Source organism: Neocloeon triangulifer, unplaced genomic scaffold (assembly GCF_031216515.1).
Source record: "Neocloeon triangulifer isolate White Clay Creek 2 clone unplaced genomic scaffold, ASM3121651v1 ptg000015l, whole genome shotgun sequence".
In the NCBI taxonomy this organism is placed as follows: Eukaryota; Metazoa; Arthropoda; class Insecta; order Ephemeroptera; family Baetidae; genus Neocloeon; species Neocloeon triangulifer.
In genome coordinates this window covers 5,429,583-5,912,773 of record NW_026775557.1, presented here as the reverse complement: position 1 = coordinate 5,912,773, position 483,191 = coordinate 5,429,583, and the positions used below count along the sequence as shown (strand labels likewise).

The following is a 483,191-nucleotide window of genomic DNA, read 5'->3' as shown; positions in this document are numbered from 1 at the left end:
AAAATTAGAACATTAATGCCGACGGATTTTAGCAAAAAAAATTTTAGAGTCTAAAAAATTGCTCCATTTGTATTGCAAATCACTAAAACCCACTCAAAAATAATACTAGAATCGCTTAACTAATTATCTATCATACTAACAGTGAATTTGAAGTATAGAGCTTTTAATTCCATATTCAGGCTCAATATCTATATTTTGTTTTCAATTAATGATGAGCGATTTTAATTAAGATACTCTAAAAAAAAAAAAACACCATAGGAGTGAAAGAACGAGGAAATAAATTTTGTATATCCTATTCATAGCTGTTAATATGGTATTAATTGTCCTTGTAGCAATATAATCCATTGAAACTAAAAATTTGCAAAAATTATTCGATAAAAATGCAGAGTATTTCGTTTTATAATAATTCATATATAAAAAGATCAGCACTTAAGGTAGTGCGGGAGAGTTGAAATTTGCATAAATAACAACCAATCATTGGCGGCATGGAAAAAAAATGATATTCACCTATGAAAAAAGTTGTAATCGAGTGACCTGGAATTGGTCAAAACAGATATCCTAGCCAGTGTAGTGTGTAGCAAATTCTAAATTTTACTAGGTTGCATGTATATTAAGGAATCAGAGGAAGTTCTGTAATTTTATTAGCATTTTTCAGCAAGTTCACTTAATGTTTTATCTTTATAAGGGTTAAATTTGATAAATGAAAGAGGTTGAAAAGGCTTTCCACAGGCATAATAAAAATGATTTTCGTAATGATCAATTTGCTCTCCACGCATTTTGATTTAGCGAAAGAAAACACTTGAACAGAGAGGATGGTTGATTAAAGAGGTTGTAGGAGCGCTGGCTCGTTCGCCCGCTTGCGAGAGAAAGAAAGCAAGAAAGAGGCTGGCAAAAATTATTCGCTGGCAGCTCTCGTGTGTGTATCGTGGCTTGTTTCAACAACTAAAAGCCGTGTTTCGCGATAGCCTGGTCACCCGCAATTCACTCACTCTCGGCGCGCTCGCTGCTTTTACGAGCGCCTTGTTTTATATTATTCTACACCTTCCCCGGTGCTGGTTCTCCATCACCAGCCGGGTCAAAAGGACGCGCGGCGGCGGCGGCGGCAGCAGAAAATGCGTGCATAAATAAATAAATCCGACCGGCCATAGCCCGCCGCGCGTAATTAATTTTATTTTCACTCTGCATCGCGCGTCCGCGCGCGCGACAGCGAATTTATTATGATGGACGCGATTTATAACTGCGGAATATGAGTGTTAATGTGGATTTGTGGTGACAGAGTGACGAGCCGACCCCCGGCCGGCGGGCGTCCCATCGGGCATTCCTCGAATTTCTCTTCAACGCGCCACACACTCGCGATCAATCCGCTCTTTCTCTTTTCCAAAGGGTCAGGCATGAAAGCACCGTAATGGATGATGTTTGGAAACCATTTAAAATTCCCAAAACAAAGAGTTCAAATTTCCTATCTCCAAAAGATAAATTTAAAAAATGTACAATTCTGGAAGAGCAACGACGGAAATAAAATTAAATTTCAGAAGAATTTAAGTAAATGAAATAAACGCTTGGACATGAATTCAAAATTACAGTTTTAAAATGGCAGTAACTTAAGATTTTGCACTTTAGAACGCCCATACATTTGGAAGGAACTAAATTGGAAAATAAATCTGAGTTGATTTTGTCGAAAATCACTACAAGATGCATATTATAAAATTCAAAATTTACAAGATAGATCGAGAATAAGTAGAATCATTGGAAAAAATAAACTGACTATGTAACTCATTAAATTTGCGCAAAGAAACCTGCTGTCGTTAATTTACAAAAATTAATATAAATTATAATTCATGGTGTAAATTCAGGAGGAAATGTTGGGACCTTCTTGTTTAACATTTCGGAAACCTGCAGTCACTAATTTTAAAATTTTAATTTAAATTGAAATTCATGGTGTAAATTCAGGAGGAAATGTAGCAAACTATATTCTGGAATAACTGTTCGGAGCAAACGTATTATAAGGTTTACTATTCTGATTGATTTTAAGACCGTTTTTTAAGTTTATTACAATAGCCGTGCTGGAGGGTATAGGAATTTTTTTACATTAAAAATTCCACATCAACAAAAAAATAGAGAGACGCGCACACTAAAACCAAATACAAATTTTATTATTTTGGTTCCGTTTATAGTATTCTTTAATTTTATAGGCCTCAATATAAATAATGGAAAAAATTCTGAAAAATGTTTCAAATCATTTGTTATAGTTTAAAACGATTTTAAATAAAACAGCTCTAAAAAAGCTTAAAAAAAAATTAATATAATAAATTGATTAAAAAAAATTTATACTCTGCAAAATATACGGTAATTTGTATTTCTGTTGATTCCATTCTATGAAATATCAATTAAATTACATTACGTTTAATGAATAAATCAATCGCTGGTAAATTTGGCCTTTGTTTTTGGTTTAAAATTTTCAGATTAATCTATTCTTCGAACAGGATTAAATTGATTCATTGGCCATATGAAATGCTTTCGTCGCACTCACCGTCTTGCTGAACAGGCCAGGCAGCCGTTAGTAATTTACGACCATAAGTTAAACGACACACTTCTTCCCAGCGTAGAGTTTAAAAAACAGCTTGGTGCATCTTTCGCCGCACATGTCTCGGCGGCTGACAGGACGACGGAAGAATTTGTACAAAGTTATGTGTATTAGTGTTTAGTGGCGCGACAAGCTTGCGCGGCTTTTTGTGCATAATTATTAAAGCTGGCGCGCGTGTTTATTTTCAGAGCATTTCACCGCGACAAGAAGGAATTCGATGGCACGCACCAATTGGGAAGAAACTTAGAAACTGATATGCATATAGAGAAGAGATTTTTTTGTATAAGATATAACCATGTCCACTGAGACCCATTTCAATGGAATTTATTATGCCGGAAGAATTTTTCTCACTAAAAATTGCATACACAAAATAAATTATGTAATATATGGTAATATATAATCATGGGAAGAAATTTAATTAGAGCATTAAAATTATTCAATTAAAAAAAATATGCTTTAAAACATTGACATAAATAACTAAGTTAGGTGAAAGTAGGCAATTATTTTGATATTTTTGGGACTTTTATCAACGTTTCAATTAAAAATACGACAATATTTTACCGCCAAAATACATTGTAAAATTAAATCTGCGAAAATTCCAGTCATTTCGTTTTTTTTTTCTTTTAGTTAGAAACGGAAAGTAAATACGTTTGGTAAAAGTGATATAATAGCATACCCTCTCATTATTTCCTGCAAACCATCATTACGCAGCATCATTATCGCGGTAATTATTCATAATTTGCAGCGGCATCCAAGCTCACGTGTGTGACACAGAGGACGCACGTTTTTCATCTTTCACGTTTTTATAAACACAACAAAAAACCTGCATCAAAGCAAAGTTAGCGGCACTGCAGACGATTCGTCATCTCAAAGTGGGCGCGCTTCCTTGTTTGTGAAGTTTTGAATGTTAAATTTCAAGCCACCTGCGACGCAGAGATCTCGTAATTAAAAAGGCGGCGGTGCCGTGCGGGGTTAAAGGGGCAAAAAACTGAGGCTCTTATCATTTGCGAATGGGTCGCGTCTTTAAAGGATGAAAAAGTACATCTCATCCAGGCGACATCCCTTGAACTTGAGAAGTTTATGTTCTCGTTGGGGAAATGAGCCCCCTTTGCCCATGAGCCAGCGCACGCTCTTGCTGCTGTTATATACGGTGGACCCTCTTTCTTCTTTTTTCATCTCTCGACGCCCGCGCTTTTTACTCTTAATTGGGCCGCAGACTCGGCAGCAGGCGTGTACTTTAATGATTCGCTCAAGACCATTATGTCTGCACCTTGCAAGATGCCGAGCTTTTCCGCTGAACGAGGCTGAAAATATAATACAAACCTCGCCAAGCTGCAGAAGCTAACTTTGCTCACCCCTTTCGGCAATGCGCTCGTTTCTTTCCTTGATAATTAAAATGCAGGATTAACAAGAAAAGGGCGCATGTATGATAAAATTGAAGCCTACAAAGAAGGGGTTCTGGCAGCAAAAACCGTCAAAAATTAATTATACACTGCCAGACTGAAGAAATTAGCTTAATTAATTACATTTAAATGAAAAAGCTTTTGTGTCGTGCAGCATTTTTTTGTTACTAATTGTAAGCAATTTTATTTTTCTTTATCACGGTAAAAAAGTAATACTTATCTACCTGCAAATTCTGTCACCGCAACCTTGTTTGCATCAACGTCGAGGGGGTTGCATATCCATCCCTCTGCAGTTTCTGATCCGATTTAATCGCTGCGCTGAACCCGAAAATTAAGGAATTATTAAATTGCTTTTTCTATTTTAACGTAATCCAGGAAGTAAATTTAGATAATATTAATCAACTGAATCAATGTGAACAATAAAAAATAATTACTCATCTTTATTTTATATGGGTTTTTGTTTCATTTTAGATTTTGTCTATAGTTATACTGGGCTATTATATAATTTAGGCAATAGATTAATTTCAGCGTGTGCGTGAATTCCGAGTGACTCTTATATGTGTTTCACTTTTCATATGGGCACCTTATTAAAACGGCAAGGAATGCAACTTGAGAGCAAGGTATTGGCAAAGGCACAAAGCAATAGTCGCTTCGTCGTCCGACGAACGGTCGGACAAGTGCTGTGTTTGTAGTCAAAGTACGTGCGATGTGTTGGATGGTATGCATTTATGTTGTGTGGGTGGAAAGGACATCGCAGATGGAGAGAGCAGAGAAAAGGATGTGCTGGTGGATGGATATGTGCGCGCGCGACGCCGGAGAAAAGGCTCGGGTGTCACACCCCTGGCATGAGTTGTTATCCCGGTTGCCTAGGTGACGACCCGCCCCGTCTCTTCATATCTCTTGCTCTGCTCGAGAGAGAGGCCCAAATTGTTCGGCAATACTTGAAACACAGTTTCGCGCTGCCGCTTCTTTTATGAGGAAATCGCTAACAGCCCTTGAGGTGCGTCTCTCAAAGTCTCTGAAGTCTCAAACGCGCGCAGGTTCTTCCGCGAAAGACATTTCGCAAGTAAACAGGAGGATTTGCCTAAACTTTCCTTATCCGCCAATTTTGACTTTGAAATTTCTCGCCAGCGTTACAGGAGTTTTGAGAAAGAAAATTGACATTCGCACTCTGTGTTAAAATTTTTTAAATAAGTGTAACAACAATTTGTGTAAATTAAATTGGCCTACTTTTCAAAATGAAATATAATAACTGCCAAAAATTTATTTGCATAAAGATATAGAATTATGTGTTTAAATCTTAAACAAATAAAATTTAGGTAAATTTAATTTCTAACAAAAAGGTGCATGTGATCCCAGATAATTAAAATTGTGTATAAAATTGAAAATCGAGAACCATGAATTTTAATACATTGCTACAGGAAAACTTGAAAAGGACCACACAAATAATTTAGCTGATTTTTAATTTATTAGCGACTGCCAGAGATGAAGCCATTTCACCTATTGTTTAATTTTTAATTCAATATTAAATGGAGAATAAATAAAAATAAATAAATAATTTGCGTTTAACAAGCAATTCAATGTGAATAAAATTTATAGAAATTTATCAGCTTAAAAAACAATATAAATTCCAATAAATTTTTTAATATTTGCGCCAAAAAAAACCAAACCAACTATATATTTAATTGAGCCATAAAAATATATTGGAAATTTAATTAATTTCTGCGCTTTTCTGATCCGTTTACGAGAAGCTTATGATTCAAATGATTAAAAAATAATTCACAGATTTCTATATAAAATCAAAAAAATATCTTGGAGGCTTGATTTTATTTCGCCTCTCGCAATTTGGCTGCTATGAACTAGGTTTGATGATATTTTGATAATTTTAAATCGGGATAAATTTAAGAATAAAATCATTTTTCAAGAATATTTTCCTTAATGTTTAAATTTTCCAAAATAGTTTTCCCAATTCAATAATTTTATTATATTATCTTCAAAATAATGCTAATGCATAAAAAATTCAACACTAATTTGGCCATAATTATTTAGCTGAAGCTTTAACATACAATTAATGAGATAACAGGTTTCACATTTTCATGAAAAAAATTTGTTTGAACAATTTTTTGTGTAAGGCGTTTAGTCAAAAGTACTAATTTAAATTGTTTCAATTTGTTTATCTTAATGTCAAATTTTTCACTGGGGTTGCCAAATAGTCTGCATATTTGGTAAAAAAAATGCAATCACATGAAGTTCATATAATTTTTTTCTAAGGAAATCAGAAAATAATATGCATATTACATCAGTGATCAGTGGTTGGATCCATAAGAGAGAAATAAGATCGAGTACAGTTAATTAAAAACGATCTGAACCGTTTTCGCTTGAGGCACCCTTTGGAATGATTGCAAGAAGTCATCTTTGTCTTTTTTTGTTTGTTACCTAGGCTAGTTTTAAAGGTGAATTGCACAGGTAGATGGTACAGTGCGTGCGCGTCGGTCTTTCGTTCCGAGTCGGAGGCCCCGCGAGCGAGCCGAACTGCCATTGGTCGGCGCGGGGACGAATCTAAAAACACGTTTGATGATCGCTCGCGGGTCTGCTGGTAGCGCGAGCGAGCAGTAGTAGGAGATGATTCTGCGCTGATCGCCGGCCGAGCCGCTGCATTCCCTCCGTCACTTTACACACATTACATCGTCGCATTTTCCGACGCCGAGGTGTCCGGTGTCGGCGTACAACCCGAGAATCCTTCCTTGCCGACACAGTGTTTATACGTACACGACCCTGGTGCCGAACCACGTGCTCCGAGTGCCGCCGCGTTTCGGACAGTCGTGCATCCGAGCCGGCCGTGGAAAGATCTAGCTGCTGGGAACAATCGTCCCTCGAGAAGTGCGTATTATAATGTTAATTTATTTTTTGCTATTGATGCAGGTTTAAGTGCAGAAAGTCTCATTCATGGCGCATGCTTTGCATTTTTCTTTTATTTTATATTAAAAATTGGACAAGGATTAATTAAAATATTTGGAGCAGTAAATCTTACAGAAAAATTATATTCTTTGAAATTATTTTTGTTATTAATTTTCGTTATGGATTTAATTTGATAAATTTTTTATTTTAAGAAGGGAAATTAATGAAGAGATACAAAAACGTTTTAAGTGCTTTGATATATTCTCCAAATTGTTGTTATATGCCATGTGTTTCTGTGCTAATTAGTGTCTAATGTCTTTGTTTATGTTTTGTAATGTGTAACGCAGTTTCTGAAGTTAATATTTGTATTGGATTGATACATTAAACTATTATTTTATTAATTTATAGGTTTTGTTCAATTTTGTAATGCTGAATCCTTCCAATTTTTATAGTTATTCAGCTTTTTTGTTGTTTACTCGTACCAAGTGTTAATACAAATCATTAATTATTAATTTATCGATAAATAATCAGTTGTTGGGTGTAATCATTGAGTTGTTGTAAAAAAACCGCACCACCATATTAGCAATTATGAATTTTGCTAAACTGGAAATCCAAAATCAAGAATGCGATGCATAATTTGATTCAAGATATGTAAACAATTAGAAATTACCACCACAAAAATTCAACATCATTTAATTATATACTTTATATTATATTCATATTAACTCTTAGCTTAAAATTCTTGCTAGTGGTGGTTACAATCTGCGTACAACACAATGCAATGTTTCCCTCCCTTCAATTAATCATATTTTTTGAAAAGAAAATTTTGTAACATCCATAAAATAAACAGCAATATTATTTATGATTTTATTCCATGAGTTTTTTTTATTATTTTTTAATTTCACTTTATTTGTTTATTTTCCATTCAAATGCAACAAAATACACAACATCTTAAACATCAAGTCAATACAGAACTGATACCCACAAATTAAATTAACTTTTATTCAATTATTCATGTTCTTTTTTTGCATTTTTTTTGTTACAGGCAGCTACTGAGCTAAAAAAAACCTTCTGAGAGGCCCCTATTTGAATTCACCGCCACAGGACATTACCAAAAGTGAACATTTTTGTATAAACTTCCGATTTGGGCGCGGTGTCCGAGAAAGTGGAAAGTTTGAAAGGATGTTTGCGGAATTGCAGGCGTGAGTCGTGGCTTATGTCCCGGCGGCCTCGGGCCTGAGCTCCCCCCTGGTCGCGCCCCCCTGCGCCCCCGCCGCGTTGGCCCTGCACGAGGTCGGGCCCCTGGCCGACGCCGCTCCCCGGCCGCCCCGAGCTTCTCCGGGCGCGCGAGGCCCGCACGAGAGTGCCCTCTCGCCGCTGCAGCCCGCCGGCCTCCACCAAGACCCCAACATGCTGTACAACACCCCGTACTACAATTACTCGCCGCTGCCCTCCTCATACTACCCACAGGTAGGACAATTATATTTTCTCATTTATTTTGCTCTAAATTATTTTTATGAAAATTAAAAATCAGTAAAGATTTACATTAATGTATCTCACTGATTATCCTTTTAAATTTTTTCCGCTATTCAAAATTCATCTGGTATTGTGCAGAGAGAAAAGTGAATGCAATTTTTATCAACACTGATCAACACATTTTCTCTCCAAAAATATTTCAAATGGGATGTGATGTTTTGAATTCTTTTATTGGATGAAATCAAATACCAGAATTCATTATTTTTTTGTTATAACTTAAAATTTTGTATAAAAATCGAGAACGGATAATTTCAATTTCGTAAACCGTCGCAAATAAGGATTAAAAACGTTTATGTTGTAAAAGTGAATTTGACAAAAGTTTTCATTTTTAATTATTTCCGGGGTAAAACATTTTTCTATCAATGACGCAAAAAATATATACATTTTTTTTTTATATTTCACAATTCTTATGCACGTATATTCTGGAATTATGCGGACATTGCCTCATAAAATTTTTGATTAAATGAACTCCATATTTATTTGTACTTAAAAATTACATTATAGTTTTTTTTTTTTAAATTTACTTCATTATAATAAATCAAGAAAGTTCGATTGGCAATCTTGCAGCCTTAAAATGCGTGTTCATGGCTGGCCTGGAATCGATTCTGAAACATCCACATTGTGCGTGGCCGTGCGCAGGAGCAATACCCATTTATAAAGTGTCTTTTAATGCATTTGCCCCTGTCAGACCTTGCTGATTGAAAGGACAGGAAATCGGCCGGCCGCCCTCTGAACGTCCAAAGGAAGCAGAATTATGAGAACGGCGCCATTCAAAATTACTTATTCTCTCATCAGCAAAAGAGTAGGAAGAAATTTCTTATTGGCATGCATGAGTCATCCGAGAAGCAAATTAAAGGAGTTCAAACTTACTTGGCTGCTTTCAGGCAAATTTCATTATCTCATCTTGTTAATTAACTTTCTGCATTTTCTTATGTGATAATGGTGAGAAAATCCGCATTTATAGATCACAATTCAAAAATATATTAAGATCTATTGAAATTGATATTAAAAGAAATAATTTGGTATATTATTGAGGCGTTCATATATAGAAATTATCAAAGTTTTTTCATGTGTGTACAGAATTTTATAATGATTTTTTTTACATAAATTTTGTTTAAGACTTAAATGAAATTGATAATCCATTTAAGGTAAAAAAATAGACTCTCTCTTGTATGAGCTGCTGGTCCAAAATGGAATGCGTGGCACTGTGGAAAAAAGACTTGCAGGAATGATGGCCGCCAGCATGGAAGGGCCTTTTTGTTTTGAGGTCTGGGTGATTGACAGGGCTGCATCTGCCATTTATATAAAAGCTAGTCTGCTGCTCTCCGCCTAACTAATATATGTGGAGAGCTGCTGCGGTTTTGCGCTGGTAAATATCAAGAAACCGCTCTCTTCGTCAGGAAGAGAAAAGAAGGGCCGCTCTCTTTTGCTGTGCTGCGGAGCACACGCGGCGGACAAACTCTCAGAACGAATATATATATTTCCTAACTGAGCGGCAGAGCAACGAACATAATTTGACAGCAGATATGTGTGCGGCTGTCTTATTAAAACCTCATTTCTTACACATGGATTAAGATACTCACTTCCTGCTCCAAAAGTGTTCAAATTAAGCAAAATTTAAAAATCGCTTTCCATTTTTATTATTTAATTACATTTTTAATTTAAATAATCCTTTTATCTTAATGTTAAATTACTTGATCCGCGCAGTATAAACAGTTTAATAAACATTTATTAAGAAAAAATATTTCATCGCAAATATTATGAAGTCTCCTTTTTTTAGTAGATTTACTATTATTTACTGAATTCTACCAGAATGCAGCCTTTTTCCTAAAGCTTTTATGTGGTAGATCAGTGCCGGGTTCAAAAAAGATCTGTTGGCCTCTTTTTCTGGTGTAATCTGCCATGCTATTAGTGAAGGTCACCGCTGGCCGATTTTTGTTTGTTCAAACCGCATTGGCGCGGCGGCGATTGTCTCTCTTGTGTATTCTGGAAAAATGCTGTCTAGCCAGAGAGCAGAGGAAACGACCTGCACCCTTTGTGTTTTGCGGACAGCCCGCATTTTTGTTGAAAGTGAAAACACACGCGGCAATTTTACGCCGAGATGCGGGGGTGATCGCAGCACAAACAAAACGCGGTCAGTCGCTGCTCCATTCAAAGATTTGTGTTTTCTTTAAAAAAAAATGAGGATATTAGATGTGACCGTTTTTGAAATTGTAAAAAACCAAAAAATGAAATATTTTTATTTTGTATCACAAGTTTATTTATCTAATTAAATTCCGAGGGCAATTAAACAAAACAATTATTGGCTGCATTTAAAAAATTCACCAACACCAACTCTCAGATGATAAATAATTTCTTCGAGGAAATAGGAAGAGGGAAATGTATTGTAAAAAACTCGGAAAGTTTTAGAAAGATCCCAAGAGGCGCCAATAAGTGAATTTATTATTCGCACTTTGGCTGCAAAAGGAGAGCTCAAGGGAAAACACAAACAACACTCGTCTCTCGTCCCACGCAGCATTTCATTATGTTTTATTTTATTTTTCCTTCTCTCCAGAGAGCAAAGTAAAAAGAGAGAACAGAGAGCAAACGCGCGCGCAGGTTTTCCTCTCGACAATGGTTGCAGGCCAGGGCAGGAAAAGATCAAAGCCTCCTGTGCTGCTGCATAAACTTTATTCAGCATCCGAAAATTCAAAAGGAGCACACAATCTAGTTGACAGTAATTGCGAGGGTCATTTTTTCTATCTGCACAGCATTCATCGTCTGATTCGAATGGAAAAGAGACTAAATTTGCCGGAATAACCTCGTGTACAAGCTCTGCTCTTGAGTAAAAAAAAAACATACAAGATTTATCTGAAATAATGTTAGTTTAAGGGAGCCTTTTGTTGGAGATTTTTTGTGCGTGTCCCCTTTTGTGTAAAATATAGATTAGACGGGAGCAGTTTTATTCACGCTGGAGAGAGTGTATTAAAGACAGATTTTCCTTTGGAATAAAATAAAGAGAGACGCGCGGCCTAGTTTTACTTTGTGCTGCTGGAGCGGAGGGCCATCAAATCGCTGCTTTTGTGCGGTGTCTGAATTAGAAGCCGAGGCCCTCCTCAAGGGAGAAGTCATGCGCGAATATTCAACTCAAGCTTCTTTTTTTTTCAAGTAACCAGATAAAAAATTTATATAACCAAGCAAAGCTGCTCAGCAGCCCTTTGACGCCTAAGCTCGTCAGATTAAAAAGCTGCTGCTGCTGCTCTGGAAAAATAAGCATATTGAATAAGTTTAATATTTTGAATTACAGGTTAAATAAATTTAAAATGAGCAAATTAAGCTTGCCAAAAAATTTATTCAAAAATAAAATTCTGAAAGAAATCACGACTCTCATTTTTAACTCATCGCCAACAATAATGCGCTATTTATAGAATTTAAAAGAGCGTACATGATGCATTTAAAAAAGATATTAATTTTAATATTCAATCTGATTCAATCTTAAAATAACGGCCCCGTAATTGAATAATATTATTGAGGAATTTCTCGGAAGTTCATATAGTAAAAGATTTTTCTCACATCTGCGCCTCAAAGGCGGCGGAAGGGTTTATAGATAATAAGCGCTCTTCAAGTGGATACCCTTTACAACTTTTGGTCCAAATATTTCCAAGCTGTTTTTATTCACCACCCATTGGATCTTTATCTGCGCCGAGGTGGGAATGGGAAATATTTTTAGAGCTTTTGTGGCTGTCGCGCGCGGTGCTCTGCATCTGTGTCTCTTCTATGCTTTGCCAGATTTCCATCACGCGTGTGCTCGAAATAGTGAAAACATATTTAATTTGATTCAAAATCCTTTTTAATACATCCCGAAAAAAATTAATAAAAATTTTACAACTTTAACAATTTTATTTTTTCTTATTTTGGAATAAAGGGAATTTTATTAATCAAGAAACAAGCAAGGTATATATGATGGCGAGCGTGCAGCGCACTCGATCGTGCCTCGCGATATCCAGGCAGTTTGAGGGCCTTGAATGGTTTTGTTGATGTGTCCCCCAGAGATGCGAATCTCGATGCTGCTCCTATATATGGCCTTATTATTATCCGGCGCGAGAGCCGGAGACATCTCGCTCTTTTTTATTTTACCTGTTGCTGCCGTTGCAGGGAGATTATCGCCCCCTCAGCATCTGATGCTTACATTCAAAAAGGGAATTTCTCCCAAATATTATACAAAATAATAATCGCACTATATCGTAAAATGCTGCCATGTGAAAAATATTTCCATGCTTGAGAAACATCTGGAGCTATATTTGCTCCAGAGGATAAACCTTCACAAAAATTACTTGGAGTCCAGTCCAGGTACACTGAGAGAAATATTTACTTGTATGAAATCATATTTACTTGAATTCAGTCACTTTTTTGATTGATTTTGAGCCAAATCAGCTCATGACTTGCGCCAACAAATGCTCATGTCTTGAAATTTAAGTCATGATATTTTGTTGTCCTAAGTCATTGGATCAACTAATTTATTTACTTGAATCAAGTCATGGATAGAGTTGAATTTTTGCAGTTGCGCCTTCCAGTCAAGTCATCATATGACTTAAATCAAGTCATCTTTTACTAAACTGCCAACCTTCTGTGCTTCATATTTAGTCAATTTTTAGTTGGTTCAAATTACTATTTATTTGAAGGAACTCAAGGTTTTATTTGAATTAAGAAAATTTTGTTTTCATTAGACAAATAATTTTATTGATTGTCCAAAACATTCACAAACAACGCAAGATGCGCGCGGGAAATCTAAAAACTTTAACGAACATATTTGCTGGCTCTCTGACAAAACATATGACAAAGGCCCTGCATTGAATCAAATATTTGACATTAAAAATTATACCTTATCAGGCGCGTCCGCAAGGGTATTTGGAAACACTGCATGATGCCAATTTGTGGTCATGGAAATTTTGGATGTTGCAATATAAGAGTTGGTTTCTCACTTGGTGGAAAATTTTCAATCAATTCAATTGGGATGTCCTTTCATTTGTGAAATAGAAGTGTTTCCATTGTATCGAAACGTCCTCTGAAAATATTTCAAATTATTTTATTAATCTAATAGAAAACTGTCGAGCTTTGTAAATTTTCTTTTATTCAACTTAAAACTACTTATTTCTTATCAAATTGTTAGAGCGCTTACCTTCAAACAATGGGCGTATCATTAATTGATGCCTCTGCTAGGTTTTTGTTGCCTGAATCCGCCAAATATCCAAATTTTCTTGGAAAATAATCAGCCGACATGCTGCACGTCCACCGCCATCCTCTTAACTGAACCTGACCATGAGGCCGGAAATGACGTAGTCAGGTGGCGCTCGTAGCAGTTTTGGACCGTTCAAGTCATTTTTGACTTGTTTTTAGTAAAAGATTGTTCGTCGCAACAAATTGATTAGTTGCCATCAGCTTTCAGTGTTACTTGAAATCCTTGATCAAGAAACATGGCGAATTCAACAAAATATTTACTTGTAATCAATCAAAATTTAATTGTATACAGTAAAAACATTTAGTTACTTTAATAAATAGCGATTTGTTCATTCAACAAATAGCAATTGCTGCTTTTACTTATATGAACTTAAAAAGTGAGTTCAATTCAGTGAAAATCATTACTTGACGCTCAACAAATGCCCATGACTTAAAAGTTAGTAAATATTTCCCTCAGTGTAAGTCCTGAAACTTTTAATGAAGAGAAGAATTTTAAATTTCCTAATACAAATTTATTTTATGAATCTCATTTTGATGTAAATTTTGCGCTTCATCATCAGAATTGCTATTATTTGGGCTAAAATCAATATAGTTTAAATTTATAAAAATACGAAATGATTTTTTTTAAAATTAATTCCAACATTTTAATTTAATTAATTCATTATTAATAATATTAAATTCTAATTCTTTTTTATAGAGAGGTTATTGAAATTCTACCCTCTTTTCATTTTTTTACACTATAAATTTTTTCCACATTTTGTACAAAAATTCAACTATATCACTAACGCGAGATTCTTTATGTTCCTGTTCGTATGCGTTCAATTAATATTACTCCATATTAACAAACACATATAAATTAAAAATTAAAGGGAAGATTATAAAATTAAATGCATATTATTTGGATTTAATAACAAAATTACTAATTTAGTAATTTTTAAGTAGCTTTTATAAAAATAAATATATAAAATAATTTTGGCTTTTATTGAAAAAGCTAATTTTTTTTCAAAGCCTTTGCTTATTAAAAACTATGCAGCAAGAATATGCTGCAGCAGTGAGATTCAAAACATTTTTTTAAGTCTGTACGTAATTCTTCTGTAACAAGATTTTTTGCTGCTCCTGGCGCACCTATAGCATAAACGCATCTTCTCCGCGCGTTTATATATGTATAAGAGGGCGGATGTCTGAAAAGCGGAGAAAAATAATGAAAACCTGATGGTTTATTCTTGGCACAATGCACCGGCTCCCATGTGCAATGCATTGTGCGAGAGCGAAAAAGCACATCCAGGGCAGGCAGGCAGCCAGCAGCAGGCTCGATGCGAAACATCTCACGTTTCAACTCATCCAGCCTCCACACAGAGGTGCACTGCTCTCTTTCATCCGCGTGTACGCACTGAATTTCATGTAATTTATTTTTCCCCAGCTTCAGCTCTCGCGAGGCGAGGGTGAACGAACAATTACTGTAGACCTTCGTGTTCAGTGCAGCAAATGTTTCGGGGTTTGAATGGACACGCGGAGGGAAGTTGAAAGGAAAATTACACACAGCGGCGCAAAAACGATCTCGAATTGTACATTTTATTTTATTTATTTCCATTGATGGTTTCGTGCACTGTTTGTTTGGTGATTGATGAGCGTGAAATTTATGGGACTGTCTCAATGCCGCCGACCAAAGGGAGTCAAATTACCTTGATGACTATATTTTTGGAGAAATTATAGTTTTTTTTAAACCTCACGACCTTATTTAAAATTTTGTATATAAAAATAAAGTTTTTTTTTATTTAATGATTTTCTAAATTATAATTTAAATAATTGGAGCACATAAAGGATCCTTAGCAATTTATTTTAGTTATACTGATGTTTATATTTCTCTCTTCTTTTGTTGTTTTCATTTGTTTTGGGTGCGTTATTTACCCGTGAGTAAGATATAACCAAATGTAATCAATAATTAATTTATAATATTTTAATGTAAACTGATTGCGAGTCAAAAAATCTTCATGCCCATTCAAGCTAAATTTTTAATAATAGATTATTTAAAAACAAAATATATGCCTACTGAACGCTGCAGCTTGAAAATTTTGGAATTTTTTATTTGCATCAATAATTCCTGTTCAACTAAAATGCTTTTCCCTCTTTATAAATGTGCGCAAATAATTCATCTCATAATAATTCTAATTAATTACTGTGATGGGATTTTTTCCTGCTTCGCCTCATTGTGGAGATTGAGCGACAGAAAACTGTGATGGTTGTTCATGACAATGCTCGCTAGCTCGTCGCTGCTCTCTTTTTGTTGTCACACTCGCCTATTGTAAATTCCCTTGATGAGGGCAAACTGCGCACGGCGCAGCAGCTCAACGGATTACCAAAAGCTGATAATAGCCAACATAGCTGGCGTTCGCGTTTTGTGTGTGCCCTCTTTATTATACACCCCATCATCGCCGTCGTGAGCATTGAAAATTTTATACTCCCACGCACATTATCTCCCGTGAAATCAGGCAAAACGTGGAAAGATCCGAAAGATCACTGAAATTCTCAAGTGCTTTTATTCATTCAGCCAAAAATATGAGATGGGAAGATTTTGATGAAGGTTCGGTTGTTTAAAAAACAATAGATTAATAAAATCCGTATTTTATACTGATTCCTTTTATTCATATAAATTTTACAAGATTTTTTCAAGTGGAAACATGCATGATTGATTTAATATTTTTTTTTTTTATTGATTTTCATGCAATTGTAACGGGATTAAATAAAAAATGACTTTGTCAATGCAATTTCCATCAACCCCTTTCCAGCCGGCGTGAACATATATTCAAAAGCCAATAATATATTGAATCTTATCAGATCAAGCCGGATCGCCCTTGTTAATAATTTTTCCGGGGCTTAAAAACGGCTCATTAAACAGCGACAGTCGAGAGAGAAAAAGCAACAGACGGCCATGCAAGCGTCAGCATTATACATTTATAATGGGATGATATATAATCAAGATGAGATAGATGCATCCATAATATACACACTCGTCGGCGGGGCGCAAATGCACGGCCTTCTCGAAAAAATAATAATGAACGAATTCAATGGCGATATGTCAAGTATTGTGCCGCTTGTCAATCTCTCGATTCAGCACCGTTTTTTATGATGTTCCTCTCTCTGTTGTGCTGCCGGTCTTTTTTCGTCAACTGCAGCCGCTGCATTAAAATCAGGCCCCTTTGAAAACATTTTTCGATATACCTGGTGTATGTGTTGCGAGTGCGCCGCGCAAGCATTGTGCGTTTTTCACCCTCCACAATTTTGTTAGTCAATGAGCACTCGTCCTCCGTTTTTAGTACCACGCCATTCTTATTCAAATTTTGGACAAGTTTAACAAGTTTTTTTCTTCACAAGATGAGTGGCCAATTTAATGTAATGAAAATTTGATTGATATATAGGATGAGACAAAAATAAGACAAGAGAATTTTTTATTTTTAAATCAATTCAATAATGAATCTCTGATCCTCGGCAGACTCGAATTTTGATATTATTGGATTTGATATAAGATTTTGGTTTTGTTTGTATAAAAAGAACACTAATATTATTTAAAAAGTTTCTCCGCTAAAAAATAGTCTAGGCGATTTAAGTTAATATCTTATTCTCTGCATACTATTTTGGCATGGAATTAAAAAATTATGCAATTTTTTTTTTAAAAACTAATTTTGTAATGATATCCATGTTTCTTAGCTAAATGAAATTTACAACTGATTATTAATAAAATTGATAAGTTATTTTTATAAATATTTTTATTCATTTGTCCAAATTGTTGTACAAATACATGCATTGTTTACGTTATTGTCTAAAATATTTATACTGATTTAAACAAACTTTGATGCTGGTATTTTTGTTTTTTTTTTTGTTTTTGGACTAATCAGAAGTGTAATTTCCTTCTTCTAAATTCCCATTCAAGATTGACAATTTATTGTTCTTTAGCAAGTTAGGTCATCATGAAAAAAATATCCCCCCAATCGGACATTTGTAGAGAAAAATTGTCAAAGAAATTAAAAAAAGAAATTATGGAAATTTAATAATATAATGATCTATATGTAAGTTATTATTGCGGATGAATGATGCATGGGTCGGCTCACAGTGACAATAGGTGCTAATTAAATCAGTGACCACGTCCGTCTCACGTCAAAACGGACGAGGATAATCGCAAGTGCAGCGCATGTATCTCATCATATAATTTTGATAATGATCGCGGAAAAATAATAAGCGGAGAGCAACAGCCGCCGAGGGAGAGAGCACAGGGCACTATGCGCGCTAAGTAACCCCATAATAATCGAGAGAGACTAACAAGGCGGGGTCTTTGTTTGAGTTCCCCCGCGGTGCCCTGGCCATTTACCAGCCGCGCGCCTCTCATGCCAAATCAGCGGGGGCCCTTTAATGCACACACGCAGCAAACTGAACAGCGTGTTTTCCCTCTTGTGGCAAATGCATAACAATAATTATGCATGTGAAAATTTGAATTTGTAATGAGATGCAGTGTGTGCAACTGCCATGGGGAATCGTGCAGGATGATTCGCAATCCATGAGCCTGTCCGCAACCCTTTAATTGTACCTTTGTAAGTTGTGTGTATAATACTTTGAAAGTTTAAATCAGAACAAATAAAATTATTTTTTTCTTTCCTGTCATATAAATAAAATTTAAAAATCCCTTATATTGTACTATATTGCTCTGATTTAATGAAATTTTTGACAAATAATATATAAAGTTTTTTTTATTTTTAATTTTCAATATTGCAGACGGAATTAATCTATGAATTGTATGATAATTAAGCTATATTTTTTTCTTTGTGTATTAAAATTTATTAAGCGTGTGATTACACAGCACAAAATAATATTATACAAATTAAATTTCCTGTAAAAGTCTGTGTGCACAAATTCTCTCAATCTGCATATTTGCATCAATTTATTAATCTGCCCACAATTTCAGCTGTCCATTCGGCTCCGTCTGTGCTAAATTGAGGGCCAGGCGAGCCACCCACACAGCCGAACGAATAATAGATTTTATTGCCGTGGCGTCCAAAAGCCGGCGCTCTCTCCAAAGCTCTTCATCAAACGAGAGATCTCACAATCGGTCGGACGGCAGCGACCATAAAAACGCGAGAGGCGCACAACAGAATCTTTTCAAGTGCTTGCTCTGAAGCACAATAAAATAAAACGCCCTCACAAAAATAATACAGCGGAAAACAGCATTTGTTTGCAGAGCAGGAAATTTATATAGTGATTCTGCGGAATTAGAAATGAAGGCAAATTTTCACTCTTTTTTTCAAGCGAATTTTTCCGTTTTCAAATATTTTGTCCGAGTATAAAAACTGCTCCAATTTTCTGGTGTCGGACGCACTTTTTTTGTGCTGTCGGAATATTATGTATATGTGGAACTGTGCGGGCGAGCAGCGAGGAAATGATGGCCGTGATTGAAGTGCTCCTAAACAAACTTTGGCCCCAGAACATTGTTTTGCTTGCCGTGTAGCGCGCCTCAAAAATAAATGGCCCGCTGCTCTCTGCTGTTCAAGCAAAACACGCCACAGCTGGTGCCTCAGACACCTCAATTTCACTTTTATTTTCACTCATCCCTATACACAGCTCCACAACTTGTGTGAAGCTAGAAAATAAGAGAGCCAAAATCCCGCGCCAGTGACCACAGCAGGACTTCGTTTGTTGAGAGCAGATGAAGTGTTGATAAACAAATTTGCCTCAAAACTTGGCGTCGCTATCCGGGACTGTGCACCATGTGAGAGGAAAAAGGTTTTTTCCAACAAATTTTATAATTTTTTCCCCCCCAAGAAATGATATTGCATTTGAGATGATTTAATTTCAGACATATAGATGTTCCTCTGGTTATAATTTAAAATAATAATAGAACATTAAGTAAGATATATTCAATTAATCCTGGTGAAATATTTACTCATATTTTATTAACTCTCATAAATGAATAGCGAATCAAAATTTAATGATTAAAAGTAACTATATGATATATGATACTATTTCAAGGACAATTTTTCTGCTCAACGACCTCGAATATCTTTGAAGATTAAAGCTGATAATTTAACTGCACCTAATATTATATGTATATTCTCTATAACTATTTGTTGCATTTTCTTCAAACGTTTGAACATTGCGAAAATAATTTTGAAGTTTAAAAAAATTATAATTGAAAATGAATAAAATATAATTAAAGAAAAAAGATTTATAAATATTAATTTGTCTTGATATATTTATTTCAAATACAAATCAATTATATTTAAGTTTAATTTATTAAACTTGTTTTTATTAAGATTGATAATATAATTCCTTACATGCATGTCAATTAGAATAATTTTGGGACTGCACATGAAGATAAATATAAAAACCACATGCACCCCTTTTAACTGCTGCTCTCAAGTTCATTAAAAGCAAGAGCGAGAGTCAATGAAAATAATTGGCTTTCCTCTTCTCTATACGTTCACTTTCTCTCTGCTCAATGTCACCCCCAAGAGCCGCACTGCGCTGCTCATTTGGCGATAACAGCAATAACAACGCATTATTCACGCTCGCCGTATAATAATGACACGGTGTAAATTCAATTCGACGCCGAGTGGAGTGAGAGCGGGTCGGTTACTCCCGCCGATTATTCATTGCACTTCATTTGCGAGAGCCACCCAGGAGAGGAATAAATTTATAAATCAGCAGATGTTCCCCGCGCGCTCTTGGGACTCTATATAATATTTTCATTACGCAACCGGCTTTGCACCCCCTCCTATGAATAATAATTAGCCTCGCAGTGACGTCGAATCCAATCACGTCATAATCACAACAAAAACAGCACGCGGACAAAAAGAGTCGCGCCGGATTTTTGTGTATATAAAAAAGCGTCCCACCCTCGATATCAAATCTGTCAATCACCAGACAATAAAATTAGACAAAGACTCTTTATATAGAAAATAAATCGGAGATTAGCATCACAAAATGTGTCACATTCCTTTTTGTTCTCCGTGCGCATCCGACGTCGCGGGGCCGTAAAAATAAACGATTTTTGGCCGTGCTCTTGATGCTCCACAGTTTTTGAAGAGAGAATCTTCTCCCCGTGTGTGTGATGATTTTGGCCGGTCGCTCCAACTGTCTATAAAATTTATATATCCCAAGTCAAAACACGCGCGCACACACAGGTGTGTGCGGGGTGCCGAATTTTAATTAATTCCACTCACTGAACCGTGCCGTAAACTTGATCAGAGCAGGGACCCTCAACTGTTAGTGGCTGGCTGCAGGTTTTATTTAAGAAATAATTTGAATTTTCAGTTATAATATTAAACATTTCAGCAATAAATACCATTGAGGTTTCAAAAAACATCACACTTAATTTGAAATTTAATATTTAATTTATTGACCAGAGCCTTCTTATTTTACTTTTATTTTCACACCCACGCGATATTAAATATTTTGGTAATTTAAATACTTCATTCAATTTTTATGTGCATTTGAAAAGAAAAGAACTATTTTTAGTAAAATATTCTCATGATTTTCACGCTTGTTAAAAATATTCAATATAGCAGTAGGGAATTTGGGAAAATAATTTTTCTTTTCAATAAAAAAAAGAAGTTTTTGTTTATTGGATTATTTGGATGAAAAAAATAACAGTGGTATTATAAATTGTATATTGCATTACAAAGATCTAATTCTTTCTTTTCATTTGGCTCCTTTTAAATTAAAAAATTTGATTTGTTCTCAACATTCAGTTGAGATGGTCCTGGTTTTTTTAACATCATCGACTCGGTTCAATATGGGCTCCTCTAATGAATTTCAACGTGTTCGATGGGGCGTGCTAATTTTGGGTGACGTGCGGTGCTGTAATTTATACATATGCAAGCGGGGCAACCGCCGATACACACAATGCGAGAGGCAGAATTTGACGTTGAGGACGCGACGGGACGAGAGCCGCCCCCCGTGTGATGCTGCGAAAGACCTGATGGGATTAGGCCGCCGCCGTTTTTTCTTTCTTTATTATTTCACTCTTGACGGACTTTGTTTTCTGGGTGCTCAGTAAAGATATATCCATCGGTCTCGATCAGAAATCGGAGATTTGATTTGGATAAAATTGTAATGCGGTGCAGGAAGATTGAGCCACGAGATGAAAATTAAAAAAAAAAAAAAAAAAATAGAAAAAAAGATGAAATTGACAACTTGAATAAATATAAAGGGAAAGAAAAAGGTCATCGCTGCAGCCAGTATTGGAGTTTCATAAGGTTATGTGATATTTTTTAATTAGGCCCCAAATGCTTATTGAAACAGAATTTTAACGTTTTGATATTTATAACAAAAAAAAAAAAAAAACGCAGGTCTAGATATTTTTTTTATTAATCCCAGGCATTATAAAAAAATATTGGATTTTTTAAACTTATTTTTTAAATTAATAAAATTGAAACAATTAAATGACAAAGTAAGTAAAAACTGAAAAATCTATTCTTGATTAGATTGATTTGTGGTTTTAAACGCGTCCGTTGGAACTTTCCGTTTTATTTAAAAGGCGAACAATTGCTAAAATCAAATGAGGTTGGGCCCAATAAAATCTTTTTATCTGTTCTCACAAACGTGTCCGACGTGAGACTATTCTACTTTTTTCGCATTGTGTCCTTTTCTCAAACGGTCATCCTTCTTTTTCTGGTGAGAGAGGAATTCATCCTAGTGATTGTGTGTGATGGGGTGATCGTGGGACAGGAAAGGGTCACGCGCGACTAGAAAGGGGCCGAGACGACCAAAGGGTTAAGCAGCATCTGCACCTGGGCCGGCCGGCCAACGCAGCCACTGTAACCAGATTGAGTTTCATGAATCGACGCGCAACCCTTTTACTTTCCTCAGATGTGGAATTTTCTCACAGAAAAGTTAATAAAATCGTTGACCTGCTATATATTTTTTTCATCAATAAAAAGATCAAAAGAATTAAAGGGTTGACCGTTCGTTCATCTCACCACCGCCAGCCAGCAGCATTCCTTTTTTTCGCTGTGCAGCCACCCCTCTTATTAACCCTTTCAATTCGATTCACGTTTTTCTTTTTATCGTCAATTGGACTCAATCAGGCAGAGTGGAACGTCCGTTCGATCTTGTGACACTTTTCCGACTTTTTATCAAATCCAATTGCCGCGACCATTATTAACCTTGATTAACCCTTTGAGGAGCGCTGACGTGAGATAATCAAATAATATAGAAGAGACGCGCGCGTGAGTCTCTTTTTAACTCATTATGTGCATTTTCCGCCTCACGTCCAATAATCCCCCTCGCCTTTTTATTTTATCAGGGGGCAGCTGATGCTCATTTTGCGCCATGATACGCAGGCCCCCTTATTTTTATAACAGAAAGAGTCTCGTCTCTTTAGTGATGTGCTGCTTGTATAAAGTATATTTATGCGCGCACCTTTTTGTCAAAGTAATGGCCGTGTTATCGTGTTAATCATCTCCCTGCTCTCTCTGAGCCATAGTCGTCCCATTATTAATGCATCCACGGTGCTGCACGTCGTGTTCAAAACACAAACGCCGGAATGTCCGAGCTGGACGCGCTGGGCGAGAGTGTCACTCAAACTGCTGATAAATTATACTGATCACTCTTCGATGATGCTTGTGGGCGCCGGGTGACCCTGAAAAATCAGGTCAATCTAATCATACGCGCCGCTTATTGTGACCACTTTCAGTCTGCAATGAGGTCTAATATTAGAATCGTTGAAGAGGAACTAAATTCAAAACAACAAAGAGTTTGTTACCGTTGAAGTTGTTTTTAAAAACAACGGAAAATTTTGATTCTGTGTAAGTGGAGCAAATGAATAGAAGATTTATTTAAATTAATGATATGAATAGCTATATCTTAACCTTCCTCCGCTGCTAAGTTAATTTTCATTGCTACAAATTATATTAATAAGAGCATTATCATCTATTAGGCAGTATAAAAGTAAAAAAATTTAAAAAATAACATAAATAACCAAAATAATTATTATTAAATTTTGTTTTATTGATCATAATTTAATTCCAATTCAATTAAAAATTTTCTTTTTTGATGCTCATTGTCAGTTTTATTAATAGTTAATCAATTTAAAAAGTTTTTTTTAATTTCATTTATTGTTTTATTATGAAAATTTTGGAAAATGCACAATTGTTGCTCGTCCTGATAGTTTTTCTTTTATTTAATTTAAATTTTTTTTTTTTAAATTAAATTTTGTTTTTGCATGCATTTATAAGTGGGATGTAATTAAGATACAAATATTTGAATTAGTGCTTCTTGAAGCCTTTGCCTCTGATTTAATGTACGTTTATAAACATTTAATCTTTTGGAATTATTTGTAGGCGCAATTAAGTGCTGCGTCATTGATATAATTTGAGTTTCAAATAGAAAATTTAATAATTCACTAAAATTGGGGACAAATTCAAAAGAGTTATTTTTAAACAAAAATGCGAACTGTTAAATTAATTTTTAGCTCTGGCGCTGGAGTGGGAAGCGCTTAAATAATTCGGAAAATGGATTTTAAAGAAAATACTAAATTACTTATTAAGGTCTTGATCTATTTTCGGAAAAATTAGATTAAAATAGAAACTTTAAAAAGTTTTTTTACGCTACGCACCTATTCCAAATTTCACTTGCCATATTCTCAAATCAGCATAGATTTATATGAACCAATTATAATTTCAATTTTTAATGAAATTTATTTTATTCTATTTGTGGCAGAAGAAATAGTGCAATGCCGCGTGATGCCCAGCAATTTACCCTTTTTCGGTGTATAAAAAAGCTCTCGTCTCCCATGGTGAGGCCGGCGCATAATTTACGACCCGTTGAAAACGAGAATTCCCTGCCTTTATTTTGTTATGTGTTTTGCTGGTGCGGCTGTGCACGGCGCGCACGAGAGAGACCTGCGAGTGCTGATGAGATTTACGTATAAATTAATTTGAGAGTGTATTTAAAAGGCGAGACCGTGTGATTCGGCTGGAAACTCTTAAATTTGTCAAGAATGTTGTCACGAGAACACAGCATTAAAAACTAACACATTGGGTTGTCTACATCTGTTGTTGGGATAAGAAAGACAAGTTAGCGCGCCGAGAGAGATCGGTCCCATACCTGCGCGCGGACAGACAGCTCTGAATGCATGTTTATGGCAATCCAAGCCGCGACTTGTAATGACTTAAAACACCACACACTCTTTTTCAGCGGCAGTCTTGCTCCTATCCCAACTTTTATTTATTCACAGATGCACTTCAGTCGCAAAGGACAATTAAAATATATAATTTTATTTAAATTTTATTGTTCTTTATTCATCCAAATGATATGTTAAATTGTTTACGCATGAATTTTCAATAAAATTCAATTGATACGAAATTAATCCATGGAATTTAATAGTGTTTTTCTAAAAGAAGGTGAAGAAGCAGGCTTTTTTCTCAAAATATTTTTTAATTTAAAAAACAAAAAGCTTTACCAGTTTCATTCATGAGCAAGAAAAATCAACCATAATCAGATAATCAAGATTGAATTGAATATAAAATAAATTTTTCTATCTAATAAACTATTGTTTTTCAACAATTGTATGCAAACAATGTGATGCAATAATTTAGACAAACAACAACAATAATAATAATAAATTGTTTCTAAAACATTAATTTGTCAATTTTGCAAAAGATTTTAATTTACAGTTATATTATTTATTAAAATGGTACAAATTAATTAATGTAATGGGTGCTCTTTTAATTAATTAATATCTCTGCGGGAAAGCATCCAAAAAGAAATTTTATTATGTTTTTTTTTCTCTCCCGGATCGAAAACAAAATAATTTCCATCACTTTTAAATTCAGATACCATTATTTGTTTCTTTTTTTTCACTGACTGCCGTGAAGAAACTCTGTTGAATTATAACTTGCATGCATTATAGTGTGCGCGCCGAACCAAAAGTCGAATTGATGGCCATCAGGTCGTTATTTGTAAAACAAGATTTTTATTTATTTAATGGCCCAGTTTAAAAGTACAAGACTCAAAACCATTCACAGCCTATTTTATGCGCGTTATTAATTTTTATTTCCACACCATTCTCTCTCTCGCTGACGTCGCGCGCCCAAATAGTTTTCAATGTTGTGAAGTGGAGAAAAAAAATGTGTATATATAAATTTGTATCCCGGTCAGCGTGGAAAGGACATTGAATAGATTATGGCGCATTCTTTCGCACTGTCTGCAGGTTGGGTCTATTTTATATTTAATTCTCGGTCCACGTGGGACATAAATTCTTTTCCTTATATAATAACAATTTGCCATGTTTTGAAAAGTTGCCTCTTTGACGATCTTTATCGCACGTGAGTGGACGCGCCATTATAGGCAAATTTATCAACAAGAGGTGACAGAAAAAGATGAGCATAAATTTAAACAGAATTATTTAGGAAAAAACAAACATATTAAATAATAAACTTAACAAATGTCTTATTTGTTGAGTAAATATTTTTTTTCAATTTTTTTTTTAAATTGCTGTGATCTATTTAATGTTAATTAACTGTTCAGTTAATTTTTAACAGGATATTGAAATGCTTTTTCATAATGGGTGTAATATTGATCTCATTTTACAAAATTTATTTTTGATTTAAGTTGACTTTAAACAATATTTTATCAATTAAAATTGAAACAAAGTAATGAACTCATCTATTTCAATTGCAAATTCCTTTTGCCGGCTAAAGATTATGTGCAGAGTCAAGTGAAGTAACGATTATGCGCCGATGTTTGTAATACGCGCTGTGCAAAATAATAAAGTAGGCGCGCGAGGCGAATAAGAATGGACGCAAAATAATAAATAAGCAGTCGAGCCTTTTGCAAATGTGTACGTAGAGAGTGTATAGTTAATTGTGTGGCACGCCGGAATGGACATATTTTTACATTTTATTATTATTTTTGTCACAGCACGGAGGTCCATAAAGATCTGTTAAGTAGATGCAGCACTTCTTCTTCTTGCTGGCCGAGCACAAAGCTGCTGGCACGATTCCTGATTGTTTGGTCGCGATAAGGCGACCAGTATTTATACCTGCGAGTACACCTTACTCACTCTTGATGTATGGACTGCCGCTTCATGAGCATTTTTCCACCGCATAACCCTTTCCATTTCACGCTAGAAAAGAGAGAGATGATTCAACCGGCTGCCTTTATTTTTCTTATATATATTTTCACTCCGCGTGCCTTTTTATTTATATATTTTTTGATAAAAATTATCCAGCCGTGTGACGTCACGACCGCCCAAGTGGACCCCCCTGTCGCGCAGCTGACCCCCTGCTCACGCGCGACATCCCTTTACTCGCGTTTAATCGTAAATATTAACACCAAAAACAAAGCACTCGCCCAATAAAAATTAGTTTTTACGAGCGGCCCAACGTCACAACAAAACCTAAACATCCCAGTTTCGGGCCGATTATCATTATGTGATGGGATTTTTTTGGTGCAGCGCGTTTTATTCGAGATATAAATTATCCGCCGGAATGAATCGGGCGAGGAATGCAGCCGACGGATGATTTAGTGCGCCTCCCGCTAACTTCTGTTTCGCTTTTGCTGCGCCTGAATGAGCGCCGGGACCTCTCCAGCCAGCAGCGCTAATAAGCCGCGTGTTTGGATTTTAATCCATTAACGAGTTGGCTCCTGCGTTGATTGATGATTTATTATCGTGAGAGGCAGAACTACTGTGCATCTAATATATGTACCAAATTATTTCTTTAAAAGCTGGTATAATAAAAAAAAACAATAAAAAAATATTTAAATTCTGCAAAAATAAACTTAAAAAAAATAAATCATTTCTTAATAATGATCAGCTCTTTTATTTGTACAGAGTTTTTAGATAGATATGATCACATTTGGAGTATTTTTGGATAGAACGAAAGTAAAATCAGGCACACAATTTTCTTTTCTCCAATTGAATCGTCAATACTCTATGACTCGAGAGCCTTTAAAAAAAGAATTGAAGAATTGATTATAATTTTGTTTTTTATTTATTGCAAAATAAAATCAATAGGAGCTCAACATCTAAATCCTATATACATTGATCTATATTGGAAAACGGTTCAGTAAACGTCTTTCTCAAGTATATACCTCGAGCTTCTCTCACAAGTGGGAATGAAAAAAGTAAAAAATTAATTGCATCAAACATCCAATTTCAAAACATTTGATTTAATGGTCATTAAACGCCTGAAAAAGAATGGGTTTGCGTGCGTATTTGCATGAAAAATAAAATTGATTGCCACACGCGTTGGCTTGGCAGATAATATGTATATATTTTTAGGAACCGATGGATTGCAGCGCGAGCGCAACGCGATCAGCGCATTAGATAATGTCAGATATCAATTTCACAGCCGGCTGCATAATGTGCGTACGCGCGTATCATTATTTGTCATAATAAAATTATTATTGCTGTAATAATGGAGCCGAGAATGGCTCTCGCGATGTGTGCAATTCAAAGCTCAGCGGAGCAGTCAGTCAAATGAGTCTGTGCAGGTTTACATATTATTTATAAATCGTTCGGCATCGCACCGCACCGGCTCACTTTTGAAAAGAAATGGTGCCGTATTACAAAACATAGGTTCGAATTTCTCCAGTATATATGCGCTCTCTTTAACTTTGTAACCGAGTCCTCAGCAGCCGCAATATAACTCGCCGCGGCCACAACCCGATCAGCTGTTTTCACGCATTTCCATTCATTGATTTAAATTTAACTTTTTAATTTAAGAAATAGTATACAAATTTTTTTATAATTTAATAAAAATATATATAATGAGCATAATTCTTCTTTATTGCAAAATATTTAAAAATCGATGTCTCATTTTAGTAAAGAAACTCAATCTGTGGCAGACTTTTGGCATTTTCAAAAGGGACGACAGCGGCAACTACTGCGCTTCACCTATTTCTCAATGCGGCTGCTGCGTTGGCAGCGAAAACCAACCAGAAAATAGCTTTTGCACCGCTGCTGCTGTCGTGAGCCATTAATTATTCACCCTGTTTATGCAAGTTCACGACCAAGTGCTCTTTTATAGTAAAAATATAGAGATATATGCAGAAAATAAAAGGATTTAACAATTAAAAAGCAGAGAATATTCAATGTTTTATATAGTTTATTTCAGAGGAAACGCCATAAAGAAGATAAATTACTTTTGGGGCACATCACAATGTTTCCTTGTTGCTTACTAAGCAAATTATTGAAATTTATTTAAATAATTTTTTAAAATATTTTAGACCCTGAAGCTTAATATAAAATTTTTGAGGTAGATTTGCAACATTTAATTATAATCTGATTGTTCGATAAATTTTACCTATCCAGCAATTATTACAGGAAAAATGACATATTCCATTTTTTATGATGTTTATTTTTGCAAAATGAAAGAACTTTCTCTCCGTGCGAGAGAAAGCGTCATTCCCATCCCTCGTCTCTATCGGTTCTCTGACGCAACCTTGAATTTACCCACGACTACAAACTTCGTCGATAAAACCCTTCAAGAGAGCGCTTTCTCTCTCTCTCTATTCCCCCTGCAAACACCGGATGCAAATCAACCTGGCAGCGCTTTGGAAGCGACAAACGTGATTTTCGCCACCGTCTGCGGATTTCAGGGCTGCGAAAATGCATATATGTGCGTCGCGGGGGTTGGGTGTGTTCGTCGGCCGCTCGCTCGCTCTTTCGCTCCCCAGCTGATCAATACTTTGGTACACCTTTATATAAAACATAAAGCAGCGTGTGTACTCTGCTGGCTGAGAAATAAAGGGTGTGTCATGGCCGCCGCCGCCGCCGGTTCGCTCTGTTTGTGTAGCTGAATATATAGATGCAGCTCTCGCTGGCTCGCAGAGAGGGATGCTCGCTCGGCACTGAAGCTGCTGAAGCTGCCGCCGCCGCTACGGAGGACCCGTTGTTACCTGATACCCCTGCATCGAGCCAACTCACTCACTCACTCAGTCGGCAGGCAGGCAGGCCGACGCGATCCACCCCATGCTTGTTGGCGCAGAATTGCTATTGTGAATCATGTGAAAAGTGTATGTGCACAAAGGAACATCGGCAACATTATGTGCTCTGTTCCGCGAGCTGCCTGGCCGACGTGCTGCGGCCCCCGAGAGACAGCGCCGTTTTTTTCATTCTCCAATTATTTCCTCTTTTCTTTCATTCTGCCAACCGAGCACGCTGAACAAAACTAAACGACAGATCTCTGAAAGAAATTTGTCAGAATAACGCTGGAAGTGTGAAATTAGATTGTTAAATTAATTATCAATCCAGTTAATTAACATTTCTTGCAAGTCTAATAATTAGAATAGCAAATCATCAGTTTCACCAATTAAATCAGCAGTTTGTCTGCTAATGAAATTTAAAAAAAAAACTCCAATTAGTGTCTATAAAAGTTTGTCAATAATAATTATTTTTGTTTATTTTATTATGAATATCTTAAACATTAGTTGCTGTTTTATTTTTTATTTCAGATAAAAATTAAATTTCACAAAAATCAATCGTTTAAACATTATCATTGCATTTTTATTTTTCTGATCAAAAAGAGAATAATCTATTTTTAAGTCTCTAATCTCCTCTCACAATATTTACCTTGTGTCGAATTGAACCGACTAATTTTACCTCAAGGTATTCTCAACTTCTTCTAATTAGTTTCTTTTAAACCTCAGTGGAGAGAAAACAAAGAGAGGATTCCCGGCTACTCTCTCAAACCGAAACGGATAAAGCGAGATGTTGATAATAAAAATAAAAATCTAAAGCGTGAAATATCTTTCAACTCGCTAGTTGTGTTAGAATCGGTTCGAGTGTGAGTGTGGTGCTGCATGGCGTCACGCACATATCCAATTGCATTTTGATTTTGAGCCAGAACAACCGAGTGTCTGGCCCGTCAAGTTTAATGGACCGGCAGCGGCACTTCTTCTTCTTTCTGCTCTTCTTTGCAGCGCCTCTCTTTTCGTCTTTTTTACACGCATTGCGATACTAATAATAATCTTCAAATGAGCACAAAATTTGTGCGGAATTTCACGCGTAAACAGATCGAGAGATGAAAAATGAGGATCAAAATGGGGGACGTTGGATCGCAGCCAAAACCGAGATTTGATTTTTAAGTATCTGAAGCAAATAATTGTTTAACACTTTGTACATGAACCATGAACACCTTTTTTAATATTTTTGTTCAAAAATATTAATTTTAGTAATTGTTGATGACTTTCGAGAAAAATATTTCAATAACCTAGAAAGACTGAAATTCTTGTGATTTTTCTTTTCCTCTTTCAGAAAAGTTTGGAAAATTAGAGTTTATAGATTTTATTCTATCCCCTGTTAGATATGCAACGCTTTAGTTACGCCGCCCGTGCGGGTTGCCTATGCCCTCTTCCATTCCACTGCAACTCGGTTCAGATTCTCGCCTCCGATAACAAGATTTGAGGAAAGGAAACGAAGCCCGTTAAATGAGTGTTGGCAGGAAATTAGCGCTAGATTATAAGGCGATAATCCATGCATGCATGCTTATTTGATTATCATAATTGGATACTTATGTTGTAGCCGTGATCTAATTATGTCCGGTGACAACTCTAATCTAATCAGTGCAGATTGCGTCAACGACACGTTCGTTGCAAATTCCACCCTCATCAAAATCTATGACGAAATGAAAAAAAAAAATAATAATAAAATTAACAATGGAATTTTGTTGGTTGTTTTGATGCTGGAAGGAGGTACCAGCAGCACCGAGATAATATTTTCTTGTGCAATTGAACGTGCTGCTGGTCCATTGTTCCCGGAGCACGTCTTTTTGTTTTGTTCAGAGACACATCATCAAAATTCCGCTCGGCGAGTGTTGTTTCCAGTCTCGAGGGTTGCATACCGAGTGAATAAATTTCGCGGCGCGGCTGCTCGTCTGCCCCAGCGCCAGAGAGCGACTTGTAGCAGCGTCGAGATGAGAGGCGGAGCCGCCGAACACACGCCTCGACTCGCGCTGGGCGTGGAAATATCATGATTGGCTACATATCTTGGTGTCAGCTGCAAAAAACCGAGGGTGCTCTCAACACCAAGATGTGATAAAAACATCTCATTAGTCGCTTCAGGCATCTGGCGTGCTCCTGCCTAACTAAGCTAATGCCTGCTAAAGCGCTCTGGGGTCTTTAGTTTGATAAGAACGATAATTTAATCGTGATTTAACTAAAGAATAATCGATACTGGGATTTAAAACCGAATTGAATTTAAACTTGCAGGCTGTCTATATTTAAAATAGAATGATATATATTTAATTAATATGATAGTTAATTGTTAATTTTATGTGAAATTTATTATATTATTGAACCAAACACCCTGACTGTTAATAATCATCGTAGAGTATAATAATATATCATCATTAAAGTCACTAGAACTATTATTAATACAAGTATTTTTACCTGATATTTAACTAATTTTTTTAACAATTTTATTACATTTATATAATATTTTATTATTTATATTATTAATGTCTTTTCTAATATTAAAAGTAAATTATGCCCGTTATTCAAGAGGGATTTTCCTGCGGTTCTCTTATGTAAAGAAAACGGATTAAAAATTAATTCCAGTTTGCATCACCAAACCGACGACCACTAATGCGTTTCTGTGATGATGACGTTGTGGAAAATGCGGCAGCCGCTCTCGTCGGCGCTGCTTTTCTTGCTGCTCTCGCGCGCCACTCGCTCTTTCTCTCCGCACGCAATCCACTCACTAATGGATTGGCGTTCTGAGCAAACAAAGTGGTTGACACTGAGGCAAAAACCCTTGGGGACCAAAGCTTTCCCGCAGCAGCAGCACATTTATTCCGTATATAAAATATATACCCTCCAGCACAAAAAAACAAGGGTCCACTATAATATCGTAAATTAAGCACCCTGATCGCAAAAATAAATTAAATTTAATTTACAGAAACTTAAAAACCATAAGCAAATTGAATTAAGAATTTTAATAATGAAATAGAAATAAATTGCTCCAGAAAAATGAGCAGAACTAAATCTATTATTTGTTTCCATTTTTCTGAAGTTTATTTCAAATATATAATTAGCAAATCTTTAATATTTATTGTTTTTGTTTTCAGGTAAGAGTGCTCAGATGATATTGGCATAAAAATGGTGAAGGCGTTTTAAAGTCAACAACTGAATTTGTGAGTAATTTACATGTTTCAAAAAGAGACAATTCAAAGATATATTATAATTATGTTTCAAATATTTCATTCAAAAGAAGAAACCTCATTTTTCTATTCTCTGTGCAATTCTTTGTCAATTTAGTTTTTGAAGGGATTGTAAAATTAAAATTTTAATTCACTGCATATTGCTAATTAACTGGTTTGAGTCCAGATGGGCACAAAAGAAAAGATAGCGATTAATCGTCAAATGCAGAAAAGTTGGAAGAATGCAAAACTCATTTTAAATATTTAAAAAAGGAATTTTAAAATTTTTGGTGCGGTCATGCAGCTCCACAGGCGCTTGAGCGTTGTAAAGGATGAGGCGTGCAGCTTCTTGGAAGTGTAATTTATTAATGCCAAGAGGTCAATTATTAAAGCGTGCAGGGGAGGGCACATTAATCAGTTGGTGATCAGCAGCCGTCGGCGAGTGCAAAGAGCCTGCCCGGAATTAACGGCGCACGCATTAGCCAAGCAGCATAAGCGCTAGGGCGATTCTTGGTTTTTTATGGCTATTTTAATATAAGATGTATCCGCACCAAGATTGATGGAGACGCAGGAACTAAATTACTCAAACTGTGGCAAAAAATCTTGGAGATTGCAGCATTGATAAATTAAGAACAGTTTTTACACGGAATCTAAAAGAAAGAAATTATTGATGGAAAAGAATCGCACTTAAAAAATATTTTATCAAATTGAAATTTATGAACTTTAGTTTTCTCATTACAAATTGATTTTGAATAATTATCTTTTTTGGAAATTTTTTCCATTATTTGTATAATGAAAATTATGCTACCTTACTGCAGAGAGATATGTAATTTATATCCCATTTTGAATTTTAAATCTTTTGTGAAGTTTCCGACGTCGTAAAGGGGCGTTGGTGCAGCGGAGAATTATTATTTTCTTGGGCGCGAGAGCACATTTGGTGCTCGGCAGGCGCGCAATGATTGATGGAGGAATTATGAGCGAGAGTACTTTTGAGCGGAATGCACGGCGCGGCAGAAAATAACGAAACACATTGTGACATCAGCGTGTGTGGCCTTTTTGACTCGCTTGTACGGCCGCGCACAATGAGCGGCAATTAACCTCGCGTATCCTTCATTAAACGCAGCGCGCACGGTTTATTATAATCTGGAGCGAGGCATCTTAATAGGAAAACTCTTACTTGGCCGATACAAACTTAAATTTGGGTCAAATTATGAGAGGAAAATAAAAAAATCTTATTGCTTAACACATTCCTATATGATGTATCTTCCAATTTTTTTAATGGTTGTTTTAAATAGTTTAAAATTAAATTTGGGTTCTTTAAGTTAAATTTGCTTATAAATAAATTTTTAAATAATTCTTTTATCACAATAATTATGTTATTTACAATTTTAAAATTGAGATTGAAATTGACAATTAGAAAAAAAGTATATTAAAAAAATAAAATATTTATAAAATCTTTGTCTCATAATGGTTTTTTCATGATTTCTTAAGATTTACATTAAATTACTACAAATCCAAATGCAGAGATTTTCTCTTTTTTTATAATGCAATTTGAATATTTTATCATTACTCTAAAAATGTAAACAGTATTATTCATACATCCCTCCCTTCGCGTTAAATTAAAAAAAAAGGTATTAGGTTATGTATTTGAGCAAAATTAATTAACTGGTCTTGGGATAACTTTAAGTTTAAAAACTTTTTGACATTTTTATCTTAATTTTTACGGAGAATTACTTTTTCAGTTAATTTGATTTAACATTTGAGTGACAAAATATTCAAGTTCAAGATAAAGTAATTTGAGAGACAAACTGATCCGCGCATATTATGGAAAATTCAGAAGCTCTCGTAAATAACAGAGAGTGCGTCTTGGACAAGTAATTGCTGAAGATAAAACGCGAGGCTGTAGTGTCGGGGGCGTTATTCGGGGGGCGGCGGCGGCGGCAGTGACAATGCACAGGTCTCGTTAATCACTTGTCCTGGCGCAGGGGCGGACGGGCCTTGGATGGGTACGTCGCTCTACGCGCGTCGGGCGGGCAATCTCGCGACGAGGCTCATTTGTGATGTCACGTGGATGTGAAACTGGATCCGCTGGCTGGATGCTAGCGAGGACCACCGCACCAGACCTCCTGACATTTATATTTAGAGCCTCGCAACCCTTTGCCTAAACGCCGATGAAAAAGCGCCGCAATTTATCAATCCTCCGCTTTTCGGCCCAAATTTGAGTGAAGGACAAGCGATGGGGATTGATTGGTTTGTTGAAACGCGCGGATGCTGCGCCAGATGAAATTTGACCGAGAGCTTAATTGCTGCAGGTGTGAAACGTGGTGCATTTTTTTATTTTCCTATTTTTGGTTTTGCTTGAGAGAGTAACATAAGGAAATGCCTAGAATTGAGTTTTTATATTTTTTATATTTTATTTTTATGAGTTTTATACCGTTTTTAAACTTCCATATGCTGAGATTTATACAGAACTTAATTATTGTTCGATTATTATTGAATTTTTTTTGTCTATTTATTAGAAAAATTCAAATGGAAATTTGAGATGGATAGCTCAACTTAAAAAATACATAATTTTTTAGAGGTTTTTAAGAAGCTTTGCTGAAACTGGTTGAGAATAACCTTTAGGCTTTAAAGAATGGTATATGCGTAAAAATATTTCTAGATTTTTAGTTAAGGAATTGATCAAAATTAATACTATAACTTCCCCAAATATTTTATTTTTGTGTATAAAAAAATATTAATTTATTAAAACTCAGAAGTTATGGGAAACAGTTTTATTTAAATGTATTGGGAGGGCAATAAAGTAACTAAAAGAAAAAAAAAGCAGATTTGAACAAACTCTTAATACATTTTAATATATTTAATAAACTTTTTTATATATATTTCTTTGAATAAATAGTCAAAATGGAGCGTTCGCAATTTTGCAATAAATTATTATATTTGACAAAACTTCATAATCATGTTATTTTGTGCAAATCTCGGTCTCATTCACTCCTTGCGTAATTCACACCAAATGCACGCTTGGATTTGATGAATGAAATGCGTGAACGAACGTGAATCAAACCGGGTGCGTCACACGTTTTGCTCCCGTCGCGAGGAACACCATAATATATATATCGTGTCAACGTTTAAGTGGAACTGGATCAGATTGAATGAGTTCTATATTAAATTAACTTGTAATGCACACTGATCATGCGATACGGCGCTGCGCACACACGAAATTAAAACCATCGTCAAACCAGGAAGATAAATAATACGCACGCAGCTGTCACTCATTTTACTGCAGAAAACCATTCAGTAAGCGGTTCATTGTGGCAGACGTAAAGTATAATTATATTTCACGTAGAAAATATACTCAGCAACAATCAATACAAAATTGGGTCACTTTTTTAACTTTCAAAATTTCATATTTGTTTTCTCTGAAACAGTAAAAATTATATTTTGGAAAAGTCTTTTTGGATTTTTGACAGTCAGTGAAAAAAATTATAAACGCGACCGTCAATGCTGAATTTAAATAAAAATAAAAATTGTTTCAAATTCAATGTTATCAACTTTGTAAATTTTCTCTGCATAAACTAAATAACATTAATTCACAGTTTAAAAGTAACAAAAATACATAAATGTCTCCCCCGTAGACAAATAACCGTTTTGCAACAGAAATTAAATTTTTCATTTTGGATGGATCTGTTATTATGCTTGCGTATCAAGTTGAAAGCAGAGAGGTAGCATTTTTGTGACGAGCGAGCAACACGAGCCTGCCCCGCTTGCGCTCATATGTATGCATAGCACATAGTGAAATGAAGATCTGAATAAAAAAGCTGCCACTGGGCAAAATTACACCCAAAGAGTCAGGCTTCATAAATGAACGAGAACGCTCTCGACGCGAGTGAGCGAGCGATATTAATATTTGCTTAAATCAGCAGTCAAGAGCATAGGAAATGCGATGCGGATCGGGTTCACTGAGATTCTGCACCAGCGTATAATTGTGCAGCTGAATTGCTTATTTGGATCATTCATTCCTCTTTTATCATTGATTGTTGTGCAAAAAAATGTTTGAAAATTATTATAATTAGAAATTTTCAGTCTCAGAAATTTTTCTTTCGCGATTTATCTGCTCCACAATCATCATTATTATTTGGAAAGTGAAGAACTCAGGCCTTTTTCCTTGTTTAAAATATTGTTTTTATTCAAAATCAGGTTTCGGTCATGGTCTGCGACCCTATTTCAGAAGCAAGAAAAGTAATAAATAAAAAATCAGCAAATTGAAAAACCACATTTTTCAACAAGAAAATTCAAAAATTTAAAACAAACATATTCAATCCCCCCCCTCCCCCGAGTTCTTCACAAGTGTCAATTTCTTATTCAAACAAAATCATTATTATTTTTTATTTATAAAATTGTTTATTTGTAATTTATAAGAAACAATTTGTTTGTAAAAAACGAGGATTTTTTTTGGGATAACAAAATAGTCATCAAATTTTGCAAATAACATTAAAACTGACAAATTTATGAACCAGTTGGTTGTAAAACATCAGCAAAAAATAGGTTTTTCCTTGACTTTTATCCATCCTCTTAATTCTCTGATAACATATATACTTTCCTGCAGACCTTGCAGAAAATAGGAAAAATACTTCGCATATAATGAGTGGGATGATTTTGGTCCTATATAAAGTTAAACTGCGTGGAGTGCTGAATACGTCGGCGGCGATAATAAAAATTCAAAAGTGAGTCAGCGGTTTCAAAATGCAAAAGAGCGGCGGCGAGTCGTCCTGTGATGTGCTCACGTCGCTCTTGCTCAAGTATTCTCCAAATAGAGAGGAAACTCTCGAGTAGCCAGCCAAATTAACATGATCACATTAAAGTTACGCGTCCACATCACAACATCAGCAGCTGCTGCCGCATTTCTTGTGTCAATAAACACCAGAAACCGTAATACCGCAGCATTCGAATAAAATATCAATGAAGCTTACAATTCAGTTTATAAAATTTTTATCAGAATTTAAGTAAATTTGAAATAAGACAAATTCATTATTTAGATATTAATTTTAATTAAAAAAAGTATATTATTAAAAAAGTATTATAAATTCGAGAGTCCTTATAATTTTTTTTTAACTACATTGAAAATGCTTTTATCTGATCAAAGTCCCATTGAAGCGGTCAAAGAAACACTTCCCAGTCGTTCTGGAGATTCCATAAAAATCCCCCAACAAGCACTCGGCGATGCACTGCCTGACAAAATATTTGGCTATTTTTGCTCCACACATGTCTGCGGGAAACAATTTATTTTTATATTAAGATTTAATAAATGTAACGTTACCAAATCGTGGATCGATGATAGCAGGACATGTCAGCGTTGCCAGAAACAGGAAAGCAAAAACTTTGCAATGAAGCGTCATGACGCAGGCTCTGCAGCATAATAAAACTATTCAGCGCAAATGTCAAAAACAGCAATAATTAATTGCATCAACTTTTTCATGGTAACTCTCTATGATATTTTGCTCTTCCGCTGTAAATTTTCCCACAGATAGCATATTATAGATGAATATCCTGTGAAAAGTTGTAAAACCTTATAACATGAAATAATATTCAAAAAGAAAATGAAGTAACACCTAAAATAAATGGGTATGAACTTACAAAAGACTAAGCTAAATTAAAATTATAAAAAATAGGAATATTCATATTTGCTAATATTTAGCAAAAATTAGTGAATATTATTTCATTTTTAGAATAAATATTTTATTAGAAATTGATCGATAAAATTTAATTACGTCTGAATTAATATAATTACAATTATAATCCCTTAGCTTTAAAAAAAAATACTACTTCATTATTTTTTCAGTAATCGGTGCTGGGAACGTGATGAATCTGAAAACTTATTCCTATGCAAAAGCTGACTAAAATTTGACTAATTTGTACTGTTATCATCTAGATTTTTCTCAACTCAATTGAAAATTGAAAAAATATAACTGGGAAAAGTTTGCTCCAACCAATATGTTGAAATTCAAAATGAGATTGGAATTCCTTTAAATTTTAACATATCCGTTTCTGATAAAAAAGCAAAAATCAAAGGGAGAAATAAAATCATATATAAAAATCTTATAAATTAGCTGATAGAACTAGAGAATAATAATCACGATAAAAAGAGAGAATAAAAATAAAAGAAGCGGTAAAAAAACTGAATGACTGCGGCCGGCGGTTTGTGCGGTTGTGTTATTAAATACATATATGATTGTGTGTGGCAGGCACAGCAGCGCGGCAGCAGCAGTTTCTCGATATCATAGACCGCACATGCCCTATATATAGAGAGCATTTACATATACCAAGTGTACAGTTGGCAATAAAATGAAATTCTACGTGCTGGTAAGTGTGACAGGTGTTGAAGGCTCCCCACGGGGGGCTCACCGCGGACTCGCCTCTCCGATATCAAACATCAATCTGCTCTCTCGCTCTGTTGTCATCGGCCGGCGTCGCCAAACCGCAGCAAATGCAATATTTTTCTGTCTGCTAGTTCTCGGATGCTGCGTCGACGAAACTAATCACGTAGAAAATCATGCTCGCTCGCTGTAGCCTCACCGACGACCTGACCAGAAATCTGGCAAAAAATCAACGAGCCGCGATCAGTGTCCTCTCGGTGAACGCACTCGTCCTTGAGAACTGCTTTTTCCACAGAAGGTGTGAACGAGTGTAATTAAATCAAATATCAAATCAATTTTCCAATCAAAAGTTAAATAAAAGCGCTGTGGAAAGATAGGTGAAATTTCCAAAATTCAAATTTCATGTTGTTACATTACAGAGTATTGCTTTTCACAATGCAGGTAACCCATACATGCCAAATGGACTGCAGAGCTTTCAAAATAATTACGAAAAAATGACAAAATCCAATCTTAAACTGATCCGTTAACCTTATGATTAGTACAAATTTCCATTGTTATAAAATCAACATCAATAAGTCACCGGTCGATAAATTTAAAATAAATAACTATAGCAAATCCTTGTTTATTAGTAAAATTTGAGTGTTGCAGCTTTGAAATTTACCCTATATTTTTAAAAGTATTTGTTAAAATAATTTATTAAAATTTTAATTATCTTGCTTAACAAGTTTAAAAGCTGAAAATAGCTTCAAATAATATGTTACCATAGGATTGTGAGCGCATATAATTTAATGTTAAATTCGTGAAAACTTATTATGATAAAATATAATTATAAAAAGCCTAATTTTGTGTATTTGAATTATAATACACTGCAGTTTCCCCACAGGAAATATATATCAAGCTTTGTGTCTCAATTGATACATTATGTAATTTTTATTTAAGTCACAATTATTTTTAATTAAGACATAATTAAAGTTTCTAATAGCAATTTGGACATAAATAAACAACAATAATAAAAATAATTCAAGAAACATAAGAAATTACCGTTTGTAAAAATTTTAAGTTATATTTTCCACTTTTACAACGTCATGGTTTAAGTTTTAGAGCCTTTCCAAGTAATTCCTACCCCCCAATGCAGAAAATTTTCTCTGCGGTCCAAATTTATGAGGGCAGGTGGTTTTCTCTTATATACAATTTTACTGCGTATAACGTTTTTTCCCGTTTATGCCTGTGTTTTAGTGCCAGGCGAGGACAGAAATCTTGGCCGTAAGTGCAACAAGTAGAGCACGTTGGAGCTTTGGGGGGTGACGATTTTCTGCTCGAGGTCCCACTCGAACGCCGCAGAAAGATGCAGTGGAATTTTAATTCCCACTTTGACAGAAGGTTCTGATTTATTTGAAGTAAATTTGAAGGGGACTGGCACTTTTAACGCACGCTCCGCATCCTGTTTGGGGTGTTTCGAGCCTAGGGTGGAGTTCACCGACCTTTTTGTGGTCAAGCCGGCCTGCAACATGTGCAACACACCCCTAGGACAACATGCTCGCGGCCTGCTTTTGCGCCCGTAACGCAGCATTCTCGAGCTGGAGTGTTAAGTGAGTTTTGTCATTCATGTTAGTTATAGACAATTTGTACGTTTAAAATAAATTTAACCGTGAATTTAAATTAATTTTGGCATTTCTTTAAATTTTACGTTTATCAAAGCTTTTTAATTATTTATTTCTTTTTAATCAATAGGAATTGTGTGGTTTTTTCTTTAAGTTTTTATTATTATCAAAATTCAATTCAAATTTATTAATTTGAATATTTTAATAAATAATTTACTAATAAATAAAAATCGTGGTCTTTTTAAAATCAATTTTCTGATCAAAATTGTTTTTTCGGATAGTCTCAACGTCTCCAGGTTAATATGTTAGATTCTGGTTTTAATTAAAAAAAAGCCCAAACTATGATAGCTTTTGATAGATTTTTAGATTGAGATTAATTGAACACAAACCTATTTTTATTTTTCTAGTTTCAATAAGTACATACTTTGTTAAAAAGCAAATATGTGCCCTGCCCAGCCCAAATATACATCATTTAGATTAATTTAGTTGTTAAAAAAATGTTTTTGAATGGTTCTTTTTCCTTATATTTGCCACATTTTATTAATTATTATTAATTTTTCTTTAGTAAATTTAAAAGCAAATTTTTTCTATAAAGCTTTTCTATAAAAATAAAATTAGCAATTTTGAAAGCAAAGGCCAAGGGCGCTTCGAATGCGCAGGCACAAGCCTTTACCAAAGGGTATATATAAATAATATTCTCTTTTCGTTCAGGCCGTGCGCCCTCATCAGCAGAAATTCATTAATCTACTTCAAAAGAAATCGTTTCCCCTCCTCACGCGGCTGCTTAAAAGGTTCCGCACACAATTAATAACTCATTTTTAAAAGAACAAAGAGCCTTTGCATGACTTTCCGTCCAAGTTGACACTCACTAGGGGCATAGATCAACCGTTCTGAGCCAGATTCATTTTCAAAAGACCAATTAAGAAAAATGAAAGTAATTTTAGAAATTTTAAAATTATACATTTGTGTCAACAAATTTACTTGGAAAATTATTTTGTTAAAATTTTCCAGAGGATGTTGCACCTAAAAAGAGGGGTTGTTTGCGTTCACTTGATAATGTGGTCCTCCGCCCAAATGAGAAAAAGATGACTCGGCGGCAGCAGGGGTAGGGGGCGAGCATCAAAACAGAGAAAACGCTGCGCTCTCTCGGTTGCAGTCAGTTCTGCGTTGGCCCTCATTTGGCGCGAGTGAATCTCCGCCGCCGCCCAAAATGTACAAAAGTATTCTGATGTACGCAGATTTTCCGTCAACTGCTGGGCTTAATTATTTTGCTCACTACAACAATAACAATAAGCGAATCAGAGAGGCGGACGAACATGAGAAATTGGCGACGACTGCCGTTGAGACGCAATTCGCTTTCAGGGGCACAGATTTTTCAGAGCATCAACAGGTGAGAATTACTAAAAAAATTATTTTTCAAACTAAGCGGACAGTTAAAGCAGAAAATCCAAATTGAATGTTTGTATATATTGATTTAAAATGCATCAAGATTTATTGATTTAATTTTAATGAATTCAAATTAAAAACAACAAACAGCGCCTTTTACAGCAATTCATAAGCTTCTAGCTAAGCTAAAACATCGCTCGTTTAATTATTTGACAAATTAGCCACAGGCTAAAAATTCGTCCAATGGTAAGGATTTTAAATTACAGTCATCAAAATAAATTAAAAAATTTAATTTTAAAATTATTTGGTGGTTTTTAGTCGGTTTGCAACACAAGAAGCATAAAACGAACAATGTTTATTAGTTATTATTATGAAATATTGTACAGATTTGAGAGGAAAAATTCATTGCTCTACTGCATTGTTAAATTTTCAAGTTCAGGTGTTTTAGAAGAGTTTTTTTTATGCATTTTGTTTACTTTTTGTTCACGTCGTCCACATACGAGCATTTGCTACACCAAAAATTTGTTTCCAATATTTTTGTGAACATGAATTTGAAGTAATTATAAAGTATTGAAAATATATTTTTGTTAACAACAAAGAATTGGAAAAGTGGCAATATTTATCCATTTGAATAAGTAAATCAAAATTAATTAATTTTACAAAGAAGAACTCAATGTAACTTTTGAATTCATTATGAAGCAATTAGGATAAATTAACACCGGCGTTTTCTGTTGAATGGAATAATGACCTGGCGGCAGGGCGGGAGGGGGGTGGCGAAATGGCACCTGATTGGCCGACGGCTCGGTGACCGGCAAAACTCGCGCGACAGGAGAAGCGCACGCTGTGGCAGACTCGCGCTTTGTCGTGGCCGGATGAGTTCAGACGATTGACCGGGGGCCGCGGACCCCGATGGTGCGAATCCTGTCCGGGCTAAGCAGGGCCCAGTTGAGTCCTGAGCAGACAAGCGAGACCAAAAGCACCCTCAGACGTTTCGCCTCAGGGATGATAGATTTCGAGGACAGAACTCAGGTTAGGAATTTTTGATCGGGAAATAAATTCAAGGAATCGAAATTTTCTCATGACAACGAGACGTTTGAATTTATATTTATGCGAGCGCCGAATTTCCCAATTAAAATATTTCAGTCGCTTTTTAATTGAAACGACACGCAGTCGGTGGTTGTTTTGAAACGCCGAATTCATAACACAGAGCGCTCGGTTGTATGGTAAGCAGATGGTAGATTTTAATAGTACTCCGCGCATATACACTTTTTGGGCGCACATAAAAAACCAAGAGAGTTTGTTCAGTTAGCGTGCTAGTGTGTACCACCATGGAGCATTAATAAATACGCTGGCTGCCAAGTGTACATATTTAGTGGCACCGCCAGTGATATATCACGCTTGTCATAATTCCACTCTGGAGAGAGACTGGGATGCGCCGCGCTCCAAATTAATAATCACTTTCATCAGCATCGCATTCGGTGGTAGCAAAACTTACCGTAGTAAGGGGTACATTTTTATATTTTTCTTCAATTATTATTATTAAATAGTACTTTTTTGTTTGAAGAAGTTGACACTCGAGGAGATGATCATGGAAATGAAGCGATCGGGCTTTTCCTCGTTGCAGAAAATTGTTTTTATTCAAAAACAAATGGCTCTACCAGTTTCGGTCACGGTCTGCGACCCTATTTCATGAGCAAATCTTTCTTGTATTAGTCAGCGAGCAGCGCGTTTGCTCATGAAATAGGGTCGCAGACTGTGACCGAAACTGGTAGAGCCATTTGTTTTTTAATAAAAACAATTTTCTGCAACGAGGAAAAGCCCGATCGCTTCATTTCCATTAAATAGAACGTTTTGTAATTGAAATCTTTTACCGAATTATAACATTTAATTTTTTATGAATTTTTAAGACAGTAAATTAAACTGTTTATTAAGATTTATGTACATTAGGTCATACGTACAACTTATAATTATATTTCATGGATATTGATTCCGAACAATCATTTTATTTTAATAGATATAATTTTTTAGTAATTTTTTACAATGTCAATTAAAGAACAGTCCATATGGTAGAAGATGAAATTTGTTTACAAAATTTAATTAATTTTGTCATTGGTGTTCCTTCAGGAACTATTTATAATTTGTGCATTAGTGGCTTGCTGCAAGAAATATTAAGTTAGCAGAAATAAATTAAAGAATGAAACAAAACATGAAATGAAAAATAAAATAAAAAATATTTAATGTTGGTTAATTTATTAATGTATATTAAAATAAATAATTTACAACATAAAAAGAATTTTACTGTAAAAAAAAATATAAATAACATGAAAACTTTGTAAATTTTATTTCTAAACATTTAATGGGATTCTGCATTTTTTACAGTCTTTTTAACTTTCTTACCCCTGTTGACGGTATTTCTCGTGCTTATTTTTCATCATCCCCCTCAACAGCTGATCCAACTCTCCTGCTGTAAAAAGATTCCCACAATAATTCCTGGAGCTATGCACGAGTTTTCCACCTAAAACCCAAACATTTGAATTTTTCATTTCAAACGACAAAAAACTATCATTTCACACTTGAAGAATAATTTTCTCTCATCTGCATCATCCCCGAGGAGCTGCTGAAAGCCTCTCGAGCAGGATGTGTGCCGAGAGAGCGCAGGCTGGTCTCACGGGCAGTCAAAATATTTGGCCGCGGCAATTAATTTGGAATGCTCTCTCGGCGGTCATAAATTTTAATAAGGGCGCGAGAAACGGCTGCTCGCGTGTTGATTTAATTCATTTGCCCTGCGCGTTTTAATTCTCATTCGCACATGAGTTGTGTGTTTATTAACCAGAGACGGCAGACCCTCTTGTACGGCGTTAATTAAGCGCTAAATCACTACCCAATGTGTTCCACTCTCGCTCTCTAAGTATATACCTTATTTTTATCTTATTCAGGGTTATTTGAATTAAAAATCAGCGCAATAAATCCTATTTAATTAAATTAAACTTATTCTGCTTTAAATTTTAACTTTAATTTTTTACTTTTATTTGAAATAATACTTTCCAATTTAGTTTGGTAGTGTCTTTCATTATAGTTTTTGTGACTCAAAGAGCTAAAATCATTCAGCCGACTGAGAGTCTCACGAATTAAAAGTAGATTTATTTATAGAATGACGTTCCCCCAACACGACGAATCGTCACATAAGCTATGAAACATCACATAATATCACGATGGCTAGTTAAAAATGCACATGACCGTCAAGTATTTATATGTTTCTGCGAATTTGACGGCGGTTAGTGAAAAAAGTTTCATAAAATTTTTCATCTCCAGAGTATTTTATTGCAATATCTAAAAAAAATGCAAAACAGTGGAAAATAACCTAGAAATGAGAAAAGCAGCATTTCATATCGTTCCATCTGCAAATCTGATGAAAAGGTTCTTATTCTTATTTTCCAAATAGACCATCATGAAAATTAAATTGCATTCCGATTAATATTTCATGCTAGAACTTATAATTATAATTTATTTGATTTTCGATACTATTTTCTAGCATAATTTACAAAACTAGCAAAATTTCTTATCTTTTTATAACACGACGTGAATAATATTCCAGAGCGTAGCGACGCAAGAAAGAAACCCTTAATTGAGCTTCATTGCGCAAAATCGTATAATATATTATGATACTGAAGATCACTGAAGGAGTCTTACATCATTTTCACTCTCGGACTTCTTAAAACCTTTCTTGACGTGACTGGTTTGTACAAAAACTTATTGGTTATAAACATAAACATTATACTCCTAGCAAGTTGTAAAAAAAAAAAAACAATTTATTAGGTTATCACAATTTTAATGCAAAATATATAATTATATTTTAATAGAATATGTGTATGATTATTTTTAACTTTTTAATTAATTGTCATAATAATCATTTTTTTTTTAAATTATATATTTATTATATTTTTATTATTATATTGAATTTTTAAATGCAGAACAAAGTATTTTATTTCATATTTCCGATTAGATTTCATAAGTATAGCATACAATTGAAAATTTATAAATAATGGGTGTTGTTCTTTTCATATTAATGTGTTAACAACAGCTTGATCATCCACAATGGGGAATAATGTTTTCTTTAAATCTGCTTAATTTCCTATTACTTTAAATTATTGATTAATGGCTGCGCAAAATGAAATTAATGTCATTTTTTTAATTATCATTACAAGTTAAATAACCAATTCGTTCAGCCGTTCACGGACGTAAATTCTGACCATGGTTGATTATTATGAGAAGCATAGCTGAGTTGGGCAGGTCGGCGGCGGCCGCATAGTAATCAGAGCGCGCCGAGTGCCCTCCATTAATTATGAATGACTCGCACGTTGGCGGGCCGCGCAATGAGCGGCGAATGATGGTGCACTCTTTTGGACAAACTAATTCACCGGCGCCGCGGCCCAACACATACAAACAAGCAAATTAACTCTCCTAATCTCGTCCGAGCAACATCTTTCATGAAACAAAGTGCGCGGCTTGACGAGATGTGCCACTTATCAGGCCGTTTCATCATCCGCTGCATCCCACCAGCCCCTAAATGAATTTATAAAAGCGACTGACTGACTCTTTGAGCGACGTGAGAAAAGGAAATGAAGGTTGAAGCCAAAGGCCGTGAGGCGCCGCCGCATTTGAATGAATTTCACAGCCCAAAAGGAAGCGGCCGCGCTCAAAGAGGTCAACACGTGCTTTTCATTGATCAAATTTTTCCAACTCGCTGCTGATTAAGAATTTCCTCATCAGGGCTATATTCAATTATTTTTTAAGGGTTTTCAAGCGTAATTTAATGTTTGAATGATATAATCAACAGCTTAACAACCTGGGAGCTATGTAAATTTAATCTATTTCAATTAATATAATCATCTTATGAGTCATTGGTCTTATTAATTAATGAAATCAACAGTACTGCATCAATATTAATGCGACTGATTACTAAATTTATTGATCAAAATATTGATTTCGTTACTTTTTTATTAAAAAAAAAAAAAAATACAAAAATATAAAATATTAATTTAATGCTACATTTATGTTTAAATAAAAGTAATTCTATTTTTTAAGTAAAATGTATTTTAAATGCGTGTGTTTTTTATTTGTGGAAACTAAATATAAGTAATACATAAAATGGTAGGTTTATTATTTAAAATTTGTAGAATTTTCCAATTCATGATTGTCTGCGTGGTTAGTTTGTTGAGCAAATCGCAGATGCTGCCTGAATGTGAGCAAAAGAATTAAATGTGTTAAAAGGCTGATGACATGTTTGAGATGAGGGGATTGCCATGATGGGTGGTATTTAGCGATCCATATATCGCGGTGACAGCGACATGGGCTCTTGGCCCGCGATCACTCGCCGCGCCTCGTTATGATCACTCGCGGGATTTGCGCTCATCAAAGGAAGTGCCTAGCGCGCTGTGCGCTCACCAGCGTTTTCTATCTTCATCTATTTGCCACTGAAATCTTTTTCAGTTGCTATTTATAACAATTTTTACGCTTTTTATTAATCTAATTAAAATTATGAATTTTGTTTCAGGTCAAACGAGCACGAACGGAAGCTCCTGAAAACGAAGTCCCAGAAAGAAGCAGGTACGATTATTCAAAAATTTTTTTAATGGAGATTAAGAAATTTAACAAACAAACCCACGCGTCTTTTAAAAAGTTTCTTTGCATTTGAGAAATAAATCGAGAGCGGAATTTATTTAAAGAGCCAGCGCGGGCTATTTACCAGAGCTGAGTTTGACAAATTAGCAATTTAAAATCGCTCTGGCTGCTTTGCCAGCGAAGAATTTGGCCACCGCGGAGCTGAAGAGAGCGCCAATCTATCCCCGTCTTTTCAACAGCAGCAGGTGCGAATGTTTCAAATGGGTCGTGTCTCTCTATGCTGCGAAAATATGATTATAAATTTAAAATCGGCCCGCGACTAGCTTTTTTCTTTTAGAGATCAGCACGCGCCAACGGCAAACGAATTAATCGGCAGCAATTTAAATGAAAGCGAATCTGCTTTTCGCAGGGGCACAAAGGAAACGCTAATTGCGCCCAAGATTAATCACCGCGCCACTGTGGTAGGTAAAAGTTGGCGATTTTTCTGCCCGCGATGAAACGAACGCGTATAGGAAAGAAAATGAGCAGCGACTATTTTTTCTGTTTTCCATTCGCTGCAGCAGCGCGCAAATTAATGAAGTGTCACCCGAAATTATTTCAAGCCACCAAAAGCAGTATAATTATTTACAGCGGGTCTCTTTTGAAGTTTAGTCAGGGCAGAACTGAACAAGCCGATTATACTTAAAAAACTTTTTAGAATGCTCAAATTGGTGGATCCTATTTTTGTTATAGTTGCAGTTTGTTATTTCTTAAAAACTGTAATTTCCACTAGAAAAATAGGTGATTTTAATTAAGAGAAAAATAGGCACCTATGCATTAAGTAATTTTTTTCGGCTGAAACAGATGGTTTTGGTAAAAAAAGCCAAAAAGGTGAATATTTTAAGCTTAATAATTTATTAAAGACACTTTGCAACTATAATTTTATTATGTTTTAAGGTAAATTAAGTTTGTTTTGAATAGGCTAATAATTTTCTTGAAAAATGTAAATTTACGTGCAATATCTGAAATTTTAAAATGGTGATAAAAGTTGAAATCTATTAAAATTAGGTGATTTTAGGTGAGAAAAAGGTGATCACCTATTTTTTCCACCCTTCACTAGATAAGTCAAAATTTTAGAGCTGAACAATTAAAAAAAATCGCTAGAATTTCGTAAAAAAAGAGCTTTTTTTTCTAAAACTCGATCACTGTGGGGGCGCGTGTTGTGCTGTTTGGCGCCAAAGAGGCAGTTGGTGATGAGCGAGTTGTTGAACATGGTAACATCACCTTTGTGTGTATAATTAGTCGGCAAATTATTTTGTAACCGGGTCCGCCACCGAAGAGTGAATCAAAACCCTGGCTGGCGCAGAGATGGATGGGTGGTGTGTGTAAGATCAGACCGTGTTCGAGTAGTGGCTCTAGGCATTAGACCAGATCGGGTTACCCCGAAAGTGAATCTAATATCTATGTGTGTTAAAAGCCCTGGGTCGCGAGCAAGTGATTTAGCGAAACATCTCTAGCCGTCGACTCTAGTAAATTATACTGAGAGAGACGAAAGTGTTGAAGATTCTGCGTTTCAACTGAAACGCTCGCTGTCTTGGCCCAAAACCGTGTTGTTTTATATACCACGGCCGCTACTGCTGATCCGGTTTGGGTTTCACTTAATTTGCTGCCCACAAACACTGTCTTTGATTACATTGTAAACTCTCAGAACTTTGAAACAGGATGAATTTATATCATAAAGTGTTTGTTTTCAAGGTTTTCAATAAATTGTTTCCTTTTTTAATTTTTTTTTTTGCTATATTACTGAATTTTTGAGTGGATATCTTTTGGACAAAAAAAGAACCTGCTCTCTTGATGATAAATTGCCGCTTTGGCTAAAGGATGCGCCCCCGTCTCATTAAAATAAGGGGTAACAAGTGTTCTCGGGGATGAAATGAGATAAATTAGGCAGAAATTCCGGCCGCTCCTGTTGCAAGATTTTATTTTTTACAAATAGGAGCGGCCGGCGCTGAGAGACGTTTTGTTTTTTGGAAAAGAGGGGAAGCAGCGAAAATTATTATTGTGTGCAAGAACGAGAAATTTTGGGAGCACACACAGCATTCACACATCTCGCACAGAATCCATCTGATGGCCACATGTGTTTTCGGAGCTTAGGGAAGCTGCAGCGACCGACCGAGAATGCAGGCAGGCGCACAGCTATAGGCGCAACGCTAAAAAACAAGCCAATGTATAAAAAAAATATACATTATTATATTTATATACGCGCCGCACCAAAAACGCCAACTCGAAGACAGGAAAATTTTCAGCTACAAAAAAAAAGATGCGGAGCGCAGACCGCAGACACTTGCCGTCTGTTTTTGTCAAACGAGACATTACTTCGTGCGCTGACGTTTTGACTGGAAAGTTTTCATTTCGGATCCTCTTTTTATGAAAATATGCAAACTTTGACAGATTTTGATCATTTTGTGGTTTACAAAAGAGTGGAGAATTTTTATCAATAAAAACTTGAAAGAACTAAAAATATTTATATAATATATTCTTTTTTGTATTTCATAAATTATTTGGAAAGATTGAATTCCCATAATAATTTTTTTAATTTTTTTTACCTATTCAATTGAATTTTTAATAAGAATAGAGAAATTTCTTGATTTTTAGTTCTTTGTTATGCATTTTCATTTAATTCATATCAACTAAAATTTGAACACCGAATGTTGGGCATCAGTCTTTTGTCACCCCAACCACGCATTAGAGGATTCGCTATAGGAACTAAATTCATTTTTTTTTTGTGAGTTTAATATATTTTTTTCTTCATCGGCGGGCTTTTTGAGTCTTGTCGCCGAAACACAACATTCTGCTCTACAATTTTTTTTATAAAAGAAAGCATAAAATTTGGTAAATATTATGATGAAATTTTTCAGAAATTTAAAAATATCAAATGAAACGTTTTTGTTTATTATTTTTAGACTTATAAACGTTTTCAAATTCATCAAGTTCAGCAACTTCATAATTCATACAAGTTTGTCTTCAGGTGAAAAGTTGACTTTTTCTCTCATCTGATTTTAATTTTAGGAATTATTTTTGATCTGAAAAAATCTTTTGAGACAAAGGGAAGTTTTAAAACAACATTTTTTTGTTGGCGGGCAGGCGCAAGCATATTATTTGTTTTGACTGGCGGGAAGTAAAACTGGAAAGTTTTGAATATAACAAAAGCGTCGCGCCGCCGCCGCGCGTGATTGAAGTTTTGAGTGACGCTCTAGACGAATATTTATGGGCTCGTCACCTGGAGCCGCGCGATCTATTAAAAAATCGAGAAGGGGCCAAATAAACAAAGCATCAGCGGCGAGATAAACACTCACTCTTTATTGCCCATCGCGCGCGACCCAACTCTCGAGATTTTATTATATAAACACATAAGCACAAACTGCCGGCCGGGCCGCGCACTAATTTGTTTAATAGCTTTTTCTATCAAAGGCACTCTTTCATCGCTCCACGCACATTACGCACGGCCCTCTGCTCTGCATGCGTCCATCCGGCAGCACGCGTTTTAATTATCGCTGCCCTGCATCGGCTGCATCCATTAATTGAACAAGCACAGCTTTTTTCAACACACACAGAGTTTTAATTTTCAATTAATTTTTTAGCGACTCATACTCATAATATAATTAAACAGAGATAAAAAAATTAAAATTTACATTGAGTGTGTTCTTTTTGTAATTATTAAGATGTTAACACATATTAATCTTAAAACTTTTATATTTTTTATTGATTTTTATATTTTAATTCGTTATTTTAATAGTTTATTGCAAATACTTTAAAATATTTTAAATTAATTTTGTTTGCCAATTATTGTAGATAAATTTAAATAAATTGCATGGTTAACACTCAAGGTGGCTATTTTTTCAGTTAATCTTTGCAACAATTTTTGCCCTGCTTCAAATTATAAATAAATTGATGACTTTTTTCCAAGTTATGTAATTCGCTCTTGTGAGTGATGCGAATTTCTTCAAGCTAGCCTACGTGGAAGTGAAGTAGAATTTAACTAATGTTATATGTGGGTAAAAATTAATTTTAACCAATGGCGCGATGGCAATTAATTTTCCAGAAACACATGTCATTTTAGCTTTATTTAAAAAAATATAAGAATTGTTTTACTGGAAATGAAGAGATCGGGCTTTTCCTCGTTGCAGAAAAATTGTTTTTATTCAAAAACAAATGGCTCTACCAGTATTAGTCAGCGAGCAGCGCGTTTTGCTCATGAAATAGGGTCGCAGACCGTGACCGAAACTGGTAGAGCCATTTGTTTTTGAATAATAACAATTTTTCTGCAACGAGGAAAAGCCCGATCTCTTCATTTCCATGATCATCTCCTCGAGTGTCAACTTCTTCAAACAAATTGTTTTACTGTAAACTTTAATTTTCTCTTTTGATTATCAAAAGGAAGTTGATATTAATTCAAGATTTTTATGAAGTCTAGACTTTTTTCAGTTTAAACGTGCATAATAAATAATAATACCGCACACAGTAAAGGATTGAAGGGTAAAAACTTTATTAGAGCCTCGTGGATGGAGTATGAAAGTTATAAAACTGATAATTTTTAATTTTATTTTCGATTATGATGGCTAAGGAGCGGGCGTTCGTCTGTGTCGGCGCGTAAAAAATTAAGCAGGGTCATCCTGTGTAAGAGGCACAATATTGTCAAGTGCGTGATGCGAAGGGAAAAGTCGGTGGCAATGTTTATTCTCGGGAGTGCTAGTCAGACAGTCCGTCAAAAAGGAGTCGGTCGGGCAGGAGATGAGCAAACAGTTGACAGGAGCCGACTGCTTGTCAACTTCACCGCTCTTTGAACGCGCACATCCCAGAGCAGCATTAATTTTCTGGGATAGATAGATCTATGGGCTATTAAAGTGGTGTTCTGCTCCTCTCCCCGAAAAGCACACAACACACATGTGAAGGCGAATTTAAAAAAAAAACAGCTTGCCTTTCAATCAGGCACATTCAAAACTAATTGTAAAAGATACATTGATAAATTGCTTTTTATTTATTTTAAAAATTGAAATAAGCTAAAGATATATAATTTAAAAAAAAATTTATGGAAGCATTGAATTGTGGGACAAAGCGGTACCACCACTATAAAAATTCGATGATTATATTAAAATTTTTCAAAAGTACTATAAAAAAGGTTTTTAAGAGGTTTTTACGTGGATTTACTGAAACTGTGCGAGAAACACTTGGCTTTAAAGAATGGAATATACAAACCAAAATTTTGACTTTTAATTGAGAAATTAATTTTTAAAAGTGCCTCAAAAATTAATATTTTTGAGTCACAAAAAATCAAAATTTCAACACTAATTTTAACAGAAAAAACACACGCACACTTAACAATTATCTGAGAGTATAAAAAAGGTGTTCATTATTGAAGTGAATCGTTTACTTTTACATTTTAGGGTTGATTTTGACTTTTGCAGATCACTAGAGCCAGCAAGCGGCAACATTTCGAGTCCAGCGAGCCAGTCGGATTCGACCACTTGCGGTTCGCCGCCGTCGGCCGCCACCAGTGCGCCTCCGAGTTCTCAGCAGCAGGACAGCGCGGCCACCCCGGCCGTCAGTTCGGCCGCCACACCCGCGGCCACGGCCACCTCCGCGTCGTCCATTGCTGCCACCCCTGCCCACCTCACCAATGGACTTCCACCCCATCACTCTTCTGCCTCTCAGCCTCCAGTTACAGTACGAAGAATAACCTTTTTTAAATTTTTTCCATCAAATGAAGTAAAATACCTTAAAAATTAATAAATTTTTTTCCCAAACAAGTCAGTTATTTATGGTTAAATTTTAAATTGATGATATTGTATTGTTTTGGTGTTAAACATAATTTTTTGTTCCCGTTTTATGTTTCAATTATTATTTTTTAATCAATCGTTTAAAACTCAATTTGAAGGGTCAAGAGGGAAGTTCTGTGATGGAAGCTGGCAGCTCGACCTCCCCGCACCAAGCACCTGTGACGTCATACTCCAGCACCTCCTGGGCAGTGGCTGGAGATTCGAACGGTCGGTGTTCTTTATCTGCAATAATTCCACCCCTAATTAACCGCAAACTGATTTCACCCCTTTAGCAGGCGACCCGATCAGCTCATACACCGGAGAAAAAGACTATCACCAAACTTCGACGTATCCTTCTCAGTATTACAACAGGTCAGTGTCTTTCATCCGATTCCATTGAATGAAATTATACTTACCTCTATGATTTAATTTTTATTTTAATTCCGTGAAAAATTTCGCGTGTCTGCAGCATGAGTCAAGCGTACGGCGGGCAAAGTGCTGCGTCGGCATACATGCAGAGTCCAGGCTTCTACTCGAGCCATCAGGCGCAGACAGCATCGCCTTACGGAATGCTCTCGTCGAGTTACGGCTCCGTTGCTTGTGAGTTGCCCCTTTCTTTATTCATAATCGCGCAGAAAGCAACTCTCAGCTTTCGCGCATTCTTGCTGAACAATGCAAACACAAACGACGCCTTATTTACGAACAAAAAACTTAAAATTATAACAAAAATTCGTCGAAGAAAATTTTAATTTTTACTGGAAAATTTCAGCGCGTGGATTAAGCCAGTCGTGCAAGGTGAGCTCCAACCTGAGCTCTGCAGTGGCGGCGGCCGCCGCGGCCAGCTACTTAGGCAGCCCCTACTCAACGGCGTTCGCCAGCAGCGCCAGCGTCCAGGCTGCGCAGCCTCCGGCGGCTCATCCGTACTCATATGGCAACAGCAGCTACTCCGCTTCAGGCGTCTCCTCCACTTCGGGATCGTTTTCTGCCAACGGCACCACCTCCTCTCAGCCCTTTGCATCTCAGCAGGTGATTTTTCATAGAAATATTTGTAATATTTTTATTTCTTTAAATATTAAATTTATTATTAAAGGCTGCGAGCAGTATGGACTACGGAGGCTACCCCTATACCCAGGCAACAGCCGGCGGCTACCCTTACTACCACCCTCAGTCAAGCTACTCGCCCTACATGACCGCCTCGTCGGCCGCCTCTCCATCCAGCAATGGCAGTGGCAGCACCAGCGGCGGCGGCCTCTTGGGCGCCAGCAATGGTTCCTCCTCATCGGGAGGCTCGTACCACTTGGCCTCTCTCACAACTCAACCTCCCATTTCTGGTACACTTGAAATTTAGATTTCCATATGCATGAATGTATTTCTTATATTCGTATCACAGCTGACAGTCCTAGCAACTACACTTTGGCAGAGGCAGGTCCAAACTCTCCAGTGAAGGCTGGCTCGATTCCTGGAGGGTCGGATGCCAACGGTATTGGCAACAGAAGGACATCAGCAGCGTCCTCTAGAGACCCAAATGGTGCAGAACGTGAGTCAAAATTTTAATTAATCCTTTATATTTAATTTTTTTTTTAAACTTAATAAAATTGATATGAATTTTTCAATGTTCTTTTTTTAAATATTTATAATTTATTTCTTTCAGCAGCTGCACAGGCGAGTAGCAGAGCAAGCAGGGGACGCAACCGCAGACAGAACAATCCCTCACCTAGTCCTGAGAGCAACTTGGAAAGGGTCTTTATCTGGGACTTGGACGAGACAATAATCATCTTCCACTCGCTGCTCACTGGTTCATTTGCAACCAGATACGGAAAAGTATAAAATTAAATTTCCTGTTAGAACCAATAGATACTAATTTTATTTTGGCTTGCTTTTAATAAAGCAGGACACAAATGGTGTCGTCCAGCTTGGCTTCCGAATGGAGGAGATGGTGTTCAGCCTTGCAGACACACACTTATTCTTCAACGACGTTGAAGATTGTGACCAAGTTCACATTGACGATGTAGCTTCTGATGACAACGGACAAGATTTGGGGTATGAAAAGTTTTCTTTTATCTTTTTATTTGATTGAAATTTTAGAATTTTTTTATATATGATTTGTAAATGAAACATTTCTATAAAAGCATTCGCGTGAACAAGTGGAGCAAGACTATTAACATGCGCAGAGATCTTGTTAACAGCACCTACAACTTTGCCGCCGACGGCTTCCACGCTGCCGCCAGCAATGGGAACTTGTGTCTCGCCACTGGAGGTGTCCGAGGCGGCGTCGACTGGATGCGCAAACTTGCTTTCCGCTACCGCCGAATCAAGGAGATGTACAACAACTACAGGCACAGTGTCGGGGGTAATTTTTTACAAATTTAAATAAAAGTTTGTTCTTAAATTTAAATTTTCAACAGGGTTACTCGGCCCCACCAAAAGGGAGCAGTGGCTGCAGCTACGAGCTGAAATTGAGGCTGTCACAGAAAACTGGCTGACCCTGGCCATCAAGTGCATCTCCCTAATTAACTCTAGGTAAATTTTACTTGAAGTTTATTATTGCAATGGGTAGTTTAAATACTTTTTTGTAGACCAAACTGTGTGAACGTCTTGGTGACCACAACTCAGTTGGTGCCAGCTTTAGCCAAAGTTTTGCTATTCGGACTTGGAGGACTCTTCCCCATCGAGAACATCTACTCAGCCACCAAAATTGGTGAGATTGAAAATTTTCTAGTGTGGGAAAAATTCTGATAATTTTATTTTTACAGGCAAAGAGAGTTGCTTTGAGAGAATTGTGACGAGATTTGGACGAAAATGCACTTATGTGGTCGTTGGAGACGGACAAGATGAAGAAGCAGCTGCCAAACAGGTGGGATTGAAGCAAAATTAAAATAAATTACATTTTTTCAACTTTAATTTTTTAGATGAATTTCCCATTTTGGCGCATCTCGAGCCACAGTGACACAGCTGCTCTCTACAATGCCCTGGACATGGGATTTCTCTGATCGCCTCAAATGTGAGACATCGTCGCGCACTTCCAAGCTCTCTCCGTTCTATACCTAGGCTTATGTTAAATGATTTTGTGATCACAGGCAGGGACTGATCAACCAATTTGTCAATGGCCAGCCGACCAGGTTCATTTACTTATTGTTACTATGCTATTCACAAGAAAGATAATATGTACTATTTGACACTTTTGTTAAGCTTAAATCTATATTTGAATATTATTTGCAGATCTTAATGAATAAATAAATAATGAAAAATGATATATTTATCAAAGCTTAATATGTAGGCGTGTTAAGAATGAAGATCTCTCATTTGTAAAATGTCAAGTTGATTATTTCACCTTGTAAATGAAAGAAAGCTCTGCAACTGAACCAATTGAAGATGGAAACCAAATCAAGAGCACGTTTGTAAATATAGTGATAAGTGTCGTCAGTATTTTTAGCTCATAGCGCAAGTCACTGCAAATCACGTATGGAAAAAGGATCGCAGCTTCCTTTGTCCTCCGCACCACCAATTTATGTCTTTAAACTAAATAGCAACAACTGAATGCATCAAATGTTATTTTGTAAATTCAGTGTATATATTAAGGTGCCAAAAATAATGTGCAGAAATTAAAAAAAAAAAATCAATAAATAATTAAAAGGGTGTTTGTGTAGATATTCGATAGGAATATTCAGTGATATGACCACATGAATTATGAACTTGAGATTATCCCATGGATTAAAATAAAGATATCACGAAAATATGCAACAGACTTGAAATTGTATTCTTAATTTATAGTTTACTTAAAAAACAATCAATGACCTACATTAAAAACAAAGTTCGTTCCGCAGGCAGTTCAGTCTCGCTTGTGCTTTCCTTGGGAGAGCTTCTTCAAAACCCAATTCTTAATTGTCTTCAACGACATCAAAACTGGAATCATGACTGGCAGGAACAGTGGAATATAAACAGCGTACCTGATAGATAACATAATTAATATAAAAGCCTTGTAAAAAGAAGTTTTTCGCTCACTTTTGGTCATCAGGGAAGTACAACAGAGCTAGAAGAGAAGGATCAGTGAAGGCCGATTCCGATTCCAAGAAAGCCACTCTAGAATGATCAAATCCTTCCTTCAATTTGCCTTCAGAGAGCAATTGCTCTGCACTGTGCGCAGATTCCGTGGCTACGAAAATGCTTCTGCCCACCTCATCTCCGATCACGATGTTGCCAATTTGACCCAGAAGTTTTGCTAAGGACTATTTTAAAGGTTAAAACATGAATGCTCACTGGTAAAAGAACTAACCTGCAAAGTAAGTGTGGCTGAGGTCACTTGTTCCAGGGCTCTGGTTCTCATCAGGGAGTCAATTTCCCACAGCCTGGGCTCTGCCTCCATCAGGGGTAACATTTCAGCAAAGTGAATTGGTTCCTGAATTTGTAAAATTTTATTTTATTTAATTTAGTTAATCTAAAATTTACCAATTCTGGAATGCCTAATAGTTGCCTTAGTTGAGCCAAAAAGAGACCCATCACCTTCAAGGTTGGAACGTCCATGTCGATGACCTCATCACTTTTACAGGCGTAATTGGGAGGGTTGAGGACAATCAGGCCACCCCACCGTGCTGATATGATTGCGTTTGTGGGCACAGGCTGGCCCTGCTTTGTGTAAAAATGTAGAGGCGCTTCAGTGCAACCAGGAATGTACAAGACGAGACACAACGAGGCCGATGTGGAAACATGTGAGCCTGCGAGGAAGTTTAAAATAAAAAAAGCTATAATTTCAAAGGAAAAAAGACTAGACCTATTTTCTTTTCCAAAGGAGAAATAATTTGAGGCAGAAGCTCTTCCTGAATTGCATAATGAGGTCCGAGCTCTTTAGTATTGACGGCTTTTTTTCTCACTCCCAGAGATGCAAAATAAGTAACCTAAATTCAAAATGTTAAACTAGTATTTTTCTTATAATCTTGTTTATATCTACCTGAGATTTTACTGAAAAATTTGAAACACTGCTCATCTCATCCAAAAATGGTTGCAAGTAATCTGAAAATTTTAGTTATGATTCAATTTTTTTTTAAATAATATTTTTTTCAGCCACCTTCAATTGCAGCTGTGATGTCCCAGTCTACTCTGATTTCCTCTGGAGAAGGCACAGCCAAACTGAGCAAAATGTCCAAGTTTCCTACAGTCGGAGGGACTCGAGTTCTCGCTTCTTTGCCTTTTCCAGCCAAAGTAGGCGCCCTCATTGCTTTTAAGGTCTGGGTTATTGTTTCCTCCCTCAGCAGCCACTCATTCAAAACCATTATCAGTTTTTTGGAACCTATAAAAGGAAAACCATATATTATTAATTTAAAAATTAATAAAGACCTGTAATAACCTGTTTCTGAAGAGAAAAATGCTGCACGTTTAGAGCCAAGAACGACTAGATTTTGAGTGAGTCTCGATATTCCTGGCACCTCCACAAGCAAAATATCACCAAGTGCAACAGGGATAAGCTCCACCTGAAGCAAGTTAATAATAAATTGTGTATGTTATTTATACAAAATTTACTCTATCGAGATCATGGAGTCTTTGAACGTTGCCAATTCGTGCCTTTTCTGCTGAATTCAATCCTCTGCTTTCACACTTAACTCGAAAAAGTTCTGAAACATTTTTTTTAATTAAATTCGTTTTTTTTTTAATTTAAATTGTCCTCACTTGATAATCTAAAAACCGTATCGAAGTCTGCGCACAATTGAGTTCCGCGAGGTTCTTCGATGGTCAACACAGTAATTTTCAAGCTCAGCCCTTTTTCCTCCTGAGGACGAAGGGCGTCGATTTTGTTGTAAGGCAGAGCAACGCGATAGACCTGCGTCGTTTTCCACCACAAAGGCAGGCCAATCTGAATAAAAATGTCAGTTAGGCAAATTAAAATCTGAAAGGGAAAAACTAACTCCGATGAGGACTACGGCAAAAGCTACGGCGGCCAGCATTCGGGCGTTTTCCTCTTCCAGCTCTTCCTTCTCCGCCTTTTTCATCTCGGCCTTTTCCTTTTTGCTCTTCATCGTGGGCAAATCCTCCTCGACGACCATTTTCAATTCAGGTTTAGCGTTAGAATCTCAAGAAAATGACAAGACGTTCCATAATTTTGCATCGCCGGCTAAATGTAAACAAATCGACCGGCTGAATAAATGGGTGCGGCCGACTTCAAACCAAAAGCGCGGGAATAGAACGTGTCCGTTTGAAACTATTGTGAATTTGCAACAATGGAAACGTGTTTATAAATATTCTTTGTTGCGTCGTTTGACAATCAGTTTTCAGTGTCGATTCTTGGCTACTGGTCGTTTTTCAAACTTTCAGAAGAAGATTTTTCAATTTTTTCTTTTTATCCGGCTGGAAGGAATTTTTACACACAAGAGGGTTAAGAATATTATGCCTAATAGCTGCGCTTACCTGCAGTTCATAGACGATCTGAGAGAAAACGAAACCTTATGTAACGCAACTGTCGTCTCGAAGGACGGGACCCCTTTCAGGGTCCACTCGGCCGTCCTTATGGCCTGCAGCGAATTCTTCAAGTAAGTAAAAAAAATTCTTAATTTGTTTATTTCTCACGTCGTGTTAAAATCCAGGGCCGCATTCGAGTTCGGTCCTCGCGAGGGCACCAAAGGCGTGGAAAAATCGGTCGTCCGACTGCCCACCATCAGTTCGGACATCTTGTCCAGCATCGTCCGCTACGCCTATTTAAAGGCAATCACACTCACCTGCGCCAACGTGTGGAAAACTCTTCTGGCCGCCGACTTCCTGCAGGTGGGCCAGCTCAGCCGGATGTGCTGCGAGTTTATGAAGGAAAACCTGACCCTCCCAAAATGCACCAAGATCATTGAAATGACCCAGGGGTGCGAAAATTAATAAAAATTAACAATTTTATTTTACTTTTAAATTAATTTTAGGAGCATTTACATGCCAGCGGTGCACGACATGGCGACGAAATTTGCGCTGCACAATTTGTGCAAGCCGAGCTACAAAGTGCGCAACCAGCAGAGGGCGGCCCTCGAGCAACTGAAACCGGAAACGCTGCGTGCCCTGCTGAAGGACAACGTGCTGAACGCGCCTCGCGAGCAGTACGTGTGGGAAACGGTGGTCGAATGGCTTGAATCGAGTCCCGAGCAGCGTACGCAGTACTTGGATCAAGTTCTGGAATTAATCAGAATTGGCCTGATGCCCAAGAGCTACGTCTCCCACAACGTAATTTCAATTTCGTCGGCTGCAACCCGACGAGTTTGTTTTTAATGGCAATTTTGCGTTTAATCGATGGAGATATAAAACTAGGGCTATTCAAAATCCCTCTGAACCCCACTTAATCCAAAAAAAGCTTAAAGATTCTATAAGGAATCGATTAAGTTTTTTGTTTAAAGTCGATTCAAATTTTATTTTTTATTTTTGCAAAGATGAATTATTTTTATAGTCATAAATTAATAAATCAGAAGTGTCTTTGTTAAAACAATATCTGAAAAAAAAGATCATTTTAATGTTTTAGAAATTGATTATTTGGAATTATGGAGAAAAATATATTACCATAAAAAAGATTTCTTGAATAAAAGTAATTTAAGAGTTTCTGAATAGCCCTAAATGTTTTGTGGCAGGTTCTGGGTCATCCGGCAGTGCAGAGCAGGCCCGATTTGGTGCGGCAAGTGCAGGATTTGGAATTGGCAGTGGACCAACTGCTTGCGGAGGAAATCACCGAGGGCACGGAAATTCTGGTGGCGGTTCAGCCGCGCTTGCCCCACACGGTGGTGCTCTCGGTCGGAGGCTGGGTGAACGGCGCGCCGTCCCTAGAAATGCAACTCTACGACATCAACGCCGACGCTTGGATAGAGGTACATATGCAAATTATAAAGAAATATATTTGCATAGGTTTTTAAAATAAAGTGAATGATTTTACTTACGCGGAATACAAAATTACTCAGGCGCTGAATTCTCGTAAGAGTTGAAAGCTTTCCTTCACTTTCTGATGCTCACTGCGCGTCTTTTTAATATTTCAAACTTTAATATGCACTGAGAGTCTCTTGTGTATTGGAAGCTTTTAAAACACGCCGCCGACGTTATAAATTCGGGGCGCCAAAATAAAAGTAAAAAGCTTCACCTTGCGGATGAATTATTTATCATAAATTACATCAGCAGTGAGTTGGCACAAAGCAGATGCGGCGCGCCATCGAAAAATGGTTAACGCTGGCGTTGTTTGCCAATGATGTATCGGGATAAGTATGAGAGAAACAGCGTGCGTTGTGTGAAACAGATACGGTTGCAAGAGCAATTCTTGGCAAAGTGCGGCCGTTGTATGCTCAAAGTCTCAAAGCCATAACTATTTTGTGATGTGCACTGCAGTTGCTGATGATTTGAAAAAAATTAATAATTATATCATTGTTAAGTTCTATAATTTTTATTGCAAATTAAAAAAATAGTAATTAAAGATTTTAATTTCTTTTTTTTTGTAATTTTCATCATTTAAATAACTAAAAATATATTTTGAATTAATAGTTAAATTTAATAATATTTTTTTGCAAGGTTTAATAATAATTAGATAAGGTAAAAACCACAAAAAAAAAAAATAAATTTGATCTCCAGTGAGACAGTTTCCTGATTGAAATTGTTATCTGCAAAATCTATGTTCAGTTGTCATGTGGAAATTTGATTATATATTTAATAATATTATATTTCATCATTTTCATTTAAGCGTGATTTGCCTTAGCAAGTCAAATTCTTATATTCATGCAGAAAGATTAAAGATAAATAGGAACGATTATAGACAAACATGCAAAGCTTTGTTAGATTTGGTGGAGTTTGTAGAATAATAATAATCAGTTGAGCCAATCTTTTTAAATTGCATTTAATGTACCATTTTAATTGAAATCAATTTTTTTTTTTTTTTTTTTTTTGACAGGTTGACGTGTTGGAAAGCAGAAACCCGGAATACACGATGGCCTACCACGGGCTGGCCAGGCTGGGCGACGACCTGTACGTGATCGGCGGCACCGAGAGTGGCACTGACACCACTCGCTGCCTCAAACTGAACCTGCAAACCTTTCAGTGGGAGTTGGTCGCGTCACTCACCCAGTCCAGGCACATTTTTAATTAAAACACCCTCGTCCGTTTTTCAACCCAAATTTCAGGGATTTCGTCAGCGTGGTGGCGCTCAACGACCGCATCTACGCCATCGGGGGCCGCTCCTATCCGCAGCACCCGCGCAACTACTCGGGCGAGTTTTACGATCCGCAGACGAATGCGTGGCACCCCATTGCACCCATGCACCACTGCAGGTCGGACGCAGGGTGCACCGTTTACGCAGGTAATTAAACGCGCAACCCCTCGGCAGCTTTTGACTCGAGAAAGGCTTTTAAACTCGCTGCAAATCCTTGTACAAACAAAAGGATTACGCACTGGCGCACTTTTTCACTTTTTTACTCTAAAAAAGAGCTTTTGCAACGCTGGAAGTTATGCTTCATATTTTCCACGTGCGTATATACATCAAGCGGGAGAAGAAAGATAAAACATAATTTATGATGCCGAGAGATAAATTTCTATCCCGTGTTCGCTTAGGCAAGATTTACGTGGTGGGTGGATTCACTGGCGAGACCGTGCTGTCTTCGTCCGAGGTTTACGACCCGCTGCTAAATACTTGGGAGCTGCTGCCCGAGATGATCACGCCTCGCAGCGGCGTGCGCTGCGTCACTCTCCGCAAGCACATCTACGCAATTGGTTATTTATTATTATTGCGGTCCGATGTGTGTATTTATCGATAAATTGCACGTTCAGGCGGCTTTTCCGGCAGCGTCAGACTCGCCAGCATGGAGAGACTCGACCCCGAACGCCTCATCTGGATCCCAATGGAGCCCATGCTGACGCCCAGAAGCAATTTGGGCGCCGCCGTGGTTGGCGACGAGATTTTGGCCATCGGAGGATACAACGGACGCTCCGTGGACAACTCAAATGAAGTGTACAATGTTTTTGAGGACAAATGGTAAGAAAATATTTTGATTTAGTATTTAATTTATTATATAAATTAAAGCAAAAAACTTCAAAATACAAATTACAGTTAGGTTAAATATTTCATCTAAAAAATAAGCATATCTTCTGTTTATATTTATTTATTTTTCGGTTATAATATAATAAAAAAATAAAAAAAATAAATAAAATAAAAAGTTGATTTTAATTAACGATTATTTCTCATAAAATTATATTTCTATTTTATTTATTCGTGTTTATATTTTTAATTAAATTTCTGAAACTATTAATTTGATAAAAGTTTTATGTTTCTTAAAAATATTTTGTTTATAATTGTTTATCCCACATTGATATAACTCTAAATTTAAAAGTTATTTTTAACCATGAATTTGATGGATTCGTACTTTCGTCTCTATATAGTTATTTATAAATGCACAGATTTTATTTCATTATAATTAGTGAACAAAATATACATTATTATATTTTAATATTTTGTAAAATATAATATTGTTTTTTGCAATAAAATATCTTGGAGCTCTTGAATTAATTGTCATCTCCACTATGAATCCATACAGGTACAGTTTGGCTCCCCTGCCTTCACCTCGCTCAGCCCTGAACGTCGTGTCCATCGAGGACTCTTTCGAAATGGCGCTGCGTCTCATGGGGCCCAATCGCGACCTGCCTAAGTTGATCTGCCGCGATCGAGATGCCCACAGACCCGAATACGGCTCTCGACTGGCCCCGCACGCAGAACTACCAGCAGGACAGCCGCCGTCCTACTCCGAACTGTCGGACGAGTTGGACTCGGATTGGCAGGAAGTGGCGGACCCTTTCGGCCTGGCCTTGATTTTGCCGGCGGATGACGAAGGAGGCGTTTGGGGTCCATTGCGCTTTTTCGTGGACCAAGTCCAGGACGTGGAAATGATGGACATAGACGGTGAGGACCAAGAGTGGGAGGATGGGGCGGACGACGGAGAAGACGAGTTCGAAGACGACGACGATGAAGACCAGGGTGACGATTTTTAGATTCGTTTTGCAAAAGTTGAAATAAAACTTTTGGCCAAGAAGATTGAATATAATGCTTTTTATGGTGCCCAAATATTAACAGGCGAGTTGGATAAAAGGACCTTTTAGTCTCTTCTTTATTATTATTTTTATTATTTTTTTAACAAATGTGCATCCAAGGCTGCAAAACGATCGGCCGTAAAAGCTGCTTTCCGCGAGAAAAAGCGTAGGAGCGGCGATAAAACAGCGTCCCCGTATCGCTGGCAGGGTTGAGCCATCGCGGGGCATAATCACGTCGTGATCATTACCTAGCACGTTATTACACAAATCCAGACAAATGATGATTCCCATTTTTCTATTTGTATTTTAAGCCCGCATTTTAGATGATGATGCCTCGGGCAAATCCCTCGTCGTCCCGCGCCGCGGCGTCATCCGCGACGAGGGCTTTCCACCATACAAATGTCTTTTCAGCGTGTGTGCAATTTGTCTCTTTATGGTTTTATGCAGATCCCGTGGCACTCTCGGTGTGTGTCGTCAGGATTAGGACGGGAGCGCTCGTACGCACGCCAGACAATCGCTCAAAATTTACAAATCGTCACGACGAGTGAATTTTGATATTGCGACCTCGGGCCTGATTTCTTTCCTATTTAGGCCCAGCTTAGGAATGGGCATCAATAATTTAGATTTTTAACGTTTTTCGGAAAACTTTCATTATTAATGATGATGCGGACAAATAAACAACAATAAAAATGTAACTTAAAAATGTTAATTAAGATTAATTCCTAGACAGGTTACCTATTTGAATAATTTAAAATGGAAGCTAGTCATAATATTTATAATGAACTTTCGAAGAATATAGCACTGAAGTCATTATTCACTCTAGAACTACCAACTTTTATGAAAATAAGTATTACCTTGTAATGAATAATTTAAAATTGTAAGCAAAAATTTCTTTTTCTAGAGTTTGAAAAATCCTAAAAGTCATGAATCAAGACTTCGATCGTTTTATCACTTAAAAGCTTTTCAATAATTAATTCAGTATGTTCTGCGTATTTCCCAAAAAAACATTTAGAATAACTGGGAAAAATACAGACAAAAAGCACCGACACAATCGATGCCGGAAATATGGGAAGCGGCGCACAATATACGCAGAGAGTTTGTGGTCCCCTGGGTGCCACCTTGTTTCTGCTCCGGCCCTCTCTCTGCACTCTCCCGAAAACAAAAACCCAATAATATTGATACTTCTTTTTGTTCGCCGGCTGCCACGGAATGTAAAAGGCTGCAATTTATGTGGCCATACGTACAACGCGACGTGCGTTGTATAAAAACAGACCCATAAACTCCAATTAATTTGCCGCACACGCGTCAATAAGCATTTGCGAATTTTTGCACCAGAATGAACACGAAACTCGCACTCCAGCAAACAAACAAACCGCACTCGTTCCGCAGCAATGTCCATTTGCCGTTAATTATTGCACGAGAGCAGCGATATTTTTCAACCGAGCGCCGTTTGCCAGCAAAAGGGGGAAAAATAATCAGATTTTTGCTGGCGAATCAAATCTGTTGGAATTTTGCAATTTAAAAAGCAGCTCACGTGATTTTCAAAGGCTCCTTCCTATTTGAAACTTTAGATTTGCTTAGAAATCAACATTAATTTCAATTTTCAGAGCTGAACTTCAACGGAAAGTTTTTGGAACAACAACTTCCAAAAGTCGGCGCATTTGTAAGGTCACACGAGCACGGCTTCTGTTTACCAAGAAGCAAATTGTTGCTGTCTTTTCATCTTCCGAGAGAGCAAGGCAGGCAGACAACTTTGTCCAATATTAATAGTTCGTTCTATGCACGCGGCAACTTTTTACTCTAAATTCACGAGGGCGAATCTCTTTATTTATTATTATTTTTCCATTTTTCGAGAGGAAGTGCGCAAGTCAAAAAACAGAACAAGCCCGCCCGCCTGCCCTAAAAATGGCAAAATGTTGAATGTTTTATGACCCAGCACCCCATCGGAAAGCTCTGAAAGTTGTCAAGAATTGAAAAGCTGCGTGTGTACTTTATAAATTTTGGTGGCAGAGAGAGAAGAGGCAAAAAATTTCTGCCAGGCTCCTTTGTGTTGCGTCTAGTTTTAGTTTTATGGCGTGGCGGTGGCTTTGCATAAGCGGAAAGGCGAAATCCTCTCGAGAGCTCAAAGTGCAACAGCAGCAGCGCGATGAGTACATTATTCTCTACTTATATGGAAACGCCCCTGGAGAAATATATAGAAGTCACACGCGCAAAAAAGGCCCTGGCTGCCATACAGACCTGACTAGCTATGCAACCGGCCGTGCATGCACAACGAGACCGCTGCTGACGGATATATGGAGATGCACTCGCAGCTTTGCAGGCGAATATTATTCCGCGTCCTCGTTTCTCCAACGCGACTTTTTTCGCGCCGCCGCGAGATCACATTCCCGGGGAAGGAAGCGAAAATAAAAGAGCGACTTACTTTGAACCCCAGCTGAGCCTGGCTGCTGCGTGGTTTACTATCAAGAATGTGTCGTGACAAGGGGCGACAATCTCACTTGCTCAAGGATTCGCCATCCTTTATTTTTGTAGGTCCTGAATTCGCAGAGGTCTTAAAGAGACAAGGGAATAATAGATTTGACTTTTAATTTTCGCTAGTTCAATGTGAAATTCGTCATAGTTTGATACTTCAAAATAATCAAAACACGTACAAAATTCTATAAATAAAATGATTTCATTTTTAATAACTTAAGGAGATTATTATTAAAAATTAAAATACTATTACCATTTCATTTCTAGTAAAGATCTCGTTTTTTATTTTTAGAAATCGACATGGGAAGTCAAGACCAAACGAAGTCGATTAAAATATGCTAATGTAAAGCAACCAAAATTTGATACATTACCAAATTTGTAATGCTGAATCGATTGTCTATGCAAAACAAATCCGAATTTCTTTAATTTTAAGCCTTTTTTCAGTGGCAAAAAAATGTACATAATGACAGTTGCACAAAGAAAGTTCATTTCATTGGATATAAATTTTTTCACAGATCATTTATTTAAAAAAAATCGTTAATATGAAATATTTATATTTGCAAATCCTTAATTTGTTAAAATTTCTGATATCTAAAATATTTCACTGCATTAAGAACTATAAATTTATATTTTTGACATTAATAAAAAAAACACAAGTAATTTTATTTCTAGTCGCTCAACTCAGGTGATACTGCAATAATTTAAGAATATGGAAGCGCTGCCTGTAGCAAAACAGTGCACTATGCAATCGCGCCCTTTTGTGCTGCGAATCAGGGAGAAATCAGGTGGGCGGAGTCAGTATTTATTTACAATGTGTCTAGTTATGTCTAGGTTATGCCGTGTGTCGCTTTTCTTTGCAAAATTCGGTCGAAATGAGGGGTTTTCGGACGAAAACAAGAGGAAATCCGGTCCAGCCCGGCGACATGCATCGGCCGAGATCAATTCAAGCTTCTTTCCCAGCGAAAACAGCAGGTTAGTGCCAATTTTAACCCGGTTTTTTACTCTCGCCAGATGTATCAATTTTTCTATTTTTATTTATTCGCTTCCTAAGCAATTTTTATTAGCATTAAACTGGTTTTAACCGAAAAATACACAGCAAGTGTCCTTTCTGTACAATCTTTGAAAACCTGCGTTTTGAGAGTGACCCGAATATCTGCCCATTCTCAGATGGGCAGTAAAAGTTTTTGTATACTGATTGTGAGTATCGTACGTCAAGAAAATAGCATTTATTTCTTTTATAATAAATTTTTTAAATTTCAAATAAATATTTCAATGAATGTTATCTAGAAGCATCAATCTATCATGCCATTGGTAGAAAAGTTAATATTTTTTTTTGCACTTGAATGCAGTGGCTTATTTTCAACGGGGGTCTCAATGCCTGTCTCTTTTTTATCAACAGGAAGTCGTTGACAGGTTAATTGTGACTTTGTTTTTTCCTCTCCACTCCTGTCCTGTTTGCGAGAAAAAAACCTTCTTTATATTAAATTTTAATTGCTCAAAATAGATCTATCTATGCATTTTAAGTCTATATTTTTTCAAAAAAATTCAAATTGCGGCTTTCCTACAATTTGTACAATAGCTGGAGCTGTACAAACCAGGAACCTTAACAAAATTTTATGCTGATATAGAAACTAATTAATATTAAATTTTACTTTCCAAGCACATGTAAGAGGAAATGAATCAACTGCAGGTGCTGGATAAAATTCGCATGCAATTTAAATTCTCAATTTCCACCCTCCCATACGATGTTCCGTTGTTGCTTATTGTGTCGAAAGCAGGAAAAGGAAATCTGCATTTTATCGCGGCCCAATCTCCGACTCGATTTTCTTTCCCGGCGCCGCTACATGCACCGCTTATGCATATACAATTTTCCTGGTCGGACCCGAATCTCCGGAAAAACGAAGCCGAACGACGACTGGAGAGGCTTCTCGCCGTCTTTTCATGAATATTTCAGCAGCCGGGCTTAATTATTATCTTTCTTGGAGATTCTTGCCTCGCTCGGATGGCGCCGAGAGCGAGCGAGAGATATAAAGTGAAAATTCATGAGGATTATACCCGCTGCGACTCTTCCTTTAGCGGCCGGATTAAATTAGCTTTTAATGAGTGATTACTGGGCAGATTTGCACGTGATAAATGCATTTGCAGCCTCCAGCACTCTGCGGGTGCATTCGTACGAGCGTTTAATCAGCAACCAAATGCAGATTGCAAACAGCGAGCGGCCTCCGATTTGCGACTGCCTGGTGCGGCCAAATAAGCTTGTTTGCTCATTCTGTTGATGGCGCGTGCGGATCGTGCGCCTCCTGCAGGATGCACTTTGTTGACTTATTAATTGCGTTTACATTTCATCACAGCAAATTGCTTGTTACACTGTTTTGTGATGCTACTTGCGATGCGCGTTTGTCAAACAAGGCTTCATCTTGAGAGAATCTCATAGAAGGTTTCACAATTTCAACTGTTGTTCGTTAAAATGGAATATTACTTGTTTGCTTTTCTATAAAATTATGTTAATAACACTGTGATTAATAATGAACTGAAAATTATGCAGCAATAGAATAAAATGTATACAAATGTTAAATCATACATTACAATTTTAAATTTTAAATTAAAAAAAAAAAACAGCTTGCATCTGTTACAAGTTGCAGGAATTCATTGGAATTTCAAAAATCTTTTTATATCAAATTTTTAGATCTGCCACTTAAATTGAATCTTAACAAAATTTTGCTGAATTATTATCAAAATTTTTGTTTTGTTTTGTAAATTGTTTCAAAACGTTTGGCAATTTTGATTGTTAAACAAAAGTTACAAAATATTGTGTAAAAAGAATGCTAAATGTTTTGAAAACCAAATAACAGGAGTAAAATAAAAATATAAAATTTAAAAAGACTTATACAAACTTATTCCTGTCGTAAATTTAGAAAAACTTTTATGAGATATACCAAAAAAATCACAATATTCTCGCAGCCCTCGCTTCACAGGTGCGAAAGAGAGGTTCAAAATTGACACAATGGGGACTTTCTTGAAAAATCGCACCTAAACGGTTTGTCCCTCCGCCCCTTCGCGGTTCTCTAGTGGACGGACACCCCTTTCGAGGGTGCGTGCAGGGAAAAAATCTGCCCGCTTATTTCCCGCAGTGGGTCCTAATGACGGTCGGCGTGTAACATCTCATGCACGAGGAAGAAGCTGCTGATGATGATTTATGTTAAAAAAGCAAGTAGTGCAAACACGAGAGAGAGGCCCTTGATGTTTCACCGCCTCGAGACCCACTGTGACGTCACAACTCCTCGTGCAGTGATTAATGAAGCGTGTGCGAGAGACCTTTTTGCGACAACTTTTCACTTTTTCCCGCAGCACGAGGCCCATTTTTATCTGTTAAACGATGCAACCTGATGGCGCGCCGGACTGCTCTTCACGTTTTGGCACCGGGCTCGGCCGAGATTAGCGATAAAAAGCGTCGTATTGATTATCGTTTAGGTAAAGTAATATAACCCGCGCCGGGCACCGCTCAATCGGCATTTCTTTTTTTTCCTTTCGCTTCTTGTTTTGTTCAGCGAGAAAAGAGGCGCATTGTTGTTGTTGTTGTTCGAGAGTTGATGGACCATCTCTCCGATTCGACGCCACTCGGACAATTCATTCGTCTTTCCGGCGGCGCAGTTTTTGCACCTCCTTTCTCCACTGCAGTCGATGCGGATTAAATGAATCGTCCGCCCGCAGTCTGGCTTTTCTCTCGTGCAAACTGCTGCTGCCTGCCCAGACCGGGGATTGATTTATTTCCCTTATTTCTTATTGCGTTGCCGCCAGTTTTTTCCGACTCTAGAGCACAACTGCGCCCCTTTTCGTATAATATTGTTTTAATTTTTTGTGTGAAGTGGCCAAGCATATAAGCAGTTTGTTGGATTTATCAGTTCAGGCGAGAAAGAAAGCAGCGAAAAGCGTCAAAGTTTGATTCTCTTCAAGCCGGAATTGTTTGTTCATTTTTCTATTCATATATTATTATTTACTGATTAAAACTAAACCAATTATTCTTACATTGGTATAACGAAAAGTTTTTTTAAATTTATAACTACATTAAAAAATATTGATAGGTTTTATATTTAATAACTAGTTAATTAATAATTTGCTTGCTTAAAGTTTTTAAAAATTAACATTTATTTTATTTTCATTTATTAATATTAAAATATATAATAATTGTTTTTTATACAATGCTTCTATTATAATGAGTTGATAATGTATGTACATAAAACATTTATTACGTAATATAAATTTACCTTGTACAACTCTTGAATTTAGGCAAAAGTAAGAGTCCTACGATACACGACCTCGAATCTGTCAACTTCTATGATTTATAACATAAAATTAATATTAATTTAATAAAGAAAAAAAAAATGCAAGTGCAGAATTTATATCTTATTGATATTATGTGCATCAATGTAATTTGTATTAAAATAAATCAACAAAACATATTTTTTAAATTTTTAAAATAGATGAAAAAGATCAATAACTATTGCCTACCCAAATTTTCTTTTCTGTCCAAACATTTTACAGAAACTTAACAACTTTGGCCCTTTGCTGCCCTTTTCTCAATCCTTCCAATGAACAACTTGGGATCATTTTCATCAGCAGTTCCACGTCGCGAGCGTGCAAAGAGCGGGAAATTGAAGCGATTTATTAAAATTCGTGCTGGCGTGTGTTTACACAGGAAATAAATTTATAGGCCACTCGAATTCCTCTCTCTCCATTTAAGCCAGTCGCTTAAAACACAGTGGCAGCGCGCGGCGGTGGCGAAATTTGCATAAAAACGGGCGCGCGATTGAAAAATCGCCCGTCTCCTCTGCGCGCTTAATAAATATGCTTCCAATCTGGAGCGGCGCAGATAACTTTGCGCGTTTTAACCCGCCGTATAACAGGATAAAATACGTCTGGCCCGAGAGAGCGAGGGAGGCCGTAAAAAGATTTAATGCCCTTATTCAATTATTCTTTGTCTGACACTGTGCTCTGCTCGCTCTCTCGCGGAGCTGCTGGCAATGCGATGCCGCACGAACTGAGCGCGCGGCGAAATGATTAATTGTGTGTCGTCTCCGTGTTGCAAAGAGCCCCCAAGGTGAAATTGCAAATGAACTTTCGCCCGCTTGCGAATTCAGATCTGCGCTGTTTTGTCCTAAATCAAATGCCCTGCCTGCTCCCTCAAGAAGAGCGAACTCGCAAAACCGCAAACGCGTCTCTCCTGCAACTGTAATCGAATTTCGGAGAAGCTCCCTTTTTAATTGAAAATCTCTCTAAGCTTCTCACAATGGGGGGAATGAGTTTGAAATTAGTTTTCTTTTGGATCATCTTTAATGTGATTTAATGTGCCTAATCCATTAATTCATTTTTTTTTTCAAAATTTTATACATTTTTGTTTGGTTTAAAATTGTTATGTTACATATAAATTCTTGCAAATTTTAAGTATTCTGAAAGTTCCAATTCAAAACTTGAATTTTGACTGTCATTTTCATTTTACACATTGAAATATTTTATGTATTTTTGTGCTTTTTAGTGTCTGAAGTACGTGACAAAAAGCTTCAACAAAATTTTCTTAATTATTTATTTATCTGGATTCATTTAATACATTTGCGTACAATTTCAATTCAGCAAGTATAAGTAAGATTTAAAATTAGCATTTAAATTCGTAGGTATATTACTAAGATTGGTCTTTCTCCATTTTAGAATATTTAGTCAGGGACTTGATCCATTTGTGCATTTAAGGAGGTGATTTTGAGATAATTATATCAGTTTCGTCACAACACTGGAAATTTTTTCTGCAGCTTGGAAAGTTTTATCCTTACATATCAAATGATGAGAGCCTAGCATTGCAATTCGTGTTTGAACAAATATATTTTTTTTTAACAAAGGTTCCTTCAATTATCATGGAGCATCGTCGGCGTTCGGTAGATTTCTAAATATAAATGCCGCTCCTTCCTCAACTGAATGTTTGTCAAGAGGAACTTTTCATAAGCATAAGTATTAGCTAAATTAAATGTATTCTCAATATTAGGAGCGAAATCATTTCTACAAAAATTAGACTCAGTTATGAATTTTCTCATGATTTGTATTAACTCGTGTTTTAGATATTATATAAAAATTATTTATCTTTGCAAATTTAAAGAATTAAAAGGAAAAGATTAAAAAATATTAAAAGTAATTTTTATTACAACGTATATTAAAAATAACAATATTTAAAAAAAATTAATCATTAAATGTTAAAAAAATGATTTATATTATAATGCTGTGAACAATTTTATTTTGAATATTTGCTTTAATATTTAGATAATTTTATTAAATTTGATATATACAAAAATAAAAGATTCTGTAGAACTTTCTTACAAGCAATTGAGTACAGAAACCCAAACAAGAGATCGCAAAATACGAATGCTCAGCGTAAAAGTTTGATAAAATTCGGCCTCCCTTCTCGCGAATGAAAAGCCTCTTTCGTCTATGAAAGCGGCGGGGAAATTGAGTGATGCATTACCAGCCTGCATGCGCGTCGAAAGAAAAGGGCAAACAAATTTTATTCGCGCGCCGAATAAACTTGTTGTATACAAAAGCGTGGGTTGCAATGAATCGAGGGCGAAACAGGTCCGTGGCCTTTTATGAAACGGCATCGAATTTGGCGAAACACTCCAATAAATTGCGTGCCCACCGATTTTACGGCCAGCGCGCCCGAAAGACATCAAAACATTTTATTACCATCTCATAAATAAATTGCACTATTCGCGCCGCTGCCGTTCTTTTTCTTCGCTCGACGTGCGACGGAATCTGGTACGGCTGTATTTTTCCCAGGACACACTTTCGCCACATTTAGCAGCAGGTGCGAACGGATTTATTTCTTTATTTGATAGATAATCCGATAGTTCTGAGAGTTAGGCAGACACGGACTGACCCGTCCAAAAAAATTTATAATGAAAAATAGTTGTAAATAAATTTAGATTGCAACGTTATGAGTTTATGTGATCAAATTTAATGTAAATTTTAAAATAAGTTGTTCATAAATATCGCATCAATAAAATTAATGAGGGATGTGGTATTTTTTTCTAAATCAAACATAATTGTTTGATAAACTCGATCGATATTTAAATATAAGAAATGTCATAAAATCTTGACTATGAATATATCATTATATTTTATTATTCATTATTGATATAGTTGAGAAGTAAAATTTCTTGTAGTTTTAAAAATTCCAATATTGACTGTTCAATTCAGGAAAGGTGAGGTTTTCTTAGAAATAAAAAAAAACATTAAGGTGACATTTAATAGATAAATTTTTAAAAATAACAAAAAAGAAAAAAAATTTAAATTTTTTCGTGATAATGAAAATACACAATATTACTAACATATTTAAAACTATGTGTATGGGCATTAAATCTTAAAAGTTTTTGGACCGAAGGCAAAACATATATTAAATGTGGTTACAATGCAATTTTTCGACCTTTTCATGTATTTTTTGTACGGTTCTTACGACTGTGTTAAATTTTTGCCAGATTTTTGCCCATCCAGCCCGTAACTATTGGACGTGAATGACCAAAAACCAATGGCATTTTACTCGCACGTGTGTGGCCGAAAATATCCTCCTTTGCTCTTGTCTCGCTGTTTTTATTGTGGGCGAGCAAAGGAACTCGTGGTGTCTCGACCGGGCTTCCTTTGCGGCCAGAATAACAATCAATGCCGCGTGATAAATAGCCCTATAAAGGAGCCCATCTGTATTACAGAAGAGATTGTGTAATGCGACGGTGTGTGCGGCCCTCTTTAACACTCGCAAAAGCATTACCAGATGCGAATCGCGTTGTTTCTTTTAAATCACGACAGGGGAAAAAGAGAGCTGGGGGCTGCGAGGTAAACAAAAGGCGAGATGTCTCTCTTTCTGCGCCACTGAATTACCGTCTCGACACATGTCCGCCTAATCTGGTCGAGATAAAACTGCCGCAGCAGGTGGAGCGGACACACGTCGCCGCTGCACTTTCTGCAAAATCGCCGCCTAGCGATAAACAATGTAAATCGGCAAAGTCCCCGTTTTATTTAATTTCTCAGGAAAAAAATTGATCACTTCATTTTTTAGCCGTGTCCTTTCATTCCGTAAAGAAATTCAGAAATGATGAGATATTTTAATATTTAAATTAGCGTATGTAAATAAAAATTAAGCATTCATTGGTTTTATATAAAAATTTGTGATAACGTTTAATTTTAAAATTGAGTGAAGTTCCAGGAAAACGTTTGATCGTCATGATTGAATTTTTTTTAATTAATTATGTAACACTTTAACATTTCACCTACGAGTGAAGTTAGGGAATTATTTTTTAAGTAAAAAACAATATTCAATTGATTAAAGCAAAATTTGTAAATAAAATTATATTTATATAAAAAATATATCAATTCGCAATTTAAATTTAATCAACAAATTATTAGAAAATTAAAATAAAATTCAATTTAATTTCTATAATTATAATTTTTCAGTGTATTTAATTTCATGCAAAACAATAATTTGACTTGTAATTATTTTATTTTCTTGCGGTTGTAATAATTGAATTTGTGCTGCGTGACCAAACTGCAAGAATGTCATTGCACTGTGTGCCCAGGCAAGCATTAACAATTGATGCGCACCGTGGGACGACTCGTCGGCGGGCCCTATGATGGCAGCTAATTCAAAGCTAGCGAGCCAACTGCCGAGAGAATATAATGCCATCATTTTTTAATACCTGCTCATTGCACAGCAGTTGAGAGAGATGTAACGACGGAGGAGAACTTTTTTCTATTTATTCAAGCAGCTCTCTAGTGCTCGAAGGGCGGCGCACACTCGAAGCTAATGGTTTTGTGATTAGGTCAAAAGCGAAAGAGAGACTCACTCGTTCTTTGACGACGGCCATTGTTTAATTTGGTCTCAGCGCTGCCAAAAGCTTTGTTCTACGAATGCTATCAGCGAATGTGCTAACTGCCCTGGATTTAAAACTGCGCACTTCTCGACGTAACTCGATAAAGGGCATAATTATAAATTTAACTTTTCGTCCCTTAACTGCTTTGATCATAAACAGCTAAATGAAGGATGTGAATCTACCTGATTTTTTTTTGCACGAAGAATGTAAAGTTTTCATAATTAAATTAAGCAAATTACGTTGTTTTTGTCTAGTAAATTAAATTTTCATCCTCATATTTAAGAATGATACTTATAGATTAAAAATAGAATTATATAATTGATTAAATTTTGATTTGATTATGCTTTTTAAAAACATCATTGATACCAATAGCAACACTAAAAATTAGAACATTAAGAATAAATATATTTTATTGCTTCATCTTTAAAAGCAAACTTGAAATAATGAACTAAATAATGATCAACTTTAAAACAATTATTGATCTATAACTGGGCTTGATTAGATTAAAAAAAAAAACTACGCATGGTAGGCATACCAATATTTTGAGCAGGGATATTAAAAAAATTTATTAATTTGCACTTCTCTAATTACTTAAAGATTCTGAATAAATTAAATTTAATATTGGAGTTTTTTAATGTATAATTGCACGAATTAGCAACAATAATTAATTGAAAAAAGCCTCAAAAATGGTTAAAATCACAAAATTTATTAAAATCTTGTATTTTCTGCTTATTTCCTGTTAAATGAAATTAACAAAAGTTTTAAATTGGGACAGGTTTAATTGCAGAACTTGTTGCCAACTCTAGTTCTGGTGCATGAAGGTGGCTTTAGGCTCTTTCAGCATTATTTAATTAACACTGGCCATCAACCTTACTTACGCAGCAGTTTAATTAAAGGCAGAGTCACGGTGTTGACGAGAGCTTGGAAACAACCCCACGAAATAATAATGCTGCACGCATAAAGTGGGTCCAGTGCGGCATTGCGGGCCCGTGTGTCAAACAGCAAAGTTGCGCGACCGAGGAGCACGCGCTTTAAAATTTAACTTATTTTACGTCTGCGGCTTTTGGCTCTTGTGTACGGAACACACTCTCGACTTATGCGTCTCCTCCATAAATTACGGTTCACGGCGAGAAAGAGCAAAAACTGAATTTCATTTAAAACATATATTATTTCGGCGCTCGCCTTGGAATATGTGAAATAACCGCGCCGTCCTGCGCTCGCCTCTCTCCACCTTAATAAAATCCTCTTTACCATAAACTCGCCATATTACTTCCACGCTTTCATAATGCATTTCGGCCCCGTGTGTGCGTTCGTTCGTTGGCATGCATGTATAAAATGAGAGGCTACACGTTTGTACATTGGGAACGGTCGACAGAGATATACACCTTCCCAGGGAGTAAAAAATACAACTTTGGGTTTGCAAGTTCATGATAGTGTGTCGTATATTTACCACGAGGGCGAGCTTTAATTCTTTTTTAAAGTCAGCGCACGTATAAAACAGAGGGAATTCGCCAGCCCACTGGCCGCATTACGTCGGTGGAAATGCATGTATAGCTTCGTGGCCAGCTGTGTCAGAACCGTCTGAGTGGAAGGCCTCATCCTCATATAATTAATCTATCATCAGTTTTAATGTATATTTCAGATTAAATTTGTTTCATTTATTAAGCCTGGTAATTTGATAATAATTTGAAAAATGCTACAAACGTAAATGCGCTGCCCATTTTCCAATATAGTAAATTAATTTCTTGGTCGAGGTTTGCAACTGATATTATGAACAACCAGCAGCTTTATTTCTAAATGTAAAAAATATACCAGAATGTCAAAAGAAATATTTAAAAATTTATGGATAAGTTTTGATAATATAAATATTACAACCTTGTTAGCAGAATAATATGAATAACAAATAATGGTGTTAGTTTAGCTGCAAAAACATTAAAATGCAGAAATCTGTAAAAAAAACTAAACTCTACTTATTGTGATTTAAGCATTAATAATTATGATTAAAATAAATTTTTGCTGTTTTGAAGATATTTTTGAAAATTCCCTTAACATTTTCGAACCATACATATTTCATGAAATACTGTATTTTCCAATTGCACAATGTCTCTCAAGTCACAAACTTGCATTGCTGCAGTGAAAACTTTCCACTGGAAAGTAGCCCTGTGGTGACACGAAAACTTTATTTCAGTGCAATTCACCTCTGAATATAACGAAAGGATAGAGTTCGTGGCTGAGCCAATAAAATCACCATCGACACTTGAAAATTGACTCAGCATGACTGGAATATACAAAGAGGTCTTTTTAATGGAGAAATTTAATTCCGCTCCAATGGCAATTACTTGAGAACTTGTTCAAAGAGTGAGTTGAAATCGCCCATTCAAGGATGTAAGTGGATTTGCCAATTTGTTATTCAATCAGCTCTCTTGTAGGCTTTGGTATAAAAAGAAAATATATACAATTGTTTCTTTCTTTGCCGAGCGGATTTCTTTTTGCAATTTTCCAATGCAGACCGAGGAGCAATCGATGCGCGCGCGCGAATCAGTTCACAATAAACTTTTCCGCTTTCGGCTCCGAACTGGAAACAAATCGCGTGTAATTAGCTTTACTGCCTTTGTCCGCCGGAGTAAAATGATCCCGTCAGCGCCGACGACGGAGAAAATTAATTAAGTCTGCTGAACACGATCAAATCGTGTTCACTTAATTTGCGCCCACTTGACTGGATGCGATACAAAATTTCATTACCGAGAGCGCCAAACTTGTGCGTCGCGCTCGAATTCAAGCATCATTAACTGACAATTCGTCCAACTTTTCGCCGGCGAATTTCCCTTTGGCAAAGCACCGACGCGCAGAAAAGAAAAGGAGTGAAGAAAGAAAGAAAGAAAGGGATAAACTGCTGGCTGAAAGAATAATACCGAGCGCCGGTCGGCAAAGTGGCCTGGCGTGGGATTTAATTTCAAGAGACGAAGCTAACTTTGCACATTCCTCTTGCTTCTGCTTTCACAAAGCGGAACGTTTCATTACAAATATCTTAAACATCGGATCCTTCACCTCCTTTTCTCAAGAGAGAGCAAGAAGAAAGCGGCGGAATTAAATATTTAAGCCACGACGAGCAGCCCGCGGCGCTCGCTTTTGCACACTGGAATTTTTCTTGCCCTCGCCGATGTGGCCGAAAGGCTATTAAATCAGAAGGGCCATTATGGGCTTTGATAATGGTCAGGCTTTGTCAATGCTCAGCTGAGTGGCTCCAGATATATTGGCACTGGCTCTAATTGCTCCGAAACTTTCCCTCCCGGCTCTAGAGGAGAAAAATGACAAAGGAAATGAAAGAGCGCGAGGGCGAGACTCTCGCAACCGAGTTCGTCTTCCCTTCGCCCAAATCCCGAAAAAAAGTGCGAGAGCGAGGGCTTTGCACTCCTTTAATTAGCTGAAAAAGAAGTCTAAGAAGTCTTACGCCTTTGTTTTGTTTCGTCTCTGCCAAAAGGAGTTCATTGGTCGATGTTTCTACCAAATAAAATAGTTACCACCAATTTCCGCTTTGAATTTTTTTCCATTTTTATAAGACGCCGTTGGAAATTTAAACTATATAATAGAGAAATAAATTAAAATAAATATGTTAAAGGAAGATAATATGATAAATTTAGTACATTAAATCCGCGAACTTCGCCCAGAATTAAATTCACTTTGTGGCTTAATGAAAGCAAAATGAGATTACGGAGCCCTAATTATCCACCAACTTTGTTGCGAAACCCTTGTTTTGGTGCTGCTAAACGAAGCACTGCTGAAACAAGATTGCGAAATCCTCAAGATGTCGTCAGAGGCGAAAAGGGAGGCCAAATTCCTGCCTCCGTCGCATCAGGTCATCTGGGACGAAGAGACCTTTCCTCGAGCTGCAGCAACAGATAAATCAAGGCTGGATAAACGTCTGCGGCGCGAATCCCCTGGGGAGGAATCGCACGCAGGACAGACAAACAGACAGAGGGACAATCTGCGATTAAGTGCCGCATGGAAATCGAGCCGACCATTAACGTCGCCATAATTCAGTCTCGCCGGCGTGCAGATTAGCCAGCACACGGAGTGCTCGTCATTACAACGGCGAAAACACACAGCCCCGGCTTTATATTCTCTGATGTTTCTTGCTTGCTGGCGAAATCTCTCTGGAAAGTAAGTAAAGTGGAGAGAAAGATGAGGAGCGGTGCACGCGAGAGCAGCGAGGCAGGGGAGAAAAGCAGCAGCCGCCGCGGCAATTTCCTTCCTCACTTTCCCACATGATTCTCAGTCAACAAGATTTATGCGACGCTCGCATGCGACTATAACGCTTGTGTGTCTCGCAGAGATGCTGCCTGTGTACGCCACTTTCCACAGCATCCTCGCCATATAACCTGTCTTCTTTTGAATTGAGTGAGATGGAATTATTTTCGCCAGACACAAAACTGAAAAGATGCGTGTCGTTTAATTGAAAATTATTTTGCACAGAAAAAAAAATTAATTTTCACGTGCTCGACCGGTCTTTTCGATTAAATAATTGATAAGATTTAATGTGATTAGAATTTTTGCGCTAGCGAGTTTGTATTCAATATGGAAAGTAAAACAACACAAGCAAATCACTTTCCCAAAGCACCTTTGTCGCTCGAAACTGCTTTGTCTGGTGCTCTGAGCAAAATTTTCTATAAATTTTTAACTGTCAGGGTCTTTTATGATAATCGAAAATATACATTGTTTTTCACAATTGTGACCTCCGTGGGTAATTTTTTAATTTATATTTTTCTCGATTGTATATTGACTCTCTGCGATGAATGAGGTCTTAATGATAATATGTGTTTCTTCAAATATTTTGCTAGTTTTTTCTACTCTATCATTTAGTTTTTCCTCTTTATTACAATAAAAAATGTGTTAATCCCTAATAAAAAATCTGAACAATACTAATTTTGTAAACGTAAATTTGAATATTCATATATGTGTATAAATAATTATAAAACTTCATTTTGACTCCTTGATAAAAATTTAAAAATAAAGGGAAAATAAAGAGAGAAACGCTGAATCTTCTCTTGAGCAAAGGGTAGGACACGCAGAGACATCCAACGCGGCCGCAGTCACCATAATTGAATCAGGCTGTCAGCGACACATAAATAAAGCAAGTCAATTTGCCGACTGTCTCCAGACTGCCGAGGAGAAAAGCGGAGGCGAGAGAGCCGCAAACTTGAGATACATACACGCGAATTGCAACTCAAACGACGTACCGAGAGTTTATATAAAACGTCGTGTGCTCGCTTCCTAAATCAATTGTCTCTGTCCCGCTGCAGCTCTTCTCTATACTGACTGCCAGATCCGCTCTGCTGCTTCCCGTTTCGCTGACCCAAATGGATTTTATCGAGCAGCAAATTGAATGCACACACGATCGCTGCTGTGCAACCAATAAGCGGCCCCTGGGTGATTATTCGCAATCAACTTCATCCCCGAGGATTCGGCCAATTAAACTGTTTGCGATCAACTCGCAAGTGGGACAGCACAGAAGTCACCCTCATGCTGGGCATGCATAATTCCCGATATCGGGGTCGATTGACTGTGCAATGAATGCATTTAAGATGCAGGGCTGGGGTTAATGTCTTGCCTTGAAGATATTCTGCTATATATTAAGTGACTTCTAGAGTTTTATTGGTTAGCGTTTGTTGGTAGTAATTCAGGTGAATTATTTATTGGAAATGAGAGGGTTCATAAATACGGGGGTATAAGTAAGATTTAGTTATCGATTCTGCCACATTTCTAAATTCAGTTTGTTTCTAATTTATAATAAAAAACAATTCATGAAGCTCCCGCCTACCCCTATTTTATTAAAAAAAGATATGATATAAATAAATCTTTTTGGCTATTTTGTTAGTTGATTAAATCTTAATTTTATTAAAAGTTTTATATATTTCTATTTGGTATGTGGATTGAAATTTGACTTTTACTTGAATGGGTTTTGTTTTTACCCAACAATAAACGACTCAAATAGACACATTGAGGAAAAGACTAAAAGTAACATAAATGGTGCTATTTTTGTTCAATATAATCCCTTTTCTTTGCTATGAATTAATTTCAATAATTGGAATGTAAATAATTTTATTGTACGCAACAATTTGGAGAGAAAAAAACACTAATAATAATAATAATCAACTCTCAATTGTACAATTCTACTGCAATTTTTTTCTTTCATTGATCCTCAGAGAAAACGGCATTTTTTTGTTCTTTCAAAATCGACACCCTGTATCACTGCACCATAAATTTAATTAATATGATCACATTTTCTATCCGCCATTTTTGATCTCAGTAACGCCCGAGGTATGAGAGATCAAAAAGTAAGAAATACTCTTGGCCGAAGAGTCGAGAAGAAATGAGCGAAATGATTTTTCCCTCGGAGTGATCCTTCTTTATTTCTTGTTAGTTGAATCACTCTCCTTCTCAGGCTTGTTTTTCCATCCATCGACAGACGAGTGAAGGACGACATAGCCGTGCACGCTCTGTATCAAATTGGCACAAAAGCCTTCTGGCGACTCGCAGCAGCGCGGTTTTTTGGTCATCAGGGTGACGAGTGGCGCGCACAGGGTTGATATCTGGAATCTCTGCGCGCCACTTGAAAAGTTTCTCTTTTTTCGTCTGGTCGGCCGGCGGGGGGCTATTTTCGGCGGCAGCCTAAAAGGACTCGAAATACATCACAAGTCTGCTTTCGGATGAAAAATCGCCCCCGCAGCCCTTCACGTGGCCGCTCATTAATTCGCAAACGGCTGCTCGGCCAAATTCTCTCACACTCCTGCAACATGCTGAGGTCAGGCGATAAAAAGGTAATTTATTTGGCACGCCACGCCGACTGATTACCAGCCGGGGGTAATCTGCAGAGCGACCCTCCCGGGGTGAAACAACAGCGCGCCCGAAATTATCTTTTCGCGTTGGCCGCCGGAATTGCTTATTAAACACTGCCGCGCCACGCGTGCTGCTGGAAATAAGAGGCGCACACTTTTTTATGACCCTCAGATTGAAGGTTCTCCGCAAACACCGACGGAGGTAATTAGCGAGAAGGTAATTCAGGTGAAGGGGTGCATCGTGTGTTCTAAAATTAACTGCATTGAAACTGACAAGGAAGATCCTACAATGGCAAAGTTTTAGTAAATGATTGCAATTTACTCTCTTCTGTTGGAAATAAGTTTATTTTAATTTAATGTAACTATCGTTAATTTGAAGAAATTCTTCAACATGCAATTTTTAGTATTATCGGCATTATCATCATGTTAAAGTAAATCTATTAAAAGCAACAGTGGAACTACAATCTGCATTAAAATATATTATTATAGTGTTAAAATAAATTTTCTGCTGAAGTGAATATATAATAAAAAAACTAATTTATAACTACTATAACATAAGACTAAACTTGATTAAGAGTAAAACTTTATATTCACTTATTTAAAAAACCAATAAAAAAATATTCAATTTGGAAAATATATATTAAATTATTTCTATATGAACGTAAAAATGCTAATAAATCATTTTTAAATAAATGTTTATTAAATTTTTGTTTTAAATTATATTTCTTTATTAAATAGAGTCTATTGTCACAATTTCTATTAAATAATTATTGACATCGGCATTGAACAAATATCACCAGAACATCTCATAACAAGCTGAGCGAGGATCCGGGTAGTTTGCTCTCTGCAAATATTTGTCCTCCGCTTCTCAAACAATTTTCCAATACTTTAGTTGCTTAATTTGATTAGCTGCCGGAGATCAACGGTCAGGACGGACGGATGCTGAGCTGCGTGTGTACGGAACGGACGACCCGGTTTAATTCAAGTGCGCTGTTGCTTGCTGGGGCTGCAGCCCTGCCGGCACGAGCACTCGCATTCGCATTAAATTACGTTCCCTTTTGTAATTTGACATCGGTCGCTGTGAAATGCGTTCGCAGAGAGGCTCGCTACGGGCGTAGTTTGTGGCCGCAGTTACAACAATTCTAACGCCCGTTCTCGCATTTCGTCATCGTGCAAATCTGCCTCATTTGAAATTTTTGGATAGGTTGCGCTCAATATGGTCAGCTATTTTCACTCAATAATATTCTAAATTGTATGAGACCTAAAAATATAAAAACCAAAACGTAGTCTATGGCTATAAATATTGAAAAAAATATATTAATAAAATTTCTTTCAGATTTGATTTTGTTTTATTAAAAATTGAAAATTTAAATGTGTAAGCTGGATGGATTTTGAAGGAATAATAAAATCAAGTTACTAGTTTAAGACCGTTTTCAAACAAATCAAAGCAGATTCTTTTCAAAAATTTAAATTGACAGAAATTAAAATCAGAATAAACTATATTGACTGATTGTTGGACGAAAAAAAATTTTAAATTCTAGATATAATTCACTTACAAAGTTTTGGGTAAAATTATTATTTGATTTCATATTCTTTACAATTTTTAAGTACATTCTGTATTCTGAATAAATACTAACAATTTTTAATTTCTTTGATTATTTAAAAAAAAAAAACTACAAATCCTTTTCTATAAACTAGTAAATAAAAAAATTTTAAATTCTGCCCTCATCAGAAACATCCTTAATGTGTGCGTTTATTGGTGTTAAGTATAGAGTGATTATTGTGTAGCTTAATTAGATTCTGCAGGGATTGGAGTGTCTGCAGCGCACGTTTGTGAGGAACCATCTGGTGCCAACTGGTGTCAGTTGATGCTCAGCACTCAGTCAGCACATTGTGTGTATCATCAAACCGATCGGGTGCCGCGTGTGTGTCTGTCACTTGAGCCGATGTAATTGGCTAGTTTGGCATGATAATCGGGCGCCAGGCCGATCGGGACACGGGTCGGTGCAACCTCGGCCAACCTGACAAGCGAATGAATTTATTAGCAGAGAGATTCGTACCGGTGTCCGCAGATGCGCGGCGGCGACTCGGTGCCGATTGTCAAAGGGATTCATTAGAGTTGACATTTATTCCACTCGCCCCCGCGCAAAAACACTCACACACACGGTGGGCAAATATTTAAAATGGGACACTACAAAGCCAGCCTGTCGCTCTTCTCTGCCAGACACAACGTACAGTGGAAGGCTGCGGATTAAAATTTTAATAAACCATTATTAGCCTCGGCAGGACCGGCTCGATCTACTCGCGCTGCCTGCGCAAACAGAAATACACGTAACGAGAACGTTCACATATTCCACTGTGCATCGGCTTAACCCGGTTAAGCATGAAAACGTAAAATTATTTTCCAAGCCAACCGGGTCAAAAAGGGGTCTGTTGGGGAAAAATGGCCAGAGAGCGCTTGTCTCGCAGACTGACAAAAGGTTAACAAACGCAGGGAAAAGATAACTATGTACATAGTAAACGACGCTGAGATAGAGAAGAGACGGTTATGTTTTGTTTTGTGTCGTACATTTGAGAATATATTTGTCACAGAATCCTTAATAAAACATGCGGAAAAATTAATAATAAGATTTTGTTAATTGTTTGCAACAGTACAATTTTAACACTTCTTGGTGAAAATAGTAAAAAAAAATATATTTTTCAATTGAAGCAGATATTGTTTAAACAAAATAAAGGATATGTAAATAATTTTATCTAAACTCACCACAATATTGAAACACATAAAATAAAAATATTAATTAGAAAAAACTAAATTATATAACATTTTATTTTTTATAATCTTTTTATTTATTTATTTTATTTTTTACTCTTTTATAGCTTGAGTTGAAAAAGGAACAAGAAATTTAGTATTTTTATCTTCAAAATTTAGTCTAAAATCAAAACTAAATTTAATCTTTACAATGTAAGTTTTCACAATTCTGCTGGTAGCACATAATTACTGTATCTATGAAACAGGAATGAAGCTTGAATCTCCATGCATATCCTTTTTTTGCTCATGTATTGATATTTATTTTTTGTAATTTATGTAGCAGATTTCATTAATGATATTGATAATGTCAAATTATGCTGATGCAGCATCACAATCTATCTAATCATCGCATAATCAGATTACCGACGAGGCACTACTCACAGCACAGCGTCTCTGCTTGATGCGCCGCACTAATCCATAATTTAGTGCTCTTGAGACACGCGCTGGAAGATGGATTGCTTATTGTTGGGGGGTCGGCCGGCTAGTTGTTTGTGCTCACGCAATCCATCTCCACTGATCCATCTCTTGTGTTTGTCCAGTTAATAACAATCTGGACGTGCGGCAAACAAAACACAAAATGCATGTTTGTGTGCAGCCAAGTCCGACCGAGTTGTGGAGAGCAAATGCGACGCGTCCCTTCTGGCGCGGACAGTTCGCTAATAGACATTTGCCCGCTTATTTACTGTTATTTGCAAACGATCCGCTGCTGACCCTCCCCCGCATTTCCAACCAAATTGCCTGTCTTGTAATCAGGACCTTTCACCACAATCACGTAGAATGGCCAGTTTTATTGAAAAAAAAAATAAAACCAATTATTGTGATATTTTTTGTCGATCGATGATTTCTATTGAAATCAAAATAAATTTGGTCATACTTTTTCTAATTTTTCTAATTTAATCAAATAGTATTATTCCCAAAATTTTATTACGGCTATAAGTTAACTATTACTTGTTTTCTTTCCCAAATTAAATATTTTACACAAGTAATGGTATTTTATTTGTTCAAATTGTTACAAAAAAGTATGCAGAGAAACAAAAACAATTGTTGGAAAGAAGACATTGAACTGTTGAAGAAAAGGCACCAATTTAGTTTAAATTAAATCTTCAAAATATTATGGTGCTGAAAAATAAAAATCTATTCGTTTCTCTTTATTTTAACACAAAACCAATTTTTGATGCAATTTTTATTTTCTTGAAACTAATAAAAAAAAACCTAATTTATATGCTAGTACGCAGTCTAGAGAAATCCCTTTTCTCGCCTGGGATATAAATCTCTGCGCAGTTTATCTCTTCAAGTTTGTGCACTGGCGACGTGCGGGTTGCAGTTAATCAGCACTGCGAGGGGAGTTAGTGCAACCCAATTGTGCTCTCCGGCCGCGCGGGTTTCTCAAAACTTTTAATTTTCTGCTCCAATATACCCCCCGCTTCGAATTTAGTTCATATTGCTTTTTGCAACGCCAGAGCTGGAAATAATACCGCGCACGTTCGCCGCCGCACCAGAGCTCATAAGGGGGTGGTTCTAATCTCGAGCCAGAGTTATAGACCGAATAAGGCCGGCCGAGGCTATCTAACCCGTGCCCACTTTGTATAAGAAATGTACCGCCGAGCGAGCTGATTTAATCGAGTGTGCGAGAGGTCAAAAAACATCCGTCCTACAGATGTTTGCGGCCGGCGGAAAACGCGCGGCTTTTTGTGGACGCGGTGAGATTTTATCTCGGCGCCAATTTATGGTTATGAATAATTTATTTAGACGTTCTTCGTTATTGTTTTGACCCGTGGCCGCAGCTTTTTGCCCTCTTGATCTCGTCTTTAATTGACACGCACCCGCCAAGGCGTCTGAGAAGTTTGCTAATTAAATTTATAAATGTTTGCCGGGAGAGCCACAGACGGCCTGGCTAAGCCGCAGAGGCTTCACTTGCGCCAGTTGATTGAGATTAATGCTTGCTGAAGTAAATCCGTGCCTGGAATCCATTCAAGCTCTGATATTAAGGATCTTTTGACTTCAAGTCTCGAGGAAACGAGCTGAAAATTTTAGAAACTACTCATATTTTGTAAAAAATATCAATATTATTGATTCATGCTAAAATTAAGTTTGATTATGTTTATGTGGCTTGGATTCTTAATATTGCTATTATAATTAATCCTTAGTCCTTATTGTTACTTCAAGCGAACAAGCATACAAATTTTATTTATTCGGGTATCATAATTTGGAAGATTGACTAGAGAACCCCCCCCCCCCCGGGGACCGTGGTGGAACAAATTTTGGCTCTAAAAATTTATCACTTTCAAGCGGGAGGAAATTTTAGTTTATCTCAGCCGGCGGTAAAAAAGCTGCGTTTTTCTCATCTAGCATATCAGCTGTTTCAAATAAAAAACATTTTTCTTGTCGTAAACTTTCTATGTTTTGATTTTCTGGATGAGTAAAACAAAAAGATTTATGACGCCAAAACATTTTCTAGAATTTTGATTTATTTTCACTTTTAAAATTAATTTGCATTGAATATTCTACTTCAATCATCTTTTGAAACGTTCTTTATCTTTATGTTAAATTTTCAAAATACACGCCTGCAAGTTTTAAACTGGTTATTCATGAATCTAGTTTCCAAAATTTCCTCGTGAAAGTCACTCATTTTAGTCGTTGACCTTAAAAATATGTTAAATTTTCAAAATACACGCCTGCAAGTTTTAAACTGGTTATTCATGTATCTAGTTTCCAAAATTTCTCGTGAATGCTGCATGTCTTAGACCGGTCATTCGTAAATCAACTTTTCAACATCTCCTCCCGACTTTAAAACGATGACTTCCAAATGTATATTAAGTTTCCAAAATTAACGCCATTAGTTTTTAGAATGGTTTCGGAAATTTCATTAAAATTTAATGTTTCATAAAAAAAATTTAATATAGTAAGATTTTATTAATTTTTTTTTTTATTTCCCATTGCTCAGAAATCTCCATGTGTAAACGCTGTCAGCTGAAATTTATATTCTGCAATATTTCACGCGGTCGCTGCGGCCGCTCCAGTTATTTAAACCAGCTTGCGAAATAACGCACCCATTTCTCCACTGCTCGGCAGGAGGGAGATTGTAGCGAATAATTTGAATAATAAACCAGAAGTGCGTCTCTGCTACGTGCAAATACAGGAGAGTGAAAAAAAAAACGAAATAACGGTTCTTGAAGCGATTTACATTTAATTTATTCGCGTTTGAATTCGCAGACGCTGCTTGTTTTCTGCTTTTCGCCGCCGCTCTTCGCGCCGAGAGAAGAAAGCGATATTGCTTTTTGGAGGGCCTTGTTATTAGTCTGCTCGGTGTGTTGCTGTTGTGGAGGCGTTAATTTGCAAGATTTATTTGGAGCGGCGTCGACAAAGAAGTTGGCGCGCGTATTGTTCTTCGCGCCCGCTCGCGAGATTACTGCGGCGACGGAGGCAACCCTCTCCTCTCCGCGAGCACGAAAACAATAAAACTCGACGGCGGCGGCGGCGGCGCAACTCAAAGCTCACAAAGGCCATCAACACCCATGAAAACAAGATTAAAACCTTACACAAAAACAAACGGAGAAAAATAACGGCCACCGGATTGCGCGCTCTCTTATAACTCGCAGCCTCGCGATAAAATTAAGTTTGCCTCTTTCGCGGCGGAGTGAGCAATAATTAAAATTTGTGTATTTCGCCGCCGGAGCGTGAAACGGCGACTGCTAATTAAGATGCAAAAGCAATCAAAAAGCGAGAAAGAAACTTTCGCAAGATAAAAAGGTTCAAAATTCAATGCCGAGCGAGAGTGATGGTATGATGGAATTGAGCGGGCTAATAAGAGATGAAAATGAAGAGATTAAAATGAATTATTGCTGAATCCTCTCCTCGGCTAAAAAGATAAGGCCGGATAAGGCCGCCGCCGCGCGGAATCCAATTCAGCGAGTTTGACTAATTAATGAATTTTTCCATCGATTATCCTTCCCGTTGCCAGAAATGAAATCACGGCCGCTGTGGAATTGATCCAGCTTGAATTGGAGTTGTGCTCGATCCAATTAGAATTGTTAAACTGCGCCGGCAGAATCTCGTGAAAACAGAGAGCTCTGTTGAAATGAAGGGGTAGGCAATCTGCCGGGCAATCATGACGTGCGGGTTGCATAGCTTTAAATCGCCATTTCTAAATTATCTTTCTCTCTGTTACCAAATATAAAAAAAAATCTTTTATAAAATACAAATAATCATTTCCTGATTCGTAGTAATTTCTAAATTCCGTTTAGTAAAACAAGCTATTTAGAAGATGACATTTTCCTATCACGTCATTATAATAATTTTACGCTAGTCTATCGTTAAAACAAATTAATATTTTAAGCAAAAACAGAAGGTTTTGGTTTTTATCACACAGTCGTAACCGATAGGAACTTAAAAATTTTGTAATCAAACAACCTTTTCTCAAATGTAATGCTGAAATACATTTTTAAATTTCCGCCTTTTATATATTTTTTAAACAAATGCATAATACAAGAAGTTTAAATGTTACTCCCGCAATTTAAAACCCTCCCGTGTCTCTTTTACCCAATCAGTAAAACTGCACCTAATCTGTGTTCGGTTCCAATTAAAGCCGCGACACGTGCAGCTTTAGCTGCCAGTCGCTCGCTCGCTCGCTCGCTTGCGTCCAACTTTTTTTCAAACTCATTCTTTGCAGCATCAATTTTCATTAGCGCCGTTTAGCCGGCAAACTTGGTGTACGTGTAACGACTTCTTAATTAATTTTTTATGGCGAGTCAACGTCCTGCACGCTCGCTCGATCCAACGAGTGCAGCACCCACAGACAATATGAGCTCGCATCCCGAGTCCATATTTCATCGTTGCCCGCGAGGATAAATTGCCAGCAGTGCATGCGCTTATCTGGGCGTGCACGGCAATTGCTCTCGGTAGTAGTTAGCTCTTGCGAGAGAGCCAGCAGGCAACCTTATCTTATTTTGTCTCCTGGCCAATGTGACACACGCTGAAAAAGAACGCAAAACAAACAACGCCACTTTTTAGCGCTACCTGCTCAATTGCGTGCAGTATTTTTTTATTTTTCTATCTATTTTCTATTTTATATAAAAATATTCTAATTTATTTGTAAAAATTAATTTTGTTCGTCCAATTTTTTGCCTGAATTTTCCTTCCTAAGGTTTAAACTAAAGAGAGTTATTTGCAGAGAAAATCCTCAAAAAAATGTGTACGATTGCTTTTTTTATAGGAGCAGCTAGTTGGAAACTGGGAATAAGATGGTGTAAGGAAGCAGATTGGACTAGTAATGCCACGGCGCAGAAACAAAATTGTCCGCAGACATTCAAGGCGTTACTTCGAGTATATCATGCGACATTACACCCGAGATAAGCGTCTGGCCCCATAAAAAGAAGGTTCTACGCGTTCAGAAAGGAGATTCTCGCCGCGGATAATAATCGCGGGATCAAAAGAGAAGCGCCGGCATTTTGCCTTTGCTGCTTTTTACGCATTCTACGGTCGCAAAGGGAATTTCCACGGCAATGCAGATTTTTTCCAGTTCTGGGAGGCAAAAATGAATCTGGAAAGCCGAGTGGGATGAGGACGAACGTTGCAATATAACGGCGTGTTTGCTCGCCAAAGTGCACTTTAAACAGCCGCTTTGGTGGAAAAGAGTATCGCAGCGGCCTTGGCCTGCTATGCTGATGTTTGAAGGAGTGATTGCAACACGTCAGGCAGCGGAATTAATTTTGCCTGAGCTGTTAAAAGTTACAAATTAAATTCCTATGTGATGCTCTTTGTGAGATTTTGAGCTTCGCTGAAAGCTTTTAGCTTGGCGATGAAAATTGTGAAACAAGCAAGGCTTTTGGCTTTTTGCTTCAACAAACACTTGCAATCAATCAAATTATCCAAAGAAGGCCTATATGAATTAAATCTAGAAGAATTTTAATAACCAAAGGGTTTTATATTTTATTCTGTTAGTACCGCCGGGGTAAAATAGCAATTTTTTTATTTTCACTGTAAATATTTTTTAAAGCTTTTTTAAATTATACATTATTTAAAATTGTTTTAAATTTTACATATTCGGAATATAATTAATATAAACAACACGTGATTGTAACATGGAAAGGAAAAAAAAGAGTATTTTGTCAAGAATATGTTAAAAACACGAAAAATGCAAGTTTTAGAAAAATATGTATTATTTATTATGTGCCGCAATTCTAGCCTCCTAATTCATTTTAGGATATCGGTTTATGTTTTAATTTATACAAAAAAAAAATGTTTGGAATTTTGAGTAATTAAAATTAAACATTTTCAATATAAAAATTAGCCTCTTTAGGATTCTTTGTAAAATGATGATATCAGTCGTTTTTGACGCAAATATATTTCGGCAAAATTCAAACAACCCACATCAAAGGACATAAATCAAGGACGCGTACGCAGGTGTCTGGTGAAACTTGAAAGATGAGCCGAAACCACGAGTGCAGCGCAGGTGCATTTCACAGGAGAGAGTGTTTAATTTGAGCATTTCTCGAGTGCTGACAGAGAGGAAGAGCCAAGAAGCCGATCGATATCCTGCGGCAACCTTTGCGTAGGCAAGACTCGATTTTCATGCCGAGTAGTACAATCTAAGTGTAATCTATTCATAACTGCGGAGCAATTGCCGGCCAGATTCTCAGGCTGGATGCTGCGCGCGAATTTGGCTGGGGATGCGGTCACGGATAAATTATGCCAGATAGGCATCGCAGGGCGGCTTTCTCTCGATCTCCCCCCCTGCTATTTGCGAGTTTCGCTCTGTACGGGAGTTGAATTTGCGTGGATGTGTGTGTGTGGGTAGGTAAAGTGCCTGCAAAGACACAGTCGTAGTGACTTTTTTATTTTAAGCAGAGTTGCGTCTAGAGGCACTTCCTCCTGCCTGGGAGGTGGAACTCAATTGACAGGTGTCCGCTCTCCACTTTGATAGAACGTCGAATGTTAAGGAAGGGAATCGAGAAGCAGAATGTGGAGGCAAAGGACCAGTGAAAGGAAAGTTGCGGCATCTGATGGAACAGTTTCATGAATTTAATTTAAAAACTGTTCAGAGTTTCAATAAGGAAAAATAGCATAAAAAGATGGAACATTTGGATACCAGGATTATGAACTGAATAAAATAATTTTTTGTCTAATTATTAATTATATTATTTCCTTCTTTTAAATTGCAGATAACGTTTTTGTTAAAAAAAAATGTAAAAGAAAGAATATAATAAGAAAAATGATGTTTCTTTAAGGTTAGGCATTGGCATGTAAGAGAGATTTAGGTAAAAGTTTTTATGAACAAGCTAAAAGTTGGTGCATAAATCTCATTACATCGGCTTCATGTCCCTTTCTCCGTCTTCCCAAATTTAATTCCTCCCCGTGTTTTAAGTCATTTCACCCAACTTTTACCTCTCCGGGCGCCCTTTATCACGCATCAGAATTAATTTTAATTTGGCCCGCCGAAATGGGCCACGTGCGCTCCAAGATTTAGAGCTGTCTTTATTGATTTAGTGGCAAAAAGTTTTAATGAACAGCCAAATTACATTAGGCGAGAGAGCGAGCGAGAAAGAGAGCGACTCGCACAAGACTGCTAAGAGCGAGGTGCGCTCCGTGTGTAACTTTTAATGTACAGACCGTGCGGTGCATTAGCATAAGGCTAATGCGCAAAAACTTGCTCTATCTCCGTCTGGCGGGACAAGAATCAGAGTGCGAAATCCCCACTGACACGCCGACCGGCCAATTGCGTCAGGCGCTGGTCCGGAAAAGAGGCTGATTTTTCCACTCTGGTCTTCACGGCTGCTTGGCTGCATTATTAATTGGCCGATACAGAGCTCACGCACACTGATGGAGCGCTTCACACGAATGGTGAAATGAGATTTCGCTGCTTTGGAACGGGCGGCTAATTAGCAGAGGGCCGCTTGATTGCTGTTGGATTTAGCAAATTACCTGGGGAGAGTTGATTTGAGTCGGCCAATCTACTATTTCTTTATGGCTACCTTTAATATTTATTTCATCAGTTGAGTAAAAAAAAAAACAAATTCAATAGTCACTGCACGTTTTCTCGATTGTTTTTCAACTACGACAACTATCTTTTTATTTACTTTTATTTCATAAAATAGGCAAATTTTTTGTAAATTAATCAGGCAAAAAATTCTTTTGATGACGATTATAATTTAAATTCATGGTCTGGTTGTTTAAAAAAGTCTTGTGCAATTTAAACAATTTATTTAACCATAAAAACTTATTTGAACAAATAATTACAGATACAAGAAGAAATCTTAATACTATGTTAATTTGGATGATAAAATATTTTAAAAAATTGAAAAATAACTTTCTCCCTTCTCAATAATTTCGTTTTTGTTCTACATGCTGTTTATAGACATGTGATTGCTTTTTCACTTAAAATAAAATTTATAATAGCAATGGTAGCTTGTTGGTCGAACCGTAACCCACTGATATCACTTTCTAGCGAAATAATTTTTTAATCTTTCCATTTACATATAAATTGAACATTTGGCTCGCACAGTGCACGGCGAATATTTTGTTCTCTGCTTGGAACATGCGCACTCATATCTGCGAAGTCATTTGCCCGCACTTTTTTTACGCTGCAAAATTAGTCTCTACTCCTAAATATTAAAACTAAATGTTATGGCGTGCAGTGCAAAAACATGGGCATTATGATTGTAAGCCCGATTTTACATCTGCATGCATGGCAAAGCCAATCCTCCGCTCCCTGTTGTTAACGAGCGTGCCAGAGAGAGCGGTCGGAGAAAAGCCAGTCCACTTCTCCATCGTAAATTGTTTTTATACGGAAGAGATTCATAATCCGGCTAACTACACATTATATGAAAATGGTTTTTAAATCGGGGAAACTATTTGCTCAAGTTAAAAAAAGGAAGCTTTGCATGTTAGTTTTTGCAAAAAAAAAAAAAAAAAAAATGCTAGTTTTGTTTTTCTTTTCTATTAATAATAAAAAAATTCTTTTCAATATAATTTTCTTTGCTGTTCTTTCTAAACCACTCTAAATATAAAATTGTTTCTTAATCCATAAAAAACTCAAATCAACGGAGGAAAAATACTCCATACTCCAAAAAGAGGAGGAACCTGTTTATAGTTCACTTATTATTCTGTTTTATTGTTACAAGTAGCTGTGTAATCTCTTTGTATACCAGTGTTGTGTGAGTTTTCTTTTAAACCCATCCGTATGTTTTTGAAGTGTATAAAAGTGGAATGGACCATTTTGCTGAGCAAACATTGTGGAGATGAAGAATAACATCTGTGTTGATGACGAGTTTGATCCCCTTCCACGGAAGAGCGTTTGCGTTTCTAAGTCATTATTTCGGGTGGAGTGCAAATTCAAATGCAAATAGTCATGGTTGCTCTCTCTGCTGCGGTGGCGGATGAGAGAGAACGAGTGCACAAGACAAATAACGCGTAAAATCCGACCACATGCGTACATAAGACACAGCGCCCGGAATTAAGTATTCAAATATGCAAATTTGTATATTCACTTGCCGCGCCAAAGTTCGCTCGCTTTCTCCAGAGAGACGCGAGCGACATTTTTATGTAGCGATTTGAATTTTGAATTACGCTCTGCCAGCACCACCGAGGATACGATGCGAACTCGCAGAGAGGCAGAAATTCGAGAAATGCTCTCTTATTTCGCAGCTCATTCCATTCCTTTTCGCGCTGCGGAACCGAAATTTGTTTTTTCGGAAAGATAGCGCGGTGCGTGTTTAAAGTCCCGGCGGTGTCGTATAAAATCACAAATTCAAGACCATCGCTTTTACTTTTGCGCCGGGAAGCAGAGAGAAGAAGAAAGTGAGAGAAAGGCAAGCCGGTTTATATTCAGGCGCGCAAGTTGGAGCGAATTGCGAGCGCTTCCTCCCCTCGGAGCCAAGTTTTGTCACTGTTGATATTAGACCTCTGGGAGTTACGAGAGGTAATGAGTCGACGGCTTAGCCACTTTCTTTCGTGAAAGTGCCTCTCAACACGTGCTTAAAACTAAACACCCCGTGTGCTCTGCCTGCACATCCTAAGCCTAATGGATGCCGCCCGCCCGTGCGCCGCCGACGCTCACGGCGACGTGGCCCAGATTTCGGCAACAAAACCACCCCACTGCATGAATTAGCTTTTAGCCCAATGATTTCGTCACCATAATTGGTGCGAAGTGCAGCAGTCACTATATTTTGAATAATAAAGCTTGTATGTTTAACTTGAAAAAAGTGGCTGATGATTAAATTAAACTTAATAACAGTAATTACTTTTAATTATATTATATCAAAATATAAAATTTGCAAATACTGTTATAGTTATTTAAATATCAAATTTTTTTAATTATTAAAACCATAATTTCAATTTTTTTAGTTTTTTTTTTGCATATTTTTTAAAATAAATTTATATGACTGTAAGGTGGTGTTAGCTTAAATTAAATATTGGCACAAAATACTCAAATGTATAAATTATAAATGTCCATGGGCCGCAGATATTGCAAGATATATTGAAATTAATTAACATTTTTCCATGTTTAAGGAGTTTATGAGAGAATTATTTGAATTTTGAATTATCGCGTTTAATTACAAAAATCATTCTTATCACTGGAAATGTTCAAATTAGACCAATGCATAATGATTAAACATAATTTTTCAGTCGATTACTCTAGAGGCATTAATCATTTAAAACCTCAACTTACTTCAGTTTTTTTTTTTTTTTTATATTAAAATTCTTACAATTTCCTTTTACACACCTTTTTTATAATACTATATAATTTGGGATTAAAATGTATCGAAGTTATTTTATACGGTCTTTTTCTCAATAATGAATAAAGCAGGTTAAAATTGAATTTCTGTGCTGCTACTAATGAAGTAATTAATAAATACATATTGAATGACAAAAATTAGATTTATAAGAATTGTTAACAATATTATTTTATTAATTCCTCAAATTTCTTTAGCATTTTTTTAGGGCTTTGTTAAATATGATTCACTATTGAAAATTTTTTTGTAAAATGTAACTAATTGTTAACGCAGCTACTGTTTGGCAATAATTATATATTATGGAACATTTAAATCATTGTAAGCTCCAAGATTTTAATGGGGGAAAAAAATACTTTTTTAATCTTAGAAAAACAGTAAATTTTAGAACAAAAGTCAATCAAAAAAATGTCCATAGAACTGAACTTTATTTGATGATATTTGAAAAAATGTCAGGCCGTAAAAGATAATCAGATTTTTTGCTAAAAAATAAGAATAAACCCTAATATAAACTCAACTAAATTTGAGCCTTCATAAACTAATTCTTCAACAATCAATAATTTCATTTCTTAAAATTCAAAGTTCTACGTGACTTTGATTCGTAATTCCGTACGATTTGATCCAATAAAACCAATATACGTGATAAATCGAATCTTACACCATTCGTAAAACTGGCACATATTTGGAAGTCAGTCGGTGGGTTGAAATCGCGCAGTGAGTCGCGGTGGCGCAGAGGCCGCGAGTGCAATTTGAATTGGGCGCGACGCAGTCGAGCGTCCGAATACATTGGTTGGAAAATAATTTTTAGATGATGATGCATGCGTCGGCCCGCCCGCGCGGTGGAATCTGCTCGAGCGTTTTATTACAGTTGCGGCTGGCTACGCATATTTACCATATTGGATATTCCACTTGATTGGGCGCGCCCGCCGCCGCGCACACGTGCCGAGTGATTGATATTTATTGCGCGCACCGCTCGATATCAGTCTCACTCCGCCAACCAACGAACGAACACACACACGATTTTTGCCAGTCTGATTGAGATGTTTATCTGCTCTGCTGACTGTGAAAAATAAATATTTCCTTCGCGCAAACACCACCGTTTGCGTCGTGCCAAATTGACTTGCATAGCCATTCCTCTGGGAAATTTCAATTACGTCTACTCTAATAAGGGGATGCAAATTGGTGCTATTGATAATTTGGAAGTAAATATCCTAATTTAGGTTTTATTAGTATTAGTTAGGTAAATGATTTAAAACCAGGTGTTTTTTTTCTTTAATTTTAATTGAAAATTTCTACATTAATCATAAATGATTTTATTATAATTTATAAAATAGCTCAATCAAACCGAAGAAAATAGTGCATAGATTAAAAACAGTTTTTTTGAGTAAAATATATTTTGGAAAATGTTTTTGGCCCCAAAATTAGCATCAATATCAAATTAAATTATATAATTGCAATTAAAATTTCAATGTTTTCTTGTAAAAGACGAGTTTCCTAAATAATTCACTCCCAGTCAATCTTAATGCACTTTTTTCTCCAGAATTTTATAGCAGGTATAAATCGCAAAACATTTTATAAACAAATCCATAATTTTACTACAAATTAACTTTCAGAAGTAAAAGCGTATTTTGATTTCTTATGTAGTGAAACTTCATCTGGTTTTTTGATTTAAATAAATATTATCAAAGAAAATTGATCAGTTTCATTTTGAAACAATAAGAAATTATAATAATATTGTAAATTATATATTTTTTTTTATGGGTCTTAATTTAAAATCAGTTAAAAAGAAGCAAAAAGTCACTTATAAACGTAATAATATCAAAGAGTTTTGCGCCAGCCGACTGCTAACTTGCCAGAAAGTTTCTTGAATAGAAAAATGTCGCGTAATGAAGCGAGCAATGAATGAATCTTCAAGTGTGATAAATTCCGTCATTCTTCCTTTCTCATGGCGACTTTGCACCCGACAAAATTAAAACGTGAATAATCTTGGGTGATAAATGAATCACGATGGCAGCACCATTGGAGCGAGATCTTGGTGCGCTTCACAACATTCCAAAGAAAATTGCGCCCATTTTCCTTGATGAAAACGAGGTAAAAGATCCGGCGCGGAAAAGTTTTTCTCGAAAAGAAAAAGTAGACGAAGTCCTTCAAGTGCGAAGGGTAATTAAATTAAATATTTCCCTGCTTAAAACGAGCGACTTCTTGAAGAAAACGCACCACGTGCAGTGTGAGTGAAAAGACAATGGAAACTTTGTCCCCACCCCCCAGCAAAGTTATTAGCTAAACTGCCGCTTTTTTCATTTTGCGCGCAGACACACGGCGCTTTCCTCCTTTTTATTCCGCTCGCCGCCGCCGACGAGCAAAGTTTCGCTGCCGAGATAAAAAGTTTCCATTTTCTCTTTTATTCATATCCTGCTGGTCAAGCAATTTGGCCGCTTCGGGACTTTCAAAGCTGCTTGTGCGAGAATAATACTTCAATCTCCTCTTCTAAATTGTGTATTCTCATGCTGATGACACGCGAGAAAAAGGGCCACTTTTTTGCCCGACGGCCAACTTTATATTCCTCCCCAGAATTAGAAAATCAGCTCAAACAATTTTCAGGAGGAAAACATTTATCGAAAAATGCAAACCGAGAAGAAGAACTGTTGCGGTGCATAAAATAGTCCCATTAAGTATGGAAATGATTTATGGAGATTAAAAAGCGCACATTTTTGTGGAGCGAGGCTGCTGCAGCGCTTCCTCTTTAATAAATCACAGAATTCTCTCTCCGTGGCGGTTTTGCGCGATGGTCGCGACGAGTGTGGCACAAGTGAGCAAACGAAAACAAATAAAAAATTCCTATTTCTCCCGTGTTCCTTCGACTGGGTGTTTGCAAATTTCTTGTTTGCCGTCGTGAATCTCTTTACCGCAAAAGCACCCTCCGATTGTTTGGTTTGCCGGCGCGCCGTGAGCGTGTACATTCTTTACAGCTTTCGTCCGCCACCTCCATGTGTGCGGAATATTTTATTGGCTGGGAAAATTCAAAGAAATTTTGGCATTTTCATCTTTACATTTTGGCAATATCATCACTATTTTAAATTTTTATTTTTAAATATAAAAGATCTCAATAATTTAACTATTATTAATATGTATATGCATGGATTTAAAAGTAAAACATTAAAACAGTTGTCAAATAAAATATATATATTCTAATTATTATAATTATTATCAAATTATCAAGTATTTTAATTATGATGTTGATTTTTTAAGCGCACTTTTGTGGTTAAAAAATTTACTTATAAATCCTATTTAAAAAAGGATGCCGTTTATGTTATCACGATTAATATACCGCTGCCGGTCCTTTCTGAATGGCAAAGTAGCTAACTACTGTTTTTGACCAAACGTGTAATTTGGGTACAAATGAGCTCCCCACCTACTGTTTAGTATATTTTGATATGCTACATGAAAAAATAAATATTTTTGTATTTAGCTACTTTGCTACCTGACCGGCTGTGCTACTTTGAAAGGACCGCCAGCGATACAGGAATTTAACTTTTAAATTTCCCTATGTGTGGCAATATCTAGTAATTAGGAATTCTATATGAAGTATAGCAATATCATTATTATTTGTTTCTTGTTCAAGATTCAAACTTTTTAAATTGGAAAAAAGGAAAGAAATGGTTTACAACTATAACTATACATGGGTTGAGTTGACATTCATTGTACCCAAACTCATTTTTAATAAAGAGAAATATACTTTAGGTTCTATTTGTGTGATATGATATTGTAATTTCAATTCAACGGTTTTATAACAATTAATTAAATTTCCAAAAATTGATTCAGAAATTCCATGATTTTAGCATTGCATTATATTAATCAAGCGTTTCTGATGCAAAAATTAATTTGAATTCGAACCCACGCTGTTAATGTTAAAGGGCACACTTGATTAAGCTCATAAATCAAACCGCAAAATGAAAGGAATTTTCCCACTTTTCAATTTCGACGTAAATTTGCAGATCGGTTCGAGTTTTTGCGGTTGCCAATTAGCGGCGGGTAATTCCGGTTGGTAATAGGGTCACTTTTGCAAAATATGAGCGAGATACGAGAACGTAATCAGCGTCGAGAGCATTAAATATTAATTCTCTTGCGAGTATGAAATGAAAGCGCGGAGAGCTGCAAATGCATTCGCTGCATGGCCGGCTTTATAACTCATACATTAAAACTAACTAACTAACAGGTAATTACGTGGCAATGCACTTGGCTCGCTCGATGCATATTTATTAAAAGAGGCGCGGAATGAAAAAGATTCATAATGGCGAGCGCTCTCGCCGGGATAAATAGCGCGAAATAAAATTTAAAAACACGCTTTCATTTTGCACGGTGCCTGCCATTCAGCGGAATCCATGCATAAATTTACGGCGCGAGAGACGAGCTGGTAATAAAAGGCGCACAGTCGTATAACTGCTCCTCTCTCTCTCGACTACTTTGTATTTCACGTGCCGAGCGTGTTTGCGAGACGCGTTTCGCGCCGGAAATAATGCTGTTCTCTCGCACACTCTCTTTCATCTCATGAGAATGGGCCTTTTAATGCATCATTCTCCCTCTCTAGCTGCATGCTCGGTGGACATTTTCATAATTTACGCGCAGTACAGGCGAAAGTACGTTTACACTCCGGCTTTGCGGCGCCGCACCTGCACGACCACAGCAGATGGCCCTCCGAAGTGTCGTTTCGCCAGCCCCTAAAATGGACTTTTAGCACCTCCTATATGCCCAATGGATGGCCGACCGGCATTGAATCGGCCAGAGTTCGTCCAACTTTGGCCAATTAGCGGTCGGCGTGTGCCCAAGAAGCTCAAGCTTATTTGCTTGCACACTTTTCCAATACAAGAAACTTTGATCGTGGCAACAATTTTATTTAAAGTCCAATTAAAAAATTAAATACTTAACTATAAAATTGAAGGATAATCTGGTTAACACGCAAATCAAAATTCAAAATTCAAACAACAATTTAGGTTTTACTTCAATTAATTGCTATTAAAGAGTGTAAATATAATTAATTAGTTTTTAATAATTTTTTATAGCCTAATGAATAAATAATTGTAGAGAAAATCATGTACCATATCACACACAAAATTAAGGATGCAATATTTAAGCAAGAAGTAGAATCATATTCTAATTATTCAGAACCAGGCACAGAATATTATCTCGGCTCATTAAACCTCCAAACAAACTCTCTTCCGGGAAAGCATAACATTCAGGGGTTGGCTTGCTGGGGGTTTTAAAATGATGTTCTCGGCCTGCGGTTCATAATTCAGAAAGCAAGGGAATATTATATTAAATTAACTAAGTGGCGAACTACGCAGGAGGAAACTGTGCACGATGGCGGCTAACTTGTCCGTGAAATTGCAAAAGACCTACAAGTGTTTGCGTTTCCCCAAAACTTGTCAGCCGTAAACATCGCGTGCGAATTCGTCGGTCCCCGGGGAATCTTAATTTCTTGCCTCTTAAACTATGCCTGAAAAGGAGCGCCATTAGCATAATTCAGAGTGCTTGTTTTTCAAAAACACATTCAATAAAAACGAATGCAAACACGGCTGTTGCTCGTCGATCTCATTATCTCGCAAGGAAAGCAGCATTACTTTTGATTAAAGTGGCAGCAGCAGCCCAGGGGCGTCTGTGTGTAATGTTGCTGCATATTAGGCTGATGTGTGAGCAGGCACGAGTCCTCTTATGACACTTAATGCAACGTCATTACACCAGAGTATGTACTTTGGCATTACAAGTTGTGCACATCAAGAGAGCACGTCTAGTGTGCGCGGACCGGACTTGTGACGGCTGTTGACACCATTTGTCGTCATTATGCATGACCCACTGCATTTATGCTAATTATTTTCCTGAGAGTACAGTTGCTGATTTTCGGTATAAAAATCTAATTTCAATCGCAACCCAAAGTTTTGTAAGCACAGATAAATTCAAATTCAGCTATGAAGAGATTAAAAAGGGCAAAAATGAATAGGAAATACAAATCATTGATTAAGGTAGGGGCATTATTTATTCATCTAAAGAAAAAATCAGTGTCATAAAATGAGATTCCCAAAGTTGTGTAATTTATTTTTAAATAAAAGTAAGTTTTTTATTCGGTGTATAAAAAAATGACAGTAAAAACCCAAACATTAAGTTCCAAAAATCTTGAGGATATTTAGGAATTTGATTTAATTTTTGAACATTCATAATTAAAATGTTTTTTATAATAGTAAAGAGGAAAAAAATGAATATGGCATTTTCACATGTATTCTGGACTACAATATTGAAAAGAGTCGAATGCATGCTCAAATTGAATGAAAAAAGGGTTGCAGACATTCATGTTTTTGCATGATTTCCTAGATAAATGTGCCTTTTTTCGACTTTTTCCCTCCACTTTACGCAAACTTGAAGAAGAAAAAAGGGTTCAGATTAATCCGGTCACAGTTTAGCGGGCAAAAGTGCATCCATAGGATTTCAGAGCCAACTTATTGAAGCCATTTGTAAAGTGCCGCTTGCCGGGGAGCGGTGCTGGGAAAGTCTGCGTGGCCACAAAAGCCCTTTCGGGTTTGTGCATCGAGTTCGGCGGGTGGAAAAGGAGCAAAATCATATCTTCCGCAGAGCGGCGGAACGAAATAAATTCTTCGCCTCTCTCCAGCCGCAGATCTGATAAATATCCATCTGGGTTGCTCGGGTGCATTTACTTTTTCGCTTTGGCAGACGCGGATATATTTCAGCCCGCTCGGATCCAGATTATTTCGCGAAAGGCGAGTAAATAGAGATTTCTGCGGCTCTTTAGAAAGCTTTTCGAGGGCTCGTCTTCGGCAGCTCTGAGCAAAGGACGCGTTTCAAAGAGAAATTTCTGCCAAATTATTCAGCCGCGAGATTCAAATTTAGCACACAAAACACTTTTCATGGCGGCGCCAACCATCTAGAGAGAAGAAAATTGAGGGCACGCTTTCTTTCTTCGCGGAAAACGCCGCCGGCTGCCTATTTCTCATCTCACGTGTGTCATGATGCACCACACTGAATGCAACGTGTCTTTTTCACTCCCTGGTGAGCTGCAACACAAGAGTTTATATGAAAGGAAGATAGACTCGTTTTTTTCTTTTGCCTGCTGCGATGGGAATGAGAAATGCAGTTAGCGAGGAGCAGAATGACGTTTCTTACTTCGAATATTGGCTTGGAAACTTTGTGGTGAGGTGAGCAAAAGAAATGTCCATTATTGCAGGTGATGGCAGAATGTTTCCAGGCAATTTAATCTGCTTTATGGCTCATTCTGTGTTTTAATATAAAGCAAAATGTTTATTACAGCTAATTGTTCCTATTTTTTATATTTAAAGTTTTTAATAAATTTAATTAAAAATGATACATTTAAAAAAAAAATCAAATTCCTTCTCCAATATTGTAAATAATAATTTTATTTAATTACTTAAATGTTTATGAAGACAATTAATTTTCGCTAAAAATAATTTTAACTATTTATAATAATAGTCAATAATAAATTTATTACCTCTGAAAGTCGATCCATAATAAGAATAAAATTTGTTAAAGGATATTAAAAACCCCAAACATAGAAGTTAAAAAATTATTAATTAAAAGTTGCATATTATTTTGTGGAGAAATAAATTATCTACATACAAATAAATAGATCTACCTCCTGTTAGAACATCAATCATTCCAGTTTGTCGCGTTTGTTTTCACAATGGTGTATCTGTCAATAGCGTGCGGTTTCACTTGGCTCATCAGCAGACTACCGGGGGTGGTTTGAGGCGGCAATTGATTTCGGATGATGGGTCAAAGTTTGCGCAAACGGAGTGGCCGAACATCGCGTGCCCGCCAGAGTGCGACAATCGAGCCCATAAATTGTTGTTAAGCGGCAGTGCCTGCATTATCTGTCGCGGGCTTTGTGCAAATCTGACCGCCGCCTGTTCGCATACCTGATATTCTAATGACAAGCACTCGCATTAGTCCGTTTGGCAGCGCTTTGACCGACCCATATATATCTGATTCTCTGGCACCGACGTGATTGACGACCGAAACTATAATTTGAAGTTGAGAGACAACTCTTCATTAATATGCAAATGGTCAATTTTGAAAATTAATATAAAAAAAAGCTATACATTTTCATCTTAAATTTTTTTTTTATCAAAAATTAAACGGCTTTTGAATAAACACTCAATTTTAAAAAAGAAAAGGCCCGTTCCCTGCACTTCCATGATCATCTCCTTGAGTGCAAATTTCTTCAAAGCCATTTATTTTGTTATTAATTTTTTATGTATATCTTATTTATTTTTCAAGCCTCACATAATTATTTTGATGGTAATGAGTTAAAAATATACAACAACATGAGTAATTTTCTAAATATTTGTTATTGAATGACAATTATGATGTGATTTATTTGTATTATTTATAAATGAATGAGGTGTGTAATATAAAAATGGATAATATGCATGTTCATGCCTTTTTTCAGTGTCTATTTTTTTTATAAATAATGTTATTAACAAATTTAAATTATAAGATATAATTAACAAAAATGTAATTACATATAAATAAATGAATAAAGTGGTAATTAATATAAAATAATTTTTTTTATAACAAAACAAATTTTAAAAAGTTAACAAGCATATAATTAATATATAGGTTTGTAATAATTGTTTTAAGTTGGTGCTTGCATTGCCCTCTTTTTGCTGGACTACTTTTATTCACTTACATCCATCTTGTTGATTGATTTATTTGTTCATCCTTCTGAATAAATTCCGAAATTTATTGCAGCCAACTTGTGACATGCTAAACAAAACGTATCTTTCTCTTTCCCTTTCACTGAAGCATGAAATTCAAAGGCATCTTTTCGCCGCCGACCCGCAAATGTCATTCCATCCAAGTGGCAAAATGATTGAGATTCACAAGCTGCGACACATTTTCGCACCCGAGCAGCTGTCGCGCCGCCAGCAGTGCCTCGCGCCGTATAACACGGCACCAAATGCACACCGACGGGCACACACACATCTATCCAATTTTCATGCACACGCAACCCGCAGCAGCCGGTATATGCGAGATGCAAATGTAGTCGTTCGGTGGGGTGTTGCAGAACATAAATGCACTTGTGCCCATCGAGCGCAAGCGGCTTAACGCGAGATTTACAACAGACCAACGGTCATAATATCGCGCCGCGGCTATTTCACTTGCGGCGGCCACTTGCTAATTCGAGTGGAAAAGCTGCTCTGCCGGCTCCAACGTTAAATTATGATGCTTTTGTGCTAGTTTTTCTTTGTGCCTCGCATCACAGTCAATATAAAAACCAATTCAAACCAGCGTCTCAGCTGATCTCAATATTTGCACAGAGTTTGAATTGGAATAATATTATGGTGATTTGAATTTAAAGTCAGATTTTCCTCGATTTTTTTTATTTTTTATTATTGTTTAATAAGGAAAAAAGATGTTCTCTTAAATAAACATTAAACAACTCATAATACCCATCAAGGAAAAGAAATTAAAATCAATACAAATAGTAAAGTCCTACCGTAAAATATTAATCAGAGTAAAAATTAATTAAACTGATCTGAATAACTGTTTTTTGTTCGTGAGTTATAATAAATAAATGTTTTTGTTAAGGAAGTGCAAAATGTCGTTATTTTCTCAACATTGTCAACTATAAAAATTGGTGTTCCACATAAGAATCAGAAAATAATTTATTGAACCAGATTTTCTGAATATCGAATAACCGTTCGTAAGAGACATTTGTGATCCTTGGAAATTTAATTAAATACTGATTTTGGCTTCCATAAATCAGGATAAATTCTGTTCTCTCTCGTGTTTTAATTTTTGGTTTCTTGAATTAAATTTTGATAAGTTTGGATGTGGGGCACAGTTGCCCTTGTCCTTGAACCCCAATTAAATTCCTTTTCATTTAAATTTAATACTGACGAGACCTGAGATTAACCAAGAATATAATTTTTAATTTTATTGCTGCTTCTGTTTGATGACGACGAGCCTTATATCTTACCTACGTTTGGGAAAAATAATTTTTTGCTAGAGTATATGTTTCTGATTTGTACGGGAAATAAAAAATAGTAAGTTGAAAATGAGAGATAATTTTTTGCATTAATATTGTGTTGTTTTTTTGCCTGTTTTAGATGCATTTTTTAAGCTTTTGTTTAGAAAATCTGAAATTTTTGTGTAGTTTTATGCTTGAAATAAGATTATTAAAGACGATTATTTTCAAAATAGATTATTTTGGTTTAAAAAGAGTTGTTATTTGGTGAAAAATTGGTTATTCCAGGTCATTCTATGGAACCTCAATATTAATTAAAAAAAATGTTAATCTGGGCTTGAGTTGTACATTTTAGGTCATTGCCAACAAATAGGATGAAAATATCTATATGAACATTGCAATTAAATAGAGTGTGCATGCATAACACATCAGGAATTTATGTATTGCATCTCTGGCCGTGGAAACTCGCTTTTTAGCTGCAGCTCCACTGACGCGGAACACGTCCTGCATGCAAACGTGCCGACTTTGCTCTCTGTCCAGAGTCAAATGAGCAAAAAGTGATATCCCTTTAGCCGTTTTTTGCCTGAGGACTAAGTCTAGTCATTTCTGTGCACCACGGGACATCCATTTGAACGTGCGTGAGAAACTTGCTCGCCGGCGTGTGTTTGATGATGTGTGTGTTTGTTATTATTTGTGGCGTTGGTTTCAGCCGGCTTGTTATTCATAACAGGTGCATCTCGCCGGAGCGGGCAAATCAAATAGCCTGGCAATGAATAATATGTATGGCTGGGAAACACTCGATTCGTGCAAACAGCAGCCCTTTCGGAAGGGGACGAAATTCGCTCCAGCGCTACCTCGCTAGGCGAAGTTATAATTGAAAATGCTTGTTGATCAGCAGCAAGCGCGCCGTTCTGTAATTTATATGGGCCGCGCGTGCGATCGTACTCAGCACATCCACTCACTCTCGCCGTGGATTTACAATATTCGGCTGTGGGTGTGCATTAATCATTTTCCGTGCAAAACAAAATTTAGCTCATTTGCGATCGACGCGCACGCCTTGATTTATTTATAGTCCGATGTTTCTAGCGATCCGATTGTTTGGAAAATTGGTCCGGCTTAAAACTATTCTACCAAATTGATGGGATTATTTTATGGAATTTTGCCTTCCAATATAGAAAGTCAAAAATAATATACAATAATAATAACAAAATATAATTTTACATGGCATTCCCTTTTTTATTTGATAGGAATAAATGCTTGTTGTAATTTTTCGGTATTCCAGAATAGATAAAATTTCAAAATCTTCGGCATAAAAATTACAACAATTTGCATCTTTTTTTTAATTAGGTATTTATGAAAAAAAATCCATTACAAATGCATGATTAATTAATAACCTTTGAACTAAGGACCAATTTAATATCATTGTTTAATTTTTTTTTTTGCATCTCTGAGCTAGAAATTACTATGCCGTGTATAGAAAACGTTCGTCCCCAACTCATCACTGCGCAAAAAGCAATAAATGTTAGCAAGCACTCATCCGCAATGCACAAGGCAAAAATTTATGGGCGAAAGTTGTGCCAACATGCAAAGCCGTAGGAATTGAAGTCGTGACAAGCACTTTGTTTCGTTTTGCAGCCGCATTACATCTGTCACTGGGGCCAAAGTTATCGCGTCGGTGCGAATTTCCACACTCATCCGCACGGCAGCTCATAACGCGGCGCTGGAACTGCTGTTTTAGCCAACGTGTGCTATGCAAGCTGGCTTAATTAATTGAATTCCAACTTTTGAGCCGGCCGGCAATGAAGCGGCAACACATAAAGCCGGCTTTATTCTAATAATATTGCAGTGCCCGCTGCGTAATAAAAGTGCCTGCTTTGCAGCAAAAAACCCGCGAGCGCCTGAACCGCACACACATTATTACACAGGCTGGTTTGTTTGCTCGGACGCTTTCACGATAAATAACGACGCTGTCTGTTATTGTATAATAAATTTTATGTTGTTTGCCCTGGCATATTACACCTTGTGCTCTCCTCCAGCAGCGTCCCTCCCTCCGTCCGTCCAAAGTTTTCGCCAGACAATTAACTCTGGCCAGCAGTTAAATTTGCGCTCCAGTTTACTATGCTCGAAGGAGATCCTATTTTGTAATCAACCAACCTCTCCCGTAATTAATGCATAGGTTTGAACGTTCAAAAATAATTACTTTGAATGAAAAATAAGTAGAACAAAATTTATTCTTGATTATTACTAAATAAATTGTATATTTTTTTTTTAGATCAGCTCACATTAATTTGTTCTGGCCAGACTGAATTCTTGTGTCGATTGACTTTCATATTTAAGCTTCATTTATTCAAAACTCTAGTGAATTTACTGGGCGCTCTGAATTTGCTAACCAGAATGTTTTACAAGAATGCAGCCCCTGGCCAGAACCGGCCGGAACATTTTACGGAGCATACCAGACGGCTAATATTAGACTGTCTGGTGGCGCATTTTCCCTGTCTGGCAAAGCAATTTTCCCACAACTCGTCTTTTAAATAGCCAAACGCCCACCAGCAAGAATGAGATGGAATCCTTCATGCTTTCCTATATATTGAAAAAAGAATATTGGCTTCAAAAATTACCATAATGTTTACCCCTTAATAAGAACTTAAGTTATATCAAAATTAAACTGCTGAGCTTAAAATTAAGTTAAAGGAACTGCCACAACAAAAAAAAAAAAAAAAAATAAAATAAGAAATTTAGTTTTTTAATTATTCAGTGCGGATTTCAAAGCAATTTTGTCACTCGAATTGAAATCTTCATTAGTCATTAGTGATGAGAAATAGTGGCAGCGAGCACCATTTAATTCTCCCAAAAGTGCGCACAGAGCTCGGTCGACAAAGTTTTTCTTTCCGAGTCGCGGATCAGTGGAATTCCCTGCCTTCTGCGTTAAAAAATTGTACGGTTCCTGAGTTTAAAATTGCATGCAAAATATATGTAACCCTTTGAAATTTTTTTCCCATTTACGGCTCCAGTTCGGCGAGTAGGTTTAAGTTGGAAACACTTTTGCTTCCAAATTGAGCCTATGAGTTTTAGTAAGTTGTTTACTAGAGCTGGCTGCCAATTCTCTCCCAATGTGATTTTTAATTTTTGTTGACTTGTTACAAGAGAATAAATGAATTGAATTGAATTGAATACCATTTCTTCACAAATCGATTGAGAATCATAACAAAATGTTTTTTTAATCATTTCTCTCTGCTTGTTTTAAACCAACTATTAATTTTTATTGCTTTTGTTATAGAAAAATTACAGAACTGCTGGCTAGGAGTACTCGAGCTCACAAATCAATCCTAGCTCTCCGGCAAATGTGGAGCACCACTTGCGACAAATTGTTTGAGATCGGGTCTTTCGCACTTGAAAATAGACGTAGCATTCAATTTACCCATGGTGCTCTGAGTCGGGCCGAGTGGGCCGTTGATGATCCGCCCGGCAGATGAAACGAGAGATTCTGCAGCCCAAATTAAAGCGGTTCGTGTGTTGTTTGAAGTGTGATTAAAACGGGAGGCGTTGTCGCGCATACATTGAAAAGGCATTGTCCTCTCTGTTTGTTTGCCGGCGACACGTTCTAATCTAATTCGGAACAAATTTCTGCGCAATTCCACTTTCCTGCTCTCTCTCTCTCTCGGCCAAAGATGCGTGTTCCCTCTTCGGTGTACCAGCTGCGTTAATATACAAACGTGTATGGATTCTCAGGCTTAATGTCCAGGGGAATGGGCAGCACACGGACCGGACAAATTATTTATAGGTGTGTGCATGTGTGAGGGCCAAATTGTGCTGCTTCCCTTTGCGAACGGAGAGTTGGCCAAAGGCGAATGCAATTTTAATGGCCGTCTGCTTTGATGTGGCTACTTTCCCTTCGCGCTACTGGACCAAGCAGTACGCATTGCACTTCTTTGCCATGGCTACTGGGGGGACTTTCTTTGCTCTTTGAAGTTAGTTTTACACGTTTTTCCACATCAAGAAATATTTTAAAAGCATTTCAGCTAAAAATTAGTCATAAAAGCATCCAAGCAAGAAATTTTATGAAGCTCAAAATCAGAATTAAAACACCATCACAACGGAAGATCAAAAGATATTTGAAACATAAATAAAGCAGAAATAGTTAAGCACTTATTTTATCATTAAAGGACGTTTCAGAGCATTTAATTCACTATGATGATAACTTTACAAATTTCGAAGATTGAACCATACCAACGGAATTTTATTTTATTTTTAAATATTATTAAAGAAAATAATAATTTAAAAAAAAAATACCATTTTTTGATTAATTAATAAATACTTGATTTTCTCTTCTGGCACATTTGTTGTAAATATTATACAAAATAATCCATTTTTTTTGTTTTGCTTAACAAAGTTTGAAAGTTAACATTATGTAAAGATATTTATTGGACTATTCAAACTTCTACAATTTTGCTTTTAATTATTCCACTGCATGCTGAGTTAAATTAGCAGTAATATATTTTCACTTTCATCTGCTTTTAATTAATTTATGATCCAAAGATGAGCCGTCGAAGGCGAGATCGATGAAGACAAGACGGATTAATCCAATTGGAGCGCCGTCTCACATCTCATTTGCTCGCACCCACTTACTTACTTTTCTCATTACTTTTTCAATTACTCCATTCCCACGAAGAACCGGCGCGCAGCCACGTCAATTCCGCAGCTCCGCTCTCTGGGCAAATCTCCCGGGTTGCCTCCCTGCCTGCGCAAATACACTAATTTTTAATTCGCCGTGCTGTTTGCACAGACAAATGAAATTCCTGCCGACAGACAAAATATTTTTTATCTCCGCTTCTCTCTGCCAAACGATGAGCAAACTTTTTTGAGGAGAAGACAGAGAGCTACCGTTCCGCCTAATCCTCAGTAAGTACTCGACTCGTCCTTGCAGGATAAATATTTGGCCCTCAAACCAACCTCTATATCATTATTTGGCCCACCAACCTACTTTTTGCAGACAGGCAGTTTTTAATCGTTTGGTAATTGCTGTTTGTTCTGTAAAACTGATTGCTAGTACTTTTCCTCTACGGTCAAATCATAAAAGTACTGAAGAATACAAAATTTTATCAAAAACTATTTATATTTATGTTCTTAACCTTTATTGAATTATTAATTAATTATTAAATTTCACACAAAACAGGATTCTTTACCTCTTATAAAATATTATAAACCTAAATTTCTGAGCGAATTTTTGATGCCTCCTCTTTTTCGAGACTCCCATCCACCATAAAGTTTATATTCAAATTGCGAGTGACGCATGAACTAATAAAAAACATCACTTTTTTTTATTTCTCAGCGACGCTTTTGAAAAGTTATAATGCTCGTCGACCGGGCCACACACACTGAGTGCAGAGAGATAATTCTTTTCCGCCGGCTCATCTATCATGTTGCTGCTGATATTCATAACCGCCTTATAATGCGAACGGGCTTAACATTTTCCCTGCGCCGGTCTCTGCTCTCAGCTGTGTATGTGTATTATCGCGAGTTTGGCCGAAGATGATGTAAAAATGATGAATAGAAATTGATTTTCCGTCACTGCCGCGGAAAAACTCGCCCGCCTCTCTAATGCCATTACCCGACGCCCGCTCTCTTTCTTCCTCGCTGCTGCTTCTCTTATATATATTCCGGTCTCATACGTGCAAATTGAGTTGGAGGAACAATTACATTTTCTGCGCCTTCATAAATGCACGTGGCAGGTCGGAAAAATAGAATAAAAAAGGGTTTGTTGCCGGCTTTAAAAGCGGAAAAGATCGTCTCTGGCTCGGAGAAAATCGAGCAGGTGGCGACGGAAATCGAGTTTGCGCCAACACACCTGCCCCCTTGACGGCTCAAGCGAGAAAAATCAAAAAGGACAACCGGGCAAAAAGGCAAGAAAAACTCTGCTTTCTGATTCTCTATGACACTGAGCGCACTCTCATTTGAATTTAAATAAGATAATTCCAGTTAAGTAAAAAAAAAAACGCATGTTTCTTGAATCAACTCGTTAAAATTAAATAAAGGAGGAAATTCTGCTAAGAAAATTGGCCTGATTTATTTTGATGTCGTTTTTTTATACAAATATTATTGGATTTAGATGTTATTTGAGTTATTTCCAAAGAAGATATTATAAAAATAAATTAATTCATTGGGGAGAATTGAAGTTTTGAGTATAAAAAATGTTTCTTTAGAAAATATTCTAAAATAATTTTTTCCTTAAAATTGGCGCAACCGAAATTGATAAAATTTTACATAATTATATACACCATATCACCCCTCTCTTGTTACAGTAATAAAAAACATATCAAAAATTACAATAATTGATCTGTTGCGCAACAATTCAGTGAGCTTTTCTCTTCACCATTCTACTGCTCTTCTTTATATTATTAAATGTAAAAGTTAAAAAAATACTCTGAATTTCTATGCATAAATAACTCAGCTTGTATTACTGTATTTTTAATTGAACCATTTTTTTTTATTTGTTTGCTTGAAAATTATATATGTTTAAAATTCAATTTCTCCCTCTCCCTGGAAGCGGTTAAACAAAAAACGTATATTTGCAAGAGAGGGTGGAGGATGCGTATAATGCCCTCTAAAGCCAAGCAAAAACCTTGTTATCAGAGCTGCTGCTGTTGTGTGTCGCGTTTGAATGACGGAAATAATGTTTCAAAAAATCACACGGCCGACTAGGTGCAGGTCGGAAGCCACAAAAAGGGCACTGGGCGCAAAATTGCCTGGCCAGGCGAGAAGCGGTGTTAGTTTTTACGCCGGCACTAAACGCGCAGCTCACAGAAGCTCGTTGGCTTGCAAGGGAAGAGTAAATAAATTTTTTCTCGCCCGTGCGACATTAATGTCCTGCCCTGTTAGGGACAAAAAGGGATGCGCTCGTATAATCATGTTAGCAAAGGCATTGTTGAGGTTAAGTGTTTTTGCGCGCGGTCAAGAATGTTATTATAAAGAGGTAACGTCGGCCGGCCCTCTGAGGTTTCTCCAGCTCATCCCCGGCCGCCGCTGCTGGCCAGTGCGGATCGTTCGTTTCCACACCCCCGAGGCATTTCGCTTTCATAAACACAGGCAGTTCAGTCCGTCGCTCGTTTTGCACACGCCAATGTTGAATATTAGCTTAGCAAGAACTCAAAACTCCCTTACAAATTTGACTCTGGCGAAATGTCTTAATTTATACGTATATTTCAAAGAAGAACTTTCATTTGATAAAGAATGCTAAAATAAAATATAAATATTGATTTGATAAGTAATTAATAAAAATAAAATCAAAGTAAATTATAGACCATTGGCATTAATTTCTATTTATTTGCTACTAATTAGCAGCGAGTGACATGGAGGGGGATATTTTAAATGTATAGAGAATAGGAATAAATGAGTATGATAATGTTTGAATCATTGTAGATTTGGTTTAATTAAATTGAAATATTAAGGAAGATAGAAATGATAAGGGAATGGATTATTAACATCTATATTTTTAAAATTAGTTAAATTTAAATTAAAAAAAAAAAACACCATAAAGTACTTTTACTTTTATTACAAAATAAAGTATAATAATTTATAACAAAATATTCGCAATCAATTAAAAAAATATATATTATAAAAATGTATTTTAATAACTTTATATTAATTTTTTTGTTATATAATGATATGTGCTAAAAATTAAAACTATTATTCCTATTATTTTATATTCTATTTTTGGTTTTGTATAAACTTCTCTCCTCTCCGATGTGAAAATTATTAGGTAAATCCCGCACTCAGCGCAAGTAGACACCCATTTTTCACGACAGCTCCTCCACGTCACTCCATCCAACTTGATAATAAAGCGGTTCCGCTCTGCCAGGAGCCCGTTCTTTAAGAGTAGTTATGCAATTTGTCGAGCACATACGTCCTGCCAGCTGCATAACAACACAATGCCTGGGCGTTTGTCTGCGAGGAGAGTGGTGATGGTGGTGCCTGGTGTGTGCGCTGCGTCTCTGATAATGGAGGCTGCCGGGCTCGTTGGAAAAGCAATTTACTTTATTACACGGGGCCTGTGCACCTTCTCTAGTCTTTCACCGGCAGCGCTCTGTTGTGGTTTCACCGGCGCTGTAATAATGAATGAGTGATTATTGAGACGAGGAAAGACAGGTGTTTTTTTCCAGCAGCACGAGGCCAACGACACTTCTTCTCCGCCTAAATTTGGCGACGAATCCTCCGAGGGGGGAAAGTGATGTGCATCATTTTTCTCCAGTCTCGATGGATTTTGTAAAATAGCGGGAAAGATCTAATATCATCAAAATGCTGCGTGCTCCCGAAAAGTGCTTTTTTCGCTGGAAATCGATCCCCCTCACCCCTCGGAACACGTATCCTATTGTTTCGTGATGAAATTGGTATCGCTTTTCGAGTTGAATCCATAACACCAGAGAGCTCATCCTAAATTCAAATGCAGTAAAAAATTCAAAATTATCTTTATTATACGCAGAGTTTGGAGAGACTTTGCTGATCATTAGCAATAATGAGCAAACATAACACAAGAACTGTAAAAGTGGATTCCTTTATAAAAAAGATTCTGAACTTTTATCAGATTTTTTCTTAAATAAATTTAATATTAAAAATGAAAAAATAAAACATCTTTATAAGGGAACATGCAAAGTTCAAGATTTTAAAATCCCCAATCTGAATCTTTTATCGGGAATTTACGAGTGAACAGGTTTGGTGATGAGGCTTGTTAAAAATCAATTCAAAAAATATTTAATGACTATCAGATTTTTAATGTTACTTTTAAGATATGTATAGAAAAATATACCCAGAAAATTTTGAGATTAACGAAACTTTTAAAGAGATTAAAATATTATTAAATACAATATTTTATTATGATATAATTCAAGGGTAACATTATTCCACACATTCGAACATCTATTCATCCGCACGGCATGCCAATATTGGTCCGTTCGCCGAAATGAAAAACGACGACACTTGTTTGATGCTGTCGTTTCCCAAATATGCATTTTATTTGTTCCCATCGCGACATCAAACGCGGAAAAACAAACGAGTTGTCAAACAGCGCTCTCTTGACGTATGCAAATGCGCGCAACAATATTGCCTCCTTTCAAATGGATGGCAGCCTCTCTGCTCTTGTTCATTTATAGCTTGTCGTGCGCATTTCAAATAATTCCGAGCACAAAAGAATGCACCGGCCGGATATGTGTATTGATCCGAAGATGACACTTGTTTGTGTGTCACACATTTATAAGCAGCCAACCAGTGAAAGGGTCGCAGCGTGATGAGTTGTTCTTCGATTGCAGCTCCACTCATCCGCCTTTTCCACCACAGCAAATTATGCAGCCTGCTTTCATCCAAGTCAAATCTGCCGCCGCAAAAAAAAAACATGACTCAGCCGAGGGTTCGATATATAAAAATGACGCTTTTTGCGGGATTGGAATTTTTATGCCGACCGAAATAATAAAAGCGGGAGCGTGAATGTGTGGCTGGGACAAAAAAGTCGCCGGCAAACGCGCGCGATTGAGGAAGGCAGCAGCCGTCAACTCGGCGGGGAGCGACGCAGAAAAATGGAAAATAGGAAACAGAAACAATACAGCATCGGCACACTTGCCATGGAGAAAAGCTTCAGCGTCGAGATGCGAACAATATCAAACAAATGCAACGCTTCAAAGGCAAATGCAATAAATAGATGCAAACGCTTGTTGCTGCATTGCAATGAATTTTTGATATGAAAATAATTTACCTTAAAAATAGATTAATTGACTCAATTTTTTGAGCAAAATTTAATTGAAAATAATTTTCAACCTATTTTATTAAATATTTTTCCTCATAGGCTGGTTCAGTAATTTTTTTTCGTTATTTTCAAATTATGAATTCTCATCTTGAATAAGAAAATTTAATACAAAATATGTTTTATAAAGAAATATTGCCATGATAATGAATATTGTGATTGTTAATTCATCTGCTTTTTGTGAACAGTAAAAAAGATTGAACACATTAATAAAAAAATTTTATTACCTTTTGTAATTAGTTTTAACACGAAAAAATTCTATATTAATATTATTTCATTGTTCTCATATTTGGCCAAATCACTAGATTATTTTCAACATTGTCAATTTTACATTAAATGATATCTATTTTTTTTAGAACGATTTTTTTTAAATTATTCCCTTTGAAAAGAGACAAATTGATTATTTGCTAGCCAAATAAAAATTTTTGAATTGTCTTTTTGTGTGACAAATGTATGGAGTCGCATTGAGTAGCTTGTCAGGCAGAAACAAATTTATTTGGAGTGCGTGGCGGCGTTTCCACTCCGCTCTCTTTTTATCCTGCCGTCAATTTTGTCTCTCAACCCTTTTGACGTAGCCGGCGTCGTGTAGCTGGTGTGCTTTTTGGAAAAGGAGTTGGACAAACAATTCCACAATATTATTGGCCCATCAGGAAAAAGCTGCGGTTTGCTGCTGTGCAGATAGAAGAAGGCGAGCGGCGACGGGGTGGAGATGGAGAAACAATATTGTTTGGAAACACTCTCGCTGTTGCTGCAGCCGTTCGTTTTATTTGCAGTTCAAACTTCTCTTTTCTCTGTCAATATAAATCATTTTAGCAATATTGCTGGGAGTAAATGGTGGCGGGGAGGCGAAAAAATGTTCCGGTCGATCTCTGGCTTTGCCTGATGATGTATGCCCGGCCGAAAGGACCAGGTGGTCCAGCCGAGGAGATGCTGGAGAAGTTCTCTTCCTCTCGTTCATCCCTTCCACATCCTTAAACACTGAAAGTTTCGCTTTCTGTTGCGCTGCCTTCCGCCGCTGCAGCAGATGGATAAATGGCGTCACTGCTCTGAATAGATCTCTGCAGTTCGATCCATTAGCACTGACGCGGTCAGCGACGGCCTACAATCGTTAATACACCCCCTTTTATATCACTGCTGGCTTCTTCAGCTCAAAAGAAACAACTTCTTTTTTTGCGGTGTGTCTTCCTTTCCCTCTTTTGTGATGCTCGAGACTCATTAGTATTGACTAAACTTTCTTTTATTCCGTTTCAAATGATAGATTATTTTTTTAACTTTAATCAATATCATACTGTTGGTTTTTATTTTTAACAACAATTATCTCTTTAATATATAATATTTAGATTAGCAGAAGAGCCAATTTGATTATTCAGAACTTCAGCCGCCTGATGAGTTAATGGGCACAATTGTTTTCCGTGCCCAAAGTCGGAAGTAGAATCGCAAACACGCGCCATTTTCGTAAGTTTATAAACTCGGTGTGGCAAGTTTGGCGTTGTTTGGAGTGAAAACAGGCAGCGTCGAGGGAGGAATAGGAAACATCAACACGATCATTATTATCAACATCGCGCCAAACGGAAGCATTAGAATAATAAAACAGATAGAGAACGGAGACAGCGCATAAAAGAAGATCGCTGGTCGAGATAGCGGGCTCGAGTGAGCGCAGCAGACGAAAGGGCAGAGCAGGGGTTTGTAATTAACCTTAGGCAATCCGGCATGCGATACGACCGGCGGCGCCCTAAAAAACAAACATCTCTCTTGTTATTTCTTGTTGCTCTTTTATGACGAGGCGAAACAGACGAGATTGAACGGGTAATAGACAATTTCCTCTTTCTTGCACTCTCTCAAGCAGCGCAATTATTTTTGCCCTGGAGATAAAGGCAGCTTTGTTCACTTCTGCGTCTCCATAACAAACCAACAAAACCAGAGACAACTGCACTCCCATTAACCTCATTACGTGCTACATTATTGTGAATATTAGGAGCTAAATCAGTCATCAATTTTCAACTCCATTCATCAAATTTCTCCCGGTTATGTGGTTTTAATTAGATTTCTTTAATAGATTATTGGTGAATAACTTTAACTAAAATGATTGGGAGAAAATTAAAATAGTGGTGAAGTGAATTTAAGGAGAAAAAAGTAAGGATCAAACAATTTAAATGATTCTCTGGAATGCCAACAAATAAGGGGAAATAATGTAATGATTAATCGTAATAATTGTTTAATATACAACGAAAATATCAATTAAATGTTTCCAAGTTGAATATTTTCATGAATCAATTATTTCGCTTGATTCGCTCGCTTGAAGCCAAATAAAAAAGAATCAATCTGAAAACGGTGAATTTGGCGAGAAGCGGAAAAGTATAACGGAAAAAAGAGCAAAGAGAGGAGAATAAAGGTTATAAACGCTCAGTCGATTCTGCGGCTTTACGCGTGCTGGCAAGAAACGAACGGAAACTTGAGGCCAACCAACTTTTCAACTTTTTATCTCAAGTCGCGTATTGGGAACAGGACTCGAGGCGTCGAGGGAAATACTCGCCCGCGTGGCCCGAGGCGCCTCGGTCCTACGTGCGCTTAGTGATTAATTATTAAAAACAATAAAACTTTTTGTCTTTGCCTTTCATTTTTGCCTCGGCTATAAAAAGAATGTTTAACTACGTCGGCACGGCGCAGCGAACGAACTAACTAGGCGTTATTAAGGCCGCGTCGCGACAAAAGGGTCTGAGACGGACGGAGAACAAAACAATTCGAGCCCGGCGGTCCGCCTGAGAGACTGCTAGTGGATGAAGAAACTTTTGCAATTTGCGAGATGTGAGAATAATATTACCGGTACAGGTTCTCCTTATGAACAAAACGGCAAAGGCAAGACCGTCGCCTCGCCACTTATTCGCGCTCTGCAGCCGCCGCCGGTTATCATTTCTTTTTTAATTATGCAATGATTGCGGAAGCTGATTAAACCGTCGGCTGGAAGAAATGACCATAAATTGTTCTGCGTAATTAGAAAGTCTGTGGATATGGGTTAATTAATAAGAAGGGAGGAGGAGGAAAAAAGAGTGGATTATACAGCTGAAACTTTGCTGCAAGCTCAAATAATAGGAATTAAATAATAGGCGAAGAGAACTTTCAACAAAAACTACTATGAAATTGCTAATTACTATTTCTAACAAAGAAAAGCTCTAATACTTTTATCCTGCGAAAAATATTATTCAGAGAATATTGAAAATTCCTTTTATATATAAAGCTGCAGTAGTTCACTCACTCTGGTCGAAATTCATCTCTTGGAGGAAAATCTCATTTCATCCCTCGAAGAAGGATGGAACGAAAGAGATAGACGAGGCAGAAATAGAGGAGAGAGCTTTTGATCGGCGTCAACAAAAGTGAAACCATTTTCGCGAAATTTGATTCCGACAGAGACGAGAGCGCATCAAACAATAGGTCAAAGAGAGGGGACGGTGAGGGCTTTTTCTTTTGAGCCCCCAACCAATATCTCTCTGCGGCGGCAAAAGTTTAGTCACTTTCGGCGTCACCGCACGCAGTGTGGTGAATGAAATAAGTCTGCAAGTTAGTGGTTTTGGTATTGATGCGAGCGGACACCACTAACAGCTCCGGCCCTCTTCAAAGCCGAAATTAAAATCAAATTACCGCTAAGTCTTTGGCGACAAAGGCTAAAAGGTCTGCCAGGACTTTGGCTGAATAAGGACGAATAATGCGAGCCTCGCTCCAAGTCCGAAAGGGTTTGATGGTGTCCGACGAGGGTGGCTCTCAGAAAAGCTGATCTTGTTTTGCGGATTTGTCGAATCGAATGAGTTTCAAATTCTGTCAAAGGATGGGCAAGTTTGGCTTTTCAGCAGCAGGTAAACTGATTTAGTTGAATGGCCTGGGTATTTGCCATTGCGACGGAATGTGCTTTTTAAGGTTTTATTTATTTATTTTTTATTTAATTCTGATGTATTATTTTCTGAAATTTATTGCAATATTTAAGTGATGACTAGAAAACAATTATTAATATTCTAATTTAATTAATTGAATAAACAATTCCAAATCCAGTTAGAACACTCCGCAATTCTCAACTTTGAACGTATTATTTCTCATGGAAAAATGTCAGTTGCGTGAAGCTGAATAAATACATCATACGTGGATGAATATCCTTTTTCCTTGCGTGAAAATCGCACAAAACATCCCAACTCGTCTCATTTTGAGCGCAAACCAGAGAGCAGGAAACAAAAAATCCAATTTAATTAAAATTTCCCACCATCGCGTGGCCGTGGCGAGTTGAAAAGAGAAGGAAAAAAGGCTTTCTCGCTCTCTCTCCTTTTCCATTATCCAACGGTCGGCACTCGGATGCTCTTCAACGACTTCGCCCTCTTGGCCAAACAGCCAAATGAAAAAGCTGCTGACCTCGAGATCGCCATCAAGTGCAGCACCGCGTCAATAAAAAATAACAATTCCGCTGCCCGAAACCCACTAACCTCTATTCCTTGATGTTTTCTTTACTGACAACTCTGTTTATTCGCCATCGACATCGTAAAATGATTGACATCTTTAAAATAAAAATACATAGAAAAAAATCGGTAGCATGAAAACAAAAAGAAATAAGAGTACAAAATTGTTATTTATTTTCCTGCTTAAATGTTTAAAAATTAAAAAATGCCGGTTGGTTTATCTAACTAACAAGCAAACTAGACACTTTAAAGACCATTATTAAAAAGCTTAGGTTGACAGGTTGGCATTTAAAAATGAACGAAGTTATCAAAATTAAAATAAATGAAATTTTTTATTGGCCTTCATCAACTAAAAAAGTTAAAAAAAAAATTATTTTACTATTGTTGTTAAATATTAACACATGTTTTTTAACTTTTTATTTTTATTTCTTTTTTGTTCCTATGTGTTTTTATTGATTTATCTTAACAATTTTTTTTATAACTATTTATTTATCATTAATTTCTATTTTATTTAAAAAAAAGTTTATTTAGTTGAATATTTAAAAGATTGCTTTATAACTGAGCAATCTAAATTGCACAAATTTTATAATTATAAAAACAAAACAAAATATATATAAATTGCAATTCACATCATTGATATATCATCAATTTGCGAGAAACGTTTTGTCGTCCTGTTTTTTTTCTTCTAACATTATATTTACATGTAAATGTTGATTAAGGTAGACTTAGAGGTATGGCGTTTAATCCAGATTCCTTTCGATTCGTGTAATTTTGAATTATGAAATAATTGGAATAATGTTTAATTATTATTATTTTTGTAAATACTTTCATATTTTAACCAAGTAATTTGTGAATTTATCAATACACCATCAGTGTTGAATTCAAACATTCTATCATCCATGATCCCACTCGTGTATTTCATTTGATATTAATCAATGCCCATAATTAACCCTTGAAACCGAACCGCCACCAATTAGCATAATCAAACAAATGGCTGCCGGCGCGATTGCGGGTCGGGGGACGTGAAATTATGGCGCGTACGCACAAAGAGTCGGCGGCGGCAAAAAAGCAGTTCTCGCCCCTGTACTGTACACGACACACTGCGTCATTAAAGGATCGTCGCGTGAATATTAATTAGGCCGGGCTCGGCAATCAAGGCGCTTAATTAAAAATCGCTCGCGTTGATTACAGACAAGTCGCAGCGGCAGGTTAACCACGAGTGCGGGTAAAACATTCACATAGACGTCTCTCGCAGTGCACTTAGGTGGTGGCGAGAGAGAGAGAGAGAACGCTTGTTTCATTAATTATTTCATTATTTAACCCCACGCTGCGCAATATTTTCATATTAAGCGGCAGCGGCGGCGGCAAAACAACGCATATTAAATCGGGGCGAGAGATGAACTGCCGCCTGGTTATGAGCAGCAGCCGGCGTGACGTGTTTATGCATTGTGCGCCAAAAGAAGCCTCGAGCGTGGTGGTGCCGCGCTGCCTGCGACACTTGCAGGGTGATGGATGACACGGGCGCGCTCACTCGCTCGCCTTTGTCTCCCGCTTTGATCTCTCTATATTGCCCCCGAAAATATTATTCAAATGAGCGACGGCGGCAAAACTACCCTCTAGCTCTGCGGCCAAAATTAAACGTGATATATCCGAGCGGGAGGGATTTTGGCTGAGGACTCGTAATCTTGTTGGGTGCCGCCGAACGACCGACGCGGTGACACGTTTATTTGCGTTAGAGGGCACATTATTTGCCTACTCCCAATCTGCGCATGCAAATTTACACTCAAAAAGGGAGCTCCCTGTTCGATGTTTGGATTAAGTTTTTTAGTTTTCTTAATTGGTAGGAAATGTGAACACCATCGATATTTTTTGTTTAAAATATTCTAACCAATATTAAATTTTATTTATAGATCCAGGGGGCTACCAATATGAATTAAATTGATTTAAACACTTCCTTAACCAAATATGACAAAAATATAATACTTAATTTATAATTTACCTAATTATGTTTTATTTCAATAAAACAAAAAATTATTTTATAATAAATTAAAAACAATTTTATTATAAATTGAATTATTAAAAATTAATAATAAATAATAGTTTTAATTTTAAATAAATCATATAAAATGTTGAAAAAAGTTGTTATCTTTAAATACATACTGTACATATTTATTTATTTTTGTTTACAGATATACATTGTCTTTGTTTTGCACTTTTGCAAACAAAAATTAATATTTTGTTGAGTGGTGCTACTTGATTGATTTTTACTTTTTCTTACTGCAGCTCGAGATGGATTCATACTAAGGAATTTATCAAGATCCTAATTTAGATTGCCAATTAATTTTGTAAGTTAAATTATGTCCTAGTTTCCTACTGTAGCGTTGCATTATATCTATACGGTTTTTTTTTTAAAAGCGTTTAATTTAAGGACTCCATAATGACAATCAATTCAATGCAATCAAGGCAATTAATGCAATTATTCTAAAACAACTTGAAATATTGGCCATCATTGTTGTAAAGACATGATTTGATTTTGCCATTAACGAGTTCTTAGCCTGCAACTTAATTGTCTTGGATGTATAATATTTAAAATAAAATAATAAACGGAGAAAGTAATAATACTTGCAAGCAGTATACATATTCTCAGTTACAGGGGTTGCAAAAATATTTAAAATCGTAAATCACCAATAAATTCCCAATACTCTAAATTATGTAAATAAATTATTTTTTTTTAAAGTATTTTTATTTGAGAAGAAGTTAAAAGTCGGGCCAACTCCAATTGGAGAAGCCGAGCACTTCAGCTCTATATTCACATACTTTATAGTTGTATATATGAGTTTTTTTTTTTATAAAAAAGGACATTTTATGGAAAATATTTACAACACCAAAAGAAAATCTTTTTAATTTAAAATTTGACATCATTTTTTTGAACCCAGATTTTTTAGATTTTGCGGCAAATAGTAATTGACGTAATTGTAATCATGTGAATACTTTATATCTTTATAAGCTTGATTTAAAAAATGCATAAAATATTATCAAGACTAAAATTTCTGTTCCATTCAAATTTAGTAATCGGATGCTACATTGAAATGAATGCGTTTAGAGCCATGCAAGAAAATTCTTCCAGAGTTACGCGACGGTATGTGTGAGGGGCGGGCAAACCTCCACGCGGCGGAACGTGTGTCCAATTTTAAATTACGCAGAGATTCCTGTGTGACGGGCGTGCTGACATCCGCATGTAAAACAGCGTGCAATTTAAAAAAGAGCCTCTCTCTAGTGGTGGCGCGGCCAAAGTTTTTATCTGCGCGACTTGCAGACAAGAAGTTTAAATTGGATTATTGGGTGCGCGCGACGCGGATATCAAATCCAATGATTCAAACAAAACTCTCGTAAATCATCCGCGTACGACGCTGCTGCGTGCAACTTTTAGAATCTCATTAGGCGCGCGTCACATGATTATACGTGCACGCAATAATGAATAATATACGCGGAGAGAGGGACCGATGTTTGTTGTTTTGCGCGAGCGAGAGAGAGAGAAGAGAGGTCCAAATGTATGCATGAGAGGGATGGCTTGCTTGATGAGAGGATTCGCATTCAACGAGTCGTTAACAAGATTTGCGAGGACGTGTCGACGGCGATCCATCTCGGGTGTGCTCCTTTGTCGCACATGAACACGCTGTTATCGCAACAGGCACACCCACATTCCTTATTATGCAGAGGCAAATTGGACATGGTGCGAGTGGGGCTTGAATAATTGCATAATCTGATCTGTCGGTGTAACAATGCAGAGGAACAGAAGTCAAGCAAAGTCAAGATTCATTCTTCCTGCTTGAAGTCATGCAAATGAAAAATATGCTTCAATTTTTTTTTGCATTTTCAATGTGTTATAAAAATTATGTCCCATTTTTTTATTGGAAAATTTTCTTGTAAAACACATTATAACCAAGTTTCTATTGAAATATCAAAAGATTTTAATGATATTGAGCTAAAATTTAACAAGATAAAAGGTGACAGTAGAGTGCTGGAAAAATTAATTTTTAAGTAAATAAATTTTTAGTGTTATTCCTCGAAATTATAAATAATTTTTTTGTTTTTTGAATAAATTTGCATTTGAGGATTTGATCACGGAAGTGAAGAAAACGGGCTTTTTCCTCAGTGAAAATTGCTTTAATGAATAAAAAAAACGGCTTCACCACATTTGATCACAGTCTGCACATGAGATATTTCGCAGACAGTAAAAGAAGAAGCTATTTGCTGTTTGAATATAAAAATTTTTAACAAGGGCAACCCAGTATTACTGCTTCACTTTCCTCAAAAGTTTGAGTCAATCTCTATCTATTTATTATTGTTTATATAATAATGATTAATTATTACTACTTAATTTTACACTTTTATATTTAAATTTTAAATGAAGTTTGCATCATTAATGATCTGTTGATGAAATATTTATTTATAAAATCTCATCCAGATATGGGTAATTCACATCCAGATTGATTATTGATTACACCGATTTTCAATTTTAAGCATTTTAATGGTGCAAAAATTCTTATCTCGAACTTTTAAGACGTCTCAATTGAATTGCAGCCGTCGGGAATATCTCAATTAATTATTTCATTCCATCACCATCGCCATCGCCGAAAGATCGAATTTGAAGGCGCCCCTTTTGCGAGATTCGAATCAAGCTGGAGAGAAACGGAGGAGCTCCATCCAGGTCTCGAAAAGGCGCACATATCAGTATCAATCAGATCTCTCTACTTATTTATATATAACAATGCAATCGGAGCTGCAGTGGTGGCACAAAGAACCACAGTAGAAGAAGAAAAAGAGGAAAAGAATTCCCTCTCGACGTCCTCCTCCTCCCCCGCGTTGCTCTTTGAATCCCATTTCCGAGAATTAGATTTTGATAACATCACGAGTGGGCCAGCCAGGCCCTCTCTCCACTGTTTTATGTAAGACCATTACACGAATGGTTTTGGCACACAGAAGAGGGAAAATTCTGACCTGACACTGAGCCAGCCAGACTCGAGTGTTCCACTACGTGACACAGTCCCAATACCTAGTGACAGGCCTAATGTTCTGCTCTGTCACCAGGACATGCGGCCAAACACGACTCATTTCCGCGTGTTTTCGTCCTTGCAAGGAATTTCTTGCACGAGGTGCTGCTTTTTTTCCTGGCCAGCTCAGCAATTCGTTTGGCGAGAGAACTTCTCTCATTTCAACCCGTGCCAGGGTCGATCGGCTCGCCAGCTTTCCGGCCAATCAAAGTTCCATTTCGACAGAGATGCATCTTATTGAATCTTTTATCTCTTGAGAGGGTGTATTAATTTCGCGGAATTATCGATTATCCGGAACTCAGAAGGGCGTTTGGGAGATTTTCAGATTATTCTCTCGATACGGGGCGTCGAGTTTACGTTCTGTTTACTGCGGTGAATTTTACAGCTCACGGTTACAACCAAGCGCCAATAAAGAAAAGTGCTTTTTCGTCTGTGGGTTTATGTGCGTCAAATGGAGGGAAAATCTTTGAATATATTTTTTTACACAGCTTAAAGGGCCAAATCAAAAGCTTTAAAATTATATAAAAAGAAATAAAAAAATATACATTTTTTTCTTCATATCCTTAATCAGGAAACGGTTTATCTTTCTTGGGCAGAATTTTATACTTCTCCTTATTAAAAAAGTTAGCAATTTAAAATATGTATTTGCTTAAAATTAATGAAATTCATTTGCCTTTTCTGCTCATTTGTATTAATATTAACTTTTTAAATTCTTGTTTCAATTTCAATTCATTTGCAAAGCCTTACAAAATTTATTGAGGAAATGAAGAAATCGGGCTTTTCCTCGTTGTAAACATTTTCATTAAAAACACAAATGGCTCAACGAGGAAAAGCCTGATTTCTTCAATTCCATGATCATCTCCTTGAGTGTCAACTTCTTCAAACAAAAATATTGAGAAAAATTGAAACCGGGCGAACCTCGTTGCAAACAAAAAATGAAAAAATAAAGACAACTGACCCCAAAGGCGACCTGCGGTCTGCTGGTACTTTAAAACCTAGGGTTTCTTGTGTCCAACTAAAACTAAGTGGAGGAATGTTGAAAAATTAAAAATAAATTAGGGAGAATTTAATTAAATAAAGTTATAAAATTAAATTCTCCTTATTTTATTTTTCTTATTAAATTAAATTCTCCCAATTTTGAGTTTTTGTTCCAAGTCAATATATAGTTTGCAGTTATATTGATCCAGTGCCTTTCTCATCAGTTCCACTGAAGATTCCGGACTACCATTACTCTTAATACGTCTTTGGTCTGTGTGAATTTTGACTGCAAAAGTTCCTACATTAGCTTCTTGCGTGGTTGTAGGAAAAAGTTGAATTTCGAGTTTTTGTTCCAAGTCAATATATAGGTTCGCCCGGTTTCAATTTTTCATGAAATCCACCTCGAGTATTACCATTCAATTTAAAAATATTGAGTATTAATATTGAATCACTAAAACTTTTCGCCCTGAAGCTAAATTGAGCAAAGCGGATCATGCTTGTGCACTTAAATATTTTGATCGTCCTTAAGATTTTGAGCAATTGATCAGCCCAGCAGATATCCAGGTTTCACTTTGATTAGTCAGGATTTGATTACTTTGAGAAACTTGCAGACGCTTCAGTTTGATACTTATCAATCTCTTAAGTGTTTAGGAAAATATTCTAATTAGCCCGGTGCTCCGTTCAGAGAGAGTGAAAGTCAGTTTACGGAGCAGGTGGAGTTTGTTTGCGCGTCAATTCGAGACGCAAATTGGCCAGCTGACACCCTGTGCCGAATCGCGAGACGCGGCAGCTCTCTCACTTGCCGCCGCAAACGCAAATTGCTGAATAACAATAATACCGAAATTAGCAGGCGAGACGACGCGCAGTTTGCGTGAATTTTTAATTAATTTTATGCAGCACACACAAATTCGTGCGCCGTTAAAAATTTCGCTCGCGCTGCTACTGAATAAAACATCAGGTTTGTTTGCTTGCCGAGAGGGAAACGACGGAACTGCGCGGCGACCCCACACATGCACATTACGGAATTGCCCTCATGCATATGCATCGAGCCCGCGGACTGCATTCGTATTAAAGCGCCTACTTAATATAATTATCCTCTCCAGGGATGTGATTAATCTTTGCTTGGTCTCGAGTGACAATCGCACACTCGAGAGTCACAACAGCCGCAACGTGATACGTTAGGTCGGACGGAGCCGCCGAGGCATTCGTTCGGGGCGCAGCGTGTTTTATTCACGCATGTGCTGGGAGAGCTGCTTGCCGGGTTGCAGCGCCTGCCCGACCGCCGCCGCCAGCCGAGGATCGCTCGCGCCCTTTCAGTTCAGTTAGCCCTCTCTGCATCACAAGTAGTGTGCTTGGTCGCTCTTTAAAATCTCCCTCAGTCACCCTCGCTCGACGAGACGGGCACGGAATCCGCCGCCGCTCCTTGCAACGTTTCATTTAGCGGTAAGTGAAGCAAATTGACACCATTTTCTGCATTTTAATCTCTTTTGTGATATATTTTATATTTCTTTTGCAAGTTATCTAAAGTAAAATTAATTTTGTTTTTAAAAATAAATTACTTAATAAACAAGTATACTTTATTTTTAATTTTACAAAAAACATGTTTTTTTATTTTAAAATAAAATTGTTCAATTTTTTTCTTTTTTTAATAAGCTTTATATATAATGCTATATATTTTATTTTAAACGTTACTATAAGATTTGAAATAAATTGAAAAAAATTAGAACAAAAACTATTTAATTAAAAAGTTTCTGAAATATTATGATATGATATACTTTGTTTCCAAATATAACTGTATATTAATGTATTTCTGTGCATTTACTATAGATTAAATTTAAAAGTATAATCAAAATATTCACTTTCATTAATTTCATCTTAATATATATTTTGCATTTAGTATTCACTGATTGAAAATTAGCAGTATTTAAATATACAGCATTTTTTTTCAAATCCTCACATGTATACTGTTAACTATCTGATTGTGAGAACAGTTTAAAATATTGAATTTAGATACTTAGTTAGGTATATATTTTTAATTTTTATTCTAACTGTTTTGCGTTGCCTAATTGATTTTGAAAAACGTCAGAAATACAAATGCGTTGTTTCAATGAGATTTAATTCACAAAATACAATTATGCTGTCACTCACCCATTTCATTTGCCTTTACCACTTATTATCATTTCATCTCAAATCTTAAAATTTTAATTCAATTGTGGGTTGGGAACGTCAAAATGCCAAAATATAATTATAACGTCTTGAGCAGTGACACACATGTGGCCGGTGCTGACTTGTCGCTGCGTCTCTCACTGCGCCTCGTAAATTTACATCTCATTAAAAAGTACCTCCCTCAGTGCGCGTTCGCACACATAGAAATCGCAAAATCACACTTTCCCGTGGCAGTTTTGCTTTTAGCAGGAAATATTAAACGCGCTCTCTCAGCTCTGCGCAAAGAGATTACACGAAAAGCTGATTTTGTAACTTTCCACAATGCGTGTGCGGCAAACTCCTTTTTTTTCTTTCAATGAACGGCTCAAAGAGTGGTACTTTTTCAACACAGATTTCCCCTCGCAACAAGCACACAAGCGTTATTAATTTTCCGCTCAGGTATTTTTTTTCTTCGGCTCTCATATTTTTCGGTACTTATTTTCTCTAACAAGGCATTCATGTAAAAAAATATACCCTTTTTATATATATTCATAATGAATGATTTGGTGACGAACCAACCGAAATCGGCCGGCGGAAAGTCGAGCAACAAAATAATAAATTTCCCTTTGCTGGGCGAGTGCGAATGGTGTTTGCCACGCGTTTTCGGCGGCAAACCGATTCAGCCGCACCGACTGACTGAGCATTAAATTCGAAAACAAATCGCGCGTGACTAAATTCGTATTTCCATCCAGCAATAATTTGCAAAAGCTTTCTCTCTCTCCCCAACCTCGAAATAATTAAAACCCTTAACTCTGGTTGGCGTATATTTGAGAACAAACAAACACAAGTTCGGTAGACGTGCAGCAAAAATACATACAAACAACTTTCGGAAAACCACTCAAAATTGAGCCAACTCATGCGAGTTTTGCTTTTTCATTTCAAAACTTCGGCTCAAAAAGCTTCGGCAAGAGAAGAGAATCAGCTCTTGAAAATGGTCTGTTTGCAAAATGAGTTTTTGAGCTTGGACAATGTTGGTTCCTCTGAGAATGCAAATCGTCCACTTTTGTTGAAATTTGCTGCGAAAAGCTCTCTTTTTCAGCTTTTGTTCTCGCCGACACACATCAGCTGCCTTTTCCATATGCACGGTTTTTGCTGAAAACATATTTTCGCAACGAATGAAAAGGCAATCCAGCCGGCGAGTGTGCAAGTAATTTTAACAGCAAATTGTAATGGTCGCGAGGGCGAAATAAAATTTGTAATCCCTAAAGTTAATTTACAAATTTTAATGGAGTAATAATTAAGTCGCGGGAGTCGTAATTACAAGTCGTTTTTCCTCCTTTGCGGGTTGTAAATATATAGAAGCAGAGTTTGCAAATAACCACACAATTTCTGCAAGGGTTGTGATGATTCGGCTGTTATGGCAGATTAGTTCTGATGAATGCCATAGCAAAACGAGGGTTGACGAAACAAAGAGCATCTCGGAGCATTTTGGATGAAATTTGGTGCGCGGACGACTAAAAATCTAACACAGGGTATCAAAATTACGTAGGCGGGAAATTCACGTTGGATTTTCGTTGCATTAACATTAATAGCTGCTCTTTTCATGCTTGAATGACGTGGTTATAAATAAAGCACTTCATTCGTCATATCACCATGGTGAATAAGCCTTCCAAGTATTTTGATCTAATTCCAATGCTGGGACTATTTCTGCCATCGCGCCAATTACGGTAACTCGAGAAATTAGCGATGCATTATTATTTTTATAAAATTATAAATTTATCTTAAATATAAATAGTTGTAGGTTCTAAACATAATAATGATGCAAATGATTAGAAAATATCGTTTTATTAATAGCTATTTTAATTTTACTGTTTAGTCTGATAAAAAAAAAATTATAGTAACATAAAATGTTTACACAATATAATAATATGAGTGTTTCTTTAGTTAAATTAGTAGTTACTGCTAAAATGTGTAGTAAATCTCAAATATTTTAGAAAAAAATCGTTGTTTAATACAATAGCTTGAAGTCAATGAGGCAATATTGACAATTGACTTGTATTCAAATAAAAAATTATCAACAATTTTAAATTCCATTGAATCCATTTCCAATCTACATGAAATTTAATATTGCCCAATTATCGAAGCTTTTATAGGATTATTTTGCTATTTATATTTTTATTTTTAACAAGAAAAAATTCGAGTGCACTCTGGTTGAAATAAAATTAAGCTTGATGGGCAGAAATATGTAAAACCAAATCTCTTAAAAAATTTGCTCCCTATGGAGCATAAAAACGCCGGTCGTCATAAATATAATTCGCACCCGGGGCTAAAAGCAGTGACAGTTTTGCGGGACGAAGGGCCGAAAGGATGCACAGGGAGGCAATATTTCCACATCAGCCGCTCATCATCTCGGCCGCATATATGTACATTGGGCGTAAATTTTTATTGCCTCTGGAGTGGTTGGGGTGGAGGAAGAGGGTCGTGCCGAGAGAGCAACACAGATGTTGGTCAGCAATAAATTGCTCGGTGCAAAAATGTCAAAGTGTATGAGATCTAAATCCAGTTCGCCCGCTCTCTGTGTGTCGTTATGTAACATATCTGTGCGAGCAGGCGAGGTGAAAATGCGTCCGCATCAATCATGTCGGACGCTAAACCCGGTAGCTTATTGAAAGGAGCCCTCCAAATATAATTTATATACATATTTCCCTGGCCACGGTTTCGCGATTTTATTGATCCGACGCGGCGAAGTCTTTTGATCTGCCGACCTTTTTATGCAATTGAGAGAAATGCCGCTGAGCTTCTGGTGCACGCCGCTGTCCCATTACAGAAATTGCCAGTCTCGCTGAGATATTGCATTAGAGAAGCGCACAGGATAATGTTGTGTTGCTTGGCCGCGCTCGCCGTTTTTATTGCATCTGCTGCAGTTGCACCAAACCACTGGGATGCCGTGTAACAAGGAATCAGAAAAATCCATGCAACCGAGAAAATTTTAAGTTATTTCAATACTTGTTATAGAACAAGATTAAAGCATAATTCAAAAATTAAACAACGCTTGATAATTTGAATTAAAATTAGTAGTAAATATTAGTTACTTATTAAGTTTGCTTTATTTTATGTATGGAGCTTTATATTCTATATAGATTATTTTTTTAAATAATAACTTCATATATTTTATTTATTAAAACACACATAATTTTATTATTTTAATTGTAATATAATTTCTTGTTTAATAACAAATCGGTTTCAATTTGGAAAAGAAGCCACAAGAATATTTTTTAAATTTTTTTTTATTATTAGCAATGTTTTGACAAAGTCTATACATGATCTAAATTTACCAATCCATTCCTCTTGCTGGTAATAATTTTTGTCACACTTCTTCACACTTATTATGATATTAATTTTGATGAATAAAAATTCTAAAGAATTTAATAACCAAATCGATTTTCACACAAGTTTGCTATTGAGGAAAAAGGATCTCATGCATTTGAAATTGCGCATGATTTTATTTGAATCATCGTTTTGTAAAGTATTACAATATTTTATGAAGCAATACGATCTTTTTGCATTCATTTCATGTGAATCAGTAAAGCTTTGAGCGAGCAATCTGTCGCAAAGGAGAGAAAGAAAGCGGAGCCAAAAATGTAGTAAAACAGTTTAGTTGCGCACGTCAATGTTGGCGCAAAGGAAAAAGGAAACTGCTATAGCAGCACAAATTGGCTCACACAGGGAAAGTTATGTGCTCGCTTTTTAATGGGAAAAGTTGGCCACAAAGAGAGCAAATACAAAGGGGCAGATCGGCCGACTCCTGACTTGCATCACTATCGGCCGCTAATTTTTTTCCTCCGCCTAAAAGAACCTCGCGGCAAAATAAATGTCCGTGATACAAGACGGCGGCGCAGGCAGGTCAGAGGGCAATTTTATTCTTGTCGCTGCTTTCGCTCCATTTCGGCTGCCGAGCACACAGAAAGCGAGAAACGGCGTGCCCTGAATTGCAATGAACAGCAGCAAAAACGAGAGCCGCCGCGCTGGTCGTCGCCACCGCCACACGCTTGGCCGATTTTGCATTTTCGCCCGCCCGACACGCTAATAACAAGCCGGGTGCATTTTATTAGCCCCCCGCGCCGTTATTACCATTTATTTACTTTGCTCCTGCCGAGAGAGCTTTGTCGATCGCCACATCATTATTATCTTCCTCTTTAATGTCGATTTTATGCGCTCTGATTGCTTTTGATGTTCTATTATTGCTGCTGCTGTGGCTTTTAGTACGTGTGCAAGCCTGCATTTCACGCTGCGGCTGCCAAGTACTCAATTTGGGTGACGAGCTATTTCATAATGCAGCACAAAAGAACCATTATGCATGCAAAACCAAAAATAAATAAAATTCATTGATCCTATTAATCAAATTATGACATTATACCAATTTGCATAAATACTAAATTTTTTTCAAACAACTTGTTTCTATTTAATGAAAATTAATGAGAAGAAAGGGAAAAAATTTTATACCATATAAAGATAGTATTTTTACTTTATTCTAGATACAGTTAAACAAAAATCCAATCCAAAACCGAATCGGAAAATATTTTCTTGCAAAAATGTGGAGGTAATACGGAATTATTGCAAATATTTGAATGTTAGCAAATTGAAAAGTTTTTGGTAATCCCTCGGGGAGGAGGTTATACAAAGTGTGTTTGCATTTGTATAAATGTGTTAACACATGTCATGTTTAATACAATTTTGATTGAAAACCAAATCAAAGCCACATTACTTTAAATTTTCTTTTGACTTTTTAGCTTTTCTTTGCTTCATTTTCATTTCTCACAATTAATTTGCTCTAATTGTAAGCAGCCAAGCCGAATCTGAGTCGACTATATAATTAAATAGCTTAAATTATAATTTTACTTTTGTTAGCGAAAAAAGCATAAACTAAATAAAAAAAAGTAATCTAGTTTATTCAATTTTTTATTGTTCAACTTTAATTCAAACACTCAGGTTCCATATCCAGAGGAATTTCAAATCCGCAGTCTATTTTCAATAACTTTTGGGTTTGATTAGATTCTGAAATTCACTCTCGCGTCTCATATTTTACATAGAAACCTCAAGTCTCTCCACGAATTCCACGATAACTTTTATTACGTTGACCCCTTTCAAATAAACTCGCAGTCCATGTATGTAAAGAGGAGGAAGAGTCGAAAAGACTTTGAAAGCGACGAAGTTTTGGTAGTAAAATTTTATCGGTCTTTCGTTTTAATGTCGGAAATAAAACTTCGGGGGCTTATCTGCGTGCGACATTAATTTCGTGGGTCGCCAGAATTGTGCGGCTGCACTTGCCGGTACGTAATTCAATAATGAAATCGGTCAACTGCCCATCAGGGTCCAGCGTAATGTCATAATTCGCCCGAAAGCCGGGGATTAGTAAGCACGAAATTATGCTCAGCCACCCGTATTGTAAACATAAAGTTCGCCGCATACGACGCGTCCACACTCGTAACTCTGGTGTTGCAGACAAAAGGCGCGTCTGCAAAGACAGAAGTTCGCCGATCCTAATCTGCAAAGTGCGCGGTCATTATCATTGTGCTCTTCACACCCGTTTTTGCTCACTTTTGTGTTGCCTTTTTGTCTCGTCCGGTGCCATATAATTACCAACTAATTTAACTATTTACAATCGCTTTGCATTAAAAATTTAATTTATTGTCGTGACTTTCTACCATTTAAGTGTATTAATGAAGACTATTCTTTTGTTTTGTTATTATTATTTAAGGTCGGTGAAATGAAAATAACAATTATCTAAGGATTCACGATGATATCCAAGGAGGCAATTTTCTAATAAGAGTAATGACAGGATAATTAATTTTTGTTTCTATTGACGCCTAAAGGATGTTTTGCAGTTTTGAAGTATTTGTAATGTAAATTGCGAAATTTTTGAGGGCCATGTTTTGGAAACATAAATATTCTTCAGAGGCGCAATGGTAAATTTAATTCCTTGGACCCCATATTTTCTTCTCTGTAAACGCATCCATGAAAAAAAATCGTAGACAATTTTCGGGTCGAGATTTATCAATAAGAAGTTTTTAACTCTTTTTATTGTAAATAAATTATATCTTTAATCTTTAAACTGGTCTTTTGTGTTAGTCACTTAGTCGGATAATTTTTTTTCCTATTTTTGGTGGTCATTCAACTCTCAATTCCCAAAGGACAAAATTAAATTTATTAAAGATCATTGAATTAAATGCGCAGCAACAAATTAAAAAAAAAATATCACCAAAACAATATTTTATTTATAATTAATATTTAACTTATTATTTATTTATTGAATTTTTTACGCTTCTTTTTAAAATCAAACCAATGCGATCGCTTTTGAGTGACAACATCCGCTGACAATGAGTTTAAAAGTATCAAATGTAATTGCAAGTTGAGAGCCTTTGTAGAGAGGGGGAATTGCTGTGATTGTAATGCATTCGCAAAAGGATTAAGCGGCAAGCACAGTGTTTTGCAGGATTAGCGCCGGCAAACGAAAATTCGCTCATTTGATTCAATTCAGAGTTCTTTTTTTAGGTTCCAACTGAGCCCTTTTTGCTTTGGTAATGAAATTTTCCGGCGAAACGATTTCGCCGACGTGAAACAAAGGGAGGAGACGGTATCGGGCGCGTACGTTGCTTTAAAAATTGCACCATAAATCGCGTGGTCCGCGGGGGTTCGCAGATTTTCTGCCGCCGACTGCGAAAATAACTCACGGCGTCTTTGAATTTATTTTCTTTTCCCTCGTCTCATTCCGCTCGCTCGGCTGCTCAGTAATAATATGTGTGTTTCTACGAAAATCGTTCCAAAACGAGGTTCCGCAAACAGTGCAAAGTAAATTAGTCGTCCGTTGAGAAAAAAAATATGAGAATTTTCCCTCTTGAATTTACTTATGTCGTTATGAAGGGGACGCGACATGAATATAATTAGAAATAGGGGATCGAAGTGTAAAGAAAGAAAAATTTAGAAATTTAGAGTTCTTGGTTAAATTAAAACGAATTTTTTAATAAATTAAATGTCATTTCTTCTTAATATTTAATTGAGACAAAAAATTTAAATTCTGAAGAATATAGTTTTTCTGTTGCATTAGTTACATAATTTATTACTACAATTAACAATTTCCTCAATTGAAAGCATACATAAAAAATATAACGAGTGCATTTTGTAAATATATTTTTCAATTAAGTAAGCCTTTCTCTCTGAGCAATAAAATTATTTCTTGATAGATTGATAGATAAGTTTTCTTCTTATTCTAGTGTAGAATTAACTTTCTTTAGCGCGTTGATTAATGATATTTTTTATTAATTAATCAAATATCATCATTATTGTGAAATTTCTTCAACCAGAAAGGTTTTCCACCTCCCGTCAGATCTCCAAGCAAATAAATTATTTTCCACCTCTTTTCCTTCTCTGCGTAAAATATTTAGACGTGCGCGGCGCGGCAGACGAATTTTGAAGGATATCCCAATGCTTAGTTCGCAAGAAGGGATGCAGCAACGGTTTCTTGATCTGATCACGATTCAGGACCCGATTCCACCAAGAGGCAAAAAACAACAAAGAAAAAGCTATTTTGGCGAACGAGGTGGGTTGGTTGGTTTGCTCGGTGGAGCGAAATTCGACTTGGACGTTTTTACGATCCAGTCTTTTCTCTCTGGAAATAAATTTCGGATGGAACCTTTCTTTTTTTTATCAATTAAAGTGATCCTGAAAAATATCCCGGAATTACTTTAGGGATTGTTCGCTTTTTGCGTTTGGGAGAAAATATTAAAAATTGTCGTGACAAAGGTCGGTGGCGATTACGGCCGTAAATCAGAATTAGGCGCGACAAACACTGGAATTTAATGCCACTCGGGCATAAGCAAAGGTTATGTTCATGCATCACACGAGGTATTTTATTTACCTGTGGCGCTCGCTCGTTGATAAATAATTATCATCAGCTCGCTCCCGTGGCGTCGGCCGCGCTCACTACCTGTTTTGTTTTGCGGAAAAAATGGCTCTCTGTGCTGTAATTGGACGCGCGTCCGGAGATTTCGTAGCTGCTGCATTTTCATTTTGCGGCCGACACCGCTTTTTGCTGCTGATTCCCCGCGCTTTATCCTCGTTTGCGGTCGGCCCATATACACGGCACACAATTTATGCTTGTTGTGGCCAAAGCTCTTTTTGCCCTCGGAATAAAGCGCTCACTCGCTCGTATGTGTTTTTCCTCGCGTTTTTTGCTTTTAATTTTCATTTTACGGTCCAATGGAGGAATAAGAGAGGAGTGAATCAAGGGATTTGAGGCGGCGCTCTCGGCATGACCAGCATGCTTTGATCTTTAATCTCTCTTTGTGGTGAAGATCGAGTTTAAGCAAATTAATTTTTGTGCCCACGTTGTACTCAAATATTATGTGGATAAAAGGCTTTGAACCCAGAGATGTGGTTATTACTTTCAATCGATCATTTTGATCGCTGTATTAAACACTTTTTTATTTTTTTTTTAATTAAAAATCATATAATTATTCATTTCTTTTTCAACTTTCCTGCTTGTTATCTCTCATCTCTCGTCCAAGAAACTTTTGCTCTGTAATAATTAATTACATGCATAAGTATCTATATAAACCTTTAAATTTTTAGTGTTTAATTTTTTATTTGTTTTATTTTTAAATAATACATAACACAAAATTTATTTATAATAAAATTTAAATGAAAATATTAAATTAACTTTTAAATAAAAAATTATTTTTAAAAAAAATGCGTTTAAAAATTAAAATTTATAAATGTTTTTTTAATTAGTTTAACTCACAATTTAATTAGTACTTACAAAATTGTATTTCATAAGTTAACTTTCCCATTTTATTTTCACCGAGTTCAATTGCACAAAAGCTTATTCGACCTGAGATTAGCAGAAATCTCTCTTTAATATCTGCAAAAAGAGCTGAATCATTACTGTTTGTTCTCCATGCCATTGTTTCAGACAGCCGAGAATGGCGCAAAAAGTGTAAAACAGCCTTCAGGCATCTGCTGAGCGGCAGAGAGTAAGGTCGTCTCTTCTCTTTCTTTTCCCCGTATCTGTCGGGTGGCGAAAAAAAGCAACGGCTTGGCGAAAGGACTTGATAATGTGTGGTCAAAAGGAGATGGCGAGACGGCACCGACAACAGCTCCTCCTTTCGCTGCCGCTGCTGCTGCTCTTCTTATTCTGCTCAGGTAAGAGACCCAACTTTTGCCTTATTTCCTCTAAATGGGTTAAAAACAAAAACAGCTTGCAAGACTCGCTTTTTCTTTCTTTCTTCTCTCCCTCCCAAGCACCAAATGGTCCTCGGTGCTGCTGAAACAAAGGGAGAGAATAAAAGAAACGAGAGAAGAAGACGAAAGATGCTGTTTACCCCGGCCTCTCTTCTGGGCCATGATACGTGTATGTGCGTCATGATGAGATGATTCACGTACATTACGCCGGGTAAAAAACGACAATGGACGAATAAAAGTTTCATAAACGGGGGCAAAGAGACAAGGACGTGTGCGAGAGAGCAAGAAAAACTGTTGCTGGATGGGCTTAAATTTTATTTTTGCCAGTCTCTCCAGGGCGCGCACGCCTTTTCTTTCCCTTGCTCACGTCATTTGTCCCCTGTCACGAGACGCAAACAACATGCTATCTTCCCTCGTCAGCCTAAATATTTCAGCTGCATCGACACACGGAGGCCCTGCGCCTTTTTTATTTTGCCCTAACAAATATTTAATAACCTTCCGTGAATTCGTGTGGAAGTGACGAATAATCAACAAGTCCTTCTTTTTCTCTGATTTAATACCTTGATGTGAATAATATATTATCTTTCTCAGACGCAGATATTCCTTAATAAAGCCATGTTCAAAATTTTCTTTATTTTAAATTAATGTATGCAGAACAAAACATATGGCATGGTTGTATGGCTAATTAGGCGAGACCAATCATTTTGATTAAGTATTAAAAAAAAATCAAATTTAGCTCATAAAATAGAAATTCCAAGTTATATTAAATTATTTTTGTTAGTTTTTATTAAAAATAATTTGTGGGTAGATGATGGTGGAATATTTTATAAAATTATATTTGCTATCTTAAATTTTTTAAGGAATTTCTGTATCAATACTACTAAAGTAAATTGTTAATTTCATTGAAACTTATAAATATTATAGAAAAATTTAAAACAAAATTTAATATATTATTAAAGCAGATATTTAGGATAATATTTTGAATCACTTCAAAAGCTGGAATTGTATGAGCAAAAAATAGACAAAATTACCCTTGCCAAACATGTAGCATTAATCGTATCAGAATTTTAGATTCTTATAAATGATTTTTTCCCATACCATTTAACCATTTTCAATTTTTTGCACCGAATTTTGATCAAAATTTCATTTAAAGACTTTTTATTCGTGTACTTAATCGTGAATAATGCAGCTGAAAAAGGCTTTTGATTGGTGTCTCATTAAAATTTCGTTTCAGTAATGAAGCGTACTGATTAAAAAAAAAAATCATTTTCACAATCAACAAATTTTGACAAAGTTTCGATTCATTAAGCAGGTTCAGCCCAGCATAATAACTAATAATAATGAGGAAATATCCGCCCGTTGAACAGCAAATGAATCCCGGATATTGCGGGTTATGCAATCCCGCAAAACAAAATCTGCCGCGCAAAACGCCTACCTGCGAATTTCCATTATCAGTGCGCGGGCGATGGATTTATCCGCCGATATAATCCACATTAAAAGTAATAATAAAATTTTGCACAGAAAAACAAACAGAATCAGAGGATTGTCAAAATGGCGCGCATAATCTCAACTCAAATCACCCAGAAAGACCGCTGCGGCAAAAAAGCGGCCAAATAATGGAAACAATAACAATAGCGCACTTTTAAGCAGATTACGCCAAAATCCGCGTGGAGCCTTTTTGCATTTTCGAAAGCAATAATCCAATACGCTTGTCGCAAAATGCCAGCGGGGACATTTTTCACCGATTTATGCGTGCGTCGCTAAATTCGACGCGCCGCACAAAGAATTGGCAGCAACGTCATTAATAAATATCCGTCTGCGTCCGGCTGTTCGTTCGGCAGACCGGGCTCAGTGTGTTTTCAATTTTATTTTGCACCGACCATGATTATCCGCCGGCGCAAAATATGAAATAAATGAAGGTTTGATGAGCACGTTCCGCTCAGGCGACGCATTTGGCAAAGCGGGTCGTTGGTTGCGGGTATCAATTATGTCCAGTGTGTGTGAGTGTTTTTTTTTTTTCACGAAATTTAGTCCCACACGAGACTCGCTATTAACAGCAAAGGCGGGCAGGACTGAATGATAATTTGTCGGTCTGAAACGGCGATGTGCATTCATGTTCGTTTTAATTAACGTCGACTGATGAAATCATCAAAGGGCTTCTCTTTTCCTCAAAAATTTATAAATCATTGAAGATTAATCACGCTTTAATTAGAACGACATATTAAGTTATTAAGTTTTTTACTTCTTTAAATTAATAAAAATCATTATAGGTTGTAATATTGAGTAAAATATTATTAATTAATAATCCCGTTATTAGCTTAAATTGTTCAATTATTGAAGCATGCATAGCAGTGGAGTGGTTTTGCATCTCATCTCAATTGTTGAAGAGAATAATTATTGTGGCAGGCAAAGTTTCCAGTAGACAATAAAGCGTCGATAGCAGGCCGCCCTCATAAAGCCCAACTATGTCCTTAACAAATTCATTATTAATTTATTAAACATCCATGCCGAGTCACCATGCAAAAGGACGCGGGGGGTCACAACCTGGGCGTTCTTGCGGCGTTTAATTAAGCGCGAGAGTTTCTCAACAATCAATCTTGGCAAACTTCATTAGAGGCAAAGTTACTTAAGCAAGTAGTGAGCTCGCGCTTGCGTGCATTCACAAAGCCCAAGGTACATAGATTAAGGGCGAATTCACCTCTAAGCTTTTACCCGAGTCTCATTAGGTAGCTCACTCAGTCGCGAGTGCATTGTTCGGCAGAGGAAAATTCACGGAGACTAAAATGCCTGGGATGAAAACTCGTCGCCAAGGGTGTTGCTCGCATCTGTGCGTGTATGTTTGGGCAGAAATATTGCGCGCCTGCTGCTCCGACAACAAAGCCGTCGCAATTTACGCGAGCGGCAAAAACCGCCCGGCTGCGTTGGGCGTGTTTTATTTTTACACGTAATTTGCTGGACTAACTGGCCGAGGATAAATTTACCGGCTGATGGTCACACACTGGCGGCGGACAAATATTTGGACGGAAATTTCTGCGTTTTTGTCATCATATTTTTTCCGTCGTGTTTGCCAAGATTAAATGAGATATTCACAAATTAGAACATTTAATCTCATTAATTTTGTCACTGTGTACATCAAAATACAAATAAAGTCTTATCCCTGCCTTGTAATTTAGAGATATAGTGTTTCATTCATCAAAATCTACAAGCATCATAGATGGCAGCAAAGTATTTATTTGTACATACATGCTAATCAATATAATTTTCCAGTCTCTGTTGACTTTATTATAATTTTTTAATATTTCTAATATTAATATGAAAAATTATAGAATATTAAAATATTTTTTCATAGCGTATAGAAAAAATATGATATAAAAAAAATAAAATATCTTGTTTATTAAAAAATTACGTTAAATCAAGGTATTTTTTTTTTTAATTATTGTCTTAGTAATTTTAAATAAAAGTTAATAAATTTTAACATATTTGATTTTTCTAAACAAAAATGTTAAATAAAAATCTAATCTACTATTCTTACAGCATAAACATGTGCAATAATTTATTTCTTATGGAAGCTGACGCCGAACAACCAAGAATGCTGCGCAAGAAGCGTTCTTAGGTTCTTCGGTGACGACGAAGGCTGTCAGAAGGGGGGTGGTTGGGCGCACTTAAAACCAATTACACAATAAAATGAGATTTTAATGCAAAGCCAGCGGACTGACTCTTCTGCCTCCAAGTTAGTCAACTCACCAACAAACGGCCGACGCTCTCGTTTCTCTCTCTTGAGCCGCGTATAATTCCCCTGAAAGAGTTTTGTTATGTCTCTCCTCTGCAGCCTGGCGTCTCTTTTTAAAGTTTAATCTCATTTCCATTTTATTACACGCCGCTGATTATGGGCCGCCACTTGAGTGCTGCCGAATTTCATTAAATTTCATTCCGGCTGAACCTTAAACGTCGCGAAATCAGAGCCTGGCTGGGTGCTCACGGCAAACATACGCTTTCGCTCGCTGCTTCCGAATTGTTATTTGGCAAATAATCGAGTAGCGTAACGCAGACAACCGGGATAATTCCAACCCTTTCTCCGAACCTGAGAGAGCCGTTTGTTCAATTTTTGGGAAAAGCAATTGTATGAAAAGCGGATTGTTTAACTGAATATCCATTCTACGCCAAATATTGTGTTTCCTGCCAAATCCGCCAATTAAATTTAAACCAATCTCTCGAAAACATCTCTGATTGTTTCTAAATTTTATTTTCAAATCAAAGGAATTCAATGCTCGTTGTGCTATCAAAATCAAAATTACTGATATCATCAAATATTTATTAATATTAGTTTTAATTTTTAAAAAAACCTCCAAACGAAAGTTTTGAAGTAAAATTTTGTATTAACCATACTGATTGACTATCTAAATTCTGGTTTCACCACAAATAATTATTCTTAAATTAAACTTCTCTCTTTTTTTAATTAATTCCACAGAGTCTAGAAATTCCCTTCTTGATGGAAGTAAAAAAAAAAATTAAAAATAAAAGACTTCGCAGCCACTTCAATCTCAAGAATGACTCCCAGTAAACTCCTCTCCTAGTCTTTCAGACCAAATTAATTGGACTCCACCCTCGAGAGGAAAGCAGCCGGCCAATTTCGCACGACAGCTATTGCGTCCGATAACAATTACGTGCAAGAGGCAAAAAAGAGCCGGTTCTCTTTCGCTTTGCATAATACAATTTCGCCACTCCCGGTCCACTTCACCGCGTTCAACGTTTTTTTCCGGGCACACACACACATAAGTACGTACGTCAAGCCACGGCTCTGGCTGCCCGAGCAGGATCGATACGCAAATAAATGTCGGGTCGGTCGACCACTCTCGTCGCTCACTCGCTCTGCAGTTCTTGTCGGCGCGCGGATTAATTAAAAATCAGCGTCGTCCGTCGCGCACATTAGCAATTGCCGGCGCTAATTGCCGGCGCTGCGCTGAGTGACACGGCCCGTTGGCTGACCCGCTCGAGTGGCCAATTGACGCTGATGGATGGCTAAACAAATAACGCTGCCCTTTTTAGCGTGGATTGCTTTGGCACGAAATTAAAAATCATGCTTTGACCTGATTTGTAACGGAGAGTCATTTTGACCTAATTTTTGTCTACACTTTAACCGTCACTTAACTTTATTTATTTACATCAAATAAAAAATTAACGCAAAAATTACCTAAAAGCGTCTTTGCTAATCAAAAGTTATATTATTTTATTTATTGGAGATTCGTTCATTCAACTTAATTAATTTTTTGATAAAAAACAGTTCTTTTTTAATTGTATTTCCAGCTTTTATTGTAAAACTTCTGCCTTTTTTTAAATTGAGAAGTTAAATAATACTTCTTTTAACTTTTTTAATTTTATTTTTTCCTTTCTGTCTTTCTCACAATCATAGTCTACTGAAATTTCTTCTCCAACCTCATTCCTGTTTACGAGGACTCATCCTTGCGTGCATTTCTCTTCCTCCCGTGTCCCGCCAAAAATTAAACTCCCCAGGAAATAAAGTTTTTATTGTCAAACGAGAACTCCCGCCCGCCCATAACCCGGCGCAGATGAAAAATTCTTTGATCTTCAACGCTCATCCGCGCACGATATAGTCCATGAAAACTTAATGAAAATTTCGCCCTTCTGGCCCTATAGCTGCGCTTCATCTTTCTCTCTCTTTTTCCCAGTCGCAGGAAATTTATTGAGAGTCTTCAAAACACAAGCCTAAAACAAAGTTTCGCGCTCAAAGTGCCTCCTTAAAGCAGTCTCTCTTTATTTCACTGGCAAAGAACTTTCTGAGACGAAACTTGATATATATCTTGGTGCAAAGAAGAAGAGGTGCGCACGTGAGACGTCTAGCCAGATATATCGGTGATATCGGCTGGAAAATAGACCTGAAAAACCGATATATGCCCATTAATTCGGTGTGCTTGAGTGTGATGCACACCCGGCGCCTCAACAATGTTGGTGCAGCCCCTAATTGGCAGCCTGTTGAAAGCACAGCAGCGCATCCATATTAAAATACCTGCCTGCTGTGTCTCCATTACTGAGCCATATTCCACCCACAGACGGGGCCTAACCAAATGTTGCCAACCCATTATCATTATGTGGCGTACACGGAGCCCTCCTCAAAGCAGGCTGGTATTCGACTTAATTACGAGAAATTAAAAACTCAGATTCTTTAAATTTCACTGTTAACTATTATGATGAACATTTACTCAGTGTGTAAGGTTTAGTAACATTTTTTTTAAAATAAAAAATTACTTTTTATAATTTCAAAATATCTTCTATATAAAATAAAAATATTTAATTTAATTAAATATTTATATTATTAATTAAATATTATGTGATTAATTGCATTTTCTGCTTTTTTTACTTGCCATGACTGATAACAATAAAGGCACACATTAAAATAAATAAATTTTAGCTCTATTGACAGCTGAATACGGAGTTTCTACGAGAGAAATGTTAATTTCACAAAATTTTGATGAATTTTAAAAGTAATGAACAGGACTACTTTTTCCATTGTAATCAAAATGCAGTATTTGAGCACATTTTTTTCCCCAGGCACGAAAATGAGAGCATATTATTCAAAGAATTGAACATTAGAATAAATATACATATAAAATCTGAGTATTTCTTTGTTGGAAGAAAGGGTGATATTAGAAAAAGAGATTATTTGCTGTCCATAACCACTCTTGAATGCTCTGGAAAGGTCATAGGTCTGCTGCGGTAAAGGTAGACGTGACTTTTTTCGTGATTGGTTTTCGGGCAAAAGGAGATGGATGGGAGACGTCGCAATCGGCGGTGGATCTGCGGTGAGCCACAACGACAGGCGGTCCCGATTCGCACTTCCTCCTTCATTACAGCTCAGTCTCTTCATTTAAGATTACTCGCCGCCCGTCATTATTAATAACAACGCCGGCAAAATGTCTCCAAGGGCAAACAAAGACGAGAGGTTGAGCGAGTTTCGCGTTTTCTGGGCACGACACAAGCAAAGAATTTAATAATACGCGAGATGCTCTCTCGTCGTCGTCGCACCGAGAGAGTGAATTAAATTATTCTCGGACGGCGAAATAAAAGCAAAACTATATACACAGCTCGGCTTTTTCCCTTTTCCTCTCTCTCGCGTCGTGTCGTGTTCTCTGATGAAAACATTTAATGCGATTACATGCGCACAAACCCGCTATGATCTCTGGCGCGTTTTCTCATTCAGCTCTTTTAACGATCCGAGAGAGAGAGTCTTTAATCAAACTTTCATTTCGGTAAAATGTCCTTTGGCAATTTTTCTGCTCGCCTTCATTTATCAACGCTCGCTCGCAACCTTCGTTTGCCATTATTGGTTGCAACTGCTGCGGAGAGAAGAAGAGCCGCGGGTTCAAAGGACGCGCTCTCCTTTGACGCTTTTATTTGCGTTCACGAGGATTTGCAATTTTATTACTTGATAAAAGTTAGTCTCCGTTCGCTTTGATTATTGCGCAACCTTTTCCTATAAAATTAACTCTGCTGCATCCAATATCAATATTACACAACGGCGTGGTGATCTTTTACTCTGAAACCTCTTCAGACGTGATTGGAAACTTGAATGGGAAAATGAAATTTTCCTTTACTAAATGATTGATGCATCTACACAACATTAATAATAATTTCAAATTGAAGAAACCCACACTATTTTTATGTTACAGCTCCTCAGAAATAATAGTTTTTGTGGAGAACCAACAAACTTAATTTGGCAAACACTAGTTAAATATCAAGAAAGTTCGTAGTTAGCAATTTCCTAGGGTTAATTGGGTCTATGAACATTTTCCTGGCTCCTGGCGGAACACGGAGAGAAATCGGCCCCGGGCGAAATTCCCTCTCTAATGCAAAATCTTCCCTCAAGCCGCGAATTTCTCTCGTCGGCTCATCACAAGCAATTTGAGCTGCTCGCGAGAAATTAGTAACGAAATTTGTGCTGTGGCCCCCGCGAAAAACGTCACGTCGAATAATTTCTCAAAGCTGACGAGTGTCGGGTGCTTTGAGTGTTCATTAAGGACACAACACGAGTGAAAAAAGAGCGATGGAGCGGCTCCCGGAGAGATCAAGAAAATGCCGAGTGGAAGCTGCTGTGCCGCAGCAGCGTGTGCTCCCTTCCTAATCGCACCCTCGTGCAAATTTAAATAAAAGAAAGCGCATTTGCGATGCCACGGCGCGCACGCCCCTTAGACCAAATGTCATTTATCATTTGTGAGAGGTGCGCATTATTTATGTTTAAGCCAGAGCATGTATATAATTCTAACGTGCATTGGAGATTGAAGAACATGAGCAAGAGAGTGAAAAATAGAATAGTTTTGCAACGTAAAATAATTGGTTGTAGCATAATATCGAAAAATAAAAATATCGTGAATTTAGAAGTAAAATTTTTATAAACGAGCGTCTGTTTATAAAATATAATTTTAAAAAAATAATGAGTATGTGAACAAATTTTCAGTATTAATTGAAATTATAAAACTTAAATTTTTATTTTACTTTATAATTTATTAACACACAAAAATTTCATTTGTTCTGGTTGCTTAATGTTTATTACATCTTTTAAATTATTTATGATATTTATGTGTCTGTAAAATATAATTTTATATTTTAACTAATTGACAGCAATACTTAAAAACAAGAACCCTTATCACTTGATAATTAGTACCTGATACTCTGTGTCGTTTCTCTTATTTTATGTTATATTGAATCTGCATCTATTACATAGTTATATAGAAAGCAGTTTTATTTTAATTCAAAAAAATATATGAAGCAAATAATAAATATTTATAGTTTTATTTTCATTAATTAAATAATGAAAAAAAATTAAATAAATGCTACCAGAAAGGATAATCAGGATGTAAATAATCACAGCATTAACATAATTTAGAAATCTACATCAGAGATCAAACTTTGCGGACATAGGAACAAAAGAGTGGTGAAATATTTAATGTCCAAGTCGGGCGATGTAACCACAAAACGTCCTCTCTCGTCTCGTCGTCGTAATTCAACCATTTGGCCGCCATCACTTTTTACTCGAGCGAAAACTTTCGCTTGTCGGCCACAGTATGTCCGGCTCATAAATCGCCCTTTTAGCCGAGAACAGATTAAAGTGTTTTGCGCGTGAAACACGCACTGTGCCGCGGCGGACCAAGAAGCTTCTGGTTACTGCGGCGGGTGTCACGCTTGTCGCTCCAAATAGTTGTGGTTTTAATTTCGCACTGCCGGCAGCGTCAAAAAGCTGCTCGGGTGTATCGTGATCGGCAGTGCCGCATCTCTGCGGATTTGTTTATATTTATTTCATGCGGCCACTCAATCACCAGCACGTCATCAAATCTTCTTCTTTTTTTTCTTTTTAAAGCAGCAATCGATCAAAAGGGTTATTTTTCTTTGTATTGGCATGCAAATAAAAGCAGACAGGAAATAAATATCTCTTGTCGGCAACAAAAGAATCCGAGTCTGGCAGAGAGAAGGGGTTTGATGTAAAACTTAAGCATTGTGTCAAGGAGGATGAAATTGGAAGTTGCTGTCGCGCTATCTCAACGCGGCAGAAACTTTCTTTCCTCTTTTTCTTTGCTCTTTTCCTGGGCAGGCTTTTTCTGACACTATCAAAGGAGCCCATACATACGTATGACGTAATATCAGTCGGAGATCTGCGCAGCGGCCGAGTATGAATGTATAAAAAGCGGTGGCTGACAAGACGAGGAATTCAGTCGGCTTTTTGCTGGCCTAACTGCGAATGGTTTCGCGGCGGAGACGCAATAATATTAAAGGGCGGTCGGTCTAAAACTTGGGCACAAAAGAAATGGAACCGAAAATGGTCGCCTTTGTACATTATTGGAAGGGCGCGGCCGCCGATATTAAAAGCCATCTCGGTTTTATTCGTCGCTTCTTCTTCTTCTCTTTTCGCAAACGAGGTGTCGGCGGAGGAAAGGAGCAGTTTCAAAGAAAGGTTATCCTCTCAAAGGATCCAGGTGAAATCGCACAGAAAAGAGGAAAGTCAAAGAATATTATATACTCGTCTTTGGTTTTGTGTACGGACCACTTGGGACGTCGTAAATTTGGACGGATAAATACTGAGAAAGCCCCCTTGTTGGTTTTCCGTGGCGGAAAACACGACATACAGGGAGAGGAATTTTATTTTCCGCAATTGAAATGTGTTTGCACAACGAATTCTCATATCCGCCGGCGTCTCGAGGAGAATGAGAAGAAGAAAAATTCTGCTGCCCTTTGTTATCTTTGCATTATTAAATAGACTCGCGTGCAGGAGGGTCTTCGCAAGCAAAAACGGGCCACTCAGTATATCAAATGTAATATTGAATTGCTTTCCCTTCTTGCTACTACAAGGGCAGGATTCCAGTACAATAACGCCGTTGTTGCGCAATACAATTTTCTTGAGTTTCAATTCATCAATCTTCCTATAAAAAATTTATTTTAAATCTCATTTATAAGTGAAAGAGAAAAAATTTTTGCTTCTCAATACTTTTTAATGCCAGAATTATATTATTTTTTTGATTTGTCCCAATTGTTACATCATATTGTTTACATATTCGATTGTTGAAAACAATTTATTTGTAAAAAAAATAATAAATAAAGGAATAAAAACGAGTTACTAAATTTTTAATAATTTTAAAAACCCAAATATTGAAAAAGGAAAATTGAAACATTGAATTTTTTAAATAAGTAACGTTCTAGCTTTGCCAGATTTAAAATTTTTACAAATTACCAAGCAAATGTGAAAGTGTTCAGCGCAATGCGGCATGAAATGTCTTCGCACCTATCGTACTTTTTCATATAAGCGCTCATCTGGGAAATTTATCTCATTTCCAACCAATTCCGCTCATATCAAAGTCACTCTCAAAAATCGACAAAGTGAGAAACATGCAAATAGTGGAAATTCCTCGGTTGCAGAATGCACTCGGATGTAATATCTAGATGAATGCATCCGGCCTGAAACTTCCGTGCGAGTAAAGAGAGAAAAAAGAGACGTTCACAATGGCATTTCATTTCAGCAGCGCTCTCCGCATCTCCGGTATGTGCGAGGGAGGCGCTCGACTGGACCGCATTTTCCTGCTCTTCCCACATATCTACATAATTCAATTGCAGCGGCTCACAATATCATGCGCTCATATAAAACCGCAATTGCCAAACACGATCATAACAAAACAACGGCTGAAAGGGCGGGCAATTATTTTTATGAATAGCCGCTGCAGATTTGATTCGATCCGAGTGGCAGGGCTGGAAAAAAAGGCGAACACCAATTTCCACATGTGCTCTATTCATTAGTGGAGTGATTAATTAATTTTAATTGACGTGTATGAAAAATCTGCTCCATGGGGTGAATGCATGAATTTAAATCAGCAGCTTATTCAAAAATTCCCCTTTTTTTAAAAAACGTGGGTGTTTAATTTTTATATACGAATACATTCAAGTTCCCCTCTTCAAAGTTCAATTATAAGTATTATTATTTATTCGCTGCTGAATATCACGTTTCCACTTCAGACAGGGCACGATCCGATTTCAAACATCGAAATTATACTTCGCGCAGGAGAACGGGTGAGAGAAGACGGGGAGAGTGAGAGATCGACTTTCAAACGAATCGTGCATTGGGCTGCTGCTTCAGACGGCCTCGCTCCACACTGCAATATCTCCGCCAGTCAAACTCCATCAGCCTCCCGTTTGATATTGATCCCCGGCTTGGCTCGAAATTTATTTAAAATCAGATTTATCAGCTTACGCCACTTCAGCCTGCAGAGTTTCCTATGGAATGAAAGCAAGTGCTTATTTGGGCAAAAGTGGATATTGGAAAATGGGTTCGGAGCAATATTTTAGCTAATTTTACACGTACTTTCAAACAAAAAGCAATCCTAATTTAAAATTTACATGCACATATAGTCGAAATAATTTAATAAAAAAATAATCCATCCATGTAAAAGAATTATAAATTTGGATATTTAAATGGAAAATATTAAATTAAAAATGAAATTCACTCGAATTTCATAACAGTACTTCAGACCACAATTGATGAACCGCTGCCAATAGTTCTTGAACTTGAGACGTCTCTAGTTAAAAAATAAAGGCAATAATTGCTTATGTTATCAATATAAAATATATTATAATAAATTATATATAAAAAAAAATTAATTATATTATATATTATTTTATAAATCGGTTTAAATTTTTAATTAAATTTATTTAATTATTGTGCTTTAAAGAAAAATAAAAATATTTTGTTATATAAATATTAATTTATTAATTAAATTTAATATAGAAATTTTAAAACAAAGTGAATATATAAATAAATTTAATTTGTGTCAAAATATCCAGATACTTCTAAATATAATTTTTTTAACAATGAAAATTGTGTTTTAAGTATGTCCTCAACTTTTCACGTTCAAATCAAATTTGAGAAATGAGGGATAAAAATTTCCCACCCTGATGTCTGAAGTTTTCAATCTCCCCTTTCAACTTTTCCTTCGGTCGGAATTTTGCGTCAACCCATTACTTCTCGGAGGTGACGCTGTAAGGATCTCGGAACTTTTGTACCAATCGCCTGTTGGAGGCACAAGTTTGCGTCATAACTTAATGAAGAGGTACTTGCACTTTGCCGCTCGAGATAAAACAGCTGCTGGGCTGGGCGAAGGGTGCAGAAGAGCGCACCGCACAGCACTTCTATTATTTTTATCAAATCTAATTATGCACGCGGAGAGAGCAGCAGCGAGGGCTCGGCGGAAGTAATTAAATTATGAATTTAATTAGTCAGGCTGTTGCTCAAGCTCTCGAGCGTGGAGCGCGCGGGTTGCATAAGTAGAGAGCGATATTTGCACTTCTTTGCTCGACGCTGTCGGTGCGCGAAGAGCCCGGAGGTGAAAATAAGAAGGCGAGAGAATTTCAATATTCTGATCGATAGTGGCTGGATTCAAATTTTATTTGCTCGGTGGTGCATGCAGGAGGTCGACGGAGGCTGCTGACTGCAAAAGGCAGAGAGACTCTGCGCTGATCGAATTTGGCGTTAGAAAAAGTTTCGGCAGCGTGTGTGCCAGCGAAAAAGACTAGGCTTGGGGGAGAAAGCAATTATGAATTTAATTTGCCTGCGGGAGATGCAAAGAAAAAAATAAAGGAAGGATCTGCCGGCATCAAAAAGGGATTACCTCGGCGGCCGCAAATCGTCGGCTTGTACGCGCGTTTTTGCCACGGATGAACTCCTTTCATCAGTCTCAATCCATTACAATTTTGAAAAAAAAAAAAGAGGGAAAAAATCAAACAGAGAGAGTGAAACTTTCTGCGGTGCGGTGATGAATGGTTCCTTTCAAACTTTCAAATGCGTAGTGATTTTGTTCTTTTCTTTCTTTCAAAATGGATTAATTTATGCCTCTCTCGGAGGGTGCAATGGAGTTTGATGAATTTGATTTGCATTTCGAGGAAAAAATGGGAGTTTTCTTTTTGAACTCTCATCTATCACAACTGGTTTTGCAAAGTATTTGTTTTTCTCTAGCCAAATCCGTGTTGTTTCCTCACATAAAAATTTTCAGTTGTTGTTGACATGTTGAAAACCCAAACTGAAAATATATTTTTAATTACATTTAAAGAAACAATGTGACCAAATTTTTTTTCCTCTTTTCCAAATTATTTTTCATGAGGAAAACTAGCTTCAAAAATTAAATTGGTCAAACTTTAGTTCAAAAAAGGAGCTAATTAGTAGAAATAAAATTTTTACAAAATTCCGTACATAAATGAAACATAAAATGAAAGTTGAACCCAACTTTATGAGATTTTTACTGCTCATTTTACACTCAATTTCAGAGTGTGCTGCAAGTTAATAAAATTTCGCCCGTGTTTGCATGTTCATTACTTTTACCGATTACACCCCTCCCTCCCTGTTTTGCGAAACAGAACGTGCCAAAACGGCGAGCAATAAAAGTCTCGCTCGAGGCGATGTATGTTGTCGTCATGCGTGTGTGCACGAGCGTTTTCCTGCACCCTCTCTTCATTTTGCTCTTTTCACCAAACACTTGTTCTCGATTGATTTTGGCATGGAAACTCTTGCGGGCCCCTGGCAGCAAGAACGTGTACGCGAGATGGAAACTAATTTCCAGAGGCGTGCGCACGGTATATATAGTAATAATATTTATTCTGGTGAATAAATATCTGCGGAATAAAATTGGAAGGGAGACGCGACAGCTCCCTGCCGGCAAGCATGGCTCCTTTTCGAGAGCAGCACGGTTTTAGCAAAAGAGATTATCTGCCTCATCCTTCTTCTTCTTCTTCTTCCTACGTCTTGACGAAATCGATTGCGCGCGGCTCCTCGCGGGATGAGAGTAGTTTCCCTTCTCTATGAGGCAGATCAGCGGGCCTGATTCTAAAAGTCAGAGACCAGAGTGCTGAGGCCACTTTGCAACCAGCTGCCCTGAATTTATGTGACACTCGCCGCCCAGCTTGGCTCGCAGGGGGCAACACCCTTCTTATGCATGCACGTGTGCGCCACTTGCGCGAAAACTCGTTTCCAATATGTAGGCGACCTGCGGATCACGATGCTCGATTTCCAGTTTTAAGTAAGAAGTAAGAAGAATTGCGGAGACCAAGTCCTAATCTGTCATTATTTGGTGTTTTTAAAGAAAAAGCGTCAAAGAACCTGATAAAGATTAAAATCAAGTATGCTTGGGGCACTAGTGTCAGTCAAAAGGTGGTTTCCAGAAATCCTTTCCTTCAAAACTCCTTTTATCCTCATTTTTTAATATGCAATTGATGTAATAATTTTGATTAAGGACTCCTTATTGACATAGTCAAATCAAGTCTTTACAACAATAGAAGCTTTTTTGATCAATAAACACAATTTGCAACTATTTTGGGCAATTATTGGAAATTTAACAAACCATTGTTGTAAAGACTTGATTTGACTATGTCAATAAGGGTTCCTTAATCTGATTTTTAAGATAATTTTCCTCTCTTTACGATGTAAATTGATAATTTTTTGAATGTATGTATGTTGTACCTGGGCAGTAATTGCCTTCTGATACAATCAATAAAGACCATTTGCAACAAAGAAGTAAAATTTGTTTAGTTATAATATACAAATTAAAGTTTTATACTCTTTCTTTTAATGTAAATTTTTTTCATAATCATTTTTATTATTTAAAAACTTTTATTTTTATTAAATTTAGTATTGAAATTTGAATATAAATGATTAGATCTTATAAATAATCTCTTAGAAAAGAACCAAATGGCCAATGAAAATTTGGAATATTGCAAGATATATTTTCTTTTAAAAATAAATTCATTTCATCCCTTCATACTTCAGAGATACTTCATTCTAACAAAATAATAATTCCCTTCAATTGGTGCTGATTTTATTCACACATATATGAATTATACATTATACTCTATCATGCTTTATCGGAAATTGAAATAGCATTTTTTCATTGAAAAGTTCTCCTAGCATGTAGCATCTTTGTAAAAAAAAATTAACTTTTCAATTCTCTAAAAAAACATTGAATTGGAATGGAAGAACACAAAAGTATGACAATTTACATTCCCATCCCATTCTGTTTTGGATATTTTCTGCATCAAATTTTATTCGTTCTGTAAGAAATACATAAAACCACATACAGCGCTTAGGAGAAAATTTTACAGCCACAAAAAAGCTTCGTCGTAAAATTCAACGTTTTGGCACAAGCAGTGCGGGACCGAAAATCATCAATCAATGGTGGGGCGACGCGATAACATGACAATTGCTTGTTCCTCGGCGTGTTATCTTTCGGGGCGAGCCGCGTGTTTCCCCCCAGCAACTCGGATTTCCCTCAGCCCCGCACGCGGTGTATAACTGATATTATTATACTCTCCAGCTCCACATAAAATAAGAAAAAGTGCATCAGCGAGCTCACCGAAGGGAAAAGTTTGCGGCTCGTGAATATTTTAAAAAGGGCCGAGGCCGTAAAAGTATCGGCGGAGGAGATGAAAAATGGAGAGGCGGCGAATTTTTATGGCACGCTCAGAACAATGGGGTGCAAAACCGGCGCGTTTAATATCGTGTCTGACTGCACGGCTGACTCGCAGCAGGCTTAATCTGGCAGACGATGTGTGTGTCACGGGCCGAAAACGCCGAGGCGAATTGAATTTCAGATTTATAGCGGCCCGAAAACACACACCGTATGTATTTTCATAAATTGGCAAACCGAGCCAGGAGGTTTGTTTGGTCCTTTGTAATTGCGCCAATAAATGCGTCGATTTATGGCCCTATTAATTGCCTCGGCCGGCATAATGGCGAATTAATTGAGGCTGGGACCAATGAATTCGCTGCTTGCTACCATAGATAAACGTTGAAACAAACACAATCATTATATTTTGCATTTTGCCTGAGCGCTGTTTACCTTTTACGAACGGTCCAATAACAATGCGCGAGATATTTTCTGGCCTTTATCCTGCAGCCTCGACTGTGCAGCTTTGTGTGCTTTATTAATTAAATGCCCTACCTGAAGGGAAAATAATTTGCCAACAATATATTATAATTTTTAAGCAAATAATGATAATAATAATAATGCTTATTATTAATAAAGCTCTCGAGACAATATAAACCTCTCCCTCCTCGCATTATTAGAGCCCTTCACAAAATTTTAAATATTTAAATGACATTTTAATAAGATATTAAGATATTAACATTACATTAGATTTTTACTTCGTACGATCATAAAGAACAGTTTTTTTTTATTAAAATTTAAGTATTTTTTTATGAAAATTTTCTTGTTGGACCATTTTAGCAAAGAATTATGTATTGACAGTGACCAATCTATCCCAGCCCTTGCAGTTTTAAGATTAATTATTTCTTATTACATTATTGTTTTTCAGTAATTTTTTTAAGACTTTTTGTGCAAAGTTCAAAAGATAAATAATCCAGCATTTAATTTATTTTTATTTCTTTATCTAGGCGCACAAATTAAATCAGGTACATAAGATCAATCATATCGTTTCCTTCACTATTAACCGATAGTTTATAATTTTAATTAGTTCAAGTCACAAGAAAACAGAAGATTTTGGAACACATTATAAATTAATTAAACAACTAAAACGATTTTTCTGTCAAAATTCACACTTTCCCTTCTCTCGTTTTGTGTAATTAATTTTAATCATTTTTAAATCATGAATTCCTTTATTATTTACTACACAGATGCTTCTGAATTCTTTCAATTTAATCATATACTTAAAAACCATGGTTGTATTTTTCACTTAGTTTGATATAAAAAGTTTTAGAGTGCAGGGTATGGAGTCTATGGAGATCAGTCACTGCTGAGACATTGCAAAGCTTCTCCACGCACAATTTACCAGTGAAAATGTACTGTCGTCCGAGAGAAAAATCTCCTTCCTGAAACTCGCAATACCAGAGGAGCTTTCCGAGCCGGTCGCTTGCCAAAATTTCCGTTTCCTTATTCTTTTTGTTCTGCGTGGAGTCGCCGCCGAAAATGCCGCACGGTCAGGCACTGTTATTTGTTATTTATTTCATTTTGTAGAATTTTGAGCGAAATTTGTTTACCAACAGTCAGGGCCGAAATGACCGTCGAAAAATGAAAAAAAAAGTAACATGTTTGTCTTTGCCGAACTTGTGTTTTTTTGTTTAAGAACGGCTCAAGATACACAAAAAAAAAAAAATAATAATGCATCGGCAAACAAGAGAGAAGGGAAGCAGAGCCTTTGAATGAGCATATATGTTTCTTTCCCGAGGCTGGCGAGTGAGCAAAGAAACTCGGAATGATCTGTATGTAAACACAGCCTGCGGGCGGCGAAAGTAGCAGCTCCACTTTCAGCTCGAGTTGCGAAAGTGCCGCTCCACACCTGCTTTGCTCTCTCTCTCGGAGCATTAAAATGCCCCGGCTGCTCTATTACGACTCCGTTTGTTTCAAAATTATTGTTCTCCTTGTAGCTGCGTCTTGCGTATTTCCGCAGGCGTGTATATTTATTGCTGCTCAACAAACCAGATCTCTCTGGGCGCTTTCGGGCGTGGAGCAGCCTTTTTAAAATTTCGCGATAAAAGTTTCTTCTGAGAGCAAGTTCATGCGAGTGGTAATAATAGGACACGAAGAGCAAGAGCAAGAAGTGTAGACCTCCCCGAGATACGAGAAAGCCTCCGCCGAGCACATTCATATCTGGCTGAATCGCCTCGCAGAGATGATAGCAGGGGTGCTTGGAGAAAATGGAAGTTGCGTAAAATAGGGCCCATATCAAATTTTAAACAAGAAACGCTTTTCCTCGCTGCAGATATTTTAAAATCGCCCTCTTTTCAGTTTCAGCTTTATCAATCTTCACTTTAATCAGTTGTGGTCTGAAGTGCTGTTTTGCAATTCAATTTCTGGAAGTGAAAATTAGTTTCTTTCTTTAATTATTTCCTTTCAGAATTAAATATTATTATTTGAATTAAAACACGCAAGCATTTGTGACTTTTTCCTTTAAGTTTACGAATAAATTAGATTTTATATTTAAATTTTTTCAACACTTCACAATGAATTCATATTCAGAATAAACGTTTCACAATGTGTATCGAAAATAGAAATAGTTCATTGACTAATTTGAAAAATAATAATAAATTATAACATTGCACAAGATTTAAAGAAAATTAGTAAAGCTTGATTAATTTCCTCTTTTTTTCAAAGGTCTGCTTGCTCTGCTTTTCTTTTCTTGGAGGCAAACTTTGCGCCTTGAAGTGCCCCATGCACTGATGCCGCTTCTTGTCATTATTATTGGTCCTCCAGCAGTCTGTTCATAATTAACTAACTAAGTAGTGAAGCTCGCACAAGTCAACAGCAGAACGCTTTTAGGCATCAACGCGTACCAATGCGGATTGATTACCCCGGTGGATTTATGCACATTACGTAATTGCTAGAGTTAAAAAAGTGACGTTTTTTTCATTGTCAGACTTAAAAAGGTGTTGTGCTTCAGTCCCATTTTTTATTCATAAATTTATTAGCTATACAGGCATAGACAGAATAATTGATTTGAAGAAGAGAACGATATTTTATAAAAATCATTGATCGTAAAACAAGGAAAAAATTCAATTATCAATTATTTATAGTTTTAACATTTAACATATCTATTAATTATGAGAACATGAGATGAAATCTTACACAACCTCTGTGAATTTAGAGGTAGACAAATTCTTCTACACCAACCAGTGGTAACTGTTAGATTTTTTGAAACAATTGATGGCGTATGAATTAATATAACCATAAAATACAACACTCCTACAATGACTGAAAATAAATGGAAAGAGACTAACTTTAAAGATCGGCACCTTTTTACGAGGTATGCTTGCCATGGTTTTCATCATTTGTTATGTGAAAATAAAGATTACCACTGTGCAGCAAACAAAAACTGTAAATGTATAAAATGTGGTGAACAAATTGGAATGTATCACCTATTCGAATGTAAAAAGAGTGACTTAACACTAACTAAAGCAGCTTCTATGAAAGTTTAGTGCAATTACTACCTCTTCAGTTTTTACTATTATTATATGCATAAACAATTAATATTCATGCATGTGTCTGTATACCGTTGGTATTTAATAAAAAGAATTAATTAATAAAATAAGTTTCTAATATTTGAAAGTTATCAGCATTTTACCATAAATAAAACGTGTATAAAAAAACCTTTGATACAAACAAAAAATAACACACAATTTAAATTAAAAAAATAAATAAAGCAAATAAATTGTAAAAATATTAAATAAAACTTTTACATTATTTCAGAAACATGTGCGTTTTATAATTAATACACAAATTTTTATTTTATTACTGTTTCAGAATGCAGAGGGCTTCGATTGATGCAGTTGTCAATTCCACCGTACGCCAGCTTGGGAATGCCCGTGGCGATGGGTTGCACCTTCGACACGGAGGATGCGAACCTGTACTCGGTCAAGTGGTACAAGGACAACGCCGAGTTCTGCCGCTACATGCCCAGCCAGCACCCATCCAGTCTGCTTTTCCCAGTGCCCGGCATCATAATGGACGTGAGTTTGACTTTTCCCAGTTAATTTTTTTTCAACATGCCAATCAAGGCGATCCTCCTCTTCGGTTTCATCGGCAAACCAATTATTCGCTGGCTTGACGATCGCTCCTTACGCTCGATTGATTTCCCGGCGGTGCCCCTCTGACCTTTGCCCTTCTTGCTTGGCGCAGGCAAAAATTATCTCTTCCCTGTCGAAACAAAGTTTGATGGGTTTGGATAAATTGACGAGTTCCTCTTGAAAATGAGATTTTCAGTTTTTTTTTTCAACTTGAAATATTCCATTGGGCAGGTTTTTAGATTATTATTGAATTGCCCTTTATAAAATCATTACAATAATAACATTTTGAATTAAAATAACAACTCAGTGTGCCAGTAACAGAGAAATCAATTGAAAGGAAGAATTTTGGTGCAAAAGACAAATTAAAACTCATTGTGAATCAGCGCATATTTTCATAAAGGTTCGATTATGTTTATATAAAAATTGATGGAAAGTCAACAATACGCCAATTACCATTTCATTTCCCGCTCCATTTTTCATTTTTCCAAAACATTTCGGCACAAAGAATCCATTTTAATTTCAAATTGACGCACAGCAAAGAACTCAAAAGAAAACAGTTCCAGTTGGGTGAACAGATTCGGCGGCGAAAACAAAAAGCCTTTGTTCGCGGCGGCGGCTTTTGTGTTTTGTGCACTTTCCGCGAAACGATTGAGTTCCTGAAGCGGCTCGTTAAATTGTTTACTATGCAACCGGTTGGGCCTTAATGCTCAGCGGGCTGCATAAACCGTTTATTGCCAACACTGTGGGCCAGAAAGCGCGCTCGCCAGGACTGCCTTTTTTACGCGCGCACAACAATTTAAAATCCTCAACGAGCTTATTTTTAATCTGTTTGCACAAAAGAGGCAAGGAGAGGAACTTTGGGCAGAAATAATATTAGGGACGTCACAAAGCTGCTAAGCAAACAAGTCTTACCCTTCTTGTATTATGCGTAGCTCGTTATTTCACTGTCAAGTGATGAAAGATGAAAATGTAAAGTGCCTCGCTTCGTCGCTACGCAAACTCTGGCGGCGCGGGGCTCTTTTTTCATCCCGAGTGAAAGGCAGTCCAAGAGCTGAAAGCAGCGCAATGAAAGAATGGAATTACGCCGTGGGACAAAAATCTTGAAGTAGCGAGTTTTGAAATGACTTGAAACACACGCTCCGATTGCCGTGTAACATTTTTGCACGGAAATAAAGTGAACATGATGAAATATAAAAATAATTTAAGCTAAATTGCTTTTCCATATACAAATTTAAAAAAAAAAAATAATAATAATAATCTCCTACTCTTGAAAATTTTCGTCTTTCTCGTATGTATATTTTTCAAGTTTATTGTTCAGGTATGATTTTAAACTTTGTAAATTGAAAAAAAAAATGTAGGGCATCAGAAAAGTTTTGATTTAAAAAAAAAACTTTTTACTTATTTTGTTTAAATTTACATCACACGTTAGTAAACAAAGTGATTCAAAATTAGTTTTTAGAGTCAAAATGTTCCTGGGCCTAAAATGGGGCCGCCATTAGTAAAAGAATTTACAAAAATATTCAAAATTCAAGATGAAATTTAATGTCGTATCAGGAATGCTGCTTAAAATTTCTAGACTGCAACAATTTTAGCCAAAACATTAATAAAATATGCAAGATCAATCAAGTAAATTAACTATTTTCAATTTTTATTGCCATCATTCCATAAATAATTTGGTTTTAAATTTTTCGAGCATTTATTCTTACCTTTTTATTTGTAATCTTATAAATGGAAGTTTAATCTTATTCAAACATAGTCACAGTTCATTCCAAAAAAGCTAATCCTATCTTCAAAAGTAAATACGAAAACGTGTCGAGCAAATTTTCAGAATAATTTCCTGTATCAACAAACTCTGAATTCTAAACCGGTGGGCAGAAAAAGTACAGAATTACGTATTCATAAACAGGAAAAGTTGCCGGTCTAATTGTTTTCCATTTTCCAAGAAGTTTTGCCCGTCTTGCATTTTTACGACTTTAATTAGCAAGTTTGGTAAGCAAACTTTGGTGTATGGTTGTTGCTCTCATGAATATTTCCGGCTCAGAGTGGCCGGTCGCTCCTTTTGCCGCCCGCAGCCACGAAAAACGCACAGCAGAATTGCAAAGTAGGGGGCGTTGTTTGGCCGAAGAGAAATCGCGTTCGGCAGCAGCACGCAATCAAAACTTGGCCATGAATGTTTCATGCAAATACACGGCGGCGAACGAGCTCCGCAACAAAAATTGTGCTCGCGGAAAAATTTCCAGCGAGCCTGTGTTTCGTTGAACTGCGTCATTTCATTTCGCACGAGCACTTTGTCGCGATTTAATATTTCAAACGCTCGTTTCGATCGAGCAGGATTTCTCGCTCTCTTTATTTATGCACTGCTCTGGACAAAAAAAAATGAAATACTTTGTTCTTTGAGTCATGATGTAAAATTGCAATGTCAACAAATGATAATTAATAAAATATATTTATCTATTGATATTTATTATCACTAAAATATCAAAGTTTTTCTTATAACGCAATATACGATTTAAAAAAGGCTGATGGAAGAAAAGCTGAACTTCAATTTAATGTGAAATCAATCATAAACTGAGTTCTTCAAAATCAAACTGCATTTATATGTATTTTACATAATCTTACTTCACAATGTAATAAAGTTTAATTTAAATTAATATTTTATATAGTTAGCAATTATTTTACAATTCAAAGTTTCAATGAATTTAAAAACATCAAATTATTTAATTAAGCATATTTTATAATCATAAATACAATATTTATATTTTTTCACCTTAAAAATTAGCTAATTTTTTTTTTTGTACTTGTGTAAATATAATCAATTTTCTAATATTTAAAATTGGCCTATGATTACAGCGTGATATAATTGGTGTAGAAATGCTATTCAATCTTCTTTGTGCCAGATAACAATAATTATTCGATGCTAATGTGCTATTTAAAATATTTTATGCAATGATTTGTAAGAACTCGGTCTGGAATTCATAATTGATCCAGCTTTTCACCCGTCAACTTTTTTCAAATCTTTTAAAATATTGCGTTACAGGAAAAAATTTGACTTAAAATATAAAAGTTTATTTAATAGAAATAGAAACATCGTCAGAAACAAATAAATGAACAAATGCACAAATTTTATATTATTCAAAAGAATTCGCAGATCACGAAATACAGCTCAGCCAAATATAGCTGGTTGACATAATTTGTCCTTTATGATGCTTGTGAAAATTACACAAAGACCGCCAAAGTAGATTAAGAATATACGAAATTGGGTTATAAAGTATCATTCAAGTCTTGTAATTAATTATTTATTCATTATTTTTCAGGAAAGTGGATGCCAAATGGCCAGCGTGCAGCTGCGAGAGGCAACCCTTGAGACGACGGGGACTTATCTGTGCGAGGTTTCGACGGAAAAGCCCAATTTCGAGACCAAAGTTCGGCTGGCCAATTTGACCGTGAGAGGTGAGCGCCCCTTTTGGCTGCACAAGCCCTTTCCCTGCTTTTTTCCAAAGAGAGCTTGGTCTGAAAATTTTATGAAACAGAAGGAATTTGCTTTATCTCTTCCCCTTTTGGCACCAAGTCTGCTTTTGCGAGTTTGTGCGCGCGCGAAAGAGCGAAAGCGGCCGGAATCTTTTTATATGTAACACAAAGAAGGAGGCCACGAGGGTTAGATACATCGCACTTGCGGTTGACAGCCCTCGGAATGGGGTTGTTTATTGGCTTGTACGCTTCACACTTTTATATATGAAAACGGCGAGGGACGCTTTAAGAGAAAGGATAAAAGCAATTTCGCAAAGTTTTTTTCCATCCTTTTTATTTAAAAAAAAAAAACGTGCCAGGGAAATTGTAAAGAACGACAAGGCGAAACAATCAGGCGGAATTTGTTATTCTCTTTGAGACCTTTAAGAACGCGATACTCTTGAATTTTTGCTTTATCTCCCCTTTAGCAAGCATTTGTCTTTATGGATTTGAGCAATATCAGATTCCGCGCGCCTAATGAGCCGAACACGCTCTCGACTGTTGACATTAATTTGAAAAGCTGGAGGAAAACCTGCTACTGAGGATTTTTCTTCCCGACGAGGCGCTTTCTGCACAAGAATTCGTTATCCTCTGGTGCCGGGTTGCATCGCCAGCAGCAGAGAAGGAAAAAATCCACTTGGCACCAAGCCCGCTGCTAGCCAGAAGATTTAAGAGAGCGTGTAATGCAATAATAAAAAGCAAATGTAGTTTCACGAAAGTAGGATAATTTCATATTGTCGCTACAATTTACGTTCCTCTGAGACAGTCTTGCAGGCGATTTAAGTCAGAGAGAAAGAAACAAAATTCATGATGCTGTGCAGAAGGAATGTGGTTAAAATGGGGTAGATTTGTTTAAATTTACAATGTGTTGGTTAAAATTTTTTCTAAGCAATTATTCTCTTGCGGTACATTTTTAGTCTCAATTCAGCTTTAAAAACACAAATAAATCTATAAAAATTTAATTGCCAGATTCTTTTAAATTTTGAATTTATAAATAGTTGAACATTTTTTCAAATTCATTTTAAATTTTAGAACTTCTCAAGAATGTATTTTATTTGAATAGAAAATGAAATCCAATTACAATAGATTTTTTTCCGGATTCCAAAGATTGACGATCAAGGGTGCACGGGCAAAGGAAAATACACATAAATTTTAAAGGTGCACTGCAAGCAGGGGTTGAAAAGGCGTCGGTTTCGACGTGGCCGAAAATGGGGCTATCGCTCAAGTGGAGCCACAAATGATTGACCTCAATTTCCTGCCGTCGTCTGAAGCCGGTTAAAATCCAGCGCCGGCAGGCCTGAATGCTTTCTCGAGAGTAACAAGTCTTTGTTATCTGCACACTTCAATGGGCCAGTAAATTTATCGTGGCTCTGCCACCAACAATGGGCCGCAAAGAAACCCAATCATGCGTTGATAAGGAAAATATCCCTTTAAGACGCGCGTATAATAAATATCGGCCCTGCGCGTACGGCCCCTTTGAATGTTTACAAGGGTCTCTTTCTCGTTAAATTACGGTCTCCCGCGACTTCATTATCCGCCGTGTACTTACTCCATTTTTAATAATAAGTCTCTCTGGAGGGCGGAACAAAGAAAGGGTCCGCGCCGGCCGCGTTCCTCCCTCGAGTGCCGCCGGCAGCCCTTAATTATTGACTTATCAACGAGAATCCCCCGAGGAGCTAATTTATTTCTTGTCAATTTGCTTTTGATTGATAGTTTCTGCCGCACGGATGGAGCTTTGTGCACCTCCACGGCCTATTGATTTATGCAATTGGCCTGTTCATTGAGTGGGTTCAGAGGATATCGCTCTCCTAAACGTTGAAAAATTCATAAGAAAAAAGATCGATTTAAAATAATACATTAAAAAAAGTGTGGAATGTTTAAAAGTGCGGTTATTAGTTTGAAAAAATGTAGTTTTTGAAATTTAAATATAAAATCTAGAACTTAATTTCCTTGCAGGTTTTTTTTATTAGTAATAATATAGATTAATTTTATATAAATTTACAAGATACCAAAACAAAGCAGTTAGTCAAAACCTCGTAATATTTGTACCTGTCATTTTATTTATATTATTTGCGCTATTTTGTTTATAATAGCGAAGTCAGTTAATTAGATGCTCTGAAAATACCCTTTTCATGAGATCCTGTTTCATTCAACCACTCTTTTAAGTTTATGTTTGCGTTTCGTGAGTTCCAATAACACGCAATGTAATTGAATAGAGCAAAAAACCCTTAAAAAATTTGCATCCTCGTTCTCTCCACTCTTTGCTGAAAAAATGCTCATCAACATTGTTTGACAGAAGAACCTAAAACCGTTTCAAAGCAATTTTTTGTTTATCACGCTCCCCAAAAGCAAACAAAAGGTATGTTGCTTTGAGCATTGCGAATTCGGGCATCCTTTTTTTTTATCCCTGTGCAAAAATTCCAAGCCGGCAAAACAGGCCACTATTATTCCAGGACACGCAAACAAAGCTCGAGTGGATATCACATTTTTTGCTCGCACCTTAGCCACCATGGGAAAGCGTTTGCATAGAAATTACTAGCTGCAGCAAGGCCTGGGACGCTCCTCGGAATAATATATATTCAGCCGCACACTCGGCGGCTCAACATTTGCGGCCTCGCACGTCTACTATCGGCTCTGGCACTCAATAAGTAATTCGGAGCGCACTCGGCGGTCGAATTAAAAGCGGGGGAACTTCATTAATGGCACTGCAGCGGCAGCTGGTCATCAATTCCGGCCGCTCCTTTGTGAATATAAATCTGCCCGCCTAATAAAGGCAGCCTCAAGCTTTGCGGCGGAAAATCCGCCTGTCTCTCCCTTTCTCTCAGTGAGCAAATCGCGCTCTCTGAAATTGAATTAGAGAGCGAATAACGATGAGGCTCACCTTTGATTACACGCGCGCTTTTGATGATTTTTTAATCCACTTATCTGCCGAGAAAACTTTGGCATAACTTTGCTAATTTGAATTCGAGCAAACTTTTGAGAAGACGATGCACACCTGATGAGTTCTAACTTTTCGTGCTTCTTGTTTTGTTGCACAGCTTTTTTCTTTTAGGATAACAAGGAGAACAAAGGAGAGACAGTCATGGGCACATTATCTCTTGAAAGGGGATAAAAAGAGGCACTCGAAGAGGTTTCATTTCCACACAGTTTCATCCCAGAGATAAAGCTCCGTCTTAATCAAAGCCCAGTAGAAAGAAACTGTTGCGGTCTTCAACTGCTCTTTTTTTTCTTACTTTAACTCACCCAGTAAAATTGTTCAGTGCCTCTTACCAGCTTCAATTTTAAAATTAACCTCATTACCAAGGCTCCTGTCAAAAAATTTTTTTTATTCAACCCATTATTATCATATTACAACCCATTAGACATTCAATTATGTAAAATCATTCATCTTCAAGTATACGCATAAAAGACAAGTGTACGTTAAATCATCAATATAATAAAACTGGCTAAGAGCTGGTAGAATTTGTTTAAACTTTTTTTATTAATCAAATGATTTTCCAACCATAAGCATTGAGCTATTTTAATTAATAGTGCTCTTCTTTTTAGTACTTCGTACATTTTTATGTTATGTTCCTTCTTTAAATAGAGAAAATATAAATAAACCTATTTCGTGAACTCTAAAATAAAATTTTTAGAAATAATAAAAAATAAATTTTAAAAATATTTATTTATTATTAAGCATTATATTTGATAACTACAGTATAAAAAAAATAAAAAACTTGCTAAAACTAGTTTAACTAGTTTGATTTTTTTCTAATAAAATTAACAGGGGCAAAAAATGCAGATTCAATTTCACTGAAGCGCTTTAAATTTTTTTATACTAATTGATTTTAGTTTTTTTTCATTTTTAAATATTTAAATCTATTGTCTATTGTATGTATCTTAATTAAAGCAAGTTTTAGTTTTAAATTTAATCTAGTAGTTAAATACTTCTCACAGATTTCAAGTAAAAATAATTGATAAACTTCTACCTTGGCTGTCTAAAATCACATTAATTTATCTCTCATCGCAGTCTGCGCATGTAAAATACATGAGAATTTGTACTGAAACATGAATCCGTTTCACCATCTGTTGGAGAAAACTTTTGCCAACAGCAGAACTGGCGAAAGTGGAACACGGAAAGAATGAATCCCAGCAGATCATTTTCGCCGAGGAGAAAATGTACAAATTATTGCGCGAGAGACATTCTCATTTCCTGAACAGATGCTCTTTCAGGCCACTTCATTTTTATTTCGCTCCCCCTTAAGCGAAAGAGAATAGAAGTGCAGCACGGAAAACGTCATAAAGCGCGCCGTCGTCAAAGTTAATGCTGCAATTAGGGCAATTAAACAATTTTCAAGTTCCATCTCTTATATTGTGTGTTTAATGTGTTCCGCCCCGCTTGTTTTGCTTTTGCGAGTGCCTGGCGGGTCCTCTCGACTGCAATAAGTACAAAGGGCGGCGCTGCACGGCAAGTGTAATAATAATACACACGTCGTTCTGCATATACGAGCGGCACAAATAAAATTATTGCTCAACAGCGGCACTTCTTGCCAGCAGAAACAATATTAAATAACAGCGAGAGAACGGAAGGAAAACAAAAAGCACGCGCCGCCTTCGGTAATTTTATAATAGCACTGCCTGTGTGTGTGCCAAACGGAACCGCCGCGCCTGATTCCAATTGTGCTCCTCCAAACGTGTATTTATCGCTGCGAGGCGAAATAAAACAGAGCCCCGTGTTTTCCCACCGAATACAAATGGCAAAAATAAAGAGAGAGCAAGGCTTAGCGAAATTGCAACTTTCGAGGGCTGTGGATTATGAACGTCTTTGCCAGAGCGTGCGTCGGATAATTAATTTTTAATTAGTTCACTTCCAAACTTTGTCGTATATGATAATTAAATTGAGATGAGAAGGACGGGAAATTCTTAATAAGCATAATTAATAAATAACTTTGTTCCTTAAAATTAAAAGGGAACATAATTGATCGATTGATGTTCAAAACTGTCTGAATTTAAATAAAACAGAAATTTTTTCATAACTTCGAGCGGATAATTAACTGAACGCTATTGTAAAACTGAAACAGCGCGATTTTAATTTAAAGTCAGCTTTTAATTTATGGGAATTTTGAGTCGGTAATTGGTTTTCAAATGTAACAAATTGTTTGTTGATTTTTGTTTCACATGAAACAAAAAACACATCAAATAACCCACAGAGGAAAAGTCGAGCTTTAACTCAATTCAGCATGAATCAACCCGGAAATTTGATTTGTGTCGTGCAAATTAAAAAAGATTTAACTTTTTTTTAAATATAAAAACGTAAAATAAATAAATAATCTTGGTTTAACTCAAAACAAAGGCGTGCAGAAACTTTTATCCTCTTTAATCTCAATCTGAAATATACTAAATAATTAATATTAAAGATAACTTTAAATCTTAATTAATGTATAATTATACACATGTCTTATTAATTCAAATATATTTATTGCACTTTCAATTTTTTATGATATAACAAAACACATTTCAATTCATTTAAGTATTCATTAATCAAGTTTTTTACTGCATGACTCATAAAATAATTTTCAGCCATTAAAACAATTATTTTGCTTTCACTCGTTCATAGAACGTAATCGAATCTTTCCTGTCTTTAATAAATATCTAAAAAAAAATAGTATTATTACATAATCTTAAAATTAAAACAAAACTTTGCTAGCCCATTCACTCATTTTTACGTGTAGCGTATGCAACCGCCGCAGCTGCAGCGTCGAGCTATTTGCATAACTCGTATATCAAAGGCGTTTTCCTCCTCAAACTTTCCATTGGAGCTCTTTATTTAACGCAGTCCCTAAAATTTCAATTCCTCGACCCATCGGAGAGAGGTCATTAAATTTTGATGTGGGCCTCTCTCCTGCACACACACACCAAGCAAGTTTTCTTGGCGCTGCGCAAGGGCCGCGCCCGCACACTCGAAGCGGCCAAATGGACCATTTATCCTGAGCGAGTTTCTCTTTCCCATTCTTGTGCTCGCGAATGGATGTAGTTGTTAGACGCTGCCTGCAATCTCGTAAATTTTGATTTCCTTAAACTCTCGTAGCTCCTTCGCACGCCGCCCCTTTTCGGTAGCTTTTAATGTTTCACGGACAGTCTCGGGGGTGTGGGCGGACGCCGGAGACGCCCCGAAGAGATGTTATCAATGAGCCGTTCGTCGTGCGATATAATGTGCATACAAATTTTATCATGCACTGCAATGAGGGAGCGAGTCAGTCTCACTTATTCAAGGCTGCTGCTGTTGCTGTCGGTCTCTAGGGTGCCCAGGCAGGCCCTTTGAATGCAGCGGCGCGGGATGGATGGTGACATCATGCTAAAATTTGAAAATTCCGTCATAAAAAACGTTTTAACGACGACGACGACGCAGCCACATGAATAATTTATGCCGACGAGCTGCTGCCGCAACGCAAACATTTTCCTCTCGCTGCGGAAGGAGATAATTTTGCCGCCTACACGAAAAGATACACAGAAATCTGATTGGAGGACAAATTCGCTCAGAGATGTTTGCTTGTGGTTTTTTTCCTAATTTCGTTGTTAATTAAACTTACGTCAAATGTGCGTGGAGGTGGATTAAAGCAGCCACAGTTAAAGCTGGTTTTCCGCATAATATTGAGCTGAATAGGAAGGAACACGTTTCCACCGGCTGCTTTTATTCGCCGTTTCACTCATACACGCTCATAACTTTCCGTGTTGTACCTCTCGTCTTGTTCCGCCTGCCTTTCTCTCACTTACATTATACACTGCGGATAGTCTTCGTGCCTGAGCGGCTAACAAATAACAAGCCATACACTACGGCAAGTGTTGGGCAGTGAGAAGCGTTTCTGTTTATAAAGCGGATTTGAATTGAATGCTTGAAAAGTTGATATTTCGTGAATTTATAATTATTCGATGATTTAATTATTTAGTTGCAAATTTAATGGTATTTATTTAGGATGCGTGGGACTAATTAATAGCTTGACTAAAAGTGGTAAATGGATGAATTTTATCTTCACCTACAACGTCCTTACTATTTCATTTTACATTAAATTTAAAAAAAAAATGATATTACGTTTGATCTTCAATCAAAACTCAATTGAGTACGACTTTCAACTTACATCTTAAGAAGTTTAAATGTATCTCAGAAAATATTTTATCTGTTTGCGGGATGGGATGAATATAATTCTATATTGGCGTTGAATAATAATTACAAATTAGAAGGAGAATGGGACAAATTAATAACTGTATTGACTTTATTTTTGAAGAATTGGTGTCATAGTGAGCATACTTATATAATTTTGCACTGAGAATAAAAAAAAATATATTTTTTTATATAAAAATATTTATAACAATAATTTCAAATGTTAAAAAAATGAAATTTTTAACATAGCTTGTAAAATCAACAATATGTATTATAGTTTGAAATAAAATACAAAACAAATAATTTGAATTTTAATAAAAATTGATAGATTCTAGAATTTTTACTTTAATGTATATTGATTAAATGTGCAAAAAATGTATTACTTAACATTACAAAAAGTTTTGTTTTAATTTAAAAGTAAGTTAGTATTTTCAATAAAAATCAAAACCCTTATTTTCAAAATCAAACACCCGATGATTCTCATCTTCAGGAAAACGTTTAAACGATGGAGCGGTTTAATTTGATTCTTGGCGCGGGCAGTGACCTGAAAACCCCGGGATTAAAATCCAGCTTCCCGGCCCAAGTATATACAATATGCAGTGCAGCGACCCCCTTTCGCTCGGCAGGCACTCCAAGTTTGTGGGCCAAAAGTGTGCTAGTTTGCCCACCACGCACGCACGAACACCAACCAACATGCAGAGAGTGAAAGTACACATACGAATTTCATCTGGCCGACCCCACTTGATATTTAGGAACCATCGTGGGGTGTATTATAGCGGCAGCGTGGATGTTGACAATAAAAGTTTGTGCCTTCATAAGCTGGAAGCGTGCATGTGTTGTTGGGGCGGTTCGTATTTATTTATATGCGCAACACGGGGCCAAAGCCACATTTAGCATATCGTTTGAGCGGCGCAAAATTATTATCATGCAGCGCACACAGTGTCCCGAGCCAGTTCACTCTCGTCTGCTGTTTGTTTGTTTGTTTGCTAAGATGAATTCCGGGGTTGAAAGGCCACCAGTAGTAGTTTCTATCTCTCTCATGCCTGCCCTTCTCTCTCTCGCTCCGTTTGCCTTGCGTTTCTGTGCCGCCGACTCTCGTCTAATTTGCTGTGAGGCTGCCACGCACGCGGCGGATCGTGCACCCCAACCAGGAAGGCCCTTAACTTCCAAGCTGATTGCAGATTCATAACTATTTGAGCAGCCTTTTGAATGCTATTAAATACCGAATTGAGCCATTAATGCAAATAAAAGAGAGTGCACTACAGAGTTTTTATCCATTTTTCCTTTTTAAATTACTATGAGCTATGAGGATTAGCAATATTTGTAATTTCACTTCACAAATATCATAAGGTAAAATTTTATTCAATATTTTAGTTTTCTTTCTCTTAATGGGTTTTTGAGTACCTTTTTTCTCTCATAGGAAATAACAATAGCCTGCAGCTAAATTTATGAGCTGTAATATTAAATTAAAAAAATTTGGTGAGAATAAATTACTTTTATATCAATTTATTCAATTTAATTAAAATGCATTATCTTAAAAGTCAATTGAAATTAATAATTACTGCTAATTATCACAAAAACTAAATCAATCAAGGCTCACAGCTTTTTTTTATCTCAAATGATTTAGTAAATAAATCTTTATTATTGGTGGTGCCGTTTTGTTCCCTCCCAACATTTGTTTTTCTTTCAATTAAGTTTCATTTTAAATTTTTTGCAACAATTTGTACAAATAATCAACTTTCAACAATCATAATTAGTTATAGGAGCCCTTAACACCGCGTTTGCCTTTAAGACCCATTGTATTAAGACTGCATTTTTTATGAATTTTTCTCCCTTCCTTTCCTCATTCAAGAAACCCTTTCAATTTAAACCTTCTATCCGCTTTTCTCAGAAAAGTGGCAAAAGTCGGCCACACACAATCTTTCTGATTGAGTCTTTCCCTCCAATCAAATGGAAATCGCGCGGCTCCTCTTTTATTATCCCACCGTACATTCATTCAAATCGCAGAAAGCCGTCTCTCCCTCTCGCGGCGACGAAGTCTTGAAAGGGAAAAGCGATGATCGAGGCAGAGGAATTTTACGCCCCGATGCCTCCGCCAAACCTTAATCTCGAGAGAACAAATAATAAAACTAATCTGCTCCCCAGCCACCCACCCGCATTCAGAAGGTGCGCAATAAATCCCACTGCGTACATAAAGCTGTTGTTATACGAAAAGAGACTGGCACGGATTTTTTACTCGGCCGTATAAACTTACTTATATCCGGCTGAACGACATGCCCGAGGCGGGAAAAAAATGGAAGAGCGATGCTGTCAACAGTTCGAGGCGCATCTTTCTCTTCCTCGGCTTCTGCTCCTGTCACCGCGCTATCTTTCACATGTCGGACAGGAAGATATTGACAAATATAAAAATTTACTTTATGATTGGTCCCTGCTTGTTTTTTGTATGCCTTCCTGGCACGTCGGACGGCGCTCAAGCGAAATCTCGAGCGAGGAACCAATCATGTTACAACCGTCAAAAAGATGCTGCGAAATGACAAAAAAAAACTCAAAATCATAAGCATGAGATGCATGTGCACAACACACATACAAGGAACTTTGTCACATTTACTGCAAGTTGAATCTCCATTTTTTTTTATATATATATATATTTTAGCAAAATTTGAAATTTATTGGTAATCACACTCGGAAAATCTTATTTTTAGAGCAGTGTAAGATTGATCACAATTTAAAACTATTTCAAAAAACGGTTAAATTCGAAAAGAGGTGATTAAAATTCCAATATACATGCCTGTTCTCACATAATTTCCAGGTTTTACATGATTAGTTTTTCTCAAACTTGATTTTTAAGCTAGGAGCAACCACAAAACCACGTGACTGAAATTTCAAAATGTAGAATCTTAATTTAGTTGAAAAAATGTAGATGTCATATAATATTTTTTTATCATTGTAATACATGTATTATTGCTGTTTGTTTGTCCAATTTTTACAACCATATTCTCATTTTTTAAGCAAATATTAAAAAAATGAATTTTTAAATTAACTTCTTTTGCTTCTGAATTTATGTAAAAAATCTATATATATTTCCTTCCAAGACTCTTTTGAGACATGAGCGAACTTTTTTTATCGCCAGCGCATTTTCAACTTCTCAATATCCGCGGAAAAAACAACGTGCCACTTAAGATTTTCTTTCAAAATGTGTCCTGAAAAGCGGAAGACTTTGGAAAGACGCCACCGCTCCTGGGCGGGCAAACTGTCAAAAAAGCCTCATTCGATGTGACACACGAGAGAGAGAGCTTGGGCAAAAAAAAATGAGTCGCCAGAAGAAATATAGCAGAGGCTGTGGAGGAAATAACGAAAATCAGGCGCGATTTTGCAGTAAAAGTGGAATCTGCTCAACAGACCGTTTCACTTGCTGAAATATTAGACAGTTTAATGCTACCGTGCGTCGCATATTGGCGCGTGACCTTTAGCATTTCACATCAAAATTTTCATGGCAAATTTTGGGAAGCCCGAATTTTTGACGCGCGGCTCTCAAATGAGGCATTCTCCCGGGAGATGAAACAACAAACATCCGCCTACAACTGGTCTTGTTGGGCAAACAGCCCTTGAAATAATATTGTGCTACAGGGCCTGTCTTTATCGCACAAATTTAAAAAGATAAAATATATTTAAAATAGTATTCAATTTTATTTATTTTATTATTAATAATGAATAGTAAAAAATTTTGTTGCCGTTTCCTTGCAGATAATTATTGAAAAAGCATTTTAATATTTTTTCAATCAAAAATATTTTTAAATTAATTGCAATGTTGTTAGAAATTACGACATTTTAATGGAAGAGTTACTATGTTATAAAATTATTTCTTCATATTCAGTTGATAATGCTTTCTATTGTTATTTATCTTTTAAAAATAATTTAAATCTGTTAAAATTTCTGACTGACCTTCTATTTTTCTTTAAACTGCGCCGGAATTTAACAAAAGTAAAAGCAAAACTTTCCACGCATTTAATTTTTTTAATTAACATTTCTTGGACGTCAGGAAGCCAACTTTATGTACATAAAAAAGCTTTCAAAGTGATAACATTTTTTTACAGCTTTTAAAGAAAAAAACAATGATAATTTCGCAATTATCCGATAAAAAAATAATTACCCCTAAAGTTCTTTTATCATAATAGTCCGAGGTGAATGGACCTTTGTAATACGTTGTTTCCTTCCATTTTCAAACAATAAATGTCAAACTTGTGTATTAAATCACCAAGTCGGTATTCTCTTGAGGAGAATCTTGAGACTTCCCCGTTACTTCAATCTGCAAGAAATTTAGATATTTGCAAAAATATTTTTTCTTTTACTTTTGCAAAGCAAAGCAGGAGCACTTTAACATGTACTTTTTTCATCCATATCTCCTCGATTTCCTTCTCACTCCGTTCCGACGAGAGAGAGCGAGAGTGAAAGGAACCTTTTGTATTCCCTGCAGATTCTTTTTCCGGCAGTTCCGCGAGTTTTACACATTCTCCCGGGGGTTGAAAGAAATTTCGAGCCGGCAATATGTCTCCCAGATGCCTTCTTTGCACTGTTAACGTGCTGCGAAATCTCCATTAACGACGTCGCTCTTTACGACCGAGACACGTCGAATTAAATTTCTAAAGATCCGCCAGAGTGAAATGAACGAGCAATAATAATTACTGGCAGCTAATAAGCGCGACGCTAATCCGCCTCGCGGTAAATTAGCCAGACAGGGAGCAGGTAATTTATGCATCGCCAGTCTGCTGCGGACGAGAACAATGAAAAGCCCGTCGCAAATTGGCTCGACCATTTCTGCCTTATGCGTTGTTTTGCTGCCGCCGATCGCTGCTTAATTTTTGCTGGTGATCAATTTTGCTGCGCAAAGCCGAAACTTGACGTCAATGCATAATTTAATTGTTGAAGGTTCAGCATTTTGCTTTCGGCCAAAATTATTGGGTTTTCTTTGTTTAAAACTCTCTAGTGAACCTGTTAGTATGTAATTTCTTCAAGAAAAATATTTGCTTAATATATTATATTATTTAGCTTCAATTTTTGTTTCGTGAAATTTTCATAACAAAATAAAGTGTTCACAGTGGTAAGCCACCGTTGTTCATAATTAATAGCAAAGCACATTCTTTTAACTGAATTGATATTTATTAAATATTTTTTAATTACTTAAATAATAATAAAAGAAAAATCCATACATTGTAAAAAATTATATTTATCGTTAGTGCAATTTGAAGAATTTACATGAATATTAATTACAAAAACATCTTGAAAGAATCTTTTTTATTGTTTTAATTAAAAGCAAACGGTAGAAATATTTACTTATAAATTATGCTCAAAATTAGCTGCAAGAACAATAGTAATATAAATTATTTCTTTTCTCTTTTGTAAAACCTTTTCAAAATTGTACACCATAACCAACAATAAACATTAACTTTTAAGAGCTCATTCAAAATTTTTGGTGGATTTATTCAGACTCATGGTGAATTATTTATTTTGGTTGTCGAATGCTGCCAATGGTTGTAGTTTAATTTATACGCAAAACCGCGCAAAACAAAGAGAAAACATAAATTGACTGGTTAATGCGATATTTGCTTTTGAGCCTGTTGGACGTATGTGTGCGGGAAAAGTTTAATCGCGGCCTTCATTCCCCACCAGTTCAACAGACGGGAGAACAAAGAATAATATTTCACCCTTTGCAATGCATTTTATATGCATTTTATTATGATAGTTTTACTTAAAATAATAAATAAACTCTAGTTTTATTATTAGGAAGATTTTCCATAGCAAAATCTTCTTTAAAGTGCAGCTCACAAAAATGTTTATAATCAACAAAGAATTTCTTATTTAATTATTTATAAAACACAAAAATTTCCTGATGGATTTCAAAATATTAATATTATAGTCGGTAACTTTGTATTTTTAAGAACGCTTATTTTCATAGAGGAATCAATACAGAATATGTGGAATGGCCTAAAAGCAGCATATTATGTATTATTTTTAACGTTAAAAAAAGCACTGAACTTAACAAGAGAGTTGCGCAAAACAATTAAATGCTAAATTAGGCGTCAAAGCAGATGAAAGGCCGGGGTGTCGGCAGTTCACAGTGAGTGAGAGCGGCTGTTGAATAAATGTAACGCGGCTGTTTCTCGCGCTCCGAAAACCACGAATGCGCGCACGTGGCTCTGTGCATTCAAATGGCCCGACAGCCTTCAAGCCTTTTTGCGCTAATTAGCCAGGGAATTTTGGTCGTGTTTTAGCTCTGGAAATCACTCTGCCACGTACGCGGCATTGCTCCTTAACGACTTAATTTTGCTTCTGCCTTTTACTGCCACAGATGAATAAGACTTGATGCGGGCAAAACCGAGGCGTTCCCTACATACATGATAATAAATTATTGAAAAGATTGGAAATATCCAAATGGAAAATAAAACTAGCACATAACATGCAAATATTATTCCTTAATAATATTTTTATATAACGTGCAAGTTTTCTGATTTTATTTACAATAAGAAATTAGTTAACGATACAATACTTATTAGCGTTTACCAAAAAAACCTATGTTCATATATTTAGGTTGATTTTATTTTGCTAACATGATTTTGCGTTGTTATGAAGTTGAATCATTTTAATTAATTTTATTTGTTGAATAATAAAGAAAACAGTTAGTAAATTAATATAAAAAAAAAAAACAAATTACAAATATTCAGCTCTTTTTATCAATAAGTGTACCCCATATAGTCTCAACAGAACTGTTAGAATTAATTTAATTTCGGTAAAGATCAGCATTAAAAAATATAGCATTAGTGCGGTAAATTTTTAGCAGAAGAATATCAATGTAAAAAATAAATACTGTTCATTTCAATTTTTTTTTTAAATTATGATTTTTTTCCAATTTGGCAAAATAAACTGAATTTAAATTTTATTGCTATAATTTTTATAATAATACGTAATAAATTAAAATACTAAATTTCAATTCGAAATATTTAGCGCAGATTGATAGGAAAGTCCTGGCGCTCGGCCTCATTAATATAAACGGTATCCAAACATTTGCGAAGCTAATTATCCACCGAGTGCAATATTTATTTTCCACTGGACTGGAGCCGTGTCGCCAGCAAAGCCAAACTCACCGTAAAAAGCTCTCTCCCTGTACTGATTAAAGTATCGCCCTGGTTGATTGAGTTTTTGTTTACCGAATTAGTCCCTCGGCAGTCTCGTTAAAATTTCAGCTTGGCCAAATTGATTAAAGCCGATTATTTCACAGCCCTGCCGTCCGAGTCGCCGCACATCAGCAACATGCACAGCTCGTACGCGCCAGGCGAATGGGTCCTGGCCACGTGCACCGCCGCAAAGTCACTGCCCGCCGCTGAACTCCAGTGGATGCTCAATGGACAGCCAGTAAGATATACAAAAAAAATAAATAAAAAAAAAAATCGATTCATTTGCTAAAATGCATATCGTTTATTTATTTTAATTTTCTATATATTATTATTTTTCTTATTTTTTATTCAAATTTTGGAAATAAAATAAAGTACGACTTTCTACGCTTTTAATTTTTCTAATTAAAATTTTGTGGACGTCAGCGAGCCAACGCTGCGTAAAAAAGCTCTTAAATTGATAACATTGTTGACGTTTTCTTTTTCTTTCCTTAAAGATAATTTTGTAATTTTCTGATAAAAAAAAAAAAAATAATTAGCACTTGGGCTCTTTTTCCAAGGTAACAAGTCAAAGTTTTTGAAACGCGTCGTTTCCGTTTCATAAACTTTTAAAATGAAGCGTGTGAAAGAATTTTGAATGAAATGAAATAAATACAATCAGTTATAATGATAATTTATTTGATAATAGGCCAATTTAAGAATTTAATCAATTTAATAAATTAAATATAGCCTAATTTTGCACAGGTCGACTCTCTGTGGGTGACCACCTCTGTGCTTCGTGCCAACGGTCATTCCGGTGACGACGACGAGGACATCCTCATGGACAGCAGCTACTACGGCCTGGACGACCGGAGAAACCCCGTCGCTCATCTTTTGCCCCGCGAAGATGAGCCGCACTTGGAAGCGACCAAGAGCATAATCAGATTCCAGGTGTTTTCATCCAAAATTAGCATTTTACATCATTTTATAATAAATCAATTTCAGGCTCGTCCCGAGTATTTTACTGGGCCCAAAAGGGAATTTTCATTGAGGTGCATGGCTTCCATTCATGAGCATGTTTGGCGTGCCGAGCGAAGACCCACTTTGGCTGGTCTGGGTGGCAATCAGCGACTTGCAAGGCACGAAGAGCCTCACAATGCTGCTTCAGGTGAAATTTAGTAAAATTTGTTTTTATTTTTGCTTTGGTTTTTTTTCCTTTTCTTAAAATGCATACAAAAAAGAGCAATAAATTATGATCTTAAAAACAAAGCATTGTGGATAATTGTAATTGTATAAAAATAAACAGCAAAAAATTTAAAAATAAAAAAAGTTTATATTGAGTATTAATAATTTTCAATTTTTTTCACTAATGTAATTTAATGCTTTGCATAATATATAATTAAATTTTGTATATAACGAAAATTAGATACAAGACTTGCTCTTTGTGGATTTAAAAATGAAAAAATCTTATTTCTTTGAAATAAATTTGTATTAAAGACAACTCAAAACAAAATCTCTGAAAAATTTATCTTTTAAATTCACAGGTCGTGCCGCGTCTCCTATGCTTCTATTGCTGCTTCTGCGAATAATTTTGGACTGCACCCGTGCCTCGTGATTCGCTAACGTCGGCCCTTTGCTGTGAATGTGAGCCCTCTCATTGAACGAACTGGTTAAAAAAAGAGTTGTGCGGACCTGAAGCGATTTGATGAAAGTGGTGATCAAGGGCCACGGATATAGCGCAAGTACACAGTGGTGCTGATGAAAGAGGAAGTGTTGTGCATTAAATTTGTTACGAATATATATCAAAAGTGGTGAAAATGAGGGACAATGAATTAAATTAATGTTTTATATTTCTTCCCCCCCTTTCATTGTTTTTTCGCGTTCAAGTGTCAAATTACACAAAGCAGCAATTTTTAAGAAAGAAATGTGTTGTCGCTGTCGCTTTTCTCTAAAAAGTATAATATAAATGTCACTCAAACCCGTTCTGTATGTCAAATTTAAAACACTTTTCACCCTGCTGCTAAAACACAAAACATGCCCCAAAATTGTTGATCAATCGAGGATAAGTATTTAATTTTTCTTCCTTATCTTTTAACATTGTACAAGTATGCGTTCTTGCGTTCCTGGTTGAAAGTTTTATTCTAAATATAATCTCATGCCATACTTTATTTCTTAAGCAGAATGTTATTTCTTCAATTCTTAATGCATCCTAACGTCGCAAAAACATATGTGGAGTTAAAACAAATAACTGAAAATGATAATTGATGAAATTGATAACAAATTACGATTTAAAAAAGGAAAGAATCATTCGGCCAACCATCATTTGATATAACTGTGTCCCATTGCACTAAAATGTTTAAATGAACCCATGCTTGTTTATAATTTGCTGTTAATTAAAAGCAGATCAAATATACTGATGTGCATAAATAAATATCTTACTGTAGCAAACATCTAAACTACGACTTTTTATTGCTGATGGAATACCAAATTCGGGAATAAAACACCAAGTATAACAATTTATTTATCACATAGTGTCTTTGTGGATAAAATAATTAAACTATATAACTTTTAAAATTTAATTTCCATTCTAACTAAAATTTTAATTCTTTTACATCCTTCAAGAGAATTACTACAAACCGCTACAAACAATAAGAATAAAATAATTCACTGGCTTACCTATGAAAATGTGGATAAATTTTATAAGTTCTTGAAGTTTTTTGTTTTGTATTTATAAACCGCGCTTTGAAATTTACCATAGCTTTTATGAAAGTAAAATTTTCTAGTGTTGTTTAATTAAAATTTCTTAGACGTCACAAGCCTAATCTGCGTAAAAAGTATTTTCTTATAGCGATTACTATGCTCGCAGATTTTAATAAATAATTTCCCAAAGAAAAAATAGACCTTACGGCTTTTATGATAACATTGCGCAGGTCTTATTATAGTAAACTTTTAATATCATAAATATGTAGGAAAATTTTAATGAGGTAGACTAAATAAATTCAATGCAATCAAAAATTATGAACATATATTTTATTAACTTATGGTCAGTAAAATTCAATTATTTATTTATTTATTCTTCATCAAAAGAATTTAATTTAATAAAAAAAAATTCAATACATACTAGACTTACTTTGCACAACATAATTATATGGATTACACGCATGCCAAGTTTAATTTTACTAAAAAACTGACTCAACACATATTTTTTCATTATTAGAATAAATTTTGTGAAATTTGAGTTCTTGTTATTCATGTAAGTATAAACAAAAACGAAAATTGTTTTATATAACATTTTTTTATTTTTGTTAATTATTTAAATTCAGCGTCAATGAATCCAATTCTTCAGACTGGAGCTTCAGAGAATACCATAATTATATTGTTTGATTATTTTACAAATAATATACAAAATGTACCATAAATTAAATTAAATATTCATGCCGAATATCAGTTAAAATAATTATTTTCCAAACGCAAACTTAAACGATTGAGTGAAACCATGAATTTTGCTGTTGATAACGCAGCCCAAATAATACTGAACAATAAATTTAATATCTTTTACTGAAGAAAACTATGGATCCTAGTTTTAAATATCTGAATGCATACTTAATTATACAGAAACCTTTGCCACATCCAAATTTTTGTTATGACGTTTTTATTTTTGCATTTTAAATTTTTTAATATTGATTTGATAATGATCAACAATTTTAAGAAGAAAAAAATGAGAGCGTATTTAAGTTATAAATTACTTTTAAATAAGAAGTAGCATTAAATTCCTGAACAAGATTCGATTTGATGGTCTAGACGGTTTTGTTTTTACTTTTTCCATTGTAATATCAAATAAATATGTAGTAAAATAATAATTTAATCAGACAACTCGGGGAAAAAGATCTTAAGCAATAAAACACAAAAATATCAATTTTGCCAATTATAGAATGTTATATTTTTTCGAATTTGAAACAAACCAGCACAAAAAAACAATAAAAGCTCAAAACACAAAGAGCGTTTCCAAAATTTACTAATTTTTCTAATTTATTCCCAAACCAGCTGTCAGGGCGTCACTGAAATGTGATACATCAAAGAACTGGGACTCCGAATCACTGGAGAATGTCACGTTATTTACTGAAGGAGACAGAAACAAACCAGCGACAAGTCCATCCACACCAAGCACAGGCACATTTGCGTAGGCTAATGATTGAAAATCAATCATTGGCTAAAAGGAGGGAAACATATGTTTAAATTGTATTCATTGCAACCTAACGGATTGTATAATAAATGAATATTTTCTTTTTCAAAATTAAAAATGAACTTACGGTCCAGGCTCCGGCGGTATTATCCTGATTGATGCAAATTCCAGAAGCTTCATCGAATGTAACACCCGGGCTGCTGACGGCCAGAGCAGCAGTGCATGAACTCTTTGAATAAGATACCACTGATATTGACTTCAAGACCTAATTTTTTCATTTGAATATTAAATAATGATATTCAACTTGATAATTTCTCACGTCTCCTTGGTAATACAGCAATTCAGAATTCGAGTTGTTGGTAGCGAAATCGAAGAATCCATTCGGTGCCATTGGCATAACGTTACTAAATCTCGTGCACACTTTGAAGACAATGAATGGTATATAATCATAATATAAATTTCCAATGGTGTGCACTCTTGGGTTGCCGTTGGAGAAGCTAGTAATTGTAACAGGTGGTGCTTGACGAGATTGTATTTGTTTTTTTAAGGTTGAAAAGTCCGGCAAATCAGGGAACACGTCGTTAAAATTGAAACCTGTTGCTGGAATATTTTCTGAGGAACGGCCACCGGCAAACCTGTAATTTTATTGCATCGCAATTTTATCCCTATCAAATTCACCTTTGATAATTTTCAACCTACAAATTTTTTTATGTAATATTCAAATTTTTATATCATTCACTTACAGTAAGATGAAAAATGAAAGGACGCAGTACTTTGGACTTATTGCAATCACGGGTGAAGTAAGGGGTGAACCATCGAATTCAATTTTCGCCTGATAATTACATACGATTACACGAGTAAAAATACTGCGGCAAGGCAATAGTGCTGATTTAACTAAACTGTAACTATAACTTACAAGAAACGAATATGTCGAGGTGTCTGCATTTGCCGGTGTACCCCAGGCAGGTACACCTTTATTAAAAAATAAAATTGAAGAAGTGTGCAACGCGTAAATAACATTCACTCACGTTCAACAAAACAGAACAGCAAAATACCGGCGCATACCACGAAGAACATAGGAGCGCGCATTGTTCTACAGTTGTAATTGTGTATTACAAGTGGCGCATTAAAATTTGTGACCATTTTTATACCATTCCTCCTACTACCTTTGAATACTTAAAATAGGTTTCACTCCTAGCAGGCGTGGGAAACTTTAAGGGGGAGGAAGTGATAGTGGATTTTATATGTTGGAAACCAACGGCCAGGTAGGTCTTGATATCTCTTAAAAGCCTTTTTAGTGCAAGCTAGTAGAAAACGGGCAAATTTTCAAAGTTCATCAATTAATTTTCAAAAAATTGATATACAACTAAATAAAATCTAACAACAGACGCAGGCTTTAATAAAGCGACGGTGCTTTATTATTGAATTTTCAGCAGAAAAGCATAAATTTACTTCCGAGGGCCTTGTCATAGAATATAAAATAGCTCATACATTCAGGATAAGATGATGGTATGAATTTTGTTTTAAATTTATGAATATTTTCAAAAATAATTATTTTAAAAATTACATAAGAGTTTAATATTAAAAAATAATTGAAAAGTATTTAATTTCCTAATATTTACCTTCTTCAGTTGCCAAAATCATCTCTCGTTAGCTGAGCACAGCTGAGCATGAGAGAACCATAAAATTAACAGCTATTTAAACGCATTGAAAAATCCTTTACACCAGTCAATATTGTTGTCAAAATTTGCTTGAAATCATTTTTAAATCTAAAAAATTTATATGAGAATTTTATGCCTTTTTTATTATAAGCTTATAATTCAATGAAGCTTTAAAGACTTGGAAAAATGCATCCATATTATGCAAAATAAAAACTTCATATTTTTTCCTCCAGGAAACTGCACACTTCATTTTCTTGAGTAGCCTAGAAAAATTGCACAATATCCTTTTTACGCTGCTGCAACCTGTAAGAATGCATTTGCTATCTTTAGAATTCAAAATTCAGTATATTTTTCGATGAGTTAAACACACCAAAATTTTATATTTAATATAAAATATTTTCAATTAAATTTAATTCATCCATTTAGTTTAAAAAAGAGTTTCATTAAAAATTTGTCTACGTTTCATTAAATCGTATATTTCAAAACACGCATTTATAAAACGAGTTCTTTACTTTCGACTCGTCACCTTGGAAATTTCCATTATGATAAAAAGAAACTCGAGAACTAGGTATTTTAATCAGAAAATTGCCCACATGCTTTTCTCTAAAAGCCCAGAAATTTTTTTATCACTTAAAATGCTTTTTACTCTGCGTTTAAACTTGACAAGTTGACGTCTAGAAAAAAAACAATGCTATCTTTTAAATTCATAATTGAGGAAAAATATTAAGTTCTACTGCTGTTTTATTTAAATGCCGTTAAAATATCAAAATACGGAAAAATAAAAGTGGATGGTGCACCACCATTAAAAGGCACGTGCGCTGACCCTAAATAATATAAAATAAATTTTTAAGTTCAGTTTCCCAATGGGTTTTGTAAGTTGTTAATTTTTTTAGAAAAACTAAAAATTTGCTGCTCTAAATGTTAAAGTCTGTATTTTACAATTTATTGAGAGAGAAATCTCCCACTGTTTTACTCCAATAATTTTTGAAAATTTGCTATTTATTCATTCCATTTTTCATTAGACCAATCTGGGTACAACTTTTGGTAAATGTGCATTCCTATTCATGTCAATATTAATTTTAATATAGGAGGTGAAAAAATATATATCTTCTTTTTTCGTCCAGTCTTAAAAGTTTATGGAGTGCAGTCTCTTTTCGCAGAACTCAAGGTGTTTTTGGGCATCAGAGTGCAAACTTTTATTTTTGCAAATTAAATAGTGAAACCCGGTAATTGCATGTATGTTTTCGAAAAGGGGTTGCATGCAACAGCTATTTATCATGGCTGAGAGGTTTCTATGAAAATAAAATAAAAAAATTCTCGTTTGAAGCTTTATTCTTAATATCTTAGTATGAATTAAAAACTCTTCATACGCTGGAGTGGGAGGCAAGTTATATTTTTGCATGGTAGTTGCAACTATAGAGATATATTAAAGTGTTTCTGCAATATTCCCCGTTCCCAGTGCTTATTCGATTTTATAATAAGCTGTCTTACTAATTTTTCCAAATTAAAAATGTCACAAATATAAATAGATAGGCCAAATGGCCTAAATGCCATATGATGTTATCGGAGCAAAATTTAAAGCAAAAAGTCGTTGAGCACAGTCAACAGATATTATTTATTAAGTCTTTGGAGTCATAAATCACTGCTACAGTCTTTTTACACCTTTCACTAATGTGTTTCGAGAAAGAATTTACTGAGGGCTGAAAAACAACACCTAAGTATGAGTGAGCGCCTCTGCCCTTGCAATTTTTATTTAATTTTATTAATAATTGTGGTTTAGTTAAAAATAAGTTAAAAGTGGATTTTTATATATTGTTTCTTTTTTATTATGAAAATTATGAGAATACGATACTTTCAAGTTCTATTGGTTCACGTTTCATTTTGAATAATAGTGAAAGGATGAAATCCCTTTAAAATATTTTAATGCAGTTTTAATTTAAAAACGCATAAAAAAATCAAAATGCTGTCAACGTCAGCAAACACATTAAGGTTATTCAACCTTGCTGGAAACTTGGCCTCTTCTTATCAAAAAGCACTTGACATATGCAACGCGTAATTAAAAAAAAACTTTCCCCCAGTTTTCCAGTAATTAAAATAAAACACAAAGCGACGAAAAATAATGTGCCTGTGCGCGTCACGATTACTTATCATGGAAGCAAAAACATCAAGGCCATTTTGTAATGGGTACTTGAAGAGACTTTTAAAAAATTAAAAATGAGCTTTTTTTCCAACAAATCAAAAACCTTTCCAAATAGTATTATATTTTATCTTTGTTGAACACGACAGTGTCCAATAAAATTCTTATGATGAGATGAAATTGTGATTTTTGAAATATCAGATTTGTAATGCAATATGCAATTATAATCATAATATTTATTTTGTCTATGTAGCAAATGGTTATGATATGATTCACGCTTACTAATCATGTAAAGCACAGGGGTGTGGTAGCGGGCTGAATTCTCAATCCTTTCAAAGTTTCGGTCTAGAGAATTGTGGTTGCTGGTTGTAAAACTTCTTATGCAGTAATAAATTCCATTTACTGTTGTGAAATTAGTCACTTTGTACAAAATTAGTATTTTATGATGATTTTCTTTCTGATGCCATGAAAAATTTAGTGAAGTCGTTGCTCGTTTTAATATTTAAGAAATTTCGCGCACCACACAGGTAGCTAATTCTCCATATAAAATACATTTGGAAGCATTTAACTGAAAATAATTATTTATTTTATTATAATTAATTAGTAACTAGACTAATTGCCTTGATATTTGAGACAAGCCGGTGTAATAAGTTAAGATAATTCCTGGAGTGAGATATTAAAAATGTTAATTAAGGGCGAAAAATTCCCAAAATGAACACCCTTTAAAACCACACCAATATGTCTGTATAATTATGTCTTTGAGCAGTTCTTAGGATTTTGATTTCCAAAAACAAATTATTCCGTCGTCGTTGACAGTTACAATTTGTATCCGGAAATTTTATTCCTTTTTCTCTGTCTCTAGAGATTTAAAAAAAAAATATGTATAATTATATTGTAATAATAATCTCGCAAATTCATTTTGCATTCAATGTTATTTAAGAATAGATCGTCCATTTATGAAGCATAATATACATTATTTTATATGAGTTTTCAAATTTCAAATAATTTTTGACGTGTTTCTTGGAGAAAACTTTTACATCTAAATCAACTTCTAATCTAAATCAAACGACTAAAAGTGTGCATAAAATAAAATTATAAAATCATGAAGTTTTGACTTACAAAGCGAAAAATTGTCCTCAAAGTTGTCTTCAGCAGTTAAATATATAAAAGGTCCTTTTTTTCATTTTGTATGTATTTGTGGAATTTTCTTTCGGCCAATAATAATTCTGTGATTTATATGTATACTTAGTAAAAATTGACTGCTAAGTCCCAACAAAAACTGCAAAATTATATTTTTGTTCTTCGTTATAATTACCAAAAAATATCATTTATTCTACAAATTTTATGTTTGAAAAAACAAATGCTTTATTTAATTTTATCCTTTTTATGACCAGTAGTGGGTGTTGAGCTTCTTGATTTTTTTGTGATTTGTGAAGATCGCATGGCTGTTTGGATATAAATTAGGCGTAGAAAAAAGCGTAAGCGTGTTTATAAGTTACACAACATTATAAAATTGTGATTTCAATATATTTTTTTTTTAAATGCGAAGTAATAAATAAATAATAATAAAGTATAGATACAAAACATTGCCAGAGATTGAGAGCATAGACTATATAAAATATTTATATTTCTGCATTAAAAAGGCATTTCTCTGATTTCAATTTATTTTAAGATTTCCTGAACGCGAATTTTATTAACAAGTACAAGTGCATCAGCGGAGATAAAAGTCATTTAATGTTATTAGAAATAATGCGACTAGCCAAAATATTTCATTTAACGTCAACAATGATGATTAGGCTATATTTTAAAAGAAAACATCAATTGTGCCAATCAAAATTATTATTTATTTTGTTCTCATGCTGTGACTTTTTCAACACAATTTATTAAAATCTCAGCTCTTCGCCTTATTCATTTTATTTAAAAGTGCCTCCAGTCAACGCTGGACTGAAGTATCCGACGTCATAAAATATGTTCTCAGCATCATTGAGGTAAGTCACATTATTGTACCATAATTCAGATGCTACGCCGGCGATGAGTCCATCCACACCAAGTACTGGTAAATTAGTGTAGGTCGTATTCGGAAGATTAAAAAACGGCTAAAAATAAAGAAAAATTAACTATCAAAATATTTTTCCAAAAATGGGCACATTTAAGTTTCAACAATTGACTAATTAAAAACAATTCTTCTTCAATATAAATAAAAGCGAGTTGAAAGCAAAAATATATGCACATACATCTAAAGCTCCTGGGGTGGTGTCATAATCATTGCAAATAGCAGCGTCTTCATCAAAAGTGAACCCTGGCAAGCTAACGCCAAGCGCGGCGGTGCAAGTTGCCTTTGAATAGGAAACCACTGACACCGATTTCAAGACCTTTTGATATGTATGTCAACCATTGAGTTAAAAAAGTTATTACGAGTTTTCTCACGTCTCCTTGGTAAAAGAGATATTCCGAGTTGGTGTTATTGGTCGAAAAATCAAAGAATCCACTTTGCGTCATATCCATTGAATTATAGAATGACCGGCATACTTTGAAGATAACAAATGGTGCCGCAGGAATAAATATTCTTCCAATGGTGTGTAGTCTCGGAATGCCATTGGGGAAGCTTTTAATTATGACAGGATACTGATTGGAACCACCAGCACGAGATGCATCTCTCGAATTTTGAATGCTTAAAATGTCTGGAAGATCAGGAAAAATCGAGTGTATGTTCTGGCCGGTTACTGAAGAGGACTGTGATGTCGTTTGTCCACTGCAATATTATTTAAGTTCAAGTAATATAATCATAATAATTAATAACCAATTGTTTTTCATACCCCGCAATCAAAATCGTTGTGAAGCAATACCTTTCGCTTAACATAACCACGGGCGTAGTGAAGGGAAAAATGGTGTATTCAAATTTCGCCTAATTAAATATTAAATTAAAAACTTTATAAGCCCAGTAAATGGTTACATAAATATGTATAAAAAAAAAACGCTTTTGGAATTTAAAACCAAAGAAACCACGACTCTTTGTCTCAAATATCTGGCGTCTCGGAATGTAACCCCCATGTAAAGGAGATTACATAGTCTAGTTTACTAATTAATTAATAACACTTACGACAAAATTGTATTTTGTGGTATCTGCATTGCGCACTGGACCCCATGCAGGAACAGCTTCTAAAAAATTTAAAAAAAAAACATAAATAAAGATGTCCAAACACTTTGAAATATTTACTCACGTTCAACAGAACAGAGCAGCAAAATGCTTGCCAACACTAGGAAGGACATGGGAGCGTACATTGTTCCAGTAATATTCCTGAGGACAAGTAATGTTGTTGAAAATTTGGGCCTGCTTTTATACCATGTCAATGGAGGTCGTCTTACATGAAACGGAAGTGCGATAAAGAAGCCCCAATTTTACAACCTCATAATTATGAATTTTATACTTCCCTTCCCTTTTAAAATGCGACGTGATGGTGAAATATTTTTGTTATTTCTAGGGACACTACTATTCAAGTTTAAAATTTTACATTGATCATTTTTAAATTTCTGCATCTTCCTTAGCGTATGAGACAAACTTTCCTGTAGTAACAAACTGAATACACGAAATAAATATAATAACAATCGTTTTCATTATTTTTCCTAAAAATATAAATCAAATTAAAAAACATTTTGATATAAAAAGTTGCGCTCAGCTCACAAAATTTTAGATTATTAATTTTGTTTGTTCTACTGAGGTCAATACAAAAAAAAATATTAAATGGAAATAAATTAGCACAAAGGGTACCAAGTATCACAACTGGTCCAGTAAAACGCCCGACATTGATAAATTTTGTATTGAAAACATCCATTTCAAAATTAAAACCATAATTAACTGTCAAATTTGTAGCAATTTTATACTAACTGATTACGAAAAAATTATGTTTTTCAGCAAAATTAAAATTGGAATGTCAAAATTTCAATTGTTAAAAGAATAAAGTGAAATTTAATGCAGGAATATTTAGCCTTTAATAGGCAATAAAAACAATGATATTTGTAATATTGAATGTATGGATGATGTTTTTGAGCACGGAATGCCCAGTGATACATTTATAAACATGATTTGAATAAAAAAAAAAATTGATAATTATGTTGCCACACATAATTTGAAGCCCCTAGTTAAAAAAATAATAATCATCAACAAGCCGAATGCTCAAGATATATCGTACTTAAAATAATAATAAAAAAAAATATCAAAGTAGGAATTAAGCACAATGAATTGTAATTCACTCTAAAAACAACCTGTCCGCAATAAGCACAATGAGCGCATGCACTAGTAGACTGATGCGATCTTGCCAAAATTTTGGTCACTTTTCTATAACCTTACAGTCTGAATATAATTTTACTATATGTGTTTTCCCTTGTGATAATAATTGAATCATGCTTGTTAATTTCTTGCATATAAAATTAAACCATAATCCATAATATTTTAGCATTTAATCACAGAAACAAATTTTGGAATTATCACCATAACCAAAGAAGGCAGAATGAAAGCTGACGGAAGCTCATAATTAAAGCTCTCACATTTAACTTGGTCCCTTTTAGTTCTCACCTCGTTGAAAAGTTGTCGCTGCTTTCCCGGTGGGGGTATCGACCTCACAGCAGCGAAGTGCATGGTGGTGCTCTCTCTCGATCAAATAAAGCGTCGAGCTGTTTCCCTCAACCTTGACGCTACATTCATGGCCATTATTTTAACTTATTATTCATACTCTCTTTGATCACCGTAAACATTTTCAATAATGTTTAATATCTATACCAAATTAGACAGTGATTGGTAAAAAGCAAAATCACATATTTATCATATATAATTTTTTTTCGCCACAGTGTCTAGAGGATCACAATAAAAATAATCGCTGCACCACTAAAAAAAAAAAAATGCTGCTCGGAAAGTCAAAATCGCGATGAAATTTTCACCTCAGTAAGCTTTTGTTGACTAACAATAATTATTAAAGATCAAGAGAAAAATCAAAGCAATAATTTAGCTCTGGCAATATCATTAATGACGATTTGTTTCCCTGTTTTATGGAACTGCACTATTACATGTGAATTTCTTTAGCCAAGCCCGGTGGCTCAGTGGTTAGAATGCTTGCATTCTAATCAGTGGGTTTGCTCGGCCGTCATGGGATCAATGCTCAGCCTGAGGCTCTTTGTGGAAACAAATTGTCTCTGGTATGCGAATCATTGATAACATTTCGGCTGACACGTCGGGAATTTGGGAGGTATGGCGCAAGCTGTACCGACTCGCACTCGGAGGTTTGCCATGTTTCCTCCGAGCCACAAGCTGGAAGAACTCAGCTTGTGTGGCGAATGCCTGCGTTTCATTCTAAGTCCTTCGTGGCAAGGCCAGGGTCAGGGGGCAGGTCTGGGGGGGTGGTAAGGGCTTCCTATGCAGAGTGCCTACTCTTCATAAAAAGCTCCCGCCAAGGAGTGAAGGGTAGGGGGAGTAACCAAACAACTCCTGCACCGTGGCATAGACCAACCCCAAAGTTGAAAAACTAAGTGGGTGCCAATAAAAAACAAAAAAAAAAAAATTTCTTTAGCATTATTTATTTTTCCAGTAATGAGATTTGTTCCAATAATTTTACAATGAAAGCTAATTGAAAGAAGAAAAATTTTGGGAGGGAACCATGAACCATTGAATTTTGTATGAGAAAACAGCACCTCCTTTTGGCAAAGATATACTTAAATTCCCAAGTTAAAAAATACCCCATCCAACGTAGTGAGACTGGAAAACTATACAATCGAATTGGTGCTTTCATTTATAACTTTTAGGTAAATTATTATTTTAATGATAAAAAAAAAACTTTTTTCCGTATAAAACACAATTTTTACATGATTTTTACTTTAAATTACAACAACATGTTGCATAATTTGCCACCTCATTTTTTGGTCTGAAAAAAAACTAACACTTATATTTTCAATTGAAATAGATGGAATTTAGAAGAGAATAATTTAGTTATTATAGAAGCATATCGTGCAAACATGAAAAATACAAATGTAATTTCAGCATCAGTCCTTAAACGCTTTTATTGAGTCGCCGATATTAATCATAAAATATTTGTCAGAAATCAGTCTTCGGCATTCATCAGTAATTTTTTTATTAGAAATTCATTGCCTAGAAATCATGATTTTCATTGGTCAGTAATTCTAAATTAAGAAAAAATATAATCATAAATTAATTATTTTTATTTTCTTATTTTAAAGGTCGGGTAAAACGGTAAACTTAAAATTTTAAAGTTATGTATTAGCCAATGTTGATTATTTTATTTTATGTTATTTTATTACTTTTCATGACAAAAATCAAACATTGGCCTGTCGTTTATTAGGCATTAGGTGTATAAATGAAACTAGGAAGAATTGGCAGCGTATTGATAAGCAGAGTTTTTATTTTCCTAGACCCGGCAATTTTTCCATCCTTACTGAGCAAGATATGCTCAAATGTTTGCAGGAAATTTTCAAGTTTTACTAGCATTGCTTATAACTATATCAAAAGAAAATAAAAAATAATCATTTTGTCGTAGATTTCTAAGCTAAAGTTTTCTACTGATCATATGTTGTTCTGATTAATAATTTTCCGACAAATGACAAAAATTATTTCTAATCTTCATTCTTTTTGTTTAATAAATAAGGGGGTTCCACTTTTAGTTGCAAAGGGTCTTTCTTCATTGATTGTATCGGACTTGGAAAATACTGCCCAAGTACATCATACATACATTAAAAAATTGTCAATTTAAGTTATCACTTTTACTTCACTTGCAACAATTTTAGAACACAAAGAAATATATTATTTTTAATAATACTATACTTGCTTTACAAAAAACTTGTTATAAAAGATTAGCCACATAATGTTTATTTTATGATCATATATATTATGTACTCTGCTATTTGTGATAATGATTATCGTTTCTTGACGAAAAGTGTGTTCACAACAACAAAAAATCATATATGAAAGTTGTCTGGGCGGTATCATTTTCAGGTACATTATAGTAAATTTGCGATACAACAGAGCAGAGGCGCGTCTTGCGCAAAGGCACTCGGTGGAACGCGAGCGATCGCCGGCAGACCATGTGGAGGCAGTGCGGGTTGCGACGTTGAAGGGGTAGCACTCGCCGTGCATGAACTCGGAACGTGCTCCTAAGGGACAGCCACGGGAAACCGGCAAGGAGATAACGCACCACGGTGAGTAAAAGCCTCTTAATTACTGCAGAAATTTGCAGTTGTTTCGCAAAACATGCGCCTTTAATGTTACGAAGCAAAGAGCTTTTGCCGCAGGTGGTAATATAATTTTAATTTTGTTTAATGAAGACGATGTTAGCTTGAAAGCTTTATTTAATTGAATCCTATTGAAAACAAAATGCATATTTCTATAAATTACAATAATTATTGTCCTTTAATAACATCAGAATGAGGTGCTTACTTTGTCTTTTATAAAAGTAATTACATTTATTAATAACCAAGCATGAGGAATTAATTGCCCTACAAGCGAGTTCATCAAGCTGCTGCTTCATTAGGCAAAGCGTTGCATTACCTTCATTGAAGAAACAAACTGGCACAGCATCTAATTTAAACGAATGAGGGGTAAAATTAAATTTCCTCCTCGTAGTGCTCGCGTGAGATGAAAACAGAGAAGCGGCGTTAAAAGGCATCCTTTTCTCACGTCATGTTCTTGCATAACATGCAGGCGCAAATTACTTCGTGCAGGTGCATTACTCGCCTTAATGGACCGAGAAGCCCCACGTTCTTTTACATATGAAACTCAAAACGATTTGGTTATAAAAATAAATTTAGGATTATTATGTTAAAATAGTCAAATTTTGCACAGGAAAAACTCGTTTATATTCTGCATGCGAAACGCTTCTTGTTGGAGGATGAGGGAGATGTGTTTGTCGGATCTGTGTGGGCTGATAGGACCCATGCTGTGTTTTTCAGCAAGTAAATATTTGGCGAACATGAGCTTAAACACGCGGGGTGGCGGATTAAATTGAGATCGAGAGGCGAAATTGATAGCGTATGTATTCGATTATTTACGTCTTTGTTTTCACGCAGTTTTCAAAAAGTTTCTTTAAAATAATATTTGTGTTCGGAACAAGATTAGACAGAAACGTCTTAATGACAACAACAATGAATGGAGATCACCAAGCACCAGATATTTATAATACATTATAATGTTAGAAATATATTATTTAAAAATAAAAATTTACGCTTATTAATCAAATTAAAATCAAGTTAAATTATCTACCCAATTTTAATGGAGTTTTTGTTAAAAGAAAATTATTAAATTGGGTTATATATTTAAAAAGAAAAAAATTATAATCAAAACAATTATTTTAAATATTATATTTTAAAATAATTTAAAATTTTATTACCAAGTTTTTAAACTAAATATTTTGTAATTTATCACTTCAAAATTAACAGTTGAAATTATTAGCAAAAATATTTTCCAGTTTCTTAAAATCCGATGTATTTTCCCCACCTTCTTGGTAACCCTAGCTGTTGCTCTTACTTATTGTTAGTCAGGCATCGCATGGAAAATGTCACGGAGCGTCGGACACTTTCATGTGAAGCTCCGAATCATGTGCACTCTCTCTAATTTACGACGTCCACAAACTTTGCCTCGGGCCGAACTTTGAGCATCTCAAAAGTGATCCAAGACAGGCAGCCTTGTGCCGAGTTAAGGTCAGCAGTCCAGCGTTGCAAACCAAGTTCACGATTGTTTATGGGCAGGCAATTTGCCTGCGCTCGTGTTTATTATGACAAAGTGACGCAAACGCGTTCGTCTCTGATCTATTTGCATCAACAAACTCGCATGGCACCTACATAACCTCCCTACTTTACAGCCCTTTTTTTCTCTGGGCGCGAATTTACGACTGGTGGTCTGGCAGAAAACACAAAAAGGCGCTTCTGCGGTTCGTTTTGCGAGGCGAAAAAGAAAATATTCTGCAGGGCAGATTAAAATTTTAGGGGGTTTTGGCGCGTCGTAAATATTTTAATGCGGGACGGCAAAGAAGCTTTTTGTCTTGACTCTTGACGCATTAGTGCTGCCCCAAGAATTCATGGGGTCTTGCTTTCATGTTTTTTCATATCTTGACGAAAAAATAATTTTTAATGCTGATTTACTATCAGATTAGCGTTTATACCAGGAGATTTGCTCTTGAAAATTATTTTTAGCATCCTTTTAAAGATGAAAAAAATCAACTCGTGCGTCAGCATCTAAGCAAACAATAAACATTTCCTCCAATGCTAAATTTACAATGGGAAGATATGAGTTAAATTTCCCTTTAATTAGCAGGATATAATTGGGATGATATTTTCAACATTAGCGAGCAAATGCAGATAATCTCTGAACGCCTGAATGAATGAGAAAATCCTGCGCTGTCACTGTTATGTTATTAACATCATCTTCGCGCAGATGTTGGCAATGAATTATGAATGAAGGAGATTATTGATCTCGCCAGACACTCATCTATAACGCACTTCAAAAAAGCATAAAGCAGATTATTACATTTCAGTAATGGAAAATAGTTCATTTATTTTAGAAAATGATTATTTTATTTTATAATTTAATTTTATATAAAATTGATATTAAAATGTGGAGAAATAGAAAATTTTGCTTTGTACGTTTTTTATTCCTGGAAGTGAAACGTTGTTCTCTGTCAAGAGCACTTTGAATTACGCATTGCGTCGCAACGACTGCTGTACATAGACAAGTTTATTGCTCATTCGGAGCACCCCTGGAGGGAAAGGCGACGCAAGTCACTGCTTGAAATCGCCGCAGGACATTTCTGCAGGCCAAAAGCGATAGCGGACGAGTCACTCACATTCGAGTTCGATGTGCTGTGTCTGCGAACGACGAGAGCAATGTGTCTGACCCAATTCACAGACTTCCAAATCAATATTGTCGCTGAAGAATTAATGCGGTGCGCACTCGACTCTCACGATTTTGCCCTCAGATCGAGTTACTTTTATGAGAGAATAATTCTTGGATTTGTCTTAAGTTTCTATCTCGAGAAAATTGTGGCTTAATGGTATTTTTGTTGATCTGAAGGTAAAAAAAAAATAAATAAATAAAAAAAATAAAGAAAGGATTTTTAAATTGGAAGATTCACTTTTATAATAGTGTGGAGAATATTAAATTTTAGGAAATTAAATTTTAATCAGATTTTATATTTATCAGATATTATAGTATACTATGTATTTTGGTTAAAAAAGTAAGACATTTTCTTAAAGAAATTAAATACATTACTTCATTTAGTTTTAAGTGAATTGTATTTTAAAACATTCTTCTGAGAGAGAATCACAAGAAAAGCGAAATATTTTAATTTAATTTGCTTTACTTGCAATTCTCCCTGAACAATGTTATTAAATAATAAAATAGTTCTCTTAAAACTAAAATATCTCAAAATCTGATTTCTATAATTAAATGATTTTCCCTTTGTTATCTAAAATATAATACATATGCGATGAAAATAAAATCTGATTAAAACTAAAATCTAATATTTCTCAATTCTCACAATAGCCAAAATAAATAAATTCATTAAATGAATGAAACTATTTCACCTTTTTTTTTCATTTTTTACTAGTCTTGTGGACAAGAAACTAGAACTTTACTCGCTAAATTTTACTCTGCCGTATTTTAATTATTAACTAGCAGTTGCGTGCGACCTGTAGACTTTTTACACCAATAACTTCATTGATATAAACCCCGGATTTGAATTTTTGTTTGATTCAATGTTTTAAAGATGGAATTTTCACCTCTTTTTTGGTCGGAGACAAGAAAAATTATTTAATTATTTATGTGATTATTTTTTAAATGAAGCAGATAAAATTTAGAAACATAAATTCTTTACCAAAATGTACTTTGTTCTCTTTGTTAGAAAAAATGCAAACAAAAAATCAATTTTTCACGGCCCCTCTTTCTCTTCCTCCAGACTGAAACCCCATCTTCGAAATAAGGAGCTTTTGGAACAATGCGCAAACAATGCCAAGATTGCGCACCCATGTATTTTAATCTGAGTGAGAGTTTCGGTGCGTGTCATCCTCCCTGGCCTCCTCCTTAGCCGCCGCCGTCGCACCACGAAACTCGATAAATAAGGGTTGCGTCGCGTGTATTTGTGCCAGCAGCGGCCGAAAGGGTTGTCGTCTCTCTCGGGAGCCTCTCGAGCGCCGTCTCGATAATGAACAGCGCCAACCTGCACTTTGCATGGGTATTTGACGACGCTCTGCGCTCGACTTCTTGTTATTTTAATCTCCGATTTATTGACAAACTTCGAATCCCCATTGAGCAAACAGTTCCATGTTTGTGCTGAATGACTGCCGCAGCCACCAGCTTACGTTGTTTGAAGGTGGTAATCCATGCTGCCTTGTGGACCACCATCTGTTCCAATCGTGTATAATACCCCAGAGGCAACTAATAACCTCGTCGAAATATATGTCAGATTTGGAAACAACTTTACAAAAATGGAAGTTTTTTCATGTTTGATTTTAATCTGTTTCATTAAAATTTTACATAAATTACGTTTGTGATGGATAAAAAGCAAACTAAGATGTTTATTTTGCTTCTTTTAAAATTAGAGTTTCTTTGAAAGAGAAAATGTCTTTTACGCTTTACGTCAGAGAGAAAAAAATATGTCTGGCGACTTGGCGTGAGCAAACAGCCAAATCAGATTTCTCCTCGACTCGATCATCGGAGTTCGCAGCCTTGATTAAACTGAATCTTGATTCTGCAATCAATCACCGACGGCGTTTCCTAAAAGTATTAGTACCAACTCATTCCTGGTCGATTCAATTTGCCAGCTCAATTATTTCATGAGAGCGAACTTCAGCGCTTTGAAGAAATCGGCAAAGGCACCGCCAACTCTCGCCAGGATAGAACTGCGAAATTGCTTCTTTCAGGGGCGAATTCTGCCTTACATTCAATTCAATTTTATTGCCACTGAATTATTTCTTGATATTTTGGAAATAATTGTATAGAGGCATTAGAAAAGACTCTTTTCTAATTAAGCCCTTTTCAAAAGAGCTTCATTCATTTATGTATTTCATCAGCCATCCTCAGCTGTCATTCAACACGCAATATTATTTTGAGAAACTCAAGATTAAATTCGAATTTTGCTTTGAGGTAAATGTAAAAAAAATCCTCTTTGATAGCAGAATTGACTATTCTTTTAATGGATATTATGAAATTGAAGTAAAAAATTAACAAATTCACAAATGGAGTTAAATTATTCATTTACTTCAAAAGTCAGCATCCGACTGATCTTTATTTTTAATGAACATTTGAAATAAAATTTACATTTCACTCGTGCTTTGCCAAATATTGTATAAAAATTAAATAAGAACCTTGTAAAGCACGGGTTATAGGGGCAATAAAATGGCCCATTTGCGGATGAATTGCTGGTTTAATGGCTCAACCAACTTAATCCTCCGCTGCTCACACATTCCGTTTGAGTTTGATTCCGCAGAAAGCAATCCCGACTCGTGTAATAATGGACTCTATAGGCGGACGTACACATGCAGTCGTAAAAGCTTGTCGGATTTTTGCTCTGCTCTCGCGCATTTTTCCATAATAACTCCTGGGATAATGCGCATTTTTTACGACCCCGCGGACATTCTGACGCCGAGAGCTCGTTTTTTTTTTTTGCCACATCATCAAAAATTTTGTCGGCAGGGAAAACATGCGGTGGCGGCGTCGCGTACCATTGTTGCTGTCACGGAACTGCGAGTTCGATGCTTTTTGCTTTAGCTGCAGGCATTGATTGACAACCCCGACTTTTGGCTTGATTTGCTAGAACGGGTGATTTTCAATGAGCACCACATTTCGCCAATAAACTTTTTTGATATTTTGTGTTTAATATACCTGCATATTATATCAATTCTAATACATGAAAATTTGAACTCTCATTTTTGCATTTTGATTTCACATTAAATTAGGTGTATAGTGATATATTCTTAATAATCGGCATATTTATCAATAATGTATTATGTTATTGGTTGTAAAAGGAATTTAAAGTTAAAAATAATTATAGGGAAATAAGATTTACTCTTACTGTATCAACTTTTAATTTAAATGTATGGAAAAATTTTAAACAGGTTCAAATAAAATTTCCTAACCGCTCACCTCACCGAAACTTCAACAGTAAAAAAATAATACTCTTTTATAAAATACATGGTGAATTCAAATTAACAAATTTGATGAAACGTTTGTTGAAAGAATTAAATGTCTATTATTTCTGGGAAAAATCTCATTTCATATGAACAACGATTGTCTTGAAAGGAACCGTAGAAAAATAATATCTTTGCTTTTTGTTGTTGTTAATTTATAGAATTTTAAAATGAATTTTATCATTGCATTTCATGAGTTACCAATGATCAAACCAGGTTAGGTGCATACTTACTAATTAAAATATTTAAATTTTACTATTGAATCAACGGATGATTTTACTACTTTTACTGTACATCACACAGTTGTGCCGCTATGCAAATTGTTATAGATAAAAAATACATTATAATTTTAAAGAATGTATAGAATAAAGAAAAGGAACATGATTATATAAAATATACTATTGATACTATTTATATAAGATAATTATTGTTTATTATTAAATAATTTTAATCTTATCTATATAAATTAGATTTCAAATTGTTATTACACTATCAGGCCTTCAGATCACGTTTAACAAATTTAGAAACGCGCTTTTATGGGTGTCCAAAGCTTCTTATTTTTTGTGGCCACCAAGATCTGACATGTTTGTTAATTGAGCAATAAATTCGGAACTACCCGCGACTGGTCACGTCCGTCGTGACTTTTGTGACAAAAGAAGAGGCGTTGACAAAGCAGCTCGGCTCACTAAAAGGAGGTGTTTCGCAAGAAATGAATGCTCTCGCGAAGGCACTGTGCAGGAATTTCATCTTGAAAATGCCTTTTGCAGCAGTGGCTCCATTGTGCGCACAATATTATAATGCAAAAAGTAATGTTCTTTTCGCGCGGGGCGCACAGCAAAGGAAACTCACGGCACGCGTTTGCAAAAGTGAAAAGAGTTTATAGAGATTGTTTTATGCTCGTGCAAGGACGAAAGAGGCAAAGCAGGCGGCGAGAGAAAAAAACGCTTCTGGAGTGAAAAATGTAAAAAAGGAGGCGACGTGCGTCTTATGAAAAATGCCGCCGCTTCTCTTTCGCTCTCTTTGAAAACGTAGCCGGTTTACATATCAAAAGAGCGCCAAGTGTTGCATACACGAGAATTTCTCGGAACGCCGCTGGTTCCCCGAACACTTCCAAAATGTCGTGTTCTATAAATATTTGTGCGAAAACCAGCTCGGTTTTTAAATAAAATTATCTGTCTCCATATAAATGGACGTTAATAATGTTTTATTCTGAGAAAACGCTGAAATAGGAGTTATTTTTGTTTGACTTACATGCAAATAATATTTAAGACGCAGAGAATTATTTATTGGCTTTGATATCATGGTAACTTTGCCCCATACAAGAAAACTGCAAAAAAATGAAAAAAAATAAATAAAGGACATCTGAGAAAATAATTTTATCCTACTTCCTTGCCTGTCCAAGGAAATAATTCATATTTTGGTAGCAGATTCTCTGGACAAAACGTTTAATATTTAAAAAAGAGGTAATACACCTATTTACTAATATAGTGTGTAAAAATTAATATTAATTTACTAAATAATTATTATAATAATGAAAATAATCAAAGATTGCAATTTTTTTGTAATTTAAAAAAAAATAAGTTTAACCTTGGTTGACCTTAGTTTCAATTTAGAAAAAAAAATTGAAACTGCATTTTCATAATAACATTTTTTGCAAAAAAATTGTTTACAATTTTGTGAAATAATAATTATTAGTAATATTACACGATTTTCATTTAGTTTAAGTATTAATTGCAAAGTAAAAATCAGTATTTTTATATCCTCTCCCTTTGTATTTTTGTTTTTGTTTTTTTCTTGTTACAATTTACAAGAAAAATACTACCCCTTCTCTTTTCTGACTTTCTTTATTTCTTGGTTGTTATTGGTTTTTTTTGCATAGTAGCACACCCCAACGGTGTACAATAAATACTTTCATGCATTCGCAATTTACAAGGCTCATAATGGGATAAGTGAACAACGACAAATTCACACTAAATAATATAAAATACAGGTTACCGCTTTGAACCGATGTTACGAGAAAGATAAGCAATAAAGTGAAAATTATTACTTTAAAATTATAATAATTATTTTCATTGTAAAACCTTAAAACCATCAAATTTTCAAATAATTTTTCCCATTCAATTTCAATATCTTTTTAGACTTCCAAACGAAATGCCTTAGGATTACCTTAAGATTATAATAGCGCTCAAGCGAAATAATTAGTTGAGTTTATCCCGACCAACTGGCAAACTAAAGTTTTTGCAACATAAATAATTTAACCAGGGCTGCGTAGAAACAATCAAAATTGTCAAGCTCTCGCTGGTTCCTGTTTGCGCCAAACTGTGTGTTCTAGGAAACAATAGGTCCTCTCTGGAGTCGAGTAAATACCACGATTTGCTATTTAATTACACTGTCAGCCCTGCTCACCGCCTCTCTCGCTCGCATTCACCTCAACAAACACGCGCGGCAACTCGAACTGGAACTGGAACAAAACAGGTTTGCGCGCTGTGCAAATTAAATGCGTTCAGCTTGTTTTGTCCGCGATGAGTGGAATTCGATTAGGCGGCAGAGCGTATTGTATTACCCCACACAATTGTTAATAATTTAGCCGGAGATAGCAACGGTTCAGATTTCGTTTCGGGTGTTTATTTCGGAGCCGGCAAATAATAAAATTCTGGTATGCCAATCACGGCACTGACATCACTCACCGAATTCCAAATGTCAAATGATTCGTCCCTCAATCGCAAGGGCAGCACGACGTGCTTTATGTGATGGAAAGGAAAAATTAAAACCGAATTTAACATTCTTTAAATAATGCTTCATTCGAATCAAGGTCAAATTTGAAGAGCACAAAAAATATAAAAATTTTCAAATTTCTTAGATTCAAGTAAAATAGTTTGTGTCATCCCTAAAAGTTTGATTTTATATTTTCAAATCGTTTTATTTTAATTTAAAACTTAAGAAGTAAAAAGTAAATAAATAGAAGTCCCTTTCTCTCTTAATTTTGCTTAATAAAGAAATTTATGCTCTATGAGATCTCGATAATGATAAATTTCCGCATCATGAAGCGCTTAATAAAGTGGCTGTTGTGGTGCAAAGTTTAAATTCTCACCAGCGTGTAAAGATGACGCGATCAAATAAAATCAACAAATATGCATTAATTATTAATTTGTACAAATAATAGCTAAAATCACATACCTGGGGCCAGTTTAAAAGTGCGGTGCATTTTCCGAGTGGTGTCGGCTGGACGAGAAAAATTCCACGTTAGTCAAAAAATTCGTTGAGATGCGATACATATGGCGATTCATGAAAATTGGCACGTTTCATTTCAAGGACACGTTGAGCACATTAGAAGCGGCGAGCTAGCGAGTGAAAAGATAAAGATGAGAGAGAGTGTGGAACTGTGGATGCGATTGCGAGCGCATTCCAGTGCTGCCCTGGCGGCGCTCCCTCCCAACCCTCCCTCATTTCCTTTTCCCTCACTGGCTGCCCAAGCGCTGGAGTCTCCAGATTCAAGATCCAGATTATCCAGAAACGTTCTCGTGGTAAGAAAAGATGGCGACTCGAGCAAAATTAATCAGCAATCAAGCCGAAACTCGCCGAATTACAGAGAATAGTGGATTTTTCTCGCCACGCCGACCACTCGGAAGTGTCACGTTCATCGACTCGCCAAAGGTAGGTGATTTTTGCCGTTATTATTTTGCAATTTAAAAGAATTCGCTCTAAATTATTTTCTCCGGTTTATCGTGAAATAAATTGCCTTTCCGCCTCCGTTACTAGCAGAGGACACAACGAACCTCTTTTTCGGACCCCAATAGTATGCATAAAGTTTTTGCACTCATCATCAATTTGGTACTGAATATTGTACTTTCTACATGGATTTATTAATAAATCCACGACTTTTTGCCATCTCGGTAATTGCAGGGTGCTGAAGAATTCAATGAATTGGCTAATATTCCATTAATACTATAATCCCACTTCAATATCACTTATATTATTTTGAAATTCTAGAATGAAATTATTTTATGCCACCGGTAAATGTTAATCATTATTTTTGCAAAGCTTGAATTTATCCGCTTATTATTTATAATAATAAAATTAACATTTCATTATACATCAAATACAATGAGTAGTAAAGTTATATGTATATTACGTCCATTTTCTATTTAAATATCATAAGTTCTGCATCCAGCACTGGTCAACCGCACACAATGCATCTGAGCCACATTTCATATCCAGAATGACCCGAATAGCGTAATAAGCACAGCAATAACGCCTATGGCTGTCAGCCGAGGTAGGAATACATCACAAATCCAAGAGGAGGATTTGTGATGCAATTATGTTTGCATAATGCAACCTGATTATCGTCCTGCGCGCTATTGCAGCTAACTTCATTATCTGTTTGCAAAGCGAGCTCGTAAGCGCCAATGCAAATGCACGGCTAATAATAGGGCTTTTCCATCAGCCCCACAATCCGACGGCACGCATGATCGTAATCATGCTGTGTGTAATCGCACGATCTGTTGCACGAGACCAGACTTATCCAATGCAAAGTCTGGTTCAGTGATTGTAATATGTTGCAACTCGTCACCAAATTGTCAAACTGCCAGTCTGCAAATCAGTCCCAATGTATTTGTTTTAATTCGAACAAATTTGAATTAAATTCAAATTTTTCAACTCGCTTATTTATTTATTTATTGAAATTTTACATGTTTATTGCCTTTGTCTGTGTAAGGGAATTGGTGCAATTACAATCAATTCAATGAACGCTGGCTGATTTGCCGTGATCAACTCCGCGCTTTGGCCCCACAAATGAAGACCACATTGGGATTTGTGCAACAGTGCGTGAATTTCGTAACTGAGCAAATGGCCAGATGTGCTTGGTTAATTTGAATTAATCTATAATAATGTACATAGGCGGCTGTTAATTGCGTTTATAAAAAGCGGCATTCAGCATTTTGCAAAGCATGCACACTCATTAATTTTAATAAGCGCGGAAAGAGAACATTTAATAAAGAGTTCAATTAAAAAATTTACATAAAGGAAATTTATTGTGTGCGAGTTCTAATTTTTCACCGGATAACGATAATGTAGATTGCAACCAGAATAATAAATAATGGGTTAAAAATAATTTTTACTTTTTCTAAAAATTCTATTCTTGGAATTTTTTTCCAATTCCTCTTCCATTTTCATAAAACATCGTTATTAAAAAAAACTACCTTTCCTAGAAAATCAAATAAAGTTTACATTTTTCTAAGTCAAAGAATGCTAAAAGTTTATGAAAATTCTCACTGAATAATGGGAAAAAATCATCCAGGGTTTTCAGAAACGCGTCTGCAAACTTTTGAATTGCACTCGTTCGTTATTCTTATTCAGTGAGATGGAGTTTGTTTGGATGAAATCCGGTGACGGAATCCCACGCGTCTCCAACTTTTAAGAGAGTTACTTCTTCCTTGGAGAGAAAAATAAAGAAACAAACGAGACGCTCTTTTCTCAAATAGCGCAATCCTCTCTCTGCAAAAAGCAGATTTGAGTGACAGTTCACAGCAGCCGCCAGTTTCGCACATGCATGTCGTGTTTCCTCCGATTCCCGCGCATTAATATTTGATTCAGTGCTGAGTGTGCACTTTGCCGGGCTCACACCTGCGTCGAGCAAATCTTAAAAGCCCCCTGATGTTTTACATTGCAAACAGGCAGGGCGCAAAAGCCCCAACAACCCGACCGTATTAATATGTATGTGCGCCAGCAGGCACCTTTCTTTTTTTTCATTAACAGCCGAATTGCGACCTTTTCCGCTTGATTGTTCCCGTTTCGCATGGGAAAGTCGCCAGGTCGTTTCGAGCCATTCTTTAAACAGGAAGTGCTCCTAGCGCTGACTGGCACTTTGCTGCCATTTATGGACGCAATTCTATCGCCGCCGAATGTACAAAGCCTCCGGGGGCGAAACGTTCAAATTGCTTTTATGATGCCGTAAAATTTTTACAATTCAATTCGTCACGCCCGCGTGTGTCTGCTGCTGATTCAAGAAAAGCGTAACTTTTATTCAGAGCACTAAATTTAAATTGAAGAATTTCAACTCCAGGGAGAGGTAAAAATTATTTTAAATGAGTAATTAAAAAACTTATTTTCTCTAAGCACCGAAGAATGTGTTTTTTTAGCATTATTTTAATTTATGCGTTTTATTTGGTCGCATAATTTAATTATTTAAAATATAGATTACAGTTCTCATTTCAAAATTTTTATTTATACATAAAAATTATTCATTAAATGCAAAAAAAGTTATTGCGTGATCACTTCCCATTTACAGGAAAATCACACTTTCCCGCTTCAATTTTTAACCCTCCTCATTTCTATAACGTGGGACTGCATTGATCGTTAATTATTGCCCTGGACGTGTGTGGGTTGCATATCAAGGTTTTTTTTCATGCCACTGCAAAGTTTCGCAACGGTCGAGGGCCTTTTGTATGCGCGGCCAGCGAGTGTTTACAAAAATCCGGCAGCTGGCATTAACGAGCGTTTCCTCTCTTTCGAGCCGTGTGTGCCTTTGTTCAGTGCGAATGTGACAAGTTGAGCCGCGCACCTGACCCTGTTCTCACTAATGACCGTCAGCGTTTCTCTTCTTCATTTTCGAGCCACTCTGTCGACTCTTTTCTGCGACTGTTTGCGCTGCGAGCGAGGAGAGAGCAACCAAGTCTCTGCCAAAATTAGGAGGATGGTGCCAAAAAAAAATGTTGACAAAGAGAGATGCCACTTTTCCTTTTGTTGCAGGCACTCAAAAGAAGCTCAAAAAGTTACCAGATTTTTTTTTTAATTAAAAATTTTCACAAGTTCTCCCAGTGAATGAAACAAATCCTAAATTTCAATGTATTCTGATTTCAAATTTAATAGGGTTTTTTCGGCTTCAATATTTTCTTTTGAGGAAAATTTAAAATCCAATATAGATTGATGTAACTAATATTTATAACTTTTCATGGAAAAATTGTTCACTTATAAGGGGACGTTTTTCAAATATTAAGATAATAACTTTTTATGTTGTAAAATCATAATTTCAAAATAAAGTTTTATATTAAAAAAAAAATAAAATTTATACAATTAAAAGTGAATTTTTTAAATATTTTCATGCAATTCTTATTTAAAATCTTACCTTACTTCATTTCAACAGTAATTTATTAAATGAACAAATTATTTCTTTTCCTCAGTTTGTAAATAACTGAACTACTATTTTGCAACTAAATCAACGTCGCTTCCTCTCCAAATTGCATAGCCGGAACTTTTCCCAAGACAGCTTCATGGGAACAGGTAACGAAATGAACAGCAGGTGAGAGGAGGAAATGAAAGGCCGCGGTAACCATTAGCGAGTGATGGGTGCCGGCAAATAGCAAGCGACGTATGAACAAGCCACTGAAATGAAAACCCCCAGCCCTTGCGACACACGCCGGTGGCAATCCCGGTGACATTTCCACTTGGAGATGAAATATACGCACCCCTCTCGCAGGGGACAGAATTGAATTCTTTGTGGCCACTGGCAACAGTTTCCGCGAGGGACGCGAAAGCAGGATGAAGAAGAGGGTCCATCACATCGTTGTGTTTTTTTCCTGGGGGAGCTTTTCTTACGTTAGTGCATAACATTTTTTCTTGAGTGCTTTTTTAACAGATTTTCATAAATTAAAAACTGAATAATTCTCAAAGGAAAAAGTCTTAAATGTAAACACTAACGCTCTGCGACTTTGTAATCTGTAGAAGCTTTTAAAAAATTTAATTAATTTTCCCGAACCAGTTCCATCTTAATTTTATACCAAATTTAGGTCAATTTAAAGCAACTAGAACATTTTATTATTCAAAGTGACTTAAATTATCCATTTTGCAGATTAATCCACTGAATTTTAATGCATAGCGAATTAATTAGGCCGTTAATAAACACCAAAAATTAACTTATCTGCACGACCGGGTCGCCTGATGAGCAGCGATTATGCAGCACGTGTGACCGACAAGTCCATCGGGTTGCATACCCTACTTCAACGCGCCGGCCGTGTTCACCATTTATTTGTATTGCTTTGATGCCGTTCCCCATCCTTCACCTAGCCAAAGTGTTTAAATAAACAAGGACTTTTCAAATTCGCATTCCGCGATGACCCCCGCATGGCCTCGATTCTATCTGATTCATTGTCCATGCAAATCAGTCGGGTTTAATTTATGCCGGTGCGAGGGCAAACAAACCCCCACGCGCACTGATAAGCAGCGGACGGACGAATTGGCTCTGTTGTATACCTATGTATGCGTGGCCTGGCTTTCTCTCTAGAGAAAACATGCGAGCGAACGCTTCAATCACGGTGTGTTCAGATGCAGACATATTCGCAGTTAAATCTCCGCAGGGAATTTTTGCCCTGGTTAAGCAGATTGCAATTCGGAAACTCACTCAGAGTTCAATGGAATATGAGGGATTCCTCCACAATACAGTTTGATTAGTTTCCAGCAATGTTGGAAAAGAGACAGGTGACCATAAAAAAATTGCAAAAAAGGAAAAAAAATTAAATTCCAATTTTCTGCAAAAAAGCAAAAATATTACAAATTGATGTTGATTTTTGAGCTCAAAAAATCTCTCGCAAATATATTCTCGTCGTGTCTTGGAAATAATGTTATTAGAAGAAAGATGTGGTTAAAAAAAAATTATATATTAGCGGGTTTTTTTTTAAGGAAAATCAATAATCCTGGGTTATGGAGGAACGAGGAACCAGTGGATTGATCCGTGATACCAGCTGATGGCACCTAATCAAAAACTCAATTTTCACCCTCGGCTGCACACAAACTCTCCTCACCTGCCCAAGCAACCCACCGGATAACTCTGAACTTTTTAATTAAACCTCCAGCAGTGATGCAAATTAGAACATCTGGCGCTGCCAAGCTTTCATTCTGAAGGATAAAACGCTTTTTTGTCCTCAGCGCCCTTTCTTGCTGCGTTGATTGTTTATTTCAAAAACACACAGCAAAATGTTTTCCATTTGAGAGATCAAAAACATTTTACCCAGGGCGTGAACAATATTTAAAGGAGAAGGATTTACTCTCCATTCGAAAGATTTTCTTTGTCCTTTATATTTGTCACTTTTGCAATAATTTGCTTGTTTCATATAATAATGTTTAAATGTTGGTTCAATTTCACAGGAAAGCAAATTTTTGCTTATGTTCAGTACTTTTTCTTCTTAATGATGTAAAATACCACCAAATAATATATTAAAAATAATTGTCTTGTTGTTTTGAAAAGTCTGCAGTTTAAGCCCTGAAATAAGATTTGACGTGAAAAGGAAATAAAATCAAAAGCATCATTAGTTCCTCTGTTATTCAGAGTTAATATGCAAATTAGCTTGCGTATTCAGAGTCGATTTTCCTCAATTAAGCGTTCCAATTGTACCGTGTGTACGGTCTCGTTAGGCAAACACGAAACAGACTCAGCGACAAGGCACTCGCGTAATGAGCGTTATAATTCATTACGCACTCGCTGCGCTCGTCCAATCACAGTTGCCTTGAGAGCAACTCGGTTGCGAAATCTGCATTAATGAGTGTACAGGTGCGCGTTATATATGCAAACACATGTACCGACCGATGTATTTATTTGCATAAGCATTTGCACATTGGGTTTCAGAGGCAATATCCCTAGCTTGACGCTCGTGTTTGTGTGTACAACAGCCAAATAGACGCAGCGACACCCTTGTGTGTCGCCTCTGCCAGTGTTGCTCGTGTTGGGAAGCCGAACCGCGCTGAAAACTTTTGAAGCCACGTTTGACTCGCAGAAAAGTGATTCATGGCAAAAATTGCAAGCTCAAAACATAGAGAGGAAATTTCAAAACGCATTATATATAAACTCGGTTTGAAACTAGCTGTTGATAAATAGAAATTTGAAATGCGTGATGCTTTTGGTTCCTAAAGTCATGAAATGCTTAGTAATATGTATTTAAAGCAGTGTTTAAAATTTTTTTGATATTGTAACTTTTTTCTAATTTATTATTAAGTTGATCTAAACTAATGATTTTTGAAAAAAGAAATTATCAAATAAATGCAATTGATACAATTCTTTATTGAAAATGTACAAAAAATTAAGTATTAATAATTAAATTTTAGTTTTTTTCCTTTTAAAGTTAACAAATGATTAATTTTTTTAATGAATAACGCTTCTTTAATTATTTATATATTCTTAATTATCAAAGTGAGGTTTGAACCGGATTGAACATGGTAAATTTCTACCAGTTAGAACTTCCATTGTTTGATTTTGAGATGTTAAAAAATTAAAAATTGGTCAATAATAATTACATCAGCCAGAATCTATGTTTACATTAATTTGTACCTGCAACTTTCTTTAATTATAAGATAATGTATTCTAAATTTTTTACTACTTCACTATTCAAAATAATGATAATTTTTCCATTCAAATAATTTGAAGAAAGTTCTAAAAAGTAATTTTGTTATTGTTGTTTATTTTTCCACAATTTTACAATTCACTAGTTTTTTTAAATAAATTGTTGAATTTAATTGAAGTACCTTTTTTAGATTGATAGAGTCTATAGCTGAGACATGACATTAAAACAATGGCCTGTGAGTGAGATGTTGAAAGGCAGAAACTTTTTCAATCATGTAAATAAATATTTGCACGCTGGCTTCATCTGCAGAGCTCCGGCGCGTTGTAATATTCCCAGCCTGATGCAAAAAGGGCTCAATCCAAAAAAAGTAGCAAGTTGGGCGAAATACAATTACAGCAACTTTTTCGTACTTTCATCCGGCTGCATGTTCGACCAACTCTCTCACATTTATCTTGGCTCTGGCTTATTTTCCTCTCTTATCAGCGGCGAGGCAGGTTGCCGACAAAAAAGGAAACTGCCCTCGCTCAGAAAGAAAGGAGGGAGCAATGAGGGATCTAGTTTATTTCCCGCCTAATATCCCAGGGCGCGTGGCCATTGTTCCTGCCAACGTGTCTGGGCCGCGTTGTTCTCTGCAAATCGATAAATCGCCCGAGGCTCTCACCTGGGCCGAATTTCATAAATTAGCCAGCCGACGCCTCGATCGCTGGTTTAATACTCAAGTTGGTCCCATTGTGTGCGCCTCTTTATGCCTGGAGTTCGAGTTTCGCGATCAGTAGAGAGAATTTTCGGGCGATATACTCGTGAAAGGCAAGGCGCGGACGGAATTCGATCCCTCTTTCAGGCACAAGCGTTTCTGCCTAAGCGAGCCTTTTTTGCTCTCGGAAGCCCCAATAGATCTTTTTGTGCGGTCCGGGAAATAATTATTCCTGTCGGTGCCTCAAAGATATCTCTTGAAACATCAAGGAGAGATGAGCCGATCCTTGTAAAGTAACTAATTACCTTCTGCACCAGAGGGAAAAATTGCCTCAGGCCGGAAATCTTTGAATTAATACAGAAAATCAGCGTTGTACTGTTAAGTCAATATTTTCTCAACGCAGTGTTTGCTTCCTTTCTCGCCTCTGTGAGAGCAGTAAAAGAAAAAAGAACTCTGCGAAACACGAGTTAATTAAATTTTTACGTCTTGGAAGAAGGAGAAAATTGTATTGCGCGCCGGCTGCGTTTAATTAGCGTCGACAATAACGGATTTAAATCACTTTGATGGTGAAGCGTCGTCGGTCTTGAGTGCCTTGATATTAGTTAATTTGCGAGAAAGATGGCACTCTGCGAATTAAGTCTGCGCTCGAAGCGAGAGACGCCACTTGGCGCGCTTTACAAGTTTACAGCCGTTGTGTTGGTAATGAAAATGGCGAAGCTGCAGATTGAATTCAGATCCAATTCTCTGAATTGTCACCCGAATATTAAGTTGCAGTCACGGTTACTGTATTTGTCACTTGAGCAGCTGGATCATTCGCGGTTAATTAAACTCCATCCATCTGTGCTAAATTAATTATATTCTCCTATTAAATCAAAAGCTAAAAGATCGTTAATGAAAATTAGCATAGTTTACTTTTTAATTATATTTGGAAGAGAGGGAATTTCTAAAGTTTGAAGAATTATGCAATTAACTCCTAATAATTTAGTAAATAATTTAATTAATTTACATTAATACAAGACTGTATATTATGAAAACCAGATAAGTTATATCTCAAATTATTAATTGTTCACTTTAACAACTTTTGTAACTAAGCTTAGGCTACATAATATTAAAACTACATACGTAAGTGTAATATTATTTAGTTAATAATTAATTTTATTAACAAATTAAGGAAAGAACATTTGACAGTAATAATATCTTATTCTTCAAGCTCACAGATAAACCTGAAATGTTGGGTCTCGCAATTAATGTCATTCCAAGCAAACGTATTCTCGCCACCCCACGAGTGGTGCAAGTGGATGCAGTGCTCATTGTTGCCGGCATTGTTGGGTTGGCCAGCGGGAAAGTCGTTGAACGCCCCGAAAGGTTGGCCCGTGCCCGCCCAATAGAATTTTCCCTCCGAGCCCAGGTCAGTGGCCGAAATCCAGTAATGCTCCTTGGTGTTGTCTGAAAGAAAAAAATATTTTACACTTTCAGTTAATTTTGTCGATGGATTAAAATTACCAACGAGCCTCTTTAGCTCGTCATTCTCCAACTTGCTCTCGATGCTCACCAGTTCCAGGCCACTTGCCTTGCACCGCTGGAAGGCCTTGTACCAATTCAGCTAAAGTAAATTTTTTATTCTTTTAATAATTGTATCATGGCACCAAAAAATAATCACCTTCTCGGTGCTAATGAAGTATTTCCGTCCTGTGTAAAGCGACACAAGCTTTTCTGAGAGGTCAGGAGTGCCAGGATTTATTTCTGCGGGACGTAAATATTTTCAAATTTATCGTTAACATCACATGCATAAAATAAAGCTGGCATAAAATCGAAAAAAGGTAAAAAGAAATTAATTTGATTTGTCGGCTTTTTTCTTATTATTAAAAATATGAAAAAGTTAATAGAAAATTGTTCAATAGCTAATAATATTGTGTAAATAGCAATTTTTGATAATTAAAATAAAGCCATAATAATTATTTAAAAATCAGGACATCAATAATTATTATAATTTATCATTTTGAAATATGGATAATCGAGCAAGACATACTCCTTTTTAATTTTTCAATGGCATTTTCCACACCACTGCAATTACATTGATCCTGAGAATTTTGGGCCAGCTGAATCCTATTAAAAATTTTCTGCAATCAGACACACGTTTAAAAACTTTGGGAGGTCTGAATTACCTATAGTCGCACATCTGATCATGCAGCCCTTTGTTGACTTGCAGACAAACCTTTTGCTCCTCGCACTTGGCCAACTTGAGTTCACCGCTTTCTTTCACGGTCTTCCAGTGGCTCTCCCAGTACATCTTTTGCAAATTCAATTGCGCCGTCATACTTTTCAGCTTTTCCTCCGCCAACTCAACCCGTTTGTCACATAAAGTTTTCTCCAGACTCGAGAAACTGATTTTCAGTAAGTACACATTAAAAAGTTTTTGTTGTTAAAAGTAACTTACTCTTCAAAAGACACGCTGGGCTTGCAGGGAGCCTAAATGGGCATTTAGACGGTTATATTTTAAGTATTCCATATCAAATATTTTACCTTCTCATCTTTATCGATGTCATGGAATTGGACTTGTTGCTCAATTTGCTGCTCACATTTGGAGTTCACAATTAGCATTAGAATGAGTACCAGCAAAGGAGGAAACATTTGCTTGGTCATTTCACCAGCGTCAATAACAAACTGCGACTTAACGCGTGATAAATCCAACTAAATAAAATCTGACCGTTGAACCTAAAAAAGTGACTTCTGACAGTGAGCAAATCTTATCATTAAGCCTTACTTTTTGCTGACGGAAATAAAAAGCAAATTTTCCTCATGCAATAAATAATGAAACAAATTTGTTATCTCCAAATTTAAATTTTTTAATAAGGATAAATGAAAAATAAAATAATAATGTAAGGCTTATTTGACTATGTCAATTAGGATGATTACAAATATAATTGAATTGAAACAATAATTAAATTATTTCAAAATGTTTATTTTGTGATTACGGCTGTTGCTTTGAAAAAAATTATTTTCTCCGGTTCTTGAGATTTACGTCTAAATTATTCTCTTAATTATAAAAAAAAATAAGAGGAAAACTTGAATTGAAATATCAACGCTGAAAGAAAGATGCAAATGAAGGCTGGAAGGTCGAGTGCTTCTGAATGGAGAGCTGAGATTCTCGCACGCGCCGACTCTGGCTGGAGTGTACGCGTGACTTATCAAGTTAGAAAACGCGCAAAAAAAGTTCGTAAGGTCAGAATAATCAAGAGGCGGCCCGAGAGATAAATCCAAGAGATGGATGGATGGGTCGCATTCCACTCCACGCTGAGAGATTGAGTTCTTGCGCCGCATAGTTACAAGGGTTTGCTGCTGGGAGAGCGCGACGGATGATACGAAACAGCGCGCCTCGCACCCAAATCCAATTAGAGCGGCGAACAAGCGGCGAGAATTATTTGCCAAGCCGACGTTGAATATGCATGCTCCGTTTCTGTATATTATTATTAGCCTTGATTAAACAACCACTTGAATAAATTTGCTCGCAACAAACCCCTCACATGCAGACGAAAAGGCAAATTTGCCCAGGCCCGCTTTTAATCCACGACGCTTTCTGCCCGCAAAACAAACAAACCACTTCATTTTTCGTCCGTCGAGAGAGCAATTTACTTTCTTTCTTTCTCTTGGCGAGACTGGAATTGATCTGCGAAAGACGTCGTCATTACTCGCGCCGCCAGCCGCGAATCTCGATTTTTAATTTGCAGCTTTCAAGCAAGCGAAAAACGCTTTTCCCACAAAAGTCACTTTTTAATCAGCATTTCTGCTCTGCGCAAGCTTGTTAACAATTAAAAGCGCTCACAGGGGCAAATCGTAAATTCAGAGCCAAAGTTCTTGACTTTAATATATTCCTTTGGTCGGAGAAGGTGCAAGTTGGTTTTGCTCCGAGACGGTTTCATAGCTGAAAACAAGAACTTGTGCAGCCCGTCCAGCGTCAGAATTACTCCAACCGGGATTACAATTTAATGAAGAGTGAGGTTTGCTTCTTGGTATTTCATCTCTTGAGAACAAAAAGCCCTCGCTGAACTGGAAGGCTGGAATTATGCATGGGCTAAACCTTACTTTGAATTTAAACAAAGCTAGAGATTTGAAAAGCTACTTTTAAACACTCTCACGCATTTTTAATTATTAAAATATAGCTACAACAAATAAATTAACTGCTTTAATAAGTTTTGGTGGAAAATACTAGTATTGATCTTCAGACAATATGAGACAATATTAAACATAATCACGGATGGAAGGGAGAAGAAAATTTTTCTAAAATGCGCAATATTTTTTGTGTGTATTCAATTCGTTTGTTTTGTCTTGTATAGTACATAATTCTATAATTAATAATAGTTATTATTATTATTCTTTTTTGATGTTTTTTATGTTTCAAATCGTTTTTATATTTCATTTCATGCAAATTTTTGTATCATTCGTTTTGAAACGCAAACAAAATCCCTTTGAACATATATTTTCTTGCATATTAATGGAAGGTTTCTCTAAAGAATTTATGCCAGTAATTTGCCTTTCTGACAAAAGCGAATACAAGCGGAAACCGCTGACCTTGCAAATTGTTTGCTCGAAATCCATATTTCCATGACAAAGGACTCGACCGAGGGTATTTTGTGTGCAAAGAATAATCCAATTTGCATCAAAGCAGCAAGTTGCAAAGTCTTGGCATTCTGTTTCTCATTTTAATGGATATTGTTTGCTCGGTGCTTACAAAATTATGATAAATTGCTCGCCGCCAGCCTGGCTAATGCGGTGGTTTCGAAAGAATTTGCATATAATGACTATGGCAAGCATCGCGCGAGTGCCACTTTAATTTTGGCGAAGAAAGATGCTAATAGACTTAAAAGTTCTCGCAAAAACGCTGCATATTAAAAAACTGAAGAGGCACTTTCTGGCTCCATCACTGGCAAAATCAAAACTTTCTCATTATCAATTTTTATGGTCGAGAAAGCACTCAAAAGTTGAGGCTCACCGTAGAAGATTAAACAGGCTCGAGTAAAATATGAAGTTTACAAGTACTTACTTATTAACTTTGCCTAGTTTAAATGTTAGTTAATGACAAAGTTGGTGTCAGTTCTGCATCCTACCTTTGGCATATGGCGTTGAAAAGAAGGTAAAAAAATTGTGTTACAATTCAAATTGGAAACAAGAGTGATCAGTTTAGGCGTGCCTCTGGCATTTTCTCCTTGAACAACACCGACATTTTTTAATGAAATTAGAAATGAATTAATGATTTTTTTGCGTTGAAGTTAACTTTTTCAGAAAGAAATCAAATATTTTTTTTATTACATTCGTGCTTTATAACGAGGAGTTTGTTTAATTAAAAAAGGTCGTTGGATAACGACTGTTGTCAAGCACCCATACTCTACGATCTTGAGAATTATCTCCAGTCACATTCATTAAAAGATATAATAAATTATATAGCAAGAGAAAATGGGTCGTGTCATTTCGCTTAATCTCGAAATATCTCATATCGATTTCCAATTACGAAAGCTGGATTATTAATTTGTTCATTACGATAAAACAAGATTCGTTCGTTCCACTTTTTTCTTGGAAGTTTCCTTGGCACAAAATTAATGAGCTTCTTGAAAGAATTTCGCAAAACTCGCCGCCTTTAAGAAGAACTCTACAGGGGGTCCCATTCAAAAAGTTGGTTCCGGTTTTGAAAGAAGTTCTCGAAAAAAAAAGCAAAGTCACCTATGCTTTTTGTACACGTTGCAAGGCGGACCTCTGCTGAATTTTAACGACTTTTGTCGTGGCCTCTAATGAGTAATTGGAACGAAAAAGCAGCACGGCGCAAAAAGCGTCGGGCTGTGCGAAATTTAATGACAAGGAGGAGCTTTTTGGTGCGGGCGAAAAGTCTTTTGTTTGATCTCGGTTCGCTCGATTGCATTCTCTCATATAATTGGATGTCAGTTAACAGCGCGAAGAATCGTATAGATTGATACAAAAAGAGGCAGAGAAAGGAAAAAGAAGAATTCTTTCCTGTCAGAGGGCAATTTCTTTGCAATCAGGTTGAGTGGGAGTCGGAAATTTAAATCGCAGATACATTTTGTAAGGGTTCGTCTCTGGGGACACGTTGTGCGGCTTTTCGAAGGCATTTTCTCATCAGCTGAGTAAATTTCATCTGCCGTTCGACCATCGGCATGATGGGTAGTAAAGAAATTTTTCATCTCAACGTCACGATTCTGATGGTTAATCGGGAGTGCGTGCGGTCGAACGAAATTGCCGAGCAATATCAATCTAGGGTGGTCGGTCGGTCGGGGACCTTTTGCTCGCAACAGGCAATCAAGAGATATATTGTGGCCGCGGCCCTGATTTGACATGATGCACCTCCTGGGAGGAAAAAAGAGTCGTCCGCACACAGCCAAATGGATTTTGATCCCCAGCCGCGAAACTTCTTCTTGCTCTTCGCCGTGGCAGATGGATTAAAGATGATCGTAAAAAAAATCCACTTGCCACTACGCGGTGAGATGGCGATTTTTATCGGCCTCCCTTTCTTTCTCGTGTAGTAATAAAAGCAGCTTCCCAAGGATGAGCTAATCAGCTTGTAGCAAAGTTCGCCAACTCACGTTTTCCGCCGCCTGCGGACCAACTTCTTGTTCCTTTCTTCCCTTTGCGCGCTCCCTGCGAGTTGCAAAACCCGCTCTTTCGACGCTCCCGCGGGCTATTTTGTCATTAGTTGCCGGCGAACTAACTCGCCACTGCTATAAACACCTTGATCTTTTCCACGTGTGCCTCCTGCTTGAGCAGTTTCCTCTCCGACGGCGTCATTTATCATTTGTTTTGCGCACCTCCATGTTGCTCATTGAATTTTTTCCCCCTGGAATCCTTGTCCAAATTTTTGCTGAAGTTATTTTTTGTTTTAAATATTTTACAAAAATCTGTTAAAAATTATTTAGTGTTTATCTATAAAGAATACTTTATTACAAACATTATATTTATTTAATATTGTATATATTGAGTAATTGTATTATTAATATTTTTTTTAAAATTTTATTTTTATTCTGAATATTACATGTTTATCGGTATAATGCTTATAAATGTTATTAAAATTAAAAACGTATAATCAAACTATTTCGATTATATATTATGTGTATCTTTGAAGGCCTTGAGTACTACAATAATTAACTTTATAAATTAAAAATTTTATTTATCAATATTTTTTTACTGTATGAAGCTGTCATCTTTGAATAATAACTTTGAGGAACAATGAATCTTGAAAAATATGAAAGTGTTTCTATATTCTACATACAAACTAATTTAACATATTAGGTCTTACACAAATACATATACATAATTTAAAAGTTGAATTTTAATATCTATTGAAAATTGAAACGTCAGTTTGTGATACCAATTGCGGATTTCCCACTTTAGTATTATCTTTGATTTAAGTTAACATTCCGTCTGTGATGATGTAATAATTCAGTTCCACGAAACTAACAACAAATAAACGTTTATTTTCCAGCAAAATCTCTCTTCAAAATAACACAAGCTCTATACACAAACATGCATATTATTGCGCCGTTTCCAATTCCACCGTAGGTCTTAACAGATGAAGCATCTCGACAAAGAAAAGCTTTTCGCGATATTCAATTTCCAATCGAGCGCGCCTGTTGAAAGCCGGCGATATTCTTTTGATCTTATGCGCGCGTCTTATTTGTTTTATGCAAGAAGCGCGGCTGCATTATTTTTTGCCGCTCTACTTTCTAGGTTAAGGTCGCCTGCGTCTGAATAAGTGCGAACAAGTCCTATTTGCCCTTTTCTTTATTGCGCCGTTGCACCCTCTAGGTGTGCACTTTCCATTCTTTCCGCACGGCTGCAAGCACCACTTTCAAATTGACTCTTCTTAGAACGCTCATTTTCTTGCTCCTTCACTCAAAAGAACAAGAAAAAAGCAGATGCAGATAATTTCATAATTATAAACTGCTGAGAGAGCAATCAATATTTTTTTTAAATGGCACAAAAACATTTAAATAAACAGCCTTTTCATCGTTTTCCTTTAAATATATTTCATTTACTGAAAATTTTAAAAGAATTTCAAAATACTAAATTTCAGTAAAAAAATCTTCAGATTTTTGCATTTTTCATAATTTTCGAGCATCATCAAGAGTTAGCAAAACAAAGAATATCCAACTGGGAAATTTAAAATATTGTTCTGATATTTAAAAAAAAATATTTATTTGCAAAGTACCAAAGAGCTACTTTCAAATTGCTGTCCTCAAAATGAACAAAAAAAATTTTGAAACATCTTCCAGAAAACTTTCTTTATGAGACTTTTAGAAGTTTTTTTATGCATTCCATTTGAATATATAAGCCTTTTTATTTCCACTTATTTTCACGGAAATTTTTTTGCTGACACAAAACCGGAACAAGCTCGTTTTGTTTGCTTTTCCGAGATTCAATTGCGGAATTGCGTGCGAGTTTTACACGTTGCCCGTCCTTCTCTTTCTTTTTTGCTCTCACTATCAAACTGAATTCAATTTACAAAGTTGTCGAGAGCGCCCACGAAAATGTACTTTGCAATGCCGGTTGACGGGTGAAAGGCACGATATCATCTCGTCGGCACGAGGCAGCCGCGCTTTTCTGCGAATCGACTTCATTATCGGGCTCTGGGGCGTGATTATTCGCAGCGTGGATTCATTTGATTAAAAATGGAAGGCGCCAGATTGAATTTTAACGCGGCCTTTCATACCCTGCTTTCTCCCCACACAAATTTTTTCCGCTCTCGTCTCCTAAATTGCGCGTCGCTTTGTGTCCTCACTCTCTTTCTGCTAAGAATAATCTCGTCTCGCGGCTGCTTTTATATCCCAAAATCCTGTGTAGCAATTTGTCACTTGAAAGGCATTTTTCCCTTCGAGACTGAAAGCGAGCAATCTCTTTTTTGCAGAAACAAGATTACGGCGACGAAAGCGCTCGTCCTCTTATTTGTCTCCAACCTTTGTTCCCCAAAAGTACATTCCCGTCAAATTTCATACCGCGCCTTTGTGCTTTTCCAAATCACAACTTTTTGGTCAGCAATGGAATGCTTGGGCGAACTCGTATCTTCGGAAGTGGAACTTTATTCCTCGGCTATTTTTGCACAAGTTGCAAAACTTTGTGCCCTTTTGCATCAAGATCGCGAGCCGGGAAATTTGCCATGTGTGTCGGCAGTCTATCGACTTTGAGCTTTTGAGAAGATTGCATTTTGCATCTTGCGAGTTTCTACTCTTCGGTGCGGTTTGCCTCGTTTGAAATATTTCGCAAGAATGCCATGGCAAGCGATGCGAACGATCGAAGGCAAGAATTTATAATATTATGAAATTGATGCAGAGTTTGCTGATGCATAACTTCGCTTGATGGACTTGAGCATCGTACGTGTGTTGACGAGTGACGGAATCCAATTAAGATGATGCATTTACTTTTGTGACGTTCGCGGAACGCAACAAATAATGTCGAGTGTATGACAGACGCAAACCGAGCGCCTGTTAATGCTTTCAACGCGGGTATTGCTCAAATATTTAAGATGATTAAATTTTCCAATATTTTTGATCGAATGTTTTTTGTTATCAGAGATAAAAATTGATACGTAACTAAAAATAAAAAATTTAACCTTACTCGCCAAGATAAAAATACTATGAAAGTAACTTTTTTTATTACATTTAAAAAATTTAACTATTATCTATTGGTTTTAGTATTTTAGATATTTATTAAAAAAAAATATTTATAGATAGCAAGAAATTTTTTAAAGAAAGATTGAAATGAGCTCGACCACATTTTTTTTATAAATATTAGAAGTTTCAAGCTGGTTTGAAGCAAATAAAATATTTAAAATGTTATTCACATGGAAAGGAGTTAAGTAATTTTTATTTACAAATACAATATAAATAAACTACAGAATGCTAAACGAACATTTTATAAATTATTCAATTATGTTTGTATTTTATGCAACAAAAATTAATTAATTAACAACGACACTATATGACTTTTCATAGTTAAAATTTTCTTACAAAAGATTAAAGGATATTTTTTTTCTCATTTTGGAATTCAGATGCTGTTTTCCAGTGGTACGTTTTGTTAATTCCCACTCATACCTGTACCAATATTTTGAGTTCAGGGACGCCTGTTTGCATGGCTCACTTGCCATACACACGGATGTTCCAACTCGAGTGACAAATTCGGAGGCATTCGCTCGGAAAACATGCGCCCATTTGAGTAGAAACGCGCTCCTTTTGTCAGCACCAGAGCAGACGGTTTTTTTTGTACGGCACATTATTAAACCGGCTGCTGTGTAGTTAATTGACATTTCGGAGGGCACTCGACTAAAAGTGCATCCAATGCAGTACATCCACATACAAATTACACATCAAGCCACCAATGTGCGCGTCGTGTTTGTCGAGCCGTGAATTTATATTTGCTAACGCCATCAGCGGGGCAATTGCGGTCGACTGATGGCTGGTCCATGATGGGGGGCGCGATGTCACATTTGAAGCGCCACTAATGAGCGGGCGTTGATTGCATGCAAAACTCTGTGTTTTGCTGCAGCTTATAATCATGTATAAATTTACGTAAATTTATGTCTATACAAAACGTTGTCTGGGTGGGATTCAAAGTATGTGGGACAGGTAGCTCTCCCTTTGACGCCACTTTGTTGTCGGCTCTTATCTTGTGCACCACTGGGGCGTGGAGTAATTAATCACTAGCACTGAGCACTAGAGTTGCATTTTTTACACGGATGCAGACGAGGAAGCCTCTTTGGTTGGAGCAAAACATTTTCCTTTCATGTAAATAGCGTTTTCTGCATCGCTAAATTTTTAATAAAGAGAGTGTTGGCGAAAAAAAAGTATTTTGAAATAAATTCAAAGCATACAGAAGAATGGAAAATTACCAGAAAATTATAATTGTTGAAGGTTGTTAGAATGTTAACTATTAGCTAAATAATTGAGCCTGAACAACAAAAGTACTGTAAAAATAATTTATTAAATAATAAATTTGTCTTCTTTCTATTCTGACTGGTAAAACTATGACTTCATTTAAAAAGTGGTGTCATTAATTTATTTTTATTTTGAGTTCTTATAAATTACATGCATTTATTGTTTTCACTTATGGGAACTAGGCAATTTTGCTAGTTAAATAATTTTAAATAACGTTGACCGTAAAAACAATGTATTAATGTAACTTTTAATGGGATTTTATCTATAAGAGAAGGAATTGTAAAAATTTCCAAAAGCAATCTCGTCCTGTCACGCACACGATCTAATTCCCATCATCCCATCAGACTCCATTAAAGCCACTGCCGTCTGTCGCACTCTGCTCTTCACACCCCATAAAAGTAAATGAACAACGTTAGGAAAATCTCATTTTCGGCAAGCATTGCAAATTCCAGTATTGCTGGCCAAGATGAGAAAAAAGTCGTTTTTCTCGGCAATCTCTCTTATCTCGGACGTCTCCGGCACACGCAATCGCGCATTCCATTAAACGTAATTTGAGGTTTGCATGCCTCCAGTTTTTGGCCCAAAACACCGTGTTCAGGAGAAAAAACATTCACAAATTATTTTTTGATGGGTCGCCGCCAGCAGGTAGGCTTCAGTGCGCGCGGCAGCGATTGCGTGCCCTGTCAATTTGTCATTATCGGCGGAAAATTGATATTGTGTTGCGACAAACCAGCCGATTCAATTTTGCATGCAAATGAACGCTCCACTGACGATTTGCTCTCCCGGCGCCTGATCGTGTCCGGGCTTTGTTATAATGAACGGCTTTATGTCCTGTCAAACCGGCGAGCGCCATCACAATTACATGGTGCGCAGACAGTGATCGAGTTTGCTGAAGCCTGTCGTTTAGTTCACTTTGAACACCTGGCTATTAGCTAATTGATTTGTATCTCTCGTAAATTATTGCTGCTTGCAAATTATTTTAGGTCCAGACATATTGGGCAGAATTTCAGTTAATTTAATTGATTTAATTTATAAAGCAACCCACTAAATAAACGTAATTGCTTAGCATCAAATTTTAAGCAATTATGGTGGAAATTTAAAAAAAAAAACTGACAACAGAGATGATGAAATTTTCTAGATGTTTCAGTTTATATACGACTTTTCCTTTCCTCGCGTGTTTTTAGTGGCGTTTGTTGCTCCTTAAGAAATTATAAATTTGTAATTAATTGGGAAATTTTTTAAATTGTAAATCAAAATCAAATATCACGAATCCACCCTTAATCAACGAATTCTTCTAGAAATTGTAATCTTGTTCAAATTGATTTATTTATAGATTATTTCACATTTATTTCAGGGTCTTTTATGTGCTAGGTTAATCTATTTCTTATTTATTATTCCTGATTCCTAATTTTCATTTTCATTTTTTAAAACAACAAGATCCCCAAGCTTGAGTGACCTCTGAACCTTTTGTGTAAGAAGAATCTCATCTCCAAGTAATTGTTTCGGTAATTTATAATTCAGCTGAAAGAAAAACGTAAAAGAAGCTCGTCTTTTTAAAAGCATTAAAGAAAGTGCCGCTCCGTTTTATGCCCTTTTTACGCTGACGAGCGAGTTTTACTGCGCATTGTTCCCATCAGAGGAAGCAGCAAAATCAGCCGAGACTTGCTAAGTGAGTGAGGGCATAAAACATTCGGCTTGTTTACAACATTAAAACGCAATTAATTGTACATAAGAAGCTGGGCGTCCTGCAACACGACCAAATGTAATAACTCGCCGGTTCTTCCCTCTTGAATTGTGTTTTTTTAAAGACGGAAGCTCTGGGCCGCTTATTTCTGGGAAACGTTTTGCCACCACTGAGAGATATTTTTAGCGACGAGAAAGATAGAGTGCAAGCAAGAGAGACACATCGCCGCCGGTGTTTTTCGCAAACACATCCTCTTTGTGCGCCCACAGTTGACAAAATTTCTGCGTGCGAGTTATCTTTTGGTGGCATCGCTCGCTCGTTTCAAAGAATATTTTACTTCATGGGACACCCAACTTTTACAAAATTAGAATTGCAAGGAAAATGAGTTAATAAAAATCAAGCCAAATACCCAGTTGAAATTTCAAACTTACTGACAATGAGAGGAAAAGTTAATTTTAAATAAAATATATCATTGTGTTTTCACTACGTAAATTATGTTCCGATTTTTGCACAGCTATTGATTTGGTGGGGGAAAGTAATTATATATTTTAGAAAGCCATGAAACAGTGGTTTTTTTTGTTGCCAATCCAAAATTTTCCGATTTTGATTTAAAAAAGATAAAAATTAGAAACGAAAGCTTGAAGTTTTCTTGCATGGTATTCAAGTTATTAAATCTGCCTGGAGCAAGACCCCTTCTCATTAAAACTGCTGTACGCCGCCTGCAACACAATACACTCTCTTGCTGCGTTGGAGGGTTTGTTGTAGAGGAAGAGCTTTTGCCGGCGTGATTAGTCGTCTAGACGCCATTAGGCCTCCTTGCCTTAAGACGAAAGAGACCCTCTCTCAGTGCCCCTTTCACACACCCTCAAATGTGCCCTGCTCGAGTGGTGAGCAAGTTCGTGCATATTCACGCATGTTAGTCGCACACTGGGCGCCAACAAATTATGCAAATATTCCGCCCGGCCGGTTATCTCCGGAGTTGGATGCTATCGCAGAGGCCGAGTGTGGGGCCCAAGCAATGTGGTTTTTGCTCTGGCGCAGCAAAACTAACTGCCAACTTGACGTTTAGATTAATTGCCGTCGGAATTGAATTCGGAGCAATTGAGCGCCTTTTGAAAGAGCGATCGCAATCGTATGGCTGCCCGATCAGCGCCATTAGTTTTATCTGCGAGTAAAAAAGTAGCCCCACAAGGGGCTTTTAATTAAGCTCAAAAGTCGGCTGTAATGAAACACACCTCATTTATTAGGTGATTCTAATTGATGACTGAACGTTGGTCCTGGGTAAATGATTAATATTACACTAAGGAAAATTAATGTGGGCCTATTTAAACTTTTTTAACCAATAAACTTTTTTTAATTATAACCCCCAAACTCCTTTAGAATTTCAAAAATTACTTCGTAAATAACCTTTTTGATTTTGCTATTTACTTCTGTAAATAAAACTTGGTTAAATTTGTAACAGAATTTCCGGTTTTTGTTACCTGCTGCATTCATCTACTTTGGATTTTTTTTTAACTCCGCCTTTCCTATCTACAAACCGCATATTTTGTCCTCCATTGTCAAAAAGCAGCAGATTTAAAAATAAAACTGATTGTATGGACAATATCATGTCACCGTGTTTTCCCTGGCGTATCCGTATTATTTACTACGGTAAATATAACTTCTATTTTCAATGCCACTGCACTAAAAATAAGTCGCAATTTATTAGACATAATTTAAACCAATGCGGAATAATTTGCATTCTGTCAATACAAAGGACGTTGTTCAAACAGCTCCTGCACATTCTGTCTTTTTTTATTCTGCGCCAGAGCAAACAATGAATCGAAGTAAATCCAGCACACTCTGCTTCTTTTCGCAAGCAAACAAAGCTGCACGTTCGAAAAAGCTGCATTAAATATATTATTCTCGCAGTCTATACTATTTTGGCAAACAGCCGCGAGCACGTATTCAAGGAGAGCATTAAGGCACGTTCACTTTGTTTATTCGTAAGATTTCATACGCACACGGTGCTTTGTTATCCTTCCAAATAAAAATTGAATTCTCCAACGTAGAATATTGATTTATTTCCCGAATGAATTTATCGCTCGAGCAGCACAAGCTATAAAACTGATGTAACAAGAGATATTTTTTATGCTATTAAACAAAAACAAACAGATGTATCAGTCTCCGCCAGCCAGCAGTTATTATTTTTTATTCTGCTCCTCGAATGTACGCATCAGATTTCGAGGAGCATCCGAGGAAAAGAAAGTTCAACCCCTCTCCGTTTTCCCTCTCATCTCCGCACTGCTTTCCGCACTTTTCATGATAATCACCCACCCCATGACTGACATAATAATTCGCTGCCTGCGTTGTGCGTGCGGCGAGATGAAAATTTCTCTCATTTCCTTGCACCTCGCCGACGTCCCCTTTGTTTTGTGAATTATTAACACGCACCAAACTCTGCAGCAGTGCTTTCGCCTCTCGAGACTTTCGCTAATTGTAGCTAAAGGTCGTCAACTGCCGCGCGCATTTCAATTTGAAGCTTATTGTCTTTTTGCAGGAATATGCAAAAATTAACCAAGTATTCGTTTGAAATTTCGTGTGCACATTTAGAATTTTTTGTGCATTAATTTTTATTCAAATAAATACAAAGCACGTTGATAAAAAAAAAAACTAAAAAATGTTAAAAATAAGTATAAATTTTAATATATAAGAATTTCGTTATAGTTATTTTTATTTAAACAGTCATTTTTAAAACATTTTCATATTAAATTATTATTTATTTATTTAAAAGTAATTTTGAAAATGTGTTTGTCAAATTAAGCAAGAACAAGCCCTTAAAAATGATAATCAACATAAGTTCTAGTATAGAATAATTTTAAAGTTTACTCATCTCATTACTTTTATTAAATTGTAGATATAATTTCAACATATAATTATAGTTAGCAGTCGTTTTATTTATTTATTTATTAATGCTCTATCATGTTACTACAACGCAAAAAAGAGTACACTGTAAAAAAAGCGGAATCATGCATCAACATAAAAAAAGTACAAACGTACGCAAAAAAAATGCCGGAAATACAGGAGTCTTTCGTGTGGTTGAAATTTATTTAAATACCATTGGTTATTTGCATCATATTGCCAAGCCTGAGCTCATGCAATTATTATTGGATTCCACTTGACATTATTTAATATGTTTAAACAACACTTATATCATTTGATTTGCAATATTAACTCAAATATTTTAAAGGTAATGGACAAAATTTATAGTACTTAACATAACAATATTTTAATTTGATACTTTAAGTGTTATATTATTTTAACTCGGAAATCTCATTCTTTTCTTTTTGGCTAAAATTTCCATTGAGTGTGCAAAACTCTCAGCAGTCAGTACTGATGCAAAATTCACGAAACCCAGACTTGCCCGCCGGTCGTAAATTGCCCAACAAATCCTGCAGATTAATTAGGCCAAATTGAAACTTTGGCGCTTCGGCCACAAACGCATGCAGTTATTTAGATTCGGGCCACGCACCGCAATATGCCGCCGTAATTTATCGCGGTGTGTGTGTGAGTGTGCGAAAGCACCTTTTAAAGGTTGCGAGCCCACTCTCGGTGTCGAGGCAGCTGCACGCGAAACTCTCTCCGGAGAGGCATGAAATACGACGCCCTCGGTGTCAGAGACGCTCATAATGTGCGGCGGCGGCGGAGGACGAGCGCGCGAAACACCGCCATGAATAAGTTAGACAAGAAAGTGGCAGCAGCAGTTCGCTAAACGCCAAAGTTGTACACTACTTTTCCCCGAGCAGCTCGCAAAAAGAGTAACAAGCTGCGCTTCTGCCCGCATCATCAGATTGCCGCACGCTGGGGTAATCTTTCTGTCACTTTTGAATCGCAAAACAGCGCTGAAAATTGCCACGCGAAAAGCAGTTCCGTCTTTGCAGAGAGAAAGTTGCCGCTGATAACATTACGTCGTGTCGCGAACTTTTGAGGAGATGAGGAAATTTTTGACACTGTCGTTTTCATTTGGAACTCGACGAACTGACGTGGCGTCTGTCGTGTCAAATAAGTCATTCTTCGTCTCCAGAAGCAGAAGTTTTGTGTTTCAGGTTCAATTAAATGTTAGCAGGGCTTATTATTAATTTCTATATTTAACTTGGCCGTCTGAGAACAATGTTATAAGAGAATTATGTATAAAAAAAAATATTATTTAGTTGCAAATTATTTATATTATCTTTATTAACAAAAGTAATACAAAAACAATGCGGTCGGACTACAATACTAAAGGATGGAACAAAACCATTTAAACTGTTTAAAAATTCATGTTTCACCAAAATTAATTTATTTTTGAAGCGGAAATTTTTAATTTACCTCCTCGAACAGTAAAAGTTAAATTTTTGCTCTCGCATAACTCAATATGGAAGGATAAATAAGATATTTTATCAGACATCAGTTTTTCAGTCAATTATAGTTGCATTTAAGGACTAGCGCAGTCAATTACACAAAAAGAGTATGAAATGTTAAATTGTGTATAACAAGAGGAATCTGCGAGAAATAAATAATATTTGAAAATGTTTTGTTTTAGTAAAAAATAGGCGAGTAAAGCCACTGAAATAAATATTTAAAAATATATTTTAAATCATAATAAGAAGAAAAAATTAAATTAAAAGGAAAAAATAAAAATTTGTAATATAAAAATATAATTATTAATATTCTTTTTAGGAACTATTTCATATATTTACTATAATAATACATAAAGTTATATTTAATAAACCAACGAACGATATAGCAAAGAATTGTCAAAAAGGCGCTTTGCAGTCAGTTTTTAAATTGATAAATTGTTTGGTCTAAAAAATTATATTGTGCTGCTCCCTCTTCTCATCAATTGATAAAACTTTTATTCCAAATCTTAAAGGTAAAAATACCCCCCAACTTAATCAAAGTGTATTTATTTCCTTTTACTTATCGTTGAAAATTTTTATCAATTATGTAGTCTCGTCCAGCTTTCTGTTGCAATATTAAATAAAAAAAGTTACTGTTATATATTTGATATTTTTAATTATTTAATTTTAATTTCTGCCGTCAAGCTTTCACGTGCGCCCTAGTTAAATAGCCCGTTTTAAAAACGCCTCGCGAATTATATATGTGAAAGATGCCAATGACAGGGCATTAATCCACAGCATGCTGTTATTGCTCGCGTGTGGCGAAGATGGAATGAGGTCTTCGAGAATGTGTGCGATCTGGCGGGCGGGCGAGGGTGTCCGGCGTTAAAAGAGGTCATTCACGTCTTGCAATTTTTAACCTGACTCAACATCTGTTTGCCGGAGACACAATTTCTCACTTAAGCCGCGTGTAAACAAAAATCACTTCTTCTTCCTCTAATTCTGCGCGATCTCGGGGAAAAAAGAGGGCTTTTCGCAGCGCCGCTATTGATATCTTTCCATCAAAGCACACACATAACTCACGGCGTCACAACTGCACAGTTGGGATTAATCGATGCGGCGAACGAACGCGCTCTGTCTAATTTATTGACTCTGCCAAATTGGCTTGGCCTGAATTTTTGCTTCATCTCTCACGCGCAGATTTATTTCGGGTGAACTTTTGATTGCCAATTCTTCTCTTTTGACGTTTATTTCATTTTGCATGCCATTCGAGCGGTCGTGAAAACTTACCCAATAACTCTTCACTCCGAAAAATGAAAATGAGACTTGAAAAAATTACCGTTTCGTTGAAAACTGTTGAAGTTTGAATAATTTTGTTCTTCTCGGAAGCTCCTGAAACTGTCCAAAGTCAACAGCAATTGGCAAAAGTTGGAAATTGGTCTGTTTTATTTCTCTTGCAGAAGAAATCCAGTTGATGAATTAAGTGGTGCAAGCAGAGCGCGCGCGCTCGTGCTGAAAATTACGTTTGTTTTGGCAAGTGTCCTCTGCAAACCAAACACTTGAGGCCTTTTGAAGCGCGCCGGGGCAAAAGTCTCTCGCTCTAACTAATATTAGCCACACTGATAATTGTGTTTCCAACCGCACGTACGCTCTCTCAGAAACCAACTGTGATGTAATGTACGTAAAGTATGTTCGGCCAGAGAATGAATGACCCGCGCGAGAAAAGGCCAACGTGAGCTGCCGCTGGTTAGTTTTGGTTTCCTGCTGTTTTCTCAAGAAAAGTATATAAGCGCCGAGCGGAGCAGAAAAAGGAAGCTCTTTCTTTCTCGGAACCGTCCGCTGGAATAAAGCTGCCGACCGACCCCGTTTGTTTAAAGCTCGGCTCGTTGTTAGGCAAGGTTGAGGCCGTGCTATTTCATTATAAGCACCTGCTGTGGTGCAGAAATATTGGATAAATAAACACATGCGGGGCTGCTGCGGCTGCCATAAGAGATAATGTTCTCGGAAATTGGCGGACGTCAATCCGCATTATCATGTGTGTTTCCTGCAGATGTCTGGATTTTTATATTGTCAACCTTCAAGTTTCAATGAAACATTTTGAATGAAAAAGTATTCTTAGAAATAAACTAATACATATATATTTTGAGAGATTATTTGTTGTAATGTTCGAGAGTGATAAATTATGTCATTTTTGTTTCAGGTGAGAGCTAAATCGAAGTTTGAAGTGGCTATATTTTGAGGGATTAGGTATGTTCTCATGATTTTTTTGTTTATTAAGTAAGGTGGCTTGTATATCTCGCAGTAATTAAGAAAAGCCTTTGTAGATATTAAAATTTACAATATTGAAATTCCAACGTAGATTTCAAAAGCAAAATTTTTTAAGAAATTTCTTGAATTTCAGCCTCTGGCAAATTTCTCATCTTCATCCAAATATAAATAATTCACTTCTCTGCTTCCAACTTCCAACAAAATATGAAAGTCAAACCAGCAGAGCTCTAAGAATTCCTGCTGTCAAAATCGCTTGAATGCAAATACAATTCAAAGAAAAGTCGGAAAATCGTGAGTTGCCTCCTCTAAAACTCTCGGCTCTATTGATTTTCCAACCTTCTCGGTGCTCTCGGCAAGCCTAATTCCGAGAAGCGAAAATAAAAATGCCATACACACCTCTCTATGGTGCGCCCCATTCAACGCTGGCGAAATTTATGTGCGGTGGGCGCGGATCGACCCCATATACGCTCTTCAGCTTTTCTCTTCGCCAAACTCGCCACCTCCAAGTACTGCATTTTCCGTAGACTTACATTACGAAAACAATATCCAGTGCCCGTTTACACCCGCCTTGTCTGAACAAACGTCGAGCTCCTTGCCAGAGAGGTGAAGGAAGAAAGGATTCACTTGGCAAACGTCTGTCATCTTGCTTGAGGCATCCATTCGGTGATCTTTATTTATTTAGGTCTTCAAAAACGCTTTTGACTTCAAATATAAATGGCGTGCGCTGTCTATGCTGCGTCAAATTCACGCCGGGTGCTGTTCAAATAAATGTTCTCTGCGTTTCAAATGCAGCAGAATTACTTCCAAAAACAACAAACGTCTAACAAGTGAGCCTTTGACGATTCATCTATGCAAACGTTTGAACCACGATTGGCACAAGGTTGAGAATGTCAATATTAGTTTCTAAGTAAGACTGAAGTGAAGAATATAATATTTAATTAAATGAAAGTAACTTAAGCCATATTTCCTTTGTCGATTATTGAAATTATCTTCCAAAATAGATTAAAATTATTTTATCAAGAATGAAAAATATTTTTTTTTTTCAATTCAGCAAAATTTTTTTGGAGTCATCAAAATTTGAAATTTTCCAATAGTTCATTTTATTTATTTCCATCTTTGAAAAAATCAGAAATCTTGCTAAATTGTGATTATTAACATATTTTTTTTTCATTTTTATAATTTAATTTCCTTTCAGCAAAATATTTCTAAGATAGAAAAATTAAATTTTTAAGGAGCAATCTTACAATTAGAGGTTATTTTTAAATTTAAAAACCTATTAAAATGAATTTCAAGTGGATAGTATTTGACGCCCACTCTTTTAATATAGAGATGGCCCTAGAAAACGGTTCATTTGTTATTTCAACGAAAGGCTAAGCAATTTCCTTTCCTTCACGTTTCCTTTCCCAGTGCAAAGATATAAATTGTTGTTCTTCCTGCCTCGGTGCGTTTCGTCGACGCAGGTCGAGCGAAATTAAATTCGCTTTCACGGTTAGTGTGCGAAATGTGCGGTAAAATCTGTCTCCGAGAAAGGGCTACAGACAGGAGCAGAGAAAGAGCAGGTGTAACTCAATAAACAGGCGGCGACGGGTCCTGTGTTGTGGAGAGAGAAAGCGAAATTTCAAAGGTGAAGCTCGACCTTAAAAGCACTTTGCCGAACACACCCACCCTCTCACAGGAGCGCACTTGCTTATTACCGTAGAGCCTTTGTGCAGTCAGGTTGCATAAACGTCCGGACGTCTTTTCAAGACACTTACTTACTTTGCTTGCTTGCTTTCGAGCGACTCTAATTTAATTATTCATCTTGCGGCTTCTTCGCGAGCACGCCCAAGAAAATTTAATATTAAATAAAGCGGTAAAAGCAGCATCAAGCAGCGCTCATCAACTTTGTTAGCTCACGTAAATGTGAGCGTGCATCAAATTTATTGCTTTCGCCGTCGATTTAATTGGCAATTTATTTGAAAAGAGTGACGCCACCAACGTCTCCTTCACTTCCGATATGGTTACTTTGTATAGAAGAGAATCCAAGGCTTTTGGTACGCATTTTATCAAGACCACTCAAGCACGGACTGAACTTAATAATGTAGCAAAAAAAAGTGCCGAACTCGCAATCTTCAATTGAACATCACATATTATTATCTTGCTGTTTACAAAATTGATTGTTAGCAACTCCCAAAATTCATTCAAAAATTGGCCAATTTAAAGTAAAGCCAAAAAACAGATTAAAAATAGAAAATGTCAAAATAAATCCCTACAAAATATATTTACTAAATAATAAAATAATATATTTCAGTCAATGGAAATTTTTTTTCTTACAAAAAAACTGTTTAAACGGTTTGTTTTTATACATTTTGAGTCAATTAATATCAGATAAGTTTCAGGTAATTATGATCACGTTCATGAAGCGATCAATTTATCTCTGTAGTTAATCAAAGAAAATTTTAAGAATGTTTCCTTTCATTTTCTAAAATTTGAAGTTAATTTTAATTAAATATTTAATGTACTAGATTAGTATTTACACAGAATAAATCTCTAATTTATTGTTAGATTTAATACAGCAGAGACTTATAAATATAAACAACGCTATTTTTTCATCCAGTCCGTACCTGATACCAATAAGTGCATCTTTTTTTCCTCCTTTTCATGCAACTCTATGTGCATCTTGTTACCCTGCAAATCCGCTTCCTTGACCTTTTCTATTGGATCCTTCGCCTTATGTACGGCGTTGACGAGATGCAAAAGAGGCCCCCATTATCGAAGCTCTCTTGGCAGGCACATGATCCTCTCGTCCCGCCTACAAATCGCTCTAGAACCCTTTCGCAAGCCCAACAACAAACCCTTGTGCGATCGGAATTGCGCGCAATTGTGTAGGCTTATGTCGGTATTTTATAATTTCAAGCGTGCCACTGTTTGTTTTTCACTGCCGAGAGCACTTTCACACTCGTGTAATGAAAATGTAAATCAGCGCCTGCTAATTCCCGGTCAAACGCCCTTTGAAGTTGCACTCGCGTTAATATTGCGCCTCCCGCGTTGTTGAATATTTTCGCATAAACGGCGCCGTCAAATTGAATTTTCACGCAAAGAGGCGAAAACGCGCACGTTCGAATAAATTGCACGGGAAAAATCCAAGGTCGTTTCATATTTATGTGCATATTGCGCAAATGTGTGGAGCTCAACAGTGAAATTGAAAATACCGTTGTTTGTGTGTGGTGGTTGCATATGTGCCAGATGTCGAACAAAGTCCCTTTTGTCGGGTCAACACGTTGGGTTTGCAAAATTTATTTCTGTCCATCAGTTTCCCAGCGTCCAACTTTGGTCTGCATGCGTGTTTTGTTTTGTACATGTTGCGGGCTTATTGAAAATGCATGAGGCGTTGCCGAACAAACAGAAAACTTTTTTGCCCTTTTGAATAGCCTCAAACTCTAAACATATATTTATAAAAAGTTAAATTACAGTAGCATCCAGCTTTGAGATTTGAGATAGAATGAAATTAATACATTTAATTCTATAGAAAAGAATATTATGTCTATACTTGTACTGGACAATTTTTTTTTTTTTTTTCAAAAAATCAATGCATAACAAAATTTTTACATAACCTTTTTTTAATAATGTTTTTTTACTTGATATACCACATTATTTTTCAAACATATTATATTTTCATTTTAAACATTTTGGTTTTTACTTACTTTTTAAAGATTTTAAATATTTTCTATTAATTGAAATTTAAATTTTTTAATCTTACATAATTATTTGATTCCGTTTACTATTGAAGGAATAATTAAATAATATAAATATTCATAATTATGTATATAATGATGGGTTGAGAAAATTAACAATATTGTTTGCAACTAAAGTTAAATTTTTTCAAGGTCAGACATTTCCATTATGTCCTATAAAACAAAATTCCTATAAGTGTCCTAAATTTTTAATTTCATTGTTGCTTGATATGCAATGATTTTGTTTATTATTTAGTTCTTTACATAGATTCTGATTGCAATATTATGTTTCACGTGTTTGCAGAATTTTAATGGTGTTAGGAAAATTAATTTTAAACATTACTTTTAACATTGGTCATATTCAAACTTTGCTCGTTTTACAACACAATAAATCTCAAATTCAAATATGCATCCAATTTTATTTCAGGTTTTCTTATAATGTACAAACTCAAAATTGTATCTTCCATCTGGAAATTGGCATCCTCTCCGCAGCAATATGTCTATCTTGTTGCTTTTTCCACCACAGCCGTGACAATTAGAGTCAGAGCGAGAGAAAAGAAGACAGGCTGTCAAGGTGCGAAAACCGATCACTTAATTGCTCACATTGCGAGTGTGCGAAAAAGGCGGTGGAGTCTCATTAGTTGCAAAAAGCGAGAGAGCGACCGGCTATTGATTGTCAGGCGCGCGCGGCAGACGAACGAACGAGTTTCGAGGGCGCGCCGTCTGCTCCAGAGCCCTCGGCGTTTCGCATTATTATTTTTTGCGCGCGGCCACGGTGGCACCACACAAGAGAAGGGTTTTGTGTCTTTGCTCTTGAGGCTGCTGCCTCGTTACCCTATGCAAGTGAGCGAGCGTTCGTGCTCGGGTGCGTGGTTAACCGCACCACGTGCCCTAATCCCGACACCCCCCGCCCGCCTGCCAATGCATATCAAAGCGTGCGCGATCGCTTTGCGGCCGGATCCAGCATTTGTTGTGCTCCTTTCCACCGGGAAATCGGACCCCTCGCGGTGATTCTCATTGAGCCCCGGCTTGATTGGCCGCCGCGGAAATTGCCTTCTCTGCGACGTGATTTTCACCGCTGAAAGAACACACGGCGGCTTGAAAACTGAATTACGACCGGAAAATGCCAAACGTTATTTTCATTACAAAGGTGATCGCGTTTGTTGAAAGTAAAAGCGACCGTTGCCGCTCAAAGGAGCTCCCGAAAATAACTTGAAAAGTACAAGAGCAAGCAAAAAGGTCAACCGGCTGATTAATTGGAAAAGTAGAGAAGCATCATTTGAAACTTTGGCTGTAAAACTTTTTTCATTTTTTTTTTCGTCAAGCTAAGATTGCCTTGCAATTTAATGCTCTTTCTTGAGTGGATGGAAGGCAACGCCTGAATTTTCTACTTACAAAAAAAATTTATAAAATATTTAAAATCCAATTTAAAGTTTAAAATGAGAAAATAAATTTGATAGAACAAACATCTCTGTCTGCTTTTTTATAATAACAATCTAGTTTTTTAATGTTGAATTAATTAGTTTAATATGTTATTATTTATATTTTGCTGTGCGAAGTTAGACTATTTTGATAATTAATGATCATGAGGCTGAAACAAATGTGTTTAATGATTCGGAGCTTTAAAGTTAATTTTAATTTTTAACTGTAGCACCATAATCCTCATGCATCAATAAAAAACTTTATAAGATTGTTTTAAAAAATAATATGTAACCGCTAAATGGATATGAAATTTTACGTTTGAAAAGTTTTCATACACTTTTATGACACATTCCATTATTTGCATTTTGCGCCGTAGAGAGCGAAGAAGAAAAATCTTTTCCAGCTACAATTCATCTGTTTTCCTTTCAAGCTCATAACTCACTCTGCAGGGCAGAGTGGAGACGGCGGCGGCAGATATGGAAAAGAAGGAGGAAAATAATAAAACAACAAAAGTTGACAAAGTGGAGTTGCGCTCCCCGTGTGCATATTAACTTAGCGAAATTGAAAGCAATAAACAAGGCGTTGTGCCGCGAGAGGATTTATTCCCACTGGGATGTATATTTTTTTGATAAATCCTCGGCAGCCTTTGCATTATAATTGTCTGTTCCGATTTCCAATACAATATATTCCCAATATTCAATCTCCAGTTCTAGTCAAGCGCGAAAAGGAAAAAGGGGCCAAATGTGCAGAGGAAGGATTTTCGCCTGCCCATTTTATACATATTTGCTCAGCGTGCTCTTTATCGGATCCCGGTCCATCAGAGCTGCATTTAGGAGGATCGATTTCCCATTCAGACCACCTAGTGCACGATGAGTCGCAGGCTTTATTGGTTTCTCAACAACTTAGGCGTGAAACAATATTCAAGTCCGATCAAAGTTTGCATTGGAACTTCTCGTCTTCCACCCCTCGATGGAGTTCGCCCGAGTATATGAATCAAGAAAATCCAATTCTGGCGTTCCGCCGAGATCATCAGCAATAATTTGCATTTTAATGAGAGCCACTTGAGCCGGTCGAAATTCGTCGTGCTGGCGAAAAAGGAGAGGAGAAGAAGAAGCCTGGAGGCGGATGGGCTGCGTTTCATTCTGCTTTTCCCTTCTTCTGAGTTATGAACTGACACGCGTTGCCTTTTGCATTTTTGTATGCAAATCTGTGATAGCATAAATTTGCAAGACGAGAGATGCAGTTTTGAATACTGTAGACCCTTTTGGCGAGATTCCAACAGCTGCACTCTCAGTGGAAACCGTTTCTCAATATTTACTTCCTCCTTTATCACCAGAGGTGCAGCCCAGGTCGTAAAACGACCCCTTATATCGGCCATATCATTTTGGTGATTCATTCTAGTTTTGATTTAAATATGTTTATGAAAGTTTTATAAGTATTAGAATATTTGTTATTTTCGTTAAAAGCGTAGAACAATAATCTTCAGCTCTCTTTTAATTTAAATATTAATAATTGCATTGAATAAAAATTGAAATGAAAAGTAAAAAACTAATCCTTTTTTAGTCTACCGAAATTAAATTTTTGAAAAGATAGAATTGCAAAACACATTTAATTAAATTTACTGTGGAAAAAATTAGATATTTCGAATTATAACATTTTTATTATCTTTTATAGCATCTGTATAAATTTTTGTTAAAAAATTAATATCAATAATTTTATCTAAAAATAAACTTCAATATGCAAAAACTTAGTTTTTTACAGTTTGTTAACTAAAATATCTGAACTCAGTATTTTGCCTGTTTTCCTAAAATGCTGCTGAAGATTCGTAGAAGAGGATAAATTTCCCCGTGAATTAATGGTGTTTGAACTGGTTTCTTATTTGCTCATCATTCGATTTGCTGAGTAAACGAGGACAAATTGCAAATTTTCGCTCAGAGCTATGCGAAATTCCTTCGTCGCTGACTCCATTTGACACGTAAAACAAACTTCTCTTTATAGGCTTCAAGTTAGGTTGGGTGATATAAATTCCACCCTAAATGTGAATACCCATTATCTGGTGAGCCGAAAGCTTTTGTGCAATTCGCGAGATGGCCTGCAGCAGGAAATAATTCAGGCCGGGATGCACACAATTGGCTCGGGTGGCTGGCGGGCGACGCATTGTCAAATTGAAATACACGCTCCGTTAACTCGAGCGAGGAGTGAGAGATAAAAAGGGTCCTGGAGCAAAAGTGCAAAGGCAGCCGGTGTGCGAGCTCTCTTATTAAAAGTTTTTATCGCGCGGGCGCGGAGCTCGGTGGCGCAAATTTATTTATGCGAGAGGCGCGTTGTTCCTTGCAGATTTATATGGAAATGCGCCTTATCGCTGCCGAAACTGCCATTTGCAAGTTAAATTCCGTGTAAACCGGCGCCTTTTTGTACCTAAATTGAATTATACCAAAAATTCTGGTCCGAGATGCAATTTGAATAATGCATGTAGTGAAGAGAAGAAAGTTTTTAGGGACAATTTTAATAAGGCAAAGCCGGAAAATAATTTAATAACTTTTGTTGAAGTGTGGCTTGATTTTTTAATATACTTAATTCGTTGCAAATTAGGTGGCATTTATTTCATTCACCAGCTTAAAATGAAAGCGTAACTTTCTTAAAGATAAGTTATTTAGAAAAATTTAGGATATTATGTGATGTGAAATTCATTTTCCTTCTTAAAATTAAATCACCTGATAAGGTCTGATAAGATTTTTCCAAGAGAAAAAATTAATTAATATTTTTTTTGTATCGTAAATATTTTTCATCGGAAAAGTAGAGTTTTTTAAAAAGAATTTTGAACTCGGCGTGGAATACATTAATTTTATGTCAATTTTATCAACAAAATTAAAAAGAAATAGAATTAATCATTCAGCAGGCTTTTTGGTTAGTTCAACACATTTTTCCTCACCTCTCCAGCTAAGAAACTGCTAATGACATTGTATTAAATTGCACTCTTTCAAGAAACGGCTTCCCGTTGGCGCTGACGCAATTCCGGCGATTCCCATTTTATTTTTTGATCATCGGCGTTAAATTAGTTGGCGCGTGACTCAACCGACAAAACGAAACAGCCGACGACACCCCTTTGAATACAAGAGCAAAAAACCCCGTCGTTGTGTTGCAGACGAATTTCGCTGAATCACTCACTGCAAAAGAACAAGCTTAAGAGAGCGGAGGGAGCAGTTGTCACCGTGTGGGTTGTCAAAATTTATGCCCTCGCGGCGAGCCGTCAACGCGGCTCTTCCGTGCAGTACGTAAAATTGGCTCTGATTCACTTTCAGTGTTCACCAATATTCTCACTAACGCGAGAAGATAAAAACGGCATGAAATGTATTTCCATTGACGCATAATAATTGAGAAATTATTATAGAACATAATAAAATTTGAGGAGTTTCGAGTTTTGATAACTTTGAGCTAACGTGACTTTATTAATGTAGTATAAAATTTCAAAAAAATTATTATAAGAATTAAAATAAAAAAATTATGATAAGAAGTCATTTTTACAGCTATATTTTTTAATTATAATTATGTGTTGTATAAATTATACGAGCGTATATTTTAAGCGCATACATCTATTATCTTGATTTAACTCTCCATAAATACTTTGGCTTTGTTGAATTATTATTTAATTATATAGAGCTACTTTTGATGTGACATAATTTGCCGTCAGGATTTGCAGATTTGCGCTAGATGTAATTTGTCTCCAATTTAAAACAAAGTTCAATGATGTCTCTATGAAAAATGCATTTTTTGAATGGATTATTTTTAACCATACTAGTCAAGGGCTGCGCATCCCAAAATTATGTTGGTACACGGCTGCCGTCAGAGCCATGGGGCCTTATGGCTCGGGCGGAAGACATCTTTTTTTTTGGCCAACATAATAGAGCTGATGCGCGGCCTTTGATACTAGTAACAATTATTTACTTTTATTTTTTTAAAGATATTTATTTTTATATTTTAAATTTCAGCAAGCACATAATTATTATCTTCTTTAAGCTATTGTCAGAACGAGCCATCTAATTTTTTGCGGAATCTGCGAGTTTCTAGAAAAATTAGATTTAAATTTGCAAATTTAAAATTACAATAAATATTTTTTAGTGTTTTTTTTTTTATTATTATTTTAGTTTTGAAAGAATTAACAAGTAAGATCATTTTAATTTCTGTTTTCGTTCTTGAAACTTCCTATTTTTTTTTACGACAAACCGAATGTGACAAGGTGCTGACGCGTCGTGTAAAAGCAGCCGCTTTTGACTGATGCTCTGGCAAGCATTATCATAAAAGCGCCGTTAAATTTGATTAGAACACGGCTGCAGCAGCACTCGAGATCATTATGCCAGTGGAAATTTGGCTGAGTGCCTCGGCGAATGACGTCAGAGTCCAACCAGAGTCTTGGGCGGCAGTGCATTCGCCTTTCCGTCTCTCGGCGTGGCACACATTTCTTCCCGCTGCATCCCGCGAAATCTCAAAATAATATAATTACATGTCGCGTCTCTGTGGGGCTGATGGCAGGCGAAACCGAAACTCTGCACGCACGTGCGAGCGCTTTTTCTTGCCGGCTGTTTAACTTTTATAAATCAAAAGTGGCGGGATTAATGACGGAGGCGAATTTTAGCACGCTCGATTTTTTACGGCTCAACACATCTGTTTCTCTCGCCGATTCAGAGAGACGCAGACGGAAAAATATGGTGTTTTAATGCCCGAAGCGAGAGCGTTCGTTCCGCCTGCTGGTGCGGCACTCGGTGATTATTTACACGATGCTTATTTCTGTTTCTATTTACTTATGTTTCAAAACACAGAAAGCACAACTTGAAGAAATTTTTAAGATTGAATTTTAAATTTATAATTTTGTTTAAATTGGTAGAGAAATTAGTGTCAAAATTCATTTGAAATTTTATTATCTTAACTGTTCCGGTTTTTTTTTTTTTTTTTTTTTACTCAACTCTATGTTATTAAAATGTCAATAAACGTTTTCAAAACTTCACTAATGTGGATCACAAACAAAAAATAATAATTTGCATGTCATTCTAATTGAACTCTTCGTGCTTGCATTTTTTCTTTCAATTTTCAACAAGAGACACTTAATAATGAAAGTCTTATGAGAAAATGTGTTTTTTATCAAAAATATTGCACTTTTCGGTATCGAGCTTGTTTATAAAAAAAAAAATTTCTTTCAAAATTTTGCCCTTGCGAATTCTACTCTGCTGTTGTCATTTTTAGCGCAGCTCAGGGATCGATTCCACGAGAGGCCCAGATAATTAAAAAGCTGCGAATTGTTGAGCTTTTGTTCTCAACGTGCCGAGTTCATCCTCATTATGAGCATATTGTTGTTGCGAGGGGCGCCCATTCTCAAAACGGCCACTCTCTCGGATTAGAAAATTAAGGTTTCGCACAATGGCTGTGCGCGCGTAGCGTGAGGCGCGGCCGAGTTGTGAATATAATTATTGTTGCGCCGTCGAGTTGAAGAAATGAAATTCTACCCTCGTTTCGACGTCAGCACAAAGGCGAAGGAAGAGAACTCGTGTTTCTCCTCGGCGAAGGGAGCAAATAATTAGTATAATTAGAGATCGGGGCCACGGAAAAGTCGGCTGCAGATTTGCCAGTTTTAGTTTGTGCAGCTTCGGAGTGGATTATGGGGCGCCCTCCTCATTAGTGCAGACGAAAGCGAATACGTCGGAAGTTTACCTTACATTCGCGAGGGTACTCGCCGGATTTCAGCCGCGGAAATCCTGAGGCTTTTGCAGTATTTATGGAAGCAGAAAGCAAAGAAAAGCCCTTGGCTGTGAAGAAAAGGTAGAAACTTTGTTTGCAAAAAAAAATTAAAACTCCGAACTGATCCAAAAGATACAAATAATTTAAAACTACTATTTAAAATGGAGTTGTAATAAAATTGTAAAATCTCCATTTAGTCGCATTAATATCGACCCAATTGGCCCCAGAATATGGCTGGATTTATTATTGCAGTTCAGTTTTATGGCGCATACGCAGCTCTCGATGAGTTATCGCCGTTTTTAGAGTAAAAATTGCCCTGGTTATGTACATTTGAAATATTCATATGTCAGCAGAGCCATTTTCCGTGTTCTCGTTTTGCAAGCGGCTGCAGCAATGTTAGGTATCTCTTGGTATTAGTAGTAAAATACACGTCGCGCTCGTACGTATGTCATGTCTGCTCAATAATTTAGCGCGGCCCGGATAATGCGGCTGAGTGTGTGGTAATTGCTTTCTCCGTGCGCCTATTATTTTTAGCGGACGGCGGCCAAAAGCTGTGAATAAAACATAAGGTGTGATATTGCACCACTTTATGCTGGAATCATTTTGCAGTAATACAATTCACCCTCATAAGGTGGTGTGCAGAGGATTATATTATTCTTGAGTACATTTGATAAAAAAATCTTTTATAATTAATTCTTCAATTTTAAATTTCAAAATATTTACAAAAAAAAAATTAATATTCATATTTTCAAATGTGCTACATAATTATTTCTAATGAATTTCATATTCTCTAGCTGCTTTTTTAATTTTATTTAATGGTTATCTTTTGTTTATGTAATAATCAAATTTTTTAGTAGCAATTTATTTATTGATGTACCACAAGGCAATATCTGTCGAAATTGAAGGAAATTATCCTAATATTCAAAAGTTTAAATTTAAATTCAAGCTACATAAAATTAATAAGAAACAGGATTATTTTTATTGGCTGTTTTAACAAATTTAACACATATTCATAATGAATTAAGAATGGAGTACATTTAATAAGTGGCAATGGCTAGTTTTAATATAATTGCACAGAAACATCAACGTAATTTCTAATTGCGCTAAATGCAAATATCGCTGCAATATTATACAATAGTACGAGCGAAATTAGCTCACTTCAAACAAACAAACAAACGCCGTCCATCCATGCGTATGCGTTGTTCTGTTTCATAAACAGTGCCAGCAAAATTATGGAATTACATTTTGCAATCTGCTCTGCCAGAGTTTTAATAAAATCTGGCTGGTTATATATGAGTGGGCGGAACAGCAAACCCTCTCTGCAAACGCAGAAATGATTCCGAGCAAACCGTGCGCGTGTTTTATTGCTTAGCGAATTTTAATTTTTGCACCAGCTGCTGCACCCTCCGTCACTCACTGGAAATTTTTCCCCCGGCAGGGAGGCTTACAAATATTTTTGTACGGAGCGGATGAGTTTTTTAAAGATTAAGATTTAAAATTACTATAAAACTTTTTTATAGCATCAATTTTTTATTTCCATTCAATATATAATTTTTTTCAAGAGAAATGCATGAAAAATTAAATTTTTTTCTGTATTTATCTTCCTTTTATTTACCTTTGTACTGCCATGGGGAGTATCAGTTGTGACTGATTGACCCTCGGCTCTCATCCCTCATTATTTATTGTTCGGGGCTGTCGCTAACAAACCGCGAGTTGTCGTGGGCGAGAGGCGTGTACGCATTTGGTTTAATTTATAATATCAGTCGGCGCGTGAAATATGAAAGTGGCGGCGCGAAATGATTGCCCATTGTCACGCCACTGCATGAGTACGAACTCGCTCGCGACACACATACGGACGGCATTATCGGCTGCAATAACTCTTCGCAGTGACGTTAATAAAAAGCCCGTGTCAGCCGAATTAAATTACAACGCAATACGATCCGCGCGACGTCGACGCCAGCTTGAATTATTCGCCAACCCTCGCCAAAGTTGATAATGAAAGCAAAAGTTATCCCCGGCGGATGAGGATTGAGAAAGCCCGCTGTTTGCAGCTCAAATCTTGCTAACTTGGTTATAAGAGATGAAGGGTTCTCTGCTCATAGTCGCTGAAAGCAGCCCTTGAGTTTGCGACATTCCTAATACCTTGTCACTTTGACACCAATTGATAGTCATGTCATGATTTAATAAGATACAGAAATGGAAGTTTTAACAAACTTAATGTGGCATGTAAAGTACTGTGAATTATTATAATTATTTTTTTCCGGAATCCTTTCAGAAAAATGTTTGATTGTTTATCTTTCTCACTTTTTATTTTGTTGCAATTTTTTTAAGAATTGGGAAGAAATTGCTTGGTGATCGCATCAATTAACTTTCTTTTGCAATGAAAAACCAATGGGAAGATTTTTGTGACCAATATTATTTTGATTATTTTGTTGTCAACTGAAGATAAATAATTTTTGTTGAATATTAAAAATATTTTACTTTTCGTTCCTTTTCTTTGTAACCAAGAAACCCGGCTTCTATTTTTCATTTCACTATTTATTTTAGCTTTAATTTCTATTTTACTTTATTTATGTTCTGTGAATTGTTACAACTTTTCTGTAGGAAGAAGAAAATTAAAAAAAAAAATTGTCCCGTTTAGTCTAGCTTTTTCTTCTCTAAGCTTACAAATTTAACTTCAACCTCCCTAATTGATGGTATAAAAATTGAATGCATCGACCAAACTATCAAAACAAACATAAAGCTTTCAAGGGCAGTTTTTACGTTGAATATTTAAATTATGATTTTATGAGAATTTAATGAAAATATTGCATGTCTGTCTTTTTTGTTCTGAAACTGTAATTTATAAAAAAAAAATTTAATATGTACTGACGATTTCCCTTTGCTATAGAACTGAAATTAACTTCATTTGCACCAACCCTTTTTTTGTCGCGTCAAAAACAAATTGTGCTGTCGTTTGCCCGGTGCTGTAGAGACACGTCTCCCAGAACTAATTAAAACGGCACCATTTTTCGCAATTCTCGGAGCAGCGCAGGCAATGAAATTTAATTGAGTCCTCCCATGAGGCGGCCGAAAGAGCACAGCAACGGCTATAGTTTGTTTTCCGGCATAAAACAAGCTCTTTCATTACACCGTCGTGGCTGGGCAATGAAAAAATTATGTGCATTGTTCTATTTTTTACTGAATTTTCTTGGAAGTCTTCTTTTGTTAGCGCCCACTCGTCGCTATGCAGCAAAAATAAGCCACTTGGCAATACAATTTCCAGCTTGTGCAAAGGAAACTCATGCTTGAGCCATGCGGACGCTAATTAAAAATGGGCAAGAATGGTTAATGGGCTAATGGGAATGGGTCGTTGCACGAAGTGTTTTATTACATTAGGGGCGCCGCTACCAACCAGCAAGAATACTGTTATTATATTAAATAAACTAATTTGATACATTTTTATTGTCATGTAATAAAATTATAATAAAAAGTAATAGTAAATTTGCAATGGTTAAAAAAATTCTCATCTCAAAATTTTATACATAATTATGTTAATTATTTTATTAAAATTTTGCAATTCAATTTTTTTTAACCATTCTTTAAATAAATCATTATTTATATTTTAAAATCTTTGTTATACTGTTTGATTATAAATATATTAAAATATTGGTGGCATTAGAAATTATTATAAGATGGAATATTAGAAACATAAACTTGTTCGGCGGACCTTTCGTTGTCAGATTAAATTTTGTTAATTACAGTCATTAATTGATTATAATATTAATATTTATTACATCAGCCTAAATTATTTAAAAAATTCTGTCACATTATTTTATATGTCAGATATTCAATCCTATTTTAATTCACAGCTAACCTAATGATAAGGTTCCAGTAGATAAATCTTTCTTGGATCGTAATGATAATCAAGTAAATATTTGATTGCAGTTGATTGATTGCGATTTGTGAGCTCTCAAAAAGTAAAATTTTGTGTTCAATTGGGAGTTTGAAAGAAGATAAACAGCAAATGAAGAGCGCTGCCGTTCTCCTTTTCTCTTCTTTTTACGGAGAAGCTGCCTCATTTCCATCCATTGAATTGTGCCTTCGATTTGCATGCAAAAGACGGCAGGCAGTATAAATCAGACTCGCAGAGAGGCTCCAATCAGTCTGCGCATAAATAATAAAACGGCTTGATCCAACTAATCAGGCGCGAACTCCTTTCCGATCTGGCAGCAACTCAATTATTATCCCGGCAGCTTCCTTTTGCTTTTGCCAAGGGGGAAGAAATAAAAATTAATGGTCACGCACCGGCCCTGATGCCAAAGATTGCAATCGGCCAGCGTAAATAAGGGCAGAGATAAGGGTCGCTCGCATTGATCGTCTTCCTTTTATCGGTTGGGCGCGAGCCAGACTAAAAAGTGAGAAGCCGCGCAAAATCGAGCTGCAGCTTTTCACCACCCAATTCACTATATTAATCGATAATCAATAGCAAAAGAAGCAATGTAAATTATCCGCAGCATGCTACACAGCAAGAGAATTGGTATAATTTCATTTTATCCGCGTGTATGATGAGATGAAATGCAAAGCACTCGGCCATTATCCCGTGTGCACGAGAGCCTTTAATAAAGCCTGCCGCCGCCGTTGAATGGGATTGCGTGGAAGAGGATTTTGTGAATTATACTCTTTTGTCCGCGTTTTTAGGCCAGAAGGCAGAATTTTATTCGGAAATTAATTATGTTTCATTTCCTCATTTCTCATGTTTCACGTAAAAAACGAGGACAACGATTTTCATCACAGACAATAGCCAGGAACGATCCTCATTTTTCAATTCAATATTTTGGATGGCATACTAAGATGTTTTTTATTAAAAATTGCTGGAACATTCCTCAAAGAGCTCATCCAAAGGCTAAAAGCGTGCTATTTTAAGCCATTATTCCACATTTTTAGTAAAAATATATCCTGGAATTTGCAATAATTGCCGCTGTGTTATAATCTTCCCCAATTTGAGTTTTATCTAAAGATATTGCAGTATTCAAAATTTTTGCAAACAACCAATTGCTATTAATAACCAAAGAATATAAAATAGTTTTTCATTACCTTGAAAATCCATTCATTGTTAAATATTTCCAACCATTTATTAAATTATTAGGTTTTTAATTAAGTAATGAATGATTTATTAAATTCCATTCTCAATTCCGTTAGCAATGAAAATGTGCCTTGGATATTTTCCAAGATTCGATTAAACTGTGCACACCAGCCAAGCGACTATTAAAGAGCGATTATTGCCCTTTTATATCCGCAGTCAATTGCTAATTTTCACGCCCATTTTCAGATGTTTCTGCAGTCATTATTTAAATTTCGCGAGCCAGCCAGTTGAAAATCGAGTCTGCTTTGCATTTTCAAAACGCTGCATAATAAGCCCGAGGGGAGCAGCAAAATTTTTTTTGTGTTTCGAATTTTCGCCAGTCACGAGCAATTAAGCCGCCGAGTAAACCCTCGAAAAGTTATACATCTTGTCGACGCTAGTCTGGCGCATAAATTGGTCCTTTGTGGCGCCGGCCGACAAAGTCGCACAGCATTGTCTCCTCTTCTGTTGGTCCATTATTGACGTCATGGTTAGCACGTCGAGTGTAGTTGGCGCGGTGTAAATATAAATGAAAGCAGCGAGCGGTGCTACTACAAACGCTCGCGGCGGTTTATTTGCTCTGGCCGCGGGCCCAACACATCCGATTTATTTTGACACGTCGCGTAAAATACGCCATTCGTTATTTGCCTGGCCATTGTCTGCTTTACGATCCAATCTAGGCAATTAATTCCACTATAATTTGCCGCCGACCGCGAGACTCAATTGGCTGCCAGCGCGTCATCACTTTATGACCAACTCTGGAAATAAATTAATCAAAAATCCAATTACATACTGCCAGCCAGCCACATTTAGCAAACGCGATGTCCTCATTTTGTATCTAATCTGTATCTAATAATAATTTCACTTACAATTAAACATTTCAAACATTACTTTATAATTTAATTTTATAATATAATAAGCACCAGATTAAAGGGGATAAAAAAAATATTTTTTCAATTAACATTTTATTTAAATTTTGTTAATAATTTTTATATTATTTTATTTTCAACAAATATTAAATTTAATATCATGGTTTATTTATTTTTACATCCTCAAATCCTAAACTAGAGAATGACAAATTTATGTAGCATTAAAATTTTATACATCGAGCTTGGCTTAATAATGTTGAGCAATAAACTAAATTTTCATAAAGTTATCGTTGGACCATTCAATTCATTTCAATTCAGTTATTCTCTCACAACAAGTCAAACAAAACAGGCTGTGAATTTTATAAATAAAAAGTTATTCAATATAAATTTTAATGAAGTCAAATTAATTACCATGAATTTGATTAATTTTATTTTGTTTGGAAACCGTGGCACAATATAGTTCTCGTAGCCGCACCTACAACTAAACCTAGATTTATCTTTGGTTTGTATAGACATTGTGTCAGTATTGGAGCACTCGAGGAATGCGCACACAGCAAAATTTTCAGACTGCTGAACGGCTCATAAATCAGCGCTGCGAATATATTTAGCTTAATCGCCGTTTATAAATACGCCGTGAACTCATCAAAGGCAACACAATTGGTGCTCGTTCGCTAAATTTACTCTGCAGAAGCTGCGTGCATTTAGAGCAGAACTCCTGCAAGGAACCGCACACATGTAATTTGACATATGCATGCAAAGGGGCCAGAAATAGCAAGAGTGCACCGCGTGCTGCAGATATCGAATTCGTTAGGGGGCGATTGACCGCTTGCTCCGATTATCAAGCACTAAAATTAGATGTGCATCTCTTCAACCCTGTCTACATAATCGCCAAATAAGAGAGAGCGGACAAATATTGCGCAATGTTTGTGTTCGCTTCACTCAGCTGCGCCTCATCTTCAGGCGGAGAAAGTGGCCCTTTGAGCTGTGCGTGAATATGATGGAGAGCGCTTTATTGGATTAATATCTCATCACTATCCGACGCTCTCTCTCTCTCTTGCCTCGGTGCGCCGTGGTAATCTGATTAAATTGCTCAAATGCTGAATAGAGATGCAACTGCATACCAGAGATTTCTACACAGAACCTTCAGTTGGGACACACATAAGCTGCACGTTTTCAAAATCTATCACATTCATCTTGAAATTGTTATTCGTTTCAGAAGTAAAAAGTGAAAATTGCACAAATCGCATCGTTAGTATAGTATTAATGACTATTCAAAGATGAAGTGAAAAGACTTTATTTTTTTAAGTCGCAAAACAAATTACAAATTGGTTTGTATAAATTTGTAAAGTTAAGTTGAAGTTGTACCCAAATGAGTTTGAATTATCCATTTTGCTTCTTTAACTATTCAGAATTGATTTTTTTATTCTTTAATTTGCTAATAAATAATCATTTATTTGATTTTAATGTTAAGGAAATCAGTTTATATCTCTAAATTATGTATTGAGACATCTGAGACAGCCTTTTAAGGCATAAATTCTCTCATCTAGCTAACTGTGGAGTGCTTTGTCGCTCGAGCAAACCCAGCAGCTTAAATTTGATTGCGCACTCGAATTCAGTTTGCGCAACTGCTGCTATAATTGGATTACATTATTCCGCATTCCCATTAGTTTAGGGATTTCTCTGGGACAAAGTTGCGACTCGGTACTTGCCGTGGGCTCATAATTCGGTTTGTTAATTGATTTGTGAGGCTCGGAAAATTACATTTCGCAGACACGCTTTCAATTCCTTATGAGTTGATTAAATTGTCTTGTTGGGTGAAATTCACTTTGCTGATCAACATTGAAATAAAATTGTGCCAACCAAAGATTTCCGTGTTTAATAGAGATTAGAGGACCAAGAAAATAAGTCCACTTCTGCAGACTTTTTAAAACATTATGATGGTAGTTCAAAACCATATTCTTCTGCTAATCAGTACTCAATCTCGCGCTTTTGATAGATTTTCAACGCCTCTATTTTTATTTCAAATAATACTGTTGATTTACATTTACCCTATAATTATATAATTCCAAATATCAAGACAGTAAAGAAAGAGCGTAGAGACCAAGTAATTTATATTACTATCTATATTCTATCATCTCCTTAACAATTTTGACAGCAAATTTTTATAATAATATATAATAAACATGATACCATTTAGAATTCATTTTAAATCAATGCAATTCCTCAAGTCAGTATTATATCAATTAACTGTCAAGTAAATAATTTAATTTTTCATAAATATAACATAAAATAAGTAAAATTAATTCTCATATTTAAATAACAAATTTAAATGTATTTAAAGCTCTGAATTTAATTAATACATCCCTTCACGTCCCTTAAAAAGCATATTATTATTATTAACTAAAGGTCTAGTCATAAACCGCACAATTTGTCTCCTTGAAACTCAAATGATTATGCTATTTGTCGCACATAACAAACAAGCCGGTTGCATAAGTCGCGGAAATCAAGGAGCTGGCCAAGCAAACAACTCGGCGGTGGCTGAGGTGGAAAATTTATCGCCATGACATCTAGCAAGGTGGCAAAAGTGGCTTGGTAAATAAATTCTCGTCTTTGCTGTCACTTGAAAGCCTATTATGGGCGTCGATGTGTGTTATAGATTGGCCGGGAGCTCTTCTTGCTTTGTGCCGACAGATAACCCCGAAAGTGGGATTTCTGATCAATACACGCACGCAGAGAGGGTCTTTCTCGGCCGCACCGCACAATGCACGCAAACAACTACTTGACTTTTGTGCGAGTAAATTGTGTGCCGTGGCGAGGATTTTCGATTTAATTGGACGCCACCGCGCGTTGCGCCTCCCGCAACTTAATTTCCGAGTTTGCACTCGGCTAATCGGATCAGCCGCGCGTAATTGCGCAAACAAGCCGACGATTTCCAATTACCTTACAATTCCGATTTGTATGGCTTGTGAGTGTTTATTTATAAAAGCAGTGGCGCAACGTGGCGCGGCGAATTTATAATTATTAAGCCGGCTGACAGAATTAAACCGAGACAAAAAGCAGTGAACGTGTCTCGTTTAATTTGGCGCGGCACTGGCCGTTGTCCAACTCTGACGACGACCGAATGCACCCGAATTAAATAACGAGTCCAGCACCAGTAATGAAACGAAAACGCCGGCCAATTAAATTGTTCTGGCTTGGCGGGCGTGCAATTGAGAACAGCCCGCTTCTCAGAAACGGCTCGTCTATAGTTGCTATAATTGCTTACTTAAGCCGGTGACTTTTGCGGAAACAAAATGTAAATGAGGTTCTTGAACCAACGAACTATGAGAGCAAAAAGTTGCTAAAATAATAATCTACGTCCAGTTCATAATATTATAATAAAATGAATTTAAAAAAAAAAGTTTCCTGGTTTGAATTCCTTTTAATATTGATCTACTCTAAGAAATACATTTTCTGGAGATTCCTGGCAAATTAAAAACAATAATGAATATATTATTGAAAACTTGCTACTCTCTTTCTTTTGTCAAACTATTAACAGACATTGATATAATATGAAAGCACAAGAAAAAAATTATTATAAAAGCTATTGAGTTAAAATAGAAAATTTTGTATTTTAGCCTTTTGTGTGGTTAAAATTTTTTAATTATGGCACACTAATTGTCATTATTATCTAAAATAAAAAAATTAAAAATGATTTCAACGTTTTATATTATGCAAATATGAGGGAAGGATTAATATGGCAGCCTGGAAATTATTAACATTAATTTACAACTTTACTGACGTCTAGATTAGGATCGGCACCGTGCGAGCATTAATAATTTACACGTCTCTCTCGCAACTTGTGCAACACGAAACCGTTCTAGAAGGCGCCCCTTCTCACTGACCTGCCCATTCAAGGAGTTTTGAAACCCATTGATCAAAAACGTGGCATTATTAAAATGGCCTGACGCGACACGCGATTGCTCAAACGTCAAAAGCGGCGGCGTTTTCTACAACGTGCAACGAATAAATCGCACACACACACGTCAATACGGCGATCTCTCAATCAAGCAGTGCTTTATTTGAGTGTTTGCATAATCCCGCCGGGGCCCGACTCGTTCACGTAATTAATTAACACTCTGGGAGCGGATCCACCGTTGGCCGATGATGGACGATGACGTGTGCGAGAGGTGTTTGTGACGTTTTTACAGGTGTTTGGTGCACCCGTGCCAGAGCACCAATGACGTCAGTCGCGACTCGAAATACACTCGTTGGCGGACGGCCTGTTTGTGATGAATAAATCTCTTCCCGCCCGCCTGGCAGATGCAACCCGCCAGCCAACACACTCACACACCTACCTTTGTGATTCCGATCAAGCGACTCTGCCAAGTTATGCAAACGGGGCGGAATCGTTGTTGTTGTTGTGAGGGTGGCTTGTGTGAGGGCAAACCACGTGTCATATCCAGACGAAGTTGATAAAAGTATTTTGCTAAAAATTATAAATATATTAAATTTAATTTTCTCCTCATTTTTAGAAAAATTTCAAATTTCAGTGGAATTTTTGAGAAATATTTATTAATTGATTATCACAGAAAACTGTACAGGAAACACGGATTTTCATGGACTGAAAAGAAAAATATTCTAGGAATTATTTGTGTTAATATTAAATTCGCGAATAATAATTACAATATTGTCCTATAAAACAAGGAGGAAGCAAAATACATAATTAAATAACGGAATTATTCTGAGAATAGAAATTTTATAACATAAATCTATTGCTGGCTTTTCTCTCTCGGCTAATTCCCTGATATAATCAGCTTGAAATAGAGAAAGCAATCTGCCCCTCTGTTAAGGGAGCGGTTGCCCTTTGAGAGAGCAAAGAGGGTAATGAAATTTGTACGAGAGCGAGCGGCAGAAGGAGGCAGGTAGCAAGGGAGCGGTTGCATCACGCGGGAATCCCCTCTGCTCATTAATAATTCAGCTTCGCCAACAGGGAAACCGCGATGATGAGTATTATTGGTGTACGGGAACGCCGGGCACTGACGTCAGTGCGGCTCCGAGAAGTGAGAGGGTCGCTCGTTGGCAAGAGATGTGACAATGCAGGAAAGTGGACCACCACTCGTTCTTCTCGCATCTGCCTACCCCTCGCGCGCTAATTGAATCCGGCTATTCAACCTGCCGACTTTTTACCCGACTGCCAAAAACACACACAATTGACGCTTTTTCAATAGGAATCCTTTTGTTCCATCAAAACGCTCAGTCCGCTCTTTTTGTTTTGCCCCTCGGCCAAATTCTCTGTAATTACCATTTCCATGATCACTGAAATTTGACCGGCACGAGCTCGTTTCCTCCCAAATTATACAACATTTGACATTTTGTTCCACTTTCATCTCATTTCACTAAATTTTAAATAAAGAAAAGGTTAATCATTTCTACTGTTTTATTATAAAATGCATTAAAAATTTAAACCGTTTGAACCTCGTTACAAAAAAAGGACAACTGACCCCAAAAGGCGACCTGCAGCCTGCTAGTACTTTAAGAACTTAGGGTTTTGTCGTTTTGTCGTGTCCGAACTAAAACTAAGTGGGAGGAATTCATAAAAAAAAAAATCATTATTCTTTGCAACGAGGTTTGCCCAGTTTCAATTTTTCATGAAAACCACCTCTATTGTTACCATTCAATTTATAAAATGCATCTTTAATTAATATTAAGATTTAAGAAAAATTTAATTTCTCAACTCTAAACATCAGTAATTCTTACTGATAATTCTTACTGATAATTCTTACTCAACAAACTTGTTGTCAGTTTATTACGTTTATTATTTATTATAATCTAAATATGGATTAATAGCTGGTCAAAATTAATTTTATAATTATTGAAGTTTATTTTTGATTAAATTAAAAAAAAATATTGTACATTGCACATCATTTGTAAGAAGTTCATATAGATAATTGCGCCATTGCGGCAAATGTTTATTAATAAATATCTAGCGACGTTTTATAAACTTGAATCCAATAAAGTTTTCAAAAGCTTAACAACAGTATGTGTATTTTAAATTTTTTTAAAATATTTAAGGAAAATGCTATACACTTTAATTATTTAATTTGTTAAGGACTCCTTATTGACATAGTCAAATCAAGTCTTTACAACAATGGTTTGTTAAATTTATATTAATTGCCAAGTAAGGCTTAAATTGTTGTAAAGACTTGATTTGACTATGTCAATAAGGTGTCCTTAACGTTATTTAAATTTAAAATTTATATGTTGTGAATTTTTAGTAATAGTATTTTTAACAATGGAATTAAAAATGCAAATGTAATTTGTTCCAGGCGGATCACTGCTGGCGCGGTGGGCAGTGCCGCGTGCAAGTTGGCTCAGGGGCGGCGGGCAATGGTGACCTTGCAGCCCGCGCGGGCCGCCACCACCGCCTCCGACCAGGACCCCCTGTTGGTGACCACGCCACCCAGCGGGATCATCCCCGACCCCGGGGGCGGCGGCGGTGATGGCGGCTTCGAGGAAATGGTCCTGGTGGAAGGCGTGATCGGCGCCAACGGGGGCAGCATTTCGGCCAAGTGTCGCCGGGGGCGGCTCAGCCTCCGGTGCCGCAGTCCTCGGGGTCCGCCACCCAAGTCTCCGCAGACTCAGAGACGACCCTCGCCCCCAACACTTCTCATCCGCAGCGCCACCGCCGACTGCATGGGGTCGCCGCCGGGGGTGGACACGGTGGTCACCATCACGGACACTGAACAGGTGCAAGTAGCATTGGCCAGCCCTAAACAGATGGGGCAACTCAGGAACACCCCTGACCTCAGGGTGGACTTCTTTTCTGAATTGAAGAATCTGGTAAGTTTTAAGTAAAAATTTATCCTTTATTAATACTTATTTTTAGTTATTCCAACTAAATTAAAAAAAAAGTTCTGCTAAATTTACTATATTTTCTTATTAGAAATTTTCAAGTGGCGTTGACTTGTTCAAATAAACACTGATAGTCTATACAAACGGTCAAGCAATTACATTAGTTTAGCCATTCGTGAAATTGAAATGGTTATACTACTTGAAGTGCCACTCATCGCTCAATTTCGCTGCTCGTTTCCTTGTTGGCACCACTCGGATCAATTAAGTAACAAATCAAGAGGAAAATGACACAATTTGCAGGGGGAGGCTGAGCAGAAGAAGCACCAGGAAAAGGTGGCTGCAGACGCGGCCGGTGAGGGGGAAGTTTTCGCTGAAAACTGTGCAGCGTTGTCCACGAGTGGGGGCCCCGCGGGTTTATATATACCGGCCGGCTCGCCGTGCAGATCACCAAGCAGCGTGGTAGTCACACCGGCAAGCGGGTCGTCTCTCGAACTGCCCAGCAACTCGCCCACTAGCATGAAGCAACCTTTGCAGCAACTGCCCGACGTCGCCAACCAGCTCACCCTCCAGGCACGAGACACCTTTTAGTGCTTCTTACTTAGTTTTGTGCAGTGTGTGCTTTTCAAATAATTAGGAATCATTTGGCTTTGTATTGTTTTTTTTTTCCATTTTTATAAATCATTTTCAGACATCTTTCATTATTTCACAAATAACTTAAAATATTAGTTATTCTTAATTATTTATAATTTGCTCATGAACTAACCTTTAAACAATTATTCATATTTAAAATTTTTATTTACAGCAACTTTATAATTACTGCATGTGTGCACTTTTCTGTAATTTAAATCTCTCAACACAAATTTTAAAGTTATAATTTCTTTATTCCAATCAACTTTTGGTCCTTTTTTAACTTTTATTCTTGTCAATAGTCTCATTAAAATTTGTGTTGAGGAAAACAAAACAATGATTCAAAGTTTTGTAAAAGCTTTAATTTAATTTTTTCCACACTCTCGACTCATTGCAGGAATTGCACGATTTTGATATGCGTTACGGAAGTCCACACCACAGCCGCTCTCAGTCGGTGAAGACGGTGAAGCGTCCCAACTTCCTCAGCCTGCCGCAGCAGAGGTCCAGGGTGGCCTCGATGCCCAACACCGGCAATGAGGAGGAATACTACAGACTGCGGCACTTCAGCATCACCGGAAAGGGAGTGATCAACAGAGGAGACTCGCTCAAGAGCAGGAGGTCCAGAAGCAACACCAGCGTCGCCTCCAGCAACTCCAGCCACACACACAGGTCAGTCACCCCTACTTTCTTCCACAGTGTTTATTTAAACAACGGGTGGGTTTGTTAGTGCGTTGGAAGTAACAAACGGTAAAAATAACTGTCTTCGCTATGAAAGAAAAACTTAAAAGTAATGTATTGTCAGAAACAAATTTTTTTTACTCTTATATTAAAGTATTTTTCAATTAAATAATAAATTTATAATTATTATATTTTCATATTTGGAATTGGAATTGAATTAAAATTAAAAGTACCCAAAATTCAAAATAAAATTCAACAAAGTTGGATGGTACAAACACTGAAACAACTCAAGTGTGGTTTCCATCAGTCAAAAAGTGAACTCTTGGCAGCTACTTCCGCAAACAAAAACAATCCTAATAAATATAGAAAAACTTTGCTTGACACAAACTCTCACGGACACACACTCGGCGAAATTCCCTGAAGTTTCCTCTCTGCATTAGAAACAGAAGACTGGTTGAGAAAGTGTTTGTTGGGCCAACAAAGTTCGCCGGCAGCTATTACGCCGGCACAAAAGTACAGGCAAATCAATCAAAATGATAGAATTGGGCTGTTCGCACTCCACAGGCAGCTCCCTGGCGAAAAACAGTGCAATTTCACACCCAGACGATTTTATTGCCACTCATTCCAGCCTACGGATAGTACGGATTTTTCATTTCAGTCACGCCCGCAATAAAGATATGGAGGGTGAGCAAAAAAACAACAAGAGTCTGGAGCGAAATTCAGTCTCTCTAAACCGAAAATCCGCTATGCTATTAGCCCTAATATTGTATAAATCACTCAGAAATATTAGCCTGTCACTTTTTATTAGGGCAAATTGTAATTTATTGCCGAGTGTGCTGAAAATCAATGCAGCCCGCTCTGCCGCCGCTCGCGTAATAATTTAATCACTTTGCCGACGCAGCCGCCGACGCCCGCGGCTTTGCTCATATTCGCACCTCCATCTTTCATCCGCCAAGATGGAAAACGTAATTATGGCGGAGAGAGAGAGAGAGAGGAAAATGCAACAAAAAGAGTTTCGGTCGGTTTTTCATAAAGCAAAGCTCTCCTTAAAATTTCTAGAATTTCCTCACTCTCGTTACAATTTGTAACTTTTTGCTTTTTCGGAGATTGTTCATCTTGTTAATCAGATTAAGCACCATGTATAAAAACCGCACTCAGCAGCTGCCCTCACAAATTAATACATTTATGGCCGCGAGCAAAAAGTCCATGAGTACGTGCGGAATCCCCTGATTATTTTCCTCCCTCTTTTCGCGTTGGCGGCGAGGCAAGGGTAATTCCACAATGGATTTTGCCCGAATGCAGCCGAGTTAGCTTATCGTCATCAGCACACAAAAAAGGGAAAAAACGGCTGGTGTGCGGTATATGCGCGCCAGCAAATTTATTGCCGGCATTTTTTACAATAAGAGACGGCAAAAGTGGATGAGCAGCAGCTTTTATATTAATAGAAAGGCAAGGGAAAAGTTGCGAGAGCAAACGTGGCGGCGTTTTTGGAGCGAGCGAGTGTGCTTTTGCGATATCTTTTTCTCTCATTTTGAGGCAAAAGCGCTGCCCTTTTGCTGTCGCTGATAGGAGACGTTTCATACTCTAATTAACTATGGAGAGAATCAGAAAGAAGAGAAGAGTAGATTTTGATGAAATGCCTTTGAGAAGTATAATTTTATTAAAATAATAATAAAATATCTTTCGTAAAAATTTTAAATTTTACATTGTTCCAAAAAATTTTAACAAAGGCGGATAAATAATTTCAATGGAAAAATCAATTCCAGATCGTTTATTTTTTTGTAGGTTACTTTTCAACATATAAATTACCTATCAAAATCATTTCAATTGTTATATAGCTATAAATAATTAAGACATAAAAGAGATTTTTTTACAAATTTAATGTAAACAATGTGATTAAACAATTGCATAAATATGCAAAAAAAATCTATTGAAGTACCAAAAAAAATTGAATTTAAGCTAGATATTTTTACTAAACTTACAATTAGTAAAAATTTAAACAATAAGCTGCGTTGCCTGTTAACTTAAAAACTCTTTCAATATCTCTGTTCACTTCTTTTACGTACAAATCCATAATATCTCTTATTTATTTTTTCCATCTCCTATCCGTGAGGAGAGCCGAGTTTTCTGCTTGTTACCTCGAAGAAACAGTCATTTCCATATGGCAAAAAGCAAACGATATCGTTGAGCGTGTTTGTGCACACACAGCGGATCGGCTAGATTGAAGGGTAATAAAATTGGAGTCACTCAGGGGTGAGTTCGCCATATCTGCCAGTCAAGTGGTGAGGTAGAAGCAAGTGCATCCCTTGCGAAATGACACCCTTCTCCTGCACATACATACATTATATGTACATAGCCGTGCGTGTGTGTTTGTGTATGTCACTTTACTAACGCTACCAACTCGCTTCATCTCTCTCGCTGACGTCACGAAGTCACCCTTCTTCCTTCCATGCACATGGAAGATAGGAACCGCCTCCACCATCAAAACAGTAATTGAGTTGATCTTGCCGCTCTCTCTCGTTTAATGAGGAATTTCGTGTCATTAGTCGGGGGCCCATCAACGCGCTATTACCGCCGCATTATTTGGAGCGCTGCAAACACCTGAAGTAGAAACCGCCGAGCAAATTGGAATTTGAGTTGCATATAATTCTCCCAGGGAGACTATTCAGATCGATTGTAATAATTCCAAAGTACTGCAATATCCATTTCCATTAAATCTGATAGCTGCTGGCACGTGAAATTACATAAAATATCGCATTGCTAGAAGGCTCAGGTCCGTTTCAAATTTCCACAATTTGATATTGTTGGATGGATATCTTTCTTTTATAGGCAGAAAATAATTTATTTTTTGAAAATAATGACAAATTCAAAATAGCAAACAAGATTCATTAAATTAAATTACTTTTCACGAGATTTTAATTAATAAAATAAATAATTTTCAAGGGTAAATAATTATATTTGGTATTACTGCCGCCGTTATGCCCTCCCATGGCCTATTAAACTGAGATTTAGCGGGAATGCAGTAAGAGGATTAGGACCGCGTGTGTGCTTATTTGTCTCTCCAAAGTTTATCTGGAGCGGGAATAAGCCTGATGTGATTTATGCGCATGTAGTCAAGTGCACGCGGCGTGTGTTTATGTATTCATTACATGGTGCGAATGTGGATTTTGCGGGTTGGAGTGAGAGGAAGTTGTGCAATTACAGCGCCCCTCAAACAAAATTTTGGCATTAGGCTTTGAGCCGCTTAGTGTGTCCAATCCTCAAAGGAAATCCTTTGGGGAAAAGTGTCCTGGAAACAAAAACTAATTAAAGAAATAATTAAAATATTTTTGAAGTGAAGTAAAACGGGCTTTGACTTTGTTTAAAAATTGCTTTTTATTAAAAACAAAAATCAGCTTTTTTTAGATATTTCTATTTAATTTCAAACCTAATTTTCACAAGTACAATTGTAAATGTATCTTTGTATCCTTTTTTTACCCAAAATTAATAATCGTCTTGCTTTGCTTTTTGTTTCAGCACGGAACACATAGGCGCTGGAGTTCCAAACATGGTTTGCCTGGGCGCAGGAAGCTACCCTGGATCAGCCAGGACAAGCGCCGAAGCCTCCTTGGCCAGCTCCAGGGAGTCGAGCACCAGCGGTGTCGGCAACGTGCCCTACAGGGTCATCATGCTCGGCTCCGCGGGCGTTGGAAAGTCGTCACTCATCTCGCAATTCATGACCTCGGAATACCTGCACGCCTACGACACATCGCTCGGTGAGTTGACATGAAAAATTCATTTCCTCCGTTTCCCATCAAAAGTCAGAAGGTCGCATTTTCCTTTACGGAATGCATTCTGCGAATTTCCCCTTTAGAAAATCATTCGCGGAAGAAAATATTTTCACAAAATGTCAGCATTCAAATCGAGAAGGGTAAACTTGAGAGCGAGTTTAACCTGCTGGCGTACAATTAATTAAGCCACCTATTCAGACCGGCTTTTGCAAAATAACTTGTTTGCTGCAAAAGTATGGAAGCGAGCGTTTATTCAAAACAGGCAGGCGAATTTTGCTGAAAAGGTTTTCTCGAGACCAAAGCGGGCGGGGGTGCGTTGCTTGAATTCAGCCTGGCAGCCGAGAAACAGAATCACTCGCTCGGCGGAGCACATTAAATGTTTCCATTAAAATTGCGCGTGTATTTGGATGCTTCGAGCTCACGGGAACACTTCATTATTTGACAAGTGTGCGTACATGCGAGGCTGCTGGCAGCCAGTGGCAGTGACAGCAACATCTTGACGTTATTTCGCCAAGCAAACTTTTTTCCGGAAAGTGGAGTACTTCGATGTCAAGAGGTTATTATTTGTTTGGTCTTCCTTTCAGATGTATTTGATCTTGTTTTATTTTTACAGTCAAAAGATTCTTATGAAGGAAAAATTTTAAGTAAATTAAACACAAAATGTTTAATTATCAAAATCTTAATTGAATTAAGTAATAGCTCATTAAACATATTTTCATTGATGAATAAATTAAAAAATAATAATTTAATAATTAGTTTTTATCTTAATTTTTTTATCTAAATAGATATTATTATTTTTCAATAACATGGGCAAACAAATCAAACACCAAAATATAAATGAAGCTTTAAAATTCATAGTTCTTGATAATATGAGTTTAAGTTTAATGCAAAAAATGCATGGATTTATCGGATTTATAACAAAGAGATTGTGCCCAACGTAGGTGCGTGCAAAGCGACGGAGGTGACAAATGCTTTGACATCAGCCCTCGTCTATAGCATCATTTACACGCGAAAGTCTTTCAGTCGGGATTTCTGCGCGAGTTATTAGTCAACGTCACACATCAAATGCACTCTCTTGGTTCAGCTCGTCGGTTGTGTTTGCACGCACGTACGTAACATTCTACGACAATCCATTGTCGCATGCGATCTAGCAAGAGGGCCGAAAATATCCACCGCTAAGAATAGCACTTGCTTCAAAGTCAGCCGCTTTTAGATCGCATGTATGCATTTATTTATCCAGCGTTTGTTTAAAGTCTGAAGTTTACACTTTCTAGTAGGAAAGAAAGGTCATTCGTCTTCTCTCGGCAATATTAAACTCGCAGAAAGTAAACTTGATTTGCGTTTTGACGGGCCATCTTGATTCAGATTGAACTTCTTTCCTTCTAACTTTTGACCTTTGACTCTATTTTAAACAAATGTTTACTAATAGAAAATGATTTGCGCGCGTTCGCGGATTTAATTTGCATAAAATGTAATCAATTTTCATTAACACGTCGACCTGAAATCCACCAAATCTGCGTGAAAACAAGCGTGGGCGTCGCTAATGCGCAATAATTAATCTACCAAAGCCGGCTGATTTGTTTTTTCAAGCTAATGCTGCGTGCCCTTGCCAAACGAGTTCATTTAACTAAATTGAAAAAGCGGCAAAAGCCAATTACGAATGCAATTAATTTTGCAACGTTCATTCCTGCTGTTTTTTCCACTTGTCCAACGCACAAAGGTCGCGCTTGGAAATTGCGTTGGTTTTTAAATATGGTGCACGCGTGCACGCTTTTATTTGCAAACAGAAGTGAGCAAAATTACACTCTCCAGTGCGTAATTGGTGCTCGTATAACGAGAGTGCAGCCTTTCGCGACAGCAAATTTAATTGTACGCATGGATTAAAAAAAAATAGGTAAGGTTTGCGAGTGACACTCCCTGGAAAAATGAACTTTCGAGTGGGCGGGAAGTAGGTCAGTTGGGAAAAGCGAGTTTACTTTTCAAGTTTCACCATCGCAGGGAGGTGAATTGGTGCGCGAAACTCGCAGCAGGATGCATAATTAAAAATGTACTTCCACGCTGAGTGAGATGAGAAACGGTTTTTTTTTATAAATGAACACAGCACGCTTATTGCTCAGTAAATTTTACCGTAAAAGCGTCACACGGACATCAAAGTTACGAGTTTTTTTTTCTTGCGGCAAACAAGTATTACATTTTTTTAACAATAAATAGCATATGAAATATTCAACATGCATGAAAAATTCAAATTGTGCAACCAATCAGGGAACAGAAATCAAATTAGATTATCCGTGAAATTTTCTTTCAATCTCTTCTTTTGTAGAAAAAATATTATCAGCAGAGGCGATGCTATTTTTTTGTATCCCAGCCTTAACCCAAAACGATCGATTAGTGGTGAAACTGCGTCTAAATTTCAAGTATCTAGAACGGGCTGGGGGGTGTCAAATTATACGGCGTCGCCACAGCCGATCAAAAGTCATCAGTCCAGGATTTCGTCACCGCGTGTGACACCTCGCGACGCTGAAACGCGTTCGGTCTGTCAGTCAAGTGCGTCATTTGTCTGAAGTATTTATACACAGACTTTCGAGTCGCTTGTGTGTCCCCGAGTTGATATGATACGGGTTAGTAGGTCGCTCTGGGCTGCATCTCCTCTCGTTGCATCCGCCGTCCGCTGTCACTCATTTCAGTGCAAACATTTAAACTAGCCTCCCTTTTAATGCGACGGTGTGCATTGCGCATATATTATGTGCATACAAAGCGAATGCTGTCCAGCTAATTAGATTGCAGGTGCTGTCAGTGAGCTGATTAGAAAAAAAATTGTGTTCCGCTCACAAGTAGGATTTAAAAATGTTTAATAATTCATTTCGATTTCCAATACAAAATCATGCAAAAGTATAGCATAGCTATATCCAAATTATACAATAAACTAAATTATATATTTTTTTTTAAATTTTATTATATTTTATATTTTCCTCTGAATATTATATTATTTTGTAAAATAAATTTAATTTAAATATTAGCAAGTTTCATTTAATTTAAAGTGAAAGATTCCTAACAATCTTAAACTCTTAAAATTTTTTATTTTAAGATAAATTGAATAATCTAATAAGTACGTAAGTACATTTCATTTTCACAAATATGAAGAAAAATAGAAATAAATATAAATCAGAACTACTCTATCACTTTCAATTCACGTAATACTTTTTCTACTGATCACTTAAAATTTCAAATATTGTTCTCAAAAGTTTGGTTTAAAAAAAATTAAGGTTGAGCTTCATTTCAAATTGAAAAAAGAAAATCATTTGACATTTTCTGAACGGCTGATGTATTTTTTTCTCTCCTCTTGGCAAATATATTATGCTTGATAGTGCAGTGTTTTTATCGATCTGACTTTTGAGCTCCACGTGAAATCTTTGGACTGTCGGTCCGTCGCCACTGAAGTTGTTCAGCTTCTATCACTAATGGCCAGTTGTTTGACACGGAAACACAAGCGCCGAAGCACGCTTCTCATATCGTGCTCCGCAACCTGGCAGCCGACTTTTGAGTCTTTGCAAAAGACAAAACTGCCACTTATCACTGACGTTTTCCTTCTTTCGTTGGCTCGGATCGGCCGCCAAAGTAACGAGGAAAAGCTTTTTCTCTGAGGAGAGCAGCCCGGCGGCGTCGTCGGTAGCAAAAAATTAAAAGTGCGAGGAGAGCTGTTATTCCCGAGGTGGCGTTGCAACTTCATCAAAAGTGGATTCGCTGCTTGTTTTTATTTCTTTTTCTCCTCGTACGTACAGTAGCAAATAATAATAATTTGTCTCGTTTGAGCTCTGGCGACGAGTGGAGGCGGAGCAGTGTTGCGTTATTTCATATATTGCGACTGCTGTGCACACATATTAACGGCGCTGCTCAAATGGTCGGCTCTCGAGTGCCTCAGAAGTATATGTGAAAAGCTATTCAGGCCTGGACCGGAACCCTCTTCTATACGCCCAGGGGCCACGTGCTCTTGTCCCAAATTATTGCGGACAAAAGAAAATGCTGAAACCGCCAGAGGCGGTTTGATCGGTGCGGCGAATTTTTCCGCTTTAATAGGGCCGAAGCCTTTGATCTGGCTTGAGGGTCTGCAATTTGAGACGAGATATGTCGACCGACGGGCAAGGGCCTAAATTTTGCATTAATATAACGGCCGAGGAAATTTAACTCGCTATTTTGGGCTTCGATGCAGAAAAAGGCCAAACTTATTCAAGTTTTCAACTTTCATCCAAGCGGAAAACATCTTCAACAATTAACGGAGATGGAATAAAAGAATCGGGGATTGAAAATTTTTTAAATGAAGGGATAAAAAATAGCTCCAATGCGAAGAGACTTTATTTTTTTTCTATTCCAGCAAAATCAATTTAGATCTTCAAAATAAAAATGTTAAACGTAAAACTGACTAAAAATTATTCTTAATTTTATAAAAATCAATTATGCCAGCAGTCAACGGCAAGATGAAAATCATAATCTTTATAATAATTATGTTCAATCAAATCAAGGAGTTCAAATAGAAACTATAATTATTACAAAAAGCTCCATTGCCCGGCTTTGAATCTCTAGAGTTTGATATAAATTCATCACGAGTGCCTTTTTGTCATTCGTCAAATTTATTGATCACGACATCAGCAGTCGTTGCACATTTTTGCTGCCGCCGGCAAAAATTCTCGTCGCTGCTGTTGATTAATAAAGTTTAATTGGAAAAGTTTCAATTTCGAATGAGCTTCACATTTTCCGATTACATATATTTTACGTTAAATATTATAACACAGAACAGCAGGGATCATATAATTCCATCAGCTCCCAGTGGAGCGTGAAATAATAATGCGTGCCTGTTTGCTTGCGGCCGGTCAATGTTTAAACGGCCCAGCCTAATGGCTTGGCAAAATCGTAAACAGCAACCGGCAGCAAATCAAACACTGTTCGCCTCTCTCCGCAGAGTGCGTCGGCCGCGATGAGCACCAGATATCAATTGCAGACCTCACAAATTTATGACCGCGATCGACCAGAGCGCGTAATGGGCTTTGTCCTGGTATATGAACAATGGCGACATTCGGGGGACAAATATTTGTAATTGAACGCAAAGTTCACTCTGCAAAAACAAAAAGCAAGTGCTTTTCAATTATGATAACAAAATCATCCATGTGAATAGACCCATTTTAGCCCTGCAATTAAATTTGTGATTTGTGGGACGGTTTTATTAGTGGATTTGCCATTCAAAAGTTAACTCTTAAAGTGCCTGAAATATTGACGAATGTAGGGGTCTGGCTAAAACTGCAGGCGACATGCGTTTTAGTGTCCTTTGTCATTATTATGCAGATAATAGGATTATTTTGAAAGCATCCGGCCGTGAAGTACAAAGCAGATCATAATTCGAGGGAGAGCAAAGCCAGTGCCAGAGCAAAAGGGACACCAAAGTTAATAACTTAATAAACTCTGCGCTCGTGTACACAACACACATACACACGCACCTCTACACACACAGCTGGCGAAGTTTGTCTTGCGCGACAGAGGAAATCTGCCGGCGGTAATTTTGCAGCGGAAATCGTGCACTAGCATGCAGAGCAGTGTGTTTGTCAATTTACATTTTAATGACACTCGTAAAAAATTATGATTTTGACAAATATTAAAAACATAAGCTTGCAAATTAAAAAATAACTTGATTTTTTCTTAATGTAATTATAAAATTAATATTAATAAATATTGATTTCTTAAAATAAATCAATATAGTTAAACATTTATGAGATAATGAAGCAATTTTCAATTTTAATACTTTGATGCAATGCTTGCGTACATAAATTAATAAATTAAACATCTCACACTACATATTATCGTGTGCTCGACATAAAAATATTAATTATTAAGTATTTTTTTTTTAATTTTCCTCAATTAAATAATATTTTGATATCCCGCAAGAGCAGAGAATAGGGAATCATAAAAACAAAAGGAGATGAATAGTGGGATTATAAAATAACAGCCTCCGTTCCTAAAAGGAATTGCGTGCGGAGCAAATTTATTTCACTCAGCGAATGTTTTGTGGATAAAAAAAAGCGCCCGCGGCGGGTTGGACCATTTTTTGTACGCGTCTGGAAACAATAGGACCCAGAAATGGCGCCTAATAAAAATGTTGATTGAGGGCCAAGAAAGAAATCTGGCAAAAGCAGCTCCAAGACCAGCAATAAAATTCAGTACGAATCGCTGGGATTCGATTTGGCCGCAAAAATGAAATGCAAGAGCCTCGTTCCGCGTTTTATGAGCAGCATAGCCTGTCTGTTTCTTCAGCGAGTGTGCTGTTGTTTGAACGAAAGAGCAACCAAAACACAATGTAAATACATCGTGCCAGGACCAATATTTTGATAATCCGCGCGCTGATCAAATATTGGCATGCCGGGCGAATCTGCCCGAAAACCGCAAAATCCATTCTGAAAAACAAAAACAGCCGTTGTAATAAAGCCAAGCAAGCCGAGAGCGAAAAATCCAATTTCGGCTAATCTGAGTATGATCAAATTACAGAGAACTTTTTCCTGCTGAGCCTTTTTCATAAGAAAAGTTTTGCACAAAAGATTTTTAGGGTTTCTCTTGTTTTTATGCGATTTTGAGGCAGTTTAAAGGCGAGGAAAAATCTGAATCCCCTAACTCTTGTGTTATTTACGTCCTTTGTTTGGTAATACGTGTTTTCGCTGCTTTATTGCCAGGTCGACTCGCTCCCATAGAATCAAACTCGGCGCTGCTCTTTTATTTTCTTTTCTTTATTATTCCACGGCCGTTTTTGAAGTAGCTCAAGTTCAGCTCTTTCTTTTGCGTTTGAAAGAGGACCGACGTGGACGGTGGTGAATAGGATAAGAAAGAGAAAGAAAGTTGCTAGGGCCGCGTCCAAAACCAATATTTATTTGCTTGCGCCGTTTCTTCAAGTTTGATCAAATCGTGAGCTGCAGTTTGTGCATCCGCTCTCAAGGACAAACTCGAAATGCGTTTTATGTTTTTTGCAATGGCCCATTTTGAGGAATAAAAGTTTGGACTTTTCTGATGGCTTGTCACAACAAAAACATCAGCCGATCAAAGCCGCTGCCAGATCGTTTCAACAACCTTTGAATTAGGTGGTGAAAGAGAGGCATCATAAACATCGGAAAAATTAGGTCAAGTGATAAATTGAAGTTCAATGTTACATAGTAAAATAATAAAATAAAATATTACAGCAAAATGATTGAGAAAATTTTTAATAATTGAATCTTCTAAAGAAAATTCGAAATTTGTATTTGTGTCATGTTCACAATAGTACCGCCGAGTGAGGTACGAGATAAGTCGAATAATAAGTCAGTCGGCGCGTCGGACCAAATCCTTTGAGGAAAACCATTCCCTCCGTCTTTTGAAGTGCGGCGCCGAACAAAGGAAAAGCACAAAACGCCGCCGAAGCGGGCGAGCATTTCACGCCGCGAGTCGGGAAATCGGGCACGTGTCAGAAGCAATTCGAAGCCGGATTATCCGTCCGCACGCCGTCTTATCCAATCAAACTGACCGGCAAATTGGATCGATCCTCTCCTCCTTCTCCCCTGCATCAGGAAATTTTAAGAACTTTTCCATGCTTTTGTCAACAGATGATGAGTTTGGCGAGAAGGCTGTGTCTGTGTTGCTTGACGGAGAAGAGTCGGAGCTCACTTTCATCGATCATCCCACATCTGAAATGTCGGTGAGTACTCGTCTGTAGATTTATTAACCACCCCGTCGCTTCAGCTAGAATGGCCCACATAGAATATTTTAGTGCAAAATCTTATTTAATAGAAATTATATCTTATTTTATAAAAAAGTAAATAGCGTCAATTGCAAATTCCACTTTTTATATAGAGCGCAATTTTGATTTCAAAGGCCAGGTGGTGTAAATCGCTACATGGGAAAATCAATGGCCCCGTGACACAAATCGTGCCGACTGGTCGGTGCGGGCAATAATTCTTCTATAGTCTTTCTCAAGTTGCGTGCCCCGCGGTCGCTCTACTCCTGGTTTTTGTAGAAGTGGGGAAGCAATCGTAAAGAACGCATGCCGACAGCTCAATTAACTCGGCTGCTGAATAAATTATAATTACTACGGGATTTGCGGCTGCGGAGCCAATTTCTTCCTCGCTCGTGGTTACGCCACAGAGTTAATGAAGAGTATGATTTATTCGCCAGAAAGTTCAATCTTGCAAAGATTGCTTTGTGAAGTAATTTTAATTGCGCGGAAGTATTTTCATTTTCTCTTATTAAAGTTAACAGAAGCATTCGGCTTTCCATGAATAAATTCAGTTTTTAATCTTTACATTGATGATAAAAGTCGTTTCTAGTAATTATTGTGCAAACAAGTTATGCAACCTGTGCGACTTACGAGCCACGCACATTGCTTACCTAGAAAATCCACAGGCGTCGTGTCACCAGTTTAATTTCTAGATTTCAATCTAACCCAGAGCATCTCTGAAGCTGCATCGACCGCACAACTTTCTACCTCAAAACGTGTCTCCCACTGCAAAAATAGCCGGACCGAATTCATTTTGACCGCGCGTTTAATACCGTTAATGCATGCACGTAGGACCAACAATGATCAAAGCCTGTGACCAGGAGCACCTTTAAAGTTCTACTTTGGTGTAGTGCAGGTTGTCATGGCAACAGATCAATATGGCTCGTGTGTTTCAAGTACATAGGTGTTGCAAAGGTGGTCCATCACGTGCAAATCATGGTAATTTCTCACGTGGATTTGTGCGCCCGACCGAGTTGGTCAATGCGAAAAACTCTAAGCTGTAAAATAAACTGCAATAGTGTATACAAATTTTTTGTTTCGATTTTCCACTGCTAAAAAGCTTCCTCCTCGCTCAAGAAAATCCATTTTCGAGAGGCTTTTTACTCGCGAGCAAAGTCGGCGCAGATTTATTCATCTCCATGCATATGACAGTTTGAAGAGATTTCCCTGAGCGCGCGGTGGCAATATTTCATCGCGCTCTATGTGGGCCACGTCACTATGTTTCCCCAATCGTGCTTATCTCCGTCTTCACGTTGCATTAAATTTGCTCAATTTTGTTGCACAGCCGGAAAACTGCATCACAACGTACGAGCCGCACGCCTACGTCGTCATCTACTCCGTGGCTGAGCGCGAGACGATGCTGGCCGCCGAGGAAACCCTCCAGTTTTTGTGGAAAAAGGCGTCCGTCGGAACCAAGGCTGTCATTCTCGTCGGCAACAAAACCGACTTGGTTCGCAGCAGAGCTGTCACGACTGAAGGTTAGTGTATGAATTTTTTATTTTTTAACCCTTTCTAAAAGATTAATTGGAATAAATTGCGCAGCAGTTGAACAATAGTACAAAAACTTGGAATTTCATTTATTAAAAACGCGCATTTTAATGATAAAAATTAAATTCCAATTCTGAAGCAATTCCTCAAGGGGAAAAAAACACGAAAATCAAAACAAAGGAAAACGTGCACTTTCCTTTGTCTGCAGTGCAAACACCCAAGGGCAAAGTTGCTCGGAACAACGCACGCTTTGCGTAAACAATTTCCTTTTTTATATGAAATGCAGCACACGAAAAAATATAAACGCGGCGGCACTTTGCATTATTTACATTTCTCGTCATTTATTTGTTCAGTGCGCGGCTGACGCTGCGATAAACAAAAAGCGAGAGCGTGTTTCTCACTCTGCATTAATTGTGTTTCGTTGAAAAAACGCTTTTTATAGCTCGTTATAATATTTTGATGTGGCCATGCGGGCATTATATAAAAATTGATAACTGCGTAATTCCAGCTGATGCTTTTACCAAGCAATAATTCATATTTTTTAATATCATGCATAATCATGCCTGCGAGAGAAATTTATTCTTTCAAATGTATTCAACAACGCGATCAAAATCAGTTAAAACACCATAATGAGACCCAAATGAAATTGTTAACTGCCCAGCATTTTTATTTAGCTCGAATAAACTGACAAATGATAAATCGGTTCGATTTTTATCCGAAGTAATTATTTTTTAATTACCTTACACGTAAATTTTCAATTTTCAATGAAAATATGGACAAATTTTCCTAAATAATTTTTTTCCAGCACTGTAATTTACTTTATTTCAAATTTCTTTGCAATTTTGTGTTCGCAGAAGGAAAAAAGTTGGCCACCTCATATGACTGCAAGTTCATCGAGACGTCGATCGCGATCAACCACAACGTGGACGAGCTGCTCGTCGGCATCCTGACGCAAATCCGGCTGAAACTGCAAGACCCGGAGCGCTCGCAGAACCTGATGCGCAAGCGGTCATCGAGGCGGAAGTACCGGGGCGCGCGGACCACCGCCAGCCTCAAGGTCAAAGGTCTTCTGGGCAAGGTGTGGTGTCGCGACAGCAAGTCCAAGAGCTGCGAGAATCTGCACGTCCTCTAACCCTGAGCCTAGCCAGGGCCGACAAAGCAGACTTGAATGATTTATTTTTTTTTTCGTTTCGTGTCGTGGGCCGATGATCTCGCACTTTCCAAGGGAAGAAGCTTTAATCAATTATATATATACACACGCGCAGAAAAGGGTTAACCTTTCGTGCTCCCTCTAAACAAAACCAAATTAGATGTCTGGAGTTATACACATGCTGTCTGTAACCAAATCTGAACCAATATTCATATATATCAAATAGTCGTTTGAAGTTAATTTCAAAAAAAAATATTGGTTGTTTATCAAATATTTTTTTCCATTTTTGAAATGGTGTTTTCTTTTTATTATATAATGCTATAATGATTGCCCAAGTTAAATAAAAAAAGTAATAATCATTTTACAACAACAGTTCAGAACCAACAAGGAAAAAATGATGGCGAAATTGGGCGAAATGTTGATTATTAATCGATGAGGTTAAAAGACTGTTAATTAGCGAAATTGAAGGTTTAATTAGCTTTTGTATTCAAAGTAAGTGGGAAAAGGATGAAAAATAAATATCAATTAGTATTTCGGGAATAACTGGCCAATTAGGCAGTGCGAAGCGCATAACATAGCTGATGATTTTTTATGTGTAAACAACTAATGTGATAAGGTTTTTAATTTTCCATTTGTATACTCTCTGTAGGATGAGATTTTTGTATTTTCACAACTAACAAACTCCTCCATGCAATTGGTTTACTAACAAACAAAAATTCATGTAACCGCAACAGCTTTTCATTTTGGTTCAATAAAACGTATGTACTCTTGAAGGTTTATTTGCAAAAGCGAGGAGCGTATATTCCTTTGATCAAATATTTACACGGGAAAATCATCAATGAACATCAATTCAGAGGACTGTTTTATAGTACCATGAGCTTGTAGAGAAATTTGAGAGGCGAAAAAAGTTGAATATCAAACCAGTCATAATAATGAAGCGTACATTTTAATAAATTCCATTTATTATAATAATAAGAGAGCAACTGCCAATTAGTAGTTGAATATAATTGCTTTGCGCAATAATTGAAAAATTTACATATAATATATCACATTGTTGCATAAATATACAAAGTCAAAAAGGTCCAAGTAGTTATTGAAGTGTAGAGCAAGTTGATATATTTGCCGTTGTGTTGCCTTGCACAACACCAGCACAAGTACGGACGTCACTTTATGATTTGCGTGCATTTTGACTGATGATACATGAGCCAGCTATAATAAGCAGCACATCATAGTTCTGATGAGATCAAAAAATTATATATTACTAGGACAAGGAAACCGACCGATTGTCATATCACAACAAATAGTTGAGAATTAATAACGCACTTTCCGACAAATTTTCTGGCTTCCTGTACACAAAGCGCGCACAATTAAATAACTAACCGTCAGTCGGGCGCACATTCTTCCCCTTCTGCAGTTTTCGGTGCCAACTCAAAAAATTAAAATATCTTCCCGCTGAAAAATGAAATCTCTCCTTCCAATTGCATTGCGTTAATTTTTGCATTTTTGTACTGACAAGAATATTTATTCTCAATACAATATCATGAGGTATTACTCAAGACCAAACTCATTGCGTAACGCACTTTACGTCTATTTTCAACATCTGATCAACTCTCTCATATCTATAAATATGAAATCTCACTGTTTGCGAATGTGCTGGACTTAAATATCACACATCTCGTCCAGTCTGCTCTCTTGATCTATTTCAACCAAAAAAAAAAAATAGTAAATTAATTGTTAATAGTGGCCATTCAAAAGCGCCGTGTGTGAGTTGACGGACAAAAATAAAATGTTTTTGAATTTCTGCGCTGTTGGGTGTTTTTTGAATTTTGGATGTCACATCTAAGATATTAACTAATTGTATCATACGGATGATGTGTTCCTCTCTCGCATCATCAAACACACGTTTTTGTTGTACAGAAAGAGCTCCCATCTCTATTGATGTTAAGTGTTGCAGATCGTTTAATTGTTGACGAATAATGTTTTATGGTTGAGTTGATCATTCGCGAACCGAGCATCATGAATCAAAATATGAGATAAAAAGTGGTTATGCAATACTAATGATGTACATAAAATGAATTTGTGTTGAATGTCTCTCCCGGTGTATTTACATAAATTACAGAAATTCGCCGTTTGGTCTAAAGCGGGACTTTGCTCGCCCAAATGATAAATAGCAATGTAAATAACTCGATCAGCCCCTTTTTCCAAAATGTTTAGTAAGAAAAATTTAATTTCAATAGAAAATTAAGCGGGTGGCCAAAGTTCAAGGTTTAGACGTTTTAGAAAGAAAATATTATTCTCTCTTGGGGCCGTCAGATTTGAGACTTTTAACATTTTTTCTTTCATTGCATAAAAAATAAAATGTTGGGTTCCATAAAATTGGCAAAGCAACTTGAGATTTTCATAAAAAAAATTGCTAATGTAAGTGAATGTATCATAACTTGAGCTTGGGGGACAAGAAAAATCAATGAATTAATTTTGTTAATTTTTGAAATTATTAGCCGAGGTGTAGACGCAATTTATTGAGTGTAAAAGAACATGATCGCCCATGAAATATTAATTCTTCCAAGCTCAATTTAACTCCAAAGACACAGTTTTCAATGTTTAAAACCTTTTGAAGCGTTCGGGCATTTCGGGTAAAATTGTTTTCAAAAAAGCCGCATGTAATGACAACGGTTTTAGTGCAGAATTTACTCTCTTTGTCTAAATATTACATAGGACTAAATTAGATACTCGCCAGTGAATAATAATAAAAAAAATACGTGTGCAATACAGCCAAACGCATAAAGTTTAAAAACCCCGTTTGCTGGTTTAAAAAAAAGATGAGCAGAATCTCTGTGTAAAACTGAACTTTAAATGAAAAAAAAATGTATAATTTTTTCCTCGCTCGTTAAGGCGATGAACTCAAATGGCATTTAAAGGAGAGATGCTAGAAATTAATTAGTAAGCTCACAGTTTAAATCATTACTACGTTTTGTGTTTAAATGTAGTTTTCCGATATGTAATTGATGAATTTTAGATTTGCTATGATTATTACTTATGAGACGGAGACGCATTGCTCACTGCAATAATACCTATGTAATGTCACACAAAACACACCACCACACAAAGAACACTATAATCATCACCTATATAAACATGAATGTATCACCAAATGAGATGTATCATGATGGCAATGTGATTAAAAACATTATTTTACTAACGAAACTTGCTTTTTCTTTCATGACCTCTAAAATAAGTAATAATTTCGGAATTAATATACTATTATTGTTAATTCTCCTTATTTTTTTTTAATTTATCAATTAAAATTTTCAGCGTTGAACTCGTCATCTTCTTTCCCGCTACTTTAGATAAAAAACTTCGGTGCTCCGAATTGCGCCGAAACCACTCGATGTCTATCGTGTTGTAATGTTTACACTCATGGTACTGAACAAGTAAGTCTTTTTCATTGGAAGAAAATTAAAAGACAGAATTATGGAGACGGAATGGAAAAATCACAATCGTGACCGGACCCATTATGGCTTTGAAGGTTCGTGGACAAAATAGCATTTTGCAGTGGTTCATTATTTAAAATTTTCAGAAAAAGAGAAAAAATGGCAAGGTCCGTACTTTTTCATTCAAGCCGCCGACTGCCAATTAGGGCTGATTCAAAGGTACCTTGAGAAGAACCCAACGCCTGGCTGGCAACAGGAAATTGCTTTGACAAAACTGGCAGTGGAAAAAATTAACAAAATGAACCAAAAGCCAAAATTTTTCGTCATATGCGGCGACCTCTGTGACGCTTTTCCTGGTAAAAAAAAAAAAAAAAATAGCTCGACTTACGTAACATTATATTTGATTATATTGTTCAATAAAAATATATAATTAAACCAGCTAAAGAACCGGCGTTGAGGGCAGAACAGGAAAAAGATCTAAAAGATATATTGAGTCGGTTGGACCCTTCAGTCCCTTTAGTTTGCGTTTGCGGAAATCATGATGTAGGAGACCAGCCAACGAAGCAGGACCTTTTATCGTAAAAATTAAAATGTGTAATAAATAATTTATAATTTTCAATGTGTAAAAATAACAAAGGTATCAGTCGTCATTTGGTGACGATTTCTACTCCTTCTGGTGTGGAGGAGTTTTCCACATTGTGGTAAACTCGCAGTTCTGGTTCGACAGCACTTTGGTGCAGGAGGAGGCCGAAAAGCAAGACCAGTGGCTGGAAGAGCAGCTGCGCATTTTGAAAACTTCTGAAGCAAAATTTGGGCTGATTTTCCAGCACATTCCCTGGTTTCTGTCAGATTATGAGGAAGAAGCAACAGTTTACTTTACGCTGCGGCCGGAAATTCGCCAGAAATGGTTGCCCAAGTTCAGAGAAGCGGGTATTTAATTAAATGTGTTTTAAAACACGGAAATGAAAATTGATTTCAGGTGTGAAAGCGGTTTTTTGTGGTCATTACCACAGAAATGCAGGAGGATTTTTTGAAGACTTAGAAATGGTGACCACAACTGCGATTGGTGCTCAGCTTGGGTCTGATGAGTCCGGAATGAGGATAGTCAAAGTTTTGTCCGACTCGGTCGAGCACGAATACTTTCCCTTTGAAAAATTCCCTGATAGTGTACAATTATAAAACTTATATGAAATTTTACAATGAGCTAATTTTTGCTTTATTGCTCTCAACATTGAAGTTATAACAATTATTTTACATATTTTAAAGTAATATATTCACAAAATGCTTATAAATCACAACTTCTCACTAAACACGTAACTTCTAAATTTGCGTATATGTTTTAAGTTCTCTACTTCTTTAGAAGATCTTGCATCACAGAGCTTTAGAAAAGAAAAATTGCCAAGGAAATAGGCAAAGTAGCGGCTGTAGCATAGGAATGACTAGGAAGTGGGCACATTTAGTTGTTTTAAAGCATAATTAGAGAGTTGAAACTTGCAAAGGAGAATAGGAAAATATTATAGGATATAATACATTGGCTAGTGATTAAGACCTTAAATTTGGTGCTGTGAAGTGTGTAGAAGGAGGGACTGAATATTTTGATTTTCGAGTGGAAAAATGTACGAGCTAAAAAGTATTGCTCAACATTGATAAGATACTTTTATAACTACATAATAATGTTGAATTAGAATTTAGCGTTGTTAACACTTTGACAATCACAGTTTTGATGCATTGATTATTTATCAAATTTTGTAACACTGGGTGCTTTAAAAATTATAATCAATAGATTAAGCCATAGAATGTATATATCTGGCCAAGTTAATTCAGTCGTAGGATTGTGTGCAAAACTTAGTGTCAATTAACAATAATCAAATAAATTGGTATGCCCAGCACATTCAAAAGCTCATTTTTTTTTTACATCAAAGCAGACGGATTAATTGCTAAAGAAATCACGCTAGCAATGGAATAAAATAGATATTGCCAGCAACATCTGTCACATTGTGTGTATAATAGAACTATAAACGCACGCGGCGCTCAGAATACACAATTAAAATTTTTGAATAAAAAGTATAATTGAGCTACAATAATAAGCAAAGCCAACTTACTTTGGACATTTTTCAAGCAGCTGAGGTGACCATTTTCTGCTCTTCTTGATCTTCTTTGGCAACAGAAAGACGACCGCCTGCAGATTTGCTTATCCAGACAAGACTTGCATCACTGAAATAGACAAACAATGTAGAAAAAAATTTTGTTTTGGTAAAATCTTCTTTCACAATACCTTAAGCATTTTTCCTGAAGAGATATTGCTTGGAACCAAAGAAAAATGCCCAAAATAACAGACCAGGTGCGCAAAGGTCCGAGCACAAAGGCTAGAGTGCCGTAAGCAAGCCAGAAGAAATAAGCATAGGCCATCTGGACAGCTACGATGAAGATGAACGGCAAATGACGGTACAGGTAACCAAGCATGGAGCAATTGTCAAAAACATAAAGCATTTGGAACCTAAAAATAAAATGATTAATAATAATAAATTTAATTGCCATAACAATTGACAAACCTCTTGTCCGCTGTGTGAGCCAAATAGAGTGTCAGAGGAAAATGGTATGTAAACAGCTAAAAGAGCAAAATTTAGCAACGGTTTTTATTTATATTATTTTGCAGGAAACTTACTTGAATGAATCCATAGGCGTAAGTCAAGGATCCAGGCAAGTAGGATCCATTGATTACCATTCCCCAGGCAAAAATGATACCAGTGTGATTTTCAATCACCTCGCCAATTGACCAAGGGCCTGCAAATGAATAACAGAGGTTGAAGTTTAAACAAAAACTCTTAATAAAATATACCTATTGTCAAGTAAAGAGCATAAATTGTGAGAGGAAAGAAAATTCTGTCGACAGTGGAGAGGATCCAAATCTTTCGCAGCCAATCTTGCAGAAAACCAACACCCAGGCGAGGTCGACGCATTTTCTTGTCTTTGAATAATTACAAATAAGTTAGATTAAATTCATCAAAATATAAAGTATATTACTCTTTACAAGTTTGTGCATGAATCTGGTTAAGCACATCGGCACAATGCACAAAATTAGCATTCCTCCAAACATGCACTGGAACTAAAGGGTTAAAATGTAATTTAATTGTCAAATAAATTTATAATAACTTACAACAACACTGATATTGACCATCAGAGCAATTCTTGGCAAAACACTGAAGGCTAGTCTTGTGCCGTCAAGAGAAAATGGCTGAACCACAGTTTTGCTCCGGCCCAATTCATCCTCAACTTCCACCTATCAATTTGTTTTAAAAGAAAAATCATTTTTTTTTTTTTTAAGTTACTGTCAAGTGATGTATTCCTTTCTTAAATCTGGTGGCATTCCACTTAAAAACGTAAAGTGAACCGTTGACATTCTTGCAAACACCCCATTCGCCATTGTTTATTCGCACCCGGACCATCTTTATAGCTGCCGTAGAAAAAGCAAGCACCCTGATGTGGCTCGAGTTGAGCATGCTTGTTGTCGATTCTTTGCCTGGCACCATAAACAGGGCATGCTTGGGGTTGGTGGGCAGGACGACTGGCCAATCGCCGTGGAGGACGTCAACAAATGAAAACAAGCCATGGTCAAACGCTAGCAGCCGGAACCTTTAATAATTTTGGTTAAGAATATTCATAGATATAGAACGTTGAGTCGAGTCTATAAAATAAAAAAACAATCAACTCACATCCTGTTATCCTTCCAATCTCCAAGTTCTAATTCCAGATTGCCGCTCTTCTGCAAGGTATACATATTTGGCACGATTCCTCCGAGTTGATGGAGGTGGCCACACAGGTAAGCGACCCCGGAGCTACCAATCAAGGGTCTCATCCCTGGAGAGGGTGACAAAATGCATGAAGTGGGATAGTGGCCAAACCAGATGGTGAAATTGCTCTCGGAGTTAGCTTGGTGATCAAATTCCTTCAGCTGCTCGTACTCCTTCAGACCAACCACGCCGATAAAATTAAACGGCCGCTTTGGGCCTGGGTCGAGGCAGGCGTCAACCGCAACAAACGAGTACACGTCTGAATCATGCCTCACTTGGATCATGTACGAACGCAAGTGCTTTGTTCCCTGCACTGAAAAGTTGCGGTAAAAGTTTTCCGAGCTGTGCAAGCCAGGAACGTTGAAATTATCTGAAAATTTTTTTCATTTAATAATTTTTTGTTTCTCCAATAATTAAAGTAAAATTTCAACACACAAAAAGCCATACCGTGATTTCCTCGAACGTCTAGCCACAGTGTTTTCTGCTGCACTCTGGACTCCTCTAAAATAGATTTGTAAGTTTGCCACTCTTCGATATACTGCCGAGAGCCCATGTTGTCGAGCATCTTAGCATCAGTCAGATCACCTAAATTAAAAAATTTATTTTAATCATCCTATTTATTATAGGAAAAATCATCTACCTGATGCAAGGACAATTTTTGGTTTAATGGTATCGATGGTGGTTCTGCAAAATTCTCTCAGGTCGCTCACTCTCGAAATGTCGTGGAAAACACTTATGTGTAAGTCAGAAATCTAGAGGTCAAAAATAAATTTTAATTTAAATATAAAAACACTAAATTAAAAATATTACTTGCAGGAACCAAAACAGGTTGTCTGCAAACTCTCCGGGAATTCTGTTTCCCGGCAAGTGATCATCCTGATATTTTAACCTTCTGGATGCATGTTTATCGTCGTCACTCTGGGGATTGGAAGAAATTTCTCCCTCAGCAACATCCACGTTGATGACACTTGAGATTTTGCCGATGATGACTGAACATGCAAGGCACACAGCCACCAATAGCAGGGCTGACATTGACAGTCGCATTTTAGGACAGAGAATAACTCGGTGTCGTAAAATACGGTGTGTATTTTAAGAGGTTATCGATCGGTCGGGCGCTCAATTGTCTTGAGAAAGCTCCAAGAAAACGAAGACATAATAAACCTAAAAAAAAAATGGTTATTTAAAATACACAATTTAATTATCAAACAAACGAGTAAGGAGTCAAACGGAATGGAAATTGCATTTTCTAAAATGTGGATTTTTTTTTCGTAAATTCATTAATTTAATTCGTGAGAGGGATTATATAATTTCAAATTTATTGTATTGAATGTAAAAAAATATGCAGAATCTTTTTAGCAAAATAATTAAAATTAATGTTTTATACACGTCCAAACATTCCAAACATTATAATCAAAATAATTTTATTCATTTTAAAACTTATTCACATAACCAAAACCAATACCCACATAAATGTGTATTAAAAATTTACCTCCGTGTGTATTCTCAATAGAGCAGTCGTCTTATCGAGGGATTTGTCTAAAACAAATTTTGTCTCGTCTTCAGAGTTTCTTTACTTGCGATAAGTCTTGTTCGCGTGACGAAGAAACTCGTCATTTAATTACTTTTGTTTGGTAAAGTCGCAATTTTGGTGAACGAGAAACGACGACGGAAAAGATCGCAAAACACGGCCCAGCTGGATTACGCGCCTTTGCTGCCATCTATGCTTGTTTTGTCTTGCGAAAAGTCTCACGATCAGCCATTCAGCCGGCAATAGAAAAGTAAGAGACTAAACAAGTTTCCGCAGTTTGTTTGTAAATTGTATTTTGAGCGACCGAAACACAGAAAAACAGGCTGTTCAGAAGCGGATTTAGCCTTATCTGTGGTTTTTCAGGTTTTGCTCAAATATTGAGGTATGTATAACTGACAACTCGTTAAATGTTTGGAAGAGAAAGTCTTTGAGCCTCAATCAGTTTGCAACCTGTTGTGTTCGTTGAGAGCGAAAACTGCATTCCTCACTTATTAACATGGCTAGTTTCAGGCTAATTTATTGCTATCTTTTTGTTATTTATTAAATATTTTTATCTCGTTGTAATAAACGACTTCCGATGCATCTCTGAATTGATTTTTGTCGATTTATTACATCATTATTGAGTGCTTCTTTTTGGTTCTTCCCCAAAGTTCCCCAAGCTCATTGGGCAGGGCACAAATTATCTTATGACAGTATGACTAATAATGAGACCATGCAACAAAAATTATTTTTTATCTAAATAATCTGCGTACTATGTTGTTTTTTCCTTTTTTTCAGCTTGTGCGGTATAGACAGACTCTATACAAAATCTTTATTTTTAAATAAATTATTCTGTTTTTTGCCATTTCGTTGTGCAGAGATATAATCATATTTAGTACTTTTACATAAATCTTTTAAATGATCCCCCTCAAAGAGGATAGATAGAGATAATGTCGGCTAATTAGTAATTTTGTTATTATTTCAGCCCAGCACTTTTAATTACACAGCTTTTAACATAATTACACTTAATTAAGACTTTTTAATTTTAAATTTATTTACATGTGTGTGTGTATTTTTACATTTTATAAATCCATAATAAATAAAATATTTTTGTCACTTTTTCACAGATAATAATAATTTCCAACACGGAGATGATGGCAATGTTGCTCTGGAGTCGAGCCTAAGATTTTTGCTGCACTTCTATCAACGGTATTAAAAATAAGCAATAAACATTATTCGCCTAGTAAAAATCAAAATGTCCCAAGTTTTTTATCAGGGGATGTCGGATCCGATTTTATATGTATGGAGCAGAGAAAGAGAGGAAAGGTGGGGACACGACTGCTGGTGCATTGTGCATACCATCTTCCCTTTTTCCTTTGCGCTCACTGCTGACCCAGGTCAAACAAGCAGCCAATAGAAATTTGGTGCCATTCGAAGCATTGCTGAGGCGCCGTATGGCTAAAAACTATATGCGGAAATATTTGTCCAATATCACATTCATAAAATACAATGGGAAATTATTTTACCACTTTTTTAAGTGAAAAAACAGTCAGAGCTATGTGGATCTTCTCTGATTCAAGAAATTTTTAATTTTGAATTCCTTATCTTTTCCTACAGATATGAACCCTGAAGGCCCTCCTGGTGATGGGAAGAGCTGGCGAGGTCGAGGCAAACGGCAGCCAAGTTCCGCTAACACAGACAGTCCTCAGGTTTATGCAGGCAGAGGCAGAGGTTTTGGTGGCCAGATGCAGCAGCAGAACTGGAGACGAGGTGGAAGACCCATAACATCACTGGATGACGACCCTCCTCCGCGAGCCCCTGGTGCGAGCGGTGCTGGCAGAGGACACGGCTGGCAGAGGTGAACTAAAATTTTGTGTTTCATCATCAAATATCAATATTGAAACTTAATTTTAAATGATAGGAATAATGAGAACCCTCAGAAGCGGTCTTACAACTTGTCATACACTAGACTTGATGCATTGTCCAAAGATCCGAGCAACAACAATGTGGTGCTCACCCTGTCCAACAGCGACTACAATTTCGAGACCTTAGTGAAAGATGCCCTTCGAGAAGATCTCTTCTTCCTGGTGATCAAAGTTTTGGCCAAAGTCTGTCAATCCGACTTTACTGAGAACAAAATCAAAATCATGACAGCTGCATGTTCAAGCTACAAGTTCATGAACCACTTCCCTATTCAGTTGAATAACTTGGACGAGCGTCCCACTGACCAGTTGAAGGAATTGATCTACAACATTATCATTTTCTTTGAAAGTGCTTCTGAAATGCTGCCTTATGCTTGTTTCGAGGCCTTGGGTTCAATGAAAAGCACTCACTTCAGTATGCTCGGACTTAGTCATACAAAAAATCTGGGCCTTGAAACAGACGGCTCGCTTGCAAAGTTCGAAACAATCATCAACGAGGTAAAGACAAAAACTGAAGAGCAAAAGCAGCCCTTGAAGCCAAGGTCTGAAATCTGGAAGGAGCGGAAATTGAAGGAACACGACTTTGCTCCGCCAAATGACTTCCGAGAAATCCAGGTCTACCCCAAGCCCGAGGAGGTTCTGTGCCAGGAAAAGCCATTCCTTAGAGTTAACCTGGTTGACCGCACCTACGCAGACGTTGATCACTACCTGGATGTGCAGTTCAGACTGACAAGAGAAGATTTCATGAGGCCACTTAGGGATGGAATCGACGCCATGAACTCCCAGGACAGAAAGAAAATGAAAGAGGTAACATTTTTGCAGTAATTATTATTAAATTTTAAAATTAAATTTGTTTTTGAAGGCCAATGTGAAAATGTATGAGCACATCCAGTTTGTGCGTAACAACAGCCGCTTGATTCCGCAAGAGTTGACCAAGAAAAAGAAGGACCGAGATGATGAAGGCGTCCTGATATACCTGAACTTTGAAAAGAACAAGCAAATGAAGAAAGTTGAATGGGAGCACTGCCGCCGCTTCATGTACGGTTCCCTCTTGTGCTTTACAAAGGACAAGTTTCAGAGTTTGCTGCTTGCAACCATCATCGACCGGGACCTGGACTTCCTAAGAAAGGGCTTCATCCGAATCCAGTTTTGCGAACCTGTTGCTGAGAATATTTACATGGCCGAATACACAATGATTGAGAGTGAAATTTTCTTTGACCCTTACTACCATGTGCTGCGAACGCTGCAGACACTGCAGAAAGAAGACTTTCCCCTTGCTGAATACATCGTCCTCTACCAGAAAGACGTGTTTCCTCCTCGCTACCTGGAGGTTGAGCCGCAAGTCCAATATCGATTCCCAAACTTTCGCTATCCTGTCAATGTCCTAGACGCCGAAACCTGGCCTCAACATGAAGATCTTGATTTGGACATTTCTCAGTATCGAGCTCTGTACATGGCCCTGACTCGTGAGCTGGCAGTCATTCAAGGTCCTCCAGGGACTGGCAAAACCTTCATTGGTCTCAAAATTGCCCAAATCCTGGTTGAAAACAGAGCTGTCACATCAAGGAAAACTCCAATTCTGGTTGTTTGCTTAACAAACCACGCCCTTGACCAGTTCTTAGTGGGCATCAGCAAGTTCACCAGCAAGATTGTCAGGATTGGAGGGCAGTCTAAAAATGAGGAAATCTCGAAATTCAACCTACGTCTGCTGAGGCGGCACTCGAAACTGCACTCGGCTCGTTATGCAAATAGCAAACAGGAAATTGCTGCAAACAAGAAGCAGCTGAATGACATTGATCTGAGTTTGAAAGAAATCACAAAAGGCATCGTTTCCTATGAGCATCTGCACAAATTGGGCATTGCACCGGCAATGTTCCTCAATGATGCCCAATTCCTGATCTGGCTTCTGTGCAAGCAAGTAGAGGCCAAGCCGAGCTGCATTGGTGCTCTCAATTTCACACTCACACTTAATGAGTTGGAATTCCAGCTGGGAGAGCTGGAAGATCAGAGGAGCAGAGAGCGTGACCATAAGTTGCTGGGCAGTTTAAACCACAAAATCAGAGATGCAGGGGTGTTGATTGAACTGGTGAGGAATAGGTTGGAGACGACTGCGCCCATGAGTGACAAGGAAGCAGAGCAGGTGAAGAAAAGGAAAATGATTGAAATTCCAGTGGACCAGCGCTGGCAGTTGTACAAGCAATGGCTTCGGGTGCTGGAAAATGAGTTTTTGCAAAGGATCTCGGAATTTGAGAGAGACATAGCCATTCTTGAAAAGCAGCAGGGCGAACTCCAGGAAGTCGAAGATTTAGAAATCCTGCGAGAAAATGAGGTTGTTGGAATGACAACCTCCGGCGCCGCTCGCCTCCATGGGCTGCTGAGGAAATTGGGAACTGAAATTGGTATTTTCTTATAAGTCAATATTTTAAATTATTAACATTTGATATATTTTATTTAGTGATTGTTGAGGAGGCTGCTGAAGTGATGGAGCCACATGTTATTGCCTGCCTTACAAGCAGCTGCAAACACTTGATCCTAATTGGTACTAAAATTTATTTCATATCATATCAAAAATAAAAATAAATTTTAATCTAGGCGATCACAAACAACTGAGACCTAATATTGCTGTGTATCAACTGGCTAAGGATTTCAACTTTGACATCTCTCTTTTTGAAAGAATGGTGAATAGAGCTCCTGAAGAATGTGTCACTCTGGAGGTTCAGCATCGGATGGCTCCTGAAATTGCACAACTAATCGTCCCTGCTATCTACCCAAAACTCTTGAATGACTCGAGCGTCAAATCGTACGAGACTGTAAAAGGCGTTTGCAAAAGGCTCTACTTCATTGATCATAAAAACATGGAAGAAATGACTGTGAGTCTTGTAACCTGATTTTAAACTAATTTAAGTCTAAATACTGTTGGTCTTCAGGACGTTGACTCTCACAGTCGAATTAACAAGTTTGAGGCAGAGTATGCGTTGGCCCTTTGCAAACACCTTGTTATGCAAGGTTACAAAGCGTCTGAGATCACCATCCTGGCAACATACAGGGGTCAAATGTTCCACATCCGAAAGGTAGAATATTAAATAATATTTTTTGCTCTTTTTGCAAATATTAATGTAAAAAAAAATTAAAGGATAAGAGTAAATTCCCAATTTTGGACGAAGTGTTGGTGACTGTGGTCGACAACTACCAAGGCGAAGAGAATAAAATTATCATTCTCTCTCTGGTCAGAAGCAACTCGGAACAGAGAATTGGTTTCCTCAAGATGGAAAACCGAGTCAATGTGGCTGTGTCGAGGGCTAGGCATGGCCTGTTCATTCTTGGCAACATGCAGTGCTTGGCTGGCCCTGAAAATGGTACAATTTGGAAGGATTTTAGGAAGACGTTGGTTTCCCAAAATGCAATGGGACATTCTCTGCCTTTGCAGTGAGTATTTTTAATTTAGAGAAATTATTAAACACATTTTAAACTAATGATTCCAGGTGCCAAAATCACCCCGATAAGAAGTTTTCTATCTCAGACCCAAAAGACTTTGCCAAACTCTCTCCACAGGGTGGATGCAACCAGATTTGCCTTGTGCCTCTACAGTGTGGTCATCAGTGCCAATCTGTCTGTCACACACTCCACCAGGATCACAAAAACATGAAATGCACTGCTCCTTGTGAGCAATTGTGTGATGCCGTGGTGCATAAGTGTCCCAAGAAGTGTTACGAGGAGTGCGGCACATGCCAAGTCATTGTCACCAGGAAGCTGCCTTGCGGACATGAAGCGTCCTTCCCCTGTCATGCCGACACCGATGGCTACAAGTGCCAGATCAAAATGAAGAAGCTTTTCTCTCTTTGTGGCCATTTCAATACAGTCAAATGCTGCCAAGATCCTTTGAGAACTCCTTGTCCCGAAAAATGCGACCGAAGACTTGACTGCGGTCATAGATGCGAGGACAATTGCCATGTCAAACACGACCCTGACCATCTCAAATACCAGTGCTCAAAGACATGCAACCAAGTCAACCCTAATTGTGCCTCTGGGGACCATAGGTAAGCAGACGCAAAATAATTTATTTTTATGTTCCTTCAAAAATTCAATTTATTTAATTTTTTCAGGTGTGGCAAGAAGTGCCATGAGGATTGCGAGCCTTGCAACGTGATGGTCGTGAAGCTGAGGAAGTGTGGTCATGAAATCAAAGTGTTGTGCCAAAGTGACCCAGACAGCCATGGAATCTGCCACAAAAAGTCCTGCGAGCGGACTCTTAAATGTGGCCACAAATGCAGCAAGCCTTGTATGGAGAATTGTGATCCTTGCATGACTGAGGTTAATGTTAAACACCCCATCTGCGGTCATGAAATTACTAAACGCTGTGGAACCTCCTTTGCCGACATCATCTGCAAAGAAAAATGTGGCAAACTGATGACGTGTGGCCACGTCTGTGAGGATGTCTGTGGACGACAGTGTGACACATCCAGGTGCTCCAAGGGGGTTGCCGAAGTGGTGGCCGAGTGTGGTCATTATGTTGATCTTTACTGCTCAGAGTACCGTGATGGTATTTCAGTAATTATTTTTACAAATGAAGGTATTACTCTTCTTGCTATTTGATCAGGAACGAGGCAGCCTAGGGACAACTTGAGATGCAAAAACCCTTGTGGAGCTGAGCTGGCTTGTAGCCATCCATGCCCTGGAACTTGTGGAACTTGCTACCAAGGAAGGTTCCACGTGCTATGTGACAAGCCCTGTGGCAGAAACTTGATTTGCAATCACACGTAATAATAACTTACGTAGAAATTAATGTGCTGGTGGTCTAATTTCCATAATTAGTTGCAAGGAAATGTGTGCAGAATCCTGTCCGCCTTGCCATGAAAAGTGCACGTTCAGATGTGAGCATTCCAAGTGCCCAAAAAAATGTGGGGAACCTTGTGTTTCTTGCAAGGTAAAACTTGGTCAGTTGTGAAATTTTTATTTTTTATATTGCTTCCATTTTTCAACAGGAGCGTTGTTCCATTGGTTGTGTGCACCGCAAATGCAAACGTATTTGTGGTGATAAGTGTGATGTTGATCCTTGTAATGAGCCGTGCACAAAGCGCCTCAAGTGTGACCATGAATGTGTTGGCCTTTGTGGAGAGCCGTGCCCTCCACTGTGCAGAATTTGTGACAAAGAAGAGCTAACTGAAATTCTGTTTGGAGATGAAGATGAACCTAACGCTAGGTAAAATATATTTGATTTTACATAATTTTTTACTTTAATTGTTTATTTTCTTTGGAAAATTGTTTGTTCACATCAGATTTGTGTACTTGCCCGAGTGCAAACATTGCATAGAGGTGAAAGCTATGGACAAATTTATGAAATTGAGCAAAGCAGATGAACAACAGGAAGGTGGAGAAATTGGAGTCAATGTTTGTCCCAAGTGCAAGTCGAAGGTTACTGCGGTTCGTTACAACAACATCATCAAAGCGAACTTGGAAAATGTCAACAAAGTCAAGGAAAAATACTTTGGAGACCGTGCCAGCAACGATAAAAAAAGAAATTTGCTCGTTGAGCGTACTACAGACATTCTGTCAACTCATATTACTTTGGAAGGTGCTTAATATGATATTTTGAACTTAAATTAGAAACTCAAATTTTCTCAATCCAGACGATTTCCTGGAGCTGCATTTCTGCCTGACAGACCTTCTCAATTCACTTATGCCCGAGGTGGCAGGTCGCAAAAATGTGCTGCACGCCTACAACCTCAATGCAAGGGAGATTGAGGTTGACATTCTGACAGGAATCTGCAAAACATGGGGCAAGTGCAAGTCACCAATCGAGAAAGAAGGAATCACAAATCAGATCAACTTCCTGTTGCAAATCTTTGAATCAAAGAAGAGACGAGTAGGTCAGCAGCAAGTTGACGACTTTCTTCCAGAGCTGACTCGACTCGAATACATGAGAGTATTCCTCTCATTCAAAGACAAAGTTACTTTCTACAAAGAAATTGAGCCACTCATTAGAGAAGGAATGGCAGTAGACAAGAACTCAAAATTCACAAAATCCAGCGAGGCTAAAATGAAAAATGTGAGAGATAAACTGGCAAACGTCTGTAAGAACATCCCTGGCTTGGGAATCACGGAAATTGAGCGAGTCCAAATTGTACAGGCTATTGGGCTTACCCCAGGGCACTGGTTTTCATGCCCCAAAGGGCATGTCTATGCAATCGGTGAGTGTGGAGGAGCCATGGAACGATCCAAATGCCCTGAATGTGGCTCCACCATTGGTGGTGGTAATCACGCTCTAGATGCAGGAAACCGTCACTTTGGAGGCATGGATAGGTCCCGTCACGCAGCTTGGTCCGACCAAGCCAACATGGAAAATTACAATTTTGATTAACGGCTGTGCCTTTTTACAGGCTGTAATTCTACATCTAAATATTTCAAAATAAAGTTTATATTGTAATATGGATGTCGCACTTTTTAGTGAAGTATTAAAAGAAAATTAAAGAATCTCTCTCCGAGTGCTTAATAATTATATTTTTAACGAAGTACACAAAATTTAACGGCACGAGGCCATGATGGCAGAAACATCCTCAAAGTTGATTTTCTCAGTGATATTTTTTGTCTTGATGTTGTCATCTTGGTTGGCAATGAAGACCATGTTGTTTTCAACCTCCTTCCAGCCGTACTTCTTGATCCATGCACTCAGGGTATTGTCTGCAGCAAAAATTCATAAGCACACCCACAAAAAAATTAAAAATTATAATCTTTACCATCAATGTCTCCAAGCAGTCTAGCCAAGAGCGGTTTCTCGATGGTCTGGAATGTGATTCCAACAACATGACAGACAAACTTTCTGATGGAATCGTTGAAGCCACTGATGCGCGAGCAGACTTCAGACATTGAGCTCACTCTGGTCCAGAATTGCTGGAAGTCGCAGCGCTCCAGAATGTCCGCCAAGTAGACGATGTTGCTGATCTGGGGGTCTTGCAGCTGAAAGTTCCATACAAATTTTGAAATTTTATTTATTATTTGATTATTTTGTTAATTACATTTCTGTCGGTGAGAAGGCATTTGCAGAGTACGAAATCGGTGTGGGGGAAGTTGGTGACGGCTTTTAACATAATTTGGCAGACGATGTCCAAGTTGTACTTTGTGGAGTCCAGCTGGTACAATTTTAGAATGGCAAGGTTAGCCTCCAGGTCGTAGGTGTTTTCACGGGCCTGCATATCTACGTACTGCTCCAAGAGAGCCAGATTTTCAGGGTTGTATCTGAAATTATTTGAAAGTAAAAAATAAAACAAAATTTTTATAATCTAATAATCAGATTTTTGTATTATTAAGATTTTTATGGAAAAAATTTTTAATTTTTAACTCGTAATTTTTCCTCACCTCTCGATCCCCTTCAGTTTTGATGCAACCATTTGTCGCATATTTTCAACTTGGGACATCTTCAAGCCTTAAATCTGCAGCTTAGAAAAAAAATATTGTAGAAAATTGATACTTTCAGGAGTTTCAGGTGCCGACAACGTGTGTCTTCCAGCCAAGCCTAAACAATGCAATAACAATCAGCAATCATTGGAATCATTAACAACATCGGAAGTAAAATTTTGAACAAGAATTTGAACACTGCCATTTTTTCGATAATTCCCATGGCACAAAACCTTTGAAGTTGTTAAAAAATATGGCCGCAATTCTTATTTGCCTTATTTTCAATCCACACTCTTTTGAACTAGAGCGGGAAGAACGAAAACAGCTGCACAAATTTTGAGAAAGAGCAAAGTTAAAGTTTGTTGTGTTTATTTTCGGGAAACTAGTAATATTGCGTGATTTTCCGAGCTAAATAGCTCAATACATATCCCACTTTTATGGTTTTGCTTCTCAGTTGTAAAAGGTATGTATTAATTATTAATTATAATTGGTCATTTATACAAATATGTAATGCACAAACTCATGACAATAGTGTATTGTTTGTTTTAGTTTGGACACAGAATGATTGGTATCAACCGACTTGTCTCCCTTGGTGTGACTTTCTGCAGGAGTAGAAGTGTTTCTACCTTGGTAAATTCAAGTTCCTTTGCCACCACTAGATCTTCTCTCTTCCAAAAGGACTTTAGCTGCAATCGACGAAGTTTTCAGACAAGTTCTTTTACCTGCTGCAGCACTAAAAAACCGTCGGACAAAAATGCGTCTGATAGTGATGGTAAAAAAAAATTAGACAGTCTTATATTGGAGATATGAAAATTTTAAATTTAAAAAATTTATATATTTTCAGACGATGGTGTGACAGCTTACTTGTCAACTAAATATAAAATCCTCAGCGAAGATAACGCACCTCTGATACTGGATTTAGAATTGGAGAGGAAAAAAGCAGCGGACGAAAGTACTCAAGAAGAGACTTTTGAAAAAACTCAAAAGCAGGAAGAAGAGGAGGAGGATGAATTTTCCCGTTTTGATTTAACAAGTTTGTTAAATTTTAATTTACTTATGCTCATAATTAATTAAATACAACAGGAGGAGTGCGCGGTGTTTATGACATCGAACAGCTGGTTGATGTTCTACACTCGGAAGGGGCCATCGACTTGTTCGTTTGCAAAATTCCCGAAGAGCTTTGCTACGCTGACCATATTGCCATCATCACTGGTAGATCTGTCCGTCACAGAATTGCTTTGGCTCAGCTCGTGAGGAGGGTTTATAAGAGAAAGAGGAATACCAATGATATTGTGCCAAGAATAGAAGGAGAGGCTGACAGTGGGAAGGCTGAGTGGCTCGCAATGGATTTAGGTATTTTAATTAATTTACGCCTAATTAATTGTTAAATTTAACTGTTAAACTACATGTTTTTAGGAAACATAATTTTGCATATTTTTGCAAGAAATGCCAGAGAAAAGTATGATTTGGAGTCGTTGTGGAGTCTGGGTTCCAAACATGATGTCCAGAGCAACCAGAAAAACGACGAACTTTTAGATTTGTTAGCGAGCAGCGAATTGTACTTGGAAGACTTGGAGCCAGCTGAGCCGACTATTTCCAGCAAAGAAAAATAATAAATTAAATTGAGAATAAAATGTAATAACTAATAATAAAAATTAAGATAAAGCGGCATAATAGTAGATCAAAGAAATTATTATAAAAAATAGAGGTCAATAAATAACTGCTTTTTTCTATGAATAAAATTAAGACAATTTTAATCATTAAATCCAAATTTTCTAATTTTACTCTATATTTATTTCTCTAAGGTCAACTTTTTTTTCAATATAGTTCAAAAGCAAGGGTAAAAAAATAAAACTTTCGCTTTCAAAGGGTTGGATGTGCGGCCGGCAGGCGCGGCGGTGTTGCGCGACTTGCCAACAGGGAGCAGGCAAGTAGACGAAAATACAGGGAGTGCAAAAAAAACAAACGAGAAATAATCCAAATCAAAATCGTGGTTGCCGAAGCATTATTTTGTATAAACAGCATGGAGTAAACAAATAAGACAAATTGGTGCACACGAGGCATATTGAAAAGTCGGCCGATTTTCATATGGTTGCTCAGATTTTATAATTGCATTAGCTATTTTCTAGAGCGAAGAAAGTGAAGACGTTCAGTCCGCTTACACTAGAGACGTGTGTAAAATCTTGAGTGGTTGGAAAACGCGACTTGCCAATCAACTTTTTGGCAGAAAACTTTCCTTGGACAATTTTTAAGGTTTCAAAAGAAGTAAGCATAAAAATTGTTGAAGCAGAACAGAAGCAGAAAATAATAATTAGTGATTTTCAGCTTGTCTCATTTTTTGAAAAGGACTTAAATTGTCCTGCAAAAATTTTAAAACGATTTTGTTGTGTTGTAAATAATAATTTGTTACATTTCATTTTTTATTGAATAAAAAAATTGAGACAAAGCTATTAAATTAAATGAAGCAATAGTAGCAATATCTATTTATTTCTGATCCTTTTTCTATTTATTGATGTTACCATCGATCAATTTAAATTGTAACAATTTTTTTAGTGATTGAACCTGAGCCTGAGCCCGAAAATGCAATTTCTGAGGAAGAGAGACTTGCCCGAGAGGCAATTCTCACTGAAAAGATGGCCAAGATGAGGGAGAAAAACGAAGCGATAAGGAAGCGCTACAATGAGGTGCAAGAAGACCTGAAAAATGCCCAAGCCATCAGCAGCCAGGTCAAAGTTGAGTCCGGCAGCGGCGATGATGACGAGGACAACAAACCCATCCGAAAGGTTGTTAACAAGACGCCACCTAGAGAGAAAGACCGCGAGTCCAAAAGGTTCACACCGAGGAGGCAAAACTCCGAGCCAAACGCCGAAGGCACCGAACAGGCTGTTCCCGCAAGATTTGTACACTCATTTGGAGATGTTAGAATTTAATTATGGAAATTTTAAATTTTTTAAACAAAAATTTCATAGGGTGGAGGACCTCCTCCTGATCCTGGGTACAATTTTTTGGCAGACGAGGAACGAGATGGTCCCAAGGACAACAAAGATCAGGCTAGAATGCAAAGACCGGTTCGTTCGCCCTAATAAAAAGACGGTTTTATTTCAGAAGGAAAAGGCTGCTAACAAAAATAACTCTTCATTTTCGGGTCGTGGTGGAAGCTTTAAGGTTCTTGAATTTCTACACTTTCTTACCAATATAATACTCTTCTTTTAAAAAAGCGCTTACTAACAAATAATCAATAAAAATATAATACAAGGGAAATGAAAATATGTCAATTTTACTTGAAATTAGCAACAGCAAAGAGGCCGTTTTCCAAGGCAAAGGGGTGGTCAAAGAGGAAACCGGCAGTACCAAGGAGATGACGTCGGAAGGCCCCAGCGGGAGGGCGGTGGTGTCCAAGACAAAGACCAAAAGTGGCGTGAAGAACGTGCGGCCATAGACGAAGCCCGAATCCGTCGACAACAGAATTCGGACGGCAACTGGCGACGCGAGTGGGACAACGAAAAGAGTGATGAGCAGGAGCAGCCACCAACTCACACCCCCAACCAGTTAAAATGAAAATCAGAGAGGAGCAAATTTGAACATTTTGATTTGAAGGTTCCGAGGTGGAAGAGGTCGAAGAGGAGGACCAGGGGAGAGAGGCGGTTTTAGAGACCAAGGCCAACCCCGAGGGAACGGCACAAAATTCTTTTATCAACAAAGAGGTGAATGATTTATTACTGGATTGGTTAAAAGCTAAATTTGATTTTACAGGAGGAAGGGGAAATTATCAATCGCAAGGCGAAAACCGTGAAAATAATTTTCAAGCAGGGGACAGGTGGGTCAGAGACACTTCAGCAGGACACCAAGGGCATGGTGCTCATCCGGGTATTGCAGATTAATATTAAATTAAAAAAAATGCTAATTCCAATTTTAGAAGGAGCTCCTGTCAGAGATCTCAGAGATGTGTTAAGCTCTAGAAGAACAGGAGGTGAGTGGCAAAAATCTTAGTTTTAATTTGTATTCCAAGTTCTGAAATCTACAGGCACAGGGCGGGTAGCAATAGAGGGAAATCATTTTGATCATCAGCCAAAGCCGAGAAGGGAAAATAGGGCGCAAGGCAGCAGCCGCCATGGTAGATTATGAAATAAAAATTTGGCTGGTCTAATTTTGACTCGTTACAGCTGCTGACGATGACGAGTGGGAAGACGTTGAATGAGTGCTCACAACTAATTGATCTTACAGCTTTTGCCGATATCTCACTAGAGATAGATTTTCTAACTACTTCGTGTTGTAATCTTATGGTTTTATAAAATTAAAATCGAACTAACGCAGCAAAATGATGTTATTTATAGAAACTCAAGAAAACAATTTACGTAGCCTTTGCTTCGATTTCCACCGGCTCCCTGTTCAAAGCTGCCGCCTCCTTCATGGCTGCGTTTTCAGCTAACGATTTCTGCCAGCAGTGCTCAAAAGGGTAGTGATTCCTGGGCTCCTGGTGGGCAAGCAGCTCTTCGTCCCTCTCGTACTCGGCAATTTGCTGCTCAAGAACCGCATCTTCAATGCACTTGGTTGGATCATCGGTGAAACCAGTCACTTCCTTGAACAGCTCCTCTGGAGAAGCCACGTTGGGCATTCCCTTGCGCCTGAAGAACTGCAAATTTGAATTGAATAAATAAATATTTTAAATAATTAGTACTTTATCATCAATTTTTACAAAAAATTTTTTATATAAAATTTTTCTTTTAGTAAATTTGTTTCCCTCTTAAAAAATAAATAATGAAAACAAAAATCATTAAGATTTTTAACAAAAAGATACTTACTGTGGCAATGTTGGTGCAGTCTCTGAACAAGAAAGATCTGGCGCCTGGATGTCTTGGCTCAATGGCTTGGCCAACGTCGATGAACCAGCAGTCGCCCTCACACCAAAGGATGTTGTACTCGGACAGGTCAGCGTGAATCAGTCCAGCTTTATGGTACAGAATCTTCATTGTCTACAAGATATTTTAAATTGCCAAAAATTCTACAACTGAAGTTATTTCCTTCACCTCCACAACCTGCTCGTAAGCAACGCACACTTCAGCAGCATTCAGAGCTGCATCTTTCAGTTTCAGTGCTGGACCGTGCGAGTCGGCAATCATCTCCATAACCAAAATGTGCTTCTTCAAGTGCACTGCAGATGGACACTTGACGCCTGGAAATAAAAATCAGTAAAAAACATTAATGCAAATGCAAGAAAACAAACCAGCATTTCTCATGCGAATCAGGTTTCGCAGCTCTTTCTCAGCCCACAATTCAATCATTTTGCGGTTGTTCTAAATTTAATCAGGTTTTTATCTATTGCAAAATCCAATTTATAATAAACTGTCTAAAAATACCTGCTTAGTGAATTTGTCTTTGAATCTGTGATCATCCCTGATGTACTTGTCTCGGTCCTTAAATTCGTTTAGGGTCGTCTTGAAAATCTTGATGGCACAGTACTTCGGCAACTCAGTACCATCCTCTTTCCTACAATTCCATACTTGTTACAACTTCCAATTGTAAGTAAAAACAAATATCGTACTTTCCACCCTCCGCATGCAGGATGACGGCCTCTTTGCCAGTGCTCAGAATCCCTCCGACATTCTCAAGCAGCCCAGCGTCAATCCACTTGTGCAGTACGATACGAGTCCGAGGGTCAACTGCCTGCTCACTAGTGGCCAGTTCAGATTTGTCGTGAAGTCTGGCCCTGCGTCCTTGCTCAACTTTCGAGTGCCGCTTCAGGCTGTTAAAAACCTAATTCTCCCGATGACATAATATTTTCAAGCTTAGTATAGTAAAAATTACCTGATTCGACAGTTTCATGTCAAATCCTCCTCCGTCGCCAGTGTGAAATTCAGGAGGGAACTCCATGACACGACAAGCATTCCTCCTGTTTGCCATATTAATGTCGTGCTTTGTCACAATTCCTGGGCCTTCAGGTGCTCTTCTGTATCCACACCTTGGAATCGAGGGGAAAGCGGCCTCTGAAGCCTGATTTTTTTTCATAAATATTTAGAAAATTATAATTAAAAATTCTATTACTTCAAAATTGTCCCAATGCCTCTTGGTGTCATCCACGTCTTCATCATAATCAGAATCTTCTTCTTCTTCCTGGCCACTAAGCAAGTAGTTATTGTAGGAAACGGTCACTGAAAAAGATAGAAATATTATAAAAAACTTTTATTTAAAATGATTAATTTATTTAAACCTTTTGATGTTCCGTTCCACTTGGCCTCTGTCCTCTTCACCACCTCATCGTGCTCTTTGTCAAACTGCATCTGCAGCATTCTTGCGATCATTTGGTCACTGTCACAGCCACTGGACTCGACAACAAATCCCGCAGCAGCATCGTTTCCGTCGGAAAGAAGTGATTTTGTGTAGCTGTCCACCTCCCTGCAAATACATAAAACTTTAAACCTAAGAATTCAATCCTAAATTGCTTTGCGAAAACTTACTTTGAGTGAAGGTCGATGGCCAACTGTTCGGACATGATTTCCGACAACGACGCAGTTGCTGGCGGCTGCGAGACTTTTCCCCACGGCGATTTCGCTGCAGATATGTTGCTTTCTGAATTGACTTCCATGATAATGTTACAGACTAAGTGTTCAAGCGTATTCTCAATAAACTGCAAAATAAATATTCAAAATGGTTAGTTAAAAATACTGCAAAATACGAGTGGAAAAAGAAGACAAACTCGTTGTGGCAATCAATGACTTACTTCTAAAATGATCCAAAAACGGACGGAAACTAGAATTCCTGGAAGTTTCCAAGTAAAAAAGTGGAAGAGTCTTTTGAAAAAATATCGAGCTCAACCACCTTGTTGAGCAAAGTGAGGAGTATAAAATAATTATCGACTAATTGGAGTTGTTTCGCGAATTAACGAAAACTTCTTGACGTAGATTGAGAAATTTCATGCAATTTTGTTTACAACGAGGGGGCGTGGCGGTTGCGATTCGCTGCAATCGCAGCGCCAAAATCTGATCAGTTTTGAAAGTTGCGAAAGGAACGTGCTCGATCAATTACATTCAGAGGTTGCTATGGTGATGAAGAAAACCAGAAAACGTCAGACATGTTCTGAAGAAAAATAGAGAATAAAACGAATCCGTAAATTTTTAACAAAATGAGCAAAAAGACGGGTAGAAAAGTGATCTGCTTGTCAAAAAATGATATTTTGCGTCTTCAGAACTGCGCCAGCAGCAGAGACGACAAAGAGGTAAATTTTTAATTTTGTTAGTGGTATTTTATTCTAAGAAATTTAAAATTTTATCGATCCATATAAAATTGTGCATTAATTTAACTAAAGATTCAGTATCAAGAAGACGACGAAAATTGTGTCGAAAATGAACAAGTTAAAGTTTTGGCATGGCCAGAAAACAAGCAAAGAAGTAAAATTAGCACACCTGAGAGTTTGGAAGCGCAAATCGAAGCTGAGCACTATTTAGCGAGAGCCAAACAAATGCAGCTAGAGCAGGAGGACGAGGTCAAAAGAGCAAATAAAATCATCCTCGCTACCAAGTGTCAAGCAATTCGCGACGCCCAAATGGCTGAAAAAGAGCAACTTATGTAAATAAAAATAATAATAATTATATTCAAGAGAAAAGAATAAAAATATTTTGTCAAAAAAGGAGAGATTTTCGAGCTGAGGAGGAAAGACTTGACAGGATGATGGAGGAAGATAGAAAAAAAGGGGTGCAGTCGTTGGCAAAGAAAAAAGAGCAAGTGAAAATCCGGCGCGGAAAATACGTGCAAAATTTGGTCGAGCAAATAACTGAAAACGACATGAAAAAGTTGAATGAACAAGAGACTTACTTGAAGGTAATTTTATTTTTATGACATAATATTTCACCTTTGATAATATTTTTTTTTTAAATTCTTATTTAAGGAAAGTAAAAAATTGCAAGAGCTGCATAAGCAGCTTGACATTCAAGAGTTGGAGAACAAAAAGAAAAGGGCCGAGGAGCAGTTGAAAATCAGGAAAGAGCTCAATAAAATGAATGAAACCATCAAATATAGAAACCAGCTGGAAAAGGCTGAAGAAAAATTAGCCAATTTGAGGGTTGATTTTGTTTTTAATTTCATTATTTTTATTTATTAAGTTGTTTGCAGATTCAGCAATACATGCAGGAAAAAGCTGCGCGCGAAGCGGAGCGGGACGAGAAAAAGCGAAAAGCGAAAATCGCGCAGGAGCTGGAAATCGCCAGGTTGAGAGCCTGTCAGGTTAGGCAACAAGAGGTACAGGCGAAAGCAGTCGCAGAGGCAGTTGAAAGGGAACAGGAAATCGTAATTTTATTGAAAAAATTAAATTTGAGAAAAAAAATTGGCTCTTTTTTAAAGGTCGCCAGAGCTTGGAGAGCTAAAGAATTGGAGACTGCAAAAAAGAGGATGCGAATGGAGCGAGATTTGAGAGAGGCCAGAGCGAAACAGGCTGAAGAGAAAAAGAGGCTGAAAGAGTTGGAAATGGAGAGAGAAACCAAAGAAGTAGAAATGTTGCTGAAAAAGATGGAAGAGGACAAACAGAAACAAAGTGACGAAAAAGTAAAACACGAAAAGGTAAAAATTTTCATTCTAAATATTCAAAACATAAATAAAATTATGTAAAAATTTCAGGAAATGCTGCGATATAGAAAATCTTTGCATGAACAAATGCTGGAAAAGAAAAAGAGGATGGAAACGTTGCGCGTGCAAAAGCAATTGGAAGCGCGAGAAGAAGTGGAAAGACAAATGGCCAAGAAATCAGATCTGAAAGGAATCCTTGAAATGAAGCTCAAAGATTTAAAGTATGACGATAAAAAATTATTTAGAACTTTTCAAATAGGCTGAATTTTCTAGGAGTCACAGGGTTCCTGAGAAATATGTAATTGGCGTGCAAAAGCAACTCGGTCTATAATAAAAAAATTCAAATTCAAGCAGTTGTGGAAAAGTGCGACTACCAAATTATAATAATTATGTTTGGTTTTGGAAACTTCCGTAGAGCTTTAAAATGACACAATGAGTTTGCAAAATAAAAAAAAAATGCTTTTGAGAAAATTTATGTGTAGTTATTAATTTCAAAATCACGATTGTCGGACACTTTATGAAAACTTTCTCAGCCTTGGATAACGACAAAGGACAAAAGGACACTCATTAATTAACAGTGAGTTGGTGGACTCTGGGAAAATTCACTTTATATAAGAATAGAATCCTTTTGCTAAAAATTATACTTTGCCAGGCAAAATGATAACATTTTCCTGTGACCTTCAGGGTTTTTAATGAAGGGTGTTTAAAGGGCAGACCCATTTCATTGAATTTAATTAAAATTTATGATAAGCGACAGAAGAGTGTAATGAAAATTGATGAAGGGTTATTTTGGTTGCAATATTTTTAGCAGATTGACTTTTCCCCCTCGTCGGCGTTTAATGTAATTGGCGGTGCGCGGGACCCCATCTAACTCGAGACGCCCTGAGACGGAGATTGGGTTTCTCTCCTCTCCGCCGCATTTCATTACGTTATTTATATATATTTTTTCGTTTTCTCACTGCTTCGACCCAAGCAGGTTCCACCACCACCACAGCCGACCCGCGAGCTCAACTCTTTTCGTTAAGCGAAAGCTGCGTTGCCTTGTCGTCTGCTACACGCACAGACCAGGGAGCTTATCATGAATTTTTACGGTTGCGAGAAAGTGGGTGTAACTCTCGATTTACGAATAAAATATTTTCGGTCGCGGTAAAAACTTTTTACGGTCGCGAAAAAACGTTTTTTCGGTCGCGCAAGCTTTTTTTTCGGTCGCTAGATGGCGTTGTTTGTTTTACCGGTTGTGATCACACTTTACGTGAGGCGAAAAACTTTTTCTCGCTCACGTTAAAATTTTACATTGATCAAATGGAAGTGATTTTTACGGCTGCTCTCAGCAGACGAAAATTTTGAACCGTAAAAAAGCTGATCATTGCCAATAGCTTTGAAGTTTGAAGTGAGGTTTCTATGAATAATTAAATAGGTAGATCATACATTGTGCTAATTTTATGTGATTGATTTATTAAAAAACAAATTGTGTCCCTCCAAATTAGTTAAAAATTAAGGGAAAGATATTTATAATGCAATTTAATGTGAAAAACCGTGACCTATGCTTCAAACCAGTCGCTATAATTTCTTTTAATCCACGGCCGGGCCGATGATATAAGGAGAATAGCATATTAAATTGATCCAAATTTAATATTTCATCAATTTACTAACCAAATTATTGGGCAAATTAAACAAAACTTTGATTTTTTCCGTTTCTATTCCACTTCCACGATCAAAACAAACCCACGCGACACACGCCCCCTAGCGCCACCGTAAAAACTGTTTTCACAACCGAAAAAGATTTACTCGCAAGTGAAAAAGTTTTCCCAAACGTAAATTTTTAGCTCCTCCCACCGAAAATATTTTTCCTGACCGAAAATTCTAGCTCCACCCAACGAAAAAAGTTTTATCGCAACCGAAAATTCTCGCGACCGTAAAAAAATCATGATAAGCTCCCAGACAAGCACACGAGAGGAAAAGTGAGTTGGTGTTTTTTTTTTTAATTCAGTCAGTTGACCGTCGGCACGCGGAGAAAACGCACCGGTGTCAAATAATTCGTTAACTCTGCTCGGTGGCCGCGGAATTTCAACGCCCGTTGCTCTCGATGCTTTTTCGACGGCGCCGCGGCAGCGATCCTTCGACAAGGGAAGCGGCGGACCTTTCGCATCTCATCACCAGCACCGATTCGGCCCTCTTGGGCTCCAGGGACAATGGTACGTTTATTGCAACAACACACACACACCTTTTTGTATGTGTGCAAAACGAGACGCAAACGATCTCGCGGTGGTGCTCGTTTTATGGAGTGCGTGGTTTGACGCGTTTATTTTTATGTGTCGCTGCCTTTTCCAGCTTTCAAAAGCCAGACGCTTTTGTATTATTGTTTCTACCGCGTTCGTTTACCAGATTTCTCGACCTTAACTTTACTACATCGCGATAAGCGAAAGCGCCGCGTTTGTTTACTCTTTATAAGCAATTAAAATACACTTTGCGTCAATTACTATTGATTTGTTATTTGATTATTGATATTCTATTTTTTCTAGACTCGCCAGACTATGTATATTATCTTTATTTGATGGTTTTTAAATATCTCTGTGTTGAATTGTTAAATTTTATTAGAGTTATTAATTTTTAACTTTTTAAATTTAATTTACCTTCTATGACTGTTTTTCTAAATAATTTAAATTTTAAAGAAAATAAAAATTTGATCAAAATTATTTTGTCTATGAAATTCAGTATAATTTTTTTTTTAATCTTACGGCTAATTTGTTCAGATAAAAAAAAAGTAATTAGATTTTTTTTGTCAGGAGTTCTTTAACTTAATATTAATTGTAAAGTTTACTATGGATATCTATTTTACTGAAAACCTAAACTATAAAAATAAAATAATCAGTTTGTCGCTTTTCTCTCCTTTTTTTATTTGACAATTAAACAAATAAACGTTTTCTTTTAGATTTTTTCCCCTGTGTAATTTAAACAATATTTTAATTGACTTTATCTTTTGGTTAAGTAAGTTGCTAAATTTTGCAAAATTATTGCAGTATCGTGCTAATTCAACGATCAATTAAGCATGAATCAATATTTTTCATTGTATTTGAATGGAGAATGTATAATAAATATTGACTTTCTAAATTTAAATTAGTTTTAAATAATTTAATAATTATGCTTTTTTTCATAAAACGCGGCAAGTTCATGATCTTGAATTATAATTCCATAAAAATAATTTATTATGCGTTTTTACTTTTTTTAAATAATTACTTGCCGCTGAATGCATGGTAAAAAAAAACACAATTTTTCAGAGCACTTTTTTTTTACATAATTTGTAACTTTTACTTCATTTTATCAAAAATAAACCCACATACACCATAATTAGACAAAAAATTCTGCGTGATAATTTCCCGTCCGCCCTTTGCTGATGCTAATGAGCACCCTGGGGACGAACAATAATGACCTCGTCTCTCTTAACTTTCGCGCATTTTTTTTCCGAAAAGCGAAATGGTCACGTTTCCACGCGCGCTCTCGGCGGGCCGGCGAACTCGCCCCTCGCGTGATCGCCGCAAGGGTGGTTTTGTGCGGCGCTCGGTGGTGCGGTGTGTTATTTTGGTGCGCATGACAAGGGGCATTTTTACGTCACGTTTCACTCGCTGGTCGATCTAGCAGCAGGCCCGGCAATGAGGGTTGGAGAGTCAGAGAGGCATGGGCGTTCTCAAGCACAGGGACATGCAGTCCTCGTCCCTGAGCAAGTCCTCGGCCCAGGGTCCGTCCTTCCACCCTGAAACTTCCCCCGGCTGACCCTTTTTAATTTTTGCCCTTGTTTTTTTCCAGCCGCGTTCCAGCAGGTGCGCGAAAGTCTGAACGATCTCGACGAGATCGCCGAGGCCAAGGACACTGACCTCATCTTCCTGAGGGGGTTGATGGACAGTCCGGTTGTCTGCACGCTTGTCAAGGTGAGCAGACTATCTTTGTGTGTTTTGGCGCCGCCACACCATGGCAACGACACCGCGTGCGCTTGATTAATTTGTATGCGTTCCCCGTTTTATTCTCTCTGTATGGAAATTTGCGTCGGCTGGATCGACAAAGCCGTGGGTAAAAATTGTGCCGGCTTGTGCGGAATGTTTGTTTGTCAAGGCGGAGGATGAGACGAAAGAAGGACACGCGCGGATGTGACAAATGATAATCAGGAAGGAGCAAATGTTTGGATTTTAAATTTTAAAGAGCAAACTGCGACGCTGGCCTCATTATAAACAAAACTCCCTAGAGTCTCTAGAGAATACATTAATATTTCAACTTAAACTACGCGTAGTTCCACAAAAATTAAATTTAATAGTTTTTGCTAATTTGTTGTTTCCCATAAAATTTTAGCGTTTTGTTTAAAATCCAATAATTTGCTTAGAATCTGTAATTCTGAACAGCTTGTTATCGTCAAATTTTTGTTATGGCATAAAATTCTGATCACAAAGTTGTAATTCCTCATGCATAGTTTCAGTAAAAAGCGTTCATAAAATATTAACAAATATCCACAAATTATATTCATGGCTTCCATTTTTTCTATTTTCTCTAGCTTTTTATTAATTTATTTTAAATAATTAAATTAAAGTATGTAAAATATTCAGCCTTCGGACACAATTTTTATCTATTCTCCATTCCATAAAAATCTTTATTGAAAATAGAAAAATTAAAGGCATGCTAAAAAAAATGTAAATAATCCAGATCTCCTTATTGTTTTTGCCATTTTTTTTTCTATCGAACATATTCCTTTTTTTTTATTAATTTTTAATAAATCATCGTTTTCAAAATAAATTGAAATCTCTTTATAAAGAACCCTTTTCTTGTTGAAGATAAACTGAAAGTGAAGAGGAAGTTTTCATTTTTTAAATTGCTAGACGGCTTAAAATTTTTGGCTTAGGTTGCTCAATTAAGGAAGTTCAATGTCGGGTCAAATATTTTCATTGATCTTGCAACTTGCAAGCTGAGCATAATATTATTCAGCTTGTTTTGCTGATGATGCTGCGCGCCTCACCACGGGCAGTACTAAATTAGTAGCAATGAAGCTCTTACGAGCGCATGACATCATTTAATTTATCACTTTTTGGATCGTATTAAATTTAAAGCTCCTGTTTAAATTTAATATCAAGATATCAGCAGTATTACAGTTTAGATTAAATATCATAGCAGGAAGTTATATTATTTACGAGCATTTCATAATTAAATTTAATACAATGAGGCCTATTATTAAGGTAGTTTAATGGAAACGGCACCTGTTTCGCAACAGCAGGGAACTGCTTAGCGTTTTCTCGTTAGCGCCGTGCGAAATTTTGAGTCCTTGTGGTAACAAATAATGTGAAACAAAATCCCCCTCGGAACACAATGCCAGGTTCGGGCAACAGGTCGCTCTCAATCCTTTCTTCTCACCTCCCTCCACTTGCCGACCCTGGTGACGTCACTCCGCAGGTGACGTCGACTTTCAGTTATTAGCGCAGGGAGTGGCTCTCGGCGCTTGGTCTGATAGAGGCGTCTGCTCTCTCATTTTTATTTTGCTGCCGACGCTTCATTATAGATATTTGTTGTTGTTGCTCAGACGCAGGACAAACTCGAGTCGCCCATCGAAGCCCCGAAGCCCGTGCTGCCCAACAGCTCGCGTCTCATCCACGACCTGACGCGCCGCTGCGACCCTAGCCAAGAGGCGCTCGAACTCCGCAGGATCATCTCCAAGCCGCACTTCCAGGCGTTGATCGAGACGCACGACGAGGTCGCCAACCTCAAGGATCTGCCCAGGTCGAATTCCTCCGCGTCAGAGTCTCCTTCCGAGGACGCCATGATCGAGGAGTCCATTCCCTTGGACGCCGTCCGCATGGTCGGACTCCGAAAAAGCGCCAACGAGCCTTTGGTAAGTTTCTCTTTCAGGAATGTTTATGTTTTCTTAATTTTTTATTCTATTCAAATTTTAATTTAATAATAATATTAAATATATAGAAAATCTGCTTTTTGTTTGCATTTTTTGTTATTATAAAAAAAAATTATTTGATATGTATTTAGAAATACACAGCAGTTGCATCAAGGTGTCGCTACAGGTGTATAGCGGTTTTGAAGCACCTGTTATGTTTCATTATTTAATTAACACTTTTTAAAAACTTTGCTTCTATTTTCTCTAAAACATTAATTATTATATAATATTTTATTTTATATTGCACAAGACTTTTTTAAAGTGTGGCCTTAAATTTGTTTTAATAACAATTATTTTTATTTAATAATATAATTTAATTCATTCTATTTCTTTCTGGTAATTGCAGAATAGGCATCTGGATTATTTCAGGCCAATTTTTCTAACCCCTTTTTGCACTTTTGCTGTTTTTTCTTTAAGAGAAGCTATCCAGGCGCCAGTTGCTGACATTAGAAAGAAAGAAATCTAAATATACAGCGGCTGGTGAGAAAGATGTGGCCATTTGGTCTGGTAGAGGCTCTTTATATATTGCGCTTTGCGTTGATAAAATTCAGTGCTTGGTGCACCAATAAGCCATGAGTGTCTATACACATTCAAAGCGTCGGAATAGGACGACTAGAAATTTCTTTGCTGTTAAGTTTTCGTCACTCTCTTTAAAACCCTTGAAATTATTGTAACCAAGGACCCTTATGGACTTTGAAAGCATCTGTTAACGCCGTTAATAAAGTAGATGAGTTGCGAATGCGAAGGGTCTGAAAATAGATGGATGACTGATGAAGATTGATTGGTTATCTATGAATAGAATTTATTATTTTAAATGGAAACTAAAAATATTAATGCTATCAAGGAAGAGGAAATAATTAAAAAAAAGAAAAGTAAGCAAATAAGTCATTTTATTATTTAAATAAAATTATCGAATACATTTAAGTGTTTAAAAAAAAATTAAAATTTTAAGAGACCAGAAATTAATTATTTTAAAATAAAAAATTAAAACATAAATAATTTTATTTATTTCAATTTTATATCTAATAATGATTAAATTTATTTTACATTTGCTAAGATTAATATCAACATTTGTATATTAAAATGAAGTTTATTTCTTTGTTTGCCTCAGGGTCTGACGATCCAAACAGATGCCAACGGCAATCTAGTGATCGCTCGCATCCTAGCTGGAGGGATGATCGATCGGCAGGGTCTGTTGCACGCCGGTGACATCATCAGGGAGGTGAACGGCGTTGGAGTTCGCTCCCCCGAGGAATTGCAAGCAGAGATCGCAAGGGCGCGCGAGTCAGTGACCCTGAAGGTAGTGCCCAGCGTGGACCCCGAGGTGTCAGCGAAAGGCCAGGTAAAGAAGGCGCCGTCCGCGTCGCTCACCCTTCACGATGGCACCACCACCCTGGTGAGTTCACCCTCAGAGCCAAGTTTCTTTTCCTGGCAACAGCAGTGGCTATGGTGGCTTCTCTTCTACTTGACCTTTTTGAAAGTTTTAGGCAGAGAGAGTGGTGTGCACTTGCACAAACACGTTTTACAACACGTTTTTCTAAAAATGGTCCTTAAAATATCCTGAAATTTCCCGTTTGAAACTAATTCCTTATTTTGTGGCTTTCTCGTTTAAATTAAAATTTAAGGATTTTAAATCATCCTCATAATAATATCATGGAAATCATACTACATTTGTTTCCTAATTAACCACACGCACTTTCGTGATCAACGTAGACCATCCTCATTATCTGATAACATATATTGCACAATCAAGTGAGTAAAATTTGCAAGAAAAGAGACTCTTCTCTGACACATAGAACTTTGGCCTCTTGAGCTGTTTCATAAAATTGCATGGGTGGTGGCTGCTTTTTCGCTTGAGGTAAAAAACCAGAGCAAGTCTTGCGAAAGGCTTTCTGCTCTTCATTTTTAACATTCTCCTTTGTATTCAAGTGTTACATGAGGGCCCTCTTCGACTACGACCCCAAAGAAGACACCCTGTTGCCTTGCTCTGATATTGGCCTTGAATTTCAACACGGCGACATACTCCAGGTGAGAATCACTCTTTGCCTCTTTTGCTTTCAAGCTGAATTTTTAAATTTGTGCAGATTTTGAACCAAAATGACCCCAACTGGTGGCAGGCGAAAAAGGTCGGCAGCAGCGGACACGCAGGTCTGATCCCCTCTCAGGAACTGGAAGAGCGGCGCAAAGCTTTTGTCGACCCCGACAAGGACTATTGTCACACGATAGGCATTTGCGGAACCAGAGTAAGTGAAAAGAAGTACTTCTCATTTTTCCACGTTATTCTAATTTCAAGAAAGTTGCATGCATTGTATGTTTTCTTTGCAAAAACTGTATATCCCTCAGATCATAAAAGTTTTACCCTCTGCAAACACTGCACTTTTTTTACTGTTCCTGCGATGTCTATTTAAACGTCTTTGTTATTCTAAAGATCTCTAAGAAGAAGAAGACTTTGATGTACCAGTCAAAGCAAAACGCCGACTTTGACAAGGCGGAGCTGTCCATGTACGAGGAAGTGACACGAATGCCTCCCTTTCGTAGGAAAACTCTTGCGCTGGTCGGCTGTCACGGGGTTGGTAGGCGCACCCTCAAAAATAGACTTATCAACTCTGACCCAGAAAAATTTGCTGCCGTCATACCTTGTAAGTATGCAAGTTAAATTGGAAAATAATGTTACCAAAAATTAAGTAATATGAGCCAATTTAATTAAAAATTTGCTTTACGACTACTCTTTACCCAAGTTCTACTCAAGAAAATTTAACTTCTTCCGTTGTTTGGAATGCCAAGTAATCCAGTTTGCTGTTGACATAAACAGGCCAGATTAATAGTGGTCGAGTACCCATTGAATGGCTGGTGAGAAAATCTTTGTTGGCAAAGAAGCCATTCTTGCGCCATGTAAAAGGCAGGCCTTCTAAAAATACCTATTATTGTTAGCCGGATTGTTTTGCAAGCGAGAATGAAGGAACTGAAAACAAACACTGAGGCTAACAGCCTAGCTTGTGCATTGGCTCACTGGCTTTACCTTGTAATTCCAGTATTTGGATCTTTTTTATCTCAATCAAAACTTTCAGACACGTCAAGGCCTCAGAGAGACGAGCTTGAGGAAAACGGCAAGAGCTATTGGTTCCAGGACAGAGCGTCCTTTGAAAAGGAGGTCAGGGAGCACCAATTCTTGGAGTACGGAGAGCACAACGGCCACCTGTATGGCACCAAACTGGAGTCGATTCGATCGGTTATCCGCTCTGGCAAGATGTGTGTTCTTGACTGCAGCCCAGCAGCTTTAAAAATTTTGCACAACTCACAAGAGTTCATGCCTTATGTAGTATTCATCGCAAGCCCTGGCATGGAGGAGCTCAGAAACATCCATGAATATGGTGCTAATCCTTACGCAAGCAGAAATTTGGCCGTGAGTATTTTCATTTTAAAAACCATTTTGGCTCTAAAAACTATGATTTGACAGTTTGAGCGCGCCAGCTCTATTCGGTACAGCTCGCGGAGAGCAAGGACCTTGGAATCTTTGGCATCCCTTTATGAGGTAAAATTTCATCAGAGTTTTACAATAAGTTAAAAATGTCAATAATTATCAATTCTTCAGGAGGAAGATTTGAAGAGAACTTTGGAGGAGAGCTCGTTCTTACAGCGAAATTACGAGAAGTACATTGACCAAGTAATCATCAACGAAGATTTTGACGTAACCTTCCGAAAGGTTGCTGAACTCTTGGACAACATGACCACTGAGCATCAGTGGGTGCCCGTTTCCTGGGTCTATTAATCAAATACTGCCAAAGGTTATTACTTTGTCCCCCCAATAATGATATTACATCTCCTGCCACACAAAGCGTGCGACACATACTCCCATGAAATCTAAAATGGAATGGCTTCTAAAATGAATTGAAAAGCTTTATATTTAATAAGAATCTCAAGGGAAATATTCATAGAATCTGATAAAGTGCTGGGTCATGCATATCTTTTTTGAAAATCCTTGTAAATTTGCGATTTTGTGAAAATTGAATGTAACATTCCACTCAGAACCCTGCTATTCCATGGGATATGTAGCATACCCAACCAGTATACTATCAACCAAAACAATCATTCAATTTTTATGCTCATTGTATTATTCTGGCACCGATTCAAAATAATTATATCTGAAGTTTGTCATTACCTCTTCGATTGAATATTGAGTACTGAAAATTAATATTAAAAAAGCATCTTGGTGCTGATGTGGCGTGGATTATGACTTTTCGGAATGTTTGAAAGTACCACGCAGAAAGATGAAAGAATGAAAACGAAAGAGCTTGGCATGTCTGTGTTAAATTTCTCTCACTGACTTCGACATTTGATGAAAAATAAAATCATTCCTATATCATATATTTCTCATTACTTAACGAATTGAAACTAATCATTCACAATAAGCGTGAAGGAAAAGCCGTCCAAGTGTAAGCATTGATATTTTAAATGAAGATTAATAATTTTGCTGAATTTTATTTGTGTAAGACTTTCGAAATATTGTTTTAAGAAATAATTTTTAAATTTAAAGCTAGTGCTATTTGAGCGCAAGTGTTGAAATTTTAAGTTTGTAAAGCGTCTGAATAAGTGCAAAAAGCACTGAGGTTGTTTGTCTATTTAGTTGGATTGAAATTTGAATTAAACCATTTATGTTGCATTATTAAAAAAATTGTGTTATTTTAAATCACCTGAGCTTTGTTTAAAGATAACAATCAGTCTGAAGAGAGCAGGCTGCCATCCTTAAGGGCCTTTTCCTTGGGCTCCAATCCCAAAATGATCAATGCAGCCAGGGCTGCTCCTTGTTCTGCGAAGCGCTTGTTCTTCTCCCTGTAATATTTGTTCATTAAAAATTCTGCTGAAGTAATATCCACAGTAAGCCTTTTACCAATAAGATGAGGAATATTTAACATTATCAACCTCTATCACAGAACAAAAAAGTTTCTCCACCTGAGTGGTGGTGTAAACAGGTTGCTTAAAATTGTTCTGTCGAGACCACATTAAGAGGCGAGTTTTGGGCAATTCTGCATCCCTGTTAACATAAATTCCTCGTTGGAAAACAACGGGCAAAGCAGTGACCTATAAAATTTCAAATAATCAATTAAACTTATGCATATAGTTTTAAAATATATTTTCTCCTTACATCACTACTGACAACTTCAATGTGCTCATGCTTTCTCCTCTTGGCCATTCTCTCGCCTTCGATGGTCTCAGGTTTTTCCTCACCGACACCATTACATGCATTTCGACGCTCCTCTTGCATTTTGCTGCAGAAATCGCCTAAACCCCACAGAGAGCTGCAATTCATTTAATTAATTATGTTTGCTTTTCCCTTGAATGATTTACACACCAAATGCCCTGGACACTCTGAGCAGCTAAAAAAAGCTTCCCTCTCGGAGATTCTTGCAGTTCCCGTAACATTGACTGCACACAGTACTTGGTGTTTCCCACGCTGCTGTCATATTGGACGGCTAGTTTGAGGTACTCGACGATGACCTCGTCCAAAGGCAGTGCACCTTCCTTTCGGAATATAGACACATTCCAGAGTGCCACCCTGGCCAACATTACGCTGTTGACACCGCAAGCGACACGAAATTTGTCAATGTCTTCGTGTGTTTCAATTTCTTTTGATCCACCACTGGCAGGAAAAAATAATAAATTCTGAAAAATTAGTTGAATATTACAGAAAATACTTTGCGATAACAGGTACGTCAAGTTCTTTGGCCAGAGCTGCAATTGCTTCATTATTGTTAGCATGTCTTGGCCTTTGCTCCTTTGTGCGACCGTGAACTCCGATGGCTGCAACTCCGCAAGCCTGAAGCATTTTACAAAATGCCAATGTGTCCTCAGGTTTAGGGAGAAGCCTGATTTTAGCCGTGATGGGTAACGTGCACCCTTTTACAAGAGTGGTGATGATGTTCTTGACCTTCTCTGGTTGTGTCAACAGGGCTGCTCCCATTCCGCCTTTGAGGGAAAATTCCTTTGGACAGCCCATGTTTATATCGATTGCGGCAACGTCATTTTCTCTGTTAACAGATTCAAAATTTAAATATTAGGGTTTTCTTCTATCCAAAGAATAATGTTACAATTTCTTGGCCACTTGCAGGGCTCTGTCTGCATTGCAAGTTCCTAGCTGGAGAACCACCCTGCTTTTTTCACTGTCACACGTCCTGAAGACTACAGATCCGTCAGATTCGTCAATAAAGTCAACAGTTCCAAGTAAAGCTATTAAAATTTGAGAAAAGTTATTGGTACGACAAAAACTAAAGTGATAAAAAAAATATATGTATTGTACCATTTTCTCTTCGAACGGAACGCAGTAATTTCCAGTCAATCAATTCTTCGCAATAAACGAGATCCGCACCATACCGAAGGGCTAAAAGTCTTAGCGGCAAAGTGCCTGCCTTGACCATAGGCGCCAAAATATTTTTGTTCCTGTAATCAATTCGCGGTTTTGACATTTTTTTACCTAAATTATTTATATACTGCACTCCTCGACAAGGTAAATAAACCAGCATGGCATGGACCAAAAAGTGGGCGTGCAGCGGTTTTTAGAATTTGTTTGTCGCTGAAAATTGATGGCGCTCTGGCGCTGCAGTCGTCATAAACACGAATCGGTGATTTGGGTTCGGCTTTTACACGACACGTGTTTTAAAAGCTGGAAAAGTGACCAAATATTTACGCCTAACCTTATTAAACTAGGCCAATTTTTATTCAAATTGAGAAATGAGTTCCAAGATGAGTGGCTTACGGGGTGCAAGACGAGGAGTGGTGCCGGACGACTGCCCGATCAATGTCGTGCAGATCAGCGGCTTGGTACGCAATTATTTTCCAATATTTTCCATCTAATTGTTAAAAATACATTAAATTTTCCCTAATGCGACTCGTAAAATTATAGCCTATGATGAAAATGATCAAACACTGCCACGAGGAAGGGTCTGGCGCCGTCGATGTGGCTCAGGGCGCCCTTCTTGGGCTGGTCGTCGACAAGCGTTTGGAGATCACAAATTGCTTTCCTTTCCCTAAGCAAGATGACGCAGCCGATGAAGGTGCTTGACTTATTTCACAATGTTTATTAAATTCAGGATTATGATTTTAATTTTTCTATTAATATTCAGGTCTAGATGACCAGTATCAGCTGGCAATGATGAGAAAGTTGAGGAGAGTGAATGTCGACCACTTGCACGTTGGATGGTACCAGAGTGCTGATGTTGGCAATTTCATCAGCCTTCCCTTGCTGGAGTCTCAGTATCATTATCAGAATTCCATCGATGAGTCTGTGGTCTTAATTTATGGTAAAACTAGCTCTGCATGAAGGGAAATATTTATGAAATGTAATTCAACTTCAGACACACAAAAGACTGCCCGAGGTTTCCTTTCCGTGAAGGCCTACCGACTCACCCCTCAAGCCATAGCCATGTACAAGGAAGAAGGCTTCACTCCTGACGCCCTAAGGAATTTGAAAGTTGGCTACGAATCCTTGTTTATCGAGGTGCCTGTCATCATGAAGAACTCGACGTTGTCCAACATTCTTCTTAACCAACTGTCCGATATGGTGCCTGAGGAGGATGGACTTGGTTTCCTCGATCTTGGAACCTCGTAAGTTTATATTATTATATGGTTGTTGCAAAATTAAGTTATGAATTTTTAGTTCTGTTTTGGAGAGCCACATGAGGAGTATGATGGAGCGAGTGGATGAATTGAACCAGGAAGCCATCAAGTTCAACCGATACCAGCAGCAGGTGCTCCGCCAGCAGCAAGACAAATATAGATATATGCAGAAAAGGGTAATTTTTTATCAGTTCCTGATGTAATACTTAAATTGTTTGTATTTTGATTCAGGCGCAAGAAAATGCAGCCAGGCAAGCTAAGGATGAGCCTCCTCTGCCGGACGAGGACATCAACAAGCTCTTCCGTCCGATTCCAACTCCGCACAGGCTGAACCCTATGATTGTTGCTGGACAGGTCAACGCCTACAGCTCCCATGTGGCCCAGTTCTGTTCTCAAGCTATGGCTAAGTTGTTTGTCACACAGTCTCTGCAGAAGGCTAAGGAAGTCACTGGAACCTCCAAATCTGCACAGTAAAGGTATAATAGCAACTCAAAATTGAAATTTGTATTGCTTTAAATATAATTCGGTATTAATAATGAAATTTTGATTTGTAATTGTATGTTATTGACCAGAAGCAAATGAATTTAGAAGCATCAGTTTTTTTTACAAAACGGTGTGTAGTTTATTCCAATCGTGATTATAATAATACATCAACTTTTCACACAAGGTCCCAATGCAAGTTTTGCAATTCACAAAACGTAAAACAAGTTAATTACAATTTTTTTCACAGGCTCATTCAACTAGCATTTTTCAATCAATTCACAATTTTCAATCCAATCAACAAGGGGTAATTTTAAATTGCACATTTTCGGCCTTCCTGCTATCAACTTCTATGTCGATACAGAACTTAATATATAGACACATGTATATAGTTTAACCACAATTCTAAAAATAAGCACAAAAACCAACATCATTCAACGTAGATAAAACTTAAAAGTGAGATTAGTTACAAGTAAATGCAAACAGAGCAATTCAAGCTGGGGTGTAAATTGCCAGGAATAAATTCAGCATCAAATTAACAAAAGATGACTAGTAAAAAATGATAGTTGCTAGAAGTTTTAATTTTTGAATCCTGAGTTTGCATACTGGCAACAACAAATTCTAAAAAAAGAACACAGCCTGTACAGTTCAAACATAATTTTTGTAAAGTCCTGATTGTTAAATATTGTAAAATATAAGCACACTAATCAGTTCAAAATGGAATGCAAACTTTTTGAAATGATATTTCCGACTAGAGGATGATAAGAAAGAAAACTTTGAAGAATCACTAGCTAAACATTAGCTATGGCACGAATATTTTCACGGGGCTTCTGACTAGATAGTTCAGCCTCCTATAAATAACTCATTAATTAGACACAATTTATCAATTTTGCATTTGCTCCTCCTCTTATCAGTTCATTTTCTCAGAATTTTCTATTCGAAACACTGATTTCCATCTGCGAGGAAGATCAATTTTGAGCTTTCAATTTTGTATCAATTTTTCAATTTCTCGCTTTACTTTCCGAAAAATCAGTATTTCTTTTTTTACTTAAGTCTTGTAGTTTCTGCCCAGTCTAGGATTGGTGCAGAGGGTGTTCATCAAATTTCCATTGATTTTGACTACGACTCGTGTTTTAACCTCTGTAACAAGAGGGAGAGCCGTGCCAACTTGAGATCAGTTTGAAAGCTTATTACGAAAAGTTGGACCAAAAAACACAAACGAAATTATCTCTCATTGACGAGAGTGCGAGTGCCTAATCTTTGAGTTCAGCAGCGATTGGAGGGTGTGAGTCGGGGGCTGGACTCGTGGTGCCACTTGCGGGAGAAGGACTCAGTCATTTTATGGTGCACTGACATGTTCAGCGTCTCGGCCAGATACCCTTTCAGAGAGGAGGGCAGCGTCAGCTGCTCGAGGGGTTCGCCGAATGCAGCTGCCGTGTTATTTATCGCCTTATCGTCCTGCTCGGGAAACTCTGGCGTGCAGTTTATCGAGTCCAGGATCTTTGTCACAATCACAGCTCTGCACCGATCCTATTAACAAAATTCCAAAATTAATCAGTAGCGATATAATTGCTGTTTTTAATTTTTTTGCTATTTAATACCTGCAAACTAACAAAATCTCTCTTCATTATCGAGAGCGTCATTTCGGTCTTGGCCGCAGTGGAGCACACGATGGGGAACAGGGGCTCTGCCACCTTGTCGAGCCCCTGAAACGCCACCCCCAAGTACCGTCCGTCCTTGTAGTAGCTCAGGGTGCCCGCGACGCCATCAAACAAAATTCCCACGGTTGTCGGTTCGTTTTCTCTGAACGGCTTTGTGTACGGGGACCATCGACCTCCGTGCCACAAGAGGCCTTTGTGGCTCAACCCCCACCCTTGCTCGTCCTCCCCTGCAATTAATTACATCAAAATATAAAATACATTAACTTCATTATTATTTTTTAGCAAAATAAAAAAGTAGAAAAAATTAAATCCAATTTTAATGAAATCTTTTTATTTTGTCTTGATGGTTTAATTTTGTTTTTTTACTTACCAAGAAGGTTGATGAATCGGTCGGCGTGCAATCTGGCTCTGGCCGTGCCAATTCCAACCATCATGCTAGTGCCGAAAATCCTGTGTGAAAGCCGAACCTCCCAATAGTAGCGCCCGTTGTTAAGAACTCGACAGCCGCGCACCCCCGCCGTTCCGCTGCTCCAGTTGGGGTGGAACAGCACCACTCGGTTGCCTGGCCCGTGGAGCCGGATCTTCAAAAAATATAATTAAATCAATCTAGTTGATTAGAATTTGAGTAAATCACCTCGTGGCTAGCGTCTTGCTTGTTCCACGTCCAGTGATCTTCGCAACCGTGACTCATAGGAGCCTGTGATGGGTCCAGCAAAGGGCCCACCATCTCCTCCATCGTCTCCTTACTGACCGCTCTGCCCGACAAGCATCACATCTGCAACACAGAGTGATCGTCTTAAATTAATAAAAATCCTCCACGGCTGCAGAGAAAATAATTATAAAGATTGATTTTTTTTATCCGATGCAAAACTTTCCAAGTACAAAGTGATGACAAGACAGGTGCATCTTTCTTTATTTATAAAACATTTAAAAACCTCCCCTGCTCGTCAACACAACCACCCTGGCCCTGGAAAAAATCAGTGGTTTTTGCTAACTTGGTAATTGTAGCTAAATAATGAAAAGTAGAAAAAATTGAGGCTTACCGTCGGCGGTCGCGGTGTCTATCAGGTTGGAAGAGAGACGAGAGTGACTCAATATTTAAAGGGGGAGACTAGCGACCCTTGCCGAGAAGTGACTCACCCCCTTGCTACAGCTGAACAAGTGAACATGAACGCCCCACCCCGAGCGAGTATTGATTTTCTGGCACGCATAATATGCATGAGGCCTATGCTCTCCCGTCCGGCTGCTGCGCTCGACGACTACCCCCTTCGGCTAGCTATAGTAGTGCTGATGAGCACGTTCTTCGAGCAACGCTGTCTCCTACGATCGATAATGTTATGTTATCGCGAATGAAAATACTTTGTATACAAAAAAAAAATTACATATCATGAATATTTCAAACGTTTTCATATTTTAAATATTATAACAAAATAATTCAAATCTTTTTATTCTATTACTTTTTTAGATTTTCTTTCAAAAAAAAAAAAAATAGGAAGAATATTGATTCGGTCAAATATCGTTTGAATCAATTCGGATTTGTAATTTGCAGGGAATTAAATTGATGAAATTCTGCTTTAATTTTAATATTATTATTTTTAAATGCGTTGCTTTAATTCATTTTTTGTTCATAATTATAAAAAATAACTATTAACCCGTCATTTAGATCCTTACAAAAATTTCATAAATAAAAAAGTAGCTAAAGTTTTTCCCGTTTTTCCTATCAAAAAGAATTCACAACTTTTTTTAGCTTCATTAATCATTTATTTATTTACTAAACCTCAATCATCTATTATTGGCTATTTGTAGTGTAATAAACAGGTCATTTTTATCTGTAAAAAAGTTATTTAAAAAAAATTGTGTTAATATGTTAGAGAATATAAGAGATAGAGAGTTGAAAACGCAAAAATTCCTAGCATAATCATGGTTGCAATTAAACGTGGGTTTCGCGCCACTATTTGAAAGGTAAAGCGAATCCTTTTATGAGAAGCTCTTTGACTTGCTCCAAGGAGTTTTGCCCATTTTGCTCTCATTTCACCTGAGCTCCACCACTTCTCGCCGCTGCTCAACTCCGACCAGCAGGAAAATTTCGCAGCTTGATTTTTGCATAGGTTAAAAATGGCCGAACCGGACCTCTACAACATTCTAGGAGTCAAACGAAATGCCGCCGATCCAGAAATCAAGAAGGTGAGCACGAATTCCCGACATTCGGACCTGCACCGAACTTTTCGAGTTCAAATTCTGCTCGTCCTCCGATCTTTGGCACCGCGTGTTGTGATGGCAAACGGAGCGTGCCAATGGAGTTTGTACCTCCACGATGAAGCAAGAAAGTCTAATTAATACGCGTCTTGGTAATTTAGGCCGAAACAATCCGGCTGAATCTATCGGTCACCGGCCGAATTCACTTCTGACATTTTTCTAACTTCGCAACTCTCTTATGTACATAATTGGCACTTTGTGTCTTTTCTCTTTTCCGTTACCTTAGGTAGATGTGTGTCACCTTGTTAACCTTGCTTGCTTGCAATTCTTTCAGGCGTATCGGAAGCTTGCGATGGAATTCCATCCGGACAAGAACCCCGAAGCAGGCGACCGCTTCAAAGAAATTTCGTACGCCTACGAAATCCTGTCGGACCCAAGGAAGCGTGAAGTTTATGACAGACACGGCCTTAAGGGTATCCAAGAAGGGGCCCACGAACACGGGGGCATGGGGGCCGATGACATTTTTTCGCACATCTTTGGAGGAGGAGGTCTCTTCGGCATGCCAGGAATGGGCGGCATGCGAGGCCGTCGCAGGGCCAGAGGCGAGGATACCGTTCACCCCCTGAAGTAGACGTTTCTAAAAAATGAATTCAAATTTTATTTTAACATATTTTGATGGTTTCAGAGTGTCCTTAGAGGATCTTTACAAAGGAAAAACTTCCAAACTGCAGATAAGCAAGAGTGTCATTTGCAAGGCCTGTGATGGGTGAGTAAGGTTTTTTTATCAGGAAAATGACTATGCATAAATATGCCAACTTGTAGAAAGTCTCACCATCATGTAATATACAATAATGCTAGGATAACTATTATAGTTTGGTTGGTATCCATGATTAATGAAAATTGTTCACTGTTGGTTAATATTACAGATTTTAATTAAATTTATAAGTGTTCGCAATTAATAACTAAAATTTTGTGCAAAGATTAAGACTAAAATCAATTTGCCCTGCATTATTTCTAAATTTCAAAGAAAACGGCTCTTAAAATTAATTTCTTGGAAACTGTGATTTTCCCTTATCTTTTTATCTATTTTCTTTTGAATTCAAGATAAAATTTAATTGCAGGAGGGGAGGAAGTGGTGGGGCGCAAACGTGCAGGGGATGCCGTGGATGTGGGCGAAAGGTGACCTTCCGGCAGCTGGGGCCAGGCATGACCCAGCAGATGCAGAGCATATGTACTGATTGCGGTGGTGAAGGAGAAACCATTGCTGAAAAGGATAGGTGTCAGACCTGCCGTGGCAAGAAGGTCATCAACGAGTCCAAGGTATAAAGATAATTTTTTTTTTTAACTTCTGAAATTTACTTGCAAGTTTTGCATTTAACAATTAAATGTTTTTATCCAAGCATAAAGATCCGAGGAAGAAAATTATTATTATTGTTTTTCCTTTCTCAGGTTATTGAGGCCCACGTGGACAAGGGTATGCGCGATGGCCAGAAGATCTACCTGCGCGGGGAGGGTGACCAGCAGCCTGGTGTCGAGCCTGGAGATGTGATCATTGTGCTGCAGATGAAGCCGCACGAGAAATTCCAGCGGACAAACGACGACCTTTTCATGACTCACACAATCACCATCACCGAAGCCCTCTGCGGCTTCATTCTCGTCGTCAAGCATCTTGATGGCAGGGAATTGGTTGTCAGACAACCTGCCGGAGAAGTTGTCAAGCCAGGTGAATTATCCCTCTTAAAGCTTCAAAAACTTGACTAACCTTTTCAACTCTCAGGTGACTTTAAGGGAATTAAGGGTGAAGGAATGCCTCAGTACAGAAACCCGTTTGAAAAAGGAGTCCTCTTCATTAAGTTTGACGTCACATTCCCCAGTAATAATTTTGCTGACGAAGCTAAGCTGAAGGTTGGATTTGTCCGCTTTGGTTAAAAATGTGTTATAAAAAAAATTCGCTCCATTTACAGATGCTTGAAACGTTGTTACCCAACAGACCACCAGAGCCAATTCCCTCTGGGGACGCTGAAGAAGTGGTGCTAACTGACTACGACCCATATGAACGAAGTGAGCGTGGTGGCCGCTCTGAAGCCTATGAAGATGATGACGAAGACGGCCACTCTGGTCCAGGGGGCATACAGTGCGCGCAGCAGTAGCCCTCCAACTTTCTGCCCCCTACTTTATAATTAATTCAAGGACACTTAAACACAATGCTATGTTGTGTGGCTCTCAAGTTATTATAATTACCCAGGCCAGATGTTCATGATTTTTAATTTATTAGTTACTCATGGCCCGTGATTTTGAAATTATTATTTAGTCCTTGTCGGAAATAAAAACCATCACAAGATCGGTTGTGGAAATGAAGAGATCGGGCTTTTCCTCATAGATCGGTTGTTGTGTATTTCCGCATGTGATTCTATCAAGCAGATTTAGGCATTCAGATGTGTGAGAATTGGATTTTGATTATTTTTATAAATGTCGTGGCTGGATTCAAAATTGTTTCCTGTGTTCTTTTGGAGGAATCAAAATTCTGTCTTCATATTAAATAAATAAAAAGAGAAGAAAACTAGATTGGATTACATGTTTCCAATTTACAAAGGCCATTTTAAAATCAAATCGGGAAGTTTTAAATTCTGCATGGTCCACTGGAAATCTAACAAATTTATAACCTCTGGTCTAGAGTCAATCGCAAATCGGAGCTTAGGGAGTTGAATTGATTCATTAATAAGTAAAATGATAAAATTTTGATTTATTCTTCATTTATGGATTATTGGACCAATTTATAATTAAATTATATTACTTTGACAGCTTAATATAATGTATGGTTTTTGCCATTGTTTTATTTTAAAACATTCATAAAAACAAGCATACTGAAATTATTAACATCTTCAGCATTTCGACTTGTGGAATGGCGCTTGAAAAATATCAATTTGTCAAAACTGAAAGATTTTTATTCCAGACCATCAAAAATTTAATACTAGAAAATAAATTTGAAATTTTTTCTAGGATGAGGGAAAAAATCTTTAATAATTGGAGACTTTTAATTCTTTAATTTTACGAAACAATTATTGACAAATATCAAAGACCTTCTTCACAAGTGGAGTGACTATAATTTTGTTGATATCAAGCTGAAGACCGCGATTAAGCATTATTGGAGGCCGTGTGTGTCGCGCCTTCGATAATGTTTGCTACACTTGTTGCGAGAGAGACGACCAGGGTGTGCGTGTGTTTGCTGCGGCGAGAGAGTGTGGCGAGGAGAGAGCAGGATGATGGCCCCTCGGCTGCCTGCTTATCCGCCGCGGCCGCTGCAGCAGCAGCAGGAAAGGGAACGCCGCGCATCAATATCGTCGGTGACGTCACACAGTGGCTGGCCTGCAGACCTCGAGCGGCCTGGCTGCGTAGGTCTGCAACACCGAACGCCCTCTTCAGTTGGCCACGACTCGCGAGCAGCGACCGACCGACGCCTCTCGCGCTCGAGACGCCCACACCCGGTAAGTGCAGAATCGGCGCCCTTTCGACGCCCGCCGCCCTTCGGCACCTTCGGCCTCTTGGAAGGTTCTTGTGCCGGTGAGAGACTCGCGAGTCGCAGTGTTTTCGTTCGTTGGCGGCTCTACCGGCAGCGCAACAGCGCGCGCCGCGAGCCCCCATTCGAAATTTCCGTTCTCTCTTTTTCTCCTCACGTCAACATGCCATGCCGCGCGGGGAACTTTTAAGGTGAAAATCGCTCCGTTCGAGTGGCCGTGCTCGAGAGTTAAGACCTCTGTCTCTGTGAGTTTGGATTTTTTGGACACGGCCTGCGGTCGATTGGTAAAGCTGATTTCACGCAATGTGGAGTGTGGTACTTATCAGAAGAAAAAAATAATATAGTCGCGGGTCGAGGAATGCCACAAAAAGATAACACACCGCTTTAGCAGGGGACATTATTTTTTAACCTGATCACTGAAACCAACACCCATAATAAATTGAATCTAGTCTTTTTGGAAAAAAAATAATGATAATTGTTAAATCCGGTTCAATCAATTTTTTGTATTAATTAATTTTCCACAAATATTTTCAATTAACTAAAATTTTAATTGATTGAAGAACTTCTTGAAGTTTTTATAAAATTGGATAATTTTATATTAAATTTGACATTCAGAGATTATAGAAATGTAAGAAAAAGAACACAATCTAATAAAATATAATTTAACAAGGGCGTTTTGCCCATGATCTTATATATTTTTGTTAAAATATTTATTTAAAAAAATTCGGAGGAAAATTTTTGAAATTCCTGATTATTTAAAAAAAAAAAATATGATAATATTAAGTAAGTTTTTGTAAGTGTTTTAAATTTTATTTTGTGAAATGCGCCAAAAGCGCAACCCTTTTTAGGTTAATTAAGTCCTTGATTCACAATTTCACACGAAAAAGATATTTATTTGCAGCGAATTAAGGGTTGAACCAGGAAATTAATCAACTGTGGATAGTGTGGATATATAAATAAACTAGCCGCTTTTTAAAATCTCCAACTCTCAAAAATTAAAAATTATAAAATACTGCTGGAGCAAGTTTTTGAATTATTTTGGTTTTGCAAATTTTGTCATGCGAATTTTTTAATTATTTTTTTTTAAATTTAGCCAGCAATATTATTATATATGTAATTTAAAAATTTTATATCAATGAAAACTTAAAAATTATTATATGATAATTTTTTGTAGTTAATTTTTAATTATATATCCCAAAAAAATTTGCAAAATATATTCTTGCTGTTTATTTCTGAAAAAATTTTCATTGTCAATCACAGTTACATTTTCTTCTTCCTGTTTTTAATGAGTTAACTTTAATTCAGTCTTTTCAAACATTTTGACTAAAATATTTTTATTTTTAATTTCAAATTAGATTTCATAATTTTTTTACAGCAATAATTTTATCACGTCTTGTGATTGAACTTGCTTTTGATTGAAACTGCACGATCGATTGACCGGTAGTTCCGTCAGAATTTGCGGTCATTGAAGTGCTAAACGTGCTCTTGTTTGTGCATTGGTACATTTATTGCTCCGGGTCTATAATGTATTAAATGTATGCGCCATCAGTTCGAGAGTGATGTGTCGTGGGTCGGGATAATATTTGGAAAGGACCGAGCTCGGAAACAGGTCGCGCGCGAGTCAAAAGAAGGCCGCGGTCATCAGCCCTGGTGATTCGGTAGTGCAGATGACTCGGCGCGGGGACGACGAGGAGCGGCCGACGACGGGGGCAGGGTTTTGTGTCGAGCCGGGTACTTGGGTGGAGGGAAAGAGCGAGTAGGAGGTGAGGTCTGCGCTGCTTGCTGTCGAGCGGCCGATCCTCTTGAAGCCACCGTCGTCCTCGTTCCTCGTCCACCGAGGCTGAAACGGGGGTAGGTTGCGAGGAGTCGGCGCGTGCGCCCTTTGCCCCGAACAGAGAAAGAAGAAAAAGCGTCTGGCAGGCAGGAGGGTATATTTTCGAGGCGCAAAACTATAACGTCCCATCGAGAAGGTGACGCCCGGGGGTGAACCGGCTGCCTCGATCCACCCCCGTATAAAAGAAAAGTTTCGCCTCCACATCGGAATTTGGTTTTCAATCAATTTGTCTCTTCAATGGAAAATTATATTTAATTTTTCCTCTGGCCAAACTTGATTTTTTTTTATCTTCTGGAGGATTTTTTTCTTTTGAACTGATGGTGGAGCAGGTCAAATATGCTTCGCGGGGGCTCCTAGGGGATGATGACGCCGGTCGATAAAAGGGTCTCTCAAGGGTTTCTCTGGTAACGACGCCGCCGCCGCTGGTGCTCTTTCGCCCTATATGGATGGGGCGCACGCAGCGTCCGTTCAGCGGAGCGACGAGCAAGCGAGGCATCGCTTTTCTGTCATGAGCATCACGTGCAGGGTCAACTTCTTCGTAAAGTTAAAGTGCCAAATTTTGGCAAGCCTTACTCAACACGCCAAAATTTGATTGACTTAAAAACAAATTACCAGACCTTTCAAGAAATTGGTTGCATAAAGTAATTCTAACAAATATTTGCTTATTTTGTTACTCCAAGAATTTTAAATAATCTCAAATCCTTACACTTATTACGTGGAACGTTTTTTGAGTTGTTTATTAATTTTTTAAGAAAGAAAAAACAATGTTCCGGCTGCGGGCTGCAACCATAATTCATGAGCTGTGAAATCATTTTGACAATCTATAAAAATATTTTTCTTTCAAATTAAACTTTTACCTGAAAACTGAAAAACCAACCCAAAAATAATTTAGGTACGCTCAAGACACACGTTTCAATGTTCTGACCAAAATTATTATAAAAATTAATTTGTAAATTTTTTTATTCAATTGTCAAATTTTGTGTTACAAATTATTGTGTGTAAAACTTTAACTGAATAATTTTTTACAAAAAAATGTTTACTTAAAAGAAAAATCTTTAGATCAATTTATGCAGCAATTTTTCTCAAAATAATAATTTCACAGCTCATGAATTATGGCTGCAGCCCGCAGCTGTAACATGTAGAGCAGGATATTGTTATAAACGACTTACAAAACCCGTCGAGGAAAAGCCGATTTTAAATTCATATCACCATGAATCAACCCTTGATCGAGAAATTCAACCACAAAATATTTTACTGTTACTTGCGAAGTTTCCATATGTACTAAAATAAGGGAGACCGATGTTGCAATACGTTTTAAAACTCCTTTGGAAACTGCAAGTTATTTAATTCTTGGTTCTGAATTAACTTATATATTAACCTGATTAATTATATCAATTTTTGAAAGAAAAGAAAAATCTTAATATTTTAGCAGATTATCGATTTTCAAAATTCTTTTAGGAACAGTTTCATAATTCCAAATTTATTTTGAATTCTATAATAAACTATAAATTTGTGTTATTCTGAAAATTCCATTGCATTTCCTTAACAATTGTCTCTATTATACTTTTTAACTTCAGGATAATGAAATGATTGTGTTATTTTTGGTGAATTTTATTTTTAAAGTCAACTTTTCCTCTTTCTTTTATTTGAAGTCCTTTATTTCTTCATCCGGTTTCATGCTATAATATACTCCTCTAAATTTGTTCCTGGTGTTTGTAATAAAACATTAAATGAATCAAAACCTTTTTTTAGGAAAAGCCATCTTTAAATTCAATTATTAGGTCTTTGTTAATTAATGTTTCCTTCTCCTGTTTATCTATTCTTTTTAAAATCACTCTCCTTGTAAGTCATCTTACTGATTTTCCAACATGATGAGCAAAAATATAATTAAAACTGGAAAATTTGACCGGATCGAAGTATTGACTTTGGCTTGACCTTTACGAAGACCTGTTCGTGTCCAGCCCGCAGCGGTGCATGGCGGACGGAGTCCTTCTTTTTTCGCAAGAGTGACAGCCGTCGTCGCGAGTGCTTCTCGTCTCTCTTGTACATTCGAGATCCGATTAGCCGCGCCTACAGCAGCAAAGTCGGCCTGGCCGCCGAGCCAGCATTGCAGCCACCGGGCGCTGCTGACGGAGTACGAGGAGATTTTGCCCAGCCACCGACAGCTGCGGTGGCGGCGGCGGTCGCTCCACGTTGCCAGCACCAGGCGACATTATTTAGCGCGGCCGAGGATTTTTTTATTTAATGATTCCGATTCTGGAGAAAAGAGATAAAATCTTCAAAAGGGCAGAGAGTGATTTTGAAAGAGATGAAAAAAACAACTCAAATTAGAGTCGGCGAAGAGCCTCGAGAGGAAATTTTTAGTTTCCTTTAATTAAACAATTTTGAATATACATGTAATTTTATGCAAATTCTCTCTATTTAGAATTAAAAACGATTATTAAATTTGAATTTTGCGAATTTTGTGCATTATTTTTTGATTACGGATTTACAAAAAAAACTTTGATATTCTTTTCAGGCATTGACGGAACAAAAAACTTGCAAGAATTTTAAAATCTTATCTCTTTCCTTTATTTTTCTATTTAATTTTCCGCGAGACTTTTCACCGGAGATTCAGCAATAATTAATCTCTCTTTCGCATCTGCTGGTGGGAACTGGCGTCGATTATTTTCGAGCTCATGCGGACAGATGCCCTGGTAGCCCCTGACCTGGTGGGGCCTCGGCCTCGCCCGTATCGAGTAACCGGCGCGGGTGTGCGAACGAATAAAGTAAAGAGCTGCCAGGTCGGTCGGGCACCGATCGAAGCAAAGCAAGCAAGAGTCGTCGCTGGAATAGGAATAAGAAAGAAGAAGAAGAAGCCATGCCATCCGAGTGTCTGCTCGTAATTGACTCGGTGGTACGCCCTTGTCCCTTGCTCCGTGACGTCACGCCGCCGCGGCGGCGAGTGGATGCCAGAAGTGAAGGGGCCGCCTATAGTTGCACTGCAGAGAGCTGCCGTAGCTGCGCGAGCAGAGCAAACCGCTTGGCCGTGTCCATCGAGCAGCTCGGCGGCGGCAGCAGCAGGCGGGCGGGCAGGGCCCAGCCATCTTGTTCTTGCACCATCGGCAGTGTCGACTCGGCCGCGCTCGAGCCAAGGTGACGCCCAGGCAGCCGCTCCGCACCGCTCGCAGCCCCTGACGACCCCAATTAAGGTGGTATACTTTTCTCTCACCCCCTGTTTACCAACTTGGACCCTTCGGAGAAAAATAATTCAAAAATAATTTCTTCTTTAAAATATAATTTCCGGCGAAACCGGAAGGTTTGGTTGGGCGTTAATTTGCCGTTGGGGTGCGGCCTTCCGCAGGGTGCGGCCTGACCCTGAAGACGGTCGTGAATTGAAAATCATTTTTTTATTTTTAATTCTTCCGCCGGTGGATTTTAATAACTGCATTTTATTTTTTTGGAGAATTTCTAATTTTGTACCGTGGCCTCGGACCTCGCGTGCAGGGAAAGTGCGCAGTTTGCGTCCCTGAGTGTGACGCGACTCTTGCCTGCGCCTCTAGAAATTTTTATACGTGGAGGCATATCTCGAGCTTTAGGTCATGGATGACTTATAAACTAGCTCTCAGCTATTCTGAGGGTTTCTGTTGATGCAGCAGCTCTGGCCGTCGCGCATCTCCCCCATCGCTGCGCGTCTGCCTGCCTGTGCCGCCGGCCTCGTCGCCTCGCACCTGCAGGTTGAAAAACACAGCCTGCAAAGGTGGCACGTATAATACTCTAAGCACGCCGGTCGGCGGATGTGCACGTTTTTTCCTCGCCGGACTCGAATAATAAAATTTTTGTCCAATTTCCAATTACAAAGCCTGGAAATAATATTTAAGTAAATTGAAGTATTTTAATTAAGGATATTTGAAATCTGGATTTTTCTTTTTTTTTAAAGAAAATCTTCCGCTCTCGTATGGTATCAGCAGCGACGTATCTTAACTGTAGAGGTTTGCCGTGCCAGCCAGCAGCAGCCAGTTGGCTGCGGTCGTTATTGATAAGGCCGGGGCCGCCGGTCGACAGCGTCACGTGTTCCGACCGCCACGGCCTCCTGGGGAAGCGCCAGAGCTAGAGAGCGACGACATCTTTCTGCCCTCTATCCACCACCCTCTGCAGCGGCTCGAGGACGATTTTCTTCCTCGCTGCCCGCACCCCTCTCCCCCTCGGTCCGTCTCATTGTTGCTTTCTCTCTTTTTTCATGCATTCTCCAAGTAGAAGTTTCAAAGGCTTTCCGAGAAGAGGACTTTGGGAAATAATAAAGTCTTGTTCGCGCAGCGCCACAAAGGCTGTTGGCAGGGATCATGGTCTCGATACGTGGGCGCTTCAAACCTGAAGAACTAGGTCATCATGGGCGTCACAAAATTTACAAAAAAAAAAAAAAAAAAAAATTGCGAGAGATAATTTCATTTTCATTATTTTTATGTCATGAAAAAATGTGGCTGAATTTTTAAATTTTTTTATTCCGCTGGAATTTTTTCCGTTCAAAAGGACGAAGAATATCCCGCCGGCCTAAAGCGAGTCGGAGTTTGTATGTTGGCGCGGCTCGCGCACCAGCAGGAGGCTTCTGGGGAGCACGGCCTTGAGTGCCTAAGGGACTGTCGCACACTGTGAGGTTATGGATGGGCAATTCAGCGAGTAGAGAGTGCTGCTGACTCTTGCCGCCGGTCTCGCATCAAACAACTTTTAAACCTGAAAAATGTACACAGAATTCAAAGGCTTGAAGCATAATTGAAGTCGAAAATATAATTTGATTTTCACGCATTTTTTTATTTTTATTTTTGAGAAACAAAATTTGACGGAAGTTTTCAACTTGCCCAAATATTTATGCCAGGGTCTGCTGGGCGCTGCAATTTGAAAAGGAAAACTCCACGCGAAAATATTTATATCAGCCAGCAAGCAGACCCCAGTGGCGGGCGACCTCAATATCAAAATCCGCAGCCGTCACATGCGCCTGCTGGTGCTTGATGGCATCACCTCTTCCGTCTCTTCTACACCAACTCTGATGTTGATAGGAGGGAATCAAGCGTTGAAAACCAAAACCTCCAGTGGGGCTAAAAATTCAAATAATTAATTTTTTACCCACAATTGTAAGAGATAATTTGTGGAAGTTTTTTAAATCTATTCGGTCGGTTGAGTGCACTTCATATATGATATAATCCAATATATTTATTAAAATAATATTAATTGAAAAAAAATATACAATTTTTTTTACTCAATATTTTAAATAGTTCTTTTAAAATTGATCGTCAAGTAGCACGTCTGACTTTTTTATCCTCCTCTGCCCGCAGATAATTAACCGGCGCAATGAGCCGCCGCGACTACATGGACGCAGGCCCCTCTCTCGGCTACGACGGCGAAGATCAGGAGGAGCTGGACGCCGAGGAGGATCTGCCGCAGTGCAAAATCAAGCGCAACTATGCGTGCGCCCAGTGCGACTTTTTCACGCAGAACCCGCGCACCTACTTGTACCATTTGCGCGACGACCACCAGGCGCGCATCAAGGTTTACGAATGCCCCAAGTGCGTGTACGCCAGCAAGCACAGCCAAAAGTTGCAGCGCCACATCCACATGGTGCACGTCCTTGGCCGACAACGCCAGCAGCAGCAACAACAACAGACCAGAAAGCCATCGCCGCCGCCTCCTGTGCTGCAGCCCCAGCAGGAGATGTATGAAGAAGGTCAGTAGATCGATTTTTATTTTTAATAATTATATTTCATTTTTTTTATCTTAATAAATATTTTAGTTTGTTCTGAATTGGATTTTTTTTCTTAATTAAAATAATCTTTAATTCAACCTCTGTTCAATTTATAAATATTTTGGTCCTTCAAATTTATTATGTATAAGCAACATCGCGTCCTCTACTTCCCTTGTTACTCGCGTTCTTGGCGACTCTCGCAGCAAGAGAGTTCATTTCTCCCCGCGTGAGCCACCGGAGCCAAAAATAACAACTGGCTCTCAAGCAAAACTCGCCGCTTTTGTTTCAGAAGACGAGAGCGACGGTGAGATGCCGATGGACGGCGAGGACGCCGAGATGGAAGACATGGACATGCCTGAAGAGGAGCCTGGTCTGGCTGACGGAGAACAGCAAGTCTTCCAGTGCTCAGTGTGTCCGTTCAAGTCGTACAGCGTCACTTTAGTGCAGCGCCACGAGCAGATAGCCCATCTGAAGAAGAAGTTCTTCCGTTGCACCAAGTGCAACTACGTGACACACCTCAAGGCGCGCTTCACCAAGCACGTCAAGTACCACTCGATGCCCATGATCAAATGCGACTTGTGCGACTTCCGCACGCCGTATAAGTGGAACCTTGATCGTCACTATCGCAACCACCAGGGCGACGGCGAGTTCAAGTGTCCGCTCTGCAACTTCCGCGCGGACATCAAACAGAGTCTCACCGTTCACGTCCAGAACCACCACCTTACACCTCAACAGAAGGCCCTCAGAGGCGTCAACCGAAGAAATAAGGTAAGAAAAGTTAGGACACAATTTGAATTTTTCATTAATTTTATATATGTCAATACTAAATTTTGTTGAAATTAATTTTTTATGATATATTTTAAATTTAACAAAAACTTAATTAAACCAATAGAAATCATGATCGAATAAAAATTTATAAATAAATTTTTCGTCACAGGTTGGTGGAAGTGATGCTCCTTCAACTGAACTTCGAATGTCTGATGTTGGGTTGGTTGGAACAAACCCTGACTACTCTGATGAAGATGAAGAAGAATTTGAGAAAAGCGCTGAACTTGCAGCAATCAACGTAAAAGATTATCAACTGTCATTTTTTTTAAATAATTTACAATTTATCGCCGCAGGTTTCCCAGTATTCAACTAATCCGGTTCCGTCAACCAGTGGAATAAATAATAAGAAAAAGTCGCCTCCTGCACAGGCGGCCAAAGCCAAATACCAAGGTCACCAGAAAGGTTTTGGAGGAACCTCTGATTTTGTTCACCCCGACGACGTTCTTCACAAAAATGGAAAGGTTTACCACAGGAATATCAAGTGCAACTTTTGTTCCTATAAGGTAGGGGGTAGGCTTGTTTAAAGTTTAAAATAATATTTATTTTTATTTTTACAATTTTGTAGGCGTTTTTCCAAGGCGATCTTGCCAGGCATGAGGCCAAGCATCACGGAATGCCCATGCCGACACCTCAGAGCAAGCAAGTCAAGAAGAGACCAATCCCCAATTTGATTCCTCTGCAGCAAACATCCCCCACGCCATCTGACTCTGAAATGATGGCTGCAAATATTCTCTCTGGCGGCCACTCTATTTTTGGTGGCCCTTCGATCATTGCTCAGTCGGACGACGAGCAAGATAGTTTTGCCAACCGCAGTGCTAACACAACCGAAGAGTTTGACGAATCTGAAGAGCCTGAGGAGGAAGAAAAGGCTGAAGAGCAAGAGGACGAACCTATGGTTTCTGTAGACTCTTCAGCCGTAAAAGTTGAATTAGAGGAGCCACAGGACCTCAAATGTGATGTTTGTGGCCACGAGAGCAAGAGTATTGATGACGCCCTTACCCATCAGAAGTCGCACAAAAATGAGGAAGCAGCGCAAAGGAGCTTCCTAGGCAGTGTGGGTCTTTCTTCCACAAGATGCCAGAACTGTGGGTTAGTATCATTTAATTTCAAAATGTGCTTTATTCAAATATTTGTATTGATGAATCGCTTTTTATTTATTTCAGAATAAGATGCAAAGACAGCTCTGAACTGAATGTCCACCTGCGGACTTGCTCTAAAAAGATGGGTGGTCAAAATAATGGCAACGGTTTAGCAGAAGACTCGTCTGGTGACAATCAAAAGTCTTCCGACGATCACTCTGACGAAGAAATTGCTGGCCTGCAGTGTGCAAGTTGTAGGCAGCCCTTTGACGATCTAGAAGAGCTAAAAAACCACTTAGAGCACTGCAAAGCTCGCATGATGGAACTCACGCCAGAGGTGTCCATCACAGAAGTGAGAGGTGCCGAGTTCCATCCTGTTGAAAACAAAGGTTTCACTTGGGATCAAGGACAAGGCAATGAGCCGTCTGGCTCTAAAGAAATCAAACCAGCTCTTACAATTGAAAGGTATGGAAAATTTAATTTTGTTTTTATTTTAGTTTGATTTTTTTGTCTCTAGGATTTCATCTGCGAACAATATCAACAGCGAGGAAGACGAGTCAAAAATGGACTCTGATGACGATGAAATGGAGCCAAGGAAAATGAACTTTGGAGAAGTTTTCATTGGTATTGAGACAGCTCCAGGGTATGGCTTTGTTACAGAAGAGAAGGTTCAAAATCCTCAAGAGGCAAAATTGCAACTTACAAAAGTAATCTAATTTCAAAATTGTTAGACTTTTACCAATTTTGTTTTGGTTTTTTTTCAGGTGTACAAATGTCCCCAGTGCAACTTCTGGGCGAGTGCAGCTTCTCGCTTCCACATACACTTGGTGGGCCACCTGAACAGCAAGCCTTTCGGATGTTCGCAGTGTGACTACCGTTCTAACTGGCGCTGGGACGTGGCAAAGCACATAAGGCTAAAGGGCGCAAGAGACCCTCTGCACGCCCCTAATGCTCGGCCGCGCGTACTTGTCACTGACGATGACACCAGCAGGCGAAACTACTCCAAATATGCAAAGTACGTCTTGTACCTGGTAGTGCAACCTGGTCCGGAGATGGAAGCACTGGCACACAACTCTGCTGCAGTCAGTCGGGTCTCACCAAGTGTTACGTCCAAGCAGGTTTCACATCCGCAAATGCCAGTTCTCCAACACCAAGGGTCTTCGCAACTGTCTATTTCAAGAACACCCCAAGATGTATAACATGCGTCAATGAAATTATTTATTGTAAAACTAATTTTTTTCCACTTTTAGCAAATGAGGCGCCCTTTGAAAAGACCTGCTCAGCCGGAACCTCAGCAGTCTAAGGCGCCCACTGGACTGCCTCAGAACAAGAAGCTTCTCTGGAGGTGCAAAAAATGCAACTATAGAGGTGCCAACAAAGAGCAAGTTTTGGAGCATGTTCGAGGACACTATACCAACCAAAACCAGCAGCAGCAACAGCAGCAAGTTAAGGTGAATTAAATTGCTTTTTTTTAAATAAAAACTTTAATTTTTATTTTATTGGTGTAGAAATTTACTTGTGAGAAGTGCCCCTTTACTGGCAAAATGAATGAAGTTGAAATGCACAAGAGCCACCACCAGCCTCAACCAGGTGCAAATTTCAAGTGCTACATTTGCCCATTCTTTGTCAGCACCAAAAAGTAAGGATAAAAAATTTATATTATGTTTAAGTGATTTCTAAATATTAATTTGTTTAGGGAGCTTTATACTCATATGGCAGTACATGGAGTCAGCGACCCCGAAGAATTTTTGAATAAGATGCAGTCTGGCGCATTTTCTCTCTCCGTCACTTCGTCTACTGCTTCGGAGTCGAAGCCTCCTCAGCTCAAGCCGAATTTGCCAGACACTTCAAATATGAAAGACGTTCCTCTCGTCTGGGCCTGCAAATCAGGGAAATTCAGGAAAATGTTCAAGTGCAGACATTGCCCCCACATCAACACCCGCAAAGTGAACATAGTGGAGCACGAAAAGATGCACTCGAGCAGACAGGTGTGGAGCTCACCTGACTACCCTACCGTCTTCCACACCTGCACTCACTGCAACTACACCTGCAACAATGCTGGAGTTCTTTCAGCCCACTTTAAGGTTAGTTTTTGATAATGGTTGAAAAATTTAAGATCCATTTTAATTACATCAAAATTAGGTTCATCAAGATTGGTATCCTAAGGCTCACGCCTTGGTAGACCCTTCCCGGTCAGACATTGATCAGGTCAAGGATTTGGGCGGAAGTGAAGTTTCTCTGGACAACCAAGACAGTCTGGACAGTCGAGAGGGAAGTCCATCTGTACAGTCTGACAGTAAGTTAAAAATTAATTCCTTCGTGAACAATTATCATTTTTTTTTCATCTGACTGAGAAAAGTAAACAGTAGATCAAATACAGAGAATGTGACGTAACATTTATTTTTCATATTTCAGATGACAATGTGGACATGAATGCCCTAAATGGCGTTCAGGTAAATCTGGATGAAAAAGAGGAAGACGATCGTCTGCTTTACTTCTGCTCTCAGTGCCCAGCTCGCTTCTTGTTCTCTCGCGAGCTGGCCATTCACAAGCGCTTCCACAGGGTGAAGCTGGCCTTCCACTGCAGCCACTGCAACTACACTGCCCGCCAGCCACAGCACCTGGCCGCCCACAACAAAGTCCACTGTTCTGAGTACCAAGACCGCACAGCCCTTCTGCTCATGAGCCACCAGGAGAGCCTCGAGTATCCAAAACCATCTCTTGTGGTCAAGGATGATACTTGGGTGGTCAACGACTTGGAGGATACCAACTTGCCCATCCTGAAGCAGCAGCAGTCGCCCTCAACCACAGGCCAGCCACAGACCAAGCAGCACTGCTGCCACTTGTGTCCTGCGCGTTTCTTCAAGGCTGTCGCTCTGCAGTACCACGTCACCTTGCATGGCGGCAGCGGGCCCTACAAGTGCTCTAAGTGTGATTATGCAGTCAAGATGTACGGAAACTTGGTGCGGCACGAGGTGGTGCATGATGAGAAGGAAAACGAGGACATTCGAGACGAGCCACCTAACATCACTCCTGCGGTCCAAATCACCTCCCCGCCACCCTCGATGAGACCGATGCCCCAGTTGCAGCCTCAGGTTCCTCATCCTCCAATTTCGCTCCCGCCAGACCCTGTATTTGGCACCCTGATGCACGGAAGCCCTGAATTTATCTACCCCACTTACTGGAAGAACGGAAAGTTGAAGGTGAGGAATTAATTCAAAAAAATGATCATGACAACTTAATCACAACTGGTTTTTTAATTGCTTATTATTAAATTAAAAATTATTTTTCAGGAGAAGAGGTACAAATGCCACAAGTGTCCGTCAGCCTTCGAGAAGCGAGAGCAGTACAAGGTGCACCTGGGTCTGCATGGCTCTCGGCAGAAGTACAAGTGTGACCGGTGTGACTATTCAGTGAAGTACTACGCAAACTTCATCCAGCACTCAAAGAAGCACGAGATGAACGACCAGGCGCGCCAGCAACGGCAAGAGCAGTATGAACAGGAAAAAGAGCAGCAGCAACAACAGATGATGGCTATGAAGCCAGAGATGATGGACATCGGCGACGAGGAGGAAGATGATGATGACGATGACGCGCTGAAGGTCCTCCACGAACCGGAAGTTCTTTTGCAAGTGACCAAGCCGGCTGTGAAGATGTTGCCAGGCGTGAGTTCTGTGCAGAAGCAGCAGCAGATGATGGTGCTGGAGCGCCGGAAGCAGCAGCAGACCGACTCGGCTTGCGCCGCAGAACAGCTGGTGACCTCGACCCCGACCTTCTGGTGCTCGTCCTGTCCTTACAACAACCAGCGACGCGATCTGGTAGAAATGCACCTGAAAAGACACCAGCAGAACGCAGACACCAAGGGCATGCATTCTTGTTGTTACTGTGACTTGAAGGTGCCGCAACCCCAGCAACTCAAGGAGCACATGCTTCTGCACTTCCGCATCAGGCCGCTGCCCAACAGCAGGCGCGCCGTCACCTTCACCAGTTACGATGACGTCGAAATCTGGGCCACTAAGTTGGATCAAGATGAAGACGATGAGAGCCAACTCGTCTTACAGAAATTCAGCCAAGGGCACCAGGAGGTCGAAGAAAGCAATGAGGAGGAGGAGGATGATGAGGTGCAGTTCATTGATCTCAGGACTGGCGAGGTTGTCAAGAACGAACCAAGAACTTCTTCAGTCAAAGACGAGTAATGAGACTGCCACCCACATTTTTTTTCTGTCATTCATGCTTTATAATTTTGTTCGGAGATGAAAACCTGATTTGTCTGATTTGAACTGTTTCTCCTTTTATGCATTTTCCTCACAGAGACCAATGTTATAATATATGCTCTATTATATGCTCATTACAAAAATGCAACTCTGGTCAACTTACAAAACCTAGCCCCAAATAATATTAATTTTTCCCCTTGATGGGTTTTCAAGAAGCACTTCACTTCGTTACCTGCATCCAAGTTGTAATAAGACCTTAATAATGGCAGTGTTCAAATAATTTCCTCTTGTTTAACAGCAATTAAACTAATTTTATTGACTACTTGTTAAACAAACAATTTACGATAATATTTTTTATATCATTTGATTTGTGTAAAACAAGCCAATGTATATAATTATAAAAATAAAATTGAGACCAATTGAGACTTAAATCAATATTGTTAAATAAGAAATTTAATCCTTTCCGTTCCGCAAAGATTTCGTCAGTGCCGCTGTGAAACAAATTACTTATATATCTTATTAAAAAGTGAGTGAAAGAGAACAAACATTAATTTAGTTTATTTGGCAGAAATTGCCTTCTGAAACAATCAATTTTAAGACTCTTTGCAACTATAACATTTATTAATCTTGTGCAGTAATAAAATGTACTATAGAAATTTAATTTTCATTTTAATTGAAGTCACGTGTGTTCAGTACAAAAAAAGATAAAATTCGATGAATTTCGCCTATAATATCATTAAATTTTATTTTTAAGCAAGCGCGTTCAGTAAAATTTGTAAAGTTCATTTCAGCTTGTGAATTGAATATAATAAAAATTTAAAAATTTTAAAAAACAATACAGAATAATTATTTTAAAATTGTAGTGCATATCGCGCCTCTACCGGATGTGCCACTCCCCCTTCCTTTCATTATCTCTAAAGTCCAAGCGTCACCACGAGGTCCACGAGCACGAACAACGGAAGGTCCTCAGTGTCCTCACTCGCTCTCTAATTAATTCTAATCGTCATTCATTAGCATAATTTGCATAGGTAAGCCCTAAATTCCTTCGATAACAAAAAGTATAGAAACGTTGTCGTCTTATATGTATGTATATCATCAGCATTCGTTGGACGAAATACAAACCCTCCTTTGGGACAAAGTGTCATGAGAAATGACATCGTTTTCAAAAACCACCCGAACGAGGCCATATTGTTGCGCTAAAATTGACGTTTTCGACGGCCCACCACGGGGCCCTGGCCGACCGGGGGCCCAGAATGGGTAATCGGGTGCACTTAGCGAGAGCTCGGCGGGCCGCGGCCCCCGTGAGCCGCTTAATAAACGACCACTAAACGGGGCTTTGCGGGCCGCGGATAAAGTCCGCGGGCCATCTTTGATGTACTTTCGCGCTTGTGTGTCGGATTGGCAGTCGGGCCCCCAGAAAGGACTTCGGCCCCCACGATGCCGGTGGCCCGCTTTTAGGATTTTACATAAAAAAAAGTATTTTTTTTACGAAGACACAGTCGCCAAATTTCTTCTTGCATCGTGTTTTTTTTTTCAATTAAAAAAAATTTTTGTCTATTGCTTTGCTGCCAAAAAATTGAATCATTTATGCTGCAAACAGCTTAAACACGTTGATCAATTTATATCTGATAAATTTTGATATATAAATACATATCATCAAAAGACCTGATTTTGCACAGCTTATAGATTTGATATTGCAATAATTAAATTAAGTTCTATGAAATTTTGATTCTTAAAATGATGTTTTCTCTCACATGGATCATTAAAGCAATAAAATAATAAATCTTAATTCATATAAAATCAATATTAAAATAAGTTGAAACAAATTAATTTTTTATTTTTTTTATTCTTTTTCTGAAGCTATGATCTAAAAAAATTTCCTCAGACATGGAAGACTTCCACATTCGCAATAGTCGTGTCCTTGGTGGTCGCCTCAGCTTGGTGGTCAACTACCATAGAGACGGAAATCGCATTCAGATGGCGAAGTTGCTGAAGAAACCAGTAGCAGCGGTCTTTGGCCGCTGGAATGGTCATGCGGTTACTTTCCAAGGCGGCCGTAAGTAAACATTCCATTTTTACCGCGCTTTAAACTTAATTCGGGAATTTTGGCATGGGTAATGGTGGAGTGAGCGCACCAAAGATCCTTGGAGCGCACAGTGCTGGAGAAGTGCGCATTATTTTTTTTTTATTGCCACAGTTTGTAATTTGGGATAGAAATTCTGCTAAAAAAATTAAGTACGTTGTAAATGAAAGTTGATGTATATATAGCAATGTTTCAATTAATGTTTGATTATTTTAGCTGGAAATTCTATTGCACCCTGAAGGTGGCAGTTTTGGACCATCTCATGAGTGCCCAGCGACTCATTATTCACAGACCCGGTGTCCATGAGGGGGACGACATGGACAATTTGCCACCTGAAATCTTATCAGGCCTTGGTAGCTTGGAGAATATGGGCGAGCGCAAGCTGGTTGTCCTGTTGGACTGCATGCATGAGGAGTTTGGAGTCTTTGATGGTAAATAGTATTTTTTTTTTTTTATTATTAAATTATTTGATCTTGATCATAATTGTTTCAGATCCAGATGTCCTCACTCTCCGAGGTGTTGCCCAAAATGGAATGATGACTAGATTCCCTGTTCTTTAAGAAGCCGCCCATGCAGCGGCCAACATGCAACCCGCCTTGCCTGCGGCCCAGGCCTTGAACCAGCAACCCGCGCTGCCCGCTGCGCAGGTGGCTGCCTTGAACCAGCAGACATTACGGAGACATTCTCCTACACTGTGGAAGATGAAACTTTTTTTTTGCCGAAAAGAGTCAACGTAAACGAGGTAAAAGGGCTTAGTTTTGTGTTGGAAAGTGGTTTTTCCCTTGAGATTAGTGAGCAAATTTCGCTGATATTGACTGAGTCGGTCGTCAAGTTGGCCTTTAACTGATAAGCAGACTTATATCTTGGGCCAAAACCTACTTGTCTGAATAACTGATTAATGATATCCCATTTATGTGATTGAAAATCCGTAACCTGCTGTTAAGCTATTAAATTAAGTTGAATTTAGTGTGAGGTAATTAATATAAAAATGAAAAATTGTTCCATTTTTTTTTTCATTTGTGAAAATTAGTAATAAATTACAATTGAAAACAATGTAAATTAAAAAAAAAAATGTTGTTTCCTTCATTTTCCAACCTTTTAAAAGAAAAGCACTAAACTTTTAGCCTATCAGTTGAAATAGCTTTATTAAAAAAAGTTACATGAGTTCTTTTATTATATATTATATCGTTTGTTATACATTTTCAATTTTCTTTGAAATAATTTTTTGTACTCTTTGATGCGATGTGTCTGTCTGCTTTCTGCAATTTTTGTTTTTTGGCTGCTTGAAGTGTTCCAAAGGCGCCTGCAAGTAGCTGCTCTGGGTGAGAAGACGTCTCCAGTTGACACTTGTTCGCCTTCAACCAGGCCTCGTCATCTCGGGCCAAATCTGTTGAGAATAAATCTTAATTTGATTGTAAAAAAACCTAGATATTCAAAATGATCTTCATACCAGCCGCTCAATTTGTGTGAAATGCATTGGCTTCTCTTGGAGAGAGTTGCGTGATTTTGTGTATGCCCTCTTCATCCCACTGTCAGAAGGCGCAGAAGCTCCGCTGTGAATCGCTAATCAGAGAAATTTCAACAACCTCGGTCCAGACAAAGTTGTTTTCAAAGTGATAAACTTATGTACTTGGTTTTTTTCCTGGACTGGGTATGGGCTAAAGTTTACCCAGTTTTTAAAATTTTATGAATTAAAAATTTACAGGAAAGAATAAAGAAAAGTATTGCTAACCAATTCAAGACGCATGTTTTGTACACATACTTTGTTTTGTTTATAGCATTTATTTTATTTACTAGAAAATTAAATTATTAGGTCCATGGATTGATAGATAGGTCCAAGAGGGGGCGGGGCATTACTTCACCCGACGTATGTACACACCCATGTCCACACTCCTGTCTGCTCCTGTCACAACACGACCTCGAAGTCTCTCCTCGATTGTATTTTTTCGTGCTGTAAATAATTAAACAATGTTGTAGCCGTCAATTTCAATCTGATTTTTTTTAGGAGATGTATTGCTGAGTTAATTAATTTTGCAACGCACTAGATTAGAACTACCTTTGCCAAAAACGCTGAACTCAACCAGTGCGAAGATGGACCCCAAAGGTCATACTTTTTATTTTATTTGTCCCGGAAACAAAGAAATCCATGTACATATACGTATTTATGTATTTTTTCTATACAGATAATCCTTTGAGTGTGTCTTGGCACGACAGCAACTGGATTCCAATGCTGAATCCAGCAAATATCATGGACTACTTTTCGGAGCGCTCAAACCCTTTCTACGACAGAAACTGTAACAACGAAATCGTCAAAATGCAGCGTCTCAATCCTGACCAACTCGTGTAAGAATTTTACTAATTGAATCATCGTGCTTAGGAGAAAATAATTTGAATATATTTGTTTGAAGAAATATGACTGGAACAGAGTATATTTTATTACACGTCCAGGAGCCTATTTTGTACGTGATTCGAAAGCAGCACCGACACTCCCCGGCTCAGGCAACACCGATGGCCGATTACTACATCATAGCTGGTGTGGTCTATCAGGCACCTGACCTGGGTTCAGTTTTCAGCTCCAGAGTGGTAATTTAAAGCAAAAATAATTTCGGCACATTTTTTTTATAGCTTTTCTTTAAAAATAACAAATCAATTGATCATAAAATAGAAAAATTGGTCTTCACCGGACCTTGCATTTAATAAAAGAATATTAAATCGTATCATAAATTTCTAGCTGTCAGCAGTGCACAATCTTCAAGGCGCCTTCGACGAAGCCCTGTCTTACTCGCGGTACCACCCGTCAAAAGGCTACTCGTGGGACTTCAAGGACAAAAACCAGAAGGCAGCAATGACCGTGAGCACAGCCAAGAAGAGCAGCGAGAGGGAGGAGACAAGTTCACTTTTCCAGAGACAGCGAGTAGACATGCTGTTGAGGGAACTGACCAACAAGTACCCACCAAAAGTCATTCAGCCTGTGCCCGTTGCGACCGCTGAACAAGCAAAATCCACGCCAGCAGGTATTTAAGAGGCCATTTTTCTAAAAATTTGTATAACAAATTTTTCTTGCTGTAGATGAAATTAAAACTGAACCCAGGTCGGAAAAAACAGACACACCATTGCCGCAAGGAAGAATGCGACCGCCCCCGGAAAAGAAGCCAAGATTAAATTAATGAAGAGTAACTTACTGATCTCTGCTGAATTGTAAGTTTGTGTTTGTTTGTCGAATGGGATAACTTTTTAATAAATTCTTCAGTAATTTAAGACAACAAAAATTAGAAAATTGAATTTTTCTCCTTAAAATGAAGTGGTTGGATAAATGAAAAACGTGAAATGTATTTATATCTTTTAAAGCTTGAGCATTATATTTGTGAACTTTATTTATTTCTTATGCAAAACTGATTGTGCAACAAGATAAGCAAAAGGGAAGAAGTTTGACTCTAAATGTTTAGGCTATTATGTAAGATAGCTTTAACCTTAAACCCTTTCGGCTTCTATTTTATAAATTTTAATTAAGGCAATAAGAATTTTGAGGAAAATTCATTGATAACATTCTTATTCCTATCTCAAATTTAATATCACTTTAAAGCATGCAAACTTTCTTTGAGCTCCCGAATGAGAGTGAGTAAAAGTTAACCCTAGATATCCTTGATTTAAATCATTCAGGTATAACAGGACTCTGGCATTCTGTCTCACCAGCGTCCTCTAGTTGGAATAAAACCGCATCGTCTTCATAAGTGGGAAAAAAGTACCTGCAAGTAATAATTGATTACAAAAAAATAATAAGGGAATGTTAGATTTCTTACTGAGGTTGATCAAAAAGAGATTCCTCCGGCAAGGTGTAATGTCTTTCAGACTGCAAGTGTTCGACAAGTTTGATTTTACTTGGAAATTGTTCGTTGCACACTGGGCAGGCATTCATATGCACTTGTCGTCTAATGTAATTGACTAGTTTGACCTTAAAAAATTTTGTTATTTTTTATCTAAACTCAAAATCCGAATAATCTTACTTGCAAGTAAAATGAAAGATTGATATTTTCCAAGCTGAACCCATCATGCTGCACTTGCGAATGACAGTTGAGAGCCTGCAAGTGCTTGGCCTGGTGATCACAGAACAAGCAGGTAAGCTTTGCGGCTTCGTCTTCCTCACACCAGTCCGACCAAGACTCCTCCTCAGCCCCTGTTGGTCCATCTTGCTCCTCCTAAAAAGAGTTTCTTAAATCTTTTTAGGGAAAATGCTTTGAATATTTACCTCGACTTCTTTCCAAGTTTTTCCAATTTCTAAATAATTGACAATATAGTATTTGTCAAATTCGGTATCGTTTGGGTTGATGCACTTGTGCTGCTTTTTGCGCATGTGTTCCCGAAGAATGTGCCTTTCGAGGAAAAGATTGTTGCAGAATAGGCAGCGTAGATTTTCTAGTCTTGTGTGGATTTTTTCTAAAAGCTCGTCGATGAAAACCTATTCAAATTTAGCTCATGACGTGATTTTCAGCCTAAAAGAAAAATTTGACACTCACAAGATTGTCTGGCCTTCCCAAGTTTAGGTTATGTTTGTCTGACAAGTGTTTGAGAGCATCGGCTCTGGTGCTTCCGAGTTTGAAACGGCAAAAAAGACAGTCTCTGGAATAGCTTTGGTCCTCACGCTCAAACTTCTGTCTTTCGAGTATTGCGTTCAGTCGTTTCTCCTGAAGTCCCTCCCTAAGTAGTTTGTCCTCAGGGAGAATGTCGGAGAGCAAGAAGTAGGTTTCGTCTTTGCTTGGCTGGCCGTCGGGGGTCACGTCCATCTTCATCACGCTGCAGAATTCTTCCAGGGGCCCAGACCTCATGCGCACTTTCCAGAAGTTCACATAACTACAGAAATAAATTAATAAATTACTCATTTTTGAAATAGACAAATTATTTCCTAAAAATTAAATTACTTCTCTATAAAGACAGTCTTTAAAAAATATTGTCATTGTATATTTAACGTGCCTTTTGAGGCTGGCAACGTGACTGACGTCCCCAATCACCAGTCGATGATCAACAAATAAATGGTGCAAAAAGGCCTGCTGGTCAATCTGCATTTTAAACTCTTTGCAGCACAGCATGCACTCGACCGTCTCATCGTCCAGATTGAAAAGATCAGCCGTGTTTTTTGATGTCTGCTGTGGAAACGTCAAAGGCACCAGTACATTTTTCTCTGCGCTCGATTCAGCGCCAGAATCGCCTGCGATTGCTACTTCCTCGAGATGTTCATTTTCTAAAGAAAATTATTAAAATGAGATTCAAGATTACTGAATTCAAATTGGGAAAAACTGCTTGCTTACCAGACATGTTTTCAAAACTTCAAATATTTCATAACTACTTATACGACATCAAACCTTCTCAAAACAAAATGAATAATTTAGAGAAATCAAAAATCAATCTTCGCAGTCTGTGGGGGGCGTGTCCGGGTAGAAATCGAAATTCGAAAAAGTCCCATCCTAGATGGCTCTGCCGTCAGTTCTTGAGCCTGCGCCGTCTTTTTTTCTTCAAAAACCGGACAGGAGCAAGATGGCGATCGGTGACTACCCTGCCGAATATAATCCTAAGGTCCACGGACCGTACGACCCAGCCCGCTTCTATGGCAAAGGTAACTCTTGAATATAATTGTCTCCACTCTTTGGTCTTTAAAATGACACCAAAATTGCAGCTATCGGTTAAGAACTCGTGTTCAAAAAAGCAAAACATATTTGCCATTTATTTTTTCTTGATCCAAATTTTTGGTGTTTGACCCCGATCACCCTTGAAACTTGAAAGAATTTAATTTGCCAGCGTTTTAATCAAGCGATTCTATTACTTCAGCGGACACCCCTTTCTCCCAGGTGAAGGTTGGTGAGGTCGGCTCCTGGTTGGCCCGCAGAAACAAGTCGCCAAGTGCCCTTGCCGGAGCTTTCAGCCGGGGTAAGAAAATTATTTTGAGAATAAAAATTGCCAAATAAATTAAAAAAAAAAGCCTTTAAATAATATTTATACGAAAATAGAATTTTTATATACAAATATTTCAAATTTTATTAATCACTGAAAGACTGAAAGCCTTTTGCAAACTAATTCAATTTTCATGAAAAAAATTATGAATGTGTGCTTTTGACAATTCAGGTTATAATAAAAAAAAATTGATATTTATTGCAGCATTCTGGCGCTGGCAGCATAAATATGTTCAGCCAAAGAGGACAGGCATTGCGCCTTTCTTCCAGTTTACTTTTGCTTCGATGCTCTTCTTCTATGTCATCAACTACGGAAAGCTGAGTAAGAATTTGCCATAGAATTGTTTTTCATATAAATAACCAAATTTTTTTTCTTTTGCAGAGCACCACCGCAACCAAAAGTACCACTGGTAAACGATTTCCAATTATTTAGTGTTTTCGGGTCTCTTCAGCCATGGAAGTCCCCTGTTGTTCAGATGTATAATAGAAATGAAAAGAATGCTCTTTCAAGAGGTTCTTAATAAAAGATCCCGCAGTTAAATCTGATATTTTCATTTCTTCTCGAATAATATCTTCCTCATTTGTATCTTTTCATATTACATTGGAATTATATTTTGCAATCAACTATTTCGAAGTTGTATCCCAAATTTAATTTTTCTTAATATAAACATACTCAAAATTAATAATCCATAATATAGATTTAGTAAGTTTTTTTAAATAGTTGTAACCAACATGGTTACAGAAAGATTAGAGGCTATATGGGCCAAAATAATGAAGAGGATGGGAGAGCAGTGGGGAGAAACTGCAATAAAAGGCGCGCAAGCAACGTGCGCCTGAGGGCCAAGGAATTTCACACGATCCTTACGAAATAATGCATTTTTTGGCAATCACTGAAGCCGTAGTAAAAATTCTATTCATTATTCCTACGCCAAATTTTGGTGTCAAATACTACATTTGAATAAACGAGTTTCTCACCATAAAATTTAATGAGAAAAACCTGCTAGCAAAACCCCATTTGACTTAATAGATGTTAAGAGTGTAGTTTTCCTTTTATTTGTTTCTCCAGAGTCGAAGAAGCTGTTTTGCTAGTTAGGCGGATCAAGTAAACGCACGATTTCAATGTCAATGACATACAGTTAAATTATAAATGATCACTCTCACTTTGCGACGACGCTCCCGATAGTCCTCAGGACCTGTCCGGCAGGTTGGATCCTCGCACTCAGCAGTCAGGTTGAACGCGCCGAGCCGTCAAGATGCGTGCCACGCTTTCTCCGTTTTACTGCTGCCTTATTTTTTTATTCGCCCAAAACGTGCTCTCAGTAGAAATTACAAAAAGTGAGTACAAACCTTTATTTTTCTTCAACAACACACCTCATAAAATTTACAGCTGTATATAATTTATACTCACAGATATAATAATTATCTTGGACTGATCTTTGATTTAATTATTTGTAATCATTAAAATATTTTAATTAATTTTTTCATTTAAAAAAATTCAGTCAATTTTAGTCAAAACGCAAAAGAGTCACTCAATGGAGCACATTGTTTTAGTGCGCGTGTAGATTGTTAAATTATTGTTGTTTTGTAACGGGATCGGATTTCAAAAAACTAGGTTAACGCCTGGAGCTTTAAAAAGAATCACTTAAAAGAAGTCGTGACAAGTTTCCATTCGAACAGGAACGTCGCAAGTACAAAAAATACACAAAACTTACGTCAAGTGGGCAGATGTGCTGGTTTATGTTGAACGTGCAGAACAACTTCATTAATGAACTGTCAATGTATGTGTCCAGCGCATCTTTCGCAAAAGAGAGGAAAGCAAACCTGTGGAATCTTTTAAAACTGGAGCACATAATTTGTTCCATAAAAAAATTATACATTTCTTTGTACTTAAAAATTTCTAATTTTTTTTTATATCATGCTTCCAAATTGTTTCTAGAACGAATTAGTTTATTTCATCACAATTACACGTCCATTGAAGGCTTAATAATTGTACCTTTTAAATTCAATTTGTGCTAGAAAGCGAAAAAGTTCATCAATCATAATATAATCATTGGAAAATTTTAATCGGAGCTTTCTGATTTAATTTTCTACTGCTTCCAGTTAAGCGAGGCGTGGACTGCTTAGAAGATGGTCGATTTTATAGAAATCCCGAGAGGAATATGAACCAGGCGTGGACGAACTTTGAGTGCTCCAAGTACTACCTCTGTCTAGGTGAGATAAAAGTGAAAACGCAGCAAGTTGAAAAAAAGCGAGATCAAAGACACCAGCTTAATCAGACAAACAATCGAAAAGCATTGTAAAAATCAGTCACGCTTCTCGCGAAAGGAAACCAAATTTCTCGCCAATCAAAAATAATTACACCATACTTTCTCAATTGTCTTTCTTTCTTGATTGAGCAACGACTTAAAAATTGATTTCGATCAAATTCTAGACGGTGAAGTTTTTGAGTTTCGCTGTTCGGAAGGTCTGCTGTTCGACGTGACGCGGCAGATCTGCGACTTTCGCGCAAAGGTGACCGACTGCGACTTGCACGCGGCCGAACCGCGGCCGCCAAAGCCCCTGTTGGAGGCCGCGGGCTGCGGCGCCGGAATGCTCGGTTGTGCCGACGCCAACTGCCTGCCGAGGGACCTTTTCTGCGACGGCACCGTCGACTGCATCGACGGGTCCGACGAAGGGTGGTGCGGTAAGAAACTTTCAGCTTTTTAGAAATCGACTTGAATTATAAATTTTAAATCAAGATGTGGAGAATGATCCGAATGCGGCTCCTTCATGCAATACGGCGGCGTGCCAATTACCCGATTGTTACTGCTCTCGAGACGGAACCATTATTCCTGGATTCCTTGAGCCAAAAGAAGTGAGTTGAGGTTTTTTTTTAAATTTATCTGAATAATAAAAAATCAAAGCAAATAAAATATATTGAACAAAATTTTGCTTAACTAATCTATACTTGCTTGAATTACACAAGTTCCAATTTCAGTGCAATTCACTTTTGTGTAATAAATTGCAAAACCGCCTGTGCAATTCTGCTCCCACTTTATTCTCAACTGATTGCGTGTTCATTTGAAAAGGTGTTATTATTTTTTTTTCGTAGACGCCTCAGATGCTGATCATCACGTTCGACGACGCCATCAACCCTGACAACATGAATCTATACACCGAGCTGCTCTTCCCCAAAAACAAAACCAACCCAAACGGCTGCCCTTGGAGGGCCACCTACTTCCTTTCCCATGAGTACACGCATTACCAGCATGTGCAGCAATTGTGGAATCAGGGCCACGAAATCGCCGTACACTCAATCACGTAAAAAATTATACTTTGAAAAATGAGAAAATAAATTTAATAAAAATCCATCAATAGGCACAGAAGCCCTGAGAACTGGTGGTCGAGAAACGCAACGATTGAGGATTGGTTTGACGAGATGGTGGGTCAGGCCAATGTTGTCAACAAATTCGGCGGAGTCAGGTTGGAGGAGGTCAGGGGTCTAAGGGCACCCTTCCTCAGGTCTGGTGGCAACAGACAATTTGCCATGATGAGGGAATTTGGTTTTCTGTACGACGCCTCGTTAGTGGCGCCAATTTCTGACCCGCCGCTTTGGCCCTACACTCTGGACTACCGCATTCCTCACAGGTACCCTGAACCCTGAGCGTTTTGAATGTTAAATTAAATTACTTTGGTTTGATCAAAGGTGTTCTGGAAACAACCAAAATTGCCCTTCGAGGTCTTTCCCCGGGGTCTGGGAGATGGTCATGAACCAGCTGCAGTACGAGGCAAGTTAAAAGTGCAAATTTTGTCCGCAAATTTTAATTTGCCTTTCTGTAGGGCTACACATGCGGAATGGTGGACAGTTGTCCGCCCAATCTGAACGGAGAGGACATCTACCGAATGCTGATTCACAATTTCTACAGGCACTACAACACCAATAGGGCACCCCTTGGGCTCTACTTCCACTCGACCTGGTTTAAAAAGGAGGAGTACATTAAAGCCTTCCAGGTATAAACAATTTTATTTCAGTCCCCTCGGTACTAAACGTTTTGGGTACAGAGATTTTTGAATGAAGTCACCGCCAATCCCGACGTTTGGGTGGTGACCAACTACCAGGCCATCCAATGGATGAGAAAACCTAGACCGGTTTCACAGCTGCACCAGTTCGCAGAGTGGAAATGCGAAAAAAGGGTAAATTTGAATCGTACTTTTACTAAAAGCAAATTATAAAACTTGAATTATTATAAAATGTAGTTGGACCCTGAAGAAATGGCATGCAACATTCCTAAAAGCTGCAGGCTGCAATCGAGACCTCACAAGGCAGAGCGCTACCTCTACACATGTGCCGAGTGCCCGAAACAGTACCCCTGGTTACGAAATGAGTTTGGCGTCGACTTTTAATTATTTAGGCACCACCTCTATTTATTTTAAGCATCACTTTTGCTTAAACTGTCGACTTATGTGTGAACTGAGATTTAATTATAAACATGATTATTTTTTCGTAAATTTTAGCATTTCATTTTTTCTTTTTTCATTCAACGGCTATTTACAGAGACTAAACGGTGATTTTACAGGACATTTTTCTACTTTCCAGGAGAAAACAATAACATGTGGTATGCTAAATTGAATGTGCTTCTGACCTAGCATACCATCTAAATAACGGACCACCTGCGTCAGAATCAGAAGCTAGTTACTTCTGAGAGTAAGCATAAACAAAGCTCCCTCAAATTTTCTTAGAAAGAAAAAAAGCGCTGCTATTCGTATTATTTGTTCATATATCTTGCAGGTGGTCCAATCTTTATAACATTCGATCAGTAGGGCCTTTGTTTATTATTTTGTCAATTGTGAAATTTAGAGGGGCGAAAAATCCTATGTACTTTTCCCACATACTGGGCTTAAAAAAACATTATTTAGCTGTCCACTATAAATTAACAGTTGGCCCATGAAACAAATTGCCAGAACAAATTGCCAATTGTTTTAAATGCGCTTATATTACTTGTTTGAATCAATCCGGCATGGGCTAACAAATAATTTAAATACGGACTCGAGGAGTGCAATAACAAAAAAAGGGCAGTTCAAACCTTATAACAGCATCGACGTCGGGTTTTCAAGGTAACCCTTGAAGGCTTGAAGCCACTGCGCACCCACTGCACCGTCCACTGTTCTGTGGTCACAGCTCAATGTAACACTCATGTAATCAGCAGAGGAGTATCTAAAGAAATTTAAAAATTAGGTTTCAAGAGGAATCTATTTAGAAATACTAACCCTGATTGGGTGGTGCTGTCGGGGACTACCCTTGATTCTGTTGTGCCAACAGCTAAAATGCATGATTGAGGAGGGTTGATAATGGCACAGAAGTTCTTCACTCCAAACATTCCCAGATTTGAGATCGAGAAAGTGCCACCCTAAAATAATTAGAGAAATAATTTATTTTGTTTTATTTTGGGATTTAATTTTTCTCGCCTGGAATTCGTGTGGCTGCAACTTTCCTTCTCGGGCTCTACCAGCTAGTTCTTTTACTTCTCTGGAAATATCAACTAGGCCCTTTGTTTCAGCAGCGAACACGATTGGTGTGATTAGACCCTTGTCTGTGCTGACAGCAACACTGACGTCACACGATGTGTATCTTGAAACAATCAATTTAGTTAGCTTACAATATATTTACTGAAGAAGCTCACTGTCTAATAACAGAGTCCAGCCAGGAGGAATTGGCTTCTGGGACTTTCTTGCAGGCCAAGGCAGTGGCCTTGATGATAAAGTCATTGACGCTAAGTTTGACGGATTCGCCTTTGAGCTGATCGTTGAACTGTTTGCGGAGAGCCAGAATCTTTCCAACATTGATGTCCACACTCAAATAATAATGAGGGATGGTCTGTTTTGACTGCAGCAATCTTTTGGCGATGACTCCACGAATATTGGAAACTGGCAAATCAACATAGGTTGCTCCAACAGCGGCAGCGCCAGGGGCTGGGACACCTGCTGAAGGCGCTTTGGCTGCAGCTCGCTCCAAATCAGCCACAGTCACGGAACCAAAGACTCCTGTGCCTTTCACCGACTGAAAATATAGGACTTTTTATTATATAGAATGATGATGAATTTAGACATCATTTACATTAATGTCGAGGCCCTTCTCCAAGGCTATCCTCTGAGCAAGAGGACTGGCAAAAACTCTTCCTTCTGAAGGAGAAGCCGAAAATGAAACTGGAGCGGCGGCTGGAGCAGCTGAAGGTGGGGGTGGAGGAGGAGTTGCAGCTGTTGAGGCAGCAGCAGGAGCCGCTGGAGCTGGTGCTGCAGGTGCAGGGGCAGGGGCGGCCTTGCCATCGTCAACATAGCTCTTAAAAGCGGCAACATCATCCTGAGACTCTACAATAATGCAGACAAGCTGAAATTGTTTGAAGTAGGTCTTTAGTATTTATGTACAGTTTTATTTCATATACCAAACCTTTCCAATGGGAACATCTTTTGACCCTGCGGGGATGAGGATTTTGGCAAGATAGCCCTCCTCAGGTGTTTCAAAGCCCATTGTGGCCTTGTCTGTTTCAATTTCGGCAAGCAAATCTCCTTCGTTTAGCTGGTCACCTATAAAAAAAATTTACTTGCCATTTCTTTTAATTGACACTGGGTTAAAATTTGAAACCTTCTTTCTTTTCCCAGCTGACAATTGTGCCGGACTCCATGGTTGGCGAAAGCGCGGGCAGTAAAACCTTCTTGTGACTGGGAAGATTCCCTGAACTGTAGAACCTCACGCATTTTGTATCCAACACATTAAAAACTGGCTTCTGAAGGCGGTTGGAACTACAAAAAAATGCAAGTGACAAATTATTTTTATGTCGTGTGCCGCTGCGAATGTACAAAATTACATATGTAATTTTAAAATACAAGCCAGAGACGATTGAATTGAATAAAAAAAGAAACCAATGGAATTAAAGACAAAAAGCCGATTATGTAACTCAAAAGAAGATGACATAAAATGCGAATTTCCAATGAAAAAATCGGTCAAATGACACCAACGACCTTACAAAAATCGCTCACCAATTTTGTAATCGCTGCTTGGCCACTTGTGTAACACAACACCGGACGGCGTTTCCCTGAAGAAATCGTCTGACTGTAAATTTGACGAGCCCATGCCGCAATTCGCAGGTCGTTCGCAACATTTTGTACAGCTAAAAGTCCGAAATTTCCCAAAATTTCAACGGGCTGACGTCCTGCAGCTGAAAGATGTCCTAAGGTCACCGAACAACAGTGTTGCCAACCAAAACATGTCACACGCACTTTTCACGTGGTCTCGTACGCAGTGTACCCAAAGATCCTTGAGTGTACCACACTTGACAGCCGTAAACTTCAAACATTTTGTTATTGTTTACATTTAAAAATGCATGGGACATGAGATTACATTACAGCAATTATTATGTATTATTGAAAATGGTTCGCTATTGCGGCGTCAAGTACTGTAACAACAGCTCAAGTAACTTCCCGGGGATGAGATTTTTTAGTGTACCTTTGGTGAAAATGCGTCAAGGAGAGCGGGACAGAGATCTTTCGTGGCGTCGACGATTAGCGTGGATTTCTGCCTTAGAGCGGACTGAAGAAACTACAACCAAAGAAGCAAAAGTCTTTGTCTGTGAGGAGCATTTTGTAAAAAGTTCGTATGATTATGAATAAAAAAAAGAACAAGAATATTAAAAAAGAAAAAAAATTAGCAAAAAAATCTAACCTGATAATTTTTTACAGAAGAGCCAGCATATTTTCGAAATTTAAACGATGTGGACTGGGCTCCTACTCTGAAGCTGGGAAAAATAGCAGACTTGGAAGAAGGTCGTCAAGAGACGGGTATTGTGAAAAAAACCAAACGCAAACGAGCAGCTAATGCAAAAGAAGCAACATCATGTGTACCTGTGATAGGTGAGAAAGTTATTAGGATTGTGGAGGAATCGAGTAGTGCATCTGATGAAAGAACTGTGGAGAATTCAAATGAAACTGATTCGGTCTGTTGTGTCCATTGTGGAAATAACCCTTTTGTGCTCCTTCAGCCAGACGGCATAAGTTCCTGCCAAATCAAAAAAGAGTCCGAAGACGTACCCTCGCATACCGACACTGATTTGTTGAGAAAACAAAACTCTATGCTTAAAACTCAAGTGAAACATCTTACTGAAGCTTTGCTCTATTGCAAAAATTCTGGAAAAGTTAATGTGATTTCGATTAAAAAGGTTTTATGAGACAATTATTAATGGTTGCAGAGCACTGCACTTTATTTCATCTGTACTAAATTATTGAAGGAATGAAGATGATAAAATTAGGCAACAGATTGTGCATTTTTATAATTACAATCTAAAACATTCTAAAAAGCAGATGTTCCTGTAAAAAATACAATGAAATAATTTTAACGGAAATTTCAATTTATTTTCAATAGTTCCATGATAGTGACAATTTACTTTTAAAACTGATCACAATATATATTTTTAATCAAGTCAACAATGTGTTCTGGTGTGTTTAAATGTGTGTGGTGGGTGCCCTCAACTTCGTAATATTCCATTTTCTTGGCGTTCTGTTTTATTATGTCTATAGTTTGCCGGTAGTAAGATCTTTTCTCGTAGTACATTCCACCTTTGGCTTTGATGTTGTAAACTTCGCACCTGATTCTAGACGCAAGTTCATTTAAATGTTCGTGAGGCAAGGAGTGCAAAAAAGTCACTTTGAGTCGAACATCACGGCGCAAACCAACCAGGCCTGGATTTTTCTCCGACTGGTAGGCGCCTCGTTCCAGGAGCAGGCGCGAAGATTCCAGTGTAACTGACTTCTCTGAGCCTTCGTGTTGACGCTGGACCAGGTCTTCCACCGACGTCTCGGGTGGTTCTTTTGTGCTGAGCACTGTTTCAATAAATTTGTCAATGTGAAGGCCACCGATCTGGACATATTTTTCAGGATCGAATGCAAAAGGCCTCAGGATGTCAATTCCAACTAGTTTCTCCACCTCGTTGGGAAAAATAGAGGCGTAGAGGAAGGAGTAGGTGCTTCCCATGGAATGCGACAGGAAGGAGATCTTCTTCCACCCAAAGTGTTTCACAACCCTCCTGATGCATATAATGTCCTCGGTTGAATGGTGTGGAATTCCTTTGGGGTAGTGAGAGGATTTTCCATGGCCTGGCAGGTCCAAAGAGAGGAGGCTAAAGGTTGGCGGCAGGAGTTTCATCAAAGGGTCAAAAGTGCCTGCGTTGTCCAGCCAGCCGTGCATAGCCAAAACGGGTTGTTTTGTTTGAGGGCCCCACCACTTCCCTGAAGAACAAACAAATTAAAAACTTAACTCCTCAGAAAATTCTTAACTATTGGCGCGACATTTTCGGGGTTATTCAAGTGGCCGTGGTGTGAGCCGTCGACTTCGTGATATTCCAGTCTCTTTGCATTATTCCGAATAATTTCAAGAATTCCATTGCAATATTTGGGGTCCTCGTAATAGGGCGCCTGCTTAAATTTTATGCTCAAAACCTCGCAACTTATTCTGCGGGCCATTTCCTGTATATGCTCGTATGGTAGAGTAGACAAAAGGGACACCATTTGCCTGATATCCCTACGAAATCCAAAGTGACCCTCTTTAGTCAATGACTTGTAGGCGCCCCTCTGCAGGAGTAATTTGGTTGACTCAATTGTCAGTGACTCGGAGGACCCCTTGCGCTGTCTTTCAACAATATTGTCCCAGGGATATTCGGGGCTGAAGTCCGGATTGGCAATGAACCTGAGGAACCTGTCGATGGCGCCTCCGGTCTCTTTGATAAACTTATCATTGTTGATGTTGGTCGGTTTGATGTTGTCAAAGCCGATGTACTTTTCCACTTCATTGGGGAATGCTGAAGAGTAGGTGAAGGAATAAATGCTGCCCAAAGAGTGGCCCATCAACACCAATTTGTCGCGCCAGTCGAAGTGTTTCACGATCCGTCGAAGGACGACAATGTCCTCAGTCGAGTGGTACACCATACCAGCTGGGTACCGGGAGGACAGGCCGTGTCCTGGAAGGTCAATGGCCAGGAATGAAAGGTCGGAGGGAAGCAGTCCGATGAGCGGGTCAAAGGTGTTGGCGTTGTCCATCCAGCCGTGAATGGCAAGAATCGGCTGGCGACTTCGAGGACCCCACCATTTTCCTACACAATCATTTATTTTTGAAATCAGTTAATTTATTTTTGAAAGAATAATTATAAAAAAAAACAATCAAATCTAGTTGTAAAAATTAAAAACTGCTAAATAGCTGAATTTAATTTACAATACAGTTTGAAGACATTTAAAGAATAATTTTTACTAAAATTAATATTGAAATCAGGACAGCATGAAATCATTTATAATCGGGGCAACTCGCTCAGGGTTATTCAGGTGGACATGGTGAGTGCCTGACACCTCATGGCACTCTAATCTTGACGTAGAGGTTTTCAAAACCTCTATGCTCTCTTCGTATTCCTTTTCAAGTTTGCAGCTCATCCCTGGATTGGCGTGGATATTCAGAACCTGGCATTTAATATTCCTCCCCAGGGCGAGTAAAGTCTCTGGAGTGAAGCGTTTGAAGGAGTCAAGCCGCACCCTGGGGTCAAAGGTGAAGACAAACTTATCAGGATCACATTTTGAAGGTTGAGCGCCTCTTCGGAGCAAGATCTGCGTCGACTTGATACTGGGACTCATGAAGGCACCTTTTTGCTGGCGCTCGACCAGTTCGCTGTAGGTGTACTCGGGCGACTTCTGATGGACAAGTTTCTCCTCGAGGCTCAGCAGACTGTCCACCGTCGCCCCCCACGAGTCTGCCAGATCCTTGGGGTGACACAAAATCCTTGCTCGGCCGCACTCGATGCTTACGAATTTTTCCACCTCTTCCGGATACAGTCCAGCGTACGCATAGCCGATGGAGCTGCCCAGCGAGTGTCCCAGAATTGAGATTTTGCTGAAACCGAAGTGCTTGACGATAAGTCTGAGGGTCACCATTGAGTCCGGGTAGTGTGCGTGCATGCCAATTGGCACATGGGATGAGAGGCCGTGCCCGGGCAAGTCGATCGAGAGGAAATTGAATTTGAGCAGGGGGGCTAAAGTGTCAAAAGTTCCAGCGTTATCGCGCCACCCATGAATCGCAATCACCGGAATTTCTTCTGGCTCACCCCACTTTTTGCCTGAAATTTTGAATCCCCCATCAAAAACATCGCTGCCAATCAATTGAGATGTCAAAAAAATATTTAAATAATTTTCTAATAAAAAATAAAGAGGATTAAATAAAATTTAAAAACAGTTAAAAAAAATGTTACCAGCAATATGTCCCCATGGCACAGGTATTCGGACTTCTTCCCATTTTCTTTCCGGCTGCTCTTGGCTAGAGCCAACTTGGCTTAGCTGTCTATATTGAATTTTTTGTAAAGTCCTAACGGACTTCAATTGCCTCCACGTTCTCAGGCCATTGGCAGACTGTAAAAATTAATTATTTTAAAATTAAAAATATTTTAACTCTTATTTTTAATACAAACCAAACATCTCTGGATCATTTTATTATAAGTGGACTTGAGACTTCCCTCCTAGAAAAATTTTCAAAATGTGACCCACATTTAGAAAATGGCAAGTAGTGCGTTTTTATGGCGAAAGAATTCGTGTGTAGACTCGCAAACCATAGATAACTGGAACGGAATTAAAGATAATGGGCGTTTAGAAAAATATCAAAGTTCAATGTTTTGCAACCCACCTGGCTCACTCATTCATTCAGGACCGGGTGATGGAGCTCTAAAGTGGAGCACACAAGTTACAGCTGGTGCTCATTATTCTTTGCGTCACAATTCACCTCTTTTAATTGATCACAGATGTCACTACCTGTTTTGAAAAGGACTCGAGTTGCGGAGAGGGAGCAAAAAAAATTCAAACGTAAATGGTTGGTTCATTTTGAGCTGGTGGGGCTGGTAATTTTTGATTTTGTGGCGCAGAGGCGGCGTGCGCGGGGAGCGCTCAAGTGTGCACGCAAGGGAGGAATTCCTAATTTTCCCTTTTTGCGTTAAATGTTCCCTCCTAACCGCAGGCGAAACCGCCGGGTTTCTTGGGGGTTGTGCAAATATAGCGCGTCAAGGAGCACAAATTTGCCTAAAATGAATTTCGAGTAAATTTTCACTACCATCTGTCAAACGTGATTTTAATACGCATCGGAGCTTCTTCTCCGTACAAAAGTTTCCTGTCAGAGCAATCTCAGGACGAGGCAAAGTTATACAAATAATGTGACACCTTTGTGAGCACCCATCGAACCGTCGGATACGCTTGTTTTGTATTTATGACAATTTAATATATCACCAGAGAGTCTCACAATCAGTCAAACTAGACATAAAACACGCGCACATGAGATTTTGCATAAATATTCTTGTAACAAATTATGATTATTAGGAGCCGACAGAATTTTCGGGATTTTCTATGAAACCAAAATTTGTTAGAATCAGCCTATCGAATTTAAAAGTTCTTATCAAGAATGTAATTCTATAATTTTGATCTGAAAAATATATATAAATTATTGGACAAAAAAATAATTTAAAGAATATTGCTAAAATTATTGCAGTTGGTGATAAATCAAACAAGACGTGACTTCAATTATTTATCTTTAACGAAGCCCATCCGCTTGAAATGAGATTAATGCAGAGATGATTAATTAAGAGAAAGTCTGTTGTAATCTACTGCCATTCTTTTGAAACAACAGACGACGAGCCCATCCAATATATGACATCCGTGGAGTTTTATAACCATGGAGGTCCGATAAAATGTAATGCCCCGTTATATCGAAATGAAAAAAGAGGTAAATAGCGTTGGCAGCGTTATAGAGAGAGAGTGTATGTATATTGATTTGCCATTATTTGTGAAACACGACCAGCACAGCATATCAAAGCTGCCAATCCATTTCGCACCTGTGTAGTGTGGGTGGCGGCGGACACGAGGGTACGTTTAATTATCGCGTCCGTGAGCACCGTGGCAACCCTTTGATTTATGGCTGGTGCTCAAAAAGCAAAGCCACCGTGGAAAAATAAACATTGCAAGCCTCTCTATCCCCTGGAAAATGAGCGAGTTGAAGACCCTTAATCGACAGCTTTATTCACCGGGTTTGATTTAATTAAAATTTTATTTGTTCACGCTTGATTGAATGCGCTTATATAACGTTGGCCGCTATTTGTATGAAACATTTTTCAAAATTGCTTTTTGCAGAGAAATTTAACCTTACGCTTTGCAAGTTTTGAAAAATTTCCGTTTTTTGATTGCAGCATTCAAATAAAATAGTGAAAATACTTTTATTCATTTAAATTAACTTTATTATTATTTCTTTTCTGCTACTTTTTAGAAATTATAAAATTTTTGAATTTATTTTTATTTTTCTGCCAAATATTTTGAGGCTGAGAATTTAAGCAAAATATAAAAGTGCGTTGTTAAAAATAAAAAAATTGTAATTGTTGAAATTAGCATAACCATTGACAACATAAATAATTATTTACATTCCAGTGGGTTGTCCTTTCAATGAGTTTGATACATAATTATCTCTTCTTGCAGGAAAAATGTGTAATAATTGTGCAAACAGAAAAGTCGACAGTCAAGCGAAGATAGATTTGTGAACAAAGAATTGAAAAATAACCAGGAATCCACTTTTATCCTCTTGAAATTTTGTTGTTGGAAAAACTCCTTTCCAATTTTGTGCTGGCCACAGACTATTCCTTTTCCGCGAGATAAATATATGTGCATAATAAACAAGAGAGAACAATTAATCAGAAAATTTGAGATAAAGATAATAAAACACGTCGTTGCCATGCAATGATAAAAAATATCAAAACAGTAAAAGTTTTTCATGAAAAATTCAAAACCGTTTAAAACAAATAGAATTTTAAGTGAAAGTAAGCGAACTTTCTTTTATTTTAGCGTAGATGCCGTAGATAATGATGCAGAAAGGGTAAATGGTATATAAATTTGTTATTATATTATAGAATTTGAAAACAGACGCGTACCCTAAAAAGATATAGTTTGCAATAGGATACAAAATAATTAGCTTCACAGTTATGTTAGTGAGTGTTTATTTGTTATTTTTGTCTTTCAAATAATTTAAATTTCTTAAGTAAAATATTTTTCTTTATTTTCAGCAATGTTTATCTACCTTCATGCCAAAAAATTTAAACTGCCAATTACTTTTTGCCATTCAAAAAAATTGTAACTTTTTGTGCTATTAAGGATTTATTATGAACCTAAAGATGTGCATTTAAATAAAATTCCAGTTTAATAAACACTAAGAGGCAACTTAAAACAATTGAGGCTCACTTCAAAATCTCTTAAAATGCAAATCCGCAAAAACGCACTCTGCCAAATGAGGCAGGCGACGAGCATGTATAATAAAATTAAACGTACGCAAATGAATGAAAATCGATTCGTTAGCGAGAGAGAGCAACAGAGAAAAATAAAAGGGACTTTTGCGGCTGGCTGGCGGCGACAACGTATATATTATGAAAAGCGAAAGAAAGACAAAAACGCGAAAAAGCGAAAGGCTGGAAGCAATACATATAGTGTGTGTGTGCAAGTGTGCATAAAATTGTACAAAGGGATGAAAGGGGACGTGTAGAGGGGGCTGGCGTTGGTGCGACAAGTGCGATGGGCTGCTGCGGGGAGCTCTTGCGCTACTTTGGCTTTCTGTTCTCCGCTAGTCGCGCGCGCTCTGGGCTGCTCTCTGCCTGCAGCTGATGCTGCTCAATTGGCCGGCTCGCCAACTCGAGTCCAGTCGGTCGCCGAGCTCCCACTCGGCACTTTCGTTCGTCCTTCACGCGAGCGAGGAAGACCGGTTCCTCCGACTTGGTACCTGCCGCTCCGACCCACTCGGAAAACATCCGCCGATTTCAGCGTCAGGTGAGTTCAAACAAACTTAACTCGATTAATTATATATTCCACTCGGATTGTCTTCGCGGTTTGGCTCGCGGCCGAATTGAAACAGAAAATAGAGTTGCCAAAGGACGGACGACCTTGTTACAGTTTTTTTTTTATTGTTCAATTCCGTGCGAATTTTGCATTTGTAAAAAATACTCGTTTGGCTTTTGTAGCGAAAGTATTCGAAGCGCGGCGCCGTAGCCGAACGAATATTTGCGCTCAGCCCATGGACCCGGGGCACATTGTTCGGCGTATTTGGAGCGAATTATTTAACGTGCAGAAAAATTCGATTGTATAGGACATTCCGACGCGTGAATAGCGCGCGACATGAGCTGCAGGTGCTGTTTTTCGGAGCCCTTTTTTTTATTTTTTCCACTTCCGGCAGAGCGAAAAATCATTTTCACGCAATATTTTTTTTCTGCTCACGTAGACACGCAGCAGTTTGTTTTGTTACAATTTTTCTCTGCCCTCGAGTCGGTCTGGTCGACGGAGGAGGGAATAAATTACGATTAGGGAGCTAACTAAGTGGGTTTGTGTGGCGACGAAGAAAGATGAGTTATCCCTCGAGCAGATTCCCGCCGGCACCTTCTTCTTATTCGCCACCCTTGGTATTATAATTTATATAATACGGTCGCGCGGCGGTAAAGAACATTATGCTAATCTGCAATTAAAATTCGCAGGACGTCGTCCTTGTTGCTTTGTTGTTTAACTCTATTATTGTCCGCGTATGAAAATCACACACGCCCATATTCTCGCCTAGAGCTCACGATTTTATCTGTAGGCAAGAAGTGAGCTGTAATATATATATATTAATATTTTATTGAGAATGAGACTGTATGGGCGGATCAAAGGCTGATTTAATCATCAAGTCTTTCATAAAATAATGTAGAAATAATTGAGAATGCATAGCAACATTGGAGTTTATGAAATCGCACCTCCTCTGCAATGTAATTAGACATTAATTGCATGCATTTATTTATTCATTTTACATCATCTTAATAAAAAAAATTATTAACGTTAGTTTTTGTTCGAGTAATAACGCTTTGGAGACATCTTCGTGCATCTTGAAATTCTAGAATGTCTCTTTAAGTTCCTTCTCTCCAATTTTGTTTTCTTAAAATGTGAGAAATTAATTGAAACGTTTGCTTTGTGTTAAGAGAAATTTTTTCTGAAAATTTTAAATCGCAATCAATAAAAGTTTTGTAAATTTTCCTATTTAAAATTCAACTAATAATATTAGCAAAAATTTTGATTGTCGTTTTAAATTTCAATTTTTTTTCGGCCTCAATTGACTTATATTTGAGCCCGAATAATATTCAATGATTGAAAAATTTTCCAATATTTTGTCTAAAAAATCAAAAATCCTTCAACCTTGGCATTTTATATTTTGTCTGATTGCGAAGCAGAAATAGCTTTTTTCGCTCAATTCTCAATCCTTCTAGTACCGCCAGTTTGATAAAATATTTTTTACGTTTTCGTTGCATACTTGAAAGCTTGGCAAATTGACGTGTTTCCCCAGCAACAATGAGTGAACACAAAAAACGGCGACATGCCCAAAAAATGAATTACAAATTGATGCGGGCTCCTGACGCTACGCTGGAGACAAAAAGCAAAAACCAGCGAGTAGGAAATGCTTCGTCGGTGTGCCTGAATGTCGCAATTCACCTTGATGCCGATTATTTATAACTCTCGGCGCGCGTCTGGCAGTGACAACTTTTCAGCACGCGAGAGCTGAAAAACAACGAGGATAATTTTCAGAGCCGATATTTTATATTTGTTCGTCTTTTCCACTCGGAATGAAAAGTGCGCTTGAAAGCAACACACCACATTCGCGGCGCATCTGCCGCTGAAACAAGCGAGAACCCCTTTTTTGCACTCCCCGCCCAGAACATAATGTGAAAAAAATATATATAAATGTAACTGGCAGAAAAAGCCTCTCTCGTGTATCGTCATTTGGATCTCTTTCTGACGACGAACGGCCTCGACGCGGCCGAGAGAAGACGAGCGTCTTCATCTGGCAGAAATGATTACAGCCAGCTTAATTTTTACGAACTGCTAACTCGGCGGCGGCCAACTTTTCACTTCTGCCCACAATGAGTTGACAGAATTTTCGCCTCTCTCATAAACACGTTGCTTTTTATGCGAGCGTTCGGGGTCAATTAATCGGTCAAGGTGTCGATGCAGTAGCTCTGATTGGGTCACACGCGGTCCTGGTTTTTTTATGAGTTTTTTTCTCGGCTGCTGGGACTAACAATAAAACAACAACTCTTTATTTCTCAGGGGTTCGTTAAGAACTGTCGAGATTATTTTCGTTGTCTCGCTATTCAATCGCTTTGGCAAGTCAGCAGCCAGAGAATTCGGCCAAATTTGTGGCTCGGATTCATTCAGAAAAGTTCCTTGGTTACTTTCCAACTCCGAAGACTGTCCTGTTGCACATCGCTTTTGTTTATGGCCAAAAGAGATAAAGCAACTCTCTTCTCTGTTTTGTTAAGTCTCGGTGCCAGAAACGAAAACACTAGTTTTAGTTGGATTTTTTTCTCAGAGCTTGTTATTATATAAAAATTATAGAATAAGGCAATGTGAATGAAGAGAAATAATAATAATATAAAGTAAAAATACAAAAAATGAATAAAATAAAAGGACTTCTAAGGCAATTGTAAATTACTTTACCTTTTCCTGATCTCGCAAGCCTGCAATTGAGCTAAGATGAAAAAGTTTTAGTTTTATAACGTTGCGATGCTGGAATAACAAGCGCTAAAAAAAATCAGAATAAGCAGCATAAAATCTTTCATACAAATCCCATGACTGATTCAGACGTGATTGAAGGGTAATTTAAAAAAAATTCGATTAATATTTGTTTTTTCCGTGGAAAAAAATGTGATTTTTTGTAAAAGTTATACTGAAATTAATTTCTTATAAATTAAATGGCGCTTACATTTTGACATTTATTTGACTTTTATCTGACGCTGTGAGATTAGGCGGATACGCCCATGAAAGCCTAAAATAATAATGTCGTGATTTTATATTAACAGGAATCACATTTGAGTTTTGAAATCCAATATATACGTCGCCCTCAGCGCAGCGGAAACTTATTCTCGTCATCGCACTTCTCGTATTATTCAAACTTGCCAAGAGGCAAGTAATAAACTTTTGATGGAGAAGGCTGGTAAGGACAAATCAAATCTGTCCTCCTTCACGATGACGAAAGTCTATTCATTGTTTCTTCTTATTGGAAGTAGAAAACACACTTCTCTGGTACATATGTATGTATAAAAGTTGATCTAATCCCGCCGTTTCCGTCACCGCCATGGGAGCGGCGCGTGCATTTGATTGATCAGAAAGTAAACTTTTTACTTTAACCAACCACCGGCAGTAGTAACGAGAAAAGTTTCCGCTGGAAAAATAAGTGATTTCCGTCATTTCCGCCACGAACGTTATAATGATCTCTTCAAAGTGAGAGGTGTTTAGTGCTGAACAAGCAGCAATAATTGTCTTTTCACAATCAATCACCAGCACTTATTAATTGTTGGAACCTGTTGTTCTCGAGAAGCATTTTCGTGTTTTTCCTCCTTGTTGATTAATTCGATATTGACTTTTATGCAAGCTGGAACTTCCCTCCCTCTCTATTGTACAAAAAGTGGCGCAAACAACGAGCGACCTGTTGCGAATCTACGGGCAGATTGATTGCCCCACCGGTAGTAAATTTTTGTCAAATTTATTCGGCAGCGTTTTAGGATAAATCGATGATCCCCTCATGCATTCTGCATCCCCTCTGGCGGCCAATTGAGAGCATGGCAATAATTTTTATCGCTCACGCACTAAAACAAACTTTTATTGGCACCGACAAATTCCTATCTTTTATTCAGACCAGTTTATTTTTTATCTCTCTCGTGACGACTCGAGCCTGAGAAAAAAATTGCCAAACTTTTTCGCACGAGACCGCCTTAAGAGTCCAACAGTTGCTTCTCGTCTCCTCCTCTGGCGTTTAACACCAGTTTTTTTCTTCAGACCTGCTGTTTGTTTGTTTGTTCGAATGTCGCCCTTGCTAACGTTTGTAGGAAAGTTTCTCTCTTGCTGCATCACTCAATGTCACACACCTGCGCCCACATACTGCAGCATCCAAGAGGAGTAGCGAAAAAGGCTTACGCATCCCTCATGATTAATTGCGATTCATAAATCCAGAGCTCTGCGCCCCGATTTGTTTTAATTCCGAAATTTATACTTCTTTGCGGGAGTTATGTAACCGCAGGGCTGGCGAAAAGTCACAATAGCTAAAAGAAAAAGTAAAATACATTTTGTGAAACAATAACTTAAGTTTTTTGGCAAAAGTTCTGTTTTGACAAAGTGACCACCAAAGACCGCCTCTGAAAGTAAAACTGCGGCCGCATTGTGCGGTGGATGCGGTCGGCACGTTTCGAGCCAAAACACTTGTCTCCTTGCAACATGAGAAGCCAGAGAGGTTTAATGAGAATTATCACTGAAACAATGCAATTTAATCCTCCTCTTTTCAAATACCTGACTAAAATTAAAAATAATTAAAATAATTTTTAAAAAGTTGAAGAATTAATTTGTTACTTTCCATGAAGGTTTGTAAGCGTATTTAAAATGTAAGTGAATTTTGCCACACAATGGGCTTTTCAAATGTAAATTTGGTCTCCTGTTGTTAGTTTAAAACAAATGCATGGCATGTTCCTTGTCATGTACTTCGTATCAAATTGTACAGAAGCAGCAGAAGGAGCGCATATGTATAATCTGGGAGTTTTGCTGTGCTCGAACAAGAGGTCCAAATTGCCCCGATTCTCTGCAGCGAGACGCTCAAGAAAGCACGAAATTCTTTTCGGCAAATCTCTCGGAGAGAAGGCAAAGATTCTCCAATCTTCAGCTTCATTTTTCCATGCAAATCAGGACAATTTAGACAGCTGCTTTTGCGACACGATTGCTGCCCCAGGCCCCACTCATTCTGGCCATCGATCGGGCAGCTAACCCATTTTTGCATTGTTTCAATTCAAGTGAAATCACGCGGGATCAATAAAAAGTGCAATTTTTAGCTTCCAATTACTTTCTTTTAAAACTGCAATTTTTACTGCCTGCGATCTCTGAAGCCAATTTTTCATTCGAAGCAAATTCATTCTGGCAAGACATACGTCTCTCCTATATCCAGCTTCTTGTTTTTTAACGACCATGCAGATTTTTTTTACTCTCGGCGTGGTAATTGGATTATTTTTCGTGGTGTTAATTTAACACGTACAAGCGTTAGCAGAAAATTTTTCCGCGCTTTCTTTTATGGCGCTGCGCCACCGGAACGTCGTGAAAAATAATGAAGGTTTCGCATGGCTTGCACCTCTGCCGGGCCAAAACAAACCTTGCGCCGCGGCAATAAATTCTCGATAATTGCACCGCTCTCTGCTATCCCAAAATCCAGCCCATTTGCGGCGCTATGCTTTGTGCAAATCTTGCTCACTTCATGAATCGGCCGCCACCAAATCCGAGACAAAGAGCGGATTATGGATTAAGCGCCGCTGCCGGGCGTGCAGCCTCAGCAAACCTCGGTAAGCACACACAACCTCACGGTCCCTCGGGCTCTGCCGACGGTTCCATCCGCCTTGAAAGACCCCACTGCATTAATTATTAAATCAGTTTGTTGTTCCACCTTCTTCGTCTTGCCATGTTTGTTGTGCTTTTTTAAAGCGATCGCCCCGTAGTCGTCTCGCGGATGAAACAAGTCAGTGTTGCCTTTTCTCGCGCCGACACCGAGAGGTTATCAATCTTGATTTGCCCGACGCAGCTCAAAATGATCGTCACTACATTATATACGTTGGCAGTGCAGTGTGTTTGGTAACTCTGCTGCCTACGCAAGAGTTGAAGATTAATCAGTTTATGCGAGACGAGAGCGCCCAAGTTTAAAAACTAATTTTCTTTTCACTCGAGTTATCGATCAGAATGATTAGATTTTGGGTGGAAATTGCATCGAAAAGTTTCGCGCTTCTTAAAGGCAGGTGAACAAGCGAGGGCGGTGCGAACTCGAAAACTTTCGCACTTCATATATAGACCCCCTTTATTTTATTCTTGTGCTGCGCGCGAAGATAATCCACTATTTTGTCTTTATTACGCAGGACGCCCAGTAATTATTTGTGTCAAGTGTGGGCTGCAAAAAGTTTGAAAGTTAAAATTAACCCTTTAGCTACCTAATTATTAACAATTTTGAGCGTGGGTGCTAAAAAGTAGATAATATTTTTTTAATAAAAAAGCTACGCTGATCAAAACATATTTATAATTTTATTAAAATCTCTATACTGTATTCATTTATCCACTATGAACATATTGAAGCCCATGGAAAAATTGCATTCATAACTTCGTAAAAACTTTATTTTTATTTGAAGCACACATTTTTTCCTTGTTTTCTTTCCATTTATTGGTTTTCAAATACACAAAAATCCATGAATTAAACATTTTGACATAATTTCTTAATTAATCGGATTAATCATTGATAAATAATAAAATATTATTATATCTCACTTTTTAATTTTTAATAAAATAGTTTAAATATTTAAAATATAAGTCAAATTCTTGTATCAAAAAAGCTTTGAAATATAAAATCTGTTGTATAATATTTACATTATTTACTTTGCCATGTACTGGAAATTCAGCAATTTTTGTTGTATGTATTTTGCAGACCCCTTGATAAAAAATTGTTATTTATTGAATGCCCTAGATATATGGTTATTCAAATTCATATTTATTATCCTACAGGAAACAATATTAATAAATAACCGAAACCCATTTTCCATCGCTTATAGGAAGGTCAAGTGCATTCTCCGACGACACTCTTTTGATAAATTAGCCTCCATTAAGCGAGAGCTGTTGAAATCGGTGGTATATCGCGTTGAGTGCGCGCAGGGCCACCGCCTGCATGACCCTTGGCTGCAAATATATTTCGACAGACCCAAATTGTGTTTAGTCTCTTCAACAAAGGAGTCGATTCGTTTTCGCTGACGTATTGTGAGCAGCGTCAGATTTTTACGGCCTTAATTTGCTTCCGCTCCACGTTGCGAAACAAGAAGCATCTCCATAATAATTAGAAAGACGAAAGTTTCCGAAATTGAGGCACAAGCGGAAGGAGAGAATATTTACATATTGTATAATATCAGCAGTGACGACGAAAGTTACCCGAGAAGAAATAACCCCCGAATTTGAATTGCAGACACGCGCCCTTGGAAAAGTTCTTTAAATTACGTCTGGCTTGAGCGCCAAAACAATTTCCAGCTTAATAGGTTTTTTAATTACAATGGCTGGTGGCGGGTTGGAAAAGAAATTCAGTATCGGCAAAAGTCAATAGAGCATGTGCCTGCGCATAATAATCGCGGCTCATAAATTCATTTGCTGCCAAGCAGCCGTGTTGACTCAAAACTCAACGCGAAAAATACAATCCTGTGATGATTAGGCATGCTTTATCCGTGCGGAAAATTGATTTACGGCAAATAATTAAATGTCACATCGCTCTTGTTGGGCTTTTCGCATTCCCAGAGTTTCCAACTTTTGATTTCAAAACGCCCTGAAGGCTTTGGTGCCATTTACTGTCTCCTGTGACCAACTCGATTTTGCCAGCGAACGAGACTCTGGCAGTCATATTAAAGAAGTTTGAATGGCGAAAGTGCTGCGAGTCCCTGCAATATGCGCCTTCCTTTGGTTTTTCCTCTGAAACCGGACTCGTGCTTCTCTCTCTGCGCTTTTCGCTTTGTTAGTTTCGAATTAGTCCAAAAAGGCTGTGTGGAAATACACCCTTCGTCAAAGAGATGTAATTTTCCTTTTCAAACTAAACTCGTCGCCCGTCAAAGCGAGCAGTTGGAAATTAATTTTTCAGGGTATTTAGGAGAAAGAGGCGCTAAATATTCAGGAAAAAACTTTGGAAACGCTTTTCGTCACCAACTCAAAGATAGGCCGCCTGGCGTTAATTACACGCATAATGGGCCAAGGCTGCGGGAAGACTTTTATAATTGCCCGTAAATGAAGTCTTATGTAGGTTTGTTAGAAAGTGGGCGTCAAAACAAAATTAATTGTGGCGACATTTTGTTTAAGCGGAAAAGTTTCTTTTGTTTTTGATTTATGTAATAATTTTCAAGTCTCATATACAATATTATACTCGCAACAGATGCCGCACCGCGCATTACAGCATTAATTTTCTCTAATATTAAACAAACGGAAAGACCAACCACGTGCCGAGGCAATATATTTTCTGGAAAAAGCATCAACTTCCATATTATACACAGAGGCAATTAAATTGGGTGGAAAAAGTTCAAAAGAGGGTTGTTTTTTCCCAGTTGCCACAGCAGCATCTCATCTGCTGCAAAATTCATCTTGTTAGAAGGCAAAAGGGCTGCTGGGTAAAAGAAATACACGCTTGAATTTCCATTAAAAAACGACGAGACGAGTTACCGAGTTAGAGATCTCTTTCTTGAATACTTAAAGCACTCCTCGAGCATAATTGTTGGTTATAACGAGCGAATCTAGTGCAACTGGCAGCGATGCACGTGTTTATAAATAAATTTAAGGCGTCGCTTTCAACGACCCAAAGTCACTGCAGCGGTGGCCTAGTGCAAATCTAGTCGTGCAATCACGTTTAATAGCTCAACATGTGTTTACATAGTGCATACATGTAAGGCAGTGTCCCCATTGTGCAACCCCTTTAACTGCAGTAATCAGACAAATTAAATCGAATCTGCTTTGCTTTGTCTTGCTGCGGCGCTGGAGGATTCAAATAATGGAAATAAACAGAGCAAACAATTTATTTAAGAATATTTCCTCATTGATAAATTCCTCTATTTTGATCTAAATACGAAAGAGATATATATAAAAAATCAGATCCAATTTATTTGTTCGCCAAGCTTTGAATAAGAAAATTCATTTACACTAAAATATAATATGGAAATAATGAATTTTTTATACATTATAACTGTTAGTACAAATCTTAAAAGTCTCCTCATTAAAATTTTCTGATTGCCTGACATAACCAGATCTATTTGATATTCCATTCTTATCCACATAGTAATTTATTTGCTTTGTGAGAAACGTCAAGCAGTAGAAACTATGAAGAAAACTACTTCGTTTTGAATCTGCGCCGGCTTGGATATATTTGCAGACAATTAAAGCAAGAATTTCCGAGCTTCGTCCGAGAAGCTGAACAAATTTTCTTTGTTTTGCTTTGCTTTTCGGCTGATTGAGACCGGAGCTTCAAAAGTAAGCGGCCCTTCTCGTTGTTTCGTCTCAAATTCAAGGGCCTCGCATTTGAATGACTTTTCCTTCAGCAAACGCCCATTCTCAAATTTCCTTCCTCGGGTTCTTTTTATTGCCCACTGCGTTTTGCCCGGCGAAGCAGCAGCCGGTCGGAATTTAATCAGCCCCGAATACGGCAGTAGTGCGTCTTTCCTATGTCGTGCCGAGTGGAATTTAGTTGGGGATAATTAAATTTTTTGCTATACGTGACGCGAAAGAAAGAAAGACTCGCTTTCCAAACAAAACACTGCGCCGTAAAATTTGCGCGTCTGCCGATTTTACAATTGAGAGTAATTTAGGAAATGCATCGCACGCGCGGCGTTGACGACGCCGACGGATAAACAGCGCGCAGAGAGAATGCGAGAGTTGAGCAGATGAAAGAGAGACTCGCGGGCCGGCGTGGCAAGGAGCCAAGCCTGCAATCAATATCATCTGAATGCCAGGGCGTTCAAAGATGCAAATACCTTCCCTTTCGCGCTCGAGAACACCCTTGCGACGAATTTGGAATTTTTTCCTTGCCAGCTCTCGCTTGTTGTCAAGTGTTCATGCGCCACCAAAAGCCCATAATTTTCCTCCCCGACGCGTTTTACGCAGCCAATTCTGCGGCACACACACCACACCACTCACTCACGCCGCCTTATATTTCAATTTATTTACTCAGTGCTGACAGAGCTGCCAGAAAGTTCGCTGATGCGAGAGAAAAGTTCATTTTTCCATTAGCCGGCAAGATTCGATTGAGCCGGTTTGTTTGAACTAATATTAAACGAGAAACAAGATTAGAGAGATCGAGGGCGATTCAAATCAGTTATGGCGGCACCGTGAGCTCGTGGAGAATTACTCACTTAGGTTTTGATGCTGTGCCAATTCGTTTGGTGTTCTTATTAATTGGCAACCGCAGAATGTTTGCCGTAGAGATTATTCGAAATTAGTAAAGGCCAAAGGGTTATACGTTTTTAATTGCAAGGGAAGTTATTTTATAATTATTTCGCATTACTTAGCGATAAATTTTTTTACTTTTCATCTTTAACACGCAAAAAAAGCCTTGTATGATTATTAATTTTAAGTTTTGATAGATTTACTAAGACATCGCTTTGATCATCGTGTGATTATGTTGTATGGATTAATTCCAAATACGATTGAAATTGATTCTTGCTGTTATATTTAATAAACGTCAACACACGAAAAATAATAAATAAATTAAAATTTGAAAAGGTTAAAAATAAAAATATTGTTTATTATTACTGAAAACAATTTTAAAACAAGAACTCTTAATAAAATCATTCTATTCAAAAACGATTGAATGATTTCAAATTCCCATTTACTAAAGAAGATAATAAATAATTGGCGATTTGAATTTAAAGTCGGCTTTTCCTCGATGGATTTTTGTGAGTTGTTTATTGTTTAAGAAGAAAAAACAATATCCTGCTCTACATGTTTCAGCTGCGGGCTGCAGCCATAATTCATGAGCTGTGAAAACATTTTGACAAGAGTTTTTCTTAAACAATAAACAACTCACAAAAATCCATCGTGGAAAAGCTGACTTTAAATTCAAATCACCATGAATCAAACCCCGAACGTGAAATTCTACCACAAAATAAATAAATATTTAAATACTTAAAAATTCGTTGCCCTAATCAAAATTTTCAAAACCTGATTATTAAGCGTCATGCAGGTTGTCTACATTTTTGCTGTAGATTTTTTTTACAATTTTTATTATATTAATTATGATGAGTATTTAATGTTCTAAAATTTTTCTCGTATGAAAAATATATCCATTCCTCTTAAATTATTACTTCAAGCTTTTGCCCAGAAAAATCATAAAAAAAACTACCATGCATCAAATTCATCAAACTCTTGCCTTTGATGGGATGCAAACGAATTCGCACGCCCTGCAATTGGTCAAATTTAAACTAAAACACTTTAATCAACAGCCGACCTCTGTGTCAAAAGAGCCTTTGCGAAAGAACTTGTGCAAGGGCGGAAATTTACCACGCAGTGTAAAAGACGAGCAATAAAAATAAAAGGCTTCAGGCTGACTTGGCACGGCTTAATTTTCCAGAAACCCTCTGTTGAAATTCATTCTCCGGAAAATGGTGATTACGCTTCAACAGAGTACGGTTGTTTTCTTAGCCTACTGCTCCACATATATTCATTTCCTCGGGAAAGGAGAGAAAATTGTGGGTGGCCCGAGCGCTTATCGCAACTTTCGCGCCGCGTTTCCTTGTGCCATAACGTGCTCGCAGATAGCAGGGCGCATATTGCGTGTGACACTCTCTGTCGGAAGCAGCAGAGCAGCGCCTGTCGCAATCAAAAGTCCTTTGGTGAAAAAACGTGCCCTCGGTCCATCCGCATTTATTAAGCGAAAAGGAGAAAAAATACGAATCCACTTGATTGACGTACAAATGGGAATCGAGCAGAATCAGAAAGGGATGCGTTAGCCGCTGGGGAGCGATGATTCGCGGCGACAGCAGAATCAATTTTTCGCAGTATGTACCCAGTCGACGAAATCTCTTTCATAAAGGCACTCACTCACTTTTTTTCCGTATTATAAGTCCCCTGTGCGGGATGTATTACGACTTTTTTATATCGTCTGCAGGGCCACTCAGCCGGTCCGACCGACCGACCGACGGCTTCTTTCAAACCCCCGCGGTTTTTGCGGGTTGTTTGCAGAGCGAGGCGCACTCGCAAATATCGCCGATATTGTAACCCGTCAACGTTGCCTCACAAAAGTTGCGTTCGCCGAACGGACGGCCCAGATGGCCGCGACCCATTTATTTCCATCCACCACGAGATGCCCATTATTTTCAGACCGGTTGTGTTTGACGTTTGATGTACGCTGATGGGCAAATGTTTCCCCGAAAGCCGAAAGCGGTTGTCAATCGGCTATTTTTCCTTTTCAAGAGCAGGGATCACAAACATCCCTCTGGCATTTTGAGAAAGGATTATTGCAAAGCGATCAATCAAAGAAGAGATTCACTCGCAATTGCACACTTGGCCAGTTTGATTCTGATTTGGAAAATATTGCTTTTTAAAAATAATGCCCACACGAATATTTTGAAGAGGATTTTTATGCCTAGAGAATGTTTTATTCTTTATGCTTCAATTTTTTCATCTTGCACGACCAGTTAATGAAATTGTTATTGAACCGACGTTTGGTCTTACTGTAAAAATTAAATATCTCATTTTATATATATATTTTTTTTTTATTCAAAAATTTAGTTAAAATTTTTAAATTAATTTGTAATTGCAATTTAGGAAATGAGCACACACAAAAAATTAAAAATTAGAGCAATTAAAATTTTTATCGTCCTTAAAATATGAATTTTACTCGGAAATACCCTCATAATTTTTTTTTAACAATTTTTAATGCGATGTGTGAAGCTTAAAATTAATTGCATTCTCCTAAATGTGTCTTAAATTTTATAGAATAATTTTCCTTTTCTCCCACTTACAAGATTTTCAAAACAAATCCTTTGTATTTTGTGTTAAAATTTCAAATTTAATTATCCTGTCATTAATTTCAACGCAGAATCAATTTTAATAACAATCAACGACCGCTAAAATACACCCTCAGCTTTATTGTAAAATGTAGATAATATATAGCTAAGAGGCTTTTGCAAACTTTAATAATTACAAAATTGTAAACCTTGGAAGCAATATTGAAAGTTGCCAGCTCATTTGGGAAACTTGCAAGGCAGCGAAACACACCTTCCTTGTTTGCAAGTGTGTAGGGTGGTGATAAGTTGAGTTGCAGCCTAAAACTGTGGGACTAATTTGCGGAAACTGGCCCGAAATTAAGCGTCCTCCATTCATGAGCGAACCCTTTCAAGCGTTTAATCGACCGCACATAATCAAATTCACGAGGCGCGCCGAGAAGTAATCTACGGGCGGAAATCTTTTTCACTTGATCTTGCCTCACCAGCATCAGACGCAATTTTCTTAGCTTTGCTCTCTTTTCCAACCCTTTTCATTTATAAAAGAGCGGCGCGAGCGTTTTATCGTCTCTCCGCGGGGGCTCAAAGTTGCAATACACGAGCAGAAATCAGCCGGCCGCGCATGTAACAAGCTTTAATGTTCTTAGCCGGCTGCGTTTCGGCCTTCTGTGATGTATTTTAATTATTAATTAATAAGCGGCCTGAAGAGAGATGACGTGCTTATTTCCACGTGTAACTTTTTCACTCTCTTCAACTCTTCTTTGAAGTGTGTCGCTCGCAACGTGTTTCATTATGGAAGGGCCTGCAGCAGTCTTGTTTGCCCTTTCAAGCTGCTCGGCTCAAGTGCGCGCCCCATGAACTCTGCGCGTCGCGCGGACAAATTATTTCTGCGAGTCCGTCTGGGGTGGAATTCGCGCGTAATTTTATTCGACCGCAGCCGAATTGCTCTCGATATTTGTGGGAGGAATAATAATTCACGATGCGGCAGAGCACTTAAACTTAATATGCGGGCGCCACTCCAAACTTGATGCCGTAATTTTCATTTCGGCTCTCTCAATTAGAAACGCGAAATGGTGTTTGCTGCTCGCTCGTCTCTCTGCTCTGCCGCAATATAATGTTGGAACGTTATTATTATTATTCCAAGCGATGATAACCCGCCGTGACCTGCAGCGCTGTTTCGTACGTGCGGTCGCTCTGCATAGATATGGAGCGTCCCTTACACTCGAGAGAGCCCAACAGCCGGACGGACATCTAATGAATAGGCTTTTGATACAATTAGCGTTTGTAGTGTCCACTATTATATAGCCCAAGCCAATTATCTGTGTCCTGATAAAATCTCGTTGCAGCTGCAAGTTTGCCGCTCTCTGATTGCAATGCAAGTTGAGAGTTCAGTTAACGCAAAGTGGATTATGCAGACATTCAATGAATTATCGTAGAAAGAGGGTACATAATAATACACCCTTGTTAAAAGTTTTTTCATTTGAAAAGAGGAAAACGGCTCCACTGGGTGCTGGTTAAATTTGTTTCATGATTTCATTCTTATATAGAGTAACCAGCATATTTTGTATGCAAACCTAAACACTGAGTGGCGCATTTTTTGTCCAAAAATTAAAATTGCTGCACAATTGAAAATTTGAACAATTTTTATGTCACTTGTAAAATTGATAATGTTTTATCAGCTGAAATAGATGTTTATTCTAGGAGAAAATAATTCAGTTATTTAAAATAAATAAAATTTAGCCGCGCAGCCATAGTTAGTTCTTACAAAAAGAGAATGAAAATAGGTGATTTTAGAAAAAGTTTTAAAAATTAAATTCAAAATTGAAGGTGAAAGAACTCAAAATTTGTTATTTTAGGTGGAAATTAAGATATTTTTTTTTATAGGAACTTTTTTTTAGAAATGGGTGATTTTTCATCGCAAAGGTGATTTTAGTTGATTGAAAATATTAATTTCAACTTAAGATAATAATATATATGAGATCACCATTAATTAATATCCCTAAATGTTAACTACAATTATTCTGCACCATGCATTTCCATCAAAATTTTCTTGTTTCATATCTGTTAAAAAACAATTAATATGATTCTAAGTGTCTCTGATTATCTTTTTGCAGATGGATGTGGGGTAAGGAGGAGTGCCGATGGCAGCTGAGGCAAATCGGCCAGTTTGAGGGATTAGTTTGTCGTGATCATCCATGAATGATACGGCCACGCTCCAAGATGCGGCTCCAACGTCGGTGTATCTCGATTTCATGGAGGGGTCGCGCTTTTGGATCCAGAGAGTGCTGGTTCCAATCGTGGTGAGTTGAGAGGAGCACTGCGGCTGCAATTAAAAGTTCTCCCTCGTCCAGCGCCCGAACAATCAGAGCGGCTCGGCTCGGGAAACGTGCGTGTAATTATTTCTGGCGGTAATTGCAGGTTTTCGTCGGCGTCGTCGGTAACATAGTGACGGCGATTGTGCTCACGCGGCGGCGGATGCGCAGCTCGACCAACGTCTACTTGACGGCGTTGGCGGCCTCCGATCTTCTCTACCTGCTCTTCCTTTTTTCGCTGTCGCTGGCCCACTATGGCCTCACGGGCGCCACTGCAGACGCCTATTGGACCTACTGGCGCTTCGGCCTTTGGCTCACAGACTCCACAAGTGAGTCAGCCCTAATTAATTAGTAGGCATTAAAAAAATATAATATTTATTATTATTTGGCATAGTATAATAAAAAAAGACTAAAATAATTTAATTTAAAATTTAAATAAGCAATTTCATACAACTATTATTATATAATAATAAGAAAGTTGAAGAACAATTAAAACATAAAAAAAAATCATAAAAATTCCATAATTTATTATTTCACGCTCTAGATTTGTTAAATTTGCTGTAGAGAAAATCATTTTTTGAAGAGAGAAAACCAGATTTTTGATGAAAATCGGTATGAAACTTTCGCAACTTTTTGCATTGTTCTGGAACGACCCAAGTTTAAATTAAATGACATTAATATTTTAAAAGTCGCAAAGAAAAAGCGTAAATAAATTTACAACAAAAGTAATTTCTTTGCAGATAATTTTTATTCTTTTTCGCCTCTTATTGAGTGCAAATGGAAAAATGGCATTCTAGTGAATCCAAGGGTTGAACAAATCAAACCCTATTTCATCAAAATCTCATCTTAACTTTTTTTACAGTCTCTGGTAAATTGTATTATTCAAGCATTATCTCTGAGAATTGATAATGATTTTTATTTTTTGTACATTTTTTTTCATTCTATAAAATCAAAATTTACGAAAGTAAACTCTTACAGAGTGAAAAATTTATTTGAAGAAATTGACACTCGAGGAGTTGATGAGAGAAGTAAAGAGATCGGGCTTTTCCCTCATCGTAAAAATTGTTTTTATTAAAAAAAAAAAAAAATGGCTCTACCAGTTTTGGTCACGGTCTGCGACCCTATGTCATGAGCAAGAAAAATACAAAAATTTAAAGACCACATTTAAACAATAAACTTACTAGTACTTGAATTTGTTATTTTTACAATTTTGCATTTTTAGTTAAAATACGGTTTTTTCAATTTTTGTATTTTTCTTGATCATGAAATAGGGTCGCAGACCGTGACCAAAACTGGTATAGAGCCATTTGTTTTTGAATAAAAACAATTTTTACAAATAGGAAAAGCCCGATCACTTTACTTCCGTGCAAAATTTAGTTTGATTTTTGAATTCCCATTTCTGAGAGGACCGAACTGCTTTCTGAGAGCGTCTTTGAGATTTTGCAACCCTCAAGAGCGTTCTCCAGAGATTCCACAAAGATTCCTTTTGGTCTCAAAGCGACCGTATCATATTTTCTAATTGTGTCCCGTTCCGTTCCTCGATAAGCCATTTCAACCCTATCTATTTCTATTCTCAAGAGCGAGACAATAACATAAAATTTTACGCGCCGCAGGCAGCACTTCGATATGGCTCACTGTGTCGTTCACCGTGGAGCGATACATCGCCGTGTGCCATCCGATGCGCGGCAAAATGCTGTGCACCGAGTCCAGGGCGCGCAAAGTCACCATGCTCGTCTACGTCCTCTGCTTCTTGAGCACTTTCTCCACTCCCTTTGAATGGCAGACGGTGCGGAAGCCCATCGAAGAAATAAATGATACTCAAAGCAACGTAACCATCTCGGATGTGGTAAGAGAGCAGCCCTTTGTCACACCGCCGACGGCCCATTTGCAATAAAAGCTTTTCTGACCTCTCGCAGGCGACCCGGGTGACAGTGGAGTTGACCGAGCTTGGAAAATTGCACTCGTACCGCACAATATTCTACTGGTTCTCCAGTCTGGTGTTCGTTTTTCTGCCGCTGCTCCTCCTCGTTGTGTTCAACTCTTTCCTCATTCTCGCTGTCCACAAGTCACAACGTCAAAGAAGACACCTCACTCAGGTAATATTTTTTTTACTCAATTCATGAAGCGCAAAATATAATGTACAACTTTTACAGCGAAAATATTGTATCTTTATTAGCAATTTAAAAAAAAATCCTAATAAAGTATTTATTATTAGAAATACTTGGTTAAGGATTTTTTTTTTAAATTGCTCTTCTTTTGCTCCCGGTTGCATTAAAAATAGTCATTTTTCAATAAAAATAAGTAAACTAAATTTAATAACAATTATAAACCAAACAATCTGATAATATATAATTAAATTTCTGAATAAATCTTAAAGCAAATTCTGAAAAATATAAATGCAAAAATTTAATGGAAAAAAACTTTATATATTTATTATTTTAATGAGCGAAAATACTGATATTTTTTTTAAATTTTCTTTATCAATTTAATAAAATATTTTTTATTTTGCAAATTTTTGTTTGTTTAGTTATTCAGTTAAAATTTAGATTTTTTTCTATGAAGTTAAAATAATTCAGACTAGGTTTCTTTTTTTGCTGCTGGTTTGATTAGACATATTTATATAGTCATTTTTCAATCTTCTGCAGAAACCGCAGAATTTATAAATTTCATAATGTTTTCATTAAAAATTTGAATTATTAAATTCTTGTGTAAATCTAGAGAAAATGAATCCAAATTTTAAATTTTTGTGTTTATTATAATAAGTAGCTATATAAATGTCTCCATACAATTTTGCGTTTAAATAATTTTTGATTAAATTATAAAAATCTGGAATTACCAAATGAAAAATAAATGTAATTCTGATACCTGCAGTCGGAACGGCACCGGCCTGATGGAAGTCAGAACAACGCCCAGCAGGAGAACAAAATCACGGTGACTCTGATCGCTGTGGTGGTGCTTTTCCTGATCTGCCAAAGCCCGACGGCAGTCACGCTCATCTACACGTCGCTGACCGACGACCCTGAGCCCAACTCGGACAAAGACCGTCTGCTGCGTGGTCTCGGCAACATCTTCAACCTGCTGGTGGCCGTGAACGCGGCGTGCAACTTCCTGCTGTACTGCGCCCTCAGCGACAAGTACCGCCGCACCTTCGCCATGACCTTCTTGCCCAGGAGGTGTTGGGCGCGCAGGGACCTCCGCACCAACACAGTCCTCGGCGCCACTAGCTGCGTCGAGTCGCCGCGCCGCTTTTCAAGGAGCGCCAGTCTTTACAGGGACCCTCCGAGCCCTGCCAAGACGGAGTACCTGCAGGTGCCCCTCAACGGCAGCAGGACAGGCGCCGGCGCCGGACTCCGTCGGCACCAGTCAGCGTACATACCAAGAGACCGACAGGTATTTTCATAAAAAAATTATTATATTATGAAAATAAAGGAAAAAATTAAAATTATCCAGGAAAAAATATGGATAAATCGGTTTGAATTGTAAGATATTTTAACTTGCACAAATGTTATGTTTTTTGTGAGCACCATTTAATATAAAAATAACCAAATTTTCAAGAGTTAAAGTTTTGGTAAAATTTCCAGATACTAGATGTTTGCATATTTCTTAGGGAATACCAGGAGGGTCAGTCATCATTTTGACAGAGGTGCTTTAGTTAGTAATTTTTTTTTTAAATCTGATTTATATTTTTACTTTTTAATTATAAAAAAAACGAATAAATCTAATTTTGGATATAAATTAATTTGCTTTTAGCAGACTTCCAGTTCTCCAGGGAGCGCGCAGGAGTCTTCCTCGATCTTTGGCAGCGCCAACCGCACCAGTTTGTTTAGCGGCAGCCGCAGCGACTGCAAACTCAACTCGCCCCCTGATCTCGCGGAGAGCTCTGGTCTGCTCTTCGAACTGAAGAACCCCTCTGGGGCGGGCACGCACTCGAACCTCCTCTGCTGGAAGCTGTCAAAGCGAACCAAGAAAGACGACTTGATGAGCCAGGAATTGAAAATTACTGTCTCTGACACAGAGGTCGATGGACTGAGTTCAGTTTGAATTTCGACGCAGATTTTTTTTTAATAATTATAAAATGTCTTATCAAAGTGTTATTACATGTGAAAAATTGAAGTTCAATATGGATGGAAAACTTTTGTGTTGCTGTGTAAATGTTGAATGTGAGTGCGATCGAGACGAATTTGATCGTCTAGTTTTGGAATTTAATCGAGCTGCCGCGCAACTATTTTTCTTGGTGTTTCAATAATTATGGAAAAAATCACATTAAAAATTGTAATCTATGTAAGCGTGAGCTTGTCGTTACCAAATAATGCTCATGTCTTATCTAATAAAGAGAAAATAATTATCTATTTAGTGGTGAAACCACACAATCAATTTTTTGTCTAAATATATACAAATTTAAATAATACACAGACACATACATATTATTGTAATCTAAAACAAACCCTCCTGATATGAGCTTGGACGGCAGCATATATATTGAAAAAAAAAATGAAAATATCTTGTTAATGTCATCAAATAAATATTTAATGTCCATATCAGGCTCTTATTATTATGATCATAACCCACTGAGTTATCAATGTACATATAAAGTCTGAAGGTGTCTGCTTGTGTATCTACCTAGTTTAATTTATTATAAATCATCAAGAGTTATAAAAATTAAAAGCACAAAATTGAATATACATAATTATGTTTAATTAATTATTTATAAAAAAGTAATGATATGACAGTTAAAAAAATCCTTGCGATATTACAAAAAAAAGAAGGGACCAATTTTATTAAAAATTTAATTGTGCTTTTTTATTGAAATTTTTTTGGCACATAAAATTTTAGTTATAAAAACGGTCGCGAATTTCGCGCAGCGCTGCAGTCACCATAACAAAAGAACGCAGCTGCGACGAGTGGAGAAAGTCCACTTGCGTGTTTTTCTCTTGATTATGTAAATAGCAGTGGTTGCACAGGTGATATTTTAGCTTTTAATCTCGAGCTCCGGTGCTAAACGGTTCGTTCACACATTTTTGGCAGAATGGCAGGGGTCAAGAGCAGGATTCCGCGGGTGCAGCCGAGCAAGGGGCCCAGCGGGCGTCTGGGCAATTTGAACCCCTTGTTCCAAAAGCAGACGGCTGCGATGGAAGCCTCACAAATCTCGCCCCTGGTCGTCAAGCAGGCCCGCAAGAGCGGAAAAGTAAACCTGTCCGGCAAGAATCTCTCCACAGGTACACACATTACATTCTCAGCCTCATAAGAACTAATTCTTGCCCAGGATGTTATATAAAATAGCTTCGCATGCAGAAATTGCGACACAAAAAAAAAATTTGAACGAGTTCGGCGGGATGGAAAAAAATGTAGCGCAGGTTGCATAATACATATTTATGTTTCCCGAGTTTCTTAAAAAGATTGATTTATTATAACTTAATTTATAATAATCAATCTTTTTAAGAATTTAATTAATATATTTATTTATTATTTGATGAAGTTAGAATTTTAAAATTTAAAAGCCTGTCCGTCATAAAAGATTAAAGATTTTATTTTGTTTATGTTATGAGTTTCGAAGTGTAAGCAACGCGCTGCTGCGGCAAAGATTTATTAGCCGGTGCTGAAATAGAACTCCTAAAATTACGTACAGGCGCAATAAAAATAAAGTTTCAAGGTTTGCGGCAGTTAAAAAGAAATTAAATGCCTTAACCTTGAATTATACCGCAAATATTATTATATATAACCTGATCGAATTCCATTTTCAATGAAAATATCATAATTTAGTCCCGGAACGCATTTGGACGCTGGACACTCTGGACGAGAACGAAATTAAGTCGATAGACGTCCACTTGTCCGACTCGGTGCGGGAAGACGAAGACTCCAAGTGGTGGGAACATGAGCCCCTAACCCTGCTGGACCTCAGCAACAACTGCATAGCCACTTTGTCCCCTAAGATCAAATACCTCGCCTCGCTCACAAATTTGCTGGTATAAATTACAAAATTTTACCAAATAAATATATTCCAACTTGTCCTTATAGTTGCAACACAACAGTTTTATTAGTTTGCCAAAAGAAATTGGGCAACTGCGAAGATTGAAAATTTTAAACCTGAGTCACAACAAGTTAAGCACTTTTCCTGAGGGAATTTTCGAGTTGAAAGAATTACGGCAGCTGAACATTTCCTTCAATTTGATCGAAGACACCACAGACTCCATCGGAGACCTCAACATGCTGGAGAAACTTGTGAGCACCGCAAATTTTATATTATCAATTCTGGATTTCAGCAGCAGACCTGTGTATAATTTACTAGAAAATAATTCAAAAAATCACTAATTCCTAATCATACATTGACAGCAGATTTTATATTTGATTCGTCATAAAAAAATAGAAAACTCTAAACCTAAAAAATAATGTAAAATTCTTATTAATTATAAAATTAATTACAAAATTTGCTGTGAACTCTTGATTGTAATATTTATAGAAAAAACTTCATTTTCTTATTATTTGTCTTAACAGTACGAATGTTGGGTATTAATTTAAATGTGCTGATAGGACTTGTCACATAATCGATTGACGGTCCTGTCGCCTGGTGTTGGCTTCTTAACACATCTCACTCACCTCTTGGCCATGCACAACGCAATTACAGATGTGCCTCCTGACGTGGGAAATCTCAGGGGTCAGTACCAACTAGCTTTTCTACATCATAGTTTAGAACCGACAAGAAATAAATAATATTAATGTGACTAAAATACTACTTTGCCTGCTTATCTAATTTTGTGTTTCTTAAAAAAATTTCTCCTTATTATATCATGAAAATGAATCCCATTGTGGAAACTGAGAGTTTGTCTTGATTATGTGATTATCACACTCGACTTTCTACTCTGGTAGTCGTGCTCACTCGAATGTTACTCCTTGATGTTCTTAAGTGACTGCACACCTTATCAGTTCTCGTAATCCTTTGCAAGAGTGTTTTATGTAATTACAAGTTAACATCCGCATTAAAATAAATTATTTTATCTACTTTTTTTGTTTGGTTTTCTTTGATTATAATGTATTTTTTTTATAGTTTTTATGTTTTGAAATTTTATTTAAATTACAAAACTCTTCATCTTGATTTGTGTGCGCCACATTATAGAAAATTTCTCGTACACTGTGTACACAATTAACCCTCTTTTTCCATCCCTCTTTCTTACTCATAGCATTTTAATTTAATTGTTTGTTTTTACTTAGTATTACGTGAGCTTGACTTGTCCCACAATGCAATTCCACTGTTGCCGCCAATGGGAGAGCTGAAGAAGCTTGAGATTTTCAGAGCAGAACATAACAATATAACCGACATACCAGACTTCATGGGATGCAGCTCGTTGCGCGAAATTCATCTGTCTGGAAATTGCATCTCGGTACGTATTTTTTTTTTATCAGTGAATTTATCGGCAAAAGTTTTCACTTCTTCACTTTGCAATTCAGGAGCTTTCAGAAAGCGCTCTGGAGGCCTTGGAGCAAGTCCGAGTGCTCTCGCTGAGGGACAACAAATTGGAAAACATTCCGGAGGAAGTCAGTTATCTGAAAAATCTTATTCGACTTGACATCGGCAACAACGGAATTAGAGAGTACGTTAAATTTTACTTTTTGATTTGTTTTTAAGTTTTATGTCTTTTCAGATTGCCTCCTTGCTTGTCTCTGCTGCCACACCTCAGCACTCTCACTCTGGACGGCAACCCGCTCAAAACGCTCAGAACAGATGTTGTGAAAGGAGGTACAACGAGGGTTCTCAAAGTCCTTCGAGGGCAGCTGAGCAGTGACCAAAAGCCCAGCATGAATAACTCCAGTCCTTCTCTGCCTGGCCTCAATTCTCAGCCATGGCCCAACAAGTAAAATTATAATTATTTCTAAGTATTTTCTAAACTAATTAATTTTATTTTTATTTAATAGATATAATATGAATTCAAGCAGGGCATTAAAGTTGGGTCTCAGGGAGCTGACTACAGTCCCAGACAGTGTGTTTGAAGAAGCAGTGAAAGCTGAAGTAACTTGTGTTGATCTTTGCAAGAACCTGTTCACTCAAGTGCCGCAAGGGTATTTATATGTGACCTTTGATAACAATGTGGTTTAATATTTTTTTTTTAGGATATCATTGGTGGCTGATTTTCTGACCGAGCTAAATCTATCGAATAACAAACTAACCGCTCTACCCGATTCACTGATCACTTGCAAGAAACTTCAGTACTTGGAGGTCAGTCAAAACGCATTGACCGATTTGCCAGCCTCATTTGACGCCTTTGAGCAACTGAGAGAGATCAACTTGTCTTTTAATAGGTTCATTAATTTTATAAATTTTAATAATTTTTATTACTTGATCTACTTAATTAGATTTGAGTCTATTCCATCTTGTCTTTTTGGCCTGCCCGCGATGGAGATTTTGATTGCCAGGGACAATAAGATAAAGGAAATTGATACTGCTGGATTGGCAAGCATCCCGCGTTTAGCTACTCTAGATCTCAGCAATAATGACATTGGCTCGGTTCCTCCGCAGCTTGGACTTCTAAAACTACAGTAAACGCCAGAATAGTTTTGAGAATGCTTTCGACTCTAATGTTTCAATAATTTCAGCTGTCTGGAGTTGGCTGGGAACTCGTTTAAAGTACCGAGACAAAATATCCTCTGCAAAGGCACCCCTTCGATTCTGTCCTACCTGCGAGACCGATTACCCAAGTGATATCTCCGTACAATATCAAATCTTATATAATTTGTTTTTTGTGTGCACAGAGCACGGATTTATGTTTGAATTTTATTCATATCATTTCTGCTAACAGATATTATGTTTTATATGTTGTAGCTGCTACTTATGTTCCTTGTTATTGTGCTGTTTTTCAAATTCACTATGTACCGAATATTCACAAATTATTGTGCCTAAATTTGCGTGGAGAGTGAGTGGCACAAAGTCATAATAATTCCCATAGTACAAATCGTTGGAAATTAGGGAAATTTTATTGGTGGTTCTCCCCATTATGCCATAGTTGTGATTTAAATACTTTGTCTATGTAGATTTTGAGGCCACTATTTTTCTTTTAAATTACGTAAGCAATGCATAATAGTATTTTGGTGGTATACATCACAAGGTGTGCTGTGCCCAAGTGTCACAATTTTTTGTTTGCAGTGGTTTGAATCTTCTGTGATTAATTGATATTTTTGTCATATGTGGAAGTTCTTCTTCATCTTATTGTGATTGTGCAACTATTATTGAAACTAGATTGAATTAAAGTCTCCTCTAAAGATAAACAATTGGATTTTTTTAATTGCAAATAGTTAAAACCCTTAAACAATATTATTAATAAATAAATGAGATTATTATATAAAATAATATAATAGTTGTCTTTTAAAATTTATTGCTTCAATTAAAAAAATTACGTACACAGAACTTATTTCAGAATAAATTTGATAAAAAAAGAAGAAGCAAAAAAGGAAATAATACAAATTCCAAATGTTCAACTACATCACTTAAGAAATCAAGAGAATGAGAATAAAGGACATGATCACCGATACATAAAAATGGGTGCCAGTCAAACACTGCTGCCGTACCTATACAGATCACATTTTTTGCTTATCAATTATGAGCAAGCACAGAAGCATGCAAAGTACATTTTATATATTCTGGAAATACTGTCATTATTGTCCATGCTCTCTAGTATTGTGTAGCTTCAAAAAATTTGTGCCGCACAAAAAAAAATTCCTAAAAAACAAGAGACCAGGCTGTGTAACAACAAGAATCCTGTGCTAATACAAAAAAAGTGCGTAGGAAAAGTCAACAGGGGACCATGACTAGCTTGCCGAAGAGGAGCATTATTTTGTGCTCTAGCTGATCAACCCTCTTCTGGAGCGCTTTTCTTCTGTGATCTGAAATGTTAAAAATTTGAAGTTTAGCAATTTGAGTTAAACAAGCAAAGATATAATATTCAAAACAAAAAATATCTGATACCCTTCAGTTTCAGGTGGTTTCTGATCCTTCATCTTAGTAAAATTTTCAATTTTAGAAAATAAGATAGGAAAAAATTATATTTTTCAAGAATCTTCACCATTTTATTCATATAAAAATCACTGAATTTTACCTTAAAGTGAGCGTAAGTTGACACTCCGAGAATTGTCAAGAGGATGCCCATCGACTGGTTGAAAGTAAGTGGCTCTCGGAACAGCAGGTAGCCTCCAAGGAGCGTAAGGCAAAATTTCAGGTGGCCAACCATGTTGTACCTAACAAAGGAAATTATTTGATTTTAAATTATTCAAGAGCTCAAAAGTGAAAGAATTTACGTTAGGGGAGACGTGTTGCCCAGGAGCCAGTAGATGGACAGGTTGACAAAAAAGGCAACGAAGGCTGATCCGAGCACCACTCCCAGGTCGGACGGCGCCCAAGTTTTATTAAGGGTGTCCACCACTGGCTCGAAGAAAGGCACCACCACAACAAGGATAAGGGCAGACAAGGGCGCCTGGTAATACAGGAGCTGCATTGCGTCCATCTGAAGCGTGTGCTGCTTCTCACTGACCCACTGTGAGATTGACAAAAGAAAATATTAAATTTAATGTAGAATTCGAGTTGAAAATAATTACGATTTGATAAAGTGAGGTGACAAGGACACCAAGGGTTGCGTAGATGGTTCCGATCAAGTTCAGCTGGATGTCGTAGAAAAATACGACAATCACCCCCAGCGTAATTGGAATCTAAAAATAAAGTAAAAATATTATTTTAACTTTTTAACAATTTTTAAAAATTTGTCCAACCAATGTGAGGGTGACGGGAGTGGAGAATCTCTTGCCGTAGAAAATGTGCTGGATGACGACGATGACCGGGGTGGTCATCACCTTGGCCACTTGGTACGTGCCGATGGTGTTGCTCTGCAAACTCAGGTTGGTGAAGACGACGAAGCCGCAGAAGGTGACCGCGATGGGCATCATCTCTCGCAGTGGTGCGCTCTTGACCTTGAAGACGCCGCACAGGTTGCACGCCTTGAGGCCGATGCCCGTGACCACGAAGTGCACCAGCGTCAGGGTGATGTTCGGAAAGCCGACGTTCACGTAGACCCATTTGTTCAGCAACACGATCAGGATGCTGCAGGCGATGTTGAAGACGATGCACGCGAAGGTCGCCAACGCCGACTGTGTCATCTTTAGGCCTTTCTGAATCTAATTAAACTGATGAGGAAGCCGACCTAATCATCCTTTGATAAATCTGATTGCACGTAAACTCAGAGTCGTGTTATATATATATAAACAAAAATTTAGGTTGAGGTTGAGCCGGTCGAGGTGTCACTTCCACATGTTTTCTTGTTTTCATCCGCCTGGCCATTGGCCAATCGAAGAATCGCTTTGCGAGTTTGCGCATTGCGCACGCACGGTTTGTGGATTTTTCGTTTCATCGTGTTTCATGCCGGCACAAACAAGCAGAGACGCAATAGAGACGAGTGTCGTGCGATGGATTTACCTGGTGTGATCGCATTTCAGGTTACATTGTAAGTTGAGGTTTAATCTTGTTGTTCGGAAAAAACCGGGGTTTTGCAGAAAAATGCGTTGCACAATGCACTGCACTTTTTTTGCACTTATGTGCGGTTTTTGCAGGCATTGAAAATGTCCCATTATTTTCACGTGCATAAAACTCAACATTAAAAACAGCACTTCTTGACATTTGTAAATTACTTTTATATTCAAAATCATGAAACGGTGAATCAAGCAATGGTGCTTTAAAAAAAACCAAGAATGTGGGGGTTTTCTGGGCGCAAAAAACCAGTGCTGGCTTATTGCGGGTTTAAATTTGTTTGCATCGTTATACGTTATATAATATACATATGCACAAAATATAAACTTTTTTTTATCCCGAAAAAGGAATTTCGTTACAAAAAAAATGTTGCCTGCTGTTTATAACAATTAACCACATTAATGATCAAATTTTTTTTATACTTGTATGTATGTAAATTGAATTTAAATTAATTCAAATAATTCATCATCGCGCCGGATTCATCAATCTGCAAATACCTAATTTTCATTTTCATAATCTGCGTTTTATTATTACCGTTAATGGCGTTAATACCACACAGTTTTCACATAGGGAAGTTGGATAGGGATGTATTTATGATGGACGAGAAAGTAAAACACGTTTTGTGTTTATAATTTTGGATATTTTCCCCCTGACAATTCGCATGCTTGAATTTTAGTTTGCACTGTTCTCAGGTCGCATGTAGATTGCAAGTCAAGTGGGCTTAAATGCGGGACCGAAAGATTTTTGCAACAATTTTACCTTTTCATCGGGCCGAGACGATCAACATATTTCCTTGATGCCAAATGAATTTTCCATGGACTTTTGCGTTGGATCGTCAAAACTAATTTTGCAGAAGAGTGTGTTTCGTGATTGTGTAAGTACAACGTTTTTCGGATTTTAATTATTTCTTCTTTCTAAGAAAATATTTGCATTCATCCTTATTTTAGATATCGTAAGATACATAAAGCCGCAGCCGGTATACATAAATTTATTTTTACAGAGTCTATATAAAAACTGCAACCTCTTTTTCGTTTTGCATAGGGAAGGAAAAAATCAATATTCTTTTAATTTATTAAATTATTATATTTTATTGACAATTTATAAGTTCATGAAACTGCGGTATTGCTGTAATGCTTCTTAAATTTAATTCTAAGCATCATTAATTTAATTTTTTGCAAAAACAATACAATTTTACACATCAGTTAATAATTTATAAGTTATAAGCAATGTCAAAATCAATTTTTGATTATCGATTTTTAGCATTATTAATTTTGGGGCCTGTACTCGATCTTTACTTTGAGTTCCCTGTTCGGGAAAAGCAGCGTTTGGTACACTTGATTGTAAGGCAAATCGTGTTCCTTCTTTTCGTCCACGAATTTAAACCTCTGCACAAGTCGGGCCAAGCCAGCGTGCATCGCCTGCTGCGAAAATCGGCGACCTGAAATTAAAGGGTTTATTCTTTTCTTTTATCTCCATTTCTTATCTAAAACTCACCAACACACATTCTGGCCCCGTGGCCAAAGGGGGTCAGCAAGATCGCGTTCTGCGTTGCCTGCTCGTCCCCTCGAAGCCAACGTTCAGGGATAAATTTGTTTGGCTCGGGAAAATACTTTTCAGACCTCAGCAGCGAAGAATGGTTTAAATCGATCACCGTCTGTAGATGAAAATAAAAATAATTATATTATATATAATTTATAAAAAATTATTTGATTACTCCAGGTGGAATTTCGTATCCTCCAAGCACCAAAGTTTTTTGGGCGACCCTAGATAATTCTGTGCCCAACGGAAACATCCTAAAAATTATTTACTCATGTAATTTTTCTTCTTAGTAATTATTGTAAATTCTCACCTGAAGGTTTCCTTGATCACGGCTTTTGTGTAGCTCAGTTTGTCCAAAATTTCTGGGGTAATTTCCTGCAGCAAATCAACATTTTGCCTAATTTCATCATACAATTTTTCCTGCACAACGGGATGTTTCATCAGACTGTAGATACAGCTCTGCATGGTCGATGGCACCTTTTTAATTAAATTTGAAAAATTTGGGATTTTTTTAGCAAAATTTCTGTCTACCGTAGCAAGTCCCTCTGAAAACATAGAATGGATGAAAAAGACCATGTCCTTCCGGGAAATCTGTTCTTTCGACAGCATCGTCGTCAAAAAGTTAAACTTTCCATCAAGTCCTCCGGCATTCGCCAATTGTTCTATTTTGCCCAATGCATCAACCAGGTATTTTTCGACAAAACTGCGCAAATTTATTCGTAAGTTGCAAAATTGGTTTTAAAAAATCGACTATAATTTAAATATACTGGTGGAATTTCTCTTCAGCGCGGACTAACTGGCGCCATGGCTTGATGGGGAAAACTTTGAAAAGCGGCGACGCCACTTTCAATTTTGAATTGAGTCTGAAAATGTCAATGTTGGCCTGGACCCATTCGCGCGCCTCGTCTTGCTCTCTCAAGTTGCCGTTCAAGGCGCCCAGTGGTTTTTCAAACATAATCGCTCCAGAGACTATTCAAAGTTTCAGAATGCAAATATTTGAAAAAAGAAATCGGTCAAAGGATTTTCTTTCAAACTCACTCTCCAAATACCACTTGGCGATCAAGGTGTAGAAGTTTTCAACGGCGCCGTCTTTATCTCTTCGTGCTCTCAACTCATCAATGAGAATTTGCGAAACTTTTTCCACGCTCGGTAAAAATTGATTTATGTGATTGGGCTTCAAAAGTTGCTGTTGAGACGCTTTTCTCAGAGTCTTCCATTGTTCACCATTCCTGAAAAAAATTATTTGAATTGGAAAAATATAATGAAATTTTAAAAATTTCAAAAATTTTAATCAATCGTCTTTTTTACTATAAATTAAAAAATTGTTTGATTCAAAATTAATGTAGCAGTTATTAAATTAATTATTATTATTCCATTAATATTTCCATCATTTTAACATTATTTATAAAAAAAAAAATAGAAACTACATGTTTCCAAGTCCAACGGCGTGCCCTCTCATCAATCGGTAAAGTCGTGAACCTTCCTGAATTGGGGGCACCACAGGAGCTGCTCCACCAGCAGCCATGACCTTTGCTATGTCCTCCAGTTCAAACACGTGCACCACCTCGCCCTGAGCGCCTCCTTGCAGTTGCTGGCGCACAACTGGGCCGTACTTTTTGTATAAATCTCGTAAGGCTTCATGATACTTTTCAATTTTGTACGGTCCTGTTGGACAAATAAAATTTATTTTAGTTTTATTTTTTATTAATTGCGGCTAATTTACCATAATATTTTTATAATTGGTATTTCGTTAAATATCAATTTTTTGATTGATTTAAGTAAACTTTCCACTTTCAAATCTTTCAATAAAAAGTAAAGTTTTTTTTAAATAATATAAAAAAATTGGTACTGTTTTGACACTCACCGAGGGCATGGTAGAGAAGCGTGTGTCCAAAAAGTGGAATTTTTGGTGGCTGAGGAATGCTGGAGAATGGTTTCGCGTGGTCCTTGATGAAATCTGCGTCGGTCGTTGTTGCCAGGGTAGACGAAAGGGCGCACGAAAAATTTTGCCGCGGTGCAGGAACCGCGTATAAAAGTGTTTTGGGAATTCGGTGCGCCATCGGATGTGGAGATCAGGGACCGTCGAAGAGCGAAAGTGCTTTGAAAGGCGGATGCGTCTTCTTATGCGTTTTGCTGTGCGGAAAACTGCACTATCTCTAGTTGTTATTCTTGACCTTTTGTGCCCCATTGTGCATGGTTCTTGCACATTAATCGGAAAAATGCAAATAAATGTGCATCATCTAGAAAATAAGGAAGTTATTTTCAATTTTCATTGATAAATAAATAATTTTTGCATTTCATATGCAGAGCAGAAAATAAAACTTCAGATTTCAAAAATTATCTTGTGTAAGATCACAATTTTATTTCAATATAAATAACTTTCAGCTTGAAACTTTGTTTCGTTTGAGGCAGAGCAGAGTCTGCACAAAACGATGGTTAACGTAAATTAACAATTACAATGGCAATCATTTTTGTTCTCATTAAATTTAATCCGTTTAGCAAAATGTGTTGACGAGAAGAAAATACATTTTTATAAATATACAAAAGTGAAGGAAATGTACAGCGCTTGTGTTCTTTGTTTTTTAAATTAGCAATTTAAATTCAGTTAAAGGATCTCAAGCTTCTCGCTCGAGGTGAGTTTGATTTTGGAGTTGTTGGGGGTGCCGAGGCGCGCCTTCCTCTGGCCGTCAATGAACTCGCTGGTCAGGGCCAACAAGCGGTACCTTTGCCTCAGGTTGCGTGCCCGAACGTGACTCGAAAGGATTTCCTTGCAGTAGTTTTCTGGGAACCAGCCGCACTCGCCGTCTCTGATTCGCTCTCCCTGATACCAACCTGAGAGGAAAGAATTTCAAATTTTAAAATATTTCCATAAAGAAAAGTCTCACCATCGGGGAGTTTTCTGAGGACGTTGACCACATCGGCAACCTCCAACGAGAGCTCGTCTGGCTGCTGAGCGACGTAGGCGTGGATGGCTTGCACCTGAGGGCAGTCCCACGACTCGTACACCCTTTCTTCGGGGTTTTCCTGAGAAGTTTGAGGAGTGGTGAAGGCGGCCAGCCACCTCTGCTTGTCAGACTCCAGTTGACAAGACAACACCTACGATGAAAAAATTTATTTATTTTTTTAAAATAAAAATAAGTTTGAAGATTTATTTTTTTACCATTTCATTCATTTTCTTCTCATGGTTTTGTAAAAGGGTCAGCAATAGCATGTTCTTGGACGACATATCACTGATCCTCCACGGCAGACTGATAGTCCCCTCTGCGTAGTCCTCAGGGTTCACAACCTCCACCATGTTTCTGGCACAGTAGTCCAACACTTGATAGCCCTCCTCTCTGAAATGTTTTTTTCTTTTTTAGTATTTTTGAAACAAAACCTAATTTTTATAAATACCCTTTTCGTTTTGCCACTATAACATAGTCCGTGAAAAGGAAGACGAAAACGGTTTGTTTGGCGAATTTCCTTCCAAAGGTGAGTTTGGCCTCGTCCTTCATGAGCAGCTGCGTCATTTCGCCTGACCTGACGAGCCACCTTGAGGTGGAAATCAAAGGAATGGCGCGCATGTCGCTCTTGAACTCGAGCTGCCGTGACAACTCGATCATGTCCTTCATTCGCTCCATCTTCCGCGCCTCCTCATTGCAGTCTTGCACCAACTGTTGACAATTCACGTCAGTTGAAATTGATTCAGGGTGAAAATCGAATTAAGCAATACCTTATTGACCATCATCAGGGCGTTCTTGCACGAGTTGTACTCGTCAGTGTTGGCGTTCAGTCTGCGAAGCACGGCGTCAAACAAAAGAGGCAGCCGCGTGACCCTTTGCATGGGCAGCATGAGGAAGGAATGGAGGGACAGCGCCTGGCATTCAGGGTCACTTTCAAGGCGGGTTAGCACATCCGAAAAAGCCGAGTTGGTTTGCCTGAGAAGACGATTTTAATAAAAAAAAAAAAATGAAAATAACTTAAAAACATTATAATTTTTAATAACTCATCAAATTACTTAAAAGGTAAAAAAATCCGTTTCTTTTATTACCTCAGATGTTTCAAAGTTCGGTCAAGGTAAATTTGTTGTGAGCAATATTTGATGTAAACGTTCAGGTTTTTGGCCGCGTGCCTCTCCATCACATTGCAAATGTTTGTAAGGAGAATGCTCTCTTGCCAGCATTTCTCCAAATCGGCCAAAAATCGCTCTGAACAGGATTTTACTGAAAATCAATCATTTATTAAATATTAAATAAAAATTTTATTAATTCTTCACCTGGCCGAATGCCTGAGAAAAGAATATCCCTATCAGTCTTGGAAAGAACAAGCTCGTCCTGAAGTTCTGGGCAAAGTACAAAGTGCATGACCAAAACGTTCAGTGACTTGATGTATGACGCTTCGGACGTGATGATTTCAAACTTGGCCTCCTGCAGCTTCCGTTGTTGTTGATTTAGCCGGTCTGGAAAAAAAAGTGCGACGTTCAATAACATACAAACAATTGCAAAAGAGGCGATTGTTGGTTCAACGCACCGAGCACGCCGCTGTTGATGACATCAGGGATTTCGCACCACAGCGACCTCTGACCCGACGGCGATTGCGGCTTGATGAGCTCCATCGCGCTCGGCCTTGAAATCATTTTCTCGCCAATCTCTTCATAACCGTCCGAATCAGACTCCTCGTTCAGCTCCCGTTGAGCTTGCTGTAAAATTATGAAATTTATTTTTGGCTCAAGCGAAAAGTTTTAATGTCGTTTCTCACCTGCAATACCGATTCTGCGTAAAATTGGTACAGCGGTTCGTCCTCAAAGCAGGCTGGAGTGAAACTCGCCTCAGAGCCATTGTTGTTGCTGGCGACGTCATCGCTTGATTCAGTTCGTTGACTTTGGGTATCTAAAATGTTGCAAAATTTTTTTAAATGAAAAACATGAAAATACAAAATGTTATAATAGATAATCCGGTTTTAAATATCAAATGAAAGTAAAAAAATTACTTAAAAAATTACATTAAACTTTGTAATTTAAAAAAATTTTATAAAAAATATACTATTTATTTATATTTGAAAAATAAATAAAATTTGTTACTTTGAGAACAAAAAATTTATTTAAATTTATTATTTTTGATAAAAATGCAAGAATTTATAAATAATAAAATTTAAATTTATTTTACACTCTTTAAAATTCAATGGAAAAAATAGCAATAATAAGAAATATACTAAGATTAACTGATGATTATACTGTTTATACATGTTGTGTTTTTTAAATATAAAACGAAAGTGGTTTATTAAAGAAAAATTTTAAATTTTTTATGCTTCATTGGCCTCATTAAATATAAAATCACCGCCCGTATTTGGCAACACCAGAAGGTTGTGTGTGACACAAGTAGCAAGTTATGTCACCGCCATGCGGGCAGCCATTATATTATCTCATCTCTCATAAATATAGGCGCATGCCATGCCATCAAAAAAATCCACTTACCGATTTCTGAGAGACTGGTGTTTTGATGGTGTTGAAGACTAGATAATTCGATTTCTGCGTACCACTCCATGGATTTGCCGTTCCTGGCGGCGTCTGTTGGAGGCGGCGGGGGTGGCGTTTTGGGCCGAATAACGCTGCTGCTGTGCCGGCGCGGTACATTTTCACTCTCCAGACTTGCCGAACTACTCGACGGGCCACTAAACAAAGCGGCTTCAGTCACGGAATGCCTGAAAATCAAAATGTCAAAATAATTTTTCATTGATTTGTGTATTATTACCTCATGTAATCATCTTTCTCGCCGATTTCAAGATCGTCTGTTCCGACGTAGAAAATACTACTTGCTGAATCTGTGCTCTTTTGCGTGGAGAGATTCGGAGACCGACTTGCCTTGCTGTTTTTCCTAAACGTCCAATACTTTTTCGACGGCTCTTTGGTTGGCGTTGTGGCGCTGTTTGTCGGCTGATTGTTTTGAGCTATTTTTTTTTAAATTTTTAAAAAAATACAATTTTTACGCAAAAATTTCAAACCTTGTTCTTTCATGACTGCATTTTGAGCTTCAAAAATCGCGACCGGATTTGGCGTGCTGAGCCTCCTCAATTTATCTCCTATCCCCCTTTTCCACGTCTTTTTGAAGTCTTTCATCTTTTTGGAGGCGGCCTCCGCGAATTTGGTCATGCCACCTGTTTGACTGGCTGGCGGTGGTGGCAATTCAGGCAGCAGCACCTCATTACGCTGAAAGCAGAAATGAAGTAAAACTAAAAAAAAAAAATGAAATCTTGCAGCTTACCCGCAGAGTGACAGTTTCAAACTCAGTGTCTGAATCGGAATCAAAACTGGAATCGGTGATGTCACTGTCGTACGTTTCATCAATAGGCGGTGGAGGTGGCGGAGAGGTTGGAACGGCCAAGGGTGACCTGCCCGTCCTGTCTCCAGGAAGCATTTCATACAGGGACTCATAGTGGTTGTCATCACTTGCACTGTTTGAATTGCCTGGCAAAAAGGAATAATTTTTTTAAATTAAAATAAATATTATAACGTCAAGAAAGTCATCAATTAAAAGTTGAAAGAACCTAAATATTAAATTAAAATACCACCAAGCGATATTGAGAGTGAATTTTAAAGAAATGCACCCAGCTTAACACATGTGTAAAGCGAGTTGCATAACTTAAATACAACCAGGCGTTCGGGGGTTGTAGAGGATTTCAATTCTATAGCAGACTGATTTTTTTTTTTATTTAATTCAAAATTCGAAATTTCATCTTTGTTATTCCACGTATTGCGCTAAAGTCATTATTCCACTTCAATTCCTAACAAACAATTTTTCCAAGCAAATTAATACTCTCTGCAAAACAATTGATTTTAGAATTAAGCAAGCAATACGCTCACTATAATCTCAATGTACCGAGTGAGGGTTGGGGCGAAAAAGTTACTTGCAAAGCTGCAAAGGAGAATGTGGGGCTTCAATTAATCACCACCGACAGAGGAATTCCCCTTCGTCTCCCTTTTTGTATTATTTTGCTCGCCAAAAGCATTATTATTTTCCTCGTGAACCGAGTTGCAAAGAGACTTTTTATGCAACTCGAGAGAGGGAAATGCAACTCGAGAGATATCTCTCGCTGGCTCTTCAGGAAGCGCCGTCAAGTGTGAGCTGAAACCTGAACGTGTTTCCGCGACTTGCATAAGGAATGCGTTCCCAAGCGCGCCATGGGAAGATCCCAATTAAATTAATCAAGCTAAGCTTTTATGAGAGAGGCTCTTTTCCCGTGTTTTGGTACCTTCTTTGAAAAACGCTGAGATTTCCTGCGTTTCTCGGTGTTCATCGAGCAATCGAACCCTCATGGTCACCATCGGTGGCCTTTTTCTCGCCGGTCGCCGTGGTTTTTCCTCCACCGGCTCATCAGGGCCCACCAGACAAAGGATCGAAGTGCGTGTGTTAATGAAGACTAAAATTTCATACCGCTGCTTTTAATATCTCTGTTCCTCAATAAAAATGCTAAAGTTGGTGTCCTTCGTGACCAATTCAGATTTTTATTGCTTCCTCAATTTTTTCTTAACAAATTATTTCCCTCGTTAAATTGAAATACTTATAAAAAAATATTTTTTAAAGCTTTAATCATTTAATTGATAATTGAAATATTTATTTTTTACATTTCATTACTCAACTGTTTTGTTATTTGCTCTGAATTAGTGGAAAACAAAGCTCGTATAATAATAACGACTTAAGAAAGTCTCTCGTGATTAGCAATTTAACGCGGTCGCACGTGAAATTAATTGTGTGAGCCGAAAATCAGGCGTCTTCACACGATTTGTCCCACGAAACCGATCTTTTAATTACTGCAATGCCGTGCAATTAAAAAGAAACCGCCACACAGCAATCATTTGCTACAAAACCGCACGATCTCGAATGCCGCACCTTTCGTCTCATCGCGCCGCGAGCGCCAAAATGTGGTCTCGTCGGTAATGATAGGGAGATTTTTTAATACGCCCACACACGTTCGCTTTGTTTTCCACCAAAACCGCATTAATTCAAGACCACTAGTGATTACCCCAGTGAAAGTTCATTTTTTACGCATTGTTTTCGTCTGCAAAAAGTTGCTCAAAATTTTACATAATTATGTGAAACTTGCTTGCAAATTTTCAAAAAAATTCTAGAACTTTTAATTTAGAGAAGCATAAAAATGGAAATGGAAGCCAAAAGGGACCCAACTTTAGACTTGAGGAAAGCTTTTAGATTACGAAACCTTTGTCGACGACCGTGGGCCGAGGCCGTCTGTAGGCGGTGCTGCCCGACGACGACGAGGCGGACGACACCTTGCGCGCCAGCAGATTGTTGACGCTGACGTGCCGCATTTCGGCCCGAATTTTCACCCGTTCGATCGGAACACGAGTTGTCGGCCGACGACTGCCTCTTCCATTTTTCGGCCGCGCACGAAACGCAACAATCGCAGCAGCTCTCGGCGCGTTTGAAAAACTTTCACCGCACTGCTGCTACAACCTTGACGTCGCTGGCTCGCGAGCTGAAAGTCGACTGACTCAAGTGCTTGCTTATGTGGGTCATTCCCTGTGGAGGAGGAAACTCCACTACATTCATTTCCGAGCGAGCACCTGACGATGCTTTTAGCGATAAAACCATCCACTTTGCCATTAAACGCCGGCTGTTTTGAATGAACGTGGCCGCCCGAGCTTTAAAAAGGGTTTGCGCGTATTTTTTCGCGCCGAAGTTGGCAAATTCGTGATTTCCAAGGTCGAATTGTTGTGAAACTAGGGCTGGGCTCTCTTTTCGCAGATTCTTGCATTTTTATTACTGACGAGTTTAGAGACAAAATTTTTTATAAACAGTTTAAGCTTGAAATTAAAACTTCTATTCAAACAGGAAAATCTCTTCTCTTTACTTGCTTTTGTAAACCCGAGTTTTCTCTTTGTGTTTGGGCAAGAAAGCGTATTAGGCGCCGCCGGATACTTTTACAATTCGCAAAGAACCTCTCCAATTGTAAATTAATCCTGTTGATATTTATGCTAACAGCGACTTGTATATAAATAGCAGATTGTGAAATTGTTTTCTTTCAAGCAAGTGAAGCATAAAATTATTTAAATGTACAACAATGTACAACATAATGGAGGTATTGAGAGGAAGAAATAAATAATTTTCACTTACTGTAATTGAGGGGTCTCCTCTTCAGCGAGTGCGTCCACTGCTGGCGAACTTTGAGGGACCAACTGGGACTCCGCCTGTTCTTTGTTTTCTCTTTGTGACTGGAACAAAACAATTTAAATTTAAAAAATCGTTTTTCAAAATTTAAATAAAAATATAAGCCCAATTAAAAACATTAAATTAAATTTATGCAAAATAATTATATTGAAAATTTCAAATTTACTTCAATAATGCAGATGAAATTAGTTCTCCTGTAAATTTTATATGTTATTTTAAATTTAAACGCTGCACAAAGATTAACAGAATAAAATTGATTAATTAACAGATCAAAATATTAAATTCTTAAAATAATAGTTGATTCGTTTACGAAAATTTTAATTATTTTTTAAGAGAATTTAAATGAAAACTTTTCTCACATTGTTGGAATTGGTGGCAACTCCAACCTAGATGGTTTTTCTTCTGGCTCTGAAATCTCCAAATCCATCCACTCGTCGCTGCCAGTTTCACTTTGTCTTTCGCTTTCAGATCTGCCTCCATCACAGTTAACTATAGAAAAATGAATTATAATTGAAAAGTCTTCAAAAATGAAATTTCATACTTTCAGCTCTGGAGCTGAGAGAGGGGCTTCTTGAGGAGGAGCTGCTCAAAAAGTTGGCCTGGGGCAGCGCCCTGAGCATCTCGATGCCGCCGTACAAACTGTTTTTCTCAAAATAGCTGGGGGCGCACGAGCCAATGGACTCGTAAACGGTGGCGGTGTCTTCGTAAATTCCCTCCGAAGGGCCGCAGTCGTCATATGTGTACTCGTCTAGGCTGTTCTTTGGCAGGGGGTAGTCGTAGACCTCTTCACCAGGCCCAACCACTTTGCTTGTGGGCCTCAAAGTGGATGACGCGTAAACATCGTCATAGTCCTCTGGGTTCCATATCAATTGATTCTCATCAGTCTCTGGAAGGGGCTCCTGAATCAATTGAATTAAAATATTAATAAAAAGATTTTATAATAATTAATGCAAATCAATAGAGGGAAAATATCATAATTACTTAGTGTCAAATTAAATTTATGAATTTTTATTTGTTTTAAAGAAAAGAAATAAATGTATAAATTTCAAATGATAAATTGCTGAACAATCATTTCTTTTTGATTTTTTTTTCTTTTACGAAGTCTCCACTTAAATGTGTTATTTTTTTCCTTCTTTAATCCAATCAACTAATTACTGGTTTAGATTTTAACTACAGAAAATAGCTTCATTGAATGTGACAATACCCGATCTCTCTTTTCTTTTCTTATTTGTGTGTCGATTTTTGAATGCAGGAGAAAAATTCAATAGAATCTCTCGAACCTGTTTGGCTTGCTGTATGGCAGAGCTGCTGAAGAGGAATGACACATTGGGCTGCGCCTTGGCCGCCGCCGCAGTCAGCTCGTCCAGCTGCACTTTGCATTCAGCGATGAGCTTGTTGCTTTCCAATTCCTTCAACACTTCGTCGACCAGAGAAATGTCGTTGCTCATCGGAGGCGACGGCGCATTATCACATTCGAAAAATTCGGTGCCGACGCTTGTCTCGCTGATGCTTGGCAACAACGGCTCCACTCTAGAGCTGAGATTCTCTGAAATTAGAATAATAAAAATGGGATATTTAACAAAATTCAGCTTTAGTTGTTTAGAAACAAGAATTAAAATTTTTATATGAACACAAAATTCATTATTAGAAAATCGAAAATTTATTTCCTCATTTAAATATCATCCAAAATGAACATTTCCTTTTTAATCCTTTTTAAACTTAGGCATAAATAATTATTGTGTATATTTTATTAAATACTAATTAAATACTTTTATCGAAAAATATTTTTCCACAATTAATAAATATAGTAAATTTGGTAAATTTACCTGTATCAAAGGAATGGATGTAGGAGCGGTTTTTCATGTTTGGCACTTTTTCGGCACTTATAATCTTTATATTCTCCTCTTCCTTTTTTGTACGTTTCTCGTCCTGCGGTTTGCTGAGCTTGAAGAGGGCAGTTTTTTGTGGCACTTGTTGTGGCATCGGCTGGACCTGGTTGGTCTTTCGGCCGGAAAACTTCAGTTCGGACACTTTGCGACTGATGAACGAGGCGGTCGGCTTGAGCATCACTTTGGGCTTTGGGATCGACGGCGGTGTCGAAGGCGCTTCTTGCAACTTTTGTTGTTGCTCGGCATCGTTGGCAGCGACTTGTTCTTTTGGCACCTGCGAATGAAAATTTCGCGATTTAGTGGAGCGTTCTTCGGTGAAGGGGTTTGCATGCCAGCTAACGATTTTAGGCGAAAGTTTGTTGTTAGTAACGACGGCGCGGGGAAACGCGCAATTGAAATAAGTAAGCGAGGTCCGGCCGGCCGCCTCAATAATAATCTATTTGTTCCCCTTCATGGCCCAATAAGTAAAACTGCAGAGAAGACACGCTCGTCGTGCCTTGAAATTCTTGTTTCAAATATATACACCATCTCATTTTCTCGTCCGACCAGGCAGAAAAGTGCTCATGATGTGGAGCACAAGCTGAATTTTTTCGATCTTAATGCGGTTAGGAACATTCTTGGTTTTCTATCTATTATTTGTTCTTTCAATGCATTTTAATAGCACCAATGAAAAGGCCAGTCTAATTGTAAGAAAGTTTCAAAAGCAATCATTTTGGAATATTAACTAAAAAAATAACAGTGTATTTTCAATTTTGTTTTCAATTTGATTTTGATGAAATACGATTTAACTGAATGGAGAATAAAGAAATTAAATAAATAAATACAATAATGATTTTCATAAATTTTGTAATCGATTTTTCTTCAAAAGAAACAAGTAAATCAAGATATAATTAAACATTGCATTAAATTAATGGGCTTTCAAATTTTTAAATCTTTTCGGGAAACAAAATTAAATGTATTTTGGGGTGTACGAATTTTTTGCTTACTGCGCTTTTGTGAGTTTCGATCTTCTCAAATAGCTTGATGGTGTGTTTGACGGTGCCGTGACAAAGTCGCAGGTCGTCATTCAAATTGGGCGCAGCCGTATTGGTGGTCGCGGGCGGGGGTTTGCGTTTGCTCGGCGAGTTCAGTCGGTGGGGGTGGCCGGTGACGGGGCGGCCGCCCTTGGCCTCGTCCTTGCCTTTGGCTGCCTCGGCCGACAGATTGTTGAACTTTGAGGTGAGGGCGGAGACGGTCGTGGCGCGGAGGGCACGCGAGTTGCGGCGCCGACTCGACGGGCCGCCGCGCACCCTAAAACTCGCCTGCTTGCGCGGCGACAGTCGCTCCAGGGGCGAACTGCTGCCGCTGTCGTGGGAATGCCTCGCCACCTGCATCGCTCCGACCGACCCTTACACATCCTGAAAGCACAAGAGAATTGTCGCAATTAATTAATTAAAGTGGTCAATAGAAGAAAATATATTTGCTTGTTGATTATCAAGACAAGATTTTGCTGACGTGAGCAAAAAGTTCAATTATTTTATATAATTGGATATTTTTGCATGATTTTTGAGAACACAATTAATTTTTGAATTTTTAAGGATAGTTTTTGTAAGTAAAAATAATTGATAATCAAAGTTCAATTGCAAAATCAGGAGTTTGGAGGTAGATTTTTAGTTTTTAAATTCTGTCTGTTATTCATTCGTTCATATAAAAGCTGCAATCAAATCGTTATTTTTACTAAATTTTTAGCAGAATAATTAGAAAAATTAAAAAAAGCATTACATACATTTATCCAATTAACAAATTAAACAATATTTTTTTTCAGTTTATGCAATAAATTAATATTTTTCATTTTTTATAATTTATATTAACATTGAGAGAGGCTTAATATTTTAATTTTGTAATTCAGTTAATTTATTATCTGTTGAACAGCTAAATATCTTATTTTAATAGCTACATCATTAATTTTGAAAGAAAAAAATTCTTCATCCAAATAAAGGTTTTGTTAATTGGAGCATTCTTTTTGCTGCTCGACGACCAGCAGCACTTTGCCTAACAACTCCGTGAATGTATTTTTTTGTAGCATTTTTTCCGCCTCTGTAAGTTTAATCCTCACTCATATCATGCAACATCGGCTCATTCCAAGAGTGTCAGTTTTAACTAGAGAGTGCAGTCGGCCAAACAAAAATTAGTCCATTCAGCAGGTATCACTCGCGTTACAATGTTTGCTGCGAGAGGCCGGCAATGTTATTTTCGTCGAGTTCTCGGGTTTGTTTTTATTGCAGCTTTCCGTAACGAGGCAGCCAGGGAATAGGGCAATAATTCCTCACACAAATACCGCAAGACACTGTTGCAATTGTTTTGCCCCTGAATAGGATACACTACTCGAGTCGCGCCGCCGCAAACCTTTGCCATTATAATAAGAGAGACTAAAAAATATCACCCGCGCGTGAGAGACAACAGCTGGAGGTCGGTGACCTTCTGAGCAAATTTACTTTCGGCGAGAATGTGGTTAGAACGAATTTGCTTCGTAATTGAGTCATTTCACACACCGTGCATGCTGAATTAGAAGAAAATATAGATGAATAAAACTGCAATTTCAATCAACATTAGATTGTAAAATAACTTATCAAAATATTTCAATTTTCAATTTAATTCTCAAATTAAAATTGGAAAATAAAATGCAGTCAAATAAATAGCGCGCATTATATACATTTGTGTTGTGTCAACATTTGACATCACACATCACGCACCAGCAAGTGGTAAGCATGCCGAGCAGAATCAATAAACGTATGTCATTTGTCGAGACGAAGGTCATAATTTTTCGGCTTTCCCTCGCGTCGTAAACCTTTTTTATCAAAGCTTTATATTATCACGGCGCGGCGGCGGGAACGAAGCGCTCGTCCCGTTTCCAGCAGATAAAAAGTCGGGAGAGAAAATAATGGAATGATGCCAATGAAGCGGCGAGCGAGAGATGGATTTTACTGTTATTTCGAGGGCTTTGCGTTGACGTAAGCTCCATTACGTGCACACGGGATCTTGCCTATCCGCGCGCGGCCACGAAAGCAACTCGGAGTTTCTTTAAAACAAATTTCGCCGCCGAACGCAAACAAATAATACCAAACCGCACCGCGGCGGGACAATTAGAGAAGAAAAATAAAATTAGCGACAAAGTGGATATCCTCCTTCGACTTTCTCTCACTTTCCTTCCAGTGATGGAATTTGTTGTTAACAAAATATAATCATGAATGGGACAAGCGAGATGAATAACGCGCCGGATGACCGCCCCGGGATCTGAAATCATACCAGAAGTGAGCGAGACACTCATTGCTCTTGGTTTTTTGCTTGTGGAATTAATCACGCGCCACAAAGGTGACTAATGCACGGTCGGCTCGGCGGGGGGAAGCGCTGCAGATGCCCGACAGGTTGCATACACTCACCCTTTTGCACCTGACACGGGGAGCAGGAGAAACTCGGCAAAATTTGCAAGGATTCGTCACTTTTAAGTGCATCTGCCTGCCAGCGGCTTACACTAATTAAATATAATGTAAAGAAAGAAAACTCTCACGGTCCAGTTTAAAATTCATTCCGGCTTGTATGATAAAATCTGGAAAAAAGCAGAAGCAAAAAGTTCAATGTCTTATGGCTTCATTACTTCAAGGATTACTCCAAAGTAAATTAAACTGAAAGATTGAAACATAGCTGAAAAAATAAAAAAGACGACAAAATTCTGAGCATAAAAATGCAGATTAATAAATTAAGCAACTTCGTCTGAACAGCTTCATACTGTGATTTTTGCCAGAAATTTTCTGCTCAATAAACACAAACATTTTTTGAGAAAATTCACAATAATCTGCCGCACTACTGGTCAGGACAGCTGTTTCATGAAATCCACATCAATTATTATTTAGCTTTCAATGTAAATTAAACTGTCATGATTGTACCATTAAATTATTTTGCAGATATTTCTTATGAAATTCCGATGCCAATTTTCCATTATTTGAATTAAATCTAAACACTGAAAAATCTAATTATTTTTTATTGAGGCTCTCTTGTTAGTAACGATTAGTCCACTTTTGCTGATTATGAGAAAATTTTTCTCTAATCGCTGCCGTAATTTTCTAAATTTTAGGTTTTATTAATAATCCGATTGATTATTTAATGCATTTTCGATCGTGAAAAATTTTTAATTTGAGAAAGCAGAAAATCATGCAAATTCCGTCGAATTTCTCGCCTTTCCATTATAACGCACGCCGAGAACACTTTCTTCTTTCTCTCTCGTCCTCGCAAGAGCATGTTTATTGAACGCACGTAAGCGCAGTTTGCGCGTTAATTAGAAACGATCACGTTCTCGGATCCTGGAGCAAGAAAATCGACCTCGGCCGTTCCTATGAATATTATCTTAAATTTTCACCAGCAATGCGCCGAACCTCGGAACGATGAGCGGCGACATATCGGGAATTTTATTATTGTGCGCCCAAGTATGTACAGGCGTGCTCAAATACATATGTATCAAGGTTATAATGGCACTCACACGCGCGCTTCATCATTGTTGGCGCTCGACAATTGATTTTATCAAAAGCCTAAGTAAACGAGAGAAATTTCAATCGAGTTCCTGTTTCGTCCCTCAAATAAAAAAACGCCGATTGTGCTGAGCGCCTTATCAACCTTGTGTACACAACGACATAGAAAATAGAGACGCGTATAGAAAAGAAATAATTTTTTTATTCTCGATTTGATTTTTTAAACTCTCCCTTCACTTAAGTAAGTTAAATGAATGAAACACTTTGTTTGTTCGAGTATAAAAACTGCGTGAAGCGGAACTCCAACTCGGCTCACGAATCACGAAGTATTTATTTTTTTTTTGTGCTCTAGCAAAAAATTCACACACTTACCACGCGATAAGATAAAGGTGCTGGACTGCCTCGCGACACTGACATTGTGTCCATCGCAGAAAAGAATCTTACGCTTCCGACACTCACTAAAAAAACTGCACTCCACCGAACTAAAAAGTGCGTGTTTTGAGTTAAGAACGCCAAACTGGCACGTTCATTCGCCAAACATTTTGACTGACACGACGCAAAGTGAACACTGATGACTGGGAGAGTCACTCTTTCCTCCTTGGGCCAGTCGCCGCCGCCGCCGCATCGCGCTCTCAGAATATGGTGGGGCTGGACAGCCCAAAGCCCAAGCCTATAAATTTTTCTCTCGATCGCAGGAGGGGGAACCGCTAATTATTGTCAATTGTCCAATTTTTTAAACGCGCTCGTTCGTCTTTATCTCGTATCAATTCGCATGCGCATAAGATAATTTTTGATTAAGATAAAATCTTTTTATGAAATAAAAATATTTACACAAAAGCGGGTATTTTCTTTTTTATAAATATCATAATTTTTTTTTTACCATTTTAATTTATTGAAAATATTACAGTGGCTGGTACTTTTATTTATACTTTGTTTTCCTTTTCTGTCCGTCAAAGGAAGCTGAGGGTACTTAGACACAACAAGTCTTTTAAACGCCTTCGCGAAATTCTCTTCGCGAGAGTTAACGACCTTGTTTTCCGCACATCTATTCATTTCGCGCACATGTGAAGCAAAACAAGAGCTAAAACAGCACTTTGTTTATCTTTTTGGGACATTAAAAATGCTATTTTTGAGCTTGCGGAAATTTTTGGTAAACTTAAAGTTAAAAGTTTTAACTTCACACAAAGCAGGTTCATTAAATGATTATAATTATTGTTTATAAATTTTATAAAATTTAGTACACCGATTCTCAAGAACATAGTTCTTGTGTCAGATGAGGCGCTTAATTTTTAATCATGAATAATGATATCTGAAAAAAATTAATTCAAATTAATCATACTTTGCAATACTGATCTGGCCCCTTTCTTAGAATTTAGGAATATCAATTAAAAAAATATTACATTTTTCCTCTACATACATGCGCATACATGTTTCTTATTTTAACAAATCAGGCATCCTGAGAAAATTAAATTAGTACTTCTTGTGAAACGTATACGGACAGATTTGGGTGGTTTTAAAAAATATTAATTTTGGGAAATTTTCGCCCTCAATTAGTATTTTTTATTATCACACAACAGGAATTTTCTTACTTTTTTCACGGGCTTTGTCTCAAATATCTCGCGTCTCGGAAAGTAATTCCACGTCAGGGCGATTAGTCAAAACTAATAATTTAATAATTAATTTTCCGTTTTGAGTGGTTTCTTTGAGTTTTAAATTCTCATTCTGAGAAAATTTAAAAATAAAAAAATAAAAACTTCACAAATCCAACTACATACTTTGAATTTGATTTCTTTTAGTCTTACTTGCCATAACCCCCATTGAGCTTGCATGTAAGGCATCAGATCATTTTTATAATTTTTTCCCCACATCAAATCATCTTTTGAAATTTTTGTTTCATTAACAGAAAAATTTTAAAATCCTATCCATGTATAATAAAAAAAATACTCTGAATCCACAAAATATTTTAAAATTATTACATTTTGTCATGCTCTTGGCATTGAGCTTGGAACAATATTCTCCAGGAAAAAATGACGCCTTGAATTCATTTGGAGTAATTGCACTCAACGTGCCATTTTTCCTGTAATTTTTAATTTTTAAAATTTATTTTCCCAAATTTATCAGAAAAATATTCTGGCTATAATTTCTCAACTATCACTTGTGCTCTTGAACCTAAGCGCGTTTTAGTCTTTGTCTTCAGAGGCGTTGTTCGACTGCAGTTTGGTCTCTTTGAACATTTTGCCAAGCTGCTGCATCACATCTTTGTGCTTCATGTTCTGCTGCTTCACAACACTATAGTTTTCCTTCACGAAACAAGCAAACTTGTTTAGTGGTCGCGGGGTTCCGCTTTTCCCTTTGGCATTGTTCACTATCAACTCAAACTTTCCCCTGCACATTCCACACACCTTCCGCTCAAGGTCCAGAGACTTGGAAAATCTTCCAAAGCTAAACAATTTTTTTTATCAAAAAGGTTGCTTATAATATGAATATAAATATTTTTACCTGTAGTAGCAAACAGTGCATTTGTATGTGTAAGTGGTCTCCACGGTGTAGCCATGGCACCGTTTGATTTCTGGCAGTTCAGGGTGCACCCTCATTGCCCTTCTTGTCCACTTTTTCCACACAGGACCATGCCCTCCGAGGGTATCGTCAATCACCCATGTGGCGGCGTGACACATTTCATGAACCAAAGTGTCTCTCAACTGGCCAGGATTTTGCAGTATCTGAAAATATTTTAATAGGTTGTTGAGTAAAAAATTGAAAAGATGGCTTTTTAATTCGCACCTTTCCAGAGAGTTCAATTCTTGAAATACGTGTTGTGCCGTTATCAACCTTCTTTCTTTGATTGTAACAGTAGCCTGCTGTGCTTCTCAACCTGTTGTTCCATGTTATGGACATGTTGGGGTCCAGCTAAAAATTGAATTATTTGTTAATTATTTTATTTATTCATTACATTTTGACCTACCTTTTTGTCAAAAACGGTTTTGTTGAAAAGGGCAAAAAGAGTGTCTACGAGATCATCTTTAGTCGACTTGAAATTTTTTAGGTACGGCAAGGCATCAGGGTGGCAAGACGTCTTATCAACGCCTAGAATATAAGTTTAGTACAAATTTTAAAATATAATTAGAATAAAAATTTTCAGAAAAGTCAAGTTGAAATATTATGGAGTATTTTATGTAGTATTTTTAGCACTGAATATTTACATGAAAGTGATGCCAAAAAGCTGAGAGTCCGTTTAACTGGCTCTTGCTTTTCCTTATGAGAAATTTTTCCTGGTGTAGCAAAGTTTTTCTTTCTCCCTGTGAAATTAATTATATGTAATTAAATTATAGTATTTCATTTCAATTTACTACCTTCATTTGTAGGCGTTTGGGTGAATTGCTTTCGCACAACATTCCAATTTGCCTCTTTTATTGACACATCTATTCCTGTGTCGGCTCTGAAATTAAAGCATTTATTTAAAATTTGTGCATGATTTAAACTTGATGCATTTACTTTCTTCTTTCGTTAATCAATTTACGGTAAATTGATGGGTCAAATATGCTGATTTCCTGCTCATTCTCCGATAAGTCACTCTCGACGTGGACGACATCATCAGGTACAATGAAAGAATCATCCTGCAGAACTTCTTTAATAGGAGTCTTTGGGATTGTCTTTTCTTTCAGCTTTTTGAAAACTACAAAAAAAAAAAATAAGCAACTTCAAATTGCAACTTCAGATAAATCTTACATTTGCCTAAGAGTTCCTCATCATCCTCCGACTCTTCCGATAATTCTCTCCGCCTGAACACAGTTGGAGACACAACTTTAGTCACGGCTCTTTGAGGCGACGGCTTCTCATTATCAAAATCATCACGAGGTTTTCGCCTTCTCTGTCGCGAATTGACGTTTGGGGTCTCTTCCTGAACAGCGTGTGAACTCTCCTCCTGGCTCTCCTCTGCGAAATGGGTTGACTGATCAGAGGGTTCTTCCGCCTCGTTCTCATCTTCAGTCTCAGGCACCACAAGATCACTTCGGGGTTGTTGCTCCGGACTGCAGGACTCTTCGTCGGTGTCCGGAATTCTCACCACTGGCATAATTTTTGGAGCCTTTTCACGCTGGGTCAGATTTATTCCCTCATCACTCGACTCAGAAATGACGTCATCCTCATCATACTCAGCGTTGTACTCTTCATCCGAGGACAGGATGATGACCTGACTCTGGCGGTGTTTCCTCTCAGGTTGCTCTTCATTTACTTTTTCCAGACTCCTTGCCTTTTGCCTGGTTTGGTTGAGTGTGTCTTTGTACAATGTGTCATTGCTCGAAAATTGAAAGTCGGAGTCTCGGTGTGTGGAGGAATGGACAGGATTAAAGTTAGTCACGTTGGCTAGCGGTTCAGGGTGTAACCGAAAGTTGTTCGAAGAAGCAAAGACAAATGAGTCCTTAAGTACTGTATCAGGAAGCGAGTCAGATCCAGCCGAAGTGCTCGACTTTCGCTTAGGAAGTGAGTAATTCCTCTCTACAGGTAGAAAGGCAGAGAATGAGTTCTCCTCGTCCTCATCTTCATTCAAGGTGTCCACGTGCAGATGGATGGATTCAAGAGTCGACTTGGCGTCGCTCCAGATTGTCAGGGTCGAGCGATTTGACAGCTTCTTCTGACTCTGGGGTTTTCGATTGGATGGACCAGTCTTGAAGTAGAAGGAAGAGCTTCGGGATGTGCTGGAAGCCTGGCTTTGCACAGTTGGACCAAAGGACTGCTTGGGGACAGTGGAGAAAGAATGCGACAACGACTCCGGGCTCGATTCTTGCCTAGATGTGGCACAAAATGAACTCCTGTAATAATAGAGTACAAAGTTATTAAAAACTGTTACATTTAATTAAAATGCCAATCAATTTAGGTTCATAACTAGTCTGTTAGGATTTTTTTTAACAGACGAAAAAATTGAAATAATCAAAATTTGATAAACTTTACATTTGAAATTTAAGAATGATTTATTGTGTTTTCTATCCTCTTAATTATTTCAAATTAATTTAAAATTTGATTCATAAATTAAAAAAAAAAATAATGCAAAATTTACCTATTTTGAGAAGCAAGGGTGATAGGGTAGCCAGTGGAGCCCTGAGATCCTGGTTCAGACGGTGCGTCAGATGGAATCATTTCAAGCTTTCGAGACGTGTGTCCGGCAGGTACGATCTCTCGAAGCCAAGTGTGCACCTTTTCATTGCTCGTGACCTCCTGCAGCTTGGAAGTGTTGGCCGGCGACAGGACTTTGGTGGCCACCACTGTAACCTCAGGCTCGTCTTCGTCGTCCGTGATCTCCGCATCCTGGAATTGGTGGCTCAGAACAGCTATGTCGTCGTCGTCTTCTGAAATTTCAAACCGCTCAGTTTGCTGGACGACAACCTGTTGCACCTCGGTCAGGCAGGTCACGTAGGTGTTTGACGTTTTGCTGGTGGCGGTTGACTTAGGACGATTGATGACTGGACCAGGCGGACCATCCTCATCTTCGGTAAACCACTCGTTCAAGTCTCTGTTGTTGACAACCGGCTCCTCTGACTCGTCTGAAGACATGAATGGGTTTTTTGGTTCCCTGATTCTCTGCGTTTGCCGCTTCAAGGATAAAATTCCCGGTTCTGAAAAATGCATGCAAAGGTTAATATAATTATGATAATTATATTAACAAAACAATCAAATACAGATTATAATTTCGAAATTTTGATAATTTTTCCGATTATAATTTCTTTGAAAATGATGAATATTTACATAATCGCATTTCAAATGAATAAAAATGTACAAAAAATTATAAAATACACATATATGGAATGCAAATAAACTACCGGGGTGTCCGGGGTAAAGATAAAAACAAAAATTCAAAACAAAAAACAAACCTTCTTTTTCGGACCTTTTCTTCTTTTTCCGCCTCCGAACAGGCGGTGTAAAGAGTTTAGCGGCGGCTTCTAAGTCTGGCTCCATGCTTCTTCGATACGTCAACAATTTTACATAATTTCCTTCAAGATCAATGAACTTGATTAAACCCCAGAGACTTTTGTTGTTTTAACGGCGAACCACCCCTTGTCCTTGTCGATTTTCAATTTTCGCGCCCACGGCCAAAATGAAATCGACAACTTGCAGGCCAATCAAAACATCAAAAGCAGAAAAGTAGAATTTGATCCCGCCCCGCCTCCCAAGAAATGTAAACACGTGCGTTCAGGAGAATGCAGGAAGTATTTTTACGAACTTTTTAATTGAATATTCGTGTCCAGGATTAATTATTTAATCAAATGAGTGTATACTACGACGAAATAGAAATCGAAGATTTTGAATATGACGAAGAATTAGAAATTTATCACTATCCGTGTCCTTGCGGTGATCGATTTGAAGTTTCAAAAGTAAAGTAATTGTCTTCAATCAGAGAGTTAATTTTCTTAAATTAAATTTTAACTTTCAGGAGGATCTCCAACAGGGTAAAACAGAGGCAACTTGTCCAAGCTGCAGTCTTGTCGTGAAAATTGTGTATGATGAGGAAAAGTTCAAACCCTCCGAGTCTGAGAACGCTGCTGTGAAAAAGTGTCCTCCGGCCAAAGTTACTGCTTGAGAGAATTTCAGCAAAGAAATGGGAGGCAGAGGTCGAGGGCAGGCCCCCCGGCTCAAAGCTGAGCAATTCGGACTGTCCAAGGAGGATCTGCTCAACAATAAAGCCCTTCCCGAGGACTTTCCCTCAAGACAACCTACAATTCCCCCTGAAAAAATCACAGTAACTGTGAAAAACATGCTGGATGTGGGTCTCTCGATGAAGGAGGTAAATTTAATTTTAAAAATCAGTGAAGGCTTTCATTATATTTTTATTCTGTGTATTATTTTTCTAGGATATTAAGTGCAGAATGGAATCGGGTAAATTCACACCATGTTTGGCTTACCCTCTGGAACTGGATAAAAAGAAGAAAAAGTCACGAAAGAAGACAAAGAGAGGCAGCGCTGTTGACATTAGCAAACACCTCGAAGAACTGGCAAAGCGAGAGTCAATCGCTGCGGAAAATAGCGATCTAGAAGCGGTTTGTGTAAATGATGGTTGATGAAATCAAAAATTTCATCTAAAAAATTTGCAGGAAGGAGAATCAAATGCTGGCAGCTCTGATGAGGAGGAGGCAAGAGATTCTGACGATTCAAGAGGTTCTGAGAGTGCTGACGAGGAAATGGACGAAGGAAATGACTACAACCAAATGCACGATGTCGATGATGACGAAGACATGGGTCCTCCGTCAGATGATGAAGAGAGGGAGGCGATGGCTTAATAACTAATTTAGTGCATTGGAGCTAAATATATGTACATATAAAATGGAACTTTGTATTAAATACTGAACTTTGATTCGCAGCAAAGATACTATATTGGGTTATAAAATTTGCATCATGGGCTCTGTGCTTTTAAAAGCTATAAATGGAATGAATTTTAGCAAGAAAAAAAATTATTCCTGTATAATGAGGTTTAAATAATTTTTTTTCATCATATTTTGAGAGTTAAAAAGCAATTAAATCAAAAGACTAAGTAATGAGAAATTAAATATCCTATACAGATTTAAGTTTGACTAGGTGAAAAAATGCTTCACCCGGCCCTTGATGAACAATATCAAACTTAATTTGTCTTATAATTTTAAAGCCTGCGGTTCAATTAAATGCCAATTATGTATGTATGGAAATAATGGAAAGAATTGACGGCTTTCGCGGGTTTTACTTGTAACTTGTAATTAACAAGTTTTCCTTAATGACTCCCGACCCCCTCCGCCCTAATCGGCCCCGCCCATTTATACTGTGCTTGTGGTCATGGTGACTTTTTCACGACGATAAAAATCCTGAATCTTTCGCAGTGAGAGATCTTTTGGAAAATCTATCGAATCGGGGACGAGGACGCACGTTTCTCAGGTTCGAGGAACCAGCGCTTCAAGGGTGAAATCAAAATAATAGAGAAGATGAGCTCCGGCGACGATCAGGTGGCCACGACAGATAATGCCGCAGCAGCCACAGACCAACCTGCCGCAGAAGTATATTTTTTGACGCAAAATATTTTGTTTTTTTTAATATTTCTTATTTTCACTGACCCGCAGGGCGAGCAACAACAGGGCTCCGCACGAGAGTCTTTTATGTCCGTGGTTAAGTCGATGGTGATGCGCGGACTGGTCATATATTTTGTCATGTCCTTCTTTAAAAAGCCACAGGCACCCGTCGGCCCCTCTTCGCAGCCAAGTGTTGTAGCCAGCCCGGCGGTCAACATCTTTGAAAACGGAACCCTGATGGTATTCATTTCATGTAAAATGTCTTCTTTTTTGCAACACGTCTCCGTTTTTCAGGACTTGTACATGTTTCTGTCCGAGAATGAGCACTTCAGCGAATTCGGGGATGAGAAGGCGTTGGTGTGGAGCAAACAAAATCTGATGTACGGAGACTGGACAAGCGGGCCTGAGCAGGACGGATCCTATTCAACGTCCTTTTCCTTTCCAACCTCACAGAAGCTGCGCAACAACGGCTCCATCTTTTTGCATGTTTATGTCACCAAGGCGGGACGCAGCCCTGACCCAAAGTCTCCGAAGTATGTGGGCAAAGATGTTGCCTACGCACAAAGGATGATGAATCGCTTCAAGAAAAGACACTACGTCAAAACGCACAACCTGCTGACTGGCGAGACCGCCGCCTCCGAAGAGCACCAGAAGAAAGCAGAGACAACCAAGAAAGAGGTCGTCTCCCACTGGCACCCCAACATCACCGTTAACATCATCACTGACTTCACCAACTGGGTTCAGGGATCTGTCCCACCGCCTCTTGACGAGTGTCAGTACCTTTTCTCAATTGTCAGATTTTGTCTAATAGTAAACTCAGTTTATTTTTGAAAGAAAAATAAATTATAATTGGCAGATTTTGGAGATTATAATTATTATTTTAAATTGTCTTATTCAAAATAAAATTCACTTCTATAATAATTTTTAAATTTTTCGTTTCAGATGTTGTGTTTCTTCCTGGAGGAAACTTCTACAAGCCAGTGGTTTACATGAATGACTATTGGAACATGCAGCGCGACTACCAGCCCATTAACGACACCACCTTGTAAGCAAATTTATCTGCAATCTTAAAAACGAAATCACTGATTTAAAATAAGAGAAAGGTCCTATTTTGGGTTTTAAATAAAAACAAAAATAAAGAAGTGAAGAAAATGGACTTCTTCCTTTTGTTGAAAAATTGTTTACTATTGAAAATAGAAAAACAAAACTTTGTCAGGCAGTCTAAATCTTAATCTGTTTAAATTGGGATCCAAAAGGAGCATTAATTAAATCACTCTCTATTTGTTTCGCAGGGAGCTAAAACTGCAGGTGACTTTCCAGCCTTTGTCTCTGCTGCGTTGGCAGTTGTACGCTGCCCAATCCATGCGTAACAAGTGGACGTCCGGTGTATTTGGGGACACATTTGCCGACGACGAAGATGTCGACCAGGACTCACTCAAGGAGGCCCTGCTCGAGACGTCACCCTACCTTCTGGGTCTCACCTTTGCCATCTCCATCCTCCACTCCATCTTTGAGATCCTTGCTTTCAAAAATGGCAAGTCAATTTTGAAATTTTTGTACCTGGACGGTGCTGATTTGAAAACTTGCAGACATCCAATTCTGGAACAATCGAAAGTCGTTGGAAGGACTCTCGGTGCGATCCGTATTCTTCAACGTCTTTCAGTCCACGGTGGTTCTCCTCTATGTCCTGGACAACGACACCAACACCGTTGTGCGCATTTCTTGCTTTGTTGGACTTGGCATAGAGATATGGAAAATTCATAAGGTAAGCAATATTAGTCTTTAATTTCTGCAATTAAACGTTTTATTTATTTTTTTAATAGAAAATTTGCATCTGTTTAGCTTAATATATGATAATGGATTCTTTGACTTCATGCAATTTTAAATTTAATATATTTTTAACCAAAAGAGCCTCAAGGTTGGGTTGATGGCCCACGGAGATGGGTTGTTTGAGTTGGTTCCCTTTCGATGAATTAAATAAATTGGTAGGAGGTTCTATCTATATTACTTATTAAGGAATGTACACCAGGCTCTTAAATATAAAAAACATTGAATTTCAGTAAAAATAAGTTAGGAAAGTTAGTAGCATTAAATATTTTTCTGCTTTTCAGGTGATGGATGTGAAAGTGGGTGAGCAAAAGATCTTAGGCTTCATCCCAAGAATAGAGTTTAAGGACAAGGGGTCCTATGTGAACTCAAGTACTCGCCAGTACGACATGATGGCCTACAAGTATCTGTCCTGGGCGCTTTTCCCGCTGCTGGGCGGCTACTGTGTCTACTCTCTACTTTACGAGGAACACAAGGGCTGGTACTCCTGGGTGCTGTCGATGCTGTACGGCTTCCTGCTCACCTTCGGTTTCATCATGATGACACCTCAACTCTTCATCAACTACAAGCTCAAGTCCGTCGCACATCTGCCCTGGCGCATGATGAGCTACAAATTCCTCAACACCTTCATCGACGACATCTTTGCCTTTGTCATCAAAATGCCTACTATGTACAGACTTGGATGCTTCAGAGACGGTAATGCTCAATTTTTAAGCCATTAAAATTTTATAGTGTTTATTTCAGTTCAATGAAAAATAATTATTTCACATATCGTCGGCTACGCGGCCAAATGGCCGATCTGGTAATTACCCCTGTGGGGAAAATGGCTAGTGGCCACTTTCCCCGTTGGGGAAAATGGCAGATGAGCCTTTTTTTAAATTTTACAGGAGAAGCAAAAAACTGATTATCTGCTCTAATTTTCTATGTTCAGATTTCAAAATTTGAACCAAAGTTCAGCATGTTATTGCAGATAATTTGGTAGGCTTAATTTTCTTTTAAACCTTAATATACAACTGTCGTAAGAAATTTAAAGGGAATTAATTCCGCACTGAAAGAGTAAAACGTACAATACAATCGAAATTAAACCTCTTATGCAATTATTTCCTGCTTTTCTTTGTTCAATTTAACTTGATAATAATATTTTATAATACAATTTTATATTAATTCATCGTATTTTACAATATTTTTATTATTTTATTTTATTTAAATTAATTTAAATTATATTCTTTTATTTGAACAATAGTAAACAATTTTGGCATTAAAAGCATTTTTTTCTTATTTCACATGCCCCGACGTCACTTCTAATTATAATCTCATGAATAGTTTTACTAATACTTACTATAAATTGCAATAATTATTAAAGTAAAATCTAGCTCGGATACAACATTAAGCTTCTGGTTGCATGTTAAATATTTTAATAAAAAAATCTATATTTTACTATTTATTTGATTTTAAAATTATATCTATTTTAAAGAATTTTTTGCATTACCATGCAAAATGCATGAAAAAGCTGTCACTTTGGAATACAATATTGACGAAACTACAGCTTATTCTGATATTTTACTTCTTAATTTATGTTAGGTATTTTATTAAATTTATTAAAATTTTATTTTTATATTTTTTTTATTTTCGATATTTTCATTATTTTTAACATTTATTGCATTTAAAACAATTTTGGCATTATTCAGCAAGCGGGAATGCTGTGGATCTTGGTATAGGGGGCGTGGCACTGCCTTACTTTTGCTCCCCTAACTCGCGATAGTGAGACATCTACTGAGAAAGTTGATACTTTTATGGTTATTTCTGATGCAGATTTGTACACTGAATGCATTGGAACATTAAAAAAAATTTGTCCGGAAATGCTCATCTGCCATTTTCCCCAACGGGGAAAGTGGCCACTAGCCATTTTCCCCACAGGGGTATTTACCAGATCGGCCATTTGGCCGCGTAGCCGACGATATCCAAAATTATAAAATTTTTCAATAGTTCTTTTTCAACATTAATTAAATCTCCAACTTATTAAGTTGCTAAATTCCCCATTTCGGGTCCTATGAAAAACTACCCTTTTTATTTAATTTGCGGCGAACCTTTGTTGAAATTGATTTACAATTTATTATATTTCTTAACTGGATATTTATTATTGAATTTATTCCAGATATTGTGTTCTTCATATTCCTGTACCAAAGATGGATCTATAAGACTGATCCTTCCCGTCTGAACGAATTTGGCTTCTCTGCCGAGATGGAGCAAGAGGCCAAGGCCAAGGGGCCAGCTGAAGAGGTCAAGCCCATCGAAGACAAGAAGAAGGACTAGTTTGTGTGATGCTTTGACGTGTAAACCTACAGTTATGTATGACTTGATTCGTGTATGTTTTTATTTCCAATTCAGCAACAACGGGGCATTTACCTTTTTTAGAAAAACTGGTCGCGATTCTAAATGTCTGGCGAGATAAAAAAAAATTGCCAAGTCTTAGTATGTAGCTTCTCATTGAATTCCGTAATTAAATAAATGTTCTGTTTTTGTTAAACTGTCTCTTTAATCATTTCAACGCATCACAGAAAATCATTTTAGGCTGGGACAGTGGAAGTTCTTGTGGGGCAGAAAATATTGAGTCGATTCGGCTGCAGAGTGATGTGCATCGGGTTCAGTTCGTAGTTCTCGTGGTCAATTGACAACCACCTCATGTACGTCTCTGTCTTCACCTCCTCCTTAATTTTTGTATTTAAATTTAAGTAGACCTTGATTACAAAAGTTTACCTCTTTTTTCTCTTCTGTTGCTTCTTTGTCTTTGATTTCTGGTTTGAACCAAAGCTCCCTTGCCAAGAAGACCTCATTGAACGTAGGAGGGTTTCCCTGCAGTCTGCTCCAACCCTCCTTCACAAAGTCAGTGAAACCCACTTCTTTAGGTCCTGTTAAATTACAACCTGAAGTGTCTACTTTAAAAATGAAATTAAGCTCCAAACCTATTGCAACCTGAAGTGCCGATTCGGAGCTTTGGAAGGTGGGGGTTGCGTTGGGGGTGGCAATGCTTAGGTCGACAACATTGATCTCAACCTCGTGCTCCATGCCACACTCCTCGTTGATCACCTTGCTGTAATCTGCCCTTTCTGTAAAACAAATTCAGTTATTGCAAGTTATTTTGATTTTCAACTAATTACTCTCAATGGTGGTCGCCGGCTTAACAGAGAAGGAGTGCCACCATCGTCGATTGGCTGGTGGCTCCTGCTGGGGGGCTACCAGGTGTTGGGCGCCGCACTTGCTGCACCCGGCGCACGGTTTGACATACTTGACGCGCGCCTTGCACTCCCAGCCAAGCTCCTGCTTTGGCCAGGAAAACACCATCGAGGCGTAGCTCCGCCAAGGGCCGTACAGCCAGTACCTGTTTCTGCGCACATAAGCGTCCCTGTAGGCGCCCCACTGCACCTCACCCAACGCAAACACCGGCTTCCCTTCACCGCTTTCCTGCAAAGAAACATTTCAAAAATAAATAAAAATGTTTGATGCAAAAAAACTTTTAATAAGAAATTTCCGCAACTTGTTGTATATCATGTTTCAAAATTAGAGATCTAATAACTGATCCAAGTTTAAAATGCTGATCCTTAACAAAATTTAAATATAAAATATAAAGTATATTAAAGATTTTAAAATAATTTCAATAATCGTTCTATAAATTCTCCATTTTAAGTATATATATTATTTTTTAATTCAACAGAACTCGCAAACTTTGGAATCATTTGGAACTTAGCTTTTTCAGTTATAAATTGAAATAACATATTACAAATATATCGGAAAAATATTCCTGCAGTTTAGTAACATGATTTGCTTTCAACACATAACATGATTTCAAAAAATATAATAAAAAAGAACATACACTCTTGGGTTGGATGCGCATGACATCAATTTTCTTGGTGTTGTTTTGGAGGATGCTGTTGGTGGCGTCTGCAATGAAGTCCTCCCTGGCAGGGTAGTTTGTGCCAAAGATGGACCGAGCCACCTGGTTGGTGGCACCGAGGGGGACAACGCCGATGGGCAATCGCTGGGCAGCCGAGGAAGCGTCAGGCCGGCGCAGAAGACCAGTGACCGCTTCTGAGAGCGAACCGTCGCCACCAGCCACCACCACACAGTCGGTGTTGTCCATCACGTCCAGCAGACCCTTGATCTGGCCCTCATTGTCCGAGTGCACCACACTCACTGTCAGCCCAGCCAGATGCAGCAGTGGGGCGCAGTACTTTTCAAAGTCTTTTGCCGCTTTTCTGTGTTGAGATAAATTAATATTTTTAGGAAATAAAAAAAATAAAGTAAATATTGAACCTTCCGTTGGCGGCAGGGTTGAGGATGACGGTGACTCTGCGAGAGGCCGAGGACGACTGCTGGCCAAGGGCCACTGCGTCTCTGCAAAAGACCCTCATCATGTCCTGGACACGCTGCCTCTCCCTCGCATAATCAACTCCGTAGGCCACCAGGCAAGCGGCCACGGTGCTCTTCTTCCAGTTGTTTCGAATAGTCTTCAAAATATTCAAAATCTTCATTTTGTTTTCCTTTTTTGACAAATTTTATGTCCAAATTTTTATCTTAGAAGAACGATTGGAGACTGGAAATGAAAAAACAAAATTAATTAATAAAAAATACATAATCATCCCTTGAATCCAAACAGAAAATAAAGTGTAATGTACAGAATCTACAAAATGCACATAAAATACATAATTAATATGTATGTAAACACAAACCTTGTTGACACAAAAACCTCGAATTTTACATTTTTCTGTTGTTTGTAAAAATTTAATAAATTTAGAAATTTATGTAATTCACTCTGCTAGAGCACAATTTTGAAAAAAAAAAATGAATTGCATGTGAATATATTAAGAAAAAATGTAGACCAGAATAAAAATATTTGCAAAATGTTTTGTGAGGATCAGTGGGGAACTGGGGATCTAAATAGGGGTGTGTCCAGTGACCTCCGGAGTGGGGGTAAACACCTGATTGCTTAAAAAACACGTGCCTTATTTACTTGATTTTTGGCAAGCGAGGAATTGTTTAATTTAAAATTGATTTCGAACTATCTCTGACTTAGAATTATTCCAAAATCTCGTAAAATGAACAAGGCAGGCTTCAAAGCGCCTCGGCAGAGGAAACGAAAACGCTGCGAAGAAAAAATCGCCGTCAGCCAGACTTTGGTGGAACTGCCATGCGAAATTGAGGTTTTTTAATTTTTAAAATTATTATCCATTTTGGTATAATTTAAAATATGTAATAATTTGTTTTAACAGCTTCAACCGGAGGGTAAGAAACACCGGCCGTCGTATGACGCTTGCAACACTCTGGCGCTGCCTTCAAAGAAGGTCAAAGTGCAGCCTGCAAGGAGAAAAGGTGCGGAGCAGGGTCGACCCTTCCTCTCAAAGAAGCGGCGGCGGGAGTTGGAAAGACTCGTGGCCAAGAAAGAGAAGAAAAAGAAAGTGAGGAAAATTAAAAATTTGTCTCTTGAACATTTAATGATAATGCTTAACAGAGAAGTGCCCTTTTGGATGAGCTGTCCAGTGTGCAAGCACCGCAAGACATCAACTTTGCCTCCATCGTTAACCACAAAAAGATTAAAGAAAACACTTTCAAGAAGGAAAAGGTCATAAAGCGTAAGAATTAAAATTTTCCTTCAGACAAAAATTTTAATTTCAATTCTAGCTCAATATGACGAGGAGGACGAGGATACTGCTGAGGACGATGCACCGACAGTTTTAGTTGATATAATTAAATCAGTGGCCCCAGCTCCTGTTGTTCTGAATCCTAAATTTACACCGAAGCTAAATGATTTGCAACCCAAGGAGCAAAAGGTCACACCTGATGTGATAAAGCAGAGGACGGTGCCATCGGAAAAAGGGAGGCCGACAGTTTTTGTGTCGGTGAACAGGTCTGCAAGTGTGCAGGAGGCAAGGATGAAGCTGCCCATCCTGGCTGAGGAGCAGGTCATCATGGAGACCATTAACGAAAACCCTATAGTTGTGCTGGCTGGAGAAACGGGCTCTGGCAAGACCACTCAAGTGCCTCAGTTCTTGTACGAAGCGGGATATGCAAGGTTGATATTTTTTTTGTTTTTTATTTGCAGTGAACAATTGATAAAATCAAAATTCAAACAGGAATGGGAAAATGATTTGCGTGACGGAGCCTCGTCGAGTGGCAGCAATTTCGATGTCATCACGCGTGGCCTCGGAGATGAACCTGAGTGGGCGTGAGGTGTCGTACCTGATCCGCTTTGAGGGCAATGCAACTCCGAGCACGCGAATTCTCTTCATGACGGACGGTGTGCTGCTGCGGGAGGCGCGTCGTGATCTTTTACTTTCCAAGTATTCAGTGGTGGTTGTTGACGAGGCCCACGAGCGCAGTGTCTTTACTGACATCCTTGTTGGTCTCCTCTCCAGAGTTGTCCGTCTTAGGCAACAAAGGGGTGACCCTCTTAAGGTAAAATTTAAAATTAATCCTATTTTTTCCCTTCTTTGTATGAAATTTAAATCTGCGGTGGAATGTTGAAAATTAAAAAAAAAACTTAATATTTAATTATTGTGCTATCCAATTTAGCTGATTTTTTGTTATTTATAATGGGAACTCGTGTCATTTTATTAATTTTTTAAATCATACTTGTAGGATTAAATTTTTCCCTTCTATCAGATTATTTAATTGTTATTCTTTCTGTATTTTTTTTAATTGTTTAAAACTCTCTGTAGCTCCTAATTTAACCAATTTACAGTTAATTGTGATGTCAGCCACACTGCGGCTGGAGGACTTCACTGAGAACACGCGACTCTTCAGAACTGTCCCGCCTGTCATCAAGGTTGACTCGAGACAGTTCCCAGTTACTGTGCATTTTGCCCGCAAAACTGTTGACGACTATGTGAGTGAGGCCTACAGGAAGACTTGCAAAATTCACACTCAACTTCCAGACGGTGGCATCCTCGTCTTCCTGACTGGGCAGAAGGAGGTTATTTAAACCATCCAATAATGTTCAACTCAGGACACTTCTCTTTTGCAGGTCAAGTTCTTGGTGCACAAGTTGAGAAGTGCCTTTCCTCTGAATCAAAATGTGGATAAAAAGGACGAGGAAAAGATAAATGAGGAGGAAAAAGAGCCTATGGAGGAGCAGAAAGAGGAGGACCAGTTGGAGGCAGAATTCGACTCTTCTCTAAGGAAAAAGGGTGGAAAGAAGAAGAAAAAGAAGAAAGGCATGGGGCTGAACGTTGTCAGCCTCGACTCTTTTGCTGAAACTGTGCCCGAGGATGAACTCGCAGGTATTTTTTATTTCACACAAAAGCTAAAGAGCCATAATTATTTTAACTTAATGGTTCAATTATAAAAAAAAAATTGATTTTATGGTGAATGTGCACAACTTACAGCAACCAGAGTTATTAAATTTTTAAATGACTGATAATTTCAGATGAATTGGAGGGAGATGATGACCTCGAAATTGCTGACTGTGAGTTGCCAGCAATCCGTCAGCCGCTGTGGGTGTTGCCTTTATACTCATTACTGCCAAGCCACAAACAGGCTCTTGTTTTTCGCCCGCCACCAACTGGTGCTCGTCTTTGTGTGGTTGCAACTAATATTGCCGAGACGTCTCTCACCATCCCTGGTGTCAAGTATGTTGTGGACACTGGACGCACCAAGCACCGTCGAACTGACAAACTCACTGGCGTCTCTACCTTTGAGGTGGATTGGACTTCCAAGGTCTGTCTGAAATAAACTTCCCAAAATCAATTTACGTCATTGTAAAAATTCTCATAGGCCTCAGCAGAGCAACGTACTGGACGAGCAGGGCGTGTGGCACCTGGACACTGTTACCGTCTCTACTCCTCAGCGGTCTTTAATGATAAGTTCCCGCAGTTTTCCATCCCTGACATCCTCAACAGACCTGTGGATGACCTCTTCCTCCAGATGAAGGCCATGGGCATTGATAAAGTGAGATATTAAAGATTTTTTTTTAAAAAAATTATCAAATTCCAAATTAAAAGGTGATCAACTTCCCGTTCCCCTCACCACCAAGTATGGAGCAGTTGAAGGCAGCAGAGGTGAAGTTGACCCTGCTCGGAGCCCTGGAGCCACCGTCAAAAGGTACAAAAATGGGAATTTTTCTGTTATAAAAATTTATCAAACCAAAATTTCAGAAGGAAAGACTTCTGGAGGTCTGACCGAGCTGGGAAAGGCAATTTCTCGGTTTCCAGTTACACCGAGATTTGGGAAAGTTCTAACGCTGTGTCTGCAGCATCAGGGGCTGATTCCACACGCTGTCAACCTGGTGGCTACCCTCTCTGTTGAGCAGCTTCTTTTAGACCCAGGTTTGGTTAAATGGAAATGGTTTTTTAGGTAAGCTAATTGTGGATTGCAGGCAAGGCTGTGAAGGAGTGCGCCCTGAGTGGGCAGGCAAAGGAGCTGGGTGACCCTGCAATTGTCCTGTGGCTCCTGTACGCAGCCAGCAAAGCTGCCATTCAGGGAGAGGACGCTCTGTCCCAGTTTTGCGAAAAGCACAGTTTGCGGCTTAAGGGTGTTCGGGAAGTTTCCAAGCTCAGGGCGCAGCTCACCTCTGAAATCAACATGGCCCACCCTGAGCTTAACCTCTCGATGGATCCTCTGCTTCAACCTCCTTCAGATGCCCAAGTAGGAAAATTATTAACATTTTTGATTATTTTCTATTATATATTTCACAATTGCAGTGTCGGCTATTGAGGCAGGTCCTGCTAGCTGGCAGTGTGGATCAGGTGGCGCTCAGGGTGGAGGAGTCCGACCTGAAGGATGGCAAGAGCAAGTGGAAGCGCGCTTACAAAACAGAATTGCTCGAGGAGCCAGTGCTGATGCCAGCAAACTGCAGTCTAGCCAAGGTCAAACCACAGTGGGTTATCTTCCAGGAGCTTTTCGAAACCACCAACGTCCTTATGAGAGGTACAGAACATTTAAAGGGATCTCAGACTGAATTTAAAATTTCTTAAATTTGTAGGTGTCACTTCTATTGAGCCCGAGTGGCTTCCTGTTTTTGCTCCGAGCTTGTGCAGTTTGTCTGCACCGTTGGCCGATCCGCCTCCAAAGTACGACACGCGCAATCAGAAGATCATGTGTTGGGTCACAGGAACTTATGGTAAAATCAAAAAGGTACCCTTAATAGTTGTTCTAATTTTGTACTTTTCAAAGGAAAAGTAGGCTGGGAATTGCCTCGGATGGAGATGGAAATTCCAAAGGGACACGAGAGGTACAAGTACCTGGCTTACTTTATTTTGGAGGGCGAAGTGTTTCCCACCCTGGCCGAGTTCAAGCACACTCTCATTTTAAACACAAACACTCTCATCAAGAGTGCTACCAGGTAACTTCTTTATTAAAATCTGATTTTAAATTTAATTAAAATAATTTTCTTCAGCCTTGCACCTAAAAATGCCAACTTTGTAAATCAACTGATTGTGAAAGAAGCTGATAGCGCAGAGAAAATCAGAGTCGTTTGGAAAGAGGACCCGAAATGTAATATTTAAAATTACTTCGTAATTGTGTGCTAATTTTTATTCTAATTTTTGCGCAGATTTGCTGCAAGCGTTCAAGCAATGGATCCCCGAGTCTGCACATCTGAGATTAGAAAGCTTGTGGCCCCCAAAGTAAAAAGTAATAATTCACATACATTTTTAAATGTTAAAATATAATTATATATTTTTAAAAAAAATAAATAGCAAAAAATACAACTAACATAATTATTATGCAATTTTCTCATCAATGAATAAAAACGGCTGTTTTCCCTCCACCCCCCCCTCCCCCCGTATAACTCGGCGCCCCCTATATCATTGATTTGGAACTACGCCTGGCGCTCTCCCTCCCATTTGTGGCAGCGCGAAGTGCGGCAAAATGCGCAGTTGTCGGCTCGAAATGGGCCATCAACGAACAACCGAATATCGATCTCACAATTTGAAATTCAGCCCTGAAACTTCGAAAACCCATTTTGGCGAAAAACCCGTGGCTAATTAATAATCAAGACTACGATGCCGCTTGAATAAATGAAATTTGGGAATAAATTTGAAACAAGTTTCATTTTCAAATGAAAAAGAAACTCGGCCATCGATGTCGATATTTTCCGACCAAGCAGTGCCCGCCCAGGGTCAAATTTGGCACTGGTGTTGGGTGGAAGCAAAAGCAAAGCAAGTCTCGGAAGAAGTGGAAGAAGAAGAAAGACTCGTAGGACGGAGCGAGATTCAAGAGTGCGCGAGAAACAGCGTATCTCGTTCGTGTTGCAGCGCGTCCGAGACGGGACAGACGGTGCCGGAGGACGCGGACATTGGCGACTCGGCGCGATCGAGGTGCGTTTCGTCGGCGGGCCGATTCGGTCGGGGCCGAGCATGCATGTTTAGTATTTGTCTGGCCGCAGAAAGCAAGCAAGGGCCGCGCGCTGGCTGCGCACTCGCGGCGGGATCGCGCCCGAAATACTTCTTTTCGCCCGTCCACTTTGCCGGTCTCGCGACCGCACCACCCCTGTTCGGAACGCATTCAGCTTTTTTGAACAGTTCCAAAATGACATTATTCGGGCGGCACTCTTGGGTCGGTGCGCGGTTCCTTAGGAGGCGCGCTCGCGACCTTGACGAAATTCGCGTGAACCAACAACCGAGGCAGCCAAGGTTGCGCTGCCGCCGCCGCGAAAATTATTATTTTGCTTCTTCCTAAATTGCAGCACTCGCGGCACTGATGCGCGGAAGTCTTGTTATTTATTTATCAATGTTGGAATTGAAATGGGCGTGGCTCTTTCAAGTGCAATTATATTATTTTAATTTCAATTGCTATTATATTTTTTAATTTAAAAATTAAAAAAAAAAATTATTATATTTAATATATCATTGAGTGAAGTTAAATTTAATAGATTGTACTATTTTTTAAACTCTTAATTGTTGTTTTGGTTTAATATTTTCAGAAATACACACCTGCGTTTTACACATACTTAATTTCGTTTTGCTATTAATGTTGAAATCTCTGCTCCTATTAAAGAAAATAAAAAAGGCACCAAAAATTCCATTAAAATCTCCATCTTGACCTGTGACTTGGCTATTATTTTTCGTTTTAATTCATGCAAATAATAAAAAATGCACAATTGCCCTTAAAAATTACAGATTTTGATGAAAACAAAATTTAAATGGGCAGAAAATATGTTTGCAGGATAAATTTTGAACTTGGTTATTCTCGCACATAAATTGCCTCACGCAGCTTTTACAGACTGGGTCAAACTCATAATTATTGCACTCGCCGTTAATTAAGTGAATTTCAGTTTATTCAAATGAATATTGCCTCTTAAATTAAAATAAAAGGAAAAGTGAAAAGTGCTACTCGTTCCAATAAAACAGGTTTTTGAAGTCTTGAGAAGGATTGATTGATGGAATTTTTATATAGAGAACGTTTATATGCACGTCGGATGCAAATAAGCGGCGGCGGCGGCGGGAAGAGCGCGCGCGGGTGGTTTATTGATTAGCGCTAGTTGGGCCGCGCCACGCCAGAGCGGCTTTTCCAAACCCTTCACAGACTTCTTGCACCCTTTCCCGCGCCCGATTCTTTTACCGATCAACCTGAGGTCTCAAAATTACAAATTTACTGAAAATATACAATATGACAATAGGGAAATCACAAAAATGTGCTAACCTTTCGTGATTTTTTTTAATGAAATGACAGAATTAAGAAGTGATTTTGGAATCTTTGCCGTAAAATTTGCCAAAATTGTGACCAGATTTGAAATATTGAATTATTAAGGCAATTTAATTGTTATCAGCTTTCAAAGTATGATTGAAAAAAGTTTACCAATAGAAAATCTGATAAAAAATGAGTCTCAAGAAGTGAAATTATTTACTATAAATTAAGTGCAAATTTGATTTTCTGAATAATCAAATTTGCAATTGAATTTTATCAAACATTTATTCAAAGATTAATTATTTAAATAAAAATAAAAGTACTTATTTCGAAAAAAAAAAATCATCAGATCAAGAAACTTAAAAAAGGCAGTTTTGTTAAATAATAATGCAAAAAGTTTCTCTTCGTTAGCATTTAAATAACTTGTTGCAAAAATTTGATTCGGCAGAAATCTCTTCTGTCGTCAAGCGCCCGCATGTCATTTACAATTCAGATAATTTTACCAGAAAAATCTGGCGAGGGCAAATCGCGAAGGCTGGTCGGTGATTGGCGCAGCGAGAGGCTCAACCGGTGGGCCGCTCTCACCTGACTGAAGCAACAAGTGCGTGACCCTTTCTGCGTCAGGTCGCGACTCCCTTTAAACCTGCCAATTTACGACTTTACGACCGACGGCTATTTATTTTTTGCTTCCTTCTGCGAGTTTTACGAGCGAACGACGCGCGGATGACACTCCTCCGCCAGCGTTGACCCTTTTCAACGAGATGCGTTTTATTCAAATTCTTCAACTTTCAAATGCGCAATATTTTCTGCGAGTTTCTAAGGCTCTAATTTGCTAATCGCAGCGACCTTTCCTTCTGGGAAAGGCTTTCACTCAAACTGTTACAGTTAATGCAATTTTTGTAATATTTGTTTTTTTAATTTTTTTTTATATAGAAAATGGAAGAAAAAAAAATTTGATTCAGTAAATTTTCTCTCTCAAATGCTTAATTGAGAGAAATGAATCTTTACCCATTACCCATTGCAAAGAAGCATTATAAATTATCAAAATAATTACAATTTTCGCAATTTTCATTGATACTTTAACACGTCTTACACGTCGTAAGCTTCTCTTCCACCAATTTTATCTGAATTGGAAATTGACAGATGCGTTGACCTCTTTATAAGAATAGAATATAGGGGCGAGAAAATATGACATTTGATAGCCTTTAATACAAAAGAGTAAAAATAAAAAACGAAGATCAATCATATTTTAATTTGTTTATTATTTTAATGGTAAATTTTCAAATCGCTTATTATTCCACTAAAAGTCATACTATTATTTAACCATTCGAAGGAATTTAAAAAACTTTTCACCCAAAACCTAATTAATCAAGGTACATGCTTAAGTTTTTTTTAAGAGACAAGATATTTTTAGGTAATTAAATTTTATGTAAAAATTCAAAATTTTGGTACATATTCTATCCTTTAAAACTAAGTTTATCTCGAACGGTTGAAGCAAAACCCATGAAAAATACTAATAATCTTTAAAAATAAACACGACTGGGATCATTATTAAATTTTGCCATTTAATAGCTCGCCAGAGTTCCTTTTCCAACCTGTACCTCAAATAATTTCCTCGAACTGCCTGATTGTTGAGACACATAAACCAATTCATGAAGAAAAATCCACCAAGGTCTTATTATTTGAAAAATATAAATAAACAAATTGTTAGCTCTCCACAAACCTATGCTTGAAATTAATAAAAAAAAAACTAAATTCTTGAAATTGCATATCATTGAGCAATGACAATAATAATTACAAACTCAAATCCCAGAATCTTCTTCTTGTAATAAAAATTCAAAAGGAAATTGAAAAGTAATGTCGTCTGAATCTAAAATGTAGTAAAAAGAATGTAGGCATCTTTTTCTTTAGGAATTAATTTTAATGTATAATTGAGGCAAAGTGAATAGGAAGGAGTCTCGGTTCGGGGTCCGCAGCGCCTGGCGCGCCGCTCGGCCGAACCGGCGGCGGCGTTTATTGTCTGCCGAGGATCAATAATTATGCCGCGCGCGCGAGTGAGCGAGCGAGAGCGAATGCGCAGTGGAGCGACCGACTCTCGGCTTTTAGCTTTACTGACCGTGTTTTCGTCGTTTGTCCTGGCAGGTGTGAGATGGTGTAGAGATGTGGCTGCGCAGCGGCACCCTGGCCCCCCAAGTGGCGCCCGCCCTGCGACCCCGCAAGCCGTGCCCTTCGGCCGCCAGCAGCAGCAGCAGGGCCGCCAAGAGCCGCAAGACCGCCCTCGCCAGGAGGTCACGTGCCAGGCACAACGCCAACTTGTTGAGAGAGGTGAGTGTTTGTTTCCCTCGAAAATGATGCAGCCGGAAGAAAACTGGACACTGTTTATTTTTCACTTTGAAACGAAAAGTTCAATTTCACAATTGTACGAAATCTCTTAATTAATCCTTCTGCTTATTACTGGCTAAGTTTGAATTTTTTTAAACGTTCAATATTCCTATATGGCAGAAAATTTATTTTCGATTTGGAATTTTTTTAAAAAAAATTCTTGCTAGTCAGAAAAAATTTGTATTTTTTTTAACAATCTTTTTCTTCTTTCAGTTCAAATTATTAATCTTCTTTTGGGCTCAACGAGTATTTTACAAAATCTTTTGTTGATTCTATTTGCAGACTTGCCGTGAGAACGTGCTTGTGACTAAGAGCAGGACGCCTCCAGAGTCTGTGCAGAAGAGCCAACTTTGTGAGGCAGCTAAAGAGGACGAAATGCACACTGTTGAGGTAGATCATTTTTTTCCATAATTCAATATTTCATTTAAAATTTGCAGCAATTTGTTTTATATAAAAAACCAGATTAACTTTGTCTTTTTGTTAGATGAATTTGACAAGTAAGGAAATATACAAAAATAATACCCGCACCTGAAATTGAGACTTAAAAACCCACAAATGCTTTAAATTCAGTTCCGAAAAATTGTGAATATGAAACAAACAAAAATCATTTAATAATATTGCTAATTTTGGTGATTTTTTTGTTCTGCAGCAAGTTTCCGAAGGAGAGGAGAGCAAGGAGAACTGGCAGCACCCGCTGGAGGAGGAGGCGGCGTCCAGTGGGGATGAGTGTGGCGGGGGTGGCATATTTGTGGCTGGGGGCGGCTACGACAAGTTGGTGCCGCCCGACCTGGCGTGCATGCTGGAGGAGGAAGACGTGCTGCGGGCCGACGAGCGCTTCGAGGCGTACACAGAGGTCAGCCGCACCTATTACTCGGAAGTGACCTCTGACCCTGAGGAGGACGGCCAGCAGACCACCACCAGCGTGATGATCTCGAGCGTGGCGGCGGCGGCGTCGACCTCATCCGTGGACGAGTGGGAACCCTTTGACCCTTACCTGTTCATCAAGAACCTGCCCCCGCTGACGCCAGACATGCGCGCCCACTGTCCGGCCCTGCCACTCAAAACGCGCAGCAGCCCCGAGTTCTCGCTGGTGCTCGACCTGGACGAGACCCTGGTGCACTGCAGTCTGCAGGAACTGGAGGACGCCTCCTTCGACTTCCCGGTGCTCTTCCAAGACTGCAGCTACCGCGTCTTTGTGCGCACCAGACCCTTTTTCAAAGAGTTCCTCGAACGAGTCTCCAACATGTTCGAGGTCATCCTCTTCACCGCCTCCAAACGCGTCTACGCAGACAAGCTCCTCAACCTGCTTGACCCAGACAGACGCCTCATCAAGTCAGTAGCAGACTTTGCTTTATATTTTTTTAAAACTAATTAAAATTTTTTCCTTCAAAGGTACCGTCTGTTCAGGGAGCACTGCATCTGCGTGAACGGCAACTATATCAAAGACCTGCACATTTTGGGGCGGGACCTCTCGAAAACCATCATTGTTGACAACTCGCCGCAGGCATTTGGCTACCATGTAAGTAAAATTCATATTATTTTACTTTAAACTCTGTTCAAATATTCTTTTAGTTCCTTCCTGTTGGTATAAATCTTCAGGGACCTTTGTTTAATTATTCTCTTCTGTTAATATACAACTTAAGTTTCATCACTTGATAAATTTCCTACCTAAGTTCATAATTCATAATTTTTTTACTCAATTCACAAAACCTCAAACACATGTAATTTTTCAGTAGGCTACTCAAAAGTAAATATATCCGTAACAGGAAATTTCATTTTTTCCCTTATTTATTTTGTTCACAGCTGGAGAATGGTATTCCAATTGAGAGCTGGTTCATGGACCAGACGGATTGTGAGCTGATGAAGCTGCTGCCCTTCCTGGAAAACCTTGTGTGCATGGTAGGTTCAATTTAAAAAAAAAAATTATATTTTTACAAAATAAAATTTTCTCACAGAGGGAAGACGTGAGGCCGCACATTAGAGACAGGTTCCGGCTCTTCAGCATGCTGCCTCCAGACTGAGCCGCCCCCTCCCACTCTAGCTGTCTCTGCCTCAAACTTGCCCAACACCTTGCTGCATGCAAATGTTTTGCAGTGATAAGCAAGATAAGAAAGGCGGCGTCTTTGTAGAGACGAATCAGAACTTAAAAAGTCACTTTTAGCATTTATTTTCAAGCACAACTCATACACACGGTTTAAATGAGTTAATTCAATTAAAAATCTGTGCCATACACTTTTGGATCGTGGCCCCGACTTGTACAAAATGAGCAGCATTTTACTCCACCCTGTTATCATCACCAAGTTACAAATATAAAAGCCGTGCAAGTATTAATTTATTGTGCGCGAAATTATTGCCGAGTTGAAATTTGTTAACCGTCGAAGTTACTACGAATAGTTTTGATTAGTTGGTTGGTGGCAGCCAAGTTTTTGAAGAACTCATGCTATCACTGAAAGCACAATATATGGTTTGATTGGGTTGCACCGCAATAAGGTCACCTTTGAGTTGAAAATCCAAACAATTGTGATTGGCACTTGGTTAATTCAAGCACGTGAGAAGAAAAGTGATAAAGAATTCATGTTTCACTACTTAAATCCTAAAGTGTTATAAAATTTACTTTTATTGTTAAGAATTAAGAACGATCTGAGCCCGAAGATTTACCGAAAGATCTTTTTGTATTATTTTGTGCATAAATCTACTTTTAGCTTTGCTTTACTATTGCAAGAGAATTATTTATTTTTTCGTTCAGAGCGCATTTATCTTGAATTAATTTTAGCAAACGAGAATTATACTAACACTGGTTAGTAAACTGGCATAGACATGTACACACTTGAATGTTAAACCGGAAAGATTAATTTTAGTAGAGAAGAAGAAGAAGAAATGTATAATATTATTAATTGAGCAAAATAATAAATTATGTACACCATTGTAAAAATTTCCCGTTTTTCAATTTTCCAAGAAAAGAAATAAAAAGTGTTGTGGTGAAAGAGAATAAATTAGACTGCAGAGGCGGTGGTGTGCGCGGGGGGTTGGCGCGGCGGCAGGGGAGGCGGCGCGGATCAATATGGGACGCGGCGGCGAGCTCAAGTCAGTCTGGTCGGAATATGCGGCAGTGCTGCAGCAGTCGCGCGCCGTTCCGCCGCTGCTCCGCCTGGCCATGGCCGCCGCGCCGCTGAGGATGCACGGCCCTGCTGCTTTCGTCTCCTTCCTTCGTGAGTCCAGCCGCCCTTCAGCTTCCACCTTTGCACTTCTTTTGCTTGGTCCCTCCGCACCCCCTAGTTGCCGCAGCCACACGTGTGGCGCGCGGTCAATACTGCAATATGCTCTGTTTGCTAGTCTCGTCAGGTCGAAGTGATGACCTTCTCAATATTTATCGCTCAAACGTATATTCCTTATTTTGGACTAAAGGTTTCCATTCGATTTTAAATCCGCTTTCTTTTTTTGCCACTTTCTAAGTCCAACCAAATTTAATTGCGCTGATCTATCCCAAAAGCGTTAAATTTCTTACTAATCGACCGAGCAATGCGATTGAGACTAATGTAGAATGGAGAGTTGTAATTCCCACCGTTTGCGTGTAAAACTTTTAAAAAGTGTGCGGCGTATTGATTTTTCTTTGTCATTCTCCATAATAGCAGGTGTCTTTGGAACTACTAAATATACTCCCTGGAGTCGAAACAATTATATAAGTTAAAAATTAAAAATTTAGATTTTGACAAGATATTAAATTTTTAAATGAGGAAGTAAATTATTTTGTTTTGCAGTGAATTAATATTATTGGATGGTCAAAAGAAATTGTGGTGACCTGAGGTTGTGCGTTTTCCAAAAACCGTTAAAATATTTTAATGACTAAAGTTGATAACTTTTTTTTCAATTGATTTATAAAAGTTTCATACTTCAATCAAAGCACTATTTTTATGGCAATAAATTTTAACCTTTATTTAAGCTTCTAAGCGTTGAAAGGTCTGCAGTGTCTTAAGAATCGATTCTTATGCGACCTAAATATAACGACAGGTCACGGTGCGGTAAATTCAAAGATGCGCAGATAAGAACTTAAGAACAGATTCACACAAAATTGAAGACGAGAAAAACTGTATTTATATTATTTCTTTTTTCTTGAAATGATAAAATCCGTGGTCAAAACCAACAGTTTTGATAAATTGAAATACGGAATATCTACTTAGCCGTTTGATATGTGTTTGTTTCCACATCAATCAAGTGCTCTGATTGTTGGTCCGTTTCTCTCAAAACGAAGACAGCTAGAGTTTGAGAAAAGTAAAGAATTCGCGGTCCTGGAAGAAGTTCTCTTGCTTTGCATCTGCCGGGCGACAAAAGTGAAAACAACAACAAAAACAAAACGGCCGCCTGCTTTGATGTCTCAAAATAAACGCCCGTCAGTTTTGCAATTCAAACCCGCTACCCACTCCGGCACTTAAAAGCATATCAAGAGGATTATATCGGATATTATGAATCGAATGCGCCACAATGCATGATGCATCAATTTTTTCACCACTTGTTTTATTTATTATTTACTTTATCACAACCATTTGCATGCGGGAGTGATTTTTTTTTGTCTGGAAGCGCACTTTGATTTGCAAACTCCGCGTTTAGCAAAAGAGCAGAGTGTGCACGCCGCGATAAAAAGCAGAGAAAAGAAATCGTAACTAGAGTGTTGGGCGTCGGTTTGGTGTTGCATTTTAGGCTGCTGCTGGTTGCGAGGGCTGCGTCCTTGAGGTCTCTCGCCGCGATTTTGTCTCTCGACTAGCTGCACTATTGGCGTCCCAATCGCTCAGTCCCGACGACCCACCGACCAGCAACCCACCGGAGCCACCATGGCCCTCGAGTGGATCTTCACCATTCCAGGTCAGAAACACCTTTGGCACGTGGCTTTTTTTTGTTCTTTCAAAATCAAGCACTGCGATTTCCATAGTTCATATAATAATTATTCTAAAGAACGATTTTGATCTAAATATCACAAAAATGTAATTTGTTGTCTATGGTCGTTTTTATCGATTTGTGTGCATGCAGAGTGTGGCCACACGAAACTAAAAATAAATTATTATTACATAGCTCGGCGAGACGCACACAAACATACACACATCCTTTGTATGTCATCGTAAAGGATCTCTAACGCATTTCCAATCGGTTTTATTAAATTTCAAAACTTCTGGTAAAATTTTATTCACTTTTAATAATTGCATGACGTGCTTAATTTGAGTAAAATACTAAATATATAAATTCAGCAGGCAATTTATATGAATTAAAATTCAAGATTTTTTAAGAGAATATTTATTTAATTTATAGTAAAATCCTCTTATTGTTAAAGAAACGGCAAATTCTTCAGCACAAAAAGTAATTTTTTGTTCTGCATTTTAATTATTTATTGAATCATCAAAATAAATAAAATGTAATTCTAATTTATTAATTTCAAAATATAAACTTTTTTAATTAACCGCCTTTGACCTAAATAAACCCTCTTTGCCGATTTAGTCTCATTTTTCTCAACTACTCAGTGTTATTGCCCTTGGAGGGAAGCCCGGCAGAGTTTCCGACGAAGCCCTTTTGCAAGAGGTATTAGATTCAGCGTGGCGACAGACGAGTTTCAGAAATTTCGCACCAAGTGTCGTTCGTCTCGCATGCAGTTCTTTTCTATCTGCACCCAAAATTAATTTGGGCTCGGCAGAAAAGAAATAGAGATCGCGTTGTGCTGGTTGCTGGCGGCCGGCCAAAATAATATAACACTTTTAGAGAGTGAGTGGCTCGGACGTACGAACAAGAAAAGACACACCAAACCGCCGAAATAAAAACACGCCGGCCTCCACCAGAAGCACGCGTTTTACGCAATTTTCATACACAAGGGCCTCCCTATCCGCATTTTCTAAAATAAGTTGATTCTGGTTTGTCTTTAAAAAAAAATTAAGGGAATTAAAAGATCTCAAGAGGTGGAGGGGGGCAGATTAATTGATTGGCGACATCCTCTTGGCACAACTCAAGAGCCCCTATGCAACTCGCGTCAGCACACCAACTCTCAAGCGCACTACGGAAAACCCACTCGAGACTCGATAATGAATATTGGCGCCCAAGGAGCTTCACGATAATTGTAAATTTGCATACAAAAATTTACTTAAAAAGAAAAAAACTGATTGAATATTCGCTGAAATTTAAAATTGACTGAATGATTCAAATTTAAAAATATTAAAAATCAGTTTTTATTAAATAATAAATGCCTGGAATAAAAAAAGTCATGTTTAATCTCTTGCATCTTGCATGCCATTTCTGGTAGTTTTGGAAAACTCTTATCATGTATTTAAAAAAAAATGCTTAATTAATTGCACTCAAAAATAGACTATGTGCTTGCTTTGTTTTGTGACTTGCAGATTTTGTGTTTTTGCTGATAAACTAAACCTTTTTCAGATATTCTCAAATTCTTTCTCAATATATAAGCTCAATTCAAAAATATAATTTTTAATAATCAGACTTAATTTTTGTACTGTTTAAATAAAATTATTTTTATTTTAATTGAATTATTTAAACGAGAAAGAAATTGATTTTGCGTTTTGATCGCCGTACAATCGAGTGAGATTGTTTATTTGATGAGCATTTTGGTTGCAGTCGCGATGCTAGCCATCGTAGCTCCGCTTACTTCCGGCCAGGAATGTATGCCAGGTAAAAACCGTTGCCAAAATTGGTGTCCTGTCAGGTTTTTTTGGTGTTGCAGTGCTCATCCTAGCCGCCATCTCGCTCTCGGAGGAAGAGTGCCAGAGTAAGTTGTTGTTCCACCGCCTTCCTTTCTCAATCTTGCCCTCGCCACTGACGAGAAAATTCAAACCCTTGACCGAAATTAAATAATTTCAAATAAAAACGCAGTGGCAGGGTAAAGAAAGGAAACCTACCCAGTACGATTAACGGAGAAAGGGGAAAGTAAAACGTTTAGAGGGTAGGTTTCCACGTGTCCCATTTCCCTCTTGTGACTTTTTGGAACTATAATTATTATATATTAATTGATATGAAAGTGTACAGAAGTTTGTGGTCCGGTTTTCCGCAGCAACGAACGGCAGGAGCCAAAGAACGGGTCAGAGCAGTCTGATTGGTCGTGCTTTTGCCTAAATACTTATCAATATATTATACGGTTACTTCTATGATTAACAATTATAATTACAATTTACTCCGCATGGGAACTTTTAGATTTAGACAAAGACTCTATCTATCTTCTTTACCCCTGGTTCTGCAGACTAACCGATTATTCTGAGATATTTTGATTATGTCTATGTCAACCTATCTCTCTCTTTTTCTCTTCTTGTACCGTTTTGCTCTCTGTCCAGTTGGAACAAATAGAAACCCTAGGACAATAATTTTATACTAACCGTTATGTCGAATTTCACTCTTTTTCTCTCAGTTTGGTTCATGACCTGTCTCCAAATATACAATCACTTTTGATTCTGCTACACGTACGAAAATATGAACGACTAAATTTCTCTCTTGTGCATTTAAAAGTATAGCTGCATATCAGTCCAAAGTAAGATTTTTTTCCATTTGAAGCAGATTCGTTTTAGACGTTTTGGTATAAAAGGGACTGACTAACTTTCACTAGAACTGAACTGATTTTTTATTTTTTATTTTTACTTTAAGTTATTAGAACGGAGGAAAATTCGCATCAGGCGTTTTCAATTTTCTCTTAAAATTATTCTCTCTCATCCCCCATTAGTGCCTATTTGTCTCTATCTTTAATTATATTATATCTTTGTTTGTTTGTGGTTCAATTGGTTGTGTTGGTTACGTCCGACCTGAATGAGTTTTTCAATTTCGTCCAATTTACATAATCTTGTGTACAAAATGACCAACGAATTTTGATTGCGATTTTTCGTTTCCTTTTTTCTGTTGGAATGAGTTGGAGATGATGAATTTGTTGATGGCCCCTATCGAAGTGTCTGTCTATTTTCTGACAAAACTATTTAAGACAAAAGTGGTGCTCGCTCCTTTTCCAAACTGATAATCTCACTTTACGACAGCAGCTCGCTTTCCATGCTCGTGCACGCCGAGGATTTTCGCTTTTCGCTCTTCCCCCGATTAAAAAAAAAAATCATCCACGCTTTCAATCGATTTCGGAAAAGCCGTGAAATTTAAGTTCTTCTTCCAATTGAATTTTGAAAAAATCCAGAGGAAAATTAACATCCCCCTTTTTTTTATTTCAATTAAGCTGTGTGTAGCTTTCGCTTTCGCAGCTTGACGCAGATGGCTCCAAAGCTATTTTTCATGCGCGCACCAGCCTCTCACTCGCTGGCCGAAAATTATTAATAAATGCGATGGGCAATTTCGAGCACGCGTCCCGAAATAGCTCTGGAGCCAGATTTTTTTTTACGTGACAAAATTCGGTCTGCCCTCGCTCTCGTCGGCGGCAGACGGAATTTTTTTCGGTTTTGGCGAGGGCCTATTTTCGCTCTCTCGGTCGTTTAATTGCCGCGGCTTAAATCATCTCGTGTGACGCATGTGTTTTGAGAGTGCCATCCTAGAGTGCAGTGTGCTAATCTTGATCGCTTTGGATATTCTTTTCCAAAAATCCTTGTGAAAAAAAAGATCGACGTTCGTTCATCTCTCGCCTTCTGCTCTGCGGCATGACAGTTTGAGAGTTTGTGCTTTTTTTAGAATTGTTTGTTTGTTTGTTTTCGTCTCTCGTTTTCTATTTTGGTCTCGCCCTCCACGTTGGTGCTCACCTGGCGAATCGCAATTGTAGGCGAGTGCTCAACTAATTCAATTACCGCTGAAAAAATTAAAAAAAATATTATAAAAGGCAGCTTCAAGAACTGTACGGAACGCATTCCGAAAAAAAGAGAAGAAATTTAGTCTGAAAATGGAAAATATTTTTGTTTTTTATACATGTTGGTTAGGTGAGCACTTAATTTTGCATGAGGCCAACGTGACTTGGGACATGTGTTTGAATGGACTTTGTGGATTTTTCTGGCATTTGATTGCTTGCGCAAGTGACGTGTGTGTACGCTAAATAGACAAAAGGCTTTTTGGCGCAGTCTGCAGACCCATTATCCATAGGTGTAAGTATGCGGATTTTATTTCTCTCTCTCTCTATCTATCAATCTATCTCTCTCTCTCTCATTACCACACCGGCGGCAGCACCTATATCTGGCACCTCCGAGCAGCACCCTTCGTTCTCCCAAACGTCTCTTTGCTCACTTTGAATTTTGATACAAAAAGAAATTATAATAAAATTGGAATATTATCTCTGATTTTGATGAATTGTTTTCCGCGAGAGCCAATTGACTTTCTTGTTATGATTTTGGTTTCAAATTTTCCTTGATTGACAAGCTTATCATCCATGAATTCATACGATTTGGTTTTTATAAACAAATTTAAGTGCAAAGAAATCGAAAATGGCGCGTTAGGGGCGTACTACCCTTTGTAAAAAAAATTATATGTATATACTTGATGCATTTAACACCGCAGTGAATTGAATTAAGTTTTGGCTTTTGGTAGCGCGGTCGATTTACTGCTACGAGTGCGACAGCTGGAGCGACATCCGCTGCAAAGACCCTTTTAACTACACGGCCCTGCCGAGAGACCAGCCGCCCCTGCAGACGTGCAACGGCTGCTGCGTCAAGATGGTCCGCAACGCCCGCACCCGTAAGTGCCACCCCTTAGTGCCATTGATCGCCACCCCGTCCGTGTTTAGCTGTGCGTCTCTCTCGGCCGCATGACCTTTTTGTTGGGCCGTTTGTTCGGTGTCTAAAGTTTTTTACATCTCGCCCCTGATTGAGGTAAAAACGAAATCAATTTTACTCCCCCGAACTTTTCTCCATAAAAATTTTTTAAGCATTAAATTACAAAGAAAATATGCTGGTCCTAATTATTCAATTTTCAGAGGAAAACGTGTAATGGTTCTCATGAATTTATTTTTAAGCATGAATTTATTCCATATTTAAAAAGTAAAAAAAAATGCTTGAAGTATTTTTGAAGCTTTCAAAGGAAAATACTAAATTGATAAATACTTGCTTCTTTTCAGTTTCTCTGCCACTAATAAATATTTTCAAACGCCTTTCCATGTACTTTTTTCAATCGAAAATAATTTCTTACTCTATATATCTATTTTGTAACTTGCAATATCACATAGTTTTCAACATTTTGACACTGCTGTGCTAACAGTTTTTATTTTTGCAGAGCATGAGCTGACAATACGTGTTATAAATGATATGTGGATAAAAATTAATTCTAAAATGCTGAGTGCTCATTTTTTCTACTGAGACAGCAAATCTTGCAAGCTTTGCTTTTGAAAAAAAAAAAATGTACAGAAAGGTTGGCTCATCAAAATTTATTTTAAGTTTTATCCAGATATATAATAGGGAAAATATATTTTACTGATAATAATAATTTTTAACATGCTTTCTTATAGAGACGTTCAAATTATATTCGCCTCTGTTTGCGCTGCTGTAACTTTTGTGATTTCTTATTTCAATTTTTAAAGCAATTGAAAATTGTAATTGTTAATATCCCTATTACTATGTCCCTCTAAAATATACAAAAAATTTCAAAAGGCTTAAGGGATACAGCAGTGCAAACAGACATAAATTAACATTAAAAAAATGGGGTCTCATACAAAATCCCTGACAGCGTAATTAATTAATTGAATAGACTCAAATCTCACGATTTTTTCTTTTAAATTTATTAATAAATTTGAGTTCAAAATTCAAAAGCAAAGCTTGGTAAAATGACCGCATGTTATGAGTGGAGGCCGTTCGGAGAGTCGGCGCCTGCAGCCGTCGCCGGTTATGCAACCGGGCGGACGGCGGTGGCGCGCGGGCTGCCCGTCGGCGCACGGTGACGAATGCCACGCACCGTTCGTTGTGTGTCGCTGTGTGGATGGTGGCGTGTCCGAGCAGAAACAAATTATTAACGCTGGTCTTTCTTTCTCTCTTCCTCCCCGACCCTCCCCCGCCCCCGTTCGTCCTTCCGACGACAAAATCAAAATTAGAGTACGAGAGCGTGCGACGAACTTGCACGTCAAAGCTGCAAATCAACCTGTTCATGGTGGACCATGTTTGCATGATGGAAAGTAGCGGGACTGGTCACATGTGTTTTTGTGAGGAGGACATGTGCAATGCTGCGATGCCGACACCGGCACCCGGCGCGGCGCTGCTGCTCGCGCTGCCCGCCCTGCTCCCCACACTCGCCTCGCGCCTCTACACGGCGCTCCACCTCGCAGCCCGGTAGGCTGAAAAGTCAAACACAAGACAACTTGCTGCTATTTCTTTCACACTCGCCCACAAATTTTTCATTTGCCTTGATCATCGATTTCATCCAAGTGATTCAAGCCCGCCAAAGTTGATTATCTTCAACTTGGACCACCTCGTAAAAAAAAAACAATAATTCAAATTTCAAACGACCTTGCTTTACTCCCTCCAAAAAAAGTAGGGACGCAATCAAGGACTTTCAATAACTGATTTGATACATAATTCATTCGTCTCCTTGACAAACGCCGCCATCTCATTACAATAATTATTTCAAGTCCGTATAGTGCATGCGTCGAGGTGCAAACCTCCGCCTTGCTTTTTCAATTTTTCTCTCGCACTCGCATAATTATTCACCGAGTGTGGACGCCTGGCTGCATAATGAGCGGCCCGTTATCCATATGAACCGCCGTCAGTGTACCTATATGATCAATCGATGCGTGTGAACACCAATTATTATTATATTCCCCCCATCTTTACAAATCTGTTGCAATTTCACTATCTCTATTTTTTGCGACCCAGTGTTTTCCGGCAACAATGCTTGCTGTATCAATTATTAAGTGTGAACACAGCACACACGTCTGTGAATGTAAGTTTGCTGCAACCAAAGCTCAGAAAAGACATTTTTGTAAGCGAAATAATTATTATATATAAAAAAGAAGAAAAAAAAACACGTGTGAAGAGAATCGGGCCAGTGTGCGTTTTTAAACTTTTCAAATATTATTAAACAAAAAAAAAATTATAATAATAAATTAATGCAGCTGGCTGCTCCATCCGACTTTAAAATAGGACACTGAGGGCGTAACGCTAGCACGCAATAAATTTTTTCTCTCGCATACAATTATTATTGAAGCCATCATTAAATTGCTGAAAAGTTGAATAATAATCTATACCAATATGCTTGTATGCATTCAGTCATCGCCATTGTATGATTTAAGCCCCAGTGCGTGTGATAAGTCAATCAACAACTATTTATACTAATCGCTTTTAACAGCAGCAACTATACTTCATCATTTAAGTTTACTGCATTTTGAACGAGCACTATGATCCATTTAATAAAATTTTTCGCCAAGAAAAGAGAAAGCCATTAGGCCTGAGAAAATATTAACGCAGAACATCAATTAAAGAGGGTTTTTTACTGAAGTAGAGAGGAAGACGTCTCTTGGTAAGTAAATTTAAATCAAAGTCGTTAATCTCTAAGGGGGTTGCAAAGATATTAATAAATAATTCCCGTCAGGAGTAAACAGCGACGTGGCTCTCTTTCTCACATCCCATTGACACTTTTTCAATTTTGAGTTTCATTTTTTACTGAATAATACAAGAAAAAAAAACAGCTGCAGAAAGCGCTCGCTTTTGAAAAGCTTGACCTTATTCTTTGGTTTGGAATATCTCACAGCTTTTTGCCACGACATTGTAGCAGCGCTTGGTATGCTGTTTCCATTTTTGCTCTCTTTTTCTCTCTCTCTCTGACACACAAGACACACCTTTTTGGTTTTGGTTTTGGCTGCAGCTTGTGATTGCCGATCAAAGGCCCTCTCTCACAACCCGGATGATGACGGTGGCCTCATTCGCCCGCCCCGCCGAGGCCCCGCGGACAAAGTTAAGGGCGGCCTCGGCAGGGCCGGCGGATGACGTGTGACTGGTAGCCTATACTTTCCCCATAGTATTCATGGTACTGTTGAACCAGTGAATAGGCCCCTCCGCCCGACCCTCCACTTAGATCCACGCTAGACTCTGCTGGACACCCTCGCTGCCGCCCTCCGGAGGACCTCGCGCGGCAACACCACCCCCTGGCATAGGAAGACCCGCCCTTTGAACCGATGCGCGCGCGAAACAAACTCTTCTGATTTGACACACAAACTCGATTGTTTCTCGTTCAAGATGCTGCTCATTGATTTGTCGTTGTTTTGGTGGCGGCCCTGAAGGGTCGGCCGGGCCGGGGGCCCTCGAATCATGCACTCCTCGGCCCGCAGGTCCGACCCGCAGCCCGCCGGCCCGAGCGCCCCACTGACCCACCGCCGCGGCCAGTGGCGTGCGAGGACACAAACAGACACGCTGTGACTTAAAAAGAGGATAATTATATGTTTCAAACGAAAATAAAGTGTATTTGTATTGTAAAATTTCAAATTGTTAAATTGCAAAGGAAATCTCGTTTATGTATGGAAAATGTTTACGCTCTGTACATTTCAATTGTTACCAACACGAGGGAATATTAAATTGATTCTTGAAATATCACACAGTCATTATAATATATTGTGAACGATGAAAATTATGTAAACGGGAATATTTAAATTAATATAGTCCAGAAGGTTTCTCTAATATTCTGCTTGATATATCATCAGAGTAATAAAAATAATAATGTAAAAAATTTACCACACAAACTTTGAGATGGAAGAATAATAATTGCCAATGATTGCAAAAATTATCTTACAAGTTTTTCATTGAACCCAATGACCGTTACCAAAGAGAAAAAAAAGTACAAAATTAGCATCAAACTGTAATCACATCGTGAAATAAAGTTGAGAGAAGTGTCGTGCTTGATTTCATCTCTTGACCCTGCTGAAGAAATTGCAAGTGATTTTAATGAACGACATTCAAGCCAGGGATGCCATCAAAGGAAGTTTTTTTTTTTTTAAATTTCCACATCATGCTCACGCTCAAGATTAAAGGTTTTAAAAATCGAGTTATTAATTATATTTAGAGAAAAAATGGAAATTTTTGCTAATTTTATCACTGTTAAAATGGAAGTGAGAGATTAAATTTAATTAAAATACCTGCGATTAAACGCAATATTTGACACAACTTTATAATTGGAGCAGTGAGCTTATTACGCAACTCACAACACTTATGAAACAAAGAGAGACTGAGGTTCCAGAAAGAACGGCCCACATGCCTTTTTCACTGGTCTCTGTAACTGCGGTGTCGACTGATAAAGTTGACCCGGCAGAGGTTAAAGTCATTATTACAGCCGAGAGATGAAGGGCGCGCGCATTATTCAATCAGAATTCTAGCGCGGCATTCGTCGGCAGATCGGCAGCAAGATGCGCCGCGTTTCGTCCGCCGCTCTCCTCTTGGGTACGTTTATTTTTTTACACCCAAAACTTTTAACTTTCACTGCACATTTGACATTTGATTTTCAGTTTCGGCCCTGCTGGCCGTCGGCGCCACTGACCGTGAGTATTTTATTTGCCACTTTTAATTTCAATAAATAAATTGTGTAAGGCGCAGTTCCGGAGAGAGTTTTTCCGGCCGACTCTGAGCTGATCTACAATTATCTGGGCCATGTGAGCGCCGGCACTGCTCAGCCCCAGGAGTACCTCTCGCACTTTTCCATTCAGGGCAAGCTCAGGGTGCAAACCGTCGGCGAGAAGGCCAAGTTCAGGGTAAAATTGTTTGTTTAAGTCGCAAGTGAAACAGAATTAATAACAGAATGGGAATCAGTTGGAGGATGTCTTGCTCAGTTCGTACAATGGCAAGGGCAATCGGCACAAATTGCCAGAGGGCGAGTTTGTCTCCATCCCGGCGCCGCAAGATGCTAAAGCCATCAATAAACCGTTCGTCGCCGTTTTCAGTAGTGGGAAGGTAAAAATAATTAATTCGTCACGCTGATTAATTACAAGCTTAATTAAAAGGTCGTTTCATTCGAGTATGAAAGTTCGGACACGCTGTGGTCACGCAATCTGAAAAGGTCAATCGTGGCGCAATTCCAGGTCGACCTCAAGGAGTTCTCCTTTGAATTGCCCAGAGTTTTCACTGCCGATGAGGTGAGGATAAAATTTATTTGTCAGATTTTAATGCTAATTTTCATTGAAGATGGGAATTTCGGGCGAGTGCAAAACGGAGAACGTAATCGTGTACGGCGGGAAGCCGGACAGCTTCGTCCTGAGGAAGTCACAGGACGCCTCTCGCTGCAAAGGCCCCAAGTACTGGTTCGACAACCTGTCGCTCACCTCGTGCTCCACCACCGAGCCCAAGGTACAAATCAACTACCACGTCAAGAGTTAAATTTACTTATAAAATTCTTAAGAGCCCTATTTCAACGTCAACGGAGCGAAACTACGAGCTGCAGCTAGAAAAGTCAAGTGTGATAATTAAGAAAATCAAATCGAGAAGCGTGACCTCCTTCCAGCCGCTCTGGGTCAAGGGTGAACTGCAGTACATCTTCATTAAGTAACGTTTTTGATATTGAATTGCCAAAAATAAACTTCAATTTGTTAACACTGCAGCCAAACTTTTACAAAGGAAAGCAGAGACTCGATTTCTGTTCCGTTGGTTGTGAGCGAGACGACGCCATCGACGCTGACCTACGAGTTCCAGGATTCGGCCTCGGGCTCAGGTCCTGACATGGTCTTTGAGAGGTACTCTCTCACTACGGACGAACTTGTTGCCCTGGTAAGCATAAATCGCTTCCAATTTGGAAAAAAAACATAAATAAAATTAAAATATAATTTCTAGACGAGAAAAAGTTTGATCAAAACTGCGGACAAGCTTAACGAGGAGCTTGGCGAAGACGTAAATAAACTTTATGACACCAGCTCGTACCATCTGATCGCGTTCATGCGCCACCTGGACCTCAAGAGTCTCCGCCAGGTAGCCGACTTTGCTATGCTTGGTTAGTTTTGTTAATTAAATAACAAAAAAGTTTAAATTTTATTTATCAATTTTTTTAAGGAACTAGCTACAAGGATGAAAGCATCAAGCAGCTGTTTATTTCGTACCTGCCCAAGGTGGGCACATACTCGTCGGTGCTGTTGATGCGCGACCTGATTGTGCAGCGCGAGTTGGATGTGAAGCAGTCACTAAAGGTGTTAGTCGACCTGCCGTTCAACCTCAGGTACCCGAACGTGGCTCTACTAAAGGAGTGCAAAGGGTTCCTCAGCCTTGAGGATCACGATCCGGCTGTCCGAAAAACCGCCGTGCTAACCTTTGCCTCCATGGTTGGAAAAATCTGCCAAACAGGACAGTGCCCACCAGCCATCCTCGACGAGTATGTCAAGATTTTGTTCTCCAGACTCAGAGGTTTAAAATTTAAATAGTGTTAAATGAATGTAAACATAATAAATATTTTTTGTCAACTGGAATTAGACGCAAAGGAATACGACGAGCAGATGTTATACATCAATGCCATGGGCAATGTCAGGATTGGGCCGGTCACCGGCTACCTTGAGCCGATCATCAGCGGAAAGCTCACCTACCCACGTCAGCTTCGGTTCTTAGCCGTTTGGGCCGTCGCCGATGAAATCGTTACGAACCCGGCAAAGGTGATAAATTTGATGTCAACAAAAGCCTTTCTTCTTTTTTTTTAAATTTAAATTTTTTTTGCATTGACCGAGAAGAATAAATTATCATAAAAAGCAGACCACTAACAATTGACACTTGGCAGGTGCATGAGATTTTCTGGCCGATTCTAGCAGACCGTCGAAACGACCTGGAGATACGGGTTGCTGCTTTGACTTTGTTGCTCAAGTCGCAGCCAACAACCGACCGCTTCATGAACCTGCTCTGGTACATGGTGTCTGACCCCAACTACCAGCTCTATCAATACTTCTACACGACCATCCGCTCGCTCACAAACACCAAGTTCCCCTGCTACTCGAAATTGTATAAAGCAAATTAAGATAAATTGAACCCTTAATTAATTGATTTTTTTTTAAAACTAGGGCAACTGCCGCTCAGCAAATTGTTAAAATGCTGCCTAAATTGCCAAACAAGAAGGCCATGCTAACTACCAGCAACGAAATTCTTGATTTCATTGACCCCGACGTTGAGGCAGGTTCCATGTACCAGGTCATCGCGATCGGAAGTGAACGCAGTGCCGTCAGCGACCTCATATACTTCCACGCAATCACACACAAGCAAGGCCAAGTGTTCAACCCCTATTCGGTATTTAATATTTATTAAAGAATAAAATAATAAGAAAGCTATAATTTGTTATAAATATTGTAAATTTTTTTACAAAGAAAAATAAATTTCCTCTTGCAGATTTTCCTCCGAACTGAAGGATTTGACGAGTTCAGGGCAGATTCTGCTTTGAAAGTCAGTGCAGAGGATCCAGCGGGAGCTGAGAATGATTTGCAAACGCTTTTTGACAAACTGAAAGTTCAAAGGCGACAGTCGGACAAAATTCATGTAGAGCTTGTCTTAAAGGTGCAAGGACGCGCTGTCATCAGCGAGTACTTTAACGAAACTGGAATTAATAAAATGGTGACCGGTGAGCAAAATTTTAGTTACACGCCGAAACTACCCAACTTGCAAAAACATTATGAATTATGAAAGCTCTTTAATCGATCATTCAACTGAATGCGTAGTAAATCTGCAACTGTTAAAATATTAAATTAAATTAAATTACGTGCACCTTAAAGATTTCAATGAAATAAATTTGCAGTTCTGTCGCACATCCAGCGCTCATCTTTGTCACACCACCTGAACTACCAGACCCTGGAGCAGGCCGCGTTTTTCGAGTCCATTTTCCCATCAGATCTCGGCTCTGCCATTATCATCGAGTCAAGCACCCTGCCTCAGATGGACATCAGAGGAAATTTCACCTACAACGTCAAGGCACCGACCATGGCCTTCAACGTCTCCCTAGCCTCCAAGTAAATTGCAATTAAAAAGTTGCCTTTGTTTGAATTAAAAAAAAAACTGCTTTCAGGTTCGAGGTGCGTCGCGGGTATGGTCTGCGCATTTTCAACCCAGTGTCGGCGCTGTGGCACGGCGCGCACAGACCCAGCGTTCAGGTTATCAGTTTCCCGATCGACTTTGGCCTGTCGTTCGACATGCAACAAAAGACCTTTAAAACACGGCTCGGCTGGAACAAAGATGTGCCCCTCTTCAACTCGTTGAGCCACGGCCGCAGCAAGGTTTATGTCACGGGCTCCTCTGCCCCGCAAAAGGCATTGCTCACGCAGACGTGTCCTCAGTGCAAGGCGTTCACCGAGGTGAGGGCCAGCGATACCACCTCGGACAGAGAAATCTTTAAGTTCAACCCATGGGACTCGGGCGTCGAGTTTCGTCTCGCCACCTTCGACTGCGATGGAAAACTCGATATTGCCACACCCTTCCTGAAGCCGCTGTTCCTCAAAAGGTTCTCCAATTACGGGTAAGAAATAAAAGTGAGACTTGAGTAATTAAATTCATAATAATAGTTATGAAGAATTAAAAAATTAGTAATAATTAAATTTTACCCTTTTTGAACTCTAAATAAATACAAAAATTATGTCTTTATAATTATCAATTTAGAAAAACTAATTAAAATTTTTAAATAACATATTTAAAATATAATTTTTATAAAATAACCAAATAAATTAAAATCAATTATTTATAAATAAACTAATAAATACATATATTATTTATAGGTATGAAGACTTTGATCTGGAGAGTTTTCTGAGCGTCTTGGCGATTCAGACAGACATGCTTCTGGCAATTGACCCTTTGCTGAACAGCTGCGGGCGTCACTTCAGCGTGACCCCCGTGGGTGACACGTCTGGGGTCGAGACGGTTTTCAAAATGGAGAACGGCAAGGAAAACGCTGAAAAGCGACTCTACCGCTTCCTGACAAACGTGTTCGGCACCGACGGCCACGTGACTAAGACCTGGGACACCAACATCATCTCCGACGGCACTGAAAACGAGACAAAGTTAAACTTGAAGGTTAAAATTGCCTTCAAGAGAGAAAGCGGACCAAACTATGTGGTATTATTACTCATTTCCTAATAAAACCCTTTTTCTGACCTATTAAATTTTCGAACAGACATGTCTGAAGGTGGACAACACGTACCCTGAGCGCGGCCCCGAGACCTACTGGGATCAGCTAGGCCAGCCGTACGAGTCTCGCAAGACCCAGCACCACTTGGCCTTGGAGTTCGGAGTGAGCGAGGAGGCCAAGTGTCCCGTGGGCAAGGGGGCTCGCATCGAGTTGGTGGCCTCGACCGACCACCAGGGCCTGGATGAGAACGTGTGGCCTTTCTCAACTTGTCTCGACCAACGCAAGAGGCAGAACTTCCTCGACTCGAAGGGCAACCTGCTCTTCCCCGCCACGTTTGCCTGCGCCATGAGCTCGTGGGGCCCCAGACCCAGAAACATCTCGATGACCCTCTCAGTCAGCAACGTGAGCCTACGAACCTTTCTTTCTAAAAGCTCTCTTTTGACTCAAATTCGTAACAGATTCCTGGGATTGACACGGTGGCCAACAATCAGATCGGCGCAAGCATGATCAAAAGGGAAGGCAAAAGTTACTCCATGAACGTGGAGACCGCACACGCACTCAAGGGTGACTCGCTGCTGGTAAGGATGAAGTCGGACGGCGGCACCGACAAGGAGTTCAAACTCCCTCTGCCCTTCAGTTCGGCGCCCTACATCGTTTCCGAGACGCTCGCTCACTACCCCTCAGTGCAGAATCTTGAAATGGCTCTCGATATGATTCGTAATTATGTGTAATCTTTTTTCTTTTTCTAATTTAAAAAAAATATAAAATAAAACAGACCCTTGCTTGCTGGCGGGAGGAAAAGTCATGACCTTTGACAACGCGAGTCTGCCCTTTGAGGCGCAAGACCAGTTCACCTTGATTTCGGCGGTTTGCACGGAAAACTCGCCATTTGCTGTTTTCGCACGCAAAACCGACGGTGCAGATGCTTTGGTATCAATTCTATTTAAAAAAATGTACTATTAATAGCCGCAAAATATTTTTTGTTAGACGGTTAAAGTTTTCCTTGATGGCCACGAGATCAACATCGAGCCAAGCAACGGCCACAAGTCAAAGGTCACCATCGCTGGTGGCGAGCAGGTCAAGGATCTCAAGACGCAGGGAATCACGTGGGTTTTAATTAATATTTCTGATACACTGATTAGCCAATAAATTGTTGAAAATAAAGGATTACGCAGCGGGAGAAGGGGAAGGTGGACATAAAGCAGGGGAACTTTTATGTGCGCAACACTGACGTGAACCTGGCCGTGCTGGTGCCGTCAACCTACGACCGATACTACTGCGGCGTGTGCGGCGACGCCAACAAGGTGCCCGAATACCAGGAAACCCTGGGACCGGAGGGAAATAAAATTTCCACCAGCGATTTGCTCCAAGCTTACACATTGCAAAACTAGATTTACGTGAATAAAAGCTAGAAATAAAATTTTTGTCCTTTTCATCCTTCAATTTCTTCTATTTTTCAAAACCCCAATCACAATTATTTTGATGCATCTCAAATTAACCCAGCCGAAAGAACTTGGATAATAATAAAATCAACGGCAAACAAAAATGTTAACGATCAGTCTTGATAATTAATTGATGATGTAGTTGTTCACAAAAAGCTGGCGGCTCGCTTTGTTTCTAAAATGCGCAGAAAGCTGTTGACCCTTTCTTCTTGTTGCTCGCTTGAAAACTTTGCCTCTCTTGCGTGCAATTTCTAAAACAACCAAGTTTTTGTCTCAGATCTTGATACAAATTACTGAATTTTCGTAGGGCGCTTATAAAAATTTATGTTTAATTAAAATGCAATATCTTTTTTAGTATTTTGAATTAGACCTATGCAAAAAACGCTACTAAAAATTATGACCAAAATTAATAAATTGCCGCAGATAAAAGTTAATGGAAAATTGTCAAGACTATTGATTGAAAAAAGATCTTCGGTCAAAATAATATTAAATTAGCTGCTCTACCTTAAGTTGATCAGCCTTCATTTGGAAGCAGACGATTGCCTGAAGAAGGTTCCAAATGTTAAACTCCGGCCAAAGGATATCCGTGAAGTAGACGTAGCTGTACGAGCTCTGAAACAAAAGAAAAAAAACAAGGTATTAAATATTATTATATTAAAATTAAAAATAAAGTCTTTGGTTAATTGATATTTAAAATTTTTGTTTAAATTTGTTAAAAATAATAATATTAAATTCATAAATTTTGTAATTATAAATTGAATTTAGGCGTCATGTTGAAATTGTACCTGCCATAACATGAAGTCGCTGAACCTGACCTCGCCAGAGGTTCTGATCAGAAGGTCGACCTGCGGCGCATGGTGTGTGTAGAGACACGAGTCAAACAGCTGCGTGTCCACGTCAGACAGCAGGATGGTCCCGTTTCGGACGCCTCCAGCAATCTCGCCAATGGCATTTGCCATTTCCTCTTTGGCTGCTTGGCAAATATTTGTAATTATCCTTGTGTAAAACATTAAGAGAAAAAGCAAACCAGTGTAGGCAAAGGCGACGTTCAGGAATGCTTTATCATGTGTCTTAGTTATGGACATGGCTTCGTAAATCAGCTTACGAAGGTCAGCTGGCAGCAGTGAAAGGTTACCAATGACTGTGATCCTCACCCCATGCTCCTTCAACTTGTCTCTGTAATTTATTTTAAAAATAAATATAAAGAAAAATTCATTTTTATACAGACTTAATGTATGATGTAAGTTTAAGATATTATTAAGTGATCTTTAATTATGTTTTCTTGAAAGCACAGGTAATAATTAAATACAATTTTTTAAATTCCTGTAGAAATAACAACATTATTCCTTTACCTTTCCTCCAAGAGTCTGGTGAATTTCTGTCTGGCGAGGTCCATGAGTCCATCGACTTCCTCTTTGCTTCTCTTGAAATTCTCAATGCTGAAGGCGTAAACGGTGACCTCAGAGATGCCTAGGTCAAGGCACCACCTAAGCGTTTCGGCCAATTTATCAAACCTGTCAAATCGAAATATTTTGTTAGTCGAGTAATAATCTGAATAATCAATTCGGCTCACCCTTTGGAGTGTCCTTCGACCTTTTGAACGTTGTTCTTGGCGGCGAATCTCCGGTTGCCGTCCATAATGAAGGCAACATGCCGCGGAATGACGCCCGTGCGCACCACCTTCACGCAAAACATCTGCACCCAGCTCAGGGCGCTCTCCCTGATCCACGACATTTGTGCAGGCTGCTTAATTGAGGGCTGACTTGTTGGCAAAATGCTCACAAGAGCTGCAGCCGGTGGTCGACCTCCGCCATTCCTGTTGTTTTCGTCTTCGTCGTCAATCAAAAGCAGCCAATCAGAGAGCAGAAATTTGTGCGGATTCGCCAATTTTGAAATAAAAGCGCGCGAAAAAGGAGTTTGGAAATGGAAATAATGGGAAATATTTTGGTATACAGTATACAGCAGCGCATGTACAATTGTACACGGAAGAGTTAAAATAAATTACTTATTAGTTGAAATCGTGAAATTATTGTGAAATTTATCAAATTTATTTCTACATTATTTGATGCACTAAAGATTTTGGAAATTTTGCGCTTACACTTTGTGCTGAAAAATTACTTTTTCTCTAAGGAAATGTTGCGATTGATAATTGGGATATAATTGATATTGATCCTCTTGTGCTCTGCGCGCTCATCTAGGCGCTCATGAGCGCAGATATGTTCACGGGGTTCATAATAAGATATTGTGTATTTATTTATATGCATATAAGAAAAGAAATAATTTTATACAAAAAAATTTAAAACTTCATTAACTTAATTTCACGCCTTTTTATTTCCCTTTAAAAACATTCTAAAAATAAAATCTGTGTTACTAAATAAAAAATAAAAAAATTAAATAATTTTGAAAATTTCAAAAAGTTTTGGAAATATTTAAAATTATCCTACTTTTTAATCCACATTTTATTTTCATATCAAATATTTAAATCCATGTAAATTGTTACTATCCCAGATTTTTTTAAAACTTTTCATTTTATCTGAATCATTGATTTACTAGAATTATTAGGCCCATGATTTGAATACATAATTATGTAGTAGAAAATATATAAAATATAATAAGTCGTTCCTTGAAAAGGTGGAATGGTGAGAAAGGGGCGTGACCAATTTCTCCAGTCTCAGCCTTGACTTGACGAGATTGTTGTGGGCGGCCAGGCATTTATAAATTAATGGTCTCTGTATTTTTATTTCTCGCAACTCTTTCCTCGTAAAATTTTAGCCGGCAACCGCCCACTGAACGAGGGGCCAATTTTTGATTTGGCCAAGATCTGCATCGAGGAGGCAGCTGGAGAAGAGCTCGCGCCGGCGGTTCTGGCTAAAAGGGTTTACAACTGCCTGCCGTGTTATTGATTATGCCGACTACTCGCCAAGGGATGTTTTTGGCGTGCGCAACAGACCCCTGCTCAGCCATCTTTCGTGAGCAATAGGCTTCCTCGTATTGCGAGTGGCCGGGAAAATGAGAGTTTGCTTATTTTATTCACTCGCAAGCGATTGACTCTCGCAGGACGCGATGTCGCCGGCTGCGGAATAAGATGGGACGGTGCTGGGCGCTGCTGCTGCTGCTGCTGGCGTTGGGCCTCTGCTGGTCATTGGTGCAGGCCGAGAACACGACCATCGAGGATGAGTACGGCCCTTCCGAGGAGGCAGAGGAAGATGACGATGAGGCGGCGGCGGAGGACGAGGGCACCGTCGAGGAGCCCGAGGAGGAGGAGTCGGGCTGGATGTCATGGCCGTCCAGGTACAACATCTCGGTGATCGCGTCCATGCTGGACAACATGTACTGCGCCAAGTGGGGCCCGGCAAACCACATGTACTTCCAGCTGGCCAACACCTTCTTCCTGCTCTCGTACCTGGCGCCGAACGGCACCTACGGCATCCTCTACCTGCGCAGCACCCTGCTTGTTGGTTGCGCTCTCTTCGCCCTGTGGGGCTGGACGGTGCTCTGCTCGCTCGACGCTTTCCTGTGGAACGCCAACTTTGTTGCCATCAACTTCATCCATGTCTGTGTTCTTCTCTACTACCTGCGCCCTGTCAAGTTCTCCAAAGAAATTGAAGAAGTGCGCAATTTAAATTAATAATTTGTTTTTATTTAATCACTAAAAATTACCTTTCTAGGTTTACATTGCACTGTTTTATCCGCTGAAGGTGTCCAGGCACCAGTTCAAGAAGGTGCTCAACTGCATGAAAGAGATCCGCGCGCTCCGGTACCAGGAGGTCTATGCGCACGAGAAGTCAACTAAGGTTGACAGCCTCTCGCTCGTCCTTTCTGGAAAGTGAGTATTTTTCCATTTAAATCATGTAATTTATTTTCTTAAATTTCCAATTCATTGCGTAGACTGGTCGTGTCTCAAAATGGACGGGCTCTCCACATAGTGTTCCCTCACCAGTTTCTTGATTCTCCAGAGTGGTTCGGTGTCTCAACAGATGAGTACTTCCAGGTGAGGAGCAAGATTTTTTGCTATCATTTTGTCCTCTTTTTTTTATAGCACCTCTGAACACTTGTAGTGCTATATTTTTCAAGTAGACCAATAAAGAAGCCTTTTATGGAGAGTAATGTTAATCTCAATTTAACTTTTATATATCATACAGGAATAATTTCTTCAATTTGTAATTCAAAATCTTTTAATCTATCAACTTTAATATGTTAAAGACTGTTTTTGTATGAATTTAATAGATTTAACAGATCTTTTTTATGATCAAATTACTTTAAATTTTGTAACACCTTCAAATAATGGTTAAATCAAAACTATTATTGCTCTCTCCTGTTTTTTTCCTTTTTTTTTTGTAAAAAATATAAAATTTTGAACTGGTTTTATATTAATTAGAGTTGGAAATTAATGTAATTTTTATGGATGCTTTTTTTTTCAATTTAAAGGTGTCAATCACAGCAATGGAAGAGGCGCGTGTACTGCTGTGGCATCGGGACAAGCTGAAGCTGAGCATCATCACCGATCAGTTCCTGCAGGCTGTGTTCGATCACATTCTAGGCCGTGACGTGGTCAAGAAACTGATGCAGGTATCGGTGCGTTGAACATTTTTTTTTATTTCTCCGCCTTCCTACCTACCCACTCTTTTCTTTCAGAATTTCTAATTGAATAAATTAAGAAAAGCTTTTGCCGCACTTTGAGGAAATAAACTCCGTCTCTTCTCTATTTCTCTCACTTGAGCATGTTTTTGACCTTTCACACTTGACTGAGACACACGTTTGCTTTGACTCGTTTGGTCTTTTTGATGCATTACGGGGGCACTCGGGCGTATTGCTGTTCCCAGGTTAGTGAGACAATGGCGGCCAGCAACAACGGCAACCTGCCCAACAACTTTGACGACGCTGAAGACAAGCCAATGCTACTGATCAAGAAGCCTGGCGACGGCCCCGGCATCTCGGCGCTCATTAATCGCCAGATCCAAGGTACCCTTTCTCTCAACCAAGCCCATTTCATCTTTTTCACATTTTCGATCAAAAAAGTCGGACGAGTTTGAAACTCGACCGTCTAATTTTGCTCCTTTTTTACGCTGAGACGCTGTGGTGCGTTTGTTTCATTTCTACTTCCTGTTTGTCTGAACGCAATGCAGGGTTGCCTAGGATAAAGTATTATTACTATGGTAAGTGCCTCTCAAAGAAGAGCTTCCTGTGACCCCCTGCATGGTTGACTGACGGATTGAAATTGCATGTCGATACTTTTATACATCTGCATCGTGTTTTACCAATCGGTGTTGTAGGAATTGAACTTATTCAGATTCGATGGTTGCTGTTGCGTGATCGAGCTGCTTGGCCGCCCGCCAAGCCCATAAATTTTAGACACTGTTCCCAGCAGACCCTGTTGATTTTTATCGTTTTCTATTTTTCTATGTATTACTTACTCATAAAATTCGCCAATTTATTTGATGACTGTTCTTTAAAGTAACAAAAGTTTTATTAATTTTTTTCTTCTTTTAAAACAAAAAAACATCAATTTTTTGTCTAAAAAATATGACACAAATTATTTGAAGACCATTTTGCTTGCCCCTAGACTTAAAGACTTTCAGCCATTATTTTTAAGTAAAGAGCACTTGTTGAATTATTAAATAAGATTCTTTTTAAAAGACATATGCAAAAATTGTTGCAGCCGCCGACCCTAACGCGTGGCGCCTAGGGCGAATTGAGGAGACGGATCACGAGACCACCGTGTGACGCTAAGACCGACCGTCGTAATGCAGCAGCGCGGCACAACTATCATCCCAGGTTCCCTTTTCTGTGCCCTCCGCGTCCCTGTTCAACGTGATATTTTATAGCTAATATTTATACATATAACTCAATATAACTAAAAACTTCCACGGAAATTATTAAGAATTAATAAAAATTGTACTTGAAATGTATGTTATATTATATGACGCAGAAATGGAGAAGATTTATGTATGTCAATCTCTTTATATTGTAGTCTCATCTAATGTAAGCAGAATATTATTCAACTTTTTGAAACTAACGACTGATTTTTTAAGTCCCATTGCGCGATTAATTTTAAGAAAATGAGTTGATTGATTTAAAATTGTCCCACCAATCACTATGTCTAGTTTAATTACCATGTTATTTTTTTCCAAGTGCAGCTGATCAATGGGTGCTTAATTCGAGTGTGTGTGTGTGTTTGTCACCCAAGCTCTGTCAGTAAAAGTCTCTCTCCCTGACTTGCAGGGAAATCATGTCTCTCGCGACAAATGTGTGCCTTTCCAGTAACCATTGAAATTGCACTCAAAAGGTTAAATGTGCCCAATGTGTTTGGTGTGAGTCTGCAAACGCCACATCTCACAAGGCGGAGCCGCCTCTCTGCCCGTCTCCTAATTTGAAAATAAAATAATGTTCTTAATTAAAAAAAAGGGCTGGCAGGAGAGTCGGCGCCAAACCTTCCCAAATCATCAATTTACGCTCTCGGCAGCAAGTGTGTAACCTGCTTGGGTTTGTCCCAATTTTAATAAACTGAACATACTGAAATGAGAAAAAAAAATATTTAACTGAACTTATCAGCATCCACTAAAATATAATTGAACTTTTAAATGTGAACAAAAATTTACCTTATTCGAAATCTATAGTTTTTTTTCTCCTTTTCTTTGATATTGATTTGATGCTAATAAAAATTAAACATTCATTTGTTGTCATTTTTGATATCCAGATATTTTTATTTATGCAAATGAATCAAATTAAAATAAAAGCTCTCGTGACTGACTTCAGTGAATTAGAAAATAACAAAGTCTTGCATTAAGTGCTCTTTGATTTGGTGGACCTCTTAATGGCAGCCATCCGCTCCAGCAGGGGTGGATGCGAGTGGTGCCAGGCCGAGTAGAGCCAGTCATTCTGTGGGAACGACAGGTTGTCCTTGTTTAGTTTGATGAGGGCGTCACACAGCTCGCGGCCCTTCTTCATCTGCACGGCAAAAGCGTCCGCCTGGAACTCAAACCGCCGACTCAGACACGTCAGGATGCACCCCAGCACCTGTGAATTTATTATGTCAAGAATATTTTAATGGCAAGGGCTAAATGAGGAACACGCACGGCGTTGTAAGGCGAGAAGATGTACTGCAGGACTATGACCATTCCGACCAGCACCGGTTTCTCCGATTCAAATCCAAACGCCCTGTACATTGGCTCGTACTGGCTGAAGAAGCCAAAAGCAGCAAACATCAAAAAAAGGTTCACCTGCAATAATTAATATAAACGAAAAAGTTAAAAAATAAATTTTAATGCTTAACAATTATGATAAAATTTAACTTTCCATCCATTGTAACAAATATATTTTACAGCACTATTTTTTTTTTAAATAACTGGCCAACCTGCATAATGATGATGTTCTTGGCAACGTGATTGAGTTGCCAGTGGCCGAGCTCATGGGCCAAGACTGCCAGAACCTCCTCGTTGCTGCAGCCTTTCTTCTCGGTGCCTTCCGCAGGAATCTCATCCTTCTTATCCTCAGACGTGTAATCCTTCAGCAGGGTGTCAAAGAGTACAATGCGTTTGTTTTTGAAGAAGCCGTAAAAATATGCATTGCTGTGCACTGATCGCTTTGAGCCTGTCAATCACATTTGATATCATTGATTAAAATTTTTCAGAGATATCATAAATATTTTTTTTTCACTCACTCCAAGCAACTAAAACACAAAAATCTGAAGTTTAGTTATTATCACCTTCAACGACGTATAGTTTGTAGAGAGGGAAGTTAATGCTCTTGGCAAGAGCCTCAATGCTTGTCCTGAGCTCTCCTTCAGGCAGAGGAGTGTACTTGTCAAAAAGGGGCGCGATGAAGTCTGGGTATATCGTCATAAGGAAGAGGATGACCAAGGTGGTGAAGGCCCACAGGTAAACAAAGAAGAACTGTCCACCCCAGTGTACGATGGCAACAATACTAGCCACTAATGGCAGGGTGATGACCTGACCGACTAAAAAGGACTTAATTTGGTCTTTGATGAAGAATCCTGGGGTCTGCTTGTTGAAGCCGTGGCGCTCCTCCAGCACAAAAGTGCTGTACACGGCAAATGGCATGCCGATTACTGTAGTCAGCGCATTCAGCACAAGCATGAACGCCATGCTCACCTGCACCTCCGACTCAGGGTTCAGACCGACCTTGACCAGCACCATCTTCCCTTGAGTCCAGAAAATACTAAACCCGTTCAACAGCACAAATGCCTATGAAAAGTGCAAAAGTGAATTATAAAATTTATAAAGCCTTACAATTATTTTAATACCGTTCCAACAACAATGGAAAAGAGGCCCTTGATCATGGAAAAGTTGCTCTTGTCTAAAGCATAGGTTCGCGCCTTTGAGTACGTTTCCTCGTTCAGAATTCCCTTCAACTCGGTTGGCACGCTCACTTTTGTGCAATAAACGGAGTGCTAAAATTTTAAATAATTTAACAAATTCTTTTATTTAATTGCAATTATGATATGTACACGTACTTGTCTACGGGCCAGGTAAAACTCCCAGAGGTACTCAAGAATTTGGAAGGTGAGAATCGCCCAGAGCAATTGGTTTTCTTCTAACCGAAAATCCAGCATTGTAAAATTGAATGCAGCCGAAATTTTTAAATCTGAAAAATTCATAACACTTTTAAGTACTACAGACTTTGTATAGAAAACCTTGTTAAATATGTACATAAATCCGATTGAGGTACAAAATTCAAATACATAAAGTGCAAAAAAAGCCGCCGGATGCAAATAAAATCACATCGATTATCGGCCGGTGGCAGTGAAAGCATAACAATCGGCTTTTCAGCATTTTTGATGTAATTCTGCCCTCAAATTGTCAATTCAAGAAAAAATGACGTAAGTTCTATACCCGAAATGTAAATTAAGTGACAATGAAGCTCTTGCGCGTAGAAACGATGAAGCTGTAAGATAAAAAAACACCGGTCCTAGCTCTTGCTCTGGTTTGTTTATCCTCCTCTTCCTGCTTCCTCGTTCCTCGATCTCCTCCCCCTTTTTTGTTATCATTTTCACAAGTTCACACACCTCTGAAATTGCCCGCGGGTTTCAAATTTCAAAACATTTATGTGTACAAAACGAAAACGAACAACCAGAAGATAACAGCGACAACAAACACAACACGCAAACGCGTTTAATAAAAGCATTATTATTTATTATCAGTTTGATCGATCGGCTCTGCATCTCAGCAGAAGGGCTTCCCAAGGTACAGGGCTCAACTACAGGGCCAGCGGTACTTAAATCTACGTATGTTTATTAAATTATATAAAATTTATGACCATGTTTATTTTTAATTTTAATAAGATATTATGATAAAAGTTTTCTGAAAATCTCCCAATATGTCCCCGGTATATCCAATTTAATTATGTTTTTTTTCTTTTAAGAAATCTGCTATCCAATTATAACAAGGTCCGCGAAGATTATGTCTGGCAACGAGACAGAAGTGGTTCTAGACGCGGAGCAGTGGGTGCGAGAGGCGGAAGACCACATCCGGGACATTAGAAACCATGTGGATGAAGCACAAGTGTCTGAAAAGCTGACCAGCACGGACGCCGGCATTCACATTAATATCAAGACTATCGAAGGCCTGTTATTCTGTGTCCACCTGTCCACCAGTGGCATCAGGGTGGTCGGAAATTTGTTTGACGACTGTACTCAAGAATCGGACAGCAACGAGTTCTTTGAAACACTGCACGCTCTGCTGGATAAACTTAGTCCAAAATACAGGCAGTCTTTTGGCAAAGAGCTGCAAGAGAAACTGAGCCGCTTTCAAGAAGAGCTAAATTAGAGACTGATTCGACATAATGTCTTGGAAATGTAATTATTTTTGTTTGAGGTTCAGAAAGCGCCAAAATCACTTTTTAACTGTGCATCTACATTAAAACCATCTCATATTTTTATTTGTCAGAAAGTTTTAATTAAAGCATCCGGTTCAAGTTGCAGCAGGACAAATGAGCCACATAGTCTTTAAAATTACTAGTATTAAGAAAACATACATATTTCCCATAATGCAACATAACTTTTGCATCTTAAGAGTTAAAATTAAAATACGCCTATTTTGTTCCATGTTCCTTGGGGGTAGTTTCGTCAAATTTCTTAATCTGTGTTTTCGCTGAGCACCTGATATAATTGATTGTTTTAGCTTTTGACAAACATTATAAATGTTATGCAAAAATTACCCTCTTGATGACAGTCTTGATCATGCCCTTCTTCTCTGACAAGTCAATATTAGGGAATGAGTCAAAAACGTCCTGGCACAATGTCTTCATGGTTGCCACCTCAAAGTTAGCTGCTCTCGTTAGTTTTGTGGTCAGTTTATCCAGTTCTTCATCCTGAATTAGTAAATTTAGATTAGAGTACAAATGAATTTTATTAATTTTTTATAAAATTAAAGACTAACCATTAGTTTAAAGCAATAATTTCAAAAAAATTTAAAGTTTAAAAATAAACAAAATATTTTTCTTACTGTGGGGTAGCCAGCAGGCTTTTTCTCCTCTTTCTTCTCCAAAACATCTTCGTCTTCATCGCCAGAGGATTCAACCTAGTTGTTATATGTGATTATTAATAAATAATCATTCAGAGAAATGAAATTGAGCCACGAAAATTTGCAATAGCAGTACCTTTTTTGCTCTCTCCTTCTTATCCGGCTTTTTCTTTTCCAGTTTCTTCTTAGCCTTGGGCTTCTCGTCTTCAGAATCTTCATATTCTGAAGCCTCGTCTTCTGAGGACTTTGCCTCCTTCCCTGGCTTGGTCTTTTTCTTCGGCTTTTCATCTTCCGACTCCGAAGGCTCATCTTCTGAGGACATAGCGTTTTTGGTTGGCTTCGCGACCTTCTTTTTTGGCTTCTCATTTTCAGATTCTTCATTTTCTTCTGAGGATGCAGCCTTCTTCACTGGTTTCTTAGCCTTTTTCTTGGGCTTCTTTTCCTCCTCAGAACTTGCCTCGCCCTCAGAGTCCTCCTTTGCCTGCTCCTCTGACTCAGAGGCAGAATAGGCAGATCCTTTCTTTGTCACCTTCTTCTTTTTGGGCTGTTCGTCTTCAGACTCTGACAATTCAGACTCGCTGGACAACTTTTTCTTAGGCTTCTTAGCCGCCGGCTTTGTCTTCTTATTAGCTGGTTTTCTTCCCCTCTTTTTTGGTTTCTCCTCTTCTTCCGACTCCTCTGGCTCACTGCCTGATTCAACCTTCTTCTTCTTGTCCACCTTCACTACCAGTTTGCTCTTTTTCGGAACGGGTGCCTCGTCCTCCTCTTCGTCGGAATCATCAGCTGCTTTCTTGGTAGGCTTTCTTCCGCGCTTCTTGCCCTTGCTTGTCTTAGCCTTCTTGGCTGCAGATTCCTTCAGTTCCTTGGGCTTCAGGAGGAAGTCCAGGATGTTCTTTGACAACTCTTCTTTGGGCACAGACTGCTTAGTGCCAATGACTTTTGCAATCAAACTCAATGACTTCTTCTCCAATCTGAAATTTCCAAAATAACATTTTGCATTGATAAATATAAATCAATATAATACTTTTTGATGTGTTCAAGCTTTTTTGTGTACTCCTCAGAGCTTTCAACAAAATCAAAGCCATTGAATTGGCGCAGAAGCTTTTTGACGGTGGTTGCCTTTCCCACTCTATTGAAGCAAACCCTGTGCAGAATTTTTAGGTCATCAGCCCCGCTTTTGGTGATCATTGTATTGACAGAGAAAATATCCCCCAGTGCAGTGCCCGATCCTTTTGGCACGCTCACTGCTTTGTCCTCCTTTACTGGCTTCAGCACTTCAGAAAAACGCTGCACCTTTTTGCGCTCACGGGCCCCAGACACCTCAACAGGCTGCTCAAACAGAGGCTCTAAAACAAAAACACACACGTGAATAGATTAGCAAAATTACTATTATAAAAACAACGGAGGATATTCACAATTCACAACATGCTAGTTATGGGAATTATCGGTATATACACAAGCTCTTTTATAGCATTAATTAGCAGAAGAAAATATCTTTTCTGATACAATTTAATTAAATTACTTTGCTTCTCGTCATCAGCCGAGTCATTTTCCTCTGACTCAGCAGCTCTCTTCTTCGCCTTTTTCTTCTCTTCAGACTTTGCCTTTTTCTCTTCACCCTTTTCCTTTTTTGCTGCTGGTTTCTTGGTAGCATTGCCTTCTGCAGTCTTTGTTTCTACACTATCGTCACCGTTTTGCTGTTTCTCAGTCTCATCTTTGGCTTTTACAGCCTCTAGTACAGTATTCTGGAAAAATAAATATAAAGGATGAAGAAAAATAATTTTTATATTTCACAACAAACAAAAATTCGCTTCACATTCATACATAATTAAATATGCATAAAATATAATAACGCATCTGTCAGTTTGAGGCCCAAAAACAATGTGCATTTTGCATATGTATCAAATGTATCTCTCATACATAACACTTTAGGGACTAAGCGCAGTAAAAGTTGATAAAATTAAACTTTTTACCTCGGTCGACATGGTATGATGGTGTTTACTCTTTCGGACACTTCTGGACAGGACACAACCTCAGAAAGCTTCTCGATCAAAAGGAAGCGAAACACCAAAACACAAAACAGGCGCGAAGCCGCGAAACAATCGCTGTCAGTTTGTTTGGTATGGGGAGGGAGGAGCAATTTATTTAAATAATGGCGCGAAAGTTACTTACAGTGCAGTGAATATGTTGTACAGTACGCAAAAGCGCGGCGTCTAATAAAAGAATTATTATTATTGTACACAAAAACGTTTTATAACAGATTATTATTTGTTAGTGTAACTTGAATTTTGGTTCAAAGCAATTATAACACGCGAACGCATTTCGGGTAAAATAAAGGAATCTTTTAATTTTAGATATAAGACTAGAGGTAAAGGAAGCGAAGTCTCTTCTAGATGTACAGTTGAGAAATCTAAAGCATGCCTTTTTTTGTAGGTAAGTAAAAATATAAAGAAAAAAATGAGTTTTTTTAACTATCATTTTGCTTTACATGACATATTAATGAAAAACAACAGCAATAAAGTGAAAAACATTCATAATGTAATATTTAGATACACTATCCATGTATCACTGATTCATCAGTTAGCTCTGTCTGCAAGAGACTCCAGCGAGTCCCTCAACGCCTTCTTCATTGGCTCTGGCGGACATGTTGGACAACATCATCTCAAATGGATCAGTCCTCATCCTCTTCTGGTTCAACACTGCTGCCACCTCCATCTCCTTCACCTCTCGGGACTCTGGTTCGGCATTCTATAAATAAAGACTTGAACCTCAAGCATATAAATTTTGTTTTTCAAATATACTTCTGGTCGTGGACTCCAAAGTCTGACAGTCGATTCAATGCCGCTGGTGGCCAATAGGCAGGTCGAAGGATGCGGCTGGAGACAGTTAACAATCGAATCGTCTCCTTTCAGAACTTTAATGATGTTGGTTGTGTGTCTGTCCCAGATGAAAAACGAGCCGTCGTCCGAGCCAGCCACAATATATTGAGCATTGCTACAAAATTTGGTTAGTTTAATTTTTAACAATAACAATTGTTGGGTGTATTTGAGCACCTCCCAAAAAAGTTAGCTTCCTTGATGTCTGTAGTGGTGTTACAGTGGCCGCAGAAAAACAACTTGTAGTCGCTCGACTCGTCTCGCCAGATCTTTTCTACGTCAGACTGCTTCGATCGCACCTGCTGCACACTCTCGGTTTCCTCTTCTGCATCACCTTTGTTTTCTTGAAATTTTAAAAATGCACACAATTTTTTGACTAACTAAAATTGCATTAAAAACCTGTTTCTATTTTGCTGAGCAACTCCTGGTCACTTTCAATGTCACCAGCAAGTTTCTTGTACTCGGAAGAGAGGATTTCATCTGGGAATTTTTCTGCAAACTCTGCCAGACTCTTGATGGCAAGGTCCGGCTTGTGCAAGGCTGTGAGACAGCTGATCAGGCGGAAGTGAGCCTTCATATAGTCAGGCTGCAGGGCCAGGGCGGTGGCACAGTCCCTGTAAGCGGCATAGTCGTCTCCTTCCCACTTGCGCTTCATGAATGCCGCTGCCCTGTTGGCGTACAGAACTGCCGAGTTGGGACATAGGGCGATTGCCTCATTGTAAATCTTCACTGCCTTGAAATAGCTCCTGCTCTTGAAATACCCATTGGCCTGAATTAAAAAAAAATATGAATATATCATAAAGTAAAATGTTAATATTGCATTAAGTTTTGGAATTGCACTGAAAATTCTTAACTTACTGTTTCTTTTAAGGCAGCAACCTTCTCTTGAATATCCTTCTCCGAAATAGGCACAAATAGGCAGCGATTTGATTTTTCTGCAGAAAATTATGTTAGCTGAATTTATAAATGATTTTTTTTTTTATAAACCTTGCTGAGGTAGTTTGAAAGAATAGGGTTTCCTAAGCATGTATGTGTCAAAGAGGTAAATCTGCTCGCCACCAAGGTTGACGAGAAGTTCATTTCCATCCGAACTAAAGGTGAGATAGGTGCTTACAGCAGACGGAGATGTCATGAAACTCCTCCCATTCTTCGGCACCAATGAAGGCAGGTGACCTGTTTTCATTTTATTTTTACATTAAACCAAGAAGGAAATTTAAAAAACAAAAAACCTGGTGAGTAGTATCTAACTGAATCTCTTGGGATATTTTCATTTTCGTCACCAAGACCAGCCCTGGCTTGCAGCAAATTCCGTTTTCCCCAGGGCAAATTTCTGTTGCTTGTTCCAGATTGAAACTTGATTTTGTAAAAATAAGTTAAAGTTCAGTTATATTAGGGGCAAAAAATTACAGGTACTGTGGTTGTGGTGATCATTCTGCGGTCGTACAAACGAGCGAAAGGGTCATTGGCTCCAACCGCTAATAATTCTGGCCTGGTGGGGTTGATGGCAAGACATTTGGCTTCTGCGCCAGCACCCATGTGATTGTTCAAGTTGACCAGAATTGAGGCACTTGTCTCTGTGTTACACTGGTGTGCTTGCCGCAGATCAAATTGCCTGTTTTTTTTTTCAATTAATGAATTTAATAAAAAATTAAAAAATTAGAAAAACGTTTACATCACACATCCATCTTCGGCGGCGCTCCAGAATAGATTTGGTTCATCTGGGGCTGTGGCCACTCTTTTGACTCTATTGCCATGGCATGAACATATCATCCGTGGCTCATCCAGGGTCAAATCGTGCACCCTAACCTTGTTGTCGGCTGCTCCAGTCAAGATCGTTTGGTCACCAGAGTGGGGAAGGAACTGCAAATAATTTTTATCTCACTGGCGACATTATTTTTAAGTTATTTGCGAACTTTGACAGAGAAGATATTCCCCTGGTGACCTGTCCGGATTGTTTTCAGCGGTTTGTATGTATACGGATCCCACAGGACAACCTGCACATCGTCTGAAGCAGACGCCAGAATGCTTAAAAATGTTTAAAAAAATTAATAATGAATTTTTGTTTCAATTGTAAAAGGAGAAAAAATTACTCTCCCTTGGTGTTCCACTCAAGACAGTTGACACAGCCAGAGTGACCAAGTAACTCTTTTTCCAGACCCAGACGCTCTATCATAGATCTCGTCACATGCAGTTTTTGCCTTACATTTGCACTACCAAGGCGATCCTATTTAATGGAACGTTATAAATTGAAGGTTTTTTCATTAAAAAAAACTTTACCTGGGTCTCTCGGTAGACCAAAAGGCTGGCCGTGTTTGGTTCCATATTTCATCAATTAACTAATAATAAAATCACCAGGTGGACTTTTTCGGCGAGCAAAAGTTGCAAATATAACTGCTCCAGGCTGCTTCAAATTTTGCAGATCGAGATACGTAGAATTTCAGACGCATGTTCCTGTAAACAAGTGTCAGCTGAAGATTTAATGAGATTAAAAAAAAAAACAAAAAAAAAAAAAACGATGCGGTGACAAAAATTGTGAGTTTATATATTTGTATGTAAACAAATTATTTTTACAAAAAAAATTACCAGAAAGAAGGATTTGGTTTTTGATATTTAAAAACAAAATTTCAGTTCATTCAACGATCGATATGGTCATGGGTCACGCAGCTGGTCACCTTCTAGAGTGTGTTGGGGACCCTGACCTTCCTCTAGTTACCGGTCCCAACACCAGCATCAACGAAATTAGTGTTTAAAAAAATATAAACAAACATTTCGATTTTTACCCTCAACACTCCGTTGGCAACAGTGAAACGACCATCCTGGGGTCAAGACAGCCAACAGGACAAAAAGCAACGCGATCAACGCAAGCCGTCGCGCGCATTCCGCCTGCGACGCCATTGGTTTCGTTCACTGCAGTGTTTTCGCCTAAGTGTTGGTACAAGCGAATTTTCGACAACACCAGAAACAGGACAAAATTTTCAGACACCCAAATTTTAAGAGTAAAGTAATGAGCGCGGGAAAGCGAGATAAAAACTATTTGCAGCATTACCGCAAGAAGTGGGAAAAAATCCCTCAGCTCAGAGGTGCACAATTAAAAGTTTCGATCACAAAATTATTACATGTTCATTATTGTTTTTGGGCAGGTTGGCTGAGCGAAGCACCGTCGACGAACCCAGAGTACGCCAAAGCGTTCTGCAAATACTGCCAGAAGAAATTAGTGCCACACGTTACTGGTCTGCTGAAACATGCCTCGTGCAGAAACCACCTCAAAGCCGCCAAAGAGTATGTTGAGAAGATCAACGCTGCTGTCCGAAGGGCACAGGAAAAAGTTGGTGTCAAAATGGATTTATAATTAAATCTTCTAATAATTATTTAATTTTTTTACAGGCTCTGACAGCATCAGCGGCACCAGAAATTGAAGGACAAAGCAAAACTGATGACACACAGCCAGAAAATAATGAGGAGCAGCAGCAAGTGCTTGGCGAAATTCTAGTGACTGAGAAAGACCAAGCTATCGTCATTGAAAGAACCGACTCAGTACCAAATGTTGAGGCTGCCGCTCAGCCAGTCACTGCTGCCCAACAACCTACAGCAGAAGCCGAGGAAGAAATGGAGACTGTCACCGTAACGCTAACAAGATTTTTTGTCTAAAACAGTAAAAAATAAAATGCATATTGAAAAATTCAGGTCATCATGGATCCAATCTCCCACACCAAGCGCCTGAAGGTAGTGACCAACCTAGGGCCCTTATCAACTCATGTTCTGGACACCATCAAGGGCAGCCCTGCCATCGGACTGGTTGTCGCCCTATATAAATTAAAGGACAGCCGATGGACTCTCATTACTGAAAGGTTTGATTTCTTCTCCGAAGATTAAGGTGTTAAAATGTTCCAATATTATTTAGTGTAACTGACGCAGACGGTCGATGTAACGACCTTCTCAGTGCAGACACGATGACAGCTGGACGGTACAAGCTGCAGTACGCCCTTAGCCAGTACTACACCATCAGAAACCAAGATTGTTTCTACCCAGTTGTGGAGGTACAAAGTGCTAGTTTATCAAATGAGATTAATTATTTGTCTATCTAAACTTACAGCTAACTGTCGATCTGGCTGACCCGAACCAGAAGTATTGCGTACCCCTCTTGATAAGCCCCTTTAGCTACTCGACGTACAAGGCATGACTGCGTTTTATAAGTTTTAATTTAAACAAAGTAATCCAGTGTGAAAAAGTCTTTCATTTCTCTTTTCTTCTGTTATCCTATGGTGCAAAGTAAAGAAATGCATTGTTTAACTGAGTGACACGTTTGCCAGTTGGAGATATCTGTTGAGTACAAGTTGGGCATCTGCTTGCAGCCCTTGAGAGATGATTGGCCCTAAACGACCAGGATAAACCAGCGTCAGTTTTTGCAGACAGTTAGCCAGGTGAATTTGAGGGTTGTTGATATCTGCAAATGTTGAACAAAAATTGATTACTCAATTACAAAAAAATAATAATTTGCAACAATTAACCTGGGATACTGCTCTGGACCCTGTCACCCGCAAAGGCTAGCTTTGAGTAGGCTGCCTGGTATCCTGGAGTGTCATCTACTTCAATGAAGTGGTCATCAGGCAGCAAACTTTCATCCTCCGGCAGCTCAAATAGTTTTAAAAGGGCTTCCAGCACAGGGGCCCTGTATTAAATAAAATTAAATATTTTTAACATGAAAATGATCATTAAATACCAAAACTGAGAGTATTTTCCATCAACAAGCGGAGGGCAATCGCAGAGGATGGCAACCATACCAGCAGAAGCAATTTTCTTCTCCATCTGCCCCGAGACCTTTTGCAGGTCAGGAATAATGATCCGCTCCAACACCATGCCAAACATTTGCGCCTGCAGACCATCAACTATCTCTACCAATCTGCTTGCGCCATACTTCACAGAGAATAAGCACAGAAAGACAATGAAATTCTTGATGAACTTGGTCGTCTTTGAGGAGGACAATCGCTGGAAGAGGATCAAAAAGATCTGCCTTATGTACTGCTCCATTGCAGAACTAGAAATTATCAAATTTTAAATGGGATTCAACCAAAAGAAGTTTGGACTTACATGGGGAAGTGTTCAAGAATGGTTTGCACTAGGTAGAAACCCTCATGATCATTGGCTTTGGACGCTATCAGCTTTTGGAATATTCCCAGCAGGGGTGGCTGTTCACAAATTCAATGATTAAATTGTAATGATATGTATGATAAATAAAAAATTTTAAAATAGTAGATTATAAGATTACATTAAATTGTTAAAAAGTGTTTTGATGAAAATTTTGATTTTGTAAGAAAAAGTAAGCTCAGATAATTTCTCACAAGCTGCTCGGCGGAGATCTGCGTGGCGCCTCTGCTGATAAAAGCTTGCAGAAGACGAACAAGAGGTCCAATGTTGCCAGGACGCTCGTAAAGCACAGGCATTAGCAGGCAAGGAAACAGGGCCATGTATGGCTCTGGAATGTTGCCTGGTGGTCGCAGTTCCAGTAGCAGCGACAGCAGTTGAAATACGTAAGGTACAAATTCTGAATTTTCAGTTAATTTAAGTTTTTTGTGAATATGTTTTTAGTGGTGTTTATTACCCTGGACATCTTGCTGGAGAATATCCTGGAAGATCGGAAAGAGCACCTGCTCGAAGCTGGGTACAGCCTCGGGGTTAGACTTGCACACAATCCTGATGGCCAAGCTAAGTGTCTCAAACAAGTAATGGTTGAAATGGGGCTTGCTTGGGTTTTTAGCTGTTATAGCCAGCCGCTCTGTCAACTTTGTCAATATCTCTGGCAAGAATGGAATCACTTTGTCTTGGAGAGTTGAGAAACTTCGCATAACAGCTATAAGAGGAAATTTTTAGATAAATATTCCTATTGCTCGCATGGGGAGTAAATTAGATATTATTATATTACATGGTAATCGCTATAAAAATGTTACATTTTTGAGCTAACCTTTCATGGCATATTCGTTTTCTTCAGCACCAGCAATGCTAGTCACAGCAAACAAATTGGCAAAGAGCTGACTGGCCACAGGGGCGAGTAGTTCACTAGACACCCTATTTATCAAAAAAATTAACATTGAAAAAATATATGATGGGTGATTTTAAGCAGAAAAAACTTACAGGGCGACATTGTCTGGGCCTCTGAGCAAGAGAATTTTTTCAATGGTGATGGCTGCATAGTTGTGGACAACGGGAGGAGAGGCTCGTAGCAGGTTGACAAGCTTAGGAATAACCCCAAGCATGACTTGGCCTGGCATCTGACTGCGGAAGATCATCAAGTATTTGATGCAGTCTGCCTTGATCACAGGCAGCTGGTTTACTGAAATTTTGAAAAAGTTTATTAAGATAAAAAGATAGAAAAAAATTATTATTTAGTATTTTCTTAAGTATCAAGATAAATATTATTTATACCATCAGGATTGTCCAGCTCAGGGATAATATGCTTGGCGCAAAAGTCAGTGAGGTCGACAAGCTCGTTTATCTGAGTGATGCCAGAACGCTGGGTCTGGCCCTTGGCTGCCAGCGAAGTGACCATGTAGATGGCCGAGTCCTTGCACTTCCAGTTGGCATTTGGCTGCTCAGCATACTTGGCCAGCATTGCCATCACGTAGTTAGAAAAAATCTCTGTCATCTTGGCCTCAAAGTAGCGTGATAAAGCCCTGACCAAATCACAGGCAGCCCTGCGTCGAGTGTCCACGTCTGAGCCCTCAATGTCTCGCCTTATGTACTCCTCTGGATTGTCCTCAAACAGCTCCTCGTCAGACACGCGGAACTCCATGTTTGGAATGACCACCTTCTCACAGATACTGCTAAGAGCGTTTGCATCCTCAAATAGCTTGCTGTAGTTGTGCCGGTCAGCAACGGACGCTAGGAACTGCAGTGCATTGCTCACAAGCTGCACAAGACCACAAATCAGAGCCATAATTAAAATACGGCTATTTTACCCACCAAGTCAAACTTTGGCTGTGGTCCTGTTGCTATCAGGAGACTCCAAATGTCTGTCACAAAACCTGGAAGGTAGGAGCAAAACTCCTCATCGTACTTGCGAGCGTAAAGCGCTATGTTGTCACAGATCTCCGACTTTAACTCATGCATAATGCCCACCTCTTCATCCCCCTGTTATTAATCACAAGAAAAATGAATAATAAGTAAATATCCACTTTAAAACAGAACATTTGGATACTTTAAAATACTCTAAAACCTAAATGTTTAAATATAATTATAATTTTTAAACACCTTTTAACAAAAAGAATATGGAAAAACAGAATTAATGGTAATTTGTGACTACTTTTTTGATAGCCCAAGACAGGCTTGATTTAAACATTAGGTTTCTCACTTCAGTTTCTAAGCTGGGTTCTTGTACATTCAAAAGTGTGTGGAAGTGGCCCATCCAAAGGGAAATGTTGTCCTCAAAGTGCTCAGGCAAATCCTGAAATATTTTATATGTATCGATTAAAACTCTACCAGAAATGTAAAAACCTTACCTGGTAATTCAAAGAGTGAAACACTTTGCACATAATGGTCAGTGTGCTGTAAAGTGTCCTGAGAGCGTCAGGGCTGCTTTTATGCATTGCAGTCAATTCAACAGTTTTCTAAATTAACAATTATTTAGTCATCGTCAAAAGCATGTATACTACAACAGGTACCGAGAATAGTTCTGTGAGTGTTTTGGCAAATCCATCAAGCACAAATTTAATTTCTATCCACAGCTCCTGCGACTTGAACTCGTATCTGTATCTCTTAAAGAGCGAATGCGCCGTGTGCATCACTCCATTTATGATGTTGAAGTCAGCTGAACAAAAATGATTATAGACATAGACATACTCTAAGTGCTAAAAAATAAAATTGAAAACCTACTGCTTTGACACTTCTCGCTAAGTTTGGTTAGCAGGTCCTGCCACTTGCTAGGGAAGTCGAACTTGCCAATAATGGAAATAGCGTCACTCAGCTGCTTCTGAATGTTCCTTGGCGATCCCAGCATAAGGTCCACAATGTAAGCTTTCACCTGCTGCCGGTCCTCCTCGTGAATTTTGTTTGCCTCATCATCACGCTGTAATAGTAGATTTTGTATACAAATTGAATAATAATTTATTTAATTGATGCCTTACTATTTCCCAGTTTCTTTTAATAAAGTTCTTGAAAGCAATAGCACCTGAAGTCCTGATGCTAAGGTCGATTTCTTGGTTGTTGACCAGGTGCAGCAGCAACAGAGGGTAGTTTTTATTAGCTTCAACCGATTCAAGAAACTTTTCAGCAGGTTTTCGGATGGCGGCATCCGGTGACAATGTCTGCAGCAAGTACCCAGACAGCGTCTGCAAGTTTCCATCGTTCAGCTCCATGATGTTTCAGAGCTATTAAAAATCGGAAACACGTTAATTAAAAATGTTGCGGAAGAAAAATCTTTGTTGTAATCTTTTTTGTACAAAACCTATGTTTTGTGTGTACATAAAAAACAAAGGACTCTGGATTTTTAATCTCTCTCAAAGTTGCCTTCTGCCCTCTGCCTTATGGTAAAAATTATATATGTACCGACAAAATCTTCTTTGCGACAATATGTAAGTTAAAAGTTTAAAGATTATTTCAGCTGCAATTGTTTACTTGTGGCCTTGCTTTCGACGTTTCGACAGCTTCGATGCACAAACGAAACACGAAATTTTTCAATGTGCAAAATCAAAATTACCGGTCGCCTTGCCGGTGAGCCAGCCAAGTTAACCAACATGCCAATACAACAGATATCGCGAATTAACAGAAAAAAATTTAAAAAATAAAGATTCCAACATAAAATAATTTATATTGTTTGAGCCATATTCAATTTTTAATTATTCATGAATCAATTAAAATGAAAGAATCGCAAAATTAGTTGAACAAGGAGCGCTTTTTTATCGGATGTCATTGTTGCCAATATAAATCTTTAAATCGTGATTGGCTGACACTCGTTTTGCTTTGCTTCACTTGACTCTTGTCGGCCATGTTTAATTTTTCGTCACTTTCGAACTTGCAACGAGCGCCTGCAGACGCATTCAAATCTTCTCTCCACTTTTGGGAGCAGGAATTCTGCTGAAATTGCGGCGATAATCCTCAGTTATGGTAACTATCTTTTAAGCTCTAATTAATTTGTCTGGAGAATGTATTTTTTCGGCATATTTTCAAACATTTTAAGGATATTAAGCAAATTGCGTTTGCGAATTCTCGACGTGATCGTTGCTGAAGTCAAAATGGCGGCGACCATAATGGAGAAAGTACCGTTCATGGAACATTCTATAGACTTAGTTTTTGTATTGAATGGAAGCTGATTCGACATAATTCAAGTTATATAACTGTCCGCCGCCAGACTATTCAAATTTTAACGTTAAATTTAAATTTTAATCGCGGATTGCATAGGAATTTCGTCCGAAATTTTAAATAGCGTCGCGTGGGTGACGTTGATGGCGTCTATTTCTAAATCGGTCATGTCGTAACCTTGTGCTCATTTCTACGCCTCGACTTTGCGGTACTTATTTTACACGAATTTGCTATCAAAGTATAAGCTTTAAGATTAATGTACCTAAAATAATTCTGATTTCTTAATTTTTCGAGTTCTTGGGCGATTTATTCGCAGTTGACTTACGTTGTAAAAGCTTCCGTTGAACATCTAAGCTTAATTGAATTTGTTATTATTTCATAATCCCACATACATATAATGCGATCATATATTACAATTTGGAATTCATTCTTATATTTAATTTTTAATTTTTTTTGTGCGGTTTCATAATGGCCGTGTGAAGACGTGTTATTTTTGCTGCGTCACCAGGAGCAGCATTTTTCCAGTTGCTTGCATCATGCTAATTTAATGCGAAAATGACTAACTTCAACGTCACTAGAGCTGATTCCTAGTTTCCTCATCTCAGTGAGAGATATTTATATCATGTTTTATTCTTGTTATGGAATTTTTGTGGGACAATGTCGCTCAATATTTCTGTTTTCCATTGACCTACTTGCATGCTGTTGATTGTTACGGTACACTCAAAATTTTTTTTATTCTTTTAACAGATCCACAAACTCATCTTTGGCATTGCGCCTGTAAGAAAAAAACTTAAGTCTTCAACTGACTCTTCTCTGATTCAGGATTCGCCGTCAATCAACAATTTCCAGCTACATATAATATTTCACAGGTTTGATTTCCCATAGTTATACACGAGTAAATGCTAAGATATATCTATGTTTGTTTTAGGAGTCTTGAGTACGCCCCTAGTTGACAACCCTTAATGGCTTAGATTGATTGAATCTTCATATTCATTTAAATATCGTCGGGATAATGCCGCAAATGCGACTATTCGAGTGAGTCGGTGTAGAGATAAATTCAATTCGAATTTTGCAGTTAAACGAGCCCCGAGACTAGGCCGAACTTAGCGAAATGCTTTCCTACTTGCGCTTCTTACGACTGAATGAATATACAGAAAATGGGCAGTCATCAAACGGTTGCATAGGGTTATGGGGGGTAAACTAATCAAGTTTTTGCTCTTTTAGGCCAATTGCTAAGCTTTGCTCCAGATTTAATATGATACATCAGTTGGAATTAAGCAGAAAATGCCAAGTTTTAAGCGCGTTGTATATGATAAGCTGTTTATTTACACGGGTGATACAAGGGTTGGGGTGTCTAACAGAATTTTGATCCCAGATTTGATGATTGGATATCGCTCGACAAAGAAATTTCCATAAACATATCATGCTGTAGAAAGCAGATCCGATAACAAGTTGCTGAAACGAAAGCAGAACAGGTAGAACATGGTTGCCCCTTTAATTGTTTTTATAGGATGATCAAGACATGCGCGCATTCAATTCCTGTTTTGAAGAACGAAGAACCTGTCAAAGTCCATTAGCCTATATACTGGAGTGAAAATTCCTCGACTACATAAATTCCAGCTAGGGTAGGGTTACCTGAGTTATAATCTGCTGATTGCAGTGTGTACGGGCGTCTTATTTTGAACTGGCCTCAACTGCCTTGAGGAGTTATCCAGAGAATTGACATCAAAAGCTTGAAGCGCGTCGTATATGATAAGCTGTCTTGTTAAAAATTGGGTATAAGAAGGGTTGGGTCGTCTAACAGAATTTTGATCCCAGACTCTTCATGATTGGATATCGCTTGGCTAAGAAAATTGCCGTCGTATTTTATGCTGTTGAAAACAGAATTGATAACAAGTTGCCGGAAAATTTGAGAACAGGTAGCACAATTGTTGCCCCTAACTCTATTTTATAGGATTTTGAAGTCACTCGAGTTGATGAATGCAGAACCTGAGAAAGTCCGCTTGCCTTTATATACAGGAATTATTCCTCGGCTACATAAATTCCAGCAAGGGTAGGGTTTTCTGAAGTCTAATCTGCTGATTGCAGTGCACACGCGCCGCTTGTTTTGAACCCACCTCTAGGAATTTTCCTGATAATTGACAGCACGATTCCATATGTGCTCCTTACGCTTTTAGATTCTACAGGTAATGCTTGGAAGACCGATTTGAAAGATGGCATAAGTGCTGCATACAGTTTATTCTACATGATTCCCTCATTTTAAGTGATATCTGGATATTTAACAAACCAATTTGGGAAGGGTGGGGAATAGACTAATCTTTTTGCATTTTAGAGAGTTTGCTGCCCCTAAAACATTTTTTGCTGCGAAAAATTGAAGATCACGCGCGACAATTGTTAACCTTGCACGTAAGGAATAAGCTTAAGCCTCACAACCGTATTCTGTCGAGATAGATGGTCCTGACCAGTATTACTGATTCGAGATGGAAATGCACCCGGAATTGCGATTGCCTTATATTTATTGTTTCTCCTTGCCGGACGTCACGAAAGATTGCGATAGAAATGCCTCTTCGGGTAGCGGAAAGAGTTATATATCTAATTTGTGAGGTTTCAGCACAGCCACTATCCGTGTAATGACTGCATAAAAGAATCGTAGAGAAGATGGTCTCCAACTTAATGAGCGTGAATAACTTATGGATAAGGATGATATGCAAGGAGGGAGGGGATTGGCTAATTATTTCTGCGGTTACAGTAGCGTCTACTTATTGCGAAGACAGCATTATTTGTTGGAGGGACCTCCTGCCATAGCTGCGATGCTAGATACGACTGGAGCCAGTTTAAAACATCCCTGATCCGGATAAGGATGGAACTTGGGTTGGGGGGGTATTTTCGATTAAAGAGCTTTTGTGATAGGGAGAAACATCCCCGGACAAGACCCTTCAGCTATGGAGCATCCCTCAAAAATAGGAACCGTAACACTTCGATCGACGCGCGGCGCGCTTAGCACCAAGTCCCTATTCCAGACACGCGGAAGCAAGCTCCTGCAATCCTTTTCGTACTTCGTGGCCCAAATATAGAGAACGACGGCCCAACTAGCGATTCTGGTTTTTTAGAACATTATGTAGGCAGGGTAGAGTGGGGGGTACTAATTTCTATTTTTTCAGCTGCTTCCATTTGCAGGTTGTTGAGCGTTAGCTGATCCGAGCCTTTGAACAAAGTCGCGCGTAGTCATTGGGCCCTTGTCTTTCCTGAGAGCGTTTTCCACTCCCGAGAGTCCCGGTCGTCATAACCGCGAGCTGAAGGCAGTCCGTTCACACATGCATCCGAGTGGGGCTTATCGAGAACCGAAGTAATTCCATGACTGGCTAGGCAGAGAAGTTGCGTTCGTCCAACCTACGAGAAGATCTTAAATCGTTCCACTATCCGCGGAAAGTCTAAAATCATCATGTTAATCTATTCGTCTTCGTCCGGAAAAGAAAATCGAGAGAAATTTACGCAATCGTCGCAAGCTAATCGTCGTATAGAAATGAATTAATCATCGCGTTAGAGTTCGGGTCCCGTTAGGCAGGTGAAGAGAGAAGAGAAACGTACTCCTGGAAGCAGATGGCCTGGTGAAGAAGAAGATGGCCTGGCGCAGAAGCAGATGGCTTGCTGAAGAAGCAGACGGCCTGGAGAAGAAGAAGACGCCGGACAGCCCGGACGGATGCAGATCCTGGGGGTGGCATGGTCTAGTGGACCCCCCGCGGGAGCGGGTCCAGGGCCAACGTGCCGCCCCTGGGCTACGTGGGACCGGGGGCCTGCACTTGAAGGTGCAGTGTGGACTCAGAGAGGCTACGTCATTGGCCTCGTCCACATCGGAGCCCTCACCCCTGGGGAACATGCCGGACTTTGCCTGTCGACCACTGAGGTATGGCTCTGCCTGCCCACAATCAGTCAGTTGACGGGGTCTGGGCCCTGGGGGCGAGGTCAGGTCACAGTCGAGGTGGCCCCGTAGGGAGCCGCGTCGCGGGCCTGACCACCGTCTCCGTCTACGTGTGGCTTAGTCCCCTGATCGCCGGGCTCCGCCACGAAACTTGGCTCGTGGTTCCCCGTCCGGAGTGAGATGGGTTGACTATCGACCGCTGGGACGTTGAGATCTTGCTGTTGGCTCCCATAAAATATTGCCTTGTCACTCGCGTCGGTCAAACTTTTTTTAATAAGATAGAGTCTCGAGTTTTCTAATAATTTGGAGCCAACGTGATATAGCATGCTTGGAACAGTGGAGACTCGCTTTAGTTTCTGGAGTCAGTCTACGCCTATAACCCTGGTCGGTTTTGGCGCCTGTAACTACAGATTTTTTCAAAACCACCTTCTGTGGCACCATGAGACGGCCTGCTGTTTGAATTTCGCTAACAAGTGACTGGCACCAAGTTTCAATCGGCTCATTTTAACGTGCTGATTTGACTTTGATTGTCGCAAATTGCCAATTGTATGTGACATTTTTTGTAATTTTCATGTCTATTTAACTATCATAGAAATTAAATAGTAAAGCTTTTTCTAGAACATTCATCAGTATTATTGGAATTTCTTGCAGGGTTTTTATAATGATGGCTTAACTTTTTCTTGAAACGTCAATAATTAATTATTTCATAATTTTTGCTGTCATATTTTTCCCTGTATTTATTTAAATTGGAAATAAACATTATAAAACAATCATGATCAATTATAAAAAAATTTGTTTGATTAATAAATCTTACGTTTAAAAAACCCTTATGAGCATAAGTACCTTAAATTTTGAATATCAATTATAAATAAATAGAGATTTTAAACAAAGTGGAGAAATGAAAATCAAAAATGATATCTAATATAGTGGAAATGGTCGCGATGAGCCATGCTGCAGTCGAAGATTTAACTTTTCGCGCTTCTTTTGTTATTTCTAATTAGAGGGCGTAACAATAGCCACCGCCCTGAGGGTTATTCACAGGCGCTTCTTTATTATAGAAGTTAATTATATATTTAATCATTATATCTGCATAATAAGTAAATGCTGTTTTTAAATATTGTTGTATATACAAATATTGTTCTATTTTGCTGTGGCTGTTAGCAAAGTTGCGAATAATTGATGTATATAGAATGTAGAAAGACACGGCTCCTCTCTGCACTACCCTGTTTCTCGCCGTGGTCTTCATTGCCAGCTGATTTCGATGTTTGATTGCTACGAGAAAACACCCAGTGTCTGGTTGTTGTACACCTCAGGTAATTGGCAAGCTGTCGGAGACGTCGGCCAAACAAATCGCGTTGTCTCTCTCTAAGGATCGCAACTTTTTCGGCTCACATTCAGGTTTTCTGTTTCCGCCGCGGCTAAGTGCTCCTCGGCGAACCGCGACTCAGCGCGGCCTTGAGTCCAGGGCCGAACCCAGTCTCGTCAGGAGGGCTCCTTTTCCCCTTTTAGAAAATATATTTTGTTTTCTTTCCATTCGGGCCTTAATTCCATTTTATCTGGGCCCCGGATCAAGTAATAACAAAATTGATGGAAACTCAAGGAGATAAATGAATTAATGGTGGACGGACCCTGCCCTAGTGTGTGTAACGTGAGATGGTCTCTGTGCGTTCACATCAAGCCCAAGGTCCCTCCACGAGAGTGAATCACCGATTGAAGCCAGTTGATTCACTCTTCCTGCATACATAAATATTTTTATAGTCATGTGTATATATTTTTGAAATATTTTAACCCGAGTATAAATTTTTCAGCGGGTTGATCGAGCGATGCCGTCAGGCGGCGCGGCAGAAGCGAGTCGGAGCCAACAGCAAAAGCAGAGCATGCGGGAAAGCGGCGAAGACTCTGAGGACGAGAGTGAGATCCTCGAGGAGTCACCTTGTGGTCGGTGGCTGAAGCGGCGTGAGGAAGTCGAGCAGCGCGATGTGCCCGGCATTGACTGGGCCTTTCTCGCCATGGACACCGAGGAGGGCGTCGAAGTACTAAATTAAAAAAACAAAATGAAAATCCAAAGTGAATATGAAATGTTTCAAGGTGGTGTGGAACGAGGTGCAGTTCTCAGAGCGAAAAAACTTTAAGCTGCAGGAGGACAAGATCCAGGTGGTCTTCGAGAGCCTGACACAGCTGGAGCACCCTAACATTGTCAAGTTCCACCGTTACTGGACAGACACGCACAATGACAAACCGCGCGTCATCTTCATCACCGAGTACATGAGCAGTGGTTCACTCAAGCACTTCCTGAAGCGCACCAAGCGCAACCTCAAGAAACTGCCACTGCAGTCGTGGAAGCGGTGGTGCACCCAGATCCTCTCGGCGCTTGGCTACCTCCACTCCTGCTCGCCGCCCATTGTGCATGGCAATCTCACCTGCGACACCATCTTCATTCAGCACAATGGACTGGTCAGTCCTAAAAAATGTATCGTCGGCTATGTGGACAAATGACCACTGGCAACAATGTTTTAAATTGTCGAAACATTGCTGCGAGTGGCCATTTCTCCACGTAGCTGACGAAACACAAAATTTTTTTCAAAAAACAAACATCACTTTCTCTACTCCTTTTTATCAACAACTTTTTTTATGCAATTAATTGTAAAAAATTGCACATGAAAATAGAGATAGCTTTATTGCGCACAGTTATAGCTGTCTACAGCTAAATTTAATCTTAAAATTAGGAGTTTGTACAATAAAACATTTAATTCTTACTAATAATTAATTTTTTGGCTTGCCTCTCATTAATGGTTATTGTGTGGCACACACATACACACAATAATGATACTTTAACAATTTAATATTGTGTTAATTAGTTTAAAAGCATAAATATAGCATTATATTGATTAGAAAAGATACTTTTGAAATTGTGGAAATTTTGCATTTGCCAATAAGTACCCTTTTTTCTTGAAAGATAAAATTAAATTCTATAAATTTAATTAATTTTCAGGTAAAAATTGGGTCGGTGGCGCCGGACGCCATCAACCACCATGTGAAGACGTGCCAGGGAATGGCAAGGAACACGCACTTCCTTGCGCCAGAGTACGGATCGAGCGCACCGATTACGCCGGCGGCCGACATATACGCGTTTGGCATGTGCGCCCTGGAAATGGCGGCGCTGGAGATTGCTGGGGAGCAGGCTGTGGCCGTGACGGATGAGCAGATAGAGCGCACCATTGACAGCCTCGAGGACTCGAAGCAAAAAGATCTGATCAGGCAGTGCCTGTGCCGTGACCCTGCGCGCCGCCCCAGCGCCCGGCAGCTGCTGCTGCACCCCCTCCTTTTTGATGTGCACCCCCTAAAGCTGCTCGCGGCCCACCTTGTCGCTAAATATACCGACGGCCTCCCCGAGGGCCACGAGCGGCCACCCAACGCCCTCTTCGCAGAGGCCAACGGCCGACGCATCCTATACCAGGTCCACATCAATTTTGATCAATCAAATAGGATCTTTTGTCTTTTGATGAGGGATTTGTGATTTTAAAATTTTATGTGCGAAGAATACCTAATTATTTTTCTGAAGAACAGATTCCTGCCAAAAAATTCAAAATTAATAGTGATGCGTTTTCTTTTACATAATTTTTTTTGTAGGTGCAATTTCTATTAAGATATCAAACAAAATATAATGATTTGAGAAAACTGGAATTATGAATAATTGAATAATATCAAGCTTTTACTTAAAACAAGGTTTAAAACTTTGATACAAATCTGCTAGTGATTGAGCTTTAATTTTTTAACTTTTCAACCATTTCAGCATAATCAATATAAATAAATGTTTTGCTTTTTAACAATTCAGATTTTTTACTGTTTGATTTTAAAGGAACTGGCGCACTCTGAGCGGTTGGGCAAGTACCTGGAGGACGTCAAATACGGGATCTACCCGCTGACGGTGTTTGCGGCGCCTCGGACGCGCGCGGCGTCGCCGGAGGTGACGGCCGAGTCGGTCAAGTCACTGAGTCCGGAGCCGGTGGACGTGGAGGCGCGACGCGTGGTCACCATGATGTGCTCGGTGAAGCGGCGCGACGAGGCTGTGACGACGAATGACTTGCAAATGACGCTGCTGCTGCGCATGGACGACAAGATGAACCGGCAGTTGACGTGTCCGGTGCTAGCGAGTGACTCGGCCGGCGTGCTCGCGCAAGAGCTGGTGCATTTTGGGTTTGTGAATGAGCTGGACCGACGCACGGTAGAGGAGTTGATCGCCGAGCAGCTGCGCCACCACCACCTCCACCCCTCGCAACCCGCACCCAAATGACCCAATCAAAAACGACTGACTCTGCTGCTGAGCTAGGGCCTCGTCGATGAGACGGACGCCGGCCGTCTGCTGACAAGGACTGTGGAATGAGACGATATTATTTCATTCGATTGATTAGCAATATCACACGTGCGATTGATATATATTCAAATATTTTATGTCTATATTTTCAAGTTGATAACTTATGTTGCTTACTTGTTTAAAATGAACGCGGGAGGAGCAAAGCCCAGCGGCCCTGGTCACCCCGCGCCGTCTTTGCTTGTATTCGAGCACAGAAGCCAACTTTTATTTGTGTGCAATTTGCGCTTTTGCCACGATTCGAGTCAGAATCGCGCGGTGGCAATCCAATCCTAGAATCAAAACGCGTGCGGTGGTCGGGGCTGAGGCGCACAAGCTGTGGATTTTTGCACGTCTGCAGCTGACAGCAAGGGACGCAAGGAATCTTGTCAGAGAGCAACACCCTATTACTTTTACTTATTTGTACTCATTATTTTTTTTAAGCAAAGTCTTAAGTGAATCCGCACTTTGAAACTCTGGCTGAACATGGTGCTTTCCGCAGGCAAGTGAAAGCACTTCATGGTGTTGCGTTGAAAAAAAAATGTTGCATTTACGCCCACTGTGCCCCCAGTCACGCTTCCATTGCGGAAGGGTGGTGAACGAAAAAAAACAAGATATAATATGTATACTGTATTTCTATTGTTGCTTCATGTTTATTTGTTCTCATTTAAAAAGAATGACGCTTTCATTTGCGCCCAGGGTTACTTGAAGCTCAAATAATTGTGTTGCTTTTCGGCTCCTGTCTGTGAAGAATCTCCAGTGAAAATGCGCTTACAAAAATATGCTGCAGTGTCATACTACGATAATTTACATTTTTTTCCTCTGAACTGATTGGAGCCTCACGCCTTGCCGATCTTGATACAGTGCTGGATGCCACTCGCACACACGCTTCCCTTTTCGTAAAAGATATAATAAAACGCAGATCGGAAACATTTTCAAAATGCTGCTTTATTCAGACAAAACTGCTGTCCTCACTACAAAAATGCTACAATTGATCAAGAGTAATCCAGGAGAGAGAACTTAGCAGAGACAAAAACTTTAGATTACTCTACTTCTGTGGGCGATTATTACTCACAATAGTTTGCACATTAAAAATTCAGGGAGATTAAAAAAAATGTTTTTCTAATGACAAATGAGTTGATTAAAAGTTTTTTGCTATTGTGAGAAATGATTGCTCATTAATTTATTAGCTAATTAATTAAGATGCATTATCTGTTGCACAGTTGATTTTACACCGTAGTACATTTCATTAATTATCATTCTATGGATATGCAACTACTGAGGTGGGGGGAGTAGGGGGACAACGAAACACTTCTGAAGTGACGCGTTTTTCTTTCATTCTACTTCATTTAGGGGCGCCTCTGATCGCCTGATGATTTCAGTGTTTGGCATTGCGAGAGGAAGAGGAGACTTTTGTCACAAAGCCGGTTTTGCGAGCCTCGGGCAATTAAAATCCATGTCAACTATTTCATTTGTCCTGCGGAACAAGCTGACAATGTTAACAGTGAAGTTCTCAAGCGTACACCCTTTTTTTTTAACAGTGTTTACTTCTCATTTGCGTCTCAAAAAAGACTCGAGAAAAAAACGGAAGATCCCAAGCATCATTAAATTTACTTTTAAGTATCTGGCGATGTCAGTATCAGTTGCTCCCAACTCAAGTGCTCCAACAACAAGAAACGTCGAAAAATATTAATTTTCTCTCAGCATTACAATCACATCTCGTTCTCAGCGTTACAACCTTAAGAGTTAATAACATTAGGAATGCATCTCTGAATTTTATTAGTTCATTGATCCACTTTCAAGTGAAGCAACCCGAGGCTCTGGACAAAAATATATTTCATTTATGCGCCGTGACGAGTCTTGCTTGAGTGAGTTTCAACCCATCAGCTCTCATTATATAAGACTTAAAAAATACACATTTTTCAGGTATAGGACACAATATAAATGGCTGCGAGAGAGACAAACGTGGAAATGCGTGACAAACAAAAAAAGTCATGTGTGTGGTTCTTTTTTAGTCTCAGCAGTTATCAGGCCCAGCCTAGGAAATAATTTTTTCAATAACAAAACAAAAAACTGGAACTTTTTCCATCACACACGCTCTCTGATTTAAAGATGCCTTTTGCTTAAAAATGACTTCAAACTTGCAACATAAAAGACCGTAGGTTTTAAAGTAAAAAGCCAATTAAAAATGATTTAAATCTCGATCAAATCGATTAGAAAAAAACATGCTAAAAAAATGCTGACTTCGAAGGTTAAAGGAAACTTTCAAAATTTGTCTAGGTTTCTGATTCACGAGTATTTGATCAACATCTACTTCGAATTAATGCACCAAACCAATTTCATCCAATAGCAATTTTTCTCCAGACACTCATTGTGTATGCTTTATGTTGGTCCGACCAATTGAATTTCCAAAAATTAAAATAATTTCAACTTCTAAGGGCAGAAAAAGGTGTTAAGTATCACTGTGCTGGCGTCGCCATCTCACTCTCTGGTTTTGGCTTTCTTGGGCTTGGTAGGATGATCAGACTGCTCTGAGGATGGCGGCGGAGGCTGCTCGAGGGCCCTGGTCTTGCGGCCCCCGATCTGCACCTGAGACTGTGCAGTCAGCTGCAGAGAAATGGCGCTCGTGTTGAGCTTCTCGGCCAGCAGAACTTCCTTCAGGCCAGCCATCTTGCGCGAGTGGAGCCGCAGGCTGGGCCTTGGCTGCTGCTGCTCCTCGTCGGAGGGCGGAGGAGGCGTAACAGGTGGCAGAGGTGATGTGTTGTCTGCAAAAGGGTTGCCTACGCCTCTCAGCAGGTACACAGGGTTTAGCAGAGTCTCGCTGCACGCCTCAGTCAGCGCCGCAATGCTCGGATGCGTCGCTGCGCTGGGTGCCCCTGCCAGCCCACTCACCTGAGCCTCAATCTCATTGTTGTTGTTCAGGTACTTGGAGCGGTCGCCTCCTACCACCTCTTCCTCCGCCAAGCTGATCTCCACCTGCGCTCGCACACTCGCATCAAACTGAAAATTATTAAACAAGTTATTATTATTTAATTCAGGCACCAGATTTAAGGCAAAAAAAATTAAAACATAACATAAGAACGTATTTGCTTTTTTCAGTTTTCATGAAATTCTTGCAAGTCTAATTAAGACTCTCTAATTAAGACTAGGAAAAATTCAATGAAATCAAGAAGCTTTTTTACGGACTTCATTATTCCCATAAAATACTTATAGGATTATTAGTACAATAATTTGAACACAAATCACGGTGGCAGTAAAGGTTTAGTTTTTTTTTTTTTTTAATTTATAGTTTCTGATGTAAAATTGTTTCATTATCAAATAAAATTACTGCTCTGTTAAATTGCATATTATTTTTTCTTCTTTTTTTTTTTGCTAACCTTTGAAATGGCGTTGACGAGGGGCTTGGCCCAGCCAATGTGCAGCACAGGAGTGGCGCTTCCTTCCTCCCAGCGGCAAATGCCATCATAGAAGCGCAACAGGGAGGCAAAACACTGCGGGTCCTTCAAAATCGAGTGGGCGCTGATGCCAGAGCTCTCCACCTTGATGGCGTAGGGAATCAGCTCGTTAGCAATTTCGAGGAACTCTTTGTAGATCTCCTCATCGTCTCGGTTGTAATTGTACCTGGGTAATAATTTTTGTGTGTGATTAAAAGCGCAAGCCGACTGTGGTTTAATCTCACAGCTGGATGACGTCTGCTGCATTGGCCCAGCTTTGAAAGGCTTCTTTGTACATGTTGTGCCTGTAGAAGTATCCACCCTGGTAAGTGTACGGGTACACGTGGTGGTTGCTGTAGTAAGTTCGGGCAGAGGAAATGGCCTCTTCGAACAGCGTGTCGCACGCTGGTCTTCCTGGCGTTGGGAATAACTCCTCCAGGTCACCCAAGTTTCCTTTTTAAATAAAAATTATTCCAAAACTCTTAAAAGAATTAAATGATTAGTACCAAGAGCCATAGGGTACTTCTTGAGATGTCCAAGGTCGTAGAGTAGCCAGAGCAGTTCCTGCTGCAGCATTGCCACTTCAATGGCGTCATTGGTGAGATTCAGGCTGGGGTTGATGGAAGACACAAGAGCCACCACCTCCATGTGCCGCGTGCACTTGACCGCCTGGCCCTTCAAGTACAGCCACTCAGAGCCACCTTCCACCACCAGCTGTCCACGCTTGTCCTCGTGTCCTTTACCTTTGGATAACATATTCGATTCAAAACCAATTTCAGAATCATAGTACCAAACTAACCATGCCAGGTGACTTCTGTTGTCTGTGTCTTGCCAGGAGGGCCAAAGGTCACCCACGCGTGGTCCTCAGAGAGCGTCAGGTGTACGTCCTTGAAGCCAAGTGCCTGACAGCCGGCCACCACAGCAAAGGCTACACCAAAGCAATCCAGTTTGTTACCTATTTAAATATTAAAAGAATTAAACATTTTTTTTAAATAATTAAAAATAATGCCTGTCAGGTAGCTGTAGATGCTCTGAAGGTGGGCACGCTCATTGTAGTGTCTGCGGGTCAGCGAGTTCCAGATGACATCGGACACCCTCTTGACGAGCTCTCTGGAGGCGAAGCGCGTTTCGTAGAGGCTCAGGTCAACCGAACCCTTGAGGATTGCGTGGAACTTTGTGAGCAGTGCCTCGGCGATGTGCTTCTCAACCGGCGGCAGACGGACGGTGTCCGACGGTGGCAACTCGACCTCGTCGAAGGCGGCCGGACGGCAGCATGTCAGCGAGTTCTCGACGGCGCCCACTACGATGGACAGCAGTGCCAGATCAGGCTCAGGTGTCTCGAGCTGCTGCCTGAAGAGACGCACAATCGAGGCAACGTCGGCCAGGGGAAAGTGTCCGCTCACAACTGGCTCCAGCGCCATTGTCCAATTGCCCGCCAATAACAACTCATCGGACGCCAACCGCTGCTCTTGATGCCTCAGTCTGCCCTTCTTCGCCACTCAGACGTTGCCAAAACCTGCAAACAACATCGGACGCGGCTGCTTTGTAAGATTTTTGCGAATTTTCGGCGTGCGTCGATTTTCTTCTACGCAGTGCTAGCAGTTGGTTGTTTACATCAGTGGTTGGTCAGCCTGATTCTTCATTATTAAACTCATTAAAATTTGCATGTTGGCAAACTTGCTGCTGCTGATGATGGAAAATTGATTGGAGTGAAAAGAAGGAGATCAAATCTGTAAACATAAAATTTTTTTTAAAATTTGAATGGTGATATTTGTTCAAAATAACTAAACAACAGAATAAAATTACTTTTTTTACATTGTTTAATATATTGAAAATTTCCTTGACCATGAAGGAAGAATAAAACGGAATTATTGTTGCTTAAATTCTTAACTCCTGAATTGTTTCCAAACCGCTATTTTGTAATTCGTACGCCTCCTTGCGTGCGTTTCGAGAAGCGTCGGGTACCATCCACACCACTCACCACTTTTTCTGCTTTTGCTTTTGGCAGCCGAAGCCGAAGAGCCCGAAGAACTTCAGAGACAAAACTAACGAAAGGTTGCGTTCGGCTGAAGCAGACAGAGGTCACAAGAAAGGTGCGTCGGACGAAGTTCGTGCCAGAGGAGGACTTGCAAGACGTCTGCAAAGTCGAAAAAGAGGTGAGAGGATTTCGTCTCTCGTGGGTTGTCCACGCGAGAAATGGAGTAAAAAATTGCACGGCTCTAAAAATAGAAGCGTCTCTCATTTGAGAAATCGGGCGGTGCAGGCCGAGAACGAGTGAAAGACTGTAATTTCAGAGCTCATAGACGCGCATTTCGGCACACCAGTCAAAATCGGCCGGTACTGTTTTGCCTCAAATGAAATCGCCAAAAACATTCGGACACGCTCGTCTCCGAGCATCGAGACAAATAATCAACTCCAAAACAGGCCCGCCGAATGGATGACTCTTAGTTTTATTTTTATTTCTCAATGACTATGAATTCCATGTCGAGCCTCCTCGTTAAAAATAATTTTTCCCCCGATGAAATGCAGCACAAAAATTAAAATTGAAAATCCCGTTTGGCTTTCGGAGGAGCGCCTTTTAAATTTTTGGGTTCATTGACTTCTCCGCCTGGCTGACTCCGCAGGATGATGTCAGTGTAGGATTTTTTTTGTGAATCGGAAATCAGCTCGTTGGTTGAGCTTTAGGGGTGAACCCTGCGGAAGAAGGGGTTGGAAAGGGCGAGAATGTTCTCGATGCTTCTGGCAGGGTCTGGTGCGGGCGTCGAGTAGGGCGCCGCCTGTCGCCGTCGCGCCATAAACTCGCGGCCCACGTCGCTCGGTCTGGCAGTGCGAAGACGGTGCTGGACATTGTCGGACACGGCTTTCGTTTTAGAAAGAGACACGAGGTGAGTGGCCCTGGCGAGGACTTGATTGGGCGGCGAATGGGGGCGGCGGTCGGCTGGGTATTCAAATGGGGCGCTGGCGCACCGCCAAACATAGGCATGTGCAAGTATTACAAGGACAACTGGATGACGCGCGCGAGCGTTCAGCTGCCCTCGCTCGCTCACACTTGATCCGCGCCGTTCTTTATTCAGTTTTCGGACGCTTCAATTTTTGTTTGCCGTACATAAAATAGGTCATTCTTTAGCAACCGTAAAAATTTTCCGATTTATTCATTAAATTTTTTATTTATTAAAAAATACGAGCAATTTTCAGTTTTTTTATTCTATCTTTCGGTTTTCGCCTCCGTCCTTACACGAAATAAAACCAACTTTTTCATATCGTAATTTCCTACCATTGCATGAATATTATTACATGCATGGTCATTTGCCAAGGATTTTCTTATTTGCGTATTTTCATTTGTAGATCATTCGATAAAAAATCTTTCGCTATGTCTGTAAATTAATTTTGTGCCAAAAGGACCAGTGCAATATGAGAGAAATTTCTTGAATAGAGATGTTGCATAAAAAACCTCGATTGGCGTGTTGCCAAATCTCAAAATCTGTTTGAAGCACACGGTTGACATAATGCCCTTTCATTTGTTGGTAATGGTGAAAAATATTGAGTTATTAGCCAACAACTGGACCCCTTAATTGAAAAAACGCTTCTTGTTTCTTCTGGCAATTTTTTTTTTAAACATTATTTAATCAAGTACGTTTTTGCATTGAATTTTGGCGGCGCTTGCTCAATCGACGAGTGCTCGCCTTGACACTGGTGAATTAGCACAATTGCAGATTTGGTCCGCATGTTTACCTTCGCTTTAAAATCATCTCAACCCATTTCAATAATTTAAATTCATGCAAGCAGTTTGAGAGAGGGGGGCAATTCAATTAGTACCAAAATATGAATGTCAACGAAATTAAGCTCTTATTCAGATGGAACGTTGAGTTGGCGAAAGTGAACATTGGAGTGCGCGGCTGATTGTCGTTTGTCGGCCGCAGACGCAGATGGCCCAGCGCGGGGTCACTCAAGAAGGATGCCCTATTTTTAATTTTCAAGCACGCGTATGTTTCACATTCATTGTGAATAAGCTGTAGCAATAATACTTTTGCACAAAAATTGTACTGATTCTGAATAAGCAAAATTCGAAGCACCAAAACCAATATTTCGATGCTCTTTAACTTTACTTTGTGTTGTTAATTTTAACTTAAAAATGAGGGCAGGTTTAAGAACCAAATCCGCTCTAGGTGTACAACAGGAACTTACATTAAGTGCATGAAATATAAAAGCTAGCGTTATTCTATATTATTACATGGACTTTCCTTAAATATAAGCATGTGACAATAATTAGGTTTAATTTTAAATAATTATTTAAATGAAAAGAGATTTTATGTAAATATGTATATAAACGAGTAGTTCAAAAGATCATATAACGGCGCAATTAATGTTTTGTGTAATTGCCATTCATCGATTCGGCGATGGTAGTTTCTCGACGTATTTCCAAAACAAATTCTAAACATAAGCCAAGAATAATATAAATGAATAAATTATAATAAAACTGATACAAAGCATTCAGGAAAAACAAAGTTAAAAATTAACAACCTTGTAAAATTGTAGTTAATTATATTTATTTAAGCTTTGCAAAGCTATTGTCTAAGCAATAGCCTATTTCATCATACCTTCGCGCTGCTCTATTTCAATTTTTTGAAAACATCGTCAATTTGATCAGACCCCGGCCTTGCACTAATTCAATTTTTTGAAACCGTCGTCAATTTGATCAGACTCCGGCCTTAAACTATTTCAATTTTTTAAATAAATCAATAGGGATGTTATGAAAATTTTTATCAAGTCTTTCAAACGATCAATAAACGGTGGAATTCATTTTTTTGTATTGTCTTTCATCGATTTGGTGCTGGAAGTTTTCTACGCATTTCCTAAGAAAATTTAAAACATCAGCCGAAAATAATAAATTTTAATAAAATTAATACAAAACATTGAAGAAAAGCCAAGTTACAAAATTCACCTAAAATTTTAGTTAATTTTAGTGGTTTCAGCTTGTCAAAGTATTTTTACAGGTAAATCAACAAATTAAAACAAAGATTTAGGAAAATTTCTTAATTTGATGAAGTATAAATAAACGAAAAGTATTATATTTTTAATTTCCAGTGATTCTGAATCACATAATTTCCCTCTCGTTCTGTACATTTCTCTTATCATTTTTTATTATATTTTCTTAGAGCAGCACTGAATATTCCGAATAATCATTGATATGACAATCCTCAATTAACGCCCAGTCATCTCTAGACCTCTAATTGGGTGGGTTGCGGTTTTTGCAGTCAAGGCGCAGGTGCCTGATCACCCGATCGCTGTTTACTTGAAGCGAGACATGCGAGAAATAGTATCATTGACACGCTGAGGGCCTTGTCACAGTTTACACACAACACAAAGCAAAATGCTTACAGCCGATTCTTTCCCGCGCGTCTACCGACTCAGTGCGGACTCTCATGCGCTTCTGAAACGTGTAGCGCTGCATTTGTAATTAGCATAAAATTGTCCAAATCTGTGAAAAAGTGACGAAATCACATGGAAATTTTATTACGTTTCAATACTAAATTAAAATGTTTTCCTTTGTTTGTTTTCAGTGAAATTTGAAATGGGAAAGGACTACTACAAAACACTGGGCATCGCCAAGGGTGCGACCGACGATGAGATCAAGAAGGCGTACCGAAAGTTGGCGCTCAAGTACCACCCGGACAAAAACAAGGCAGCTGGAGCCGAGGAACGCTTCAAGGAGATCGCTGAGGCGTACGAAGTGCTGAGCGACAAGAAGAAGCGCGACGTCTACGACCAGTTCGGCGAGGAGGGCCTCAAGGGCGGCGTGCCTGGAGGCGGTGGAGGTGGCGGCGGAGGTGGAGGCGTCCATGGAAATGGCCCCCAGTTCTCCTACCAGTTCCACGGCGACCCGAGGGCCACCTTCGCCCAGTTCTTCGGCAACTCCAACCCCTTCAGTGCCTTCTTCGAGCCTGGCGGTGGAAACCGCATGTTCTTCAAGTAATTATTTTATTATTTGCTATAAAATTGTTACGTGTAATTAATTTTGTCATCGTAAATTAATGCTTAAAATATATAGGAGGCAGATAATATGGGTTTCCAAAATATTATGCTCTCAATTGGATCGTCTGAATACTTTCTATGATCAGAAAATTTAGTGCCAACTCTTTTGTCGGAGAATGTTTCTAAAAAAAATTAGAAAATTTTACCTAAATGCTGGTCAAAAGTTGTTGGGTAAACGGTGAAGGATTACAACATAGCTCACATTCCCGGATATTTTTTCCAAAACCCAATTTTATGAACAGTAACATTATTGGCATATAATCAATATCTTTTTACTTAAATATTTTCTACCAATTACGTACTATAGTAATGGTCCTCAATTTTATAATTTTGAAATTATTACAATTAAAAAGAAAAAAATCATCAATCTTTTTGGGTTGCAAGATTTTTCCAATTAAAATTCAATTATTTATATTAAAATTGAATTTCAGTCCACATGGGGGAGACGATGACATGGACGTGGATGACCCGTTTGTAAACCTGGGTGGCTTCGGAGGAGGTCGTCCAGGCGGCCCTGCCTACCGCTCGCAGTCCTTCAACATCCACGGCAACGGCGGAGGCCCCGGAGGGCGAATGGGCAAGGACAAGCAGCAGGACCCACCGATTGAGCACGACCTTTATGTCAGTCTGGAAGAAATTGCCAAAGGCACGACCAAGAAGATGAAAATCTCGCGGCGCGTTCTGCAGCCGGACGGCTCAACCAAGAAAGAGGACAAGGTGCTGACCATTAACATCAAGCCTGGCTGGAAAGCCGGCACCAAGATCACTTTCCAGAAGGAGGGCGACCAGGGCACCCACAAGGTCCCCGCAGACATCGTCTTCATCATCCGAGACCGCCCGCACCCCACATTAAAGCGCGAGGGCTCTGACCTCCGGTACACCGCCAAGATCTCCCTCAAGCAGGTAATTTTTGTATTTATTTTCTTTTTTATGAAGTTGACTAATTACAAATATTGATTCAGGCGCTGTGCGGCTGCGTGGTGGAGGTGCCAACGTTGGGCACAGAGAAAATCTCAATCAACTTGACGGGCGAGATTGTCAAGCCGAGCACGACCAAGAGACTGCAGGGCTACGGACTGCCTCACCCGAAGGAGCCCAGCAGAAAGGGCGATATCCTCGTTGCCTTCGACATCAAGTTCCCCGACTCGCTGAGTCAAAGTGTCAAGGACATTATCTACGACACCCTGCCCAACTGAGAACGAGTGCGCCCCAACATAACGAACTCTCAGCAATAAGACTGCACCAATTTTAAGTGGTGAACTCGGTGTAAATTAATCTAGATGTGTATACAAATCCTGTTCACTGTATTGCCTGCGACAAACGACTGCCAGAAAATATCAGGGACTTTAAAAGAAGCCCCTACTATCGAGAGTAAACAAACTGATTTTTGTTTGGGCCGTTGCACACAAGCAGGTGGGAAAGTGCTCTATTAAACATTTGAATTGATTTATGCAAACCAGATAATATAATAATGGAGTCTGGAGGAGTGCGGACATACTGATTATTGAATACGAAGTGGATTCTGTGGCTTCAGTAATAATAAAAAAGCAGGCAATTTGTTTGAAAATTAATGCTATTTGATTTTTTTTTTTAACAAAAATTCTACATTATCTTTTTTCTGTATTATATTATAATGGCCTGTTTGCTCTAGAGCTGGTCTGGCCTATCAGGCAAGTGAAAATGAGCGAGGGCGCCATATAGGTGGGCTCAGGTGAAATATTTGCCAAAGTGCTCTCCGAATGCAGTCAATTCAAATTTCTTTTCGACAAAATATATTTGTCGATTTTGTTAATATGGTATGAGATATGAGAATTTAAGCATATTAATTATACATGAATAATTGCTGCTGAGAACTACATGAGTCCGCCAGATCCCGGATCAAACCTGACGTGCTAGGTGCCCTATATGGTGCCTTTTTATTACATTTTTTTTGTGGTACAAATTTATTTAAAAATCAATTTTTTTGCTGCCATATCCTTGATGGTCCATGAGATGATGATGAACGTATGTAAATAAGAAAATTGTAGTAAAAGAAATTTACATTATGCCAGTTCCAAGACATTTTGATGCCAGAATTTTTATACTAATACGTTAAACAAATAAGGTTCAAAGTCAAATTTCAGAATCTTATTAAGTCTCATGAAATATTTTACAAATTTTTTCAACAGGCCAATTAATTCTGCCAATATGGCATTATTATAATGGAAATAATAATTAATAATAGAGGCTGGAAAATTAAAAGCTGATTATGTTGGATCGACTTAGAAAAATATTACTATAGACTATAATACGCAAAATATATAAAATAAAACCCAAAATAACTTTGAAGGCAAAATGTTTATAGTATCAATATTAAATAAAATTTAAAGGCATAGTCAAATTACAAGGAAAATTTGGAAAATTTTGCTTTCATCACCCAAAAACAATTATTATGCATGTGTGCGATATTTTTTAGGCGAACCAGCCGCCGAAATGACCAGCGACAACGCCATTTAGGAAACGTAAGAACTCGGTGCACCATATAGGAAGCAATTAAAGCAATAACTGGCCTGAATATTATTTTTGTTTTGGTTGTGCGTTCATTGATATTCTGATAAATCAATTTAATCAATAAATGGATTCATTTTATCACAGCGGGTGAATTGCCGGGGTAAAGTTTCAAAAATAAGACCGGTGCAGCCACCTGCCGGCCAAGTTGAAAAGGTGAACTGATCCCCGAGACGAGTCCGTTGACGAACACGTGAAGCGCGAGAGTTAGGTTCCAAGAAGGACGACAAGGACAGATGGTGTCAGAAAAGGACTGAATTTAAGGTTGGTATTAATTCATTGGCCTCGCCCGATCCCATTGATAAGAAAATTAGCTGCCCCCGGACCCTAAAAGACCCGATTTTCGCCCCGAAAAAGTTCTCGCCGGCGGCTGAGCGGAGCCCGAGTTCCCGACAAGGTCGGGACATTTTGAGCTGGAAACCTCGCTCAAGAGTCCCGCCCGCGCTTTGTTGAAGTGTCCCGTTTGACCAAGAAGTCAATTGTCCCGAATTTATTCCAAAAAATCATCAATTTAAAATCCGAGGTGAAAAAGCCGCAGAGCACGTTACGCCCGGTGCCCTTTTTTTCCCTCCGCCGTTCCAAAATAGTCATCGAGTACGGACGTGTATCTCGTGAGCTGATGGCCTCAAGGTACGAGATAATTGTTTGGGATGCTGGTTTTTGGAGGGCTTGGTTTGGTAAAGGCCTGGTCAAGTGCCCAGATTATTGGGAAGTACCAGGTAGCTTCGTGTCACCGGCTGGTTTGCTAAGCTGTTGTGTGTGACGGTTTCCCTGATTTTTGCCCTCTTAGTTTCGATTGCTCATTCTGTTGTTGAAATCCCTTTTGTTTGAATTAAGGACACGTGAATCCGCGACTCCGCCAGAGCGTTGAGGACGTGAAGTTTTCTGACATTTTTGATTAAAATGAATTGTCTTTTGCCCATTAAATTGTAATTCGCAACTCGGCGTCGACACGAGGCGTCAGCCATTTTTGTTCCGTGATTAGTAATTTTCCTGTTAAATAATTTTCCCTAGACTACCGACCCAAAGAGAGAGTAGCGACTTGTCGCGGCGTTAAATAATTGCATACATGGGTGCGCTCAACAATTTTGCGCTAGCGATCACTTGCAACAGTGCGGTCGCGCTCAAATTTTTAAAAAGTCTTGCGCTCACGCTCTGCGCTGTAAAACATTTTTGTGCGATTCTTTCTGTTCTCACGCCCCATGCCCAAATTTGAAGTTAGCTGATTGAGATTTTCACCGCATAACATCCATGTCTTAGAAGCAACATCACTAAATTTTTTTGAAAAAATTTCCAAAATTGCGGGTTGTATGGGACATTTTGAAAAAATTAAAAAACCTAATTTTCTCGCGTTCTATTGATCGCAGAACACAAATCTGGGTATGGTTGAATTTGTCTTGACAATTTCTACAACTTTGCTGCTGAGTAAAAAGTTGTAGGTTAAAGTTCAAGGTCTTTTTACATTTCTTACGCAAAAACAACACAAGCGATGCATAAAAAAGGACCTCG

The 483,191-nt window shown here is 38.0% G+C and overlaps 54 protein-coding genes and 2 long non-coding RNA genes across 106 annotated transcripts; 33 read left to right on the top strand and 23 right to left on the bottom strand.

Moving 5' to 3' along the window:
* Positions 1-6,614: 6,614 nt before the first annotated feature.
* Positions 6,615-57,298, top strand: LOC132202410 (eyes absent homolog 2-like). Of its 8 annotated transcripts, XM_059629315.1 has the most exons (17): positions 6,615-6,867; positions 7,931-8,355; positions 47,684-47,736; positions 53,196-53,454; positions 53,666-53,774; positions 53,840-53,918; positions 54,016-54,146; positions 54,316-54,572; positions 54,637-54,877; positions 54,937-55,083; positions 55,198-55,367; positions 55,435-55,586; positions 55,718-55,896; positions 55,952-56,066; positions 56,123-56,244; positions 56,300-56,400; positions 56,456-57,298. In XM_059629315.1, exons 2-17 carry the CDS (start codon positions 8,296-8,298, stop codon positions 56,534-56,536), a joined length of 2,256 nt encoding a protein of 751 aa, XP_059485298.1. In that variant the 5' UTR covers positions 6,615-6,867; positions 7,931-8,295; the 3' UTR covers positions 56,537-57,298. The 8 variants fall into 8 exon arrangements, with proteins under 8 accessions (XP_059485298.1, XP_059485294.1, XP_059485291.1 ...); XM_059629311.1 differs by lacking the exons at positions 6,615-6,867; positions 7,931-8,355 and adding an exon at positions 41,922-42,133 and having other exon boundaries at positions 53,843-53,918; XM_059629308.1 differs by lacking the exons at positions 6,615-6,867; positions 7,931-8,355 and adding an exon at positions 41,922-42,133 and having other exon boundaries at positions 55,201-55,367.
* On the bottom strand, positions 57,283-59,825 carry LOC132202411 (GPI transamidase component PIG-S). The gene is made up of 11 exons (XM_059629316.1): positions 59,444-59,825; positions 59,208-59,391; positions 59,061-59,152; positions 58,888-59,011; positions 58,609-58,830; positions 58,492-58,553; positions 58,315-58,438; positions 57,993-58,258; positions 57,820-57,942; positions 57,549-57,772; positions 57,283-57,493 (listed from the first exon to the last, which is right to left on the bottom strand). Exons 1-11 carry the CDS (start codon positions 59,579-59,581, stop codon positions 57,376-57,378), a joined length of 1,677 nt encoding a protein of 558 aa, XP_059485299.1. The 5' UTR covers positions 59,582-59,825; the 3' UTR covers positions 57,283-57,375.
* Positions 59,826-59,921: 96 nt separating this feature from the next.
* LOC132202630 (kelch-like protein 10) lies at positions 59,922-64,609 on the top strand. The gene is made up of 9 exons (XM_059629646.1): positions 59,922-60,064; positions 60,119-60,385; positions 60,440-60,734; positions 61,133-61,366; positions 62,431-62,609; positions 62,660-62,835; positions 63,087-63,245; positions 63,303-63,507; positions 64,067-64,609. The coding sequence occupies exons 1-9, from the start codon at positions 59,922-59,924 to the stop codon at positions 64,515-64,517; spliced, it is 2,109 nt and encodes a 702-aa protein (XP_059485629.1). The 3' UTR covers positions 64,518-64,609.
* A 63,221-nt stretch (positions 64,610-127,830) lies between these two features.
* On the top strand, positions 127,831-178,219 carry LOC132202444 (uncharacterized). Its single transcript, XM_059629368.1, has 8 exons — positions 127,831-127,992; positions 137,663-137,892; positions 157,725-157,930; positions 161,302-161,437; positions 175,909-176,042; positions 176,546-176,731; positions 176,786-176,948; positions 177,325-178,219. The coding sequence occupies exons 2-8, from the start codon at positions 137,805-137,807 to the stop codon at positions 177,393-177,395; spliced, it is 984 nt and encodes a 327-aa protein (XP_059485351.1). The 5' UTR covers positions 127,831-127,992; positions 137,663-137,804; the 3' UTR covers positions 177,396-178,219.
* A 7,455-nt stretch (positions 178,220-185,674) lies between these two features.
* LOC132202628 (uncharacterized) lies at positions 185,675-187,043 on the bottom strand. The gene is made up of 6 exons (XM_059629642.1): positions 186,983-187,043; positions 186,862-186,920; positions 186,578-186,666; positions 186,189-186,513; positions 185,996-186,133; positions 185,675-185,857 (listed from the first exon to the last, which is right to left on the bottom strand). Exons 1-6 carry the CDS (start codon positions 187,041-187,043, stop codon positions 185,675-185,677), a joined length of 855 nt encoding a protein of 284 aa, XP_059485625.1.
* A 3,824-nt stretch (positions 187,044-190,867) lies between these two features.
* Positions 190,868-269,566, top strand: LOC132202463 (uncharacterized). Of its 4 annotated transcripts, none has more exons than XM_059629395.1 (9): positions 190,868-190,961; positions 227,136-227,182; positions 250,350-250,863; positions 251,176-251,445; positions 251,900-252,171; positions 255,697-255,935; positions 263,561-263,652; positions 265,016-265,208; positions 266,073-269,566. In XM_059629395.1, exons 3-9 carry the CDS (start codon positions 250,411-250,413, stop codon positions 266,348-266,350), a joined length of 1,797 nt encoding a protein of 598 aa, XP_059485378.1. In that variant the 5' UTR covers positions 190,868-190,961; positions 227,136-227,182; positions 250,350-250,410; the 3' UTR covers positions 266,351-269,566. The 4 variants fall into 4 exon arrangements, with proteins under 4 accessions (XP_059485378.1, XP_059485380.1, XP_059485382.1 ...); XM_059629399.1 differs by lacking the exon at positions 190,868-190,961 and adding an exon at positions 211,870-211,960 and having other exon boundaries at positions 227,141-227,182; XM_059629398.1 differs by lacking the exon at positions 190,868-190,961 and adding an exon at positions 224,392-224,422.
* On the bottom strand, positions 209,081-210,651 carry LOC132202464 (C-type lectin domain family 4 member K-like). Of its 2 annotated transcripts, none has more exons than XM_059629401.1 (7): positions 210,486-210,651; positions 210,400-210,431; positions 210,178-210,346; positions 209,992-210,082; positions 209,623-209,705; positions 209,466-209,565; positions 209,081-209,408 (listed from the first exon to the last, which is right to left on the bottom strand). In XM_059629401.1, exons 1-7 carry the CDS (start codon positions 210,603-210,605, stop codon positions 209,161-209,163), a joined length of 843 nt encoding a protein of 280 aa, XP_059485384.1. In that variant the 5' UTR covers positions 210,606-210,651; the 3' UTR covers positions 209,081-209,160. The 2 variants fall into 2 exon arrangements, with proteins under 2 accessions (XP_059485384.1, XP_059485383.1); XM_059629400.1 differs by having other exon boundaries at positions 209,084-209,408; positions 209,992-210,068; positions 210,128-210,346; positions 210,486-210,647.
* Positions 269,567-269,766: 200 nt separating the features above from the next.
* Positions 269,767-270,999, top strand: LOC132202533 (serine/threonine-protein phosphatase CPPED1-like). The gene is made up of 5 exons (XM_059629499.1): positions 269,767-269,894; positions 269,946-270,155; positions 270,239-270,377; positions 270,437-270,729; positions 270,779-270,999. Exons 1-5 carry the CDS (start codon positions 269,840-269,842, stop codon positions 270,976-270,978), a joined length of 897 nt encoding a protein of 298 aa, XP_059485482.1. The 5' UTR covers positions 269,767-269,839; the 3' UTR covers positions 270,979-270,999.
* Positions 270,988-275,280, bottom strand: LOC132202532 (transmembrane protein 62-like). Its single transcript, XM_059629498.1, has 13 exons — positions 275,080-275,280; positions 274,401-274,751; positions 274,231-274,342; positions 274,038-274,175; positions 273,513-273,960; positions 273,129-273,432; positions 272,957-273,079; positions 272,824-272,905; positions 272,639-272,767; positions 272,465-272,583; positions 272,352-272,407; positions 272,075-272,296; positions 270,988-272,013 (listed from the first exon to the last, which is right to left on the bottom strand). The coding sequence occupies exons 2-13, from the start codon at positions 274,632-274,634 to the stop codon at positions 271,914-271,916; spliced, it is 2,067 nt and encodes a 688-aa protein (XP_059485481.1). The 5' UTR covers positions 274,635-274,751; positions 275,080-275,280; the 3' UTR covers positions 270,988-271,913.
* A 63-nt stretch (positions 275,281-275,343) lies between these two features.
* Positions 275,344-283,445, top strand: LOC132202200 (NFX1-type zinc finger-containing protein 1-like). The gene is made up of 16 exons (XM_059628968.1): positions 275,344-275,500; positions 276,225-276,306; positions 276,715-276,955; positions 277,019-277,826; positions 277,882-279,418; positions 279,475-279,558; positions 279,612-279,889; positions 279,947-280,090; positions 280,153-280,445; positions 280,502-281,056; positions 281,123-281,559; positions 281,617-281,776; positions 281,832-281,943; positions 282,002-282,219; positions 282,296-282,591; positions 282,647-283,445. Exons 3-16 carry the CDS (start codon positions 276,717-276,719, stop codon positions 283,375-283,377), a joined length of 5,892 nt encoding a protein of 1,963 aa, XP_059484951.1. The 5' UTR covers positions 275,344-275,500; positions 276,225-276,306; positions 276,715-276,716; the 3' UTR covers positions 283,378-283,445.
* Positions 283,446-283,490: 45 nt separating this feature from the next.
* On the bottom strand, positions 283,491-284,556 carry LOC132202203 (eukaryotic translation initiation factor 3 subunit K). The gene is made up of 4 exons (XM_059628971.1): positions 284,373-284,556; positions 284,033-284,252; positions 283,754-283,973; positions 283,491-283,697 (listed from the first exon to the last, which is right to left on the bottom strand). The coding sequence occupies exons 1-4, from the start codon at positions 284,429-284,431 to the stop codon at positions 283,540-283,542; spliced, it is 657 nt and encodes a 218-aa protein (XP_059484954.1). The 5' UTR covers positions 284,432-284,556; the 3' UTR covers positions 283,491-283,539.
* A 140-nt stretch (positions 284,557-284,696) lies between these two features.
* On the top strand, positions 284,697-286,152 carry LOC132202201 (uncharacterized). 2 transcript variants are annotated; one of them, XM_059628970.1, is made up of 5 exons: positions 284,697-284,874; positions 284,944-285,183; positions 285,256-285,444; positions 285,495-285,764; positions 285,828-286,152. In XM_059628970.1, the coding sequence occupies exons 2-5, from the start codon at positions 284,973-284,975 to the stop codon at positions 286,022-286,024; spliced, it is 867 nt and encodes a 288-aa protein (XP_059484953.1). In that variant the 5' UTR covers positions 284,697-284,874; positions 284,944-284,972; the 3' UTR covers positions 286,025-286,152. The 2 variants fall into 2 exon arrangements, with proteins under 2 accessions (XP_059484953.1, XP_059484952.1); XM_059628969.1 differs by having other exon boundaries at positions 284,702-284,874; positions 284,961-285,183.
* Positions 286,153-286,343: 191 nt separating this feature from the next.
* On the top strand, positions 286,344-288,933 carry LOC132202766 (eukaryotic translation initiation factor 3 subunit A-like). 5 transcript variants are annotated; one of them, XR_009442404.1, is made up of 12 exons: positions 286,344-286,483; positions 286,541-286,676; positions 286,965-287,329; positions 287,381-287,461; positions 287,517-287,576; positions 287,703-287,959; positions 288,009-288,115; positions 288,165-288,278; positions 288,328-288,381; positions 288,436-288,525; positions 288,575-288,683; positions 288,746-288,933. XR_009442404.1 is itself a non-coding variant. In XM_059629930.1 (11 exons), coding segments are annotated over exons 2-11 (1,161 nt in total). In that variant the 5' UTR covers positions 286,344-286,483; positions 286,541-286,675; the 3' UTR covers positions 288,610-288,933. The 5 variants fall into 5 exon arrangements, 4 of the variants coding, with proteins under 4 accessions (XP_059485913.1, XP_059485911.1, XP_059485912.1 ...); XM_059629930.1 differs by having other exon boundaries at positions 288,168-288,278; positions 288,575-288,933; XM_059629928.1 differs by having other exon boundaries at positions 288,575-288,933.
* LOC132202763 (serine/threonine-protein kinase RIO3) lies at positions 288,718-291,349 on the bottom strand. Its single transcript, XM_059629923.1, has 11 exons — positions 291,130-291,349; positions 290,867-291,036; positions 290,620-290,804; positions 290,454-290,560; positions 290,217-290,402; positions 289,954-290,165; positions 289,769-289,898; positions 289,636-289,705; positions 289,439-289,584; positions 289,214-289,384; positions 288,718-289,044 (listed from the first exon to the last, which is right to left on the bottom strand). Exons 2-11 carry the CDS (start codon positions 290,992-290,994, stop codon positions 288,763-288,765), a joined length of 1,617 nt encoding a protein of 538 aa, XP_059485906.1. The 5' UTR covers positions 290,995-291,036; positions 291,130-291,349; the 3' UTR covers positions 288,718-288,762.
* On the top strand, positions 291,259-293,398 carry LOC132202765 (cilia- and flagella-associated protein 45-like). The gene is made up of 8 exons (XM_059629927.1): positions 291,259-291,624; positions 291,715-291,974; positions 292,037-292,226; positions 292,294-292,467; positions 292,518-292,691; positions 292,746-292,961; positions 293,019-293,188; positions 293,241-293,398. The coding sequence occupies exons 1-8, from the start codon at positions 291,532-291,534 to the stop codon at positions 293,296-293,298; spliced, it is 1,335 nt and encodes a 444-aa protein (XP_059485910.1). The 5' UTR covers positions 291,259-291,531; the 3' UTR covers positions 293,299-293,398.
* A 1,331-nt stretch (positions 293,399-294,729) lies between these two features.
* LOC132202762 (protein PALS2) lies at positions 294,730-303,581 on the top strand. 4 transcript variants are annotated; one of them, XM_059629920.1, is made up of 10 exons: positions 294,730-295,162; positions 296,772-296,893; positions 298,525-298,833; positions 300,002-300,232; positions 300,820-300,918; positions 300,975-301,133; positions 301,319-301,529; positions 301,959-302,293; positions 302,348-302,422; positions 302,483-303,581. In XM_059629920.1, the coding sequence occupies exons 1-10, from the start codon at positions 295,054-295,056 to the stop codon at positions 302,657-302,659; spliced, it is 1,827 nt and encodes a 608-aa protein (XP_059485903.1). In that variant the 5' UTR covers positions 294,730-295,053; the 3' UTR covers positions 302,660-303,581. The 4 variants fall into 4 exon arrangements, with proteins under 4 accessions (XP_059485903.1, XP_059485901.1, XP_059485902.1 ...); XM_059629918.1 differs by having other exon boundaries at positions 294,733-295,162; positions 300,002-300,286; positions 302,483-303,580; XM_059629919.1 differs by lacking the exon at positions 294,730-295,162 and adding an exon at positions 296,583-296,703 and having other exon boundaries at positions 300,002-300,286; positions 302,483-303,580.
* Positions 303,540-305,522, bottom strand: LOC132202764 (tRNA-dihydrouridine(20) synthase [NAD(P)+]-like). 3 transcript variants are annotated; one of them, XM_059629925.1, is made up of 8 exons: positions 305,377-305,522; positions 305,186-305,325; positions 304,977-305,115; positions 304,584-304,916; positions 304,241-304,528; positions 304,034-304,187; positions 303,779-303,969; positions 303,540-303,720 (listed from the first exon to the last, which is right to left on the bottom strand). In XM_059629925.1, exons 1-8 carry the CDS (start codon positions 305,406-305,408, stop codon positions 303,606-303,608), a joined length of 1,392 nt encoding a protein of 463 aa, XP_059485908.1. In that variant the 5' UTR covers positions 305,409-305,522; the 3' UTR covers positions 303,540-303,605. The 3 variants fall into 3 exon arrangements, with proteins under 3 accessions (XP_059485908.1, XP_059485909.1, XP_059485907.1); XM_059629926.1 differs by having other exon boundaries at positions 305,382-305,433; XM_059629924.1 differs by having other exon boundaries at positions 303,541-303,720; positions 305,186-305,430.
* On the top strand, positions 305,472-307,042 carry LOC132202768 (eukaryotic translation initiation factor 3 subunit H). Its single transcript, XM_059629932.1, has 6 exons — positions 305,472-305,706; positions 305,789-305,939; positions 306,009-306,185; positions 306,240-306,489; positions 306,542-306,677; positions 306,733-307,042. Exons 1-6 carry the CDS (start codon positions 305,617-305,619, stop codon positions 306,973-306,975), a joined length of 1,047 nt encoding a protein of 348 aa, XP_059485915.1. The 5' UTR covers positions 305,472-305,616; the 3' UTR covers positions 306,976-307,042.
* Positions 307,043-308,240: 1,198 nt separating this feature from the next.
* Positions 308,241-309,949, bottom strand: LOC132202769 (SPRY domain-containing SOCS box protein 3-like). The gene is made up of 5 exons (XM_059629933.1): positions 309,686-309,949; positions 309,277-309,417; positions 309,013-309,223; positions 308,583-308,869; positions 308,241-308,511 (listed from the first exon to the last, which is right to left on the bottom strand). Exons 2-5 carry the CDS (start codon positions 309,376-309,378, stop codon positions 308,248-308,250), a joined length of 864 nt encoding a protein of 287 aa, XP_059485916.1. The 5' UTR covers positions 309,379-309,417; positions 309,686-309,949; the 3' UTR covers positions 308,241-308,247.
* Positions 309,950-310,665: 716 nt separating this feature from the next.
* LOC132202857 (dnaJ homolog subfamily A member 2-like) lies at positions 310,666-313,403 on the top strand. The gene is made up of 7 exons (XM_059630127.1): positions 310,666-310,826; positions 311,173-311,465; positions 311,524-311,604; positions 311,960-312,158; positions 312,288-312,561; positions 312,616-312,743; positions 312,803-313,403. The coding sequence occupies exons 1-7, from the start codon at positions 310,758-310,760 to the stop codon at positions 312,986-312,988; spliced, it is 1,230 nt and encodes a 409-aa protein (XP_059486110.1). The 5' UTR covers positions 310,666-310,757; the 3' UTR covers positions 312,989-313,403.
* Positions 313,404-314,064: 661 nt separating this feature from the next.
* LOC132202856 (uncharacterized) lies at positions 314,065-328,457 on the top strand. Of its 3 annotated transcripts, none has more exons than XM_059630125.1 (15): positions 314,065-314,323; positions 321,499-321,887; positions 322,195-322,673; positions 322,843-322,971; positions 323,027-323,236; positions 323,299-323,822; positions 323,897-324,277; positions 324,330-324,519; positions 324,577-325,005; positions 325,063-325,263; positions 325,321-325,451; positions 325,509-325,896; positions 325,955-326,108; positions 326,228-327,015; positions 327,106-328,457. In XM_059630125.1, the coding sequence occupies exons 2-15, from the start codon at positions 321,515-321,517 to the stop codon at positions 328,006-328,008; spliced, it is 5,280 nt and encodes a 1,759-aa protein (XP_059486108.1). In that variant the 5' UTR covers positions 314,065-314,323; positions 321,499-321,514; the 3' UTR covers positions 328,009-328,457. The 3 variants fall into 3 exon arrangements, with proteins under 3 accessions (XP_059486108.1, XP_059486109.1, XP_059486107.1); XM_059630126.1 differs by lacking the exon at positions 314,065-314,323 and adding an exon at positions 319,005-319,380 and having other exon boundaries at positions 322,198-322,673; XM_059630124.1 differs by lacking the exon at positions 314,065-314,323 and adding an exon at positions 319,006-319,380.
* Positions 328,458-328,940: 483 nt separating this feature from the next.
* LOC132202414 (uncharacterized) lies at positions 328,941-331,168 on the top strand. Of its 3 annotated transcripts, XR_009442372.1 has the most exons (4): positions 328,941-329,054; positions 329,912-330,082; positions 330,326-330,540; positions 330,602-331,168. XR_009442372.1 is itself a non-coding variant. In XM_059629321.1 (3 exons), exons 1-3 carry the CDS (start codon positions 330,137-330,139, stop codon positions 330,667-330,669), a joined length of 408 nt encoding a protein of 135 aa, XP_059485304.1. In that variant the 5' UTR covers positions 330,102-330,136; the 3' UTR covers positions 330,670-331,168. The 3 variants fall into 3 exon arrangements, 2 of the variants coding, with proteins under 2 accessions (XP_059485304.1, XP_059485305.1); XM_059629321.1 differs by lacking the exons at positions 328,941-329,054; positions 329,912-330,082 and adding an exon at positions 330,102-330,261; XM_059629322.1 differs by lacking the exons at positions 328,941-329,054; positions 329,912-330,082 and adding an exon at positions 330,103-330,261 and having other exon boundaries at positions 330,608-331,168.
* Positions 331,169-331,233: 65 nt separating this feature from the next.
* On the bottom strand, positions 331,234-331,953 carry LOC132202565 (uncharacterized). 2 transcript variants are annotated; one of them, XR_009442387.1, is made up of 3 exons: positions 331,740-331,953; positions 331,560-331,672; positions 331,234-331,511 (listed from the first exon to the last, which is right to left on the bottom strand). It is a non-coding gene; the product is annotated as an uncharacterized LOC132202565 (long non-coding RNA). The 2 variants fall into 2 exon arrangements; XR_009442386.1 differs by having other exon boundaries at positions 331,237-331,496; positions 331,740-331,947.
* LOC132202563 (mediator of RNA polymerase II transcription subunit 6) lies at positions 331,942-333,389 on the top strand. The gene is made up of 6 exons (XM_059629546.1): positions 331,942-332,062; positions 332,115-332,213; positions 332,293-332,452; positions 332,518-332,692; positions 332,841-333,123; positions 333,179-333,389. Exons 2-6 carry the CDS (start codon positions 332,201-332,203, stop codon positions 333,274-333,276), a joined length of 729 nt encoding a protein of 242 aa, XP_059485529.1. The 5' UTR covers positions 331,942-332,062; positions 332,115-332,200; the 3' UTR covers positions 333,277-333,389.
* A 54-nt stretch (positions 333,390-333,443) lies between these two features.
* Positions 333,444-335,566, bottom strand: LOC132202562 (zinc finger protein 277). Its single transcript, XM_059629545.1, has 7 exons — positions 335,413-335,566; positions 335,078-335,345; positions 334,624-334,957; positions 334,356-334,565; positions 334,114-334,305; positions 333,910-334,061; positions 333,444-333,855 (listed from the first exon to the last, which is right to left on the bottom strand). Exons 1-7 carry the CDS (start codon positions 335,417-335,419, stop codon positions 333,762-333,764), a joined length of 1,257 nt encoding a protein of 418 aa, XP_059485528.1. The 5' UTR covers positions 335,420-335,566; the 3' UTR covers positions 333,444-333,761.
* On the top strand, positions 335,563-336,592 carry LOC132202564 (putative ATP synthase subunit f, mitochondrial). The gene is made up of 4 exons (XM_059629547.1): positions 335,563-335,717; positions 335,930-336,028; positions 336,257-336,373; positions 336,434-336,592. The coding sequence occupies exons 1-4, from the start codon at positions 335,573-335,575 to the stop codon at positions 336,463-336,465; spliced, it is 393 nt and encodes a 130-aa protein (XP_059485530.1). The 5' UTR covers positions 335,563-335,572; the 3' UTR covers positions 336,466-336,592.
* Positions 336,593-337,245: 653 nt separating this feature from the next.
* On the top strand, positions 337,246-340,533 carry LOC132202158 (chitin deacetylase 1). Its single transcript, XM_059628888.1, has 10 exons — positions 337,246-337,386; positions 338,152-338,262; positions 338,483-338,734; positions 338,790-338,905; positions 339,143-339,351; positions 339,409-339,678; positions 339,737-339,818; positions 339,871-340,041; positions 340,093-340,224; positions 340,288-340,533. Exons 1-10 carry the CDS (start codon positions 337,305-337,307, stop codon positions 340,432-340,434), a joined length of 1,572 nt encoding a protein of 523 aa, XP_059484871.1. The 5' UTR covers positions 337,246-337,304; the 3' UTR covers positions 340,435-340,533.
* Positions 340,525-343,281, bottom strand: LOC132202159 (dihydrolipoyllysine-residue acetyltransferase component of pyruvate dehydrogenase complex, mitochondrial). Its single transcript, XM_059628889.1, has 8 exons — positions 343,066-343,281; positions 342,671-342,828; positions 342,476-342,612; positions 342,146-342,415; positions 341,712-342,088; positions 341,497-341,659; positions 341,299-341,438; positions 340,525-341,245 (listed from the first exon to the last, which is right to left on the bottom strand). Exons 1-8 carry the CDS (start codon positions 343,185-343,187, stop codon positions 341,116-341,118), a joined length of 1,497 nt encoding a protein of 498 aa, XP_059484872.1. The 5' UTR covers positions 343,188-343,281; the 3' UTR covers positions 340,525-341,115.
* Positions 343,282-343,320: 39 nt separating this feature from the next.
* LOC132202161 (uncharacterized) lies at positions 343,321-344,573 on the top strand. 2 transcript variants are annotated; one of them, XM_059628896.1, is made up of 2 exons: positions 343,321-343,675; positions 343,768-344,573. In XM_059628896.1, exons 1-2 carry the CDS (start codon positions 343,417-343,419, stop codon positions 344,247-344,249), a joined length of 741 nt encoding a protein of 246 aa, XP_059484879.1. In that variant the 5' UTR covers positions 343,321-343,416; the 3' UTR covers positions 344,250-344,573. The 2 variants fall into 2 exon arrangements, with proteins under 2 accessions (XP_059484879.1, XP_059484877.1); XM_059628894.1 differs by having other exon boundaries at positions 343,324-343,675; positions 343,765-344,445.
* On the bottom strand, positions 344,397-347,856 carry LOC132202160 (probable serine hydrolase). Of its 4 annotated transcripts, none has more exons than XM_059628890.1 (4): positions 347,735-347,854; positions 347,523-347,669; positions 347,307-347,463; positions 344,397-345,306 (listed from the first exon to the last, which is right to left on the bottom strand). In XM_059628890.1, the coding sequence occupies exons 2-4, from the start codon at positions 347,538-347,540 to the stop codon at positions 344,468-344,470; spliced, it is 1,014 nt and encodes a 337-aa protein (XP_059484873.1). In that variant the 5' UTR covers positions 347,541-347,669; positions 347,735-347,854; the 3' UTR covers positions 344,397-344,467. The 4 variants fall into 4 exon arrangements, with proteins under 4 accessions (XP_059484873.1, XP_059484874.1, XP_059484876.1 ...); XM_059628893.1 differs by having other exon boundaries at positions 345,188-346,166; positions 347,735-347,855; XM_059628892.1 differs by lacking the exon at positions 344,397-345,306 and adding an exon at positions 346,185-347,174 and having other exon boundaries at positions 347,735-347,856.
* A 2,834-nt stretch (positions 347,857-350,690) lies between these two features.
* Positions 350,691-370,468, top strand: LOC132202596 (FMRFamide receptor). Of its 5 annotated transcripts, none has more exons than XM_059629599.1 (8): positions 350,691-350,898; positions 365,735-365,920; positions 366,039-366,261; positions 367,546-367,778; positions 367,849-368,028; positions 368,804-369,322; positions 369,514-369,575; positions 369,683-369,814. In XM_059629599.1, exons 2-7 carry the CDS (start codon positions 365,816-365,818, stop codon positions 369,568-369,570), a joined length of 1,317 nt encoding a protein of 438 aa, XP_059485582.1. In that variant the 5' UTR covers positions 350,691-350,898; positions 365,735-365,815; the 3' UTR covers positions 369,571-369,575; positions 369,683-369,814. The 5 variants fall into 5 exon arrangements, with proteins under 5 accessions (XP_059485582.1, XP_059485583.1, XP_059485581.1 ...); XM_059629600.1 differs by having other exon boundaries at positions 369,686-369,785; XM_059629598.1 differs by lacking the exon at positions 369,514-369,575 and having other exon boundaries at positions 369,686-370,468.
* Positions 370,469-370,803: 335 nt separating this feature from the next.
* On the top strand, positions 370,804-375,184 carry LOC132202547 (leucine-rich repeat-containing protein 40-like). Its single transcript, XM_059629520.1, has 12 exons — positions 370,804-370,893; positions 370,958-371,148; positions 371,693-371,895; positions 371,948-372,151; positions 372,461-372,584; positions 373,139-373,308; positions 373,376-373,518; positions 373,570-373,779; positions 373,841-373,984; positions 374,036-374,224; positions 374,279-374,461; positions 374,519-375,184. Exons 2-12 carry the CDS (start codon positions 370,959-370,961, stop codon positions 374,622-374,624), a joined length of 1,866 nt encoding a protein of 621 aa, XP_059485503.1. The 5' UTR covers positions 370,804-370,893; position 370,958; the 3' UTR covers positions 374,625-375,184.
* A 93-nt stretch (positions 375,185-375,277) lies between these two features.
* Positions 375,278-377,227, bottom strand: LOC132202548 (solute carrier family 35 member E3-like). Its single transcript, XM_059629521.1, has 5 exons — positions 376,682-377,227; positions 376,511-376,621; positions 376,214-376,449; positions 376,015-376,153; positions 375,278-375,802 (listed from the first exon to the last, which is right to left on the bottom strand). The coding sequence occupies exons 1-5, from the start codon at positions 377,063-377,065 to the stop codon at positions 375,761-375,763; spliced, it is 912 nt and encodes a 303-aa protein (XP_059485504.1). The 5' UTR covers positions 377,066-377,227; the 3' UTR covers positions 375,278-375,760.
* Positions 377,228-378,552: 1,325 nt separating this feature from the next.
* LOC132202523 (probable cytochrome P450 CYP44) lies at positions 378,553-381,097 on the bottom strand. The gene is made up of 9 exons (XM_059629484.1): positions 380,836-381,097; positions 380,399-380,636; positions 380,010-380,200; positions 379,739-379,940; positions 379,503-379,674; positions 379,282-379,448; positions 379,147-379,225; positions 378,927-379,086; positions 378,553-378,870 (listed from the first exon to the last, which is right to left on the bottom strand). The coding sequence occupies exons 1-9, from the start codon at positions 381,029-381,031 to the stop codon at positions 378,698-378,700; spliced, it is 1,578 nt and encodes a 525-aa protein (XP_059485467.1). The 5' UTR covers positions 381,032-381,097; the 3' UTR covers positions 378,553-378,697.
* A 202-nt stretch (positions 381,098-381,299) lies between these two features.
* On the bottom strand, positions 381,300-395,134 carry LOC132202666 (uncharacterized). The gene is made up of 20 exons (XM_059629726.1): positions 394,896-395,134; positions 391,008-391,418; positions 389,959-390,295; positions 389,413-389,678; positions 388,674-389,031; positions 388,492-388,621; positions 388,079-388,176; positions 385,211-385,413; positions 384,951-385,155; positions 384,701-384,896; positions 384,424-384,650; positions 383,709-383,839; positions 383,481-383,649; positions 383,227-383,409; positions 383,002-383,173; positions 382,684-382,888; positions 382,365-382,624; positions 382,132-382,306; positions 381,857-382,067; positions 381,300-381,803 (listed from the first exon to the last, which is right to left on the bottom strand). Exons 2-20 carry the CDS (start codon positions 391,392-391,394, stop codon positions 381,577-381,579), a joined length of 4,140 nt encoding a protein of 1,379 aa, XP_059485709.1. The 5' UTR covers positions 391,395-391,418; positions 394,896-395,134; the 3' UTR covers positions 381,300-381,576.
* Positions 395,135-395,726: 592 nt separating this feature from the next.
* Positions 395,727-400,591, bottom strand: LOC132202668 (germ cell nuclear acidic protein-like). Its single transcript, XM_059629729.1, has 10 exons — positions 400,388-400,591; positions 399,577-400,132; positions 398,250-399,331; positions 398,016-398,196; positions 397,874-397,959; positions 397,724-397,819; positions 397,486-397,607; positions 397,305-397,430; positions 397,023-397,243; positions 395,727-396,965 (listed from the first exon to the last, which is right to left on the bottom strand). The coding sequence occupies exons 1-10, from the start codon at positions 400,470-400,472 to the stop codon at positions 396,704-396,706; spliced, it is 2,817 nt and encodes a 938-aa protein (XP_059485712.1). The 5' UTR covers positions 400,473-400,591; the 3' UTR covers positions 395,727-396,703.
* Positions 400,592-400,672: 81 nt separating this feature from the next.
* LOC132202672 (diphthamide biosynthesis protein 3) lies at positions 400,673-401,094 on the top strand. Its single transcript, XM_059629733.1, has 2 exons — positions 400,673-400,888; positions 400,948-401,094. The coding sequence occupies exons 1-2, from the start codon at positions 400,781-400,783 to the stop codon at positions 401,092-401,094; spliced, it is 255 nt and encodes an 84-aa protein (XP_059485716.1). The 5' UTR covers positions 400,673-400,780.
* Positions 401,095-401,112: 18 nt separating this feature from the next.
* LOC132202671 (glutamic acid-rich protein-like) lies at positions 401,113-401,876 on the top strand. Its single transcript, XM_059629732.1, has 3 exons — positions 401,113-401,298; positions 401,366-401,551; positions 401,606-401,876. The coding sequence occupies exons 1-3, from the start codon at positions 401,113-401,115 to the stop codon at positions 401,789-401,791; spliced, it is 558 nt and encodes a 185-aa protein (XP_059485715.1). The 3' UTR covers positions 401,792-401,876.
* Positions 401,877-402,287: 411 nt separating this feature from the next.
* LOC132202669 (putative lipid scramblase CLPTM1) lies at positions 402,288-406,901 on the top strand. The gene is made up of 8 exons (XM_059629730.1): positions 402,288-402,535; positions 402,599-402,787; positions 402,842-403,319; positions 403,490-403,592; positions 403,840-404,081; positions 404,137-404,312; positions 404,659-405,070; positions 406,530-406,901. The coding sequence occupies exons 1-8, from the start codon at positions 402,464-402,466 to the stop codon at positions 406,685-406,687; spliced, it is 1,830 nt and encodes a 609-aa protein (XP_059485713.1). The 5' UTR covers positions 402,288-402,463; the 3' UTR covers positions 406,688-406,901.
* Positions 406,892-409,309, bottom strand: LOC132202670 (acylglycerol kinase, mitochondrial). Its single transcript, XM_059629731.1, has 7 exons — positions 409,102-409,309; positions 408,686-408,965; positions 408,246-408,627; positions 407,533-407,836; positions 407,338-407,481; positions 407,132-407,283; positions 406,892-407,082 (listed from the first exon to the last, which is right to left on the bottom strand). Exons 2-7 carry the CDS (start codon positions 408,901-408,903, stop codon positions 406,942-406,944), a joined length of 1,341 nt encoding a protein of 446 aa, XP_059485714.1. The 5' UTR covers positions 408,904-408,965; positions 409,102-409,309; the 3' UTR covers positions 406,892-406,941.
* A 40-nt stretch (positions 409,310-409,349) lies between these two features.
* LOC132202667 (probable ATP-dependent RNA helicase kurz) lies at positions 409,350-414,073 on the top strand. Its single transcript, XM_059629728.1, has 17 exons — positions 409,350-409,572; positions 409,642-409,827; positions 409,881-410,001; positions 410,051-410,441; positions 410,503-410,824; positions 411,111-411,341; positions 411,393-411,648; positions 411,795-412,084; positions 412,142-412,315; positions 412,369-412,468; positions 412,522-412,692; positions 412,743-413,011; positions 413,068-413,293; positions 413,349-413,486; positions 413,540-413,708; positions 413,763-413,860; positions 413,919-414,073. The coding sequence occupies exons 1-17, from the start codon at positions 409,468-409,470 to the stop codon at positions 413,993-413,995; spliced, it is 3,324 nt and encodes a 1,107-aa protein (XP_059485711.1). The 5' UTR covers positions 409,350-409,467; the 3' UTR covers positions 413,996-414,073.
* Positions 414,074-414,491: 418 nt separating this feature from the next.
* On the top strand, positions 414,492-421,312 carry LOC132202470 (CTD small phosphatase-like protein 2-A). The gene is made up of 7 exons (XM_059629414.1): positions 414,492-414,684; positions 418,136-418,318; positions 418,658-418,765; positions 419,025-419,707; positions 419,768-419,894; positions 420,179-420,274; positions 420,331-421,312. The coding sequence occupies exons 2-7, from the start codon at positions 418,154-418,156 to the stop codon at positions 420,394-420,396; spliced, it is 1,245 nt and encodes a 414-aa protein (XP_059485397.1). The 5' UTR covers positions 414,492-414,684; positions 418,136-418,153; the 3' UTR covers positions 420,397-421,312.
* A 109-nt stretch (positions 421,313-421,421) lies between these two features.
* Positions 421,422-432,040, top strand: LOC132202475 (protein quiver). Of its 4 annotated transcripts, none has more exons than XM_059629424.1 (6): positions 421,454-421,584; positions 423,071-423,232; positions 425,088-425,132; positions 427,856-428,002; positions 429,348-429,582; positions 431,291-432,039. In XM_059629424.1, the coding sequence occupies exons 2-6, from the start codon at positions 423,202-423,204 to the stop codon at positions 431,295-431,297; spliced, it is 465 nt and encodes a 154-aa protein (XP_059485407.1). In that variant the 5' UTR covers positions 421,454-421,584; positions 423,071-423,201; the 3' UTR covers positions 431,298-432,039. The 4 variants fall into 4 exon arrangements, with proteins under 4 accessions (XP_059485405.1, XP_059485404.1, XP_059485407.1 ...); XM_059629423.1 differs by lacking the exon at positions 425,088-425,132 and adding an exon at positions 424,982-425,035 and having other exon boundaries at positions 431,291-432,037; XM_059629422.1 differs by lacking the exon at positions 423,071-423,232 and having other exon boundaries at positions 421,422-421,584; positions 431,291-432,040.
* Positions 432,041-432,561: 521 nt separating this feature from the next.
* LOC132202465 (uncharacterized) lies at positions 432,562-438,751 on the top strand. 2 transcript variants are annotated; one of them, XM_059629403.1, is made up of 22 exons: positions 432,562-432,678; positions 432,744-432,776; positions 432,832-432,986; positions 433,045-433,185; positions 433,236-433,367; positions 433,417-433,578; positions 433,631-433,773; positions 433,830-433,995; positions 434,059-434,215; positions 434,275-434,622; positions 434,689-434,864; positions 434,987-435,204; positions 435,264-435,486; positions 435,586-435,814; positions 435,989-436,199; positions 436,256-436,702; positions 436,959-437,295; positions 437,354-437,710; positions 437,767-438,025; positions 438,084-438,238; positions 438,296-438,414; positions 438,474-438,751. In XM_059629403.1, the coding sequence occupies exons 1-22, from the start codon at positions 432,645-432,647 to the stop codon at positions 438,697-438,699; spliced, it is 4,428 nt and encodes a 1,475-aa protein (XP_059485386.1). In that variant the 5' UTR covers positions 432,562-432,644; the 3' UTR covers positions 438,700-438,751. The 2 variants fall into 2 exon arrangements, with proteins under 2 accessions (XP_059485386.1, XP_059485385.1); XM_059629402.1 differs by having other exon boundaries at positions 432,593-432,678; positions 432,826-432,986.
* Positions 438,752-440,581, bottom strand: LOC132202474 (dehydrodolichyl diphosphate synthase complex subunit DHDDS). Its single transcript, XM_059629420.1, has 6 exons — positions 440,324-440,581; positions 440,103-440,264; positions 439,778-439,926; positions 439,536-439,720; positions 439,255-439,362; positions 438,752-439,001 (listed from the first exon to the last, which is right to left on the bottom strand). Exons 1-6 carry the CDS (start codon positions 440,482-440,484, stop codon positions 438,897-438,899), a joined length of 870 nt encoding a protein of 289 aa, XP_059485403.1. The 5' UTR covers positions 440,485-440,581; the 3' UTR covers positions 438,752-438,896.
* Positions 440,582-441,432: 851 nt separating this feature from the next.
* LOC132202231 (blood vessel epicardial substance-like) lies at positions 441,433-445,420 on the top strand. Of its 6 annotated transcripts, none has more exons than XM_059629016.1 (7): positions 441,433-442,360; positions 442,419-442,576; positions 442,639-442,741; positions 443,179-443,319; positions 443,574-443,712; positions 443,877-443,906; positions 444,410-445,420. In XM_059629016.1, exons 1-7 carry the CDS (start codon positions 441,836-441,838, stop codon positions 444,472-444,474), a joined length of 1,161 nt encoding a protein of 386 aa, XP_059484999.1. In that variant the 5' UTR covers positions 441,433-441,835; the 3' UTR covers positions 444,475-445,420. The 6 variants fall into 6 exon arrangements, with proteins under 6 accessions (XP_059484999.1, XP_059484998.1, XP_059485001.1 ...); XM_059629015.1 differs by having other exon boundaries at positions 443,179-443,325; positions 444,410-445,419; XM_059629018.1 differs by lacking the exon at positions 443,877-443,906 and having other exon boundaries at positions 444,410-445,417.
* A 9-nt stretch (positions 445,421-445,429) lies between these two features.
* On the bottom strand, positions 445,430-447,759 carry LOC132202230 (CAAX prenyl protease 1 homolog). Its single transcript, XM_059629014.1, has 7 exons — positions 447,603-447,759; positions 447,224-447,354; positions 447,014-447,160; positions 446,456-446,954; positions 446,105-446,340; positions 445,827-445,970; positions 445,430-445,767 (listed from the first exon to the last, which is right to left on the bottom strand). Exons 2-7 carry the CDS (start codon positions 447,320-447,322, stop codon positions 445,534-445,536), a joined length of 1,359 nt encoding a protein of 452 aa, XP_059484997.1. The 5' UTR covers positions 447,323-447,354; positions 447,603-447,759; the 3' UTR covers positions 445,430-445,533.
* Positions 447,760-448,169: 410 nt separating this feature from the next.
* LOC132202626 (GSK3-beta interaction protein-like) lies at positions 448,170-448,535 on the top strand. Its single transcript, XM_059629641.1, has one exon. It carries the CDS (start codon positions 448,170-448,172, stop codon positions 448,533-448,535), a length of 366 nt encoding a protein of 121 aa, XP_059485624.1.
* Positions 448,536-448,621: 86 nt separating this feature from the next.
* On the bottom strand, positions 448,622-451,343 carry LOC132202229 (protein DEK-like). Its single transcript, XM_059629013.1, has 7 exons — positions 451,205-451,343; positions 450,754-450,976; positions 450,256-450,577; positions 449,368-450,202; positions 449,214-449,288; positions 448,927-449,079; positions 448,622-448,867 (listed from the first exon to the last, which is right to left on the bottom strand). Exons 1-7 carry the CDS (start codon positions 451,214-451,216, stop codon positions 448,844-448,846), a joined length of 1,644 nt encoding a protein of 547 aa, XP_059484996.1. The 5' UTR covers positions 451,217-451,343; the 3' UTR covers positions 448,622-448,843.
* Positions 451,344-451,646: 303 nt separating this feature from the next.
* Positions 451,647-454,986, bottom strand: LOC132202467 (WD and tetratricopeptide repeats protein 1). Of its 3 annotated transcripts, none has more exons than XM_059629409.1 (13): positions 454,888-454,986; positions 454,385-454,558; positions 454,198-454,331; positions 454,021-454,132; positions 453,780-453,967; positions 453,515-453,719; positions 453,337-453,460; positions 453,095-453,280; positions 452,966-453,042; positions 452,507-452,876; positions 452,285-452,450; positions 452,033-452,225; positions 451,647-451,979 (listed from the first exon to the last, which is right to left on the bottom strand). In XM_059629409.1, the coding sequence occupies exons 2-13, from the start codon at positions 454,427-454,429 to the stop codon at positions 451,812-451,814; spliced, it is 1,968 nt and encodes a 655-aa protein (XP_059485392.1). In that variant the 5' UTR covers positions 454,430-454,558; positions 454,888-454,986; the 3' UTR covers positions 451,647-451,811. The 3 variants fall into 3 exon arrangements, with proteins under 3 accessions (XP_059485392.1, XP_059485391.1, XP_059485390.1); XM_059629408.1 differs by having other exon boundaries at positions 454,780-454,900; XM_059629407.1 differs by lacking the exon at positions 454,888-454,986 and adding an exon at positions 454,691-454,881.
* On the top strand, positions 454,953-456,777 carry LOC132202473 (uncharacterized). Its single transcript, XM_059629419.1, has 6 exons — positions 454,953-455,187; positions 455,248-455,432; positions 455,492-455,728; positions 455,792-455,955; positions 456,009-456,144; positions 456,201-456,777. Exons 1-6 carry the CDS (start codon positions 455,112-455,114, stop codon positions 456,285-456,287), a joined length of 885 nt encoding a protein of 294 aa, XP_059485402.1. The 5' UTR covers positions 454,953-455,111; the 3' UTR covers positions 456,288-456,777.
* Positions 456,324-460,842, bottom strand: LOC132202466 (exportin-2). 2 transcript variants are annotated; one of them, XM_059629404.1, is made up of 16 exons: positions 460,715-460,842; positions 460,225-460,467; positions 459,974-460,166; positions 459,763-459,908; positions 459,601-459,708; positions 459,453-459,545; positions 459,065-459,232; positions 458,528-459,011; positions 458,237-458,435; positions 458,067-458,170; positions 457,707-457,955; positions 457,447-457,649; positions 457,196-457,293; positions 456,828-457,142; positions 456,616-456,776; positions 456,324-456,551 (listed from the first exon to the last, which is right to left on the bottom strand). In XM_059629404.1, exons 2-16 carry the CDS (start codon positions 460,453-460,455, stop codon positions 456,394-456,396), a joined length of 2,910 nt encoding a protein of 969 aa, XP_059485387.1. In that variant the 5' UTR covers positions 460,456-460,467; positions 460,715-460,842; the 3' UTR covers positions 456,324-456,393. The 2 variants fall into 2 exon arrangements, with proteins under 2 accessions (XP_059485387.1, XP_059485389.1); XM_059629406.1 differs by having other exon boundaries at positions 460,646-460,788.
* A 225-nt stretch (positions 460,843-461,067) lies between these two features.
* Positions 461,068-464,885, top strand: LOC132202476 (uncharacterized). The gene is made up of 3 exons (XR_009442381.1): positions 461,068-461,203; positions 462,146-462,267; positions 462,327-464,885. It is a non-coding gene; the product is annotated as an uncharacterized LOC132202476 (long non-coding RNA).
* A 1,468-nt stretch (positions 464,886-466,353) lies between these two features.
* On the top strand, positions 466,354-470,602 carry LOC132202469 (nuclear receptor-binding protein homolog). Of its 3 annotated transcripts, none has more exons than XM_059629412.1 (5): positions 466,354-466,630; positions 467,126-467,350; positions 467,406-467,771; positions 468,310-468,774; positions 469,177-470,602. In XM_059629412.1, the coding sequence occupies exons 2-5, from the start codon at positions 467,141-467,143 to the stop codon at positions 469,609-469,611; spliced, it is 1,476 nt and encodes a 491-aa protein (XP_059485395.1). In that variant the 5' UTR covers positions 466,354-466,630; positions 467,126-467,140; the 3' UTR covers positions 469,612-470,602. The 3 variants fall into 3 exon arrangements, with proteins under 3 accessions (XP_059485395.1, XP_059485396.1, XP_059485394.1); XM_059629413.1 differs by having other exon boundaries at positions 466,613-466,715; XM_059629411.1 differs by lacking the exon at positions 466,354-466,630 and adding an exon at positions 466,790-467,001.
* A 568-nt stretch (positions 470,603-471,170) lies between these two features.
* LOC132202468 (menin) lies at positions 471,171-475,232 on the bottom strand. The gene is made up of 7 exons (XM_059629410.1): positions 475,084-475,232; positions 474,112-474,832; positions 473,902-474,057; positions 473,609-473,845; positions 473,348-473,555; positions 473,046-473,289; positions 471,171-472,668 (listed from the first exon to the last, which is right to left on the bottom strand). Exons 2-7 carry the CDS (start codon positions 474,521-474,523, stop codon positions 472,150-472,152), a joined length of 1,776 nt encoding a protein of 591 aa, XP_059485393.1. The 5' UTR covers positions 474,524-474,832; positions 475,084-475,232; the 3' UTR covers positions 471,171-472,149.
* LOC132202472 (dnaJ protein homolog 1-like) lies at positions 475,052-480,706 on the top strand. Of its 3 annotated transcripts, none has more exons than XM_059629415.1 (4): positions 475,052-475,258; positions 478,664-479,072; positions 479,567-480,038; positions 480,098-480,706. In XM_059629415.1, exons 2-4 carry the CDS (start codon positions 478,675-478,677, stop codon positions 480,329-480,331), a joined length of 1,104 nt encoding a protein of 367 aa, XP_059485398.1. In that variant the 5' UTR covers positions 475,052-475,258; positions 478,664-478,674; the 3' UTR covers positions 480,332-480,706. The 3 variants fall into 3 exon arrangements, with proteins under 3 accessions (XP_059485398.1, XP_059485399.1, XP_059485400.1); XM_059629416.1 differs by lacking the exon at positions 475,052-475,258 and adding an exon at positions 475,846-475,987; XM_059629417.1 differs by lacking the exon at positions 475,052-475,258 and adding an exon at positions 476,952-477,085.
* Positions 480,707-483,191: the final 2,485 nt, after the last annotated feature.

Coding starts and splice junctions, on each gene's coding strand:
- LOC132202231 (XM_059629015.1), top strand. CDS start 441,836: ATGGGACGGTGCTGGGCGCTGCTGCTGCTGCTGCTGGCGTTGGGCCTC. Junction 442,742..443,178: donor CAACAGATGAGTACTTCCAG/GTGAGGAGCAAG, acceptor TTCAATTTAAAG/GTGTCAATCACAGCAATGGA. Junction 443,713..443,876: donor CATTAATCGCCAGATCCAAG/GTACCCTTTCTC, acceptor AACGCAATGCAG/GGTTGCCTAGGATAAAGTAT.
- LOC132202463 (XM_059629397.1), top strand. CDS start 250,411: ATGGTGACCTTGCAGCCCGCGCGGGCCGCCACCACCGCCTCCGACCAG. Junction 250,864..251,175: donor TTTCTGAATTGAAGAATCTG/GTAAGTTTTAAG, acceptor CACAATTTGCAG/GGGGAGGCTGAGCAGAAGAA. Junction 265,209..266,072: donor CAGAGCTGTCACGACTGAAG/GTTAGTGTATGA, acceptor TTGTGTTCGCAG/AAGGAAAAAAGTTGGCCACC.
- LOC132202626 (XM_059629641.1), top strand. CDS start 448,170: ATGTCTGGCAACGAGACAGAAGTGGTTCTAGACGCGGAGCAGTGGGTG.
- LOC132202671 (XM_059629732.1), top strand. CDS start 401,113: ATGGGAGGCAGAGGTCGAGGGCAGGCCCCCCGGCTCAAAGCTGAGCAA. Junction 401,299..401,365: donor TGGGTCTCTCGATGAAGGAG/GTAAATTTAATT, acceptor TTATTTTTCTAG/GATATTAAGTGCAGAATGGA. Junction 401,552..401,605: donor AAAATAGCGATCTAGAAGCG/GTTTGTGTAAAT, acceptor AAAAATTTGCAG/GAAGGAGAATCAAATGCTGG.
- LOC132202472 (XM_059629415.1), top strand. CDS start 478,675: ATGGGAAAGGACTACTACAAAACACTGGGCATCGCCAAGGGTGCGACC. Junction 479,073..479,566: donor GGAAACCGCATGTTCTTCAA/GTAATTATTTTA, acceptor ATTGAATTTCAG/TCCACATGGGGGAGACGATG. Junction 480,039..480,097: donor CCAAGATCTCCCTCAAGCAG/GTAATTTTTGTA, acceptor ATATTGATTCAG/GCGCTGTGCGGCTGCGTGGT.
- LOC132202468 (XM_059629410.1), bottom strand. CDS start 474,523: ATGGCGCTGGAGCCAGTTGTGAGCGGACACTTTCCCCTGGCCGACGTT. Junction 473,556..473,608: donor GAAGTACCCTATGGCTCTTG/GTACTAATCATT, acceptor TTATTTAAAAAG/GAAACTTGGGTGACCTGGAG. Junction 473,290..473,347: donor GCAGCAGACGTCATCCAGCT/GTGAGATTAAAC, acceptor ATTATTACCCAG/GTACAATTACAACCGAGACG.
- LOC132202523 (XM_059629484.1), bottom strand. CDS start 381,031: ATGGCGCACCGAATTCCCAAAACACTTTTATACGCGGTTCCTGCACCG. Junction 380,201..380,398: donor GCCGTTGGACTTGGAAACAT/GTAGTTTCTATT, acceptor AATTTTTTTCAG/GAATGGTGAACAATGGAAGA. Junction 379,675..379,738: donor GCTGAAGAGAAATTCCACCA/GTATATTTAAAT, acceptor AAATTTGCGCAG/TTTTGTCGAAAAATACCTGG.
- LOC132202230 (XM_059629014.1), bottom strand. CDS start 447,322: ATGCTGGATTTTCGGTTAGAAGAAAACCAATTGCTCTGGGCGATTCTC. Junction 447,161..447,223: donor TTTACCTGGCCCGTAGACAA/GTACGTGTACAT, acceptor TTAAAATTTTAG/CACTCCGTTTATTGCACAAA. Junction 446,341..446,455: donor CAAACTATACGTCGTTGAAG/GTGATAATAACT, acceptor TGTGATTGACAG/GCTCAAAGCGATCAGTGCAC.
- LOC132202668 (XM_059629729.1), bottom strand. CDS start 400,472: ATGGAGCCAGACTTAGAAGCCGCCGCTAAACTCTTTACACCGCCTGTT. Junction 398,197..398,249: donor TGAGGAACTCTTAGGCAAAT/GTAAGATTTATC, acceptor TTTTTTTTGTAG/TTTTCAAAAAGCTGAAAGAA. Junction 397,820..397,873: donor CCAAACGCCTACAAATGAAG/GTAGTAAATTGA, acceptor TTAATTTCACAG/GGAGAAAGAAAAACTTTGCT.
- LOC132202161 (XM_059628894.1), top strand. CDS start 343,417: ATGAGATTACATTACAGCAATTATTATGTATTATTGAAAATGGTTCGC. Junction 343,676..343,764: donor TGAGGAGCATTTTGTAAAAA/GTTCGTATGATT, acceptor AATTTTTTACAG/AAGAGCCAGCATATTTTCGA.
- LOC132202763 (XM_059629923.1), bottom strand. CDS start 290,994: ATGGAAGTCAATTCAGAAAGCAACATATCTGCAGCGAAATCGCCGTGG. Junction 290,403..290,453: donor GGCATTGGGACAATTTTGAA/GTAATAGAATTT, acceptor AAAAAAAATCAG/GCTTCAGAGGCCGCTTTCCC. Junction 289,706..289,768: donor AAGACAAATTCACTAAGCAG/GTATTTTTAGAC, acceptor GATTAAATTTAG/AACAACCGCAAAATGATTGA.
- LOC132202532 (XM_059629498.1), bottom strand. CDS start 274,634: ATGCGACTGTCAATGTCAGCCCTGCTATTGGTGGCTGTGTGCCTTGCA. Junction 272,906..272,956: donor TGGTCAATATCAGTGTTGTT/GTAAGTTATTAT, acceptor TTAACCCTTTAG/TTCCAGTGCATGTTTGGAGG. Junction 272,584..272,638: donor TGCTCTTTACTTGACAATAG/GTATATTTTATT, acceptor ATTCATTTGCAG/GCCCTTGGTCAATTGGCGAG.
- LOC132202467 (XM_059629409.1), bottom strand. CDS start 454,429: ATGGAACCAAACACGGCCAGCCTTTTGGTCTACCGAGAGACCCAG. Junction 452,451..452,506: donor GCTCAGCAAAATAGAAACAG/GTTTTTAATGCA, acceptor TAAAATTTCAAG/AAAACAAAGGTGATGCAGAA. Junction 452,226..452,284: donor GAAGCTAACTTTTTTGGGAG/GTGCTCAAATAC, acceptor CAAATTTTGTAG/CAATGCTCAATATATTGTGG.
- LOC132202764 (XM_059629924.1), bottom strand. CDS start 305,408: ATGCTGGTTTATTTACCTTGTCGAGGAGTGCAGTATATAAATAATTTA. Junction 304,917..304,976: donor CTGCAAGTGGCCAAGAAATT/GTAACATTATTC, acceptor ATCTGTTAACAG/AGAAAATGACGTTGCCGCAA. Junction 303,970..304,033: donor TTGAAGTTGTCAGTAGTGAT/GTAAGGAGAAAA, acceptor GAAATTTTATAG/GTCACTGCTTTGCCCGTTGT.
- LOC132202466 (XM_059629404.1), bottom strand. CDS start 460,455: ATGGAGCTGAACGATGGAAACTTGCAGACGCTGTCTGGGTACTTGCTG. Junction 460,167..460,224: donor TTAAAAGAAACTGGGAAATA/GTAAGGCATCAA, acceptor CTACTATTACAG/CGTGATGATGAGGCAAACAA. Junction 459,546..459,600: donor TTCACTCTTTGAATTACCAG/GTAAGGTTTTTA, acceptor AAAATATTTCAG/GATTTGCCTGAGCACTTTGA.
- LOC132202669 (XM_059629730.1), top strand. CDS start 402,464: ATGAGCTCCGGCGACGATCAGGTGGCCACGACAGATAATGCCGCAGCA. Junction 402,536..402,598: donor CAGACCAACCTGCCGCAGAA/GTATATTTTTTG, acceptor ACTGACCCGCAG/GGCGAGCAACAACAGGGCTC. Junction 403,320..403,489: donor CCCACCGCCTCTTGACGAGT/GTCAGTACCTTT, acceptor TTTTCGTTTCAG/ATGTTGTGTTTCTTCCTGGA.
- LOC132202470 (XM_059629414.1), top strand. CDS start 418,154: ATGTGGCTGCGCAGCGGCACCCTGGCCCCCCAAGTGGCGCCCGCCCTG. Junction 418,766..419,024: donor ACGAAATGCACACTGTTGAG/GTAGATCATTTT, acceptor TTTGTTCTGCAG/CAAGTTTCCGAAGGAGAGGA. Junction 419,895..420,178: donor CGCAGGCATTTGGCTACCAT/GTAAGTAAAATT, acceptor TTTTGTTCACAG/CTGGAGAATGGTATTCCAAT.
- LOC132202473 (XM_059629419.1), top strand. CDS start 455,112: ATGAGCGCGGGAAAGCGAGATAAAAACTATTTGCAGCATTACCGCAAG. Junction 455,729..455,791: donor AAGAAATGGAGACTGTCACC/GTAACGCTAACA, acceptor TGAAAAATTCAG/GTCATCATGGATCCAATCTC. Junction 455,956..456,008: donor TGGACTCTCATTACTGAAAG/GTTTGATTTCTT, acceptor AATATTATTTAG/TGTAACTGACGCAGACGGTC.
- LOC132202856 (XM_059630125.1), top strand. CDS start 321,515: ATGAGCCGCCGCGACTACATGGACGCAGGCCCCTCTCTCGGCTACGAC. Junction 325,006..325,062: donor TTTCAAGAACACCCCAAGAT/GTATAACATGCG, acceptor TTCCACTTTTAG/CAAATGAGGCGCCCTTTGAA. Junction 325,264..325,320: donor AGCAACAGCAGCAAGTTAAG/GTGAATTAAATT, acceptor TTATTGGTGTAG/AAATTTACTTGTGAGAAGTG.
- LOC132202159 (XM_059628889.1), bottom strand. CDS start 343,187: ATGTTGCGAACGACCTGCGAATTGCGGCATGGGCTCGTCAAATTTACA. Junction 342,829..343,065: donor AAGCAGCGATTACAAAATTG/GTGAGCGATTTT, acceptor ATTTTTTTGTAG/TTCCAACCGCCTTCAGAAGC. Junction 341,660..341,711: donor CTGGACTCTGTTATTAGACA/GTGAGCTTCTTC, acceptor GATTGTTTCAAG/ATACACATCGTGTGACGTCA.
- LOC132202762 (XM_059629918.1), top strand. CDS start 295,054: ATGCTTTTTCGACGGCGCCGCGGCAGCGATCCTTCGACAAGGGAAGCG. Junction 301,530..301,958: donor ATTTGCTGCCGTCATACCTT/GTAAGTATGCAA, acceptor CAAAACTTTCAG/ACACGTCAAGGCCTCAGAGA. Junction 302,294..302,347: donor ACGCAAGCAGAAATTTGGCC/GTGAGTATTTTC, acceptor ATGATTTGACAG/TTTGAGCGCGCCAGCTCTAT.
- LOC132202667 (XM_059629728.1), top strand. CDS start 409,468: ATGAACAAGGCAGGCTTCAAAGCGCCTCGGCAGAGGAAACGAAAACGC. Junction 412,693..412,742: donor GCAGCTTCTTTTAGACCCAG/GTTTGGTTAAAT, acceptor TGTGGATTGCAG/GCAAGGCTGTGAAGGAGTGC. Junction 413,487..413,539: donor TTGGGTCACAGGAACTTATG/GTAAAATCAAAA, acceptor TACTTTTCAAAG/GAAAAGTAGGCTGGGAATTG.
- LOC132202475 (XM_059629421.1), top strand. CDS start 421,437: ATGGGACGCGGCGGCGAGCTCAAGTCAGTCTGGTCGGAATATGCGGCA. Junction 421,585..425,069: donor TGCTTTCGTCTCCTTCCTTC/GTGAGTCCAGCC, acceptor GTGTCCTGTCAG/GTTTTTTTGGTGTTGCAGTG. Junction 428,003..429,347: donor GGTCCGCAACGCCCGCACCC/GTAAGTGCCACC, acceptor AATCAAAATTAG/AGTACGAGAGCGTGCGACGA.
- LOC132202469 (XM_059629411.1), top strand. CDS start 466,933: ATGGTGGACGGACCCTGCCCTAGTGTGTGTAACGTGAGATGGTCTCTG. Junction 467,351..467,405: donor ACACCGAGGAGGGCGTCGAA/GTACTAAATTAA, acceptor AAATGTTTCAAG/GTGGTGTGGAACGAGGTGCA. Junction 468,775..469,176: donor GCCGACGCATCCTATACCAG/GTCCACATCAAT, acceptor TTGATTTTAAAG/GAACTGGCGCACTCTGAGCG.
- LOC132202548 (XM_059629521.1), bottom strand. CDS start 377,065: ATGACACAGTCGGCGTTGGCGACCTTCGCGTGCATCGTCTTCAACATC. Junction 376,622..376,681: donor CTCCCGTCACCCTCACATTG/GTTGGACAAATT, acceptor CTTTATTTTTAG/ATTCCAATTACGCTGGGGGT. Junction 376,450..376,510: donor TCACCTCACTTTATCAAATC/GTAATTATTTTC, acceptor TCAATCTCACAG/TGGGTCAGTGAGAAGCAGCA.
- LOC132202158 (XM_059628888.1), top strand. CDS start 337,305: ATGCGTGCCACGCTTTCTCCGTTTTACTGCTGCCTTATTTTTTTATTC. Junction 339,679..339,736: donor GACTACCGCATTCCTCACAG/GTACCCTGAACC, acceptor GTTTGATCAAAG/GTGTTCTGGAAACAACCAAA. Junction 339,819..339,870: donor TGAACCAGCTGCAGTACGAG/GCAAGTTAAAAG, acceptor GCCTTTCTGTAG/GGCTACACATGCGGAATGGT.
- LOC132202670 (XM_059629731.1), bottom strand. CDS start 408,903: ATGAAGATTTTGAATATTTTGAAGACTATTCGAAACAACTGGAAGAAG. Junction 408,628..408,685: donor AACCCTGCCGCCAACGGAAG/GTTCAATATTTA, acceptor ATCTCAACACAG/AAAAGCGGCAAAAGACTTTG. Junction 407,284..407,337: donor GGCACTTCAGGTTGCAATAG/GTTTGGAGCTTA, acceptor GTAATTTAACAG/GACCTAAAGAAGTGGGTTTC.
- LOC132202562 (XM_059629545.1), bottom strand. Junction 334,958..335,077: donor CACGTTGCCAGCCTCAAAAG/GCACGTTAAATA, acceptor TTATTTCTGTAG/TTATGTGAACTTCTGGAAAG. Junction 334,566..334,623: donor TGGGAAGGCCAGACAATCTT/GTGAGTGTCAAA, acceptor AAATTTGAATAG/GTTTTCATCGACGAGCTTTT.
- LOC132202444 (XM_059629368.1), top strand. CDS start 137,805: ATGTGTGGTCAAAAGGAGATGGCGAGACGGCACCGACAACAGCTCCTC. Junction 157,931..161,301: donor TGCCCGGCATCATAATGGAC/GTGAGTTTGACT, acceptor ATTATTTTTCAG/GAAAGTGGATGCCAAATGGC. Junction 161,438..175,908: donor GGCCAATTTGACCGTGAGAG/GTGAGCGCCCCT, acceptor ATTATTTCACAG/CCCTGCCGTCCGAGTCGCCG.
- LOC132202533 (XM_059629499.1), top strand. CDS start 269,840: ATGGAGACGGAATGGAAAAATCACAATCGTGACCGGACCCATTATGGC. Junction 270,378..270,436: donor ACGAAGCAGGACCTTTTATC/GTAAAAATTAAA, acceptor AAAATAACAAAG/GTATCAGTCGTCATTTGGTG. Junction 270,730..270,778: donor GCCCAAGTTCAGAGAAGCGG/GTATTTAATTAA, acceptor AATTGATTTCAG/GTGTGAAAGCGGTTTTTTGT.
- LOC132202201 (XM_059628970.1), top strand. CDS start 284,973: ATGATTGGTATCAACCGACTTGTCTCCCTTGGTGTGACTTTCTGCAGG. Junction 285,445..285,494: donor TTCCCGTTTTGATTTAACAA/GTTTGTTAAATT, acceptor TAAATACAACAG/GAGGAGTGCGCGGTGTTTAT. Junction 285,765..285,827: donor GTGGCTCGCAATGGATTTAG/GTATTTTAATTA, acceptor ACATGTTTTTAG/GAAACATAATTTTGCATATT.
- LOC132202563 (XM_059629546.1), top strand. Junction 332,693..332,840: donor CAGTTTTCAGCTCCAGAGTG/GTAATTTAAAGC, acceptor ATAAATTTCTAG/CTGTCAGCAGTGCACAATCT. Junction 333,124..333,178: donor AGCAAAATCCACGCCAGCAG/GTATTTAAGAGG, acceptor TTCTTGCTGTAG/ATGAAATTAAAACTGAACCC.
- LOC132202465 (XM_059629402.1), top strand. CDS start 432,645: ATGCGCCGCGTTTCGTCCGCCGCTCTCCTCTTGG. Junction 435,487..435,585: donor AAGTGTTCAACCCCTATTCG/GTATTTAATATT, acceptor TTCCTCTTGCAG/ATTTTCCTCCGAACTGAAGG. Junction 438,415..438,473: donor CTCAAGACGCAGGGAATCAC/GTGGGTTTTAAT, acceptor TTGAAAATAAAG/GATTACGCAGCGGGAGAAGG.
- LOC132202414 (XM_059629321.1), top strand. CDS start 330,137: ATGGGTAATGGTGGAGTGAGCGCACCAAAGATCCTTGGAGCGCACAGT. Junction 330,262..330,325: donor AATTCTGCTAAAAAAATTAA/GTACGTTGTAAA, acceptor TGATTATTTTAG/CTGGAAATTCTATTGCACCC. Junction 330,541..330,601: donor GGAGTTTGGAGTCTTTGATG/GTAAATAGTATT, acceptor TAATTGTTTCAG/ATCCAGATGTCCTCACTCTC.
- LOC132202200 (XM_059628968.1), top strand. CDS start 276,717: ATGAACCCTGAAGGCCCTCCTGGTGATGGGAAGAGCTGGCGAGGTCGA. Junction 279,419..279,474: donor GAAATTGGGAACTGAAATTG/GTATTTTCTTAT, acceptor TATTTTATTTAG/TGATTGTTGAGGAGGCTGCT. Junction 281,560..281,616: donor CTGCTCAGAGTACCGTGATG/GTATTTCAGTAA, acceptor CTATTTGATCAG/GAACGAGGCAGCCTAGGGAC.
- LOC132202474 (XM_059629420.1), bottom strand. CDS start 440,484: ATGTCGTGGATCAGGGAGAGCGCCCTGAGCTGGGTGCAGATGTTTTGC. Junction 439,927..440,102: donor ACCAGACTCTTGGAGGAAAG/GTAAAGGAATAA, acceptor AATAAATTACAG/AGACAAGTTGAAGGAGCATG. Junction 439,002..439,254: donor TGAAGGCTGATCAACTTAAG/GTAGAGCAGCTA, acceptor TGGTTGTTTTAG/AAATTGCACGCAAGAGAGGC.
- LOC132202547 (XM_059629520.1), top strand. CDS start 370,959: ATGGCAGGGGTCAAGAGCAGGATTCCGCGGGTGCAGCCGAGCAAGGGG. Junction 371,149..371,692: donor CGGCAAGAATCTCTCCACAG/GTACACACATTA, acceptor ATCATAATTTAG/TCCCGGAACGCATTTGGACG. Junction 372,585..373,138: donor TGACGTGGGAAATCTCAGGG/GTCAGTACCAAC, acceptor GTTTTTACTTAG/TATTACGTGAGCTTGACTTG.
- LOC132202411 (XM_059629316.1), bottom strand. CDS start 59,581: ATGGTCGTCGAGGAGGATTTGCCCACGATGAAGAGCAAAAAGGAAAAG. Junction 58,439..58,491: donor ATTTTTCAGTAAAATCTCAG/GTAGATATAAAC, acceptor TTTTGAATTTAG/GTTACTTATTTTGCATCTCT. Junction 57,773..57,819: donor CAGCCACACTTACTTTGCAG/GTTAGTTCTTTT, acceptor CCTTTAAAATAG/TCCTTAGCAAAACTTCTGGG.
- LOC132202857 (XM_059630127.1), top strand. CDS start 310,758: ATGGCCGAACCGGACCTCTACAACATTCTAGGAGTCAAACGAAATGCC. Junction 310,827..311,172: donor CCGATCCAGAAATCAAGAAG/GTGAGCACGAAT, acceptor CAATTCTTTCAG/GCGTATCGGAAGCTTGCGAT. Junction 312,159..312,287: donor AGGTCATCAACGAGTCCAAG/GTATAAAGATAA, acceptor TTCCTTTCTCAG/GTTATTGAGGCCCACGTGGA.
- LOC132202768 (XM_059629932.1), top strand. CDS start 305,617: ATGAGTTCCAAGATGAGTGGCTTACGGGGTGCAAGACGAGGAGTGGTG. Junction 305,940..306,008: donor AGATGACGCAGCCGATGAAG/GTGCTTGACTTA, acceptor ATTAATATTCAG/GTCTAGATGACCAGTATCAG. Junction 306,186..306,239: donor GTCTGTGGTCTTAATTTATG/GTAAAACTAGCT, acceptor ATTCAACTTCAG/ACACACAAAAGACTGCCCGA.
- LOC132202766 (XM_059629928.1), top strand. Junction 287,462..287,516: donor CCAAGGACAACAAAGATCAG/GCTAGAATGCAA, acceptor GTTTTATTTCAG/AAGGAAAAGGCTGCTAACAA. Junction 288,382..288,435: donor AAGCTCTAGAAGAACAGGAG/GTGAGTGGCAAA, acceptor TGAAATCTACAG/GCACAGGGCGGGTAGCAATA.
- LOC132202765 (XM_059629927.1), top strand. CDS start 291,532: ATGAGCAAAAAGACGGGTAGAAAAGTGATCTGCTTGTCAAAAAATGAT. Junction 291,975..292,036: donor GCTGAAAAAGAGCAACTTAT/GTAAATAAAAAT, acceptor TTGTCAAAAAAG/GAGAGATTTTCGAGCTGAGG. Junction 292,227..292,293: donor AACAAGAGACTTACTTGAAG/GTAATTTTATTT, acceptor TTCTTATTTAAG/GAAAGTAAAAAATTGCAAGA.
- LOC132202410 (XM_059629307.1), top strand. CDS start 41,954: ATGTACAAAAGTATTCTGATGTACGCAGATTTTCCGTCAACTGCTGGG. Junction 42,134..47,683: donor ATTTTTCAGAGCATCAACAG/GTGAGAATTACT, acceptor ATTTTGTTTCAG/GTCAAACGAGCACGAACGGA. Junction 47,737..53,195: donor GAAGTCCCAGAAAGAAGCAG/GTACGATTATTC, acceptor TGACTTTTGCAG/ATCACTAGAGCCAGCAAGCG.
- LOC132202672 (XM_059629733.1), top strand. CDS start 400,781: ATGAGTGTATACTACGACGAAATAGAAATCGAAGATTTTGAATATGAC. Junction 400,889..400,947: donor ATCGATTTGAAGTTTCAAAA/GTAAAGTAATTG, acceptor TTTAACTTTCAG/GAGGATCTCCAACAGGGTAA.
- LOC132202769 (XM_059629933.1), bottom strand. CDS start 309,378: ATGGAGGAGATGGTGGGCCCTTTGCTGGACCCATCACAGGCTCCTATG. Junction 309,224..309,276: donor AGCAAGACGCTAGCCACGAG/GTGATTTACTCA, acceptor TATTTTTTGAAG/ATCCGGCTCCACGGGCCAGG. Junction 308,870..309,012: donor CCGATTCATCAACCTTCTTG/GTAAGTAAAAAA, acceptor AATTAATTGCAG/GGGAGGACGAGCAAGGGTGG.
- LOC132202564 (XM_059629547.1), top strand. CDS start 335,573: ATGGCTCTGCCGTCAGTTCTTGAGCCTGCGCCGTCTTTTTTTCTTCAA. Junction 335,718..335,929: donor AGCCCGCTTCTATGGCAAAG/GTAACTCTTGAA, acceptor CTATTACTTCAG/CGGACACCCCTTTCTCCCAG. Junction 336,029..336,256: donor TGCCGGAGCTTTCAGCCGGG/GTAAGAAAATTA, acceptor TATTTATTGCAG/CATTCTGGCGCTGGCAGCAT.
- LOC132202160 (XM_059628890.1), bottom strand. Junction 345,307..347,306: donor GCCATGGGGACATATTGCTG/GTAACATTTTTT, acceptor TTTGTTCTTCAG/GGAAGTGGTGGGGCCCTCAA.
- LOC132202628 (XM_059629642.1), bottom strand. CDS start 187,043: ATGTACGCTCCCATGTCCTTCCTAGTGTTGGCAAGCATTTTGCTGCTC. Junction 186,667..186,861: donor CCACAAAATACAATTTTGTC/GTAAGTGTTATT, acceptor ATATTTAATTAG/GCGAAATTTGAATACACCAT. Junction 185,858..185,995: donor CCACCCCAGGAGCTTTAGAT/GTATGTGCATAT, acceptor CTTTATTTTTAG/CCGTTTTTTAATCTTCCGAA.
- LOC132202203 (XM_059628971.1), bottom strand. CDS start 284,431: ATGTCCCAAGTTGAAAATATGCGACAAATGGTTGCATCAAAACTGAAG. Junction 283,974..284,032: donor GCCTTCTCACCGACAGAAAT/GTAATTAACAAA, acceptor TGGAACTTTCAG/CTGCAAGACCCCCAGATCAG. Junction 283,698..283,753: donor ACTGCTTGGAGACATTGATG/GTAAAGATTATA, acceptor TTTTTGCTGCAG/ACAATACCCTGAGTGCATGG.
- LOC132202464 (XM_059629400.1), bottom strand. CDS start 210,605: ATGACCAAGCAAATGTTTCCTCCTTTGCTGGTACTCATTCTAATGCTA. Junction 209,566..209,622: donor ACTTCATTAGCACCGAGAAG/GTGATTATTTTT, acceptor AATTTACTTTAG/CTGAATTGGTACAAGGCCTT. Junction 209,409..209,465: donor CGAGCTAAAGAGGCTCGTTG/GTAATTTTAATC, acceptor TTTTTCTTTCAG/ACAACACCAAGGAGCATTAC.
- LOC132202666 (XM_059629726.1), bottom strand. CDS start 391,394: ATGCAGGTGGCGAGGCATTCCCACGACAGCGGCAGCAGTTCGCCCCTG. Junction 383,840..384,423: donor CACCAGTCTCTCAGAAATCG/GTAAGTGGATTT, acceptor GCAACATTTTAG/ATACCCAAAGTCAACGAACT. Junction 382,889..383,001: donor CGAACTTTGAAACATCTGAG/GTAATAAAAGAA, acceptor TCGTCTTCTCAG/GCAAACCAACTCGGCTTTTT.
- LOC132202630 (XM_059629646.1), top strand. CDS start 59,922: ATGCCTAATAGCTGCGCTTACCTGCAGTTCATAGACGATCTGAGAGAA. Junction 60,065..60,118: donor GCCTGCAGCGAATTCTTCAA/GTAAGTAAAAAA, acceptor GTTAAAATCCAG/GGCCGCATTCGAGTTCGGTC. Junction 62,610..62,659: donor GCGTCACTCACCCAGTCCAG/GCACATTTTTAA, acceptor CCCAAATTTCAG/GGATTTCGTCAGCGTGGTGG.
- LOC132202596 (XM_059629595.1), top strand. CDS start 365,816: ATGAATGATACGGCCACGCTCCAAGATGCGGCTCCAACGTCGGTGTAT. Junction 366,262..367,545: donor TTGGCTCACAGACTCCACAA/GTGAGTCAGCCC, acceptor TACGCGCCGCAG/GCAGCACTTCGATATGGCTC. Junction 369,323..369,682: donor ACATACCAAGAGACCGACAG/GTATTTTCATAA, acceptor ATTTGCTTTTAG/CAGACTTCCAGTTCTCCAGG.
- LOC132202229 (XM_059629013.1), bottom strand. Junction 450,578..450,753: donor GGCTGATGACGAGAAGCAAA/GTAATTTAATTA, acceptor TTTTTGTTTTAG/AGCCTCTGTTTGAGCAGCCT. Junction 449,080..449,213: donor AGCCTGCTGGCTACCCCACA/GTAAGAAAAATA, acceptor TTACTAATTCAG/GATGAAGAACTGGATAAACT.